Here is a 520,631-nt window from a genome sequence, read left to right as displayed (position 1 = left end):
CATATTAAAATTCAACATCTCTTTCTAAATAATGACCCCCTTGTTTTTGAGAATCCCCAGACGTCGCTGTGGATTGGTTTTGTACTGAAAAATATACTCCCTATGAAAATTGTTGTAAGCGAATTGTGACGCTTGCAGCAATATAATATACACTTTAATGACTATCAGATTGAATATTATGAACGCGGTGGCATAACGGTGGTCAGTGCCTTCTTTTAACACATGAACAGAGAGCAGAGTTTTTCCCTGTGGCCCGTTAACTCTATAATGACTGAATGTGATGGCAAGCCTTCTCCAATACGGCAGCCCATATATCAGCCTGTGACCACACAGCGTCCGGTTGGTGCGACAGGGCACAGCTGAGGGTCTGGGGGTCTGGTGCCAACGATAACAAGGGCCTCCTTCAGTGCCACGTACTCTCTCCCGCAACGCCGCACCTGTCGCCATGCGTGTGCGCGTGTGCGTGTGCGTGTGCGTGTGTGCTTGAAGCATGCAACAGAAAAGACATGTGGTGCTCATGCACATTCCTTCCGCCCCGCTCATGAATCACTCTGCCCCCACCTTCTGCAGCCACCGGTCCTTGGAGAGAGATGAGGAGAGATGGGAGGGGGCGAATGAGGAGAAGTGTAGGAGGCTGAAGTATGTCGAGAGTAAATGCTTTATGTATGTACAGTATGTGTGCTATCTGCTTATATGGGTGTAGGTTCACTGCTTAACGTTTACATGCCATTGGACTTTATTAGAGGAAAGATTTGTCTGTGAGGGATGAAGAAAGACCTATCTGATTACAAGCATATAGTATGTGTGGGGCTTTATTCAGATCCTTCACTGTAATTAAAAGTAGTAGTATACCACAATATATATAAAAATACATTTACAAATAATAAAAGTCCTGCAAATATATAATTGTGTAAGTATAAACAGGAAAATGTACTTACAAGTAAAAGCATTAAATGCAGAATAGGCTCCTATATTATATTACTTTATTACAATTACTCGTGTAATAATGTGAAAGCGGAATTCTACTGTTGTAAACTATTTTAACTTAAATTCAATTTAATTTATTTCATATAGCCCAAAATCAAAAATTACAAATTTGCCTCAGGGTGCTTTACAATCCTCACGACAGACGTCCTTTGTCCCGGGATCTCACATCGGATCAGAAAAAACTCCCCCAAAAAACACTTTTTACGAGGAGACAAAGGGAAGAAACCTTCAGGAGAGCAACAGAGGAGGATCCCTCTCCCCGGATGGACAGAAGTACATTAGATGTCATGTGAACAGAATGAAAAACATAACAGAGTAATAACACATGCAATGCATATGACATCAATTATTAAATAATGATACAAAAAAAGTTACGGCTCACAATAATAACAGCAGCAATAGTAGAATGAAAAGTATTTCAAAAGGAGTAATGTTATCGGTACTAATAATAGTAATGCAAATAATAGTAATGCAAATAATAATAAGAATGATAATAGCAGTAGGTGTCAGGCAGGACCAGGGTCCAGATAAAACCACGATCCATGGAAACCTGTGAGGAGAGAAAGCACAAAGACTCCGGGGAAGAAGAAAAAAAGTTAGAAATGGGACATTAATTCATAGTTTACATTTTCAGTAGCTTCAAAGTTATTAAAATAATCGTATTCATATGTTGTGGGTTTTTTTCTGATTCACCGCTTTATGACTGTTTTTTTAGATCATTATTTATAAATGTAACAATGCCAGCCCAATCCTCTAAACTATCTGCAGATACTCTTGATAAAATGCACCAAAGACTCACTCCGGAAAACTCTGACACTGGCTGTCTCCCGTCCACTCACACTCTCCCACCGGGGGCCCGACGTGCCCTGGGACATAATGTCAAATTCCACATGGCTGAGCTACCTGGCCGGGCTATTATTGGACCACGGGCCTGCGAGGACTGCCGCAGCAGTAGCAAAGGGGGGCTGGGATGAGACGAACAGCGACTGTGAGGCTGATTTGCAAGGTGCTGGAGACGGGAGACGGGAAGCTCTTTTGACGATGTGGTCAATAGCACACAGAGAAAAGAAGACAATGTGACACAAGCATAAACAAAGAAGGAACAAGCAACCAAATTGACAAAAACTGTATTTGGCACAACCTGATAGGACAAAACTAGAGAAGGACTTTAATATAGTTAGTTTTTCTTGAGTAAAAGTAGGCGGCATGAAGGCCAAAAGTCCTAAATTCAAAATGTTACTGAAGTAAAAGTATTAGCATTCAAATATATCCTATACTTAAAAGTACTCGTTATGCAGAATGATCCATTTCAGAACAGATGTTACTATTGATGCAAAGCATTGCTAATGCCGGTAAAGGTGGAGCTAATAAAAAAGTAGGCTACAGTAAATTGTAAATGACTTGTGTAGACAATTTGTGTTTTCATGTATTTTTTGCCATAATGTTGAACAAATTAAAAACCTCTTTGTGTTTGCTGGCAAACTTTGTTATCATTTTCTAAATGCTTTAGTGTAACAAGAGGTTATGCAGTGTTGCTACAGCAGCATTGAGTGCATTATGGATGATTAAAGCCACGTGACTGGTTGCTCAGTGTGTTCAGCCACCAGAGGACTATAAGCTGGCTGCAATATAATCCTCTCATTAATGGTAAGAACACAGCCCGTTGACTCCTGTTGTTGATGAAGACAAGAGACACTTGAAGATGAAGGCAATATTATTAAATTTAAGTTAGTTTAATGCATATACATATAGTGTTCTAGCTGTATCTTGCTCAGTTTGTTTATCCAGGGCTTTCAATCAGGCTGGCTAAAGATAATATACAACTGGAGATGTATATATATATATATATATATATATATATATATATATATATATTTAAATTTAGAGTTTGAAGTAAAAATGGAAACTGATAAAATGAGCTAGTGAAAAATAAACTATAGCGGAAATCCAGTTTTAATTTATGTTATCAATATATTTGTGGATAAGGAGATGATGTAGCGTTATAATAATTGTTTCCACTTACAAATATTTAACTAATAATGGCCATTCTTTATTGATGTGCACATTTATATTTTTTTAGAACATTTTGGGTGTCTCCACAACACACAGGATCCTACTTAAGCTGATTTTTGGTTTGACTATTTTTTTCACCACAGCAATCAAAAAGTTGAACAAGAATCCAGCTGCGATCTTTAAAATTTGGAGAAATGTTTGAATTCTTGGGGATTCGTTCTAAGCAGTCAATCAATTAAGCCGACCACAGTCATTTGACAGTATTTTCATAAAAGCCCTATTTAAATGCACTTTTAAAAAGTGTTTTCTCTGGACACAAAGTTAACTTTTTTCTGCGCTTCACGTGTCCAGAAAAACAAGAATTTGAGATGCTGTAAAATAATCTACTGCCAGAGGAGCATGAGCTCATCACTGAATCAGCAAAGCTATGATCCATAATAACCGCATATTATGGCCAGACACGGTTGTGTTTGGAGGACTTTCTGTCGAGCCAATGCTCTCGTTTCCGCAGGGCAGCCTCTTCTCACAGAGAAGTTTGCATATTTCTAACCTCCTCTTTCTGTTCAGGCCCCCCCAGGCCTCCACTTCCTCCTCCACCCAGGTCAAGGATCTACGATATGCAGGAGATGGATAAAACTGTTTTGTGGGTGCAAAGCCAAGTGGTTTGTCAGAGAGGTCGGCTTAGGAGGAGAAGAGAGGAGGAGAGGAGGAGAGGAGGGACGGCTGCCAGGGCCAAACACAACAGATGTTCGGCTGTGGACGTTTTCAGCTGCAGTGGGGTGTGAAACCGAAAGGTCTCAACGGGGTTTACATCCAGCACTCCTCATCTCCTCCTCTTCCTCCTCTTTCACTCTCCTCTTCCTCTCCTCTCCTCTCCACTTCCTTTTTCTTCCTTTTCTTCCTCTATTTCCTCATCTCGTTCTCTCGTTCTCTCACCTCCTCGTCTCTCCTTTCCGTTCTTCCTCCTCCTCTCCCCATCCTGTTCTCTCCTCTTCCTCTCCCTCTTCTTCCTTCCCATTCTAATCTCATCTTCTCTGTCTTCCCCTCCTTTCTTCCTCTTCCCCTTCATCCTCCCATCGTCTCTACTCTTCCTCCTCCTCTCGCTTTCCTGTTCTCTCCTCTCCTTCCTTTTCTTTCCTCCTCCTCCTTCTCCTATCTGACCTCCATTTGTGGCTACAGAAATTAGAAGTCCCATGTATTTCCGATAACTACATATAATTACAGTTCTGGGTTGTAACTTGACTACAAACATTTCATTAATTGTTTAGAGCAACAGCAAACAAAAGAAAGAAAGAAAGTTTGGGACCAGTTATCATTGAATTGATGGTTTAAGTAATTTGGGGTTCAGAAAGGCTCCCTCCGCCTGCAGCTAGCAAATGGAAATCATTATGTGTGATTGGAGGGTTTGGCTGACTGACACTCTGGACTACCACCGGCTCTCAGATGGAATTTGTGATAAAGCCATCGGCCCTGGGGATTAAAAAGGCCTCTCTTTATCAAGCCGGATCGCTGTTAGGTTTCAATGTTGTGTTTGGCTGATATGTATCTGTATTTATCCCAAACGCAACGATGCCTCGCGTTCACGCTGAGGATTCCCACCGTGCAGACAGTAACGTCTCCAAGCCAGAGGTCTCCGAAGGACGGAAAACAAGATCATTATCTCAGACTTGTTGTTTTCTTGTCATGCTCTCCATGTAGCCCTGCTCCTGACCTATACTTTCTCTCATTCTCCTCCTTCAACCTAATCTCTGTCTCCCCTCACTCCACATCTCCTCCCCCCCCCCTTGTTGCTTTGATGTTCCTTGTCAGCGTCACTTGCCCCTGACCCCCCCCTCCACCCCCTGACCCCCTGACCCCCCCCCCCCCCCAACACCAGACACCCTGGTTAGCCCAGATGACAGGGTGCTGGAGTGAAGCAGCCACACAAAACAATACATGAACATTGTGTTTGTATGTGTTTAAAGTTCACCCAAATAAAAAGAAAAGAATAGCCTCAGAAATTGTCTCATTTTGAGAAGTCCATTTCGGAGATTTCTGCCGTCATGTCCAACGCGTCAACATCTTTTTACAAGAACAATGTCCGGTTTACTCTCTGGACGAGCCGGGCGAACACTCTGAGGACGTTCTTCTCGTTCTACTGAAGAAATAGTTCCTTGGACCACTTTAAACTTTGAGCAGGTGGTGAGCGCAGCAGCTGTAAAGAGAGAGTCACTAATTGAGCATGAAAAGGTCACACGGGGGTTAGCTTCGGTAGCAAGTGGCACAGGAAATGATCGGTCACCAACGTGCAGGTGCATCTGTCCAAAAAATAAACAATGCAGACAACTTCTCTGGAAAAGACAAAGAGAAACAGTAGTGCCAAGTTAGGATACAACCCAATTGTAAGATAGATATATACATGGTGAACAGATGCAGCTAAACGGCATTCAGCTTAATAGGAGCAATGTTTGCAGTCATGTTCTTGTTACCTAACAGTCCTGAAGTGTTTTCCTCATTAACTCTCCAACTGAAAGTTGTTTCGTTAATGAAATTCCACAGAAACCCTTTATTCCCCAAATCCTCTTGTAGTAATTCAAAGACTTGTAAAAGAACAATTTCTTGAGCGGCTAGACTGCTGCCATGGAGCTTTATCCCCCTAAAACCCTGCAGAAATCTCCTTATCTTCAACCAGCCCACACCCCACCACATCTACACCGTCCCCAACGCCCCGACACCCTAATCTTGACCCCCCCCCCCCCCCCCCCCCCCTGTTTCTGCTGTCCGAGTCAGTATAACGAATGCACCCCCATCCTGAAACCCAGCATGCCGCCGGGCCGTGATGGATGTGCACATCACAGCCGCAGTTTACAAAGCCTCCGTGAATAAAGTGCAGCCACCCCAGATCCTGTCAGCTGAGGGCCCCCGCGCTGCAGCCCTCGACGCTGCACACAGAGGGGCTCCATGCTAGCAACAGCTCTTAAAACCTGATAGTAGAGATGGTGGAAAACCTCATGCATAAATGTCAACCCCCTTCTCTCTAGCCCCCGCCGCTAACACCAACAGCACCCATGGAGAGTTTTAGTCCGCCCCGGCACTTTATGGGGGTCTTACATGGGAAAACTCTGGTGTGAAATTGAAGATGAATTGTCGTCACTTAAGAATGCACAGCAGAGAGGTGGAGAGAGTGATTGCTTATTTTGTTTGTGCAATAAAATTCTCTTTTTTTTTTTTTCTCCACTTTTTCTCCTGTAATGGCTTTGTTCATTCCTCCAGCAACAGGCCGTTAAATTGTAAATCAAACGGGGATCCTGAGGCAGTCTGACGTATCGCTCAAACAACAAAGCCTCCATCAATAACCCCTCACCTTTGCACGAACTGGCCGAATATTACATTGACTATCTATTTCATATCTCATTCTTAACTCTCCACAACCCAGAGCGGTGCACCCGGACAGTAACCCGAGCGCTGCCATGATATTGGAACTCCCCGGACAGGAGTTGTGTTTATTTAGCTGTGTGTGTGTGTGTGTGTGTGTGTGTGTGTGTGTGTGTGTGTGTGTGTGTGTGTGTGTGCGTGCGTGTGTGTGTGTGTGTGTGTGTGTGTGTGTGGGTGTACAGAGTAGGAAGTGGTGGATTGAGGAACTGCGTCAGACCCTAAGCTCCAAGATCAGCCACCTGTGTGTTATCAAGGGCAGCCTGATAATTCCCGTTGCCCTGTATCTGCCCCCGTTGCCTCCTCACACACACCTACACACACGCACACAAACACGCACACACGCTGTTTGATCTCACCTCACTGGTTTACTCCTCAACACGACCCTGCACAAAATATCCCCATAACTCAGAAACACACAGCAGACGATAAAAACACGATTATCTTTGCAGTCGGTCGACTTTTTTCGATGATCTATTTCTATTGCCGGGTGTTATTGTCAAAATGCAAATCAAAATATTTCTCATGTGTGAATTTGATGTTCAGAAAAACCTCCACCTCCTCCAGGCAGCAGAGGAAATAAACCCACATCACTCTCTGATGAGGGGGAATTTCTTCCAGCGCATAACTCAAACTCACAGAAAGAGCACGGGAGCAGGTGAAGACCTCGAGATGCAAACCGAGAGAATGTGAGACCCAGGGCTGTAGTCTATAATTTCCTCATCAAGAAGAAAGACATTCTGTCACAAGAGCTGCTTCAATCCAAACCACATCTCAACAGGTGATTAATTAGACATCATCTAACCAAACCTACAGCACGGCCTTTTTTGGAGCCCGAAACACAGGAGCCAGCATGTCAACCGCACGCTGCACACACAAAACACCTCCACACTTCATTTTGGAATTTTTCACTTGCTCCCTTCCGACCTGTTTTTGCCATTTACTCCTGCAGACGTTTCCAAAGGGGGAACTCCGTTGTTGAAACATAGGTAAACCTATCCAACAAGGGAGCCCATTCTTTTGAAGGATCACTAAATTTCTGCTGTAATTTAATTCCTGCATGCCTCCTGTCCCGTATCATGGCTGCGTGTCTCCGAGGTACAACACCACAGTAAATAATGGCCTTGGGCTGCACCTCTACTTGCCAGGCTGTTCCTTTACAGTAGAGAAATCAAAAAAGGGACTGCAGTCATAAATATACATCGTCCAACAGCTCTATAAATACTCCACAGATGGGAATTATGGCCGCGCAGAGGCGTCTGCATGAATTGAATACGGTTAAGGCGCCTTGAAATAGGATGCTTATTGTTTTAGTGAAGTAACATTGCGCAGTGGGAAAGCTGGAACAAGAACTAGAACTAGAAATAACTGATTTTGGGGAAAACAGCGTTCGTGGACAAAGCAGAAGACACACTTGTTTAATTACTCTCAGGGCATCCTAAAAGTGGAAAACTTTGGGAGATAATTGAAAGTGCAACCCTAACCCCTTGACTCTAATGAATGCTAATCTAGTTACATTGGATGCATGTTAAATAAACATAAATGCTTGTCAGTTTTGTTTTTATACCCCCAATAAAATTGTGTTATATGTGTTTTTCACTATCTGACACCCGCTATGATAACGTAGTTAATTCAGAAGGACAAACTTAACAATTTCTTTTTACATAAGCAGATACAAAAGAAATCAAGCCGTGGATGGACCAGAATAGGAGTCTGGGGTTATGCACAGAGCTTAATGCTATCATCAGCATGCTTACAGTGGCAATGCTAACATGCTGATGCGTAACAGGTAGACTGTGTACCATGTTAGCCATCTTAGTTATGTGTGTTCGTACGCTAACATTTGCAACTTAGCACTAAACACAAAGCACATCTGAGGTTGATGAGAATGCCATTCGTTTCTGCAAGAATTACGTCATAAACCGAAGTTTTGAACATGAGATGAAAAGTTATTATCCTGAGGGGAATATGAACATCTGTAGAACATTTCATTGCAATCCATCAAATAGTTGTTTTATATTGTACCAAAGCGGACTGACCGATTGACCAAATTTCCCCCTAAATGGAGCAACGTCTCTCCCTTTCACATATTCTCCCTGTATCTTTTCATAAATGGACACAATCAAAGATAATGTAAACATGTCCCTGATTTCCTTCTATCCTTTTATCCAAAAAAGAAGAGACATCTTTGAGTTGTGAGAAACGTCGGTGTTCGTGGTAGTGGAGAAACGATTTCTTCAAACCGAATTCACCTCCTGGTTTGCCGACTTGACTTCGCTCGTTTCTGATTTCGATCTGTTGCGACGATTCAAACAAAATCCTGCATTTTGGTCTTAGTTCCACATCACATCCTCGGACCCCACCCTGGTAATCCGACACCACTTCCCCTCTTCAGGAGTGAAAGCGGGAATGAAATCTATCGTTTCCAGATCAGTGGAGGAGGGAGAGTGGGAGGAGGGGAGGGGGGGCGGGGGGTTTAGCGGGAGGAATAGCGTGACCTTCTTTGATCCCCTCTGAAGGTCTTCCTCATTCCCACCCTCCCTCCACTCGCCTCCTCCACCTCTCACGAGCATGTTGTGCCCTGCCAAGCACCTGTCTGCAGGTATGAAATTAGAGAGAAAGACATTCAGGGTATTTACCTGCACACAATGTCTCCTCTGGTCTCGCCTGCCTGTCCTCATCCTTGCCTCCCCTTATCTCTCCGTCCTCATCTGCTCTTCACCACATCTGTCAGCATCCATAACTCAAACTAACTTACCGACTTGGAGTGGAGCAAAATGGAGGCAATGATGATTACAATCAGACAAGAGGATCTACAATTCAGAGGTGCTTGGAATCAAACACAGTTCCTCTTTCCCCTTTTCCTTAAAAATAAAGAATAACCTTCTCTACTGAAAAGCAGCCAGTTGTTGATATATACATATTTTTCTTCAGCACCTTATCACCTGCTCGGTACGAAGAAAATCCAGAGGATGGAGAGGATTTGTTTTTCGCAGACTCCCTCAAACGGTTAACGGAATAATTACCGCTGGTTGCAGCTGAAGGAGAGAAAAAAGCTGCAGAGCAAATGTGAAAATAAATTGTATCCGTGGGATCGGGAGTGAAGCGCCCGGAGCGAAACGTGTCTGTGTTAGTATCAAGCTGAAGCCCTGCCAGTGTTTAGACAAATCTGAACAGGTCAAGGTTTATTTATCACGTTTGACAGTTTCTGATGTTTTAGCAAATTAAAGCCACATTTTCTCTCCGCTGCTGATTTTCAAGATCAGGGGAAACAAACCCATGCTTCGCTGGAAATGTAGTTTAATCGACTGTTCAATACGTTTTTGTTGGAATTGATGTGTAATGAAGATTATGCTTGATTCTACCACACTTCCCAGGACTGTCTTTCAGTGTTTTATTGCAAGGTAACATTGCAACATCACAACCTCCCTAGAATCATAGAGAAACAAAGCATTCATGGGGTCGCTCTTGCAACGTGGACAACAGTTCACACTAACGCCACGAGCTGCACAGCAGCCCTGCCACACACACACTGCTCCCATTCACAGATTTATACATCAAAATAAAATAAAAAATAACAATACGTTCACTTTACACTAGTTTAAACGCAACCTGTGCCAACCTCATGTGAGTATCAAAAATGTGAAAAAAAAATTACGCCTTGCAAAGTAAAATCTTATACTTACACTTAAACTAATGCATCGGTGACTTATTAGAGCTGTTCGCCAATGTATGTTATGAACATTGTTGTCACTACCGCATTGCATTGTGAGATATAACTGCAGTTATAGTGTCCAGTGTTTGCACACTATACTATTTTATTGGAAATAGTATTCCTCTCCTTTTGAAGTCGTCCATGGATCTGACAGATGATTTTCAAACGGGGATGCCTGCTCTTAACATGGAAGAAGCTTGACTCTCCATATACAATGATACATTTGAGCTCTGGTGGTTTTTTTGGGGTTGGTATGTTGTTTTTAAGACCCACAACGAGAAAAGAGACCCGACCAAAAGCCACAGTGTAATTCAAAAGCTGGGTGAGAGTGACACAAAACAGCAAAGTTGTCACCATATAAGCCTGAAAGAAAATGGGAACATTTTCTGTGGGTTCTTCTTTACGAGTGACAAAAACAGTCATTCGAACCATCATATATAACCATCATATTATATATTCATTAGCGCTGCTTTAATGAAACACTCACAATGCTGATTTTTTTTTTTTTTTGATGACGACTAGCTCAATGAACACTGATAATTTAAGGACAGAAAACATTGAGGGGAGCTTCCCAACAGACCACCATCGTAGGTAGTAAAACTGCCCCCGGAGGTGCTATCTGTGGTCGGGATCAGCTCTCACCTCAGCCGGCCCTCCTTATGTCTCTCTCTAATCTCCTATACTGGGACCAGCAGAGACCTCCACTGGAATGTGACAAGTCATGAGTCCGCCACTGCTGCATCCCTCCCTCCCGCTCTGTTCCCCTTCCCTCCTACATGCACGGACTGTGGAGCTATAAACCGGAGGATATGAGACACAATAGTAGCTGACCTGGGTCACTTGAATTTCTCAAGGTGTGTTTGATTTACCACACGAGGTACAACTAGAAAGGTTGGGATGAATCAAGTAAAGGTCACATGCTATAAATCGAAACACATGTTCAATGCAGGAATATGCCCATTTTTTATATTCAAAAAATGTGCTGCACACATTACATAACGCGCTGCTATTGCACGGGAAGTGATGAATATGCGTTACATCCCTCATAAATCATCAGCGACAGTGGGTGGGTTGTGTCAGCATCTCCAGTTGGGCTGTAAAAAGGTCTCGTCCGGCCTGTGGATTTAATCCAACATGACTTTTGCATGTCAGGATCCCATTTGCAGCTCCGGGACCAAATCTCTTCTGCCAGCTGAGGTCGAGTAAAATAATATGTGGGCAGATTTTGGTGGAGGGAACTGATACGCATCCAAATGGTGGATGACAGCGAGGCAACAGAGCTCAGCGCTAATGTGTGTGTTTGTGCATGTGTCCAACGAGAGAGATGTGTATTTGTTCAAGTGTTTCCTTTACACGTGTCCGTGTGCGCATGCCCGCACATTCCCTGTAGCAGGAGATCCATCATCTGGGTCGGATTACAAAGCAGTGGGGATCCTCGGTCAATTCCGGCTGACGGATGAAAAGAAGACCTAAGATGGCAGCTATGTCAATAACAGGCGCGGCGGCCTCCGCTGACATCTGCCAGCCTCAAACCCTCACCCTCTCACCCCATTAGCTACCTTTTTGTACGCTATACCAACCAGATGTGACTCCTGCCAACATCTGTCACAGCCGTGACCCCTCACCCTCACCGGGGTTTGGTTCGGTCCAATTTTTATTCCCCTACTTAGTTGAGCTGGGTTTTAAAATAAGATCGCCATTTAGCTGTAATAGATGGGAATATTTAACCACTCATACCGTACTCATATAAGCATTCTTCACCTTCACAGTCGCCTGCCAAACAAGTCCCTAAAATAGCAGATTGCACTGTAAATTTTCATAAGCTTGGACGCTCTTCGTGAAAAATGTTCATCAAAAGTGTTCATAAAAAACTTGACTTGATTTTGCTTGATTTTTTTTTTTGATGACGATGACATTGCAAAGTGTGGGTGTAAAGCAGCATAAATCAAGAAAACCTCACAAAGCATAAATTGAAACACATGTTCAATGCAGACACTGGCTCATTTAAACATTAAACTAACAAGAAACACTTGTATTCAGTTACAGAGCGCTGCACACATGATAATGAATCTGAGCTATTTCACAGGGGCTTAATGCAACTTGAGATATGATGATTATATATTGAAGAACATCAACATTGGAGGCTGTGCAGAGAACGTTTAGAAGACGGGTGGTCACTTCTTTTTCTTTTAGGTAGCACATTCTTAAACAAGAGGAGGCTTTTGCTATCTATAATCTCTCTTTCAACTGAGTAGATACGAGTAAAGCCAGAGATATGTCACATGCCGTGATATGATCCAACTCTTAAGAAGTAAAGATAGCAATAGAACGAGTGAGGTGTAAAGTTTCCACCTCCTCATCCTCTCTATTCAGCATTACATGCTGTTATAGATTCACGTCTATACACAGTTAACTCAGAAGAAATAGAATATTTTTTTATCATTTTTGCCACCCATGCTGAATATGTATATGCAACAGTGCTGTACTGTACATATATCTTTAAAACATGGCAATTTTAAAAGTTGGTAACTTGATCATTTGATTTGACTGACTCTAAAGGTTGAATATTTTCTACTGTTTATCAAAGTAATGTAATGTTTCAGGTTGCCAGGCTGCCTGTTTAGTTAGTGGTGACTAAACTAATATTAGTTTTGTTTTTTTTCATTCCTCTTTATGTACATTGAAAATGGAAGATCAACATTTTTGTGTATGTGCTCATCTGGCATTACATTACGGCTGCCAGATTGAGAGGTGACAAGCTCATCTATAGAAAGTATATGAAGAGAGTAGCCTCCGTTTGACGCTCATGGTGAAACAAAAAATAGTTTCCCAAATAGATAATAAAAAGAAAGAGTAGTGATAATGTTGTCAAGATATTGTTGTCATACAAACAACCAGGAGCCTAATATGACCCCACCCTGTCAGGCAGTGTGTCTTCATGTGTTTTGAGGGAGTGGCTTTGAAGGGAAGGGGGGGGGGCTTACTTCTGCCTAATCTATAGTTTTAATATAAGAAATAGCGTCTCTCTTTTCTGAGCCCCATACACAACATGTTGGCATGTGTGGAAATGTGTTTGGGGGAGGGGGTTTTCGATCGCACGGGGGTTCAACAGTTCAAGTGTTTTTTCTGTCGACATGCAAAAAAAAGTGCCAAAACCATTTTTATGCATTTCATTTCACTAAATGGAGACGGAAACTTTTCAGAATTGGAGTGACAGTGAAGCAATTGTGGCAACCTGCATCCCGGGAATAAATAAGCCTGTAAGCGATCAGTGCTTCTGAATATTTTGCTCAACATTTCCTCGAGCGTAAATATCTGCCAGACAGTGGCTCACGCTGTCAGTGTCACGAGACACTTTGCTCCAACATTCAGACACTTACCCACCCTATCTGTGTCTCAGCTGCCTCTGCTGCTCTGAATCACTGTTGCGTATATGTGTGGGTGAACTGTCCGATATTCATGCACACGTCTGAATGCATGCCATGTGCATTTGGTTTATCTACAACATTAGGACGTCAACAACCCGGGAATATAGGCTGGTCCGTTCGGTCGACTGTGACCTCTACATGTATTTGGTGACAGATCAGTGTGTGAAACCATCACACAGCTCTCACAGCTGCTCCACATGCCAACCTCTGGAGCCTCAAGTGGGTACTTGTGTGGGCGATTGTTTGTCAAAGCAGCACAGTAGCACAACGAACAACTCTGCCACAAACAAGCTTCTGTCAGCAGCTGCGTGACTGACTGCTTTATTATCCTCTTATTATCCGTATTATCTTCTTATTCTCATTTGTGGCAAAAAACTTGAAATACAGACCGGAATGTTAATGACGATCAAGGTTTGTCTTTGCTTAAGTTCTTAGACAAGTCTGAGCCAAATACGGCACACAAACTACAATAAATAATAAGTCATAAACGCTCCAGGATACTTCATGTCATGTCAGAGATAATCAAGCCCTTTGAAACAGCAGCTGCTCGCACACTGTTCACAGCTATATCTAAGAAATGTAATGTAAATCATATTGATCCCACAAAATAATGTGATCTTTAACCAGGAAGTATAAAGAGTAACAAACTCTGCATCGGGACGGGGTCAGAGTGGATGGGAGCGTCTGAAAAAAGACTGCTGTTCGAGTCCAGTGTGAATCCAGATGTCATCGTTGACTTATTTGTCACATAACTTAAGTTACGCCAGTTACGCAAATATTCTAAGCCAAACCACGATCTTTTCCTAAACCTAACATAGTAGTTTCTTGTGGAGACTGTATGCGTGTAGGATGTGAAATCAACACGTGTTGCTGGACATTTGTACTAGACTGATAGGCAATGTTGTCCTTGTGGTCACCGTTGGTATTTCAGGTCACATGACATGGCCCAAAAAGACAAAATTCCATAAACAACATTAGTTGTAAGAACCGATATGCCACAGATGTAAACAGATCTTTATACCTGACAATGACTGCTTGAAGACCTGCAGCAACGCGACAGTAAAGTAGGTGGTGACAGCTCTCTCCTTTGGAAGATTTGAACGCTCCAAAGTCGAAGTAACGACGGCAGACATGACGGCATTCCTCCTCTCGCTTGCACTGTAACGTGTTTGCACATCTGCAGCAGGGTGGGATTACTACATCAGTCTCAAACACTGTGCCTATCTTTTCATCAGCACGTTGAGAAAAAACATCAAAACATCCCAGAATCTCAGAGTTCTCCTGATTACGCCACCCGGCACTGTCAACAAAGTCCCTGGATGTGATCTATGCCGTTCAGCAAACCGGGACACCAGTGAACCTCTGCTTAGGTTTCTTCAGCAGAGTGACATTTGATGGACAAAGGGGGGGGGGAATAATGTGCACATGATGTGGGTGTCTTTCTTTCTCTGGCTGCATGTTTGGAGTTATGCATCTTGCAGATAAGAGGCAGGGATGTGAATGTGTGATGATTAAAGAGCCGAGTCCTATCTTCAGCAGGCTTAGCGTGTGTCGGGAAGGCGAGAGCATATCCTGTTTGTTAACCAGACACACGCGCACACACACACACACACACACACACACACACACACACACACACACACACACACACACACACACACACACAGACAGACACGCTGAACCACCGTCCAACAGCAGAGGAAGCAGAAGGCAGGTTGTACTGCAGGAGGTGATTATTTTTCAAAGTTTGAAGTAGAGAGCAGATCATGAGAGGAACAGGAATACAAGTGAGAAAGTTTCATCAAAAATAAATAGCCATGATGTATTTGTTTGATGCACGTGGACTTTCAGCCACTGGAGGCGCCATCAGTGCGCAGAGTGACCAGAAACCGCCTCGATCCAAACAACCAGACCACAAAATGACCACCATGAATAAACCCAGTCTAAAGTTCTGTGGGAGTGTGCAGTCCATGTGTATGTATACGTGATTATATAGTGTGCGTGTGTGTGTTGATATGTGCCCGACCAAACACACACTACACACACACAGCCCACCGAGGATGATAGTTTGCGCTCGGCGGAGGAGTATTAGTTACATGGTTGAGAAATGATTTGATTATAAAATAACGTTGACTGTGTGTTCTTAGGCAACTGGTGCCAGCTCCTGTATGCGTGTGCCAACAGGCCGAACCCCAGTGTGTGTGTGTGTGTGTGTGTGTGTGTGTGTGTGTGCGTGTGTGTGTGCGCGTGTGTGTGTGCGTGTGTGTGTGTGTGTGCGTGGGTGTGTGTGTGTGCGTGGGTGTGTGTGTGTGTGTGTGTGCGTGCGTGGGTGTGTGTGTGTGCATTCCTGTGAGGACCCTGAGTGGATCAAAGCCACTGCCACCCCAGGCAGTGTCCTCCTGAGGGAGCCAGCTGTCAGATCTGGGATCAGAGATCAGCGGCGCCGGTCCTCCCTCCTCTTCGCTCTCTGTGGGGTCCGTCACAGCAAGTTAGCACTCGGCCAAAGGCACTGATCAACAATTAGATTAAGCGCTCCCCAAATAATAGCTGTGACCTCTGGCGGCGAGGATCGGACCGTCCAGAGAAATAGATGTAAAAAGAATGAGTGCTGTCGTCTCTTATTTTCAGCATTAGCATAGTTATGTTAATACAACGAATAATAATAACAAGCGTACACCGTAACAACCCGACTGTCGGTGACAGCATTTAGTTATATGATGATTTCAATGTGTTCGTACTTATTTCTTTTTAAAAACATAAAACAACATTTGACCAAAACCACGATCTTTCCCTAAACTTCATCAAAGGAATAAAGACAAATGGACTCAGTATGAGACTTTGAAACTTGTCGGAGTCCCACTCTTTGTACACTTTGTACACTGTCCACCTCTATCTTTTGAGTTCCTGTGAGTTGCAATAGTGTAGCACTTCTTTCACTCAAGGATAGGTTGTCAATGAACATATTACAGGAAGCAGTAACGCTTCTTCCCACAACGTATCTGGGAAAACAACTGATAAGGTCTAATCTTGGTTATTTTATGAGGTGAAACATTATTTTAAAGGTGCAATACAGAAAATGGAAATGAACAAATCTTACAGCACCTCGTTCTTATGGCACCCGTGTTGGTATCCACTGATCCAAACCACTTTCTTTGGAAGTAAAACTGAAGGCAAGTGCCCCCCCAAATGTCTCATTGCACAGGAGGTCGGTATGTAAACTGCTTTGGGAAACGGTTTGCCGTTTACGTGTGTTTTTTGTCTTCCAAAGCTTTGACTAAAGCTCATGTTTCTTGACCGGTCAGACTTCTTTTCGGAGATGTTGCAGCGTTCCCGGATCTCAACAATTAAGCTGGCTCGAGCAATATTAATATCACAGATAGCAACGGCGGTAAAAAGCAATAGAATAAAAAACCAGATCGTGAAATAAAATGGAACCGGCTCCTCGTCACTTACGTAATAGACCATCCATGTGGTGTTTCTTGACCTTGAGAACGTGGCACAAGACTGTGAGAAACTTTTAACATACACCTTGGGAAGAACAGATTTAGGCACACTGACAGTTGGCAAATATTTGTTAATACAAGCAAGATGATGCATTACAAATCTTCCATATAAAACACAGCACCGGTGGTAAAACTACTCAGCCCTACTGCATTGGCTATTGACTGTGTGTGTGTGTGTGTGTGTGTGTGTGTGTGTGTGTGTGTGTGTGTGTGTGTGTGTGTGTGTGTGTGTGTGTGTGTGTGTGTGTGTGTGTGTGTGTAATCATGTCGGGAAGAGCACGCACCCCTGACAGTATGTGCCAGTGCTCTGGTCAGCCCACCCGTCGTAGATGTGCTGCCAACTCTCCCTTGGCAGGCACTTTGAAATCTTTTTTTTTTTTACCTCTGCAGTGGTCGGCAGTGTCAACAGCTCCGTCAGACCACATGTGTGCACAGTGCATATGAATCAGTGTGACTGTGTGGAGCGCTTGTGTGTGCATGAACCTTCTTAATAGGATGTGATATGGATTTGTGAGCTTGGTCGTTTCTTGCTGCTGAATTAAAGGGCCACTTCAGCCAGTGTCACACTCAGTGGTGTCTTGCCCTGCAGATGGCTTTTCTTGAATGTGCAAAAGCTTTAAAATATCCGCCTCCATCTCAATAAAATGTAGATTTTTTTAATGCTTTGCGGTTCCCAAAGCAGTAAAAAAATGGCGTTTTCCCAGAAATAGTGTTCCCATTACTATCAATAAACCACAGGCCTCACTGTCAACAGTTTTCATTGGGACTATTTCTTTGGTCAGACCGAGTTCCAATGAAAACACTTATGCGGACTGGGACAATAAGTTGCTGCTGATTCTTTTTAAACTCAAAATTCAATAATTTAATCCAATTACAAACTCATGCTGTGCAACCAAATATTGTTCAAGCCAACGGAACTTTATTTAAAGTTTTAGAGGATGTAGTGTTCAAAGAGCAAATATTATTGTGGGCCGAATTTCGGAGAAATGGGTATAAAGTGATGCACAAGACATTGAAAACATTTCCATATGATTGAATGTATTGGGTTTGGATATTTTTGTGAACATTGTATGGCTTCAACAAAAGAGATGTAAACTGATAAATATTATATATGATACTATCACATTATGCCAAAGGGGAAATACAAAGAAACTGGATGTTTAAGGGTTAAACATAAAAAAGTTACTTTAAAAATTTCATCAATTCCCCCAATACATTACTTATTGAAATAGTAAGTATTCAACTAATTACATAATCAGCAAAAGTAATCAGTTACAATAATTATTACACTGTATTTGTCAACAAGGGATATTAACACATGGAAAACAAGACATAAGCAGGCGTTTACTGTCCAAATCCAGATGATTCCTGAATTATCAGTGGATATAAATCAGGGTAAAGAAAACAAAACCCACTAGACAGAGAACAAGGTGCCTGTTTAAGTAATGAAGCATTATGGGAATTATAATATTAATCACTGCATTTCAAATGTCCATCCCTTACACCGCTTGTAACATCACTGTAGCACATTATTCAAGTAAATCTTACTGCTCAACATACTTTATTTTTTTTAACAGGCACAATTCTTCAATTTTATCAGGGAGGCAGGAATCTCAGAGATGATTATCTCAAAACCATAAACTATCTTGATGGCTGAATAGCCCTAGAGAGCTACAGTAGGTGAGAAACGGTTATCTTTTGGGTTGATGTAATTCGGGTGGAGCGACTCCTTTTCACACCGCTGCCCTTTTGCACCTTGCTCTAAAAGCTCCATAGTGTGCCAGCCTTTGCTGTAGGAAGTTTGAAGCTCAAACACTCACACACACACACACACACACACACACACACACTGAAACTATCTCTGCCCTCCCTCCATCTATCTCTCTCTCTCTCTCAGCAAAACTACAAGAGCCAGACAGTAGTGCACACAGACAAAATACTCCTCCTGCTCACATGCACGCACACACTGGAACAGATCCACAGAGCTGCACAGTAGTGAGGCAATGGTGTGTGATTGAGAGAGAGAGAGAGAGAGAGAGAGAGGGGGGGGGGGGGAGTGGAGAGGGAGAGAGAGAGAGAGAGAGAGAGAGAGAGAGAGAGAGCTAGCATTTACTCTCCCTCTCTCCCCACTTGTGGAAAGCAGCAGTGTGGAGAAGTTGCATGAGGCGTGTGGTTCCAACTGGACTTTTATATCGAACCATGGTTGCCAAGAAGAAGAGGTAGAAGAACAAGACGAAGACAAAGAAACTCCCAGCTGGCTGAACGAGACCAGAGTTCATCTGAGGGATTACTGGACTCTTCCTCTATGTGCTCGTGTCATGGTGATATCCTCCATGAGCGTCTCTCGTTGACAGGAGCCCGTCTGCTTTACCAACGATCAAAGTGTGTTTACTGAGCCGAGGAGCGTGTGAATGAAGTGTGTGACGGAAGCAGGAAACATGTCGAACGGACGTTTCAGTCACCTGTTGAGGGGAGTCTGGATGCTTTGGCAAGGTGAGTTCAGGCACTGTCTGGTGATGTGGATGATGTGTGTGTGTGTTCTTTTTAAACTCTTCTAGCTGTTTAAACAGCTTTTTGAATATGTCATTTGTTTGAATTCATGCCCATAATTGCACACATTTCCGTCCAGTGAATTTGTGCAAAATGTTGATAAAGAAATTAAATTATAATATTTTTTAAAGAGGCTTAAAATGATGTTGGTGTTTCGTAATCCCCCCCCCCCCAAAAAGGTTGTATCCCTAAGTATAGGACTAACTCTAACTAACTAAGATCTTAAGAGATTACAGCAGAAATCTGCTGCAATCCAAAGCTTCTCCACTATGAAAAGAAAGAAGAAAAAAAAACAAGATAAACGCTCTCTCATGTGAGAAATCAGCTGAACACTTGCAGATTTAGTTTAAAGAACACATGGCGGGACACAGAGTCAACACAAGGGGAAGAGATTATAACAGACACACTCATAATTACAAGGAAGTTATTATGTAATTTGTCACAATTCAAATGGTTTGCAGAGCCCCAATATGTGGATCAGCACTTTGAAAAATAGAAAACGCGACCTATGCTGACGTTAGACTTATGAATAGCCGGTCTGTGCTCCCTCTCTCCTCATCTGTGTGTCTTCAAAGCAACAGTCGGATCTGTGGCTGGCGGAGAAGTCTTTAAAGAAGAGCTCTGGCTGGTGCCTTTAAACAATGGTTCCCTCGGAGCAGAGAAGCGTGGCCCTGGAACTAATGTTGCCATTATGTTAATAGTTAGAATAACAGGACACGGCCATTACTGACTTCACCTCAGGCTGCTGTGCAGAGCTGATTGTCCAGAATAGCAGAATAGCAGCGTTTTGGCCATCAGGGCTCGTTAAGGTGATGAGCGGACGGGAGGAGGCATCTACCCAGTTATCACCCAGAAACCCTCCCCCTCATCCATCCCGAGCTGCTTCAGTGGTAGACTGGTAGACTGGTATCTGTGGAGTGGTTTTTTTGTTGTTGTTGCACCGCTCATGTCTAGAGGAGACAGGCGAGGTTGAGCTGCTGGCCCTGACCAGATGTCAGAGGGAGCGGAGCAGGGAATTAATAAGGAGTTAATTTCAGGAGCAGTGGAAAGTGGAATTGTTTTTAATTCTGACACATTTTTGAGAGGTGTGATGTCATTTCTCTGAGGGGAAAAGCTTCCCGAGCCAGCGTACTGCTTGTTTGTTATTTTTATACTTTGAACCCAAACTTTTATCTTTAAAGCTACAAACACTCAGTTCTCCGAGTTTTGCCTCATTTGATGAAGTGAGAAAGATCAAAGTGGCCACATGGAGTAGACCACAGTGAATGTTTGGATGGAGGTCTGGTGGATTCTTGGACAAAATTATTTCCTGTCATGGGACAGTGAAGATATGAGCTGAACTGGACTGGATGGGAACATGCTGTGATCCCACTATCACAACTTCCTTTTACTCCAAAACACATGATCATAAACATATAAATCAAACATTGGATGCAATTTTCATGGAACAGCTTGAAACAGCCACCCACCAGATCTCCCAGAACATCTCCAAACCGAGCCTTTGGATGGAGGTGAAACTGATGTAACGTCAGCTCAAAGACGTCAATGGACCATCAACTTCTCTCCGTCCGCTATCTGCATCTCGACCGCCTCGGGCTGTCCATCAAGACGAGATACACACGATGCACCTCAAGGGCTGCGATAAAAATATGAGAAAATGGTGGATGTGTTGGCTTCATGTGGCAGCTGTGTTTTAGGTGCGAAATGCAGCGGGGCGATGTGTGTGTGTGTGTGTTGTTGCTTTGCAAACAGGAGCCAGAGTTGGCTAACCACATTGGAACTGGCAGCAGCGTCCGCCGGGCAAACCTCCGTAGATCCCTTCTCTAAATAAACGAGGCCGCTGGATTAACCAGCTTACACTGTGATGAAAAGACAACAGGGGCCGTCCATGAGCCAGCGGCCCCCGGGAACAGAGGGAGACTCCTGGTCCGGGAGACCGCTACGTGATGCATGGGGTTCAAGCCCCAAAAAATAGAAAAGGGGGACTCGGGGTTAGAATAACACAACAGACCTTGTGTTCTTTGAAAGACTTCTAAATCAACCTGACCTTCGTCTGACTTTGGCGACAAGGAAGGAGGGGTGGGAGTCAGAGAGAAGAACGGTATCCGTTTGCCGACCGCAGCCCCAATTTAAAATTGTACAATTACATTACAGTTACGTATCCTAGTAACACGTTTTCACAATTAATGGGTCGACGTGGTTGCTGTCAGCGGAGACACAAATGCAGCTATGCTGGTTACGTTCTTTCTTTTTTTTGACAAATGTTTTTTTATGTTTTTTTCACTTTACACACAAACACAAGACAAGACAAGATTAGACAGACATCAAAAAGTACATATATAAGGTATTTCAAATAGAGATATCAGTGGCATGATTTGTTGTTCGGCATTACTGACTGTTTCTCAGCAGAAACAAAATAAATAAAAATAAATAAAAGATAACAGGAGAGGGTGACAGATATGTACATGCATATATAGATACATATTAGACCCCACAAATATAATGCTCTCACAAACGATAGACTATAGGGTTACCACAAAATCTTCCCCCTCCAAAAAAACTCAATTAAATTCTTTAGCTGAGGAGAAGACTTCTCTTTCGCCGATGACGGCCAGCCACAATGTTTTATATTTCTATACATGTTAAATATAGAATATGTGACATGTGGAGCTGTTCAACTACAAAAGTAAAAAAACAAGCAATGTTGTTTTTTGTCCAGGTGAAAACAAACGCAACAACATTCGCCTCTTGTGACGCGGGGGCTGCAGACAGCCCTTGTAAGCGGTCCCAAGACAAATAAAGTTGTGAATCACTGTCTTATAACACCAAGAGATCCGGAGGACAGCTCTGCGACTGAATAAGCAGCTGTGAACAGTGAATAATGTGCAGCAGTCACGTAAATATGTGGAACGAGCAGGATCTCTCCGCCACTGCAGCAATCGCACGGAGAAAAACACGCGCACACACATACATGCACCTCACTAATCTTGTCATCCCAGCTCGTGAAGAAGCCTCACCCCACCCTCCTCCAACCCCCTCATCCCCCTGACCAACTTCATGCACCTCATCAACCACTGGCAGACACACAGAGAAGAAGAAGAAGAAGAAGAAGAAGAAGAAGAAGAAGAAGAAGAAAGAAAAAGAAGGGGGAAAAAAGGAGACAAAGACGGGAAAAAAGAAAAGAAAAGAGAAAAAAAGAAAAAAAAAGGGTGGAATCTGAAATCCATCCAGGAGAAATGAGCCGTAAACATCGTGGCTTTTTTCATCAGGGGGAGGACAGCGGTAATGAGTGCAGGGGGGGGGGGGGGGGGGGGGGGGGGCAGGAGGGCAACGGGCACTTCGGGGACAGCTTTGGAGGGTTTTGTCCTGCAGCACTGAGGCAAGAAGAGATGAGAAAGTGGCTTTACGGGACACGGGGGGGGGGGGGGGAACCACTCTGCAATAAATGAGGTGAGGATGTAATAAAATAAAATATAGGAAACCCATAAAACACTGGAACATGGAGTAGTTGCCATTATTTCAGTGCACCAACGAAAACATTTATTTCACCATCATCGCCTCCTCTTTGGCAGGTTCAATGATTCTCAATTGAAAGCCTTAATAGAAGCAGCTATGAAGCAGACAAAGGTGTCTCTCTCTCTCTCTCTCTCTCTCTCTCTCTCTCTCTCTCTCTCTCTCTCTCTCTCTCTCTCTCTCTCTCTCTCTCTCTCTCTCTCTCTCTCTCTCTCTCTCTCTCTCTCTCTAATGAACAAGGCACCGGCTTGATTTAAACGTCGCACTTGATTCCTGCTGCGAGCCCCTGAATCAAAAAGTGCTGGGATCTTGGTTCTTGTTTTTTCCAGGATAGCTCCAAATAAAGAAGTACATAAAATATGTATTTTGACTTTGGCGCTGTGAATGAGACATAAGAGAGGAGAGCGAAGGCTGCCAAACCGTAATCACAAATGCAAACAAACAAGCAGAGTGCAGCCTGGAGGTCCTTTATAAATGGTATCCCTTCTGCAGTGTGCTTTTAAATCAATGTGTGCAGTGTGTGTGTGTGTGTGTGTGTGTGTGTGTGTGTGTGTGTGTGTGTGTGTGTGTGTGTGTGTGTGTGTGTGTGTGTGGAAACAGGATGAATATGGGAGCTCAAAGGCAGGTAGATGACTTTGGCCGCTCACCAGTCGGTTGAATCGAGGGCCAGCGGCAGCAATGATGCTGGTGATGACGGACTGAACCGTCCAGACCACACGCAGGTCGCAGGCCGCTGCGCTGACCCCTTGTGGGAGAGTCGTGACACTGCGTGATGACAATTGGCGGTGGGGGGGGGGGGGGGGGGGGGGGGGGGGGGGGGGGGGGGGGGGGGGGCGTTGTCCTTGCCTTCCTTTGCAATTCAAGATGCAATTCAAGATCTGAAGTGTGTTGTTCAGCTGCTCCTGACAGTGACATCAGGTTGTCAATCAACATGTTAACAGCCCTGCTCCACGTGAGCAAAACGATCCATCACAACTGGCTGTCACCTCTCTTTGTGTGTTGTTGCCTAAGTGGAATGTGCGCATCGAAGGTTGTGTGTCATTCTGTGCGTAAATGTATCCCAACGTTTGCTTGAAGCTAATATAAGGCTTCAAGCAAATATATATATATATATATATATATATATATATATATATATATATATATTCATATATATATATATATTCATATATATTAATTTAAGTAGTCTCCCGAACTGTTTCTCTTCAAAATGGCCATTTGATTTGAATAACTTTTACTTCTGAGCTTCATAAAACAAATGTTTTGTTTAATGTTCATGTGAGAATTTCTTTAAGACAGACTATCCTTTTAATGTGGGACAAGCCTAATTAATTTAAGTGAGTCTGATTTGAGTACAAAGTTCCCTTTTTGTGTAAAGCTTTTGCTAATTATCGACTGTAATTGAACTAAACACACTTATTGACCTTTGACCCTATTGATTCATGGAGGCTAGTGACATGCACGTCATCAGTTCTGCCTTTGGTGTGTTTTTGTTACGACGACGTAGAAAACCTCTCAGACGTTACTGATTAGTTGGATTACTGTGTAATGAGATTCCATATTTCACGGCACAATTATAAACGAATGGATTTTGTGAAGTTGTTATCGAGGCACACCTCAATTCTACTTTTATACACTCATGTGCCAGTTCATTTAAAGCAGTACTGTTGTATAATGAAGCTTAGTTCATACTAGGGCGTGCGTAATAAACTGCCATCTGAGCATATAATTCAATAGTAACTATTCGGTTACGTCAGATCAATCAGTTTTACAGTACGTTTTATTGGTAAAGATGCACTATATTGTGACAGGGAGGTGCATACTGCATCAATAGGGAGGTTTTATGGGCCATGGTGCACAATAAATCAGTGGGAGCCATTCACGGGTAAAACTAATAATATCTGATTGCCCATGTAGGAAGTGAATCAACTGAAATAGTCCCCCATCTCCTCCAAAGTGAGTTGGGGGTTGGATGTTATCATATGTATTACAACATCGCCTCGCTTGTGGTTGGAATAGGCTCTTTTGTAGAGGAATACCTATTAAAAAAAAACACGATGAGCAATTTTGTTTTACTAAGCTCTGCTTTTATGAGTATACTCTTTTAGTAAATGCAACCACATGTCCAACTGGAATACGTTCTAAGAGATGGAAAGGGGCTGAATGACAAGTGACCTTAAGAAACACTATAGAAATGTTTTGGCAAAAGCAGACACTCAAACACAGCAACCCAAATGACTCCACGTCACACGCTGCGACTCTTGCCTGTCCATTCATTGCGCTGTATGTGAGCAACCATTTCGGCAACATGTTGCATGCAGCTACAAAGAGTGGATAACACAAAACAGACCGATTAATTAATCCTGATTAGTATTTCTGCTCCGAGCTCTCCCGTGGGAGCCCAGCTGTGTCCGACTGACCGGGTTCCCTCGCCAGCTGCAGTGTCACGAAGCATAAACAAACACATCAGCGCATTGGGGAAAATTGCAAACATGCTTCAGTGCCTGTGACAGGAATAAGAAGTATTAATCATATCAGCAAATTGACAGGCAGACTGAAAAAGGAGAAATGTGCCTTGAGCTTAAATCTGGTTTTGTGGTGTGTGACTTTATAGTTCAATCCAAATTCTGCATATGAGTGTGTGCCCATGTGTGTGTGTGTGTGTGTGTGTGTGTGTGTGTGTGTGCGTGTGTGTCTGTGTGTGTGTCAGGTGGAAGGCAAGGAAATGACTGCGCTGCACACATGTCTGTGGTTGTGGTCAGCACATGGGAAGCTTTCCAGTAGAGAGGGGAACAAAAAATATCCTCCCTCTGACACTAACAAGGTTCATAAAATGCCGATCAGTCCGCCGCCATCTTGGAGCCTTTTACAGAAAAAAAAAGGAATGCAAACGTCAGACACTTTCCATTCCAATTCCCCATTTTCCTTCATCCGCTTAGTTATAAGAGAACAAACTGATCAAGTGGCTCAACAAATAACTCCCAGCGCAACTGGAGGCTCGACAGGTGATGTTCTCCCCAAGTGCATCTAAAATATAATGTGAGAGAAGTGGAGTGAGATTACACCCATAAAGCTGTCCACCACCAGATGACCTTGAGGAAAGTTGAGAAATGAGTACGACGGTGATGGGGAGGGAACAAGAGAGAAGAATAATGGGAAATAGAGGAAAAAGCAAGCTGGATATACTGACTCCCACAATTACTCGTATGCCAAACAGTTAGATGAGAAGATTGATACCACTCTCATATTTGCCTTTTTGCCTGGAGTCAGAAGCTTATAGCTTATCTCATCATAAAGACTGGAAACAGAGGGAGACAGCTCACCCGGCTCGCTCCAAAGGTAACAAATCCGCCTAGCAGCACCTCTAAAGCTCACTATTTAACACCTTACATGTCATTTGTTGAACAAGTGCACATGTAAAATCAAGAATTCACCCGTAAGAATAAAAAGTGAGAGGAGGAGTGTAAAATGAAAAAAACAAGAGGTCAGAAAGAAAACAGGAGACGGCGGCATCTGTGAGAACTCATCCTCCTTCACTTTTTTGACATTTGTTTTGGGAGGATGGAACTGAAACAATAATTTCCCACACATTGTACAGGCGAACCACCGGTGGGTTTCCTCGCGCTGCAGCCGTGAGGTGAGGGTGCACTCAGAAAGTCCTCTTCGTCCCAACTGAAACCAGATCGCAGCCTTGCCGCGTCGACGTCACACACATCTCAACAACAAAAGCCCCAGAGTGCTGTTGTGATGACCCAACGACAGGCAGACTGAATGCAGATGTGCTCGTGTCGCATCAATAAACGTTATAGAATGATGAATATGAATAATGCTTTCATTTGGATTAACTTTAACTGTCAGTGTATGGGAAAACTGAAGCGAGAACATTCATCAAAATAAGTGTTTTTTTATTCATATTATCAACAGATGTGTTTGGCTCGGCCGGCCTGCTGCTGTCATGAGACCCACCGTTTGGTTTATCGCAATGATAGAAATGTATATTTACAAAGAGCATACACTCCTGCAAGCACACACACATACACACACACACACACACACACACACACACACACACAGACACCTTCTGCCTCCAAGCAGCAAACCCCAAAACCAAGGCCTGTGTGTTGCAGCTGCAGGCTGATCGGAGTGACAAGCTTAAACTGTCTGCACCATGGCCAACGTCCAGATTCCCAGCTATATGTATGGTTTCTATAGCACTCGCTGACCCCTCATTACACGGAAAATGTACCAAAATTACAGCCCTGGAACAGCTTGCAGTCAACCAGAAGTGTGTTTAGATGTGACAGGGAGAAGACGGGAAATCTAAATGAAGTGTAATGGCGCCTCCGTGTTTATCGGATTGGATACTGTTTACTCACTGTTTTCTGACTTTCCTGTTCTCTGTAGTTGTGTTTGTGGCTGGGACAGGGAGTAAACTATGGGAGGTGCCCACAGCCTCCTTCACTTTCTCCTCCAACCTCAGTGAGAGCCTGTGGGAGCAGGACTGTCAGTACCGCCACCTACAGGACCGAGTCAGAATCACAGCAGATGTCCCCCCAAGACTGGACGGCACATGGGTGTCAACAAGGTGAGTTTTAGGTTAAGTTGTTGTAGCCATGAAGTGCCCAAGCAAGGGTTAACAGAGATGTGTAGATTAATAGAAATTAAAAAAAATGGATCACATGCCGACTCGTAGTGGCAAACCCAGAATCACCTCTATGAGTTTTACTGGCCCACAATTTGTATCCGTGTTCTTTCCCAGCAGCAGGAAACAGTTTTAGGCTCTAAAAACCTGCTATATATATAGTGGAGAGGACCAAAAGAGAGTGAATGACGGGCTCAGTTGGTCAGAGGCACGACTCAAACTGAATGATAATGTTTACATGAATTACTATTGGATGTGTAAATAAGCAGCTCTTTGCTCATGAGTTTGCCATAACAACTCTTAGAGGTGAAATGTCAGTGATGTATTTGTCATGTTTCTGCTGGCCCACAAAAATTCTGGAAAATAATTTTGATTTAGATAAGATTAACAGCTTTGAAAATGTAAATATGTGTAGCTTTGTGCCTTCGCCCAAAGTCAACTGGGATCAGCTCCAGCACACCCACGGCCCTGACTAGGATAAGAAGTTAAGGGTAATGGATGGATGGATGATTTTCTGTACTAAGACTTGTAACTTGACTTAAAGACAGCTCTGGATCATGTGGCTGCTCACTTCTGTCTAAAATATATTCACGACACAATTAATCACTAATACTTCATTTAATCTATCTCATTCCCCTGTGTTCAGGTGTGAAGTTCGGCCCGGTCCAGAGTTCCTCACCCGCTCATACACCTTCCATCCCAGCCGTCACTTCCAGGCCCTGCAGCACTACTACACAGACAGCAGCTGCGAGGACCCGGCCTACTCCCTGATGATCAGGGGCAAGCTTCGTCTGCGCCAGGCCTCCTGGATCACTCGCGGGGCCACCGAAGCTGAACACCACCTCAGCAAGGTGAGCATCGTGGTCCACAGCCTGGCAGCCAAGCAGAGGCTGGCTACCATGCTGCCTCCGACCTGCGTGGGTCTGACCCTGGGGCGAGTTGTGCCGGGGAAGCCATATGAGCTGTACAACACCCGGGCAGGGAGGGGATGTCTGGATGCGCTGGGCTTCTCCATGATGGAGATGGGAATGATACGGGAGGAGACGCAGCACCACAGCAATGGAGGGAAGGTCCAGGAGCTGCTCTTGGGGGACATTCACACTGACTGGACACAGAGGACTCAGTACAGACCTACAGGGTACCAACAGCCACTGCAGAACGCCATGGTGAGACACGGCTGTGTTTATTTTTTAATCTTTACATGTACTTGTGAGGGCAGGCTGAGGTAGAACAAACACTTTGAGTTTTTGCTGAAAAGTAACATAAACATGTAATCGATAATTGTTGCAGATACATTTTCTCCAGGTTAATTGATTAATTGTATCTGCTTTAAATTTAAAAAAGAAGGTTTTTTTTAGACTATTTCCTGAGCAAACAAACATGCTCTTGTCTTTTACACTTCACATTTATTTTGATCACACTTTTACAAGTGACTGGATGACGAGATGCTAAATAAACTGGTCTCGCCTCTCCTTGTCCCTTTGCAGCATCATATACACCCCTGCCCTGTGTGCGCCCTGGTGTACCGCTCCTCAGAGCAGCGCCCCCCGGTGTTGCACCGGAGCCAGGCAGCTCCTTTGTCTCTGACCGGCCGCTGGGTCAGCCACCGCTGCGAAACCCGTCCCAATGTCCTGTTCCTCACCCGAGACTTCACATTCGATCCTGATCAGCACGCATGGCAAGGTGTCTACCGGCACTACTCGGACCCCGTCTGCTCTCAGCCCACCTTCACCCTGAGAGCCTCGGGCCACTACGCTCAGGGAAACCCCTCCGCCAAGGTGTCAGGAGCCACTGAGTTCGTCTTCAAGGTCACCCAGGTGAGAGTCACAGCTCTAGAGGAGTCCACAGCAAAGTTACTGAATGGGACGAGGTCCGGAAAGTGTGGTCAAGCGGGAGGTTGGGAGGTCGGTGTGGAGCAAGACTTGGCCCCTACTGATGGGTGCACCCTGCTGGGCATCAAGCTGCCACATAAGGAGTACGAGCTCTTCAAGACGGAACTGGATCACAGGAAACACCCGCTGCTGTTCATCGGAGAGAGGCCGACTGACGGGTCCAGTCCAGACCGACCGCAGAGGAGGCCCAGTTCCTTTCAGGCTCCCATGGAGCTTTGCAGTGGGGGGGAGACACAGCCATCACGTCGCTATGGCTCAGGTTTTAACAGTAAGCAAGTCCAGTTAGCAGTCAGTGGGACAGCGAGACTGGCTCAGCTGGTGTTACTGGTGCTGGGATCTGTGCTGGGCAACTGGTTCTGTGTATATTAGGGACACTGTTCACAAATCAAGTCTGTTGCGCAGCTGAAGTCATTGATGGACAATGTTTTCTGGCAGGTTTATTTCACTCTTCCTCCATATGATGATGACCAACATGTGTGACGGTCAAGAAAAATCATGAGACACTCAGGAGAGCTGAATAAGTTTTGATATTTGGCTTTCAGATGCTGCCTGTAGGTTCACTTTAATGACTCTAAACTACAGCTGCATTTCTACCTTAAACTAATCTGTATATAAACCACCAATATATACAAATGTCATCATGTCAGTATGTAAAGATATATTCTTTTATACAGCTTCTTTTTGTATAAGGATCTCACATCACACATTTCTTGTCACACGATTACTACGAAGCAAGGATCACAGTGTTGAAATGTTGATTGGTTATTTCCACACCAAACTGAAAGCCATACACTTTCAGCAGACTTCACGACAGAGCTAACTTTCATCCCAGATGCAGCATAGCTAGAGCATTTTGTACAGAACATAGTCTTCTCAACATGCTGGAGAGAAAAGCTGGGACGTGGAAAATGTGTAATCAGCACTCTAATAGCTGCCATCCTCATTGGTCCAATGCCACTGTGGTGTGAATTGTTGCTTGATCTCTATTCTCTGTAAAAGAATATGTATTAGTCTGCTTTTCTATCAGCAGTTGATCTTGACAGTCTAATGAATATTTATTTTAACCATTTATACTGTACTTTTTAAAAAGAGAAAAGATTTTTGGTCCAATATTTTTAGTTAGTTTTTCCATTTAAGAAGTGATTATTTTGTATGTGTATTAAAAATGGCTTTTCAGAATGTCTCGTGTTCAATTAGTCCACAGTCATGCTAACGGTTTTCTGAGGCTGTACAAACATCAGTATGCTAACGTGCTTTCAATGACAATGCTAGCACGCTGGCGGTCAGCAGGTGTAATTCTTAGCATGCACATCCATTTCGTTTTGAGTGTTAGCATGCTAACGTTTCCAAAATGGCAAACGTAGCATAGTAAAACAGGTATTTAGTCTGAAACCAAAGATGTGGAAAAATGATGATGGGCCTGGATGAAAAGTTAAGGAATGAACAAAGTTATTATAACTCACCCTGAGAGGGATATGAAAGTCTGCACCAAAGTTTATTGAAGTCCATTAAATAGTACTTGAGTTATGTCAGTCAAAACCACAAACAGTCAACCTCATGGTGGTGCTAATGAAAGTCAGGGGATCACCAATAGAATTCATCCTCTGGGAACCATGAAAATTCTGCACAAAATGTCATGGAAATCGATCCAAAAGCTGCTGAGATATTTCAGCCTGGACCGAAGTGGTGGACCAACCTGCACACGTAAAAGTGAAAGTGTTTTATTTCAGCTATCAAACTCAAAATTGGAACTGTAGTATTGAATGTGGTCTGATTCAAAGCCCAAATAGTGGGTGCGTGAGCGTACTGCCGTTTCATAAATAACTGTCATATATGGTTCACATATTACTACACAAGGCATTCCAGTGCAGGTCCAACTGCTGAAAACACACAGACGGATATCAGATTGAATGCCCCTGTGTTTCATGAGAATGAACAGCCCTCAGACAAAAAATTGAATTCGCTGCCACTCTGACAATAAATATTAAAGAAGAGCAGCAGCTCCAGATTTCCAGCGTTATGACTGAAGCAAGTAAAGCGACGTGCTCCACAGAGACGGACAACGGCTTTTACAAAAATATTACTGCAGTCAGTTCAACTGAACTTAGACAATCAGCTGGTTATATTCAAATATTTAGAATTTACAGGCAAATAATCTGTAGCTTTTAACCAGTGAGGAATATAAACAAATCCTCACAGTGTTTCTTCTATTCTTCCATAAAGACATATTGGAACAAAACGTTTTAAAGGCCCTGAAGAATATCAATCTCAATCAAGTTTAGGTTATTGGCGTGATGGATTTCTGTATTTCATTTTTTCTCCTCCGGGCGTGGAGACAGATCAAAATCTGATGGGTTATTTGGTAAATGTCAGTCCAATCTTATCCAACGGTTGGATCCACAGGCACAGCCACAGACTTGGAGCAATATTATCATTCTTTTCAGTTTTTTGCAATCCACCAATTCCTGTGGGAAATATTTGTCTCATTAGCTGCTAAATGCTCCACAGCGTCACAAACTTTGATAATAGGCATAAACTGTATAGGAGAAGTGGACGTCGTCATCGTGATATCACCATTGGTTTGTGGACTGTGGTTTTGAAGCCTTGAGTTCCTCAGTTTGGCCATCTTGGATTTTGGCTGCCACCATCTTGATTTTGTGCAACCAGGGTACAAAAGTGACCATATTTGGACTACGGAGAAGCAACACCTTGGTAGAGATGCCATATACTGTTCTGGTTGCGACCTTTCAATCACAAGGTAGCCACACCCCATGGTTTTTTGGGATTTTTAAGAAACTAGCAACTGAAATCATAAACTGTTTACAATGTTTACTGAGGTAATAAATCATGTGAGAATTAAAGATATTTTCTCATAGACTTCCTTACAATCTGACCTTTTTTTGTAACCAAGTTGGTCCCTGATGGCCAGTTGCACTTCCGCATTGCCGTCACTTTTCAGAACCGAAAGTTGTCGCCATTTGTTGCTGGGCAGCGCTATGAGAGCTGTGAGACTGAAAACAAATAATAGTAATAATGATCTGTGTGTTATACAGTATAAAAAAATATTGATTATAGTTGCTGAAAGATTTTCTGGGGCTGCAAGTATACAATTACATAATTGAGCATTGAAGGCTGCCATCTGTGCTGCAGCTTTAAAATGAGTAAATTAATCTAATTGAATAAATACACAAATTAATAATGAAGACAAAATGAGGTTAGTTGGCTGTCCAACATTCAAATAGTGGGTACGGAAAGAGAAAGAAAGAGGGGGAAGTAGTCCTTTCCAGAGGCTCCATACTGTTCCTATTAACTCCTGTGAGAATGGTGATGGCAGCTGTTAGCCCCATGAGGTCATTCTTCGGGCTTGGATGGAGAATATAGATCTGTAAACTCCTTAAGCCAACACAAAATGAACACAGGCTGAGACAAAGAATAACTGAGTGTGGAAGAGTGGCATTTATCTGTACAATGTAGTGCAGAATCTGTCATTAAATGCAGAACCAATGAATCCAGCAGCAACCGCACGGATCCACCCAGGTTGTTGTGTGCTGGATGGCGGTGAACAATAAAGAGGGCCGCGGGCGGCGCAGTTCTTTTCAGAGTCTGTTTGCGGTTTCTGTAGCGCGCCATAAAGTAGAGAGACTGTCAAGGCAGGGAGGCGTGCAGCGCCCACCTGTTAGCAATCAGGCCTGGTGGCTTATTGAATGCATCCATTGAACACAAAATATGGCATATGTTAAAAACGACATTTTCCTCATTTATATATATATAAATATTAAAAAAAGTAAAGTAAAAGGCAAGCATGGTTGAATACTGGATGGATTTGTTTGTGTTTACACCAGGTTAACAGTCACTACCTTGAAACCTCTCCCGACTAGCCAAAAGTGTCGGAGGCAGAGACAATACAGCGGGGGGGAAAGGGCTGCTATTGCATTTGATCAGTCAGAAAAGGTCTGCGGTGAAGCCTTCATTTCATTACAACTGAAACTTGAGCAATATCTGATCAAGTGTAAGAATAACAGTTATCTATTTCTAGAGCAATGTTCAAAGCTGAAGCTGCTTTATAAAAGGACATGGTCCAACCGTACACCCCAGCTTGTTCACTTCGCTCGGCTTCTGCCAATCGGCTTGTAGCTCCTTCACTTCGAGCTAAACACTCAACAAAATCATGACTGTTTGCTGTGCTGGCTCCTCATTGGTGGAACGAGCTCCCCATTGACATCAGGACAGCAGAAAGTCTCTACACCTTCCGTCGCAAACTAAAAACACATCTTTTTCGACTATACCATGAATAGGGAAGGTAGCGCCGTAGTAGCACTCTAGTAGCACTTAAATGTCCCTTACCAATTGCACTTTGTAGTTTAGCACTTTAGTAGCACTTAAATGTCTCTTACGGATAGTACTCTGTAGTTTAACGTTATTGAAGAAATTGTACTTGCTTGATTCTTGTTGTTCTGAGTTTGGACTCATGGTTTAATGCACTTATTGTAAGTCACTTTGGATATAATATTACTTTCCCCTGTGGCGAGTAGTGTAACCCAAGTAACGCTGGATTACGTGCGGCAGGTCAAATTATTACAAAAATATGCTAATTTCTTACATTAATATTTCAACAATACATTAAGGGACACGTGGTGTCATAGAATAACAGAATAGCCAAACTCCTTCATTGAACAAGCAGTGGAAATTGACTAGAAATAATAAGTTGTGTTAGTCAAATTTAATGAGGAAAATACTTCTCAAAACTAGCTCCATAAAAGACCCAACCTCTTCATATGACTTTAGGAAGAATGTTCCTATATACAGTAAAAAAACAACAAAAAAAAGGAAAACAAAACAAGCCCAAAAGGAGTTTCCTTTCAGCTAAACCAAGTTTCCAAACCACAAACAATTCGGTGGTTTAGTCTGACAAATGTTCTGGTAAAAGAAAGATACAGAGCTGCTTTTGGATAGAAAATAGAGCAGAGGTCCCATCTCCTGCCTTCCCATTAAAATCGTGCATACGCAGTTAATGCACACACACACACATCATTGAGATGACATCACTGCAGTTGTACGTGGGTTTGACTTCCAACCTCTCTCACTCGTTCAAATTTCAGGCTCTGTTAAGAAAATCCCATTATTTCTATGAGAATATGAGATGCAGCTGCCCCATAAAAGATAACATCAGACTTAGGTTGGCGGGCTAAGTTGAAACAAATGAGTTTCTAGTGAAAACTGTGTCCTCTTGGCTCGGAGACAAACGTTGTGTTTTGCCTACAGAACTTCAGCGCGGAGCAGCGACTGCACTTTCCTCCTTTCTGTCATGACCTCATGCTCGTATACTTATACACCAAACTACTGAACACATCCAGCCCGTCATTTTAATAAAGTAATTGGTTTGCAGAAAAGTGGCCCGTAACTGACATATTATTAGATTGATGATTGATGATGATGATGATGATGAAGGGCATAGCTTCCATTGTCACCCTCAGTTTCTTGAAACCCTTTTTTAGGCTAAAAGCTCATTTTAAGGCCTTCAAGCACCATTCAACAAAGGTACATTAGAACGCTTTAAAAGATGTGTTGAAATGTAATCTTGTAAACTTGAGCTTTTGTGTTTTCACAGCAATATATTATAGATATTAAAGAGGGAATTATGACCTGTTTAACTTCACAACATTAGCTTTAAGCGGCTTATAATACGTCATTCAAATTACAAAAGCCTATGTCTTTTTAAACTATAAAACTATAAATTATCGCCTTATCATTTTAATTATGTGAATTGTCTGAATCTTTCACTCAATGGCTTCTCTTTCACGTTTGGGCTGCTGATATAGTTTTGAATTTGATCTCATCCCAATGATAAATAAAATAAATGTACAAATACGGCAAGTCTACTCAATATTGCCCAACGTCGTAGGTTAGGTTATTTTTAAATTTTTTATTTTTGCTCAAGCTAAGTACAAGTGCATCAAATTTGTTTTGTTTATAGTTATTTATGTATTGCTCGATAGTTGAATACAGTGTTTGCCAACTTAGGGGTCAGAAGCTTTGTGGTAATTACATACTAACTCAAATGAACAGAAAATCTGATCAAACTCACTTAAATCAAACTATTGTCTTCGTCTGATTTCTCTGTATTTGTGTGCACACATGTGAACATCGTTAGTGAATAGTTAGAAAAATATTTCCTTTTTTCTGTCCAATTTCACTGGAAACTGTTCCTTTTGTTCTTATAAATGAAAAAGAATACTCAGTACTTTTCTTTGCCATGTATTTAATTCACACAGGACTAAAAAAAAAAGGCTTAATCATGTGGTTAATTTGTATATACTGTATATATATATATATATATATATATATATATATATATCATTATTCAGATATGACATTACCTTTACCGTGATACAAATTTGGCCATATCGCCCAGCGGAGTCATGAGATGATTAACGAGAGAGAAAAGAAGAAGAACATTTTGTTTTTCATTCTTTCCCCAATCTTTGCTTTTTTTGTTGTAAAATATTGGTTAGTTTAATTATTTTGTCCTCAAACTGTAATTTTTGCAACCGTTATTAACAAACCTAACCCTAACCCACACACCTCTAAGATTTGACAAAGGGCCCCAAATAGACACCTTTAACAACCACTGGTTTCATTTTTAACAATGTATCAATTTCAACAATGTAAAGCATCTTGTCCCGGGGTTTTTCTTTCTTCTTTCTTTTTAATGTAAACTCGTATTCTGAAATGTAACTAGTTATTATAGCTGTCAAAATAAATGTAAGAATTTAGAAATTACATATATACAAATAAATAAGTGAAATACTTGTATAATACTAGTAAATATACTTAGTTACTTTCCACAGTTGCAGGACACAAAAGATCCCAGAATAACGATGTATTTTGCCACACATAAAACAGATGAACAAATGAACTTCCATCATCCAATATGAGACAACCTCTTTAACGTATTTGTTGCCTTTTGGACAGAAGCGTTCCCCTCAGAGCTATCCGTCAGATCTGGTGGCTTGTTAAACCAGGTCATGTTTCAGCTCCGAGGTTACAATCACACAAATGATTGAAAAGGTTCTTGCCGCAGAGCTCTGCCACAGGGCGGATTCTTCCAGACTGCGCCCCTCGGCTGCCAGTTGTCCAGTCTCCAACCTCTCTGGCAAGCTGCAAGTCCTTTTCAAACTGTTCTGGCCCAAAAAACCCATACAGGGACCTCTTGTATGTAGAGAATTTGCATGAAATGTGACTTATTGGTGTGCCAAAACAGCTATGCCAGACTGCAGAGTATTTTGTTTCATTGGAAGATGAATTAAGGGTATATATATTTAAACGTGGCCAAATATGTAAAACCTGTTGATGAAGCAGGAGATGGATTCATTTCTCAGTGTATTTTAACTACAGCGTAAAACAATACTCACCATCGCCAAAAGTAATTATTGCACAAAGTAAACACCAAGAAAAGGAGGGTGTCAGTCTGATGCACAATTAAATCTTTTACATGTTTTTCCAACGTTGAAGCGGAGCCAGGCATCAGGTTTATGGTACAGACCTCACTGCACACCAGATTCACTGAAACGGGCCGGGGGTGAGGCAGAGCGGTTAAAGATCAGTCAAAGTATTTGGTTGGAGGATAGAAACAATCTGTGGCCTATAAAGATATCCAGTACAAGGGTCAGAGATCAAGGACTGATGTGGTTTCCTTGTGGTAGATATGAATAATAAGAACCACCTGTTCAGTATAAAGTCAAGGAAAGGTCAATTAGGACATCAATAGCTTGAACTTGTGGAAGGTCTCGTCTCAGCAGTTTTGGCTTTGATCATTGCATTGTTTTTGCTATAATTGATAATATGTGAAATGTGCGTGTTTTGATGTGGGCTCAAAAATATCTAGAAAGAATTTCAGCTTCAGATCTTTTGGGGAGATTTGCGAAAATCTACAAAGAATGACATGAGATGAAACATGGGTAAAAACATTTATGAGTATTATTATCTATTTTGATTGTTGAGTGTTGTCGTAGTTTGTAGATTTAAAAGCGAGTTAGACCCCAAATATTTATTGTTCGTAAACCCTTTTTTGGCCAACAAACTGAATATATATTTGTTTGAGCATCTCTGAAATTTCATCTATTTGATGTAATAATGCTTAATGGTCATTTCAGTGTTAGTTAACCTTTATTAATTGAGACAAAGGCAGAGGTAATCACTTTAGTACTCTTCTACTAAGTGGGTTTTAATAAGATCAGAAGAAAAGCTAAAATATTAGGATTTATTTCACGGTTATTCATTTTGCACATACAGCCCAAAACAAAGGGGTTAAATTCAAATTAAATGGAGCAAAACACCAGTCGGAGGTTCAGTTTACACTCTTGACATCACATTAAAAAACTATGCTATAAAATTGCTGAATTAGATTAGAAGACTGATAGCACTCTCATGACAGTAATTATTAGAGCATAGCCAGCAGCCGGTTAGCTTAATGTTAGCATCGGGACTGAAAACAGGAGCTCCAAATGTAACAACATCTGTCTACGAGAACCTCTTAAACTCATTAATTAACACATTATATGTGTAATGTTTAATCCTCACAAAAAGAGAAAAGTTAAAACAAGGCGTGGTTTTTACTATTTCTCATGAGCAGTGACTTCCTGTTGGTTTGACTTCCTGTTGGTTGCCGGGCAGAAGACAAGAGGCGTGATTACCGCCTCGTTGACCTCTTTTACGAGTGAGCAGCACTCAGGGCCCCTTTTTATTTTCATCTTTCCAGGATTTCTTAAACGTTGCTCTGCAATTTAGCTTGGAAATGGATTATTTCCCAACAGAATGTAGAAAAGTAAATTAATATTGGTTAGTTTCCACCATTAAGTCGGCAGCTGTGTCTCGGGTCGGCCAAGCCAAACAGCTGAGGAGCTACCGGGCCCAGGTGCACGCCGGTGGGGCTTTTTCCTGAAACAAACTCCGCTCTGCTGCCTCCAGCCACGAGGCGCAGACAGAAACACTGTCTGGTTGTTACTGTATACAATAACACCCAATGAATCACCAGGATTTTTATTTTACTCGTTGACACTATACGGCTGCAGTAGTAGAAAGCCAAGGGGTAATTAATTCCCTTGCAGCTATATATTTGAACATATTCATCCCACTGCAAGTTGCGGTTCGGCCAAATCAAGCACGGTGGGAACAACTAACAAGCCAGATGGTTGGAAGAGTCTTTGATGACTCTGGAAATACCTTCAGAACAGCTTCACGTGCCGTTAAAAAAGAACCTTCTTGGTTTTTCCGGACATCGCTGCGTCTTGTGTCTGTGTGAGAAGATGACGCTTACCTCTGTGACTTGAGGCACAACTGCGGATTTGCTGGATAACAGGTTGTTTGACGTGTGTGTGTGTGTGTGCGTGCTTGAGTGGCTCAGATGTCCTCAGACAGCAGCCTCTGCCAAGAGGTGATCCAGCCTTTAATAGCTGCACGCACCAAAACCTCGCTCAACAAATCACCTTTTTCATCTCGTTGAGGAGTGATAATGTGTCAAAAGATTGCTAAAGTGTATATAACCTTTTTTTTTTGCTGAGTACTATATCCAGAGTGAGCTGTGTAATGTCTGGGTCAAGTAATGTCAGTTGGGACTAGAGATGTTGAAGTTTGGAAATGAAGCACTCCAACGTTTTCTTTAACCCCGCCTCCCAGCCCTGCGCTCCAGCCTCGGTCTTGGCCTAATTCCCATGAACAGAGGCAGGAAAATAACTGGATCCAGCTATTGGTGCCGTTTACAACTTTTAGGACATAATCCTTTAAATAAGGGCTATTCATGTGTTCGTACCGGAAGGTTCATTTTCTAAGATGAAAATGTACAAAGTTACAACAACAAAAAAGGTCACCATGTGACGTATACCGGAAATTGTAATTAGATCATTTGTCCACGATGTAACATTAGTATATCTAAAATTAGTAACACACCTCCAGAACACACAATCATAACCCTAACTACACCTTCATCACACATATAAGTGCATCAATCAACCTGAACTATCAGCAGGGCAGCACAGTTCTTATCAATAGGAGACTACTTTCTTTCTATCTTGTTTTTATCCCACAATTCTTAGGGTCACCATTTTTTTTTGTAAAATAAAAACATGTTTTGTGATATATACAGTGTATATATGTAAACGTGCACATTGTTGCCTGTATGTCTAACAGGAAATGACTTCACACGGTTTGGTAGGGGCTTTATTCATTTAATTTATTAAGATGCTACATAGTCCAACCAGGTTGGGTTGCTTTTATACACCAGAGAGACTACTTAAACTAGGAATATGAATCTTCTTCTCAGATAGACTTATTTATTTATTTATTTATATACATACAAAACAGTTTGCCGACTGCTTACATTGATCACGGTGATAGTCAGTGTAGTGTGTTTTACAACCGGGACTGGATCAGTTAGTATTCCAATGTAAATGTTATTGTTTGTTGAATCCTGCTTGTTATACCACATTAGGACTGTGGTAAATTATTATTCAGTATATTCTAATACTCTGGAATATTTATTTTTCATGTAAAAATGCTCTGATACTCCAACCAGGATTCATTGAACAAGAACAATTTTCTGCGAGTACTATATGACCCAGGTCTGATAACCCAAGATGGGACTGTAGCTCAGCTCTGCCCTCCCTCTAAGCAGCATGTCATCCTCAACCCAACAACTTTACAGAGAGTTAGTAGAAACACAAGCTCATGTATATTTTAATCTCTCACCCGCCAGTCATATCTATCATCTTCCCCTCCACTTAATATGAAATGAGGGTTGAATTACAGTTTTCTTTCAATTTAACAATGGACTATCTTATGTGTATATAGTGGGATAAAAACATGAACAACTGCTCTCTTTCCTTCAAATATTGCAAAGCAGAATGATACTCTCCACTGCTGTTTTACCCCTCATGCAAATTCGGAGATGAAACAATTTGAGGTTATGTTTTTGTTTATTTTAGACCAAGAAAATAACCATCGGCTCTGGAACAGTACAATGTCATCATGTGGTCCCCTCAAGGATCTAAACTAGTCTGTATCCTTTTTTTTTTTTACCCCCCCTCACCTCCCCCTTCTTGCTTGAGAAGAACCATGTCCGCTGCAGGAAGATCAAAAGGAGTGACACGCTTAATCTTGGTGCATTTAAAATGAACACGACTTCAAATGCAGTGAGGATTTAACATTAATAAGCAACGGATAAATGCTGAACAAACACCAAAAACTGAACACGGGCCTGCAGTAGAGTGAAATAAAACCAAACATAAATCACCAGCAGTGGAGAGCTGGAGCAGGCAGCTTGAAACACTCGTTGGATCTCCGACATACATTTGCCCCAAACAAAACAGAACGTCAACAAATGTGTGGCTCAGTAGGAAAATATGAGGAAACAAAAAGAGCTGGAAAAGGCCAAGATCCCTTTGTGAGGACACCGTCACAGGACCTTAGTGTTGCTGTTGATGTTGTGAGGGAAACACATAACCGGCCTCTACGGGAATCTCCTGTCCATTTTCTCTCGACATGTATGCATGCTTTCTGTGTGTGTGGGTGCACCCTTATTTTTATTTATTTATATATATATATATTATAATAATAATGTACTGTGTGTGTGTGTGTGTGTGTGTGTGTGTGTGTGTGTGTGTATATATATATATATATATTCATATACCTCCATCTTGGCCTGAGAATAACTTGCCCAAATAGTTCACAAGGCAAGCCTTTCATCTGGATAACATTTACAGAAATGATCTAATCCTACAAATCTGGAGCTCATTTCTTGTAGCTGCAATATTCTTAAATGCTTCAACCCTAGAAGAGAGAAGACAAAAACTCAAAAATCGTAAAAATGCAAGAAAAGAAAAAAGAAAACTCATAAATGTAGTTGTGCAAACCTACAGTCAAATGACATAATATTATCACCATTATAAAAGCAATTAAATTAGATTCAAGCAATCTGTGTGTGAACGCATGCAATCAAACATTTCCCCCTGACAACTGGGGATGCGGTGAGCACTGAGTGACAGGTGACGGGGATAAGGTAGAGTGAAAATAAAAACGACACAAGAAAAGAAAGAAAACGATGGTATCGTGTTTCATACACTGATCAAGGTTGTTCTATAATCAAAGACAATCCGATTTTACAAAGCCTCTGATTGCAGCAGTCAGTTTGGTAGCCCTGTGTGTGTAACCCCGACTGTGTGGATCATCACTCTGGTAAATTCCTTCCTTAAAGGGGGTTTGTTTAGCTGGAAGGAAAACATGTACAAGGGGTGTGAGGAGGGGTGGTGGGCATTACGTATACATATACATAGGCTCTGGCCTCTGTCATTTAGAAAGAGAAACAACAATACACTAAAATGACATTCACACAATTGCAAACTGACTCAGTTGCACCATCACTACCTCGCCGGTGTTATAAAATTGGTCTGGATCATGAGCGTTACATTGTGTTTCCGTTACCCACGCCCCTACCCCCGACCAGTAATCTGTATACATGAAACTTTGGGAAAGAGGGCCAGAATGATTATGTGATGATTACGTAGAGGCAAGACCTGTAATGACGCATTGTTTTTTTTCTATTTTCTCATACATTACCCTTGAAATTTCTTTACATTAATGACACTGAATCAAAACTAGTACCACCCCCTCCACCCAGCGGATATGGCATTTCTGATCCAAAATCCCAGATCCCGTGCTTGTTTTCATCCCCCTGAAAGCATGCTGCGGCCCGACCGAACTGCGCTGCCATCTACAAGACCAACTTGCCCACGATGACGCCCACCACAAAGAAGAGCACGACGAGGGCCATCGTGCGGGCGCTCAACCCCTCGTCTTTCTTCATGCCCATAGAGGTGTGTTGAGATGACATCACGTTACTCTTCCTCATCCGCAGACCATCGTCCTCCTGAAACGGGGGGGGGGGGGGGGGGGGGAGAAAGACAACGTTGTTAGAAAAGCAGGGTAAAAGAAATAATTGACAAATGATTAAAGAAAGCAAGCGTTTGGGAAGGACAAAGAAGGTGGGTGAAATAAAGAAAGGGAACGAAGAAGATGACATGAAGAAAAGACGATCAGCGTGTCAATCAGTCAATAAGATAAGACTATTTATTTACAAGCTCAAAGAAATAGGATCTGCTTAAATCTTCATCTGACTCAATCCTCAGAGGACCGCAGAAGGCGCCAGGCTTTTCACACACTTCATTTCCCAGCAGCGGGTGTGTGTGTGTGTGTGTGTGTGTGTGTGTGGGTGGGGGTGGGGGTGGGGTGGGGGGGGGGGCTCTCTGTTAGTTTAATCTCAGCCGCAGGAGCAGCCAACAGTCGTTCTGACTCTGGCAAAAACTTAAAAGTGGAGGAGGTGGCGGTGGTGTTTGACTTTTATCGAAGCAGCTTGTGGTGTGTGTGTGTGCGTGGGACTCGTTTTCAACCCAACCTGAACAAAACCCAATTTAACCTCACTTCACTGATCGCTGTGATTGATGGCGAACTCATTGATTTGCTAAATTGCCTTACGAGCTATGAACACTGAGGTCTGCCACTGATTATGGATCTGAGCACTTGCACTTAATTCAAACCTCAGTCTTGAATTACTGTCTCTATTCAAAGAAATACAGGAAAGGGTGGAGGGACGCCGCAATGTCATTTGGAACCAGCACTTTGTGTGAATCAAATTTCCACTTAATTTGCTTATCTTGATTGTGAACATCAATCAGTACAAAAGAAGTAACCAAATGTGATTTTGGTGATTGCTCATACAGCTCTCTGCATTCAATTGGAGCCTGAAGATAGATTGGTTGAAAGAATGATTCCTTGTGTAACAAGACTGAATGCACCGATTGCATGAGAGGTGAAACAAATCGTCGATTGATTGATTAGTTTAATAATAAATTACTCTACAATCTTGATAATTATGTGAATATGTTGTGGTTGTCTTGGATAAAATATCTTTTGGGATTTAAATATGTCAACTTCTATGCAACACCACAGTAAGTATTTTTCACGAGTTTGTCTTATTTTATTGACCAAACAATAAGTTGATTAATCAAGAAAATAATCAGCATTTGTAATGATAATGAAGGTCATTTTTAGTTACAGCTCTTGTATATACACTGACTGGTTATGTTATATTCATATTCAAACAAGCAGGGTTATACTCAATAACAGTGTAGCCGTGAGAATGAGACACCCGTGTCTTTATTGTCTTGGAACAAATGTATTAACTGACTGTGGTCCTAGAAGCAGCTCACTCACCCTGATCTGTTTGTTTTCTTCCCGTAGCCTCTGAGCCTCCATCTGCAGCCTCTTACACTCCTCCATGATCTTCTTTACCTCCCCGTCATCAAGGGTGGAGCTCATTGACTTCGGCGGCAGCGTGGAGGAGTCTGACTTCAGCAAGCTAGACGACATCATCTTGTTGGACTCCGTGTCATGCTGTAAGTAAGTTAACAGGGCGACAAGTTAACGCAATAAGATGTGTGTTTGCTGCTATGTTTCCATGGCGATTCCGACCGATGAGTTGGCTGACACACGGGCACACTAGGGGTTGTCACGATACCAACATTATAACTTCGATACGATACCTGCCATAAATATCATGATACCCGATACCAGAATATTTATCTATAAAAGTAATAAATAAAACATCTGTATGGTTCCCTTTTTTACCAGCTTGTTCCTGCCCAGCTTTTTGAACACTTAACAAATGGCATAAATATTAGTATTAGCCTACAGCAAGATATTAATGACAACTACACGGTGCCATCATAGCATTGATTATACACGGCTATGTAGGCCCTTTGTCCGTATCTGACCAGATGACTACATAGTTCCTTCCATAAGTATGAGCAATTGTAGAGTTACGTCATTTTACAGATGTGTGTGTTTGAGTTTTTAAAAAAACCTTGGTCTGTGTGGCTTTGAAACAAGTTTTGCAGACGAGTCTCTGTGTGTCAGTGGGCTTTCATTCACTGTCTGCAATGTAGCCAAAGTACTTCCACATTTCACTTCTGGCATCTTTTATTCCAAAAAGCCGAGGATGGTCGGCAAAAGCTCCGACACATGAGGCCATGTCTCCTGCACATGTCTCCGGCACTTGAGGCCATGTCTCCTGCACATGTCTCCGGCACTTGAGGCCATGTCTCCGGCACATGAGGCCATGTCTCCTGCACATGTCTCCTGCACTTGAGGCCATGTCTCCTGCACATGTCTCCTGCACTTGAGGCCATGTCTCCTGCACATGAGGCCATGTCTCCTGCACATGTCTCCTGCACTTGAGGCCATGTCTCCTGCACTTTGCACTTGAGGCCATGTCTCCTGCACGTCTCCTGCACTTGAGGCCATGTCTCCTGCACATGTCTCCTGCACTTGAGGCCATGACTCCTGCACGTCTCCTGCACTTGAGGCCATGTCTCCTGCACATGTCTCCTGCACTTGAGGCCATGACTACTGCACGTCTCCTGCACTTGAGGCCATGTCTCCTGCACATGTCTCCTGCACTTGAGGCCATGACTCCTGCACGTCTCCTGCACTTGACGCCATGTCTCCCCAGCGATCACTCGCTGTGAGTGAGCGCTGCCTGTTGCGTGAGTGAGCGCAGGGCAGCCCCGCCCCCTTGCAGTGAATGCGTGCAGGCAGCATGACAGGTAGCGGATCAGTGCGCGCACTCTGACCTTGCGCTATTTTAATGAAGTATCGATAATAAAATATGCAAAATCTTATTTATTTTTTTTACATACGGGTACCGCGGTACCTTTTTAGTATCAATACACCGTGCAACATTACGGCACATGCTCCAATGTTTCTATTCGTAGACTTGCAGACTTCCATATATATGAACAAAGCCTCCTCTCAAGCTGCCTATCTCCATGTTTGTGGGAGAGTTCACCCAGGGGTGCCTTTCATAAGTGGATCAAGCTGGTTTCTATCAGCATTATCTCCGTCTAACGGACTCTGTGGTGCTGACTGGGATTCATGTGTATGTATCGCAAAGGATCAAAATTAATAGAAAACAACCACCAAGAGTCCTTTTTCCTCCTGGTGTTCATGGACTTGGTTCTTATCATGACAAGATAATGTCTCTACAGCTGTAATCACAACAAAAATAAACTGCCTGTGAGATTAAACAAAATAAGATAACCTCCTATGAGATAATGATGGAGGGTGTGGGGAGAGAGAGAGCTGGAGGAAAGATGGAGAAAGGGATGAAGATTAATGTTTGAAATTTAAATACAACATAAACAAGATGGGAAAAAAAAGGGACAATGAAAAAGAGTGAAGGGGATAGAGAGACGTTGGACAAAGTTACACACTGACGGTCGCCTCGCTGAACTCCTGCGTGTCTCCACACAGACAGTGTGGCTGAGCTGCTGCTGCTGCCTTTCTTTCTCCATAGTTTGCCTTTCATAGTGTCCAAAATGTTTACTTTTATTGTATGTCATTTATATTTATTTTAGATGGAAAAAGGTTAAAAAGGGTGTGCACATTTGTCAACAACAATCCACAACTAAAACTATTTTCCACACCAGTGTCTGGAAATATTTCAGAATAAAAGCCTTTCGTTAACCAATGAATGGATTCTATCTACAGAAAGACGCTAGAAGGCTTTTATTTTTTCAAAGAGAAACAGAACATTTTCTGTTGAAAATGAATATTAACTTGTGTCCTTGTCTGTGACATGTTCTTCAAATATAGAAATTGAAACTGTAATATTGCTGGTATGATGACAATATACTGTCAAAGATAATTTTCACTGTCTATATTTTTGCTGTGCACACAACACATGGAAAGAATATAGGCGAGACCTCAAATCTCTAGATGAGCGTATCAACATGCAGCTGAACCTCAGCCAACAGTTAACATGGGTGTCAAAATAAAAAGCGAGAGAGAGAGAGAGAGAGAGAGAGAGAGAGAGAGAGAGAGAGAGAGAGAGAGAGAGAGATGAAGACTGAGATGGGACAGGATAGAGACAGAGAAGGGAGCTACAGCAGAGCGGTGAACATCAGCGCCCCATAAATAATGGAGACCTTCCTTGGGACAACGATTAACAAGTAAACAGATGTTTTACTGTGGGGAAGATGCAATAAAAAGGCCTACATTTATTTTGTTTTGTAAAAACAAGCAGAATGATACATTATTACTGACACACCACTAATCAAAAATACAGTATGGCATTGCTGCGGAGAACAACTATATCTTGTCCACATAATTTCATGTAGTGTCTTTGACATCTGATCTGTAGTGACAAAGAAAACTGACACGTGGCGAGGAGAAAGTGGAGTAACCGCATGTGCTTACCGTTTTTTCGTTTTCCACTGGCATGTCAAAAACACACCTTAGCTTGGAGTCCATCAGCTCGTCTGGCTTCGCCTCCTTCCACTGGAGTAGTGGATGAAAAATAAAGAAAAAAAGGATCAACAAATTATTTCTTCATTATTTATCAAGGCCATTTGCACCAGGCGGACAGAAAGCTCAGAGAGCCCTTCTGCTGTCTCCTTTATTAATTGTTGGCTGTGTAAAAGCCGACATTGTAAACTCAGTCCAACATAGTGTCTGAATTTAGGGATCAGCATTGATTTAGGAATTTAAGTAACAGGTTTCTTCACTGTCTGGCTCCAATAAATATAATAAAACAAAATGCCTTTTTCTTTCTCTATGAGATGAATGCATTCCAAACTGACCTCCTCATGATGATGTATTCTGCCAGCAACCACCATTTATTTTCACATTTTTAGAAGAACATTCATTTATATTCTGGACTCAAGAGTATTGTAAATTGAGTATGACAAACACTTTTTAGATGTGATGTTTAGAATGTCAACCGACTGAACTAGGATCACCGCTTCATCTCGCTTTGAATTATGTCCAGAATGTTTACATTTATATGTTTAATAATACTTGTTTTCAATATATCATCAAAAGTGGGTAAAGTATTTACAGTACATAGTTTGAATCTTTCAGAATATGCTAGTGCCTGTGAGTCTATCGAATGGCACTGATATAAGATGGTTCCGATTAGGTGTCAGCAGACTGTATGAGGTTTACAATCGCATGGTCGGCATCTTATTAGGTATTTTTAAAACACTCCCTGGCATATAAATGATGATTTACTGTACTTTTTTTTTTTTATTTTTACCTGTGATCGCAAAGATGACTGAGACTATACTCAGACAGCTACGATTAAATGGTGTTCATTGTGTTTCTTATTGCTGTGTGTCGGCACTGAGACACAACCTCTCCTCTAGGCGACGAGAGGTAAAACACTGGTAAACACTGGTGCGGCTAAGACATATGGATTTCATGAAGATGATACACTCACCACTCCCTCCATGTCGGTCATGTCAGGAGGTGCTATCACAGACTGGACCATGAACTTGTGTTTGCTCTTCTCATTGGGGTCGTAGTCAAAAGGCTGCAGCATAACTGAAATACAAAATGATGGTCGAGGTCACGTGTTGTACTACCTATATATATATATATATATATATATATATATATATATATATATATATATATATATATATACTACTGATTTTAAACAGACTTTACATAACAAAATGTTTTCAGATTATTTCTTACCCTCCAGTTAACAACTGAGAATCAAGATAAACAGGAGAGAATTAACTGTGTGAACAGGAAGTCCCCACATAATTATGATCTTCTCTCAGTTTTATTCCTTTTGTTTTTTTTTTAAAACCTCATCCTCAGGAGAGTCAGGAGAACGTGTCAAACAAAGATTCTTGTTTGTATTATTCAAACTGGGGCAGACAGGCAGGAAAATAATATGATTTGTTGGTTAAACCTGCTGCCCCAAATACGAAACCAACTCCAGCAATTAAGCTTTTCCATCTCTCTCCCTTCCTCAAGTCTGTGTCCACTCCTCGGATTAAATAAGAATTAGTGAGTCGAGTGAGTATCAAAAACTGTGTGCTTGTCAAACAGTAAACTAGGGCTTCAAAGCGCTGGGCTTGCCCCTGCTGCTTGGAAAAAGTGATGGATATGATATATTTCTAAGTTTGTGTTACCATGACAGCAAAACACTGACAGACCCTGGGGGTAAGAGCTTCCAACCCCTGTCTTTTTCTTTCTTAACATTACATATCGTTCTAACAAAAAGCAGGTGTTGGGTTGGAATATGACTTTAACCCGTCACCACATCGGTCCTCCCAGTCAGTGGTGTGTTATTTGATGTCATTCCAATGACTGAGAAGGTATTTCAAAGCTGTAATGATGATTTACAATGATCACTTTCTTATGTCAGTATTCAAGTTAAGGGTTGAAGTGCAGAGGGGATGAAAATGGCTATTGATGGGTGATCTTTTACTCCTTTCACCTTTTAAATGAGGATGTAATTGAAAGGCATATGTTGACAGTCTACAATGCCTGCTTGATTCTTTGGCTTGCACTAGCCAAATGACCTCTTAATTTCAAAGCCGGTGTGGCTATTGGGATGGTTTTCATATATGGCACATGCCAATTCTCCCTCGAGTGGGAGACCTCAGAGATGCAGTGCACCATTACAGCAATCAGGGCAGTTCAATATCGCAAACCAGAAACAGACGGCATGAACAGATTGAGAACGTCCTGTTTCAGTCAGACCCAATTTGCACACCCATCTACCTCAAGTCCACGGGGACAATACTAGAGAATGGAGGCAGGAAGGCATGTAAGTTCTTTGAGCAACAGTGAAAAACATGAAAAGGGTCCTGAGCCAAAGCCTGAGATGGAAAAAGCACAACCACAGGAGGGGGAATAGTTATTTAAATAATCTTTGATCGACGGCCTTAGAACACACCTTTACAAAAAGCTACTTTTGCTAATGGCGTGATTTATTATTTTTGCTTTACGCTGGGCCATAATTTATGAAACTCATAGAGGCTAATTGTGTTTAACACAGTCAAGCAGGATCTAATAGCCTGCCTGCTTCTTGATGATGAATGGAACGATTAGAGAGGTGAGGGAGAGAGGTAAGAAAACTTTCCTTTCCTGTCACAAATTAATTGTGTCCCATGAGACGAGATGCTCACAACATAGTAACCACTAACTGCTTACAGAGGTCTATGGAGGAGAATTAATACATGGCCTGCACAAGATTTGCTATTGTAAGACCACAACTAATCAGGTGTACTACTATCAAATAATTCAAATAGAATTTTTTTTTTTTTCAATAATTCATTGAATTGCTTGGTTTGATGAAAAGTCAGAAAATGGTTCAAATTAAAATGTCAAATTTTGTCCGATCAACAATAAAAAAAAAACATAATAATATCCCATTTGCAATTATTCAAAAAATAAACAAACAGAAAAATGCAACCAAACATCAAATTTAGGAAGCTAGAACGACAAGCTGTAGCATTTTCTGTCAATTGACGAACTGATTAATTAAATAATAAACCACTTGTTTCAGCAGCACAGTCGAAAACAAAAACTGTATTCGACAATATAACAAAAATTAAAGAAAACAACAACACATAATCCAAACTAAACAGGTGTATCTGCAACGGCCACTGCTGTAATGTGTGTTAATGATTACAGCCACAATTGGCTAACCCCCATCTAAACAACAATTAACTCAAAAACAATTGATAATAAGCGGTGTATGCGGTCTAAGCCTCATTTCATACAATCTTGCCAAAAACTAAATCAAACTCATCAAGGTGTCCATCCGCAAAGCAGCGGCTGAGTTGCGGACAAGTAAAGCAGTACGTGTACTGGTAGTTACGTTAGCTTTTAGCCAAACACACCGTCCAAAACTTAACTCAAACTCAAAAACAAGCGGCGATGTATGCAAGCAGTTGGCTCAAAGTTGTCGTATAAGACATTTGATACAATCTAGCCAAACAAAAATTAAACTCACTAAGCTGTCTGCGGGCTTAGCAGTAAGTAATAATGAATACAAAAGATACAAGTTTCAGTTTAATGACCTCATCCAAACTAGATACAAGCTCACGTTACGAGCGTTTTGACACAATGTGACACAAAAGGAGATATGACACTTGATACCATGGAACTCATTGTGATACCGCACATCTAATAGCAGTAACCTTTCCACACCTTTTTAGAGAAGCCTTACTGGAAAAGGGTGCTCTTTCTACTTTGTTCAACACCAAAAACATGGTCAAAGATCAGCAAACCCACCGAGACAATATAGCGTGGGAATAAGGAAGAGAGAGAAAAGTCAACTAGCGTTCCCAGGGTGGGAAATAACTCTATAGCATTCAATCCACTGCCCTTTTGCAGAAAGTAGCCACCACTTTAATTTATAGAAATCAAGTTGGTGATTAAAATAGCAAATAGTACATTTTAAATATCGGAACAGACCTTGTGTATTAGCAGAAATGCTTTATGAATATGGATGTCATTGAAGATAGGGGAATGCCTTTATTGCCCTGTCATAACAAAAGACACACTAGAAATGAGTGTAAGGGAAAGCTAATAAAGCGTATTTAGATAACGGCAACAAAAGAATGATTTAATTTTTTTTATTGACGTACGTTATTTTATTTATTATGCCTTCCTTAAAATGATAACAAATTAGAGCATGTCAGACACACTTTTGACATATTCCCAGAAGAAGCTCAATATTTGTGGATACAAGGATTTTTGAAACATTCACGCCACATATTTTTCCACTGGATGCTGCTACATAACACCAATCAACCTCAACAACATTCCTGTGGTCATGGCTATGTTGAACATATACGGTTACAGCTGGGTTGAGCTTCAAAAGCCCTGCGTGTATCCTCAGCTGAGCCAGCAAATGACACATCAGGGTTTGTAGGTATCCTGTGGCCGACTAACCCAAGCGAACAGGATTGTTTGTAGCGTTTGTTAAATATTAAAGGCCAGAGAGTTACAGATCCAATGCAATATTAGATGGAAAAATAAATGATTATACCACATTATTTACCTGAATACGTCAATAATGATATTGTGATGCTGTGATTTGGGGGTTTCACTATTTTGCTTTCAGAATATTTCAACGCAAGAATATTTGTTTTTAGTAATGTTGGTTTGACAACCAAGCAGTGTTTATTGTATCAAGTATCCATAATGTAGCTTTTAAGACCAGGAATAATGAATACTTAAAAGAGTTTCTTTGTAAACAAACAAAATTCACACTTACATTCAGTGTTACACAAAACCCACTGGACGTACTCTTGAGGTCTCGCGAACAAGTTTAATGCATTTCCTTCTGCATAACACAGTTGCATAGCGTTTTCATTCGTGTTTGGGAAGCGAAAGAACAGTTCTTTTACCACAGTAAACATTTTGTTTTTAACGGCAAAACGCCAACAAATATAGATTAAAGCAGAGTATGCTGTTGGATTTAAATATGTTGTGAATCATTTTTCACAAAACTTTGACTTTTGGGCTATCCAACTCTAGAGTTATTGAAAATGTTTGGATCAAATGAGACAGACACAATCTTATGCAGACACCACTCTTATGTAATTCTACAAATAGTGTAATATTAATACAATTAAAGCCTAATCTGTATCTGCTACTATGTATAAATACTGGGTTTAAACTAAATAAATAGAAATGCAAAAAAAAAGCTGTGGTGCATTGAAATATTTATTTATAATTTGAATTTCAATGTAATTAATCAAGTTTTGAACCCTCCTGTAAAGCCTGATCTTTACCATTTGGATTCTGCCACAAAAAGCCATATGTAATATGTGTTTATTAGTCTACATTTCTTAAGATGATGTTGGTACACATAGTAGTTTGTTTACATAGCTTTCAATCCTAGATGCCGTTTGACATGTTGAATTGAAATGTAGTGGACACACCCAACTGAGGTTTTCTTTGTATTTTTTTCACCCTTATAAAAAGGTGCAACAAAGCATACAGCAGACAGAAGGGTTGCATGGCTTTTAATAAACCTAGGTTTTACGTCAAAGTAACTTATTGTGTGTTCAATTTAAAAGCAATAACTACGACTGCAAGATGAGAAACCACACCATCTTGTTAAGTACACCACTTTGAGTTTTCCCTGAAGACAAACTGGACAGAAAGAGGTTACGGACCATACCTATACGTTTGCATTTAGTGATTACATTCTCCGAAAAGCAATCTCCTTCTAGGACTCAAACCTCTGACCTTTCTCAACCTAATATGGGTGAAAAATGAAGGCAACTGACAGAGAGGATTGTGCTGATTTGTCGCCCACTGCTGACTGTAAGCCCCAGTAACATAGTTTGCAGTTTTTGACACCAGATAAGTGAATTGTAAAATGAATCTGTGGCTGTAAATTGCAGAGGTGGCACAGTGTGGAAACACTAGCTGTACCTGTCTCCCTCAGAATGAACAACAGGGAATGAGGCCTAGCAGGCGGAGCTTGGGCAAGAGGACGGGGGTTTACTGAGTAACAAGAGAGGAGTGGAGTGTGCTTTTATGTAAAAAGAGCAAAGCCAATCAGGATACTAGCGAGAGCATAGATTAGCTCACTTCTAACAGATGCTTGGTTTTTAAGTCAAGATACAAATAGAAACAAAGTTTGCATAATGTAGATGGTCTTACATATAATGGCTGTAGCAACTACTTACTTTGGACCTTGCCTAATCCTGCATGGACTATGGCACACTTACACATGGACTTGTATATTCATTCATTCATTCATTCAATCAATACATACACAGTATGTATGTATATATATATATATATATATATATATATATATATATATATATATAAAAATTGGATATGTACATGTATATCCATCTGTAGAAAGAGATTGATAGCCTGCACATATTATTTATTAACAGACTGTAAACATTTGAACTGATTCACAGATCGAGTGCAGAATCAAGGGCTAGCTGCTCAGTGTCTTACTTTTATCTTTATTCATACTTTTATTCTTATTATCTTTTGGTTCTCAACTTTTACTATTACCTGTACCGTGGTTCATTCTCATTAATGCAATGACACCTGAAATTCCCTCCGGGGATTGTTTTATATATATATAAATAATAATATTCAATCATCGAGAAAATCTCAACACAAGAAATACTACATTCAAGTTGTTTACTTTGTTTAACCAAGCAACACAAAAAACAATGTCTATACAGAAAAAAAGCACAATTATCATATTTGAGATCAGCAATGAAAAGATTGCGTATCAAACAAATTAAATCATTTTTCTTGTGATTAACTAATCGTTTCAGCCACAGCAGCAGCTACATGTTAAAGTAGCCTGTAAGTTAATAATAATAAATAATAATACATTTAAGGGCTCACTGTCCTATTCAATACCTGAGACGTGGATTGAGGTGCCCGCATCGATGATTCCGCTGTTGGGCCGCACGCAGTACCGGCGCGGCGCCGTCGTCTTCACCTTGAAACACACATTCCTGTCTGTAGGGTTGGAGAGCTTGAGATTTGTGGTGACCACGTCTGAGAATGGACCTGTGACAAGGAAAGAGATGGAAAACACTTTCAGGTTCAGGAAAACATCTTTGAGTTCTCTTAGTTAAAACTATACAATGCCCTCCAGAGACTCAACTAAATGATCTTAATTTCAACAAGAGCAAAAAGAGTCATCATAGGCTGTTGTTGACTTGACGTCAAACAAGCAAACTCAAACAAGCAAATGAGACAACTGAGAAAAACACTTGAAAATGCAAATCCATAATAGCAAACATGTACAATATATACAATCAAATTAAAATAAATATATAAACATTTGACATATGTCTTTAAGCTGACATTTTCAAGGAAGACAGTAAAGTGGGGGGATTCATTTGATTCAGAAAAGGTATTGAATTTGTAATCATTATGTTGTAATACATGGTATAATTACTATTGAAGCTCTTTGTCACAATAGAGAACCACATTTCAGGAAGGTTTGCCAAATATTAAAACACAGATTCTTCAAAAGAAACAGTTAAAATCACAGCAGAAATTGACTGATCTAAGCTTTATCAAAAATAAAAGAGATGACTGAAATACGAGTGGGTAACATTAAATAAAAAAATATGCGACATGTAGGTTAAAACGTGATTGTGGTCTATCAAAGCCTAAATGGATGTGAATTCAATTATAACAAATTCACTTTACTGCCCACAATTTGACCTTCTACTGCACATTTTCTTTATTTGATTTGACATTTTAGATAAACAGGCTTTTACCGCCAATTCAACTAATGTAGGGTTTCTTTACGTTTGACTGCAAGTTGTCCTCAAGATAAATAATTCCAGTCCGTTCCTCACATTAAACCCCAAAACATTTTTAATCTCAGTAACACAACCTGGTGAGAACTGGATTATTGTAAATCCATCTGCTTTTGCTTTTTCGTTTCACATTGCACTCTAGATTGATTTTGACAACATGTCTATTCTGTCCTTCCGATTACCCAAAAACTGTTCTTGTATCAATTTACCAAAATATTTAAAGAGTAAACTGTGTGTACAAATCTATAAAGCACAGGCCTCTGCTACTGCGCCACCATGATCAGAATAGCTGATGCAGTTTGGCTACATCTAATTACAGCCATGATTGTTGATGCAGGCCACATATCTCTGAGACTCACAAGGCCGGCTGCATTAAGCCGCACAGATTTGTCAATAATGCAGAAAAACCTTTACAACAAAAGACACCGCAAAATGCAAACGTATGCCAAAACTAAAAAGGTGAGCGAAGGTTAAGTGAGTTTATATCCTGACTGCAGCTTGAGATTGTCAGTGTTTTTTTGATGGGGCACTATTCTTTTTATTTGAATTCTAAAAAAGGTAAGTATTATTGTTTCCGTTCGTCCTTTGACATGTTTCAACTACTTTAACTAATTTATCTATTAAATCAATTGGCAAATTTCATTTTGTTATATTCTTTCCCAAACATGGCATTGTCTATGTTCGACAGTTTTTCCTGTGGTCTTAACCTCTTTCAAACCTTTGCGTGAAGGCAGCTACGTCCAGTTTGTATCTAATAATTTATATTGGTTATGACATTATATGGTGTTCAAGGTGGTCAATGATCAAACTTGAGTTGTGTCTGAGGTGAAAGGAATGGAGATAAATTAGGTCACAATGGAGGGGAAAGGTAGAGGAGGCATTGGAAAAACCAGCAGCTTCACATAACTGTGTGAAATCACCCCATTTAGCCCTGCTGTCCAGAACCATAATGCACTGTAGACAACCTTAAATTAGGACAATGCAAGACATTTAGAAAACACATATTTGTTTGGTGATGTACTGTCTGGGGCCCACGATGTTAAAAATGGGTTAAATTATTTGTCATGAATGAATATTTCTCCTATATTTCTTTAAGTGGCCATAATGTAAACTAATTTCTTTGCAACAACATAGTCTCAATATCAACAGCAACCCTGTTAACTTCAGAGCAGATAATAACATCAGTCACTAATCTGTGAAAATCAAATCCTCCCTCCATGAAAAACATCTAATGACAAGGAAATACAGAAGGTTAAATTGAGTGTAAATGTCACACTGGCAGTCCTTGGATTGAATGAATCAGTTCCATATTGTTTGTAATTGGTGTTATTTTTTTTTTTAAACGGGTGAATTCAGATTGAACTAATAATAATTCAGTCTGACATTGTGTTAATGTGTCTTTTTCTGTTAGGGAGTTATTTCGTTTTGTTTCCTCTCTCCGTCTTTGGCACAGAAAGATAGTTTCCTCATTCCTAATTAAAAACCTGATTGGTTCGGCTGTTTAAACACCTGACCCATCTGCACGGATATATACAAATAATACAGATATATAAAAAGGGAGGGCAGAGGTTCGGAGGCATAGATAAATTCAGGGCTATAATTATTGCACTCATTCAATACCCGCCACAAGAGCTAGCGATCTCCACTGTTGTGTGAGGTCTTTTTTTCACTTCAGTGGTAATGATATTAACAGAGAAGTCAAACCTGTTGGATGTGAGAGCTCTTTTCTTTCTTCTTTTTTTAACACCGTAAAAAGGAAGAAAGTACTAAAACTTAATCTGGCTAATGCATTGACCCTGGAGAAAGCCAAGAGTCTAATGAGTCTCCTTAGATATTATCTGCACATGTTGGAGGGCGTGCAAAATTTCAACAAATCTCATTCCATGTATCCAAGTGCTCCCTCACAAAACCACGGTATTATATGTCCTTAATTTATTCCTGTTATTTCTGGCAAAAGTTTATTTATTGACAGGTCACTCCAGGAACTGCACAGCGAAATGTATCCAGGTAACTAACTGGCAGCCGTTAGTTACTGCTGTGTTTTTCCAGTACCTCGAGTGAGAGCAAAGCTAATTCATAGTCAAGCGAAAGGCCTTGACGAATTAATGTATGACTTAATGTATGACTATGATTAATGTAGGTCTGTAGTCCAAACTTAGCGGATAAAGTCCCAAATACCACCCACACGTTACATCAGACAGACTTACGGAAACTACTTTTTCATTTTGGAACTTTACAGTATCTTGAAAAAGCATATGAAACAAATATTATCCATGAATTATTTTGTGTCTATGAAAGAGGACCAATTTTTCAGTGGCCAATATTTGTTGTCACTTTTTTTATGCATATTGAAAATATCTTAACATCGTACACATGATGAGTTATTGAAGCGCCAGTATATCAGTAGAAATCTACTATTTTGGTGAATTTGTTTTTTGAGACATTGATGATCTAGTGATTTCTTTGTGAAAACAACTCATGACTTCTTATTAGTGTTGACAGTGAATACATTTACACACTATAGATCCAAATGTTATTTGGATAACCAGAAGTTGGTAAACAAATAAGATAAGATAAGATAATCCTGAGGGACTAATAAAGGATTATCTTACCTTATCTTATTTGTTTACCAACTTCTGGTTATCCAAATAACATTTGGATCTATAGTCATTTTATGCTACTATTACATCCAAAGCTCAACCAGATCAGGTTTTCTAATCAATTATTGTTTTCTAACATAATAACAAATTAGGCCACTACAGTAGCTATTATTGTGAGCAAAACCTGTTGCGGTTGAGAGGCCCACTAACAGTGCATGAAAACATGGAGCTATTTCAGAATTAGCACATACACCAGATTCAAGATATAGTTTCAGCTCAGCAAACATCCAGAGCAACTGACACTTCCCTTCCCCTTTGAGCAAAGACAGAGAGGAAACTCAGACCCTCACAAGCTTGGCTTGACTTCTAAGGGCTTTTAATGAAAAGGGACTCACGCCACCGACTACTGTACACCTGATATACTACTTCCTGAAAGTTTCTCAGGAAAGTGTCCAACTCACAAAAACCTCAAACGACCGTTAAGAAATACTACGAAGAGCTAATATTTGAAACAGTCATCTTTCAAGGTTGGATTTTATGTGAAAGATAAAGTGAGGAGCAGGGAGTTTTTTGTTAAGATTTGTTTATATTACCCCTGAAAAAGATTACATGTAATCAAAATAAAAAGATCCAATCCCAAATAACACTAAAGTAGTATTTGACCGAAAAATGGTCCAAGCCTAAGCATAACAAGCTGCTACTAACAGACATCTCCATTTTTGTGGTATTGTCTTTTAGAAGGCACATAGTTCCTTCTGTCTGTTTAACACTAGTGCATTAACAAATTCAATTACACTTTATATATATATATACTGTATGTGTGTGTTGCTCATTTCTGAATGGCTTGTATGTGTTCACTTAAATCATATGATGGCAACAAACACACTTAGTCAATCGTTTCACCATTGCTATGAATCAGTGTGCAAAGTATATTACGTTACAGGTCAACTATAGAAATAGTACTTCTGCTTCATGCTAAGTTACCAGTTGAAAGATAAAGCTGCAATATTCTATTTTTTCTTATCGTCAACAAATCCAAAAAAAAGACCAAAAACAAATTGATCCTATTAACAAGTATTGCTTGTGCGTAATATAGTCTACCCCCCAAAAACAATTTTTAAATATATACATGTGTCTTAAACTGCTTGGCATGTTCCTTTATTACAATGAATTTGACTATTTTGAGTCAATCCCATATTTTCCTGGTGCTGTAAATATACTCACACAGCTTTCCTTATTATTCTCTTTGGTGCATTATACTTTGAGGTGTCTTACAGTGGTTGAAGACAAGAGAAAATATCAAACTTGGTGGAAGATACTATACTGGCATTCGTCGTTTCTGCTTTGTCCATTATTTCCATATATCAGGGCACCTCATTTTATATTATTTCCAAAGCAATTTACAGGCTCGCTGTGAGCCTGATACAACTCAGACACTTCATTACTGTATATACTATAGATTTGTAATGTGCCATTACGCTGTAATTAAAGTAAAAGACACAAGTTAGTTACATCTTAGCTGCACATTTGAACATTAGTTCAGTTCATATCCGTTCACATAAAAATACAGTAAAACCAACTAGTCATCTTAGCCATCTTACCGAAGCTCATCACACTCAGTAGCTTTTGGGGACAAACAGTAGCACATTCTTTTTGGTGCTGATGGTTCCTTTAAGTGTAATCTTTGGGGTGCTTACAACAAACACCACTGCCACACACTAGATCTGGAAGACCAACAGCTGATCTCTCCAAATGTCACTATAATAATAATAATAATAATAATAATAATAATAATAATAATAACAACAGAATAAAATGTATTTATAAAGCACTTTTTGTGGCAGAATCAATGTTAGTTGTTGGGTCTCAAAACAGATACCATATATGTGTTTATGTAACATTATTTGGGCCTAAAGCAACGTGACATATCGCAGCAAAAAAACTTATCTTAAATGTCTATTAGCGATTGTAAAGCTCAAACGATAAGAAGGGCACGTTGATGACCCGTAGTTAACACATATCAAGTTGCAGAGGTTGGCCCTGGTATGTTGTCCTGTGAGCTGTCAGGTTATTAAATGACAGCTGGCTGCCAACAGAGCGAGACAGCCAATCAGAGAGCGAGACTACGTGAGCTAGCTGCACCTGCTAAGAATGTTGTAGCTTATGTGCAATGAAATGTTACACATTTAGTAGGAAAATTATGTTGTCACATTGGTTTATTACAGTCGCTACTTCCCAGCCGACATGTGGTTTGTGTGTTGCAGTTTTAAACCGCGTTAACGGCAGTTTCTGCATCAGGAAATGTGTGACACGGCCCGGCTAGCCTGGTTAGCCATGGGAAGCTAATCCAGCTAGCTAACAAGCTAACTAGCTGGCAGTTGACCTGCCGTCCTTTCGTTCGTTCTCTTCTCACTCGAGGGTGACGTGGTCAAAATGTGAAGTCTACCTTCCCTCGAGTTTGTTACCGTAACACTGGGCTCACTCCCCCTTGTCCTAACACCGCTGGCCTCCACCCCCACGTCCAAGCCGGGCCCTCCCCTCTTACCTCTGAATTTGAGTTCGTGCTGAGGCTCCAAGAGCAGAACCTGTTCCGGCCTGGCCATGTCCCAACAGCTGGAGCGGGGTTATCGCACTGCAACCGGTTCCTGTCCGTTACCCCCGTGTTAGGATGTCGCGGAGCGCTGCAACCGTCAATAGAGTTGTTTTATCAATGAATTGGCTGTGGATATCCTGCCCCCCCCGGTCAACCAGTACTACTCGAGCTACTAACGGCTGTTGTGATGCAGCAGGAAGGGAGAGAGAGACAGCCCGGTGACGTCACTGCCTCTGCATAGCCACCCAGCGGGGAGGGTGACAGGAGGGTGGCGATGGGTGACGCCAGGGTGCACCCACAGGAATGGTGGGGCCCCCACTTCAACCGGTGTGCAAGGAGTCTAAGAACATGGATAAAAAACATTTTTAATTTTAGCCCACAAAGTCCAAGATTTAAAAGTAGGTTCAAGAGAGTTGAATATAATTCAAATTCACATCAGACAACTAAACACTTCGATCATTCAGTAACCAACCAAAACAATGGATGATTGATACATAGCTACACATGTCAGCACTAAATTATCGCGTTGCTTGCTGCAACTATATGTCCTGTGTGTGTGTGTGTGTGTGTGTACACACATATGATAATGTCAGCTGATTTATATAGTGATGGCTAGCTTAATCCATACTATCACATGGTAATTTATTAATTGATATGTTGTATTAATATCGGGACTCTACAAAGTAACTGTTACTTAAGCTTTAAAATAAATGCAGTGGAGTAAAATGTACAATATTTGTTTCTAAAATGTAGAAGTATAAAGTAGCAAAAAATAGAAATCCTGAAGTAAAGTGCAAGTACTTCAAAATTGCATTAAATACAGCACTTGAGTAAATGCACTTAGTCACACACATTGGCACTACTACTTTTGTGAAGTTAAAATACAACATCCCTGTAACATCTGGGAATAAAGCAGAGCCTGTTGGTGCAATCCCTTCCACTACTAAGACAAAAAAATCGTTATTAGTTTTTACCCTCTCTTACTCCAGTGCACGTTAGTTTTTTTATTTTTATCTCTCCATAGTAACAATAAACCCATAAGAAGTATTTGTAAACAGGAAGTTATGACAATACCACATGTTATCTCATATAATCACTTCTATAACTTGCCATGAAGAACGATTTGGCTTTTAGCTAATCAATATCTGATGATTAACATAATTAAGTTTCTTTCAAAAGTATTACATTTAACCAGCTTGAAATACAAAAAAATGTAGATGCCATATTTAACCATATTTTAGATTAATTTGATGGAAGAAAAACCTTTTTGGCACCCAAGAAGACTGTGAATTTGAACTCTGAACATATTCTAATTAATTTAATGTTATTACATATTACAAATGCATATTCACAGTAAAATAGCTTTTTGGTTAATAACTCATCTTACTATGAAGATTTTTGAAATCTTGGGAGTCGAAAAAAACATAGGTGGAAGTAATAACATTAATAAAGGCTCCATTCTAATTAAGTGGATCAATGAACCAGTGTGCACAAAGCAAGGAACCTCGCAGACCTAAGCATCTAACTGCGTATGCAGCCATTATTAATGTTATTATTAATGTTATTATAGTGACACCTCTGTTTTAAAGCATACAGTTGAAACACTTTTATATTTTACTGGAAAGAAGCATGCTGTCATGTAATTGGAACTGTACCAGTGTCTCTGTCAGTGAACCTTTAATTAATTTCAGAAATCAATATATTTTCACCTGTCAGGCAATCTTAAGTTTTTTTAGCTCTAATCTTATTCTCAAACTGCCATTTAATAATTAATTATAATATTGACACCTGATGAGTCATTCATTATTATAGGTTTCATAGTTTACAGACATATTTCTTTTCACATTTTCTATTCGTTTTTAAGCATGCTCTTTAAAGAAAGTGGGGTTTAGTGGGGGATTAGGATGATGTCAAATGAGTGTTCTGCCCTCTCAGCACTATTCAAAGTCAAGTGAAAATCCCTCTGCCAGTCAAACGTGCATCTCAAGTGTCATATCTATATATATTTAGCCAGACGGCTGTCTGCCAACTGAAAAACACGACCAATCACTAACAACATTGTCACTGTATCCCCAAGGAACAAGTTTATCGCTGACATCTCTCTTGGGCCCAACATAAGGAAATGAGACACTTGTCGGATCTACTTTCTCACACAAAACAGGATGAAATATTTTTGTCAATCTTTTATTAGTAAACAAATTGACAATTCCCTTTTTACACATTTGTAAATACACTGCAAACAAGTTTTTTTCAGGCATTTTGTTACAATCAATATGAAACATAGTAAAAAGCTATATATGGTAACTACAATGCTGACGGAATTACTTCAAACCGTGTACAAGTCTATTATGGTCACATAACTGGCTAAGAGTAGAATATAGTCATTGATTTATGTGCAATTTGATGGTATATATCTACACTGAAAAGAAATATACATAATATAGATTAATCACATTCCCAGGGCCAGCCCAAGACTATTGATATTTTTCATTGCAAAACTGGCACACAATTTCTATTTATGCCTCCTGTTTCAGAATAAGGGGAAAACATTAGTCATTATCAAACTTCAAATAATGTTAAGCATTATTTATTGTGATTTAAAGCACTTTAAATCATGATATTACATTGACAATAATAAAAAAAAAAGGTTAATTATGTGTGGTAAAATGGCGTTGACATTATTTGGCACCATTTCTTTGAAGCAATAAGAACTGAGCAAACTTTCAAAACCTAAAATAACATCGAGGAGTGTTAAGAAGTCGGACACCGTCACAAGAATCTTTCATGACGTTATTTCACGCAGATAATACCAGAAGACAGAGTAATAGTTGGAAATAAGGACCAATTACAAACAGGCAGTCAAAGTGCAGTTTTCAAAGTACCAGAGTGATTTCCGTTTAGTTGAAGTTTTGACCTTGAACGCCACTCTGGTTTCCAAGGGATTTAATCGGCCTCATCACACTGCTCATTTGATCAACTTCGTCTGAGCAAAACAGCATTAAATGAGGTAAATATAAACCTGTCATTATCAGTTTGAGAATGCTGGAATGACATCACATTGTTGCCCGAGTGTGTGCTCTCCTATGTGAACATTATCTTTCTGTGACTGTTTTCTTGGTTTAGGTCACATTTTTACCTTTTGTCATAATAACACCTATTGCACTCCATGAGAAAATCCTGATGATACAGGCAGCCACACAATTCATCAATAACAGCTACATTTAAGATGCTTAAAAGGCAAATTAAGTGGCTTTCACGGACAGAAGAGCACACAATCCAAATGTCTAAACCTGGAAATGCAGTCTACATCTCTATTTTTGTTGGCAACTGAAAAGAGCCTTTGGGACTAAAAGGGCTCAAGAGATACAGACAAGCATGGAATTACAAAAAAAAAAAAAAAAAATAATAATAATAATAATAATAATAATAATAATAGGTATGTGGCTCATGAGTCAACTGAGGCTCAATTGGGACAATATAGGAGTTACATTAAACTTCTGTAACATAGCACTAAGGATCAGAGTAGTAATGAATGTAAAAGAGGATAATAAAGCTCTGGTAAATCTCCTGTATGGTGACCCACATTTGTTTGAAACAAAATGAAAGCTGGATCCACAGTAAGTGCCTGTAATTTAGAGGAATGAGGCAAAAGAAGTTGGGAGAAAGGAAAATCAGAAAGGCAGACCTTGGAACAACGCACATACAGTAATTCAGAGCAGAATGGAGACGAAGGTTCATTAAGGGGTCAGCATATCGACACAGCGCCTCGTCTGATTCTGCACCTATAACCTCCAAGTTTCCCCTGAACGAGGTCTAATTTCCAGATCTCACTGTTTTTATCTCCGGCCAAGAAGTAAAACAACATTGCATGCGCGAGTCGCTGCTGATTATGTGCAAAAAAAAGAAAAAAAAGAAAAAAGGAAAGATAAAAAAATGTTTATGGGACAATTACAGAAATTGGCAAGACCTCACAACAATCTGTAAAACTGTGAAGGAGCAGCAACGGATTGAGGAGAGGCGGGCTCGCCAGTTAAAGTAAGATTAAAGAAAAATAGCGCTAAAGTGATATTGTGAAATAACTATACTGCGTGTAGTAGAGTAAACGTCATACTTGGGCTTCAGTTATTACCTTTAAAGTAAGTACGAGTGGACGTGTGGAACATAAAATGGCAGCCAGAACTGTTCCTATATAATAATACATTTATGGTGCTTTCATCTCTTAAAAAGATTAAAGCACAATCATTGGGAGTTGTGGCATGCATTCTCAGTGTCGTAGATTGTTTTAGATAATACGCCTCTTCACTTTCTCGCAGAGTTAGAAGATACCATTCTCATATCTGTCTGTTAAATATATTGGGCAACAGCTAGCAGCTGGTTAGCTTAGCATACATTCTGGAAACAGGGGTAAACACCGGGCTCTGTCAGACATAACATGTTAGTTTGTGAGCTTCAGTCAGATTTTGTTACCTTTGCCAGAGCCGTGTTTTCAGTCTTTATGCTAAGCTAAGCTAACTGGCTGCTGGCTACAGCTTCATATTTACCATACAAAGACAAGATTAGTATTTATATTCTCATTTAAACCCACGCAAACTATTACTTTATTGTAAAGGAAGTAGACTCCCACACGCCTTTCATTTCTGCTTTTGTTTTTACCGTGGGATTGCAATTAACTTCAAAACACCCACTTGGCATTTTGCCTTGAAAAGCATCTTGATGAAAACATCAATCACACAATAAAACTGATATTAAGCATGCACAATCTGTCATGCTTGACTGAATGCGCAACATCCCTTCAAATATCCTTCCAAAAAACACACAATTGAGACTGATTGGTCCAAACACTGATGAATACTCAAACCTTTTTCCATCAATAATAAATTAGTGATTATACAAAGGTAACTGTATCGATGGATCCTTCACAACATTGTTTGGGAAGAGATCTACAATGAAGCAAAAGGCGATAACTTCCGTGCTGTCAAAATAATTTGGTGAAATTTTACCATTTTCAGTCCATGCCTTGGTTGAAAGATAGTCGATTTTTACACATGTACAAGTACAAATGATTTCAGAATTCATAAATCTGTATCCGTAAAGTTCCTCTCATAAACCCGGGCCTATAATACACCAAACAGAAGTTGATGTTGATTATAGAAGCCAGTAAGTAAATGTATAAGTATGGAGGTCTTTTCCCTTTCATCAATGATTTAATGCTCAGAAAACGGGACGTTTTTCTCCAGCCAGCAACTGTCAGATGACATATGACGATTTTGTGTTGTCGAGTGCCGCTAAAATGCATTTGCTCTTGTCATCCGAGTGGCACTTCTGCATCCCAGTATCAGTGTCGGCAAGGGTATCGAGGGCGTGTGGTGGCTGAAAGCTGAAGCAGGCCGGGGACACAGAGGGTAAGCAAAAGGTCAGGTCACAGGTCATGTGAGGGCAGTCGCTGGGATCATCAGCAGCACGTTCTGCGAGACTCTGAGGCCTGACGTCCCAGTTTGAAAGCTTTCCCTGGAGTTCCTCCTGCGGCGTCGGCAACAGGGATGCGCTTACCTTTGAGGAGACACACACACACGTTTGTGTAAAACTTAGATTTTTCATACACATTTGAAATACACACCGTTTTTATTGTAGCATTCCACGCCAATTAAGGGACAGCAATACTGTAGCTGTGCTCCAGTTTCCTACAGCTCACCGATTCCAAGCAAGTTGTGAGTAGAGATATCTTTGAACCGGGCCCTCCTTTTGATCGCAACTACACACCTGTAAGGTTTCGGGACACTGTGGCAAAATCTATCCATAGACAGACAGAGGAATGGAAATATAAAGTTTTCCTCGAGTTTCCTCGACCACCAGTGTCAACAGATCCGGACCCATTGGACGGAGAGCTGGATAATTAGATAGTCCTGTGAAAAAGGGGCTTATCTCCCTGAACCACTTCTGTAGCAGTTCCCTATACAGTTCGGTGTCTCCAGGACCACATATGACTCATAAGGTGACAATACACCATGGCCTGAATTGATACAATACATGCGACATTTGGTCAATCAAGTTCTTAGTATGCAAAAAAATTTAAATAAATAAATATATATATTTGGTCAATCAAGTTCTTTGTATGCAAAAATATATATATAATATAATAATTAATTTCTCTACTTTTCCTGTCTGAACATACTACATTCCCAAAAGCAACCATATGTTGTATGGAATCGGGGCACAACTAGCGAGAAAGTCTCTTTTGTGATCATCAGCTGCTTCTCAGAACTGAGTCGGCTGCTCCCACACACCCTCGTCTCTGCACATGTGCGTTTTAAAGTTAAATGTCGAGATGTCGACATGATTAAGTGGATCTGCTTTCTGCTTTGGCGTCATCTGTTGCTTCTTCCAAACTAGCTCATCGCTGTCAGAAGTCACAGAAAAGAATGATTACACTTGAAATATTTAGAAACTATACCTCTAACTGGATATACTGTTCAAATATATTCTACCTGCTTTTAAAACACAAAAGGAGACAATAATAATCGTAATGATCAATGCTTAACAGCTCAATAATAACCCGGGGATGTACAATGGCACTAGGCGCTCGAGAAAAACTTACTTATCTCTATAAACACCTCGTTGATGTTAATGGCATTCTTGGCACTGGTTTCTACAAAGATGGCATGGATGGAGTCAGCATAGTCCTTGGCATCCTTCTCTGGCACTTCCCTGTAAATACAAGAGGCATTCAAAAATATGCAAACAGATTTTCCAATTTCTTCCAAAACTTGATAACCATCAAAATGTACATCCACAGCTCTTATGTGGAAGATTTCCCAATTTCATGGATAATATTATCAAAAGCATATGTGTCCGAGTCAGGGAGATTTTGTGGAAGATACAGAAAAACAACATTAATATCTTGAAATACTTCAGTACGAGAGCCGATATTCCCCCTTGCAGAGCAGAATCCACTTCAGCTCCAGAGATGGCAAATTCCAATGATATTTCAAAGCCAAACATTAGATCTTGTTCCGATACTAAAACAGGTAATAACATTTCCTGACAAGAATTCTTCCCTTCTGTGCCAGAAATCTGAAATCCCATCATCACTTTCAATGGGGAGGCATCATCATAGTGCACACTAGCATTAAGAGTTGACTCATGCAGCTAATTCAGCTTCACCTGGCGTCTGACAGGTCACATTTGTTGCCAGCGATGGCGACCACTATATTAGGAGGACCATGCTGGCGCAGCTCCTTCACCCAGTTCTTTAGTGTTTGGAAGGATTCCTGATGACAAAAAACATGTTGAACAGATCAAGACAAGCACATAGTGCTTCCTTGGAAGGTTTAAAAGGATTACTACGACATTTCTGGAAATATGATTATTTGCTTTTGTTAGATTAAAAGACAGATATCACTCTTGTCTTTAAGGCAAACTGAAGCCAGCGGACAGTTATTTGGGTTTAGCATAAAGTCTGGAAGCTCTGACCAATAGTAACACAATCCTTTACATGTAAGAAGCTCACAAATGACGATATCTTTGTTCTTTAAAAATTTTAATTTTCCATTTCATAGGGGACAGCAGAGACTTCCTGTAGTCTCTGCTCGTTGCCTGCCAGCTGCTCCCAGCCAAGCAATAATCCGACATAACCTTCTTAAAAATTGTGAATTGTTGTATTTACACTTGTTTTTTTAAATACGGATGACACAAACAAGATATAAAAGGTGTTAATAAGTGAGCTTAAAGAGTCGTGAGGAGGCATATTTCATTACCTTTAGACAGAGCCAGGCTAGCTGTTTCCCCCTGTTTCCAGTCTTTATGCTAAGCTAAGCTAAGGGCTGGCTGTGGCTTCATATTAACTGAACAGAATTGAATGTGGGATCAATCATGTCAGCTGACGTGTGGCAAGACACAAATAAGTATACATCCCTAAATATTCCTTTCATACACATATTAATTAAAAAGGACGGATAGAAATGCAACAAAACAATGACACTTTACAGTACGTACTTTGTGGATAAATGGTTGAGGGGGAAACGTAAATAATACCTCTTTCGTGATGTCGTAAACAATGATGGCTGCCGCTGACCCTCTGTAGTACATTGGTGCAAGAGCCCGAAACTATGAGAAGACAGAGAAAGCAAGCAATTATGAGTGATGTTGGACCGAGAGGAGCCTGTAAATGACCTTCAGCTCTGTCTAAACTACATTTTATAATACTCATATAGCTTTGAAACCATGTGAAACTGAACATGATGATCAGATTCAGATCAAGAATTTAATTTAAAAATCATATTCAGACTAATCTTTGAAGACCTTGACTTCCCTCCAAATTGTCTTTATTGTATATGAAAAGAGCACCAACAATATGAAGTGCAGTATAACACAATTATGTATTTTCACACCACGTAGATCAAGAAACAGTGCCTTGGCGTTTCATGTGGATAATCTGTTCCATAGGCACTGGTGATGACATGCGTTTCATAAGACTCCATAGCACTGACTGTGACAAACTCAAAACTGAGTATACAAATGCACCAAAAAAAAGACTCAAGAGTACAATTTTTCTAAACCAGAGGCCAAGTGTTCTGAGCCTATAAGCCAAGTGGCTTTACTTAAAATGGAAGTATGGCAAGTCTTTCCACCAAGACCTCACACATGTGGTAGCCATCAAGAGAAAGATGGGCAGAATGTGTCAACGGCTGTTAGCTGTTTGATATATATGGAAAACTATACATTTGATCCTAATAAATCACAAAGCCCTGTATAACGAAAACAGCATGTGCATTTTTGAATCCATAGCTGCTTTTGAGGCTGGCTGGCTGGCTGGCTGGCTGGGTTCTTTTTGCCTGTTTGTGGTATTGTTCTGGTAAAATACTTTCCAGTGCTCATTGAAACCTGGCTTCAACAATTAGCCTGCTGTCATAAAACGCTGTTATTTCTAGCCATGCATATCAGTCTGTCGGTCTGATTGTATACCAGTTGGGTCCAGACTGAAATATCTCAACAACTACTGGATTGACGGCCAAGAAATGTGGTAGAAGTATTCATTGTGACTAAAGGATGACACTTACTGGCTTTGATGATCCCCCGACTTTCCTCTACCTCCAATACTTTGGCTTATGACCAAATATCTGCAAAGCATTCCCATCAGCCTCAGCTGTACTTTCTGTTTAGTGCTAATTTGCTAATCATTAGTACTGCCTCACAAAGCCACTGGCATGGCCATCTTTTTGGGGTCTATTTTTCAATTCAGGCAGTGGTCTTTTCCACAACAACAATAATCCAATAACTTTAACTTTATAAAGATCATAGAAGCAAGTAGCTCATGTCTGAAGGCATGATTTAACAAATATGAACTATTAGCTCTTAACCTCAATTCTTAAAAATGCGCAATACTAGAAACCCACAGGATTTTTAAATTGTTAGTGTTTCAGAAGTTTTTGTTCGCTTAGCAAACCTACAGCACATTTAAAAACATGGACCTCACCGACTCTGGGTTTTATTTATGCCTTCTTGCAAAATACTCGGCTGGACTGGGGTTTCAACAGACTAATAAAACCATGTGTCATGTATTAACTAGGGATATTTATTTTTAAAAGACCAACCTCTGTCTGAAAACGACCTTCACTTGGAATGACCCTGCCTTCCCGCCAATTTCATTTTCCCTTACAATACGATGGAATAAACGATCCATCTTGGAGTGACACAGTTACCTCAGGAAAGCACACATTCCACATAATTATAGTTGTTACTGGCCCCAAGTCCACCAACGGGAATCCAACTTGGGATATTTGGCAGAGGCACTGAGGAGAGTGCTGCCTGTTTCATCGGCTAGTGTTGGGCTGTACCACCACCAGTCCTGTGTGGTCTATCTCAGCCTCAACCCAAAGAGCAATCACAGCGAGGCCAGACGTCTGGCCACACAGCAGCCCAGTAAACAGCCCCTGTGATGCCTTGCGAGTGCTGATTAATTTCTAAAACCACAGGTTTTATACATAATGAAAGAAACCTTCCTATACTAGTAGGATGAAAGATTCCTTTTGAGGAGGAGGACTTGACGAGCTGTTGACAGCTGGGCTCATCTGGTCTTGAGATATGGATTGTTGGATGGATTGGAAATCACAGAACTTTCTTCTTTTTTGCCTTGGTCTCTCTGTCCAGGGCATTGGCTCGCTTTGTGATCCCCTTGCTCAACTCAACATACTTTGATAGGCCAAAGCTCCACAAAAGTTAGAAAACAAGCCACGAAAAGCTTCAAAATACCACAGCAGCTTTGTATGAAAACACACACACACACACACACACACACACACACACACACACACACGAACACGCACACGAAAAACCTACCAAAGGAATGTTGCTACTTTTTCATACACGGATGTGAACCAGTTGGGAGTGAAAAAGTGTATTTGTGGGAATGGGAAAGGTGGAGAAAGTGAAAGAGAACACAAAAGAATCGCAGAACAAATAGATTGTCGCCAAGAAAATAAATGAAAAGAAACACTTCACTAGAGAAAACACAAAAGGGGGAGAAGGAGGACCCTCGGATGTAGAGTTAGAGTGACTCTCGGATAAGACACAGTGGCAGCACACGGCAGTGGGCTCAGAGAGCTTGGGTTTCATCCACTCATCTTATCTTAAACGAGGCGGCATTGATGTCCCCTCAAGGCTACAAAGAAGCCAATGGCCCCGAGGGGAAAGGTAGGATAAAGGACATGGGGAATCTTATCTCACCTCTCTGGAGGGGACAGCTGCAGGGATAAGACATTACAACCGAGGATTGTGCATGAGAAAAAAAGAGAAGGGCATGGACAGAATAAAGGGAAGTGATGAGGAGAACTAATGCAGAGAAATGTGGGATGCAGGGTGCGAGTCAGAAGAGAAAGTAGTTCCTCACGCTATCACTGTCTAGGGCTTGGTGATGTTAAGACAGACTTACTCAAACACCAAGATATATCCTGTTCCTTATGTCACATTTCATCTGTAAGTGGTTTCAGTACTACACTTCATGTGCATTTCACATATTTCTGCCGTGGACACACAGGAGTGAAGATCACTTAAGAAGTGGCACCTAGACATGATGGCTGTTGACGAATAAGTTTCATGTGCGAAAGAAAACAAAACAGAACAAAAGGAAACATTGTAATTTCTGGCTGCCTTAAAAAAAATCTGGCCTGGGACAGCAGATGGCTAACTCTGGCTCACATACAGTTTTACCGTTGATTGGTGTGCATTGTCCCCGTAAAATAAACAATTAAATTAATTAAAATTAATTATTGGCACTCTGTCTCTAAATGTCTGAACGTAACAAGGAAGAATGACAGAGGCAGGATGAAGATTTAAGGTGACAGAAATGAACAATGGAAATGTATTACATCGCAAGTTTTATTTAAAAGAGTGGTCTAAACCAAGAGCACTGAAAGCTGTAGGTTACTGGTTAACTAAAGGAAGGTAAATGTTGCCCCCTATCTGAAGTAATGAAGAACTGCACTTTCTCCCAGTTAAGGGAGTGGTACAGTCACACATGTAGGTAGCTTTCTCACTTTCTTTCAGAACCACCAGGGAAGAAGAAGTAGACTTTTGAAGACGCCAAGTCAAACTGATCGATTACTAAATCAAAACTGTTGTGGTTTGGCTGTGGAAAAGCTTAAACATATGTGAATATTGCTCTTGGTTTACGATACCACCAGTCCATTTTTTTTAAAGAATGTTGAGGCCAAAACCTCAGAGGATATTACTGACCCGCTCCTGTCCTGCCGTGTCCCAGATCAGGAACTTGTGCAGCTCGTTTTGGTATTGCACTGTCTTGGTCATGAAGGATGCCCTGGTGAAAAGAAATTGCATCATGATTGAGGTCACATTAGATTTCACGATTAAAAAAAAATTCTAGACAAATAACTAAAGCATTTTCAAGTGACTGAGACGATGAAAAAAAACACATCTTCCTTTAGATCATCAGTTGGTTTAATATCAATTAAATTCAAATGATTTGAGGGCTTAAGTGAACGATAACATCACAAATAAAATTACACAATCTATTACCTATTACACATATAAAAATGTAATAGGACTTACTTCCATTACATCAATTAGAGTCTGACCGATATCGTACTTTTGAGGCCGATAGCAATATCCGCATTTGGTATCGATTGTTTGTATTGTGCGTCAAACATATCTGGCACTTCTATACTGCAATTTCTGGTGATTTATTGGCTAATAAATGCTGACACATATATCTGGGACAAGCTGAAATTAGTACATTATATTGGAAATGACTATATGTATTGGTCAGGGTCTGGTACTGACTGATTGTATTATCGACAAAATGTCAAAAGAGTCACAAGTTGACCAATCAATGGTTAAATATTGCTTACTTGATTTGACTAACAGCAAAACAAAGTATTCCCTTTAAATTTCATTTGTGAAATTGAAACCAGCAAATATTGTGCATCTTTATTTGCTCAATATGTTATTTGGAATTAGGGCTGCAACAAATCATTGTTTTCATTCTGAATAATCTGCCAATTACTTTCATAATTAATCAATTAATTGTTTGATTTATAGACTTTGAGAAAATAGTCAACAAACACATTAACAAATGCCCATTTACATTCAAATTGCTTGCAACCCAAAAACTCCCCGCCTGTGAAAAACTTTGGCATTTTGCAATTGATATAAACAATCAATTGATTATCAGATTTACTACCGATTCATTTTCCATTCTTTTCAGCTCTTATTGGAATTGATTATTAAATAGACAGAAATTAACTGATTACATGATTATGTCCTGCAACAACCTGACACACAAAGCAATGAAACACAGAATAACTTAATTTGTGTGGAGACAGCAGGAACTTACCCAATTGTTGGGTTGATGTTTGGGTCAAAGCTGTCTTCCACAAATCTCCAAACAATACTTGACTTTCCAACGCCAGTGTCCTGCAGAGACAACATAAAGAAGATGCTTACTAAACATGGTCGGAAACAATTACTAGAAGCATAATCACAACTAGAAAAACACATTCTATGGCCACATGCCCAGACATTATTGCTTTTCCATGGCATCTTCTTCCTTCCTGTTCCACTCGTAGGCCTGGACCTTTGAGATAGTTAAACAGGACAGACGTAGTTCACTTAAGTTGTATACTCTTGTTTGTTGAGAAAGGAGAGGAAATGTGAATGAGAATGTTATTTCCGCTGTTGGTATATGTAGAATAGACAAGGATTAATTTTGTTCCTGGGAAGGATTAGTAACTATCTTATGCAGCAAAAAACAGTAATGTTATTTCGGAAAGTTTTACACAATTGTCGTAATTAACATTAGGGTTGCAACTAATTCATATGTCCATCACCCATTACTCTAATTGTCATTCTTTGGAAAAACAATGAATACTATAGTAAATTTTTTTATAATAACAGTCCCAGAGTCCAAAGACTCAACTTAAATGTTTTTGTCTGACAAACAGTATAAAGCCCCAAAAAAAACTTAACTTAGAGGGATGAAAAAAAGCACAGAAAACAAGCATATCAAATCATCACATTATAGAGAAGGTGGAACCAGAGAAACATTTTTATTTTTTACTTGAAAAAATACTTATAGCATATTGTCACCAAATGTTTTTCTGTCAACAGACTAAACAATAAATGGACTAATTGTTTCAGCTATCTTATAGGCGAGTGATGGAGAAGAGATATGAGGACAGATGCTACTTCAGTATCGTATCAATGGGATGCAGGTAAAGTAAATGATGCCTCCTGTTGTCTGTACTTCCATAAATATTGTTCCTGTGACTTATTTTGAAATAGCAGAGACCAGTAATGATATTAAATAAAAGCTATACAAGGATTAAGTCTGAAACCAAAGGTTATACAATGCCAATAATAGTGAAAAATACCCAGTAGCCCAAGGTGACACCTTCAAATGCCACGTCTTGTCTGACAACAAAATTATATAAATCAGCATATGCTCAAACTATAGTTGCTGATTAATATTCTACTGAGCGACTAAACCACTGTTTCAACTCTATTCTAAGCTATTATTAGTAGATAATGAAGGGGAGAAGTGATGTCATTTCAGGAATGGTTTAATGGGCTGCTGGTAGCAACAATATGGGTTTATGCTGTTTTATACAGTTTAGACATGGTTACATGTTGTTAGTGAGACTGATGTCACATTTAACTCTTTTAAACACACCTGTCTATCAGTATGGTGTATAGCCTGATGGGTGGATAATGTGATGCCACAGGTACAGTAAGGTGTACAGTAAGGGCGACAGACACCGACTTACCCCCAGGAGACACACTTTCAACTCTCTCAGCGCCATATCGATCTCCTCGCACTCAAAATTAGTTTGTGATGATGACCATTGGCAATTTTTCCTCCTCTGCTTCCCTTTTTAATCGGGATTATTCCTCAAGTGTTGTATGTTCATAAACAACTTCACTTCATCTTGACGAAACGCGCATCTCATGTTACGTTGCAGCTCTCGCTATCGGCGTTTAAAACGTCCAGCCGTCCGTCGTATTTGCCATATGGTTATTGTTGTAAACGAGCTAACAGTGAAGCCGCCGGATCGCTGTCTCCATCTTGAACTCCGGTCCGCGATCACGTGACAGCATCGGCTCTTTTTTGTTTGGAGAAACACACAAAGCCCACAGGCTTCTTTTATTTATATTTCCGCTCAGTTATGTCGAGTTTGCGCGCGTAGCTGAGAAACGGTTACACGTTTGGGGTTGTTTAAAAATATAATCTCCCAGGTGAATCCCAGCGTCAGGAAGTGGCTTCAGGAAGTAGTTTGCTGCCGCGTTTGAGTGACAGCTGTGCGGCGGTGACAGCCCACACGGGACGGCAGAGCCGAGCCGAGACTCAAGATGGCAGGTAATGGCACTTTTAAAATAGTGTTTTCTCTCATACTTTGACGCTGTGTGTGCACGCAAGAAGCTGCATTGTGGTCTTTATAGTGTAGGTATTTGAAACGGCGGCTCCCATTTTAACTGCATTCGCGGTGTTCGCAGGCAAAGTGCGAGCAAAGGCGAGCGGAGTCTAGCGAAAGGGCTGGACGAGCCTTGTTAGCAGACCTAGCACTGCTAGCCAGCTAGCTAACGAAAGCTATTCGTGGATATCGAAATGTATGACTTTTAGGCGACACTTGAACATATACCTGCTCAGCAGAGGTAGATTATCTCGTAGTCACCACTCTCCTCTGTAGTCAGACGGCCCCGCGTACTTTAAGCCGTGTTTTATTAACGAACCGTTGTCATAGCAAAGGCTAGCGAGTCGACCTAGCTTAACGTTAGCTGAGTTGCTAAAGTCATTTTCAGCCATAAGCTGATCAAATCCTCCTTTTATACAACAACAAAGGGGGGATGTAGCTCTCTGCCAACATGTTTTGTGGGGTGCTGTTAAACCAGCCGTCACGTTATTTACTTCGCACGCAAAACACCACGTTTCATGTGTCTTTTCGAGATGGGAGTTGTTTTTATATTTGGAGCACATTCCCCTGCATGCCCAGCTGTAAACACTGGCATTAGCCGGCCCAGCACATGCTTCTCCTTCTGGGACTCCATTCGTTTGACCCCACTACTCCTGAGGTTATTGTGAAATCAATGGAGGGATGTAGTATCGGCCGTTATCACACAACCATATAGGTTGATACTTTGTAAATAAGGTCTTTACATGAGTAGGACGTGTTCATCGATTTGGACTGCGTGATGATGGGAAGTACTTGATTTTGTATTTCTGTGCAGTATTTCTTACAGAAAAAATGGATACATGTATGTTGTTACTATTGTAGGCAGTGCAGTTGTCCTAGTGATCTAACAAATGGAAATGCAAGGACGGATGCATAGTATAAATGAGCAAATAAAAAGAGATGGACATTATGAGCAACTGTTATACATAAGATGAAGCATGATAAAAATATAAAGGTACCGATATTATTTGCAGAAAGAATATGGATGATAGATAAATAAACAATAGAAAAGTACCTCTGAAATCAGAGGTTCCTTAAGTTTACATTGGCAGCGTTTTGACCCGACATGTCTTGAAATGACCAGACACCTTATTCACTTTATCACTTTAACTTTGTGCATTTGTTGCGTGTAGATTTTTTTCAGATTTATTGACGAGGAACCGCACGTGTTTGAATGAAAATCAACTAAGACAACAGTTTTGCGGCCCAGGAAAAACACAACGTTTATATTTACTGACTTGTTTTTATTTCTTCCTCTTCCATGTCACTACACTCACAATGTCTTAGTTTCAGTTTTGCAAAGTGATTTATCAGCGAAACCACTTCAATTTACTGTCAATCTTCTTGAAGGAGACTTTGCACCTTAGTAAATGTCAGCATGTAAACCTGCCAACCCAGAGGACCTTTCATTTTATGGGGGGAGTGGTGTATAAAGTGATGGTATTTTGATGACATGTTTAACACCATGGACTCCCCCTATAACTGCATTCTCCTTGCAGGTCTATCTTTATACTTTGAAGATGGCCATGACGATCTGGATGATTGTGAGTACTTTGGGGATTTCAATTTGTTAACAAAACCACATTAAAAAGCACCTGGATTAATGGATGCATTTATTGTATATGTGTGGAACTTTGTTTTCCCTCCCTTCTGCAGGGAGGTATATGGCAACCCCAGTCACCCATGTGAAATATAAAGCTGTCAATAGTATTTCAGGGTTTTGTGATTTGCTATTATTAGCTGTCATACAGGCCAACAGTCCCTGTTGTCTGCATTAGCGTGGCTGATGAGACAGCGTCTTGATTTAACTGCAAAGCCAGTGTGTATTTATGGTTGGACCATTAAATGTAATTATTAGTAAGACCTCAGGCTTTCTACTTTATTCACAGATTGAAGGATCTTTATTCCTGACATTTAGCCAGACTTTTTCAACATGGCACTGTGATTACTGTGGTGCCCTTGTTTGTCTCTTGTTGGCATCAGCTCTGTGCTTCAGAGTTGGTTCCACTTTGTTTGCCTTTTATAATAATTTTTCTTTCTAATCACAGTTGGATTTGATGACTATGGTTCAGAGTGTGACGGCATCCGCATCACAGCCTTCCTTGATGCAGGACAAGACAACCTAACTCCTCTTGGGAGGCTAGAAAAGTATGCCTTCAGTGAGAATGTCTTCAACAGGTAAGTGGCACCTCGGCACAAAAAATGCTAAACATCAGACAGACAATCTGGTGTTGTAGTTGTTGGGTTGTGATGATGCATTGTTGAACTATATAGTACAATGTAAACTCATAGTGAAATGTGTATTGTTGGACAGAACTAATTTTGCCTGCAAAAGCCCAGTTTACACTAAAAATTACACCAGTGCTTTCAGATATAAAATTATGAAAAACTTAAGGTTGCTGCACCTGAGGTTGAAAGTAAAATAATTTATACACACACACACACACACACACACACTACTCAGAAAATTGCCGAAAATGTTTCTGTGTGGTCAAAATGGACAAATCTGCAGTTGTGTTGACGCGTCCTAATATTTAGGATTTCTTTTGCGAGCATTACCTTGAGTGAGATTTAGCAACAAGGAAACATCTGCAAACTAGTGGGATTTGGTATTAAAGAAACATCTGGTCAATATTATTTCTCGTAGAAAAAGTGATGAAAGATTGTGGCCATTCAAAATATTTTTTTAGCAGATTTTCTAAACTCTTACCAGAAAACTGTGGCCTGTTTTTATGATATATATATATATATATATATTGCGTAAAATGAATTTTTTAAATTTAGTGTAGTATTTGTACTGAATAGTTGCTAAAATGTATCATAAACCTCACATCAGAACATTTTAATATGAGATCAACACATCATCCAAACTCAAGTGATCTCCAGACATGTTTGTTCATAGTCTTCTGAAGGACTGTGCATTCCTGTGTATTTACTAATCACATACATGCTTCAACTCTAGCATGTGAAAAGACTTAAAGTTGATCTCTGGTTGGATGGTGTCCGTCTGAAAATATGGCAATAGGTTGACAATAGCACAGTTTGTTGTAGGTCATTAATGATGACACATTTAGATATATTTATCTATATTTTGAATGTGGTACGTTCAGCACGGTAAACTGGAAAAGGTTGCCAGGTGTATTTAAAATCCTCTGCAAACATTTAACAGCGCTCTTAACACCACTAAAACATGGTTACCCATCTTCCTGCTTTTCATGCTCAGCTTTGCAGGGTTCAAGCCCTCCTGTCATTTCCCAATACGTGTGTGTGTTTGTGTGTAATGCACTTGACAGCTCTGTCAGAGCGGTGTGTCACGCTGTGTGCGTTCAGCACTTGTAGGTATTGGCAGTCTACTAACGTGACGCTCCTGTTGCTCTCTAGGCAGATCGTGGCTCGCGGCCTGCTTGATGTGCTTCGAGAGTTCAGTGACAATGAAAATGACTTTATCAGTGTCATGGAGACAGTTGCCAGAATGTCAGAAGACGGAGGTAGATGATTTTTCCTTTTCATCAATTTAGTTGTCATGTCTCTGTATAAATCTACGACTTTTGACCGTCTTTTTTTCAGTTTTATTAAATGCAACTCTTCTAGCATTTAGTCTTCACTTGGTTGCGAGCTTATAACACTTAATGCACACCTGTTCTGTTTGCACATAACTCTTATATTTGACTGTGTGTACTCAGAGCCCACAGTGCGAGCCGAACTGATGGAGCAGGTCCCCAACATTGCCATGTTCTTGCACGAGAGTCGGCCCAACTTCCCAGCAGCTTTCTCAAGATACTTGGTCCCCATTGTTGTCCGATATCTCACTGATCCAAATAACCAGGTGGGTTTCAAATCTACCACTTTTCTAGCTCATGTCTTACAATTGAAACCGCAATCACTACTTTTCTTTGAGATCTTTTTTTCTCAGCTTTTTTGGATATAAGAGATGTAGGAAAGAAATATGTTCACTGGTCAAATTCATTCACATAAAGAGTTTTATAGATTTTAACTTCTTTTCCAGGTGCGGAAGACCAGCCAGGCAGCGCTGCTTGTTCTGTTGGAGCAGGGCCTCATCTCTAAAGCTGATATGGAGACCAAAGTTTGTCCAGTTCTACTCGACCTCACAGAACCCAGCAGTGATGATGACTACAAAATCGAGGCAGTCTCTGTAAGAAACCTAATGTGTTTTTTTGTTGCAAGAGACCTTGAAAGAAAGAAAAGGGTATGTGGTTTATTATCATGGAAATGGACTTGAATGAACTTCAGCTGAAAACCACATGGCACTAGACGAACCGCAGAGAGGAACAAGTAGATTTATTTTAATGCCTTACTGTGATAAGTCTATTCCTTTTTTATCTGATCACAAGTCTAAACAAATACACAAATGTCCCTATTTTTATGGCCCATGATGGATGCCAACAAATAGATGAGATTAACTGTAATTTGTCATGTGTTATTGAACTGTCTGATTTTAAATGCAATGTTCAAAGTTGAATGTGTCTTTTTATATTCTGTCGTATTTATATTCTACTTACAAATTTGTTTTTACCCAAAGTTTTCTCAAATCAGGTTCAACTTCCTGAAACACACACACGCACACACACACCTCTTCCCCATTCCCTCTACTCTTGATACCCTCATTGTTTCCCTCCGTGGACCATTTCTTAGCTTTCTGTAAAGCTTTCAGTTCAAATCTTCAGCTTGTTTTCGTTCATCGGATCAAAATAGTTATGTAATTTGAAGTATAATCAGTCTCATGGCATTATTTTCTGTCTTGTAGATGATGTGTAAAGTTGTCACCATGTTGAGCAAAGACACAGTGGAGCATCTACTGCTGCCGCGCTTCTGTGACCTGTGCAGTGATGCCAGACTCTTTCAAGTCCGCAAGGTAACAACCTCCAAATCACTTTCATCACCTCCGCATAAGTCAAGATAGAAATTGCTTGAAATGATTATGAACCAATAAGACACAACTGAGTCAGAATAAATTCAATAACACTGAGTCAGCCTAAATTCTGTGTTGCGCATCACCGCCTACACTGCTGTGGTTTTCTGTGAGGAATGTTTTCTGGCATAACTTGTTCCAGTGAGGGAAGCTGCAAAGGTGGTCAAATATTTTGATCATATATTTTCAGAATCTTTCTTTCTGTTGTAGTTGAATTACTTTTCCATTTCGCTGAAGCCAAACCAAACTTTACATTGATACAGTGTTAAACTCAATAATGCATACTGCATAAATACAGTATGTCTGGAAATTGTTCAATAGGAATACAACTTGTAACTAGTACATATGTACAGGAATATAACTTTACATATGTACAGGAATATAACTTTACTTGCAGCCAAAACAGATGCTCCATCAAAATAATTTAAAGGATCTCAAAATGTACTGTTAAAAATGTTTATTGTATTAATGAATGCTTAAAGTGAGTGTTATGTTAGAATTTCAGCACAATAAATAATGCGCTAAAGGAAATGTGATCTCGAATTGTTATCCCCAAAATTGACATTTTATGTCAACTTTGAAAAACTAAGTATAAAATATGAGTTTACTGTCACAAATGTTTATTTTAACTTAATTGATTAAACATTAGCTGACAGTGTTGAGAACATCATTTAAAACATTTTTTTTAATGGAAATTAACTCACCAAGTGTAAATACTGAATGAAAAAAAAAAAGCAAACCACTCAAGACATCTCTCAAAAGAATTGCACATGGCGGTGATCCATCTGTCTGTCTATCATATAAACCACAGACACTGTGCACTGAGCTATTCCTGAAAGCATAAACGTTACACTACACACACACACACACTCTATAACATGGTCCTCCACACCGCTGTCAGCTTGTCGCTGGGCAGGGACAAAGACTAAACTGTTTGTATTGTGTTTTACAGGTCTGTGCTGCAAATTTCGGAGAGTTTTGTTCTATTGTTGGTCAGGAGGCCACAGAAAAACTTCTGGTGAGAAGCACCAAGACTTTTCTTTTTATTTGATTTGAAAACTCTGAAACCACAACTCTACTTTACATTCTTCATTGTGTAACATGGAAGTTGAACATTGCTGTCTATTCAGAATATCGGTAGTTTCTTTGCACCCTTGCTGTTGATGAATACCAGCACAGTTCAATCTCCCACTGTTACTTTCCGGTTTAACTGACCTGGTTTTGTGTTTAGATGCCCAAGTTCTTCGATCTGTGCTCAGACAGTCTGTGGGGCATCAGGAAAGCCTGTGCAGAGTGCTTCATGATGGTCTCCAATTCTACCTCTCCAGAGGTGCGACGTGCAAAATTGTCCCCCCTGTTCATCAGCCTCATCAGTGACCAGTCTCGCTGGGTAAGAAAAAAAAATGATATTGCATAAAATTAAAAGCACGTTTATTGGTAAATTCCTCTGTATTATGATGAAAATAGTTGTTTTCCTCACCACGATGTGCTTCTTCTTTTTTGTTGTTGTTGTAATGTTCAGTAAAATGTTACAATAACAAATAAATCTTTGTTTGCAAAACAAGTATGAGGCAAATGTTAAGAAATGGGGAAACGGAGAAACCTTTGAAATTTGACTGACTTTCAAATATGGTAAAAAAAAAAAATTGCTGAATTAAGATCAATCTGTACTTCATGCATCTGTGTGTGTCTGCATGATATTGAAAATGACACGTGTACATTTTGGCATCGACACGTGTTTATGGCAGTCCAGGTGGAACCCATTTACGACCACGCGGATAGTTTGCACCCATGGACATGTCGGATCTTGTCAGTGTATGCAGACGCTCAGCATGCTATAAACAGAATTACATGCTGATCCACAGTCCCTGTCTCTTTATTATTTTGGGCCATATCCAACCTCTAAAATAGTTCCCCATGCAAACAATCCTGTTCATGAATGCGTTACGGCGATAACTGATCGGCTTTTGAATTATGTAAAGTCTCTGTCATGCTGACACTGACAGATTCCCCTCTGCGCCACTTTTAGGTGCGGCAGGCTGCTTTTCAGTCTCTGGGGCGTTTCATCTCCACCTTCGCCAATCCGTGCAGCACAGGCCTTCACTTCAGAGGGGATGGCGCCCTACTAGAGGTCCCTAGGTGTACATTGGACAGGTAAGACCACCTGACCTTCATCACCACTGAATCTTCAATGAATGATCTTTGTTGCTCAAACTTTGGCAGAAATTGTATTGTTAATTATTTTAGTGGATTTATTCTCAGGCTGTACTCAAATAATATGCGTTGACGCGACATGAATCAGAGTTTGTTTTGTGCACAGACAAAGTTACCGTGTTACAGCGTTACTGTGTTGCATCATTGGTCCTATGACTCATAGTCACCGGCCGTGATCAAGTCAGACCAGTTTCTTATTTTTTGTCTTCGCATAAATAGGAATAAAATCAATTGAAGTTGACACAGAAGAATTTGTTTTTATACTTTTTATAAAGTTTAAAATGTCCTCAAATGCTTTAATTTACACTTTGTGTATGTTTGACCAACTTCAAACCAGGGTTTAAGGTTGATGAGCTCAGATGCAGTTGGAAAAATGTAACTATAGGCTTTGTATTGTGAAGCTTATTCTTACAGAGAGGCTAATGACAAGAAATATAGGATATCCTTTCTCCTTGTATTCTGTTTTAGATATATGGATTTACCTGAGTATACTGATACATTTTGTTACACTGATTTCAGCGACTGCTCCCTAAACTCTCTGAACTGCTCCGAGATTAGCGTCTGCCACGCAGGAAGAACCATCGCTCACACACCTCCCAACCAGGACGGCCGCGCCACTCCGTCCCCAGAGCATGTGTCGACAGCCGACGCCGAGGAAGTGCACAGCTTTGATGACAACTACACTTCAGTTCCCAGAGAGATGCGCGGCGGCTTCACCCGCACGTTCTCCAACAGCAACGCTAGCCCCACGACGACAAACAATGCTAGGAACACAAAAGACACGGAGCAGACGGACGAGAACTTTAATTCCTTTAACTATTGGAGATCTCCTTTACCAGACATAAGTGGGGAACTGGAAATGCTAAATAGTGAAGAATCAGAGGAGGTGATGGAGCAGAAGGAAACGAAAGAGGAGGAGGAGGAGGAGGAACCTGATTTCCATGATTCCAAGTCCAGCCCTGCCAAAGCTACCAGTGACCAGATCCAGAAGGTCTTGGACTGTTTGCAACCGCACATTGATGACCCTGATGTACAAGGTGGGTATACAGAGTGAGAATATGTAAGATTAGCTGTAAATTGTTGTCAATGAATTGGCATGTAGACTGAGTTGTGCGTGTGAATTTACCTCCAGCTCAAGTCCAGGTGTTGTCAGCCGCTCTGAAAGCAGCCCAGCTTGACAGCCCAGACGACGACGGCCCAGAGGACGACGGCCTCACTGAACCCGAGCCAGAAGAGCAGCCCGAGGACGCCATCGAGAGCCCGTCTGTGGAGAGCAATTCTGTGGAGGTTCAGTCTGAGAGTGAAGAGAGTCCCACAGAAGAGGAGCAAACGATGGAGCCTCCTCCAGCTTCGGAGTCCAGCCCTGTCCAGGAGCAAGGGGATGAGGAGACGCAGACGGAGGACCAGGAAGAGTCTCCTCCTGACTCGCCTATTCTGGTGCGAGACTATTCAGATCTGTTAGCTGTTGTATGTTGTACAGCAGACCAGATGTGCTCAGTAACCCACACTTATACTGGACTTAAGCTGCATATACAGTTGATGCAGAGGGTTTGCATGTGTAGGTTTGCATGTGTAGGTTTTGATTTCTAGCTCAGCTTGAGACCACCGCAACACATAGGACACGACATGTGTATGTGATCGGGCCCTGTTTTCCCTTCTTTTTTTTCAAATCTTAAATATTTGTATATATTTATGAAAGTGAAAGTTTGAAAATGAAACTTTGACAGGGATTGTTTTAAAGTAAAAACTCATCCAATCTGGTTTATCAGGACTGCGGGATTGAGTGTTTTGAAGAGTAACTTTAATGTGAGGTGCACTTACTTGTTCGCTAATCTGTGTGTGTGTGTGTGTGTGTGTGTGTGTGTGTGTGTGTGTGTGTGTGTGTGTGTGTGTGTGTGTGTGTGTGTGTGTGTGTGTGTGTGTGTGTGTGTGTGTGTGTGTGTGTGTGTGTGTGTGTGTGTGTGTGTGTGTGTGTGTGTGTGTGTGTGTGTGTGTGTGTGTGTGTGTGTGTGTGTGTGTGTGTGTGTGTGTGTGTGTTCTCCTCAGGAATCTGAACTGATTGAGAGTGTGGAGGAGGAAGAGGAGGAAGAGGAGGAAGAGGACGAGGAGGAGGGAAAGGAAGGAAAGGAAGACTCTGCTCACAGCCCCATGTTTGAGGATAAGCCCAAGATCCAGGTCAGTCAGCACTTCGGTTCTACCTCCCCGTAAATATTAATCAGAAACTCATAGTTGAGAGGGCACAGACTTGGATTCTCAAATACTTTTCGACCTCTGCATCCCGTGTCCTTTTTAAATCATCAAACTCTTCAATCTCTCGCCCGTCTTCAGAATGTCATTCCCCAGCAGCTGTTGGATCAGTACCTCTCTATGACGGACCCGGCCCGAGCTCAGACAGTGGATACAGAAATAGCCAAACACTGTGCCTTCAGCCTGCCGGGTGTAGCGCTCACTCTGGGACGACAGAACTGGCATTGCCTCAAGGACACATATGAAACCCTCGCTACTGATGTGCAGGTAGGCAGCGAAATGGGTAAATAATGTGGGGTTAAATTTGCGGTTTGATTCTAAAATGAGTGATTAACCGCATAAGCACTCTTAAAGTGGTAGCATTTTTTTGAAGTGGGGTTGTAGGAGGTACTTATCCAAAGTCGGTGTATTGCCTAGAAAGTCACACCCCTCGCTTTGGGGAAGAAGTTGTGACGTATTCAGTTTTTACTCAATGTTACTTACTAAAAACTACTAAATCTCAAATCATAATTAATTCGGAAATTAAACCGTTTTTGTGTTGCATATTTCAGTTTTAAATGTAAATAAGTTGCCAAAGTGCATGAAAAATAAATAAAAATGTATTAAAATATTTTCCCACGGGAGGACACCCAACCGAAACCACAAAGTAACGTATCCCAATTAAAGCCATGTGCATGTCCTCCATGACTGCAGTCAGACTCTACTCCTTTTTAATGGAAGGCTCAATTCAAAATATTGATTTTTGTCTTGAGGTAATTTTACATAATTACAATTTTGGCAATGGTAGCAGATGTTAGTGTTTTTATTATAGATAACCATATCTTTTAGCAGTTAACGTTCTTTAAGGAACTTTAAATTCCTCTAAAGAATATGTAGGATTTTCCATTGATGTTGATTTGTTCTTCTTGGGTTTTATTGTTTTAGGTTTCATGACATTTATTTTGCTTTGTGATTGCTCTATTGCAAATGTTTTGAGGACAGACTCCAAGAAGTTTGAGGAAAGGATAACATATTACATTAGTTATCAATCACATGGAATAGCCTAAATGTTTGTGGTTTGGTTGAAGAGGGAGTCGTTTTGGGATATTTTACTAATAAAGGCCTTTTCATATATTTGGTATTGTTATGTCACACAGCAATATTAGGCCATTTTGGCTCAATTGCTGTTTTTCTGTAAGATCAAATAACACAATCATGATCCCATAGGCATTTAGGAATTGAGCAAAACTAAGCAAGTACAGTAAAGGGGGTGAGAGGGCTTTGTGTCTCAGACTTTGAAAACACCTGATCTTGTGAATTACCCTAATAGGCTTTTGTTGGCATGAATGTTGAGGCTACATGGTTGTCAAAGCTAAATGACATATTATTGAATAATTGCATTTCACACAAGAAAACTAAATGGATAATCACAAGATAACACATACATTACACTTAATTGACACACATTAATGGACAAAGTAGATTAAATGAAAGCTAAGTGAGCTATTTTTCCTGATTTTGGTATGATGCAGTGTTTCTGGATGTATGATGCTGGCTTTTTGAAGAAGTCATTTTTTTAGGAATACTGGTGCATTTAGTGAGGAAGTGAACTCTGCATCAACGGCTTGTCTATTACCGTGAGAAAAGCAAAGTTTCCTTTGCGTCTGCTTGTTTCAGCGGCTAGTCTGTGCTTCCTGAGTCAATGTTTTCTTTAGCTTTTTTTATATCAACTACAGTGCTGGCTTACCGGGAGAGTGTATAGCAGCATTTTAGGGCTTTTAAAACATAATGAAATGAGTCGGGGTGATTTGTTGCAAGAAGTTCTCTGCCATGTTGCCATGTTGCCATGTTGCCATGTTGCCATGTTGCCATGTTGCCATGTTTCCATGTTGCCATGTTGCCATGTCTTTGATTGTCCATCCGTCATATCACGGACGTCCCTAAGCGAGATTCTAGTTTGCTCGATCTGCAGTCTCCATCAACCCAGCATGGGACTGGGGATGTTATTGGGGAAAGGTGGAACAGAAGTAATGAAGCGGCGATGCGTTGTTGTTGTTGGAGTAATAAAGTTGGTGCAGACTACGGATCATCTGTTTTTCTTTTATTACATCATAGAGTATAGGAGCAAAGTAACCCTTGGTTACACCAGCTAAAACAAAAGCTGTCTATGTATTCTTAACTGTTGAGCTTAGTTTGCCAAATTACTTAATTCAGTAGTTTGATGTCAGGAAGTTTTTTTTTAAATTATTTGTTTCGAGTGTGAAATCGATGAGCGTTTATCGTGATTTATAGTTGTTGTAAACCGGAAATTCTCATCCAGTTCTGAATTTAAAGGCATCCGGACTGACGCATTAAAGTCATCACAATATTAAACAATGTTATCCCAAACCACAGATGTTCCTCAAACCATGCAGGCCTAGTTTAGTGACGTCCTGTGCTTGACTTGAGGAACAAAGCACTAGTTGTACGAAAGCCATGGTTGCTGACGCATGAACTGTCCGAGGGGAAACGGGCCTTCACTTCACAGCAGCAGAGACGGCGTGACAACCACTCAGTCATGCTGTTGCTCATTGCTTCATCACAGCACTGAATGTCACTGTTGGCATAGCAGCATTGCACTGTACAATGGACTTGGACCAATCACAGGAGGAGTTCAGAAAGTTTCTCAGGAACACATTCTTTTTGTTTAAAATGTTCCTCCATTATTAGCTTATGAAAATAAACCAATAAGTGGATATTTTCCATTTAAAAAAAACTAACTAACATTATTTTTTAAGTTAATGGCTTGTGCGATAATCTTTTTGTATTTCTTTTCCCTCTACTTCCCAATCCTCAGTGGAAGGTGCGGCGTACGCTGGCTTTCTCCATCCACGAGCTGGCAGTTATCCTGGGAGACCAGCTGACTGCAGCTGATCTGGTACCCATCTTCAATGGCTTCCTCAAAGACCTGGATGAGGTCCGCATTGGCGTGCTCAAACACCTCTACGACTTCCTCAAGGTAAGATTATAGATTTGCTATGTAGTGCTGATTACGCAAGCACCTTTACAGCGTGGGGGGCTTGTAAGTTTGAGTTTGGGACATTACGTTGTCAGCAATAATATTCACGTAAGAGATGACTCCGTAGAATTCACAGCACAGTTTAGATTGGAGTGAATTGTTTTAGTTGACAGTTGAAGAAGTAAACCACAGTTGGATCCATTTTCTTTACTTTTTGTACCCGATAACTAAGCTGCATTTTGTGCGTCTTCTTGTTGCAGCTGCTGCACGCAGACAAGAGGAGAGAGTATCTCTACCAGCTGCAGGAGTTCATGGTGACGGACAACAGTCGCAACTGGAGATTCAGATATGAGCTGGCAGAGTACGTCTCCTCTTCCACGCAGGACATAATTACATTTAGGTTTTAACAGACTGACCTCCAATCAATGTCTTGCTCCCAGACCGTATGGCGGGGCCGAGGTCTGTTCTCATAACACTAGACACGGGGTAGATTCAATTCTACAGTAATTTCCTCAGTTTCTTATGTGACACGATGTGCAAAATTGCAGTTAAATTAATTTTGGTCGTTTGCTATATTGCACTTTTATCTCCAGGAAAGAGTCCATGTTTTCTGACTGAAGTCTCACTCTCTGTTCTCCATCCAGGCAGTTGATCTTGATCATAGAGTTGTACAGCCACTACGACGTGTATGACTACCTCAGACAGATAGCACTCACACTCTGCTCCGACAAGGTCTCAGAGGTCAGGTGGATCTCGTACAAGCTGGTAAGTGTACGATATTGATTTGCTTTTTGTGTTGGGAAAAAAAATATCCAGTGAGAAAAAAAATGTTTGAAACTTGAAATGAGGCACACTGATGCATGATGTTCAGGAGGTGTTATTGGTATGTGAGAAAGAGAAGAGAAACTTTAGAGCTGGATTTTGTTACCTTTTGGTGCTGTTTTCAGACTTGTTGCTAAGCTAACTGGCGTCCTATTGAACGGAGCCGTATCGATCTTCTCTCAGAAAGAAAGCAAATACTCAAATTTCTATAGTACTATTTGTTAAAATACAAATGGCAGTGTACGATTTTCAATCATTATAGCTCACATGTTTTCATCTTGTATGTTTGCTCATATTCTGTTATTCTTTTTATTTGTCCATTGTCTGCCTCTGAACTTAATTCTTAACTACCGTAAACCCAAAACCACATTATTAATTTTTGTTTACACATTAACTACAATTCTAAATCCCAAGTTTCCTTGTGTGTTCTCAGGTTGTGGAGATCCTCCAAAAGCTGTATGCATGTGGAGCCGATGACCTGGGCCTGAACTTCATCAACGAGCTCACCGTCAGGTTCTGCCACTGTCCCAAGTGGGTGGGGCGGCAGGCCTTTGCCTTCATCTGCCAGGTGTGTAACTCTCGTCTCGCATTACGTAACACAGATGGTACATCAGCATCTCCCGCGTTCTCTCTCCACCGGTTTTTCAAGTCCATAAACAGCTGTGCATGTACCTGTCAGATGGTTGTCTGAGCTACATAAATTAAATGTTAATCCCAATTTATTCTTCTTGGAACATTTTTCAAAGGGATTTCCCATTTTCTTTTTATATATTCACGAAAAACATACCCTTAATGTTTTTAAATCTAAAATTGGTAAAGGAAATAATTGCGCTTTCTTTTCAGTGATACTTGGTAAACAGTTGGTAAAGAATAGTTTATTTGTGTAATGTTCAAGTTTGTGTACGTTGTTGTTCATCATCAGCTATGCATTATGGTAATGCTACAATGGAAAACTATGTGATCATGAGTCAGTCTGTCAACGTCTCTGATTTAGATTCTTTCGGCCGTTGTCACATGAATGCCTCTCGACTCCCTTCTTGCTGTGTTGGACTCGCTGTCTTTATCGCCAGCCTCTCTAAGTGACTTTGTGCTTTCTATCCGCATTGTGTGCAGGCCATAGTCGAGGAGGACTGCATGCCCATGGAGCAGTTTGGCCAGCACCTTTTGCCCAGCCTGCTCAGCCTCTCCTCAGACCCGGTGGCCAATGTCCGCGTACTGGTGGCCAAGGCTCTGAGACAGAGTGTCATGGAGAAAGGTGAAGTGAAAATGAATTCATGGTATTCATGACATGGTATTCTGTATTTTTGTTACTACCAATAAATCAAAGCCGTTTTAGCTGTTTTAATACTTTTCCAACTTTTCCGTCAATTATTTAAATAAAAGAAAAAAATACTTTTTTTTTAAAAACTGGTACACAATATATATATATATATATATATACTTTATATATAAACGTGACAAAACTGCATTTGTTGGCTATTATCTAGTATATTGCCTATGATCATCTAAAATGTAGGAAATGTCAATCTGTGTCGGACAGTTTTTGGACAACAGTGAAGCTTGAGGAACAGAGGACTGCATGTCAATTCTGTGTTTTCTTTTCTGGTGTCTTGTTATTTAAAAAATATTGAATATTGCCTCTATCACACAGCTTTCTGCTGGCATGTTTTTCCTTGGACTAACTGAGTCCTGTGCGTTGTGTCCAGCTTACTTCAAGGAGCCCGGCTGTGCCTTCTCTGACGAGCTGGAGGAGACGGTGATGGCCCTGCAGTCCGACAAGGACCGGGACGTCCGCTTCTTTGCCAGCCTGGACCCCAACAAAAGCTTGATGGACACGGCTCCCTTGATTTAGCCTCCGCTCCTGAGACCCAGTACAGCCCCACCTGCCTGTCTACCTACCTACCTGTCTGTCTGGCTGGCTGGCTGGCTGACTGACGCACAGTCAGCGTAACCTGCAACACCAGCACCTGACCAGATCCCCAACCACTCGCCTGCTGGGCAGACCTGCACCAACGACCACTTGGGAATCATGTCAGATGATCAGATTACAATACAAAAGTATGAGCATGTTCAAACGACACAACCCAGACTCTGGTTGGGCACTACATAGCGCACATCGCATTCACAACACAAGATGCATACTTCTCAGAGCTTTCAGAAAATGAGCAGGACTCAAGAGGTTTGCTGCACCATGTTTGTGGGAGCCGCCGTATTCATGCCTGAACTTGCCCGCCCTCTTCCACACTAACATCAACGCAATCCTTCCCCAATCACAGACTTGTAAAACTTCAACGGGCTCTATCTCTCCAAAGCTAATTGTAAGCTTGATATAAAATTGCTGAATTGATCTTTTTTTTTTTTTTTTTTAATGCTTCTTTTTGTGGATTTATTAACGAACAAGCGGGCGAGGCCTGCCTGACTCTGACGTGTGCACTAACTCAGGGGGACTCATCTGAACCTAAACAGCATTATTACCTTACATGATAAGCAGCAGCTCCTGGATCCCTGGTGAAAAGAAAAAGAAAAAGAAAAAAAAAAAAAAAAATCCAGCTGTCTGCGCAACAAAACCAGCCAAACCAAGTAGCTCTGCTGGTGTCTCTCGCCTCATTTCCTCTAAAATGCCTCTGTGGTCTCAGACGTCCTTTGTCTTCTGAGATGACCTCTGGGTTGTCGTCCGGTTCCCTTCTACCTTCTTCTCTCTGCATCTCTCCACCTGGTCTCAATGGGCCACTGAAACCACTACTACTGCACAGAAGGAATAGTGATTCTGCCACTCAGCGTGACTCTTTTGATTAAAACCATATCTCGACGTTTTTGAAAGGACACCGTAATAATCTGTTGATTTCCCCCTCCCCTTGTGTCTGTTTACCAAAACAATGTGACACAACACGTCTCCCAAAACGACAAGAGACAAATAAAATACCTCTGTTTGGAAAACGACTGGCCAGTGTGGCATTCGTGTCGAGGGACATCGGCGGTTCAAACGGGCTCTGAATGGCCTCGATGGGCGACTCTTTGGTTGGCTAAAAACATCCTAACAAGGGCTCGAGGTGAAGTGACAAAGGGTGACGTCAATCTCAGAAAGAAGAAGAGGAAGAAAGCAAGCACACTGTTGGATTATGCATGTGTCTAACCCCCCCCCCCCCCCCTTGTGTATAGTCTGTTCCGATTCCTTACGGTTGACTTCCTGATGTTGAATTATGTGACCATGGTAGCTTTCAGTGGATCTGACTGACCAGTTGTACAGTAGGATATAGGAATGGCTGTGTGACGAGACTGAAATACGCTTGATAATTTCTTCCCAGTCTTGATGGAATGAATTTAAGTATGAGGTCTCTCGATATTTTGCAACTCTTTTGTACAGCTTAAACCTGTGGAAAACGGTTTGTTTATGGAACCAAGGCCAGTTTTAGTCGGGTTTTTACCCATCGAGATGTGTGAATATTGGGAGCAGTCACCAAGTCACTTTTTGTAGTCTCTTGAGCTTGTTTGTTCTCTCCTGTTGTAAATGGTAACCCCCTTTTTTTTCTTTTTGAACATAGACATAACTTGAGAACTTAAGCTGATTGTGGTGTGTGCTGTGCATCTCAAGTCTTTCTTCCTTCGAAAGGAGAGCTCACTGCGGTAATGGCGGTGTCTACTCATCTCGTCTGTCTGCGATTTGTGTCCATCTCATTTTTTATGTAGTAGAACAGTTAATATATACATTTTATGAAAATTATTTTTCTTTTCAATTATGCACCACTGTTCAAAGATTTTATATCCTAACTTTACAAAATTTACAACCTTTGTAATATTCAATGGTTTCTTTTAAAAAGACATTTTATGTAATGTTATTTTTAGTATTCTGTAATTAAAATGATGAAAATTAATGGATTGTGCTCAAGTTTTGATTTGTAGTTCTGCACGTTAATGATTGTAAACCAATTACATGGTTGTATAGCTGGTTATCTTTTTAAACATTTGAATAATACACAAAAAAAACCAATGTATTTCAAGGTTTTTAGCCACAAACTTTTTTAAATGTCTTTTCCTCTAGAATTGCAACAACTAGTCAAATTAGTAATACATTTTGATAATCAAGTATATGTTTGAGGATTTGCTGCTTTTCTATTTTGTATCATTTAGTTCAGAAATGATGGCTTGTGGACTGAACAAGATATGTAAAGGATCCGTCACTGGAAACTGATGGACATTCTTCACATAGACCAAACGATTACTTGAAAATTGCTGCCCTAATTGTTATAATGGAATAATCGGTCTACAAAATGTCAGGAAATGTATAAAACATGTTGATCAGCAGTTGCCGGCGCTCAAAGCGGCATCTTCAAATTTGTTTGTTTTTGTCCAACCAAGAAAACAAACCAGCTGTTTTTTTCTGTTTTTTTATTTTTTTTACTTGAAAAGTAACTTTTTTTAAATACTTTGTCATAATCATTGCAAATGAATGTTGATCTAAAAAAAAAAACAAGAGAAAACCTTGTCTCTTTTCTCCCCTTCCCATGTTGATTCTTTGGTCTTCCTGATCGTGAGTCCGCAGCAGCAGCAGATGCTCTCTCTCGGCATCCCTCCCTCAGTCTCCTCTCCTTCTGAAAAGGAGCAGCTTGCGGTCCCATGTAGTGCTGCCGAAGCTCTGGATGAGCTCCATGCCACAGTTTCTCTCCAGGTGCTCCCTGGCGTGCTCGGCAACGTCCCCCCGGACCTTCAGGGTCTTGAAGTGGTCAAAGTCTGAGCGGCCCAGCTTCCTCAGCCGCCGGGCTGCAGAGCGGTAGCACTTCCAGGGCTGCGCCTCCAGCAGGAGGTGCTGGCTGATGGAGGCCAGTTGAGAGAGCATCTGTAGCAGGCCGGCATCTCCGTGGTTCAGGTGGACCCACATGGTGACCGCCAGGCACAGACACAGGTGGAAGTGGGAGCAGCCGTGCTGGTTGAGGTAATCCTGGAGCCGATCCGCGCCTTTAGTGACGTCCAGGGAGATGAAGGAGATGTTGCTGGGCAGAGGGTTGTTCTGCTGAGCCCTCTGAATGAGGATCTCATCCAGGTCAAAGCCCAGCAGATGAACTCTCCTCGAATCCGACTCCTCTTGGCTCACAGGCTCCGGAACCAGATGCTTGTAGAAGGCTACACTCAGTTCCTGCCATTCACAGGGAGAAAGAAAAGCCATTGGATTAATTTGGACATGTGTAAGCATTACTAATGTTGCAGCTGGTAAAGATGGGGGTTACTTTATACACTCAAATCTTAAATCCATATTAATACATGGTAATTAATGTGTTTATTATATGTTGTATTCATTTGAATACAGCGACAAGTGACGTTAACTAAAACTGTCAAACAAATGTAGTAAATTCAAGTTGTAGCATGCAATGTTAATACAAGTACCTCAACATTGGTACATTGCTTGAGTATATGTACCTAGTTGTATTCAAGATCCATTTATCATGAAAACTGAGTTAAACTCGAGATGTGATTTTGTCGAAACGTGAAGTTCAAATGGAGAATAATCTTAATAGTTAAAGATGCATCTTGAGCAGTAATTGAGCACCATACCCCTGAATTACACCCGACGTCCAGGAGCAGGGTGGTCTGATGGCCGCCGCTGTGGCCTAAATCCTGGAGTAATGTTGAGGGGATCAGGCTCAGGCGGTTTTCCGGAGGGTTGAAGGTGTAATAGTTTATGAAGTTGCCGTATGGAGCGGCTCCTGGGTCATTTAGTTCTTCATCAGCTACGCTACTGGTCGAACATGTTGCCATTGTAAGGTGTGCGCCTCCAAAATATATCCGGGTGGAAACCGTGGTCTGCAGTCGAAGGGCACTAAGTTCTTGGTCCGTGTAGCTCGATTTTAACGAATGAATGAAGAGATCTACATTAATATGACTGAATATCTCCATTATTTTGTATATAACTTGTGGCCGACGTCGACAATTGTTTATAGATTTTTGTTTCTACAGGTAGTAACTGCAAAAGTTAGATAGCCAATAAAATAACCATAGTACTGACGTGGTGAAAGTTCAACAGTTAGTTTTTACAGACAGTATTTTTTAATATAGTGTAAAACGTATTTTGTTTCGTTGAAAGTAACAATAAACCAACATAACATTACAAGATTACAATGTTAATTAAGTACTGTACTATTATCACAAACGTACATGTCAGAAGTAAAAATTTTGTAAAATTTTTAGTTACAGGGGTATTGTCAATATCAAATGGACCGTTATGTAAGTCACAATTAAAATGCGACCTCATGACTTCCAGGGTCTTTTTTTTTTTTTTTACCACATTGGCGGAAATGGGCTTCCATAATTAATAGTGTAGCCATTACAACAATGTAATCACAGTAAAAAAAAATGTTTTTAATGTTCTCGATAAAATAAAAAAAGATTCCTTAATTACAACAAATACCAACAGGTTAGAAAAATCCCTCAAATGAAAGAGTTTTAAGAATGATATACTGAAGTACTCCCGGTCAGTAGGTGTCACACTGCAACTTTGCGCGCAGTTTTGTCCCCTCTGAGTTTCCGTACTTTACGAAAGGTTAGCTCGCTTGCGATTTAACTTCACAAGTAGGCGTGCTGACATTGAGGACCGCTACAACAACCCGTGTGCTCGTTATCGCTTCTTAAAATAAAAGGTGAGGCCAGATTTAAGTTTTTGCTTCCAGGGGAGACGTGACAAAGACGTGAGTTTTTTTTAGAAGTCGATACAATAGTGTGCTAAGCTGTGTGCATGTAACGACAGCTGACTGACAGCTAGCGCGCTTGTAGTAAAAAGACAAGGCAACAGAGGACCTAGCTAACCGTTCAGCAGACAAGAGACAGGTGGAGACATTAGCGTGTGAACGAACTGCTACTGTGACTTAACATTGGACTTATTAACGACACTGTTACATCATCGAGAAAATCAATAACATTCTGGAAAATAACGACAGTTAAACATGTGAATTAAAGCAGCACCCATATCAGCAATGCAAGTCATACACAATCACGTTTAGCAACAAAACAACCGCAAACGTGATGCTGCGCCAGGCGGTATTTTGCTGCTGAACTTGTTCCTGGTCCCCTTTAGGCTCCTCCTCCTCCTCCTCATGATCATGGTGTCTGGAAAGCGCCTGGCTGACTTCGGCTACCGGACGTTTTCCGCCTCGATGATGCTGCTGACGGCCTACGGAGGCTACCTGTGCGCGTTGCGCGGATACCGCTTCGTGCAGAAGCAAAAAGAGCTGAAGCTGGCAGCAGAGAACCAGGACCCTGAACTCCTCAAAGACTAACCGGGCCATTGCACACACGAGGACATTTCCCCATTCCTCCATTTAGTTCCCGTGGCTAAACAATGACGATGTAAATGTCTTCTCAGGACATTTAAGTGATTTGTGAGGGTGTGCTCACAAAAAAATTGTTTATAAAAACTCCAACAGGCAAATGAACGAATAACATATTTTCTCCAATGACCTGCGTAAGATCCATATTGTGAGAGTCTCAGGAGTGAAGATGGCTGTAATTGGTTGCATTATATTAAATGCCTTTAACCACACAAAGCAATGTAGTGTTTATGAACAGGACTGCAACAAGAATGGCCTCTTGTCAACAGAATATATTTGGAAATATATACTTTTTTTTACAAGGCCATCAAGCGAGAACGTGATACCAGACATGTAGTATAGTCCTCATACCTGGATTCCTCTGTAGGCAGTGACAAACAACTTTATAAACATGTAATCTCGGAAGAAGTAGTAAAAAAACAAACGGTAAAACTGAAATAAACATTAAGTCAAAGTTGCCAAACAATGTTGTTAAAAAGAAAAAATCCACAATAAATCGCTGAAGGCAGAAACTGCTGCTGTTTCAAGTGTGTACTTCTGCTCATACACACAGCAGCTGATACAACAGCTACAACAGTTATTTAAACCGTTATTTATATGTATAATACCTACTGTAACATCAGATGACAAATGCAGCAACCTTCCAGAGAGTAGTGTTTTGTGATCCAGTGTGAATTAAACAGTAACACAAAAATAATACAAGTTCATCTGACCAATAAAACTGGGAGAGAACATTGAAACAAATCAACGACTGCAGTCCAACTCGGCACAAAAAAAACATTCCATCATTTAAGAAATAAGACTATGCAAGTAACTTACTTCAACTGATATCATTTCAGCTTTCACACGTCACCTCTTGAGTTGTGTCGTACAAGTCAGCACAGGGCTCTTCAAAGCTGTGTGTATGTGTGTGTGTGTGTGTGTGTGTGTGCGCGCCCGCCTTGGACGTCAAGGGAATGTCAAAAAGAGAGTGGTTGGAGGCGTGAGGGACGAACTGCAGGGGGCACCCAGCTTCCTGTCACCAGCTGCTGTGGTTCTGCACTCCGTCTTTGGCAGCAACGCAGTGGCTCCTGGTGCCGTTTTCTCCCTTGGGAGGATGAGAAAAGGCCCTCGGGCCTCCTGTGGGCGTGTCGGCCTCTTCGCCCGAGCTGCTCTCAATGTCACTGCGTACATCGTTGCTCACCTTGAAGGCAGATGGAGGAGGAAACGGGATATTATTGTTTAGACAGAAATAAGCACTACAGAGGTTCGACAAAAATAATGCACACACTAAATGAAAAGAAACTTAATAATGTTTGTCCTTTTGAGTGGAATTTCTGAAGCTGAACTGTTTGGCATATGGCGTGTTGTGACTTTGTTTTACAGATACAACATGAGACTTGTGGGTTTTTAATGTGAAGGGCTGCTAGTTTAGACTACTTGACTGGACTGGAAGAGTGAATTATATTTCTTTATATTGTAGATAAGGTGTATTGATTAAAAAAAGACAACTAATTTACAAAATGACAAATTCAAGTACTAACATCTTTTACTTTAAAAACTAAATAAAAATACTGTTACAAGCAAGCAAAGCATTCAAAATCTAGAACTGCTCCCAAAATTACATAATATATCATATTTTTAAATCATTAGTATTAATGCAGTAACATAAGATGTATTTAAATATTGGAGCTTGATGCTGTAGAGCTATTTTTTACAATGTTATTATATTGTTGGTTTAATGAATTGTATTATAAATGCTTATTGCAGGCTTTTAAACTCTTCATATGCAAAGTAATTATAGTGACATAAAAATGTTGAATTAGAAAATAAAAAGTTTGCCTCTGACATGTGAAGTACATAGTAGCATAACATTAAAGCATTAAGTAACTCAGAACTCTATGGCTGGGAACCAATGGTTTATTCTAATGACAGGTGTATTTCATCGTGCAGCTTCAAGCCCCACAAACTTGTTATCCATGCAAATCTTTGGTGTTCATCATAACCACACGGTGGTGGTGCCGGACAGTTTCATCGCTCTCCTGCCCGATGAGCGACGGTTAGAACCTGACATTCATGGCACTATTACCGCATTAATTATCATTTACAACTCCTCTCACTGCCGCCTTTGTAAGAGCTGTTAAATCTGAGCGCTGGTGAACCGCAACAGCTGTCCAATTTAAACCCACTGCAGCTGAACTGAATCCGTAGAGAAAGGGACAGGACGGATTAAATGAAGATGTGTGAAAGGAACCACAGCGGAGGGACTCACAGGACAGCTGGGGGAATATATGTAACATAATTTATCACCAAAAAATAGCTTGTTGTGTTGGGACATTTCACTTAACTTTCTGGTCCTAGACAAAAATGAATTTATTCGGTGTCTAAGTCATTGTTGTTGGACCTTTTTGTTCATCTTTGCTGACACAAAAACATTGAAGAAGAGTGATAAATATTGTGTTTTATCTTGGCCCCTTTGGATAGTTTGAGCTGCATTATACTTCATGAAAAAAACAAACAATATATCATACTTTTCTCACCTGAAAACTTAACAAGTGAGTATTTGCAGGTTCTAGTAGCTGAAAAATAAATTGCTGTTGTGCAAGGAGAGCTTGCATGTGTAAGATGTCAAGTCCCTCAGCAGGTCATTACAGTAAGGCTGCATCTAATGAGGGTTTTTATTATTAATGGATATGCCGCATCACCTACTAAAGGAAATCATTTATTTGGTCAACAAAATGTTAGGAAATATTGATCCCACTACAGTTTTTGAGAAACCTAGGGATCTTTAAATGTCGTGTTTTGTGTGACCAGAAGTCTAATATCTAATTCATATTTTCTATTTTAGACAACAAAAATGAGCACGTCTTCACATTTGAGTGGCTGGCACGAGATTGTTTCTGTATCTTTAACAACGATTGTCAAAACAGTAAGGATAGGATCAACCGCTCGTTAAAGTTGTTGAGCTCTACGTTACAGTACTTCTCAGTAATGTGACCCACCTTGCCCCGCAGCATAGCTTTCACAGCTATACGGGCTATGAGGTAGAACCAGATGATGTGCAGCACTTGGAGGACCAGCAGCAAGAAGTTGAAGAGCCACCAGGACGGGTACGGCCCGACTATGGCCCAGCTCTCAAACAGAGTGGAGTTCAGGACCCTGGGAGACCCCAAGACAAATAGATGTGAAGGTAGTCAAGCTGTACTTTACACATATTCTGAAGAGGCCCATTATGAAACGTACACAATGTAATTCCCATTTGGATGCCAATGGCAACCAATCGGGCGGGTAACAATCAGCTCGACCGTAACGTTCGGTAAGTCTTCCTTTAAGTCCGAAGTGACAGAAGGTTATCAACAGGCCCCCCTCCCCCAGCTGAGGTATGGATTTCAGTACAGGTAGCGTTATCGCTCATCCACACTAAGACACTGAATATAGCTGCTCGGGTTACTTTCGTCAATGATAGGTTCCCTATTGTTCGACTCTGCAGGTTGAGCTCGCTAAGACATAAAGGTCTCTGTCGAGGAACAGTTGCTATCCAAACCAGCGAAGCACACGTCTCTGGTTGGGAAGTGAAATGACGTCTCGGCTGTCAGCTGTCAGCCGCCAGGCGCCTCACCTGGTGATAGTTGCATCACTTTGTTTAATGTGGTTTCTAAACAGCGAGGTAATGGCGGTGTTCTCCATGTTTGCAAAGTACAGTTTGTGTGCAGCTGACTAATGTTACTAATAACAGCTGCAGGATATGGACTGAAATGCATCGCCCTGCAGACCGACAGGCGTATGCGTGCGCTAGTTTAAACAACTGTGAAAAATGGAGATGAAGCACTCATTGTTATTTGTTGGTGACGTAATACCTAACGAGCCATCAGCTAATTTGAGCTTTAATAATTTTAATAATTGTATTTAGTGGTCAACTTAATGTTACTATGCTAACATTAACTAGCTACCTACAATGAATAATGTCCTACAATCAATTAATAAATGATAATAATGGATGGATTAATTGAATACAATTTGTTAATAAAAGACTAGTAATGTGGACTATTATTTTAATAACACCCTGCAGCCTTGATAGAGTTTAGCAATCTCAGTCTGTATCTACAACAGGTCATGTAGGATTACATAGTTTTCATGTTCATGTTTCAGTGTTATGCACACATTTGACAACCTGAGCTCAGCCACCTAGATTATATCTTTTAAAAAATGCCGTAATGAGCTCTTGTGCATTATCACATTCAGAAATGCAGAGTAGTTATAATATTTACTCTGAAGTTGAGAGTCACTGATAACTCACCATACTGGATAAACAACTAATCGTGTGATGAAGAATGCCGCACTGAACACGATGAAGAGGAAGTCGCACAAGCGTTGGTACTTGGCATAGTTGGCCAGTTTACCTGCCTGTTTGAAAAAAACCCAGAAATAACAGTTAATTAGCATTTTAATGTAGAGCATCTTTTTTTCTTTTCCTTTTCATCAACTTTTTTTGAGACTGGAAACACTAAACAATAATCAGATTTTCATCTCCTGAAGCAATATGAAGCAAAAGGCTACAGAACAATATCCGAAGAGGAAACTATTGTAAATGTAAGAGCTGAGGCCAATCAATAACTGTGTCAACAGCAGTCACATGTTTCTATGTCTTCCTTATCTTCAGTATTATTGTATGATAATGTATCAGCATATTAGCGGTAACTTCTGTTTAATATCAGATGTGCTGTAAAATGTCAAAACACTGTTCTGATTTGAGATCACATTATACACCAAGTAGATCGTTTATTAGATAAACTTTCTCTTTTTTACTCTGACAATAAATGTGAATAAGTTCCAGCTGGAGAGGATCAGTTACAGTTTGTCTGTAACCGAAAAAGAAGTAAAGTGAAGTACAGTATATTTGATTTGTAGACTGACCTCGAGCAGGAAGTCTGAGGCATCGTGGACACACATCACGAGGCTCCCTACTCGCGTCATGTTGTTGACGTAAGAAAAGCTGATCAGGCTAACTGTCGCCAGGTGATGGATGAACATTATAAGGAAGTCCTGAAATTAAAAAAGGGAGAGAGAGAGAGAGGGATAGTTAGCATACAAGTACACAGATGGTTTACTTGTGGAGTGTATTGACTGTTGTGCTACTGAGAATTCAAAGTTGACGAGTAGGGGGGGGGGGGGGGGGGGGGGGGGTCTGCATCCTGGTGAACTAGTTGGTCATACATGATGCAGACCCCCAAATCTACAAAAACATTAAGACAAAGCATTTAGTTCTGCTCAAAATAAAAATAATCACGATAACACACAGCCGAGTCAAGACATAAGCTGTCATCAACTACGCAGAATAAATAGCTGAAGCTGCAATGTTAAGGAACACAGATAATGCAAATCAAAGGTAGCAGCTTTGTTGGTGATGCAAATGTATGAAGAAAATTGGAAATGCAAAAGAAGTAATGGTGGACGCAATGGGGATTTTTGTGTGGTAGCCATGACAACAGACACAATCATCCTTTCTCTTAACCAAGGTTAACATCACCCCAGCTAAAAAAAACACACACATCTCAACGTTACTAATGCTCCAACTATGTATTCCTGTCACAAGATCCCTGTCCATCACAAGGTCAGGAAACGGTATGGCAAAATATTAATATACAACACATGCACGCTTTAGAGACACTTTGAGTGGATATGTGTTAATGCTCTAGTAGTGGTCCTCCTCTCTCAATGCTGTAGCACTCTGTGTCCTTGGCAACGGCTTCATGGCATTCACAGAGAAACTTTGACGAAGCTGCAAACAAAAGCTTGATGCGCGGCCAACGTGACAAGGTGGGTCACAGTTTGTACCGGCATGAACCCGCACTGATAATGTGCTCTGAATTTCATCATCATCGTTTCTTAAAAAGTATTTCAGAGAGAACAGAAACAGGCAGTGCTGGATTCATGCAGCCAGACTGATCGAGAGACGTTATAAGTGAGAGATTAATAGTGCAAAAAGATCATGCAGGAATGTAAAAGCAAAGACAGGAGACATGTGAAGTCATCAGGGCTGACAGCAGCAGGCTGGGTGGATATATGGAGGTGTTTGGTAAATATATATTGATATATTAAGTTGAGGTGTCATTGCTCCATATTTCCAACCAACTCTCTATACAGTCTTCGTCTTTCACTCATTTCATGTTACCATTCCTACATTCACTTCTATTCATATTTTAGTTGCATACACCTCTTATTAATTACTCTCTAGTTCTCTGTTCTTGTGTTGCTCCCTCTGGGGATCAACGTTTTAAAATGTTTCCCTTAGTTCCGGCTGACTTCTCTCGACCGTGGTGTATCAGCTAAATACTCAAGTTACAAATAGAAAGACTTTGAGAGTTTGTAAATCCAATGAAGTGCAACATCCATGTTCATAGAATCTCTCGATAAAAGGCCTTAAAACTTGACAATCTTCCTCTGTCGACCAGTTTAAATGTGAACACTACACCATAGTTGGCATGAATACCGGCTCTTTTGCTTGTCTAGCAACACCTTTAACACGCATATTTACTCACTTCCTTTGTGGCTTGGGGCAAACTGTAAAGTTATCGCAATGAAACTGAGCTGATTAAAGGTAAATATTATGAAAGGCTTTGAGGAATTTCTTCTAGCTTAATAAACACAAATCTAGTGAAACAATCTGCTGAGCAGGAGCTCCATTTGCCTCATCTGAACATCCCATCATGCGGAAATTCATATATTACACAACATGTGAAATCATGCAAGCCGCCTCTTCGCGTTCAGCTCGACTCTTAATTAAAACAAGTGGCACTGGCCTACTTTTCCTGCTTCCCCTTCCAGATATTCGCTGTATGGGGCTTCTAAAACATTAAAAGGCACAAACTCCAGCTCCAATGCGCTGGCATTCAGAGCAATTTCTCTCATTCTAAAAGAGTTTGGCCCGCTCCATCCTGCATTCACATGCCAGTGGGTTCAACTCGTGCTGAAAAATACAAAGCATTCACAGAAGGAGCAGCACCAGCTGAGCCCCGGCCCCCTCCCAAAACACTAAAACATGTGACCTTCCATAACTAGATTTCAATGCCCTCATCTGCATACATTTGAGACGCCTTGCATCCCACATGGACACACATTTTTACGCACACTGCCAAATGAGGAACAGTAGACCTATTAACGAGTGTTTCGCAAGTGGTTGAGCGGTGGTGTGTCCATTGTGGTCCAATCTAACAGAGGCGGCGTTGTTCCGCTCACCTTCCTCTTTATGTCGGTGAACTGGGAGAACATGAGGGACCAGTAGAAGGCCAGTTCTGTCACATAGTAGTGGTAGAGACCCGGAGTCATGACCTGAAGAGACAGACAAGTACAGCGACTCAGTTCAGATAAGAATATTATTGTTATTGTTTATGCAACAGGAAGAAGAAGGCAGTGAAGTAAGTATGACAATAGTTCTTCTGTGATGGTCTGTGCTGTTTGCTCAAGTATAAAGTGGCACAGCACTGCTTTTCATGGATGACTGGGCACCAGTTTATTAGGTACACAGTCATGCAATCCAAACCAATAACCCAGCAACAAAAGTTCATTTCTTAACTTTGAGGGACTTTCTGAGGGTGTTGTTGTATTGGTTTGCATTATAGATTATATAGAGAACAATTAGAACTGAATCATACCTGATAAGGATAACCATACCAGCAAAGTTGTGTATCCCACATCCAAGGACACTATAAAAAACAAACATATTAGTTCAGCAAACAATCCTTGAGGCTTTTAACTTTAGAAATATACCCAGCCAATCAAACAATATTATCAATGAAAGAACAAACAATGGCAAAAGCAAAAGATCTGATTGTGTGCTCACCTGCCACAGAAACCGGAGCCCATAGGTAAATATGCACGAATAAAATGTAAACCTCCACCTACAAGTAAACAAGAAGGAATTATGGTCCAGAAAATTGGGCTGGTTTAAGAGAGAATCAGCACATATTAAATAAAATATACGGTATGCATTTACTTACATAACATTTAGCTGACGCTTTTATCTAAAGCGACTTACATTCATACACTGTAGACACAGGGAGCAATTTGAGGTTAAGTATCTTGCTCAAGGGCACATCGACATGTGCTAGCAGAGCCAGAATCCTTATTCTAACATAACCTGATTATTGATTCTTATTTGAAATCTAAATCCAAGTCCAAACAATAAACCGCGTTTGAGGAACAACAAACTAAAAGTCTGCATTCCAACTTAAATAGAAATACAGAAACATGCATACTGTCCATATACATCCACAGCAAACATCACACCACACCTGCACATAAATCAACCATTGTGTGCTTATGACGCCTGCAGAGAGGTCAAAGGGCAACACCATGGGGATTAACCTACATGCTCTCGCAGAACTTAGTGTGCGTGCTGGGTTTATCTTGGTTCCTGCGGTGGCGGAACCAACGCTGGACCTTTCGCACCTCCCAGTCCAGCTGTTTGGAGAGGCCATCCAGATGCCGAGAGTCTGGATTCTGTGCAGAGAAGACAACTCAGCTTTGATTAGAGCGCCCAACAATAATGAAGAGGAAGCTTGATTACTTTACTCAGAGTGTCCAGTACGAGCGTATTGCAACTGTGTGCTTTAATCTCTCAAGATAGCACACTCAATGGGAGCCTCGACTTAAAATCACACAACCGCTTAGCTTCCACTAAACTCTTGCATCTGATTACACGAGAGACGGGTTATGGTCTTGGATAGTGTATATTGTAGTTTGGGGTAATATTTAATGTTATGTTGTGATATGATGTCTGAGAAATGTTGTTTGTTTTAAAAAGGTACACCAAGTCAAATGAAATTGATTCACAGAGGAAAACAGTCAAATAAAAACGGGTACACCCAATATGCAGTGCGACTGGAGACAGGACTGCTCCAATACTGTTTTAATAAACAGTCTTTTATTTTTCTCCTCCACTCCTGTGGTTGATAGCAATAGTGTCTAATAGCTATTTATGTTTTTGTAAATCTTGCAGGCACAAAACATAACTTTAGCTAGTTAAGAGTGTTATTGTCCAGACCATGTCACTTGTTGGTATTGATATGGGAGAGAGGTGTGCAACAAAGGAGGTCCCACAGCTAGAATCCATCTGGGGACAGTTACACGGCAGGTCCTTTAACCCTGAGCGCTCCGGAGACCATGTTACTTTTATTATGTTGTTTATTGAGCCCTTGTTTTAGTAGAGTTGTTATACTTACATGTTTCTATCTTGTAAATAGTGTTCAAGTCAACATCCAAGTTGGAATAAAGAAAACTCTGACTTAACTCTAACTAAACCCAAATGTAATGGAGTACAGCGTTGTATTGTGGAGGCAGCATATGTTTTAACGCTCGGTCATCGTAGATTAGTCTTTGAGTTGTCAAGATGATATGAACAGTTACTGAAACTCCAGTACACAAATGCTTAAAAAAAGGGAGGAAGAAAGCAAACCTGGGTGATGGATGTAAACACTTTCTCCAGCACAGCATTGGGCTGCGCTCTTCGTCCAATACCTGGCTGGATGTGGAGACTGCGGGCACAGGGACCGGCAATGCACCTGTCAAAACATATCAAAACATGCTGAAAGGAAAAGTGAAGCATCTGTTTGGCCCACGTTTAAAATAGCATTCAATCCGTGATGAGAGGGATAAACAGGGTTCCTTCATGCACACAAAAGAGACATCTCTTTTATGATATTAGGTGGTTTGAGACTCTCAACAGTAAATATATTAAATCAGTTGGAGACGAGAGACTGGTAAACAAATCCAAAATGACCTGCAGCTTCTTTGTTGTAAAGTTAAAGGTAACATGAGGAGTTTTGTTTGTCTCGTGACACAAAAGGTGGAGCGATACACATTCCTGCAATTGGTGTCACACAGTTGGGGGTAAGGCAAAAAGGACGAAGACTTCTTGCGAGTAAACATGTTTTTGTAAACAAAGCCGGTTTGAAACTTTTAAGAAAAAGCGGGGGCCTCGCAAAATGATTTGTGAAGAAGGAAAAGGCATTCATCGTGTTTGTGAGACCTCAGGGACACATTGCTTATTCATGGTGAGAAACACAACAGAAACATAACTTGTTTGTTTACAAGAAAACGCCACAGGGCATTTTTAAGTATTGTGCAGACCAACAAAGCAACCACGAGAGTGCCAGAGCTACTACCACTACTACAACATCCTTGGGCTCAGGTCAAGTTTGTTTACTATCAAATGTTATTGACAAACACTTTCTCCCTCTCACATCTCCGTCTCTCTCTGACTGAGAGTCTGTGCACGTCACGGGTTTCCAGCAGGAAAACATAGACAGAGAGTGTAGTTAATGTGTTGCATAAGCATGGCTGGCTCACATCTAATAAAGGCTCATTTAAAGTATGAACTTGCTGACGGGGAGCTTCTTAAAATCCTCAGGAGGATGCCTCCTCCATGAGGAAAACAGTGTGACCTTGTTTGACCCCTGCTTGTAGTTCATCCGGGAAAGACCCTCTGAGCTTCCCGTGAATGTTTATCTGAACAAAATGACCAACGAATGGCATATTAGCTATTACAGGCATGTTGTGCTTTGTGCTTTTGGTGGATCAATATGACTTATACAATGTAGGCTTATGGCAATAGATATTCTTTTTGTGAGAAGCCATAGATCTTTCATTTTGAAGAAGACTTAGCTAAAATATAGCAAAGAATACAGGTTCAAATTAAGCAGCACCCAGTGAGTCAGGCTCAGAATTATGGGCTGGAATTAGGTCTCTGAGTGATACATGAGCAGGTTGCTCGGCGGCAACAAAAGGTCTCTGTGCTTAGTAATACAATGACTTCCAAAACATAACTTTATTTTAGTTATCAAGAAGCCGAACAGGAGATCTAATTAGCAGAAACAAATATATATATATATATAATGTGTTATACAATGTAGCCACATTGTAGTTTAAGAATGTCTCATTGCATGTTGTGTTGTGGCTTGAGATAATTATGTTGTATCACAACTACCAGCATAGCAATATAAGGAAGAATTCATGTTCTTACTTAAAACACAGACATAAAGTTATATTGTCAAGGGGAATCCAAAGAGGCTCAACCAATCATTTGCATTTTTATCATTATGGGTGATGCAGAAATGTACACAGGAGCTCTTCAAGGAACCATTCCTGTGGTCAGTCTGTGAGATCTGTGAACATGAACATATCTCTCTAACGTGTGGACAGACTTCACACGTTAGTCGGGAGGAAGCTACAATAAAATACAGCTATTTGGACAAAAGTAGCTCAGAGTCTACAAGGTCAATCTCAAATGTGTTTAATGTGTTGTTTAACAAGTGTGCTTGGGCTTTTTTAATATGTATTTACATCAACACATGGGGATGATTACACATGTGTGTCTAATGCTCTAAAGCTCCGGGTGTCTTGTTGGTTTCACATTCACACATTTCCACCGTTTGCAGAAGAATGCAGAAAGAGATGTGTCCATAATTTTACAGTATGGACTTTGAACAGAAAGACCATTGTGAAACAATTAGCGGGCTGGCTGGAGGCTCCAAATAGCAGCAACAGGAACACATGACAAATATAAACTTCAAGATAATGTGCATCCATGGTTACAGAGTCCATTCTCACCCTGTTTTTAAAAGTATTTTGAGGTTACTTATATTTTTGTGATTTTTTTTTTTTTCCAACCATGTGTGCAACTATTTGATTGTTAACAGTCTTGAGCCCCTTCTTGTAATTGTTTACCTACTTTTTGACTAAGTCAATCATCACATCAGCAAGACGTAATCAAGTCAATCTTAAAGAAAATACCGAGCCGGTATTGAACCGTAGAGGAATCCTTGAAATAACAAAACCTCCACTGTCTCAGCGGTGGATAAGGAGATGGTTGCTGGTGAGGAATCAGACACTCACCACAAAATAGCCTGTTTGATTATGAGAAGGGAAGAAAACAAAACAATACCTCGAGTCTAACACAAAACCACTCACACTTTTTGCCCTCCCTGTTTTTATTATTACCAGCTTTACCTCCAATCACTTTCTGCTTGTCCTGAAGTTACGATTTGCAGATCAAACTGGCTGGAATAAATCATTTTCATACCATTAAATATAACAAAGTTAAAAGAATACTTAAATGCTTTTAAACATACATGTGTCTTTAAGCAAAGTTGTATTTGACATGGTTCTTTAAATGACCTTTAAAGAGCAGTTTCACTTTGCATCCAAAACACAGAAGTTAGACTGGAAATCTAAGTATTCTCTCTATTCTTACTTTATGGCTCACAACAGATTATATGGCAGGCCTGGCTACTCATAATCTCATGCGCGTCCCAATTTGTAGTCTTAACACCGCTCAACCCATGACACGGCTTAGAAGGGCCAAGAGTTGCACACACAAAACAGCCTGACAGCCCCCATGGACAAAGTCACTGTCAAGTGATGATCTTAATCAAACAAGTGCAAACTGGTCTAGAAGAGGCGGAGCCTGCTTGAGGCTGTTGACGTATTGACCAGGTAGAAGAGGAATCCCGCAGACACGCTTGATAACTTACGCGCGAGAACAAAAACAAATATGTCTGAGGAAGGATGCTTGAAAAGTTAAGACTTTAATAAGCTACATGAAGCGAGAAGATGTCCGATACTCTCGGGTCTCCGCCGTATGTTTAACTGATTTTCCTGACGGACATAAAAGAATGATCTTTAGGGCATATTACAGACTGCAGTTGTCAAAGATAACACTGTAAGACAAAGATTGAGTTAGATAAACGAGCAGGTTCTGTGGCTTCGGCGACTACAACTACAAAAAGCTGCATTTTCATACTTGTAGTTGAAGTTGAATTGACAGTCGAAATACAAATACTAAAGGCAGTTGAAATAGCAGATTACATGTGTTGAAAGAAGTTAAAATGTGTCGTATTTCAAGCGTAAGCACTGAAAGCAGCTGTAGGAAGAGGTGTATGAATAGTTTAAGTTGTTCGTTAAGCTTTTTCAGAGGGGGGTTGTTGTTAAAAGGCGAAGACCGGAAATCTGACAGGGTTGGAAGTGAGGCTGCAACTACATTTATTTTCATTATCAATTAATCAAATAATCGTTTGTTTGAGAACATTTCAGAAAAAAGGGAAATGTTGGCATTTTCTCACCACCTGAGGCAAGGCAAGTTTAATTTAACCAAAAAGATACTTGGTTTCCTATGACAAAAAAACAAAAACGTTGTCAAAAGAGTTGCTGATACATTTTTTCTGTCGATCGACCAATCATTGAAGGGTCAAACTACAAGCATCGACAGGAGAAAAGTCTGTTAAAGTTGCTGAAATTAATGCAGTTTAAAAAATTGACTTGTAACACCTCTCAGACTCATCAGTGTGTGATTGTATGACTGCCCGACCCTCTTACTGGAGGTGTGTGTGTGTGTGTGTGTGTGTGTTGTATATATTATTAAGTGAACTATCAACAAAGCCTGTGTTTAGCTTCTGCAGAAAGGGCCATGGTGTGATGTTTACATCTGATAAATAAATGAATGAGCAACAGTGAAAGAGTTAACGCTCTCTTATAACATCGTTTTTGAAAATCCTCATCGAATTACTCAGGTAAATGTTAAGAAGCCAATCTTGTCGCCTGTGTTCATATTTATTATGATTTATTACAGCGGAGGTTTAGTCCTCGTACGGTTCTCTGTGTTGACAGACAACTGTAGTAAGGCATTCAAAACGGTTACACAACGATAATTGGCTAATGATGATTACTAAGCTCTAGGAAGAGATCAAAACCCTCTTTACAGCCATGCAGTTAACGTACAATAGAAACCTTGGTGATGAGCAGTTATGAAAGCAGGGCTGCTCCTTGCCAGGAGGAAATGGAAGTGTACCGTCTCCTTATTAAACACAACGATACGTGCGGGATGTCTAGCCACAGGCACACTGAAATTGGGAAAGGGCTATACGGATCAAATACTTCCTCTGTATTGTGTATCTGTGAGACCTTAAAATGACTTCAACACTGAGTAAACCAAATACAGTAGTTGTTTCCTGAAGCAGTGGAAGAATGAAAAGCATTACGTGAGAAATCCAGTCAAATCTTGCAACAGTCATTTGATACTTTTATCTTGAAGCTGCGAAAAACGAGCACAACCTCCCTCCACGCACGTGGCTAAACAAATAATAAAACACACCGTATCAAGCCATCCAATCAAAGTCTCCGTCAACAAATGAGGAAATGTGGGTTGCTATACTGTCGGTGTCAGCACTCAAGATAGAATAAGAAGAACGTTATACTTTCTGCAAATCTTTTCAGATGAGCCTTTTCTTAATGCCAGCTGTTGATAAGCTGGATCTCATGGGGTTTTGCTACAGTTGATCTTCAGTACCCCCATCACCCCTGGCGACACCAAAACGTTTGCTTTGAGGGAGAAATTGTGAGATCTTTTGAGGAATCCGACAAATACACCTGCCCTGTTTGTGACACCAGACCGACCCTCCCTCCCTCCATCGATCCATCGCTTTCAGTACCCTCAAATGTCTGTGTAATTTCATTCCTCATATTGTAGAAGTAAGCTCGCACTCATCCGTGTATGAGAGAGAGCGGCGCAGGCAACAAAAGGCAAACTCATTACATAGATCCATTGCTCTTGTTTGCCAAAGAATAAAGCCTTGAGGACATCTTCGCTTGCTTGTGTGGCAAGACATGCAAGGTGGCTCCCATGGGTGTCCACCAACCCGAGGTGTGTATGCTGGTGTGTGTGTGTGTGTGTGTGTGTGTGCACTGCACTGTTATCCACTTTTGCACACAGCTCCACCTTTGCACAGGACCGGATGGACACCTTGACCGTACATGTGACAGGTAGCTGTGGGGGTTTCACAGAAGTACAGCAGCAGCATCTCTCCCTTTGTACGCATGCGTCAGGTGAGGGCAGCTAGAGACAGGAAGAGACCGGATAATAACGGTCAATGAATACCAGACTGCTGCGGCGTCACCAAAACATCAAGGACCAGAGTTTTGAGAAGGGGGGGGGGGGGGGGGGGGCGATGTAGTTGTAACGGGGTTACACACGCTTGAAGCTAGCCTCACGAGACGACGTTTACAGGGCATTTCTAACACACGTGTGCCTTTTACAGTAGTTGAGAAATTAATTATCAGTATATTTTGAACGGTATTTGGTGGGCAGAAGTGTAACTGACGTGAGTAAATGGCGTGTTTTTCGACAAAAGAAATCCCCTCACACACATTTAAAGATGTTGCTTGACCAAACCGCTAGCAAACCCATCACTCCGTTGTTGTGAGGAAACCTCCCGTTAAAAAGTACTTTTGAGGGAGTTTCTCCCTCACTTTTCAAATAAAAGGACCGACATCAGCAGCGAGTACGAACCTTTCGAAAAGTATCCTGACGGCGAAAATCCCCAAAGCCAACGGGAAGGCAGCAAACAAGTGTCCCGCTTTGGGGTACTCGACCCCGGGAGCTGGGTCTGCCAGATCCGCCCAGGTGACGTTGTGTGGGAGCCAAAACCTCTCGTTCCAGAACCAGGCTGAAAAGGCAGCCATGTTTTACAGTGTCCCAGACCCCCGGTCGGTTAAATCAAATGAGTTTATTATCTGGAAGAAGAGGATGTGTGAAACTTGATGGGAGCCTCTCCTGCCCCTGGGCCACTTGCGCGATGGCTTGTTACCGCACTAGTGTGAGGAAAACCAGAGACATCCGCTTCACATTTTCAAAATAAGATTCCCAATGTTCAACTTTGTGACCGTTAAATATTATGATTTGGTTTAATACTTGTTCATTTAGGTGTTTTACAATATTGTTTTGTGACTTATTCTCACCACTGTCAAGAATTAACTTGTGTCTCACCACCTGATTCTAAATAAATAAGTAAATAAATAAATAAATTAGGCAAAATGCCATGCTGCGACATTCAGGTGGACATGATGGCGGATCTGTTTGGGCCATTGTAGTTCCTTGCTAAACGACCTGTGCGTTTTGACCTATGTTTTTGACATGCAAGTCAAGTATCGAAGACTTAACACCAAACGTTTGGACTTGGTTGTGCCAAAAAACTTTAAACCGGCTTTTCCTTATATTTTCTCACACATTTCCCTTCTTTTATTTTGAAGGCAATGCAGCCCAGCTTCCTGTATTTCATGGTGGTCACCGGACAGCTTGACAAACCTTGGCTGCCGCCCTAAGATGAGGACTGGAATTGAGGAAGTAAGGAGAGTCTCTCCTCCCTCGCTGAAACGGATGGGTGCCATGTATGAATGGCATACATCCCTGCAGATTTCCTGGAAGAGCCACACTGTTTGTCAGATACTATAATAGTTGTGTTATTAAAACGTATCATACTCCAGGAGATTTTTTTTTTTCTGCTCAATAATCCATTTGATGGGTTATCTGTAAAGATACCGAATGAAAAGTGAATACAACTGACGGGAATCAACTGACACATGGGCTTGTGATCGATGTGATGGTGCACCCTAGTGGCACATGGGTGTACTACAACTACACATTGTTCAGAAATATTGTGCAACCATCTTGACCTATACGAGGTATTGTATTTCTGCAAGAGATCAGACATGCATTTGTACCCCACTGAAAGGCAGTATACATATTTATAATAGTTCATTTAAAATATATACACTTTAAATGGGGCTAAAAGTGGCTGAAAGAATAACAGTCACATTCAAGATTTTTGACGGCACCACAATGGTGTAGCATTTCAAAAAGGTGGCATCCCTGTGTCGTTAAACAGGGATGAGGCAGCTGCAGTGCTTTCCACCGTGTCTAATTATAGATGGACATTTTCCCATTTAGAGCGTGTTGTTATTATTAGAAATCTCACAGGCCAGTTGACTCGATACAAGTGGCAAAAGATGTAACTTCATGGTCTACAACATGACATAACAACAGAGCTGGTACTTTTTTTGTTTTACTCATTTGTGGGATTAAAGAGCATACATGGGGAGGATTCTTGCTCAAGCGTTTTAACAATTAGAATACTGTATGAGCCGTGTATGACATACAGGCACTGATCATTGATGAGATACACTGACTTATGGTCAGGGATAGATGGCCGGTAATGAATTCACATCAGTTTCTTGCATTTTAAATAGAATTTAGAGAGAGATTACATCTTCAGACATGTTTCTAAATGAATCAAAACAAAACAAATAAGTAAAGTGGGTTAATTTATGACGGCATTCCTAATTCCTATTAAAATAATATCAATAACCCACACTGAATAACTCAGTCATCACTTATGAGGACTGAGACAGGGCGTGGACTTAAAAAGAAAGGTTGAATAGACGCTCTAGAAAATGGTAAAGGTGAAGAGTTTAGAGTGGCAGCCTGGCTGAGCTCAGGTCAGGTTACAGCCAGGCGGCTGCACAGTGAGTGTGTCCTGCAGGAAGATCCCAGCGAGTCAAACGGAAAAATTATTAAACATGAGCAGAGGCGCAAAGTCAACAAGCTCAATAATTTATTCAAAAAATATCCAAATCATCGTAAATCCGGAAGAAAGAAACAACACAGTGGCAGTTGGAACTGTGTTCAGTGCTTTGTTAAACATGTCCGTGAAAAGGCACGTTCTGGCTCCTAGCCAAACAGTTACGTAACATTCAGGTGGGGGTTTAAGCATCGTGTAAATTGTATGAATTCTTTAAACCTTTAAGACTTGGGAGATTCCAATGCAACAATGAGTTTCTAATAAGTCAGAGCTTCTGTCGGTATTGTCATGGAAGGCGAGGGAGTCGGAGTAGAGAAGGCAACTCTGTGTTTTTGTGTGTTTGAGATTCAAACATGAAAGTACTTGGTACAGTCTTCACCTAACCTTCCTCCCTACGATCACCTGGGTTTGACAGTAGATCTAGAGTGAGTCCCTTCAAATGTGCTCCGGGTGGTTCTGCAAACACTTGATGAAATCTGTGACCGAGTGGCCGTTGAAGCAGATCTGGTGAACAGCGGTGAAAAGGGGAAACCTGGAGGCGAGAGACAACGATGCACACACACACACACACACACACACACACACACCGTGATGTTAGCACATACCATCTAAAGACACCTTACTCAAATGGACTCGGTACAATCAATAACTGCAGGAATGATAAACAAACTCTCTTGTAATTAAGATCCTCTTAATGAACGAGAAGACAAACTTACTTTTCCACCATGTTTTTATCTTTCAATATTTGATGGACCTCGGACGCCGTCGCTGGACCTTGAAGCTTCTGACCGTTCAACAGCTCATTTTCTAACTGCTCAATGCTCTAAAACAAAGAGATGTTCGCTGTCGTTTTAGTGTTCGCCGTCACGTTGTCGTGGCTTTTCATGGAATGGGAGCGACTTACGTACTTTGCCTGTTTTGGCGAACGCCTCCCCGACCTTGCGGTTGCGTCCGCCGTAGCAGGTTGTGATGAGGTCAGCGATGCCGCAGCTCTCCAGGAAGGTGGCGGGGGAGACTTGGCAGTTTGTGCAGAAGAGCCTGGCGAAGGCGATCATCTCCATCAGGCCGAGGCGAATCACCGCCGCCTTGGTGTTGTCACCGAACCCCAGGCCGTCACAGAAACCGGCTCCCACTGCCACGATGTTCTGCAGCCAACAGAAGGAGGAGGAGACGCTGCTGGTAAATGTGTGGCCCTCTTTACGTGTTGGCTGTCGGAAACCAATGCGGCGAGGAATCTCACTGTTTGGATGAGGGAGCACGGCCTCCACAGCGATCACAGTAAATTCTGTTAGATTTGTCTCTTTAGTGCATGATGGTACTTATTCTACTCTTCAGACCAATCATAGGGCTTTAACTCTACATGTCATCATTCACCCATTCGCACCCATTCATACACTGGTGGCCCATCAGGACTCTTACTAATTCATTCATAGGCCTAAAGGAGCAATTTGGGATTGCGTGTCTTGCCTACATGGACTAGTGGAACTGGGGAACAAACCACTGACCCTCTGATTGAAGGCCGACCACTGCTCTACCACTGATCCACATCCTGTTGAATATCATATCTATATCAGTCAACAACAAAACAACAATGAGAGTATTAGTGATTGTTTTGTAATATGTACAATTCAAGCATTTTGGAACAATACTGCATCTGCAAGACGAGCAGATGTTTCTCTTTAACATGTTTAACATGTTTTTCTTTAAAAAGGTCTGAAATGCACCAGTTAAAAAGATGTCTGAATGATGACAGTCAGATGGTGAATTTAAAAGAGAAATATCAGTAGAGAAATATTAAGCCCCCAAAACATTCTCGTGACTGGAATTCTTTTGACCACGCTGCATTTTTTTTTCACCCATTACATCTTTTATGTATTCTTACGAGAGCACCGACGCGGCACTGGACATTTTGCTCGCACTCAGATGGCGGAGAAAATGAAAGGAGTGCATTTGTTTTGAGGGAAGAGAAAAGCCGACCTTGAGCGCCCCGCAGATCTCCACCACGTCAGACTCCTCCACCACCGTCACACGGAAGTTGATGGTCTGCATCAGCTCCTTCAGCATGGGCCCAAATGCCTTGTCTCTGCACCCTGTGTCCAAAAAAAAAAATCATCAGCAGTTCTATGGCCCAATCAGTTTACTGTATAAAACATTTACATTTCAAAATGTTCTCTGTTAAATACTAAAGATGACATCAAAAAAAACTAAAACGGCTCAATAGTGTATACATGTGTTTATGTTATCTTTACATCATAACGCGTTTTAAGTCACTTTAAATAAATGAATGGAAAAGGCCAATAAAAAGATACAACATTTTCATCATTTTGACCAATCACACTGTAAATTATTGAGACATCAAAAGTCATCCAGTCATGTCCCCCTTTACTACAGCTGGAGCCACACTCAAAATTGCCGTATCATGTTTGTATTCTGTAAGCATTGCATTGACAAACGTCACTGCGTCCCCCATCAAATGTCTATTTATCGTGCGTACCGATCGTTGTTTCACAAAACTTCTCCTCGGCGACCTCGTTGGCGATGTTGGCTCCCATGAGGACGGTCACCGTGATGCCCAGCTTCCCTCGGATGACCTCAGAGATCAGCTTCAGACCCTCTGGACCCGCATCCACACCCTGGAGCAGACCAGATCATTACTTCTTTAGTGCACTGGGGGAATTCCTGTAACGTTGTAGTGGGATATATAATTAAAAAATATGAGAGAGACCTTGATGAGAGACATTCCTACAGCATCCTTCTTGATGTGGTCTTTAATGGTGTCGCACACGCGCACAATGAACTGGTGCGGCACCACGAAGATCAGGATGTCGGCTCCTTTCACCGACTCGGCCAAGTCTGGAACGGCCAACTGGACGAGGAGGGAGGAAACAAGGAGGACACTTCAGTCACATGACAACACCAAGCGGTCCCCCTGACGCCGTCAAAGAGCTCTTCTCACGCTCACCACGTTGGAGGGCAGCTTGTGGCCGGGCAGGTACTTCAGGTTCTCATGGTCCGTGTTGATTATTTCTGTGAGTTTACGGCCGTTCACCGTCTCTTCAAACACCCACATGTTCACCGTGCTGTCAAACGTGTCATACTTGGCCGCGTTGGCGCCCACAATCTTGGCGATGGCCGAGCCCCTGTGGACACGGAGGCACACGGTGGTCATACTGGGATGGGAGACAGCAGCTGGTTGAAGTTATTGTTACCCCCCCCAAAAAAGAAGGTTAAATGTCCTCTGTTTTTTTTTCTCTGTGATATGTCATTTAAACGTGGATCTTAATGGATTTCATACTGTGGTCTGCAGAGATCAATAAAGGGTGATAAATATTCTGCATATCTAGTGTTGAGTTTGACCGGTTCTATTGATTCTCTGATACTGCTGGCGGATACCGACTTTTTATTTGTGTATTTCTCAACTATTGCTGATATTTAAAGTAGGCCGCACACTGACCACTGTGTGTAAGAAACACAACGTTTACACTTTTAAATATATATATTTATATTGATGTCTCATGACTACTTTATTAGAGTTATTGCTTTAAATACAGTAGTGCGTCTCCTAATAGTGAGCAGATGTCAAAATGACTTGTAACACTGTAATTACCATATTTTGTGTCCCGTGATTTGAATTGTTTTTCAGACGCTTTTCCAGACCATAATAACACTACAGGTGAAACAGAGAGTACTAGAGGATCTTTGTTTTGGCCTGAGGAGTGTCTCATTTCATAACAAGCCGTTGAATGTCATTATAACATCATAACACGCTCAGAGCTGATAAATCCCTTTTTTAAGATTACATAGCAACACTGTTACTTTCGACAACCTGAAGCACTTTCGTGTCAAGGTACTTGTACTTTACTTTTTCCATTGTACACTACTTTATACTTTATAACACATCACTTGTTATAGATGTAACTTCCCAAATGCGTATAACTTAACCTTAAAGTATCTCTCTCAACCAGCTACAGCATTGAAATGCTTCTTACACATGAATGCATCAATAATAAAGATAATAATGTACATATACACTAAAGAAATCCACTACACTACATGAGTATGTGTTTACTTGTAATACTTCCTTACTTTTTTATAGGTACAATTTTGAATGCCGGTCTTTCAGTAATACATCTATTGCTTTAAGGATCTTTAGTTTATCTGAATCCTCCACAGACTGAACTAAATGTCATGCAGGACGATTAATGTCAACATTTCAGCAGCCGGCTCAGCACAAATACTGCTGAATAATAAAGATTTAGAGGGTGTAGAAGCCTCAAAGGTCAAAGGTCAGTGTCGCAGATCTCCCCTCTGCAAAAGACAAAATCCACTTCATGAATAATTTATCTTCAGTTAAAAGATAGGTTAAAGTTGCCTATACTTTCTACCAAGTTTGCCAACTTAAAGACATGCACTCGCACACAAAGCCGTCCACTGAGTGTGAAATCTAATCCAGGGAACAGAAATACCATTATGAGTATAAATGTATAATAGATCACAACTGACAGGCTGCTGTAGTTAAAAACACTAAACTTCCAGACCCCCCCAAAAGTGCACTCGAGTTCATTCAGACACCTTCGAGAGCCTCCACTCCACTCACCAGTTACCAGAGCCGATCACACACACTTTCTTCGGCGCTGCCATTGCGTGTTTGACCTTCCAGATGGAGCTGCTGCCGGTGCGAAGACACGCCGCCGCCGGACGAAGTGTTATTTATACCGGACAGGCCGCCGAGGCTCGGACACGCCCTCTCCCGCTGATTGGTCCGCTCCGGGACTAACTCTCTCCCTCTTCTCCTCACACGGAAATACAGGATAGTTCAGTAATGTGTTGCCGCATGTTTAATTAAGCCCAGGGATGTCAGAAATACATACACATTATTTCTTCTCCATTTTTACAAACCTGAGTCACCGAGGAAGTGACATGAGGATTTTTTGAGGGAACAATACCTCCATTTACTATTAAGATGTATATAATTATATACATATCAATAAATATGTACACGCGAAGTTCAAGTAAACATATTTACAGGGTAATTAAATCATAACAGACTGCAACTTATTTATTATAAAGCTAAATGTACCTCACGAGTCATGTTGATCTGATGTTAACTTTCTAGTTAAGTTATACAAACTTGGCATTTATGAACAGCTTTGGCTTTATCATCAAATGTCGACGCTTTACTTCTACTTTAGAGAAAGGTACATCTCACTTTGTCTCATGTGAGACAGAATGGGTTCATTGGGACTGTTGGAACCACACTGCTCATCTAAAAAGGGTTTTGTGGGTGCACTCAACTTTTTACTGACTTTTAAAAATGAAGTAAGTTATTTTTATTATTTTTCTTAAGTTATAGACTAATTACCAGATACATAAATATTAAAGCAGTGTTCATGACGTAGAAAAAAAAATCACTTTCAGACATGTACATTTTACATATCCTTTATTATAACATAAGAACATACAGAAAAATAGGTTTGGTCCATGAAAAAGTCTGCAGATTCAAATACTACGACAGCCCCCCCCCCTCCAAGGTTCCCATCAATTGTTTCAAATCATGTACCTGCCCAAACCCACATTAGCGTATTCTTTGTGAATTAAATGCAGGCTAAAGCTTCAGCCAGGACGCTCATCTTTACCTTCAACGGGTAAACAACAACCATTAAACTCAACAAGGTGTGAAACTCTGTAAATCTTCTTCAACTGTTTATGGCTTCTCTGCACATAATCAAAAATACACAAAACTATAAGCAGAATATTTAACTTTCCCCGGCTTGCAGGCGACATGAATGTTGTGTACATTTTGTCCTGCAGAGCAGCGACTCGTCCAACGCGACATCTTCACGTTGAGGAGAGCTCGATCGCCGTGCTGTGACGGCGAGGGCTGATTAATAATATAAATACTGCTTCAACCATCTGAGCGTAGACAAAAAGTTAAGAAAAACATCTGCCAGGATAAGATACACTTTTACTTCACATCCATCTTCAGTTTTTTTCCTGCTCAGTATTTACAAAACTATATAGACTAGAGGTACTCATACTAGCTACTTCCTTGATAATCTGTACTAGCTAACAAAGACAAGTACTGATATAATACATATTTTTAAAACAAGAATCATTGATATAACAAAAAAAAGAAGAGGGAAAACTTCATACAAAATGGCACGATGATCTTGCCATGATTGAGCCTTTCTCTCGTACACCAGGCGGTGGCCCAAACTGTCAAAACAAACCGCCGAGAGCTTTAAGACAAAGTGACACATGAACAGCCAACAAAAGTAGCGATTGATTACGAACACAATCAATATCTAACTGAACGGGCAAGCGTCTGGGGGGCCAAGTTGGGAGAGTAAAATGTAGGTTTACTTTCCCGAAAAAAAGGGGTCAACAAAGAGTCAAGGCAGAATCAACACGTTCCAGCCGATTCAAGATATTTTTAGATTCAGGGACAGAACACATTAAAAGTTGCCCCCTGCTCGTTCATTTCATTTCACAATCTGTACTTTCGCGTGGGCGCCACGTATCAAATTGAGAGGAATGCTTCCAGGTAAGGCTTAGACATGCAAGCGAAAAATACATTGCAGCTCTGGTGTGGAAAAGTGGAAGTAGCAATCAAACCGCAACAGTAGTCGGGGCTGCAGGGTGAATGAAAACAAAAAAGGACATACTATATAACGGGAAAGCCATCTAGTATCTATGTCTCTCTAAGTTTATTAGAAAACTCTCGGAGGAATTCATTTTGAACATCCCACACGCGCTCACACATTGGTCGTCTGGGACCACACGGCACGTCTCCGTGGATACGATATCATTAGGTGTTCCTGATGCCGAGCGCCGTCTCCAGCTCCTGTCGCCTCTGCTGGACCTGAAAACACACGGAGAAAAGATTAAAATCACCAGAAGACAATACCATGATGAAAAAAAGGTAAACACCACGAGTCTTTGGCCATGTTTTGGATTTTTGGCGGGAAACAATAAGCAATTACTTTTGTCACCTTAATTCTGGACATAATGGCAATTTATCACTTTTTTTTAGCATTTTAAGAAAAAACAAATAAAGATGAATCGGGATAAATAATCATCAGATCAAACGATTCTAAAAATAATTCTTAGGTTCAGCCTGAGAAGTGACCGACATGAAAACATCTGCAGCTGATGCCATCTGAACACGACTGAACTTTGATTAAAAGATTTGAAAAAAGTGATTTTTAACCATATATCTTTCCGAGTTGGGGATATAGTGTAAAAACACCTGTATATCCTGCCGATGTTCTATGTTTTGAAGAACTACAAAGTGCTTCTTCAGCTTTTGTAGCTGTGGAGTGAACATAAATGACATGTAATGACATGTAATGGAGTGCTGGTTCCTAGTACTTTGTTTGTTTTGATGTCATTGACGAGATTCTTTCACGGATATTCAGTCGAGGAGGCTCGAGGATACAGCTGCAGCGGGGAGGACTGTGCCTGAAGGGAACCCCTAAGAACTGAGCAAACCTGCCGCTTGCGTGCAATGCATTCTGGTAAACGGCTCTGCGGGAGGAGAAATCAGCTTTCTCTGTCAATATCGCACACTTATTTTTCAGTGGACGACATTTACCACCAGCAGTCACTGTGCATCCATTTTTCAACAATAAAAGACGTAATTAGCCCTGAACACCAAGTACAGTGGATCCCCAAAGTCATTATGATTTGTCCTCTGGACACCGTTAATGTCTGAACTAAATATCATGGCAATCTATCCAACAGCGGTTGAGATGTATCAATAAACCTAAATGTCATGAAAGTAATCAACCTTTCATGCTAATTCATAATATAGTTATTGAGATAATTCAGTTAGGAACAAAGAATAAATGGATTACCTTGGAGTAGAAGTAGCGACAGACCGCCTCCTGAGCCCACGGCTGGTAGTAAAACTCTGCTCTTCGCTCTTCTTCTGGGTTTGCGACCACATCTGTCATGGTCTGTAAATAGAGAAAGACACATTTACACATTAATCTAATGCTGACCGCAGCTAAGACAAACACAACATCGCAAGAGAACAGAATTGACTGTTGAGCTTTGAACTGAATTTGTTCAATTTCGCAGCGATTCGACTGAACAAACACTGCAGGTGGGGTCAGCTGGTCAGCACTTAATCGGCTCACTCAGCGGAGGGACACAGACAACATCCACGTACTTGTATGTAATAAAGTCCTCTTTTCTTCTCACAGTAAACCTCCGTAGGACCAAATATTATTAACCTCAAGGAACTTTAACATGAATCAAGCTAAGATAAACCAGAGGTTATGTTTATAATTGTTGTTTTGACGTTCCCCTTTTCCAGATATTTTACATTTGATATCAGACATGAATGTCAAGTGTCTATAGTTTCCCTCCTAAATACTCCTAGAAGTTTTCCTGCATCTGTAACCTTAACCACCGCAGAAGTTTATTTTTCTTGTATCCGCTTTCCTATTCTGCTTTCCTACATTTATCAATGTTTTGTTGTAACGCCTGCTTTAGAAATATATATTTTTTTTTTTGAGATTGAGTAAATAACCCAAATCACAAATTTGCCTTAATGGCTTTACAAATTCATACAGCATACGACTTTCTCCATCCTAAAACCTTTGAATCAAATAAGGAATAAGTCTCCTGGCAGAAGGGACATTTATTCTAGGATGGGGAAAGTCATGCCGTGTGTCCAGATAACAGTGAAATTGCACTATGGTAGAAACGTAATGATAATACGAAGGTAGATGGAGCAATAACAGCAGCAATAATAATGGCAAAAAAAGGAGAGAGAGAAGAACATTCCTCGTTGAAAACGATAAGTCACACCGCTTAATCAAAACATTTTAAGTAATGCCAATGGACAAACTGATGTTGCATCCTCTTCTTATCCATGATGATTTCTCTCTGAACTGCTGAACATTGAGGAAAAATGGCAGGGTGCTTACAATTCTGAATGACATCAACTACACATCAATCCACACTTTCTCTTATTTAGGAGCACACTAAACAAAACCTTTAGGAGTGCATGGTGCAGGCAAAACAGCTGTGATATATATACTTCATGGTGGATTTGTTTGTTTTCATGCAGAGGCAACATGCTATCTGTGGAGATATGAGACCACAGATAAATGCATTTTAAGTGCTAAGAGGACTCAGTTGTAACGGATAGACTCACCTTGAGGTCTCTGCACTGTGACTGCAACCAGTCGTTGATAAAGCCCTGAGGATCTCTGGCAAAATTCAACATGAACTCTCTCTGGGTCTTCAGCTGGTTAATGGTCTCAATGGTTTCATGGATCTGAAAAAAAAAAAGAATAATGAGATGAGTCATCAATTTAAAAGTAATTAATAAGGTATTAATTAAATGGAACATCGCTGACACAGAAAAACTGTGGGACAAGTGTTTCCTTAATAACCATTTTATGAGCAAGTATTCCTGAGATCAGCTGGTTTTTTTAAAACCACAGCACCAGATCCATTTCATGAGGAGAAACTATACATACAGAGAAAACTAAGACACTTTGATTCTGCGACAAACCGTTTCTGATATGAGGCCGACAGGAACCGGGTGTATATCAGTAACAATATGAATGGCGCCTACAAACTATAAACAAGCTTTCTCCATTTACAATGTTGACAGGAGGACGTCTTATAGGGGAATGGGTCCACGGCGCATCAATGTGATTACAGCCATCCCAGCAAAGGTAACGGCTGCTAGCAGGAGGTCAAAAAGACCGGACTGACCATAAAACGGGCGAGAAAGAAGCCGTCAATTCACAGGCAACAAATTGGGAGAGTGGCTAAGGGGGGAATTCCCCTCAGGAGGCTCACAAAATGGGAGGAAATAAACTACACGGTGACTCAATGAAACAGGGGTCAAAAAAGTGAGCGTGCTTAAAATGGCCTTTAAACCGCTACGGGTGATGGAAGTTGTAACAAAGAATTAAATGTGTCGGTCTACATTCTCCCTTGTACCTTGTTGTCCAGTCCTGCTATTTCCTGCTGACTGGCTGTGGAGAGGAGGAAGGAGTTCATCTGGGTCTTCAGCGTGTCGTCCACCTCCACGTCAATGTCATAGCAAGCAGTCTTCTTTTGGTCATTCGGGTCAACACTATAACAGAATACAGTACAATTAGTTTGAGCGGTACGTGAAAATGTCAGCAGGAGAGCAGAAAAACACAACTTCAACATGTGACTTCTGTCACATCGGGGACCTTATTTATCGCTGTAATGAAGTTACCTGATCACATGGTTGATGATGATTGGCTCTGGGGGCATCAGGAGTGCATGCAAGCGCTGCGGGATCTCAGAGAACTTCATCCGCTGAGTCTCAAAGATCTGCAAAAAATGAAACCAACACTCAGTTTTAGATGAGCGCCTACTACGAGCAAATTAGTAAAACGAGACATATTTAGCAGCCTTATTTAGACCATCGGGGGAAAAACATGTAATGCCTAAAAAGAAATTGTATTCTAAATAAATGTATTTATTAATCACTCACAAATTAACTATGTGGAAGACAATCAGGTTCCAGCCTCTAATGTAGGAGGGTTAAAAACAGGTGACAGGTATGAGCAATTCAACATTTGCAATAATCCACTTGTCCTAGCGTGTGTTGGTCGCTGCTATTAAAACTTGTGACAATTTTTACTGATAGTGTGGATACTTTTAAAGTCATAGCTCTATTCCAGCTTTACTACATTACACATCACTGTTGTAATTACAAGAAACTTTAAGCTAACCAGCTAATTAATTTGTTTTATATGCTCACTTTGTATGAATTCAACATCAGCTTTTCACAATCCTGTTTATCTTGGCACAGTAGAAAGAAAAGCACTGGGAAACTAGTCAGTGACCCAGAAAGAAGAGACTCCATACAAGGACAGCGGGAGAGTAGAGACGGACTGCACAACATCAAGAGCACTAATTAACTGGGACAACTATGCAAGTGTCATTTATTCCAGCTTCATACTAATTATTTCTAGAGTATTGCACTGTTTATTGTTTTATTCTATGTCTATGCATCTTTCACCTAGTCAGATTCATTGTATATGCAACATACTTGGCAAAATAAACTATTCTGATTCTGACAACGGTCAGTTTGTATTTACCGGGTTTGAAGAACAAAGAAGCCCCCTTTGGTGCATTTCTAAATAACAACATGCATCACTGAAGGTTAATGACAATTTTACGGTGCCTTATGTTACCTGCTGCAGGTATTTGTCACAGTTGATGAACTCGCGCTCATGAGGGTCTTGAAGTTTGTGGGTCTTGACGTACTGCCACAGAGCCTGAATGATGACAGGTCTGGTCTGAGTGTGGATACCCAGCATACGAGCCAGCCGGGGGTCCAGCTTGAACTGAGGGGGCTGTTTGGCACACAGAAAGATTGGTTTGATATGAATCCAACAACAAATGTTTGAAAAGCACGCCTGAGTATTTATTTACCTGGTAGTCGAGCATGAGCAGGACCGTGCAGCGAACACCCACATCACCAGGCCTCTTCACCTGGAAACCATCAGTCTCCTGGGTGGTGCCGGTCCTGTGCCACTAAAATAACATTTTATAAGTGTTTTAAGTACTTATGTCTCGTATTTAAATACACACACAAGTATTTACTGGATTTAAATACAATGTCATTTTAAAAGCAGAAAATGACAGAACAAACGGTGAACGCTCTTTTCAATAAAACAAAAGGGGGTAAATATCTGCTCTGTATATTCAGACGCATATAATACATTCTTACTTCCACCAGGTGATTATCTGGACCATACAAGTCTTTGTCCAACTCGATCACCAGAGACTTGAAGAAAGAGGAGAACTTTCGCTTCTGTTTGGTGGCTTCATACTTGGACACCGCAGTCTGCAAAGCAAATATGTTGCAGGTAGTGGAAATATAAATTAAATCATTATAATCTCTGTATACAATCTGTGTCTGCAAAACATTAGAACTTTATACTTTTTAGTTTCATAGTTTTGGCTCAATGTAGCCCAACAAGACATTTAAAGTGTGGTTGGTTATATTAGCTGTGCTCTGGAATAAATGTAAACTAATGTTAAAGCAGTTTACACACAGAAAACATTAATATAAACCAATATATTTCAATGAGGAAGTTTACATCTTCCAGCAGACGCCCCTCAACACGTAGCTCCCATGATGCCACTGTGCCCTCTCCATCCTCAGCATCTGGCTTTGCGGGGTTAAAGGTGTTTGATATGAAGATCCGGAGCTTTCTCTTTTGCTGGAAAACAATCAATCGCAAGAAACTTAAAATCACTCACTCAACACCAACTTGTTATCGACACTGATAATCATCACACGTGCACAAACAGGGAAAAGATAATATAGCTCTGCTGCAACAGTGCGTAGTTTGATTTAAGATTAAATCAATGTATTGTCTGCTGAAGGCGGACACCTAGAGGATGTTTAACTCATAGAAATATCCGCATGTTGTCCACCTAACAATGTACATATCGTTTGATACACTGCCACACAGGTTCTTGAAAAATCCTTGTGAGTTAAAGCCTAGCTCAACAGCAAAATATATACATTTTAAAATATGTCTGTGATATGTCCGAACTCATAGTAGTGTAAACATTTTTACAAGCCTTTACTAAATCGCATTACTTTTAATGTGATGGTCCAGTTATGGGGATGGATGGAGGCCTCCAGAGGTCTGAATGGCTTTGTAATTAATTTCAGGTCTGAACCAGAGTGAGTGAGGGATTCCAGGAGTGAAGACTATCCATACCTTAATGGGCCTCTTGAGGGCCTCCTGAATGTCCAGCCTCTTGCGCATGATGGTCTGATCCAGCTTCCTCTCAAAAGCCAGGAGATCCATGTAAGCCTGAGACTCTGGGACCAGTTCCCGGATCTAAAACACAAGAAAATACACTGGTGACCACAACAGAGCAGGGAGTGTACAACAGAACTCTTTCAGCGGAACACACTTGTCAGTACTTTAAACAGAGCCACCTCAATTAAAATTTAAATAAACAAGCAATATTTAATCGGCCCAACACAATTAAGGCCAGGATTAATGAATTTCCTTGGACTGCCATTTGAGTAATACTCACCCTCTGAGGTAGAATTTTATCAGCCATCTTCTTCTTCTTTGTGCTGTAAAAACAAATGATTGAAACAAGATTTGTTTGGATGAGAGTCAAAGAGGAGTGATGGTTTAAAGTAAGAGTAGAGAGTGAAGCTAGGCTAACCCAGCGATGACCGAAGGCTACTCCACTAACTAGCCTCCTCCTGGCTGTCTGGTCGCAGTTATATAATGTGGGTGAAATGGGACTTCAGTTCAACCCAGCAACAGGAGGTCAGTAACTGTTGTGCCCACATCTTTACAGAGACAGGGATCATCACGCCATCCCTGATCAAGCTGCACTTGATGGGAGGACCACAGGATAGAGTGCAGACTCCAATAGGATGATTGATGAACAACAGTGTTATCCTGATGTTTAATATTTTATGTTAAGATGTTGGCCATATTATCTGCCCAGAGACTTGTATGTGTTGCTGCCCTTTTGTTTAAGAAGAGATTGAAATGAAATTATTTTTCTTTTTATCTCAAAACTGCTGAAACATTTTCATAAGTTTAAAAAGACATTGAATGAGGCTAGGTCACTTCTACCAAAGCATTTCTTTATAAAAGTCCCCCTTTTTCAATCTGTTATAGTAACGACAGATTTCCAATAGGAACCAGAGTTTTGGATGACAGTGATGAAGTGGGAGGCTCCCAGGCTTGGAGACTGTTATTGACATTAAAAACACCATTTTCTATGCCATTCAATACAACAAAGTCCATAATAAAAGTTAAGCTCTAAATATTGATCTTCCTTATGAGGGGGTGACTTACTGCTGGTTGCGGTTCTGCTGCTGAACCTGCTGGATCTGTTGGGGGGCGGGCCTCTTACGAGACGGGTCCATCACACCGGGCATCACAGGACGAGACACTGGGCTGTTGCCATATCCTGGGGGGCCCATTGCTGGTCCCTGTGGGGTCATGCGGTTGGATGGAGGCATGCCTGGTCTCTGCATAGAAAATAGAGAAGATATTGTTGATAATTAATGAGCGTTATGTTATCTTTTCCTTGCAAAACATTTGTTTAGCTTCTCAAATGTGCTTTTCCTTGCCTTCCACTATAATACTATAAATGGAATATGTTCCGTCTTTAAACTGGTTTAACAAAGCAAGACATTTGACGACAGCACATTGGGTATTGCAAATTCCGAGCCATTTTTTACTGTTACATAGACGATCAATCAAAAAAACCATTGGCAGTTTAACTGCTAATGAAAATTATTTTACCCCAGGACTCTTATGGCAGGTGAGAATTATTTAGTCCTGACAGAACCCAAATTGAATTTTTTGCAGCTGCAACAGCAGATCTAGTGCTGCAGCTGTAACTACAATACACTGCATCTTAATTTACGTTTCACTGAATGAAACATTGCAACAATGAAAGCCCTATTGAAAAGTACCCAACTATAAAAAAAAATGTAATGCGTCTTATCCACGTTATAAAAAGTGCATCCGATCAATTTTACACTTGGCAGGTGTATTGCTGAGGACCCAAGGACATACAGTGCTGCAATTTGGATACGTGAAATGGTCAAGACCAATAAACATTGAATTAACATGCAAACAGAGCTGTGCACGAGTGGGGGTGGAGCATCATATACAAGCATGTCGTCCACAGACAGCGGGCGTTTTCAGTCATTTGACTGCAGTTAATTTTGCTGCTAGACGCTGGATATATTAACGCAACAACCGAACTTCCTGGGAATCAATGAGCAATAGGCAGTTCTCGACAATGCTCCAAGAAGCAGTTCTGGGAGCAAAGCAATCAGCCCTATCCGAACGTGCCAAGAAAACAAAGATACACCCAACATATTGAGAGTAAACCTACTTCAGTGACATTGTCCTGCTTCCTGGGGTTCAGAAAAGCTAATTGTGCTGCATATGAATAATGCTTTTACCGTATAATTATTATGTGCAAACCGTATTTACAATGTCAGCGATCTTGTCATCTTTCACTTTTGCCTATATGGGTGTTGTCTAATGCAGCAGTCAGCAATCATGCTTGAATTACCTTGGTTATCAGTGTCCCATTTAAACATTAAGGTTAACATAAAGTTTAATGTTGAACTTGATTTGATGCTAAATAATTAAATAAATATCATGACAAAATCTAAATGTCCTTGTGATCTGTAATGTTGTTCCATCCATAAAGGCAGTGGTGCATAGCAACACGTTGTCTTCAATAATGAAAGCCAGTGTAATTAATTGAGCACAATATAAGAAGGCTGCCATGCTTATAAAAATCCACATCGGAGAAATCCTACAAATCTTCCTCCAATCTTGCTCATCAGCAAAGCCCATAACACATTCTGCTCACCCCCGATGTTATTCTATTCATTCAAAACCAATCCAAACTAATTGTGCACTAGACATTTTCAAGTACAAGAAAACAGATTGCAGCTCTTTGTACTGTTTACAGAAGAAACAAACCCTGCTTATTAAATCATCAGATCCACATACGTTCATCCTACAAGAGGAGATAGCTAATACAGAACAAACGCCAACTCACCAAGCCCAGCGCTAAGAACTCAAACAGGCGACTTTGCGTATTTGACTGCATGAGTGCAGGTGAGAAAAGCAGATAAATGACAAATCACTGATTGCAGCTTTCCCTCCGGCAGCCGTTCAACAAATGAGCGTGATGAAGGCAAAACACTCTCTTCAGCATATGGTGGAGGGTTGGAAGAGTGACGGGCATTGACTTGTCAACAATACAAGCTGGATGAATGTGCTCTGCCATTTCCACACAGTGTGGGCAGAGGAACCGCATGTCGATCGTTTAGTGCCCTTTATACTATAAATCAATACAACCTCGGTTTACAGGAGAACAACTGGAGTTCTGCAGTATTCAGAACATGAAGCTGCTTCGACTATGAAGAGAAAGGCTGCTTGTGTGAGTGGAAGCAGCCAAGGACGCTGGAGAAAAAAAGATGTAACATCCTTTCACTAAACTATGTTTCAGTTTACCAGTAGCTAGGCAGCACACACTTCAACTATCATGGATATACTTTAAATGTCTCTTTAGACTATATCAAAATAAGATACAATTATTACTGAACTAATATACACAGATTGGATTACTGGAAAAAAAAATCTACAAAATCAATTCGTGGCAGCATGCATAACAGGATAACAACGGGCTGTACCAAATCTATTTTTTATTTTTTTTTAAGTTTGAAGCTCCCGCTGAGGTTTTTGAATTATGTTTTATACCATCAGAGTTTTTGCTATTGTGGTTATGTAAATGTAATTGTATTGTTAGATTGCTGCAAGAGCACTTTGTTAATGCAGGTGCTTGACTCTGTGTGTGGCAGGAGAGGGAGCAAGCTGTTTTTAAAATGCTAAACACCAATAAATGTGGATTTCCGGATAATATTTTGTTAAAAAATAAAATGTTGTGGATTTTGTAAACGATTCTATCTGTTATTCAATTAATTTCGACTTTACAACAATCTGGAGTTACATATTGTATAATACTTTTACTATAACAACCACTCAGGGCTATATTATCTTACCAAAAGGCATTCAACAATATATGACGCACTGAGAGATTACATATTTTGGGAGTACCCAACAATGTTGCATTTAGTTTTGTATGAATATTTGATGACTTGTTTTCCAGTGCATAAACAAACTATTCTTCCTCAAAGGGACTTGATTATTTACAGATGCTCAGAGGACACTCACTTATACACAATCAGCTTTGATGATGGCAACGCTGCCAGACAAATTCCACCTTGTTTCCAAAGATGAGCCCTGTTATACATTTTGAGAAATGCTAACAAGTCTCAACAAATATGGACAAATCTCTGTCCATATGGGAAAAAGTTTGGTGCGTGCCAAAAATAGCAAAGTAAAGATGACCTGATTCTGGTACCAGATTTGTCGTTTCCCCATACTCTTTTATGTTAGAAAATATTGACTAACGCTCATCTCTCCAACCTAAATTGATGTCAACAGATGCTGAAATACAAAAAAACACAACACATACAAAAGAACACAAACATGTACATTTTTATAGACTAAATATGAATTGATAAAGCAAACAACAGATTCATTGTTGATTCAAATCACTGTTGGATGCACCTTTAGTTTGACCACCAAATATAAGACATCAGTAACATGGCAAACCTTTCAGTGTCTCAGATAATTTAAAACATTTTCCATGGTTAACTATTATTTTATGGAGCTAAAATTCCAACCTAACGCTACATCATCAACAATGCACGGGAAACGAAGTGGACTCGTTTGCTGCAAGTTTTCAGAAACCACCTGGGTTTACTCATTCTGTTGTGTAACACCTTTACCAGCCAGGTGACACAAAGTTAACCAAAAAGGCACGCGCTAGTGTTGCCTCTGCAACAAACAAAATAATGTTAAGCACACTGGTTGCAGGTTTGATCCGCTGATACGCGAGATAATCTGCAGCTATATTAGCGTTAACTGCGGCTTCGTGCAGCCGTTTCATTCAAAAGTGGACCAGATGTGGGAACTGTAAAAGCCAACTTTGAATTCAAGCAAAGCTTTGTCTTTCTTGCAAGTTCGACGTTTATCTTTAAAGGCTCCCTCCACCGCACCGTTTATAAAACTACCCAAAGCTATTTCAATAATGTTTTAACGAGTAAACTCAAGCGAAACAGTTACCAGCTAACGTTAGCAGGCTAAGCTAATTGGCTACCGTGACTAACAAGCTAACGTTAGTTGACAATAACGTTCGCGGGCGGGAGGGTTTGCGAATTCAAACAACAAACTGACTAACAGCAGCTGGCCACCCGCAGCGGACGGTTTACACGTATCTGACCGGGAGGAACTTTCCGGCGGGGATGCCAGCTCCCGCAAGCCTGTGTCGGCGGTTAACGTTAGCCGCTCGTGACAAAGCAGCGGTAAGAGGCTTTGTTCTAGCGGACTGGCTCGCGCGTCAGCAGTAAAGATGGAGTGATATCTCACCGGGTAGCCGGGCCCTGGCATCGGGGAGCGGTACATATGGTTCTGTGCGGCCGACGACGGTACCATCCTTCCGGAAGGAGTCCCGGGTCCCATGCCTGGTCCTGCACCCGGTACTGGCGGTCCGGGTCCCATTGCTCCACCACCACCAGCAGTCGGTGCTGACTGAAACCCCCCTCTGGCCGCCATCTCCTCTCTGAATGTCGCCGCCGGTGGAGGCACGGAGCTACCGCGAGAGCGAGAACAGAGTTTTCGGGGGAGGGTTGTGACGATCCCACAGCGCCCCATGCTGGGTGTCTGCGGTACTGTAGTTAAACAATAGTATTTAAAACTGTGTAAAATCCCTAAAGGTAACAGGATTCTGAAATATATTACGTTACTGAATACAAACCACAGCACATTTGTAATGAATTACATAATCAACAGGATCACTTTCGAAAACAGTCAACTTACATCATTTGTATTGCTACATTAATGTAAAACTGTGTATATGTATATGCTATGAAGTACATCGTTCATTTTATTTTGCTAATTGCAAAATGCTCTCTGAACATACTCAGGTTTTAAAATATATATATAATTTTTTTTATGTGGCAAATATGCTTTGTTCACTGCCTGCAAAAAAACTTGATTCAACAAAAAACTGCACCTTGAGATCCTACAGAAAACTGTAAAAGAAATCAGATGTGGGATATAATATGTAATGTTTATCAGAAGTGGGATATGATGAAATAAAAGTGTTTATTTTAACCTGTTCAATTTTAACAATCAATGGCCATAAATTATGTTAACAAAAAGGTTTTAAAACAACAACAACAAACAAACAACAACAATGGAGTATCTTTCTTTTATTCAACTCTGAAAGAGACAAAACAAACACACAACTTCTAAATTAACAAGTAGACAACAAGTTAAGAGCACAGTGGTTAACGTCCTGTAAATCAGACACAGGCTCCAACACCTTCTTGTTTCCAAACTTTTTTGTTGTTGAAAAAACCCTTTCAATGGGGCATCAGCAGGGCCACCAGGCATGAGGCATCGCGAAAGAGGCCAGACCAATGAGGTCGGCCTTTGTGGCAGGAGGCATAGAGAAGGAGGCAGGGCCATTGGGAAGGAGGCCAGGTATAGGCCAGAAGCTGGATGCAGGATGCAGGAAGCAGGGGTGAAGGGGTCAGGACCCAGGACCAGCTTCAGACAAAGCCAGGTCCAATGGACCCTATGAGACGTGAAGTCACAAAGACTCCAGGGAAGAAGTAGAGTGAGTAATGTGCAATGGAGAGATGTAAATTCATCCATAAAGCCTATAGCAGCATATCTAAGGGCTGGACCAGGGCAAACCTGATTCAGCCCTAAGCGCTATTAAAGAGGAAAGTCTTAAGTCTACTCTTAAATGAGGTGACTGTGTCTGCCTCCCGGATTGAAAGTGGAAGCTGGTTCCATAAAAGAGGAGCTTGATAACTGAAGGCTCTTGCTCCCATCCTACTTTTTAAGGCTCTAGGAACCACGAGTAGCCCCGCATTTAGTGAGCGCAGCACCCTAGTGGGGCAATATGGTACTACAAGCTCCTTAAGATATGATGGTGCATCACCGGTCAAGGCTTTGTAGGTGAGGAGAATAATTTTTTTTATGTGATTCTGATTTTACAAGGAGCCAGTGCAGAGCAGCTAATACAGGAGTAATGTGATCTCTTTTCTTAGTTGTTGTGCACGACCTGCAGCATTCTGGATCAACTGAAGGGACATAAGAGACTAATTAGAGCAACCTGATTATGTTTGTTCTTTTGTACATTGGAGCCAGATGTGATAAAATATTCATTCAATGGACACAAAAGTATCAGAGCCGCTCCATTGTGATTGAAATCTCTAGAGAGGATTTTACGCCCCGTGTGTGTGTGTGTGACATATATGGAAGGTGATTATGTTTATCCTCTACAAGCCGGCTGACAGCTGGATATTAAATTATAAGGGTCCATACTTCAAACAAGCGAAAGGACAAATCAGGCAGACTCAAGTCTGAAATATAATACAGCGGTTCTCGGTGCTGAGAACATTGACTGCGCTGTAATTATCAATCCTCTTAATGAGCAGAATGTAAAGTGCAGCCCAGAGGAGCCGAGCTGCAGCCTTATCTATGACAGCATCCTAATTGCACTGAGAGATCTGACAGGATAAATTTATACCAGAAACGTGACTCATCTGACAAGCTGGGAGGAGTGAGAGCACGGAGACAAGCAGGAGCTTCAATTCATTTCTGTACAGTGAAGGCTCAGCAATATAAAACAATCTAACGGCCCCTATAAATAACATATTCTGGGTCAACATTTGGGCTAATTCTACCCAGAACCTCTGTGGAGAAAAGCAAGACAATGTGGGTGTTTTGAGTCTTATTTTTTCAAATGTTGGGCATGAGTGGAAGAGCCAGATTTGCATTCAATTTGACACAAATACAAAAATAAAAGGAAATCATTATTCAGAATAGCCTATTTTGGAATACCATATATTTTGTTATTGGATTGTTATTGATACATGTGTTAACATCACTTGAATATAGCAGTTGCTGAAGGTGGAGCTAATTTAAACTACTTTATATGCTGCCCGGTGGCATAAAATAGAATAACAAAAGTAAACAACTTAGATTTGTTTTTAAGTACGGTACCATGAGTAAATACTGTTGGATGTGTTGCAAACAGTTTTAAGTTAAACCTGGAATTTGCGTCGTCTAACACCGGGTCAAAACAACCCTTTGGTACTCAGTAAAGCCAACCAATAGAAATATGTGTGCTAATCTGGTTATTGGAAATGACAACACACTGTGCGTCACATTAAGAAACGGTTGAAAAAAAGAGCGTAATCTCCTTGTTGATGTAGATAATGAGATGTGATGAAAGGATTAGGAGGACATTAACTCTGACGCAAAAAAAGATCCAGAGCGAGTGCATGTTCAGTGACAGCAGAAGGCACGATTAAAACTGGCAGATGTGGGCGAAAAAACACGCACATGCACGAGTCTCATTAAAATATAACAACAAACATTAGAGGTTGCCTGCATTCCTTTCCATCACATCCTGCTGCCTGGGAGTGATTAGCCGAGGGTGTTACATCCATTTAAGAAGGGCAGGCAGTTTGGGTTGGATTCTAGTACAGATTCATCTTGCTTTTTACACTGTCTTCAGACTGGCTGCGAGTCAACCATCAAGGTGAAAGCAAGGAGGGAGCAGTTCTCTCTGATCTTCATATATTAGGGGGGCTAAATGAGTGCACGGAGTGATTTAACCTCATTCAGAGAGGAGAGACGCGGTTGCCAATATTTCTGGATCAGCTAACATCAAGTGAAACAGAAATAAGAGCATAACACTGCAGGAAATCTTTCATACTCCATCATCTTTGGAGAGATTTTTCAGTTTAGTCTAAACTCCAGCTGGTAAACCCACATACACTCGCGTTGCCCCGGAGCCATATCAGGAATAAGCATGTATCTCCTGCAGGATTTTTCTCTTGTATTATGACCCCTTCACACACACGCTGCTTTCTTGTGAGTCGAGGACTGTCGCTCAGACAAAGACACAAATGCCAGCAAGGAAATTAACAGCATCATATTTTATTTTCTTAATTAATGTCTTCTTGGCAGGTACAACAGAAAATAATAAAACCATCAGAGGGCACCATCATGTTTCAGACATTCAAAACAAGAAAAAGTCTTCATGAGATGTTGGAGCTGGTTCCCGGGAGCTTTAACACCAGTATATTAATGTGTGGTTACCAGCTAATGCCACTCCTTTGAATGATGAAAAAAATTAATGCACACTTGGATTTGTTGAACTAAGTTGATGTTTGGTTTCCCCACTAAAAGAAGGCATGAAAAAATCATTAGACAGAAGTAAACTGTCCTAAAATAACCGAAAACCGACGCGCTTTCGGCCGAGCAACCCACACGATTTCAAGGCAGACCATGTTTAAGAGTGCATAACTGGGCTCTAATATTCAAAGTCATGCATCACCAGGCTGCTTTTCTAATACAAGTGTGGCAGCTGGCAGCACCAGATGTACAGTAGAATAGGTCAGAATGTGTGTGCTGCTGGCTGATTGACAATCTTGATAAAACTTGTATTGGCTGAGCGGAATATTTCTCATCCATCCTTTTGTCATACTGCAGCAAAAATTGTAATTACATCTCAAGAGTGTGGAGCTCAAAAAGACCAATGTTGTGGCGCATGCAGCTGCTGAACTGCAACCCAAATGAATGGTTGAAGCAGATATAAGTAATATTTATTTTAATACCAAGACTCCTGCCCCCGAATCCTAAATGCTGATTTAAATTCCAAGAAATTGTTGTACGTAGCCAAACACAAGTTAAAATGTTAATTAGAAAAAAGGGAGAGAGCAAAATTCCTCCTAAGGAGTACAGAATACTTGATCAGATTTTACGAGAGCTACTAAAATATACATTTTCACAGCATCTGGAGTTGAAAAATGCTTTGCTTTCCCCGCTGGTTTCCCCTTTGACTAAACCACAAATAAAGTTTTCAGAGAGGCAAATAACTGATAAGAATAAAAACTCAGAAGAATAACAATTTCCAAAATGATATTTAGATTTTATTTATGCTTTGATAACTAAATAGACTAGCCTATTACCTGGAAGATGGAGACAGGATTATCAGGCAATATCGAGTATGTTTTATATGAAAGAAAGAAAAATAACCGAAAAACAGTCCGATCAACACGATATTAATAATATGACAATATATCAAGAAGAATAGTACGTTGTCTTTTACATCACCTCTACATACTGGCGGTATTGTGCTTTGATAAGACTTTTGCAACTAGAACACAGATACAGAAATTCTTTTTAAACAGCCCCATAAAACGCAAAACGATTTCGGCGATCAACTCTCCGAGAGACAAAACGATTCAGCTCACCTTCGTCCTGCAGTCGAGAAAAGACTTTAAAGAGGTTGAATGAAAACTCCTCGGCTCGTCGGGCACACGTGAAAATAGAAAAACAAACGGATGAGACAATGAAATTAGGTGCAGCTCATTCATTCATTGCACAGTGATGCTGGCATGTGAGAACACACACACACGCACGCACACACACACACGCATGCACACACACACACGCACGCACGCGCACGCACACACACACACACACACACACACACACACACGCACACACATACACACACACACAGCATAGCTACACACATACGCAGAAATATATTGAATGTATGGTCTTCCTTTTCCTGTATATGATTGAGGCAAATTTGGTAATATATATATATATATATATATATATATATATATATATATATATATATATATATATATATATGTGTATACACATATATGTATATACATATATATATGTGTATATACATATATATATATACATATATATGTGTGTATATATATATATATATATATATATATATATATATATATATATATATATATATATATAAACAAAAATCTAAATTAGAGATGAAATGAAAATCATGCACTGGCCAAATACAAGCATGCATTTACATAATGAGACCTGAAATCTTCACCAGTACATTTTAAATGGCAGACGATGCACCTCTACCACTACCACTGCCACCAAAAGCCCCTCGTAAACTTCACTGCACACCCGACTACACTCATCTGGAACGCGGATACATTCTCGTACAAACGACACAGAGTCCAGCTGTTGTTTTATGGAGCGCTGCAACAGTTACATATGTTGCTACATGTACAGTGGAGTAAGCAGTATGAACGTTTGTCCCACTAGCAGGCCGGTGTTGTATGAAACCATCGCGTGTTGCATGTTATATAAAGGCATGGGGGCTCTTTTGATGATCTGCCGTCTATGGTGCGATAGCTGTACATGTTCCCTTGTTTATTTTTTACATTTTTGTTTATTCGTCTTTTGAAAGTGAGGTCCGTGTTGGCAAGGTTCCTCCATGAGCATCCTTTGCGGCAGTATTCCAGAGCAAAACACAGAGATAGAAGAGTTTAGAGCGCTGCGTGAAATGCTCTCCGGAAAATTAACAGCTATTTTTAGATTTGGGATATCCTCTCCACTTGGCCTCGGGAGACGGTTCTTTGTTCTTTGTCATATTTGATTTGTCCGCTTTACTATCTTTCCATGTAAAAAGTGCCTCTGTTAGACTTTGTATCAGTTCCTCACACTCCCCGTGCTGTATAGTTCTTGTTGTATGGTTGGCTTTGGTTGCATAACACGCACTTTGATGCTTCACCCGGGTCTGCTCAGCAAGTGAAGTCTTCAAAGTTGGCCTGGCCCGGGTGATGAGGTAGCATGTTGCCAGGATACGTTGATGGCGTACGCAGGTTCTCGCAAGGAGCCTGAGAGAGAAATGAAAAAGAAGAAAAAAAGAAAGAAAGGCAAATAAGGTGAAGTAGAGAGGAGGATACAGATCGAGGAGAGAAATGATCATCAGGAGAGGAAGTATTGAGATAGAGGGAAAGGAAAACAAGCAGACGGGGAGTCATCCCACCCAGTTAAACAGAACATAAAACGCATTTGAGAAAACCTTAAAGTCATAAACTCCCATATAAATATGACAGGAGCAACACACTGGGCCAGAGAGAATATAAATCCCTAAGACATAAAAAAAGAAAGATGAAAATAATAAAGATGGATGGAAACACTACCAACTTTCCCCATTCCTTTCTTTCTCTGGCCTCAGACCTTTACAATTAAAGTGAGCTGGCTTCATTTACACTTGGAAATAAGCGAGCTGTCACACCTTCCAGAGGTCTAATTCCATCCTGTCCCTGCTGGTAAAGTCCACCAGCTTTGATTTCATTCAAGCAACTTTCCACTCTCCTATTTCTCTCTCTCTCTCAACCCAATCACCCGTTCACTCCCTTTCCTGTCTCTCAAGTCCTTCCCTCCCTAGCTTCCTCCATCGCTATCTCTGCATTAACTCTTCCTCGCCACCACCACCACCTATATTCACTCTCTTCTTTGAAGGCCCCTGACAAATACATGCAGTGTGACACAGTGAAAGAGTTTAGCAGCAGCCTACTGACATGACGCTTCACATCATCCAGGCTCAGCACAGCTCCCCGGTCACTGTTGTTGCGGCCTTTGTGTTTCTTCTTCACGCATCGGCACAGCTTGTACTTGATCACCTGGAAATAGACGAGGACAAGCCGTTATTGACCTTTTGGGATCAGAACGCAATTTTCCCTGAAACATGCTTTTTTTTCTTCTTCTCCGTTGGTCGTTTTATTGTTCAAGCCCCACAGGCTTTGCAGTTTGAAGGATCGGGCAAAGGGGAATTCAAGAGAGATTGATTTTATGCATCTATACATTTGTTTCCTCTTCGAAGCTGCACATGAGCAGGTGAAACAAACAGACACATAAAAGAAATTCCGCTTGGAGCAACAAAACAGTTAATCTAATGAGAACAGACAAAGACATCCTGATTAATCTAACATAAAATACATCCAAAATATCAATGCATTCAGAGTCTCTGCTGCTGAGATGTGTGTGTGTGTGTGTGTGTGTGTGTGTGTGTGTGTCACAAAGAGACAGACTGTAAGTTACAGCGTTCGTCACGCTCGCTAAAACATGTCCTTGGTGCAGATGGTACAATTGTGTGAAAAACTCTATTTTGTAATCACAATAATGCTGTAGCAGTAAACATTTCCATGCACAATACATTAAACCGCATGTGAGTGAGAGCTTCCTGAGGATGATGATGATGATTGATGATGATGATGATGATGATGATGAGGACGGGAGATATTTTACCTCATATAGATAGTCAAAGAGTTCAAGTATAGTGAGGATGCTGGCTCCGATGAAGAGACCCATCTGGCCTCCAATATCACCTGGAAAGACGAAAAGCACAACATGTACAAACACACAACGGACAGCAATGACTTGTCTGTGCGTTCACCTTTAAATAGCTTTGAAATGTACTTTTTATCTTCTTTAAGGTCTGAAAGATGAGAAATGTGACAGAAAACGTAGATGTTTGGGAAAAAAAAGAGTTGAAAAGGCACGATAGATTAAAGAAACAGTTGTGTGTGTGTCTTCTGGGATCTCAACATGTATAATAAAAAATGCAAACGCTTGCATTAATGTCACTTTGGATAAAGGGCATCTGTCATGTTGCATACTGCATGTTATCTATTCCCATGAAAACACTTCTTACCCAGGAGGCCTGCCAATTCGTAGGCTTTCTTTTGTTCAATGGTTTCATAGTTCAGAGCTTCAAAGAAGATATCCAGAACCAGAATGTTATCGCTGCAAAAAAGAGCACACAGTCTTAAGTCACATATTCAAATGGCGTTAATATTCTATATCAGAGTCCTCTGGCAGAGAAGATGCCACTTCCTGCAGATAGCAGAGCAGATGTGTCAAGTTAAAGACAATGTATCTGCTGTCAATAGCTTAGTTCTCCAAGGTGTGTGTAATGACTTTGACTTTTGATGTCCTTTAATTCTACATTTCACTTCAAAACCACCAGTACAGAAAAACCCAAGGAAGAAAAATAATATGAAAACTGTTTTTCTAATCTTTTCTAATCCACTAGGATTGATCTCACGCAGAACAAATACAACCAATTTTCCAGTCATTATTTGCAGTTTGTGGTTTATTGAGGTAGTTGTACTAAGAGATCAACATAACAGGGTTTCCCTATTGCTCTGCTCCTGTTTTCTGGAGAGAAGTGTAAGCACACTATGCCTCTATTTACAATACAGTATATCTGAACGAAATATATGATATGCCATCAACAAACACAAATAGCTCCTTCACACCTGCTCCTAATTTGTCTTATAAGGTTATAATAAAAATGAGCTTTATACAGCACAAAATGTGTATATATTACACATAAAAAAACAGGTATGCACTATGTATTGGCAATTCATATTTTCTGCTCTTTTTTATTTTTTTAGAGCCACCAGTCCTTGCTGTATTTAGGTCTCAGCTTCTTGGAGCAGACAGATCCTGGTTTTCGGTCTTTCTAAGACGAACTGTGCGTACCAGACCCAGTGCATCTGGTTTGGTCTCCAACACTCCGCCCCATTAACCAGGAGTTAAAGTAACGTTGAAGTAGCACTTCATCCACCGTGGAAGCATAGCAGCATAGATTTTCTCATGATTCAAGCCATTGAGTGCTTTTCTGAATTCTCTTCATGCTCCAACATAATTTGTGGCATTGTCTGATCTTCAAGAGGAAACTTGAGCTCATCGACAGATCCATCGTCGTAATGCATTGATGAAGGATTGGTCAAGTTGTATTTGCAACTTCCACATGTACCGGCCTGCTTGCCATGCAAGAGAAGATCACGCCATACCGATTAAACTTCGACCTCTCTCGATCTCTATAGGATCGACTCTTACATCTGTAAATGGGGCCCCTACTGGTAGAATCCTCTCCAGGTGCACGTCTGCCATTTATTTACACTCAACACAGTCTATTATGATCTGCCTTGCAGCGAAGTAAGCGTTGATAATCCTGTATTTCTTTTTACAAAGGCGAGACAGCATGTGATTTCTTTCTCCATGTCTGAGTTGTTCATGGGTATGTTGTAACAATAGTGTGGGTATGTAAAGGTCTTCTGAGAGAATAATCGGATGTTTGGCTCTCTTCCCCTTAGTCTCAGAAGTCCATAATCCAGCAGCAGATTCAGTTTGAAACCCCTTTATACCAGCTACGAGCACTGATATTGCATATATGAATCTTTTTCTTTAATCGAAAGGAAGTGCTGCTCCTTCTGCCTGGACGAGATCCTCAGGACATAAGCACTGTCCTCCCGAGTCTTGATTTTAAGTCTTGCATCTCTTTTTCAACCTTTAGTTTGCCAGGATCTTTGTCAAGGCTGCTCAGAGCACTCTGAATCTCCTTTCCCCTTCATATCCGCCGCAAGAGCGATGTTGTTACTTTAAGACGCCGAGCGTCAGCAGTCTTCAGAATCCTTGAAGACAAACAATAGTTGACGAGAGACCTTGTGCGTGTCAGTGGATTGTTGACAATGACGTTCATTGTGATGTCTTGTTAGATTTCTGGATCATTAGCAGAGATTCCAAGTGAGGTTTTGGCCCTTCTCTGTTTGGCTTACAGAGAAACTTGGGTCTCTTGTCCCATCTCCCGCTGTTAGTTTCTCTAGAGGCTTCATCTGCATGATTTCCATTTGGGGCTAACATATCTCCATTGTTTTTCATCAGCAGCATCAATTACAAAAGAGATCCTGTTTGCCATAAATATTTTTGAATCGCTTGGTTTCGTCGTTGATGCACTTGGGATGGATTTGTCCTAAAGCTTTTTTTTTTTTTTTGCAACACCGTGTTGACCCTGACAGCTAAGACTCCAGGAGTGAGCTTCATCCTGTGAATTGTCATTTGTTTTAATGGCGCCGCTTTAAAACAAATCTCATTTTAATGGTTCTCCTCTTATGAATTCAATATGCACTTCTTTGTTGTTTTCCAGTCTTACATATCAAACCGTAGCCAGTTGGTGTCCGAAAAGTCGTGCAGCTGTGCATCTTATTTGACCAAAGCCTCGAGGGTTTACGCACCGATAATGGTGGAAAACAAGGGAGATTATGAAAGCTATTTGATTTCATGCTGTGTTAATGTCTAAAACTCAGGAAATCAGCAGAGTGAAAAAAGAATAGGGATTAGTTTAAAGGCCCAGGGCAAAGACTATTATTTTGATTGGTGAATATCCTCTCTGTGGGCCAAATCAGACTTCGCACCCCACTGGAGATGAGATCAAAACCGTAACTCGACTTTGTAGTTTCTCTTTTTTTCATTCTTGGTGCACTGCTTTATTACTTAAATTTAAGTCAAGACAAGTGAAGATCGGTTTTAAAGGAAACTCTGCGAAAAGGTCGAGATAAAAAGTGAGGTGCAAATTACAGCTGATAATTTAGAGATGGAGGTACCAAAAAGAAATGAGCACACATCTGCTCGTTTAATGCAAAGTGGGAAATATACGTTCAGCCCCTGCACTTTGACTGCACAGACTTATTAAAAGCACTAAATACATCCCTAGTAAACACCATGAAAAACAATCATCGTGCACTAATTCCTCGCCCAGTGAGGTAACACCAGGACCCTGGACCTGGCTCACCGAAGTGAAAGACTTTATTAACGCTAATTATATTTGGGAATTTCAAATATTAAAAACGGGTTAATTGTTAGCTCATTTTAAAACGGATGAATGAACAGTTACAATTGTGTTTTACTGTTTATCCATTATTTTTAACAATAGCTATTTTTGACCTTAATTTCAAAGGATCACTGTTGCAGGCACCAAACTGGGAAAAGCATTCAAAAGGATTTCTAACTAATTGGTTTCTGCCTGATATCAAAGTTCTTATAGTGAAATAGTGAATGACTCGTCTGAATCGTTGATCTCAATGGTTCTTACCAAGTTAAATATAGGTTTAACAAAAAAAATTATATTTCAACTGTTTATCCATTATTTTAAATACTAACTCATTTAAATTCAATTATCAATCACTTTCCGCTATTTCAACTGGTTATTTATTACAGGAGGATTTAGGGTCAAATGTATTAGCAGAACTGGAATTACAATATTCATACCTATATGTTCATTAGGTTGTAATCACTTGAAACTAAGAATCGTTGTGTTTTTGTTACCTTATAATGAGCCCTTTATATCTGGAGTCCACCATCTTTCTGAAGTAACCCAGAACCAACAAACCAAACCCGGCTCTAGCGAGAGCCTTTTGCGTTTTTCCGCTACCTGAAGGCCACCGTATATATATATATATATATATATATATATATATATGAAGTAGTTACCCCCTGAGGTACACAGTGACCCTGGTTGAAAATCACTGATCTAGGTGAGGTTTTTTTTATTTTTATTTTGTTATTGCTGACATTCCCAGGTGTTTTCTCCTGATTTATAGGTCCACTTGTTTAAAGCGACAGCCTGCGTCTTGAATGATGCTCCTTCGCTGTCAGATGTTCTCCTTTCTTAGTGAGTAACCTTCAATACGTCAGATCAGAGCTGTGGTCAAAAGCCCATGGCGCTGTCTCTGTGTGTCAATGTCTCTCTCTCTCTCTCTCTCTGCGTTAGTGGTTCCCAGTAGAAGGACAGTCCATTGTCACAGACTTCAGTTTCACACTAAACACTGTGCAGCCCAGACACCAGAAGACTCCCAGCTGATGTTCCCTCTGACTGAGATTGCTTGGGAATATGGCCACTCACAACACAAGTTGGATAGACTCACATCTATCCACAGGGAATTAAATACAACGTTCTGCAGGGAGAAGTAAAAGCTTTTTGCAGCACTCTGACTACATATGATGTAATTATCTCGTCCTCAGTAGCACCGACGGGAGCGATAGATAAAAGATTCAACTATTATTGCACCCTCTACCCATTTACTCAAACTACCGCTGATCTGTTAGATTTGGCAAAGAACCAGTACATTCTTGGCTGATTAATCAAATCATACTTTGACTGGAAGCCCCTAAAAAATATCCAAGCTCAGTGACTGTAGTGAAGTAGCAGTTATTCTTCAGCCTTTAAGCGAGCTGCTTGAGGGGAAATCCACTTCAAAACACTTAAATGCTGCTACATACAGTAGATCGCTGACACATGATGCAACCTTGTTTCATGAGATTTGCAGTGCAGCTTTAATCGTGTTCATCTTCTATCAAGGTTTGATCCACTTTAAAAAACACACGAGTAAACATCAGGTTTGACTCATCAGCCTTGAAATGAGGCAGCATGTCGCCATAATATGATGGCGACACAACATGTTGCTAATTATTAATTTAAACAAATGGAAGAAATACATTATTCCTTTCATCTAGGAGTCGTTGAATCATAATCTCTAAATCTCAATATGAATGCACGCATTTCATCTAATAAAGCTCACTGTAAATCTAAAACTTAAGTAACTAAGTTTTCAATTACAATTAGTTTTGTAAAACCATGACGTGATAGTATCATTTATCTTAATATAATTCTACAGAAAGTTGATTCTTGACCAACAATTAAAATGCTGAATTCCCCCAGCACTAGAAAAGGTAATAACACTTAAAGTCGCCCTCGAATCGAGTGTTTAACACTAAAAGTCTCTTGTGCAGAAGTTTATCTGTTAATTTGAGTTTAAACATGTATGAACAAACCGGATTGTGTAACAATATAACTAGTTTGGAAGCCAGTCTTAGTTGAACATGTAATGATGGGAAAACAGCCAACACACACACCTTGAGAATGGACTTTACAGTAAAGTAGGGGTCATCTTGTGTCCGACCAATAAACCATTGAAACAAAAAACATTTGAATATTTGTAGATTCAATTTTTTCCAATGAGTGGATATGTTTTTAAGAATACAAGCTAATCGAATACCTTTAATCAGACACAAACTATTAATCAAAGAAGAATGTCTTTACATGTCTTAAAACATGCGCAGTTCTTTAATCACAACTATTGAGGTATACCTAAAAGACATTTACAAGTATAAATGTCACCTGCTTTATGTGGAGCAGCTTAGCAGCCAGTGCTACCAAGGTGATCATGTGTAAAACTGGACAAAAGAATCAGCGTTCATCATAAATAAGACCTGGACTTACGCTATGTACTGCTCGGTCTTGTTGAATTTCTTTGCGAGGTACTTGGCGGATGCTTTGCTGGGTATCTTGACAAAGGACATCTCTTTACCGAAGCGCGTCATGTTGCACGGCGTCTCGCACACGCAGTAGTCATTGTCTCTCTCGACGAGAAAGTCTGTATATTATATCAGGCAGAAAGAGAGACGGGGGGACGGGGGGGGGGATGGAAAGAGAGGGGACACAGAAAGATATAAAGCATCAATGAAAAAGCCACAAGGAATAAGAAATATAAAAGATATTAGACCCACGGAGACAGAGTCGGAGAGATAGCGACAGCCAAAGGCCGACGTGTGAATCTGTGTCACGAGAGAGCGAGAAATTGCGAGTCAATAAGAAAACAAGTAACAGACATGAATGGTCTGAAAGGTATCAGTTGAAGGAGAGAGTGAAAAGGAGAAGAGCCTGAGGTGTACCATTAGAAAATGGCTACTATCAGTCTGAATGAACACTATTATCTGTTATCAGCATTGATCGGGGACTCTGAACAGTGACACACACACACACACACACACACACACGCACACACGCACACACTCACACACACACACACACACACACACACACACACACACACACACACACACACTTACCCAAGGCTGGATCTGCACACTCCTTGTACTGCTCCGGGGTGCAGTATGGGGCATCTCCTAAGGACAGGCAGGAGAAACACAATGTTCTCAATGTAAACAAACAAAGAGGGAGAAAGGGAAGAAGAGGGTTGTTCGAAGACGAAAAAAGGATGATGAGATCTGCGCATATAATGAATCATTCGTCACAAGTGTGTGATCTCATCTCGTAATTGATTTAATTAATTTGTTGTACTTTCGCCGCCTCTCGTGTCAGCGCTTTCAGCCTGTGTCACTCTCTCCATCATTCTCTCAAGTGGCAGTTAAACCAATCTCCCCTCCCCCCCCAACAAAGGAAAAAAGACATGTCCTAGATGTAGAGGGAATTATTTCCACAAGTATTCACTGCATTCTGCTTCATACTCACTCTAATCACAGGGATATAGCAGAGATGAATAGGAGTGTTTTAGCTGGGGAGTTCTCTCTGGACTCATTAATCAGGTGCACTAGAAGATAGCAGCTAATCCTGATTATTACACAGATAGATTGTCTCCAAACACAGAGCTGACAGTGACCGTGATTGAAGAGAGAGACATGAACAATCATTTTCAAATTCAAGTGTTTCCTCGGTGCCCAACCGCTTTTGATTTGCCGTCTGAGATCGCCACACGGTGATTAAATGTCGGAGGGAGACAGCAAATGCCAGCTGTAATCACTGCAAAAACACAGTGAAAATAGTGGAGTTTTTTCCGTGTGAAAGTATCCGATGCATCTGCAGTGGCGGTTTGTTCCGTCAAAAATACGTACACGTCACGATTTCAAAAACAAAAAGCACCTTCAACGACGACAACAGACACATCTTTGTGAATACATTTAGATATACGCGGTCTTGAGATGCCCTTCTGGTTCCTACCGGGCATGTGGACCATCCTGCAGTTGCAGTTCTCCACCAGGTATCGCGTCTCACAGTCGATACGGCAGGCCGTGATGCTGTAGCTGCTGAAGAAGTCTGAGTCCATCGCCGTGGCCTTGCAGTCCCCCCACGGCGGAGGCAGGTAGGTCAGCTGAGAGACAGAGAAGCCAATTTAGTTGTAGAGCACATTTTCATTTCCTTTGCACCGTTAATGCAATTGTTTGACCTTGTACTTTCTGTTAATATATTAGAAGCCATCACACATTTATTGTATTTGGCACCGAATATTAATCTCATTCTTTATCCATGGTGAAGGCATGTGTATACTGGTGCTTATTGTGGGAGCTTCTCTCCTACGCCTCTGCTATTTCCAGTCTCTCTCGGTGCTTTCATTGTACTGCCCACTCGCCACGCAGGAACTGAATGGTGTCAGCTGAGTGATGGAGCTGGCATGTTGAAGTTTATGCTCTGAGCAGCTTCCATGGTGACATGTTCCTTCTGTTTTGATCCACGAATGTACATTTTATATCACTCTGGTGCCAGCTGTAGTAAAATATCCACTTTATGTGGCTATAGACATCTTAGTCAAACACAGAGAGACTTTTGTAGGATGGTGAACTCTGTTCATTTATTCACCAATTATTTTGTATTTTGAATGTTCTCTGATGTACGAAGACAGTTGTTAGGGGGTCGTAGGAGATATGTGCAATTAGTCTGCTGTTATATTCTATAACTATAACTTCATTTGAAGAAATGTTGAGTTTGAAAAGCCTTAAATATCTTAATAATGATGTTGACATTATCCCCTTTGACTCTGCAATTAAAACTTTAGGCTAATTCTAAACGTCTTCACAAGTCCTAAAAATATCCCGGTTAATGTTAATAGTGCATTATACGGGATTCAGTGCATAAATATGGAGACAGACAACTATTTTCTGAGGAAAGATACAGAGGAGTAGAAGTCGCTCTCCCTCTGTGTCTGTTGTTATCCAAACTTTTAGGTGCTTTGTTGAAATAGCCGGGCCAGCTGTGTGTGCTTTTATTGCATGTGAGCGTGCCCGGCTGGTTTGCTCACGGCACTCATATGGTGGTTACAGCCGAAGTGTAGCACCCAATCCTCCGGTTACCCCGCAAGTAAACACTCAATTCTGTCAGCACTTCCACGTAGTTTGCACTGCAAGCGTTGGTCGTGCCGTTAGCTAAGCTGCCGCCATGTTGAGAGCCGCTGGGAGGTAATCGAAAAGCTCCCAGGTCCTGCAGGTTATTCTTCTTCTGTATAAATTGTTTTGCATATCAAATTCAATACAATACAGTTTCCTTAGACCCAAGTTGGTATATTCAGATTGCTTGTTTTGTAAAACTAACCGTCCAAAGCCTCAGGGGTATCAGCTGAAGGCAAAAGAAGACTAAGAACACAGAGCACATATTCACACTTGAGAAGCTGATACCATGCTTTTGACGTCAAAAAGAAAACGTAATAAAACTGATTAAAGATGAGATAATGATCTGCATTTTACTGCCTACTGGAGTGATCACAACTGTAGGCACTCCTAGTCCCCGACCTCCATCAGGGCATCTTTTTTTTTTTTTACATATCTTAAAGAAATGACAAAATGTGATGCATTAAATGCTATAAAATCGCCTCCGTGAGTTCCCACCTCATCGGTTCATCACTGGGTGCTCACACAGCAATAAATTAAAGGCCACTGTTATGATTTAGCGATCAGCTTTTTACAATTTGTACTGGAGTGCAAGAGGCACCCGCGTGTGTCGCGCACACAATTTTGGTTACTAATAACCCACGGAGATGTTTAACATGCTCATACCAAATTCACACACATTAACACACTGTGCAGCACACTCAAGTAAGCCAGATAGCTCTGTATGAAATCTAATCAGGAGATTAGAATGGTTTCTCTGGTTATTTACAAGGACGTTTCATAAAGTCAAACAGAACACAAAAACCACCGGAGCGAGGTTAAATGTGGTAATCAACGGTCGGTGCGTGTGTATTTATTCCCATGATCACGTGGACTAAATGATGTGATTTGGAAATGACTCTCCTATGCTCAGAATCCGGATTTTTCTATTGCTCTGCACTTTCAAAAGCTCAACTCAGCCATCCTAAACCACCTCGTGGCATCATTACTTCCCGTTGGTTAAACTCCTGCGAAAGCTTAATTCTGCATGTGTGGACAAAAGTGAGCCTGGTGTGCGAGAGTTTAGGATATGTCGGCGTGCTGATTAACAACCGCGATGAAGAAAACAAGTGGTGTTCAAGACTGAAACTCCAATTCGCCCTTGTGCTAACGGTGGAGAGAGTGCAAACGAAAGGGTGAGACGTGAAAAAACAAAAGGTAACGGCGGGGTAAAAATGGAGAAGAAACATTCGGTTCTTTTGGCTTTTTATGTTAAGTAGGGAGAAATTGCAGATGTTTCTTTTTTGTGGGAACATGGTGAGTGACAGTTTGGCAGGCTGAAAAGAACTCGACAGTTTTACACTACAGGACTGCTGAAGAAGGCAGTTGAAAAAGTGTGTGCAAACTGCATTAGATTAATGAAGAGAGAGCCTGCCAGCCCATGAAATAAATAGAGTGTGGGGGGTGCAGAGAGAAGGGCGAATCATATTAAAGAGAGAGGAATTGTATTGGAGGAATTGTAATGACTGTTGGAAATAGAGAAAAACAAAGAGGGACAGTTTCCTGCAGACGCGACATTGGCAGCATGCAAAATCCTGCTGCAGCCTGGCGACACTGGAACACACTCACTGGTACTGTGGACCTGGAAGGACTGAGATCACTCCCAAATCCGTCCCTTTCTGTCCTCCATTCATTTTGCTTTGGTTCTGTAGCATATTAGGGGCCAGAGTATATGTTTTCTCTGGCTGTATGCTCGCAGAATTATTCACAGTTCAGAGGAATAACCTACATACATTTCCTTTTAGCGAGCAAAACAGCCTTCCAAAAGCTGACTGGAGAAAGTTTGCATTTCTATAATAATGTCACAGCATCGAGTTAGTAACTACACACAGGCTTTCAGTTGCACTGTGGGTAAATATGTGGTTAATGTCTCAAGGCTCAGCATTCAATTTCCAGCTCACAAAACAGCCTTTTCAACCGAAAAAAAAAAAGCCCGTTATTGATGGGTCTGAGGCAGACTTTTTTTTTTGCCTTCTCCGTGGAACACAGGATTGATTCCCAGCTGGAATGATGTTTTTAACCTTCTTTATGTGAAGGCAAAAAAAGCTTTTGTCCTTCATAACACAGCATAGCTCTGAGAGTGAAGCGCTGGGACGCCTCATTTCAACTCCCAAGGGCCAATAAAAGTCTTGAACAGGGCCGGTGACAATGATGCTCTATTGGCTGGCTCAATCATGGAGGCACATGCACCGGCACCTGACAATTATTAACACCCAGAGTAAGGAAACATTTTGTTAAGTGGTGGAAGAAGTATCCAGAAGTAAAAGTAGTAACACAGGAATGTGAAAAAACTCCCTCCCCGTGCCTCAATACTCATGGCCGACGCTCTGCACTGCTCTCTCATCGCGTTACTGCTGATAGTATATCATCTGATGGCGTTATTGCTACCTTAGAAATGTCCACCTGATTGTTTTCTCAAGCCATTTAAAGCCATTTTTTTAGTGGTATTAGTGGAAATACACAAGTAAAGTTTATGTATTCAATTACCCTCTGTAACCGTCCTTTTTATGATCAGTTTTATTATCAGGTTAATGTTTGGAAATGTTTGTAATGGAGGAACAAAGAATGAACCATGCAGTCTGTGTTTGGCAGTGAAAGCAGTGAGATGGGTTATACATCTTGCCACCTTTTTAGATTACAGGGAGTCATTTGAGTCAAAATTCTGATATAAATATCCCTCAGTGGAGCTTTAGAAACATTCAGAATGTGTCCCATTTGCCTCAACACTGTTTAATTTGAAATGATTGAGATACTGACTGCGAGTGTTCAGTAAAGCTCTCAGTCTGCTGGGAGTGACGAGGGCAGACAAGGACAGAGCCATCAGGAGTGCCTCAGAGCCAGCACATCCTCTAGATGGTTGAGGATCAAGGGGAGTGAGCAGGAGAGTGTGAGTGGTACCAGGTGACCCGGTCACCTAGGCCATGCAGGATGTCTGACATTGAAAGCCCCAAAACACCCACAATGATCCACTGTGAGACCACTCATTGTAGCCACTTTATGAGTTGATGTATGTTCACGAGAGACAAGGTGTTTGCATGTCAAATTCTCTTTGTGACCTCCCAGATATCAGGGATAGAAAAGCTATCAGATCTATTATGACCATTGAAAAACCGACACATTGTCAGATGGTAATTGTTCAGGGATGTAAAGTCTAAAGCAGGGTCTATTGAGTTTATGGTCTCAATCACTAGTTTCTTCAATACAGCATGATTTTAATTTAGTAAATAATAGTCACATTTAGAGTAAAATAGACGATAAAGCAGGGTGTGCTTTAGGGCGTGGCTACCTCGAGATTGACAGTTCGCTATCACAGCGTCACGAGACGGTGATCTCAGAACTTTAACCCTTTCACGGTGCGTTTTCAGTTCATGAAAGTTAATAATGACATTTAAGTTGCTTATAAATGTCCTGTTCACCGTTTGGTTTAGCTTCAAACCCTCTCGTGTCACTTTTAGTTGGAAAAACCCAAGATGGCAACGGCCCAAAAATCATTTAGCGATGACCAAAATACCAAACTTGAAGCTTAAAAAACATAGTCCACAAACCAGTGGGTGATGTCATGTCATGATAATAACATAAATCATCATCTTATTAGTACTAGAGACGCTGATTACTTAAACTTCCACTTTGAAGACTAGAAAACGTGTGACTTAGTGAATACTATCAGGAATGAAGAGAGACTAGCAGCATTGCTCTTGAAGTAATTATTCAAAGAAAGTTATGTACACATACACTTGTATTTCAAGACCTGGCTCAAAGCCACAAGAAAGCTTGGCAGAAATTGATGAATGCCACAAGTTACTGCTCTAGATACCGTAGCCATGAAGCTAGCTCACGCCGCTAGCCACAGCCGTGAGCAGAAGGCTAAATCATGAGCAACATTTTCTCTAAATATTTTTGATATCTGTCTTCTTTATTGGGGTTGCTTTGCCGTGTAGGCAGTTGTTGCCAATGCTGGGATATATGCTTTTCCTGCAGGACATTGCGTCAGATCAGGCTTTCATGCAAGGATGTGCGCTCACATCTGTATTTGTAGGGCAGCCAATAGGAACGCCCTCTCTCTGAAACGATCTGTGATTTGTCAAAGTCTCCCGTAATGGTCTAGATTTTCTAACCCCTAAAAACAGACTTAAGAAGTGGTGCAGGAGTCTAGTTTTCTCTCAGACTACGCTGAAAAGGTTATTATGGTATTTTTGGCCAATGGTGACAGGAGACTCCCTCAAATATATTGCCTCCCTCAATTTTAAAAGGCCAATACTGACATACATGTTCTCTCTGACAAAATGTGCTGACATACATTCTTTCACCTTCTATATTTCACTTCTGCCATCTTTCTCAAGACGTACCCGTTGTTCCTGACAGGAGACAAAGGTCTGAAACCCCGGCGCCACTCCAAAGCCCAGCTGGTCTATGAACGGCGGCTCCTCCTGGGTGTGGATCTGAACTTTGATCCCCGCCTCAAATGATGTCTCGTCTGTTGACAAGAAGAGGTTAGGACATTTACAACAGGGATGATGATTTGTATGCACACATTGGCCTGGATGATCTAGCCAGCAGCAGTCGTTACTAATCGAACAAAGACAAAGCTTCGCAGCGGTGGAATATGTTTCAGTCAGTGAGTGAAAAACAAGCCGATAAATAAATATACATATAAAACACCACAGTCGAAGAAAAAGATGGAGCATTCCTGGAGTTGAATATTCATTAGCTACATCTATGTTCTCCCAGGGATGACGATGACATTGTGGTCCTTCAGGAGTTACAAATTGTTGGTATATATAGTGAAAGGATAAATAATTAGTTGTCGATGACAATATATGCCCCCCAGGAATTATATTTACTGCAGGGGTAAATGGATAAATTAATAAATAAATGATGATGAAGATAAAGGGAAAATCAATACAGCTGACAGCTTCCTTTTCTACAGCACTCTGCTGTATATATTTTAAATGAAGCAGATGGGCCTCTTTGATAGTGACATCGGGGGAACATCACAATGACATTGTGACTCAAGTCTATACTTGTGCAAACATATTTCTATCACGTTTGCTGAGGCTTGGATCTGCTTATCATGGCAGGCTGGATTCAAGAGATCTAGCTCCTTTGAGTGTTGGCTCGGGGATGAAGTGGGATGTCTGTTTCCTGCCGTCTCTCCTCCCTGCTTGTCACACGGCATCGTCCTCTAAGTGCCAGGCTTTCTCGCGATTTTCAATTAAAGAGCTCATGGATGCTACGGAAATTCAACACAAGAGCCCCGACAAGGAGCGACAGACTTCGACTGCTTCACATTGCTCTTCTGAGACTCGACACAAAGCCATCTTCTGCTGATACCGAGACTAATGCTCGAGGCTTGGAGCAGCAACATACACACGAGCAGCGCCCGAGCTCCTGCTCGCAAAAGCGCACGTCATCTTTAAGTCATGGCCATCTGTCATCTTTATACAATTGGAATAATGATATTCAGGCGGAACCTTGGAACAAAATGGAAATCAAAGTTGACGCCGCGCAAAGCATGTCACGCTGCCTCGAAGTTATTTCATTGCCTGTGCAACAATTATGCATGAAGTCTTAAAAAAAAAAAAAAAAAGGGTCAATGTAGCCTGGAGACATACCGTTGCTATGGGAATCACATTTTTATCAAACTACATCATCACACCTGCCCACTGTCTCTTTTTAATCATCAAGCTGAGGTCGTGGAACTATTTGATCAGGACAGGGTCTCAGGGTCTCAGGGGTTGCAACTGTTGCCTCACAGCGTGAAGGGTATGAAATCCAAGCTCCCAGCTGTGTCGTTTCTGTGAGGAGTTTGCATGTTCTACCCGGGTTTCCTCTGATTGCTCCTGTTTCCTTCCACAGTTCATGTGAAGTAAAAGCTCTACATTGCCTGGATGTGTGAAAGTTAGTGTCGACATGTGTTAGAAACGCTCACAGCCTCCCGGGAGTAACCTGCCTCTCTCTCACATAATGCATGCTGAAACCTGTTGCAACCCCATGCCACCCTGAAGGAGATAAGTGGGCATAAAAAATGGATGGATGGAATCACTCACAGTTTTGCGCTTCAACCATGCGTGCACTGATTTCTACGCACAGAATCTGATTTATTAATTTCTCTTCCTGTGCTATTTAATGTGCGTACATTGTAACCAATTTGGACCAGGAAAACCAACAAATCCTTTGTGGTTAAAGACACACAAACAAATAATGGATAGATTGTGAACTTCCAAAAATATTGTATTCTTATTTATAAACCATAGTAATCACTTGTTAAGAGTGAAACTATGACTTTTAATGGCGCCTTTTCCACTGGTTTCTCTTGGCCTGCATCACTTAACTGTTGAAGCTTATAGGAGTTCAGTTCTGTTCATTATATTAATTTAAAAAAACTAAGAAATGAGAAAAGAAAATAAAAGATAAAACATTATTATGTGCCAAGAGAAGGGGTAGAATTTGCATCTTTATGTAGAAAATCTATGATGTGCACGTGGCTGAGGAATGTCACTGTATACGATTTCAGTACAATTACCATGGCCAAGGGAATTCACAGTAACTATATTTAGTGATATCTAAAGAAGAAGAATATTCCTCTCTTCAAAATGAATCTTTAACTTAGTCTATTTAGTGTAGGTATGTAGAAAGGGTGTCATCATAACTGTACAAAAGTGTGATATAAGAGGCGCTAGATATTATCATAGTCAGACGGCACACTTTAGTGTGGACGTTTGTAATAGCCACAATCATGCTGTTTCATCTGCATCTTGGTATGCTACACCTGACATGGAGATGGAATATATTAGTAATGGAGAATTAGATAACCTATACATACATCTACATACAATATGTCATATTACATTTGGCTTGCGCTGCAGCTTCTTGGAGCTTTAAAGCTTTAAAGTTTTTGTGTCAAACTGACTGAATAGGAACGACAGTTTCTGAAGTGAGTCCAGCATTGAGTGAGCGAGCTGCAGCTCGCGGACTTTAATGTAACCATATTTGAGCAATTCGGCACCGCTAATTTGCATCCACTAAAAGTGCTTGTTTTTGCCACTGACAGGCTTTCTCCACCCTGATTGTTATTATAACAATAAGTATGTAAGCGTCATAAGCACAAGTATCTTTCTTACATTATATTACATGTCTGAAAACATTATGGAAAAAGTCTTGCCCGGGGAGAAGTCTTGTTCTGAAATCAGGCACTTGGAGTAAAGATTATCAATGTCACGGCTGATTGTTTAAATGATTTGACCAATGTAAATGACGTCTTTGAACTCGATGGCCGCCTGTATATATTATGTATACGGATAAAGCGCTCGGACCTGTTGCCACCTGATATTCAGATTTCAGAACAAGACTTCTCCTTGACTTGGACACAGTAACAAACACAACGGATCCAGTGGTAGGTAAAGAAGAACATTTTATTTCACCGTAGGGTAATTTTCATAATGTTGTAGACACTTATAATAATTTTAGCCAGTGGCACACAAAAAAAAATTTATTTTAGTGAATGCAACGTTATATTGACGCCGCACAATTGCCACTACAGATTAGAGCACTCTCGCTGAACACTTTTCAAAAATGGTCATTTATACCGAAATATTGGAAAATAGGGTCCAGGATGAAAACACTGAAGTTACCTTTTAGGCAGCAGCCTCATCCTGTCTTTAAAAACCGTTGTGAGTATCCGCATGCTGCCTTTTTCATTGTGGCAACCCCACAGGTGGGCAGTACAAAGCGGGTAATGGGGTACAAAAAGCTGTCAAAAGAGAGGTCTTCACAGTACACAGAACACGTACTGAGTTTACGAGCCCACATGTTTGCTTGTGCTGCTTTCCTCATCATTTGATAGATCATTGAGCCTCAGTTCCATCCATCCAATATACAACAACATATTGTATATTGTCTGATATGCTGTAACTGAGTATTTTCTTGATTTATGTTTCGAATCGGAGCGTTATCGTATATCCAATGTCTGAAGGTAATCATCTGTCCATCACCTGTCTCAGTACTGCATGTTTATTCATTTATCAAAAATCCTTTGCAGGGGCAGCACTTTTTTGTTTGTTCCCTTTGTCCACAGTAACTCTGAATTAAAGTAACTCTATATTAAGGCTACAATGACTTTCAGGGGGAAGTGTTGACCATATTTGGCATTCTGGAGGGGTTTCTGTATGTAAATGAGCCTCGACAGAAATGAGGCCGTGGTTGTGCGTGTACTTATTGGATAAATACGGACGGTTCTTACACACACATTCAGAACTTGCATGCTTTGAGAAAAGAGGCCCTATATACTAAATAGGTACTAAATGCTGTTATAATAAGACTAATCAATGGCCAATCTGCATCATTTTGTCATAATGCCAAAACTCGCAAACCAATCCCCTTGAAAGAAAACATATGAACACAACAACATAAACAATCATGAATTAATATTAAATAAATTGAATAATGAAAAGGGAGTAAAGTAAATGTGTGTGCATTGCAGTTACTGCATCCTTAGATTTCCATCACACCCTTTCTTGTAAAAGACTTTAATCATTACATAACCTTACATAAAGAGCATTAAATATGAATCTTAGGCTTGGAGTAGCTTTATATTCATATATTAGAGGCACAGCTTTCTGCTTCATGTTTTATGATGATCATGTGCAGTGTGTTTCTGTGACCATAATGAGCTGTCTCTTTTCATTCATTGCCTAGAGTATATCAAATATTGATACAAACACACAGCCGCATATGCAGCTGCATTAGAATCAAAGTTTCAGATTGTCCTGGAGCATCACTGAGGAGACTCGACTGTGTGGTAGAGGGCTTGACTCTAAATGGAAGAGCCCGTAGCCTCTATTGATTTCATATCTGGCAAATGGTTCTGCTCATGGTTGATTCATGTGGGCTTGAAGCCGAGCTGACAAGTGATACAATTATACTACAATGACATAACATTTTCCTGATCAATATCCATCTGTCTTTATACAGATTAGTCGATAACATCCAGTGGACACAGTACATTTAAAATATTCAGAGAGTGTGAATTTCAGGATCATCAGTCATAACTAATAAAAGTGTGGAGAACATTTCAGAGAATAGTTCATATTCAGGTGCATAACTTACCATACATTTGCTACAATTACAATTTATCTTTAACCTATTTGGTCTCAAGTATGCATGTGCACTACACTAAATGGATTCAGTCACATCAATAGTGCAATACAACATCCTAGTCAGGCCTCTAGCTCAGGAATTAGAGGGATCCCTGGGATAGGGTTTTCCCCCTGAGAGTTCTTAGAGCACCACCACTGAACATATCCAGATACTTTGGTGTTTAATTAAGAAGAGATTAATCTCTTTGAAATTCAGAGCCCTCACTTAACCTTTTAACCCCAATCTGTGTTTTCTCAAAAATTGCGAATGGTTTGCATACCCATACTAAATCCATATTATCTCCTCAACCACCAGGGCTATTTGAATAATAATGGTATAATATACCGAACACACTTAGTTAAGATGTGTATATAGGAGTATATGTGTTACTGGTTTAAATTGATTGATGATAGAACACAGACAAAAGAAGAAATATATATCTATATTAAGGGCAAGGGTGTTAGCTGAGGTCTTTAGTACTGGGAGCAGGATGTTTCATGTGATGCATCCTCAGAGGAAGCTTACCAGTCTCTCCCCATACAGGCAAGTACTCATCCTGCTGGATATCCAACATCAGTTCGAGGCCGTTGCCCATCCCACCTTTCATCGTCACCATGACGGGATGTCCATCTTGGCCTGAATTAAAGGTGTAGCACTTCCCATAGCGCGTGAATATCTGAAATACACAAAGAGACAGTGGTTTTAGTGATACCAGGCCACAACAAGACGACAGGAGAGAAAGGCAGCATGAAGGCTGCGCCGCAGTTTTGACCGTGAAGTGGAAATCTCAGCTTGCAGCTGCGAGCGTTAAACCCGTAAAAAGAGATAAAGGTTGTGCAGAGCAGGGGATTGTTTCAGAAGCATCTGAGAAGCACCGTTACAGTTACCGGTTCTCATTATGCTGTCATCCGCAGACCTCAGAGGTCTCGTGTTGAGATGCTGTTGACAAACTGAGCCTTCACCCCTCTCAGTGCTGCATGACACAGTATGTGCTGGAGTGAATATGACATGACTTTTATTTCAGAGTGGGATCCTCACATAACAACGATTATTTCTGGCATCAGAGTAAATCTTGCCAAGAGAGATTGAGGTTCTTCCCAGAACTTCAGCTACGGACTGTTTACATGAAAGAGAAGGTAGCGATTTCTGTTTTTTAAGTAAGGAGCGATGATTATTATTAGAGCTGAAGCAATTAGTCAATTCATCAATTAGTCAGTTGACAGAAAATCCAAAACAGCAAAGTAAATGTCTAAATGGGAATATCTTCTACATTTATTTGTCATATATTTTGGGGCTTTGGACTGTTGGGCACTGGGATATTACAATGGGAATTTGTTTACTGTTTTTCTGAATTTTGCAGATCAATTGATTATTAAAAAAAGTTCTATTGCAGCTCTAATAATTACCAAATATTGTTATTTACATTATTCAATCTGGCGATTATTTTCAAAACAAATCGACCGGAAAACAAGCTCACCAAAATACCCCAAATGTGTTTATAAATCTCTTGTTTTGTACATCTAACAAATATTTGGTTACTTATAATAGAAAACTAACAAAATGATAACATTTTCACTTTTAAGAAGATATAGAACCAGTGAACGAGTCTACTCTTTTTCTCTCCCAACCGCATTCAAAGCATCCTGTAAAAAGGAGGCCAGATCAAGCGTGCGAAACATGCTCCGCTGACACTTTTATCTCCACAGTATAACACAAATCTGCAGATGCAACTTGGAGTGCAATGAACATGGTGCAGCCTCATCAAATCATAACTATACCTGCCTTCGGATTACATGTCGGGAATGTTTTCTGTCTCATTAGTGGTGGATCAGGAATACACCGAACAGTAATACTGGAGAGCGCAGCAGAAAAGAAAAAAAAACGGATCTATTGGCAAAGACATGATTGCCAGCGATCTAATGGATGTGTAATTGAATCATAGACATTAGGAAATGGAAAGCCATGGCCCGGATCCAAAATAAAAACCTTCCTTTACTTTGTTGTCAAGCCACATGATTGTGAGCTATGCATCAGAGCATCCTCGCTCACAATTAACTTATCATTAACCTTCAACATTTCGACATTCATATGAGGAAATGGTAAAAAGGAAGTGGAGGAGGGGCTCGAGGAGAAGAAATGACAATGGGAGGAGAAAAGTAATAACTGAAATAATTGTCCTTTTTGTCCTCCACTCTTTGTCCACTAGAGATACAATACAACCGATGCAATAGAGATGTGAGATAGCAAAGATGTGAGATAGCGACACAAATAACTTCGTCACAACACAGATAACTTGAAGAAAGTGCATTTTTTTCCTTTTAGATGGTTTTATTCCTTGTGATTGTGATGACCTTGGAGAAACACATAAAGTGGTAAATATTAAAGCATGAGTCAGACATTAGCACTACATGACAAATTATTCAAATGTCACACACACCAGATGCATGGAGCACTCATGTCTCACAAAGGAAAAAGTTTGTATTATGTGAATTATGTTCAGTCAAGTGTGTGGGAAAGAATGGAGCGGGGATCACAATGGATTGCCTCCCAGAGTACGCGTAAATGGGACCTTTGAAGAAACAAAGTGGTGAAATGTAATAAAAAGCCTTCTGATATTTGGTCCCAATATAAGATGTGAAAAACCTGAGTCTGAAACCGTGTCTGCAACACTCAACTATGTGCAGTGACTCCAGGAGCAGGGTTCGAGACAGACATCAATAACAAGCCCCTGGAATCCATCTCGCCTCTCACCATAATTAGATAACTGTTTGTGATTATTCTCAGGAATAAAAAGCAGGGGAATCTTATGATATCAAAGCACCACCTGCACAAAAAGATCTGATATCGAGGATGGGCAAAACCGTGCAGACGAAAAGGCCTTCGAGACTTTTATGTGCACAGATTTTCCCGATGAGATCCTGCAACAGCCAACGTTAAATCAAAAAAACAACCATCTCTTGAGCCAATTTCATTCCATGCTTTGCAACTGTCTACAGCTAACAATGACCGATTGTTCAGGAGACAAGTCTGAACATTCAGTGACAGAGGATACGCCGCACGCACTGACAACCACAAAGCATTTGGCAGATATGCATCAAAAGAACAGTGTTGGTATTTTTGTGCGGATGCGCACACGGTTTGTGCAAGAGTATAATATAGTGTACGTACAGTATTTTGAGTGCACGTGTGCATCCAGCCCCCCTTGCTCGCCACCTCTCCCCGTTTGTGTTGATAACGTGGTGAGTGAGGCCCGTCGTCAAGAGTTGCTGTGGTAACCGGGAGATTGTGCTGGCTGAATTGAGTGAAGAGCAGCAGCGGCTGGGTGACCTTGGAGAGTCAGGGTCTTCATTGTGTTCTGCAGCTTTGAGGCTTGTGCTCAGACTCAACGTGCTTCTTAATGTCTGACGATCGAACAGCCTCTGCCTGTCTTATTCCGGGTTTTGTGCAACACAATATTTCCACAAATGCTTTTTCACAATTCAACAGGAGCTCTTCTGGTTAAAAAAAAAAAAATTCTAAATGAATGAATTCAAAATGAAGTGGTGCAATCGGAGCGGTATTGAATGGCTCTACTCGGCGATGGTAAACACTTTTGCTCAAATTTAGCATTCGGGGGTGAGCAATTATAGGTGATGCCTCGGCAGATTTTTTCTGACGAGATAAATCAGACCTCCACACTGTATACATTGCATTTAAAGGTAGAACCACCGTGTCTTCTGAACTTGTAAATGCAGGAATTAAATATTTAAACCGACCCCCTCGGAGGAGGTAAAGCACTGAGAGAGACATCACCCTCTCTTGTTCTCGCAGGGTGTTGAAATGTCTTCGATAAATAATTCAGACACACAACCCCAGACTGTGGAGATGGCCCTCGGCTTTCTTTCACATGACAATATGACATGGATGCACAAGCTGTTCCCTAAAGTTGCCAGGGAACCACTTTTCCTCCGATCTATTGATTTCAAAATCCGCGCTGAGCACGAAGGTGCGACTTGTTGTGGGAGCTACAAAAAACAGGCAAGAAAGATCGTCTGGGTCGCACTCGCCACTGAATCAACTCAGCTAAAAATAGGATGTACTGATGCTGATTATGTTATATGCTGTATAATTCATTTACAACAGCAAACACAGCAATTAATGACTAGATAATGAAGTGGGCCAATTTAGTGTTCCACTTTCTGTCATTTTACTTTGTCGGCATGTGGAGGGAACGTTCACATCTTACGCTGAAATACAATCCAATACAAAACAATAAAAACATGCCACAGATTTGAACTTCTAAAACATGCCTCAAAAATAATCTCGCCTCAAATTCAATTTAGTTCTTGTGGAGCTTCCCTGCATATCATGCAGGTGAGTTTATTTTATTTTTTTTAAATCAAGATTGAACTTTTTTACGGCAATATGGATGAAAAGTCCCAGAGGTGATATGAATCATGCGAAGTTTGATGGCGACTGAACACATTTAATTTTGAGAACTGTGTGATACTCACAAAAGCCCCCAGAAGAGCTACGAAATGGACGTTGAAATAAGACATTGTGAGATTATATATTAGGTTTTTATGTCCACCTGACTAGTTGTCAGAGAACAGGTGTGACACCTGTTAAATAAAATGTGTATTTCCATGTGTATTTCCTGCCCAGCCCCAAACACAAAGTTAGTGATTAGTGACATAGTCAAAGTGGTGCATTTAGCAGCTTAAGTGTCATATATTTACTTCAACAGGAGGTGGAGACCAAAACTAAGCAAACCATTGGACTCACATTCATCAGGTGGCCTGATACATTACTCCAAATGAATGTGGATGTTGTTCTGTGTCTGCTGGATGTGTAAATAGGCAATATGTCCATGTTGCGTTTATAACTTGTAGTGCCGCCACCAAGTAGCCAAAACATCAACTAATGCAGGTTTAAAAAGCAACATCGCAGATCCACAAGTCTGGAGGAAGCGACCAATACGTGAAGTTCAATATTGCAGTTTTAGACGGAGGAAACTTTATCTCTGATGACACAGCATTGTAGCTATTCTGTAAACATGAACTATACTAAAGCTCTGAATGTCTGGTCAGTTATTTGTATCAGATGAAGAGCAAAAATACTACTTTTGCCAGAAGCGGGAGCTTTTTAGTGTAAGGGTGGAGTTCTCTCTGAACATTTCATCCACAAATCGACAAAAAGAAAAGCACCAACTACACTGATTTTCCAGGCGGATTTAATACACCTTCAGTTGGACTTCCTTATAGGATTTAAGGGGGAAAGCCGCCAATCAATAGGGTGCAGGGGGGGGGGGGGGGGGGGGGGACGGACACTGACCGCATGTTCTCGGATGGATTTTGCAATCGAAATCAATGTCTGAAACCCAGATACAGAAGGATGGAGCAGCCGCATGCAGCGAGGGATGGATCGACAAGGCCAGTGGACCAAATTTATAGAGGTTCTAGAGCGACTCGGCAACATGGGGGGTTCCAGCACAAAAAGTCAATACATCCTGAGACCTATTGTATGTAGACGGGCTCGTCTTCCTCCTTCACACCTCACTTCTGTGTGATGTGATTCTGTTGGTCTGACTCATGGCGACAGCTCCTGTTACCCACCCCGAGGCCAAGCAGGGCATCATCGATTATCTATGCACAAGCACATATCCCCAAAAGTTAAACCTCAGCATTATGTTCATCTCAGAAATAGGTTGCGTGTTGCTGGTTCACCCTTTAAAATACTCTGCACGACATGGAGCGTTCCTAAAGATGTTGGGAGGAAGACATGTGTTTGACTGTGATAAGTTGCTTTGAGGACGAGTTACATATATATTTTTGGTGGAAAAAAAAGCTTCTGCTTGATGCATTATTTCGGGGATGTGGTTTGACACAGAGCCTGAGGGGCTGCAACAGTAGCAAGCAAATTATACATTTCCCTCAAAACATAAAATAACCCAGCTGCAAACGGCAACGGATTTTCCCAACATCAAACTGTTTCAAACACCGGAAGAAAATCTACTTAACTAAAAACAAATTTGGGTAATGAGGTGGGAGAGAGAGAGTGGAAGGCTGGCATTCACACACGATGATGGAGTGCAATCAATGTGGCTGCAGTTTACCAATGAGGCCAGCGTTAACTGTTGTTGTAAAGCCTCGCTAAATGAATCAAAAGGCTTCAATAGGGGCAAATTGGTCTCTCGTGAGCATCGGCTTGTAACCACATTGATCCAGCAGTGATGGACGAGAAGAGAGGGACCCGTTCGGACCATATATGGTGACCGCAGAAGACTGCAATGATCTCCAGTGAAATGATTCGACTTCTGATACTGTTTGGTGACATAACTTTCCACAGTGTCGATGGGCGAACGAGTGAAACAAAAAGAGAGTGGGAATAAATGAGGGCGAGAGAGAGCGAGAGAGAGAGAGAGTGAATAACAAAATAACTGATGCATATGAAAATATACCATCCAATAATCTTTTTTTAAAACGCAAATGTCACATCAAGACTTCAAGTCTTCAAGTCAATGTAATACAACGACAGGAGATATATAGGCTTTGAGCTTGAATCCAATTATGTAAAGTACATCTATAGATTCCTATAGACTACAACACAGGACCATTGCATTTCAAAAGAAGCCTATTTGGAGTGAGCTGCTTCTCACTACCGGAACGGTGCAAAGGAATGCTCAATGTGTGCAGCCTGCTGACTGCATGTGTCCAAAGAACATGAATCGCTCCACGAGTCCATATGCGTGCGCGCAAACGCACACAAGCTACGGAGACAAGCAATTACTACGGGTTCACCTCCTGACTCAGCCCAGTAACCGAAACAGCTGCATCCACCTCTAACAGCTGCATCAACCTGTTGGGAGGGGAGGGGGGGGTGGTTGAAACAAAGAATTGAACTTTGGCGACACACTCACGGTGCTGAAATTACGCGGCCCGCAGAGCTCTCCCTGGTACCGGCAGTACAACAGCATCTCCTCCAGCTGGTGGCCCAGCCGGTCCAGCAGCTGCCTCATGGACGGCTGGGACTCCGCGGGGGGAGGAAGAAAGTGGTTGAAGTCCAGAATCCGAGACAGCGGGGACCAGGGAGGCTCGCCCCCTCCGCCGTCCCCCAGAGGCGTGAGCGCCTCCCTCGCAGCGGGGGAGACCTGCCAGTTCCTCCCGAAGAGCCCCAGCCACCTCCCCGCGCTGAATATGTCCGTCTTCTTCATGCGCCGCGGCAGCAGGAGGTTCTGGTTGCAGATGGTGACGGCTGGGAAAACGAGTCGCTTGGCGTACACCATGTGCGCCTTGCTGTACACGGGCGAGGAGAGCAGGTAGCGCACTCGGTTGGAGGACCAGGTGAAGAGCAGAGCCAACGCTGCCACGAAAGCCAGCAGCCACGCGACCCTCCGTGGGTAGGAGCCGCTGAGGAAGATGTGCCTCAGGCCGTGCAGGGTGGTGTGTTTCAAGAAGAGCTTGCCGGCTTCGGCGAGGGAGCCCGGTCTCGGTTTCGATCCCGTTGAGTCGCACTGGCACATTTTGGAGGAAAGGGCTCGCGCGCGCGCGCGCGTTCTCGACACCGGTGCCGCTGTGGCCACAGCGAATGAGCCCAAACTCGCCTCTGCGCTCGCAGATGGCTGCTGTGTCTCAGAGACTTTGGAGAGGGAGAGAGGGAGAGAGGGAGAGAGGGAGAGAGGGAGAGAGGGAGAGAGGGAGAGAGGGAGAGAGGGAGAGAGCGAGAGCTGTGCTCGCTCCTCTCTGAGCAGCTTGTGGTGATGGGGGGGGTATTTTGTTAGTCGCACAACGCTTCATGGGCTTGACTGGGGGGGCGGTAGGGGGGGGGGGGGGGGGGGGGGGGGTTGATTTAGTGCAAGACTGTGCAGCAACAGGAGTCACACGGATTATTCATCAAAATTGCAAACAGTTAGTCTCTGGAGATCGAAATAAATGCTCCAGAGAGGATGGATTATTTGGTCAAAATCACATCACGTCATATTACACATGCCTGTCTTCTGCCTCCCAATCTTGATCCTCACTTTCCCCATCTCCAACCTCAGCCAACAAACACACACACACGCACACGCACACGCACACGCGCACACAAACAAACACACGCACACGCACGTATGGTGTTAATCCCTCCTGGCTCACAATTTGCATTATTCCTCAAAACTGAGCGCTGCATCACAGAGGACAATACTGTGGAGGCTGTAGTCTATTTCATTACTGTTCCACTAGTTGAATCTTAATTATTGCAGTGCAGAAAAAACAAAAAAACGTTCACTGGGCATTTTGGCAACACTCCGGTTTCAACGAACTGGTTGACATTCCCGTCCGTCACACATCTCTGACGTGTTTCTGTGAAATATGTGAAATGTTCAGGAGGAAAAACTAAAAGGTCAAGATGCTTCTGGTAAAATGCAAATCATGTTGTGCATTTTAAAAGCATCTCCCAACACCCAACTTAGATTTAATGTTGCTTTGTTTTTGTGTGGCAGTTGGAAGGAAACCTGTTTCAACACAGGTGGGAACGCATCATTGACAAAATGTTTTGGAACACACTCTCTCACTCTCTCTCTCTCTCTCTCTCTCTCTCTCTCTCTCTCTCTCTCTCTCTCTCTCTCTCTCTCTCTCTCTCTCTCTCTCTCTCTCTCTCTCTCTCCCGGTGGTGTTGATTAAGTGGTGGTTCATGCTTGGTTGCTCATCATCACACAGTGTTCTAATCCAGAGAAAAAGATGGACAACATGCAGGCCTGATTCTCTCTGTCTGCTCCTACTTTTGGGCACATTGTGTGTGTGTGTGTGTGTGGTTTACTGAGTGATTTGGGTAAAAGAGGTGAGAAGAAAAGGATGTAAGTGAACGAGAGAAGAAAGAATGCAAATCAGTTTTCTTGCAACTCAGGTAATTGCTGAGTTCAGGGAACATGGTGACAATGAAAAGTCCTTCCAACAATCAGACCATTAGGCAGGTTGTAAAAAAGCCAACTGTTTAGCCAGATTATCAAACCACTTTCTTTGGAGGTAAAAGATAAACTCACAACAACTTAAATGTAATAACCCCTCATTACGCACTGAAAACTATAAAAAGCATAACTACTGACATGCCAAATTAAAATGTCAAAGGAGTTCGGAAAATGTTCGATGTTAAACTGTGACGAAGGTTTAGAATCGACAGCCTTTCACATTCAACATCTCCTTCAAAGACGTTGAGCTAATGTGGGTGGAAGGCTGGATACCCGACCAGACAATGGAGGGCAACTGCTCCCGTCTTAAGACTTGGTTACACAAGCATTTAAAAAAGCAAAAATCAGAATCAGTTTTAAGTGGATTCGGTCTCATGGTGAAGTAAATCTTTGGTGAACTCTGACCATTTTACCCTTTATTCAACCTCCTCTGATTAAAACAGAGTAAAAGCTTATGAGACATGTCGATGGTACAAATGGTTAGAATAAACTGCATGAGCATATTGCCTCATTAGTGAACAAGCTAACGAGACAATACGCTTCAATGAGTATTTAAAATGGTGTTGAACAAATGTCCAGGGGGGGGTAAACAGTCCGGTAGAGTGGAAATAAAACTGCTTTACTGTCTCTAAATGTAGCACTTGAGGTCCGTCAGTCCATCGGGTTGTACCCACATGGTCGAATGCACTTCTTGTTGATTTGGATAAAAGCACAAGCTGAAAACATTCAATGTAAATAGAGAGGAGCTCTGAGAGCGATTGTGACTGACTATCTGTCAGCTCACCAACGAACGCTGCAAGTATAGTCAGTAATTCACAAAGTTACGACCAAATATTTGGCAAAGACGTGCGGATTAATTGACAACTGAAACTGTGTGTCAAATGGTTTGTCCATATGTCCAAATGATTCAAATTTGAAAATGCACCACAAATCATGATGTATTAAGTTACATAATAAGGGTTTTAGGGTGGGTCCTGCTGGAGCACCTGATCATGAGGTCTTGAAGGGGGTCCCAGTGTTTTGGTGGATCTCAAATTTCTACACAGCACACCGGGGATCAGGCAGTATTTCAGCATGGAGCTGAAGACATTACAGAGAGAAAACGTTGCCCCGGGGTCCACTGGCAGGTTAATACAGCTGGGCCCGAACGCACGGCCGCTCCTGTTTCCTGTTCCGTCATGGCTTCCATTTAGCAATGGTGCGAGTGTGACTTGTAACAAAGTTATAGTTTAATAGTTGTGTACTATCTTTGTTTGTGTGTAGCAACTAAGGGATGTTTTAAGCCAACGTTTGACGTCAATTTCGTCTTCACAGGATGTACGCCAAGGCTCTGTGCGGTAGTCCGCATACCCCCCGGGACTTGCTCATGTGTGAAACAAGTCCAACACAGCGGACAGTACAGACAGAACCACTAAGCATCCGTGGTGTCCGCAGTTGTCGGTGTACAATTCCTTTTGTGAGTGTAACCAAGGCTTTAGGTCCAGAGAAGATTGTGGTTATGTTATTGGGTTTAAGTGAGGGAAAGATTGGGGTAAAGCCAACAATAATCGCACTATAATCTCCTACTTTGGACTTTTTTCTTTTTGTCCTATATCTCATAAACCCACAGACGTGCTACATGCTAGTGCACATGACAGGAGAGTGAAGCACTATTAACAGATGAGATCAGGCAACCAGCAGGAGTTTAATCTCTCCCCATGTTTTTTGGATTACGGCCTTCTTACTCGTACTTTTCACTTGCATTCTCATGCGGCCTGTTTCACTGTGACACACGTCATAACGCCCCCACTCCCCCTGAGGGCACTTATGTCTTCTACATGGGCGATTACTCATGTTTTAACTGGTGTTGGTGTGACAGAGAACCGTTACTCAACTGCGGTCCCACGGTGGCTTCACGCTGATTATTTCAGACTTTGGTGGGCAGTGCGTGTGAACAGGCCAGAAATGGATCCTGACACCTTTGGCCTTTAGCAGCATCTGTTTGACCCTGTTTCCCCCCCCGGGCCAGCTCATCAACAGAGACACGTATCGGAGGAGAGGTTCAGAGCAACAAGCTAATCCGTCAGGGTGAAGGGATAATAATGTACTGACATGAGACACACAATTCAACAGCAAGTGTTACGCCAACAGAACAACGAATGCACGTTGCTATGACACCGCGGTTGAAGAGTTTCACTAATGAACCCATTATGACAACAAACAAGGATATTCGTTAGGAGACCTTGAGACGTATTCATACTTTTAATACCTACGCATCAGAAATAAATATCCTGTTTGATTGATCTGCTTCTCAAAGCTTTTGGCATTACTATAATCAACGCCAGCCTCAACTTAATTTCGGTGTGAATCCGTCTTTTCGCCGAGTCATTTCAATGACGTTGTGGAGACAAATCCTTGAGCTGATGAACATAAAGCTGATGGGGGCTTTCATTAACACACGGAATGCCGGGTGAATGAATTTATGGACACGTTTCGAAGTCCAGACTCGTCAGCAGCACTACAAGGAAACAAAAAGGGATGTAATTACGAAAACATTCTCGGTCCACAAATGTCAGTATCCATTGCATACTGATGTCGTGAATCTCCCATCGCGGGCCATTAAATACAACATAGAATCGCGAGGAGCTAATGTGAATAAGAGTAATCAGTTGATGGCTATATTTTTTGGGAGTGGATTTTTGCTTTGACAGTTCCTCTAAATGAGAAACAGACTTCAATTTCAATCAGTGAAACCAGTGAAGCAGCGAATGCTTAAAAGCCGACTGAAGACAAACGAAAAAAACGCCCGACAATCACCAACATTTAAAAGCTGCCACTTGACGTCACATCTTATACGTTTTTCTAGCCTGCCAGGCCGGATTAGACTTGTTGGCATGCAGTGTGTGCACAGGGCAAAAATGCAGTCTTTCTATTTTTTTTTCTTTTCAGTATTTAAACTGGTAATGCAAATGAAAAAAAAATTGAAAAATCATCACAGAGCTACCTGCCGGATAGTTCTGACCTGTCATGTATTTATGGCTAAATACATGCGCTACATACAAATGCGCTGATGTGATCTTTGTATGTATTTATTTTCTTATTCTTTTATTTCCTTACTCTTTTCATGAGCTTCTCTGTTCTCTTTTTCCAAGGTGTGCAGGTTTACGTTTGCATGCTTGTGGTGTATTCATGTTCCGTTATCTACCTTTGCATATGTATATATATATCTATATATCTATTTCCATAGATATATATATCTATGCTCACGCTAAGATATAATAGTATAAAAAGAAACACACTGAGTCTGTGGACTGAAATTTCAGCCGCTGAGATCACAAATCATGGAATCTGAACAGGGAACGCCATGGAAACCCTCTCTGGCATATGAGGACGCTGAAGGGTAAACAAACCTCGGGTCTACATCGCTCTGTGCATCTGACTGCATGCACTGATGGCACAGGGTTTTGTTTGTGAGAGCTCTGGGTTGTCGAGGCACTCGGCAGTTCATCAAACTGTCATTCTGGGTCGGGATATGGGGTGGGGACATGTCTAGAGTCAAACTACATGACACAAGGGGAGCAACAAGCTCTTCCCCACCGACCTTCCTCCTTCCAGCTATCTGTTGAAATCTACCTCTGTCGTTACCTCCTGTCTCTCTGTTCGCTCTCAACTTTTACGGTACAAAGCCCACCTGCCTGTATGCTAGGACAAACAAACAAAAAATACAACCCACTCCCCTGCCTTCTGCCAATTCTCCTGTTGTGTGTCTTAACGTTTAAAGCGCACACACACACACACACGCGCACACACGCACACACACACACACACACACACACACACACACACCTTTGTTCACCACACTGCCTCCCACTTTCTTCCCCTCTCTCTGTGATCTCCGTATTCTCTCAGCTTCTCTCGGTTGATGTTGTCTCTTTGCCGTCTCCCGCTGGGAATGTTTGCCACCAAAGCATCCACAAGGGAACAGGCGCAGAGGGAGGGAGCTGGCGAGAGGACAGCGCAAAGGAAGAGAAGCAGCGTGGAGGCATGGGGAGCGGCGGCGGTGGGGGTTGTAGCTGCGGGGGCTGACAGAGGAGCAGGTGGTGATTTACAGAAACAATTGAGGATGGTAGTGTACATGATCTGCTGTAAGGGACAAGTGTCACAAAGGTCACTTTTCCAATAGCTCGGCAATCTGCCGGGCTATATGGTTGAGTTAAATACTGCAAGGAGATGTAAGAGATGAGAGTCAGTGGAAGTAGCTCGGGAGCCTTCGAACACAGAGAGCATCAGGCAGCGACACCGAATCAAAGCTGAATATTGTGCGACAGCACTCGGAGCATAACATGTATTAAGAGCCACATTGTGTCTGTCGGTCATGCAAGTCCTTGGTTTGTGATTCAGTAGAACTTGCTAAACTCACACACATTATAAAGCCTTATATTTATTAAATAGTACAATAGAAACAGTGATTTATATTGTCAAATAGATGTCTCTGTTTCAGGCTCAGATTGTCAAGAGGCGAGCTGAAAACAGTTGAAGCTTCTACGTAAAGGGGCACCAATTTTACACGATTACCTTTTGATGTTTATATTGTATTTTTGATTTTTTTTTCTTGCAATTTACTTATTTATTACACCTTTACCGTTAAACTATTTATTTTACTTGTTTAGTTTTCTGCTGATGTTTTGTTGCACTTTGTTGCTGTAGTCAATATCAATATGTTGCATAATGCAAATGTTCCCGCTGTGGAATAAAGGATTATCTTTTTATTGAGGTATTTTTACAGTTTGACAAGAAATAAATCCTGTGAAAGTAAGGAAGGATAAAAGAAATTAAGCATGCATCTGGCCAAGTCTTGCTTAAAAATGTAATAAAAAGTAAATGTTTTAGCAAGTAAATAAGTACAAAATAAATAGACAAAAATAACAACAATCAGAACAACCATGCAACACGATCAGTCAATCGTGTCAACCATAAATTTGGGTCAAACCATCAGATATAAAAAAATATATTCAAAGAGTTCTAGTGACAGGATTTTTTATACTGGGATCTAAATATATATATATGGAGTTACATCTTAGTTAAGAATATGGCTTGTCTTTTTATGAGATAATGAGCCTCTAGAGCCCACACACTCCAACAACCGGTGAGGTTAGGGAGGGCAATTTCCTTATTCTGACATATATCTGGTCCATTTTGTCTATCTTCCTATGTATTTGTCCTTTCTTAGTCTCAGAAGGAAGGTCATTCTTTCCATCTTGTGGATTTCTTTAATGGTTTCACTACAGTTTTCTATCAAGGTGGGTCAGTTTGTAACCATTTACGAGTGATTGCTTTTTTTGCTGCTACTGTTAATATTTTCAGGAGGTACCTGTCATTTCTAGTTATTCATTCTGGTAGATTGCCCAAATAAAGTGTTTTGCATGTGAATAGAATTTGTTGCCCCCAGAATATGTTTCATAATTGTCCAAGTGCTCTCCCAGAATGTTTGTATTTTGGGGCAGCTCCAGAAGATATGGTGGTGATTTGCTCTCTTCCCTACACAATTTCTCCAGCATGTATGGTTTGATGTAGTTGAGTGGGTCTTCATTTTTGGGGAAATAGAGAAACAAACTAGGTGCTTCCACCCGAATTCACACCAGTACATAGAACAGGAAGTAGAAAACACGGTTTCACACATATTCTCCCATTGCTGACTGAGTATTTCATCTTCTAGTTCTTTCTCCCATCTCTGCTTGAAATGACTGATTTAGAGCAACTCATGTATGCCTGTACTGTCACTTGTATTATTTCATTATGTTCTATAGTTACCTCATTTTTCCGAATTTCTTTTGAAAAGTAATGCCGTAATTGTAAATATCTGAAATAATTCTACTTTTTCCAAATTGGATTTTTCCTTCAATGTCCGAAAGCTTTGCAATGAGTTTTTGTCCATTATTGTGCAGAATGCAGTAATACCTTGGTTCGTCCAATACCTGAATCTAGATTCTATACTATTTGGTTTAAATTCTGTATCGTACGCAAGCCATCTGAGTTTTCTTAACTTGTTCCACAAATGTAATTGCTTTATAACTTCAAACCAGATATGAAGGGTAAATGAGACAATGGGGTTGTCTCATTAATTTGCGATCTGCGATTATTGCTTGTACTGGGATCCCTTTGCGTTCATTTTCCATCTCCTTCCACTTAGCCTCGTAGCCATTATCACACCAAAGAACTACTGTTTTTAATTGGGCATAGTATGAATAGTCTTGGGCTGCACGGTGGTGTAGTGGCTAGCACTGTCGCCTCACAGCAAGAGGGCCGTGGGTTCAATTCCCGGTCGGAGCGGTCCTTCTGTGTGGAGTTTGCATGTTCTCCCCGTGGCAGCGTGGGTTCTCTCCGGGCTCTCCGGCTTCCTCCCACAGTCCAAAGACATGCTGCAGGTTAATTGATCTCTAAATTGCCCATAGGTGTGAATGTGAGAGTGAATGGTTGTATGTCCCTACATGTGCCCTCGATGGACTGGCGGCCTGTCCAGGGTGTCCCCTGCCTTCGCCCTATGTCAGCTGGGATAGGCTCCAGCGCCCCGCGACCCTAATGAGGATAAGCGGTATTGAAAATGGATGGATGGATGGATGAATAGTCTTTAAGGTTAGGAAGGGACATACCACCTCCCTCCTTACTGATGGTTAACGTGCTATATTTTACCCATGGCTTCCTTCTGTTCCAAATAAATCTGGAGATCTGTCTGACCCAATCCTGGAATTGTCTGGCTGGGATTTAAATTGGTAGTGACATAAATAAATACAGTAATCTAGGTAAAATGGATATCTTCATAATGTCAATTCTGGCACTTAAATTGAATACGGGTGTTGACCAGTTACTTAGATCTTCTTTGATCATAGTTTTTTTTATACAAGTCACTACAAATTCCAAGGTATTTGATTGCTTAATTGATTAATGGGTATCCTTTGCTTTATAAGGGGCAGTGGATTGTAGTTAAATGGTAATATTTGTGTTTTTTTGCATATTTAGCTTGTATCCTGAATATGTACCGAATAGGTCTAGGTGATCTAAGAGGTTAGGGAGGCAGACATCTGGGTCACGGATATATAAGAGTACATTGTCGGCATACAATGCTATTTTATGTTCCTTATTATTTATCAGAATTCTTTTTATATCGCAGTGTTCCCTTATTACTTGTGCCAGGGGTTCCATGTAAAGTGCAAAAAGGGTTGACCCATAATATCTCAGCCACTAGTGCTTCGATTGTATTATTATATGTGAACTGATTTAAGACTTTTGTATTTATGATTCTAATTCTGATTCTTCTTTAGTTTTTTTGTCACTAATGTGTGATATATATAACTACCCGTTCTCACTCCCAACGTGTACCATTTGTGGCTGATACGATACATAGAACATCAGCACAAACGTATAACACGTGGGTGTGCTTCGTCTAAAAATACTGAAATTATTCTTAAAAATCCCATGTTGACCCATTTTTTTAAAAACTGTTTTAAAACTAGCGTGTGAAGCACTGGCTTGGGAAACCTATTGTTGCATTGAAAACCCATAAAACGAAAAAAACGATGTAATATCAGTGTAAAGAGCACAAACCAGCTTCAGATCAGATGTTTAAACACTGTGAATAGCTGGCCTGCGGTATCAATCTATTGGATACCAACTTCGGTGAACTAAACATCCCTGTGCTCTGGACAGGAAGTTCCCAGCAGCCTCTCTCTTGTTGACGCATGGTAAGTTGGCAGCACCACCATGTATGAAACATCATTGCATTCATCTAAAAATAGATTCAGGTGCCTCACCGTGTAAGTATTGTGGCTGAATGGAGCAGATTCTTTTTGATTTGCAGCCCGAGGACCAGTGCGAGTATCCCTGCCTGCACGGGATGACACAGCTAATTCATCTCGGCAGCATCATGACAGCTGAGCTGGGGAGAGTTTGGGAAAGGGGAAATGGTTCTGATGAATGACTTTCAAAGTACGGCCGCTAGCGATAGCAAACCCAGTCCCCCAGAGGCCCGATGCCTCCCATTTGCCGCTCGGGAAGTAATGAATGAATGGCCCTTTGTGAAATAAATAGTCCCTTTCTGTCTGACATTTACAAATGAATCCTTCTTGTAAAGGTAAATCCGTCCATTTGTTATATTAGTTGTGGAGGTGAGCTTCCCGGTGCTGGCGCTCGAGATTGTGCAGTTATCATACGAACACACGGGAGTGGTGATTTAAGAAAGTTATAATAAATGTGGCAGTGGCCATGGCTATTTAGGAGGGGTCCAAGAAGCGTGCAATTCCGCGTTGATATATCAGACCGACAGATTATCTATCGTCCATTTCCGGACCAGAGGAGACCGATCTTTCCAGGCTGTTGCTCCCAGGCTTTGGAACGATCTTCCGCTCTCCCTGCGCTCAATGGAGTCTGTTGACTCCTTCAAAAAGAAACTTAAGACCCTTATATTTTTAAGGCTTTTGTTTAATTGCCTTGGGGCTGCTATGATCGTCATTGAGTCGTCTTGGCCTTTTTTAAAGTTAAATGTGTATGTACTTCTTAACCTGTGTATTGTTTTACTGTAATTATGAAGCGCCTTGTGACCCTGGTCTGCGAAAGGCGCTGTACAAATAAATTTGACTTACTTACTTACTTATCCGGGCTCTGATTCATAATTATCTTCTGATCTCACTCTTGACGAATAAGCAAATTGATGTTAAACTATCCTGTTAATAACTTAAAATCAAGGACAGTAATGAAATCAAGTGGACTTCCACAGCCCTACTGAAAGTTCATATAATCATTCCTATCTGCTCTTCAAGTCCAAAAGAGTGGAGAACTCTGGGGCGGCTTTTAAAATATCAGGGGTAGCGGCATTTCCATTTGCACATTCCTGTCCGCCCTCCCTATATATATATACTGTATATATATATATATACTTGTTTTAAATAAACGCCCCGCGCACCACCACCTCCCTTCCCTGAGAGACAAGATATAAGGAATATCAAAAACTTCAACCAGATGAAATCATGTCACATCCTATTAATGTCAGTCCCCAGTTTAAGCCTATACGATCACAGGATTATCAGCTGCTACTCAGCACAATAATCAGAGGGACAGAAAACCCTGAAACAAAACACTCCTTTGATTTCTTGCCTGCATATTTCCAAATTATGTTTGTTTTCCTTGTCCAGAAACCTGTTTTCGCCCCAAATCCACCGGCAGCTTGTTGGCAAGAGGTGAGTGCAAGTGCATATTGTGTGTTACGCACGTCAAGGGGATGTCAGAGCTGCTGCTGTGAAAGCAGGACTAACGAAGGTGGTCGATGGAAGTTCAACTGGCTGACCACTGACAGACACACACACACACACACACACACACAGACACACACACAGACACACATAAAGGATAAAACAGACACTCCGAAGCCAACAGTGGGTTGCACGTAAATGGATTTTTTAAAATGGGCCCTCTGGAGATGTATCTACTGAGAGCCGCATGATGGCTTCCATATTTTATGATTATCTGCTGTGTTCATGTGTGCTGGGTATCGGGTGTGCGAGGTGTGTGTCGCTAATTGCTGCCATGATTTATGTGCTTTTTGTGTCCCTATATAACTCCCAGTTTGAAGCTGCCTGAACCCGGTTGTCCTGATATAAACCTGGGAACAGAGAGGCGGAGGTTCGAATTAAGGGAGCACATCTCCCCGGCGGTGTCTGTAATTCTTCCAGCGTATGCTACTTAGACGAACGTTATTGGTGTTAAGATTTGCATCGGCTCTGCATATTAGGTTGTGGCAGCAGAATAATATTATCAGCCCCTCCTCTCGTGTTGCCCAAAGACAGCGGCTCCAGATCCGTTGACGTTGACTATGAAACAACAACCGCTCAATCAATAGACCTCCCACCAACATTAGCGGAGGGCAAACCTGTTTGCAATGCGGAGCTCATTTACATTTAAGGCAGTTTGCCACCGCTCTTATCCCGAGTGTCTCAGAGTGACAGAGCAGATATGTGTTCAGAGTCTCAAATACCAATGCAGAAGGCAATGTTTGCAACGCTGGTTAGAGGGGTGATACTTTAATTACCTGAGATTTTAGTGTTCGACACGGAGCCCACTCTTCAACCGCAGTTTTGAAACTGCCTAAAAGCATTTAGGTTCAGATTTGTATTGATCTATTTTGAAAGAGTTACTGATAGCTATAATCATTCCTGGCAACCTCTGGTCCTGAAAAGATTCTCTCTACTGGCCATCAATAGGGCTGATGATCCTATTTAGGGTTAGCCAAATATAATATTCAGACTGTTTATTTTGAGTGAATGTCAGAAAGCCTTTTGTCCCCCAATGTCTTACAGGAGATCTCTTAAAGGCCTGATGATAGAAGGAGTAATTACTGCCACCAATAAATCTTAAAGAGCTTCATAAACATGTGGAATTGAGAAAGAGAATCTGAACCTATCATGTAATCACAATCTCTACATCATCATTAAATCAAATGACGACATGCATTATGAAAGATGTTGCTCATAGTGCTGAACCCAGAGCACATTATTATCCAACTATGCAGCTTCTCCTACATCATTGTTTTGGTTTTTACTGACATGACCCCATGGGGTTAAAAGGTTGCTCTATGTCTGCTGCATACATAATGAATTGTAACAATTTTTTAAGGTGAAACTAAGTCAGTTCTTCTTTAAAGAAATGGTGGCTTAGGATCGCTTTTTGCAGCTTTTGAGTTTGGCATGGATCCATGTAATCACTTATCAACACATTTTCAATAACCTTAAGTTGCAGTGTTACACAGCATGAGTCAACTAGTGAAAGGAGTGTTAAAGCTGAGGTTCAATAAGAATTAATAGGTATGTTAACACACACACTAATAGAAAAAAAGACAAATACCCTTGTTTCTTTCCTCTTGGGTCTCATTCTCTATGTGCAGACGCACATAAAGACATGCACAATAAACCCACGCGCACACGTATCTATGGCGAGGTGAGGCGTCCTGCTGACTCTACACTCTGCTACAGAGAGATACTCACCTCCCAAGGGAGTGCTGACCAGGGGAGATGCAGCCATCCGTGAAACTGCGGCGAGGAGAGGCAGCGAACACAAGTTCGGCCACAAACACGTATACTATCCTTTAGGCATCCTCATGCTACGCCAACCCCAACACACACACACACACACACACACACACACACACACACACACACACACACACACACACACAGTAAATATCTCTTTTCTGTACGACTCTGTGTGCATGAACTACTCTGAGAATAGATCTCGTTTCAGCACACAGTCAGTAATAAATGATTATTCTAATAACTTGAATTGTTTGTCTGCAAGAGTCCCTGTGCTCTTAAACTGGAGAACCTCTTTCACAGCTCCTCCGAAGCTCATTCTGTCATTTGGAACCAAACGTTTTATTTCATCTCTGGTATTAAGTACAGGGGAACTATCCTGTAAGAAGTCATTAAGGTCATCCCATCAGCCTAATTAGCTGCCTGTAAGTGGGTACTGGCCCAGTACAAGACTTTCCATGTGTCTTATTCATATGTAATTACACCGACTGCAGTATCCATCAGTTTCACATCATTAAGGGCCATGTATCTTAGTCACAGAGTAAAGTGAAAGTGTTATTCTTTAATTCATGCCACTTTAATAATAGATTGTCTTTGTGTTGCGAAGGCTTGGCCGATATTGAAGAGAGGTAAGAATGTATCCGTGTGATGGCTTTATATCTGCCGCACCTCTTGTCACAATCTCCAGAGAAGATTGATGAGAGATTTAATTAGAATGGCTGCATTTGAAAACATTGGTCCATCACTTGGATAGAGACACAGGGCAAGCTAATAGAGTATCTGAGAGCCTCTCCTCCTGGACTGAAGTCATTCGTGTACAGAAAAGGTGGAGAGGGAGAGAGAGAGAGAGAGAAAGAGGGAGGGAGAGAGAGAGAGAGAGAGAGACATGAAGAGAAAAGAGACACAGAGAATGAGCGAGGGAGACGTTGCTGCCAAGGCCGTCCATGGTAAACAAAGCTCAGCTCAACGTTTGATTGGTAATATTGTTGTTTTTTTTATCCCCGAAACACACACATAGAGTTTGATCCCACAGGAAAACAGTTCTTTCAACAAAAAATGAAAAGAAAACGAGAACACAGTGTTTCCACTGGCAGCAGCTCTGCTTCTATATGAAGCTTTAACTGAGGAGGGGTCATTGCAGCTCAGAGGGTCTGATGTTGTAACGGTTTTCTTTTAGAGATGAGATTAAGTATATTTCTGAGCGATTTGTTTTGTAAAGAGAACGTTAAAAAAGAGCATGCAGCATCTCGACATGAAAGCCGGTTCAGGTCCCTAACATCATTGTAAAACACTGCCCCCTTGTGATCACTCTTTGATATGAGTTCATGCCAGCAAACGTGGAATTATACACGCTGGCAAGCAACATTAATCGCTGGAAAGCCTTGGAGAAAAAAGAGCAGAAAGAAGATGAGTATCAGGGGTACCAATTTCACTAATTAGATTATCGGGTTGTTTTCAATGGAGATTAAGAGAAGAGAAGCATTTTTCTTATGCATTAGATATAATGGGCTATCTAATTTAAGCGAATGCAATTTTTTAAATTTTTTTTAAGCTCTTCACTGAAGATGTTGTGCAGATATGTAACTGTGATGAGTTATAACTATGCATGAAAGAGAGCACCTCCAAACTCCTGATATGAAAACGGCTAATAATGACAAAGAAGATGAGAGAAAGTCACAGACAGATAACTGTACTTCAGTGTTAAATATTTAATGGCCCTGTGCTGTCACCACTCAGGGGAGAGGGGGGTGGGGGGGGGGGGTCTTTGCAGCAGTGCAGGCTTTTTCAAACTCAGAGATCGCCATGACCACTTTATAACCGAGTCGATGCGGTACATTCCATCATACTCATTTACAAAACATGACATTTGAAATCCATTATTTTGGTTCAGTTTGCTCACACAGGGCCAGGCAGCGGAACAGATGCGATTACACTGAAACATTGAGGCAGCGTTTGCTGCTCAGCACAGGTGCATGTGAAGTCCACCATGTTGTTGTGCGAGTATCGCCTGATGGATCTGAACCTCAAACCAGCTAATGAAAGGACACAAATCAAACATAGATCAAGCTCCAACGAAAGGATAGAATGAATCACAAGATGACTACGTATTACCAACGGAGGCACAAAAATCAATTTCCATCTGGAGAAGTGACAGTTTAATTAGGCTAATTGCGCAAGGTGTAAAGTAACTGTTGCTTCGTAAGTGACCGAAACTAATTAGCACATACTTAAAGTTGGCAGCGCTATACATTCAGTTAGTCTTTGTTCTTTGTGGGTGGAGTCCACATTATGTTCTACTGCGCTCTTTCTTACCAAAGAGACAATTTACTAACATCTAATTTATCATGGCATATGCTTGAAGATCATTACATTACACTCTCCCTGATACAATCTTTTCCCAAAGGCTGCTTAAATGAAAGGCTGAACCATAACAAGTATTTACAGCTCGGAACCAGATGGCGAGGCCGGCGCTGGCATTTGATTTTCTTTTCTCTGAAAAAACGTTCCACTCGCAGGCTGTCTCCCTATCTATCTTAGGGCCCGAGCCTCACGGTATACTCGGCCTGATGCTCTTGAGGAGAAAGGAGAAGGGCGTAACCAGAGCCACTGGCTGATTCTGTTGACGATGCTGAGGTTTGGTAGAAAGGCAAGCTGTAGCTAATGGGCTGGCTATGGAGCAGGAAGCAGGGATTTGGATCACTGCTCTGAGGGGGGCTCAGATTCTGCTCCGGGACAGAATTGTTGCAACCTGAACCGTCGGTCTGCAGGGCGTTCACTTCACTATTGGCCCGGCCCGAAGACAGAGCTCATCGCAGTTCACAGCGCACAAACACAGACAGACAGACACACTGAAACATACTTTCTTCTGCACACAGAGATGGTTAAGAGAGAGAGAGAGACGGGATGGACAGAAAGCCCCAGAGACTGTGGGAGACGGGATGGACAGAAAGCCCCAGAGACTGTGGGAGACGGAAAGGCAATCAATCCCCTCTCCTCCCTTTCCCACCCCTTCTCAATACTCCATCAATGGAGTCCCAGGGCCGTTAGTGGCTCTTTAGCGGATATAATAAAAAGGCCCTAGCAGGAGTCCAGTGTTCAAACCGAACCAGTGCTGCTGCCAATTGACACATTACGAAAAATAAACACACTTTATTGATTTGCTGTTCATAAGAAAAGTATGACAGCAATGAATAATGCATGCGGTTAAGTGAGTGTGTCTGCTCTAAAGATGTAGACGTGCCTTTAACTTGTATTCTCTCTAATAGCCATCAGGGGTCCACTGGTTGCAACAAAAAAACCTTTTATTAGAAAATCACCCGATTTATTCCCTCAGTAAACATTGTAAACATGAGTTTAATGTCTCAATCTAGTTTCAAGTCGTCTTCAACACATCATGATGTTCATTTAGTAAATTTGGGTGCCATTTAGAATAAAATAGACAATAAAGCATGGGTGTGCTTTAGGGCAGGGCTACTTTGTGATGGAGTCACGACTATGACGTTGTCCGGTCTGGGAGTTGTCCGTATTTTCCTCTTACAACTTTAAACCTTTCACAGTTTATTTTCAGTTCATGAAAGTTAATTGTAACATTTTTAGTTGTACTTATCCCAACTCCATCGCCATTTCTGGTTAAAAAAAAAAAAGATGGCGACAGCCAATATGCCGAACTCGAAGCTTCAAAACTGTACTCCATAAACCAATGGGTGACGTTACGGTGACGTCGTCCATCTCTTATTTACAGTCTATGATGTGACTCTTTCCTACGTGCCAGGAGCATATCTAACTTGTTACCGATAATACTACTCACTCTTTTTAATTTGTATGTGTTTTCTCTTTAACTGTCAATTTATTTTGTTTGCTGTACAGTTTTCCTCCAGTTTACCTTGCGTGTCTACTTTAATTTGTGATTTCCCAGAATGCCCTTTGACAACTCGCATTGTGTTTAATCAATAAAAGGCTGAGATAATATGCTAAGCTAGTTAACTCGCTCCTGAACACTGAGATGTATCGACTGCTACAAAATAAAACATACTGTGTGGTTTGCATTGCGTCTGCCGACTACTGAAACAAACCCACTGCAAATTAGATTCAAAGCCTTCAAAGATTCCTGTCATCTTTGATTCTGAAATGTAACATCACTTAAAATAGCTCACCAGGCTATTGCATTATCAAATTCAATCCTGTTATCTGCAAAGATAGAACAAAAAATACCCTTTATATCACCAAACGATGCAATGGGCCCAGAAATACATCACAAATGTCTGTTTCTAAGCAGCGGTGAATTGCCTTTAATGACTCGTTATAAAATCTGTTCTTGAACATTTTCATAACTACACAGAACAAAATGTGCTCTGCAACTGGGCAACAACTGAGTAAGCGTCAGTTTATAATTGCTGCATGGACGTGCGTGAGCTGAAGGAAAAATCAAGGATTATATTAGTGGGAGGCTGCAGGTTCAGCTTCAAGTTAGACAACTTCTATAATTAGTCCCATTAGACCTGACAAAGAAATAATGACTTGTCACTTGTGTTGGTCAGTTCTTTAACCTTATTGCAATAACAGCGGCACCTAAACGAGCAGGCACGCACACACCATTTCAGCAAATGATAAACCAAGACTCGCGTAATGAAAAGAACACGGTGTTGAAATCTTCTTTAACGACACAATCGGGTGTAAACGGATATTAAAGCTAGCTGATAAACTGCACGAGCGATGTACAGGATGACTGATGTGTAATAAAAAAATTCAAAAAACACATTCCATCCCTCTCAACTCTCCTCCATGACGGAGATGATGAAGAGAATCGGGTATGAAAAGACACCGTTATGCAAGAAATCTGCCACAGCGTCCTCAAGGTGTGCAACGTGGACAGACAATGTGACCTAAGGAGCATTCTATCTCCATCTGATTCAAAGTAAGACATTATGAAAGCAGGAAGCACCATAGCGGTCACGTCTCTCATTGAATACAGTCCAGTCACTGCCTCCCTCTCATGGTAATAAAACGGCAGACTGCACTGCAGTCGCCAGGACCGTGTCTTTTAAAAATCGTATCAACAGAGGATGAAGGCTGGCCCTATTTCACCTCAAGGACATTGGCCATATACTTCACTTTATTTCCCCTCCGTGATACTGATTTCCCGACGAGGGCATTTTAAAGTTTTTGCTTTGGTAAGATCTTAATAAAAAAATTGTAGAGTAAGATCTCTATAGTCTGCTGTCAAAGCACCATTTTGCTCTTGCTTTTAGGGAATACAATTACATCCTGATGCCCTTTTTGTCCCTCATGCCAACATGATGGCCTCACAGTGATGGTAAATACTCAGAATTTGTGCTACTTTCAGCCCAAACTACCACTGCTAAGTGCAATTATGGAGACTCTATTTTCAAAATGCTCTTTCCTATATCATATTCTTCAGTGCAGCAATTATTCTATTACACTGCAGGATAATTAATTTCATCCTGCTTGCACTCACTGAACTGAGATGAAGAAATATTCTCTGAATTGAATTATTTCCACTTGCACTTACTTTTACTCAATTTCACCGCCACATTTTCCAAATTCATGCCTTTCATTTCACTTTCCCCAAACTCACAGTCCTGCGTGTTGGCTGACAGGATGCAGACTTGTACAGCTTTCTACTTCAGAAGCTCCCAGCCCCAGAATGTCAGAGCTGCTTTCTGTGTTGATGCTGTGAAACTTTTAATGGAAAACTCCCCCAAAAATCTACTGTTAATATTTAATGCCATGTAACTCTGCTTTGCTCTGCATTTTAATCTTCCCCGGATAGTATCTTATATAAGTACATATATATTTTTATAACAGGCTCATCACACATTTAATTATCACGATTAAAAGAAAACCAGAAAATAATGATATTTAGCCGAATTTTTGCATTAAATATAGCAAAATGATTGACAACTATCAAAAGAGTTGAGATTTAGTTGCTGTTAATCCACTTAATTTTCAGTAATGCTTTTATAATTGTACTACTAACACGGCATGATACAAATAATAGGATTGTAGCTCAACAAAGGCATTTTGTTATCTCGTTAGTCTAAATGGGAATAGCGTGTCACGTACATGCTTTTAATTGCAGCTCATGTAACTTTAATGCATCGATTAGCAGTCAGCACGTACCTATCCATAACTGTGCAAAGGTCACGAGAAATCAATATACCAATAAATGGATATTGTCAACACTTCTTGGTAATTCAGTATAATTCAGTATTCCGCTTGTGTGCTTTCCGACAAGGGAACATGAGGCAGCAGCTAGAAAACCAAATATACAAAAAATCAGGGAAAGTGTGTCTGACCAGAGGCGGCCCTAAAGTTTTCTGTCGGCAACGCAGTTTAATAACAGCTGCATGCCAAGTTTGCCACTTTAACTAATGGGACCTGCTTTTATTAGGTCTGCCCCTTTTCTTTATTTACAATGGCTTTTCATTAAAGCAGAAAACATTTTTATTTACAGCAGAGACGTCACCGAATTACCTCACGGCTGTAAATCAATTTTCTGTGATTTTCTACCCAAGCCAGACTAGTCCGCGAAGGCTACTTGCATTACAGTTTAGTTTTTATTGAACGTCCTCATTTAATCACAATGAACCCAATCATATTCTTCCTGATGAAATCCAGCGGCGTCAGCTAGATTTTCCTTGAGGCGACGTTCCAATTTTTAGATCCCCATATGCAATAGCACCAATCAATCAAAACCATCACGTCTAACAGACGCATATCAAATACCTTTAGCTCAACTTGCACTGATGATTTCCAATTTTATAGTCTGCAGTCTTCTCAGAAGGATCAAACATTCTTTCCCAGAAGGATCAAACATTTGAAAGTATTTTCAGACGTATTGTCACGCCGTCGGGTCGCCTACCTCTCTGAAGTTCTCGGGGCCACACTCGAGGCCTCTGAAGGTACACTCCAGCAGAATGTCCTCTATACGGTGTCGGGTGCGGTTGTAGAACTCATCCAGGCTGAAACGGGAGCCCGGCCGGCGCTCCGGCTCTGGGGCGAGCGGAAACCCCGGTGCCATGCCTTCTTCGAAGCCCAGCAGAGGGCCCATGAAAATCAGGTCGGTGTAGCTCATCTGAGACTTCCTCACAAAGTTGTAGTTACACATGGTGACAGCCGGAAAGCTCATGTTTTTGGCCACATTCTCATCCAGCATGGTGATGTAATCATATTGGTAGTAGTACATGATCCTGTCCACCACCTGGAACAAGAAAGCGGACAGGGCCATGGTGAAGACCACCGCCCACAAACACTGGCGAACACCGAACTTCTTGTTCTCCACAAACACGTGGTTGGCGCCATGGAGCGAGCAGCCGTCGAAGAAAGCGGCGAGGTCGTCCACCTCGCTGACGTTGTCCTCCTCGTCATTGTAATCGTCCGCCTGACTGCGCCCATCCAGGTAGTCCTGCGAGTCCCCGTCGCCGTAACGCTTCTTCACCCGCTTGTAGTGGTCGCCAAAGCCGTCTTGACCGAACCCTCTGCCGGGCTCGTCGTCGGGGGAAAAGGAGATGGTGCACATGATCCGGACCGGCATGGTGGCGGGATCAATACGTTATTAGTGCTTCAAAATAAGATAATCGGTCCAGAATCCTGAAGCAATGAAATCTGGTAAATCTACCTACTGACACAAAACCATCGATTGAAATATTCCTGGCATTAAACAATTAGACAACAAGAAACATCTACAGAATATTAATTCTGTCACCAACTCGGTCGGCCCTTCAAGGCTGGTCAAAATACTGAAAGCCCGAAAGCTAAAAAAGAGCCCGATACTCAAGTCGCTGCCATTCACGTCTACTTTGAGTTCGACTACTGAGATCCCTTGTCTGGGTTTGTCCTTGTGTCTCGGGGCAGATCCATCCCTTCGAGCAAATTTGAAATGGAGACGCAGAAGAAGTTGAAGAAGAAGAAGAAGAAAGGGAGGAGGAGGAGGGGGAGGAGGAGGAGGATGGGAAAGAAGGTGAGGCCATGAGGCGTATAGGACACAGAATACTCCCACAGGGCCCAGCTACAGGTCACCGTGCCGGGGCAGAGTTTCACCATTTACAGGAAAAAAAACAAAAACAACGCTCGACGCAATGGGAGAGAGAAAATATAAGAGACTATGTACGGAAGCGAAAGCACAAAATGGGCTTTTATTTCTGCTGATTAATTATTGTTCTGCCTGACCTCACTCCTCCCTCCCTCCAAAAAAAGGATCTCAGCACAAGTTGTGTAATACAACAAAAGCTCACATGCAATGGTTTCATCATGAGATCTGCTCTTACGATGAGTTTTAAAGCACACGGAACAACAACAAATAAGAGGTGTTGCTTTAGTTAAGGAAGGGAAGTAATCAGTTCATGTGCGATGCCTATAATCCCCAAAAATTACAAAACTATCACAGAGCAACCGCCAAGGAGAAAAGTCAAGGAATTTAATCAAGACTTCTATTTGCTCATTGTTATTTTCAATCCATCGGTTCATTTTACCAACAGATCTCCACAGTTCAAGTGGAAAGCAAATTAAATGAAAGCAAATATGTACAAGTAGTGTGGGGGGTGGGGGGTGGAAAGAAACCCATCTCAACTGGATCCTTTCATTATTGAATATGGAGTTTAATGCAGATTCCCAGAGGTGGTGTTGAATGTGATATGAAAAGGAAATGTAAGAGACAGATCCTCCTGGATCGATCCATCCTCCATTAGACTGAGATTATGTTGAGAAACACGATCCTGCGCGAAGATGAAACATTAGACGCATTTAGGCCGCTGACAGTCCTCTTTACAATAAAAAACTACAGCTAATGATACCACGAGATACCTCTGAGGAGAGGCAACATAAAACCTGTAAAACCAATGAGAAACACATTACCCAAAACCGATCCATTGTGTTGAGCTTTTAAACCATAACAACCCCGCCGGCGTGTTTTCATGTGTTTTCATGTGTTTTTATCGGGGACTCTAATATCAAGTGTGTGAGGGTGAGAAAGGTAGCAGACTTGGTCAATATGTACTCAACTGCAGCTGTGAAGATTGACCATCACAGGAAACAAACCCGCTGACGATAAGGGAGCAAACAAAGATTCGTGGCTTGGCCTTGATTCTGGCTCCATCTTGGAGTCCGCCTGGTAGCCTCCGCTTCTTGAATATGTATTCGTGATCACGAGATAGCCTCTCCGAAAGGGAGCCTGACATAACAAGAAGGTCGCAGAGCTCCCTCAGCGGCAGTCCCTTCTGATAGGCGCTGCTGAATATTCAACTTGGATTTGGCACAAGGTGGCAAGTTGGGAAACTGCTGTGGAGGAAATCGCTGAGCAGTAACCCCTCTGAATAAAGTCCAATGATTAGGTTCATGTACTTCGTGTCAAAATATCTTTAAATGGTCATTGTGGATTTATTGATGCTCACAGGGTTGCAATAATTCTGTGTTTGTTTTGGCAACTGTGTTCGTCTACAAAGAGATAAATCCAAGTTGCAAACATCATCGTGTTGCTCCATTCTTCGCCCATTTATCTTTTCTTTTGTGTCTTTTCATCCTTCCCTGTCATCACTCAGTGCTTTCAAAGCGCGTCCAATCTGCCTCATTATGCATTTTGATATCTCCACTAGGGGGCAGCAGCAGCACATCTAATCCTGCAGTCTTTCCTAAGGGCTAAAACGACCATGACAAAGCTTCAAAGGACTTTAAAAGCAACCCATTGAGAGTGAGCAATGGATAGCAAGGACTTTCCATATGGCTTATGTATGTTACAATACTAATTATGATATAAATATTGCTCAAATGGATTCATATTGTTTCTTTCTTAACAATATGTTTTGACTTGATTACACTTGATAAAGGAGCTTTTAAACTGCAGACAAAAAGGATGGAATTACAGACAATTAAACTATTGTTATTGCTATTGTTTTGCTATTTGTAGACCCACACATGTTAGCTTTGGGCTTTAAAATGAACAGCACGTTGTTGTGAAAACCCATTTCATCACAACCCCCTTTGAACCCAAAATGTGACTTCCCTCCCGTAAAATTTGCCTGAATTAATTAATCAACCAAACCCCCCACCCCACCACTACCAACACCACCACTATCACCACTATCACCACCATCACCACCACCACCACCACCACCACCACAGGAAAACATCATCCTGAGGAGCCCTGAACTAGCAGTGAAAAACAAAATGACAATGTTTTTAGGGGACATTTTCAAATCAGGTCAATAGGTGGCAGTGCTGTGATGTGAGTGTCCGCGGTCACAGCTCCGGCACACACCCCCCTCGGGCTGGGATTTCAACAAGGCCACGCATTTCGCCATGGTCAGGGTGAAAAGCACGCAGGGCAGATGAGAGGAGAGGTTTAACGCTCCCTTTCAAGTCTCTCTTACCAGCGCCGCTTACAGCTAGGATCGACCTGGCGTTGCCATGGATACATCCTGGCCGTCAGCAAGAGAGGATGCACAAAGCCCATTACTCAGAACATGCATATAGTCACACACTCTCACACACACACACACACACACACACACACACACACACACACACACACACACACACACACATGCGCTCACACGCACGCACAATGAATGGACGCTGACTGGCGTTCACAGAGTTTATGCATGCATCATAAATCGAATTTGACTTCAGGATTTGAAGTGAGTGTCAAGATGACAAAGTAAAGATATCACAAGGATGATACCATACTTTCTTAGAGGCATGGCTCAATCAATAGCCTATCATTCATATTCTTAGGTTATTGTTGTATTTAATGGTTTTCGGCACAGGAAAAAACAAAGAGAAAGTAAACAAGCTCGGCCCATTCCCGGAAGATGTTGTGGTAGAAGGAGGCCAAAGGCAACGATGCTGTTCTCCCCAAACACAATATTGTGTCTTCACCTTTCAATGGAGGCCACTGATATCTGATACAGAGTTTCTTATGCGCAGAAGCTTCCCTGCTGGTATAATATATAAGGAGAGAACAATGAACTATTTGTTTAAGTGAGTTGTTGTGGCCAAACAACACATTTCTCATTTAAAGCAGCACGGAGGTGATGCACAACTCTATGGCTTTTCCTACAAAATATGTGATAAGAAAATCCGTTTTGTAAAAAAAAGACTGGGAACCTCCGGTTCTGAAAAGTGAAGCCAGTGCGGAAGTGTCTTAAACTTGCATTATCTCTACTGGTCATCAGGCGACTCTTCTGGTTGCTTAAAGAAGTATGGAAGTCTATGAGAAAATGAACCTTACTTCTCACTTGATCTATTAATAACTAAGCAAACATTATGCACATGAGTTCATGGGTGTTATTCGCTGGTTTCAAGTCTTCTTCAAAACCGTGTAATGTTTGCATTTAGTACATTTTAAATTATGATCCCATTTAGATTAAAATAGACCATAAAGAAGGTTATGGTTTAGGGCGTGGCTGCCTTGTGATTGACAGGTTGGTACCGCTACCAGAGCCGTGTACACGCCGCGGCTACGTTGCTCGCACAAAGTCACCGGTTGCAAAACACAAGATGGCAAAGGCCAAAATGCAGAACTTGAGGATTAAAAAAAATACAATCCACAAACCAAAGCAAACATCACGACAACCATGTCCACGGTGAAGAGGATACGCTCAGCGTGTAGATATAAACAGCTCAGGGGAACTAGTTGAATCGTGTGTCATGTTTTTTTTTTTTTTTTCCATTCCACTTTTCCCATATTAATCATTTGTTCGGATTACACTGCATCACTAACATACACATATCTCAGGTTTGTTTGTAATGGCTACCCGACATGTGCCTTGCATATCACTGATCTGATACAGATGTCACAGGAAAAGTAAACACACTGAGAGCACTAACTAAAACCAGGTACCATCCATAACTATAAATGGAAAACAAAAAAAAAGAGCGAGTCAGGTCGAGCATGTGCTGTGCCCCGCGGTGGACATGTGATATACACTTTGCTCACTATTTGTGGCATTTTGCTGGCTCAGCTGACTAAGTTGCACGTCATAAAACTGCAATGTCAAAAGTTTAAACCGGGCTCAGGACTGCGTGTTTAACTCCCATTATCTACCGATTTGTTCCGTTTCTCTCAACTTGAAACGATCATCTAAACTAGAATTAAAGGCCTGACAGTTGTACGGACAACCCCACAAACATAATAGCTATTGCCGGTGCGAAGGAATAAAATCCCTAGAAAACGTGATAAAAGAGAGTGATTCATTATCAGGAACGACTCGTTGCTTGACCCTGGTCAGCAGCAGACATAATGCAGCTGGTTCATATTTATAACAGCAGCTGGTTTATGCCACTGCCTGTTTAACCCTGCAGAGCAGATCTCGCTTCTTGACACTGCCAACTAAAGCCTTCAAAGGAAGACCTCTTTCGCTTCCACGTCTCTGCCCGCCTTCTCCCACTGCAGTGCCTCGGCCTGGGCACAGACAATGCAGCAATGTGGCCAACTGCGGAGAACAGCGGGGCGCTGCTCGGTGGGCAGGGAAGACGGGGTCTTGAGAGGGATCTTACATTGTGATGCATGCTGTCAAAGACAAATATTCATACGCGAAGCGAGCTGCAGGAGGAGCACGAGCTCGCCCGCATCTCAAACTGTGTTGATGTTTTATGACGTGCTGGAAATTCACACGATGTAGCGCTGGGAATCTGATGGATCGCTTCTAGTGCAACAAATAAATACAAATAAACTCGGCTAACGTGAAACGGAGCGATGGTGGTAAGGTCAACGCAATTTGACACGGCATTGAAGCTGGAGACAGACGCCACGTGGGATTTATAGCAGAAGAAGACAGATGAAATCAACGGAGATATCATGTCTGCTTTGGAAATCAATGCAATCCATTGAAACGCCAGCATGTTCGGATCAGAGTCAGGACCTTCAGAGCCGCCTCCTCTCAAAGGGCTCTGATTGACATGTCAAATGTGAACACAGCCGGGTCAGAGGGCAACGACAGCCACTCTTTGATTGGCTCTCCATCCTGCTGCATGACACGGCAGCGCGGGGCTCCCCCTGTGAATATGAATGTCACTCAGTGCAACCCATTACCTCCACAGTGAGTTCTCCACTGTCTCCATCTCACCTATTTCAAATCAGCCAGTACTTGTTCCATCTCTGTTTGATTCACTCTGACTTTATCTCTCGCAATTTCTCTGCGCTCCCTGCCTCTCCCTCCCTCTCTCTCTATTACTGGGTTCTGAAGATGAGCACCGGTGGGGCGGCAGGCTGCCTTTTAACACAAGAGCCGAGAGGGACACAGTTATCAAGCTGAATGGTTTAAATATGTCACACGGTGGCATTTTCATAAAGCCAATTCATAAGGGCAGGCCCAGAGTTACACAGCTCGGGGACCTCGACACTAATATCAGTGATTGCGACGTCGGTTTTCAGGACCTCCATCTGCATCATTTCCTACATACCATTAAACGCGACACAAGCTCCCTCGATAAGCACGCGTCCACTAAACCCTGTAAATAGACAATGAGGCTTATTTGTTGCAGGTTTTAAGAGTCATCTCGCGTGCCTATTATAATACATGGACATGCTGAGGCTGTGTTTTGAGAGTCTTTACTCGGGCTCAGACATAATGTGTTTTTGTCTGTGTCTTGTCATTATTTCTGTCTGAAACCCATGCAAATAACGCAGGGGAATTACGTGAGAATCATGTCATTCGCTCCGTTGCACCTTTTCCCAGATATATACTCCTGTATTTTTTTCTTCTCAGTCTGTTAAAAAAATGATGCTATGTATTCAGCAAGAATTTCTGATCTCCGTGAATCATTTTACTCGCTTTGAGTGTTACCAGCTGATTCAATGGGCGCCTCTTAGATTTGGGTCGGAAGGGGATTTTGTGCAATCAATCGAAAGAGTTGACTTATTTTACCTTACCTTAAATACTTACACTTACTTGAACTCCAACCACAATATTTTCCTAAACCTTGCAGAGTAGTTTTGTTGCCTGAACTAGAGTTGTTAACAACGTGGTAGGTGCAGATGTCCTGCCTGAAGCATTAGTGCGGTAGATAATGCCCATTAAATTGGCTGATAACATTCACTATGGGTGATCTTTTTCATGGTTGTAGAACAAATACCATTCATTTTGCACTGTTCGAAAAATAAAACTCAGCGTGGATGTTGACACAACTTCCTTTCCAGTCGCACAGCATGAGCGCGCTGGTGTGTAACTGACTATTCTTATTGAAGATGTCATTTCTGCATAGCTTCATACGAAGAAAGTTTTACTAATGAATTAATAAGAGAAATTAACTTTGTTACAGTGTTGCAAAGAATCTAATTAATTATATACATTTGAAGTCGTGGCAGTGTGCCAAATGTCTGTGCTATCTTGAGTTGAAGCGTCGAGTGGTGACAGTTCATAGTTGAGTCGATCTCATATATTTTTTGAATATGCACAACGATGACAGCTTGGCAGGTGGGGCAGGTTTCATTTATCTTGCTGAAATGTTCCACATGAAGTCCTGAAATTTATCATTCATGCTTTAGTCATACTGGATTTAAAAAGTACCTGTATCTTAAGCTATAAACTAAATACTACGACTGTATTGTTGAAAACACACCAATGCTTTTAATTCAATGTTAATATTGACATTTCTTACCAAATCAGCATTTCATGGTTAATATGGCTCAAAATGCCATCTACTATTTTGAATAAGTCCGAATCTTGCAAGACCAATTCTGAGATTACAATCAAAGCACAAGCCAGTTCTCTCCTTTCGGTGTACTAGAAAACTAACGAGCAACGTGCTTTTTCTACGCTGTCACACATGGACATGCTGAGGCTGTGTTTTGAGAGTCTTTACTCGGGCTCAGACAGAATGTGTTTTTGTCTGTGTCTTGTCATTATTTCTGTCTGAAACCCATGCAAATAACGCAGGGGAATTACGTGAGAATCATATAAATCGCTCCGTTGCACCTTTTCCCAGATATATATATATATATATTTTTTTCTTCTCAGTCTGTTAAAAAATGATGCTATAGTATTCAACAAGAATTTCTGATCTCCGTGAATCATTTTACTCGCTTTGAGTGTTATCAGCTGATTCAATGGGCGCCACTTAGATTTGGGTCGGAATCTTGCAAGACCAATTCTGAGATTACAATCACAGCACAAGCCAGTTCTCTCCTTTCTGTGTACTAGAAAACTAACGAGCAACGTGCTTTCCTACGCTGTCACTCATCTATCATCTATCATAGTTAGCAAACGTTAAGCTTCCTATTTCCTCAAAGTTTTCATGCTAACATTTCAAAGGTTACGGAACGCTAGTGGAACGGTCCCTTCTGCTCGCCGCTAGGAAACTACGGCTGAGATGAGAGGAGCCGGCTGAATTTGAGTTGCCACAACCTCGATAATAATAATAATAATAATACATTTGTTTTATAAGGCGCCTTTCAAGGCACTCAAGGTCGCCGTACAACATATTTAAAAATCTGACACAATTTAAAAAGCAGCACAGTTAAAAGCAGAACAGTTTGCAGCAGAGCAACCCAGAGGGGAACACGTCAGGCATAGGCCTGCCTGAAAAGGTGGGTTTTGAGGTGGGTTTTGAATAAAATGATAGAGTCAATGTTTCTGATGTCAGGGGGGAGGGAGTTCCAGAGGCGAGGGGCAGAGCGGCTGAAGGCTCTTGACCCCATGGTGGACAGACGAGCTGGGGGGACAGTCAGGTTGATGGAGGAGGCAGACCTGAGAGACCGGGTGGGGATATTGATTTGGAGGAGGTGAGACAGATATGGAGGGGCGAGGTTGTGGATGGCCTTGAATGCATGGAGGAGGATCTTAAAGTCAATGCGGTGTTTGATGGGGAGCCAGTGGAGTTGTCGTAGAACAGGGGTGATGTGAGAGATGGAAGGGGTCTTGGTGATGATGCGGGCAGCAGCGTTCTGGACCAGTTGGAGTTTATGGAGGAGTTTGTGGGGGAGACCAAAGAGGAGGGAATTACAATAATCCAAGCGGGAGGTGACAAGAGAGTGGACCAGGATTGCGGCGCTGTTGGGTGTGAGTGAAGGGCGGAGGCGGTTGATATTTCGGAGGTGGAAGTAGGCAGACCGGATGGTGGTGTTGATGTGAGTGTGGAATGACAGTGTGCTGTCGAGGACGACACCCAGACTCTTAGCCTGAGGGGAGGGGGAGACCGAGGAGTTGTCTATTGTGAGGGCGAAACTGGGATGCTTGGTGAGAGTGGACTTGGAGCCGATGAGGACAACCTCGGTTTTATTGCTGTTCAATTTGAGGAAGTTTGAGGTGAACCAGTTTTTTATTTCCTGTAAACAGGCACAGAGGGAGGGGGGCGGGGAAGTGGAAGAGGGTTTGGAGGAAACATAGAGCTGGGTGTCGTCCGCGTAACAGTGGAATTGAATATTATGTTTGCGGAAAATGAGTCCAAGTGGGAGGAGGTAGATAATAAACAGGATAGGACCAAGGACAGATCCCTGGGGAACACCGGAGGAGAGGAGGGAGGGATGTGATGTGAATGATTTTAACTGAATGAACTGAGTACGGCCAGAGAGATATGAGTGAAACCATGAAAGGGGTGTATCTGAAATTCCAATGGAGGCTAGACGGTCGAGGAGGATGGTGTGGGAGATGGTGTCGAAGGCGGCGCTCAGATCGAGGAGGATGAGGATTGATAGTAGTCCAGAGTCAGCTGCCATGAGGAGGTCATTTGAGATCTTGATGAGGGCGGTTTCTGTGCTGTGACGGGGGCGAAACTCTCTCGATGATCCAACTCCAGAGCTGGCTCCTGCTCTCCTCCCGGCAAAGTAGTGTCCCGGTGGCGGTGAGTGAGGCGGAGGGACCGTGAGTCATCTGTGGTCTGATAGCTTGTAAATTGATCAAATTCAGTGCCACATGCCATGTCGTTATTTTCCAGGCTGCTGTAGCTGTCATATCTTTTGGCTTCTGGTCAAGGCTTACATCATACGGAAAAGGCCGCGGCTTCATCTCTCAGCACTTTGCCCACTTTTTTTGGGGGGGGGGCATTTTTATAAATCATGCAGTGGATGCATCTTCAAGCTTGAAAAAAAAGTTGAGATTTTGCTTTTTGACCAAGTCCCTGCTGCACCCAAAGCTAAAGGGCTAACGAGGCAGGACACCGCGGCCGTGGGACACATCCGGGCTTTTTTTAAATTTTTAATTAAAATTTTTTTTCAAAGCACATTTCATTCCAGGCGGAAGTACAATTCATTGTAGATCGCGTGAGGTCTCCGGCTGAAATTGCAACCCCAAACACTATGTGAAGAGTACATGTATAACATTAGAAGTTAACACAATTAAAACGGACACATACATATTGTATAAAAAATAATATAACAGCATTAAGATTGGACTATAAATTAAATGGAAAAAAAGCAAGAATTAAATTATATATATTTATTTATAATATTTTTTTTGAAACAAAAAATAAATAATAAAGACTGGCAAACCAGACTATTGAATGCGTAGCTAAAATGTAATATTTTAAGATCAATTTTAAAGGACGATATAGTGTTGTAGGCCTTATGATTGGGTAGGTTGCTCTAGCAGCTTGGAGCACAATATTTTTTGCACAGTTTGTGTATTTTGTCAGTGCCAATCATTTTTTCTTCTTCTTTTTCCTACCCTCAGTCGCTCAAACACATACAGAGATGTTGACAACTCCTCCATCAATGCCACAAAATGTACGGGACCCCATTCAGGTGGCAAACTAACTCTTGTGTCCCGCCGCCATTCCTCGACAGTCAGCCGAGGCCAGATTCATCGAAGCTTCGGTATTCAGCGGCGCCACCTCCAACGAAACCCTCGGGGGAGATGGGGGAATGGAAGGGAGAGCGGTAAAGGTAGAGAGAGGGTGAAAGTGGAGGGGGAAGAAGGGGTGGTAAAAAAAAATAATAATAAAAAAAGGGACTGGAGGGAGCAAAAAGAGGGAGGGTGGGAGCCAGATGCCTGCACTTGGATCTATTTGTCATGTCAGATAATATGACAAGCGCTCCAAGGGAGAGTTTATAACGAGATTATCGAGGGTACCTCGATTTATTTGCAGGACTAAGAGAGCCAACACTCACGGGAGCCTGACGTCCTCATCACTTTTTAACGCAAGATTAGATTTTGTTCATTTGTTTATGTGATTATCTTGTATCTTCGACAAAACCAAAAATGTGTTGGATTGTAAAAAGCAAAGCATTTCAGTCCTCTAGCTCAATGTTTCCCAAACTTCTTTTTTTCCGGGGACCCATTTTGTGACCATCGCGGCCCAATTCCAAAAAAGGTCTCTTCTAAGAGCGTTCCTGACTGTTTTACCTGACATTTCTCTTCTACCTTACATCATACGGATTTTCAAAGATATATACATTTGATAAAATGCACAAAATAAATGCATTTCAGAGTTAACAGGCTATTGATTTTCCCTCTCATAGGTAAAGCAAACAGCCTGTACACTAGCCTTTGAAATCAGATTTGAGGGTGTAAGTAGGCTACAACAACTACAACAAAACGAACATTCAGGCTCCCTCATGTGGCTCAAATGTGTACTGCAGATGTTGAATTTATTTATTGAATTTATTTGGCGACCCAAATAAAAAGTCTTGCGCTTGGGCTGCTCTAGCTCTCCATCTATTCCCTTCATCACTTATGCTATATTTTACACACTTGCAGTACAGCATTTCCTATGATTAAGACGAGGCAAGGCATCAATTTACATCCCACAGTGGGGCAGGTGGGTGGGAGTTTTAAGTCACACTCCAGTCAGCAAAACCTGTGTGAAATAAGTTCATAATGAGTCGGTCCCCTTGTGACTGTTTGTTCCTTTAAATGCAACAAAGGGACCAAGCTCGGACACCAAACAGCATCGTAAAAAAAAAAGAATGACATGAGAAAACTGTGCTTGCTAAAACACAGCAGAGTGATTTTTCTACATTCAAAGTCTAAAGTGTGAACTTGAAAACAGAAATGCTGAGCGAAAGAAAAAAAAAGAAAATAGGAAAGAGTGCTGCTTTTTGCTTATTGATATTACAATGAAAAGAGAAATTGAAGTGGCCTGAGTGTTCACAAAGTTGGTTTCTCTTGGTAATGTGTGCACCTGCTGTCACTCTACAAAATTAAATTACATTAAAATGAAGCCATGATCACAAACTCGTTTTTGAATGCCTGTTATATCCAAACCCTGACTTAAACCAAAGAAACGTTCCTTTTATGAAGTTCTTTGAGAATGTCCTGAGAATTAATGCAATGTTTAACACTTTACATTGACCTCCTTGGCCTCTAATTAGTTGTAGATGGTAAAAAAGATTAGGATCGGGACAGGCCTCGACAGGGGGCTCACTCTATGAGATTTACCATTTCCTCATCCCAAATAAGGGCCCGGCTGCTGATGAGAAGGGGCAAAATCAATACGCCCTCCTCGTTCCCATGCTCGGTGGGAGCAGCAGGCACTAAAAGAGGGTCAATGATTTAGCGCATCGCTCGCTGAAGGAAATTAATAAACATGAGAGTGCAGGTTTGTGCTGTGGCATGTATGGCGTTCACATCAGAGAGGTGAGAATGATGGGGAAAGTTAATTCAGCCTGCTAAGATGGCTGGCACTGAGAGATAGAAGGTCACTTCTATTTCGTTTTGGCAGAGTACACAGCCCTGCCACTCTTCTCCTTCAGTTTTGTTCTATTACCATACCACTTTTTCCTGGGAGAAAAGCTATCGATATTAATTTGTATGAAGATTTTTTTATCCTTTTTTCGGCCGCATTCTCTCATCACGTATGTGGCTATAATTAAAATCCAAATGTTCCACTTTCCCATTTCACATTTGTAGACTTGCAGCTTTTGGAGGCAGATACACAAATGAAAAAAATTAAATTAAAAAATGATGATATGGAGGGATTTACATGGGAGGGAGGAGGGCCCACAATCAAATCTGCGTATTAGAAAAAGCAGTACTTGCAGAGTAAACCCACACGGCGTCTACATCAACAAGAGGCAGTCATTAAACTGTGTCCTGAGGAGGTGCAGTGACAGCTTCAAGTAGTTTGGTATTATACCACCATGCCCAATTTACAAGCCAGATGATATTTGCATCAGAGGCAGAGCAATTCCTCAGTGAAAACACAGCTTAGGGAAGAAAAGCATCTTCTGTTATCTGACTGATAAGGACGGAGCTGCTCGCATCTTCGTTATTTTTCTTGCTAGTTTTTCCTCCTCTTCTAGAGCAAAGCCTCTTATACAATATGTTTTCCCCCAGCTGAATAATGTATCTGAGAACCAAAAATTGTCCGTACGCCTACACTTTATTTCACTGATTTCACTGATGCGGCGGCTTACGTAGATTTGTATTGACCAAAGTATGCATTCATGAAAACTATTCTTCAGCATTTGCAAACAGCATGTAACTTATGTGATGAAATTAACCAATCTCCCTCTTCCTTTCCAAGTTCCTTTGAGACACTTTGTTTAAGGGGGGAGAAATCCTGCCTTTAAGGGATTCTGCCTCGGTCCTCTTTGATGAATGCAGCAGGCAGCTACCTGGCTCCATGATTCTTATTCAAAGAGAAAAGAAAAAAAAGTCTGTACGGTATAGGACCCCTCGGGTTCATTAGGGCTCAGTGTTCTGAAAGCTGGATAATATAGAGAGAAGCTGCTGGCTGAAATATAAAGTCACCCGTATGAGAACCCAAGCGTGTTTTCCATCAGGCGGCGTAAAACCGGTGATAACCAGGAACTTTCAAGTGAATGACTCTGGAAGGCTTCTTTGATGTAGTCGACAAGGAGCCGGTAATGAGGAGGTTGACTTTGCTCTCACTGGAGCCCCCACCTCCCCAAACCCCTTCTCTTTGAATCAGCAAGTCGGTATGCTGCAACTGCGCGTCTGTCCATTTGTTGATACTGCTCGTCTCCCGTGCCGAACACCAACTGCCACTGTTTGAACTGGATGGGGGGGGGGGGGTGGGGGGGGGTCACATTAGCCTCCTGCTTATGACTGAATCCCTTCACCAGCTGGGAGAATCTGTGCAGCAAAAGTAAATAAGACATCACTTAAGCCAACACATAAAACTCACCAAAGTACCGTACTTGACCCAGCTCTTGAGCCAGACACTTAACCATCCAGCTGAAGACTGCATTCCTTCCTTCCTTTTTTCTTTCTTTCTTTATCTATCTAACTTTTAGCATCTTTCACCATTTTGGCTGAGTCAGCTTAAGCAGTGACAACAACAAGACGCAGAAAATGTGAAAAGAGCAGGAAAACAGCACACTTGACTCTAGTTGTGACGCCTCAAATCAAAAACTAGAGTGAACATGCACTGGAAGTGAAATGGGTTTGAAACAAGTGGGAGCAGCACAACGTGTAAGAAAACAGATTGGGATGGTTTTTTTTCTTGTTACAGCAGCTCTCGGCTTTTAAAAAAAAAAAAAAATGTTTTAACTTCGCTGTCAGTTTGTATGGTATCAGATATGGGTCACATCCTGAAATAGATAAAACACCCGTCATCAAAAATCATGCATACATAAGCATCAATTCAGAATTAAGCATGAAAGACGAGAGCCGTGGTTATGAAGATAACTTCAAGCCGCGAGCTGGCATTGCGATCGTGTCAGTACATATTGTAAGCCATGTTCGACAACCGGCAGTTAGAAACATTTACTTGTACCAGCTGTAAAAGGCAATTTATCGCTAATGAGAGCAAATCGTACCCCTATTCTTGGATGAAAAGGTGTACGAGAGCCTTTGGTGTTGGTGCTTGTTAATAGTGATTTTGATTTGACAGGGATGAAACATAACAACAGACACCTCAAAAGCACAACTTCCTTCTGCCGGCGAGAGAGGAAGTGAAAGCCGGTGATTAAACTGGGACTAAGTAATTGATATTCCTCGCAGGCCCCCGGGGCTCTGCCAAAGGAGGGATGGGGGAAGACGGAGAAGAAGGGGAAAAAAACGGAAATGTATTACTCGACGTCAGTAATGACCACGGACATATAAATCACAGGGAACTGAGGCTGGTGCTGGGGAAATGAATCGGGCACTGCTATGAGGGGGGAGGTTGAAGGGAGCGCATGAGGGATGAAGGAAAGGATGGAGGAAGGGATGGAGGCGCAGGAAAATGAGGAGAAACGAGGGGAAACCCGCAGATTCAAACAACACTGCACTGCAGGGTGTCTACTGCTGTTATATCACCGCTCACTTACAATTACTGACACGTCTCAGCAGAGGACTTCTTTTGATAACCCAGACTTGATGCATGGGATATCAAAGCCTGGCTTGATTTCTTTCGTCATGACAGCCCTATGCTCATCTTTTTCATTGCCCAATAATAGTGTCACCGCAGGACGCGCCCATGCAGATTCAATGGCAGTTAAAAGGTCCTGCGACTAACCTTGAAAGTCATCATCAAATAGGGACAGCTCCCGCCCCCCACAGAGGCCAATGGAGCCAATCAGCTGACCAACAGCAAATCAATCATGATTACCTGGCTTTTTAAAAGAAGATCAATGGAGTTAATGACCAGTGTGACTTTGTCTTGATCCACATGAGAAAACAAGGAGTCGAGGATACATGCGGGGCACTACTCTTCCACAGCACAGCAACGTCTGCCTGTCCGTGTCCGCGTGGACAACATGGCTGAATGGCCGGTCGAAAGTGGAAATGCAAAAAACAAACGAGGGCTTTATTTATCGAGTTATCTTGGTTTGCTTGATTAGCGAATTCTTATTTTTGTCTTTCAACACAACAGTAAATGCTGAAATAATTTTTTTTTTTAAAAAGATCCAGAAAAGGAGTCTGATCAGTGTGGCTGTGCTTTTCATTTGATGGTGGCGTTTAAAGTTAAACAGGCAACATCATAATTGATGGTTGGCCATGTTTAATGTGGGTTGTAGGTTTTACTAACAATATTAATTTAGTGATTTATTTCATCTAATGCGTCTAAGCAATTCTCAGGGCGGGGCAGCAACAGATGCATGAGATAATCAGCCGATACCATGCAATCACAAGCAGATCTGTGGGAGAGCACTGAAACCAGCAGCAGCCACCAACTCATGAAATGTATGTTACTGCAAGCAGCAAATATGTAGCTTAGTGAAGTGACACAGTGATCTCTGGTATCTAAACCCTCAGGGAAGAGACGCCATGGTCCAAAACTGCCGACAGGGAGACAGGAAAAGTCTGCTTACGGGTTGAAGGACTCATTTTTGGGCGGGCATCCGATGTGACAAGTGGCTGACAAACATATTTGGGGATGCGGCAAAGATTTTCCAGCAGCATAACAAAGCGGTGCGGCAACTTCTGGTTCTGAAAAGTGAAGCCGACGTGGAAGTGACATTCTTTCTACCGGTCATCAGGCGACTCCTCCGAATGCTAAAAGAAGTCCGAATCGTATGGAAGTCTATGAGAAAAAGACTCTTCCTACTTGATTTATTGCTAAGGAAACATTGTGAAAGTGAGTTCATGGTCTCAATCGTCAAATTTCAAGTCAACAGACCATGCTGTTCATTTTGAAAATGATGATCCCATCTAAAGTAAAATAGACCATAAAGCAAGATATGCGAGAGGAGGAGCAAAGTATCTTCCCCAACACTGTTTGTAGGATGTTTTTGTGTTTAACAGAGCTGCTGTTTACTCATTATGTAACATTGTTTTAAATGTTAACGGAATTACAGAATATCTTACTTGCATTTTTGGATTAACCATCAACTCTCGCATAGAATTATATCAATGAGAGGGACCATATGACGGAGAGAACAGAATACTGTGAATAAGTTTTTACTTAACAATGACGACAATGAAGTCTGAATGATAAACATCTTTCCACACATACACAGAAAACAATTTGGAGCAACTGTGTACATTCTTGACCTTGATTTTAATCTTGAGGCAACATTTAAGACTTGTTTTTGTCCCACACGCGCAGCTAATCAGATTTTTTTCCTGGCTTTATCTGCCACATTTCTTCCTCTTTCTTGTGCGAGAGGCCGGTGTTACTAATATAAAATATTAGATAGACCGTCTCCTTTTGTTCTGTGTTTTTTTTTCTACACTTGCGCGTGTGCCAGATTCTAGTATCACTGCAACATTTTCCAAAAATTAGCCCACTGCTTTGATTTTGGTCTCAAAGGAGTCCAGTCGACCAATTCTGCTTTTTAATAAATAAAACTGGTTTCCTTGCAACTGGGTAGAGGGCGAGATGAAGTAAAACACTTTAGACACGATAGTAAAACACATGACCGTTTCTCACATCACCAACACCATAATTCTATGAGGCCCTGATATATTGGACTTGACAGCAAATCAAGATTGAGCTGGAAGTATATTTTTCCACCAAGCCGTCAACAATTTCTGAGTGCAGCTCTTCCTTGAAGACATCTTTTGAAGACATTCGCTCTCTTATATCCATCCTTCTTTATTTGTTTCTCATCAAACCATTTGATCATTGGCCTTTTTTTTCTCCTTCTTCCAACTCCTTCGTCTCCTCACTGCCATACCTTTACCATCAGCCTTCACAGCCATTCCTCACTCTATTCATTTCCTTTTTTCCCTCCCCCCTTTACACTGTCTTCTCTAGCACTCCCATACCCCCTTTTATTTCTTTTTCTAACCACACCCCGGGGATGCAGCTGTCCGATCTGGTTGAGAACTGGCCATCCACGGCTGCTTTGTCTTGCGGAGATTGTGATTAGATCCCAGGTTTTCTTTCTTTCTTTTTCTTGCAGTTGTTGTTTTTAACGGAAACACCCCCTGTGACTAAACTTCCTCATTAGCTGTCCCGCGGCGTAGCGCAGGAGAACTACACCTGCACCAATATGTCTCTATTTAGGCCTCTCCCTGCCTGCAAGCCGTTCAGCTAACCCATTGATCAGTCTCACCTCGCTAACCACAGGTACTGATACACATCCATATTTTGTTGCGCTTCCGCTAGCTTGCAAAATGTATACACAAACGCAGACGGTACCGGCATAAATCAACCTTCCAAAACTTGACATTCTGAGCATGATTGAACATCGACTTTCCAGTGAGCACATCCCGACAAATCTAGACATCTCGATAGTGAGCGGGATAGAAATCAGAATGTGTACTTACAAATTTAAAAAAAAAAACACCTCATGGTTCACCTCAGAACAAGATAAACTTAATCCATGTTCACGCTGCCAGCAGCGTGATAGTCAACAAGTGAGGTAGTGATGTAGCAGCGTGACCAGAGAAGCCGAATGGATGGTGAGCCAGCTTGTTACACATCTACCGTTGGTGAGCTATTCATGGTAGTCTGCTTCATTCTTCTCTAACAGATGCAATTATGTTTAAACAATGGAAGGTTGGAGATGAAGTTTACTGTCTAAAAGTATCCCCACAGAACAATTCAGTCGATTTTTAAGGTAAATAGCATCTCTGAAATCAAGCCGCACATGTTTTTATTGTCTCTTTGTTGATTTGATTGATTTTCTTTACCTCATTTTTCTTCGTATGCAGTGAACATCTCACGACCAAAACGGATCACAAAAATACTAAAATCTACAAAGACTTGAAAAATCATACATATGCTGATTCCAATGAACACATACAATTTGGTTTGGGCACAAACATTCGATGGCTCCAGTTTCTCCAATGAGAACTCTTTTATATTTGAATATATTTTTGAAACATTATCTTGGACTCTTGTGACGAACATTATAGCTATTAAAAATGATAATTTGGTGTCCTCGATTTGTATTGACAGGCAACAAATGTCATATTCTATAAATATTGTTTGCCCACGTGTTTCTATGTATTCGGTATATCTATTGGTTTTTAATATACAAAAAAAAAATATATATATATATTATTATATTTTCTTTTCTATCATGATAACGAAGGTTCACACACAGTGACAGCAGATACCTCCAGCCTCACACCACTCCGATTTTATACTATCATCCTCTGGAAGCCGGACACTTTCTTCAAACTAGAATATATTTTGGTTACATATTTCTTTTAATTAATTTCTGAGATTTCCCAGTTGAGTTTCTACTCTTTCATGCATTAACCTTATTATGCAGCCAACAAACATAAAAATCAGCTTCTGAATGAACCTGGCCTTGCTGGATGGAAACACTGCCTCGTTTGCTGTAATGACGGCTGTTTCATTAGCTTAGACAAATTCTGCAGATTGCTTTAGAAAGGTATGGAAATGAACCTCTGTGCTGCTTTACTTCACTCTGTCTTTGATAACAGGTCTGCTTGCGTTTTATTACAGCTGGCACAAAGACAGAGAGCGGAGGGGGCACGGGGGTGACAAAGGAATATCTCTCATGAAGTCTTTCTTAGGTTACTGAGCACAGTGTAACCTATCTGATGAGCATTATGCATTTATACCTTCTCAGGAGGGAAACGCGTAGCATAATTCATCATGCATGCATTATGGCACGCCGGCCTGTGGGACCAAACACCCGCCTTTATAAGTGACAGTCAACTATGTGGAGAACTAATTGGCCTTAACCACTTTCTTCATACCAGAATATATTAGAAGGCATCTCTTGAACAAAGGCTTCCAGTTGGATACAAGTTTATTCAGGCCACCCACTGGATCAGTGAAAGGTGTCTGTAGAAACGCTGTGGGATTGTGAAAAGACAGATTCACTGTTCAGTGAAGGCCAATTAAATAGCGAAAAGTGTCTCCCCTCCTGTCTGGCTGGTGTACTACACCATTAGTCCTGAAGTGCTTCACGTTGCATGTCCTTGTCGACTTAGTGCTGAGAGCCACCAGTGCCAGAGAGTCGGATATTTCATATTTTGAAGAAAGAAGAAAAAAGAAAAAAAAAAAGTAAATGCTGATCCAGCAAATGCCCTTGGTAACAAAACCTCCTGGGGAGATAGCATCATAGTGAAAGGGGGAGGGGGAAGAGAGAGGGAAGAGGAAAGAGGTCACAGAGAAATACACATAAATGTTTAAAAAAAACTACAAAAACAATCCCCCATAATTGAATGTCACGTTTTTGCTTCCTGACATGAACAGGACATGCTGGTAATTTGTATTCGGTTTGGGTAATTTCACTTCTAAAGACTTTTGACTCGCGAAAACATAACTCATTTATTTTTTGTATGTCTATCTACAGACAATAATACAACCTCAGGAGTTTTCCTGTGAGCCGGAGGAAGGCTCAATCCTTTTTGCTTGTATAAGCTCCTCTAAAGCCCCAAACCTCCTATTTGGGCAGCTGCATTCTATGCGTAAAAATGGCTTAGAGCCCTGTCAGGCTTGTAGGTTATGCAAACAGCACAGAATTATCTCTCTGAACTCGGTGAGTGGAAATTCATTACCTTGACGGCAACCTCGCAACTCAATTGAAGAGAACAATGGTGAGAAAGTGCTGTGATTTTTCAGGGATGGAAAAGAGGCAACGTCTTGGTTACCGACTTCACATAGAAAAGTCTCAGTCTGTCTTAACAGAAAAGAAAGAAAAGCAGAGGCCCGTCTGGAGACCATGGTCACACTAAGGAAGGATTACGACATGTGAAATCATCATTTTCTCTCAGTTACATAAATGACAAATTACTTTAAACCTCCACGTCTGACTCACTCACAGTAAGTTTTACATTGATCACTGTCAATTAAATATGTATTTATATATGCATTGGTCTAACAACAGAAAAGAGACATGTATATGTCTACATTTTCCGGTTTATTCTAACTGACGCTGATTGTGGCTGTGTATTAAGGTAAGAAAATAAATCTCAATAGCTGTAACCAGAATAATGGTATTATTTAATATATTTCATTATTATGACATATTATTCAATTATAGATAATATGTTATAGTTCATATAAATGCCAATGGCCCTGTGAGAATGGCCCCCGATGAAACCGACAGCACCAGTTGTTTCAATCAGTGCCCAAAGAAATGGCATTTGTTTACATAAATGTGATGAAGCCCGAAGCGTTCTTAGTAAATATTAAATGGGAGCAAAGGAGGAAGTCAGGTGACGTTAGTATAGAGCGCCAAAGTCCACACAGGGAGGAGGTCAGGATGGATCAACAAAATATTAGAAATATTATAGGCAGCTTATTGTATTGTGTTTGCAACAGACAGTCAGCGTTGTTTTTAAAATCGTTCCATAACCTGTTTATTACTGTACGGTGAATAGGGTAAGAGTTGTAAATAATAGACAGCACCATTAAACTTGACCAGTTGATTACTTACATTCATTTTTTAGAATTACAATCTTTCTGAAATTGCATGTTTAAATATGGAAATTAGGCATTATCCTATCAAATATGTGCTAGTTTGCATACATTTTCAGAACAAAAATCTAAACATTTAATAAAGCAAGTACAACATTGTTGGTTTATTTTGTTGTCTTATAAGAGTCAACGGTTTTCATTGAGGGGATTTAGGATATCTCTTTTTATCACTTAATAAAAAATAAAAAATGGCCATGGCCATGTTTTTAGGAATAAAATGTCATACAAATCAGGCTGTGAATAATATACAAACAAAGCTCCTCAACAAAAAACTTCAGAATATTGATAGGAATCAAACTGGTGCTACTAAAGTGAGGAATTATGGCTCTGAGTATGAGGAATAACTAATTTTGAGAAGATTGCAAACGTCTATACATTTAGCAAGACACTACGTGTGAATATGTCTCCTCAGACATTTGAATATGTACCGAGCTGAACACAGAGCAAAGAAACCGTCACACTTATAATAGCAGACAATAACAACACTTCAATCTAAAATGTTAAGATGAAGTATTTTGTGCTCACAGCTTGTCCATCCCCGCTGTGCCATTTAAACAAACAACTAAAATCATCTGTGTGATGAGAAAAAATTGCCACTAATTTGATATAATCAGCCTCATGAGCTTGATAAAACAGGTCCAAAGAGCTGCTTGATTCCTCTCTCGGGACATTCAAGGTTGCAGCTATTTCTGTGAACTTTAACTAATAACATGAAACTTCCCCAGTTGATTACTTACATTAGGACAATAATTATTTTGTATTGTATTGAATTCGATATTCAAATTAGACATTATCTCATGTTACTTTTGTTGAATTTAGGATAAATCTAAAGGTGCGAATAGTCAAAAGTGTCATAAAATAAACACCTAAATGTATATTTTGGATGTTAAAATGACGATAGCATTCGTTGCATCCTCATCATCAGTGATTTGGAACAGTTCTGGAAGGGACAGACACACAACGTAGTCCTGCCGACAGGGGAGTCGGATCACAAAACACCGTTCTGTCGTTTAATTCGGAAGACCTCTTGTGTCTTGCACATATGCACATGAAAAACATCACATTCTGTATATTTGATAAATCACAAATAATGTAGCCTTAACTCGACGGTTGTAACTCAGGCACCCCGACTCCCTGTTAACTGTGCACAACATCTCCATGGCCTGTCTCTGTGTATCTGTGCACCAATCAGTGTGTGCATGATCGCACAAGGCGTGTGTGTGTTTGTCTGTGTGTGTGTGTGTGTGTGTGTGTGTATGTGTGTGTCTTGCTCCTTTCAAAGCATGTGAAGCAACCAGGGAGTGGGAGCTGGTGTGACACGGGATAAAAGAGATTCGGCATATGAAAGGAGGAGGAGCAGAGATGGTGGTTGATTCTGTGGGTGGCTTGTGTTGCACAGAGATACAGAGGGAGCGACAAACAGGCTCCGATGGAGGCTGACACCAGCTCCAGCATATGGTGCTGTCACTCTGTCAGAATGTGACGGCAATAAAAACACATAGGTTTAACGCAACATGCTGCTGTGACTATTCCTCTTGTACCTAATCAAAGAGCTGCCACACACATCAGCTCATACGGGGAAAACAAAAGGTGGGGTTATTGTAAATGAATGGCACCTACAGTGCCATGGTGCATAACTTCTGTATTCATCTAGGTTCCCTTAGTGCAATACACACCCATAGTGTATCTTATGTAAAACACACGATGAGGAGCGTCTACGTTTTGTCATATTTCAAAGCTCTTTCATATGTTCTTGGCACACCAAGGAGCAGAAACAATAAACTTCTTCTCTTAAACGCCTCGCAGAGACAAAAGTTGGAAGCTAAAAGGGAACGCAAAGGTCAGACTTTCTAGTGTACTTAAAGGTTAGCTGCGTGTGTTTGTGCGATGGGGAGAAAACAAAGCATGGAAAAGAAAAAGAAGAGAAGCAAACGAGGGCCGAGAAACTGTTTGGTTCGCACACATAACGGCGTGGTTTGCTGGAAGGTGTGCGTGGAAATGTGTAGGGCGCCGCAGAGAAGATCAATGAAATGAGCAGTTGTAGTATCCAGCCATGCAGCGGTTCACCACCTCCAGTCGGGCAGTTGACTGAGCCCTGTCTCCCATTTATCCCTGATTGAAGGCCGCTGTGGCAGATATGCTGCAATAGGTCATTGTACTCATCAACTGCCCACTGCCTCACAGTTTGACAGAGTCGGTCTAAAGATCACATGTCTGGCTGTTAGGCCAGCTGTTCCACCCGCCACATCCTCGTGGATCTCATTGTGTTGGAAATACTCCCTGAAAGCTTGGTTTGGTTTGAGTTGTTTGTTGTTATTCAGACATTGAGGCAATGGAAATATGGATGTTTCATTGGAAAGATTGAAGTGAAATTCTGAAAACAATCAGTTCAGATGAGGAGAAACGTGTTGACTTGGTAAAAGGTCTGTGCGTGGGTAGAAACAGGTGCTGTTTGTGAGACTGCTGCTACCAGGGGTGATTGATAAGCAATTGCTTCCAGTTAAACTTGTGTGGAGCAGGCAATGCTTTGGTGGACCCGAACACCAAAGCATTTTTAATTTAAGAGACTAAAGAGCTTTGCAGGAAGAGAGAAATATGGAGCGCAAAGGAGGAGGAGAGAGAGAGAGACAGGAGAAGGCAGAGAGAAGTAAATGCCAACAGGTCAGTAGTGGACAGCCTCAGGCTGAGAGCCACAGATGCGGAGCTCATTAAAAACAGACCACTGCCTTTTCTGAGTAGGAGGACAATATGGAGCCAGAGAAACCCAATTGCACAGGTCTTTTCTGTGAGGGAGAAGGTTAGTAAGAGAAACAGACAAAAACAACAACAGAGAAAGACAAATTGAGAATGTGGATCAGCAGTGACACAAAAGGCAGAAGGAAACACGGATAGGGGAAATGCAATGTCATTCCAGGAAGCAGGTGGAAATCCATAAGAGAAACGTTGTCATTGCATGTCCCTCGAAGATGTGAATCAGTGTGACCACAAGTGTGGATGAGTGAGTTTCTCTGTTCAGATTTGGTCTCAACACCAGAAAACTATGGGGATGTGCGCTGATAGATTTTTGCCTTGTGTACGGCAGCGAGGCAGCAACATCTACGGCAGCGAGGCAGCAACATCTGCAGCTGCTCCTTTCTCTCCTGGTCTTTTTATAGGCTGAATGGAAGAATGCATTTATAAATCTGAACCAAAGATAATCGTGAATGGTTTTCTCCATGCAATATTTCATGGGGCTACAAACACAAACCTAAAAGGGCAGAAACTAAATACTTCTCAACAGTTATGAGTCAGTCCAAGTGATGCAAAAAATCGACACACACATTCCCCACTCTAGCGAACAGATTTTTTTAAGTTAGCCATAGAGTTCTTCAGACTTTTTGCTGTACAGCCTCTTGAATTGTTTCCAACATCTCTACAGGTGTATGTGTGGATGCCCTCAAAGCACCAAGAGAAGCATCCAAGATGGAGATAGCGGCCTGTCAGGCATCCAGGTGGGCTTGACAGGCCTGCAGACACGCTGAAGGTTAAGACTGTGATTAGAGTCGGAAGATGACTCCTTGCCCTTTGGTCCTCTGCCCTTCTATTGATCGCAACACCCTTTGAGTCTCACACACACACACACACACACACATACACACACAAATACATATTTGCCTTGATGATTGGCACATGAATAAACATCTGTGAATGTGTAAATGTACAATAAAATATCCCAAAGATGGTTTCTTGTGACGTCTGTGTGCCGGAGTCTAAGTAAAGATGCTGATCTAAGTGATTGTCATGGCTTTCCCAGCAGACCGTCAGTGTAATTGTGTGTTTGCTTGTTCTGTTATTATTGTCATTATTGCGTGATGGAGCAACTGGTGCTAATGACAATTGGGACAAATAATGCTTTTATTTCACACGAGCAAAGTGAGGACATTTCTCAATAATGACACGTTCTTAGATAATGAGATGAGCATGAGAGACATAATTGCAGTGGAAGACGAGACAGAGTCAAAGCACTGCCATATTTACTATCAACTGTAATGAAATAGACTTAAAAATGTACCCAGCGAACAAAAGAACCACAAATGACAAGAGGAGTAAGTGAAAATGACAGATAAATAAAAGACAGAGCGAGACACGGTTATTGTCTCCTTTTTCTAGAATAACAACAATGTTAATGTTGGTCGTGAGTTTGAAAAATAATGATTCTCGAAGTGACACGCCAGTGATGCATAAGCGCTGTGGACGCACCCATCCGTCCAATCTACACCGACGTCGGACTTTATTACAGCTGTCAGAACCAGCTGCTAGCCAAAGTATCTTCATATGATAGTGTTCCTCCTCCTCCTCCTCTTAAAATTATATACATAGATATATTGATTCCAGTTTATGTATACAAATGTAATGATACGTACTGGAACCTGAGTGAGAATCACACTTTAATATTACATAGAAATAAATGCCACAGGGATCAACAAAATAAAGATCAGGACTGTCTGTGCTGACTTTGCGAGTTCGTGCCATGATGTCTGTGGACGTGCCTTCCTCGGGTCTTTGCTGGTTTCCCTCGTGTCTTTGCTGAGTATTTTCTTGGATTTTTTGTATCGATTATTTTCTGTTCGACCATCAAGTGGATTACCTTTTTTCCCTTCCCCTGGAGAAGAGGAGTTTTTTTGTGTTTCGTTTGTGCTCAAATAAACTACGCCGTGTGTTCGGCTAAGACTAGAACCTTCCTGTTGTCGTGCGCTTGGGGTCAGAGACAAACCGTAACACATAATTTCACATGAGACAAGCAAAAATGACCTCAGTTGTATGTCTCCGCCAACCAGTCAGTCCTAGTTTACATCCATGCCTGTCCAAAATGTTATCACATCATAATTTTATTCTATTACACATTTGAGTGATTTTTTTTTATAATTACAATATTAATTATGGCCTAAAACCTGTGGTGCACATTATCTTGATTATTTCCCCAAAATAGAAAATAAATGTATGCTATGTTTCGGATTTCATAAGTAAATCTGTGGGTTTTGTTGGAAATGTAACTGGAGTTAATAGCCTCAAGGATGTGAATGATCAAAACGGCAGGGGCCAGAGGCCTAACAACTCTATTTAGGTTAAAGACTAAAACTCAATAATTGTGAAACTGGGTGCATAAAAAGGGCTTTATGCAGTCAGTACCTCTGTCTGCTCCACAACGCTTATGACCCTTCAATTAAAAACATTATAAATGTATTAACAGATCTCTGTGTAGACTTCATCAAATTATAATCAGAGAAATATATTAGGAACAAAGCATGCTGTATATTTAAACAGAAGGGAGTTGACAGGGGCCACTGAGATGGGGGGGACCATAGAGAGACAGGGTTTTGTACCGGGGCCCTTGCAAGTGGTTCAGATTTCCACTGCTAGTCTACAAAAAAACAACTGTTGTATTAAAATGGTGCCATTTGCCATACTCTCAAAAAAGCAATCCCATCGCAATCATAGTGTTTATTTTGAGGGGTAAAATAGTCAATAGCAATCCATGAAGAAATGATAGGCTTATTCTACTTGAATGATAAATGATACAAAAATATACTCAATTAAAAGTTGATATTGTCCAATGTCTGTATTTGATGATGAGACGATATACAGTGGCTCTTACAAGCCGAGCGAGCAGTCTCGCCTTTCAAACATAAAAGCAGCAGTTAGAGAAAATAGTAGCTAAGCTCCCTAAATTAGATCCTTTTGACTTTTCTATAAACAGTCACTAGTAACGAGCCGCCACTCAGGGGCCGTCATAATAGTGTGCACATCACTACGTCAGCGGAGGATTCGTCACACGCTCATATGGGGTGCATATACATATATAACATTCACACAAATATTAGGCTATCTTAAAGTCACCCGCAGGTGACTAAATGGAGGTTAAGTGGTCCATTATATTGCAGAAAACACATTAGCAGGAAGACCTGTCATGGCTTCTATTTACAATGAAGACATGCGTTTAGAGGGGAAAAAGAGATGTGAAGTGAAATGCATTTGAGAGGATGTGTCGGGCGGAAAGATGCTACTAATTAGAAATTTGCCACAGTCCATCAATGAGGCTACATGTCCATGTAATCTCATAAAGTCATCGATGTCTTTCATATGTCAACGCAATTGCCCATCAAGAGGCGCCGTAATATACAGCAAAAAATGCAATGTTAGCACAACGTTGAGGGTAATTGTAATGTGAGTAAATTGGTTACAGTAAGACACCATCCTAATCCGGGAAATATTAGTTCATTTCATGTCAGATGAAAGGGATTTAATGGTGTCGCGGTGCCATCCCGTGAATTGATGTACATGACGAGTTCATTAGAGAAGAAATCCAATCCCCGAATGTATCTGTTGCACACTTTCAGTTGCACATTAGCCACATTAACACATTAGCCATACCATCAGCTTGAATTTGGATGACCGTACATCTTCTTCATCTTGAGTTGCTTTGTCGCAGCAGGTCAGTGGGACACCAGCTGTCAATTGCCATTTGAGTTTATTTCAATAAGAATCCTGGGCATTTTGATTTGTGCGATTGGTCCACCAATTAAAATATGTTTCTTGATTTGTTTCCTGGATGTCATTTGGGAATTCGATCAACGAAAACAAATTGTTTGGCCGTGACTCTACTGTGTAACACTCAGATAAATTAGAAGCTAAACTATGTGTGAAACGCTAGTAACATGAGAAACTGTCCATCTGATATTAATTATCTTCGCACTCGGAGTTGTTACCGGCAGTAACCAAAGTGTTACCGGTACATTCATCCTGTCTAGACGGCCCATTAGGGTCACATTTCTCTCCAATTACAACATAAAGAACGTGTCTCATCCACTTCCCACTCTCGGTATGGAGCTGGCAAATGAGCTGATGGGTGGTGGGAAGAGGTCAGGGGGGTGTAACCACTGTTCGTTAATAGCGTACAGTAAATTGGCACAACTGAGAGTAAAGCCGCCTCGAACAAAAGCCAAATTAGTCCTGCTTGCTTCTAGTTGTTTAAGTTGTGCTCTCGCTGCCGTGACATCAAAGTGTATTGGGGATGAAACGCTTATATCCTGATTTGATAACTTCAAAATACTTGGGTGCCAAATTGAAACGTATTGCGAATTTTAAGTATTGCCATTCGATTTTTGGATTTAGGTTGGCTTGACCGCACGTTACTGCAATGCGATGTTACCTAGTTTCTATGCAGCTTTAGTGAAGTGTTTCCATCATTTACAGTGTGTACTTTATTTGAAATATAAAATGTGAGGGTGCAGGTCGTATCGAAAATGACATCACGTTACTCAAGCAACAACAATAAAAAAAGGGTAACTTTCCTACATCTCCCTATTGACCTAAACAAAGTAATTATATCAATTCAAGCATTTAAAAATGATCAATAAATCGTAAATAAAAAAATCCTCGTACATAGGTGAATTGACTTTTTGTGTACAGTACAACTCGGCTGTTAGTTATTGCAACAGAGCACATTTGTTGGGTGTGAAAATGGCTTTTCAGTTTGCTGTTAAAGAGAATAAATATATTCACTTTTCAATGATGGATTCATGGATTTTTGGTTTTGAAGTGTACTCTGCTCTTAAAACCGGGCACGAAGCACCTTTAGGTTGGTGTCAGCAACGTTTTAGCGTACAATAACATTCCCTTCTCCCTTTTCACCTTGAGTATTGTCATTAGTTTTATGATTTTAATCTTTACAGCAGACTTCAAATAGAGCAAAGGACTTGCTTTTCCATAAATTCCTTTGTGAGGCCTTGTGAGCCAAAAGCACTGAACATTTCCAGAATGGTGCAAATATAACTTTTGAATTGAGTCAAACCAACAAACCTTTGCAATGACAGGCCTTTCTCAAGTCAAGTAGTTCAATGTACCTCAAGATATGCTGGAGCAACAAATCAAACCGCATAACTCACTGGCTATTAAACAGAAATTAAGTATTGCATTCAATCTTATTCATGCATGGTATCAACACCTGTGTCTCTCTTCAATTTCCAATTACCTTAAAAAACAGAATGTCTCATTCATTAGCAGAGGTGACACTATTAATCATAACCCAGCTCTGTGAGGAATGACAAAACGATTTTTCATCGAGCAGTTGGGAGGCTTTAACTGCCGAATTAAGACGCATCTAATCAGTTCAGTTCATTGCTCGAACTGTAAATCATTGTACTGACCCGACAGTGACCTTTCCAAGACAAATCACAACGGTAGGTTGAAGTATGGATAACCTATAATGCAAACCAAGAGATCGAGTGATGTGTCTGCACTTTATTAAAGAAGAAGGAAGTTAACAAGAGACAGAAGAAGGGTTGAGAGATCATCAAAGTGTTCATCCTCTAGAAAATTACTGTAAAAATATGTGTCAATCGATCCATCTTCTATGTAGAGATATTTTATTGGACACGTGGAAACTGTTGAGGGCACTAGATGACGAGTCAATACGGTTTATCCATTAGGGACCATGAATGTCCTAAAGTTGTTGAGACCAAATTGGGGACTGACCTTCCTTTAATGTGCTAAAAAAAAAAAAAAAATCTCATCATTGATATTAAGTCAAAACATTATGTTTTACTCAGTCGTTGTTGTAGTAAATTAATTTATTATGAGATATTATGTAAAACATTCAATTCCATGACCTGCTGAAAAAGTACCGTACATCTGCATACACACTGTGGAATAATTAAACATAACCTCAGAGTCTGTGGTGTAAATTAATAAACTTCAATAATGCTGCATACGAACAGGGAACAATGGCTCGTGTCTCGCCTCAATCAATAGCAGAGGCAGTAGGGAAAAGACCTCCAGCTGAGATCTCTCTTCTCCAAAGTGAACTGAGCTAACCGACTGTGAGTGCGAGTGTGATAAGTCATCTGGTGTCTGTCTCACCGCTGCAACTCCAAGGTGTGTGACAGATATTGTTTTAGTTCAAAGCTGCAGTGTGCGACATTGTCAATCATACACAAGGTACCTGCAGTACACTCGCACTGAAGTCGGTTATTAGTGAGGGATGTTTTCTACAGGAAAAGGGCAGCCAACTGCTGTTTGTACAGTACATGGATAACAGAGGGAGAAAGAAATACAGAGAGAGGGATTACACAGCTTTAAGTATCTTAATAAGATTTTCTTCGGACTTGTGAAATGAAAGACGCAGCATCCTATCATTTGAGAGTGGGAGTTCTAGGCATCTTTCCAGAGACTCCTGTTATGTGAGGGCTACTTTCATACCACTGTACTGCGTTGCTCTTGTATATATCATTGAATAAGAAAGAGCCTTATTATTGCTGTACAGAACCACAAACAGTGCTCATTACAGCTCAGATCATGGCACAAAGGTTAAAGACTACCAGAAAAAAATTATACCATGAGGTAATTCTCGCTTATATATAATTATAAAATGATTTTATGCAATTAAAACTGAGCTGGCAAAAACGTGACACAATGTGTGTGTGTGTTCATTACCCCATGAAAAATGTAATGATCAATTACTGATTGCTTCTGATCAAATTCGGAATTTGTTTTTTACTGAGATGAGGACGGCTGCATCCCACATAAATGGAGGTATTGTCAAGATGTCATTGATACCAGAAGTGCGTATTGGTGGAGACACTCAAGGCCATTACACGACGTGTTGTTTAATGTCATGAAAAAGAAAAAGCAATGTAATTTATTTCAGAAAGACTTTCATTATCCTGAGCTTTCGCATTCTAATAAAGTCTTCAACATATCACATTGTGCAGAATGGACATATTCAAAACGTACACTATGATGTCCATTAAAGCAGAGGCTCCGCAGGGACTTGTAACTACTTTCAACATTGAAAAAGGCAGCGGATACTTGATACACTCCTTCAAAACCCGTGATTTAGTCTCACGACATCAGAGCTGTGTTCACACTACCAGCGTCAAAAGCAACACAACGGACAAGCGTGGTCAGCTCATTGTCGCTCAAGTGCTTGTTGACGTAGTTATGTAGAAGAAATAGCACTGGGAACTAGGTAACGGCATTTATTTTTGCTGGAACGGAACAGGGTGAAACAAACACATATGAATGGCGGACGCTTAGCCGGGTAATGTGAGCGCTGAAGTGACACGTGTGGGGCGCCAGTTTATAGCTTCATGTTACTTCGCCATTGAAAATGACTGGTAGCCTGTTGCTTTGCGGCTCACAGTGTGAACGCAGCATAAGGAACACACGATCAACAGTGTCATCACTTGGCGACCCCAAGCGAGAGAAATGTCACTTAAGCAGCAGGCGAACAAAACATGCCGAATGTTAAACAAATAAATGAATAAATGAGGTTCATATACAGATAGTAAGGCAGAATGTCGAAGGCCCTTGTAAAGTTCTGACCAATCAGGAATCAGAAAAGACATAAGACTCGTCCTCGCACATAAACATGGTAATGAATAATAAAAACATCAACAAAAGTATCGAAAAAAACCTCCACTTTGGTGAAACGATTCAGCTGAAGTCAAAACAGCGCCACCAGCAACGACTCCCATATCAAGTGAATGCAGCATAAAGTCACACAAGAGACAGACACACACACACAGAGCCTCTATGTCAGTTTCACCATACTTGTTAAAAGGATGTAGTCTGTTGAAAGCAGTGTGTGAATGTTGAAGAGAAACTGAACTCGCCTGCCGGATCACATCGTGTGTTGCAACCAGCAAACTTTCAGCTCCGGTGCAGCATGTGAAGATGGAGTCAGGTCATCCCTTTAAGCCATATACTCAGCCCCTGTCATTGCAGAGTCTAAAGCCAGCATGATCTACTGCAGAGTCCCTGTATTCAGCAGTATTAGTGCAGTATCAGTGATATATGAGGGCTAAGCTGGAGCAACCAGAGTGGAGGGGTCAGAGAACAACATGTCAGAACACGGCCATAACAGCAGGGCTCTCTGACTGATTGCTGCCTGACAGCGCCTACTGCACTAAGTACTGGTACAAAAATCATACTGACAGCAGTGTGGAGTGACAGCGCGTGACAATGACAATGGAACTTCTTGGTTGCAATACAGATAAGCTGAGTAAATCATAACATGAAGGCGAGAGGACCGACAGCATCCATACGAATGGTAAATGGACACACACACACATCATCCAGTGACAAGAATGTCATATTTGTTCATTTGCGTTTACAATGTATGCATTCCTTACATTCTTTGGTTTTTGCTCTCTACCCTCAAAGCCAGAAATGACCCACCTTTATTGCTTCAAATGCGTGAATGTATCATCTCAGAGAGGAGCCTCATTTAGCCTCCAACAGCATAGCTAATGGTGTTATTCCTCAAATGTAGGTTGCATGTTGTAGATTTTAAAAAGGGAAAAGAAACACCACTGCTTCTTCTGCTAATTACTTTTTGGCAAAATGCCCAAATCCACACTGAATAACTAGTGAATGCACAGGGCTTCTTGGTAAAATGAGTACAGCGACTACAGACACTTCACTGGATATATATTTATGCCTTAATTAATGATAGTGGGTACTAAATAACCCATTTGTACAGTGCATTGCATGTATGTTAGAAGTAGAACTGAGTGCTTTTGTCTGTTTTTTCTCCTTGACTTTGGACTGGCTGCCAGAAATGTATCAAAAAACAAATCAGTCCATATTTTTAGAGAGTACCATTAAAGCCTAATGACATTATACATTTCTATTTAGAGGTGTTGTACTTGTTGTTTTTATACATTCTGTCTTTCTCTCTCTTCATTTTCACCTTTCTGTGAAGCAATTAACAACTACTGTTTTGAAAAGTTACTCCTTATGTAAAGTTAACTTGCTTATTTTCTTTTCAGTTTACGCCAAATTCAACATATAAACATCTACCGTGTTGCTATGAACTGCAATCGTCTGTTGTTGGCTAGTAAATATCTCCACTGAGGAAATTTAGAGCTAATTGCCTTGCTCAAGGGCAACTATGCAGTAATTGCTTTGGGAGGAGAGAGCATTAGGGTGGCGCGGTGGTGCAGTGGTTAGCAATGTCGTCTCACAGCAAAAGCTTTCTGTGTTCAATGCACCCAGAAATAGATGACAAAATTAATTGATATATATAATAATAATAATAATAATAATAATAATAATAATAATAATAATAATAATAATAGATATATTATATAGTTTTGTGTGCACTGAAATATATTTGTTATGGAGAGAGTAATTTATATACACATCACAAAATGCATTTATTCTGTGTGCACTCATTATGATGGAGACTGATCCGACCCCATGCCCAGCATCCTCCCACAGTACTAAGACATGGAGGTTGGCACAATGGTTGGCTCTAAATTTTGCGTAGGTGTGAATATGAGCAGGGATGGTCGTCTGGCTCTTATGTGTCAGCTCCAGGGTTTACCCCGCCTTCACTCAATGGCAGCTGGGATCGACTCCACCCCCCTCAACCCTGAATAGGGTCACAGATAATGGTTGGAGAGAGCATTATGTTTCCTGTCCAGTTCTTCTTAAAATCCAGGCATTCAAACCAGCTACTCTAACCTTCAGATAACTTCTTCTGGAAATACAACCAACTATTCTTTTCTAAATGTTTCTATATCTTAAACTGACTGAATATGATGGAGATTTGTTTTAACAACAAAGCAAGACATCTCTGTCTGTCTGTGGGTATGTCCGTCGTATATCTCAAGAACCGTTTATCTAATGTACTTCACACCAGCCTGGTGCAATGCTGGGGACAAAAGGGAATGCCGTGTCGAACTTGGTGCAATTTGGACAGGCGTCAGGTACAATACTAATAAACGCACTCCGAATGGGTACGCCCCCCACCCCCCCCGCGCGCGAAAACGCTCAGGCCACACCTGAACGGGCACCGCACTGGCTGCTATTAAATACAAAAGTTTTTTTTTTAAATGCATCCCTGTGTGCCATCATATGAAAACAGCATGTTGGTCATGATTCGTGAGTTTGGCAACTCTTCACCTGTCTTTTACAGTGCTGTTGTTATATCCTTATTAAAAATACAGAAGCACTATTATTGCTGCTCACTATGTGGCCTTTTCACAAACAAATAAAGATCATGCATCCCCATCAACAACTCCATTTCATAAGGTCAACCTTGGCTTGGCTTTGAAATGTTTGCCACTTTATATTAATGCACTCTAAATTCAAATGTGTGTATCCCCCTCAACAGCACAATATAATGTACTATATCTGAACTGCACAGAGACTAAGGCTATATATATATATATATATATATATATATATATATATATATATATATATATATATATATATAGTTCATCAAAGTTTTTGATGAAATATATTAAAACTGAGGATCAAAGGCTATTCAAAACATGTCTCTCCTTCAATTCTAATATTGTATATTGTTTTTGCTGTTGAGTTATTGTGCTTATAATAGAAAAGGACACTTAAACAAATGCAAATACTCCTAAAAAATAATATGTATACATGGAACATTTAGCTATACACATTTCCATATTTGTGTCAACTTCATAGAGGTACAGACCGGGAGTTTTGGTTGAGTTTGGCTCCAAGTACATTTATGTCCCTTTAAGAGAGACATTATGTGGGTAGCTATGTTGTAGGCTAGCAGCTCTACTACGAGAAGCTCTCTATGTGTGTCAGTCCGAATATGTAGCCATGCTGTTCATTGTACTTAATGTTACCTACAAATCGTGTTTGGCTCTGAATAAAGCCCAGGAATCAGTGTGTTGGGTTTACTGCCAGAGCAGAGAAATACATCTGGTTCATGTACGACTTTGTTTCTCCGCCAGCGCCTGTGAGAACTTGCTAATGCTAGCGCAGCAGCTATGTGGGGGAGGCACACACTGGGGCTATTATACATTCATTAAGACAATTTAAGACAATTTAAGACTCTGACAATGTGTTCTTCTTTTTCTGCCAACACTTTGTAATTTGTTTTGTTGAGTGTGCAGCTGTATATGACAGGAGGGGTGTCGGCGCATGAGTGAGCAATGGCGTACAGGAAGGACATTTTGTTGTTTCGTCTACTGTATCACGTAACATACTGGTTTCTTAATTGGGTGATTTTCATATTTATTTTCCTTAATTAAAAGCATATATATATATATATATATATATATATATATAATTATGATATTGAAAAAAAAGTGGTCTTTTTACCACTTTATTCCATCTGTCAGGCCTCTGTTGTGTGGGCAGCCATTTAAATTCCATATTGTATGTAAAGTAGTTCTTTGTCCACACAGGTTCACCTGTTCATTTATCTGTTTCTTTCCTCCCGGCTAGATCAGACCGCTGCCAGAAGCTGTGGGTCCACCACCATCTGTCACAAACTAGCTGGAAGGACTAAGGGCATTTTGCTTGAGTGTGTGTACGTGTGTACCACCGCTGCTGTGAGTAATGAAAGGGATGCAAAGTGTTGCTTCACTAACTTGTTTGTATTTATGTACTGTATGCGCTTTACAGCTGGTATGAGAGAGCGCTTGGGATGATGCAACACGCAGAGAGACAGGGTTTCTTAAGAGTCTGTTGCTGTGTGTGTGTGTGTGTGTGTGTGTGTGTGTGAGAGTGAGTGAAAGGGGAGGAGGGAGGGAGTAGGAGAAGAGGCAGGGAGTGTGATGCTACTGCTGAGGCAGATTGATGTGAAAAGCAGTAGAGCATCTCAGCCTTTGCATAGGATAAACAATGTGAGAACAGCTAATGAACGCTTGTGTGTGGATGTGTGTGCTTGTGTGTGTGTGTGTGTGTGTGTGTGTCTAATAGCAGAGTCTAATGCATCACATACATGAAAGTCCATGCATGACCACATGTGTGAGTGTGTGAGAATCTGCACAAGTGTGAAGTGGGGTGGTAGATCCACAGGAACCAATATTATCATATATCTTTACCATCTGTTCTTATTTCTTTGCATTGCTCTACATGATTTTCCACTGCCAAAATTCCCTCCCTCCCTTCTCCCATTCACCCACTTTCATTCACACTTACTAAGAGTGGGATGTGGGAAAAACAAATCCTCTATTACAGTATGTAATTTTATATCCCCATTTTCTGGAAAATAATTTGAGAAATTGAAGTGACAATCCTAAAGATGTCTGTCCTGGTTGATTTAGAGTGAAAACAATGGAATTGTGCTCAGAGTTTAGCCATCTGGAGCTTATTGGTTGATACATTTGGTTCATGTTCTCAGAATTGTCAGCTTGCTTCCATTATTATTGGGCGTATACAATAGAGAAAAACTGTAATACAGCATTTCTTTCCCGGGTATGTTCACAGACAGCCACTTTGTTATGCCGCTTATACATAAATAATGAAATACTTTCAGCAGCAGGCCCTGGGCTCAATCACCATTGTGTTACCTCCTTCAGTGATAGATAGTGAGTTAACAGACATGTATTTAAATGAAAATCTTTATGCCACTTTAACTTGCCAGTTGAGAACATCCACATTATTAATTAAATACCTGACATACTATGGGACATGCGCTTCAATTATTTGAAGCAGCATTCATGTAATAACACAAATGGTTCACAAATAAAATTCAACCTGTAATAATGTCTATACATTATACATTCACAGCAGGTAAAGCTTTGTACTCCAGCTTGGTAGATTGTAAAATAAACTGTCTGACTCTGATTATAAGCGCGCCCTGTTGACCTGTCAGTTAACTAGGCAACAACAATTCCCCTGTTATCTTTGCTAATGTAAAATGGAGGGTGAGCCGCGCTATATGGTCAATCACGACATATGAGAAGTAGCGTGTGGGATCATGGACGGCACCGTGAATGAATGGAACAACAACAATTCCTGAATTATTTTGGCACGTGCAGTTGAATTAGAATTCAATTAAACAAAATACTTGTTCATTCTCAAAATTGATTCATTGAAAAAGCGGACGGCCATTATTACACATTGAAAAACTTCTCATTTCAGTAAATCAGCAACATTTCACAAACATTTCTCAGTAGGCTTGTGTGGTTGGTGGAGTTACCTGATATACTTTAATCCTGTAACACTGTGTTCATTTCCTCATTTGTCTCTTGTTATAAGGTACATATATGTTCAGAAATCTGTACTTTTCTACATTAAAATCTTTTCTCTTCTAGGATGACTCCTCCTTCACTCATGGGCATTTAGAAAACATAATCCATATAAAGGAGACGTTGGCCAACTAGCTATATTATATAAAACTGCACTTCTAGGTTTGTGAATCGTAGTAGCTAACAGACTGATGTAGCGTTGTTACATACATACTCCCATAATACATAATTCATTAATATCATTATATTTAACGGTTATAATGAATTCAATTATGATTTATTAACCCATAAATAGGTACAAAAGTATGGTGGAACTCAGCTTAAGCAATAAGCCACCATTAGTTTAAATAACATAATTTAACAGAATATTACATTTTGGACGCAACCAATTTTGAAAAAAATAGGGAAAACTTCAAGATTCGATATTAACCACTTAAATCCTAAACTCAGGGTTGCTACGGAGTTCTTCTGAAGGTGTACAGGGACCTACTATTTATTTATATACAAACAAATCAAGTGATCAAGTGCTTATGAATCAAATATATATTGGACTAATTATATAACTAAATTACGAAAGAGAAAATAAATGATCAAATAAACAAACAGAATGAATGAATTAATAAAGAATACGATGAACAGTAAATGAATAACAATGAACCACAACAAAATGGAAAGGATTACATGTGACCAGGTAGAATCAGTGACTCTTATCATTGACTGATTAATAAAATGTGTCGGTTGACATTTACATAAAAGTAAGCTCAATCCATTCATGCACCGTTCCGCAGCTGAAAGTTCGAGAAGCACCTGGGAAGATTATGAAGCACCTTTGTATTATTTTTAATTAGAATTTAATTTAGATCATCAGGTATAAGATATTTCTGTCTCAGATTATTTTATTATGTGGAAAAATCGAACTAATTTACATTTGTAAATGGTATTGTTTCAGCTGACGGCTCTGATGGGAGATTGAGCTGCATCTGGTTGGATTAGTTTGTTGAATCGCACACTTCCATTTCTCGCTGGTTTCGACTTTCTCTGACAACTTCGGAACCTGGTCGTCTTCTTCGTTGGTTCGGCTTGAATCGTTCTTCCTCGTCTTCATATCTCTCAGCAGGATGCAGAGTCATCTTCTTACCTCCATTCAGAGCAACAAGGGTCATTGTGACGCCTATGACGGTTTAAAAAGTGTGTTTTCTTGCTCTCAATTGTTGCTGAAATCAGAGAACACCCTTTAGCATCAAAGTCCAGTCGAAGAGCAGAGTAGAAGAGCTGACGTCTTCTTGAGGAGAGAAGTTCAGTTTTATGACGGGAACAGAAGAAACACTCCCATCTTGATTATTTAATGTAACCTCACTTTACAGAATTAATTCTAGGTGCTTACAGATTTTTTAAAAGTCTTTCTTATTTGAAAGCATAGCTATCTCAGCTGCAAAATTATACCAAATAGTTGGATATGAATCACTGAATAAAACCTGATCAATTAAAGGTCCCTCCCCCCTTCTGTTGGTCTGAGAGATGAGGATTATATCACAGTTGCAGGCAGACAGTTTGTTATAACCATGCCTAACCTTTATAAACCCAGATGTTATATGTAGTATATATAAATACAGGGACTCACTAAGACTAGGACTAGCATATCAAGGAAAAGTCTCTTTATGTTATTTATTATGATTGGATGTGTCCTCTAAGTCCTCAGGAATGTGACTGAAACAAAGTGCCAATAAGTGGTCATAAACCATGGAAGACTCAGCCTTAACGGTGATTCAGTGTGACACGTGACCCCAAGTCCTTATCTAGAGTTTGTCTAGGCACATGGTCAATTGTGAGTCTGACCCCTTAGTGGCTTAAGAGTCGTGAGACTAGTTTCTGAAATAAGTTTATTAGTTCAGATTTGTGTCATAGAGATTTCAGTTCATAATGTCCACTGCATCTCCGCTACATATATCAACCGATATGATGAGATCAGTGTTTGAATATAAGTGGGCGAAAACGTTTTCATTTCCAAAAAATATGTCTGATGTCAAATGAATTCAAGGGAAACTGTCGATTTTCAACCATCTCTGTGTCACATGCCGCGTGGGCGGTACAAAGCAGATGAACGTCCGTCGGATGACCCGCTTTTGAGAGAGCACATCAAACGCAAAGATTGGATTTAAATCCTTCCTTTAACTGTACACCACTCAAATATTCCATTTACCAGTGAAAAAACGGCACACTAAAGCAGCTAAAGATGCTTTGACTTCTGTTTTACTGGCACTTTAATGGCTATATGACCTTATAGTAGAGCCCTCTTTCATTGCTGGCCGGAGTCCCTGGCTGCATTGCTTTACAGATGAAATCAGAGTAATATAAATGCCGTGCTAAACTGGGCTGATCTGTGACCAAGTGCCAAAATGTGATACTCCTTGATAAGTCTGCATGCATCAGTGTATGTAAGATCAATCTGTTACCTCATTTCCTAACATGGAAAAGGTCTGTGGCATTTCCAACCATGGAAACAAGAATATATTCAAGAGAAATCCAGATGAATGGGCAGACTGAAGGCTAAGGGAATGTGTATTGGGCTCAATGGCCTTCCTGGATCTCGCTTGACTGAATCAAACTTAGAAATAAATTGTGTAAAGAGGCAGTCTGAAGTGGGAGCTGTCCGACTGCTACTAACTTTCATCAGCCCCTTCTTCCAAAGCTGTTACCAGCGCTGCTTTTTTCATGGCAAAAAAAACGATTTGCCAATGTCCTCAATAATTAAATAACCACCTGATCCATGCAGCTGCTATTAATTTGAGTACATGCGTACGTGAGGTGAGCCAAATGCCTCTCCACCACCGCCATTTGGCATTGTTCATGATGGCATTTCAATTAGAATAAGTGCAGTGAGTGAAGGTGGATGAGGGAATGAGTGGTATAACATGAATGGAGAGACTACTAAATACAGTCATAAATACAGCTCAATGGCTTTAAGTGATGTTCAGCCTTACTGACTGGGAGTCAGAGATTTTAAAGTGTTTTCAGGTAAATCACAAAATAAAATGGTATGTATCGTTGTACATACGTGCACACTTAATCTAATAGGTGCCTGAAGATATGTTACCTTCGCTTCTGAGCCTTTTTACATTCAACGGACGCTTCAGGAACAAGTAGGGCAATCAGCCCATGTGAAAGCATCTGACAGCTTTGCTGAGTCCAGACTTTTGCCAACACAGGCTTTCAAAGAGCTTGTTACAATAAAGAGAGTGTTTCTTGTCTTTGATGAAGAGACTCTGCTACGTGAAACTGCTTGTTTGCTTAAAAATGGAGGTTACCTTTTATGCACATCCAGACAAGATTTGGCGATAAATAGACATATCAATGACTGTAAATGTGAACGTAAAAGATAAAAATCACAAAAACGAATGAAATGTCAACCTTGTTGGGTGCTAGAAGTCAAGCCTAGGGATCACCAGGATTATTGTAATACATACACAGAGACTATCAAATGTGGACCCAGTCTCCGTGATGTCTCGTGATGGTTTTTTGTATGGCAGTTGTGAAGCTAGTGAAGAAAAGTCAGGGGATCACCAACTTTATTTAAATCTATCCTTGAAGTCCCCTTGAATATCTGGAGCAAATGTTAAAGCAATCCGTAAATTAGTTGTCAAGATATTTTACTTTAAATCACAAACTTCAACCTTGGGGAGGCACTCATCCTCTGGGAACCACGAATCTCTCCACAAAATGCCACGGCACTCCATCCATTGGTTGATTTAGTCTGGATCAAAGTTGTGGACAGAACGACACACCAACCCACATAGCCATCCCAGAGCACGGCTAGAAATTCCCCAAAGACAGTATTACACACACTTCATACATACTCTTCATTTATACTTTAACAATTTCTAGGATTACGTTTTCGTACCATTTGAAAACAAATTGAAGACAAGAGAGAGAAAAGACAACATATGACTCTTTTTTATCAATCTCAAACAATATTTTAGACAGAATATCAGACATGTTTCAGTGTTACTCACTTGTTTCTCCACATTCTGTTAATTGGCACGTCAGCCTCCTGTTTCCATAGCACTACTGCTACAGTTTACAGGTCACAAATTACTAAAAGCAATTGTGCACATTGGAGCTCAGTATGGTTGCTTGCTCCTTCTTGTGGGGGAACTGACATATCTTACATGATAAGCACATTCTACACTTAAAATGATAATTTTGAAATTCCAGTTCAGCCTGGTTCCAGACTATCTTTTTTTTTCAGTGACTCAAACAGGTCTGTTCTTGTACTCACTGGCAGCTGTTTCCCCCCCAGTTGGACAAAAAAACAAACAAACCCAGAGCCAATCAGACCTTTGAAGGTGTAAATAAGAATGGGGACAACATCATCCTGTGCCAGAGTGAGCTTTCTTTCCAAATGCAAATGGCGAGACGAGTGGATGAGACTATCACAGTAATACAGGTTGTTGTAAAGGGAATGGTAAGTGGACTCACATTTATATAGCACCTTTCTTGTCTTCAGGCCACTCTCAGTGCATTTCATTATATGTCAACATCTTCCCATTCACACAAACACATGTTTCATTCTAGTCTAACCATTCGCACACCCTCACTCACCGATGGCACAGCCCAAGGACACTTCGACATGTGTAACGGAGGAGGAGGGGATCAAACCAGTGGAGGACCCGCTCTAACACCTTAGCCACAGGCACCCAATCATATTTCTTTGATTGATGTGACAAAAGTTCAGTGAACAGCTCCTTGAAATTGCACTTGCTAACTGCTGTGTGTCGACTAGCATGACGTCGACAGAAAGCCATTTTCGCCACCTATATGCAACCTAAAAAATGAACATTAATGAATCATATCTGATTGAATAAACCCGGTGGAAATTCAGTTGGAACTATCAGGCAAATTCCAGTCACTGTCGGTGTTCTGGTCTGCTGCGCTGGTCAGTTTATCGGATCCAAACTGTTAAAAATGTTTTAAAGCTGCTACACAGTTTGTACTGAACTATCTACAACACAGAAAGACATCTTTACACCAGATGTTTTAAGTGTCAACTCAAAGTTCAGGAAATATAAAGAAACCTTGGTTACCACGTTCTCGCCCGCAACAAATAACAGTCGATAGCTTGAAAACAACCTTCATGTAGCAGCACAGGAGGAATCGCTGTCTTCGTTGTTGGATACATTTACGCGAACAGTATCATCTCTTGTTTACCCAAAAGCCCCTCACAGCTCAGTGTGAGCTGAAAGGCCCATTCGGTTCTTGAGGTCATGACAGAATGCTGGAAGGATGCTCGTAAGTTTAGAAAGGTCACAAACGCAGCCAAGTAGAATAAGAGCAGTATATCCTTAACAGCAGCACAGTGCCAAGCTCAATAGAGCGTACAACTACACTCACACATACACAATTTATACCACACGTAGGTATCCAGGGTTTTTCCCTGGCTCAGGCGAGACTTGATGGACAGTAAGCATGATCGGACCTTAAAGGCAATGAGGCTGTGCTAGATAATTTGACAGAGATATGTTCATGTTCCTGATATTTCTGACCATTTGAAAAAATTTAAATGTATATAATACTTGAGGAAATGAAACAAAAATAATTCAGTAAAAACAATGAAGTTTAGCTGGCTTAACCAGTGTGAAATATAGCGGCTGTGAATGAGAGGGGAGATGACTGCTGGAAGTCGAAGTCGTCGTATTTAGGTTTATGTTCTGCATTTTCAACAGCTGTTTGATAAATTGCTACTCACCACATTCGGACAGGATTTGAATTGCTATTTTTATTCTCAATTCTTATCAGTGCTGGTGGTTTTCATTTGGCGTGAGAGTAAACCTCTTTGGGGTCTCAAAAAATTCCTCTTTGCTGGAAACCCCCCCCCCCGATATCTGTAATTATAGTTAGAAGTTGGCAGTAATTGCATGTTTGCTTCTGATTGGGTAACTTTTAACAAATTGAAACTTAAGTTATGCTGCAATGAAGCCAAAACTAAACTCTCTGCACGGAAAAAAAGGTATTTAACAAAAAAAGCAAGACCCCTGAGAGAAGAAGAAATATATTGCATATTGCCTGTTGTCCCTTTTTTATGTGTCAGTGACACATGCGCCCAGCATCGTCAGACACTTAGTATAGGCCAGCCACTTGCTCAATACAAGACAGGGGATTGTCTGTAAAGGTTGTGATGAATCATAGTCTCAGCAGGATGAGCCTCCCTGGCCTCTGTCACTGTTCATTACACTGGCCAACAGCAATGATTGTATGACGAAACAAGGAACCATACATCACTATGGACAGACCTCGCTGTCCGTTTCTTGGTTATTATCCAGCATCTTACCAGCTTATGTTTTTGTATAACAAAGGCACATTTTGATGCCATGTCCCATTTTAAGATTATTGAGATGTAACCTTATCTCTGGCAGAAATAAAATAAGCTATGATTGCCTCTGAGATAACATCCCAAGAGCTTGGAACAGAATGTGCTATCCAAAGAGATTGATCTTATTTCACCAGTAATGTGTAGCAAACGAGGAGCAGCAGTGAAAACAGGTGGCAAAAGACTGGCAACAGGTAACATGCATTCAGAGTACCTCACAGTCTTTTGTTGTGATGTCTGTGATTTTTCAAATGTATTATTGGAACAGGTCTAGATGTATGACGGATACGATCTCAAGAGCCGTCCAACTCTCTCTCTGTAGAACTCATCAACAGTGTCAATTTGGAGGAGCTGAACAGATTGAAGCGGTTTCTTCTAAGTAAACTGCCGTTGTGTCTTTTGCAGCCTGAACAAATCCTTGTATATTGTCTGGTAGTATGTGGTCTCTGCAGTATTCAACTCGTATCACAAACTCATCTAAAGAGAGGTTGGCCTTAGGTTTATAGACTATATAACTAACTAGTGAGATAAAGACATAAACAACCATTAAACATTAACCCTAAAAACACATCTTAGACGTACAAGCTTGAACATACATCAAGCTAATTGTCTAAAATGCATCTAAATGATCACAGCTACTAGCTACTGCATACTAAAACGTCACTCACATTTTCTCGTTTCTCTGTCACCGATGACAAACTCTGATTCCCAACTTAAACAAATTCTGTGAAAATATGTCCTCTCATACGACTATAACTATAACGCTTCTCTGCCTTTTGGCTAAGATCAAGTGTAGTATCTGCTCTTATCAGTTTAATATCTGATATGTCCTCTATATGAGGATAACTTATTAAGCAGATTTTTAGCATTGGGAGATGAAAAAGGAGCTTGCTTCGTTCACTCCACGCATTGACCCGGTATTGCAGCATTGCTGGGAATGGTGCACCCAATTTTATCAGGGCGACTGTGGGTCAGTGGTCAGTGGTTAGCAGGTCCGTCTTTCAATCAGGGGGTTGGTGGTTCAATCCCCGCCCTAGTCGATGTGAGTCCTTGAGCAAGACACTTAACACTGAATTGTTCCCTGTAGCTACAGTGTATGAATGTAACATGATTGTAAGTCGCTTTGGATAAAAGTGTCAGCGTAATGTATAACATGCTCTGGATCCAAAGGCTCCCCAAAATGGTCAACTTCTTGCAAGCTTATTCATCACCTCGCCCTCTTCTACACATGCAACACAATAACATGCATGCCCTTTAATAGTTTGTTGAACTTCAGATAGTTAACACCGAGCACGGACCTCAGGGTTGCCTCACAATCGTACCTTTGAGGCACAAACCAGGTCATTAAACGCCACAATTGTATTCGGTACAACGGTTTCATTCATTGTAATGGAACAATGCAATCGTGAGTGAGAGGAGAGAAAAACAAACACAACGGTAAAAGAAACACAACTTTACCCGCCAAGACAATTCTATGAAGCACAGCCAGAAGGGATGTTGCTCCCAAAAACCTGTTTCCCTCCCTTGAGTCCCTTCTTCCAACATAATGAGGCGCCCAGTGAACACTGCTTCGAAAGCTAGCATTCTGGGAAAAGCGCCCACGCAGAGGGGGCTCATAGGTCAATTCACTTAAAGGGATGAACCACCCTGAGCGGATCCAGCAGAGGTGAACCAGAGACACACGGATGCATGTCTTTAAATGACTGCCTGCGGGGGGACATGAAACCAAAAACAAGGCAAGCTGAGATGCAAGTGGAACACGCGGAGAACAGATGGGCAGGGGAAACTGCATAATATATCAAGTGTGCGTCTATACACACACACACACAAATACATCCAGCACCGCAGAGCTTTTAACACTGCTCCTATCCATCCATATAAATGTTGCAGATCTCTCCCTCAACATTTGAGAACAAAGGAGGCGGACGGTAACAAGTGAGGAAGCAACATTGGGCAATCAAAGCATTCCCTGGTCATGGTCCTCGTTTAGTTCGCCCGCTAGCATCCTCTCTAACCCGTTTCCCATCCTCATTTTAGTTTAATTCAACACTTCTTTACTCATCTTTTCCTGAACTTGCCTTTACACTACCTGATCCTTCTCATCCTCCTCTGCTCTCTACAGAGAACACATCATTCATTATTTTGGCAGGAAACAATCTACCAAAGTCTTCATGTAATGAATCGAACATATGTATGCATATAGTTATATAGATAAAGATATATATACACACACACACTCACTCACAGAAACATATGCACATACACAAACAAAACGGGAATTAACTCAAAATCACATTCCTGTTGATTAAAACAACAGTCCTCAGTTTGTACACCATGGTTATTCCAATTAAAAGACGAGACCACTTCATTGTCACGTAAGAAACTGTCATAAAACTTAGGGAACAACTAACTGCCACCTCTCCCCCCCACCCTCTTTCTAGATTTACAACATCAACGAATGACAGCACATTTTTCCTAAAATGTCCAGTTTGTGCTTGGTTGACACAGAGTTTTATGGTATTCAAAATGGCACAAGACATAGTGGGTCCTTAATCAACTGTTACAGAAAAGCAATTCTCTCCAAGGTGACCTGCGTTGCTCTGCAGCTATTCACAATAATGAGCGTTTTAAAACCAAAGCAGAGACAGGTATCCTTCTCTTCTGTTCTGTATCCATCAGAAACACAACCTTCATCTTAAACCACAAACAAACAAACAAACAAACAAACAAACCAATCTTTGTGAATTAAGTTCCACAAATTCCCAATCAAAGTGTAAAATAAACGCCTCTAATCTCAAAGAACATTTTGCAATTTTCCCCCGTTCATAAGCGGTTGACAGGAAAAACACCAAAAACTCTCATATAGAAACCAGCCGGAGGTTGTTTACCGCGCAAACACAGACACACAGTGAATCTCCTGTCATGAAGAATAATAGTCATTAGTTAGCCAAGAAATAACCTAATCACACTGAGCTGCCTTCAAGCCTGTTTTGATGAATACAACAGCAACGCTAAAGCGCCGTGGCAACGCCGATGCAATAACCATCGGGGAGCTTTTTCCCAGATTGCAGACGAACAAGACCTGGAATCTTTGGGATCCATTTTTCTTTCCTCCATCTCTCTTGCTCACTGCTGACTCCTTATTGAATAAATGTTCAGGCGACCTGGGCACAGATGACACATTGCGGTCTACAAAGCAGGGCCTTAATTGAAGCCTATTTATCACTAGGGATAGCTGTGTAGCCGGTGGTGGGGATGAGAAGGAGTGCTGGAGGGAAGCAAACCACCAAACTGAGGCACAAGCAACACTGAATAAAACAGGGATGGCTGCTATAATAACTGCTCTGATTACGAGCACACTGTTTAATTCAATTCTTTACATTAATGAGGATAAATGGTACTATATGTTGCATATTTGTTTGCTATGTGATTATTCTGTTTGGTTTGGTAAATTTCAAATAAGATTTTGACTAAACCTGCAGAAAATTGCACCTCAGCAGAAAAGCCTCATATCGGAGGGTCATAACATTGAAGCGTATTTGTTTTGACGGGTGTGTGTGTGTGTGTGTGTGTGCGTGTGTGCATAATATGTATTCTGCTGGAGTATGTATTGTGACATCGGCCTGGAGTGTAATTAATCAGGCTAGTCAGGTAGCACATCAATAACAGCTGTGTGTGACATGGTCATCGAGAGAAACACATAGGCCTCCACACAGACACATACACACACACACAGACATGCGGGTGCAGAAACACAGACACACACCCACTCCGAGTAGGTTTCTAAGAACAGAACAGAACAGCAGGCAGACAACAAGCCCAGGCGGTGAGTGACTGCCTGTCCCACAGTCATCTATCGTACACATGGGTATTGTAGCGCTCACAAAAGCACAGGGGAAGATGGAAACTATGTATTCTTTCTGTATCAGTGGCTTAATACACATTTAGTGTGCGGGGGATTGTTTAAAGCACATGACACGTAGGAATACGATTTAATAGGCTTTGGCTACACTAAGAATACGCATCAGTAGGATGAAGTCATTGTTGGTTTTGATCTTCCCACAGGGTTTGTCGTCGAGGTCGACCGGAAAAGCCATCTCTCGAATATATAACCCAACGTGATCAGCTGTTGATATGTATCGGTCGATTAATCGGCTATGGTATTTTTCCTGCTCCAATGGGACCAGGCAGAGAGACAGATAACTGCTGAGTGTGTTGTCACCAGGCTTTGTTTGTATGTGTGTGTGTGTGTGTGTGTGTGTATGATAGAAGGAGAAAGTGTGATGAAGACACAGAGGGGGGAGGACAAGATACACGGAGAGGGAAATCAGGAAGACGACAAACAACCCAGAGACGGCCCAGCACTGAGGCATATGGCAGCGATGGAGATAATACCCAGCATGCTGTGGCTGGAGGAATACGGGCCAGCCAGTGAAAGGAGCCATTGACTTTATGTGTTGTTTATGTAGATGTTTCACAGTATTGGTGGCAAGACAAAACAGTGGGACTAGAGTAAATCCCTGCCAAAGCAGACAACCTACAGCAACCATAATGTATGATCTCAGATTGGGACACAAGCTTTTGAGGAGAGGGCTTCTCATGCAAACTACAAAATAGAAATTGGAATGTCTCGATTTGGACATTTGTTGTTGAGTTTGCTATAATATTCCCCGCAGTGTGTTTGTATAATGCATCGTGTTTCTTTTTTTGCACGACGCGCCTTAGAAGTGATTGACAGGGAAAACCGTCCTCCAGAGAGGAAGCTGTTATTATGCAGAGCAACTGCGCGTGTACCGGGAAGATCCAACACGGGACTATAACTAACTACATGAATGTCTAACATGGCACTACTGACAGATAACCATCACGCTCAGTTAATTCAGGTGCTTTTATACACAGTCCTCGTTCAGCTACAATATAGCTGCTTCATGAATAACAACTTGAGACGATCAATTAAACTTGCCGGGAAGCTTGCAGTGTTCAAATGAAGTCATAGATGTCACCAGAGTTATTAGATGATGGCATCTGGAATGTGATAATCACTGCTCTTCAAGTGAAAAAACAAGAGGAGGTGACTGACAAATTCAGTAAAAACATTCTTTAGTTGACTGACATGTTCCCGACGCTCTGCCTCTGTCAGGGCAAAACGACTTTCACTTTTATCATTCTTTTTATTTCATGGATTTTCACAGCCTGAGGTCATTTTCTCTAAAAATCCACACAACTTCAACCCGAGGTATAATCAGCCAAAATAACTCCAAGCACGTGTGTGGGCGTGCAAGGTAAAGTCAAAATGTTCTTCCTGTTGAGTCAATAAAGATCCTCCGTAGAGCTTTGACTAAGCAGAGCTACTGTCATCCTGACATATTACTCCACAGCGAACAGAGTCTGGGGACAAGATTGGTGTGTTCACAATAACAGTGGTGGATTATCAATAGATTTACTGCAGGGTTACAGGGAACTGCAATTTCTCATTGTTTTTTGTTTATTTAACAAGTGGTGGAATAAAAGTGGTAGCTTCTGAATACTGGTTGCACACTGTCACGATGCAAATAAATGCACATGATGCACAATACTGTGACGATATTTGCACAAGACTAGCTGTTTGTTCCTAGCGATTTACTTCAGCGTGTTTCTGGAATTTAATTGTAGCCTGCTTCTTGGTTTTTCTTATTCTTCGTGAACTCACTTATTCTTAGTGAACTAGGTGATTTAGCGAATAGTCAACGCCTTTTTGTATGCAGCGTTGACTATTCCGCTGATTGCCTGTTTTGTCTTTTGTGATTCAAAGCTCTCAGTAAACTTTTTGATTTTTGTGCTTCACTTTATTCTTGCAATTTGCTTTGGGCATCGGGGACTGTGACGGCCCCTGCCTATCACACCGTACAAGAGTGGTTTTGCCAGCCATTTGCCCCAGTGTCCCTGAAGGTGTCACAGAAACGTGGGTTTGGCAGAGTACTGGATGCAGAGCACCTGGTCCTGGAGCACCTAGGGAATAAACTACTCCAGCATTGCTCTGATGGACGCTTCCCGGTCGGCTTATGTCCGATTATGTTACTTCGCCATGCTCACGCATTTACGTTTACATTACTGATGTTAATGACTGACACACTTCACAATTATTTACTTCAATATAATAAATACCTTTTAATTCACCATCATCCACTGTGTCCTTTCCCATAGTTGTCATAGCCTCCGAGCCGGGTTGTTACAGGGACTTTCTGGTTTCCGTTTGTGTCGAGTAGTATTGACCAATCACATTCTTTCAGGCTTTGGTTAAATGCAAGTAAACAATCCATGTGGAGAGCGAAAGAGGTGCAACGCATGACCTGAAATACACTCCGAGACTTGAATTCTCTCTACTGACCAGCAGGGGGCGACTCCTCTGGTTGCAAAAAGATTGTATGGAAGTCTATGAGAAACTGACCCTATACTTCTCACTTGATTTATTACCTCAGTAAACATTGTAAACAAGAGGTAATGGTGCCAATTACTACTTTTAAGTCTTCTGCAATGCAGCAAAATGTTCATTTAGTAAATTATAGTTTTGAGTAAAACAGAACATAAAGCATGGTATGTTTTAGGGCGTGGCTACTTTGTGATTGACAGGTTACTAACGCTACCAGAACCATAGACGGCGTCTCTACGTCACTCCTCTGCAGTCTAAATATGGATGCTCTTGTATCTGGTTGCAAAAAGTCCAGAAGGCGGCGGTGGCCATAATCCAAGATGGCGACAGCAATTAATTCACCAAAGAAATTAAGTATAGTGAACTATGTCAACCAAATCTGCAAATCGTATTAGGACTTTATCAATGCTTTCCATTGTCTCGTATTGTGGCATAGAAAATGCTTGTTGTTGACAGTTTTACTGCTTTCGTTTGCTTTGATTTAAAAAAAAAATGTACCTGTGTGTGATTTTGAAAAGAAAAGGAATGCAAAACAATGAAACAGTGAAACTGTGAAACAATACTGGCATTGCTCTGAGAAAGTCAATACAGTGTATGAGTAGTAACAGATTAGTTAGTGTAAAGAATAGGGAAGGTAGAGCCGTAGTACTCTAGTAGCACTTAAATGTCCCTTACCGATAGCACTTTGTTGTTTAGCACTTTAGTAGCACTTAAATGGCACTTACGGATAGTTTAACGTTATTGAAGAAATTGTACTTGCTTGATTCTTGTTGTTCTGAGTTTGGACTCATGGTTTAATGCACTTATTGTAAGTCGCTTTGGATAAAAGCGTCAGCTAAATGACATGTAATGTAATGTAATGTAATGTAAAGCTGTTTTCTTCACACATATTATGTTTGGCACCTGGTGTACACCTTATTTCGGGGTAGACTCAGTACTCAGTTCACACTGCACAGATGAGCAGGCACACACACATATAGACAGTTGCTCACTCTCACTCCCACACACACACACACAGACACACACACACACTACTCAGATAGACATTGAGCATGTACAGATGTACAGATAAACAAACATCAGAACACCAGCACACCGGGGGGCACATCCAAACCAGATACAGTACATCAATACTAACACACACACACACAGAGAGGAGATGTCCTTCACGTAGGACCTCAGCAGGAGGAACGCCCCCCCACCCCCAGTCCATCTGCAGTATCTGTCTGCCCCTGTGTCTGTCTTCCTTCTTTCTTGTCTGATTTCTTTCAAACTCTCTGTATCTTGCCTTCTCATCTCCCTTCTCCCTCTTCGCCGTCTATGTCTAAATCTGTCTTTGCGCCTGTCTCCTTGCTTTCCTCCGAGCCCTCTGCACACAGTCGATGTTTGGGGGATAAAATGGTCCCCGCGCCATACTGTATTTGACAGCTGACATGATCCCATCCCTTTTGAAACCAGGCTGGTATATTTCAAACTACACGGGAAGGTATATATTGATAGAACTGGGATGTTTAAACAATTGTTGGAAAAGTTGAGCCTAATTAAGATCCATGACAAAAGATTCCATGTGTCAACAGATTGACTGTGTGTTTCCTTGCACTCGCATGCAGTCATTGCAGGCATTAGTTGTTTCTAGAAGGCTGCTGTATTATAGAGAGAGACAGAAGGATACACACACAAACAGTCTGGGAGAGGAGTGATATTTCTGTCTCTCCTACACACACATACACACACACACACACACACACACACACACACACACACACACACACACACGTCAAATAAAAGGCACTGAAGCTACTGTCAAACAAGTTTGCAGGCTTGATTGGTGTCTATAAACTTCCAAAGTCATATTCCGTTGCTGTTGTTATCAAAGCCGGAGTGTGCCTGCCTGACTGTAGGCTGGCTCATAAACGTCCCACGATCCTTTATTTTGAAACAACAGAGCAAGAAAATGTCCCTAGCCTCAGAGACACAAACTGATAACAAAGACAGAGGAGCCAAAAACAACAGCATTTTGAAAATGATAAGACGGGTTATAGTTTTGAGGGAGATTATCCACTGATCGAAAATGATAAATACTATGCTGTTTATTAAAATCTTCCAGTGATCAATATCATTCATAAATATGTGGTTGCTGTAGACAATTGGCATGCGATGCCAGGCACAATTCCTTTTCTGTTTTGAGCTAGAAACATGCAGCGCATGTGCTCGGTGGGCCTTCGTAGAGAAATGTTTCATCTAAAAACCAGCTAATGAGAGAAGGTTTTCTGTCTCTATGTATTACTTTGATATTTGTGATTGCTTTCACAGCAGACAAGACACCCTCAGAGCAAGAAAACAGCATTCTCAAAGCCAAGAAATCCCTCCTAATAATTTATCTTGAGTAGATTCTAACCTGAAGGTGATTTCTGAAGTTAGACTGAAATGAAATCCTCATCGTTGGTGTTGTCTAAAACTTATTTAGCCCCTAAAGGCTCACGTGGGAATTTGTTTTCTCAACAACTTATGCATTCCTCCTGCACCATAGGTGCATTGCTCCAGTCCCGTTATGGAAATGCTGTGCAGATATGACAGAAAAAAAGAGATGATCGTGCATGTATTGCCTTGTTACCCTTCCAATTGCTTGAGTGACAGTTTACAGCCACTGGCTGTGAGCACATCTGCCGCTGCTCTGTCTGTCTGTGTGTTATTGCTTCGACTACGGCTACATTTGTGTTACCGTGGCTACTCTTTACGGCTCCTCTAACCATTAGCCGGGAAAGCATCATTAGGCCAAACAGGGTTGGAACCTGTGGTGCTTCTCTCAGATATGATTGATGTGTGACCAGTACACCGCAGCGGTTCAGGACCAAATTAGCCTCAACAACAAAGAGCGTTACACCCGTAATTGATAACGTGTCACAGCCACGACCATAACAACCAAAGTTGTGGCTACAGCCACAATAACCAGCGACAGCAACAGACCGAAGCGATGTCATCCCACTGTAATAATCACAGCCACAGCCGGTCTCAATCTTCCTTTGAGTAAGTCACACTGCAGAGAGCTATAGCTACGCTAGCTAGCTCCACCAGTTAGCCACCAGCCTGAGCCCACTCGCACTGTGGTCACAACCAGTGGTGGTCGATTACATAATAAACAATACAATATCATCACACATCTCAGCTGAGGGAATATAATCATATTGCCAGGTATTGCACATCTTAATGCCAGGGAATTTATGTGAAGCAACGCAAAAGTAGTACAGAAATAAGATGTCCAATAACCCGTGTGCGTAACAACTAGATAAGGTATTTGGCTCTTCATTTGATGAAGATTAAAATAAGACTATAAAACTAAATGAATGTCCACAGATCTGGTCCACAACAAATTTGACTGAAGAGACTGAAGATGAATTGATTAAATCAAACTAAAACAGTATATTTTGCAAGAATTTGTGAAAATAAATTTGACACAATGGGGAAATAATTCCCTATAACTTGTAGTGTGTAGCTTTAGGCCACATTGGCCAACACTAAATAGGCATGTCAGGTTTGTCAGCCTTCAATGGCAAGCAACATTCGAAGAATTGTGGTAACGATAACCTTCTACGAAACCTCACAGCTCTTTCTTCTTGACCTTGAGGCTGTCTTTCCCTCATTTGCAGCGTTGTCTCACTGTCTTCCCTCATCTCCTTGTGTCCTTTTTTCTTCCATCCTTCCCTTGTCATTTTATGTCATCACTGCCCTGTCCCTCCGATCTCTCTCTCTCTTTCTCTCTCTCTCGCTCTCTCTCTCTCTCAGCTTGTTGATGCTGATGTCAGTAAAATATTATCGGCTCAATGCAGCTTAAGAATCAGAAGTTGCTGCAGAACACCTGTAATATTTGCTCTCCACTGCTCTCAAGGCTACATTTGGCAACCACACATGCAGTATGAGAAGGTGAAAGATAAACGTAGATTCGACATCTATCTCAGAATACCAATCCTCCTGGATGTTTCTGTATGCCAAGCTTCACCAGACTCTTCCGTTACACAACATCTAATATTGCTAAATGACACCAGAAAAGAGGAGCAAGGCTTCAGCTCTCCCAGTCTATATGGAGATGAGGCTTTCAGAGTGTCTTGCAGCAGTGGATCAAAGTACAGTAAAGAGGCCTTATGGGAAATCACTTCAAATCTGCGACTAAAGAACCAAAGATTTTCTGTGCAAGAGGAAAGAACACAGTGGTGCTGCTGTTCAGAAACACTGTTACGACTGATGATTACCTATAATGCCTGAAGATCCCCCCCCCACAAACCGTATGTCCTTGTTGTGCGCATCATCTGACGACTCCAACAGCAGCAACACATTTGAAGGCAGCAATTACTGCAAGTTGTGAAAGTGTTCCACCTATGCATTTCATCCTCCACGAAACTTGAAACTTATCTTTTATTTCAATTTGTATAAAGCATTCACTTTTTACATTACATTACATGTCATTTAGCTGACGCTTTTATCCAAAGCGACTTACAATAAGTGCATAAAACCGTGAGTCCAAACTCAGAACAACAAGAATCAAGCAAGTACAATTTCTTCAATAAATAAATAACACTTTCTACTGTGTTCGTTACAGTGCACCTTTCTAGGATGAAGCAGGACCCCATTATATCCTGATGGGATAAACGCCTGAGTTATTTGTAACTAGCTGCTGGAAACACTGCTTAGAAATTCTTGTCCAAGATGACATGATAGTCTCATGTAGTCGCTGGGCATCCATGCAGCAGCAATACTCAAGTAGCCTGTGGCATAGGAACAACGCCTAGTTGTATTGTGTGCCAGGGGAATGTTCCCCACACCAGCAGCAGCAGGCTAATCCTGGGGTGGTCTCCAGAAGTACCACTGTAGTAATGCATGATTTTCTTTGAATAACTGTAAAGTGTGTTGGGTCCAGACAGAAATGTAAACAGAAAGGACAGAAGCGAAACATTGTTGCCTTCACGCTTCACAATGGCTTGTGACAAATAAGCCAAGAATAGCATGTCATGGACTGAGGGAGGAGCATTGGTGATTGTCATCCTGTATCATCCCAGCTAGATGGAGGTCAGGCAGCACTTAACCCTGAGGTGTTTATCTTCTTTGATAACCTCCTGAGGAAAAGTATGACAGACTGCAACAGGATCTCATCCATTATAGATAGAGATGGACAGGTAGAAACCTAAGTGTACCATCCCGTAGTGTTGTATTATGTGGCTAAAGACACTGTGTTGTGTAACCGCCGCGCTTGACTCCGTTTTTTAATGAGGAACTGCTAAGATACACGGAGTAGCAGACAGACATGGCACACACCTGCTAGTAAATGCTTTTCTTCTCTCAAATGGATCAGCAATGGAATAATAGCCGTCACCATGGATACCAGATGACATCGTAGGAATGAATAGATTGCTTTTTTTGTCAAATGACCCAGAGCAGATGCACTTATTAGTTTATCTCTATATTTAAATGGGATATCTGCCATTATAAAATCCTGTGTTTTTTCTATTTTATTTTCACGCCATATATGAATTGCAGCAGAGCTGACAGTTCACAGTTTTCCCCACCAGTCTAAACTCACCTAAACAAACGGGCAAATGTGTGAGTGTGATCTGCACCAAACAAATTGGATGTGAGATAAAAGACACGGAGCATACTGTCACATGATTAGCTGATATTTTATTAAGGCAGGTGTAAAGGGGCGCCTCATAAAGTGACCACAGAGTGTAAATAATTGATTTTCAAAAGTGGATATTCTATCCCTCTTCGGGCAGGTCAAAGGTGACAATATCATCCGTGGAGCTTTAAAGGACCCTGTGTCTTGAAGTGTCAGAACGAATGCCATTGAATGTTCAACTCAAAGTTACACAACCCTGTTGTGTAACTTTGAGGACCTGTATTAAATATGGATAAAGTTGATCTCTAGATGTGGCTGACAGTCACAGCGTCACGGCTCTTTGGGGAGCGAAGCTGAACATGTTCAAATGGTCCCGCTGCTGCTCCGGTCCCGCTGTTGTGACAACGATACATTGTAATGGTGATGCTTTCTAGCCATTGCCCTTTTATCCCGTCTGTCCTCCCAGATGAGCATTCTTTATCAAAATACTCCCTTGTTCTCTATCTCTCTTTAAACATTCCCGCTGTCTCTCTTTTGCTTTCAGCTTCTCTCTCACCTCTCGTTTGGACATTTCTCTGGAGACATGCGACAGACTGTAATGGAATTTTTCTATCATCAATCTACAGAGGGGTGATGCATGGCTCCAATTTCACCAGCTGGAGCCACCTGAGCGGCTGAATCACTGTTGGGTCCGGCAATGGTGCGGGATGGCCTTGAGACTCGAGAGAGAGAGAGAGAGAGAGAGAGAGAGAGACCATGACAGGGAGAAGAAGAAGTAAAGAGGAGAGGAAGAGCATTTTAGGATGAGGGATAAGGAAAGATAAGAAGGGAAGGAAGTGAATAAAAGGAAGAGAAAGACAGGCTATTTGCAACGTCTCACGTGAACATAAAGCCGGCACACACACACATAGAAGATCATTTCTTCTCATTTAGGCGTGACCGAGATATGTTGTCTATTACCATCACTGCTGAGCCAATGGCCCATTGAGTTTATACCGCTCACTGTTCCTCCTTTGTTTTGCCTTGGCATCAACCTCTCTCTCTCCTGAAAAAAGCTGGTGGTCTCTGCATCAGGCGTGGAAAAGGCCAAAATGTACAGGTGAGCAGAGATTACATTGGACACAGAACCCAACACTCATAAGACTAACTTAAAGAATGAGGGTGCAAGTGAGGAGCGAGAAGGTGGAGTAAATGGAAGACCGGCCACCTCTAGGTCACTATTCCCTCTTTACCAACAGAGACCCTTTATTAGCCTGTCAGTGTGACTGATTGACCAACACTGCTGAGGAGCACAGACCCCTCTATAGTGAGAACAACAGTTAACACTGCAGTGGCGAAAAGTCAGAAATGGTCATAAACAATCGAGTCACTTCCGAAGGGCATACTCTGACAGAGGCAATGTATCCATATTGTTTATTTCTTTATCTGTCCCCCCCTTCCCCCCCTTCTCTGGGACCTATCTGGTGAAGTTCGTTTCAATAGGTTTGGTCCTTTGGGTTAAAGAGACAGACTTCCGAGGAGCAAGTCTTTCCCAGGTAAAGGCAACATCTGGAGGCCAGTTAGGACACAATGAAGGATTCAGGTTCTGAGGAAAGCTCAAGAGGTTTGGCTGTTGGGTCAAATAGACAGGCTTCAGATAAGCAAGTCTTTCCCATGGAAAAACAACGTGCACAAGGCAACATCTGGAGGCTATTAATGACACAAAGGATTCAGGTTCAGAGGAAAGCTCAAGAGGTTTGGCTGTTGGGTCAAATAGACAAGCAAGTCTTTCCCATGGAAAAACAACTTGCACAAGGCAACATCTGGAGGCTATTAATGACACAAAGGATTCAGGTTCAGAGGAAAGCTAAACAGGAAGATTGTGTTTGCAGTGGCGAAAGAAGAAAGAGAGAGAAAGAGGGAGAAGGGGTAGTTTTTAAATGAATATAAAGTGCCCGAGGAAAAGACAGACACACACACACACACACACACACGCATGCACACACACAAACGGGGGAGGAAAGAGAGGGTCTGTCAGGGTAAAAAGCACAAGGAAAACAACACGAAAATTATTCATGAATTAAACTGACACAAACTTAACTGGGACATACAGGATTTCAAATAACCAATCCATTATGTATAGGGTTGATGGAAAGACACCTCCCAGGATAACGAAGGCGGCTCTACACACAAAGCGCACATTAAAATAAAACTCCCTGCAGTAAAACATAGTGGACCATTGTTTCCTCATTGTGATGCATCTATCGCACCAGATGGAAAAATCCTCTGTTCGCTGACAGAAAAGGGTCGACAGTCACATTTGGTGGGATGACGTTCTTCTTTCTTTTCCAAGCATCAATTTATCATACTCGAGGTTAAGCAAGGTAGTCTGTCTGCTTATTGTGAGACTTTCAAGGGGAAAGTAAAATGGACACGTTATACTGATAACTCTGTCTGAGTGGTCGGGTCGTTCACGGAAAGAAACCAAAGCAGGCAGCGTTTCATCTAAAACCATTTCTTCCAATATATTAGGCTTTACTTTATTTCACTCTCCTCTGTTGTCTCTTGTCCCGGTTAACATTTCTCTCCAGGCCAGAGAGCTCTTTGCATGTCTTATGCATGCTAACAAGAGTGGCTGGGAAAAAGAGAGTATAGTATGACTGTCGTCAAGGCCTCCACTTCCCTCTGGTGCTTGTGGTCTTACTGTTTGAGAACAATGACAATATATTGAGATACCAACAAGTCTTTTCTGACCTATATGACAAAATATGACAACACATATGAGCAGTTTCTGATCTGATGTTCCTAGAGCTATACAAATGGTTTTCTGTTTGGCCGCCTATATGGTTACAGCTTTGTTAGGTTTATGCAAAAGAAGGAAACCAACATATTATCGCCAGAACCAGTGTTTGTTCTGGGCTGCTGGAGGAAAATGGCAAGATGGCAGACTCCGTGGAAGACGACTGCTCACTTCGTAGATATGAATGGCTTTTTCTAAGCTAAAAAAAAACATACCAAATTCTTAGTTTTGGGGGATTATACACCGATTAAAGTATATGAATAATATATTAAATATCTGCCAATAAACCCTCCTAAATGTTACTCACTGTCCCTTTAAAAGAGGATTATAAAGACTTCATTCAGTCCAAATCAAACCTTCAAGTCATTACTCAAGATTTAATTTTAGTTTCCATGCAATTATTTCAGGTGCCAGGGACATTTCTGTATGGATGACCCTGCATTTGGCTTGTAATTATTCCCCAGATTGCTCTCCAGGGGATCATGGCCATTGTTCGTTGACGTCGCAAAACTGAAAAATATATTCATTCCATTTCAGCCATTTCGTTTCCAGTTATTACATTTTAGCCCCCCCCCCCCCCCCCCCCCCCACACACACACACACACACACACACACACACATCTGTTTCCAGTCTCGTCGATGGATCACTTTGACACTGACTTGACACACAAGATGAAGCGGGGCGGGAAGCAAAACAGATATTGAAATGTATTCTATTCCGTCAATCTTTCCTATCTTCTGTTTTCTAAAGTCTGTCCACATCTCAACCTGTTGGAAAACATCCAGCTCTTATATGTGTGACCTAAGTGATCCTCTTTGCTCTGTCCAGGTGTTGGGTTCCCTCTTCAGTGTGGCATAGAAAGGCAAACACTCATTTCAAGGCTCGGCACTAACTTTTAAAAGTGATTGTCAGCTTTTGGCTGCCGAAACTGAATATATGGTTGCCTTACATTTTTACATTAGATTACTTTTTTTCTGTATTTTTATCCGATACATAATTTGAATATTAAGTGTGTGTGTGTGTCCAACCTCAATTCCTGTGATACAAAATACCAATTGTGCAGCTGTTATCATGTTCATCACACATCCCTAAAAAATGAATCCAGAAATTCACTGGTTGCTCACCCTTTCATATTTTGGTTTTCTGGACCTTTTTGATGATTCTCACCACAGACTCGTTGGCCCTTCAGTATTAGAGTCTTGGAGTGTGGTTCCCTCAAGAGGTGATCAAATGCTGACATGCATTTACAGACATACTCTCACTCACACACACACACACACACACACACACACACACACGCACATGCACACGCAAAAACAGCTTGATCTGCAATTTCAGAAAATATGAAACAATCTCTGTAAATAGCGTAAATAAATAAATTGAGAAGAAAAAAGTTTTTCTAAAATGGGAACTTTAAATTGAAGCAATGAGGTAGTTATTGCTTTTCCTCCGCAGTCCTAAATGTGGCATTAATACACACTAGTTATACCCTCACAACTTTTCTATATGGAGCAATCTGGACAGGTGACACGTTCAATATTAATAAACTTTGAATAAAGATGTAAACAGCGCAATATATCTATAAATTGAATGCCCTGTTAATAAAAAGCTGCAAAACTTAAACACAAATAGAGTAAATGCTGCAACATCACAACTTTCAAAATGAAATTGGTGCCATAATGGTGACGAGGACTTTGGGCGTTCACATTGCATTTCCAAAAACACTGCTTGTAGTCTAATAATTGGGTTTTGTTTATTGGTAAAACTCTCTCTACTTGATGCCCCACCCATAAAAATACAAACACAATACAAATACAGTTTTACAAAATGTAAATTCTTGAAGTTTGCTTTAAGATTTCTCCTCACTATAAGAAAGACGATTCCACCGTGCACCTGCAATTTGCAAAGCAGGTGTGACACGTCAGTAATGGAGAAGGGTGTTTACGATTTGGTGGTCACTATAAATGAAGTTTGGGTATTGGTACAGTAAGGTTTCATAAATTAGCTAGGAAGATTGGACACAAGTACACATAACCCCGGGCTTATGACGACCAGCACCAGACACCACACACTTAGTGGCCATCTGGCCAACCGGTAGTTTGGCTGAAAATATATTCCCCATCTCCATTGTTCATCCCTCTCTCAAGTTTTAATAAGAAAACTTTCACCATTTTCCCCACTTCCGTTATGTATTTATTTTCGTTCGTTTATATTTAATCTCAGCCGTCGGGACACTAGTTCAGCCTGTCAAGTGAGACAGAGTGAAGGAGAACAAGAGAGAAGGAGCCAGCGAGAGGGGCTCAGTGATCCCTGTCCGGTGCAATCTTCTGTGCTTTAATGAAGTCCAATCTGTGAACACGCTGTGGTCGCGTACCCTAAGGTGATCATCGCCCGTCTGCGACGCAGAGGAACACATAATACGTGAATAGCTCCACTGGTGGATGGATAGAGAGAGTCTAATGCCTTTGAAATATTCCAACAGCAAAGACATGAAAGAGAGTCCGCTTGTTTCATATTCTTTTGTGTGATCAAACACAGTACGTCTTTTAAGGTGGGAACTCAAAAAGGATGATCGGCGGTTAATCACGATCTCAAGGTTCGGCCCGGCTCGAGCTGACTGGCTTCACGTCCGGCGAAATAGTTTTTTCTGTCGGACAAAACCATATAACATCTTCGCAACTCACAAAAGGCCCCGCTGCATCGCAACACGGTGACCCCGGCACTCTGCTGCTGGAGAGCCTGTCACAGAAAACAAGCTCATCTCAGGCTTCTGTATCTTTGATGGATCTGTACGGGCCATTATGATTCATTTGTAGCGTTGCTGCTGTGAGAACAAATTATGCTGATTTGACTGCACAGAAAATGGATTTCATCACTCACCTGCATGCGCAAATACTCACGCCTTTTATCTTCATCGTTATCTTCATCAGTCATCCGAATATTGGAGCCGACTATTTCAGACTGGTATCACTTCAATATTGGAGGTTATTATCTGTTTCGCAGAAAATGTCCCCCTCACTGACAACACTGAGCATTTTGCGGGAGCTTTAAAAGATCCCCAAGTATCTCCGCATCACCGTATGCAATAATATTAGGTTATTATAACCAGCTACAGTTCTTACTTTTTATTTTCATTCAAGACAAAGCAGGCCTCAATCAAGTTAATGTTAAAAATCTGATTGGACTTTATTTTTTACCTTTAGGATTTGATATATCAAAAAAGGGGGAATGTCTGTTTTTAAATACTCCACTGATTAATGCATTTGATGTGCAAAGAAATACTGACAGCATATGAGAGAGTATTTTCAGTTACTAAAATTCAACTACTGACCTTTGGCTGTAAGTACACGAATGAGCTGACGTTGCAAGAGGTCTGTTGAATATATGGACACATTTTCAAGATGAGTGTGCTAAGAAACAACGATTTGGGGGTAATTACCACGATCGTTTAAACCTTGACAGACTAATTGGGGCTCGGCTCTTGTCAAACCCTTCAGAACTTAATCAAAATATACCCATGTACCGCTTGTGTCAAACACATAAAAAGGTCCTGTAAGCGGGGACATTTCATAATTATTTTCCCATTGCCTGCACATATAGCCATCAATCTGTGAAGACACCTGAAGGCGTCTGCTATTATGATCGGATTGTCACTTAGTCCGTGAACGTGAATTTGTTTCAGATTCTCGATATTAAGATTGTAGGAATAGTAAAAGGGTCAATGTGTCGGTGTAGAAACCAAACAACACTGTGTCCTTCACTGATTAAAGCAAGATCAATGCACTGTGAGACTTTGAGAAGAGGTCATGCACTCAACCTTTCTCGTTGTACATTCCCAAAAACAATTCTACTCCAGTTACTTATTTCCTGCGTTTCCCACAATGCCTTTTAAAAAATCTCTAGAGGACTGAGAAACGTCCATCTCCAAAGACCCTGTGCTCTCTATCTGTCAAGAAGTCAAAGATCCATGAAAAAAAAGCTGGTAGACAAATGGCAGGCAAATTAATGTCCCTTTGCGACCTTTTCATTAAAAGATGCGGCTGGCTTATGTTGAATGCCGATGAAAAGATGCAATGCCAGTCGGTCCACTCATTCCATCCAGACTAGCTCTACAACTATTGGATGGATTGTCATAAAATACTTAGTGCAACCTCACAGAGCAGCTTTGATGGCTCCAGAGACAGTCCAACTTTGTCAAAGGACAAATAACACCTGTCACTGTCACTCACAAAAATGTAAATCCTTTTTTGTAGCTCATGGGGGGAGAGTGGTCGTCCCCTGGAGTGGCACTCTTCACTGTAGCTCATGGGGGAGAGTGGGGACCCGGTTCGATCCCCGCTTCGATCCCCGCTCTCTCCATAGTTGCATGTTGAAGTGTCCTTGAGCAAGACACTGAACCCCCAGTTGCTTCACTGCAGCCCACTGCTCCTTAATAACTAAGGGAACAATTTCCCCACGGGGATCAATAACACTGTAAATGTCTTCTTCTTTCTTCTTTCAATACAAAAAACTACTGATATCCTCCACTAAAAACACAATACACAAAGGGACCAGAATAGCTGCTGTCAATATTTGCCATTTGTTGAGGGAGAGTGGTCAATATTTGCTGTGCATTGACATATTTTAAATGAAGTAGACATAAGCACGAGTATACACACAGGCAGATTTGCATGGGAGCTGCAATGTCTGTGTGTGCACAAGATTATCATTGCTTGTCAAGGTGAAAAGCCCTCACGAGTACATACAGTTCTAGAAATGTGTACAGTGAGAACAGTGTGGGTGTGTGTGTGTGTGTGTGTGTGTGTGTGTGTGTGTGTGTGTGTGTGTGTGTGTGTGTGTGTGTGTGTGTGTGTGTGGGGGTGGGTGGGTGTACATGGGCTGAAAGTCTGAATGCATATTCAGATTTACTACGGTAGGAATCAACTGTGTGATCTAACCATAGTTTTCCAGAGAGATAGACACACACACACACACACACACACACACACACACGCACACACACCATCTGGAGATATGCCTGCAAGCATCCATTCATGCAGCAACAGTATCATGCATGGTATATTTTACAAAGATTATTTTTGAGCTAATAAAGTAAAGATGTAATCGGGTTTTCTTTACTGTCTTGATGGACTGAAACCTTTAAATCTACAACCTTTTGCCAGAGGACAGTGTAGAAATGGGAGAAAGAGAAAACGGGATATGACCCCCAACAAAGGTCCCAAGGTCGGAATCGAACTCGGGACGTGCGGTTCTACGGCATGCGCTATAATCACTCAACTCTGAAGGCACTCCTCTGTGTCCTCTTGTTCAACAAAATACTACACGCCTCACTCGGCAGACAGGTTACTACTTGATGGACAAATCAAAAACCTTGCTTTTTATTATGTCTTGTCTTTGGCACTCCTCCACATTCACTTACCCCCCCCACACCCACTTCTTCCCACTCTCCTCTTTCGCTTCGCCCGGGACTCTCATTGCACCATCAATGCATGAAAAAAAGATGTGAAAGCATGTGAGATTTGATGTAATGCCCTTCTGCCTTTATCGTTGAAGAGTGCAGTGAAAGATGAACAAAGAGAGAGAAAAAGACAAGACGTAATGTCAGGTCGGAGAAAGGAGGGGAATGGTGACAACGGTGGGAGAGCAGCAAAGTGGAGGAGAGGAGTTGAGAGACAGCAAACCACAGCAGCGGCGGTGGCAGCAGCAGCGGCTCCTTGGCATTTCTCGAGTCTCCACTCTGCTGCCTGGGGGTCTAAAAAGCAACGAGAACTCGGTCGCTCTCACTCAACTGGAGGAAGGAGTGTGCCACTCTCCCTTCGAAAGACATCTGTCTTTGTGCAAAAATTGCATGAAGGAATTAACTGTAAGAATATTGAAATTGCAATAAAGTGGACATTTCAAAAAGCTGTTGGGGTCAGAGGTCACCTTTGTATTGTGGATAACAGGCTACGTAGGCGTAAAGTGTATTTGTTTAACAAAATAATGGTGGGGGGGGGGGAACTATGGTGATTAGTTGCATGCATTATATTTCTTATTGAAATTATAATATCCATTCTTGGCAATATCCATTCTTGGCAATATCTAAGAATTATACTTTGGAGACAAAACCATTGTCCATGCCTAGTTAGAGACGTCTTCTCCTCCACTCAGTGGCATCTATCATTACAAGAGTGTTTCCCATCATCAGTCTCCGTATCAGACGACGTGGTCTTGAATGCCACGTAACCATCCAGCAGATAAAGGGACAGCGACAAGCTTTTTTTCCAGAGGCTGAGTGAGGATTCACACACTTCTCAAAATAAGCTGCACAAGACGGACTGACACATGTTGTGTGCGTGATAAAGACATGTGAGGGAACAAAGGCTCTCATCACACCTAACTTGAGTTACCGATGACAAGATGTTCTTTGCTTTCAAAGCTCTCAGAAGTCAGGAACAAAGAAAATAGGTAAACTATAATATTTTTTTTTTATATTCCAGATTTAATGACAACAAAGCAACAGTGCTCAAATCTTTGGAAGTGCCGAGATGTGTTCCAGATCAGTGGGAACAATCAGAGCTTGAGAGCACCTTCCCTTGATACCGGATGCCTCATTTCAAACATATCTGCCTTGTGACAGATGAAACAAATTATTGCTCTAAAATACGCCGTAACAGAGACATATAATCACTCGTCGCTGTTTATATTTTGCCATAAGTATTTCTTTTTTAAAGCTAAACACCGATCAAACTGATGTTCTTTCTTTCTTGAGTGTCTTGCTCGCCATGCAATACATAAATGTAATGGCTGAGAACTTCCGCAGCATAGAAGCAGTAATCGCCCTACTGTGTCGCTTTATTGGGCGACAACTTTTTGCCTCTAAATGCATGCACTTGCGAAATGTCAACAGCAATTATTATTGCGGGTTATAGCTATAAGTTATGGCCAAACGAAGGAAAGTTATCCTTCTGGGAGTTGGTGTTTGTTTCTTTCTTCAAAACCTTGAAATTGATGCCGATACACAAACTCGCGTGGAGCCTCGATAAATCTGGGAACAGCGGATGACATTTACAATGCTTTATATGAGATGACACTCCAAGATGACACTCCAAAAAACGTTGTGATATTTCTCCAGTTTCATAGAGAGGAGGAGTGTGCGCTAGGGATGCGTTTTCCTCGTGCTGACCGCTGAGACTTTGCTGACACAACCCTCGGAGGGTGAATACCAAATGCTTCTGCAGCGGGCGAAGCTCTACAGGAACACGTCCTCTGAAGCCCATTTCTAGCCTCCTTTACCCCCCCGCTTCCTTTCCCTGCCACTCCTGTTCACTGTAACACAAAGACGGAGAGGGGGGTTTTAGCCCCCAAGATACAGCCTGGTTGTGAAACAGCAACCACCTGACCATTGTGCTGCTTCGCTTAATGCCTGCTTTAGCATGTTAAGTGGCTCAGTCATCGTGTTTGGCCGTGCTCCAGAACCCCAACGTGAAGCGCAGACAGGGCACAAGCCACATGTAACCTCTTAATGCTGATCCCTGTCCCTGTGTTGTTTCTCTGTGTCGGGTGGGGACGTGACAGTGGATAGAAGCTGATAAAGGGGGACATCCACTGCATCCCCCCAAGGGCTCGGGCTGCAGTATTATCCTTGCCTAAGGCAGCGCGGTTCAGCCGAGTGGATATACTCGAGCAGCCGAATGAAATAAATCAATGAATATTGGCTTTGGCTTTACAGACGTGGCCGAGGCTGAGCACAAGAGTGTCCGTCTGAAAAAGGTCAGCAAATGCTGTGGCCGGGGGGGGGGGGGGGGGGTTAACACGTTTCCGGGGCATGCAACAAGTTGTCCTCCTAAAACTCTGACGACCTAGGCATAAAAAGGCCATGGTTGCATCACAGTTTACTAGCACTGCGTGGTGTGAGTATCTGTGTGTGTGTGTCTGTGTGTGTGTGTGTGTGTGTGTGTGTGAATAGATGAATGGGCATCCGTGTGTGTCTGAGCTGTATTCCCAGCAGCGAGGGTGTAAACAGTGTAACAGTTTCGAGACAGGATTTAAAGAAGAAGATTTTTTTTCAGAAACACGAGCATGAACACGATGATGAAGAGGTACAGAAAGATATGTGACAAACTGAACAAAAGGTGTATTAAGGAAGCTCCTGAAAGACATTATGAGGCAAAAAAAGGGTAAAAGGTTCAGTTTAGTTCAGTCTGCAGGAAGAACTCACAAATCCTCAGTAAATCCGGATCAAGTGGATTTGCCCAAATTCTTTCTCAAATGTCTTCTTTTCTTAGAGGGTCAAAAACATTCTCCGTCTCACACAAGTAAAAAAAATTAGAAGCAAGTTTAAGTCATCCCGCAGGGAAAATTACAAACTCTTTATACAGGAATAGTGCCGGCTGTGGCTTTGACAGGAATTGACCGAAGAGCAAGGATTTGTCTGGTTGGGGCGTTAAACGCAGAATGGAGGCCCGACACTTCCGAATTTAAAAAGCGAGGAAGAGCAAAAGAAAAAGAAAAAGACGCTCTTTGCTTCCTTCCCTTCCTTCGCCGAGTTCAGGCTGACCTGAAAGCATGCTGTGTTCTGCGGTTAAAACTGTTGATTATTATGTGAATCACATAAAAAGGTTTTTTTTTTTTTTTTTTTGCGATGCAGGCACAAATTGAGTTATACAACCTCAAAGAAGCAGCAGAGAGGATGAACCGACGCCGGAGAAGAGAGGAGATAAGGATGAAAAGGTGCAAGAGGTGAAAAAGAAACATAGAAGGAGAAGAAAATGACCTAGGACCTTGCAACTATCTCTTCTGCATCTCAATCACGCAGCCACATGAATATCAAAGCCAAGCTCTTGATGGACAACCATGACGAAACCAGAGGGAGATAGATGGAGGTCTTCGAGATAATGATGAGGCTTAAGAGAAGGGAAATAATTGCAGATGCATCTTTTTTTCAAAGCTCAAAGGAGAGGGAGATGAGTTCCTCACCGCTTCACCAGATCCATGTAAATGTGAATGATGATGCTGCTGAGCGCTCCTTTGAGCCGCCTGAGAACAGGCACATGCAAATGCATATTTGATCTTTATTTTTTATTATTAGTGCAAAGGGCGATACACAAAACAGAGGTAGTGACATGCGACCTGACTATCGAGCCAGGTGTGTGTGGGTGAGTAGTGTGCGTCTTTTGAATATCTCGAGAACCAGTCATCAGATCTACTTCACACTTGGCGGGTGTATTGCTGGGGGACCCAAGGCAGTGCGGTGTCCAATTTGCTGCCATTTGGACACACACACACGTTCCATATCAATACACTTTGAACAAGCAAGCAAACGGCGCCAAATGTTGCGACTCAGCACTCGGGGGGGGGGGGGGGGGGGGGGGGGCAAGAAACAGGACACGTCACCCGACTACGAACGAGCACCGCACTCGTACATAAGAGAGAAAGAAACGAGCGCACGGCACGAGGCAGAAGGACCTTTGATCGACTGCACGCTCAGTTTATAACGTCTCTCTTTAGCAGCGGATCATTAACATGATCCAATGACGATTGGATGTAAACAGGTCCTGACAGACTACATTTCTTCCAGGAAAAACTGACTGAGCCTTTGTGTTTTAGAGAAACCCTTCACACAGAGGCACACTTTGGAGCTTCCTAATATGGATACATTAAAATGAGCTCTAAGCATCTCAGTAGTAGTTGATCGGTTGACGGAGCGCGTTGTCTCGCCTCTCCAGCCGTGAGTTTCTCAGCCAGACGAAAAGACCTCACCAGTGCCCACAAGCTTATTAGCCTCACCTCTTGGCTACCGCTGTCTCATTATTTTTATTAGAGAATAAAATTGCCTACAACAGACTTCTCCTTGGGGAGCCTTTTTAGTGAAGACATGAAGAAATGACTGAATGTTGGATTGCAAATAGATTTATGAAAATCCACTTACAGCAGTAATAACAGCATTAAATTAGCAAAGGCATGGGAGGTATGTCATTTCAGTTCACCTTTCTCCACTCACCCGTCCTTGTATGACCCATGATCCCTTTAAAAGTAAAACCGGCCTCATTATTCTCTTTTTTCTTTTCTTTCTTTCTTTTTCTGTTTTAAAGAAAAGGATGAATTCAAATGAGAGCAGAGGACCAGTAAATATTCCCATAAATGAGATTTGGATTTTGCTCTCCCCTCCTACATTCTTCTCTGTTAATTAACATGAACTCCTTCTCCCTTTTCTTCCTCTTCCTATCTCTCAGTCTCAGCTCCGTCTGGCCCGTGGGACACAAAAGGACACCATAAAAAGTCCAGAGTGTTCGCACCAGTGCGCCCAAAGATCGTATCGGGCCGCGCCATAAAGAAAAGCACCAGCACCAGGCTCTCGCTCTCGTATAGCACCACAGCCCAATGCAATTATTAGTCAGCGGTGATAATAGAACTCATAGGGAGGTGTAATGGCTTTTAGATTTGCACCTCATCCTCCTCCTCCTCATCATCCTCATCATCATCATCATCATCATCATCATCATCATCCCAGCCACAGCTTTGGGCAAGCCAACTACATTACCATAAACCACAGTATGTATATACAGTGTATGCCCTGCTGTGAGAATATTGTTTTTTTTCTTTTCCTTTTTCTTTGGCCTTTTTCGATATAATCTTAGATTGCTTTTTCGACCCAGAGTTGCGTTGCCATACATATAGAATGGTTGCAAGTCACTGTTTCACACAAACACACACACACACACACATGCACACACACACACAGGAGCAAATTATATGTCTCCTGCTCTCTAATCCATACTCAGAAGATATAGTGATATAATCACACAGTTTGAATGCACAGTGTGGTCAGCTGATAATCGTGAACACATGGGGAATAAATTGCTAGATGCTGTGGCACAGAAATCTGACCTCGGAGCACATAATTAACATAGTCTCACAATGGGCTTATTGTTTGGCGTGTGTTTATTATTTGTTCATTTCCAAACCCAGTGTATTAACTGTAATACACTGAAGAAAACAGGAGAAAAGCTATTTGTCCAAATGAGAATCACAATCCATTCTTTCTTTCGAGGGATTGCGATTTACGTCTGTCCTATCTTTCCTGTCAGTGTGATGGAAATTATGATTTTCTTTTAGTTCCACAACCAAACAATGCATTCATACTCCCACACAAAATAATCCAAGCAAACGCACAAGACACACTATGAAAAAAACTTCCACGAACTTCACTAATATCACTGTAAATTAGTACTTCATTTTCTTTTGGTACACTAGTTGTGGTAAAAATGTACGGGACAGCCATGAAAAACACTTTAAATATAACACCAGGACAACACACATTACTAGGAATAAGCCATTGTATGTTTGCAACAAGGGCAAAGAAGAAAGAGAGAGAAAAAGAAAAAAGGGAAAACATATTAAAAAGATGACAAAATGGAAAAGTGCATTTTCTGGAGAAATGCAGCATGATTGCTGAGTGACTGCCTGAGAGGCTGCGTCGTAAAGGAGCAGCTGAAGAAGAATGAACCATAGGAAGAGTGGGAGTGTTACAAGCACGTAAGAACTGAAGACGGCTGGGAGAGGGCCGGGAAAGAGAAAACAGTAACAAAAAAAATATGTTGAGAGAGAAGAAGAGTGAGAATGGGGAAGGGAAGAAGGAAAGGAAGTAAGAAAGGAAATCAGGAGAGGGAGTAGAAGGAAGAAAAAAAGGGAGGGAATGGATACAAGATGTGATGGAGGAACGAACGGTTAAAAAGAATGGAAGATAATAAAAAAAAAAAGGCAGAGAGAAAATAATTAAGGAATGAATGAGGCAGGAAAGAGAGATAGAGGGGTTGTACATTACTAATTAGGAAACATTCAAAGGCACATAAAAGAGCCGTGTCGAAGCGAGGCGTTGTTAGTATTTGCAAATGTTCTTCATGGTGGTATTAAAGTAAGATTTGTCGCTGCTAAAATGCCATATTATATTGCCTTTTAGAAGAGGCATGTCTGGACAAGTGATTTCTCTTTTTGGGAAATGGAGCTGAGAAATGCTCTAAAGTTGGGCCACGTTTTGGCGAGGCAAAACTGGCTTGAGATATTTAAGAAGGGTCCCTTGACCTCTCACCTCAAAGGAAAATGGGAATTTCTACGGGTACCCACGAGTCTCCCCTTATCATATTTATGTTAATCCCATGCAGTGTGGGACCAAAACCATGCAGTTTTTTTTCGCATGCAGTATAAATGTGTTATTTTTGCATATTCTAAAAGTGGTGTGTTTGTTATTTCTGCTTATGGGGGTCGCTAAACAGTCTTGGAAATGCATAGATCGGGAATAACTAGAGACCGAGGGCCTTCAGAGGATGTACTGTATTGACAATAAAGGGTTTTGTGAGCAAATAATGTATGACACATAAGTGAACGTGGGAATGACCATCACATACTTCCATCATGATGTTCTAAGACTTTGACACTTTAACAATTTATCTTAATGGATGAATGAATGATTTTATTGTATTTCATTCTGACTAGAAGAATTTATTTAAAGTGTGACAGAACATTTTCATCACTCTCCAAAACATTAGGAGTCCCATACGCCCGGAACACAACCAGCAACACATTTTCTTTTGTCTTTTCTTATGGCTTTATATACATCCATAAGGAAGGGGCGTGCTTCCATACGGGTTTCTGAAACAACCTGTTCTTTGTCAAATAAAAATAAATGTAAGGGCTTGATGAATGATGTCACAAAGTCTGAGCGTGTGTATTGTACAGTAGGAGCTGCAGCTGCATGGGTAATACAAATATCCAAATAGAGACAGCTCCTGGTCATATCTCAGCTGGAGAGGCTTTATTCTAATTACAGGGAAAGGAGGTAAATCTGGTCCCGGGTGGCTAATGATGCGCGCCCTGAGGAACAGCGAAGGAGCGGGCAACCCTGGAGGGAAGTCCGATGTTTTATTCCATACACAACCGTTTGTGGGTATGAATACTGAGGGATTATGTTACAGGCTTTATTGCCTAGATACGTCTTGTGTAAGTTGTGGGTTAAACCAAGTTTACAGTCATATTTATAAACCATTGTAGGAGCTCAGAGCATCATGTACCTGTTATGGAAACACATGTGGGTGAGGTCTTATTATTTCAAATGTGAATATTATTAAATACATCACATTGATCATACTGTCATATCCCCACACCCTTTCTACACACAAACACTGTAATGTGTTTGGCCGACAGCGTCTTTGCACTGACCTATTGGGAAACCTATTTCCCTCAGCTAAGTGAGAGACAATAACATGTGAAGCACACCAAGAACACCATTATTAGGATGGATGACCGCACTCTTACGCCCCAGAAACTTCATTACCTGCTCAAACATAACACGATTAACGACAACAGTGGAAGAGGTTTCGATGAAATGTAATACAATGTAATAAATAAAAAAAAATGTAATACAAGCCTAAGTTGTGATCCGCCTACCATATACCCACTACTCAGCGGCACAGGGAACAGAAACATTTTACACGCTCCATTCCGGATAATGTCAATTAGTCACCCTCTGAACGCCCTATTCCTTTACATCACCCCAGTATGCTGCCACCAGATGAGCTGTTTAATTGCCCATTATGGTGTCTTTGCAGTGAAAGAGAGACTCATATTCACCCCTAGTGTATTTGGGTGAAGTGCTATTGATGTGGGCGTCGGGCGCGAGAGTGCTGGATCACGCTTTCACTACCTGGCGCTCAATAGTTCCAGCAGACACCGAGATATTAATGACACCCCTGTGTGCCGTGGCGTCGAACACATGCTCTCCTCGGTCAGGACACGGGGGCCCGTGGTCTCCGCAGTCCCAGCGCAGCAGAAATGCAGAGAGGACTTTTTACGTTCGGTCGCAGTTTTTCGGGTTCGGTATTTCTTGTTTATCAGTTGCAGAGTAATGAGAAGAAGTGTGGGAAGAAGGTTTAAATTAAACCAAGTAGTTTAAAACTAATTCGAGCTGGTGTTTTAAAGGCTCGTCTGGTGGGCAGACACAATCTTAACAATCTTGGTGCACAAATAAGAGAACACACTTCAATAAAGTCTGCATATCAGCAGCGGCCAAAGAGAAGAATTCAATCCCATTTCCCTCAGCTGTCTGAAATATCCATTAATTTTTCCAACTTAGTCTTTAGAGTCCCACCAACACTGCTCGGTGCTCACAAAGCATTACTAATTTTACGAGGCGCAATATGCCAAAAAATCTTCTGCCCCTCAAAACGAAAATACAAAATAATTCCATTAGTTGACTTATTTAGTTACGGTAATTGAATTGAATTGAAATACCAATAACAATGGAACGTTTAAATAAAAATATTTTGCACTTATATTTGACAATATCTGTTCCTGAAAACTAAAGCATGTTTTATTTTTTTATTATATTTTTTTAATGAGAAAGTTTAGGCAACTTATATATACACTGAAAATCGAAAAAGTGTCCCATTAGCTTTTAATGATGCGATCGTACTGGAACGGAAATGAGCGCCTGGTGCGACAATTGCTCATTGTACCCCATGTAGTTTGTCACAGTGGGGCAATCAATGCGGCATCTGGGACACGTCACAATGACCAAACAGAAAGACTAGCCGGTTTGAATTACTTTTGACAACTTCTATGCCTTTTTTCCTGACACTGACCAAAAGGTGCCCAGAGGGGTTTAAAGTACCTTAATTATCTCCATGAGCTGTGTGTCACATCCACTGCTGCACATCCAGCTGCCGACAGCGATGAGGAGAGAGCCCAATCAATGGGAAAACTACTAAAAAAAACTAACTTCCTGTGGCTGTCGGAACACCGGACCCTTTCACATTCACCTCACGTCTCTCTCCCTGCGGCTTGCATTTTGAGTTCCTCTGGCGTAATCCGACGCACATCTCAAAAGACAAAAAACTTGCGGAGTTTGATCATAATGAGTTTTACAATATCTTTCCGTCGTTACACACCTGGGGACACGGGATGCAAACCCCAGTTTTAGGACGTCAAGGCTTTTTGCTTCACCAACCCAGTACTCCTCCTTGCCACTCTTCACCGGGTGAAACACATCACGATGTGAAACAAAACTACGCTCGTGAACGCAATCCAGACAGCGACAACATCTCTAAAACATATATTTCCAGTATAAATTTGTATGCTGGAATGTGACTAACAATTTTACTTGGCATAGGGAAACGAGAACAACGATAGTGTTGCACATTATACGTTTATGGACTTCTGGTCTCGTATCTCTGTTCAAACATCTACTTACCCTCCTCTTTCATTTCACCAGAGTTTCTCAGATGCTTTGAATTTATTTCATATTCTTTGTTTTCCTCCCCTGTGTCTCGTCAGCTTTGTGTCATCTCTTCAGAGGAGAAGGAGCTTGCATCTCTGTCGTTGTTTAGCTCTTTTCATGATACTTTCTCTTCACAGTCAGATCAAAGATGACCCAAAGTACACAGATGTTATTTATCAAATAAGGTGGGGATGCCCACATTGTTTTAATGGGTGTAGAACAGCTGATGCTCTAGCAGTAACCAACTTGTGACTCCATCACAGAGTATATGTGACCACAGGGTAGGATAACTCGGCCATGTTACCTTGTGTACCTTTCTTAACGTCTTTCTCCCTTATGTAAAGCCCTTTGAATTGCCTTGTTGTTGAAAGGTGCTATAGACATAATGTGTAAATACAATCTAATACTTTGCAGATGTAAAAGTCAATGGAATACATTTTTGAGACATATCTTTCCTGAACACAGAAGCCCAAGCAAAATTAAGATTTTACTCACATGTCTTACACCTAGCTATTCCACAGAGGATCGTGTGTGAATTGCTCTCTCATTGTTAATACTTGTCAGGTATTAAACATTCATAATTAGGAGTTGATTGCTAATGATATGCAGGATAAGGTGCTCGGAACCTCTGGAACTACTGAACACCAAAGAGAAGACATTGATTTTGGTAACACTTGAATTTTCTTTACTACATCGCTCAGAGGCACATAGGTGATTGATTATATGCTAACATAAACCCCCCTGTGTGAAGGACCACAAGTGTATTTATTTTACAAATGCATTACCACAAGCCTCGAATCAAATGTTGCTAATAATTTGGGTTCTGATATTTCCTACAATGCCTATCATCAAGCCTCCTAGTACGCTGGTAGCATTGTCTCAGTCAAGTGTACTAGAAAACAATCCTGCCCTGAAAATAACAGTTTCCTGTCTGCACATCATGTAGATATCCTTAACAACAAATGATTATTGCAGTGAGAAGCAGAAAGAAAATGACATTTACATTTGAACTCTTCCTTGAGGCAAATATAAGTGCTTTAAAATGGTCCGAGGGTGATGCCATGCTGTCATCACTGATGATCAAACCTTTTCATCATCTTCTATCCATCATCTTGTCTCTTCCTTTCATTTACCATCTTCCTCTGTGCTCACAAACCTTGCAGTATTTTACAGTGGGCCACTGAGCATGTTTTGGATTCGCTGTCTTGCTCAAGGGCACTTTAATGATAGATGTTAAGCCGACAGTGCTTGTTACACATTCGTTCCTCTGTCTTTCTCTCTCTCTCTCTCCCTCTTCCTTCTCTAACCTTCGATCCACCGCGTCCCCTTTATCAATGCCTCCCAAAGACAGACCAGCCAGCAGGAAGCAAAGAGCGTGGTTTACAGTATATAAACCACAGCAGTGCCAGTGAGATGGCAACGCTTCTGTTTCCTTCAGCTAATTATGACAAGTGAGATCACGTGTAATAGAGCCTGAAACTGTTGGGTGCCCATGATTGATACATGTATCCAACAAATGTCACCATGAATTTTATCACGGTTGATGATGAATCAGTTTAGTTCCACTGGTGTTTCCTAATGGCTTACACCACGACAGCCACAAGCACACAAAGAGCTCCATATGCAGCTTTGTACAGTAATGGATTAGAACACTCAGATGCACGTAGCGAAGAGTGAACAATGTACTGGGAGCCCCTTCATACTGGATTATGTCGTTCTTTACTTTTAGAAAGAGAAACATAATATGCACATATCCTACTCGTGGCCACCCTATGCAATATTGATGTGAGAGAACAGCGGGAGGGAATAATATCAGGTATAATACCAGGAAAAGCAGCCTATTCCTAATGACAGGCAAGGACAGGTTGATGACAAAGTGGACTCACCGGGCGCTGCCAGTTGCCATGTTTACCATTAGTCCTCTCTGACTCATAGCTTGCCGCCTCATTGCCCAAACGGTTCATTAAGGCCTGTTTAACTGCACAAAAATGATGCCTTTTTATAGGATCCCACATTTCAAAGATATGACACTGACAGGCAAATAGATCCACTTGGACCGAAAGAGATGCGGTGATTGTAATGGGGGTCCAGACTGTGAGGGTGCATAGTAATAGCTGTTTACCGCTGCTCTCGGCGCTCCTGCTAAATGTGTGAGGTTCAAGAAAATCTGAGGCGTACTTCAGGTTAAAGTGCACTGACCTGGAGCACTTCTTCTGAAAGCTTTTGGGATATGCATACAATCATGCATACGAGTGCACACATATTGCACGTTCAAACTCTCACACTAAGATCAAGCATGCGATACGGCATAGATCCATGTCATAAATCTTCATAAATTGTCCTACTTCCAAGCAGTAGGACAATTCTTGACATGGGCCACGACTTGAATTCTATTCATCTGCCTTTTGGTTGCATGTCATTCAACAGAACCACTAAAGTGGTATTTATATGGCAATCAGTTTGCACTATTTAGAATCAATCAAGCCCTACAGTTCAGGATCCAGAAGCATAATATAAGTTGAAAAGAGAACAGAGAGCAAAAAAGGCCAAACTACTTTGTAAAACACACTTTCATATCACAAACAGTAGTTTCACATGGTTACGACATTGAACGCACACTTTTCAACACAGACTTCAATCTATTGGTTGTTGATGCCATCATCCTTTTGGTAGCGGAGTTTCACTACAGCTATATTGGTTGTTACATTAATAACAACATTTCACAAGGGCAAACACCCTCCCTCGCACATTACGGGTTTTTTGTCTTCATTTCCGAAGCTTTTTTAAAATCAAAGCCATATGTTGCACGGTTTAAATCATATACGTACAATCAACTCTGGTTGCATCCATCACGAGGGTAATGCCGGTAGCCCAAATGATCTGTGTGAATGCAGCAGAGCGTCGCTGTGTCAGACTCCGAAAATCCATATCACCTCCATACTGTATTACCTGCGTTTAATATGTTTTAGAGGGCCGACGCGTGACTCCCCTGCTGATGTTGTCAGGGGTTAAGAAAAGAACACCCGAGACATCAGTGTGCTCCCATCAAACTGCTTTTCCAACTGTGTCTGATAATCCATGTAACTTTCCTTAATTGAAAATCTGACATTCGTGCCCACTATAAGCAGCGATTAGTCTGGTCGAGGTCAGCAGGATTTGAACTTCGCTCTAAAGTTCCTCATTCTTTATGCAACTATTTTGCTAATTGTTTTGTGCACAAAGGAATACAAGACGATGGAATGCCTTCCAGGAAAGTCTGTCTGTTATCTCCATATTTTAACAATTATTGCATCACGCCCAGCTGTTTTCTCTGCCTTCAAATGGTTGTTCATAATTACTATAAACACATTAAGCCTTCAGACATGTTTGGACGACACATTGCATAAACAAGTTAATACTCAGATATACCCTAATTTTCAGGTGCTTCACACTGTATAATAATAATAAAATCCATATACGTTAAATACAATGAGCACCCAGAAGCATGGTTTGCATGGTACAATGACAGGAAGAATGGTACTCCCTAACAGTCTACAGAAGAAGATTTAAATTGTTGTTGATTTAAAACCATCCCCTCACACAACCTCTGATCTCCACAGTTGCATCACAGGAGAGAGAAGGGACACTACACACTGAGAGAAGGGTGACCACACACACACACACACACACACACAGGTGGGAAGACCAGCTCCCGCTCTTCTCTTCGACACACCAACCCTCACAGTCGGTTGAGCATAATCTGCAGGATGAAGTCATGCACAACAGTGTTAAGTGGAAGCTTTTTTGTTTCTTTGACACACTAAGTGAAGCTCTGCTCCCCGAATAAAATAGGCTTTGAACCAGAAAACTAAGACCGTCTCTATTTTGTGTCCCAAGGAAAAGACACTGCGACGCCCACACATGACAACAACAGGAATGTCAATACGTAAATAAAAAGTAAGTCCTCGCTCTATCAGCACCAGCCGTCCACTTCTTATAGCCTGCTGGACAAAGTGGTTATTATAGCTCTGACTCGCGGGGCCTTGAAGTAGAAAACGGAGGCATTTGTGTCAGTGTAGTAAAGGCTAAGTGTTGAGACTAATGGCAATAGACAGGCTGGTTTGAGAACCTCAGGCTGACAACTATCTAGGAAATGTTGCATAAACAAAATAACCAGTACATTGAGATGGTTTTACACCACTCTGGTAGAAAAGTACAGCGTTTTAGGTGATTAACGTATTATTGAACCCAAAAGGATTGTTCTCTTAAAACAAGCATTTTCCTTTTTTTTTGTTTCTACTAAAAGGAGTTCTACTATTTTCACACACAGACAAGTTTAATCAAAATCTTACGCAACCAGCAGCTATGTATCTGCTCGTGTCCCTTAAGGGGTTAACAAGCACCCAGGGGTGCACAATAGGTTAACAGGATCAAACATGAATCAAGGAAAACAAATGCATTGATCAGCCATAACACATATTGCCAAACTACTATCTCTCTTTATTGACTTGGAACATGATTATGGATATTATACTGGTTTGTTTTTCCATAAAATCCAACTCCATTCTACCGCTATTGAAAGAAAAGGTGTTTTACATAAATACCACTGCAATGTGATGGAGCCAATATCTCATGTTTGCAGTGAGCTCAGAGTGTATCAGGAAATCCATTATAATTCATAATCATACATTTGAAAACATTAGTTATCTAAGCAGCACTCCAGCATGGGGAATTTATATGTTGAATTATTATGATTATCAATAATATTGCATTCTGCGAGAGCTGCTTCGGCTGTCTAAAAGAACAGTTTTCTGTTTGGGGGATGTGTACACACCCGGCGACAGCAGCACTGTCATGAGTTCAGCTCTCGATGTCGCTCTTCTGAGAGATGCTGGAAACCTCCCCACACCACTGGCTGCATCTGTAACAACATGCATCATTGTTCTTCTACCTTGATCAAACATCACATGGCAGAAGAAGCAATGTGGCCTTTCCCAATTGAAGGTTTTGACCTTTCATTATCTGGCCATCCCGTAAATTACTTAAATTTAAATCTAAATCCAAACATCGGCTAAAAGTGCACCGCTTGTTGGACTTGTAGGCAACACATGAGTCTCTTCCTGCTCTCTCAACCACTCTAGGTGAAATGAGATGTTCCTGGGAAATATGCCGCAAATGCAAAAAAAATGTCTGAAAATGGCGAGTTGAGGTGTTTAAAAACAAAGCACAGGGACATGGATAATCAAACAAATATCTGTGAGGTTAAGATGACAAAAAAGAGGGCACTAGAAATGAGGACATAACAGTTGGTTATTTGGATCTTCATGTTTACTAAGTCACAGGGTGAGTAGAAGAAAGAGAAACAGACTCCCGGGTTGCATGAGTGGATTGAGACACGTGTCACATCTCGTCTCGGCTGTTTCGGTAATGCATCACGCGCCTCCTTTCATAAACAATAATCTCAGTACTTATCGGCCAAGCTGTTGGCTCCTCTGGAAAACAGGAGCATAAACTCGGTGACAGAATAAGGGTGCGGCGGGTGTATTTCTGCTGGGTCCACTCTGCTGCCACCTCCCATCTCCTGAGGCCTGGCACATCCATTGTAACTGTCAGTCTGGCATTAGGACACAATTACTTTCCCGTATTAAAAGAGAAATGCTGCAGTGGCCAAAAGTTGCAGCATTACATATGCCCTTTCTTTGCCTGTATGAAGAATACAAACTCAAGATTATTAGTGTATTAAGACATAATGTGTACGGATATATGTGAACTTTTGGGGTGGCAGCAGGCATCGGGTCGCCGGGAGAAAGGACCGGCCGTGGCACAGAGAGCAAGGGCTAATCTCAAAGAAGAGGAATAGCTATTCTGATTTCCTCTTAACTTCAAACTGATAAAGGAAAAGGGAGACAAAGAGGGCAGATATATAATTATCAAAGGAAGGATAGATAACATTTTGGTCACATTTGTTAATATATATGCCCCTCCAGAGAGTGACAGACAATTCTTTAAATTACTATTTGATACAATAATTCCTGAAAGTGAAGGAATAGTCTGTGCTGGAGATTGGAACACAATTCTAAACTACTCTATCGATACGAGTACAAAAAGACATAAATCCCATCGTTTAAAAGACCTCAATATTTGAATTAAAGAGACGGGTATGAAGAACCTCCATGCACGAGAAAAAGCCTTTAATCACTATTCAGCTACTCATCAGGTTCACTCCAGATTAGACTATTTTCTAATGAACACTACAGACAGACACAGGGTGAGGGAGTGCTCAATAGGATCAGCAGATGTCTCAGATCACAATGCAATTTATTTAACTATTTACTTGAATAACAGACCGAAGAGTACATTATGGAGACTAAATATTAGTATTTTAAATAATGAGACTGTTGTAAATGAAATCAAGAAAGAAATTAGAGACTGCATAAAAGATAACAAAGGGAGGGAGGGAGACTAACAACATACTTAAATAAGATGAAGAGGACAAAATATGATCAATTACAGAAAGCATTGAGGAAACTAGAGAAACATTAACACAAAGATGGGAACAAAGGAGTGTCAAACCAGAAGGAAAAAAAACAACAACAAAAAAACACCTTGAATGACGAATTAGAAAAGAAACTGAGATTCACAAAACACATCTTTTATGAATCAGGCCCGAAAGCAACAACAATGTTAGCAGCACACCTCAGGAAACAGCAGAGTATTAATTAAATACACAAGATCAGAGACCCCTTAACACAATCCTATACTCACAGCCTAAGATTGTCACTGAAGATAACATTAAACAATACTTGTCATAATTAGATCTTCCTTCCATAGGAAAAATATAAAATGACGAATGAACTGCCCCCATCACAAAAAAATAATTGGGCTTGGCGATTAGTAAATTGAAAACAAATAAATATTGTGAATCCTATCGCCCAATATCTATATATATATATATATATATAAATTCTATTCAGTTTGTAATCTACATTCAATATAGAATATATATATATATATATATATATATATATATATATATATATATATATATATATATATATATATTCTATATTGAATGTAGATTACAAATTGTTTACATCTATAATCCCAAAAAGAATAGAACACTTTCTTCCTGAATGAATAAATGATTTAACAGGATTTATAAAGGGACGACAAACTCAGGATAACATTAGACAAACCTTACATGTAATAGAACAGGCTAATAAACAACATCTAAGTGCAGCTCTGGTCAGTCTCGATGCGGAAAAGGCGTTTGATAGAGTCGGCTGGTCTTATCTGTACAGAGTGCTAGAAATGTGCTAAAATTGTGTTTTAATAACCAATTCATTAGGTGCGTATACAATCTTTATATAGAGACCCAAACGCTAGAATAAATGGTCAATACTAGTATTAGATTTCAGTTCAAGAAAATGAATGTACTGCCAAGGTTGCTCTACCTCTTCCTATCACTACCTGTCAGAATCCCAGAATCTCAGTTTCCAGCATGGGACACACAGATGTCCCGGTTTATCTGGGTAGGAGCAAGGCCAAAGGTCAAACTTAAGACACTCCAAATTGACAAGAAGAACGGAGGCCTAGCACGGCCACATCTCAGAGAGTACTATTACGCGGCTCAATTGAGATACATTGTTTATTGGTGCTCCCCGGAGTATCAAGCTGGATGGAAACATATTGAACTAAATCTGGGACCCCATGTCAGGCTAGGTGGAACAGAATATACTGACCAAAAGGGAGAAAATTACATTTTAGAAGAATCACTGATAATTTTGAAGGAGAGAGTCAAACAATACTAATTGGAAGGAGACAGTAAACCTCTGATTTGGCCCTCTCAGACCACGAGGTTTAGACCTGGACAGATAGATAATACTTGTGTACGCTGGAGAGAAAAAGGAATAACGGCCGTGTGTACACTTATAGAGGGAAAAACCTTGAAATCCTTTGAAAAAGTCATAAGAGAATTTCATTTAAATGGGGACCTGTTCAGATAATTACAGCTAAGACAATTCTATGATACAGACATTTAAAAAGGAATATCAGCAGTAGGTAATGAAGTGATCAAAGTTGGTCTCCAAAACAAAACGGAAAAAACACACTATAAGAAAAACTGAAATGGGAAGTAGAACTGAACATTAAACTGTGGAAGAGTGATCGGCGTTCCACGTGTAGAAGGCGTTCCACGTGTAGAACGCAACACACCAGCTCCAGAAGATGGAGGGAATTTGGTTGGAAGAACTTAATCCGCTTTTTGATTACACCCCACACAAAACATAAACAATTGGGTAAAGAGCAGCCATGCTGGAGAGAGTGTGGGCAGATGAATGCCGACCACTCACACATTTTCTGGACATGTATAAAAATACAAACATTCTGGGACAGAGTTATTCAGACTCTGGAGGAGATCCAATGCTACAAGATTCCAATAAGGACCCACGGATTGACATAATTCAAAAGAAGGACATCTATCTCTTTAAAATCCTGATACTCGCAAGTAAAAAGGCCATCACAAGGACCTGGTTGAAATGGGACCCCAGGACCCCCAATGGCTGGACATTGTAGAGGAAATGTACTCTATGGAAAAATCAAAGCAGGGACCCATGAACAACGCTGGGGGAAATGGACTCTATACAAGGGAAATGATGAGCAATATTCTCAGCTGACCTGAAATCAATGGATTTAAAAATTACTTTATTTTATTTTTTTATCATCTTTTTTATCACCTCTTTTTGTCATTTATTTTAGGTCGCGTTTTTTTGTTCAGTGAAACAGCAACTGAAAAAAGAAAAGGAGTAAAAGTGTGTAAGAATATATAATATCTGTTCGATATTAAACACACATTAAAAAACACGGATGCATGGACTAATACACTTACACAAACACAATCACATACGAAGCAACCTAAGAAACTGGAAACTTTTTTTGATAACTGTGCAGGCGAAAGAGATTAAAAAAAAGACCATGAACTTTGCTTTTGGGAGGTTTAACCAACAGAGTTGCAGGTCAGCATGTTACTGAATAGCATAAGCTCTTGAATCTGGATATTTAATTTGGAGCTTTTACTGAGTGTGACCTGTTCACACGCACACACACACACACACACACACAGACACACACACACACACGCAACCACATATTTGATACTGAATAGAGCCATGCATTAGATGGAATGCATGAATATGCTGCCTGCACTGCTCTGAGGTCTGGGCCGGGGGGGAACTGTACACTCAGCCATCTGTAAAGGATTTCTAATGCTTTAAAATTCCCTCACCAACCGCCCCCTCACCCCCCTCGCTGATGGTGTAAAAAAAAAGGTAAAGAGGGTTAGGAAAGATAAATGTGGGACGGAACACTGGTGGTGTTAAAGAGGTTCAACTTGTTGTAATCTATGTGTCACCAATTACACTATATTGTATAACCAAACAATAAAAAGTGACACTCAGAGATCGAACGGATGAGGACGAGGAAAAAAAAGAGCACCGCTGAATTGAAACACCGCTGGGAGGCACGTAGGTTTTAAAGTGCACACCACTACGGCTACCGCTCACTGAAGCCCTGAGCCGGTGTCCTAACCCAGGACACCCTGAACTGTTCCAATTATGGAAATCTTTTTTGCTCTTTGAACACTGGATCCTGCAGCCAGCCACCTTCTGGTCCGAAACACTCTGTGTCTGACTCCAACAAATTATTAAAATGTTTCTCTGTGGGAAGAAACATCACATTAGATAGACTTCTTTAGTTCAAAAGAAAAGTATTGACAATATTTTTTGTTGAGATGCCGCTTAAAAAAAAATCTACAAACCATATTATCTACAAACAACAACAGATCGACTGTGGGCCAGTGGTTAGCATGTCTGTCTTTCAATCAGGGGGTTGGCAGTTCAATCCCTGCCCTAGTCGATGTGTCCTTGAGCAAGAAACTTAACCCTGCATTGCTCCCCGTAGATGTTTTTACAGTGTATAATGTAACATGTAAAGTGTCTTGGAGTATCTTAAAAAGCGCTATATAAATTATATGGATTATTATCATTTTGGAGATTTCAAACAACTTTTGTCCTATTTCTATCTTTTCTTGAATCCCGTCTTCACCCTTTTTAGATGAATGCAACGGCGGTATTCTCAATGCTGCATTTGCACAAGGTTGCAACTCTGAAACTTTCTATCAAAATGCTGAAAACAAATTTAATCAACAATGGCTGAGCTGTTGCCTTTAGGCCATGGCGGGGGAACAGATGATAACAAGGACACACAGAGGGTGTTTGAGCCTTTGACAAGTCTCTACAGTATTTTCATCAGGAAGGAATCCAAAGTATTATTCCTTTAAAATCGTTGACTGACGGACTGGCATGTGAGAGCAGGTGCTGAAAACACAGTATAACAGGATTATCACATCTGGGGGTGCTTGCAATGTAATATATGGACTCAGTATGTGGACCACTTGTTCTCAGCCTGATGCATGGCTCCTCCATCGCCTTCCCTCTCACTTTTTCAGTGTCAGTTTCTTGCAAATAAAATCTTTGTTTTACTCTGAAATATGGCACGAGATATCTTGACCCAAGGCACTTCCACATTCCACAAGTTGAAGAGACAATCAATGGATTAGCCTCCCTCCTGTTCCAACTGCTTTTCTCGCTCCATCTATAACCAGAAGCTGCAGCACAAGATGACAGGGTCTGTACCCTGACGTCTGTGAAGAGTCGCTCACCTTCCCGTGTATCATATTTAATAATACAGCTAAGGCAATAGACAACATCATATGCAATGTCTGGAAGCATGCTCTTACTTGCATTCATCAATCAGCTGCTGTAAGTATCTAAATCAACTTTAAATGCCAAAACCATTAATCATGTTTCCCAGTCATTTATCTTTTATGGATTCAAAGGTGTTAATGAACTAGAGGGAAGAATACAATTTACCAAATGTAATGTACCAAGACAAATGTACCAGGTTCGCTATCAAAATTACTATATTACAAAAATGATGGAAAGGGGAATAAGAGAAGAACCAAAAAGTGGATGGTAATTAGCTGACTAATGCAGCGGTGTGCCTCCTGCCAGTGCCGTGTGAATAATCACAAAGACTGTCTGCAGAATCTGAACCGTACATCCGTAGTTTGTGCAGTGGAGGGGAGCGAGCTGAGAGCGTTGCACACTATGTGCATGCAGGGAGGACCGTCGCACAGAGCGCTCATAGCCTGCTTCTCATTCAGAGAAGTGCGCCGCTGGTCTCCCTCAGTGCCTATCAATCCCCACCTCTTTCCTCCCTCCTCCTTTTCCCACTGGCTGCCTGGCACCACCAACCCAAAGGCAAACAGAGACTCCCCTGCCGGCACACACCGGCATTCTTCTTTCAGGACAGTTTCCTGCCCCCTCCATTTTCTCCTGATCTCTCTCACTCCAAAGCCCCACACAGCCATCCATTGCCTCTGATCTCTGCCAAAGTGTTTATAATTGATTATGTAAGGGATAAGTTATCTCCATCTCTTTAATTCTCTCTTTTTATCCTCCCCCCCTCCCACCCATTTCATTGTTAAAAATCATTATGGGGTATAGCAATGACTCGCATGGAATAAATGGATTCTCAGATCTAAAATTGCCTTCATCTGTGTTTCCCTCCTTTCCCCCATCACCGTTCTTCCACCCTGCACATCATCACACATCAGGAAACTATCTCTGTCAAATCATTCTGCAATTTAAAAATGACACTAAGAGGTCAGGTAAAAGGTGCACTTTTGTGTTTTGGGGAAAAGGTTTTTCCAAAAGCCCTGTCAGGTCTCAGCCTAAAATCATTCTTCCCCTCTTTTGCCTGTTAAAATATTCAACATAAACTAGATAATGAGAGGCATATTGCTGTCAAACCGCCCAGGATGGACATTCATTACTGACTTCCCACACATTCCAATATAAAACCTTTATCATTGCCAGAATCATCACAATATCCAACTTAAAAAAATATTCTATCTTATATAATATATATTGTTAAATGTATACATTTCAATTGAATTAAACCATGTTTATGTGTGTTTTAATCATTAAAGCATTTGGCCAATTTTATAAATACACAGACACAAAAACACACTCACAAACTCACATGCATATGTGACAAAAATAAGTAGGTGTGAGGCTGTTCTTGATCGTGCCTTTCCTGATAACCAATAAACTACCAATAACAACCGGAGTCCTTAACATCATGCGTTGAGATTGAGAATGTGAGAACATTCGTTATCAAGTTCAAGCTCAAAGTACAGAACGATTAGTTGAAACAAGTGCTAGTAGCATGAATGAAAGCTAAGCGGAACCTACTAGAAAAGAAAAAGCATTGACAGCTCTGCTAACACTTTGACAATACGTTAACCGTCACTCCTAAAAAACATCCAAAAGAAGACGTGGCGAACGTGGCGGCGATGACAAGGTCCTTAAGGTCACCTGATAGGGCCGTGGAGGTACATCAGAGGACGGAGCATCGCACAACATATGGGTGTTCAGTGTAAACATGTCTGATTCGGGGTCTTAGTTGGTTGAAAATATATTCAAGACACAATTGAATATATAATTTGACAGATGAGAGTTAAAGATGGGACTGTGTCAGGACGAGCCAATGGTCAAAGAGAAGGCATTTTTTTTCATTAAGGATGCATCCATTACTCAGCAACAACCTAATTGATCCATGTCTCTGAAGTTCTACAGTAATAGAAAATTGATTGATTTATCCTCCAGAGGGGAAGTGGTTCAGCCAAAAAAGAACGGCAGCATCATCGGCTTTGCGCTGACGACAGAACGGAAGAAGCAATGAATAATAAAGGGTGGAACAAAGGTGAGCGGCGTCAAAAAAATAGTTGACGAGGAAACGGATTTAATGGCTAATACAATTAAATTAGATTACATTAGGATTTAAGATGAGATATCGCATGCCTCAAGCTGGCCACAGCGCAAAGCCTACACACGACTACACGTGTGCTTCCACCAAGGCTCGGCAGTGAAATAAAGTCCCTGTAAACACGAAGGAGACCATTTCAGACTAAAAAGAATCATCCACCAGTCTACAGGCAACATTAAACAAATTAGATATTTTTTACTTACAAAAGCGATAATCATATTTAAGAAAGACTCCAAAAAAATCCAAACTTGTCCTTGCGATGGATTCAAAAGGTGTGAGGTGTGAAATGTGATCCATGGGCAGGTGTCTCAGAAAGGATTTCTCTATTGATCACAGCTCATTAGCGGCACTGCTCTGTACGACCAAGGGTGTACTCTAAGGGTCAATGCCCCGCTGTAATGGAGCCAATAGCTCTATGCAATGATCATGCTAATTACGTAAGACTCTAAGTTACACAAGGGGGGGGGGGCTTGTTATCACAGACTTGACAGGGAGACTAAATGGGCTAATTGGAAACTATGAAATAAATAAAAATGTTGTCTCATTTAAACTTAAACAAATCCACAACTAACATATATATATATATATATATATATATATATATGTTTCAATCAAGCCAGAAAGTTTTGCAATAATTATATTGTGTTCTAAGTCAGTTGTATCAATTCATGCTTTCTCAATTTAATGAAGTTTAAAGGTATTAAAATGTCTTAAATTACATTTTTGACTCCGCAAATCTCCCAAGATTGCTACTTTACTCAAATGTCTGGCAACTCATCATCCTTGTGAATACAGCAGGACAAATCATGCTGTTACCAAAGAAAACGAAATATCGAAGTAACTATTGGAGTAGTATTGGAGAGCCCGGCTTTTTCAAGGAGACAGACAACATGTGAACTGACCGCTGGCAGGCAAAACCAAACTGCAACGGTAACGATCCTCCAAAGACTGGCTGAGATATTGTCTGAATACCACTATGACCTATAATATTGTTATGTCCTTCGAAGCATTTGGGTAGAAGCTGACATTTTGTTTTCAACAAAAAAAATATATATATAAGAGTGGAAAGGGGAGACCTGTGGAGCTGCCATACTTCATTGTGTTCAGGCAAACAATTGGGCAGCTGGAAAAGGGAGATACAGTCCCGCTCTGCATTCTCGGAGAGGTTAAATGAGAACACACATGTGTGTCTGCTGATAGACCTGCTCTTGCTGCCGCTGCCATCACAGCTGCTGGTTTGTGTCTTTGTGCCTCTCCGCAGCACTTGACCATTATGTCCAGTTTCTTCGCAAGGTCTTTGTTGTTACCTGGACCTCTATCTGTGCCTTTGTCTCTTGCTCTTATTTTCCCCTTCATGTGCAATCTCTCTCTCTCTCTCTCTCTCTCTCTCTCTATTTCTCAGCCAACCCCCCTAGCTCCAGTTTTGCAAAGTTATAAGTCTTTCAGAGGTTTCCCCTGACCGTGGGCGTCTTGAAGTGTTCAAAATAAAATAACTTATCAACCTATTGTCTGCGTTTTTCGTCTTGAACGGATTCTGTACGGTTGCGATTTCTCCGTGTGTCGACATATGCGTTGCTTTAATTAAATTATGGGCCTCGTATTTCACTCACATTTTTAGTGTCTTTTTATTATCTCCTCGAGCTATGGTTTAAAAGCTGCAGGTCGCCTGTTAATATTAATTGAGGATCATTTCTCTGTCCCGCTGTTTTTTAATATCAGCTGAGCTAAAAGACGCAAGTCAAACCTTCTGCATTCCTAATTAGCAAAAGTCTTTGCCGAGGCGAAAGAGGAGGCAGGGACACGGTGAGTGGAGTAGAGGGGGTCAGTGATAGATGAGTTACTAATCTGAAACACTTCCAGGAGTAATGACTGGAAATTGGTTGTATGGCACTGCGTCCCACTGGGTATTAGGGCAGTGACCATTAATTGATAATAACATCGGCCTCTGACAAAGAATGTGCCTCTGATTGGATAATGGCGGACTCGACACCTGAACGTCAACCTGAAAACAATGTGCATGTCAATTCAATTCCATCCAAACAACCCCATTCATCCATCAGAACAGTATTATTACATTGCGGGTTCTCACCATCCCATCTGAGACTCTCTGCATATTGCCGCGGTCTGACTGTTTTATTTTCCATCCTCAACACTGATGGAGCGCCGCGATGCCACCGGACTCCCTGATGCTGTATGTAGCGGAGACATTGGTGTCTGGCGGTCCTCCCGAGCCACGGAGCAGCGAGCGAGGCATGATGCGGACGCTGCAGGAGCTTCCGACGGGGTTAATCGCAGTTTTCCTGTTTCCATGCTCTGGGCTGGAGACTGGTGGGAGCGTTCATCGTATATATATATAGATTTTTTTTCTTTTCTTTATCTATCGCACTGATGATTCTTTCCACAAAATTGGTGTGTGCTGCGGCTGTTCAATCCAGGTCCACTACTGCACTAATACGGTAAACCCTGCAAAGCACCATCTGCCAGAAGTACAACTAACTACAGAAAATGTTGTACCTAAAAGGACAACTGAAGGAGTGTAAGATTGGGACCGACACATTTAATCGTCCTTTTCTCGCACCTTCTTTCAGACGCACTCCTGCCTACATGCATGTTGTTCATCAAACTGGTGCACTGGTCCGAAAGGTGCAGCTGGCTTCTAATGTTACTTTCTTTCTTTACGCTTGTGCATTTAATATCGTGACCCAATCCAGCTACCGTTATGGAGGGCCGCGTGCATGGTTTGTTGGGCTGGGGGATAATTTAATACGATCATTTATTGTCTTTTAATGGAACCGTACCGCCTTATATATCGAGACATCGTGATACACAATTACGTTGTCCAAATTCGTTAAGTAATTAGTTCACGCAAGAGTACACAATTTGGTTATTTCTCAAAGGAGATGCTGTTATGTGATGTATATAGTTATCAAGATATAAAATGATCTGGATAGAAGATTTTGGACACAAGCGTGATGTGTCTACTAATGAATGCAAAGATAAGATATGCATTGATCTATGGGACTTGTTACATTTACAAATGTGTATGAGGTCACAATTACTACAGGATTCTCAGGAGACGTCAAGCTTATCAATACAGGGCCATCATCACTCGCCACCTGTTCTGGCATGAGCATCTGCTGGATAGTGGCTCCGTCTGGAATAGCTCCCTGTCCCACAGCAGGCTGCCACTGGTTGCAATGTGTGACATTTTATTGTGAGTCCATTGTTTCTCTTTTGAACCTTGTTATGTAGAAAGAAAGAAAAAAGGGGCTCAATCTTTTTTTATATTTTTATTAATAAATTTTTTGACTGCGTGTCAATGTTTTGGTGTTCTTTTGCTATATTTATTAATTATTCCATGTCAGAGTTGGATGAATTTAGCATTTTTTTATTCTTAAACTGGTGAAGGGCTTTTGACTGCAGAACGTTCACTGCCACAACAAGGTGTGTCCCCCTCAATAATGTCCTGATTACAGTAACTCTTGGCTTACTTACTCTCACAATAAAATGCAACAACCATTAGGGAAATGGAAAATGATGAACCTGAAAAAGGATTCCTCTGAATTAAAAGCTGCATGTATTCTGAAAGGGTAACTCAATAAATATCAGCCAACTCTGCAGCTTTCACTGTATTGGATTACGGGCCAAACATTTACTGTGTGGTTGAGTCACCGCACTTATCAACCATATTTACAGCAGCAGTTAGCAGCCGTTCTCAGCAAACAAGCTCTGATAAACCAGTGGCATGCGATTCCCAGAACCGAATCGCAGACAAACAAATTTAGATGGTAAAAAAAAAAGCCAAAGATCCAGCAAATTAACAAGGAAGAATTGCTAAATATGATCATCTTTTCTGCAACAAGCTAATGTTTGTACAACATAAATCAATAATACAGTCAGTGTCTGTGGCTTCGGACAGCTGAGTGTTTATTTTTATTTTTTACTGCTGTTGTGTCTGATGAATCCATACACTGTACAAAAGATTTAGAGGTCACAGAGGTTCCAGGTAATAACTGTATGTCTGTACAATCCGAGAGATGAGAAAAACAAACACTCCCAGAAAATCTCCCAAAGCGACAGATTTTTTTTTAACTTCTTACTCATAAAGCAAGTGTGCCACTGGGTTCAGCAAAATAGCGAGGTTCAAGCTTTTATGAGAGCATTGCTCAACCTTTTAGAGACTAAAGACTGGAGCAATAAGACCAGCCTGCAGGCCTTGCAGCCTTGCAGTGTGTGTGGTGTGTATCTAAGATGTACACTCAGTGGCCCGTGGCCAATGTACACAATGGCCCTCAGTCCCATCCTGAGGGGGGACAGAGGGATCTGGACTGGTGAAGGCCCACAGATTGAACTGGCCGTGCAATTCACCGCCTTATATATCCTGCCATGTCATTTCCCAAAAGCAAAAGCAAACTTAATCAACGCAGACCTTGTATTACAAAACATTGTTGACCATCGCCTTGGCGGGCCTCAGCTGGCCATGCAGAGGACATTTAACTGTTGACACGCCAGACTTACCACTTGGAAGTCTTCGGCACTGCACTCCATGCCCCGGTAGTAGCAGGAGAGCAGCATGTCCTTGATGTCGTGGCCCGTTCGGTCGTAGAATTCGCGCATGTTGAAGGGACGAGGCTTGTAGTTGACGAAGTCGGCCCTCTCCTTCAGGACCTGCATGACATTTTCCTCCACCATGTGGGGGTCCCGGATCTCATACCTGGACAGAAAAGTTGTGGACTTACTTTATGTGGACATAAGGAGGCAGATTCATGAATACAGTTTGCAAACTCTCACGATATAACATTATTGTTTGAAACTGGCAGCCTAGCTGTGGCTTGCCGTGAGGAGGGGGATAGCTCATTATATAAAAGATGGGAGTGTTTTCTTCAACACAATCATGTTAATCATCCTGCCAAATAATTAGGATTAACTGTGGTGGCAAAGCCTTTACACGTAGTTATCATAACGGTGTTCACAGTGAGCCTGCGCACTCTTGAAGAAAAGAGCACAGAGACTATTTAGCGTTTAGAAAAACACTTCAAATGGCATCTGCGACATAGAGCGTTGTGTGTGTCACACCGACACACATGAAACACAGGGACAAAGCATGATTTGTTTGCGTGCATCAACACACATCGAACTGAAACTCAACTACAATGGCGATAGGTCTACTCAGACAAAGAAAAACACTCGCGGAGTAATTTATGACATACCTCTGCGTGACAAGCACCATCAACCTCGAGGCACCTGCTCACAGTCATTCAGAGATATAAATTAACCTCAATTAACTAGTGTGGCCCTGCTTGGAGAAGGACGAACCGTCGATGACCCCTGCTGAGCAAAAGGGCCATCAGTGGTACAAGCATTCCAAATTATGAAATGCTAAGATTAAGTGCTACTGACAGACACTTGTGAGAATAATTAGACAAGACACACAGTCTCACAGAGTGGATGGCACTGTAAAAGACTGCATGATGGGTTGTCTTCTTTTAAATGAGCAACAAGACAGTCATACCTTCCACATGTGCCAAATTAGAGCACTGCAAAGAAGTAAGGTAAAGGGGTTGTGATAAACATTCCTGTATTTATGTCAGTGCGGCAGCCAGCTTATAATAGGCTTTATATCAATTTTGTATATATCAACTGGCGTTGGCTGGCTAGCCGGCAGTCTCTTGCTGGCCGGCGGCTACCAACGAGCCAGCCGACTCCCTGCTGGATGCTCTCCACCGCTGCCGCCTGGACAATCCTGGACAACTGGCGTTGGCTGGCTAGCCGACAGTCTCTTGCTGGCTAGCCGACAGTCTCTTGCTGGCTGGCCGACGGTCTCTTGCTGGCCGGCCGACTCCCTGCTCCGTGCTGTTGCTCTGAGGCTGGTCGCCTCTCAGCGGTCCTGGTGCTCCGGTGGTCCGGTCCGTGGTTGGCGATTGCATCCTCCCTGGCTGGCATGGTTCTGCAGTGTTCCACCTTGCAGCTCATCGGGCTCAACAGCTTCTCTGCTCCTCCGTTCGTCTCGGCCATCGGGGTGCTCGGACTCCTTCGTCGGCCCAGTTGCATCCACAGAGCCTCCCGCGGAGGGTTTGTTTGCTCCACGCTTTCCATCCCCTCCCTCTGGTCGGCCGAGCGCATCGCTGCAGCTCGTCATCACAACAACAGTCCCCAAGAGCGAGATGGTGGCAACGAAATTAGGAACTGTTACAGCTCCCCCACCACCACCCTCTACTCTTCCTGGTGACTCCACTCCCCAAAACCGGACTGGTACACTCCAAGATGTCATCCTTTTATGCAGTTCTTTGGTTCCCCTATTTTAGTTTGTCTGTTCTGCTTTATTTTGTATTTGTCATTTTCTATTCCTCTATTGTGTTCATTGCCTATGTGGCATTGTCTCCTTTGCCTCATGTATTTTCTGAAATGTTTACTTGTATTGATGTTGTGTTTTTACCTTGCTTCTATGTAGAACACTTTGTAAACCCTGTTTTTAAAGGTGCTATATAAATACATGTATTATTATAAATGTATTATTATATTGTGTTATACCAATAATGTTGGGCAACTCAATTAACATGTGCAAATACAAATGAGCTAAAGCAGCGCTCGAGTAGGAAACCATGAGAGACAAAGGCATACCATTTCTCTCCTGACAATAAATCTGTGAATGACTTTGTGGACGCTGACAGCGGAGTTATTTCTCATGGATATGGGCACTATTTCCAACTATAATTGGTGGTAAATCTTAATGGATTTTTTTATTTTTTATTCCACAAGGTCAAGCTTTGTCAGTCAAGATGTTGTCCCTTGATGATGGGAATAATTTAAGTTGATCCATGAATAGAAAATGAAATATAACATTGCTTCGTTTGTGAGCAAGTGATGTGATATATTCTTAACTTGTGTCCAAAATGACTAGAAATGTAATAAGATGTTCCACTGCAGCTACCGTGTTGTTTACCTGCTCCGAACAGAATGAAATACAAATATTCACCATGTGAGACAGCATGTGCTGTAATATGAAAAGAGGACTGTTTCTCTCTACTGGTCTCATAACACTAAAGAGAGATGGGGGTCCGTCATGCTTCATGTTTTGTGATGGAGAAGATTGGGACTATTGTTCTGACTTAGAGTTGAATTAAATGCCACGCAATATTGTCAGGTGTAACATGGCGCCTAAGACTAATCAAATGCTTGGAGAAAATGAGAGATGGATCATCAGTTAATTACTATGATAATTAATATAATAATTTCAAACACTTCAATTCCCCTCTGGCTGATTATGAGTGTCGTATTTTACACTTCCATTAGAAGTTACAGCTGTCTTCTTTTAATTTCTCCTTTCAATAAAAACAATATCAGAAGATATATTAAAAGACAAGGACGCTTTCCATTAGTTGCTCTCCTTAATAAATGTAGCTGTCTTTTAAAACTATATCAATGTCGCTGTAAATGTGTGATCTGGCCTTTTTGTTGTTGTTTTAATTTAAATGTTTTTAAAGAACTTCATTGCCAAGAGAGATGCACAGGTTTTAGGTGGAGTGACAACAGCTCTGAATAGAGCTCAACATGATCCTACATTAACAGATGCAAACAGACTCGCCTTTATCACACATTAGCTATATTTCATCTAATGGTAAAATTATTTTATGAATTAGAATTTCAAAGATATAACTTGCTAAGTTTACAGTTCCCACAATGTTCCACAAACATTTTGACCTACTTTTATTTAAATCAACTCGATACATCAAAAGGTGCAATATTAATTGCAGCGAGTTCAGCACATTTTACCCTTTGCTAAGCCCCGCCCCCCGCCACTGTCGTCCATGCAGCCATGGAGCCTACACTGTCACAAACTGCACTACCTGCATTGATTATCTAATTTTGGGGAAAAACAAAAAATTGAATCCAGAGAGCAGACAGAAGGACCTCCAACATGTGTTTGAAGGATACACCCAGGATGTCAAACCCACTCAGCAGCGAAAAAAGAGAAAGAATGAAGCTAAAGCCGTAGCTGGCCGATGCTGCTACGCTATGATTGGCCTGTTTGCGTTCGAGGGGCGGAACTTAGCAAAGGGTCAATTGACCAGAGACGGGAATGTGAGGAAGATAACCCTGAAGAATGAAAGGTCAAATCACACAGGCCAGTCTATTTGATAAAAAGACTAGTTCAGTGCTGCGTCCCAAACTGTGACTACATTGTCATGCTTTGTTCTAATAAGAAGACACAGCCTGTTGTGGTGCATTCTGAACTTAATTGAATTGTATCCTCAGCCTCGGTCTTATAAGCAACACAAAGCTGCCAGGAGAGCACTTAAGACGCTGTGCTCAGATTCCCGAGTCAGGAGGCTTTAGTTGAAGCGCATACAATCACAATAATATGGGTAGATTTTTAATATTGCCCTGCCACTGCTCCCTAAAGCAATCACAGCAAACTGGCTACGTAAGGGCAGGGATGACTCAATTGGATTATGGGCCACAAGCACTTTAATTTTCTTGTGAGGACTAAAACGAATGAAAGAGCATCTGCATCACTTTGCAACCTCAGGAGGAGTAAACACGAGCCACCACGGACTTTCAGAGGGAACTTTGACAGTGAGGCTGAGGTCACACAAAGGACTCACTGTGGATTTCAAACCCTGAGTTTGGAATTTTATTTTTTAGATAAATTTTTCCTCCTACATTTTGTGTTGATGCCACAGAATCTGTGACACAACAATGAACACATCTCAATACGATCTCAGGTAATTATCCAATTAGCGCTAATTGAACTCGTACACCACAGAGGATCGGATTGTTTGTGCAGTGTTCTCGAAGATGAATAACTTCCACGATTCCTGGTAGCAGAGTTTTGATAATCGCATCTTAATGACACAGCTATTATGCCACTTTGGGGCGAGATCATGAAAATGCAAACTAGGGCCACGGAGAGGTGAAGCCAACCCATACAAATCAGTTTTGTTTGATAAGCTAATAAATACAACACAATGATGGATCAAATGCTCTTTTAAAAACCTTGACCTAACACTAAATCGCCTACGTATGTCTTCCAAATGATAATCTTCTCTCTGAGAATCAGTCACAATATAAATGCAAATTGACCAACATTTGAATAATCAGCTTTAGAAGGAACTCTTTGTATTTTCAGAGTGCTGATCTCCCAAGCTCTTTGTAAACCAGTAACATCCTGATTGGGCGCTGGGATCTTGCTGAGACAAATAACTCGGCCAAAGTTATCGCGCGGCACATTTTGTGGCACTTTTCACACCACTTATGTAAGCAAAAGACTCGCTTCTCTGACTTTCATGAGCTGATCCAACACTTTTATGCAGCACACGCCACATAAACAGCACCTTTTCAAACATGCCCTTTATGTTGGTAATTGTCATATAATTACCCTTGCAACTTAATAAAACAAAAATGTTGCAATTTACCCGTAATGTTGCGCACCGCCGAGTGTGACTTCGACCTGCAAGAACACATTGAGAGAGCGGTGCGGAACCTGCTGGAGTAAGTTAAGTTGCTTCATAATAGCTCAGCTATAAACGTCAGCATGCAAGACAGTCGGGCATCACAGCAAGGGTGGATATTAAGAGGGGAGGGGGAATATTGATTCTTAGATGCATCACGATTCTCTCTTGAACTATTCTGAGTCATGGAGTCACAGAAGAATGCGGGTAGGATAGAGGAAAACTCTATATTATCTATTTGTGAAGTTTGTTATGTCACAAGACTCAGAACATGTTTTTACTACGAGGATGCTGCTCCAGGACCGATGTAATTTATTTTCCTGCTGGTTCTCTTTGCAATGCTGGGAAATGTGATCCTCCAGCTGACACATCTCTTCTATTTGTTATTAATAATGAATTAATAAAATATAATGGAGGTAAATTCATCAGTTTTTGTTTAATTATGAATCATTACAAAAATGCAGCGTTTAAAAAGAAATAGCAGATCGTCTAAGTGAGAAAAATGTATAGTATATATACAAAATGTGTATGAATCAAGACGAATCGATAATCGTAGACCTCTAAATCGGATTGCCTGCTGCTTCCTCCAGAGATGGACACGGACTCACACTTAATATCAAGAAGCTTACAACTGACATGTTTTCCACGCAATTAATGTTTAATATAAAAGCAGTGTCTACGGGCAACCCTCAAAGGTTTTTGTCAATAAAAAGTTCTTAATTGGATTCAAGTTGTTCCCAATTCTTTTGTTTTTTTTGTGAGTTATTTGTCTACCTCTGTGAGACTATCACAGACAGACCTGCTCACAAATCTGGCACTGTCATCATTTAAGAAAACATCACACGAAGAACCAATCTCTGAGTGGACGCAAAGCAAGGAGACGTCTCCCCCAAAGCCAAATGTAGCAGTCGGGGCAAGAAGCAGTGAGAGGGATGTGAGGGTAGTAATCAGCGGGACAACTCTGTAGCTTAACAAACAGTACTAATTACACAAGGATAAAGACTTGTTCATCCCAAAGCTTACGAGACACAAGTTAATTGCCTTTGCTTGCCCCCCCTCCTCCATCTAAAGTCATCTGGTTCCAAAGTCATTTGGAGCAAGTGCCACTGCTTTAATTTGTCTTGTTTCCTCTTTCTTATTCATGTGGTGTTTTTTCCTCCAAATGCATCTCACCTCTTACAGGAAATCTGGCTGAACCTGCACTGATTAATAAAAGAGGTGCCAGCTTATGTTGAAATTGCAATGGTTCGCCATTACAGCTGGCAGTACAAACACGGGGAAACAAATCCACGTTGGATGGGAGGCACACTGGTTGAAAATCTATACCCTACAAAGCACTAGAACCGCAGCCCCGAGCAATGTAATCTATTGCTTTTAGCCTGTAATATGGAGGCATATATAGAGGTCACAGAGGAACAATATTCGGTATGAAAACAGGGAATAAGAGTTATGTCATTCTAGCATATATACCACGGAGGTACTCTCCAACTGTGCCTTTGGCTGCCGAGCTGTGTGGATCAATACGCTAAAAATACACTGACTAATGCGTTCAAGATGGTATTTAGACATGCTTGTATGTAGTAGATCTTTCATCTTGCGGTTACCCGTGTCTGTGCTTGTGCGAATCGAACTCCTGCAGCTGTGAATACAGAGTCAAGGACGGTTATCCATATGGTAAACGTGAGCAGAATAAGCCGGGTGGCCCAGAAAGGAAAAAGTGAAGAAATGTGATGTCTAAAGTTTGAACGGTGAGCTTGTCGTGGCTGCCGAAAAAAAGACTAAATGATCAAAGCAGCAAGCAACAAGTGTAAAGGGAGTTGTGAATCACGCACACACACAGACACACATCTCTCCACTTTGTCAGCGAGGGATTTAGAAATCTGCTTGTCTCCTTATCCAATATTGAGATATTCGTATCACATGAACTGTAAAATGATGAGGCAAGGAATTGCACCAGCGGCAATTTTCTCCTTCATAATTGTATATTAACTACTTAGAATTAGAAACAGCTCATCTATTATCTGTTACCTTGGGCATTCACATGATATGTGATAAAAATGTGTTCCTTTTTTCTTTCTTTTTTTTACAAACACTGTATCAACATATCACATAACACACATAACAGGTAGATGTAAGGGGTATATTTCATGTTGTCTGAGGTTTATATGAACAGCTTATATGCAAGTGTGGCTTTCAGCTGACTATGATCTGTAAGGTCACTCCATTACTAAATAATTAACTATAATGCTGATAAGTAAACGCCCCTCATCTGTACCCCTTTTCTTCCCAATTTTGCCGGGCTGAGGTCAGTCCAAGTTCATATTCACTGAGAGCCATAAAAGGTTTTGTATGCTTCGTCCATGTTGTTTGTGCATCTCCTGGTGGCCTTACAGTGACAACCAGTGAGACAGCCAGCTGTTAAAACACTGCTTTGCACTTCCATGTGACATATAAGATTTCACCTGAGACAAATCAGACATCAAATAAATACTATGGTTACATTTCCACGAGGCTACTGAAAACCCAGATGAAATGAAGAGGGTTTTATCCGATTTTGTGATTTACTGGTTCTCATTTCATTTTATTAGAATAAAGAACAGTTCACTTGCATAATAACTGCGGTAGAATGCATCCAATCTCCAAATGTACTGTTTCAGCCAAATGTTTAATTCTTGTGACCGTTGTCTTGTGTTGTGCAGCAGATTCAAGAACTACTAAACACTCGCAGGTTTCCCTGAGGTAAAACCATATCATCCAAGCAGTCTGTCTGTTTATATTTAGGAGTCTGTGTAATGAATACTGGTTAGTTTTAAAGCTGTAAACCAAGTGCTATAGGTGAGGTGGTGCTGAATCAAGAGATGTCTGCTCGCCTCCAGCTTGTCTTTGACATCATGAACACCAACAGGTTGAGCTACTGTCAGCCACAGGCAGCCCTCATCGCACAAGTAAAGTGCATGGAAACCAGAAACACACACACACACACAGACACACACGCACACACACCTGCTGTTGAGCAAGGCAAGAAGCTCCCCTGCGTGGTACAGGTCGTTGCGCGTCACCCGGCTGAAGCGGAAGGAGTTGAGGTTGCAGAAGGTGACAGAGGGGAACACCATCATCGGAGCCGACACCTCGTCCAGCTTGGTGACATGGGGGTACTGGAAGTAGAACTGCACCCGGTCCACACACACCAGCACCAGCACGCTCACGGAGCTCAAGAAGAACAAGATCCACAGGGTGCGCTTGATACACATCCGCTCATAAGTGAACATGTGCGAGATGCCGTGCAGCGTGGACCTGCTGGCGAAAACTTCGATGGGAGCCGGCGTCTTGTAGTCCATGTCCTCCGCGTCCGCTTTGAGGTCCATTGTGTCGCCGGGATGAGTTTAGATGATGAACGGAAGTGTGCGTGGGTCGCAAACGGGGGGAAAGTGTCTATAGAGATAGGCAGATGCTTTATTAATAACGTGGATGAGGTTCGTATCTGCAAGTTCACGCCCTTCTACGCATGTGTTTCTCATGCAGTCGGTGCGGGATGTCGCGTCACTGACAGCCAGGCAAAAAAAATAAAAAATGAATTCAAAAATACCCCTAAATCAAAGCGATTGCCCCCCCACCCACCCTCCCCCCAATATATATCCTCAAAATACCCGGTCCTCACATGGAAACACTGGGAGAAAGTACAGCTGGGGAAAGCCGGTGTAGTGTCGGCCGGGGTCACAGTACCAACGGAAACGGCACGGTGTGCAGCGCGCATGGAAAGATGCCAATCGCCGTCCTCTCCTCTCGCACACTTCTGTAATATCACCGAGTTGATATTTGGCTTCCACGCATCAAAGCAAATAGCAGGTCTGAGATTTATACCAAATTAAAAATAAAAACAGATCACGGTTAAGGAGGATGAAAACAAACGGACAAAATCACCTCTGCGAGGCAAAAAGGGACATCTGAGAAAATCAAAGCGGCGGTAACGTTATACTCTCTCCCTCTGCCTCTGTCTCTACCTCTCTCTCCCTCTTTCTCTCTCTCTCTCTCTCTCTCTCTCTCTCTCTCTCTCTATCTCCCTCTCTCTTTCTGTGTGTGGCACAGAGTACCTCTCGCTACATAGCTTTCCCTGCTCTTCCGATGCGATCCCGACACGTGCAGATGAACAGATAGCCGCTGATTTCTCTCCCGTAAGCGTTTAGCAGTCGTCCGGGGTCTCCTGGGTGTTTTCTCCACAGCCAGCATTAAACAGCTGCATCACGGAGGCGCTGGGTCGCTGTCAGAGAGCCGCCTCGGTGCGCCTCGCATCCATTGCCTCCTCCACAACAATGCGGGGATAATTACTCCGGTTTCATTGGGATCCCCCCCGCTGGTTCCTCCTTGGATAAGAGCGTGCCACCTGGGCACGAAAATAATAAATACCGTCCAGAACCTTTACGAATTCAGGGGGAAACCACCTCAGAGGTGATCGCGGATTGCCGGGATCAATTAAATTTGCCCCGAACGGGAGAGAGCGCGGATAGGTCGGCGCCGGGTGACGAGGCCCAGCGTCGGTGCCACTTCAGCAACGCATGTGTTTAATTTAGAGGCCAGGTAATGCTGTGTTCTGAGCCTATGGCGGCACAGTATGTGACATGTCACCTTCACTGCCCTGTTTCCTCTAAACGTTATCTTCACTGCCCTGTTCCCTCTAAACGTTACCTTCACTGCCCTGTTTCCTCTAAACGTTACCTTCACTGCCCTGTTCCCTCTAAACGTTACCTTCACTGCCTTGTTCCCTCTAAACGTTACCTTCACTGCCCTGTTCCCTCTAAACGTTACCTTCACTGCCCTGTTTCCTCTAAACGTTACCTTCACTGCCTTGTTCCCTCTAAATGTTACCTTCACTGCCCTGTTTCCTCTAAACGTTACCTTCACTGCCTTGTTCCCTCTAAACGTTACCTTCACTGCCCTGTTTCCTCTAAACGTTACCTTCACTGCCTTGTTCCCTCTAAATGTTACCTTCACTGCCTTGTTCCCTCTAAACGTTACCTTCACTGCCCTGTTCCCTCTAAATGTTACCTTCACTGCCCTGTTCCCTCTAAATGTTACCTTCACTGCCCTGTTCCCTCTAAATATTACCTTCACTGCCCTGTTTCCTCTAAACGTTACCTTCACTGCCCTGTTCCCTCTAAATATTACCTTCACTGCCCTGTTTCCTCTAAACGTTACCTTCACTGCCCTGTTCCCTCTAAACGTTACCTCCCTCTAAACGTTACCTTCAGTGCCTTGTTCCCTCTAAACGTTACCTTCACTGCCCTGTTCCCTCTAAATGTTACCTTCACTGCCCTGTTTCCTCTAAACGTTACCTTCACTGCCCTGTTCCCTCTAAACGTTACCTTCACTGCCCTGTTTCCTCTAAACGTTACCTTCACTGCCTTGTTCCCTCTAAATGTTACCTTCACTGCCTTGTTCCCTCTAAATGTTACCTTCACTGCCCTGTTCCCTCTAAATGTTACCTTCACTGCCTTGTTCCCTCTAAACGTTACCTTCACTGCCCTGTTCCCTCTAAATGTTACCTTCACTGCCCTGTTTCCTCGAAATGTTACCTTCACTACCCTGTTCCCTCTAAATATTACCTTCACTGCCCTGTTTCCTCTAAACGTTACCTTCACTGCCCTGTTCCCTCTAAATGTTACCTTCACTGCCCTGTTTCCTCTAAATGTTACCTTCACTGCCCTGTTTCCTCTAAACGTTACCTTCACTGCCCTGTTCCCTCTAAACGTTACCTCCCTCTAAACGTTACCTTCACTGCCCTGTTCCCTCTCAACGTTACCTTCACTGCCTTGTTCCCTCTAAACGTTACCTTCACTGCCCTGTTCCCTCTAAACGTTACCTCCCTCTCAACGTTACCTTCACTGCCTTGTTCCCTCTAAACGTTACCTTCACTGCCCTGTTCCCTCTAATTGTTACCTTCACTGCCCTGTTTCCTCTAAACGTTACCTTCACTGCCCTGTTCCCTCTAAATGTTACCTTCACTGCCCTGTTTCCTCTAAATGTTACCTTCACTGCCCTGTTTCCTCTAAACGTTACCTTCACTGCCCTGTTCCCTCTAAACGTTACCTCCCTCTAAACGTTACCTTCACTGCCCTGTTCCCTCTCAACGTTACCTTCACTGCCTTGTTCCCTCTAAACGTTACCTTCACTGCCCTGTTCCCTCTAAACGTTACCTCCCTCTCAACGTTACCTTCACTGCCTTGTTCCCTCTAAACGTTACCTTCACTGCCCTGTTCCCTCTAAATGTTACCTTCACTGCCCTGTTTCCTCTAAACGTTACCTTCACTGCCCTGTTCCCTCTAAATGTTACCTTCACTGCCCTGTTTCCTCTAAATGTTACCTTCACTGCCCTGTTTCCTCTAAACGTTACCTTCACTGCCCTGTTCCCTCTCAACGTTACCTTCACTGCCTTGTTCCCTCTAAACGTTACCTTCACTGCCTTGTTCCCTCTCAACGTTACCTTCACTGCCTTGTTCCCTCTAAACGTTACCTTCACTGCCTTGTTCCCTCTCAGTGTCTCCTTCACTGCCTTGTTCCCTCTCAACGTTACCTTCACTGCCTTGTTCCCTCTAAATGTCACCTTCACTGCCCTGTTCCCTCTAAATGTTACCTTCACTGCCCTGTTCCCTCTAAATGTTACCTTCACTGACCTGTTCCCTCTAAATGTTACCTTCGCTGCCTTGTTCCCTCTCAGCGTTACCTTCACTGCCTTGTTCCCTCTCACCCTCTTATCATTTATAGGACCTGTACATTGAATTATTCAAAATATGGAGTACTTTTATTTGTTCCAAAGCAAGCTGTTGCATCAACTTTCAATTCTATTTAGATCATATTGAAAATCTTTGCTTACCCATTTTAGTTGTCACCTCTGTCAATGCACTCCTCTAGTGGGCCCTTGAGCTAAAATGTCCCGATAAAATATTTATATTATAATTGTATTTTTTAAAATTGTGACAAGACGTTACCTCATTATTTACAGTAACGTAAAGTGAGTCGGTTTATCTGATTTCTGAAGGTAAGTCAGCTTACCCAGAGAAGAACTGATGAAGGTCAAGATGGAAAAGGGTAAATAACTAATGTATTGGCCCCTAGTGCAAAACACAACATTTAACATATATTTCCCAAACCAAAAAATGTAGGCCAAAATAAAAATGTTAGTATATTATGAAACATTGTAGAATTATGTTTCTGTTTGTTTTTGACTTAAAAGACCTCCATCAGGCATTTGAGTATTCTTATTTATATATTTATAGACAAAGTGTGTTGTGTTCAGGGCTAATGGAAAAGGACAAGGATTAAAATTGGAATGACTTTTTTGTTGTTTTGTTAAAGAGGCCTGAAACAGGACTTGAGAGCCTGCTCGTGTGTCTTGAATTCAGAAGAGTAAACATTGAGTGCCGATTCTTAATGGACAGGAATGAAATGGAGAAAAAAAAGGTACAGCGCACTGACGCAGCTCTTGAGCAGAGCAAACAGATAGGAGCACTTGGCCAGCTTGAAGTGGAAGCTTCACATTAGGGCACAAACGTATTCTAGTTTAATAAAGGTTCCAAATAGGGGCACTCAAGCACTTAAAGATCCTCTTCATGGAACTAAAACGCACCAAAAAAATATATAAAAAAGACGAGTGGCGCATTACGCTTGCGTTAGATATGCATCGATATGTAGATATGTATACTTTTTGGAAAAAGAAAACAAAGACGAGTTCAATGCATACCAGAGTGTACAGCCATTTAAAGAGTGCTATTGACACTCACATTCACTATTTGTAAGTAAATACACATATAGCCCTGTACACAAAAACTCTGCACCACTGTACATATCCTCAAGCACTGAAACACAAACGCTTAGTGTACACACACGCACACACGCGCACATACCACACATACACATTCACAACTATTTGTACATGGGGGTTGCGCGCGTACACACAGTTGTACACAGGCTCGCACAAATCCCTGAACAAATCTATTTTCTCTCCGGACCAATTCTCTGTAGTTGACTGAATGGAACATCCAAATATGTCAGAGCGAGTGAGTGAGCCAAACACAGGCAATAAGGCAGATGTGTTGCAAGACCGCCATTGCAAAATTTGTCATAGAAACCATATTGCCAGGGGGCGAGGGGAGCTCACCCATGAAATTGTTCATAATGCGCACATAATTGCCATTTGCCATAGTATTGACTGTGACAATGTGGCAGTCATCTATAAAGCTGGCATCTTGTATCAATCATCAGTGCTGGGGAAGATGAGCCATGCTCTTTTCCAGCGAGGTGACGTGAATTCTGGGTCGACATTGTGGGGCAAACTAGATATCAAATGAGTGACGTTCATTTTTTATATTAGATGCCGTGATGTGAGCGTACCCACATGTAGCTTTCATCATGTTGTTTGTTAGTGCCTCAATGATGCTGCCGTAGCTCACTGAGAGGATATTTATAACCATTTACATTATTTTATTTTATTTTATTATTTAGGGTGCATAGGCCTCTCTGTCAAAGTCCTTTTTTAGTGCATCTTTCTTTGGTTCAGCTTTGTCTAGACTCTAATTAATATATTTCCACCCATTCCCATCATGAAAGTGACGCTTTACTTTACAAAAGACATTGAAGAGATCTCAAAAGTGTCTTCTGTTCCCTGAATTGAATTGAGAATTACTCAATTATACAAAGAGATGATCACGTATAAGGTGAGTAAACAATAAAACGCTGTTCATTGTGCAATCAGTCCATATAGCAGTTATCTGTGTAAGTGTATCTTTGCAGTGTATATTTTATCGGTCATCAGGTATTTTATTTTATAAGGTGCATTATTTGCTTGTTTAAATGTGCAATGCATTATTGAAATGTGACGAGAGCTTTGAAAAAGATATTTCAAATGCAAAATGATCACAGGGCCTTTTAATATAATTATATAGACTTCAACTAACTCTGAGTTATTAGTGTTGCAATAATGCTACAGCATAAGGAGTGCTCTAAATCAGTAGTTATTGTAAAGGCAGGAGTTATGCAGGCCTTTTCTTTAATTATTATTAATTAAATAAATTGAGTTTTCCTGCTGAAAACTTGCTTACATTGACTTCAAGTATTTAGTTGTAAATCTGTCAACCAGTTAATACACGTGCAGTGCTCAAAATAATTGCAATACATTTTGAATCATTACTTTCTTATAAGTAAATATTTGCAAAATGTTATTTAATGCAAACCGTTTCAGCACAGATCAGTGCATTGTGTACACGCTGTATACGGGAGAATAGCAGAGCACAGGTATGGAAAATTGGTTCATGTTAGGGCAACAAGCGGTTCGTCTCCTTAACACTTTGTGAGGTTGAGTCTCCTTTAATATTTCATTCGGATTACACTAGTGGTGAGAGTAGGTTTACACACATGGGAAGATTATACAATTTCTCCTCTCCTCTCTCTTGTGTCCTCCTTTCCTCTCTCAACTCACTCCATGCAGATTGGCTTTTACTTTGGCCAAGGCTACGTAGTGTGCCAAACCAACTCAGTAGGAGCTGGCAGGGAATATGAATACACTCAGGGGTCCCATTGACAAGTCTCTTTAGTTATAATTGGGCAAACAGGACACTGAGAGAGCAAGAGGCTCTTGACCCTGATGATGAGTCCGTCTCTAGCCCACACCTAGAACCAGCTTCCGAGCAACTGTTGTCTTGGCGCCGCTCCAGAGGATGACATCATCAGAAGGTGACAGACAAGGTCTTCATGGACAGATGGTCATTAGATCTAATAATCACTATCTGCAGCTTCCAGCCCAGACAAATTCATGCTACCCTAGTGGGCAATAATCATTATCAGTCAAGGACGCCTTTATCGACATCGGGGGAATCCATCAACAATAAGCCCCAATAAACCCCTGATTGCATCAATTGTGATGCATCTCAATAGGATGCCTTGTTATTGTACTCGCATGAGCAACTTTGGAAGGATGTTTCTCAACTTCCCGGGCCCCGTAAAACTGTTATTATGCTGCAGAGCGAATCCAAAAGCAAACAATGCGATGCTCGGCAGGAAGTTCACAATCCTCAAATCTGTGTTTCATGTCAACAAGTCAGGCTCAATTTTAGAGCAATACTTACTTTGGTCAAATAAATGTCCAGTCTTGCTTTGATTCTCAAGTTTTGTCAAGCGCCAGTTCGGTGATTAAATCCGAAAGGGGGAATTTGGAGCTGTTGCTAAAAGGCCGAGCCATTACACCTCAAGCCACTTTGATATCAGTGTCGAGCTGGCAAAGATGAAGGACGTGGTGCATTGCAATTTGTGGGTGAGCAAGTAGTGGCATGTCACCCCTGCTATTTGTACCCTTCTTGGAGTGGATGATTGTGTCGGAACATGGGTTATTCATCTGTGTCTCCAATTGGATACAGCATCAGGTCTCTCCGCCGGGAGATTGATTCCCTGCCGCTGGAAGAAAAGTTAGAGAATCGTCATCCAAGAACTTTGTGAACCAACAGCCTCGGGCTCGATCTGTGATGAGTTCCATGAGATATTTGGAGAGCTGGTAATGCAAGACCTTTACACTTGTTTTCACACCGACTGTGTTGACATTTGAACAAATTGAGGCGGCAGGAAAAAAAAAAGAAGGAAAAAAAACCAGTGAAATGTTTCAGTAAATGCAATGTTGCGAGTATTTTGGCTCTCATGCAGATCCTCTTTCACCAGTGACACTTTTGTGTTTTAGATTTGAGAAGGTAAGACAGTGATGGCACTACTTTTATATATTTCACGAGCGAAACACGCTGCCGATTGCGTGTTTGGTGATGACTTGTGAGCTCATTACTAGCAACACGTTTGAGTGATTCGCCATTGTCCACAGCTAAAGCCCCATTTCGGGACAGCATGGGAACTCCACCTCAGTCTCCTGCACACAGACTTCGACTCTCATGAGGAGTGCAAAAGAACATTTAAATTAGCCTTCAGGAGGAGTTAATCCTAATGACTTCTTTTCATTAACAACTAATTAAATATTCACATGCCGGCTCCCCCCACACCCCTTCTTTGTCTCTGTCTCTTATTTCATTGGTGGTCTGCTGCCCACTATTCTGCTGTACTTGAGAGGAAGGCCCATGTAAATTGTATTGTGCTACTGCATGTGTGAGATACGGGCTTAGCAAAATGGGCACCAAGTTTATAATGACACGGAAGGAATTAGTTTTCATTGACGAGAAAATTGAAAATTAAATCACCAGCAATTACATTTTATAGCTGACCACTAAGAGTGCTTATAGGGATACTTATTGTGAATGAATATTGAAACGGCACATGTGAAATGTCAAGGAACTTTCTCAATAAAATGAATCAGGAAGCCAAAGACACAGACAAAGGGAACATACTTGATAAAGACATTTTGAAATTCCCTTTTTTTCTGATTTACCAAGCAGCTGGCTGGCCACATGGGGCCCAATCAATAGCTTTAACTCATATTGTTAGCTCCGTAAGACAGAATGAAATACCGAGGCAAGAGCTGAGTAAAGCCCTCCACTGCTCTTAAGAATGGAAGACAGGAAACATTTGACTGAGTGTGCCAGTTAAGGAGAGAAGAAAGAGAAAACCCTTTTGCATCTTGCAACAAGGTTATGCACAGTTCATCAAAAGTTAGCTTTTAACATCGCCTTACTACAATAAGTTTAGCACTGCCTCGCAGCAGCTACTTTCATATCACAATATACATTTAGTCTTTTAAATATAAAAGTCTAAAAAACACTTTTTTAATCTTGAAGGGGGTGATCATGCATTTTGAGTATGGACATTATATACAGGAGCAAGAACAACATTGTGGCCATCCATACATTCAGCATTCCAACTTCCTTTCCTTTCACTATTACAAGTTATTATCGGTCCAAGTTAATTGTCTCCTCTAACTTCCGCTCATAGAGTAGACAGCAGTCATGCATGACCGTAATTTTGCACAGACCAGTGAAGCTCGGAGGCTGCAGTCTCTTTCTCTCTGTGCCTCCAATTGTCAGTCGTAGAAAGCGACAGTGTCAGAATACACAATAGATTAAGAAATCCGAGGTGTGTTTAGTGTTAGAACTAAACTTAAGACACCAAATAGTTCAATTTCACCCTGTTAATCTCTCACTGCAACATATCTGACTCACATAGTAGCTATATATATATATATATATATATATATATATATATATATATATATATATATAGCCTATATATTGTGAAGAAACACTTGTTAGTAGGAGCAAAGAATTTCACAATTCGTTCAGACACATTAGGCTTCAAATTAAGACGTAACTGTTATCACAGCACACGTATTCAAACTGACTGACTCTGTTAAACTGTGCTAATTGACATATAGTCATTTTATTTCCCCCAGGGAATAATTATGTTGACAGCCACCGACAGGTATAAATGCGCAGTGCAATAAAAATGTGCTTTTCAAAACAGCTGCACAAGCTCCCCTCAATGCTGTACTGTATGAGGATGTTATAATGAGTTTAACACACATATCACCGTACAAGCTGCTTAAAAAAAATAAAAATAAAAATCACTTTCTAAATATTTCACACGCAGTTCATACAAAGCTTTTTTTCATCTGGTATGTTTCTTGTTTGATGTATTCCAGTTTTTTTTAATTGGGAGTATTTTAGGATTTTCCAGTTGATGTCTTATCTGATCCTGCAGGCCCTCTAAAGGCCACACATACACACACACACACACACACACGCACACACACACACACAAGGATGAAGCAACATGCTATGTGAGTTTTTAATCACCTTCCTCTTCCCTCTATCACTCAGTGAGGGAAGCTTGGAGCGGCAGCCTCCTTTTCCACTCCAGTAGACCCGATCACTGCTGCAACCGAGGGCCAAGACCCAGCAGCATGGCGGCAGCTGAGGCCGGGGCCGAGAGGGAACAGGCAAGCGGCTAGAGGTGGAAGCAGCCGCAGGAGGACGGAGATGGTTGAACCGTACTCCACAGGATCAATCAGGCTCTCGTGGCCACAGCGGATCTTCTAACGTGCTCCACCAAACCCGCTCCTGACCCCCGTAAGCCACATCAACCCACAGCCCAAATGGCACCTTATTTTGAACAGATATATAGAGAGAGGCAGACGGGAAAAGAAGAAAAAAAAGAGCAACGAAGGAAACATGAGAAGGAAGCTGAGCTGGTGAGGAAGCAATTTAGAGAGAGAAAGGTTGGGGATGGGGTGTGTGTGTGTGTGTGTGTGTGTGTGTGTGTGTGGGTGTGTGTGTGTGGGGGGGGTTAGTCGGAAGATTTATTGATTGTTTTCACTGGGGTATAATTGCAATTAAAGGTTGCAAACAGCCCAGTGGATCAGTTTCACTGCTGTCACCCAGCAGGACACATGGCAACATTGATGCATCCTCACACATTTCCCCCGGACAGCAGGGAAAGTGCAAATGCTCTGTCTGTCCCTGTGGACTGAGTGTCGATTAGAGCCATGGCGTGTAGTAATCTAGCTCTGAAACGTCTCACACACTGCATATACTCAAAATATTTGACCTTGTTGAAGGCTGAATCACACAACTTATATTTATTGTCTGCAGACATCCTGTGTCCATGGGTTTGTTTGGTGAACGGTGCAATTGTTCATCAAGTGCAAGAGAGGTCAAAATGCTTCAGAATTAGTTTTCCGAAGTGACTTATGAACAACAGCTGGTTTCATGGAAACGTCCACGTTGTTGAACTAAGGCCACTGTTTTCAAGCCTGGAGAATTAGCGCTCTACAAATTGAAAACAAGCGTAGCTTAAAGATGTCTAATAAGCATCAGGGCAGATGTGTTTACAGCCTGTTCTGCTGCCCCCAAATGGCCAAAAAAAGAAATAAATTAATACCGCTTTTAAGGCGCAGTCACTTGCCTCGTAGAATCACTTACAACAAGAATACGCTGGAATAAATTACTTTACTAAAAGCAATGTTAGTTTGTAACCTAAATGGGCATTCAATCTTTTAGCTTCACTCTGGCAACAATTTGAGCTTTTCAAATAGTGTCACATTGGCATAATCAACAGTTACTCTCTGATAACCCGGCCCGACTTTCTATCACAGAACCAATCAGTGCATGTCATTAATATTTTTTTTTTCGGAACCTCAATTTCCTGCCTGTGTTCACGAGACATCTTTATGGGAACCAAATCGACTATTCATTAACGAGGGGAAGCTGTATCAAGAGCAAACATCTTTAATTAACACATCCCCAGCACTTCCTGTCTTTGATCTCCACTCTATTTGATTTATGCCTCTACAGGAGAAGGTCGGGGTGGTGGAGGGGTGCTCGAGGAGGTCGGAGGAGACGAAGACGCTCTATGAGAAAGAAGAAAAAAAAGCTAAATTGTGGAGCCCCTGTTGCTCTGGAAGTGGTGCTGCATTCGGACCGTTTCCCTATGTGTCATGGGGCCAGCTCAATTACCAGTGAGCCTGGCTATATCTGTAATAGCCCGATAAGGCAATAATCCAAAATCCATACAGTTCTAATGACTTTCTGTCTAATTAACAACTGTTTTATAAAGGAGGCCTTCTCATTGTCCAAAAACCTATTGTTGGAAATATCAGTATGAGTAGTAAGTAATGAGTTTTTAAAAAAGTATACATATTATTTTCTTTCCGAGAGACTGTGTAGAAATCATCGAGTAATCCACTTGCGATACGACTGTTCAATGTAACAGAGGTCAGAGCGAAGTGGAGGAGAGAAATCTTCTTTAACTCAGTTCTCACACTGGATTTACATGTTTCCTGTTGGGAAAGTAGATTTTGACATTGTGTTCAAATGGCTTTTTATCTCAGTTTAGTATGACACTAAAATCTGTATTTAACGATTTGGGTGTTGGATCCCAGGACTACATGTCATCTGTCTGTCTCCTGTGTGACTAAGTAGAGACTCTGTGTGTTTGCTTGTCTTCAGCCCCATCTAGTGTTGGACTGTGACATGTCTGTAATCACACACTGCTCTATATTTCATAAATAAATGGAAAATTACTGAAATCATCTCAAGTTCAAGCCGACGGATTTTCTATATTTTTACATTTAGTAATAGGAAATCAGAGGCAGTTTTAGGAGTAATGTTTTGTTATCTAAAATCCCAAATGTCCTGGAACACTGTTGGTGTTTATGGTTTTCCATCAGACGTCATACATTTACCAACTAAAGCTGATTCTGATTTTTATCAAGAGTTTATAAATACCTAATGGCAAACAACACAATACAACACATAATATGTAGACTATATGTTGATTGATGAGGAACTTTCTTTAGCTGTCTTGAATGTATTTAATGTATTTCCACCAGTTGTTTTGCTTTTATTTTCAAATTGTTTTAGTGTTGTTGATTTATTGCTTTTTGTTGTTTGCTTGTTTTTCTTTTCTTTTGTTAAATTCTTTGACTTCCGTTTCTGACATTAAAAAGTACATGCTAAAACAAACGAAGAACAAAGAAATATTTTAGGATACAATCATATTTTTGCTTCCATGATGTGTTCAGTCATCATGGTTAGATTGAGATATATTATTATTGGGAGCTTGATAAAAGCATTAGAAACAGACAAAACCATCTACATTATTAATCTGAAGACAAATATTGCTTGTAATGTAGAATGTACCCTTTAATTTGTATTTACTCACTCTCAAACAGCCACTTGGGACAGAAAGAGAAGCACAAAAACATACACGCTTACTTCAGAATTCATGCTGGTTCAAAAAATGTGTTATGCAAATATTCTCAAGAACTTGCTCTCCATTACATCAGACAATTAATTTTAACACCATATATTGGAGATTAACAACCAAAATTGACTTTTTGTTGCATTTGAAATACATTGGAAGTCTACTTTTGAGTGAGAGTTAAAAAGCTAAATACATTTATTGAGACGTTTGCCTTCATATCAGATGGTTAATGCAACAATAAGGTCAGCCAGTCATCAATACTCTTCACCCCTTAAGGCTACATTTATGACAATAATGTGGTGTGGACTTTATCAAACATGATAAATAGGCTACATAAATACCCTTCTAAGTCTTGACTCATGTCATCCGGTGATATACTTATCGGCCTATGTGTCATCCTGTTCTGCTGACCAAAGCAGGAGGTGTGTGGTTACCGACTTGTGAAAACACCATGTGAGACCGACCACAGGTGCAGGCCTGTTTTTTTTGTCACAGGACGGAAAAGAACCGAAGGTCGAGCCGGGGTATAAAAGACAGAAGGGGATCATTGGTTCCCTTGTGAAAACGTTCTGACGCACTGCAGACATGCTTAGGCTTCTGGTGTTGACAAGTCTCGCAGCCCTCGGTAAGAAAATGACAGCACGGCCTGACTGCGCTGTACAGAAAGAGATCAATAACGAACGTTTTTTCATTATTGATCTCTTTCTGTCTCGTACACTCTCTTGATCTGTCAGTCAGTCACACTCTCCTGTCATTCATCCAGTCAGTCATTCATGTTTTAGGTTCACTCCACCAGTACTTGCTGCTACTTTCATTTCATTTTCATTTCTCCTTTCCTCTGTCTGTAGGTGGAAAGCAACCTGTACAATCAGGCTAAACCATAAATATTGTGCCCGTATAAATCGTGCCCTCTGCTTTTATGTTGTTCTTTTTTAACTAGTGCTGGCTGAGCTGGAGCCCCAGCCCAGGTATCTGGAGGACAGCTTAGAAAGAGTTGTGGGAGGTGAGGTGGCCAGACCCAACTCCTGGCCCTGGCAGGTAATGTACTTCAACATAAAAATCAAAAAATAAATACACAGTAGCAACAACTGTTAAATTAGATTATATGTTTTTGGGACTTAACCATCTTAGAGCCACCACACCAGATTCACAAATGACACATATAAATGGTCTGTTTTCTCCCCTTTAGATCTCTCTTCAGTACCGATCTGGCAGCAGGTACCACCACACATGCGGAGGAACCCTGATTGAGAGAGGCTGGGTTATGACCGCTGCTCATTGTGTGGACAGGTAACATAACGATTAACTCACGCGTACACTTTGTATTATTTGGTTGCATGAGTTTCTGTTGCATTTGGGCACATTTTGTGATTACTTTGACTTATATATCCATAGCCTATCACAGTACCGAGAGTTGATTTATTTCAGTGTTTCAAAATGTCACCAGCATGAGGACATTTCTTAGAGCCACATTAATATCTGTCACAGACCAACAGCAGTCATTTATTTTATTAGAATGAAAGAAAAAGTCTCTCAAAGGAATACAAAAAAAATAAACAAAACCAGGAGTGATTAAACGGCATGTGGTGACCTTTACTCAGTTTACTGTAATAAGAACTCATTAGGCTTTACTGATTCTCAATTAGTCACAACTATATCTAATAATTGATAGTGAACCAGATTTTGTTTCTCTTTGCTTAAATATTGCAGCAGTAGGACGTGGCGTGTCATTCTCGGGGAACACGACCTCAACAGTAACAGCGGCAGTGAGCAGATCATGACTGTCAGCCAAGTTTACATCCATCCCGGATGGAACTCCGGCAGCGTGTCTGCTGGGTGAGGAATTGTATTTCTTTCTTACATTCGTACACTTTGGGGATCTTTGCTTTTGTTGATTTGATCCGTTATTTCCAAAACGTTTTTCATTGAAGTCGTTAGAATGTTTCGAAGGGAAACAAATATCTTGAGGCAAACTGAATGTTCTATACTGGTATGTTGTAAGAGGCACCTTAGGGAAGGGTTGGTCTAAGCGCCAGGTGAAATGTTCTCCTAAGCAGTGTATATATAAAGCAATAAACATGGCAGAGTACAATACACGATCCAGTGCATCAACAAGGCAGCATTGCGGTCATGCATTTGTTAGTCAATCAAAGCAACTGCAGCTAGCAGGGACCACTTCCTTTATTCCAAGGTAAAAAAAATCATTTAAAGAGATACGGGTCATGTGTAAGCTTGGCCTGCAGATCGTTCCAGGACCGCAGAGGAAAAAGCGTGCTTTGCCAGCCAGATTTTTGGTTCTGCCTGTTTGACCCGTGGAACCCCATCTCAGGTTCGACATTGCCCTGCTGCGCTTGTCTTCTTTGGCCACCCTGAACTCCTACGTGCAGCTGGGCTCTCTGCCTCCCACCGGACAGATTCTGCCCCACAACAACCTCTGTTACATCACCGGATGGGGTCGCACTTCCAGTGAGTTGATTGCATTATTCCGTCAGTGTCAATGCTTTTCCGTAATGCTCTGCGTAACGTACCTTTCCAATGTAACCCCTGTCCAGCTGGCGGCAGCCTCTCCGCTCAGCTGAAGCAGGCCTACCTTCCTCTGGTCGACCACAAGACCTGCACCAGCAATGGCTGGTGGGGCAGCACGGTCAAGGCCACCATGGTGTGTGGTGGTGGCGGTGCAGAGGCTGGATGCAATGTAAGTCTCCTCTTGAGGGAACAAGAAATTAGGAGAAGGTGTACACTAAAGTAGGACTTTTATTGACTAATTAAATACTTATTAAAAAACACAACATAGAGAAAGTCCAATGAAATATCTTTATTGTGTAATCTATATTTTATATTGACCACTGAATTATTATGCCCACACAATTTAAATGCGCTGTTTAATCTTGTTTCTATCAGGGTGACTCTGGTGGCCCTCTGAACTGCCTTGTCAATGGCAGATACTACGTCCACGGTATTGCCAGCTTTGTGTCTGGTCTGGGATGCAACGCGGTCAGGAAGCCCACCGTCTTCACCCGTGTCTCTGCTTACATCAACTGGATGGACTCGGTCAGTATTAGGGATATGTATATCTATCATATCTAATGGAATAAGCTATAGAAACATAACTCAGGAGTGCTTGAATGGGTTTTATGTCATTTAAGTTGCATAAGTATAATCGTTATTTGCTTCTTCTCTTTTCCAGATCATGAAGTAAACAGATGAGTCGGCCCTGTTGAAGCACTCAGACGGAACATGCATTCGACCATGTTTTCTATCTCGTATGCTTCCTCATTTGTCCACTCTCATTCAACAGAAAATAAAGTTAATTCAACTTTGACTGATGACTCATTTCTGATAAGGCAGTTTATGCAACCAATCATTGTGAAGGTTATTTCTTTTACTTCTTCGGCATTTAACTATCTTCCCACCCTGCAAGAAAACGTGTATAAAGGAACACCAAATGATACAAATTCATAAATTTATTTTATGTGGCATACCAATTCTTAATTAAAGTGTGGCCACACAGTGTGAAAATAAATGTTCAGCACCGGAGGTCCTTTGGAAACACGTTTTTTTATGTTTCGCTAAATCATGTGCGATGTTGCAACACGCCGTCAAACACTATCACTGACTGCGATAAAGTCTGAGACAACAACAGGTGTGCTTCTAACCACGGCCACGCACAGCAGAGGGTGCACATCAATTGAAGGTCAGCTCAGGGTTTAAAAGATAGAGAAGTGGATTTATAAATGTGAGGACGCTGAAGAAATGCTCCCGTTTCTGTTGTTCACCGTTCTCACAGCCACAGGAAGGAGATATTAAGGCTGTCCTGGAAATAATCTACTGCTGAAAAATGCAATCGTTAAGATAAAATACATACAAAGGCCAAACAAACCATGTTGAAATGGTGGTTTGATAAGTTTCTTCTGGGCCTCAGTGCTGGCTGAGTTGGAGCTTCATTCCAGCTACGAGGACAGCGGCCCCGCAGGAGGAGTTGTGGGAGGTGAAGAGGTGCTTCATCACTCCTCGTGGCCTTGGCAGGTACAAGTATTACATTGGCGGACAGGGCATGTTAAAAAAAAAGGGCATGTCTTTGCCATACAGTATAAGATGAAGCCAAAAATAATTTCAATGGTTAAAAGGTCAACCTTTCTTCCAAATCTCAGAGAGAACGACTTACTGCAATTTCGAAAATACCCTTATTTTCTCTTCCTTGCTGTGAGTTAGAGAAGATTGATTCCACTCCTTCTGTCCATTAAATAAGAAACTGCTGCCAGCAGCTGGTTAGTTAAGCCTGGCACAAACACTGAAGAGTGCTTTCACAAAATCCAACATCTTAGCACTTTCATACTTTTGTTTTTTTAACAGAATAAACAATACATACATATACATATATACACATACATATGTATATATATTTGTATGTATGTATATATATATGTATGTATGTATGTATGTATGTGTATATATGTATATACACATATGTATATACATATATATATATATGTATTTACATATATATACATAACGTACATATTTATACGTATATACATGAGCATGAAAGAAATCACCTCTGAACAGTACAACAGTTTGTTTATGAGTTGTTTGTTTATGAGTTGCTAGCACTATTCCGTTTGAAGTTATATCTGCAAAATCTACACAGGGAGACTTTTGTCTTTTGCCATAACCAACATTTTTTTTACTTTAGTGGTCTTAAGTTGTGTTGAAAAGTCTTCTAAACTCTATTATAGATGAAAATATAGTTCAATAACAAAACATAAAAATAACCAAAGTGTAATGAGTTTTGTTCTTCATCACATTGATTGATTTTTGTGGTCTTGAATTACATTATGATGTTGTGATGCCTTCTGTTTGCACCATGATTTAAAAGTCACTTGTGTTTTGTCGGCATGTTTCTGGTGGTACTCATTCCAATAGGACCAGTTTGTGAGGTGATTCCCTCTTACGTGAGGGTGTCCCATCTGCCTCCTTTCGACGATATGGATGTGGACGCACCTGTGAGTCAGATGTAACTGCTCACACTCATAATACCTTCCTGTTGTCGACCATGAGACCTGCACCAGCTCTGTTGATAGGAGAAATAATATAAATAATAAATTCCTAAAACTCATTTCAATTCTGTTTATTTTGTACAGCCCAATATCACATATTTGCCACAGAGGGCTTTACAATCTGTACACATATGACATCCCTGTCCCAGGACCACACATCGGATAAGGAAAAACTCCCCAATCAAACCAAACACACTTATGATTACACCTGCTGAATAATAATACAAACAATCCCCGTCTGTTGTTTATCAGCAGCTGAGCAAATCTGCAAAACTGTTCCAAACCGCAATGCCACAATCAACTGTGGGCGAAACAGATATGGCCAGTAAAATTATTGGGAAAGAGCTAAAAAAAACTATTATATATGGGACGCACACCAAAAGCCCACTGTCTTCACCCGGATGAACTTAGTTAAAAACAAGACTACAATATAGGAATTAAGTCAAAACATTTAAAAATGAATGTGTATTTAATAAAGTGAATATATGTATTTTTTTCTACTTCCAGGTCATGAACAATCCTTAAAATGGATCTTTATTTTCAACAGAAACCGTTTTTTTAATTGCGCTTGTTCACCAAATTTACAGGTCAAAATAAACTTGCTCAAAAGGTTTTTTTTAATAGTGTCTTTAAATAATTTTAACTGAAGAACCCAGACATTTTGATTAACACTTAATAAGCTGCTTTCTCATCAGGCCTCTTAAAACTTCACATTCACCATTTTCACATTCAATGCAGCATGTGAGCAGCCAGCAAGTTAACTGTGCCAGAAAGCACAGCCTCTGCACTGAGGGGCCATTCCAGGGACACAGGATACATTGTGCTCGGTGTTTTGTTTGCAAATTCTGAGCTGATTCAGAATCCTGACAGCTCGCAGTCCTGAATAAATGAGTTTTGGTTGACCTGCCCTTTTGTATTATTACTGCTATTTTTCAAAAACAAAGTTTCAGATTAAATTAGTTCGCATCGAACTTTGTTGCCGCTGTGGTGGTTTTGTTAAATCTTTTAAGAAAACGACTGGAGTGAGCACAAAAGGCACTAACTGAGGGTTTTCAGTATATTTTGTGCATGATTAAGTTAGCCTATAGTGGGAATTGCACACATGCGGCAGCTGTGCTATAAGTAGAATGAAAATAGCTCAAACAGATAGACTGTGTGAACTCTTTTAACTGTGCATCTTCTATCAGGCTCTCCATTATGTCATTGAGTGTTTCACTGTGACCTTGAAACACTGGAGTATCTACCATAAATCACTTTAAAGCAGGACCTTTGGGGAGTAGAGAGTAACCATCATTAACAGATGTTTAGTCACAACCTCCCAGCTATACTTTGTATTACTATAGGATTGCTGTAGCAGAAGGATGTTTCTTGCAAGACTCTTTAAAGTAAAAAAAACTTGAAGCGAAGGAGTTCAAGTATCTCGGGGTCTTGTTCACGAGTGAGGGTAAGGTGGAGCGAGAGATCGACAGGCGGATCGGTGCGGCTGCAGCAGTAAAACAGGCGCTGTACCGGTCCGTCTTGGTGAAGAGGGAGCTGAGCCGGAAGGCAAAGCTCTCCATTTACTGGTCGGTCTACGTTCCAACCCTCACCTATGGTCATGAACTCTGGGTCGTGACCGAAAGAACAAGATCTCGGATACAAGCGGCCGAAATGAGCTTCCTCCGTAGGGTGGCCGGGCTCGGCCTTAGAGATAGGGTAAGGAGCTCGGACATCAGGGGGAGCTTGGAGTCGTGTCGCTGCTCCTTCGTGTCGAAAGGAGTCAGCTGAGGTGGTTCGGGCATCTAGTCAGGATGCCTCCTGGACGCCTCCCATTAGAGGTTTTCCGGGCACGTCCAACTGGTAGGAGGCCCCAGGGAAGACCGAGGACACGCTGGGGGGATTATATCTCCCGGCTGGCCTTGGAACGCCTCGGGATCCCCCAGAATGAGCTGGAAAGTGTTGCGGGTGAGAGGGGGGCCTGGGTCGGCCTGCTGAACCTGCTGCCACCGCGACCCTGTCGCACAGAACATTTTGTGAATTGTTCTGTGCGCATTTGTGAATCTTTGTGTTTGCATTTGTGAGTCTCTCTGTGTGCATTTGCAATTATTGAGACTGATCTGACTCCGTACACCAGAAACTCCTTCAGCTCCCCCTGCTTTGTTTACATAGCTGACCAGCTGTGCATACTTTTAGTTCATGTTCATGCATGTGAGCGAGTCCCACTGGTTCGCTCATGGTGGCAGCAGACAGCGTAGTTGCGTACGTGTAGCAGTGTGAGAGGCAATCAAAATGCTCCTAATCTTAGATCTTGCACCTTTGATAAGTGTCTCTATGCATTGACAACCACGGACAAGTGCTTTGAGCAGGTGGTGGATTGAATAAATTAATTGGCTGTGTGAACTGCCAAAAATAAATATATATATAATTATTTAAATGAATGCCCTGGAATTAATGGAAGGATTTAATTAAATTGCGCACAAATTAAATAGATGTAACAAACTATATCTTGTGCGCACAAATTGGTAACTTGTGGCCGCAATATATATATATATATATATATATATATATATATATATATAATTATATTTATATATATTGTTTGAATATATTAGCCTGCTAAGGTAGTTTATGTTTCCAACATATTGTGTGACAATTGCACATTGTCCTCACACATGAATAAACACACTTTCGGACAATTAAAGTGGCCGTTGCAACAAAAATCACACATTTAGAGACTGTGGGGATAATTCATCTTGGAATACCAGAGCACGACATCATTGTGTATATAGATGTTTTTTTCTTTGACCAATTCTAGTGGATTCTACCTTGGGAACGAGTTAAGCTGATGGATAGTAGATAATGACATACACAGGACACACAGCAGCTACAGTCAAACATAATATAGTAATAGTATATTAAGCTTTATAGTAATATAAAGCTTCAGTGGGTGAAATAGAACGAAACATACAGTATGTGACACTCATACTCTCTGACAGCTGTGGCCCATACAAGTTGAAAAATCATGTATACAGTTGCTGCGTCAGCTATTCCGCTTATGAATCCCCCCCCCCCCTGTAGTGATAACCGTGAGACAGACACAGGTGGACATGTGCTCGTATTGAACACATACACATGCACCATAAGCAGACTGGGCCTGTGGGTATAAAAGGTAGTGGGCAGAAGTCGCTAGTGAAGAAAGTTTCAGGAGGCCGCAGACATGCTCAGATTTATTGTGTTTACCTCTCTCGCAGCACTCGGTAAGAAGCGTCTGATTCTTCTTCTTCTTTGACATTCTGCACTCGACCTAATGCTTCCTGTGTTTATGCTTGTATTAGTGCTGGCTGAACTGACTCCCGAGCCCAGGTACCTGGAGGATGACAGTGCCGAGGAGAGAGTTGTGGGAGGACAGGTGGCCAGACCCAACTCCTGGCCCTGGCAGGTACAGTGGTAGTACAAAAGTGCTCGGACCCTTTACTGACGGTTGAGTACAAGTGCTCATTATGCTAAATTGCCCATCTGAGGTCCCGAAAGAAGATATTTCTTTTAAATCTCATGCACACAAGTGATGTGCAACAAGTTAGAAGGAATACAAAACATTGTTTGCTGTTAGGTTTGTGGGAAAACCCATTCTTATTAGTACATGATAGCAACATGGAATGTAAGGCCTTTAATCTATAATAATGCTTCATATTTAGTAAGTTGGTCACATGTTTTACGTGTAAAGTCAAATAAAATATTAACTGTAGCTGTTAAATATATGCAGCAACATTTTTATTTTTTTTGTAATTAAAAGTGTTATTGTACACAAGTATAGACCTTGAGTAAATGTATTTAGTGTACTACATCACTGTAAACTAGGTCAGCATAACAAATGTTCTGCAAATGTAACATGCACACATCCAGTTACATCAGGTGCATTTAGGAATTTTGCTTGTAATGCCTTGAAGCATTTCTCAGCGTCAGGAACGCTGCCAAGAAGCGTTTAGCAATAATGTGAACGATTCAGGTTCTCGAGGTTGTAATGCGCTCTGTTGTCGTTTTGTTAGATCTCTCTTCAGTTCAAATCTGGCAGCAACTTCTATCACACTTGCGGAGGAAGCCTGATCAGGAGAGGATGGGTCATGACTGCTGCTCACTGTGTGGACAGGTGGGATTTTCACGCATCATAGAGTAGCTGCTGAGGCTAAAACAAATGGAAATATTATTAGAAGTAACAGGATATGTGTCCTGAAAATGTACATACATTTGTTTTATTACATTTCCTTCAGTGCGTGGCGCAGACATTTAAGGTTGAAATTAGACTGAGAGCGTTGTGGCATTTCAGCCGTGAAAATACATATTTCTTTTTGTACCACCACAGATCCAGGACTTGGCGTGTTGTTCTTGGAGATCACAACATCAACACCCAGGAGGGCAGAGAGCAGTACATGAGCGTGAGCCGCGTCCACATCCACCCCAATTGGAACTCCAACAACGTTGCCGGAGGGTTCGTGGCTACTGCTTGTGTTTTGACCCACTTCTTGCATACAAAAATAGCCCATACAGTTATATGTGCACAACTTATTATAGAAACGTAAAAAAAGTCTGTTTTTTGGTGAAAGCAACCAAAAATGTCATTGGCTTTTTTTTATTCAACATCCACATTATGTGGATGTTAGATCACTTCAATATACATATTCACAAGTCTTTACTACACTTATTTACTCTAAATTGCGACAACATACCTGGAGCTGAGAGAGAAAATTAAACTGCTGCTGTTTATACAATCCATGCAATCTGATAACACATGTGGCTTTTCTCTTTTTTCAAACACTGTGAATTGAAGTGAGTGAATCAAAGACATCACCTTGAGCTCTAGGAAGCTGATTAACCAAGCAATTAATATAATTAACCCTAACCCTAGAGGATAAGCAAGATAATAATCTTCAGTTTAATTGATAATGAAAATAATAATTAGTTGCCTAAACATAAGAAACTCACACTTAAAGGCAAACAATAGACTTCTCTCAAACAAAGCCACGACAAAGAGTCTTCATACAGGCAACATGTTCATCACTCACTGACTTGAGGACATGTGGGTGTCTTCCTCAGGTGGGATATCGCTCTGCTGCGTCTGTCCTCTGATGCGTCAATCAACAGCTACGTCCAGCTCGCCGCTCTTCCCCCCACCGGTCAGATCCTGCCCCACAACAACCCTTGCTACATCTCTGGCTGGGGTCACACCCAGAGTGAGTCTGACAAAAAAAAAGAAGACATTAATAGCACGTTCTGTTCAGGATTTACATACCGTGAGAAAGTAATGAGGAAATAACATTACATATAACAGTGCATGATAAATGCTATTATAAGCTTCATCACAGTTGTATGTGTGTCTCCTCAGCTGGAGGTCAGCTGTCTGCCCAGCTGAAGCAGGCCTCCCTTCCCATTGTTGATTACAAGACCTGCACCAGCTATGGATGGTGGGGCAGCACTGTGAAGAACTCCATGGTCTGTGCTGGTGGTGGAAGGGACTCTGGTTGCCAGGTAAGCAACTTAGACAGTGTATGCCCCCACATTTAATATTAGTATTACTATACCAACGAGCTTTCTACTCCTATAATATTGTCACACTCAGGATGGACATTTATAAAAAGCCATCGTCTTTTTTTTCTACAATCATTCTTTTTCCTTGTCAAAACCTGGTGCCGACATTACCCAATCGACCTTCAACAGGTCAGTCACACATTCAGGCTTGTTATTTTCAGTAGCGGCTAATGTGAGTCACATCATTTCTTTTCAGTTTCTATCTTGCAGTCTTCCTCTCCAACCGACGCTGTTTATTTGACATAGTTCGCTCAGCTCCTTCTGGCAAACATGTGCAATAGTGCATCCATAGACCTGTAAACAGACTCTGATGTGTAAAAGTGGTCGTTCTCTTTTAATTGAGGGGGCACAACATATGCCCAGCATCCCTGGAGCTTGACAACTATTTCAGGGTGTTGCTTTCTTTCTTTAGGATTTATAAGTTAATTAAATCAATTATTTTATAAATCAGTTTTAAGCCATTAATAAGAAATACTTTTGGGTTGCCCATGTTGGCTGACTGGACTATATGACCACATATCATAAAAGCTGCAAAGGATCTGGACCCAGATCCATTTATTGACAACTTTTTAAGGGCTGACTAATATTGTTAATAGCATTACTACAAAATGGAAAGGACAAACACTGACTGAAGCAATTTGTCTCATCCTAACAACCCAAATGTTGTTACTGGCTTATAACATATCTACGACACATTAGAAAGTGATTCACGAAACAGTCATAAGGCCTTTTAACTTTTAAACCCTTGTTACGACCCGGCTCAAAGGCAGCAACAAATAGGGAGACAAAAGAGCGGCATGCTAACAAAAGCTATTTTATTTTAAACACCGGCCCAAAACAATGAAAAGTGGAGGTATCAGTCATCAGTAGTGCCGTGCATGTATGGTGTGTGTGAAGGTGCATCAAAATACAAAAACAAAAGAACAGGCAGCCACGGTGTCGGGATCAGCGTCACCCCAGATGTCCTTCCCCCAGCCAGCGAGAGCCAAATGCAGAGGGCCTTCTTATGGCCAGGCCACTCCGGCTCAAAGTGTGGCTCATCCCGTCTGACGACCCGCCAATCAAGCACCTGTAACATCAGACTGGACAGTGACACCTAGGGCATGGGAGGTGGGTCGTCACACCCTTTATAAAAAGGTGTGGAGTTCAGATTCTTTCCAGCTCAGATTTTGAACCCAGTGTCTCCAAGGGTTAGGGTTAGTCAGAATTCAGTCCCACTCCTGCCTGGCAAAGTGAAACTCAACGTCCCCCACTGACCTGAGGCCTGAGCCCTTCCTGTCATGGAAGACATTTTGGAGGTCATGTGGGATCACTTGCTGCATCAGCAGGGGCATAAGTCAGTAACAGTGGTCCAGGCTAGTGCTTAAGCTGCACAAAGTGTCAAACTATTGCAAGTTCATGTTCTGCACAAACTCGCTTGAAGCTGTCTGAGATCAAAAGGAAATATGAGAAGCAAGGGGCAGCAGCAAGTTACTGTGAATGTATTTTAAAAGAGGGCATTTCCTTCCAACTCTGCTGAAAGGTTGTCATTCTGAGGTTCGCCTGTGTTTTCTCTGAATCCAGGGTGACTCCGGTGGCCCCCTGAACTGCAGCGTGAACGGGAAGTGGGTCGTCCACGGTGTTACCAGCTTTGTGTCTTCCTCTGGCTGCAACGCCAACAAGAAGCCCACCGTCTTCACCCGTGTCTCTTCCTACATCAGCTGGATGAACAGCGTCAGTATTACACGATAACCTATATCGGAATCAAAGATCATTCAATGATTTTTTTTTAAAACACATAAAACAGCACAATTTAATATTTCATGCATGAGTTCAGTTCCAGGAGTGTAACATGGTGTTCATTCTTCCTTACAAACACATGCCTATCTTTTCAGCATCATAGAATTATCAAAGATGATCACATAATGATAAATGTTTCCTTGCTTTGCCAGATCATGGGTTGAGAAGAAAAATGATCTCCACGGAAACGGGAGCCCACTCCGGATTCTTCTTAGTTTTTTTGCATCGAGTCCATCAGAATAAAATGTCCTGGTGCATTATACTTGCTTCATTTTTTTGTGTTGGGGGACGACAGGAAGTGGTCACCTTCAGATTGATAAAAGCATAAGTAAGTGGAGACAAAGTTTAATTTAAGAGCAGTAGATGTGTTCAGACAGCAGTGCTGCAACGTGTGAGATGACCTTTGGGTGCCGAATTGATTTGAAAACTAAAACCGTAACTGTCACAAACATGGATCATTAAATACTGCTCATTGAAGAGGTGAGTTCTATGATACCATTTTCATTGCAAAGGGTAAACCCCAAAAGGTGTTATTAGTGCTGAATTCCCACTTTGAAATAAGCTGACTTCAAGTGATGAAAAGAGGCTCACAAATGGGTAGTAAATGGCACATTACCCTGTGAACGATGAAGTACTTGTATAACACAGAAAAGGCTTCAAAAATTGCACTCACTCTCAAAATACAATCAAATTAAAAGCCAAAAATTTACATTAATTTGTGCATGGAAGACATTTTAGATAGCAAACTCCATAATACGCTTGTATTACACTATGCCAATTGCATATAAATACGTAACTAATAATTGCAAAATACAAATATGTTTATTAATATAAGCTGAACAATGAACAATACCGTTTTTAGTATCGGCATACCCAGGTGTTACAAAACAATATTCAACTGATTCAAATATTGAGAATAACAAACTAAGAAATTACATTAATACTTCAAAAATGCTTACGTACTGCACGCAAATATACACAGAATTATTCCCTCCGAGGGTCGTGGGTGCAAATTCAGATTCAACTGTTTATCTCTCATACAGTTCTTGAGAGGGTGCTGTTTATGCTTTTTGTTCCTGTAAGTGCTGGAGGGATGGAGTCCTTCCGTCTATCGATTCCCTGCAGAAAACTCACAGAAAAACAAATGCAAATCCAGACTTTTGAGCGGCCTCTCGGAATGATGCCTTTATTCATAGCAAAAAAATTATACTTTCAGCGTATGAAAGTTTTTCAAATCGAACGCCTAAAAATGATTTTAAGTCAATCCGAAGTTATGAGATATATCAAACTGTAGCAGTCACAGATGGAGATAATAGCTGTCAGAAAAGATAAACTGGATATCAGATGAAAAGAGAAGCACAATATTTCTTACTATACAATTAAAAAGAGTATATATACTGTACATATATATATACACATATATGACATTTTCTCTCAACTTATTAGACAATATGCCCTTTCTGAGATATACTAAAACTTAACAACCACAATATTTCGTGCCAGGGCTTCAAATGATACTTTCATGACTCAAAACAACAATACTTAGTCCACCATCTCTGTTATTATGAAAAATTAACAACAAAGCTTTTGGGCCGGGTCAAATCCCCACTGGATGGATCAACCTCACATAAATATATTAATTTTTTTGTGACACTTTTAAGACTCCCTTAAGAGTCTTGACATATTCATAGAAGGTTGTATTCATCCATCCATCCATCCATTTTCAATACCGCTTATCCTCATTAGGGTCGCGGGGCGCTGGAGCCTATCCCAGCTGACATAGGGCGAAGGCAGGGGACACCCTGGACAGGCCGCCAGTCCATCGAGGGCACATGTAGGGACATACAACCATTCACTCTCACATTCACACCTATGGGCAATTTAGAGATCAATTAACCTGCAGCATGTCTTTGGACTGTGGGAGGAAGCCGGAGAGCCCGGAGAGAACCCACGCTGCCACGGGGAGAACATGCAAACTCCACACAGAAGGACCGCTCCGACTGGGAATCGAACCCGCGGCCCTCTTGCTGTGAGGCGACAGTGCTAGCCACTACACCACCGTGCAGCCCCAATTCAATTCAATTCAATTCAATTCAATTCAATTCAATTCAATTCAATTCAGTTTATTTTGTATAGCCCAATATCACAAATTACAAATTTGCCTCAGAGGGCTTTACAATCTGTACACATACGACATCCCTGTCCCAGGACCTCACATCGAATAACCTTTCACAGGGAAAAAAGGGAATGAATGAATGAAAGTCCAAACAGATCACTCTGCAGGACGTATATATATATATATATATATATATATATATATATATATATATGTCAGGTCCATGCCGACCCTCTGGTGAGGTCGTACACGGCGCCGTATCGTCCTTGATAACATGTTGTGGTGTCTCTGCAGCAAATGCCCGTCATATTGTCCTGCTGTCACGTAGACATATGGTGGAGATTTAAGTGGAACACCAACTGCATGTCTAACAAGTGAGAGGAACACTTACACTTGTTTTATGCTTGGAGGGAAAATAGATTATTTAAAGTTACTGGATTATTAATATTATTGATTTATTAACATGTAAGAAGCATTTTTCATGTTTAAGATGGTTTGGGTTGGAGGTATTTTTGAGGACTTTTTAAACAGTTTGGTACTGTAGTGGAGTTAAAGTAGCAGGACATACTCAAGTAAAGTATTAGTATTGTACCTCAAAGTTGTACTTAATGTACTTGAGTAAATGTTTTCTTTTTCCCTACAACTGACTGCAATAAGAAAACAGAGAGAAGTGAGATATTTAGAGTTGGACTGAGTAGAATAGCCACATGCTATATTTTGGATGCAATATTTTCAAGGTTAATTGTTTCTTATGTGCTAAAATATTTTTATTTAAAAAAATATTTTTTTTTATGTATACATTGAAAGGAAGCTCTAACAAAACAAAACAATGGCTTGTTTATTATCTATTATAATCTCAGCACATCCCTTTGAGGCTGCAAACCTAATTACTGTTTATTACCGGAGTTAATCAGCACATATAACGGCTTACAGCATGTTTTACCACTCGCTCATTTGATGTAACTAAACCAAAAGGTCAATGTATCGGGAATTTATCTGAGAGGAAGTTATGTACCAGACTTTAATGAAAAACACCTAATTACAACCTATCCATTATTTTATTTCTGCTTGATTAATCATATTCTAGTGCTGAAAAATGTTCCCCCCTCTATTTAACACACTGTCGGGGTGTGTGTGGGTGGGTGGGGGGGGGGGGGGGGGGGGGGGGGGGGTAGGCTGTTGTGAATACAAATTCTGCCTAATATTCTGGTCCATAATGTTTTTGTATTTCCTTTGAGTCATGCGTCTCCACAGTTTTCTCCACTGAAACCAGCCTTAACTCCGACTACAGATGGTCTCCCTGCCAATTGACCGCATATTGTGCCACAACAACCTCCACTAAATCACTGTTCACACCAGTTAGCCTGATACATCATCACTACTGTCAAGGCTTGAAATTAATAAGAACTTGCAGTCAAAACAATAACAAGATCTGGGCGGTGTGGCGGGTTATGTGCTGGTTGATTACCTGCCGTGTTGGAAGATAATTGGCAAGTAATTGGAGGTTTTCAATACTGTTGGAAATCACAGCGTCTTTCAAAATTCTACGTGTCAAAATAGTTAAACAAGTTTATTACCGGCACATTATCCACTCCAAGAAGACATTACTCCACTATATCTTTACATAGCAAATGTTGTTTGCTGCTAAAATAATGCTCTGAATGAGAACATTTAAAGAGACAGTTCACCCCAAAATGAAGAAAATACTTATTTTTCCTTTGCCGTATTGCTATTCATCAATCTAGTTCTGTAGATGTCTGCCTTCTCTCCTTTTTAATGGGACAATATGGCACTCGACTTGTGCAGAGTGCCGACTAATGCCTTATATTGGAGAGAAGGCAGACATCTCTACAGCCGATATCTCCAAAACTAGGCCACTCAAACCAAAACAATACAATAAGCAAACAATAGCACTAAGATAGCTAAATGGGAAAAAATATGTATTTTTGATTTAAGGTAATCATCTATTGTTCTGGTTTTCATTGATTTTCCTATCCACCAAATCAAATCATCCACAATCTTACACCAGTCTGCCATGCTGATAAAGAGGCCCAATTTTTTTTTTTTACAGGAACAGTCCTGGACCCCAAGCTTCCAAAAGATAGTGATTAAACATTCTTTTATTGGCAACAGAGAGCATGAGACACACTGAGGCACACACAATCAAAACATAAATAAAAACAACAATGGCATTTGAAATGAACACAATGTGAGAGCAGTTTCTTCTTCCCAGCTGAAGCAGGACTCCCTGCATGTTGCTGCATCTGTCAGCAGTCTCTTTGGATGTCAGGTCAGTCTCGTATAAGCTCTTTTCTGCTTCGCAACGCTCTGTATGCAGGTACCTAAGACTCTCTTTATGTCTGCAGGTACCTAAGACACTCTGTATCTCTGCAGGTACCTAAGACGCTCTTTATCTCTGCACGTACCTAAGATGCTCTTTATCTCTGCAGGTCCCTAAGACGCTCTGTATCTCTGCAGGTACCTAAGACACTCTGTATCTCTGCAGGTACCTAAGACACTCTGTATCTGCAGGTACCTAAGACGCTCTTTATCTCTGCAGATACCTAAGACTCTCTGTATCTCTGCAGGTACCTAAGACGTTCTGTATCTCTGCAGGTATCTAAGACGCTCTTTATCTCTGCAGGTACCTAAGACGCTCTGTATATCTGCAGGTACCTAAGACGTTCTGTATCTCTGCAGCTACCTAAGACTCTTTGTATCTCTGCAGGTACCCAAGACGCTCTGTATCTCTTCAGGTACCTAAGACGTTCTGTATGTCTGCAGGTACCTAAGACTCTCTGTATCTCTGCAGCTACCTAAGACTCTCTGTATCTCTGCAGCTACCTAAGACTCTTTGTATCCCTGCAGGTACCCAAGAAGCTCTGTATGTCTGCAGGTACCCAAGACGCTCTGTATGTCTGCAGGTACCTAAGACTCTCTGTATCTCTGCAGGTACCTAAGACGCTCTGTATGTCTGCAGGTACCTAAGACGCTCTGTATCTCTGCAGGTACCTAAGACGCTCTGTATCTGCAGGTACCTAAGACGCTCTGTATCTGCAGGTACCTAAGACGCTCTGTATCTGCAGGTACCTAAGACGCTCTGTATCTGCAGGTACCTAAGACGCTCTGTATCTGCAGGTACCTAAGACGCTCTGTATCTGCAGGTACATAAGACGCTCTGTATCTGCAGGTACCTAAGACTCTCTGTATTTCTGCAGGTACCTAAGACTCTCTGTATCTCTGCAGGTACCCAAGACTCTCTGTATCTCTGCAGGTACCTAAGCTGCTCTGTATCTCTGCAGTCCTATGCCACTGATGCTGTGGGTTTACAGAAAGTCCTTCTGATGGGGACACAGTGCCATCTGGTGGTAGCTAGGACAACTGCGTACCGTGGCCACAGCCGCCATCCTGCATCTCAGCATTTATCAGCCACAGGTCAGTGAGGGGACAGTCTGTCAACACTGATTAACTCTCCTGCCTATAAATAAAGAAGAGGGAAAGTCTGTTAAAATGAGCTGGCTATGACTTAGCATACATTAGTTGTATCCTTTATCGTCACTAGCCGAATGTCTAGCTGTTTCTGAGAAAATATAATTATTCAAAACACACTCTTGTACTAATTGCATTTAAAACAATCGCGTACCGACCCCCTCCTGACAATGTCACACCTCTCCTGCGGCTTCTCCATATTGTTTCTACATTCAGCTGATTTTTTTAGTTGCCAACAACAAATTGCTGACTGCATGACGCATTGTCTACCATCATAAAATTAAATCAAAGCTAAATTAAACCATGGGTGGCAGATCAAAAAAATGTTTAATGGATGTTTTCAATGTCAAATAATTTCACGTAAATTACTTTTTGGAATTTCTTGTTTATGAAGAGATACAATGTGCATAAATGTTATGACACTGTGTATAATAATGTATTATTAGGAATCCAGTGCACTTATTTACAGCTGAAGAACATTACAAAAACAATATATCCTACATTATGTTTATTGGGATCATGTACATTTCCTTCCCTTGTTTACCTTTTACAAAACGTAAGATTTGAGTTTTTACATCCAAACATGTCAATTAGTTTTTTCATATTCAGATGTTTCAACAAGACACAATAGAATAGTATAAATAAAAAAAACTGGAAACATGTCTTGTTGTAAGTAATGTGAAGCATTGCAAGTATAAATATCAAATCCCTCATTTACAATACTCAGATCCTCTGCTACATACAACCCAATATAAACATTGTGTTTAGGTTGATGATGTATTCCAGCATTACAGATTTGAAATTAGGCTTGATCTATTTGCAGCATATACTATTGATTACACAAACCCACAAAAGGGTTGTATTCTATTGGCTTGTTTTGTTCTTTTTTTCCCTCTGCCTCATTGTTTGCATTCTATTTTCGTTTCAAGTTTACAGTCTATTTTCATGCTGCTAACATTTTCCTTTTCACCCGCTCATCATTTTCCTTCATTGCAGTTTGCATCGTTCATTTGTGTTACAGTCATCTTCTGGTCTTTCTTTAAACTCCTTTTGGGTGCGACAAATGGAGCGACACATTTCAAAACTTGACAGATTGCACAAACTCCCTGACGCGTTACATGCGATACATCACACTATGCCCTCGATGGTGTTCAGAATCGGGGAATGCTCAGCCTCGGTGTGCTGCGCTTCCTGTTGCCTGCAGACCTGCTGGTAGTCTTTCAGCACCTTCACCACCTCTTCATGTCCGAACTGCAAGGCGTCATCGACTGGGAGGTTGCCCCACCTGCACAGCAATGAGTACAAAGGATGAGGAGAGGAGTCAGCACATACGTCAGTGAACATTTTCAGCAGTGCACAATAATTCAAGTAACAGTATGTGGTAAAGACAACTTCAAATGTTGTCTTCATGATGTATTAATTAAATAACAGTCTTGGTTTCATCTGTTAATACAGGACAAGTCTGCCACTAAGGCATATGGATCTAGATTTAGGTTACCTTGTACATTCTTTTACGTGTTTGTACTAGAGATGTAATACCACATGAGATTAAATAGGTTGTTCCTGAAGTGCAAGAATAGAATGATAAGATGAATGACAAAATGCACATCGTCATTCTAATATTTTGGGTGGACAGTTATGGCTGCATGCTTGAAGACTTCCTGTGATCGTCTAAAAATGGGTTATTCTCAGCAAAATTAGCTCACAAAAAAGGAGAGGAAATGTACGTCATTGATCTGAAAACAACATAAAACAAAACACATATTTAATCATAATAAGTGCAGTAAAGAAATTCAAATCTAAAAAGGAGAAAAACACAAGTGTTAGATGCTGTTCTTACCTGTCTTCTACAAATGGGTCAACTTTGCAGATTTCAGTGAGGAACGTCACCACATCTTTATGACCTGAGAAGGAACACAAAAGACGACCGTTTATAGTTTCACATCTGTGAAAATTATAGTAGATAGTGACAATGTTTGTGTTAAAAAATGTATGCCAGTGCAACACACTCCTTAAAATCATATTGACCAAACTAGAACGATTTTCAGAATTTACAAGTGTGTCTGACATCGTGACAAATTGTGGGTGAAAAAAAAACAGGAATTGCTAAGAATACAAAGTACCTGGGGAAGAAAAAGTAGCACTTTTTTCATCCAGTCACGATCCAACTCCGAATCAGGAGCACAGAGCTCTGCCTTTTTCATTTGCAAGAAAACTGTTATTACTCCCACGTTTATCTCGTAAACAAATGACTTGCTTACCAGGCTATTTTTTTTTTAAATGTCACTGTTGAACTCGTTGCAGCGCAGCAGTAAATCTGTGCTGTGAATAAACCTAGAGCACAACAGACGATAAATAAATCGACCATATGGCGCCCTGAGAGGCTGTGTGAGCCGATTCGTTATTGGGTTTGTATAATGTGAGCCAAAAGGTACTGTGCCTCCCGAGTTAATCAAATGAAGTGAAAAGTAATTTAGCGCTAATCGGAGTGGTGAACACACAATGCAAGTAAAATACAATTATCCTCTAAGCTTAATTGTTTCTATAATAAAAGGTGTTCTTGGTTTGTTGTTTCAATCAACCCTCTTTCGGAAATTGAAGTATTTTAAAGCTGAAATCATTAACTTTTCATAAGCTGTTGTCTTAGAACCACCACGAGCACACAGTTGTTATTTTGTCTCACTGCATCGTTGTTCTATTCCACCTGTCCAATCCTCCGTCAAGGACAGGTGTGGCCTGACAAGCCGACCAGCATCTACCAGCAGAGTTTACGGACTCTCCAGCCAGAGAAAATGTGCCAGATTTAGTGTTTTCGGCTAGCTTTATTAACTTAATATATACGAAGCTGAAGGCCTTGAACAACACACAGAGGCATTTTTAACTGCTCAGGTTAATGTCAGGTGGAGCTGCGCTGTAAGTAACGATAACCTCAAAAGATCGAGGCGACCCAGAGCATGGTGGGAAACTCCGGGCTGTTGCCTGAACAAAGAGCTGATTGGCACTTACTTTTGACCACAAACAAAACACATTTGAAGGGTTAATCTGTTAACAAATATATCTTGTGTGATTGCTAATAATAATAAAGTTTATACACAGTATATATATATATATATATATATATCTCAGGTAGCCTACAGATGATTCTAACCGGTGTAACTTCTCCCAACGAAACAAAAAGGTGGGCGATAGAGATGTACACGCCCACATAATGCTCTAATCAAGCAAAATAAGTGAAACCCCCTTTGTTGGTTTATCATGGGCACACACACAGTAGGGCTGAGTCGGATAATAAGTGGTTTATTTATGTTTCATTCAGGATTTATTGGAGTTCATAATGTTCTGCTTTTCAATGCAGACCTTTGAGAGCTGAGGAAGTCTTATTTTTGCCAAGTGGTCAAACTGATTTGCTGCCTGACTGCTCTACAGTTTGCCCGTGGAAGTGATTGAGTGCTGCTCCTTCACTAAATAACAGAACCACAGATGGACAGATCACGTGGAGCTCACCCTCTGCTGCAGAGATATGTAGCGCTGTTCGAGAATCATAGTCCTTCAGGTCCATGTCCATGGATGACAGAGCAAACCTGAAGGAATGAATAAAAGTACACTTCAGTTAATATAAATATAGAACTACAAATACATTGTGGCATCACAAGGGGACAGGTAGTGGATGGGCGCTACAGAGTGGCCACCAGTGCAAAAACTACATCTCCCAGCCTGCCTCACCGCTCACCCAGCTGCAGCTGCTTAAGGCACCTGATTGAGGCAGGGCTGGGAGACTTAAGGGAGAGCACCTGGGAAGGAGAAGGGAGAGCGGAAGGTGAACCCACGAGCACCTGGAAGAGGACAACAAGGGAGAGGACCTCGTAGCCTGGATTCACCAGGATTGAGTTTTTGTTTGGTTAATTAACCACTTTCTCCTCCGGGATGTTTTGTGTTATCTAACGGGACCTTTTTTTTGATACTTTGTTGTTTTTGGATGTTACCTTGCTGGTGGGATGGGGAAATAAACCTGGACTTTTGTTAAATACCCTCAGACGTGCCTGTGTTCATCTCTCTCTTTGCACCGCCCCAGGCTAGCCTGTCCTAGCGACAGCCCGTGACACTACAACATATTTTAGATTTCAGTTCATCTACATGAAAGTACCAATATGATTATTTTCACTTATATAGACAGATGCATTATCACAAAAAGTAATACAGAAATTACCCTTCACATCTGTAAAACATATGCCAAGCACCATTGAAGCAGTTCACTCCACTTTATGTTCGATATTCATTAAATGCAATTGTTTTTCAGGCCCCCCGCGCCTGGTGTTAACATTGTGAAGGCCATCTGCTATACGGCCCAGACAATAATCAGCTTGGCTGGTGATGTACCTTCTCAGGGCAGACACATCCCCACTGTAGGCGGCGAACATCAAATTAAAAACAGACTTGTTCTGCAAATACAGGGGAAAAAAAAACCCATAAACACAGTGACACAAAACACATTCAACACACCAGCAAGAACAAACTGACAAAAGCAACAAACCCTGTCATCTCCATCCGGTCTGCGAGGATCCTGCTTCTTTACAAAGTGCCTCAGGTTGTCATAATTGTGGAAATTGAAGAGTGAAACAAGCTCCTGAGGGTGTCGTAAGATAGAATATAATGGTTAGGAGGAGGAAAACGCTGGAGGACTTCTGTATCATTCTATGCTTTCAGACAAAGAAAACTATAATGCAAACTCTTTTTTTAGAACAAGGCTTTAACAGAAAAACTAAACCTCTGAGGCCACTGGAATGATTTTATGTCATCATGCTCTAGTAATCAGTATCACAATTTGTTTTTCTTTAAAGGCAGCTACGGAGTTTAAATCTCGACGATATTGATTGTTTGAACTAAACTTTTCAGGATTTTGGTTTTGGTAGAACAAACTTGAATTGGTTTGTCTAACGAAGCAAGTTAAAGTCACTTTGTGTAAGATTTAAAAATGTTTGGCTTCAATAGAGTGAACATATATATTTTTTAAAACAACACCGCAGCAGAGAGTAATAACTAAAGAATATGCCCTAAAAATGATTTGATGCTATAATCCCATACACATTCTGAACATAGTGGCCTCATTTAAGCATCTTCTCCTCTGCCAGGAACAGTGGAAAAACCTTTGTCTAACCTGACAAAAGTAAATTCCCCGGACGCTGTTTCCAACTCTGTCCAGAGGAGGAGACCAACACATCACTCCCATCACGTTGGGGATCACCAGCAGTATGGCACCGGACACCCCGGATTTGGCCGGCAAGCCCACCTGGCAGATGAGAGATGTGGGATTTGTTTCAGGTCAACAAATGAAAAAAGCATTTCCTTCACAGTGATCACGCTGATTCATCTGTTTATTTCTGTTGTTGCCAGAGAGCTGGTACACTCACGTTCCTCCTGTTACTCACATGAAAAGCCATCTGGCCCGAGAAGTCGTACATGCCACATGAGTGCATGAGACTCAAAGTGTTGCGCACCGCCTCCGCACTCAGGACACGCTCGCCTGTGATTGGACAGATCCCTCCGTTGGCCAGAGTGGCAGCCATGACGCTTCCCGATTCACAGGTCACCTCGATGGAGCAAAGCTGAGGCCAAAAGGAGGACCAGTTCACGGTCAAAAACCATTGGATCTTTTTCACGACAGCTAAATCAATCTAAAGCTCCACAAGATTATAGATGTAATGATTCTTCATGAAAAGCTCCACTCACGGCAGAGCATGTTTACCTGGAAGTAGAAGTCCAGGGAATCGATCATATCTGCTCCCGGAGGAAAACACTGGTGAAGGAAATAAGATCATTGTGACTATTACGTAGCACTGTTCAGTTGTACTATGAGAATCAAGAATATCTTGGTCTTGTCATAAGGTTATCTTTTAGTCTGGCTCCTCAAGTGGGGTCAAAAGGTTGTGGATAATGCCTCTATCATGATAAAGTGGATGCACAGGGGGTGAGAGGTGAAAGGCAATCTCAATTAGGCTCAAAGATTGTTTGTCTAAGAAATTGATAGATGCATGGAAGGTACATGTTTTTGTCATGAAAAATCAAAAAAAAAAAATTAAAAACAATATCTTGGTTGAAAATGTGTTTTTACCAGACAACAATCTGGCTTTTCAAAATATTAAAAATTAAACTACTAGCTTTACATGCAGCGCTGAAACAATTATTAGATTTGTCAGAGATACACTTTTTGGGTATTCAGCTTTTGCAACTGCAAATAGAAGGCCTTTCCAATGCCACATATTTCGGCATTCGGTAACTGACCTTCTTCTCTTTCATGTAGTATCCAATGGCAAAATTTCTGTCGCCCGTTTCTTTTTCTGACTGGAACCTGACACAGAGAGGCAGAGATGTCAATACAGAAACATCAATAATGCAATAGAACAGTGGCCAGGCCATTTGGCTAACACTGTCTTTCAACTTCGGTGTACTGAACAAAGATATATTAACTTCAAAACGCCTCAAATGTATTCGTCAGCGCACTCACATGGCATTGCTGAATCCCACATACTCCTGGCCAGCCATCTTTTTCACAAACTCCATAACCTGGGTGAACAAAGACAATATTTTCCGAGTACTGCAGCATCTCTGAGGAATGACACAATCTACCATTAGTTTCCTATTCGTGGTGCTAACGGAGACGAGGCACACTACTTACATAGTCAAACTTCTCTGCCTTATTCGAATGAGGCTGAAAAACAAAGCACGAGCCATTTGCATGTGTTTGATTGTAATTGCCACATTCATGAACACTGAACTTGACTGATGACTTTGGTACTACAGTACTCATAACACTGTCGGGTGAAACAATACATGACTGTATCACTGATTGCATAATTTAGTACCTGTTTATTAGCGGGTACAGTACAAGAGGAAAGATAGGCAGTGGTCATAAATCACAGAGCTCAGGGAGAGTTCAGGGATTATTTATTATACTACAGACAACAACATGAACCTGTATTTTTCTGATTTGAATCTACAAGACAAGCTTTAAATATGTTAAGAAAAAGCAGTCATATGCTGTCAATAAGATAAGAGTTCTCAAAACCTGATTTAAAAAAAATAATATATATATATAAATAATATTTTTATTAATAGCTTATTACTGTACAGCTGCTTTATTACATCCCCCCAGGCTTTGTCATGAAGATCATAACATCAACAGCCTGCAGGCTCTAAACTAGAACACTTATTTATAAATAAAAAACAAGATTAATATTTTGTGTCTGTTCTAGTTAAAAAAACACTTCAATGTACTGAGAGACATGTCAATAAAGGTTAGAGATAATGACAATAACTGACGGCAATTTCTGTGTATACAACAATAAGTAAAACATTATACTAAATTCAAATGATGTGTCTTTTTTTTTTTGTGTGAAGTAAATCAAACAGATTTTGGGCAAATAAAAAAAATGGAATCAGTTGCAAAATTGAATGCTTGTGTGACTCCAAAGTACAAGCAACTGTTTGTAAAATGTTCTGTGTCGCTGACTTTTATGTGCTGACTCAACTGTCCCGCAGCAGGACGTCTGTCCATCTATTTACCTTGATAAGAGAGCTGATCACTATGGCTCCAGCGTTCACCATGGGGTTGTGGGGCTTATCTGGGAGATAAGACACAATGTTTATGAGGGCTCCTATACAAAATACATAATATATCAGTGAGAAGTTTAATATTTACTGAGTGCATAGACTGTATATAAGATCTGGATGTGGTCACCGTTATGTCACTCATTTGTGGACTATGGTTCTGAAGCCATTTTGTTTTTGCAACCAGAAGTGACGCAAGAGGGTGAAGTAAAATACAACCGGACGCTGATTAAGACATATTTAGGCAACCAAAATCCTAAAATGACCTATCATGAACTGAAAACCAGTGTGAAAGGGTTAAAGCTGTAAGACGATAACGACCTGTCAATCACAAGGTGGCCACGCCCTGAAGCATACCCCGATTTATTGTCTAGTTTTCTCTAAATGGGATCATAATTTACTTAATGAACTATATTCTGTATTGAAGAAGACTTGAAACTATGTCGATAAAGACCATAAACACGTGTTTACAATGTTTACTGAGGTAATAAATCAAGTGAGAAGTAGGATCACTTTCTCATCGACTTCCATACAATTTGACTTATTTTAGCAACCAGAGGAGTCTCGCCCCCTGATGGCCAGGAGAGAGGATGCATGTTTAAGGCACTTCCTCATTGGCTGCACATTCCAGACCTGGACGTTGCCACCTGGCTCAGAGTCAAAGAGCTAATGATCCAATAGGAAAGTGATGAGGCCCGGCACACCTTCATCATCAAGCGAGAGCATGTTGAACTTGAGTCCACTGGGCTCCATGCCGATGTAACGGTGAACCCTCTCTGTCCCCGTCTCATGGACGGCGATGGCGTACTGCAGGGGCTTCACACAGGACTGCAGGCAGAACGGCTGCTTGGTGTCGCCTACCGAGTGCCTGGAGGAAGACGACAGAAGGTTTCAACTCTCACTGAACATAAAAACAGAGCCACTTTGACAATCCCACCTGGAAGATGTAATACATATTACAGTGCAGCCACAGCCGTGCGAGTCGGCTCCTCAGCAGCAACGCTAGGGCACTTAAGTTGTTCGCTGTCTCACTTGAGGTCATTTCAAAAAAGGCACAAATAAGGAAGAGGGCCAGCACTATTTTGAGCTCTCTCGTCCAGATTTACCCCTCGTTTCTGACTCTGTTGCGAACGTAGGGCTCACACTCTGAGGCCTAAAAACTGTAATGATTGACAGGAGCATTGCATCAATATCACAGAACAAGAATAAGTTAATTTGTTCAATAATTGACAAAACTGATCTGTTGAGATTGAAAGTCCATTCTTAACTCTTCACTTTAAATACACTCAACACTTTGTGTGTGCCAATGTGCTTTGCAATAAAAACCCTTCTGATTCTTAATCTGGGAAACAGTAGTCGACAATACAATCTCACCACAAGGTCCACTGAGTAGCTGATCTGGAGCTTTCAATCATATCTCATGGTCGTCCTCAGCATCAGTCGAATCAATCGAAACGTTTTAAGCCAATAAGGATGAGAAGTCTTCAAAGTGCTCAGGAAGTAATCTGGGATAACTGTTTATCGATGAAGATCATGTGATATAAAATAAGCTACAAGCGACACAAAAGCTACTAAATGGACGTTGTGGTGCCGATGTTTTTGTCAACAACTAATCTGTTATTCGTACCTCTGTCCGTCCACTGTACACAAAGAGACGCCCCACAGTTCTGGACTAAACTTAGCGAGTTGGGGGATGTAGTCCGCTACCTAAAGTCAGAAAACACAAGAGAAGCACAGTAAGAGTTAAATCACACAGTTTGAAATAAAGTGTCACAACAATTATTGTGTATGAGCAGAAGGTTGGAGTGAGTCAATGAGCGTTGTGTAATGCCATTATCTTTAATGCCATTCATCTTCAGTGTTGATTGTCATGCAGGAAAATATTTAGAAGGCAGTATGAATTTAAAGAAAGCTGTCAATATTTAACTGAAGATTGTTCTTGACTAAACCATACACAGCACTACTTCAATAGGTGACCCATATGAAACATGCGTTTCAGGCTTAAACAACATTCTACATTCCTTGTGTTAGTCAGTAAAAAAACTTAGAACTTAGCAATCCTAAAATGTAATTCCCATTTCTACACAATAAGGAACAAACAAACAAATGCAAACCTTCCCATCACGTTGGGTTTTAACCATGTCGTAGATCTTATTTATTTTTTGTGCAAACACGTCAAACTCCGGGATGATGAATTTCTTTCTGAAGGCCTGGATCAGCAGGACGATGTTCCCACCGACACATCTTAAAAGAAAAAAACGGCATAACTCAGGAGCAACTCACTGAAAATGAAATAGATACTTTTGAATTTACTGTAACATAGTACGCGTGTGTGTGCGTGTGCGTGTGTGTGTGTGTGTGTGAGCGCAGCAGCTGCCAGCTATCAGTCTACAACGGGCCTTTGCTTTGAGGAACATGTCCTTACACACTAACTACATAACACAGGCTGTCACACCTCCAGGTTTTAGTGAATTAAGCTGAACACATGTCTACCATTTCTGTATGCAAACACATGTTAGCTTCAAGTGTACACAGAGGTTTTACTGATTATCGTTGGCTAGTTATATATTAATCAACAGAGAAGACAGGGATAATAAAATGTGTTAGCTATTATTACCTCTTTGGTAAATACCGAAGATTGATTGCAGGTACAAGGAATCATTCCAAAACAAATAATCTGAAGTATTAGATTTCAATGACGATACTCAGGTGAAATTATTTAATTTGTATGCCAAACCTGAAAATCCATTTCTGCATTGGCCTGCAATATATTATGAAACCTATTTTTTTTGAGGTTGGGGGCGACCACTCGGAAGGACAGCAATGGATTTACAGCCCACTGAAGACGACGGCCTTAAAAACTGCCAAAGAGTTCAAGGAAAACATTTGAGTCATGCGTTACGTTATGAATGTGTCCATGGTGCTGTGTGAATTCTTCACATTGCTGTTAGACTTGTCATAAATGACTTCAGTAATGAATCAGTAATGTAATGTGGTGTGTGTGTGTGTGTGTGTGTTGGAGACAAGGGAAGAAAGACAAAGACGGAGATAATCATGCAGCGGGTCAAATACAACAAATGCTTCATTCGAATGGATTGTGTACGAAGGTCAGACTAAGAATAGTTTGGGCTCATGCCTACACAGGGTAGTGAATGGAAAACAAAACAACATGAGACAGTCAGCGATGAGACACAAATCCAAGCCGAGGGCCGTCGTACTGAAGACGAGCAACACTCCCAAAAATAAGCAATAATCTAAGAAACCTTGTGGTGTCTCCCGCCCAAAGATGATCTGTTTCATTCTGAAAAGTAAAATCCCAACATGGCTCAGTTCAAAATTTGCTTTCAAGACAAAACTCCTCATCTGTGACATCATGACGCTTGTTGCTCATTAAAAGTTGCAGAAATGTTACCACGAGTCTTTGTAGTGAGCGGTGTTCCTCCCTCTGCACAGGAGAGTGCACTTAAGTTGCACTCAATGAAACAACAGGGTCTGTGGTGGATAATAATTTTTTTACTGCGTCATTCTAATTAGAAAAATATTTGTGGTGTTTTGAACACCACAAATAAAAAAATAAAAAAAGAGCACTACTTTTTATCGGGGCGGGTAGAGCCAGTGAAAACTTCAGCAAACCACCACATGTTATTGGGCCGTCAGGGCGGAACTATTCCTTTAAATCTGCATCTGCACACATCTGTTAAGTTTACTGATGTTGAAGTGAGTTGTCTAAATGCATTTGATTCAGTAATGTCTCACCTGTGGAAAAGGTCTCTGTCCATCATCACCTCATTAACCGATTCCTTCACAGCATGTCGAAGCTCCTCCATGCAGTCCTTCAGACGAGGGTCTGATGGGTGAAGGCCGGTTTTCTTCAGGGCCTGCAAACCACAGTGGACCACATACATGAACAGATAGACAGGCGGATGCTTGGTTTGTGAGGTTGGTGGCCCTCAAGCTACTTACTGAGGTAAAGTAGGAAATTGGGACTTGTTCTTTTCCATCTGTGATGGTGTAGAAAAGCAGGTCTTCCACTCCCGAGCTGTGGGACTTTGAATGAACGTTCCTGATGAAGTGAAGATCAAACTCTCAAAAAAAATGAAAAATGAAAGCAAACACTCTTGCATGCTATAGGCTTTTTTTTTTTTACAGCAGAGGTAATTTACACAGGGGTAATTTATTAAAAGTACAGTACGTAGGCTCCCATTGTACTAAAGTGCCACAGCCATTCCAGTGAGCCAGCATGCACAATACCAGCACCCTGAACCACCTAAATGAAATAGGGTCATACTTAATGTTATTCATTACAACTGTGTTTACCCTGCAAATACATGTCAAAAAGGCTGCTGTGACGAGGACATATTCAATAACACACAAGGCTACAGAAGACATAGCTGAGATAATGATTTTCAGGATATACTGTATTAAATACAGGTTTCTTTCCTTCTGTTTTTTTTATTTTTCTGACAGGTGCACCTGCAGTGTGCATGCAGGGGATTCGGTCTCTTTGAAACTCTTGTGTCTGCCTCACATTGCTTTAAACGCTCTAACATCAGAGAGCCGATTCCCTAATTTATAGATGACACATGGTGATAACTGACACATGGCCTGACATGGCCTCCTTTGTAGTGATGATGCAGTATTTCTATATATTCTTAATTCTACTACAACAACAGGCCAAAGGTAAAGCTTAGGCTACTGATCTTCACCCAGAGACACTTACGTTTTGACATGGAAATGATCCAGGTGTGTAGACGGTGGTCTCTGGGACGTCGTTGAGGATTTCGTGGTCAGACAACATGCTGGCTGGATGATGAAAACCTTCTTCGCTGAGTCTGTTTGTTTGACGATCAGCTGGACAGAGCTGGACAGACGCAGCGCTCTCAGACACTGCATGGCGCCCCACAAACACGCTCTGACAGCTCGATATTTACGGCAAAGGAACCAGTAGATAAGATTGCTGGTTGTTACGAGTTGTTTTCCAGCGGCTTCTGTCAGGTCACTGACGTGCATATGACAAGCTGAAGTTTTGCTGCCTTCAGGTGTCGTCGGGAATTTTGGACCTTTCGACTCCTGAACTTTCTTTTCTTTTTTCCAAGTAGCTTGTGTTGTTTAATCAGTGATGACAAGTAACATTTCCTCAATTAGGTTGCTGTACTTTGAGGTAATTGTTCTTAACTTAACTGCATTCAGCTCAATTCAGGCTACGTTATACTTCTATCATGTCAAGAGTGAAATATTGTAGGTTAGACTACTTTTAACATTTAGGCTGTTTATACATTTAGTTAGGCGACTGATGAGTAGGCCTACTTTCACTTTTGTAATTAAAGTATATTATTAGTTTGGCTACATACATTTATTTGTAACATAATATTTCTATACTGTGTTTTTGCTACTGTTACTTAAGTAGAATATCTGAGTACTTCTTCCACAACTGGTTAAAAAAATCATTAATTTGCCTGATATTTAGCACATTTATACACTTCACTGTACAACAAGTAGCTCTGCAACACTTGACTTTAGAAAAAAATATAACTTTCACGATCACAAGCATAATGTCCAGACATGCGCCACAGAATATTTTACGAGGGGGCACTTGAAAGCAGCAGGGGGGGGTTGTGTGCTCAATTACAAACGCACCACCTCAAGTGGCAGCTGTCACTTAACTGACAGATCAAGGAGCCAATCAGGGGCTACAAATGTATTTTGGTATGCCACGAGGACTTCATGGGTGTCAATCCGGATTCGTTCAACGTTATGTTACCATACAATTATTCTGTATTATTAATGCAACAGACCAACACTATCATGGTGCTAAACAGTGTTTAGATATAATAGAATCATAACATAACCTCACACCTGCCACTAATTAAGCCAGGGATAGTAGGTCCAAGAAAGCCTTTGAACTGTTGTGCAACAACACATAGTCAGCTAACAAGCTTTTTGGTTCATTATTTAGATTATCACCAGCTGAACCTGTTCAGTACATTCTGTCAATGTGGCATAACTGATAACTAAATGAACTGAACTGTTACCAAGGTGAATGAAATATGAGTGAACTCAAAAGTATGTAAATAAAGATAACAAAACTACACGTGTATTATATGTACGTACTGAATAAAAAGAAAATAGGAGATTTAAATGCCTATCAGTGTTGGATGAAGACTGTGTGTGATTGATAATCAGTTCCCAAGTTTCGCCTTGTTTACTTTTGATAGACACACACCTACATATTATACCATTTGGAGAGTAATGCATAATAGTGACAACAAAATGCCTTCTCGTGTGCAGCACAGCGTTATGTGAATTTTCCAAATGCCGGTGGAGCAATGTGTTCAAATGTTTCTGACTTTCAATGAGAGTCTGAGTATGAGAATGAAAACAAAATGTCTCATATCATTATTATTTATGCATGGTAGGCTTTTTGCTATTTCTTTTATTTGTGTATACAATACACTGATCATTGCATTCTGAGAGTTTCTTGATATTAAAATCCATCCATATCAATGAACATAAACAATAGTGTCAAAAGGCACAGCATAGTGTGAACAAACAAAACAATTATCAAACAGTAAATTACACACACAAAAAAAAGAAAACCAAATGCTTGAACATGCCAGATTAAGGGCACATAAAGAAAATAGGAGCAACATCAAGTCACTGCATGGATAAGGAATATGGGTATTTAGAAAGGCAAAATATTAATTTCTTTAAGTCAACCTCTGCAATGCATCAAAATGACATTTAAAAAAAGCTGACTCCTCATGAGTTACACGCTCTTTGACGGGCGAGGCAGCACCAGCTTCAGCCCAATGTCAACTACACACGAAGGCATGTAAGAGAGGGGGATCCAGATAAACTTAGCATCCCAGCCGGGGCTGTATCTGGTGCGTGGGTAGGCAGCGGTCAGAGCGTGCTCCATGCAGCCGGTCACCTTGGAGATGTCAGTGTCGCAGATAGCGTTCATGATCAAACGCTGGACCTTGATGTCTGAAAATGAGAATTTATATGAAATAAGATATTTTGTGCATCAAACTTGATAGCATTTAAACATTTTTTGGACTTCCCCCTTTAAATGTATATATGTATTGTATATTGTATTGTATAGCATCTATTTTTTAGGTGAGCAGCTTGTCTTCAGGAAACAAATTGAATGGGACTTTTAACTTTAACTTGTTCTTCTGAGTTTGTACTCATGGTTTAATGCACTTATTGTAAGTCTCTTTGGATAAAAGCGTCAGCTGAATGAAATGTAATGTAATGTAATGTTACTGTCACTTTCCAGGTTCATTTGAAATGTGACACAAATATTTTGTTTATCTATATCTGTTTTATATTTGCGATTTTGATCACAAACAAAAGACAATGATGCTTACTCATAGTTTCAAATAACGATTAGTTTCTTAGTCTACTTACATTTATCAAGGTACTTGTCTCCATAGCTGGCTTGTACTTCAGGGCTGAGCTGGTTCCACAGGCGGTGCAGCTCCTTCTCGAGGGGGTCCAGGCTCGTCACTGCGGTCTTGAAAAACCCCGGCTCAATAATGCACACATTGATGCCAAAGTAGTTAATATCTCTCCTGACAACAGAAATGTAGAATAGGATAATAAAAGACATTTTTAAAGATGTATATAGACAACAGACTTCAAAACAAGTTTGTGACAACCTTTTGATTGAAAGTTATATATTATAAATGGGCTTTGTAGTTTGAGCTCAAGAAATGAAAAACACAATCGCATATCCGTCAAATACACACGGCAACACTGCCTGGTCTCATGAGCCCATATTTGTCTGTCTGGAATATGCGGAAGCAGTTTGTTTAGTTTATTACTACAATTCCGTTGAATGGGATGTGTTTTATTGCTGGAAATGTGTGTTATTGTTCATCTATTAGAAAAAAAAGAACATGTTGAATATAAAAAATCTGTCTGCAAACCAGATATCCCTCATGGGACACAATGATGAGTGACCATTACAACTTGAAGGATTATTTGTTCTTATAACTATAATGCAGGGTTTTTAAAAAAAATGAGAGAAAAAGAGGATTATTGAGGACTTTAGGGGAGTTTTTGCCTCTCTATGTCAATAACATTAAAACGGCCAACTGGCTCCACAAAATGATTTCTTTGTGTTTAATAAAGCACACCGGTTGTTACCTGAGGCAGTCAGAGAAAGACTCCACTGCAAACTTGGAGATGCAGTATCCGCCACCGTTTGCAGCCACCCTGCCCAGCACCGACGCTACGTTAACAATACGGCCCCGGGCCTTTTTGATGAGTGGCAGGAAGATCATCGTCATGGCAATAACTCCATTCATGTTGACTTTCAGTGTGCTGTGGTAATCCTCCACTTTCATCCACTCAGAAGGACCCATGGGTAATGAGCGTCCAGCGTTGTTCACAACACCCCAGAGTCCTACAACGAAAAAATTAAAGACAAAAAGTGGAAGAACACGTCTTGTGTTGCAGATCTGCTTTGTGAAACTTGATCAAGTCAGTCGTCCCATTCATCAAACAACGCAGCATCATCCCTCACCCTTATCGCCGACCTCCTTCTCGGTCCACTCCATGGCTTTCTGGATGCTGTCCTGATTGGTCACATCCAGAAGGACAGTCTTCAAATGAGGGCCCGCCAACCTCTTCAGGTCGTCGGCTCCCTTTTCTGTGAGACAGCCAGCGAGCACGTGGAAACCTTTACGATCGAGGTTCTGACACAGCAGGTTTCCAAACCCCGTGTCACAGCCGGTCACAAAGACGTGCTTTTCGGCGATGTTCTCAATCTGCAGGCTGTCTCTGTACAACCACACCATAATCCACAACGCCACGAAGGTAGCACTGATGTATGACCAAGCATTTTCCCTGAAAGAGAACGGAGAGGAGACGAAGGCAGGGATTTGACTTTGAGAAAATATTCTAGAGGTGTTAGCGCGGAGGATAAAAGGTTTAGTGACAGCTGCCAAATAAACGGCAATTCTTACCCTAAAACGTCATAGACAAACTGCATATCCATGCTGCTTCCAGGATCAGAAGTGAGTCCTCGGTCACCCGGAAGACTTCGTGCTTGATAAAAAAAGTCAAGCAAATGTTAACAGGTATTGACGTGGCAAACTGCCATGTCAGATTTGTTCAGGAATGGAAAATAGAAAATACGACGATTTATTTCAGGAATCTTCATAACCAAATCCAAACTATATTTCATCATATCATAGGGTTTATGGAAGTCTTCTGATAACAATGGGAAACAATGAGTTTGTTCACAGAGGGCCTTGAAATATTGAACTGCTCGGGGCACATGAGACATCTTTGGGTAATACTCTTATGGAAGAAAGAAAGGTATTTGTGAAGGAGGGGGACCCAAGGAGGGAGGGGTGCATTGTTTTGAAGCATAAATTAAATGCCTGTGACGGAGCTGCTTGTGCTCCTCATTAGCTGAAAAACAATTAGTTCCATAGTGGGAAAAAGATACCTCTATGGCCTCTTTTATCCCACAAAACACAACTGACCCTGTATAATTATACCTAAGTTAGGCAAATTCAATTTAGTTTCTCAAGTTATTATATTCCAAAATATACACCAGAATACCACAACAATGTATAAATTAATATAATTTGATCAGGTATTCAAACTTAAAACCTCAATTACTGCTTACTGTAAGCTTTCTGCATTAACATTTAAACTAATTGTTTGATGGATTAAATGTGATACATTCGCAACAGAAAATTGCCAATATTACAACGTTTAATCAGTAGAAGAAAAAAAAAACAGAGCTCACAAAATTGAGAACGTATTTTGTTTTAATTCAATGGTGAGAGGGTTGATTATATAAAAACTGTATTATCCTACCTTTTCTTCTTTTTGAGAAGTGATGGATCTCCACCAGTTATCCGTCCTCCTCTCTTTCCCTTTCAGGTTATTCTTCTGAGTAAACTCAGAGAGTCTGGTCAGAGAGAGGCTTTAGCCCAAAGGTTTATCCCTTCAGACAAGTCCGCAATTGTAATCCCCAATCCGTAACCGTTGGGTCTGTGCATGCGTGCGTGAGTTTAAGAAAAAGTGGTGGGAATTACAGCAAACACCAGAACTTTGTGAACACAATGTGAACTCGGATATCATATAATTTCTTTTTTTTGTTCGGTAACTTCCAGCAATACATGATCTATTTTTCATTACATCATTTTCTGTCAAGTCTTCAACATGAAATCTTGCTTGTTCCTTTTTTTTTTTAGAACCGTTCTCAGGGTATACAGTATAAGTACTTTACATTTTAAGAGTGTTAAAACAAACTTAGAATAAGCCTGCATGTCAAAGCCTCGTGCACCCTTCAAAAAAAAAACGTGTTTAATCCCATTTGGCCTCCCCCGTTCACTGAGCTGTTATTTGAGTTTTAAAGCTGAAACAATACGTGCAGTATACTCTGTCACTGCACTCCCTGATGCATGTTTTGAGTCTGCAGATATGTTGAAAGTTAACAAGAAGTGGCTTTTGTACTGTGCATTGTATTGTGGTTTATCAATGTACATATTCAACAGGACCCTGATGCAATAAGGAAAATGGCCGTGTGTAAATGTCACTTGCTTCACAAAAGCATCCTCCATAAAAAAAAATAATAACTTTAGACTTGCTCGAAGGACTTTTGTCAAAATGTTGTCTCGAATAAAGATATTTATATATTTACACTACAAACAGAAGGAGCACGCGTGTTACCAACTGGATCTGGCCACTGGTTATCGATTGTATTATTATGCAGGGAATTTAGTGCAATCGGGTACCAAACACTCAATTACATGAGTAAACTCAACAGTTAGCCACGTGCGTCAAGACAACTTCCCTTCACGCCACACATTCCACCAATAATCCAGTCAGACGAGCAAATATGTATCCAGTTATTGTATTGAGGGGTTTTCCAGTAGTTTTGTTACAAAACTTTAACACAATAAATGTCTAACGTTACTTCTTTGTCATTTGACCTTGTTTTCATAAAGGCCACCAATAAACCATCAAAGAAACTCCAATCCTTGACCCAGAAATCCTTCACAGCTATAAAGTATCAAACATGTGTTAAAGTCTGAAAGTCCTAATTCAAACATACATCTTTATGAGAACTCTTTCAGTACTGGTACTTATTTAGTTCACGGTTCATCTTTTCCTGATCACTACTTATACAGATTGTGATCCAAACTGCTCAAACTTACCTTTAGAGGTTCTTCATGCTATTTTTTTTTTCCTTTATAAATCACAGGAGTTCCATTGTTAAATGGGAACAAAAGTGAACGAGAAGTTGTCTGAAAAGAACAGTGAATCCCTGGACATAAGATACTATAATACATTAAAATATAGATACAATGTAAGTATCAGGTGCTGAAAAGTAACCTTCCTATAAAACACTTTTAAGAGATACTATAGACAAGGAGGCAGGAAGCAATGTCTCTGTGGCCTGTGAAGCATAATTACTAAGACAAAAAAGACTTGTGTCATATTATTGGAACCCCTGACTCATGTAGCCAATTTATTGACCAGGTATGCCAAATCATAAGCACATTGCCTGCTTAACACTACGTTTAAAATTACATTAGACACATCTTTCAAAAACTAAAAGCCTGTGTACGTTGTTTGCTAAACAATGCCATTGAAATACCATTTATCATCAAGTCGTCTGCACCCACAATCCATCTGTAACCTTCCAAACATTGGATCTTGAACACTATAAATAGGATTCAGATTGGCTCTTTGGTCTGCGCAACAACAGAGGCAAATTTCAGAGAGAGTTAAAGGAAGTAGTCGCAATATTATTTGTTTTGCTTTCAAATAGAGTGATGTTCAAAGTAATTATGTTTTCTGTTGTTATATGATTAGTTATGACAAAATGGGCCTTAGTTTCAGAAATTGTGTTATAGCAACTACAAAATTGTGACAAGCAGGTGAACCTAGATTTTATACGTGACACCTTCAAAGATCCATACTGACAGAGCACATTGTTCAATGACAGATTGCCTGAATGTTATTGATTGGAGTCGCCACAAGACAGATTTAAAACTTTCAGCATTTCACTGAACAGAGCAACCATCAGCATTACTACACTGAGCGAAGTCTTTGCTGCTTGCATCTTCGCTGATACGAGTGTTTCATTCCAGTGTGTTTAGGTTCAGCTGTAAACGTCCCACCATGAGGTTTATGAGGAAGCAGACTGCAGTTGTCCCTTGTGTACGTACTCCAGAGCTGTGGAAATGGTCCTCATGTCCATCTCAATACTGCGGGCCCAGTTCTCCACATCCCCAATTTCCTGTTCAAATGAAAGTACAGAAACAGAATTTGTAGCAATAATGTGTGTCGATCAGTCTTACCCATTATCAGGACCAGCAGCATGCAACATCTACAGACACCCTTTCGCCCCCGTCTCCTCCTCTGTGAGGATTAAATTCGATTGGATAACTGCAGAGGGAGTAAAAACTCATTCATGAATTGCTTTTACCAGCTGTCAAATCCACTCAGCTCTAGGACCTGTGTCAAGGCCCTTGAATTAAACTAATCTGCTATTAGAAATTGTAGGTTTTGTTGACACTTTTGGCATTATTATTTGTCTTAGCACAAAGTGCACAGTAGGATAAGACAGCAGATATGGTTATTTCTGCATCAAGCAATACTGAGATTAACACGGCGTCATAGTACTCAATATAATGTAAGATGGTCACTCACACAGAGTGCTGAACAAACTCAGAATACATTACATTACATAATGTCAAAGCGACTTACAATAAGTGCATTAAACCATGAGTCCAAACTCAGAACAACAAGAATCAAGCAAGTACAATTTCTTCAATAACGTTAATACATCAAACATTTAACTTAAATGTGATACTGACTGTACGTGCTTCTATTCGGTGTATGACATTTGGGACCTCATATTGTTTACAGAATCCAACATTGCATCTTGCCATAAAAAGTATGGGTCCTTAATGATTTAAGTTAAACAAACGTAAAAGGTTAAACAAAGTTGATATTGTATACAAGCTCATGGACAGTGTATCCTACCTTTAGGGCCTGATTAAAACCCTCCACCATACTGATCCACTGAGCAGTTTGTTTGGAGAACTGGCTAGCCTGCACTTGGAGAGTCTTCACCTCATGATCGAGCTTACGCTGGTTTACGTATGCCTGGGCAACTCTAAAGTTAAACAGGAAAAAAGGGGTAAAGTCTCACTTATTCATGAACATATAGCATTATGGATAAATTAATTGTGGCATGTGGGAGTATATATATAAATCATACATTTCTCAATTTAAAAACAGAAAACATACTCTATTATTCAAACTAGACTACATCTTACCAAGTCACAAAGGGATTTCTGTACATAATCTTTTTCAGAAAATACCACAACAACAATGGTCTTTGCATCCCCCTCTTGTGCTTTAATCTGATTGTCTTGGTTTCATCACAACTTTCACATCGTTAACAATCTTAATGTGCTATTTGTGGTTGTGTCACACACTGCTAAGAATGGATAGCTTTATTTTATTGGCTCAAAGAAAGGCGTTTGTGGGTCAGCTTGGCTGAAATATGTTAGGGAACCATGGGACCCAGACAATCTGTGACATTGGGGAATGCGTTTATGATGCAGAAGTAGTACATATGCCTTGTTTTAGGAGCAGGAGTACAGAACTCATTGACTGTTACGGGACCAATGCAAAGATAATTTGCTTTAAACTCTGTGTAATTTGATATTCAGTAGCAAATAAGGTGGTGCTAAAATCATTAGTTAAAATAAATAAAAAAAGTAAGGATCTATTTGTCATTAGTATGTATGACTCGAATACCTGTAGGTTTCGAAGCTAAAAAGTAATTGGAATTAATATCTTTGGGTTTTGGAATGTTAGTCGGACAAAGCGAGGAAATTTAAAAACATAACCTGGGGCTTCAAGCAATTGTAACAGGCATTTATTTACTGTATTCTGACGTTTTATAGACCATATGAGTAACATAATGGGCAGATTAATCTAGAATAACATCATCGTAGGTAAAGCTACCTGTACAAGCTACTGCAGATGGTTTACAGGGACAGGTCAAACTAAATATAAGTGTTACCTTCTGTTGGGTGTGTTTGTGAATCAGGTGGCAAAAATCTGTAAAATCTATAAAAACAATAATTTTACTGAATTGTGTTTTACTAGGACGTATCTCACTACTTATCTTTCTCCAAATCCCATCACTACTCCTCTCCAACTATGAAATACATCAGTAGGATGTCTGCCAGACCTCAGGAAACAAAAACACAAACAGCAGGGGTGTAGGAGCAGAACTTCCCTACCCGACATTGAGGTGGTCCACCAGAGCTTCTGTCAGACAGGTGGCGGCGGAAATAGCTTCACGTCTGCGTCTCTCTGGGCAAGAGAAAAAAAAGATCAACACAAACAAGTAATTTGTGCCAACGGGGCCTTCTGTCGCACTCCGTCCGCTTTGTTTTTAGCATCTGTGCGCAGGATAGCTAACCAGCTAGCCAGTCACTCACCCTGCTGCTCCTTCCGCTCATTTTGCTTCGCCTGGTGCTCCTTCAGTAGACGAGACAACATCTTGAGTAGTTGTGGAGATGACGTGTTTATCTTTTCACCAACGTTGGCTGAATACCATGGCTTTTTACAAACAGAGACGGACACGCTATCAGCTGTTTAGCAACGTTACACTCGCTATCACGGGACAGAGCTCGAGGACGACAGGAGTGGGCGTGCCAAAAACAATGGCGTCTCGCACGCCGCCATTTATCATAATCAGTGGGGTGTTATTACATTTGTGTTGTTAATTAACGCAAGACACAGTGTATGGATCAGGCCAGATGGTAGCTCCGGAATTTAAATGAATGGCGTCGCTCTTTATTTTATAATTTAGTTATGAAATTAGTTTTATGGTGACGTCAATATCAGTGAAGACGTCACGTCGTTTTAGGCTTCAAAGTAAAGGTGTAAATGACACTATTATTGTTGCAACTACCACTCCTAGGAGTTCTGCTAATGCTACTCCTACTATGATTAAGGCTATTACTAGGATGAATAATAATAATAGCAATAGTTATAACTAAATTGTGAAGTCGAAGACACAAATATTCAATAGAATAACAGATCAAATGGGAAAGAGACAATATTTCCTAAGGCAGGCTTTGGGTCGATCATTATTGGTGTTATGACCGAGTATAGTGGCAATACATGTTGAATTGCATTGGACTGTAATCAGCACCCAGATGTGAAAAACCATTAATCATTAATGTAAGTGATACAAGATAAATTGTTGTTCTCAACCTGAGGTTTAATAGCTTCTCCAGAACTTATCACAATCCTAAAATTTCCATGAATACACTTCATAATACCTCCATACTGAGGTTGCAAATCAGATCCACGAGACAGTCAAGTCGTGAAAACTGAGAAACTTCCATCCGCTGATAAATGTTGTGATTTTGTTGAAAGCTCCAGAAAATAGAGTTGGTGGACAAAGTATATTCAAGGCCTAGAATAATTTCGTCTATAAATTGAGCAAAAAGCCTGGCTGTATTTTTCAATGAAATGTATAGTTATAGTATAGTATAGGTTTTGTGAAAATGAATATTTACATTTTTTTTAAATAAAGGTTTTCACTTTATTGTGAAAGACTCGTACCGGAAAGCCTGATCTTGTCCTGGCTAGCGGAACGCGAGGCTGTGGTGATGGCAGGCAGCTACCTGTCAACAACCTAGGCAGAGCTGGAACTGAATTGGCTTGTTGGCCATTTATCGTCTGCTTCTGTCAGGTACGGTCACCTTGGGTCAGTCTCTCGCCAAAGAGGGTGAGCTTTCCTCGGCTGGTTAGATGAGCCGTGAGCCGTTAGCATTACCAACGTCACTCAATGCACGGTTAGCATAAGCGTCGGCGTTCAGGACGTCGGCGAACAAAGTTGCCTCCAGGTTGTGGAACTTCTCGGTTTCTCTCAGTTATTCATAACAAAAAACAAGCACTTAGATTGTATCCAATAATACATCTCAGCAAAATCACGGTCAAAGCTGTTCCCCTTCCAAAGAGCGGTGTTTGAAGTAGTCTTGACAACAAATCTCCTGCTGGCTAACCCCCTTTGCTAACGTGACAGACGCTATTAAGCTACAGTTGTAACGTAGCTGCCTTCACCCTGCAGTCTGCAGGGCGGACGTCGCCTCTCTAACACCTTTATGTCACCGTCTAATAGGTCATATGCTTAATAGCACCTTATTGTTTAGTGTTTAAAATAAGTGGACTTCTTGTCCTGTCAAAAAGGATGTTGTCTTGAGATTAGCAAGGACGGTTTAGTGAGTCTTAATTAAGACAAGTTAAGGATGGGATTTCCGTTATGGTAACGTTACATGGTGGTTTCTTGAAATAGCTCAGCTAACTATGTCACGGGGAAAACAAGCATTTGAGTGCAATTAGTATCTCTGAACGTTACAATGAACTTGCATCCACATAGCCTTGTAAAACAATACGGTACACGACGAGTTGGACATCCTCAGGCAGTAATAAGGCGAAATAAAAACGTAATTGCCTTTCATAATTCTTACTGCAAATGCTCCCACCGTTTATTTTAAATACATACTATAAAGGAAATTCCCCTGACATGTTTTGCTTCGAGTTTGTTGGGAAGATTAAAAGATAGGTTATATATTTCATTTGGCATTGCTTCAATCAAACTCTTTTAACGCCTCCAGATATCTAAACCAGTCATACATACCTCTTTTGTTTGTTTAGATAGTCTAATCAATCCTGCCATTGTATGAAAAGCCAGGCTATATTTTCCGGAGACAATCTAACAGCCTAATCTTTCTGTAAGTAGGTTACCTGCATAGAGTGTCCCATGTTTACATCTGATGTCACTGGTTGCAGATCCTTTCGGTGCAGCCAAACAAGGCTGCAGTGTTATGGATGAACCATGAAGGCCCAATTACAAGTCACAGGTAAGTTATCAGTTGTCTTTGCAATATTTGTAACCCCGTTTATTAGTTTTGACAAATTGATACAGTTGTTGAGTTCAGTATTATTTGACTTGGCCTATAGGAAGCTAAAGGCTATGTAATGTTACGTTCCTGTAAGAGCTGTCACTGACTGTTGTTGTGTTCAGGACAGGAAAGCTACAGGAAGTGGTGGTTTATATTCATGTTCATGGTGTGAGCATCTTCACCAAATGCAACTTCTTATCTAGTGAAAGTTCTATTATTTCACTGTTGGGAGTTTTTCCTAATCCGATGCGAGGTCCTGTGGACAGGGAAGTCCTATGTGTACAGATTGTAAAGCCCTCTGAGGCAAATTTGTGATTTTGGGCTATACAAAATAAACAGAATTTAATTGACTTGAATTGTGGTGTGTTATCCTCTCTAGTGCTTTCAGCCAAGCTGAAGGAAAACAAAAAGAACTGGTTTGGTCCCAGCCCTTATGTTGAGGTAGCCGTGGATGGCCAGTCAAAGAGGACTGAGAAGTGCAACAACACTCACAGTCCCAAATGGAAACAGCCTGTCACAGTGTGAGTACGACTATTGTGTTTGTCCTAGGCGAGAAATCAGCTTATTAATTATCAGATGATGCGCAAGTTGTTCATACAAATATTATTAATTTGAACTAATTTCGTCTACAGACAACATTGTGAGGTTTGCTATTTTAGTTGCATGTCGGTTGTTGTGAGAACCAAGTCTGATTCTGGTGTAATGTTACTGAGCTGGGACTTTGGTGATTGTGTCAATGAGGGTAAACAAACTAGGAGGGCTAAATGAATATCTGATGTATCTGAATGAAAATAGCAGGTGAGTCCATGACCCCAAAACGTACTACCCTATTGTTTGCTCCACGGTTGCTGTGCCATTGGAATAGGGCCCAGTTTGTACAAATATACAAGTAACTAGTGAAACTAATACACCACCTCAGGGGCATTGTATTAGTAAATCTCTGTAGCACCGTATCTCAAATCTTTAAGTGTGTTTAGTTTTGAAGTTATGTCTTATAATTGCTTTCTGGTCTTATATAAAACTGCAGTGATGTCAAACAAACAACCTTATACAGTGGACCTCCCCCAACTTAAGAAAAAAAAAACATAATACAGAAATCCTCATTGATTCTTTTAATTTCTTTTCTCAGCTATTCATAGTTGACTAGGAAATCCTTTTTAGCATTAGTGCAGACCCTCTTTAATCTTTTCCTCTGGTGCTGACTATCTTGTCAATTTCTTGCTTATCTACAGAATTGTTACTCCGGTCAGCAAGCTGATATTTCGTGTTTGGAGCCACCAGACACTGAAAGCAGACATCCTGTTGGGAATGGCCATGCTGGAGATCAGAGAGACCCTCAAAGCTAACGACCTGAAAAGTGAGTTCACACTACTTTCCTCTGTAATCTTGTGTTTCTTTAAGTCAAACCAACAGCGTTGTGTTATATGTCTTGTTTCAGCACAAGGCTATTTAGCAGGTGGAGCTAATATTGTCTAGTCTCTTCGTTTTGAGTACCACGGAATATTAACAGGTATTTAGGACTAAGTGGCTTATTTATTTCAGAGTAATGAAAAGTTCTATCCCTTGTAATCTCACTTTCAGTATCCATTTTGTGTTTATGTCTATCAGCTGCATAATGTGCAGAATTTGGCAGATGTTGCACACATTGTAGACTATGCACACTTGTGTAAGAGCACATATCTGCCTGTGTTTGTTATGAAAATGCTTTATTGGGCTTTAATAAGCTTAAACACCAACATGCACAGTCATCATTAGGTTCTCTCTGAGATTCATACCTCACCTAAGCTTATGACCTTCAACTTGCTTGGACTGTGTTTACAGCGTTATACAATGGCCCTCCCCGGCATTGGGCAAACCATGTGACATAAAAGACGGGTCCATGTTCAATGTAGCGGCTTCGCCTTCATTTGCAGAATAAAAAATAATCTAAGAATACTTGCCAGTAGCCCCTGGAGGCCATGCTGCTTTGTTACACCCCATGTGACTCAATTGGTTTGAGCTGACGGAGTGACTGACACTGCCGTAGAGCCCCATACTCTCACCAGCAGGACTGAAAACGAGAACCAAATACCTTGAGAAAGAGACCCTCCTTAGGAAAATTACTTCTGTACATTTTGTGGTAATTTCTACGACCTCAGCATCATCTGTTTTCATTTTTTTGTGATGAAGCATGATGTCAGTCTTGCAAATTATAAGCACCGGTTTAACACTGTATTCTGTACCCTCTGCAGTTTGTGAGGTAGTGCAGACGCTGCAGCTGTGCTCTGACAGAGACCATCGGGATGTTGTAGGTGACCTGTCGGTCTGTCTTGACGGCATGCAGTTAGACCCAGAAACTTTTGCCTCGGCAGAGAGAGAACATGGTAAAGAACCACACACAGACACAAACCCGCCATAACAGGTCGCCCACGGGAACAATTTGAGCACATGAATTATGTTAGATTTTCAATTTTTTTTTATTTAGCTGCTATTAAGACACTCCCTTCCTTGCCCTTTGAAGTTTGTCTGATAGTCATCAGTAAAAGAAAGGCTAGTTAAAAAAAAAGGCTTTAACAACTTCTTTGTAAAACTGATACATCGGCTAACTTATCCATATATAATATTTGTACATATCTTTCTCATAATTCTTAAATAACCAGCAGTAATATCCCAGTACATGATGTCACTTGTCTTTTTCTCATTCTAGCTACTGCTCCAAATGGAATTGCAAGAAAAAATGGAGACACTGACAACAGGTTGAGTAGACTTTTATTTATAGGCCTACATATACATTCTTCTTTGTATAAATCTTGGGTCAGTGGTTTGGTAAAAAATACTCATTGTATACCTATAGAATAACTTAAGAAAATATCTTGATCCCCAGGTCAAGCAGAGACACATCTCCCTCCAGTGACTCAGAGGAGTGGGTTATTGTACCTAATGGTCATGCCGTCAATGGTACGGGTTCCCCTTCCCAATCTCCAGGGGGCTCCAACGCCTCGCGTCCGCCCAGACCAGCACGACCTCCGCCTCCGACGCCTCAAAGACCAACAGCCTCCCCGAGTAGGAAAAACCCAAGAAATCAAAGATGTTCCAATATAACATGAGTTACATTAGATTATCCATTACAATTTGACAGAACATTAATTTTACATTAGGGCGACTGTGGCTCAGTGGTGAGCAGGGTCCTCCTTCAATCAGAGGATCGACGGTTCGATCCCGGACTCTGCTAGCCCATGACGATGTGTCCTTGGGCAAGACACTTAACCCCAGATTGCTCCTGTACCTGTGCCTACAGTGTATACATGTGTATGAATGTTAGTTACTGCTAATGGGCAGGTGGAACCTTAGCCACTGCCATCAGTGTATGAATGTGTGTGAATGATGACAAGTAGTGTGAAAGCGCTTTGAGTGGTTGGCAGACTAGAAAAGCAAAAAAAGTACAAGTCAATTTGCTATTTACATTCTCACATGCACCATGTTCAATGACTGCAATCATACCAAATACACCTCTGCAAATTAATTCACAGATTTCTCCCACTTCTCTCCCCAGCCTCTTTAAGCAGTTCCTCCCCTAGTGAGCTGAGTGAAGGTCCAGCATCTGATGGCTCCTCTCAGGTTTCAGCTAGTGGATGTTCAAATCAGCAGGATGACTCAGGAGCGGCAATAGTACCAGCAGCAACAACAACAACAACAACAACAACAATAGAAACAACAACAACAACAGCAGCAGCAGCAGCAACAATATCAACAACAACAACAGAAGCAGCAGCAGCACCACCACCACCACCACCACCATCATCATCATCTTCAGCAGCAACAGCAGCAACCGCAACAGCAGGTTCTTCCCAGACAGCAAGTGGCCCAAAACCAGGGACCTCTGCCTCAGCAGCTCTGGCCACAACAACTCCCAGAATCCCACCCATGAGCAACGGCCCCTTACCACCAGGGTAAAAGAGCAAGGCACTACACTTGGTTCTGAAAGTCCTCACTGTAGCCACTGTTAACAAGCTATATGTCTGTGTTTTGTGATCGTATTAGGGAGCAGAGTTTTAGGTGTTTAATTTGTTCAGTGACATAATAAGTGTGCTTGCTTTGCTGTTTCCTGTGCTTTGCCTTTGCTCACTCATTGACATTGTCTCTACAGCTGGGAGCAAAGGGCGGACCAGAACGGACGGGTGTACTATGTGGATCACATTGAGAAAAGGACAACCTGGGAAAGGCCCGACCCCCTGCCATCAGGGTACCAACACACTTGATGCATTTTTTTAACTGTGAATTCTAATGTGGTTATTGCTCTACTCTGTTGAACTGTGTGCAGTCATAAACCATGATGTCAGATGAGTACAGACATGTTTTATTTTCTGTTTGCATAGTTACATGCTGCAAATCACAGTGTGCTCCAGTCTATTTTGCACTTGTTTTTTCAGGTAGAGCCCTCGGCCACATCAACGATGTGGCCTCCATTGTCAACATCGCCTTCTTTATTTATTGTCCCTTTCCTGCAGGTGGGAGCGCAGGGTGGACCCGATGGGTAGGGTGTACTACGTCGACCACATAACCCGAACTACGACTTGGCAACGACCCACTCAGGAGTCGGTGCGTAACTATGAAGAGTGGCAGCACCAGCGCAGCCAGCTGCAGGGAGCCATGCAGCAGTTTAACCAGCGGTTCATTTATGGGGTGAGAGCAGTCACTGTATTAGTTACTAATCACTGCACATGAAGCCCAGTTTAAACATGCATTTATTTTCGTTTTATGATCCATTTCATTATTCTGCTTTGAATAATTATTTGTTTCTGATATGGCTTTACCACTAAGAAGTTCATTTACCTTCCTAAAAAGTATTTTCACTCGAGAGTAGATGAATATGCAAATACTGTTCACAAAAACAAATAATATATGTTAAATATAGATCCATGGTGAACGCAGAGGAACTTTCCACCTCCACCAGATGAATGTGAAGGCTGCATTCAAACTCTGCTGAACACCCATTACTCTGCACAGTGAAGCTCAAACATCCAAGTGAATTAACAATAATCAAAATGCGTTATATTTGGTGTAAAACACTCGATAATATACAGGGCCTTGCAGAGATGGAACTTAGACCACCGATGATGCTTTTCTTTTTTTTTGGTAGAGGCTGTGCATGCATTACAAAGGTCACACCTATTATAATTATTTTGTTTGCTTGAAATAAATCATCTCACAACAAAAATTACACAAAGCCATAAACTCTTTGAGGGTTTCCCAGCATAGAAAACATGGCTGTAAATTGCCTTTGCTGTTTCTTTTCTGGGTTTTCATGTGTTGCATCTTGACTACTTCTCAGCGTTTTTGAAGTCTAATTTGCTTCTCAGGTCTAATGTAGACACGGATTAGGATGACTATATGATCCTAACAATGGGTAGCTATGGCTATCATTTTTAGATCACGTGAGGAACTTAGAAATGTTAACACCCAGTAGGAACAGAAATAACAATGCTATGAGGTCAATTACCCATGCTTCATGATACGTTCTTGCTTTAACATGCTGCGACAAATGCAGATTTAGAACCTTTTCCCCCTTTATTTTAGACTTAACATGGGTCCCATTCTCTCTCTATCTTAGCTCCAAGACCAGTTGGCAGCCACGGCCAACAAAGAGTTTGACCCACTGGGACCACTGCCACATGGTTGGGGTAAATATCACTGAGCTTTGGTCATTTATTTTAGCCGTAGTTACTGTACTACAGTAAAGATGTTTGCAGTGAATTGATACGGGATTAAATATTTTAAAAAAAACATGTTTTTTGTCATGGCAGAGAAGAGAACAGACACCAACGGCAGAGTGTATTTTGTCCATCACCCGACTCGGGCGACACAGTGGGAGGACCCCAGGACACAAGGGTGAGTGGATGCCCGTGCCTGTGTGCTATGTAATATGTATCGTGATACATATTAGTCACAGCTTTTATTATACAGACTGTAAATGATTTGGCATGACTTAGCTGTAGTTGTGTGTTAATGTCTGTAAGAGGTAGCACTACTTCTAATACACTTGTAGTATACAATCAGTGCTAACTGGCATTAGGAGTGAAGTTTGGAGAGTGGGGAGACCCATATGTGTGGAAATAACTACCATCTTCAGTAGGAAGTTACTTCTATCTGCTCCAGGATGTAGCAGAGCTACAGAGCTATCCTAACCTGTAATGAATTACCAGTAGGGGGATAATGACACGACAAACGCATGCAAACAATCTTGAAGGTTTGGAAATATAGAATGCAGAAGGTTTAACATCCATTTTTTAAATATATTACTTGGTTTAAAACATGTTTCTTTTTTTTCGAGGTGTTTTATTTTAGTAGTACATGCACAGAATCCTTAATAAACTGCTACTTATGAGCAAGTTGTGTGTCCACAAACAAACAAGCATCTGACTCGAAACTATTAAAAGTGAAGCAGAATGGACGACGTCCTGCTATGTCCCTTTTTATGTTTTACATTTCCTGGTTTGTATGTTCTGTCTTTAGGCTGATACAATTATCTTTAGCCTTACAATTATGATACACATTTAAGTATGACATATGTCTCTGTTCTGTTTTCAAAAGGATAGATTGAGACCTTTTATTGAGCAAAACTATCATGTTTCTTGAATTATTTAGTTACAATATATTGATTATTGATACCAATCTGAATCGATGTATCTGAATATCAGTCATATCATGTGATCCTGTTGATATTAAAACCTAAATGTTCAGCTTCATGGCGATCATTTAATGATCTGACAAATGCTCAAATGTAGCAAATAAATGAATGTCTTTTTTTAATGTGGATGTAAAGAATGAATGCTCCTTTGTGTGTGTTTTGGTTATTGCTGCACATTTTCTGTTGGAATTTGGTCCACAATTTCACTTATATGCCTGTCTTTTTTTTATTTTTTAACAATGGATGTGTTTGATGTTTATATTCACGTGTGTTTGTATTGTTCAGGCTGCTGAATGACAAGCCCCTGCCAGAGGGTTGGGAAATGAGGTTCACAGTAGATGGTATTCCCTACTTTGTAGACCACAACAGGCGAACCACCACTTACATTGACCCTCGCACAGGGAAATCCTCACTGTAAGTTCTTGTTTAAATGTTTTAAATCTTAAAATGCTCAAGTTGAATAGCTTCTTTTACAGGAGGAGCACTCCTTCCCGGTCACCTGCCCTTTTACAAAACTGATTAATGTCCAGGAGCTGTTTTCCCAAACCACAATGTGTGAATAAACAGTCACACGCACACACGTACACGCACACGCACGCACACAGACACACACACGCGCACACACACGTGCATACATGCACCAAATGTGCTTGATGAATGGACTTTGAAAAAGGCTCTTCTGGTCTTTTCCACAGTGAGAATGGGCCACAGATAACCTATGTCAGGGACTTCAAAGCCAAGGTGCAATACTTCAGGTTCTGGTGTCAGGTATGTGCTGCACAGCAGGTGTTGAAATGCTTTTGTTATCTTCTGTCATTATTGTACCTTTCTTCATCTTCAATGCTGCTACTTTGTGGGCACACATGTCTCTAGTAATCTATTGATGTGCAAAGATAAAAGGTTAATGTTCACTTGTTTTCAAATGCAAGTACGGTATGTATTTGTTTCTCTCCAGCAATTGTCGATGCCTCAGCACATTAAGATCAACGTCTCCAGGAAAACCTTGTTTGAGGATTCATTTCAACAGGTAAACATTTTAGTAAACCGTCTTCCCTTTTCCAGTTCTCTGTTTCACAGTATTGTTCCGTTAATGTTTGAGGTTGTAATTCTTTGTCTGCATTCGAAGATCATGAGCTTCCATCCTCAAGATCTGAGGCGGAGACTGTGGATCATTTTTCCTGGAGAGGAAGGCTTGGACTACGGAGGTGTGGCCAGGTAATGTCAACAACATCTTTGTTTGTAGAATCACGTGTTTATTGTATGACTCCTAAGGTGTGTTTTGTTCTCATTTGTGAATTTTGTTGACACCGCCCGTATCTTATGGAAACTGTTGTAATATTAACAGCACGTCGTCTAATTTCACATTCAAGACCTGATCTACAACATTATACAAACCACCTCAACCAGTACGACCACTTCAACTTAATCTTTTTTACATTTATTTTATGCCTTCCGTTGTTTTACTTTCAGGGAGTGGTTCTTCTTGCTCTCTCATGAGGTCCTGAACCCCATGTACTGTTTGTTTGAGTATGCTGGCAAGGACAACTACTGTCTGCAGATCAACCCTGCGTCCTACATCAACCCCGATCACCTCAAGTACTTCAAGTTCATAGGACGCTTCATCGCCATGGTACCTGCAATGATTTGCCAAGGCAATGAATTATTGATCAGTGTGAACATGATGATGGCATGATTAATTTGGCCGACATGATTTATCATGTTTTTGTGTAAAAATGTATAATAATAATGCGTAAAATCATGCAATATGGTTTACAATTGCATTCTTATGATCAGATTTCAAATAACAAAAATATACATGTGGGCTCATAGAAATGCCTCGCTCAGGAAGGAATTCGATTTAATTAATATTTTTAATGAACAAATCGCCACTCTCCTCGTACTATTGGATTTTCTTTCTTCTTAATTGTATCTGGCTGTTGTTTTTAATACATTTGTTCACCAACTGTCCTTTCTAGGCCTTGTTCCATGGAAAATTCATCGACACGGGTTTCTCCCTGCCCTTCTACAAGCGAATTCTGAACAAACCTCTGGCTCTCAAGGACCTGGAGTCCATCGATCCAGAGTTTTACAACTCACTCATCTGGATCAAGTAGGTCTTGGGATACAAGAGATAATGTGCAGTATGGGTGGTGGAAAGCTGATGTACACATGTAGAACACAATGGGGAAGGTTTGCATGAGTGGATGAACAGACTAGCACGTTTATAACACTTTAAATGGTCTGGTGGTCATTTACTGTGGTGTACCCTAAATTGGTTTTATATTGAAGACACTCATTATGAAATGTCATTGTTGGATTCAAGTATGGAAGCACCATATTCTTAAGAAATATGATCAATTTGCCACAATTCCTACATATTTTGGTTCATACCAATACAATGTGGGCTGCTGTACTCCTGCCACATGTAATTTGCGGTTAGTAGAGCTGGTGTTTTAAAGGAAAAGTTCTTACTTGCTTTCTTGCCAGGAGTTAGATTAAAAATCAATACATGGCTTATTTGCCACACTATTCCTCAACCCGGACCAGTTGCTAGGTAACCAGCAAGACTGAGAAGTTACTCTTGGTGGCCGAGAAATACATATAAACATAGCCCACAGTAAAACAGCACATTTTTGTTTTTCTTTTTAAACAAACAAGATGTAAGAACGTTTTTGGAGGTACTTATCTGTGGAGTTTGTTTTTGTCAACTATGATAATGACTCTCTGCCCTGCAGGGATAATAACATAGAGGAGTGCGGACTGGAGATGTTCTTTTCCGTTGACAAAGAGATCCTGGGGGAGGTCACCACCCACGAGCTGAAATCGGATGGAGGAAACCTCCAAGTAACTGAGGAAAATAAGGAGGAATACATCAGGTACAGACGCATCCTCTGCTAGTCTTATCTAGGCTGACTTGCAACAGTATAACACATTGATACAGTCAAACTTTGGCAATGTTGTAGACGGCATGTTGTAGTAGACAGTATTATACGTGAACCAAGTATTATGTGTAATGGAAAGGTATTGGTCATTCATAGACAAACTGCATTGTATATTTCAAGCAGTAGGGATTGCATTTAAAGGAGAGTTTTTTTATTTTTTTTTAATGATGATTTGATACTTAAATTAACATTTTATTTTATAAGCAACCACACATCTTCATTCCTTGAGGTATGTTTGATTTTGTAATGTTTTTCTTCATATCCCTGTCTGCAGGTTGGTGGCAGAGTGGAGGCTGTCCAGAGGTGTGGAGGAGCAGACTCAAGCATTCTTTGAGGGCTTCAATGAAGTCTTGCCCCAGCAATACCTTCAATACTTTGATGCTAAGGAATTAGAGGTAATGAAAAAAAACTAGTCCTAAGGTTTCCTTTTTTTTTTGTTTGTGTTGGTTCTTTAAAGTGTTGATTTTGCTGGGATAAATCATCCATATATGAGATCTGGCTTCTTTCTTGCCTGCAGGTGATGCTCTGTGGGATGCAGGAGATAGACCTGGTGGACTGGTAGAGAAGCACCATCTACAGGCATTATGCCCGAAGCAGCAAACAGATCCTCTGGTTCTGGCAGGTCGGTACTGATCTGTCAAACTTAACGAGTCATTCCTCCCTTCTCACTTTGCTCTACTTTTAATTTCAGTCGGTTAATATTGCACAATAGTAGTGCAGTTTGATATCTTTTTCCTCGGGCACTTTGGATTGCAACACTTGAGTTTTTACTGGCCACAAAGATAAGATCTTAATAAAGCAAAAAGAAACTTGAGAATTCAGGTGAATGATGTATGGTTTGAACAAATAGTTTGTCATAATGGATTTTCTAAGTGGTATTGACGCAGAATGATCTGTTGACAGTTTGTGAAGGAGATGGACAACGAGAAGAGGATGAGACTGCTGCAGTTTGTCACGGGAACCTGCCGCCTTCCTGTTGGTGGCTTCGCCGACCTGATGGGTACGAAAAATAGACGTATGCACACTCTCAGTGTATATATCAGAATTGACTTCTTGATTTAATGGTCTTTGTGCTTGTTATTGATTTAATTTAGGAAGCAACGGCCCTCAAAAGTTCTGCATTGAGAAAGTGGGCAAAGAGAACTGGCTTCCACGAAGCCACACATGGTAAGGCCAGTTATTCTACTAGGGTTTGGTCATCTTACCACTTACTTCCTATGTGGCAAGATGACCAAACCCTCTTAGTCATTTCTGATTCAACCAATCATCCGCCTTCCATTATTTTGGGGCTTTAATTTGGCATTTTAAGTTAATCATACTGTAGGAGAACTGTTGTTGTATTTTGAGTAGTACAGTTTGTGTTTATTTATCAGATGATTCATGCTACATCATGTGACATTTATACAGCAGTGAAATGAGTGAATGATTCTCACCAGATGAGTCAGAGTTTCATAAATAACACGTGGCAAAAAGTAACGGGAAAATCATTTCAATAAGCATCATTATTGTAATACTTTGTTCCACTTGTGTAAAACAAAATCCAGATCACATATAAAGCATATGCATCTGTGGAGAGTCATCTAGTTTCTTCCTCGTTTCTCTGAATAGCTTTAATCGTCTGGACCTCCCTCCTTACAAGAGCTATGAGCAGCTGAAGGAGAAGCTCATGTTCGCCATCGAGGAGACGGAAGGCTTTGGGCAGGAGTGATGCACCAAGAGATGGGATGGAGCCGTGTGGGCTCGGAGGAGCCATAATCCCTTTCAGACAAGAGAAATTGATTCTCAGATTCTTCTTGCAGCCAGGAGCGCAAATCTTTATTTTCTATAATATTATCGTAGGCAGATGGAACTGTTTCCAAGCTGTTCCCCCCCCCCCCCCCCCCAAGAGACACCTGTGAACCCTCCTCACTCTGTTTCACTCCCCTCCCCCCCAATCCAGTGGAACTCTCTCTTAGTCCTGGTCGGCCCACTATCAGACAATGGAGGCCGGAGAGACGCCTTTCTCACCCCGTCATGTCTGCACTCGCTCTACGTTGCGCAAGTGCAGTTTCTACACGTACACCTGTGAATCTGTGCAGTAGTGACTTCATCAGAGCCGCCTTGTCGGGTTTATGCACTAGAATTAACAATTTTAGAGGAAAGAACCATATTTGTGCATTTTGACTTTAAAAAAAAATAAATAAAAATGTTCATATCTAAAAGTAACATCAATGGCACATATATGGTTTTGGGTCTTTTAGACTCAACTTTATTTTTCTTTAGTCAAACTGGATGGATGAATGGACCGATTTTAATTTTTAAAAAATGAAAAGAAATGTTAACAGCTGACTGATGCAGCGCACACGCAGTTTCTTTATCAACTTTGATAAATATGATCATGCTAATTGTAATGGTAATTTCTCTTTTTTTGGTTTATTTCTTAACTTTGAAACTTTGAACTAGTTTGCACATAGTTATGTGAGCAGGAAGTCGGTTGTGATTGTTCTTAAGAGAGGTTGTATTTTTATGTGCAATAGTTTTGTAGAAAACAATTTTGCCAATAATGGAGCCAAACAGTGATTTGTTTGATCATTTTATAACTCTTTGGTAAATTTCAGCATTTGCTATTGATTTCAATTCTCAATATGAAATAGAGAACATTTGCATGTTTGCAAGTGTATTTGGTGAAACTGTTTTGGTTGTGATTTGAGAACTTTGCCTTCCCAAAGTGATCTGTGCTGTATATACTATCAGCCTGCTTGACCTCGAAACGGTCACTTCACTGAAAAGAGTGAAGTCTTGTTATTGATTATTATTAGTGGCTACTAATGAAGTGGGAACTTTAGGGTGCATTGCGTAAAAGAGAACAATGTTTTGTTGAATAACGACCTATTCCCACTGAACGGTAGCCAATTCTCTGGTCGACGTCCAGACTTAAGTATTATTCTAGATCAATTATGAAGATACTGTTTAATGTGTTCAGTGACTAATGCAGTTTATGTAAATATACTTACAGAGTAGAACATGTACATCCAAGCAGTGGACCCCTTTGAGTTGCAGGCATAAGTTAATAACTAAGATTTGAATTAATGTTATATATATAAGTGGCCCTAGTTTTATAGGGTGTTAGGTATTCAGATTTGTACAGTAGTATATTAGTGTATTTCACGTCTTTTCCAAAAATAGCTCCACTAATGTCAAACTTAAAGTTCCTTTTTAGTATCAGGTAGAGTGTAACTTTAAGAAAATGACTATGGAACCAATCTACCAAAGGATTTTATTTAATTATTTTTTGTAAACCATTTGACCTAAAGGTCTAAGTCATTACATGTGACCAGTTCTTAACAAAATAATGACACATTTCACATCAGTGGTCACTATTACGTTTTTTTTATTGTCCTTTATCATATTAGTGGGTAACACTGTGACATACAGAAAGGTAGCTCAGCTACTTCAATCATAGATACAACATTTTAACAATTTAAATCTGTATAGTGATATTTTTAACGACTTGTATCTAGCTGTAAAGCAGCAAGTTGTGTAGTGTGTCTGTGTGTGTGTGAGTGTGTGTGCACACGCACGTGTATAGGCAGCGTGGTGTAAATTAAATTGTATTATTTCAATGTGTATCCAGATCTTTGAACAATCTTCGTTACACATTAAGTTTCAGCAAATTAAATTTAAGTTCCCAGAAAAAAGTAAAATGACGATGTGCTCATGAATTTGCCAATGTACGCACCGTGTGGCTGTCTGTCTTATTATCGTGTCAATGCTGGTACAGAAGAAAGAAAGACAGTCAAAACCAGTTACTGCTCACTTTACACTAAATTGTGTCAAATGTTTCACATTATCTTACATTTATCTACTTACTGACAGTAATGCACACACACATACATACAGCGCTCAGTGTGTACCTACTGCTTTGTGTGAAGAGATTATTGTAAAGAGTCTATCTTGACTTGAAAAGAAAATGAAAAAAAAAATAAGATTTGTAATTAAAATGTTTACCGTTCAATATTTTAACAGATTACAACTAATAATTTAGCACCTTCACACTCCAAACCGGTTGAATTAACCACTTCACTGTTTAATCACTGCTGTGTTCCAGATTATGGAGCAGTTAAATGTATAGAAATATGCAAAATAGTGGTTTAGTTGTACTGATTGCATTGTACATCATGTTGATAGTGTAATCACTGTTTTTTGAAGCTCTAACTTTTTTGATAAGTGGAAGTCAATGGTTGAATACTATTTATTTGTCGGATGAGTTTCATGTAACAATGGACTGGATTGATCGAGAGAAAAAAAACAGTAATAAAACGATTTAAACACTGGGCTCCTGCAGAACACGTGTGAAGTGTTAATTATTATCAAAGCAGCATTTTTCACAATATCCTACATACAAGTCATTGCTTTTGCTTGTATGTTTCTTCTAAATAAGTATAATTTATTTGCATACTGTCCCCTTTTTAAAATATGAACAATGTGTGCCCTTCCCCAACATTGTGATCAAGTACTATGCTTGTACAGCCTGAACATTAGAATACTGCTTATACAATAATGTAACAGTAATTAACATCTAAAAGTACAATAACATACCACTCGGAAGAACAGGCATTCTGCACAAGTTCCTTTAATTTTGATATTTTCCTAATAATTCTTATAAAATAATACAATAACATTTTAGATGCATGACTTTACTAAAGTAAAGGATGTGAATACTTACTCATACTGAAGGCGATATGGTAGCTGATACTTCTGTAACCTTTGGCAGATGCAGCACGGTGAACACAGTATTTCAATATAATGAGGTTTTATACTTCTACTCTGTAACATCTCAGAGGCAGCTATTGTACTGTTTACTACACGACAGCTTTAGTTACTTTTCAGGTTTAAATGATTTTCATACACTCGCTGACCAGGGAAAACCATATCTCCAAAAAAATGTGTGTTTTTGAATGTGAATGTTTCTGATAAACTGAATGATGAAATGTTCCTTAATGTGTTAAGAACATCCTCCTATTTATTTCTCCTGCTTCTTCTTTCCTAATAGTTAAACACTGATGGGTAACATTTTACTGCGCAATTAATTTTACTTTTTTTTACTGATAATACACTTTTGCATTATGACAGTATTGAATGCAGGATGTTTACTTGTAGTGGAGTATTTAAAGTTTAGTATTAGTATTTAAGTTAAAGCGATCTGAATAATCCAACCACTGCAAAACAGTTATGCATTCCTCTCTAGCCTAATTTATTTAATTCGTTCACACAGATAATCAGTTCAACTTAAAAATTGGACTTCAAACTTTTAACATAAATTGTTAATTCACAAAACGCACACTTTAAAAAACACAAATCGTAGCCCAGTTTACATAGGAACCTCAAGCTATGATGCTGCACTGCGGTCCATATTTGCTGTGACACACCGTGCTGGAACGTGTGCAACATGGAATAGTGTCCGGTCGACTGTATTGCCAATCATGGCAGGTCCTGATCTGATTAACACTCTTCTGTACACTGTCAACAACCTACTGCAGCAAGAGAAGTACAAAGCTGCGTTGGCAGTGTTGAAGGGATTCAGAAACGGCGCCGTGTAAGTGAACATATTAATATGTTAACTTAACTTAACGTTGTATAGTTAACCCCTGCACCACATAGCTAGGTTAGCTAGTAGCTAACAGCTGTAGTGCAGTGGTGGCGGTCTACAGCAGCTTGGAGCCCCGGTGGCAACGCATTAAATAGTATTAGCTGCACGAGCAGCACCGTGGATGTTTGACCGTGTTTTGTAGCCAGTTGTGTTTCCAAACAGCACCGACATTGTTGACACTATATATGTATTTCTCCATTCAGATATGGGGCCAAAATCAGAGCACCACATGCTCTGGTAATGACATTTCTCTTCAGAAGTGGCAGGTAAGGATTTGAGCAGTGACTTTTTATTTTTTAAAGAAACAGTCCCTTGCTTTCACAAAGCTCGTCTCTAAAGTCTCAACACTGTCGTCGTCTCTCTCTCTCTCTCCCCCCCCCCCCTCTCCTTCCTTCTCTCTAGTTTGAAGGACAAGCTCAGAGCCATTCTGAAGGCCACGTACACCCACTCCCGCAACCTGGCGTGCTTTGTGTTCACATACAAAGGACTGCAAGCCTTGCAGGAGAGATGCCAGGGAAAGAGTTTGCAGTCTCACGCCTTTCTCGCCGCCTGTGTTGGAGGATGGTTAGTGTTCGGAGATAACAACAACATCAATAGCCAGGTATGATTATGCCTCTTGATCCTATCCGTACATCAACAAGACACATCGTCACATAAACTCAAGACGGCGCAAGTGTTCAGTCAGTTAAAACGCTTTTTGCTCTTCTCTAGATCAACATGTACTTGCTGTCCCGGATCCTGTTCGCCCTCTCTCGGCTGGCTGTAGAGAAGGGACTCATCCCCCAGCCTAAACATGACCCGTTCCCTCTCTTTGCCACGCTTGTGTGGGGCGTTGTCTTGTGGCTGTTTGAATATTACCCTCACACGCTCCAGCCCTCACTGCAGTCCTCCATGAACTACCTTTACCATGACAGCAATGTGTGGCATGACATCACAGACTTCCTTGTTTATAATAAGCCAAGGACTGCTGCTTAGAAATTAAGTAGTTGTTCTCATTATGGACCAGCTCCTACAATACATGAGTTAGTAATTTTTTAAATAATTATTAATATTACAAAAATGATTGAATGTTCCTTCGGATTATAGGGCAGGTTTTTGTATCTTAATGTTTTATTAATTGACAACTGTAAATCTTGTGTGTCAACTCGCACCAAATTTCCAGTGAAATGGAGACCATAATATCTGCTATGAGACAAAATCTGCTTTAAAGGAAACATGTAACCTTTTATCTGGAGGTCCAATCAGTGTTTATGGTAGATGGAGTACATTGACTGAGAGAGCAGATTATAATTGTTTTGCTCGTCGAGCTGTGCAGCCAGTTCCTACATGTACCAGAATGCATTGTGCCTGAGCTTCTGACGCTCTGCCAAACCTGGTGTAGCCAAGTTGTGCCTATACTTGTGCAGGCAATACAATAACAATACAGAAGCTTCATAGACGGCGACAACAACCATTATTTTCCACATTGTCACTGGCAGCGCATTACAGCTTCGCTCCTTTGCTCTCGGCAGCTCCGGTTCTGGAGTCTCTCCGCCGGCCACGAGCTCCACGATGCATTTCTTTCCATTAAGTCAGCTACAATACTGTGAAATGTACACAAAACCTTGTCCATAACATCCTCTGCATTTCAAATTTGTGAGGCCATTTTTGTTGTTGGAAACGTAACTAGTTTACAATACTCGAAGAGAAGTTAGGTTTTTGAGCACCCTCTGACCCCCAGAGGAATGCTGAAATAGTCTGGAGTTCTTCCTCCCACCGACTACGTCATTGTTATGTCAAATGTTGGTGCTGAACAGAAACAGCAGATTTTGCAGTTTTACTGTTTAAAAAAAAAATTCTGTTGGTAATTTCTGTGATTTTTTTTTTTATTACCAGTGCTATGTCACTAAATAAATACTGCTGCCACAGAACAAAAGACAAAAAGATGATTTAAAACCGACTAAAACGTTTGAAACTAAAATTCAATTTTAAATAATGGATGTGCTTGTTGAAGTTATTGTCAATGTACTAATATCTATGATGTTTAAAAGCCGAAGGTGTGCCATAATTATATATTTAATGAAGACTGAATGAAATTGTGTTTTGAGTCAAACCGGATTCCTGGTGTTTTTTCTCCAAAAGGCTTAATTATCAGTTTTAAAATGTGATATTCATCCAAAAGGCATTGAGCTCCAACTCAGTCACTACCATAAAGGTTTATTCAACTTTATTGCCTTTGAATGCAGCATCACGTTCTGTGCTTGATACATTTGTGTATTTACTTTTACTTGAGTATTTTCATTGTAATTTCTGTACTTTGCCACAGTTTTTTTTTTTTTGAATCTCGGCTCCACTAATTGCATTTGAAATTAAAGTAGTTATTGCTAAACTAAAGCGTAAGTGTTCTTTTAATAAATGAACCCAACAGTATCTAAAGCAAATGAGCTCTTTTTATCTGTAGTTTTCCCGGTTGCGAAGCAACCGACGAAATAGATAGTTGTCTTGAAGTTTCTTTGCTCAGACGTTGAGTGATACTGAAGGTGCAAAGGTCATCATAGCAGTACTGTGTGACAGAATGAACATAAAGTGTGAATAAAATTCATAATTTACATAGCAATCCATCCGATAATTAGTGTAATATTTCTGTTCGGAACAAAGTGGAGGACAGGCTCAACATCCTGACATTGTTCAAAGTGCTTGCAGGGTATTACTAAATATTGTTCTCGCATTTCTTTAATGTTTTAGTTTAAAAGGTGTTCTCAAGTATTAATATATAACTGATATGGAGAGACCTGCTACATAAATAGACAAAGCAACGATCCTTGTCGTCACATCAAGTCTATATCCAAAAATGCCACCCACTCAAATATGCTGAACATTACATTTTCAGTGGATGACTACTCTACCACTCACACATGATTTGCGCAATACAGATATTTGATCTTTGAGGCATGCATCTGCTCTGGGGCAGAAGTCACAAAGTCACTGTGGCCTTGTGGATTAAAGGGCGTCTGTGTGTAGAGATAGAAAATATACTAGTTGTGCCTCTCTTTAAAAAAAACTATATTACCAATTAAATGACATGTAAGGACTTTTGCCTTGTTGACTTGAGGAATGTTCAGAATTGGATCAAAACAATACCTGTTCAATAAAATCTAGTTAGTGGTAGTTTAGTGATCTTTTGGCTGGGACAAACAGAGTATGCTTAACAACTTAAGTGATGTATCAATTAACCAATAAGTCAATACGAGTCAAACAAATGGATGGGAGGAGTCTTTAAAGCCAGTTGTGAGTGGGCTGCATGGGTCTACAGGTCTGGAATCTGCATTACACAACTTGCAGCATATTCCAAGTGTTTACACCCAACAAACTATGGTAGTCCATGTTCTTCCTCTGGGTGAGTCTGATTGCTCACGTCAGGCTTTACGCATGTCACCGTTTACCTCAAGAGGGGTGTGTTTTCATTCACATAACTTGAAGGTCTTAGTAACAATTAAAGAAAACCAGTTTAATTCGATACTATTGCATGGGAAAGGCTTTGCCCCACCTTGTGGGTGGGGCAAAGGTTTATATAGCAGCAGAGGGAGAAAGCAGGGATATATTACATTGCGAGAGAGAGAGAGACAACAACAAATGGAAGGTGAGATTTGTCTCCAAGCAATTTGTTCTCTCCTCGTTTGTCGGTTTATCAGTTCACTGGAGCGTTCCTCACTTTTGGTTCTCGATCGTTCTGTTTCTATTTGCAGGTAAACACTTTTTCTTTTTATTCAGCAGTATCTTCATTTTGTTTTTCTTCCTCTCCACTTGCAGACTTGAAAATACAAAATGTCAACTTGGAGGAATCCAAAAACCTGGAGAGGCACAGGACGGAGGGCTTCAGCGGCTCCAAGACCCTGGTGGTGCGAAGAGGGGCCCCGATCAGAGTCGGCGTGCAGCTGGAGGGCCGAGCCTTCGACCCCAAGACCGACTCTCTGAGGATCAAAGTGATGCTAGGTAGTCTAGATTTAGATTGCTTGGGGATGAACGGCTCTCGTGTGCGACCACTCTGAACCACAACTTAAAATCCCTTTGCTTAATTGCCTCTCTTCTCTCCTCAGGCCGCCGGTATGTGATAATGCCCGTCACTTTCTCCAAGAAGGTTTCTCCCCGCCGTTGGAAAGCTTACATTGACCCAGAGGACCTGGACCTCCAGAACCCCTCCATATTCATCTCCTCTCCTGCCTCCGCCGCCGTGGGTTCCTACGGATTCCAGCTGTATGTGTTCAGTCAGGGCGTAAAGAAGACCTGCGCGTTCAGCAAATTCATCCTGCTGTGTAACCCCTGGTGTCGAGGTGAGTCAAGGGAGTTCACGATGATGTATTGCATACAGTCATCACTTTTACTCTCATATTAGTTCTTTTTATGGACGTCTGGCCTCTGCTATGCAGAGTGAATCATACCTGAGAGGTGAAGATTCATCAGAGTAAATGTCTGGTGCCAGAAAACAAATACATATAAACGGAGAAAACAAATATATATTTGTGGTGTATGGAGTCGATGTGCTAAATGTCTTTTTGTGTTGGTTTCTTGCAGAGGATGCTGTGTATATTCCCTTTGAGGACCAGAGAGAAGAGTACATCCAGAATGACTCCGGCCTGCTGTTTATAGGGACATCTATAAATATTGTGTCAAGGCCATGGTCCTTTGATCAGGTATTTAAAAGAATTTGTAAAACATATCTGTTGATCAGAACTTTTGCAAATGTTCAATAAGAAAAAAAGAAAAGAAAAGGAAATCACCAGCTTGTTTGCAGCGGAGGTGGTGACTCAACTCTGTGGTTATGTCTCATTATGGAGAGCATGCTGCGTACTAAATGACGTCACTTTTATCCAACTGGTTGATTATTTTTACTGTCTGCGTCACAGTCTGAAGAGACACAATGCATTTTGGGTCAGTTGAATATGTCCAATAAACTAATTTATACTATAATTTAGTGAACATCTAGGCATGTGACTCAAAGTGATGTCATCCTATGAATAGCATGTTGTGATGCGATTTCGAACAGAGCTTTAGACTGTTGATTTTCATTAAGTAATACATGTAGTATTTATTGTGCTACTGTTGTATTTGATTGCATTTCATGTGACGTCAATTTAATTTCTGCAGCCCCACTATAACAAATCACAAAGTTTGCCTCAAGGAACGTTTCATGTGCTTAATCCTTAAATTGGATTACACATTAGGCATGTATTCGTCTATTAGAATATGCACCAAATTGTCATAAAATGTTGATTGTGATTCTCTTATTCCTTCTCCCTGTGTAGTTTGAGCCCGGTGTTCTGGAGGCGTGCCTGAATCTGCTCCAAGTCAGCCCTCAGCACCAAAAGAACAGAAACATGGACTACCTGAATAGAAACAGCCCCATCTACATCAGCCGGGTCGTGTCTGCCATGGTGAGTGCGAAAAGAGTTTAAAAACACAACCACGAATATAGAAGTTCACAATGTGCATAAATCACTAGACGGCAGCGTTCTGTTTCGCCGATGTTTTTTTATTAACTTTGCATGACAATGTGAGCGTCCTTCTGCTTGTCAGAAAGCATGCTGGAGCTTGAACTGGAACACTGTGATCTGCAGATAAACAGATAAACACACCCCTTCTGCAATGTAATAAAAAAATGGCACACCGTAACAGGTTATTAAATTGCCGCAGAGGTATCACAATCACCTGGGAAGATGTGAGGTGTCCCAGTTTGCTTTATAACGTGTTGGGGAACTGAATTTATCTTCTCTTTTAATGTTCAGATCAACAGTCAAGACGACCGCGGTGTGCTGACGGGGAAATGGGAAGGGGACTTCAAGGAAGGAGTGAACCCCTCCTTGTGGACTGGGAGCGGAGACATCTTGACACAGTGGGCCGACTCCGGCTACAGCCCAGTCAAGTATGGGCAGTGCTGGGTTTTTGCAGCCGTCATGTGCACAGGTGATTATTTCATGATCAATCTAAACGGAAATAAAGTCAAACAGTCTTTTGTCTTTACGACAGCAAGCACTATACTTTGTCATGATTGATGTCAAGGAAGTCTCGCACGCACGGATGTTAATTATTTCCATTACGCAATGTTCAGATTTGTTGATCGGTGTGTTCGACGTTCTGCGTCTGTGTGTGTTTGTTTTTTTTTCCAGTCATGAGAGTTCTTGGCATTCCTTGCCGCGTTGTCACAAACTTCAACTCCGCTCACGATACCAACGACAACCTGGTGATTGAGGAATACTACAGCGAGACGGGGCAGAAGCTGAAGCACAGCAAAGACAGCATATGGTCAGTGGGGATTTACCTTTTTAATGATTTCACATGGCGAATATGATCCACACTTTTTTGTGAAAATGCCCACTGGCTTTTTAAACTCTCTTTTTATATTTTTTTTACGACTTTCAGTTCTGAGAGTTCCTTGGCAGAGTTCTCAGTTTAATAAGCCTGAGAACACAGTTTATTACGCTTTGAGAAGCAAGCCTATGCATGCTTTGTGACATGTTATCTTGTCTCTTCTCTACAGGAACTTCCATGTGTGGGTGGAGTGCTGGATGAATCGCCGGGATCTGGGACCAGGAATGGAAGGCTGGCAGGTTTTGGACCCGACCCCCCAAGAGAGGAGCGGAGGTGTGCGACAAATCCTTCACTTCTTTGTTCACGTTTGAACTTGTTCTCTTGACCAAACATTGCCATAAGCTTGCTTTTCCTCCTTCTTTTCATTCTAGGAGTGTACTGCTGCGGCCCAGCCCCGGTCAAAGCAATCAAGGATCGGCGTATCGACCTGTTCTTTGACATCCCTTTTGTCTACGCCGAGGTGAACGCCGACGTCCACGCATTTTTAGTGAGCAAGGGTCGGGTGGTCAGCCACAGCAAGGACACGGAGAGAGTGGGCTCCCTCATCTGCACCAAAGCGGTGGGCTTCCACAGATACCAGAACATCACAGGAGACTACAAATACATCAAAAGTACGAGCCATTCATCATTCATTCATTCATCAAGCGGCTCAATGTTTGCTCTAAGGCATGAATACTTACGTTTTTCTTTCGATCTTGCTAATACAGGCCCGAATTCAACACTTCAATCCAGAAGTTCCACAATGTCAGAGGACTCAACGTCAGGTATATTAGAATTTTGAATACAATAATCCGACTGGTCATCCGTTCAAACACGTGTCATCTCATGCGCTGGCTTTCTTCATGATCATTTCACAGGCTCATCCAAGGGCGTGCTGGTGGTCCTGGACCTGGATAAAGCTCCTGTTGCCGGAGAGCCGGTCCACTTCACGGTGAAAGTGATGAACAAGCACAGGGTGGCCAAGAGGATTAAAGTGCATCTGAACGCCCAGGCGAAAGAATACAACCACAGCCCCTCGGACACCTTCTGGGAAAGCCACGGTGTCGTACAACTGGCACCCATGGAGGGTACATTTTAACACTTTTAAACCTCATCTACAGACTCAAACTTTCACTTCTGAGAGATTGTGGTTTTGAATTTCTTTCTCTTTCTCCCTGTGTCTTTCCAGTCAAGGTCATTCACCAGCAGATCCTCCCAGCAGAGTATGAGGATGTGGTGGGCGACGACGTCATCAACCTCGCAGTCGTCCTGGAGGACCTGGCCAGTCATGAGCGAGTCCTGGCCTCAGAGGAGTTCAATATCGCCAGCCCGCAGCTCGCCATGCAGGTATTGTATTTCAAATTGTTCAAACATGCATAAGTTTAACACAATTTTTTTGCAAAAAAATGTAACATACCAAATATGTATTGCCAAACAAAGAAATAATGTATGAAATTATTCGCACGGCATCTAGAATATTTACTTCTCTGATGTGTGTGTGTGTGTGTGTGTGTGTGTGTGGTGCAGCAGCTTAAGAGTTTTAGGAAATATTTTGTCATTGCACACATTCTACAATGAAATGTGCCATGCAGCTCTTGAAAGTGCTTGAAATGGCTTGAAACTGTAAATGTAACCTTCCACACTTTCACTATATTCTCACACACGCATGCACACACCTGCTATTCAGAAAAAAATACAACGTGTTAAACCTGTGGTGTGAAGTGGCGTTTCTGAGTTATTTGAAGGTAATTATCAGGGTTTACTAACTTCTTTTGTCCTTCAGATTGTAGATGCAGACTCCATTGTGCCTAACAAAGAGCAGGTTGCCATAGTGACCTTCACCAACCCATTTTCTTACCCGGTGAGCGGAGTACTGACTGTAACTGGTGCCGGGCTGATTCAGGGCAAGGTCAACTTCAGGTAGGAATTAAAGACCTCTTGTCCTATTTTGCCATGTACATGTTGAATGATGATTTGTGCCAAACAAGGAATGCTCAAACACAGGAGTGCCCCGGTGACATCGCAGTACAGTACGTCTCTGTTGAAGGAATGTGGGCTCGTTCCACTTGTACTGTTGTGCTCATGTTTGTCTTCGGGTAGGCGTGGCGAGGACAAACAAAATGTACCTGTGTTGACATTGGGGTTGATAATTACTTACAGGCACTGAAGGTTTATTTTAGGCTGCTCGAGCACAATACGTGTGCGATTAGCTATCGACAGTTTAGACATTCACACAGTTATAGTTATAGCGTAGCGGTCACAAACACAATTGGAGCCCGATCTGCAAACTTCGACACGTTGTGAACTCATTTACATATTTTCCGTCTCTTCCTGCAGGATGCTCCCTCTGCGTCCAGGCGGCAGCGTGACGCAGCGCATCATCTTCATCCCCAACAAGGTGGGAACAAAGATGCTGCAGGCCCGCCTGTCACTCTCAGGCATCAGCTCTGCGATCAGGGGCTTCAAGATGGTCCTTGTCAGCAGAGCCTAAATCCTGTTTTTGTACCTTTTTTTTTTTTGGTCAGGTGTCACATTCGGTCGTGACATTTTTGATGTCAGTGTAGTTTTGCTTTTATATTTTATGTTGTAAAAACTAAATCACTCAACTGAAGCAAGATAATGGCCACCAGGTGGCAGCATCAGTCGCAGATTTATGAACATTTATATTATTATCAACCGTCATTTTTTTCTATTGCTTTGTATGATTTGAATGTGAATGTAAATTATATTTATTTAATTATTTATTTATATTAATGTTACTTTTTTAACAAACAAGTTGTGTTTTTTGTATTTGTGTGTGTGTGTGTGTGTGTATATATATATATATATATATATATATATATATATATATATATATATATATATATATATATATATATATATAAAACTGTTTATATATATATATATATAATAAAATCATACATAATCGTATAATCTACTGTCGGCTGTTACTTTTCTTTCTTCTGACTCAAATATAGTGTGTTGTTGCAGTTCTGTTCACTGCCCTCAAGAGGGAGCCCTTTCCTCATATAAGTTTGCTGTAGTTCAGTCTGAATGTAAAACAAGGATCATTCAACTGTTATCTATTTGCCATTCAGTCCCCTCTGAAGTAACTCTGTGAAATGAAATTCAACTCGCCTTTCCCAACATTGCAATTAATTTATTTTGTATTAATCTATTTTAACTGTCTGTCACAAACAAATCGACAATAAAGCATTATATACAAATCATAGCTAAGCTGACAGGCAGTATAATCGGCACATGCACAACCAGTTCATCTATATTACAAACAGGTTATTAGGAAATTACACCGGGAGAGAAAAGAAGAAGAGTTAGCACATAACAACATGTACAACCCAGAATCAAAAGTAAGGATTCAAGCACCGGCCTATAATACAACATCTTCAAGACAATTTCTTATCAAAACATTTTTACAAGAGCATAGTTTTGGTCTTGTAAAGAAGGGGAAGGGGATATTGTTTTGCTGCGCTCCCAAACTGTTTATACCTCATTGTGTTGTAAATTTACCCAATAATAAATAGCTCACATTATAATGGTAAAATACAATCAGACTATTTTAAATAGCCTCTACACATGAGGAGCATAATATCTGACATTTTTATAGCCAATGTGAATAAAACAATTCTAAAATAATAATAAAGGCAATAATCTGCCCCGCGTGACATCATATCTTTAAGTCTTGTTTCCAATTGTGTCTTTAAAATGGTATTGGTCAGTGGAAAATGGGTTTAGTCTCACAACACAGCAGAACGAACAATCTAACAACAATCTGAACTTTTAATCCATGCAGACATACTCACTGTGTTCAATAAACAGGATGTACAATTTTGCATTCAGTGCATCACTTTTTTTTGTGTACAAAAGTGGGACACCTTTTATGAAGTTGAGATGAACAGAATTTAAAAAAGGAAAAAGGTCTTTTTAAAAAAAAAAAATAGTTGCAGTATTAACCATAGTTCCCTGGGGTTAGTTATAAGGCATTGGTCCCTTATTTGTCTTTGGTCTTGTATTTTGGTCCAGCACCTTTTGGGTTCATGTGTCTTGGATAGACTGCCGCCTCGCTTCGAAATCCTCACAGTTCCTTTGGCTTTGAAGGGAAATCGTCCTCCTGGGTGCTCGTTCGGGATCAAATGCCTTGTGCCAAACCTGAAGTGAGACTGTATCAGTTTCTGGGAGCAGCTTCACCTACGAGCTGCACTCAGGGAGTTCAGGAGCTTCTCGTGATTTAGGTGGAAGAGCAGAGCGTGACAGCTGGCGCCCTCTAGAGGTAGTCCAGCTCCAGTGCATGGCTCAGAGCCTCGAGATCTGCTCGACAGGACACCCTCCAGAACGGCATGTTCTTCTGTGAAAGCAAAAATAAAATACAAATGAGATGCAGGTTTAGATTTAAAACATGCAAACTTAAGGCAAGCATACATTTAGCTGCAGATGCAATGCAGATGTGAATTATGGACTGCGGGGTTTGGAAGGGAATTATAGTGTGACACAGTTCGCGTGGATAACATGTTGGCCTCCATGTACATGTACAAAAGCTTAATGCAAAAAAGATTTGCCCAACCCAGGAAAATGTCTGACATTTCAATGCAAATCTTATATGTAAGAAAAAAAACTGTTTAGAGACAGAAGCTGCATAAATCGAGTGTGTCCTAAAGCAAACTGATTAGTTGAGGCCCATTTTTCAGCAGTCACAGTCATAAAAAAAAACTGATTGAGTTGTACCTTCTTGGCCACGGACTCTTCTTCGGCTCCATCTCCTATCACCACGTACACTGCTCTCCGACCGAACCTCTGAGAGACACGCTCAAAACAGCTCTCTTTGCCTTTGGAAAGAGGAAAAAAAAAAAAATGTAAGTTGAAAAATGGTAAAAGAGTGTCTTTGAAGAAATGATATGTTTGGTTAATCATGATTGTCATTATCTCTTCAGTAGATGTTCCTCACCTGTCTTGGTGGCACTGTATATGTTCTCTATTGGGAAAGCTGAGCCCAGACCGTACAGTAACACTTTGGAGAGGGCCGGGATGAGCTGGGTGGTGGTTACCAACACATTCACACAGTTAGGCCTGCAAATAGGACAGGACAGACACATTCATACTACGGTTAAGTTATGACTTATTAAATGACACATCGAGGATGGACATTCATCCGGAAAAATCCTAATTAAACTAAATACTGAACAGCGACCAGCTAATTGACCTGCTGGAGTAAATCAAGCCGTGGCAGCATGACCTGACCTCGAGTTGATGACAGCCAAGGCTTTGAGTGCTTGAGTCAGCCACAGGTCAGTCAGGACCTCCATCTCTCTCCTCAGCTGTAACCACTCCTCTCTCTTGGGGCTGCCCAGCAAACCTGCATATCAGGGAGAAGCACAAGCGTGATGGTCAGTATTTGAAACAAAACAGGGTGGACATGAACTTGTGCAAGCTCCGAATCAAATTTACTGAGACGTTTCAAGGACGTCTTTTCGTCTTTGGACTCCCACACAACATCTTATTGCCAAAGCCTCAGACATATGGTTCCCAGCGTAGGTAAAGCAGCCAGCTGTAATCAGCCAGCGCACAACGGTCCATATCGAACAAAACCTTCTGGAACATTATCCGAGTCGACAAACAAACCTGGCTTCTTTTGCGCCCGCATCATGATCCAATTAATTTAGCAGGTAATGCGCCAGTAATGAGCCATATTATGTTTTCACTGGTTCCTATTGGAAGGAGCAGGTGTTCATGGTCATGAATTTTCATCTCTACTGAGAGATTTAGTTGATGCACAAATTGGTGCTTTAAAAATACAAAATGTACTTTTCTGAAGCAGGAAGCTTGTATAACTCGATACAGTACGAGAAAACCCAGACAAATCACTGTGGTCTGAAGCTGAGCTGTATTCAAATTGAACTCTAGCTTGTGGCCAAGCCAGCTGGTAAATATTAATAGTGCGTCTCTAGAGTGATATTAATCACAACATTATCTTACTGTAAATTTCTGTCACTATTTGTTCTAATTTTGCCACATAGACGTAACCCTTTTTTAACCTGAAAAAATACGCTAATGTAAATATCTATGTTGCCTGTACACAGCAGTGTGAACTCAAATGGGAAGCTGGGCTCACCTCCAACATTATTCTTGTAGGTGTTGTAGATCTCCTTGACTCTGCGGTATCTGAAAGCCAGTTTCCTCATCCAGTCCACCCCTCCGTGGACTCCTGACCCCAGGCACAGAGAGCCGGCCCCCGCTGGGCTCTGGAAGCCGTCCGACCCAAAGTTGTAAGTGCTGCATGATCGTAATACAGGAAACAGTCAGGATATAGATCATAGAGACACAAATTGCATTTTTTCCAAAGCATCTTATAGTAGCGCTATCGTTGGTGCTTCAGGGGAGGGTGCTTTAAGAGCTGCTACAACTATATTCATGGATACTGTTTCTTGCTTTAGGGATTTATTCAAGTACTTTCGGTTATGAACAAGAAGGCAGTGCTTAAACCTTCCATTACATTTCGGGAGCGTGCCAGGGTAACCACAACAATGTCAGGGAAAAGAAACGCTGTTAAATTGAAGATTGTGGACGCTGAGTTTTAGCCATGAATGAAAAAGCTTTGTCAGTATGAAATCCTGAAGTATATACATCCAGCACAGCTAGGATAAACATAACACACTTATTTGGGAATGAATAAGGGCCAAGTTCAATATAATAAATGCTTCAAAAAAAGTACTTTGGTACAGTCCGTCTCTTTCTCCTAAAAGTATCCCAAAGTGCTTCGACAAGTTTAGCAATAAAACGTCTGGACTGAGGCAGACGGGGGGAATGATAAAGAGATATGTTGATGAGAAATGAAAGCGTTGGATAATCCTGTGACATACTATATGGCTGTGGAGGTCGGGGAAATAAAAAGACATGCACATGCTTGCATGCATGAACACACACACGGACACACGAGCGCACAAACTCTTTGTCTCATCTTGCCGGCTGTTTTTTTTTTTTATCCGCATGTGCACTAAAACCCAGAGGGCAAGTCTGGTTCACGAGCCACAGCGGAAGAGAGGGAGAGAGAGAGAGAGAGAGAGCTTTAAGTACAGTAACACAGTAGAGCCTCTACCTCAGGTCCTGTCCGTTGTCGTCTGATGCCACGTCATCAATATGAACCTGGTCACATTCCTGTGAAATGAAAAAGGAGAGCGGATATATCAAGAGATCCATTTCAGAGTGGAGCCCTGTACGGGCAAGTCTCTCTGCTTTAGGGGAGCCTTGCGGGAGCGATAGTAGCTACAGGAAAAACAGAAAAAAGAAAGAGTTGACATAGAAGGCGAAAAAGGAGGAAATAAAATGTCAGGACACGGGACAGCGAGGCGCCGCAGATACAGGACAGTCAACATGGCTGTAACCATGTAAGTAAATTAAAGTAAAGTAAATCTGCCTCTATTTTTTTTTTTACAGGCCGTCCCAACATTTTGGTTGAAAAAAAAAAAAAATCCACAGAAGAAAGGCCTATTGTCTTTGAGAAGCACAGTGGTGTGCTGGATTTTTAAAGCAACCAACCGTACCACAGGGATTGAAACCACACTGAATCTTTAACGTGTGGCGGCGGCCAAAACACCTTCGGCAACACGCAGCTACATCAGAAACTTGAAATAGTGATTAAAATGTGATATTTAGGAGAAAAAGAAAAAAAAGCAAGCAGCATGAATCCATCACGGTTGGCCAAGAGGACATACACAAGTATGTCTAAGAATATCTTTCTTTAGTCCAGCTTCAAGTCGCACAATCACACACAGCGACGCACAAGTGCAGAAACTGAGTCCTAGTATAACTTCAAGTTGTCCCCCAGCGGCCCAGGACTCTTCTGCCACCTTCCAGCCATCTTTGCGCCAGACAGCCGACCTCATCTTCCCTCCATCTGCACAGAACTACATTTTCAAAAGCTGCAACCCACCTCCCACTCAGGTGCCATCCTGCAAAGCCACTATAGTGACCACAGAGTACAACTGACCCCAAGTCAGCGCATCTCCACGCAGTCCCAACATAGCGTGCTCATTCTAATCCAGGTTCAAAAGTGGAAGACAGCCTTAGAAATCTACTTTTTTTTCTTTAGGAAAAGTTCAAATGGAATTTCTGACTTTGATTTATTTAAGCATGCATGCCAAATACAATTATGTGATCTTCTGGTGGCATTACAGTTATGACGGCAGCGATAACACAGATGCAGCTCCGGACATCGCAGGGACAAGATGATTGTACCTCCAAACTTAACGGCAGTTGACAGCCCGCTGTCGCCCACTGCTTGAGAGATTTACTGAGCCTTGACGACAAAAGAGGGGATAAGAACTGGGTTTGCAAATGGCTTTGTTGGCTCCTTTCCCTCCTCTCGACTGTTCCTCCTCCCATTTGACTAATTTTCCTCTCGGATGCTCAGACACACACCTATAATTACGACACAAAGTGTACTTGTTCTCTCTCTCTCTCTGTCCCTCTCTAATCTTTTTTCTTTGTCAGAACAAGGGCCACGGAATTCGGGATGAAAAAAAAAACGTCAGACCTTTTCAGTCGCTGGTAGGTTGTAAATCAGGCATTTTAAAGACCACTCGAGGAGTCACCGTTTTTTTTGGAGGTTGCACCAATGTCCATGTTAACTTTGGTGGATTTTTAGGCAGCAAGTTGGGTCTCACTGTAAAATATCTTTATGCCAGCGGTTAACAACCCCTTTCTTTGAATATTCTTGCTCAACTCAGGAGGGCAAATTGTTTGGAAAATGCTGTAGTAAGAATTAATACAGGACAGGCGTTGTGTGAGGGAATTTCTACAATGAGTGCTACTGTGCTTTTTGCCAAGTAAGAAAATAGCACCCAAATGTCAAACCTCTTGCTAGGCTGTTGCAGGGTAGATTTTCTGGTATGCCAGTTCACACTGTTGGATATTTTCTCACTGCTGCTATTTTCCATTTTACTGGGAATAAATCTGAGATAAAAAAACAAAAAACGTTCAAGTTGCAAAAAAAAGGAGCGTTGCAATGGAAAAAATGAAATGCATCAGTGTTTTTAGTGTACACTTAGCAGTTTAAGGGGACACAAGTTACTAAAACTAATTTTCCTTTACACTTTTTGGGATTTGTCAATTCTCAATCAAATTTAAAAAGTCACCTCCAAGTCATTGAAGAAGAGTCTCGAGTCGGCCAGGTTGAAGATCATCTCCTCCATCCACAAACCAAGAGACACAGCCTTTGAGGAGTCCTGATGGAGACGTCACACAAACCCTACAATTAATAACTTGCTTCGAACTACAATTGATGTGTACATGAATACATTATCATTTTGAACTAAACACAAATGAGGTTATTGATTCTCTTTAGTTTCTTGAATCACATTTAAACACAATTCATTTCATATCAGTTAAAAGTCTTAGCGTTGATGTTCAGTATATATTTGTGTATATAAAATGTGAATAATAATATTGTGTCAGAACATCATCTCTCTATCATTTCAGGGGCTGCACCCTGTAATAGTAAGTGAAGAAACAAAACAATCATGAGATTGATGATTGAAGAGGTTTGACATTAGGGGAATAATCAATTAAAACTGGATTATTGAACATCATTACTCTTGTCAGTGCAGCCGCCTGCTTGTCTCTCTCAACAGCTTTCTTTTCACTTCCTCCGTAGACTCGTCAAGTGGATTGACATAAACAGGTTTCAGGGAGAGGCGAGGGTGAATGTCTATCTGTCGAAACCTTCTGCCAATTCTTATCTCCACTAAATCTTTTCCAACTTGTTTTGGCTTCTCTACACTAACTCCTTTTCCTGATTAATTTCAGTAAACTATGCACAGTCTCATGACATTTTATTCACTGCTGAATGTTAGATACAACTTGGTGAGAAAACCTCTTTATAAACTCATTCAATCACCTCGAGGTTTAACCAGCTGTATCCGTTTTTTTGGGGGGTTCAAGTTTTAGTCCCTAAGCTACAAATATGTTATGATTATCAATGCTTTTTTAATTGCTTTACGATGCAAACATTTCAACAAGACTAAGACCCTCCCAGCGGACCGGACTTTGTGTGGCTGTTACTAGGCACAGCATGCGATATGCTCACGATGACAACGCTAACCTGTTTAGCAGGTACAGTGTTAGCCAAGTTAACCATCTTAGTTTAGCTAGTCAGTGTGACAACATTTGTTAACTAGCAATAAACACAAAGCACAAGTGAGGCTGATGAGAATTTCATTAGTTTAGCTGGTATTTGGAAATAAACATTTCTATAACAAATGTAATCCATCAGTCAATCCAAATAGTTGATGAGTTTTTAGCCAAAAATGAATGCAGACTTGATGTTTTCAGCACACAATTCACAATTCTATGTCTAATGGCAACGACCGCCTAGAATGATGGGAAACATACAGAAGATCTAGAACACAACAGTAAGTCTATAAAGGTTTTTTTCTCTTTCTACTCCACCACTACCTAACCCCTCCCACCCCCCCACCCCCCCACCCCCCACCCCCAGCTTCTCATCTCCTTTTTTTTTCTCTGGCGTTGGAAATAAGCCAAACAAACACGCAGGTGTTGCATTACACCAACTTCAGTTGTTCCTTAATAAGCAAATTATAAGCCATCACCCAGAGAGACACATAAATCCTCCGACTGGCTTGACAAACAGCGTGGGCGGGTGTTTTTTTTTTCTTCGCGACTACAAAAGCAGGTGTGTGTATGTAACGCACGGCATATTGTTTTGATGGCACCGTTGGCTCGCCTTTGGCAGCGAGACAGGAGAAGCAGAGCGGTGTCAGCCAAAGGTGAATGTTAGATCAGCGCGTCCAAAATGACAAGAGAGCGCTGCGTTCTGGCTCAAAATGCCAGAAATGGGCTCGATGACACATGAATGGTAAGTGATGACAATTAAATAGAACCCCTCCAAAAAAAAGGAACAAAAAAATAATTGAGGACGAAGGGTGAAAAAAGGTCAGTAGGAAGAAGGAGGAGGACGACAAGGAGAACATGACAAGGGGGAGGGTTGAGAACACGGGACAGAACAGGAAGAGATGAATAGAAAGGATGAAGAAGGAGGGGTTAAAGGCTTAAGATCTCATAATTGAAATAATTATCTATAATCACCTTCTTCTAGAACACGAGGGCTGTTCTATAGAGAGGGACAAATAAAACCTTCTTCCAGATAATCCCAGAGAAGGAATTTAAGAAGACAAGAAGAAAAACCCCACAAAAAAGCAACGAAAACATTCACCTTTACTCTTATGCAGGATGTTCGATATGGAAAACAGAGAGCGGTGCTGTATGATAGATGAGATAACGGAGGAGCTGTTACAGGCGAATCAGCTCCTCATGTGGATCTCCATTCACCTCTGGCTCACCAAGCTGGTGAAAACAACTGTCTTTCAACACACCCATTAGTCTTTCCTGGACTGGGCTCAGACTCGCCTTTACGTAAAAATCCCAAACATTTGTTTATGATAAGAGTTTAATAGGCTTAGCCTAAGGGGAAGAGCCCAGGCTGTTGAAAGTACACAGAAAGAGGGACACGACACGGTGAAGTGGAGATAATGTATGCTTGAAATTGGTATTATTGGTGTCAGAGGAGGATGAGTTTGCTGCTCTGTATTGATGTCAGAGTCTGTCCAACTGAGCTTCAGCAGCGGGACGGTTTGGGTGGTGGGAGAGGATCAGGAATTTTTGGCACATGAGTCACATTTCAACACATCCACTTTCTCGCACTATCTCTCGCTCATTGTTTCTTCCTCCCTTTTTTTTCCTCTTCACCCCCACCCTCATATCTCTCTCTCTCTCTCTCTCTCTCTCTCTCTCTCTCTCTCTCTCTCTCTCTCTCTCTCTCTCTCTCTCTCTCTCCGTGGCAGAAAAGAAAGAAAAAGAAACAACGGCATGCATGGCCTGACAAGGCTTGAACCGATCTGAAACGCTGCTCTCAAACTCCCATCAGCATTGTGTCGACCCGCATGGGGACCGTGAGAATTCAAAACACACATCCCTGGCCAAAACCAAGAAACGCACCACTGGCCTTCCCTTGTCAGCTGTCTGTCTTGTTATGTAAAGGTCCCACCGGCTGTCAATCACGCTGCAGGATGCCGGGGTAGCTAAACAGCCCCGGTGCATTATGAAAAGAAACAAGAGGGCAGAAAGGCAAAACAGCCAGCGTGTGAAAAATGCTCAGGGATGAGATCCAAAGGTCGTGGACTCGGCTCGGGCAGCCAAACCTTTGAATGTTAGTCAAATAAGCACCTGATCACTGAGACAAAGGGTGATCTGACTAAAGCAAGATTGGATTGTTGTTGCGAGGGTTTTTGTGCCATTTGCCCTATGTATGATGCAATGTTGTAATAGCGTGATGAGCTAAAGCACAAACTCCTGACAGTAAATGACAACGGGAGGGGTCGTATCAGCGTACCTTGCCAAATCGTGAGGAGAAGGTTCCCGTGAGGAGCGAATGGAAAATGATGATGGTTTCATCCAGGTCCCAGATAAACACACGCTGCAGTGAAATAACAGATATGTAATGTTAACCTCATGAATGCTTATGTGTGTGTGTGTGTGTGAGAGAGAGAGCGAGAGAGAGAGACTGATAATGTTCAACACGGTGTGAGTGTGTGTTTACCTCCATATCAGAATCCAGAGGTGGAGCAGGGTCACTGACTCTTTTCCTCCCCCTCAACTTCCCATCTGACCCCCTTCGTGCTGGGACCTCCTCTTTACCTGGTGTGGGGGGGCTGGGCGGTGGGTGGTACTCTCCTAGAACACACACACACCCCACACACACACACACACAAACACACACACACACACACACACACACACACACACACACACACACACACACACACACACACACTTTAGTGACTTTTCTTTTTTGTCATGGAGAATAAAAAACGATGCTATTGAGTTGCATTATTTTGGAAGGCAGACAAGGCACTAAAAGTTAGGATATCTTAGTCTCTGCAACAATTGTATTTAATTTAATTATTGTACTGTTTTTTTTTTTATCCGTCTCTTGAAAGTCACACATTTGCGTGCAGTACTAAATCACTGGAATGCCCCTTTATTATCCTACACACCACAATAATAAAACAATGGCACACAGTATAAATCAATAAACAGAAATCACTCAAACAAATTTTAGTTTTATTTATTTAACCTGTATTTAGCCAGGCGAAACAGATTAAGAACAAATTCTTATTTACAACTGTGGCTTGACAAGAGGCGAAACCTCTTGAGGGAAAGGAGAGGAAAATAAATAAATAAATAAACGGGGTTAAAAAGTGCCAAGGAGCAAAGTTACGACATTCTCCAAAAAGACACCTATATACAGTATATTAAAATATATAGTATAATCCACAAGACAGGTTGGCATGATATGCTCTCATGTGTCTGTGGCATAATATGTCCGTTTGAAAACAACAAGACTAACGAAAGGTGGTTTGTCCCTCCTTACCTGTGTGTGACTCTGGGCTGTGATTGGGCAGCATTACGGGGTGTTCTGGATGCTGATAGGCTAACGGAGCTGTGATGGCAGCAGGGCTGATGTTGCTGCTGGATAGGTAGGGGCTGTTGTAGTGATGAGAGTTATAATACGGAGAGTACTGACTCGGACTGTAGCTTGAGTACGCTGAAAACTCCTGTCAAAAGGTAAACAAATGACTTGAATCAGCCGGTGTCCTTTAACATAACAATATGATTTATTTAAGACAGTTGTGACAGTAGCTACATTAAGATATTATTCGTCAAGTTAGCTATAATTACCAGCTGCTGGTATTGTTTGAATGTGAGTCACATAGGCGAAATGTTGTCCTGGAGACACCTACTGTAGCGGACTGGCCTCGATTGGCGGCCGGTGTGATTATTTCTTGTTTTCAGCAGATATATTTTTCTTTATCCTATTGTAGAAGCTTTCCAGATGTCTTGGCACCAAAACAATCTCGTAGAAGTCACGTTACTCACTTGCTGGGTCGAGTTGAATGGGGTCGAACTTGAGATAGCGTGGGTGCCTTGAAAAATTCCAGATGAAATACCGCCACCTGAAAAACGGTGTGAAGACAAAGGTCAAACCTTTTAGGGTATACTTCATCCTGCAGGTAAGGAGAACAGTTGCAAACTGGTGAGCTATTTGACTGTGTTGCATCTTGTATCAATGGATCTGATCTGTGAAACTGTGTGGAGGAACTAATGAGCAGTACACTTTCACTCCTTCCTCAGCGACAGCTCAGCGCTGCAGGTGCTGGGAGTGAGATTTATGTTTGGCAGAACAATACAGGTGGGAAACTCTGTCTACTCAAGCCAGGGCAGGACTATCTTCCTCCAAGCAATCCCCCCCTCCCCCACCCCAATGATGCTGCCTCAACCTGAACCTTTACTGTCAAGTCTGTCCATGCTGTTTGTGGGTCTGATTCATTATTTCACCTCCAGCACAGGACCGCATTTGAATTGAGCCAGTTGGAAGGATATCTCAAATGGTTCGGTTGTAGAGGAACATCAGTGAACAGATGCAGTGCTTACTGACCACGAGCAGCTCGAGGAGGGTTCAATGTTTATTATTTTGTTCGCTGCTGACATTTGTTAATTAAAGTGCAGCTGGGGTTGACTGATTTTTTCAGGCCACAAAGTTAAGTTCATGGCACTAGATTAAAAGTGAAGGGATCTCCAGTTTAAACAATTTATTGTTGGACCAAATTTCATGAAAATCCGTCCAACAAACCTCAACCTCCTAGTCAATTAATTCTGAAGAAACCACGAAAGTCTGAAAATGTTTTGTGCCAATCCGAGTAGATGAGGTTGAGATACGTATATATTCGACTCACTAAACACTTTGAGCAACCCTGTGTGGGTTCCCTCCAGGTGCTCCTCCCGCGGTATAAAGACATGCAGGTTAGGTCAACAGTCGGCTGAGTTGATTATTGTTTGCACTGCAATTAGACTGTCTGGATAATATATATATATATATATATATATATATATATATATATATATATATATATATATATATTAAACAGACCAATTAAGCTTTGCAAATAATTGCTGAATGGGTGTTTTTTGTCATGTGCAGTAGGAAGGTAATACTATGTATCTAATGTACTTGGAGGCAATTGTATAAAAAGCCGATTCAGTATTTGTTTCTGCCTTGTTTGGTTTTGCCTGCTCGCTGTACAGCAAGTTGCCCTAAGGGGGCAACAAAGATTTATGACCAGAACAGTCCTGATTTTTAAACATATTCTTCATCAAGTCTGAACTTCCATGACAAAATTCTGTCCACTACTGCTCCCTCTTGCTCCGCTTTTCTTCTACTCCCCCTCCATGTCGCATGACAAACTGGAGAAAAATGACTCAATGGAAGAACCACACTAAAACCTCCCCGGACAACACAACAATCTTCAAAGTGACAGAAGGAAAAATACAGGAGGTCTCTTGAGTAAACACAAAAAGGCTCCCATAGTCCCCATTTGGTTTCAGTTGTACGCACAGTCTATAGTACGTGTTTCAATGGTGTTTTGTGGTGCATGTGTGTGTGTGTGTGTGTGTGTGTGTGCGTGCTAGTGTATTGTGTACAGTATAATGGATGACATGGAAACATTCTGAAATCCTTCAAACATTCGGGTTGTTGTGGCAGTTAATTACCGTTTGAAGTTTGCAGTAAATGATTGATGCTTAAAAATATTCAAACAAATGTATTTTGTTTGGGAACAGTGTCTTTCAAACTCAAACTAAAATTTCTATAAAAAAAATAGAAAAGAAAAAAAAAGAAGAAAAAAAAAAGGTTTGTTGGTCCAACAGTCGCGCTCCAACAGAGCAGAGTAATTGAGCGCTGTACCGTTTGTAAGAGGTTTCATCACAAGAGTGTTTACATGTCTATTTACATTCCCCTGTAATGTCTGACATCTGAATATTCTCTTAAAACGGAAGTGATATGGAAAACTATAGTTATTTGGGAAGGGCTGGAAAGAGAACCGAAAAGGAGGTCACGCTCTCCAACTCATAAACTCCTTGTTATCAACTTTGGGTTTGATTCAGGCAATACTGTTGAACCAATGTACAACTGGAGTACAGCTGGAGTCTTTGGCCCTTATATTGGGACACCTGGTGACCCTGAAATTATTCCAATTACTCCCGACAGGGCAAAACCTTCCAGCGGTCACACAATCAGACATTCGGTTTGTAAAGAAATCGAAACCCACTTTTTGGAGGTAAAACCGCAAGTGAGCGCACTCTAAACTTTCGTCTGTAAACGTTAATTAAATCATTAATTTCCAACTTGGACTTATTTTGTTTTCACTTCCAAAATAAGTTTGACGAACCTAGCATGTGTGTTTGACTTTTTCTTGTTCAACTCAAATAAAGTGGTCGAGATAGAATTTGGATAAGCAATTGGCTTGCTGAAAACTTGTCTGATTGTTTATTTCCCTGTTTGACTTTGCTGTAGTGTTGTCATGAGCGCAATGCTATTATAACCCAGCGAAACCAACATCAAACCTAATAAAATTGGGCAAAAGTAGGAAAATACTATCGTAATAAAGATGGTATGTGAATGCATATCTCTATATTATAATGAGCTCATGTTCCAATTATTACAGTACTTGTAAAATAACCTCATACACAGTATGTAACACCAAACCTCATCTGTTTACTGTTTAATCCTGTTTTGTCCCTCCTTTGTCTCATCCATACAGTGGAAACCGGGTCATCCCCCTAGTCTGCAACATTAAACCTACTCACCCCTCCGTATAATGCACCTTAACCTCTCCCTTCTCACACACAAGGTCAATTTCATGCTGCTCTCAAAGCCATAAAGTCGCACTGAGCGAGTCATGCTTTGGGCGCCGGACGACTGAGGAATGTGTACAGCACAGATACACACACAGAGTCACAAAAACACACACCGACACACACACACACACACACACACACACAGCCATACGTGGGCACACACTTCATTTGCGTTTTTTTGTTTTTCAGCAAAGACCTTCTGCCCATCTCTTGTTCTCTGTTATTCTTGTTTTTGTTCCTTTGTTCCATCCTCTCTCCGTCTATATGTTTTCTCACTGTCTCTGTCTCTCTAACAGACACCAGCGCTTGCATGCTGTGTTGTTGGTCTGAGTGGAGAAAGGGGGCCTGACCCCGAGAAAAGAGGAGGGGTGCGGAGACTTTTGACGCCAGGAGTCCAGACCGCAGCTAATGGAGAACAGGTGTGGCGGAGGAAAAAGAGAGAAAGACGAGGAGAGGAGAGGAGAGGAGAGGAGAGAAGAAAAGGAGTAGAAGAGAGGAGAGGAGAAAAGGAGTAGAAGAGTCAAGGAAGGCAGCGCACGGGATGGAAGCTCCTTCCAGTAAAGGTTGAAATCAAAGATGGCGTATGGAAGGTTTGTGTGCGATGGTGACCATACATTCGGTGCATACGGAGTTTCCGACTAACCGTGTGTGTGCGCGTAGCTGTAGAGACTCTGACTGGGAGGAGTGCTGCTGAAGTTTGAGTAGCCCAGTATTCCCGTCTGCCCCGGAGAATGACTCAGGCCGTCTTCTGTTTTAATGTCTAAGTATAGCACAAGATGCATTTGTTTGGTTTCATGAACAAACTAGTCATTATGCAGTTTTTTTTAGACATTCATACAAAGGTGGAAAACATTTTAATAATTTAGATTTTGTATTAACTAATGTTGACTTATGTCTGTATTTCCATTGTGGGCCGATCAATAACAACGACCAATGCCACTGTAGGTATACAGTATGTATGTATAAAAATCAATCTACATTTCTTGTAGTCATTAAAAAACGGACTTGTCCCCCATCTTTTTTTGGTTCCACTATTTGTAAAGCGACTGAATTAGTTTCCAGTTTGATGTTGATGTTGTCCAATGTGTTGTCGTTGAAATGACGTCTTGTTGCTTTCACAATTAATTAAATAAAAGAAAGCGTCACATCAGAAAATAAACAGAGCTACAATAATTTGCAGAATCTGATGCATGTAATCTGAGATTTACTTGAACTGCTTTGTCATCACATCACACAAACATTTAACTTTTGAGATGATTATCACAATAATGCATCTATTATGTCTGTGCGTGTTAGTTGGTACTCACTGTAAGATGGCATGCTGTAGCCCTGTGTGTGGTGAGTGTACGGCGCGTACGGCCCCGCAGTCTGGAGGGCCGGGCTGTACTGAGTCTGCCCATAAGCAGCCATGACTCGTCTCCCCGTCAGCTGATCTGAAATAAGGAAGGAAATATGAGGAAACCTTTATTGACGAGTTATCTTTCACTTCATCTGTTACAATAGAACATTCTTTTTGGTCACGGTTAGAACTGAGGAAGAACACACTAAACGTGCAAACACTTTTTTTTTTTTTTAATGCCAAGAACAAAAAAGCTTACGCTGGTTAATTCTAAAGAGATGTTTTTAAAAAGGGAAAAGTAAAACTCTATATATAAAATGTAATGAGTCAATGATTGACATCACACAGTTTTAGGCTGAATCACAAGGGTGTGGCAGTTTCCGCAGATTAATAGCGCCACATTTTAAATAAACATAAACACGCATACATACATTGCAATGCATGACAATATAGTAGTGCAATTCCACTTTCAATGTTGGTGGCAGAAAAGCACTCACCTGCAGTAGGTAGGATGAGTTTGAAATGGATGCTCAGAAGCCCTGTAAATTGAGGCAAGAACAATGAAAGCTGTTAGGAATTAAACAATGAGATTTTAAGAAGCTGAAACTTGAATCTAATATAGTTGGAATGAAGTGCTTCTCAGGTATTAAATGATATTAATTTGTACAATTCCAGAGAAATCGTGTTTTGCAGAGAGACCCTCTTCATCAAAACTTCAAATATTTCAAATATTTCACTGCAAACATGAGGATGTGTAGTCCCGATGACTGGTTTGTCCTGGGTTTATTTTCAGAGTATATAATCTGTTTGACTGGATGATTGCAGTAACTCCAGCGAGCCGCCACTTTTCATCTCGAGCACTTTACTTTTCTTCCCTTTGTAGTTTTGCCCTCTCACCTGACTCTGTAGAGAGAGAGAGCTTTATCCTCTATATCCCGTCACACTGCTGTTAGTCAGGTTCCTCTCAAGCCGTCAACTCTCCTGTGGAAACAATAGCAAACACACACCATCAGGACACAGGTATGCAGGTGACTGACACATGGGGACTTGCCTCAGGCCCTGTTGCAGCAGGATGAGGAGGGGGAGGGTGGGGGGGGGGGGAGCAGGTTTGTTCTTCTTCTTCCAAGCACAGAGTTCAAGAGGTGACTGGTTTCAAGTGTGGACGGAAAGAAAGAGGACACAATGAATGTGGCATTGATGTGACGAGTTCGGTCATTAAATGACGAGTTACAGGAACCTGACAGGTGACATTGTTTCTACTGAAAATGTTCCGCCAATGCTGACTCACTCTGCTGACTCTCTGAAGCTCCTTGGAGAACAAGGCTGCCGTCCAAATAATACAATAATCGCAGTGTGTGTGTGGGGGTTTTCTCTCAATTGTCAGTTCCTCAGAATGTCTCCTGTACGGTTGGTGACAGGATGAGACAGAAGAGAGGTTAATATCTCTTTTACTGGATTTGTCTCTATTAGGCCCCACTGACAGACATATGGAAGGATGAAAGATTGAGAGCGAAAAAAGGTGAAAAGAAGAGAGGGAAGGGGAGGTCTCGGCTGAGTAAGCTGGAGGTCAAAAGGTCAATGCCACATTAATTAGTCCGAGCTGAGTTTGACAGCAGATCCTTAAGCTGACTCACACAAGGTACCACAGCATAATGCATAAACATATTGTGCATAATGTATTGTGGGTGACAGAAGTAGTACTAGGAGACGTTAAGGTAAAAGTCAAGTCATTTACTAATATAAGTATGTGGACAATATCCATACTGTACTTTTGGATTTATTCTCTAGTATTTTGCATGAGGAGAAATCTTATTTCAAACAGTTCGGTATGACAGAGACCTCATTCGCAGTATTGCCAACCATCAATGATGCTCCCGTGGCTGAATGGCAGCCAATTTCTTCAGCACCCAAAATTATGTAGAGCTTGATCTTGTTTATTTTTGCTATACCGCAATGCACAACAGCGTGCACTACTTTACTTATTTCATTTCTCTATGTCTCTCTCCCTCGTTCTCTTTTATTCTCTCTCTTTGCCTCTGGGGCCTTTCCAATCTGGCAAAGCTGCAGCTAACTGCCTGACCTCTGACCTGGCTGACAACACAACGACAGAGACAGATGACAGTCATGAATTATAGGGGCAGTCGAGTTTTACAGCAGCAGAGAAGATGAAGGTGAGGCGTGGGGGGGGGAAAAAAAGCAAAAGCCATCTGAGAAAAGTGACATAAATTGTAAAAAGAAGCATCACTGGCATCACAAAACCTTTCACGACTTGACTTACAGTATATTTTGTGTGATGAACAGGAGCATTTTTTTTGACAGAATAGCAAAGAAAACACATCTCATGGTGTGTCAGCTCCAGCTGATGGTGCCGCCCCTCCCGGCTTTTAAAACACCCAAGACAGTTCACAGTGTTTTCTGAGTAAATAAATGCACTTCAACCATGAAGCAGCCACAAAAAACTTCACAGCCAAAAATCTACCTGCACATCTGTGTTATTGAGCGTAAAACAAACATAAATAAAACGGACTGTAAGTGTGACACTAAGTAGGTGATTTAATTATAACCTTGTGTAAAAACACAAGGGCATTAACAAGATACAAATTGGATAAAACCTTATCTGCTCCAAATGAAGATTATTATTCATTTTATTATAATCACATCTCAAATCAAGCAACATATCTTTTATTTTTAGCTTCAGTTCAATTTTAAACCTGTACTTTAATCGAAACCATGTGTCCATGTTTATCAATGGTTTTCCTATTTTCTTTTCCACTTGAAATCACCCTTTAGACCTCGCAGCTATCACAGATCCTGATCTGACCTTTGTCACACGCAGACCGTGGAGCTTGAGAGAGTAACACTGATCCTGCAGCACGTAGAGGAAAATAAGGAAAGTGCTGTTGTGCTTAGCGTTTCCTAGTACTTCCCAGGAATCAAAAGTGAAAGCGACGCCTGCGACGAGTCCTCTTGACTTCAGCTGCATCCCTGCAACGGTCCTGTGTGCACACGCATGCACGTACACACAAACACAAAAACTGTGCGTGGCAGGGAAGGCACTTCCTGGTTCAGGGTGAGGCCTGGGAGGAGGGCGCACAAGGCCATGGGAACTGTAGGACACCGGAGGGAAGACGAGCGGAGCTCAACAGAGATGTGGAGAGCCGAGGGCTGAAACTGAAGCTAAAACAAACCCAGCAGGGCCACGGGGGGGCCACAAGGCCAGTCCCACCAGCTTCACCTGGGTCCCAGGGTTCTGCTAGACCACTGCTTCTTTCACGGATATCAAATTCTCGCCTTTGTGCTGATGGATTACATCACAGGATGGCGTATTGTGCTTTAAGTTGAAATGCCATTTGATACAGTTAAAGGACGACGCTTGAGTTTGTGCAGATTTACCTGTAGTTCAACTAAACTGTTGAGTAGGGAAACGATGACAGACACGAAACTGATCCATAGAGGGCAACTTGTCCATTTATCAGTCCATCCCAAGTAAAAAAAAAAAAAGGATAAGACGGAATAATCATTCATATGGGGATGAAAGCGCAGACTGTTCAAAAGTAAAAAAACATTCATAGTGTTGCACTTGTTTTTAAGAAATGGAAGTAGTGGTGTGAACAAAGAAAGAATTGCAGAGTTTAAGAGATTATCTCGGCCTCTCTGCACACAACGGCTGATTGTCGGTTTTGGTCGGTTCAAATAAGTAAACTGTGCATTTTACTGTAATACATATTTGAATTGATAAAACAAAAAAATGGAATATAAAAGAGCGGCGCTCTTCTCTTTTGCATAACCTTAGAATTTGGTATCAATGTTTTGCTCAGAATTTCACATGAAGACTGTGTGCAGTTTCTTTTATTTACATTTGTCAACAATGATTTGAATATCATGTCAGGTGCTTGATTTGTGTGAGTGTGTGTTTGTGTGTGTGTGTGTGTGTGTGTGTGTGTGTGTCTGGTTAGACCCTGTCAATATGTACACTCTGTCAGTGTCTGTCTGAGTCTCGATTGGACACGTGAGAGTCTGGTCACCCACTGCAGTGAGCCTCCGATGCTCTGACCTGTTATTGAAGCGTTGTGGATCTCAAGATAAGGGGACTTGCCGGTCTATAATCGTGCCATATGGGACCCCACCTGGAGCCCTCAATTTGGACAGTCTGCCAAAGAGCCTGAGGCTAAGTTGGGGATTGATTCACTGCTGCACACAAACCCTCTCTCACTCAGTCGCTGATAAAAGACACAGAACAAGGGCCCAGTATTTGAGTATCAGGGGCCTCGTGGTGGAAATCTGTGCCATCTGCCAGCTACTGCTCTCTTTAACCACCTTTGGCACACAGCAGTACAATTAGTTTTCGCTTTATCCTTTAAATCTTTTAAGCTACATCCATATTCAGAGGGTAAAAGCCAACACCTCTTATATCTAATAGGTAGTGATAAAAAGAGAGAACCAGCCCTTTCAGACCCTGTAAACTCCTCTTGTCCTCCTAAGCCTGATAATCCTTCAATAAACCACGTGCAGACATATAATATACTTGAAAATTTGCAAGGTCACATTTACAAAATATATTTATACAAACAAACACAGGCTGGAAACAACAAAGCCCCCTGCTGTTTGATTCCATTTTTCATCAATGAATTATTTTTTATCTATTATTTTACAGATTTCTGGATAAACCGGTTGATCAATTGGTCTATCAAATGTTAGGAAATTGTGAAAAATTTCCATCAAAATTTCACAAAGCCAAAAGTGATGTCTTTAAATAGTTTCATCTGAACAGTCCAAAACCCTAAGACATCATTTTTTTCTTCTCACAAAAAAACTCACAACTAAGAAGCTGCAACCAAGTAATTTTTGAAAAATGAATTCAATGATTCGTCAATTATAAAAATAAAAGAAAGCCAATTCATTTTTCAAATTATAATTTGTGTGCAATAAAGAGCCAGAGAAAGGTTTCTCATCATATAGAGTGGTGCGGTAATGAGGTATTGTTATAGGCCAACCTAGAAGTTAGCATCGTCCCTGGTTTCCGAGACAGAAATTCAAAAATTAATTTGGGATTATTACGGAAAACAAGCTCAGTGGCTCTTGTTCACTTTTTTGTTCATGAGCGTAATTAATCACAACGAGGCTGTGAGGGCGGACTAGTCGGCAAGAATTCATCTAATTTATTACATTGCATTACATGTCATGTCATTTTATATGTAATTTATCCACTCGTTAGCAACCGCAACAGGTTCAAAATTCACGCTACTGACCGATTTTAGATTGTAGAACAAAACGTTACATCTTTCAAGCTTGCGTTAATCACAGACCTTATTTCAGGCATCTAACCAAAAACCCATTGACTTGGAGATGAGGGAACCAGAAGGGCCAAAAAGCTGACTTATTTGTGATTTTTAAGACTCATTACCGCAGCAATCTATTGGGTAAAATGTTAATCCTCCAACTTGCAGTTCATTGAAGCTGTTTGTTTCTTTCAAAAAATGATATTAGTGATAAAGTTGTAAAGTAGTCTAAAAAGAAAATGTTCTTTACCAATCAAAATTGATACATTAGCTGTGATTAGACAGAGGCTCGGGCCTGCTGGTGGTCCACTAACAGATGTTCAGGATTGATCATTTCAACCCATCACGACCTCAGCAACCGGAGAATTCATTAACAGCCAAATACATTCCAAGTGTGTGTTTGTGTGCACATATTTTAGCATCATATAAGACACATAGCAGAAAGTGTGACATCTGCCAGTAACGTCACTGCTGCTAGCTGTTTTGTAACTGGGGTCCTTTTTGTGATAAACTGTTAATATTTGATTCACTCAAATTAAGCGTTGTTGCTTTGTCGAAATCAATTAACAGAACAAAACCTGGAATAAAAAACCTGCGCAAACGGTGCTTAATTTTTGACGTTGGGAAAAATGCTATTGTCAGCTAACAGTAACCTGACATGTTTTTGTTGACTCCACATACCACGTCCGACATTTGCTGAGACGGTAAAAAAAGCAAAAGCACCAGAGTAAGATGTTTTCATGTTTCGGTCATCAGTTTACGATCAGGGCGACCCGTCTCAATACGGTTTCACGCAGCCAGCATGCAGACGTCATCAGCCGATACAGCCGTTATCATGTTTACATCGTCAACTAGAAATTAAGAAACTTGAGCAACCAGTTTTTTTTTTTTTTTTTAAACGCGATTGATTAATCCCTTTATTGACAGGTTCAACTCCCACAGGAGACTCAAGCAATGTTTTCTTCAAATAACCCAACACACAGGCACACCTGGCTAATACTGAAAATCTTGAAATTAAAAGTGAACGAACAGTTAAGTCGCATAATGACAGATACAGAACAGAAGTCATTCTGAGCGGGGTTCTGATTAATCCCTGGCAGCAGTGAACCTGTCTGCACTGTGTAACTTTACCTCTCAGACTCGGTGGCCTCTCTTTTCCACTTGACTAACTCCCTGCAACAAGACTGCTTTAATGCCTGAAGCTACCCCCTTCTGTCCCCTTGTAATCAAAGCCTCTTTATTCCACAATGCAAGTGTCTTTATCTCTGTTTCTCTCCATCACACAGTCTGTTTTTCACTCGCCCATTCAACGGCACTCGCACTCTAATTATATTACAAACTATTTTCCCCTCAGTAATATTGCCAAATGTGGGAAAGGACCACCTACCCCAAGGCCCAGACTCTGTCTCCCCCAGAACCAGTGCCCCGGGACAAGGGTCAAAGCGAGGGACAGCTGGCAGACCTCCCAGCAGCCCGCAAGAGCGGGTGTGGGGTTGGAGGACCAGGCTGACCCCAGTCAGATGGTGGTCTGCCCCAGGTAAAAAAAAAAGAAAATAATAAAACATCTGGTCACACACGCGCTCGCACACTCAAAAGCTGACACACGCCTGACTGCATGACTGCTCCTGTTTTTCTCTAATGAACTCTCACAAACACAAATGTACACACACACACACACACACACACTCGCAGACTGGCTTCGTTATTAGTCATTAGGATGAAAAGGTTTGCCCTCGATCACTCTCCCCAGCAGGAGACGGCTAGTGGCCGCCGTAGTTGCTAACAGCTGGCCAGACAGAGCTCGCTGGTAGCTGAAGCTCACGGGCGTTACAGACGGCCTGAAGTCCAATTATTTCTCTACTATTGGATTTACTGTGGAGGTGTGTGTGTGAGACGGACAAGGTGAGAGAAGAGAACGCAAGCCAGTGAGTTATGCCTTTTTGGAGAGATAGGAATGCAGGACAACTGAGGTGTACATATGAGTAAAGATGTAAAATGGTGGGAAAGAAAACGATATTCAGGAAGATAAATTCAGACAAAAATAACCAGAGCCAGAGATAATTATAAAATGATCTTTTTTTGGTGAAAAGCACCCAAACTGTTATTAAGCAAGAAAAAGAAGAAATATGATCACGTCAGGCTATACGCTGCAATGTGTGTGGCTTCTCCATTCTCAAGATGAGATAAGGAGAGTGGAGATAGTCAGAGAGACAGCTGTTGTCTGCTGACAGCTAAGGGTTTATACACACACGCACGCACGCACACACACACACACACACACCACCACCACGAGGCCTCCCTGGGTGCTCTCTGGGGCTATAAGGGAATTAAAAAGGGAGGGAGGGGAGAAGACATTTAGAAGGAAGTGTGATAAGTCACACAACATTAGAATCACTGGCATCCTTTTTTTCAAGCGTGAGCTTTTTGTTTCACTTAACATATTGAGGTTCATACAGATTCACGCACGCACACGTCCAAGGTCTCACAACAACACGGACGCATTACTTCTCGATGGCTGAAACCTGATCAACACACACACGCATTCACACACACACACACCAAATGTTAGCTATTCAGAAAAACAAGAAGGAGAGGAAATTAAACAGTTTTTTAAATGCTAATCTCATCTTTATATCTGTTGTCTTCGTTTCTCCATCTGCTGTAATGCTTTTCTCGACAGTAATAAAGAAGTTTTACAAAGAATAGTTGGGGGAGTTTTGATTTAGTCAGGCTTTCTGTTTATGCAGACAGCTGCACATATCAGGCTACATTCTTGATTGCTTCTTCTGAAGTTGTATAAGGTTCAGAAGCATTCGTTCCATGAAAACCTAGAAGACTTCAACTTTACTTTATTCCATGGTGACCCCTCAAGGAGGTATATGGACAGAGTTAGACGCAAATAACTATAACTAATAATAAGAAACTTAAATAAAAGTGACACTAGTCGCTCAGCAATGGGGAAATGCAAAAGAATAAAGAAGCAAATGACAAGTAAATGAAGGGATTAACAAACATACAGATGCACAATAATTGTATTATCAGCAGCGGGACAACAACTATTCTAGAATAAAACTCGTCACCGTGAAGCATAAAGCAAGGTTTAGAAAGCATTTAGAAAGATGTCGTTGTTCACAAAGACATGTGTGAATGAATACAATAGTGTCATAGAAGAAAAAAGCAGCAACAAAGTGAAAAAGGCTCAAACCTTTCACACACAAATTGAAACTCATCAGTCTAGCTTTGAGTACTATAATACCTATACGGACAAAGAGGATGGATTGAATATATTTTCAGACTTTAAGGGTCGACAAGAGAGCCATTCTGTAACCTTGAGGTTGTTTGACTCCCAAAGAAAGAGAGAGAGAGGACGAAGAAGAGGAGGAGGAGGAGGAGGAGAGAGATGCACAGAAGCTACAAGACGTCAAGAACTGTGCGGCTGTGAAGAAATATAATGAAATTGGTGCAGATAAAGTCAGGAAGAGCAGAGCTTCCTATGAAAATATTTATCATTCCACAAACGTTTGGCTACAGAGGGGTTTGGAATTAATTTGTGTTTTCTTAAGAGGGGGGTGCCTTGCGCTACAGGATGGGGAATTCTCCGCAGCCCGGGACTTTTTGGGCTGCTGCTTATTCACAATTTATTAGAGCTAGTAATAGGAACCATGAAGGCTGAGGAGAGAGGGGGAGAGAGGCTGAGAGGGACCCGGCCCAGCAGTCCAGAAATGGGGCCTAATGTTATTAAGAGACGAACCACAGTGTTAAATCAAACATGCCCGAGCACACACCTTCGGTATGTGGTCTGAGCACAAACACACACCCCACCACCCCTCCATCGAGACCCCTGAACGGTATTTCTGGGGGTTTAAATACAAGTATACAAAAGGAGATTTACTGAGATTTACAATCCGTCACGGACCTGAATCTGATAAAGCAACTCCTATTTTTACTATATAAAAACCTTACTTTCAGGTTTATTTCAGATAGCTGATTCTGACAGGGAAAACCAATTATTTTATAAAAAGCAGAAATGAGAGGAAAATGACAGGAAACACATTTCACTATTAAACAATGGCGATAGTAATAAAACAGAAAAGCTCTGATGTCATCTATGAAGATGCAAAACCCAAGAGGTTATAGTTCAAATAATGCTAATTAAAATTTAATTTAAAAAAGAAGAGGTGTTATGATCTTAGTTAATTTCATAACTAATACAAGTTAGATTTTCACATGTTGTGAAAATCGAACCAGATCCTACATGAAAAAATATAATGTCATCTTTCTTTGCTTTAAACTTATTTACATTTTCAAAAAACCAAAGGGCCCCATGCTCTAAATCCCTGCTCCTCCGACTGTGCAGCTGATCGACATGTTTAAAGGGGATTTAAACGGCTGGAAAAACAGTGAGTGAGTTTCTAGTCTGGAGCCATGAAGGGGTCCTTGAAAAATATGAATACCAGCTTTTGAAAAATGCTTAGCGAGGCTCCCCTAATTTAGTTAATGAGGGTCCATGCATAGCTGCTGAGGGGGTGTCAGTGATTTCAGTGTAATCTTCTGTACTTAAACCGAGCAGAAAGTGTTGCACAGATTTAACCAGCAGCAAGAAAAACAAAGGAGCTCAATCTAAGAGAAGGTGCCTCACACACGTTCCCCCTCCGCCTCTTTTAAAGGTCTCGGGGAGACACCAATAACTCATTTGTTGATGGTGGATTTTGGGGTGCTCCTTACAATGTATTGAAAATAAACTTTAAAAAGTTATGCTGAATAGTGAAGAAGAAAATGATATGATAGTATCCGCAGCTGACGATATTTCCACTGAAAAGGAAAATATTTACTTTTACATTGGCCTACTTTTTCTGCATTAGAATATAATGTGGGTATACTGTACACATGCGTTCAACAAGCATGCAGTGTTTGTATGAGGCCTTTAGGGTTTAGGTAATAATAATAATAATAATAATAATAATAATAATAATAATAATAATGATAATAATAATGTATGTCTGGAAGTTGTCTCAAATACATTATATGAAAACACACCTTTTCAATTATTGTATATGTATTAATTAGGTTAAGTTATCCAAATCAATTGGAAATATGTGTACATACAATACAACAGAACATTTAGTCTCAACGTACCAGGATTTCATATTTGATTTGATGACCAAAAAATGCAGGAGGGGGGCTTATTTAGAGGATATTGCTCTGTAATTGTGGATGAGATGCGTGTTTTATTTAGATAGATTATCTAAATTGAGCTGAACAGAAGATTTTTTTTTAAATAAAATACAACGCTTTGAGCAGAAACAGCCGACATAAATAACCATAACAGGCTGGATGATATATTTCCCACTTACCATTATTCAGAAAGCAGGAAAACAATCCGGTTCTCAGTCAGAGCCGTCGTCCCCATGCCCAGAGGAGCCCGCACGCCTCTCGCAAGTGTCCCGGCCAACACCAGTTGACAAAGTGAGCGCTCCGGGGGACTCGCAGCTCCTGAGAATAAACAAGAGGAAGAAGAGGACGCACGAAGAGGCGCAGGCTCTCCCGGTCGAGAGGCTCCAGGTGCTGACGGCCTTCCGCGGACACTCAACGCACGTCGGTATCGCCTCTCTTCCGCTGCAGCTTCAGGAGCCTGTTTGCTATCCCGGCGGTGGGGAAGTGATGTTAAGTAAATGAGGGAAGATTTCTGGTTCCTCCTCCTCCTCCTCTCCGAGCCCTGCGCGCGCTGCACGCAGCCTGAACTTGTAACGTGTGTGTGTGTGTGTGTGTGCGCGCGCGCGTGCACGCCAGAGCGCGCTCCCTTATTTCAACCGCTCTAATGTATTCATTCAGCAGAACTGCGTCGCTTCTCCGCGTCTATTTCTTCTTTTTCTTCTTCTTCTTCTTCTTCTTCTTCTTCTTCTTCTTCTTCCTCTTCTTCTTCTGTATATGTAAAGCTTTGTTTGTTTAAGGGCTCTTCTTCCAGCGTGTTGACACAACGACCTGCACACTGTGCTGATGCTCTGTATGCACTCTAGATAGGAGCATTTGTTAGTTCGTGGTAAATAGCTGCAGGCTGTTGACAGCTTTATCATGAGTGGCTGATGTGAGTGTGGATGTGTGTGTGTGTGTGGGGGGGGGGGGATTCATTATTTCCATTCCTACCTTAATTGATATTCACTATTTATTGTAATGATACATTAAAGCCTATCTAAGGATGGCAGGTGCAATTTCTCTGTTTGAAGCAATATACAGCCATATTTTGCAGAAATGTTAATCGTATTTATGCCGTACATAACAACAATAGAGAAGTAATAAAAAAACTAAATATGCGAAAATATTGCGTTCTGTATTTGTAATTAAATAAACATGAACAAAAAGTTCACATGCAGTTATTCAGCAAAACGTACTGAATATAAAACATTTGATTATTATTTGTATTGCAAAATGTCCCCTTTTAAGTGTTGATACATATTGATGATCTATATTATTGATGATTAATTGCTGGTTGTAGCTATAGTTTATTTACATGCTGTTGGATAGTTTAATCGTTTAATGCATCATGTTTTAAAAGCTGGTCATAAGCAGTATTTCAAGTAAATGTAGTCAATTAAAAAAGATAATATTCATTTATTACAATTATAAAGTAACAACATTTTAAAATACCAAGTGCCTCAAAAAGTGTAGTTAAAAAACCGAGGCAGACGTCTCTTGAATACTGAATAAAAAGCTGTGTACTGTTTTTAAACATCACAATACTGTCCAATTGATCCAAACTGCTGATGGACGTTTCATATCATTCAATAATACATATTCATATGATACTGTTTGAAAACCTCAATCAGTACATTCTTTAAAATCTGCTTGATAGTGAGGTTATTTTTTTCACAACCCTAAACTCATCTGGAAGCTGTCATAATGGCTGAAAAATTATATTTTATTATATTTACGAGGCCTTCATAAATGATCCACTTTCTTCCCATAAAACATTATCAGGCATCGCATCCATTTTTAGATTCTATCTTAGATTTTGAACCCAATGCCTAGAGCACATCACCTGCTCCTGGTTGTGTATATGGAAAATGTCAAAGATCTTTCAAGGTTACCAAAACAGGCCATGTGGATGTGTAGTCCTAACAACACCTGCTGAACTTAAGAGAAGCAATATTTGACAGTTTTGTCTGCCAGAGCGCAGCCATCATAATTTACCCTGAAATGGAGGAGGCACAATGCAGGTGTCTCATCCTCCGTCTGTCTGTTTGTTTAATATTATTGGAATATATGTGTGTTTGTGCCTGCTTTCTGTGGGCCCAACTCGTGTGCCATTGTCTTTCTGTGTATTCTGTAACATGAGGAAGAGTGTGTCGGAGCTGGGAGCTGTGACTCAGAAGGAAACAGGTTCTCCTGAGCGGGGGGACAACAGGATGCCCTCGCTGACACCAGCTCGACACCCGCAGACATGGATACGTAAGGGCACCTGGGGGAGATTCATGCCACATATGCATAAGGGCCAGTGTCGGCATCGCTGACCTTTCCAAATAAAAGAAAAGAACATCCTTGACGGTGATGTGGCTTTATAAAAAAAGAAAGAAGCTGGATAACAACACGTGTCCTGGATAAAAAGGTGTTTTTTTTTTTCAACACTGTGGAACTAAACTGCTGGTTGCTTCGGCATCTAGTTATTAATCTATAAATAACAACAAGCTGCAGGCATATGAAGAAACATTCATCTTGAATATCTGTTAAACATTCATAAGCATCAGCCAGATAGCAAAGATGCAACTCATTAAGGAGGTAAAGGAATAAATATTATGGCATCTTATGAATTTAAAGGACACATATACTCTCTTATTCTAAAAAGGATGTCCTTGGGTGAATTACAGCTGTTGCTATAATTCACTACTTTATTTCCTTGACTCAACTTATCAAGAATGACTTCAGCTAAATTCCTCCTTTATCTATAACTACTTCCAAAATCCCCCAAAGAATGTGCCTCAACCTGTTGCATTTGGCACATGTCAGCTGTAAGAGTAACAGCAATAATGTAGAGAGACAACTTCTAGTTGAGGAAAATAATGACAGCACTCACACAGCACGCAGCATCTTGTGACAACAGCAATGCATTATGGTCTACTGAGGCTACTCTCACTGAAGAAAGTGGTATCAATTATCCTTATTATCACTATTGAGTATTATTATTATTATTATTGCTACTATTATAAAGATATACATATATAAACATGGGGATATGCAAAGGCTTAGCAAAGCTATTAAAGCAGTGTTTCAAAATAAGTACGTTACAATATTTACAATAATGTCCAGTTTTTTTTAATACATTATATTTTTGTGTCCTGATATTTAATTTTTTGTAAGTTCACTTTTACTGCACTAAAAAATGACATCATTTTCATACAATACGTCACGTGATCATATGCTGTGACTGATTTCTTGCTAGAATTGCAATCATCATTCAACAAATAAACAATTGATTATTATATTACATTTTTGTCCTCAGTTTCACTCCAGCTATCTTTCAATACCGCTGTGACACAAAAACAACACACGTTTGATTTCAATATGAAAAAATGCAGAGTAACAAAAATATGCCATAACACAATGTGCACAGAAAGTTTTGGTTTACCATTTATTATGCACAAAGAAGAAGAAATATACAACTGTTCACAATCGTTTTTTTTTTATATAGGCGTATTTAATATCAACAGCAGTGACCTTATGAACTCACTTTTAAAGACAAGAGCTCTTGTAAAACCAAACATTTCACCTTTTGAAGTTAATGATGCGTTAATTGAGGAGAAATGTGGTCACGTGGTGTTCATTCAAGGAAAAGATTTAATTAAATATATGTAGACATGCTGGAAACATCCTATACTGTGACAATACAGCACTGAGGTGTGAAATGACAATGTCTCTGGGAAGTACCGCGACCCAGACACGATGAACTAGTCTACCTCAGGTTCAAACAGCAGGTGGGGCGGACCAACTCCTCTCTTCCACTGGAATGTGTGGTGGAGAAATAAAAGCTGCTATTGTCTCTCCCTTCCTCTGACGAGCTGCCTGTCTGTCCTCGTGCCAGCTGCCGTTATCCGCTGACACAGAGTCACTGTCACAATGTGACGGCGTTCCTCCCGTCAGGATACAGGAAAAAGGTTCGCCGAGGTACATTTTGACCTTCGACTCCGCTTTTGGAGACTCTCTCGTGTGAAGCGGTTCAAGGTTTTAACATTTACATTTTTCGTCGTGTGGAACATGGATGTGAAAGCATTATTATTCCCATGTTGAAGGGATACTGAAAAGAACTCGGACAAGGAAGGGAGAGTGAATATAAACACGAGGAGTGTATTAATGTAGTAGTATACTTTGTAGAGCTTATGTGAAAGGAAGCGAGAGCCCCATAACCACCACATGTGCGTTTAGATGCCCCTTTACACAACCCCCGAAAGCATACACCTTAGCTTGCACACCCCGTCTGCCCCATGGACTCACCTCCACCTTCAAAATCATAGACCTCTCTGCTAACAAACTCCTTTAAATCATACAAACCTGCAGCTTTCAAGGCTCCTCGACTCCACAACAGCCCTCAACGTCCACGCGTTCCTCTTAATTCCCTCCTACACTTTACTTTCTATTCCAATCACTTCCCTTGACACTATGTTTTTCTTCCACACAGATACTGTATAAGGGGGTACTCACTACATAATGTCATAACTTAACTTTCATTATGTGGGAAAAAGACATTGGTCTTGTGGCCATGACCACATCCGCTTATCAGTCACCTTGTTTGTTTGCCTATGTTATCTGGCGACTTCACGTTGAAAGCTACAAGTTTGAACCCCCGTTTTCTTTTAAAGGTGTTGAAAGTCGCTCTGGGAAATGTGGTTTAAGACGGAACGGCAGGCACTGAGGCCTCTGTTTTGCGTAAAAAGATGAGTTTTCACAATGTGTTGTCCCGACCACATCTAAAGACAAACGTTTTTTTTTTTTAAGCTATTCTGAGCGTAAAACACAATATTGTTTAAAAAGACCCTCATTTTTGTGTTCTCCCAGAAGGCATTAGCACTCATGAAAAATGAAATCAAATGAGATCTTAAGAGAACAGTTTGAACCCTGGTTACTCTCTCATCTCTGCATGCATGGGCAAATCACTGTGTTAAGTGGGTGTGAACATCAGCTGTTGGTTTCGGAAAGTAACAGAAATGGTTTCATCCCACTAATAGTTTGGACGGTGTGTACTGGTGCCAAGATGGTTGAAGATAATTAATCCCATTACTTTGATAACAATTTCTTGGACACTACTTCTTTCTAACTTGTACACAATTCTCCAAGGGATTAGAATCCAGCATGTATTGTTTATCATGACCTACGATTGTCATACGAATGTTTATATTTTTTCAAAATAAAACTTCAATATCAAAAACGCGGTTTCAGGTTCTCCAGTACATCTACCGATTTTACGTTGAAGGTACGGGAGGCAAATTCCCCCTCCCCTGGGCTGAAAAAGCATTTCCCCTCCCTCTGTCTCTAATAAACACACCCAGCATCCCTCCATTCTTCCCCACTGGGACCAGTGATGGAGCAGCCCTCCCTCCCAGTGAGACAGCTCTCACCCAGGCTGGTTATATGCTGTGCGTGTTATTTAACTGACCCTGGCCTTTAACCGTACAGCGAGGAGGCCCATCAGGAACACACGCATGTGCAGGGCCAGGAAGGGGTTGTTTTTCAAATGTAATATTTTGCAGGTTTAAATTTGATTAAAAAAAATAGATAGTATAATCGAACGTTTGAGATCCATAAAAGGGATTTAACATTATATTTGCAGTATTGGAAACACAATACCCTTTGTATCAATGGCCAATTATCTGACAATCCTTTCATTTATTTAAAAAGGTCATGTAAGAAATACTTACTGTATTGTACAGATAATTACAGATCTTGTCTTATATAGCCACAACATTGTAAAGTAATATTTTGTAATCCATTTCCACTCTGAGTCTGCAGGAATCTAAAAAACATTATACTGTATACTGTATGCATACACACAGGCACACGCACACACACACACACACACACACACACACACACACACACACACACACACACACACACACACACACACACATACACACACTCCCCCCTTCATAGCTGCTCTGCACTTCTCTCTGCCCTCCTCAGTGCCCCCCATGTCTCAGGAATGTGGGAATGATTGCCTTAATTTTATAAAGCGCACGGCTTCCTTTGGTTCAATTTTCACCAACACCATAAAAAAGAAGCAGTTGTAAGGTCAGCAAGAACCCATCTGGTTTTGCCATTGCTGCGGCTTTAATGACCAGGTAATAAAAGTTCAATTTGACAGAAATTACAACAGATGTTTCAGGCTGTAAGCCTCAGACAGAGTTGGTTCCACAGCGGGATGAAACCTCAGCCTCCAGGAGCTGCTCTACTGACTTGATATACTGTATAATATGACAAATGTTTGTGTGCAGCATCAGGAATAGAAATTAGAAATGCACACGTTACAATACAGTGGGGAATGTTCCCAGCTTTATACGCATCATTTATAACTAGATTCTGGACGCTGAAGCTGTTGTTATTTAGACATTGATGCAATGTAGAAATGTAACTCGATCAATTTCTGTAACTGACCCAAAGAGGGTGGACGCGATAACATGAATATACATTTGCATGATATAATGTTATCCATCCAAACATACCTTCAATAAATGCTATTTTTGTCTCTGTCTCAGGAAGATGATGATTCATCTCCGGTAGTTTATGATCTGTGGTTTGTGAAGTTGCCGTGTTGGACTGAAGCTGTACTGACACTAAATAAATGTGACCTCAAAAGCCATTAATAGATGAATCTGCTCATTTGACGGCTTCAACAACAGCCAAACACAACAACAACAACAACACATTCAGGAAACATTGTCAGAGCCATTGCATTGTATTGACAGGTGTTCCTCATCCATCCTCTGTAAGTCTAAATCAAAGAGAAATATGCAAGAATTATTTAAACTCCTTAATGGACCATGCAACTTTTAATAAAAGCAGAAATCATCAGTCAATTAATCAAGATATTTGAAAATGTTACATGAATTGATAGTTTTGGGAGACCTTTTTTTCCCCCATACTCTGAAATTTCATCGACCAAAGTACCAATCAATTTATTGAGAATTTCATGACCTGATGAATTGATAATGATTATTAAAATAATGCTATTTGAAATAGATGATCTTGATTTGGGTTTCCGTTTTGAATCGTGAGAAAGTGTCTCTCGTCAGAAGTGCAACACGTAACAATAAACTTTTAAAGGAATGTCTCAGCGGATATTTGGAATTGAACATCCTCAGGGCAGGTATTCATCTGACTCTTCTGTATGTTTTCCCATGCGTACAAACACAACAGTGGCTGTGTTGGCCTGTGTGAAAATAGCTCACATGTCTGCTCAGTGTATTACACAGTATGTGAGTCAACACTGGATCAGCAAGTGTAATTTACAATCAGATACAAGTTCTACCAAAAACAACAAGGCAATTAGTACAACCACCCTAAAAAAAGAAGACGCTAGGTACTGCTGTCTGTCTGAAACACGAAAAACGAAACCAAATACACAGCTGCTGTTCAAGCAACAGCTCAGACGATTGACACTTGTTCTCACTTTTGGTGATTTATAATCCCCTCCTGAACGCAAATAAAGCAAAACCTCAGCCAGTCTCCTATTCTCATATGATGGATGATGTCCTGAGAGAATTCCACAACTTTTTTTTGCTCTTTGAAACCCTCCACCAGCACCCAGAACATACACTCAAAAGCACACTTTCAACTCTTCCATTTCCTGCGCACAGGCCCAGAGGTGAGACAGATACGTTCACACGTAGCTTTACAAGTTCCCACGACGGAGTAGAAAATGTCAGACTTTAGGATCCGTGCTCGCAAGCCGAGGGATTTTGCAAACTCTCACTCTGACAAAGACGAGGCGTGGTGAGAGTATTGTATTTCTGCCCAGTCCATGTGACTCGAGGTATGGTGTGAAATTGTTTCACAACAACACAACCTATTGTTTTGCTGACAATGTACAAGTTTCGGAGATGTTGGTGGCGAGAGAGGAGCAACATCGCTGGAGGATGATGATACTCCACCTCCACTGAATGGTTTTCCTTTGGGTAATGGTTTTTTAAGAAGAAAACGGAGTGGAAAAAAAGAGCCTTGAGTCAACTACACCCTTAACTGTAAAGGTACAAGCACACGATGAGGTCAAGAGGCTGTTAGTTTTCAACTCAAACCAAAATGTGAGCTCAACAAAAAATGTGATTAACCCTAATCATTTTGAACACATCCCTTTTCAATTCAGGGATGATTTCACCATGTGTTAGTCATTTGCCCTGCTGAAATGTCTTTGTTCAACTCACCTGTTCTGGTTGACCTAGTGGTGGGGATCACCGATAGTCATTAGCATTAATCTTCTGTGCATCTATGTTACAAATGGCATGACAATCCTTGCAATAGCTGCCAAGACATTTCACTAAAAGCCAAAAATCGTCCTCTGGGGATGTCAAATTTCCCTGGCAATTCATCCAATGGTTTTGGAGATAATGAGTCTAAATGAGTCACCAAAGTAGCGGCTAAAAGAATCAAATAAATAAATATACGGTATATTTTCAGTAGAGATGAATTAGATTATTACAGGAGGATACACTTGAGCACAGGTTGGCCATGTTGACTTGCAGTTTTTTGGCACTAATAACACTAAATTTACTGTCCATTCCTGTTCTTGCGTCAGTAAAAATGAAATAAAGGCGAGGATGGTTCTCATCCTTGTGATATCCTAAAAGATGCATCTCACAAATATTACATTTCCTAAACTTTTGTTTTTATAATTGCACTTAAATCAACTGCCCTGTGGCAGTTGAGCATGACAACTGTTTCTTCATTCGATCTTCTCCAGCTTACTCCTCGCATCATAATGCGAGTATTGCCAAGCGCAATCACATAGCATCTGCTTCATTACAAGTAAAGAAAGAAATATCATGATTGTTAAAGACAGTACCAACCGGCTGTCTGGTTGTGGCAGAACAAAGCAATCAGCAATGTGAAGCAAACAATAAACCTTAAATGACAAAAATCTGTAAGTAAGATACAACTGACATCAAAAGCAGAAATGATTTCATCCCTTTGTGATTTGTCCTTTATTGTTGTTGTATCGTACGATATGTTGCATAGAGTTATAATCAATTATCAACAAAAAAACTAATTATTTATGTTCGTTTAAGTCACTGTTATTACAATATTAAGGGGTTATACTTGACCTGCGAGTGTACAGCATGATGTCATCTCTGTATATGTTGTACTTGATTCCCATGGCTGGAAGGCTGAAGGAAGCAAGCGTTTATTACATGACCTGTATGTGCATGTCTACCTGATTTCTGTCTTAGAAGGCAGGATGAAGTTCAGCTAAAGGAAGTGAGTGGTAGGAGATAATGATGAATACGATTGGGGGAGAAGAAAGAATGAGGAAAACGTTTTCTGATATGAAATGAAAACATCATTATGTGCTAGAAAGTGAAGACACAGAGGACATACAATAATGGATTATTTCTTGTAGATCTCACCTGCTCTTTACAAGACAGTCAGTAAATAGAGACTAAAGCATCTCCTGCATATTCCCTAATACATCCTGCTTGTAAGACACCTCACATCTTCACTGAACAGAGACTAAGAATATAAACAATAAGGTGGAGGGGAAAAACATAGTGATTCAGAATAACAGAGTGAGTGAAAGATTACAAGCAGAAGGGGGATGTCTTTTTTGAATGAAAGGGAATGATATTAAATACTTTCTTATGGCTTCCTGAGTTGCAGAAGCCCCGCTGCCTCAGAATCTGAAACAGGTTTAAGAGAGAAAACCATTGGGGCGACTGCTCCTTCTCTCCCTGGGTCATACTGAACCGAGGTCAAAGGACAGGAAAAACCGAAGGTCAAAAATAATGTCCACACAAAGACTCACATGCTATATAAGACGCGCCCTCATTACCTTTACAGACTTTTAAGATGGCATATAATACAAACAGTATTTAACCAACACACAGAGGTCTAGCGTCTTTGAAGCCTATGCATATTAACTTACTGTTTCTAGCTTGTGGTTGTGAGTTAAAATTAAGTTCACCCACAGGCAAAACGTTTAAAAATAAGTAACATCTAATTTATTTTCTTCTGTTCATTGGAGTATAATGAACTGTACTGTCTGTCTGAAAAATATGGAAAGAGACTATTTTAATAAGGGTAATATAAGACCCAGCAATGTCTGAGTCAGAGAGGCTGCAGCCTACATCTCAGATATACAGTGGAAAAGTAGACAAACAGCAAGACTTTTTTTCACATAAAATTGTGGTTTACACATAACTTTGTGTTTTACTCTGCTTCATGTTTAAACTCTGATGCTGTTGAAGCAGTGGAGAAACTCAACTCATATTTATTAAACAAGGAACGATGTCATTAAATGACGTATTGCAGTAGGGCCAAAAAGGACAAATTGCTGTCACTGGTAAACCTTTCTGCTTTGACTATATTATTAATATTGACTGAGTCTAAATAAAATGTGGGAGAGTGAACTACACTTGAGTGAACTACACTTGACCTTTGACCTTTCATCCCTCCCACCTAAAGCTCACACAAAACCGCAGAATATCTCTCTCCAAATCAATGACTTGAAAAGTGATAGCCGAGCATGAGGCTAATGGACGAAGGAGAGACACTGTTAAGTTGTCCCTTCTGCACAAAAGAAGGGTATAGTGGGCAGTTTAAAGACATCACTTTACATTCAGGGCCTAAGTTGCTCAGTCAAGACCAGAAACGTGTGATGGGGACGGGGAGTGCAGGGCAGTCTGTGTATGTAGCGTGCATGCATTACACTACGGTATTTTTTACCTCCAAACTGTATTCTGCTGATACTTTGGTATGTTTATTTACTGTAAACTTTTTGTGTTGTCACATTAAACTGTGTAACACTTCATGTTGTCTGTTTAATGCCTTCTCTGAACAGAAACGGTTTGTCTGTGTTTAGTCTCGTTAGCTGTTTCTGTTAGCTCTACTAGCCGTAACTAGCTCAACAGCTAACTAGCTCCCCTCAGGGCGACGTAAGACTCATGTTGTTGTAGTCAGCACTCTGTTTAGTTTGTCATTCGCTATGCAATAGTTATACGAACATACTCAATTGTATTAGTGTACTCTGGGTGTGCAAGGAGTCTAAACTGAAGGCGTTGTTGATAATTAGCCGCCCCTACCGGCCGGTTAAGAGTAGTGAGAAGTCAGCAGTCAATAACGTACAAAACAGTCAACTAATAGGTTTAGCAAAACTTGCGAATCAATTTCCCTTTTTGTTCTACGCAGCATGTATTTGTATTTGTAGACATTGTTCTTATCCTACTACATGTTGAGAGACCAGGGCCTCAAAGGGTACAGCACTCTGTATATACATTTTATATTTCAGCCGGCTTAATAATCTGTGTGACTTTTTCACCTTCGTGAATGAGGTAAAGGATCTTGAACAAGGAAATGATGTGGGAGAAAATTGCGATGGGAAGAGGAGACACTTGTTTGACTGCGAGAGTTACCTGCCCTTACTCCCTCAGGCATGTTTTGTCTCTATTTCTCTCTCAATGTAGAGGAGAAAGAGAAGGGAGGGGCGACAGAAGGAGGCCACAGGTGACCTTTTGGATTATCAGTTTGATGCCTGGGGTGAATGAGTAAGAGAGTTAAAGGTAAAAGTGTGAAATAAAGGAGAGATGTGTTCATTTCCTCTCCGGTGGGCTTGGCGGCTCCAGGCAGTGGATTTTCAGGGAGGCCTCACCTTGGTGCACATTGCCTTGTCACTGCAAAGTGTGTGAAAACTCCGCCCACAAAGAGCTGAGAGGAAAGAAGAGGAAGGCTCAGCGTTAACACTTATGAGGTGCACACAATCCTGAGTAACTCCCAGTGAGTGAGTAAAGAAGAAATCAGGACCCAGCTGTTATTTAATGAACAGCATCAGCATACATCATAACTTTGTACTCACATGGACATAATATGAAAGAAGTGATTGATATTGCCCTAATTGAGCCAATTAGGAACAATTAAGAAACAGATCAGTTTGCAGATTTCCAGATATTATCATTGCACACTGATTTAACGCAGTGATCCAAAACTCATATTATATTCTTGCATTATATTCTCAACAAGGACAAAATCCTGAAACGACTCAGAGAAAACAATTTCAATGACAACTTGTTGAAAAACATGTGATATGATCAAAAGCAACAAAATAAAAGTTGAGGTGAGATTATGAGGTGCCAATATTATCAAAATATTTTTCAATCAAAAACATTTAATCCAATTCAGCATGTGACTTGAACCTTATTGTTGTTGTTATGTAGGTATATATGGATATGTTATATGTATATTCATCTGTGTGTAATTTGCCTGTAGTCGGTTGAAATGTTTAATTATCTTGTAACACACATCAAATTTAAGTATGCACTTTGACTTAGTTCATTTGTTTTTTATTATAGTATTTAGCAATCTGTTCTTAAGTAGCTAATTCTACCCAAAGTCCTTGATTCAGAGTTCTTCACTAGCAGATTTAAAACTGATTTGGTCTTAATTTATTTATTGGGAACTTTGGGAATTTTGTGTAAGCACTTAAATATGAGGATGTCACAATTTTTTTCCCTTGTGAAAACCAAACATCGGCGGAGGAGAGTTTGTCAATGTGTCAGTTCAAAGCTTCAGTCCAGTGCATCATTTTGCCTTTTTTATAGACCGCATGGAAACCAAAACCAGTCAGTGAGATACCACCGATTGTGCTAGGACACCAGTTAGTGGCCATAATGGAGCTCCAGTTGCAGAAAATCCCTGTAATTTCTGAAATGTACATCTATTACACAACCTTCAGATAAGAAAATTTAAGGTTTGTCTCTTCAAGGTTTCTTAGAATTTTTTTTCCGACTCTTTATAAACTAGATATTACGATGAAATTCATCACACGATTGGACACAAAAGGATTTATTTGATCAAAAACAGTAATTCTCCCGCTGCTCCACTCTGCCTCGCTTTCCTTTTCGCAACAACATTCCTCTGTGGTTGTTGTGTTTTTGTTCTTTTTACTCAGAAAAGAAAATACAAAATATAAAGCCCTTCCTGGATCATTCCCCGTCCTGCGGACTGTGCTGCGAATCCACAGAGCGCCGAGGTCCAACGTGTTTATGGGCACGTCTGTATGCAGTCGACAGGCGCTGGAACACTGCACACAACCACACCTAATTAGAACAAGACTGTTTGACTTACTGCATTACCCTGTTATTACTCAGACTGGGTACTGAAGGACACAACGCTTGGTTTTAATAACTCTGACCACAACTGAGGGGAAAAGTTTGAGCAATCGTCGTCACGGTTGCTCAAACTTTGGCTTTCCCCGATTGCCGCTGCTGTTTTTGGACAACTGAGTGTCCGAGAGCATACAGGATACATCGATTGATTGATGTGAATAGTGGATGAATAAACAGACACACTCACACATTAATCCAGATGGAGCCCATCAATTATTAATAACCCCCAGAGTCCCTACAAAAGATACCATTGGCTCATCAATAATGCAGTTTCTGATCAGGAACAGATTCTCTATTGGTTGATTTAATTATCTGACAAGTAAAGAGGCTTTTAAAAAAGGCATGGTTCTTTCTATTAAGGTAATCACTTTATTGATAAACCACCATGATGGGAAGTAAGCCAATTGTCTTGGGACCACGAGGGATAGATGCTGAGTGTTTTTTTTTTCTTCTTACATTGTGACTGACCATCCCTCCCTCTGGTTTTACCAAGTCTAGTCTTACCGTCATCAAGCTGTAAAGTATGACTCAATGGTTAAGCATGGCCTGTTCGTGACTGTACCACTACATGGTGGTACAGTAGGAGTTCACACAGTTTCGTTCATGTAAATCTAGATTCAGTAAGCATCATGTTCAACATTTAACGTCAGCTGAACTCCTTTAGTTGATACAACAACCTAAATCATATTCATCATTGGAGCGCAACACATTCCCGGGCAGTTTGCTCAAACTGTGTCGTAGCGCTCCAGTCTTCCATTTATCTTGCTTATCCTGAAATGTTTTTCATACTGGGTTTTCACTCCTGTGATTGAGCGCTGGCTTGCAGAGAACACTGCTCCAGTTCCTCCAATACTGAGATGGTGGTGAAATCACACTGTGATTTTGACAAGTTTAAACAGTTTTTGGGTGCGATACAGGCACAGAGGAATAGGCAATATTGAGCTTGAGTCACTGGGTCCGGTGACAAAGCTTACGGAGAATATGCACTGGAGGTTTGTGATAATGTGACTTTTGGGATCCATAAAATCTGACGGCTTGCAGGGGTGTCTGCATGTCTCCATGTGTGAATCATGTTTTCTGCTTCTGAACACAGCATGAGCTTCACTGTGCGGTTTGTGAGAGGTTGTCTCTGTCTTATTTTATAGTCTTAATAGTCTTTATTGTTGGAGAACTGAACACCGGATCATACGATATATGATGCTATATAGTCTGAATCATTGAAGGCATGTTTTTCAGTAACTAAAAAAATGTGAGCAGTAGGACAACTTTAGTACTAGCTTAAACTAAACTTAAGATATTATATGCTGCTCTATAAAATAAATTGCTTTTGGTTTATGTATGTGTATGTGGTTATTTGAAGGATAAATCTGGTGGTATTCTAACTTTTTTTATTTTCTAAATAACCAATAATGAATTGATCTGACTAACAAGTATTGTCTGTGTAACTAAAACCAACTTGTTCCTCTTTGCCGTAGACATCCATTGTTTTTTCTCTCTAAAACTAGCGCATTTAACAACTATAAATAGGAGACTGTTCTCTGAAGAAAAGCGTCAGAATCGGTTGTTTGAGCAGGGGCCCCAAAGCACCCTGTGTTTACGTTCAAGTGACAAAGCCCTCGATTTTCACCCCCCAAAAAAAGCTCTGTTGCCCTTTGAGCTTAATCGTCATCTTTTACAAGAGCAAAGTGTCCATATGTTAAACCTCACCGAGGAATGCCTCTCTACTCTTTGCAGTTCTGGATTGAAGCTCTAAACAGCTGCTGCTACACTTTCTCTCTGTGATGTAGCTGGGAAACCTGAGCTGTGCTATTGATCAGACTTCCACTAGTGGGTTATTAGCTAGCAGCCTGATGTCTCCATGTTCACTTCAAGACCCTCTTCTAAAAGACAGTGGGGGTGTGAGGACTGAAAGACACAAATATAACACACACATCTTCCCAGTAGGATTTCAGCATGTAGATTTACTGAGGAACTGTGTCCACTTTGCTGTTCATGATTTCCTTTATTCCTCTTTTTCATGTGAGCGTTAATTTTTTTCCCATGTCGTATATATTTAATCATCATTTCATAATAGATGTCTGCAAATTCTACAAAGAATTCGCACCAAAGACAATATGCTGTTTGGAAATCTATTGCTTTCTTACTGTCATTTTGAATGTTTGAGCACATTGTTGTGCCTTGTCTGAGATAAACCAGGCAAAGATGGACTTATTATTTCATACTTTAATGATTATCTGGCTCGCTGTGTTCAACATAATTTGACTAGCCTGTCACTCCACCTTGGAGACATGGCTGTTAAACTTGGCCTAATCCTGCCTCAGGAAGAGGAAAAAAAAAGATTAAGCCAGACCAGTGAAAAGATAGGCGTAGAGCGGGGGGATGCTGAAGAAAAATATCTGAACGGCATTTTGCAAAAGCACCTCTTAAGTTAAAAAAACATAGGAGTTGAGGAGAAACAGCTGTGTGCACTGAAGCCTGGCATCCTGAGGATGAAAACACAGGCCGTTAATAATAAAAATAATAAGCCTGCTGAGTTCCTAATAAAGGGACCCTGATGAGATAATTCAGTCTAGTGAGGGGCCCTCACTGCATCGCAGGCTACCCTTGTCACCACACCAGCTCCGCCACCACAGAAGAAGAGAAAAGGGAAGGAGTTGGCAGGGGCAGAGGGGATGCTGCTGGTTTCATTATCTGGTGCCACACAGCAGTTTTACACACAGAAGAAGAAAGTTGGCTTCCTCCACCCTGCCACACGAGGGTATGGACTGTACCATGTTAATGTTGGATCAGAGCCAGCAGTTGATTTCGGAGTCAGGGCGGAATACTTCAGCTTTCACGTGTCGGTTCATTTGTGTGTAGTTTGTGTGCACTTTTGTGTTGCTCGCGTAATGCAGAATGCCAGGGGAACCCCAAACCACCCAGTTTTTCATCCTGTCCTTTTCCTACCTTACTCTTTTTTTAGCCATTTCTGTCATCCGTCTCTCTCTCTCACCCCTTCTCTCTTTCTGCCATCTGGCTTCAGTGAGCAGACCTTTGACAGAAGCGCTCAGACAGCTCAGTCATACTGGTTTGTGTGGTGTTAATGGGGCTCATTTTATTCCCCCAAATCTCACTGCAAAAACGTCAGTGCTTTGCCAATAAATAGTTGGAGGCAGGCAATAAATAAGTCTTGTTCTAATTTCTTTATGAGTGAAAAGAAGAGTATAAAAAGTCTTAGCTCATCGGTAAATTGCCATTGAATTTAATGTAAAAAGACATAACTGGATGTTGATGATATTCAGGTACTGCTTGATTTGTCTTTTATGTTACCAGAGGAGTGTTTGCTGTGGCATGAGTGGCATGTAGCCAAGCCAGGCTCCATATCTGCACTGACTTATGGGAAACCCGGGGAGCAGAAATAAATGAGAGAGACGCGTATTAGAGCATAAATTATCATCATCACAATATATGCCATCATAAAACAGCAGCCAAACCTTTGGTGGAGGCAAGAGGGAAATCCGTAAAGACGACAGAAAAACGAGAACTGTGAGAAAAATAAAGGGACACCAAAGACCAGATATGGCCAGTAAACTAATATGGCCATGATTAGTCATGCCGTCGACGGCCTTTAGAAATTACCCTTCATGCCCGACACACAATATATGTCTACGAGTGAAGGTTTTGGCTGTCTTTTCATTAATTTAAACAAAATAAAGCTGCAGATATTTTCTGAAAATGTTCTTCAAATCAGTCCATTTGTTATTGTGTAAAAACAGAGCAATTGTATAGAAACATATTTTAAATGTATTCATATTTTATGATAAAAATGGATGACATGTCAATGGAACCTACAGGTAATTACCACCCGATTCGCCTTTCCCTTTTAGTTATGTTTGCGTTTTTTTCAACACTGTCTTCTTGGGTTTTCATCGAGGTTGATACCCAGAAATGTCCTGAACACAGTCAAATTAGAAAATATAGGCAGAAGGCAGGGTGTCCGCAGATACAGACACCGCTACACACTGATGATTGAGAGGGATTATTTTAAATTTCATGAGTAAAATGTAGGAGTTCTTATTCTGCCTTTGAATATTCTATCAAAGAGATGCAACGTTTTTTTTTAAAATATGAATCCCACTGATTTAAATCACAATTTAACAAGAGTTATCTCAGTTTAGTCAAAGACAATCACCTAAAGTCAGCTCCTATCCCCAGTTCTTAAAACCCTGGGTGAACCAGAATATTGTGGTCTTGAGGGTGGGAGCCTCAGGATTTATTTTCAGGTTGAAAATATAAGGCTGAAAGTCGGATTGAAGGTTTGACAGAGTGAAACAGATACACTGAAGCCATAGTGAGTACTAGGCTTTAATTAATTCAAAACAAAAATATTTAATTCCATTTTATAATGTTGGGTGTTGTTGTTTAGTTTTCCACAGAAAAGTAGGTACCAAGCCAAGAGAGCTGTAGGTACCCAATGTTCTGTCACGGTTCTATTCAGTTTTGTATTTTTGTTTATGTGATTTGAGACATAATCAACTGCCTGAGAAGCATTTAAGATCCTTTGATGGTACTGAATGTCTCATTTTGAAACACATTTTGAAACAAAAATATAAGAAAAAAAGAAAAAAAAACATTGCTGTGAATATATACTCACCCCCTCCCCGATATAGCTGGAACTGATATGGCAACAGTGGAGTTGAAAGTCCAGTTCAGGCTCTCTCCTTGGGCTGTGATGGTATTGTTGCTGTGAAGACAGTACAGGGAGTTGGCCTTGTGGAAGTGAAAACAACATCCACACACAAGCTGCTGTACATAAACCCACACACCAACAAATGCTCTCTTGTTCTCGGGTATCTGTTTCATGATGTCCTTTAGTGGCCACTAGCCAGATGGTTTGTAACTTCTCAGGACAAGGCGGTAGAGAAGGTGTCAGTTGGTTAACACTGTTTACAGTTCCTCAGGGCAAATTCTGTAACTGAGGAAGAAACATGGTTGCTTATTGAAACTCTCAGTGGCACTTAACAGGTAGAATGTTCAGATCCCCCCCCCCCCCCCCCCCCCCCCCCCCTCCTGTAGCTATAGTCACTACTATTTTGTGTCCCATTTTGTAAAGTGTTACCAACATGTAATCATTTAGTAAAAAAAGCATGCTTATCATTTTGAGCCCGCGCCCATCGATGCCGGCTGAAAGACAAACTGATTTATCAGGCGTAGCGAGCTAGTTCATGAAGCTAACATTATATTCATGATGCTGTCATCAGCTGACTTTTTATATGTTTCCAGCATACTTGTATCAGAACCCTGTAAATGTGATATTACATATGGACTTCATGGCTACATAAATGATATATTACTAAAAGGCTAAAGCTGCATGTCCCATTAACACAGCACCCTCACCATGCTACATGTACTATGGAGAAGATATGAAGGTTTCAGTGTAGAGCCATTATTATAAAGAGACAAAGAAAATATAACACAGATGATTGTAACATAACCCTGCCTCAGCTGTCGCACTTTTGCGTATTATCAAACAGTTGTTTTCACATTTAATATTATGTCTTTTAGGATGAAGACCAACCGATATGTTCTATCTTGGCTGAGGAGCTTTCAAACAGCGGGGACATTCTATATGATGTGTAATTAGTGAACCTGTTGCCCCACAAACCAATGTAATGAGTTAATAACATACAGTAGTAATACTTTGCTATAACCGTTGGCAGTGCGCTAGTTAGCCGGACATGCTAATGATTGCAGCTTATATTAAAGCAGACTAAGACACTGTTCCATTTTATTGTTTATTGTTTATCAAACTTGTTAACCTGTAGCCTAAATGTTATTTTCACATAAAAGGAGCAGCTATCAGTCAACATTACTGCAACACATAGTCCTCCACATGCCCAATATATTATGATCATGTGTTGTTGTTTCAGGGTATAAAAAGACATCCTCAAGCTCTGTGTGTTTCGTTTGATAGCCTGACCACAATGTGTGATGTCAGTGTTTGGAGAGCTGGAAACCTGCCTTCCCGTCCACCCCCTCTTTGCTCCTTCATCCCGTTTCCCCTTCGTCATATATGTTTCATATGTTGCTTATTACCCCCAATTCCAGGTCTGGACCCAGAGCTTCCACCTTCTCCGCTCATATGGTTTGAAGCAGTGTGGCTCCCTCAAAGGAAATAGCCCAACAGACTAGCGCCTCAAAGCGCTCTGCACCCGCATGCGTGTGCGCAGTTAGGTGATGCGTGTGCACGCAATATCCGATCCCAATTGTACTGTATGCAAACACACATATATGCCCTCGCCCCCCCCCCCACACTCATACACACACACACACACACACACACACACACACACACACACACACACACACACACACACACACGTGCACACGTCTTACCCTCGTCCTCCTTCCCTGGGGTCCTTTTGATTGACAGTGCCCGCTCCTGCAAGGGATTATGGTGGAAACTGGGGGGGTGGAGGTCCCGGGGAGGGGTGAAGGGGTTTGAGGCTGGGGCGAGGGAGAGTGAGAAAGAGGGCTGAGGATTAGGCCCACTGAGCTTCATTAACCTGAATGTTTACACAAGCTGATCTCTCGCAATGAGACCCCTTTCCTTCCCACAAGTGTCCCCTTCAAGAATCTGCCGCCCCTTCCTCCATCCCCTCAATCCCAGTGAAGCGGTGAAGCACCATCCACAGACAGCAAGTCAGCCTGCTAAGGGCAAGGATTAGGGAGAGTGAAGTTGTGAAGTAATATTCATCAATAGACCACAATGTTGAGTTTGTATATGCAAATATGTTTAATTCAAATTACGTTTTTTTTTTGTATGTTTTTGCACCACTGTGAGGATTCAAATAACCACAATTTAAATTGAAAAGTGAATTCAATATAGTTAAAGCTCTGATTAGCTGATTCTGACATAGTTTCCATTACGTTGTGCACCGAATGGTTGGGTTTCTGAAAATGTGATGGTTGTTATGCTTTGCAGACAGAAAAAAACAAAGTCTGGAAATGATAGAGGAATAGGCTGGGGGAAGCCAATCTGCTTGTATTTGAAATGGGCTCCATCAGCCTGTTTCCCTTTCCAAGGCCAACACTGGTAAAGTAGTCAACATTCATTTGATTGGTACAGTAAGTAAAAATAAGTGGAGGACACACGTGACTCGTGCTACTTTGAAAATATAAAATGAAGCTATTATTATGAAGCTATTGTTCATGATGATGCTTGTTGTACAAAACTAAACTGAGGTACTGGCCTGGTAATGAATGTTAAAAAGGAGTTTCACTAATCTGCCTTAAATCCTTGCATATGTTTCTAAATTTAAGGCCCTCACTAAATTAGTAATCGTTGTGATTTGCTACTGTAAAGAAAAGAAAGAAGAAAATGAGGAATTTTCAGATTTTGTTAAACACACTCTGTGGTTTCCATTATGAATTACTCTGAGGACTTCATCTAAGAGCAGACCATTTGACATTTTTGACAAAGCAGTTCCTGTTTTTCCAGAGCAGAATAAATCACGGCTAATTCTGTAAACGCATTACAACATAATGTAATTCATAAAGTTCAAAAGTACAAAGAGGGTAAAGAGCCAGTAAATTAGTGCCAATCACAAGGCGGACTTCAAACACATCGACTGGTGCTTTTGTTGCTACTCTCCACAGACCCACTGAGCCTCCCAGAGTTGTGCCTGAGCTCTAAGGACAACACTGGGGGCTATTTGCTTCTCAGATTAAGGAGGTTGAGCAAGATAGCCAGTTGAAAGCAGCAGCAGTAGCCCCCCCACCCCCACCCCCACCCCTTCCCCCCTTCCTGAAGAGCAGTTAGTAGAAAAGCACTGCCTGTATTGTTTAGCATCTCCGGGAAAGGGTGTTTTCTCTCGGCACTGAGGTGGAAAAGTAAATTAGCGTTCACTCTGTGCCTGGCTCCGGCTCCGACCAACTGAGAATGGTGTGTCGACAGCCACAAGACTCCTCTCTTCAAAGAGCTGTTACCAAAGGGACATGGTTCACGCTAAAGTAAACAGAAAGGAGTCTAGAGCTCTTAGTTAGACAGACAGGCTGTGGCATGTATATCAAAATGGCCATTACATCAAATGGGCAGGCAGATCGACTGGAAGTTATCCGGCAAGAGGTACTTGTTTCGTGGCATCTGCCATGTGGGTCTAATTTTTCACCTTGAACGATTGTGAATGCTGCGGGGGGGTCAGCGCGGGTCCACGCCCGCTTGACAAGACACCGACTCTACAAGCAGAAAAGAAGGGAAAAGGGAGAGAAAGAAGACAGAGAGACAGACGGAGAGCCGACAAGAGAGCCAAATCACGACTGCCGAGGACCAGCCGTCTGCACAGACAGGAAAGGGAATGTGGGGGGAAGAGAAGGGGAGAATGAGCGATTGGATAAAGGGGTGCAGTGAGGAAAGAGAGAAATAGTTTTTGAGGAGACATCTGGCTTTGATTAAGTGGACAAGCCAGCCTTTGCTGCTTGTTTTGACTGGGCTTTTCAGGGGAAGTTGATGTTGTTTGTTTTTGAATAGCAAGTGGCTTGTTAATTGATGAACACGAGCCATGCACACAATGACTGGGCATTTCAGTTGTGGTGGCGTTTACCTGTGTGTGTGCGCTTATATGAACTTTGTGCGTGTGCAGGTACAAGTACATTATGTATTTGTGGGAATGGGTGGTGACTGCAAGGGAGGCTGGAATATATAGAAAGCATACATTTTTTCCTCTAATTGTTTTCAGTGTCGGTTCTCTGATGTAAGACGGACGTGAGCTTTATTTGTTATCAATAATTTCTCTCTGAGAGAAAACTCACAGGAATTCGGGGGGGAGTTGATGCGAATGAAAAATTGACCCCGAACATACAATGAAGCAGACGACGACGTAAGAAGTAGAAAAGAACGGAAATGAAGAAAATAAAACAAACAGAAATGGCTCGACAGACAAAATCACACCACGCATTTTTTTCGATGTTGAGTGAAATCACTGTTTGACAGCTGTAAAACATCTGCCTTTCAGGGGAGAAAGAGAGAAGGGCTGTGGTGTTGGTCGACTTTGAAACTGATCGCCGTTCCAATCTTTAAAACGAGAGCAAAACATTTGAAGCGCCCGTACAGTAAAAACTGGGACTCAGACCTCCTTTCTGTTACTTCTTTCGCAGACATATTGAGTGTGAGAGGAACCTCATGGCACAGCGTCCTGCACCGCTGAATATGAATAAACCATCAAGTGCAGACACTCAAGCCAAGCCAAACTCAGCACGCAGGCATCACAGCAGAAAAGGGCAAGAGGCCCTGGAGCTCTTATTGGCAAGAAGAGACAAACTCCACCACCGCCACCCCTCCCTCGCCATAAACCCCCGCTCACAAAGTCAATTGCCCATCAAAAAAAGATAATGGCTTAAAAAAGATGCAGTGATTTATTTTTTTCTTCTTCTGCGCTCTGATTTTCAGTCATCGTTAGGGTGAGACGACATTTAGATTCTGTTGGTCAGAGTGAGTGGGAAATCTGAGGGAATACTGGTGAGGCCGGTGGGGTTTTTGAAGAGTTTTGGAGGTGAAACTGGAGACATTCAGACAGCCTGCTTGTTCACTGAGGGCTCAGAAGTTGTGATGATGATTGGAAGCGATGTCTGTTTGGTAGCTGCTGCTTATGCTTCAAGGGCAGCTGCATGAACGCCAGAGAGGTTTGAACCTTGGTCTCCTGGTACAGTTAGGCAAACTCAAACATACGGCGTGGAGGGTTAAAGAATGATTAAGAGTGGCGTTTATTAGCCAATGCTGCCTTAAGGCCAACCAGGTAAGCCTGCTACTTTAACAGTGCATTGGGTCCAGTTCAACTGGCTGAGATTGGGATGAAATTCAATTAATATTTCTCCTTAATTTCTCTAAATTCTTCAGACAAATAATCGTTTTTAAAATTCAGAAGATATTACTGCAAAATGCTTTATCTATTTGAATTTGCAAACAATTCCCAAATACATTCGTGGATATTTCAAGTACATTGGAATTTCTTTCTGCCAATTGATCTTAAAGTTGATATCTATTTGACCATTGTTGTGCTTTTTGATAACTTTGTCAGCAAACTACTGAACACTTTACAGTGTCTCTACTAAATCAAATGTTAATTGTAATCAAAGCATACAATAATTTGCTTGAATGTTTCAAAATTACGGTATTTCACCAAAAGGATTCTGCACAATTTACAATATCTTCACTATATCAGAGAAATACAGAACAACACCCCCCCCCCCCCCCCCCCCCCCCCCCACACACACACACACACACACACACACACACACATAACTGAATAACAAATAATATTAAATGGTGACACAATAGGTGTGTTTACCTTAAGTGAGTATAATAAATAAAAAGATTACATATTTTAGTTTTTCTAATTCATCAAGACTTGGTCTTAAAACAGGGTTAAAATGTTAACACCTCATGCAGTGGACAAGCTTGTTATGTGCGCTGCGTTTAATTGCCCCACAGGTCTCCAACCTCTGGCCACCACGCCTTGGCGGCAGCGGCGCAGGGTGTCAGCGGATCAGTGAAATATTATCCACTGGACGGGAAACCAGCTGGGGAGCAGAGAACAGGAGCGACTCGAGGATGTTCTCTCTGCTTACCAAACAGAAACTCAAGAGGATCTGTTCCAAGGGTGAGGAGGAAGGTGTTATAGATATCCATATCCTGGAACTTTTACCATATCTGCAGGGCCTTCTGTTGTGCTTGAGCCTGTGTGTGTGTGTGTGTGTGTGTGTGTGTGTGTGTGTGTGTGTGTGTGTGTGTGTGTGTGTGTGCGTGTGTGTGTGTGTGTGTTGTGTGTGTGTGAGAGAGACCACACATGTTAAGGTAGCAATGTTCCCAAAGATGACACTTGATATTGTCAAAAGTGTTTTTATCTTTATAGTATGACCACTAATTATGATCTTTGGCTGTTGGGTGAAAGGGAATTAAATCTATATTTTCTTACTGTTATGTCTGATGACTGGGAGGTCTAAAATAATTAAATTTCCTATAGTTGCTATTAACAAGAGAAATAAGAGGCAATATGTTCAATGCTCAGTAAAACACGTAGTTATACGAGGCCTTTTAACATCCAACTGTTTGCAAATCCAAAAACTATCCAGTGTCAATTTAAGGACAATTGGAATTGTCCTTAAAAATAATAATTAGGAATAATGAAGAATAATAACGCTGATAATAATAATAACAATGTGAGTCAAATGGGAACTATTCCTTCATTACACACTGTAATGAAGTCTTTTTATTGGAACTTGATATGACAAAGCCACGTAAAAAGTTAATTATTACTCTGTCTTTCTTCACTGTAATCTTGTTGTCAGTCTTACCTTATTTCGTACAGGTTTCTTGAGGATCGGCCCTAACTAGAACATTAACCAATCAGAGTAAGGGAACTAAAACAGGAGCACGCAGGTGAGTCCTGTGGCTGTCTGTCATTATCTAATCAACCCATCAATCATGCGATCGCACCGCCCTAAGGCTAGCATTTGCCAATAGGCACACAGGTGAACCCCTAAATCAGCTTTAATTGGGCTGCTGAGTAACAAGCGTGGTTGAAAGGTGTGGGAAAGTGAGACTGGTGTCGGGGATCTTTGACAGATTCCCCGTCAACTGTGGCGGCAGAGCTAGTGATTATAGTCTCTCTAGCATCACTTCTTTAAGGCGCAGTGTCTACGATCTGGCTACATACTAAGAAATTGGGTTTAGCATTTGACATCTACTTCTTGGTCCATACAATTTAAATGTACTGTCAACTACAAACAGCAGGGCAAGAATATATGCAAACTTCAGCCACACTGTGGAAACTCTGAGAGTAATACCACTGCTATCTTATGTTTCTCACATTTTGTGTTTACTGTGCCTCTAACCAGGGCCTGTGCTGTCCGTGCATGTTTTGATCGTTTGTTTATTGGATTAAATCCAGAGAAAACAACTCCTATTTTCCGCCAGATCTTACACACTGCAACTTTAACTTGCCTAAAAAAAGAAACTAAACAATGGATTTATGACAAGAAGATATTAACAATCTTGAACTCTCATTCCAAATCGGTATACTATTTTCTGTTTTTACTAAAAAAAAGTACAAACTACAATACATGAAGAACTCAGCTGCCCGTCCCACACCAGAGATCACATCCCCACAGTCCTCCAAAACCTTCTCTGGCTTCCCATACAGCAAATAATCCAGTTCAAGATTCTCCTCATCACATACAAAGCCCTTCACAACCTCGGCCCTTCATACCTTTCTGAAACTCCTGCACCGACACGCTTCCACCCGCAACCTCAGATCCTCTTTGCCCCCCCAACTCTGTCCAAGCACCGGACCTGGGGGGACAGGGCCTTCTCTATTGCTGCCCCCTCCCTTGGAACTCTCTCCTCCATCACCTCAGACATTCTGCATCCACTTTCAAAACTGCACTTAACACTCATTTATTTTAATCTGCTTTTAATGTGTGATGTATGTTTGTTGTTTGGTTTTATTACTGTTATGTAATCTCTCTTGTGTACATTGTTAATGCTTCTATTCTTTCTGTTTTTACCATGTAAAGTGCCTTCAGTACCTTTTTAAAGCACTATACAAATAGAATGTATTATTATTATTAAATAAGTGCAACAGACTTGATGAATAAAATGATGTGCTTATATTTGATATCCTTGCTTTGTGCAGTATTACATAAAATCATTTGATAATTAAACGTCAGTGTATTTATCTTCAAAAGAAATACAGAAAGACAGCTGTATATGATCTTAATCTTATTGATTTTGTCAGGGCGTGCAACAAAAGAGTGGACCTCAATGCCAAGCAACAGTGTAAAGCAATTTATTCTTACAAAACAAAAGGGGAGAACATGAAGACCAAAGATTCCATAAACTAGGATTCAACCCAGGACTATAAAAAGAACTAAAGACAGAGATCTAAACAGACAAACCGACACTGAGTAATGAGACAAACAGGGTTTAAATACACAGGGAAGCTGCAGGTGATTAGACACAGGAGGAAACAATCAGTAGGAAGTGCAGGAAAACAGAGGACACGAGAGACGGGGACTTCAAAATAAAACAGGAAACTAGAAACAAAAACCCAAGACTGTGACAGATACATCATAAATTACATTTTTGAAATCTTGTCTGACAGCATGTTGACAGCATTAAGATTGATTTTTAATTTAATTGACCTCTAAATGTCAGCTGAGATCGTCTCTGGGGAGTGGAATGGAACGATGGATGTATTGTACATGTCAAACAGGGTGGTTTTGATTCAGGTACACATTTAGCATGTTTCTGTTTCAATTAGCAGCAGTTTCTTTCAAACATTATTAGGGCAATTAATTTGCTCTCAGCCTATAGAATATTAACTAACAGTTCCCACAGACAAGCAGCCAGCACAGGAGCCCAATCTCCTTTGGTTCTGGCCGTGAATACTTCTCTCAATTCAACGCTCGACATTTATTGACGGCTTATAAAAAAATATTTACTGCCCCACTTCCTCTCCCAGTGGGCAACCAGCCTGTAATCTCCCTACCCGTTTATTGGATCATTTGTTAAAGCCTCTAGCTTTTCTTCTCTCTCTTTTCTTTTTGTTTTCATCCCCTCCTTTCTGGAGGGGGGATCGGTGTATGTACTATGCGTGCATCTGTGCATGAGAGAGAGAGAGAGAGAGAGAGAGAGAGAGATGGAGAGAGAGTGAATAAAGGGTGAGACAGAGGGTTCAATGGGCCTTGGAGATTAACTCCTTCCATGCCTTCCTTTTCCTTTTTAAAACAGAATTTACAGCTGATTAGCCTCCACTGTAAAGACAGGCCCCAGTTCCCAGAAGGAACGCTGCAAAACATTTATGCAAGGCCAGACGTAAAGACCCTTATTAAAAACATGTGTTCTTCCAAAGACCCCTCAGGGAGACATCTATAGAGGCGACTGAATAAAAAACGCTGCAGCCTGAAGGCTCATTTTCAGCACATCATTGAAGAAATGTGAGTTGCCCTGAACTAGACGCGTGGATGTGCCAAAAATGACACGTCCTAAATTTTTAAGAGCATAAGAACATTAGTGTTCAGACAACGTGACAGAGAAAAGAAGTAGCTCCAAAAAAATAGTTATACTAAAGTGATAGTTGAAAAAAAGAAGTGCTGTCTTGATGATAGTTCAGTCAGTTCAATCCGAATCTAGAGCCAGTGGCTGGTTATCTTAAGTTAGGAAAAAGACTGGAAATTGGATTTATAAAAAGCTTGGCTCGTTTCCGAAACTAACAAAAAGGTCACTGATGAACACATTATATCTAGGTTCTTTAATCCAGACAAAAACCTAGAATGTAAATTATAAGGGGGTTAATGTGTCGGGATTATTTTTTTGACAGGAGCAATAACTTCCTTAAATTTTGTCCTCACCATGAAGTTGCCAGGCAACCAGCAGGATTTCAGGAAGTTATTGCTCCCGGCAAATAACCCCCCGTAAAACCACAACGTGTTATTTTTACACTACAGTTTTTGTACGTTTTAAATGAACAAGATATAAAGGGACATTTAGTGAGCTTTAGAGGTGCGGGAAGGTGGATTTTGTTACCGTCAGACAGAGCCAGGCTAGCTCTTGACTTCATTTTTCACTCTCTACCCAAAGCTATAAGCTAAGCGGCGGCTGTTGGTTAAGCCGAATATTTACAAGACAAATATTACAGTGCTATCGATCCCCTCATTTATTAAAAAAACGGTCAAACTATTCCTTTAAAGGCTAAGTATACTCTCAGAATTTAATCCATGAAGTCAGGTGAACAGAGTTAAAATAATAACTCCACTCCTAATTGATTCTTGGTTAGCATTCAAAGTTAGCACTGGGCTCATGGCACGGCGGTACACAGAATCAACCACTGTTTTCCCTCATGTCTGTGTAATGTGAAGAAGAAAAAAAAAACAGCAGAAAAATGAGAGTGAGTTTCACTATTGCAGAAGACGTGTACGTTGAGGCGGCGGCTGGCGTGGACAGAATCGTACAGTCGCTGCCAGGCCGTAGCTGCTACGTGTGCTAAGTCTTCACCACGTGCCCACAGAGTACACAAGACAGCCACAGGTATGTCCCCATCACTCCGGGCCACACCAAGAACAGCCAGGACGCTGTCGGAACCTTTTTGGGCATCCCGCTAAGCTAATGAGATGTGACTGCGCCGGTGCTGCCAGTGCACATGCAATTGTTCCATTCATATAGCCGCCACTGATGTATGGAGACTGTCCTACCCCAGTCACAGCCATCAAGGAGGGACCAGGATCATGAGTGTGTGTGTGTGTGTGTGTGTGTGTGTGTGTGTGTGTGTGTGTGTGTGTGTGTGTGTGTGTCATACAGTTGTTGGTTTAGCCCAACTGTGAATTTCTACATATATTCGTATAGCTGTTGTGGGTGGGTTTGTGTCTCTGGGTGTTCAGAACTGGTTTGCCACAGCGGAAAAGATAATTATATACTGGATAATGGTAAGAGTGTGTCCAGGTGGACACACCAGGCGTGTGTGTGTGTTTGTGTGTGTGTGTGTGTGTGTGTGTGTGTGTGTGTGTGTCTGCTGGTGTATCGGCTTGGCTGGGATCATAGGTCCCAGTGCTTCATGAAGTTGGTGGTAAATAAAGTGTTGAGCCGTACACTTGAGTGACAGCCAAATGGATTAACACTGTCACACAGCGGGGCGGGTGCAACGAGGAACGAGGAACGAGGAACGACCGGTCCGCAATCGTCTGTTGGAAGAATCATGGCAACGTTGTGGCGCCATAACCGGGAAGCTGAGAGATGCAGACAAGGCATAATTACTTTGCTGCTGACTCCAAATGGAATCACCTATGCTAAATCAGAATTGTATCTGCACTATGTTATAGTCAGTAAAAATAAGATTTGAAAAACTCCTGTTCAAATGCCCTGTTCATCACTCACCGGCAGACTACATGGGGGGTGTTACAGTACAAGCTATCAATAATCTGTATCAGTGAAAGCTCTCTACTGGGTTAATCCCACTTGTACTGCTTGACCAAGAGGATAGATAAATTAGTTATGGGCAATGTTTCCAACTGGCATACTTTCAGCTATGTGAGTTTCAACATAAACAGAAAAAGGAATGAGAAAATAATTGTGGTCAACTGGTGTGTGTGGTAACCCATTTGCAGTCTTCATGTTGGATGTGGTGTGCTTTTTCCAGGGTTTTGGATTTCTCATTATATGTTAGGTACGAGGTTGCATTTGGCTTGATACGTGGTGTTAGAGCTGACTGAGTGCAGCGGTGTTCCCTATTCGGCTTAAAATCACAAATAAAATATTGTTTCTTATAGAAGCCGTTTTATTGAGTGGAAATGTTGCGGCGACGATAAAATGTGCAGCTAAATTCTAATACTCACACTTATGGTGTCACTTGATCCACTGTATTGTTACAGGAAATTACAACAATTACAAAAGGATCTCCTCGTATATATTATTTTATCCCTTATTGGATCATAGGATTTTTTTTTGCTCTGGGGTTTGACTATTGTATCAATGCAAAAGTTGAAGTCATGATACTATTAAAAGGGCAAGATATAGGGTTGAAAATGTTAGTTGAGTAAAAATAGATGTATTATTAGATATTATGATTCATTGACAATGATTTATGAAGATCAATCCAGCAAAAAGGTTGTTGCAGCTGCTCAAATGTCAGGATTTGCTGCTTTTTCCAGTTTTCTCTATATGAAATATCTTTGGGTTTTGGACTGGTCCTCGGAAAACCCCCACAGCACATTTAAAGATTTTTAAATACGTTTTTCCTCTAGTGGACACAAAAGACAAAGCCTTCGATTGCCTCACAGACAAGGCATTAACTTAGTTGATCAAATATAAGTGAGTAAATATCCCTTTACTCTGTTTCAAATAATTTCCTTCCAGCTGTGCTACGGAGTTTGGTTATTCTCCTTCAGAGGACTTTAGCCCGGTTGGCTAGAGGGATTTAAGGGTCCAGCTCTATCAACTAGTGCCAATGTAAACAAAGCAATTCCTTCCCAATTAGAAACGCTCAATGCATTGGACTCGGTGCACAACCAGGGCTGGTCGTTGCAATGTATGAAGCCTTGGTCTCCACTGGCTGCCTCGGATGGCTGGGATGGTTAAGATGTATACAGTTTCAGTTCAAGGCCAGTCAGTGGAAGTCTGATTGGGCAGGTTGGACTCATCATAGAAGTATAAACATGAGGTTGGATGGGCGCTTGGTGGTTGGGGTTTTCTTTGGGTCAGCCGTGCTGGGTAGCACCACAGCAGACCAGGAAGATATGTGTGGTAGGGGGGTCAATCAAAGGGGGAGATATAAGGAGGAGGAAGCTGCATTTCAGCTGTGCAAACTCAGATGTAACTGTAAAACTGGAGAGGGTGGACGTCAGAACAGTTGACCTCTACTCGGCTCTGGTAGTGACACGTTCTAGCTTTGGATTGCAGTCACTTCAACTGTGAAATGATTCTGACACCGGTTACTTTGCTAGAAATTTGCTATGTGCCGACAGAAATTTTAGGATAAATTGAATGCACTCGGAACTGTATTTCAACACATCAGGTTCATATTCATTTAGAAATTGACATGCACTGTACAATATGAAATGATCTCTATTTTTTAAACCAATAAATAAAAAATAAATCTTTTACTATACCTATATATTATATTATTATATCTTCTCATTCTGTTGTCATTTCAGGTAGCCTCTGCGGTATTTGAGCTGTTACATCACACGTTTCTTATTACATTGGATATCTGGACTACATGATAAAGCCGTAAACAACTTCCTGGCATTTTTGGATTATGTTTTTCCTGCCAAATTATTGTAGGATGATTTTAGAGCTATATTTGTTTATAGGTGCACTGTTTCCTTATGTGCAGTCCTTGAAAACTAAACTTTTAATGGTGTTCACAGCGGATTGAGAACTTTAGCACAGGAACAAATTACAACAATGTGTCACTTTTTTACCAAGACTCAAATAACTTTCTTCTGTAATGTGTTTTATGATGAGGTGCATCAGGTACAAGCCGGCATGAATACACACAACTATAATACGTCACGGAACTCTGCAATTTGAAAACAGCAGAACATGCAGAACAAGGATAGAGGACCATTGTTCTAGTCTCATGTTGTCCATTGGCCATTGTGCATTGTGTGTTCCTGAGGTGTTGGCTTGCATATCAGCCTGGGGCTCTCCACTCTCTCAACAGATAGTTTGCTAACAGAGCTTTTACTCCATTGCCTCTAATGAAAATCCATACTAAACATTTAGCTCTGTGTGAGAAAGGGGGGAAATTCAATAAGACACATAACACAATTTATAGATTACAGGAAGAACCAATCGAACCAACAGGCAAAATGGAGAAATGTTTTTATGTTTATATTTGTTAATTTTGCTACATTTTGGCAACCGCAGTAGCAGCTGCCTGTGTGTGGTGAACGTAAAGAGGTTGACATCTATTTTCTGAGGCAAAATGAAGTCCAATGCTGTGTTTTTATTCAGTTTTCTATTCCACACAGATAATCAGTCATGCCGCCAGAGATGTCTCCACTGAGGTATTCCCCAAACTAATGGTCGCTCTTGGACAGCGCCATCGATAGTAAACTAATCTGCAGCCTGCAAGGCACAGGAAACAGATCTAATTAGCACTCATTGAACTATCTTCCAAGGAAACTTTCATCTTTAGACCACTCTGACAACAGGCCTGAAAGCCAGACTAATGTCACTTACTAGTACTGGGTTTAATGGCTGACTGAAAACGTCTAATAGATGGATGGGCAGTAAACGGGTGAAGTAATCTGGGATCTGAAGTAAAAAAAAAGTTTTTATATATTTATGTGCTTCAATAGTGTAGAACAACTAAGACAATCACTGGAGAAAAGGAGGATTATCAAAGGTTCTTATTTGTAGGCTATTATTCCAATATTTCCTCATCCTTCTGTTAATTCATTTCTTTTTGTTTGTTTGTTTATTTAACATTTGTACTTGCTTCGCATTCCTCCGGCAGCTCCCATTTGGGCTGCTTGCTGAACAGAAAGTAATAAACTGAAATGTAGGCTGATGCTTCCACACTGTGGCTGACGCTACAAAATACAGCTGAAGAGTTCATTCAGCCGCTAGAGGGCGACGTCATATTAGCCGCACATCCTGCGAGCGTTGCAGATCTCTCGTTGTTTGTTTACAACTCGATCACTTCCTGTCTGCCAGTAGCTTTCGTACATAGTAAGCTAACCGAAGATATTTGGGTGATTCAAACTAAACTCTACAAGTCAGCCTCCAAGATGGGATGTGATGGCGGAACGATTCCTAAAAGACACGAGTTGGTGAAAGGCCCCAAAAAAGTGGAGAAGGTGTGTTAGGCTTATTTATGCTTCCTTTTCAAATTCACAACGGATAGCAATGTTGTCTTTAGCTGCCAGTAGTTAGCTTAGGTGGCTAACAGAGTAACGTAGGCCTGTTATTATATTATGGTTATTTCCATTGATAATTACGAATACATTACGAATTGATAGATTCACTTATTTTAGGCATGCTATTTATTTATATGATATACAAGCCAGCTTTGCTGCGTTAACTTACACGAAGGTTGGCTAAAGTTCAGAAGGAGTTACACTAATGTCTATACGCAGTTGACAACTATAAAGGCTGTATGTGTATGTCGTGCTCTTTTACATATATGTGTAAATATATATGTCTCCAGGTTGATAAACATGCCGAGTCGGCTGCCAAATGGAAACACTGTGCCTTGAGCCAGGAAATACTCAGACGCCCCATTATTGCTTGTGATCTGGGAAGGTGAGAGTTGGCCTTTTTTTGTTTGTTTGTTTGTTTGTTTGTTTGTTCATCCTAAATCATGTGTGATGACAAACACAACAACACATATTGGGTTTGTGTCACAAACTAATGAGCCTGACGTGACCAGTTAACATTGCCCATTTATCTGCCCGTATTTGACATATCTGGTTCAATGGTATGTTCCAGGCTCTTTAACAAAGATGCCGTCATTGAATATCTTCTGGATAAGACTGCGGAGAGACCCAATACTGAGGCTGTAACTCACATCCGTGGGATCAAGGTATGTTGATGCAGAAGTTTTCTACTCTCAAAGTCAGAGCTCAGCTGTACAATGTGTTTCCAACATTATGTGCATGTGTCATTGGTGTTGACGCAAAAAAAAAACAATTAAACAAAAGGATATTTTTGACTGAATACCTCTCTCGACATATATGTTGTTAGATCTGGGAGATGAGCCCCTTTCACAGGACTATATAATTAACCAGCTCTCCGTTCAATGGGTCCGGATCTCCTTAGATGTTTGAGATCTGTTTAAACTGGTGGTCGAGGAAACTCGCCTGGCTTTGCTCACTGACGTCCCTCCTGACGTCTACCCCGCTTCCACTCACCACTGCACTCGACCATCTATCAGTCGCGTCAGTTAATGGCAGCTGTCCTCTAATGGACCTAGGCTCTTGGTAAGGTGCCAGGATAGGTTGTAATAGCTAGGATTTAAGCTCTCGGGCTCTGTATAGTGGACTAGGAACTACAATATCCGTTCAGAACTATATTGATGTTATGCACACAATAGTACTTGGCTTTTTACAGCCATGAATACATTTCACTACTTTCCTATGATAAACTCTCAGGACCACTTGCTTTAAATGCAGATTAGATATTTATTCCAGGGATATTTGCAGAGGCATAGCAACAGCTCAATTGTTTACTTCATTTGATTACATTACAGATTGATCAAGACATTAATTTCCTACTAAGCCGAGACTGGGTGGAAAAGTCCTTTTGGTGGTAGTTGTGGGGGAGGGAAGAGAGACTGAGTCGACCGGTCTTGGCGGGACACCCGACTCCCCCTGCCAGGAATAGAAGTACCGTCTGTGATACTCAAGCCTCAGTACAAAGTCACAGACAACAGAATCCTTCCAAACCTTATGATTTCGGCAGAGGGGGGATATGAGAACCTCCGTCAGCCAATTTCTGCCCACAATCGGTATCCTCTGAGCCATGAGCAGAGACAGAGTCCTCCAATGTTTGTGCTGGACGATGCCCTCAGCTGAGTTCCAGGCAAGGTTTAGAAACCCACATCACTCTATCAAAGATCAAACGCACGTTTTTACATTAACTTTGTTCAAAGCTTTTTTGTCACGGAGAAGGACATAACATAAACATAAAAGCACAGTATTTATTTTCTTAACATTTTTTTTTGCCCTGGCAAAAGTGATCATATGTCTTTCAAGCCGTTGCTTGAAAGACACAACACGCACACAGTTTGACTCCAACAGGATAAACTCTCTTCGTTAGAAAAAGAGGAACTTGATTACTTCACTGGTCCTTCCTGAGCCGATCATTTGAGAAACAATTTAACAGTTTCCGCCAGTTCAGTGCTTTCAGTCAACGGAATCAACATTACATATGACCTTTTGGTTATTGAATACCCAAACGCAAAATCAACTTTTAGGTTGTACTAATTTTTTTTATTATATAAGCTCCGTGCTCTTTTGCCTGATCTTTTTATTCCAGTCTTTACTTGGCAATTTACAAAATGCAAATGTTGATAAATAATCAGTTATGTTTATATAATGACTAAGTGGGTCAAGGCAAATAACAAAACAGCTAGACTAGTCTAGTAAGAAAATCAGGAAAAGACAACACATGGATTATGATCATTTAAACTCTTAGACGATATATTGTCTCATCACAATATCAATATAATTCAATTCAATTTAGTTTATTTTGTATAGCCCAATATCACAAATTACAAATTTGCCTCAGAGGGCTTTACAATCTATACACATACGACATCCCTGTCCCAGGACCTCACATCGAATCAGGAACAACTCCCCAAAAATAACCTTTGACAGGGAAAAAAGGGAAGAAACCTTCAGGAGAGCCACAGAGGAGGATCCCTCTCCCCGGATGGACAGATGCAATAGATGTCATGTGTACAGAATGAACAGCATTTAACAAGTTACATAAACACATTACATGAATATGACAATGTATGAATGGAACTCCAATCCATGAAACAGAAGGAGGTAGAGAGGAGGGGGGCGGGGCATTAGCAGAGCCAACGCGGGAGGCTGGCTCACCAGGCATCAGACATCTCCAGGTGCAATGGGCCCTATGAGATGTGAAGTCACAACGACTCCGGGGAGGAAGCAGAGTTAATAAGGTGCAATGGAGGGATGTAAATTCATCCATAAGGAGAGAGAAAAGAGGAGATAGGTGCTCAGTGTATCCTAAAACATCCCCCAGCAGCCTATAAGCCTATGAAGGAGGCAAGAGTCAACCCTCTCCTGAAGAAACCCACTCTCGACCCATCTGAAGTCAACAACTACAGACCTGTCTCTCTCCTTCCCTTCCTTTCCAAAACTCTAGAGCGAGCTATCTTTAACCAAGTCTCCTCCTTTCTTCACTGTAACAACCTTCTAGACCCCCACCAGTCTGGATTCAAGACAGGCCACTCAACAGAGACTGCCCTCCTTGCTGTCTCTGAGCAGCTTCACACTGCTAGAGCAGCCTCTCTCTCCTCTGTCCTCATCCTTCTAGACCTTTCCGCTGCCTTTGACACAGTGAACGACCAGATCCTCATGTCCTCCCTCCAGGACCTGGGTATCTCAGGCACCGCGCTCTCACTCTTCTCATCCTACCTCACCGACCGCTCTTACCGGGTAACTTGGAGAGGATCTGTGTCTGAGCCTTGTCCTCTGACTACTGGGGTCCCTCACGGTTCAGTCCTTGGTCCTCTTCTCTTCTCTCTGTACACCAACTCTCTTGGCTCTGTCATTCGCTCGCATGGCTTCACCTACCACAGCTATGCTGACGACACCCAACTGATCCTCTCGTTTCCCCAATCCGAAACACGGGTAGAAGCACGAATCTCTGCCTGTCTGACCGACATCTCTCAGTGGATGTCCGCTCACCACCTGAAAATTAACCCGGACAAGACTGAACTTCTCCTCCTTCCAGGAAAATGCTCTCCCACCCACGACCTAACTATTAACTTCAACAACTCAGTGCTGGTTCCGACTCCGACTGCCAGGAACCTCGGAGTGACGCTCGACAGTCAACTCTCCCTGACTGCCAACATTACCGCAATAACACGCTCCTGTAGGTACATGCTGTTCAACATCAGGAGAATACGACCCCTTCTCACTCAGAAGGCAGCACAGGTTCTGGTCCAGGCTCTGGTCATCTCACGGCTGGACTATTGCAACTCCCTCTTGGCAGGTCTACCTGCTAATGCCATTCAACCTCTACAGCTCATCCAGAATGCAGCTGCTCGACTGGTCTTCAACCTACCGAAATTTACCCACACTACTCCGCTCCTCCGCGACCTTCACTGGTTACCGGTGGCCGCCCGCATCCGCTTCAAAACATTGGTACTTGCGTACCGTGCTGCGAACAGATCGGGTCCGGTCTACATCCAGGACATGGTCAAACCGTACACCCCAGCCCGTTCACTTCGCTCGGCTTCTGCCAATCTGCTTGTAGCTCCTTCACTTCGAGCTAAACACTCAACAAAATCATGACTGTTTGCTGTGCTGGCTCCTCATTGGTGGAACGAGCTCCCCATTGACATCAGGACAGCAGAAAGTCTCTACATCTTCCGTTGCAAACTAAAAACACATCTTTTTCGACTATACCTTGAATAGGTAGCACTTAAATGCCGTAGGAGCACTTAAATGTCCCTTACCAATAGCACTTTGTTGTTTAGCACTTTAGTAGCACTTAAATGGCACTTACGGATAGTACTTTGTAGTTTAACTTTATTGAAGAAATTGTACTTGCTTGATTCTTGTAGTTCTGAGTTTGGACTCATGGTTTAATGCACTTATTGTAAGTCGCTTTGGATAAAAGCGTCAGCTAAATGACATGTAATGTAATGAATAGCAGCATATCAAGGGGCTCGACCAGGGCAAACCTGATTCAGCCCTAACTATAAGCACTATCAAACAGGAAAGTCTTAAGTCTATTCTTGAATGAGGTGACTGTGTCTGCCTCCCGGACTGAAAGTGGAAGCTGGTTCCATAAAAGAGGAGCTTGATAACTGAAGGCTCTGGCTCCCATCCTACTTTTTAGGACTCTAGGAACCACAAGTAGCCCCGCATTTAGTGAGCGCAGCTCTCTAGTGGGGCAATATGGTACTACAAGCTCCTTAAGATATGATGGTGCATCACCAATCAAGGCTTTGTAGGTGAGGAGAAGAATTTTAAATGTGATTCTTGATTTTACAGGGAGCCAGTGCAGAGCAGCTAATACAGAAGTAATGTGATCTCTTTTCTTAGTTTTTGTAAGTACACAAGCTGCAGCATTCTGGATCAACTGGAGGGATTTAAGAGACTTATTAGAGCAGCCTGATAATAAGGAGTTGCAGTAATCTAGTCTGGAAGTAACAAACGCGTGAACCAGCTTTTCTGCATCTTTTTGGGACAGGATGTGCCTGATTTTTGAAACGTTACGTAGATGAAAAAATGCAATCCTTGAGATTTGCTTAACGTGGGAGTTAAAGAACAAGTCTCGGTCAAAGATAACGCCGAGATTCTTTACAGTGGTGTTGGATGCCAGGGCAATGCCATCTACAGAAACCACATCACCAGATAATTGATCTCTGAGGTGTTCAGGGCCCAGTAAAATAACTTCAGTTTTGTCTGAGTTTAACATCAGGAAGTTGCAGGTCGTCCATGTTTTTATGTCTTTAAGACATTCTTGAATTTTAGCGAGCTGGTTGGTCTCTGGTTTGATCAATAGATATAATTGAGTCTGCATAGCAATGAAAGTTTATGCAGTGTTTCCTGATAATATTGCCCAAAGGAAGCATATATAAGGTAAATCAAATTGGTCCAAGCACAGAACCTTGTGGAACTCCGTGATTAACGTTGGTGGTCATTGAGGCTTCATCGTTTACAAATACAAATTGAGATTGATCTGATAAACAGGATTTAAACCAACTTAGTGCAGTACCTGAAATGCCAATCGACTGATCCAGTCTCTGTATCAGGATGTCATGATCAATGGTGTCAAACGCAGCACTAAGGTCTAATAATACCAGTATGGAGATGAGTCCTTTATCTGATGCAATTAGGAGGTCATTTGTAATTTTCACCAGTGCTGTCTCTGTGCTGTGGTGTTTTCTAAATCCTGATTGAAACTCCTCAAATAAACTATTCCGATGTAGAAAGTCGCACAACTGATTTGCGACTACTTTCTCAAGGATCTTAGAGAGGAAGGGAAGGTTAGAGATCGGTCTGTAGTTAGCCAACATCTTTGGATTAAGAGTGGGCTTTTTCAGGAGAGGTTTAATTACAGCTACTTTGAAGGAATGTGGTACATGGCCTGTTAGCAAAGACACATTAACAATATCCAGCAGAGAGGTGCCAATTAAAGGCAACACGTCTTTAAGCAGCCTCGTTGGGATGGGGTCCAAGAGACAGGTAGACGGTTTAGAAGTAAAAACCGTTGAGGACAATTGGTCAAGGTTAATGGGAGAAAAGCTATCCAAATATACACCAGGGCATACAGCCGTTTCCAAGGCCTCTCCTCTTGATGACAGATCGGCACTGGTTGAGGGCAAGACATCATTAATCTTGCCTCTAATAGTTAACATCTTTTCATTGAAGAAGTTCATGAAGTAATTACTACTGAGGTCTATAGGAATATAATATTGATATATTGCCCAGCCCTATGCATTTGTATTGATTTCATATTAAAAATGTTGCCCGTTTATCCATCCATTCCTTACAGGATATAAAGGAACTGAACTTGACTGATAACCCTGAGTGGAAGGGAGAGAGAAGAAATACTAAAGGAGACGTATATGAAGATATCCAGTGCGGCATTTTCATTTGCCCTGTTGTTGGGTTGGAGATGAATGGAAAGCACAGGTAACAATTAAAGGATCCAAAACCTAAGAATAATTCAAAAGACTGGTGCTCTTCTGCTCCATGTATATTGCATCAAGTTTAATCAAAAGATTCTAGTTTTGTGTTGATCACATTGTGCTATAAATGTCAATTCACTTTGTTAATACAGAACTCCGCTGTTCTCATCACCAGTATTAACTTTCATCCAAATGTTTAGATCAAACAATGTTCGAAGAATGCACCCCACATACTTGTATTGACATTTCACTTTGTGCAGGAAAATTACATCCCTCCAATGCTTCCATTTCCAGGTTCTGTTACCTGCAGACCTGTGGCTGTGTCTTTTCTGACAGGGCACTGAAGGAGGTCAAGACAGAAATCTGCCACAAGGTGAGCAATATTTCATCTTTTTTTCCCCAGTCTGTCTATTCAAACTTTTTTCCAGTGAATCAATGGTCTGCAAACTGTTAATTTTATTTATTTTACTCTTCTAATAGATTTGTAATCTTTCTTTCCACTAAACCTCTCCATCAGTGACCTCATTGTTTGGTAGTGATTCTGCCTCTGCCGTTCTCTCACTGCTAATGCTTGGTAAATACGCAGCATTGTTATCAATGTAGAGAAAACATTCGCAGTCTGGCATTGACGTGGTTCCAGATGGACAATCTGTTGTTTAGATAAATAAGAATGTGTGTTCAAAATTGGAAGTGTATAATATGAAGCTCCCATGGGAGGTTTGGAAATCTCCAAACACTGCACACGGATGGAATAAATTGTCAGCTATCCAGAAGATCTGTGTGTCATGAAAAAACACAGATGACTAGAAATGCTAAAAGTTATGACAAAAATTCAACAAGAGTACAAATAAGTAAACATATACCATAAACAGTCTGACCACTGACTGAATCTCCCAGTTCGCCACGGACTGATTAATGGGTGATTGGCCTGTCATTTTAGAATCTCACATTTTTGTATTTTGCAAATATCTAACATGTTTATGATACTAATAGATGATTAGATAATCTTATCAGCATTGACATAAATAATAATAGTAATATTTCTAAACAAATATGTTTTAGTTTATTTGGTCAAAAGAGGACAAAGCGGAAGTAGCTTAAGCCAAGCAGCTGTTGTCTGCACACACTGTCCCCTTTGTAGTACAATGGGAAGCACGTAGCCTCCTCCAGTTTGACCACATTCTGATGTGTGACTGTCTTTGGCAAACGTTTGGTTATCGAACTAAAGTGGAAGGAGTCTCTGTATGAATGTCTATATTAACCACCTTTTGATTACTCAACAATCATTTATCCGATTGACTTTACACTTAGTGGATGCATTGAGGAGGACCCCAGGACGGGTGGTGTTGAGTGCGAGCTCTTGAGCTCGAAGGGACATATTTATATTTGTGCGTCATGTACATACTGTGTAGTGTATGACGAGTGGACACCTATTGACTGTCACACCCCTCAACGGCACACTGGATACAGCTCGCTCTCCGTTCTCGCTACCATAATTGATTTATTTTTGGCATTATCATCGTTAGAAAGTTAAACTATTGTCACAGGCCCAGCTATCCTTCGGACATATATTATTTTTGACACTTTTTTTTTTTAGGCATCTTTATTGTTAACTGTTCATCTTTTTCAGCCGTTCCTTACTGACTGAAATAGAGCCACATGAAAAAATAAGATGCATGCCTAGGAACAATTTGGGGACTAGACCTATTTTAAGTAACTTTTAAAGCTATGGTCGTAATTTCTCATGCACAGGCCATCATGCGGTAGCAGACGGCAGATCATATCCAGTGACTGTTGTTGTTTCTGTGAAGGTGAAAGCATCTTGGCCCAGATTAGCTGTTTTACTTTGCCATAAATAGGGCCTGAATCCACTAGAAAAGTTCCAGTGCCTCTTGTGGGAAACTGACTCTCTGCAGAGATGTTTGCTTAGATAGACTTATTAGGCAATGCACAATTTCTTATATTTATAGCCAATGACATTTAGGCAGACTTTGCCTGCTTCTTGTTTAATCTCACATTTGGCTCGCATAGTGTGGACAGTTATTTTATGAATATGTAAGAATTTAGTTATTAGTTGGGCCTTCAGAAAAAACACACACAAAAACAGATGAATCAGAAAACCCACCATGATCATGTTTAGTTGACACAATGTCACATTTTTGGGACCAGTGCTGTGAAAAGAGATATTCATTGCAGGTTTTCCTTGCATATAGAGGGGCCAGGTTTGCATCTATCCTAATACTCTGTAACATTACATAACACATGCAATACTTCTCTGTAAGTGCTTTACAGTAGAAGCCTCAAGGCTGCCGGCTCAAGGCAAGAACCACCGTTGCATTGACTTTCTAGATATTACCATTAGGAATACAGGAGCAAGTACATTTCACTTTCCCGAGCCTCTGCTGTAACTTGTGTTTTGTGTTTTTTCTAACACGCTAAGACGGTGAACAGGAAACCTGCTGAGTGTGAGCATGCTAGCATGCCGATGGTAACATTGAGTTTTAAAGCACAGCCTCACCGAGTCGCTTCCATGGCTGTGGACGCTCATGGTCTAAAAAAGCGTGCCGCACATGCATTTAGGGTGTGTCCAACTCCACTTTTTGATGGGTAAACGGCGCTATTATAAACTATTTATTTTTTCTGCAGTGAAAGTATTTTTTTTTGAAAGGCCAACAAATATGGGTAGAAGCAGCATTCTTTAAAAAAAAAGATATATATATATATATATATATCAGGAATTTCTGCGCAATTCTACACAGCCACCACTGGAATCTATTTTAACAATATTATGATACGAATGATAATTTTTATTTCAACATTATGATGAAGCTTTCAACTGTTTGGTACAGCCCTAGAATTGTCTTATATGAATGAGTTTCATACTATTAGTCGTGCACTCTGTTTTACTATTTGACACTTTCCATTAATGCGTGGTGCTGAATTCACGATGCTGTGGCATATTGTGAAGAGGGGAAGAGACGGGTGTGTGTGGTCATTGGCCGGTGAACCCTCTTCCTCCGCCCTCTGCCATTCCTGTCCCTTTATAATGTAAAAATAGGGCACGTAGTCTTGTTTAAAGGAAAGATTGTTGACATCGTCTTTATTTGTTTGTTTACACCTGCTACACTTCAATTAAATAGAAAAGAAAAAAACATTTCATCAGTGTTTTTTTTAACTTGACCACACACAATATTAAATAATATTTAATTAAATTAAACAATATGAAACTCCTATTCCGTTGTTAAATACCTTTCTTTGTTTAGTGCAGTTGTCTTAAATAGTATATGTTATATACTTGTATATTTTAAATTAAATTCATTGTACCTTTTTCCTTTAATTAACTGCATTGCTTTAGTGTCAACTATTTTTTTGTCACACTCTCTTCTGTTTATCAGAACAACTATTACAGTTACATACAGAGACGGATATGACCTTGAACAGTGGCCTCGCCACAAAGGAAGTGGACCGTTTGTCCTCCTGACGTTCTCAGTTCAGTTTTCTCCTGCCCACATTTTTGACATTCACAGCCAACAGAGATTTCATGGTCCAGCAGTGCCGTTCAAGTAGCTGCGGCTTGAGTTGCTCTGTGTGGCCAGAAGCCACGATGGCTCTATGGAAACAGTTGCCTGGTCCAACACCTTGGTCCTGTGCCACTGCTCCAGGCAGTCCAGGGCCTCGGGAAAGGTTTCACTCTCAAACTTGTTGGCGAACATGCTGTTCCTGTTGATGATCCACGGCAGGTCTTCCACGCCATAGATACAGATGTCTCGTACATAATGCCCTGGAACACAACAACAACAATTTTGGCCTTTACTTGTATATTAGCTATAAAGCCTGCAGGTTTTTTTGCCTCGCATTGTTACATAACAATTAGATTTTTTTCATTTTTTTTTATCTTTAACCTGTAAAAGGGTCATTTCAAACGGACAACCTACTGAAGAGTACGTCATAGCAGATACACCCTCATATCTGTCCTTTTATCATCTTTCGTTGAGTAAATCTTGTGTTGCCTTTGCAAGTAATTGGTTCTGTAATCCTGTCTGGAGCCAAAGAGCCAAACATAAAACAAAGAGTAAGGAGCAGACAATGTCTTTTTGTAATCGGAGAGAGGACGAGTATGACGTAGGCTAATGTGAGGACAAAAGTTAATAATTAGTACACTTTTATATGTGTCGTAGTGGGCTTGGCTGTAAAAAGACTAATGTAATGATTTGCTTGTAAATTACATTATAGATTCTGTTACAATGAGATTTGCATACAGTAGTATCGCAATACACACAAGACAAGTAGAATGTAAGCTGGACCATAGATAAGCCCTGCGGTACAGTGATTATTCAATAAAGTAGTACCTCATTGTTACACACACCTTTGCAGCCTTTGTGTGTCATTCCCTCTTGATCCCTCCACTTGATTGACCGGACGTCTCCTTCCCAACCTCCATCTAGATGGCTGCCTGGAGCTTCTTCAAACACATAACCAGACAAAAGTAATTGCAGTTATTTGACTGGATTGAAATATTGGTTTACTTAGTTTTGACTTCCCTCTTTCGAACGGCCACATCCACTGTGTGGGAGATTGCCCCTGATGCTTCCCTTTTAGAAAAGCTTTTTATAAGCCTTTCTCTTTTGTGTAACTTAAATAAGCCGTTTGAAAACACGAACAATAAATGTCATCTTTGTGAAGCTTGTCCAAATATGCTTTTCAGTACATCCTCTTTCACATGTCTAGTTAATGTTCCTCCCTCAGTGCACAATGGCAGTGCAAAGCCACTTCCCTAAGGGAAGCATCCAGACAGGCCTAGTATTTACTCATCACTTATAAATACAGCCACATGAAGATCAAACGAGAACAAGCAAAACTATTTCCTAAAGAATGTTTATCTTGGCCTTATGTTCACACTAGCAATCCTGAAGAACAGACAACTTACAATGGTGTTATTGTGTTGCTAATGTCCTAATGAAATGATCAATATCTATATTGATATCAGTTAACGTCTGTGAAAGGTTCAGTACAATAACCATTGTTTAGACATCAAGACATCAAGTGCTTTTTCCTCAGATAGAAGTGTGTCACCTCAGGACGGATATGTTGCCAAAAGAATACAGTTTATTACTCGAGCATTTACTCAAGTGTGAAAAATTACAGTTACCAAGGGTGCATATACTGTATGTAGGGAATCAGAAGGTGATACAAGTTTCTTGATTATCAATATAGGCTAGATATCATGAGTATCCATGTTCATACAATTCATTTTAAACAATATACATGATAAAACAAGACCATATGCTGTAGTTTTTACTTGTTGCCATATGTGTGAGATGAAAATAAAGGATATGCATTCAAGAACACATAAGTGTTCTTTTCTAGTTGGTAGCAATGCGTAAAACATTTCAATTTGACATTGTTTGCAAAGAACATGTTCCAGCATCTTTTTAAATTATTTCACATTTCATTTGCCATGTGTCAGTAAAGGCTGAGCATTAATTTCATATGATAATGTATGGCCTTTTTAATGTCTACGGAAATCATATATTGAGATACTGTGTTTAAATTGACAAAAACAAGTATATTTTAACCCGAAATCTAATTATTTTGCACCAAAATTCTTAATTAAATGAGAAAATACTTTAAATTGTTCAAGTATTTGATTCACAGACGTGTATACAAAACCGTGTGGTTATTTTAATAAGACTATTATAAAAGATTAGACCAAAAGACCAGTAACTTCTCCCACAGCGTATTTTATGAGGGAAAGAAAAACACCAAGTAAAGTAAAAGGATAACATTTAGAGTTTGTGATGGTTAACAGGCTTCAGAGTGGTTTAAACATTTTTTTGGGACGGTGGCAATTTCTTTTGTTTGGAGCCTTGTAGACCAGCTGCTATAATCAAACAATAAAGGTCATTAGTATCTGCGGCAGAAAAAAAAACCTGATCCCCTTTTTTTTCCCTTTTGTGCCGTGACTCTGATTTGTGAAACCATCCGAACCGTGAGTTTTATGATCCGTTTCACCACGACGTCCCGTCATATTGCAATATATCACACAGCTCCAGCAAATTTGAAATCCTGCCATAAAAGCACAGTGAGTGAGCCTGTGTAAAACGTTTAGGGACCAAATGTGCCGTTTGACCTTCATTGATTGTGTTTCTGTATCGCACAGCTCATTTTGTTTAAACATCCTCATTACACAAGTTAATAATTAAGTTATTTTCTAGAATTGGTGCTGCAGAACATAGGCCCCCGTGTACCCATTTGAAACGGGCAGTTTACCTTTGATGTGACTGAGTGTCACCCAGTAGTGCTCGTCTGGGCTGAACGTGTCTTTGGACCACTCCAAGAGGTCCTGGGCTATTGGGCTTTTCAGAACAAAGTCTACAAAACCCCTTGTGAGAGCGTAGTACGCCGTTCCAAAATAAACTTGCAGATTGTGTGGAGGCGGACCTTTCTTCAGTCCTGACCCTGTCAGAGCCACATGTGAGCCCATTATCTCCCTGTGCTGGAGCTGTGTCCTGTGCCTCATAGACGCCGGCTGCTTGACCCCAGGCGTCATGTTTCGGTCCCGCCACTCTTTGCTCTGCATGTACCGCACCAGTTCCAGGTTGCTCTTAACGGGGAAATCCTGTCCACACAGATTCACCACCTTCCTCCAGCCTATTTTGGACTCTGCTAGATCCCTCATGCAGTTAAAATCTGCTTGCAGGCGGGAGAAGCCACCGTACGTCACTGTCTCGCTGCGGCTGGATAGGAAGGTATTTTTAAAGCAGCCGACGAGCTTCAGTACAGCCGCCTTGTACTCCGAAGAAGCCTTATTGTCCACGTGAATGCAGTAGACATTGTGTGGCATGTAAATGGCCCGCAGCAGGCGTACGAAAAGCTCCAGCTCCTTGTGAACAGTCACAATGAAAGCTAAAGGGTAGTCCTCTTCCTCCCGACTAAGAGGCCTCGTGATGAAGTGTAGGTCTCTGATCAATTTGGAACACTGTATGCGACTATTGAGAATATAGCTTTCCACCTATAGACGGAGACAAATGTGTATTAACACCACACCTGTCATCAAAACATAGTTACCCTCGTAGTGTTTTTTTACTAGAATGTTTACTCACATGTGTCATTACTTTGGATGCATCTTCAGTTTCACTTTATATATTGACTTACCTGGCAGTCACGGCGGTACCGCCCCACTCCTTCCTCCATGCGGGGCAGTAAAGCTTTACATTCGTTGGCGAAGGGCCTGCAACTTAGGGGCTCGAGCAGCTTGGGCTCTGTTGGCATCCTGGCCCTCATGTAAATAACTGAACAGATAATGATGCTCATCCCCAGGCACAACAGGAAGCTGCATTTTGCCCCCTCAAGCTGGCGCATAATAGCCCCGCTTCACCGTATCCAAGAAGCACCACCACGGATAAAACTCCTGCAAGAGAGACATCCGCATCGGTGATTTGCAGTCGGGTCTTGGACCCCTGAGGGATGTGAAATAGGGTTAAATATGTAGGTTAGCGCTAATTGATGGAGCCGGGTTTTAGATCAAGAAATGTAGTTTAGTGTACAGAATTTAGTCTATTAGTAACTGGTATTTGAGATGTGAACGCATAACTGGCAACACATTCTAGTAATAAATTACACCATTTGAAGAAAGCAACCCTCCCCTGAAAAAACAGGGCTTTTTGGGGGTTTTTTCCTGGCTTTTTGCCCCTTCTCTTTACTCTTTCCTTTCATCTTTACATAAAGAAAGACAAATATATATTAATAATATTGTTGTTTATGATCGCAATTATCACTAGTATTCTCATATAACATCTCTTATTGGCTTCTAATTTGAAAAAGCATGAAGTAAATGTGGCAACAAATTACTCAATAGAATTTCACCAGTCTACAAAATATAGAGAAATTGAATATTGTTATTCCTGTAAGGAACATGCATTGATGCTAGTGCTGAAATGATTAGGTGGTTGAATAATCAATTATTGGATCAATAGAAAATAATATTTATACCACGTAAAAAATAATAGACAATATCTGCTTATAGTTTCCTTTCTTTTATTTCATATTATGAATTTAGCGTTTTGTAAACGTCTTGAGATAAATTTTTAAGAAAGTGAGTAATTGAGACTATGTTTAGTTATTTAATAGATGTAACCACATTTTCATTCATGCCGTTGAAGATATTACAGCTTTGATTGAAACGTGATATCGAGACTCGGTGAATGAGTTTTGCCGGATCATTTGAAAACTGTAATAACAGGAGGACAGAGCGACGTGCAAGGTACAACGACAGATAGCAACAAGTAAACCAACAACATCTTTGTGAGATATGAGGATAAGTTTCAAACTGACCGGACATCATGTAAAGTCTTGTAAAGCACAACCTTCACAAGGACTCTCTGAACCCCCCGAGCTGACCAGTAGCATTTGACATAGAGGCACAAAGAGCCATCCTCTTTGGAATAAGTAATTACTATTATTATGAATTATTATATGCCACGGTTCCATTTTTGACTAAAATCCCAATGCAAGGCTTTCTCGGGGCATTTTAATTGTTTCTGACACTTCCCCATCCAGAACAGTTTCTAAATCAAAAAGGGTTTGTGGCGGCATGGAAATATGCACGTTTCTAATCTTCTGTCGAGATGCCACCCACCCCCCACCCTCATTCACACCTTACTTGACTGACGGGAAGAAAAAAGTAATGCCTGTAAATTAGATAAAACGTGTAGCTTGACTGCTCTCAATGTTTGTACATGGGGTTTATTAAAAACAAAAATGTTGCTCAGTCAAAAACCTTAAAATCTTAGTTTTAGATAACAATGATTTAACATTTGTTTTTAGACTATATCTTTATGTTATGTTAGTTTTGCTGTCTAGATCAAACATCTAAAGCGTATTCCAACGCAACACATATAAGCACACATACAGATACAGTATGGAACGAGCCATTTACCTTCCAGGCCGTTCGGTCTGAAGTCCAAATGGTGAAGAAGTAAAACATTAGATATCGGCGCCTCCACGGATCATTGTTACCTGAACAGCGACTCCGAGCTTGCTACTATAATCCACCCGGAGTCCGGTGGGGAACAGAAGCCATTTCCACTTGCACCATTGAAATCAGCAGCAGCAGCAGCAGCAAGAGTAGTAGTAGTAGTAGTAGTAGTAGTAGTATTTCTGTCCTATGTTTGACCTAAACTCAGTTGACAGGGGATTGTGTTTTGTACGCGGTGTCGCAGATTGTGCTCGCTGAACTTGGGACCCTGACAGAGTGAGACAGAGTGCTTTGAGGTCTTTTTTTCTCTCTCCCTCTCTCTCTTGTTGTATTCATTGCTGATTAAGTCGCTCCCCCCACATCCCCAGGAGACGAGGTCTGTCCCTGCCTGGTTACCGGCAGTAGTGCACACGCCTGATGCACCGCTCACACACACACACACACACACACACACACACACACGCACACACACACACACACACACAGGCACACACACAGGCACACACACACACACACACACGTTTTTTCCACTCTCCTCCCCCCTTACAGTGTTCTGCTCACCGGTGTGTTGCATCTTTCTTTTTGGTCCTCTTGCTTTGCATCATCTTTGTCTCTCCTTTTTCTTTTTTTTTACATCCCAGTTCCTTCTCCCCTGTTAGAGGTCAAACGCACCGATTTAGCCGCCGCGTCTCTCCGCTGGGCGCTGCCTCTCTGTCTTGTTCACCTTCTTGTTTGTTGCCTTTTCAAATAGCTGGTTTAGTGCTGCGGCAAGATTGATGTTGACATCTCGTTCCCCCGATTTAAAGATACGGTTCTCAGCCAACCGGTGGCCTGTGTCATTTGTGGTAATGGCAACAGCAGAGTGACTGACTTCAGAGCAGCACCCACAGAGTCTGTTTGCTGCCTGGTCAGCTTCTGAGATTATCCCTCTTCTGTTGAACAGAGCACATGGCCGCAGCTCCCCCCCCCCCCCCCCCCCCCCACCCCTCCCCCACCCCCACCTGAGCCTGCATTACAGCAACACAATAGGTCCCCTGGTGGTTACACAGGGGTTTGATATTTGTGTTTGTATATGGGTGTGTTTTTCCTTTCTTTGAGGCAGCCATGCTGCTTATCTTTAGTAGCTTTGATCAATACACACAATGATGAATTAGAGATATTTTTTGTCAGTCTACTCTTTGGTCTGTCCAGGCGAAATGCACCGATGTTTAATGACTGGTTTCTCAGAGTGGGTTTCACACAGAAGTGGCGGGTTTAACGCGCTATGTTCCCTTTTGTTAACAAGTTGGAGACTTGTTTTAGGTAACTCATCACACATACTATTTTCAGTGCTGAATTAACATGCAAAGTGTAAACTTGTCCAATACTTACCATTGTTGGTTTAATTCCAACATGTTATTTCCATGGCCTATAAGTTCAATCAATATTTCTATGAGCTAGCTAATATGAGCTAGTCTCCCTCAAAGCCAGAAAAAGTCTCAAATGTGTAATGTCATCCAGTATTAAGTATGGCACTGCTCCATCCTAAAATATCCCCAAATACTCAGAATATTCCCCCGGGGTGCTCTGTGTCCTCTGTCCTCCCCATTTAACTGCCTAAGGAGCAGTTCCAGACTTTATATAGATTTTGGATTTGGTAGAGAGTTCTTCAAGGTTACTTACATTCTTATTTAGACCATAAGAATAACATGCCTGGATTTTAGAATTATATAAATTATAGCTTGCAACATATAAAAAAAAAAAAAACTGAACTAGTTCATTTTTTGGAGCTGTGAACTTAGTTCAACATTTTTGAATTATGAACTATGAACTGAACTAGTTCATTTTAAAATGTGTGAACTATGAACTGAACTAGTTCATGTAGAAAGTGAACTTTCCCAACACTGTTTGTCATTACCTAGCATATTGATTACTTGGTGAACTGAAGCCATGTTCATTTTAATACCAAGTTTATTTGTATACAGTAGACTAACTTTACAGCAGTGAGGAGGACGTTGATGAAGTCCAGGAAGAAAGCATTTAGATTCAGGAAAAAAAGATGTGGGTTGGGGGGTGCTGATCATAGGGAATACACCTTTTTATTCAACGATCATGTTTTTGTTGTTCGATGAAAGAATAAAGTTCTACTCACAAAATGTCAAAAATGTCATTTTTAAAAGTTGTATTATAAATGTTTGCATGCATGCAAGGTAAATGCAGTTAAATTACACCAACATTTTCAGTTTATTCCTGGTAATTCCCGTGGAAAGTTTCCAACTTTGAATATTCCCGGAATTTTGCAACCCTGTACATACAACGGCTAGGCTACTTCAATAATGATGTCACTAAATCATTACCGACATTATTATGATGATCCGGACCTTTTGTGTGAGGAAATTCTCTAACTGTTGCACATTATGAAATAACCCCGGTCTAGATGGTAACCCTAGATTTGTGTAACTGCCAGTGAGATGGTTCAGGTAAGGCATTGACCTCGAATGGGTCAGGTTCAGATGGGTCTCGGTCAGCGAGGCTCTCGAAGAGCTTTGCACATTTCTTGCAAACCTAGGTTAACCTAGACATGAGCCGAACATATACTGGTCCATTTAAAGTGGATTAAACAAAACGCAATAGCAGAAGAATAGAGAGCAGTGTGATCCTGGCTGGATGGCCTGGTCCACACGTTTGAAAATAGTTACTGCATCCCGCGACGCCGTTCATCTTTTATTCTAGTCTTCCCTCTTTCCACATGCTTCGCTGTGTTTTGAGTTTTGGTTTTCCTCTCGGAGTAAAACAAACACAGCCTGCATGCAAATACATTTAAGAGGGAAGGTATGTGGCAGAGAGAGGGTCCTAATGTTGTTCTTTTATCATTGTGTTCAGACCAATGTTGCATTATAGAAATAGCTGGATTTATTTGTGTACCATCTGCCAGTTTAGTCCATATATTTTGCCACGGTAGGTACTTCATGAACAATTGTTGTGATATTCGTCAAGCTGGATAAACAAAACATTGCTTTGCAAGTCAAAGTAAGGACCACGTCTCCTTATCTGTTGTGCACCTGAACCTTGTTTAACCTTGTTTGTGGACTTTTCACCTAATCATTACGTGTTTTTACAGGAGGTTTGCACATTTGAATGTCACGATGTATCCGGGTGATGTGTTTTTACAAATCAGTTTAACCTCAGAGAAATGCATCTTTAAACCAGCCCACCACCTAAATTTATATTAGTCAAATTCTATGTGTCCTGGTGAAAATCCTGTCAACACATTGTAGGTTGTTGTCACGTACTGTACATTACGGGTTCTCAACCCGTTGCGATGTATGGCCTATTTCTGATTGTTAAAGCATTTCAAAGGAACACGTTCCCAAATAAATAAGTTTTAAAAAATTGAATGGTGACATAAAAGGATAACAAATATTATGGGTGGTAAATATGTTATAATGACCAAAATGAATAATGGTTACAAGTTTAATTCAAGTTCATATTTCTTCACCACACGCAGGGTGGTTTCCTACATCACTTTTTCACTTTGTAAATTACCAAACATTTTAATTTGAATCTAACCCTTTGTCAGTACCTCTGCAACCTACTAGATGGCGCTCTGAGCCCCACTGGTTTAGAATAGCAGCTTTAAATAAGTACCCTAGAATAATTTACTTCGGGACTGCTCCAACAACTTTATTAGACGGTCTCACAAAAATACAAAAGCTGGATTTGGAACCTTTTCTTCACTCACTAGACACAACAACGTTTTAAGATATCAATGTGTTCTGATGCGTTTAACTTTTATTATTTGACACTAAGATATAGCAACAACTCATGCCCATGATATTCTCTTATGAACATCATGATATAACAAATACCCTCATGAACATTTGTCCGTATCTCTCAACTGAGCTGCCATGTTTTTGTTTTAGTGTGGCGAAGGGTTTAAAGCCGAGGACGTCGTTGTGCTCAATGGCACTAAGGAGGAGGTGGGGAAGCTGAGAGAGAGGATGGAAGAGAGGCGGGCCAAAGCCAAAACTAAGGTGGGTTTCTATTTAACCAGAATTACAGCTAATCTAAGCTGATGATGTCAGAGAGTGGGTTGTTGTCGAGTTTGAATAAACTATAACACATTTTATTGGGTTCTTATCGGTTAGCTTTTTGATAATATCTTAATTGTCTTATGATTATTTTTCTGTAAACTGATTCAACCAATCATAAATACTTGTCTTGGAATAATATTGATAATAACAAATAATAATAATAATAAACATTTTAAAAACAGTTTTGAAAGTTTTGCAATAAAAGCATTTCCCTTTTCTTATTTTTAGAAATCCAAGAAGAGCAAAGCAGCTGAAACCGTGGCCACATCGTCGGAGTCAAAAGGTGTGTGTGTAAAGCCTCGGAGACGCATGATACATCATGTACAGATAAATCTGTTTTTACATAAACAAAACCAAGCAGCTAAAAAAGCCTTTACTTCTTCATTTGAATAAATGTTTTGAATTTGCTGTTTTGAGTTAGCCGGGTTAATCAAACAGTAAGGACCTATGTATTCAATCCATCGTGGAGGAATATGACACTGTTGGAATAACACTGTAGAATGTGACGCCATTATCTGCTATACAAAACCTTTAACTACTTGAGTCTGTAGATATTGCAGCTATCTTTAGACTCCGCTGTGAGACGTGGATGATGTATATCACTTTCACTAAGCCAGTAGATTAGAGTCTAATACTCACACTCTTTAAATATTTCAGATATGCTTTGGGAAATCTCTCACCTGCTCTTTTCCGCTGACAAGTTAACTTTTTCTTTTTCATAACTATGTTGTTAGTAGATGTTGTCTTTTGTTTGACTTGTGTCAATGTGCATATATTTTGCATTGTATTGGTCATCAACACTATCTGTCATGTATCGAGATTCAGGGTTTAGGGTGCTTTCACACCCGTTTCTGATCAGGTGCCTGTTTTTATTTTTTTTGTAACAAACGGACCATGGGGAGTAAACATAAAGTTATGCAGATCGACGGGTAACTCTTGGACAGTTTTGGCAAATGTCATCATGCATCATCAGAGCGTCATTAAGGAAAATCAAATGATGGTGACTGACAGACGTTTGTGCAGAACCTCTACGCGTCTGAGGGGTATGATGTTTATGTTGTTTGGTGTGTCACAAAGAGTTCACAAAGTAAAAACTGATCATAGGTATTATCAGGAGGCTGTTATTAGTCGACAGCATGTTATGAATAAGACTCGCAGGTAGAGACCGAGCACAAAGCAGGCGTCTTAAGCGGTAATGATTCTGGGCTTATTACCGTCTGATTGCTGTTAATCACTTTTTAATGGTCTTAATGAACAGACTAAGGACAATTATAAAAGATTGCTTCCTGAACTTCCCCATCGCCACCTTGTCACCGTCTCGATTTGATTGTTTGGTCCGCACAAGGGTTTGATTGACGGCTTTCACCTCTGCCCAAACAAATCGTATTAACCTGACAGGCTACACATCATTATGGAATCATTTTGGATTGGTCATAGAGTTCAGTCTCTATCATTTTTTTGTGTGTGTGTTCTATTTCCATGCCAAATTTATTTTCATTCCTGAGTCTCGTGAAAATGAAAGAAATGCAAATCCTATCTGGTGATTTTGGAACAGGTACAGTGGTTTTACAGTTTGGCCGCGTGGTCATTCCTCTGAGATCAGAGACCTCGGAGAGCACTGGTTTGGTTTCCTGATTAGTTCTCCAGACCAGCACAGGGCTCCTACCTCACAAGTGAACAGGATGTTGGCTCAATAACACTCTGTTTATATGCATTACTCAAATCAAAAGGTTTTGATGGAACAATTAAGAAAGCCAAAGTGCCGCTTTTCTCTTCCTGCTTGTGTAAAGTCTATTTTTAATTGTAAAGGTTTACTAGTACTAGTTGTCCTAGTTGTTTAGAACATGTACTCTTTAGGGTGTTCACAACAAACAAAGTGGATCATGAATTCAACTTGAATGAGAAAGCTTTTATGCAACCGTATTTACATTTTCTGAAACCATAGCTAGTTTATACTTAAACAAAACATTGAATGAAGTCTTAATCAAACTGTCTGACTCTGGTTTCCTTCTGCAGAAGAGGCACAAGCTCCACAAGTGGATCTAACGGAGAGCGCCCAGCCCAATGGTGGAGAAAGCAGCCAGCCAGGTAGCTGACCACACTTTGCTGTGATGCATACAGACAAACGAAGCTTAAATTAGACTTGAAGGTGCACAATTCCGAGTCGAGATCATATCTTTTGATTGAGGGACGATGACGACTGAGCCGGCGGCTGGCGTCCCAGAGGGCGAGCGCGACGCCTCCGCGGCTCTGCCACATGAGCAGAGTGGCGTCGATTAGCCAACCAGTGGAGCGCACACACGGGGACTGACATGTACCGACATGAGCGCGCCTCGTCCCGCTACGCAGGCAAAGCTTCAGAGAGGCTTTGCTTACAACAGACGCATCCATTCTCTGCTCTGGATGGCATTACTATATAGTATAGTAATATATCTTTACAGGGCAAATACATGCTTGCTGCTATTTTAATGCTCTGAATTTCTAATTTAGCACCTTTTTAACTTCTCTAAATTTGAAAATGTCCTCAGTGCTGAACTTGTCTGCAGGATTACTGACAGGAATCTCCCCCAGATTCTAACTGCATGGCACTGGTTAAGAAGAAAAGGTTTTGCATTCATGTGTTCAGTGAATTAAAACCACTCCAGTGATATCATTTGTTTATTATAGAACAAAGTCGACGTAAATTATAAAAAGCTGGTTTAAATATTAGCAGCGGTCGCATTCCCCTCCTTTTTTTTAAGCATTGTGTTATTCTTTGTTCTTATCGTCATCCTGCTGTTTCGTTTACTCTGTCATTTATCATTTTACCACCTAGCTGTGGCCGGACCCTCCGACTCCTCGAAAGGCACCAAGTCTTTGACGTCGTCCACCGACAAAAGGTCCTTTCAGGAAATGACGGAGAAGTCGGAGGTCTTCAAGTCCCTTTTCACCACCCACAGCTCTGCCAAGCGCACTAAAGACCAGACGTCCAACTGGGTCACCCACACCCCGTATCACTTCTAGTAACCATCACTCGGAGCAAAGATCCCCATTTTTAGATTGTTCCAGAAACAGTGACCCATTCAAGGCCCATTACTGATGAAGCTAGTTCTACACATTACCCACATGACCTCTAATAATGTCACCAATGTGTGTACTCATTCCCAGTGTGTCTCATCAGTCCCCAGTAGCTCAGTGTTTAGGTGTTGTCAACATTTTGTTAATGGCTCCCCGAGCTGTTCAGCCTCTTTGTTTTGTAACCGTCCTCCCCGATGGATTCTCCAGCTTCACTGTGTTCCCAGTCACAGGTGCTCTGAGAATTGATGCTATGGCGACTGTATTATCTCTGCTGCCTCCTAGTGGACAGGGTGCAGGTTTTCTTTTATAGTGATTTCATCAGAGATCAAATTAAGTCGGATCACAGGCTTAATTTAAGGCAAAAAAAATAAATAAGGAAGTTAAATCTCTACATCTTTAAAGCAGGTCATACTGTGTTTATCTTTACTTAATTGTTTCCCTTTTATGAGCTCTGTCAGTGTGAGCTTGGCCACACTTTGTATAACATTTAGGGCATTCAATTAATATGTATTCATCACATTGTTTTTGTTTTTCTTGAAAAGTGGGTTCAATTGGGTTAACAACATAAAGACAGTTTTAAGCATCTTGCTTATTTATTTAAGCTTCTGATGCTCATAAATCAACAACATAGTGCACGTGGCAAAAAAATGACAAACGTACGTAGCTGTTGTGTAACAGCGATCTTTATTCGTGAACGTCACAAGCTTCATTATTTAAAACAAGGTGCTTCCAACTGTATGTTTTTCATAAGGAAGATCGTTGACGTGAAAAATATCTCATTATGTTATGTTGGCTTCCAGTTTATTAGCAAAATATAGTGAATGGTCACATTTTCTACACTCTTCTTCGGGCAGATTTTTTTTAAAGAAGATTCAAAATGTGTTTTTCCTGTTTTAAGTTAGACAGTTTCTTCTTTCTTCTTTTGTTTTTGCAAAAATAAATTTCTATTCAGTCCTATTAAGTTGACTTTTTTCTCTCATTTTTTCCTCTTGCTGTGTATTGGTTCAGCCTGTAAGAATATAAAGCCTGGTTACAAAACATTCTCTGTGCAATGAAGAGCAATAATGTTCATGACAGATGCAACAATTCCCTCCTGTGGCTTTCAAGGGAATAATTCATACCCAAAAGAAGATATAAACTTGTATTAAGTGCAGCAGCGTACATGTGTTTACATGCCAGAGCTGTGAAAATGGTAACTGCTGTGTTCAGTGTTTGATCAGGACACCCAGTTGGCAGCATCTTACTCCAAATTCATATTACAAAAACAGACGTGTTGCTTGGTTGCAGTCACACATATTGTATGCTATTGCACAGTTCTCCTGGATGGAGATCAAAACAAAATGTTTCTGATCAGATAGCCCAGCGGTGCAGAAAGTAGCCTATTCAGATCTTTTACAGCCATAAAAGTGGCAAAACTGTAAACACTGTCAAATAAAAGTGATGCATTAAAAATGTTACTGAAGTTTTTTTTCCCCTTCAGTCCAAATACATTGTTCTCCTTGTTACTTTACTTGGACCTTTTAACGTTTGCTGTGCAGTACGATTTATGTGTAGAGTTGAAACCAGAAGGCGTTTTTCAGCTTGACTAAGAGGGAACGTTTCTCTCTTCTCTGTTTTTTAAAAGGTGCATCTGTATATGAGCAGGAATCGGTGACGTAACGACACGTTTTGAATCCAATCGTAGTCCAGACATCTATACACGCATCTTCTGTACACATGACATCTATTGCTTCCGTTCATCTGGGGAGAGGGATCCTCCTCTGTTGCTCTCCTGAAGGTTTCTTCCCTTTTTTTCCCCTGTGAAAGTTTTTTTTGGGGGGAGTTTTTCCTGATCCGATGTGAGGTCCTTGGGACAGGGATGTCGTTACAGATTGTAAAGACCTCTGAGGCACATTTGTGATTTATGATTCTGGGCTATACAAAATGAACTGAATTGGAGAAAAAAAAACTGAATTATACAATATTTAACACGTAGCATGAACTAAACGCTTGGTTGACGTCTAGCTCTGTGGTAATGTGACGATGCGGCCACATGGTGGCAGCAGAGCGTTGGTCACGCCCTGTGATTCAACAGACCTGAACTGAGGTCGCGGGGTAAAACAAGAACAGACAACGGGGAGTCTGCCTGCTTCTCATTAAATGTAAGTTACACCATAAATATTCCAATCATTGTGGCTAAAAAAATAAATAAACAATGCGTCCTCTTGTCTTCGTCCAGCAGCAGTTTTTATGTTGTTCTGTTGTTGATTTCTATTGTTCGTCCCACATTAGATCATTGAATAGCTGATTTACTGAAAAATAATAAGAACCACATATGCTCATGTAAGTGTTTCTATTTTTTTTTTGTAATGTCACCAGAGAAAAGTACGTTATCTTTGCGCAAGAGCAGAGACGGTTACCGCATTTTCTAACGGCCCTTTCGTTTTTTTTGATGTATTTCAGAAGCATTTTATTCAAAGCACATAATTGGCTACTGGTGGCCCCATATTTCTGGGAGCACCCAGATCTATTTTCTGTGAAGATGATTGACGTCGCTCACAAGTTGGACGCATCTGATTTGTTCTGAACCTGTTGCCCTCGCGAGGGTGAATGCAGACTTCTAATGAACTGCACTGCCGTTTATTTAACTTTAATGGTACATTTGTATTCATTGAGACCATATAGGTATCATAAATATTGTTGAATTCAAATTAAGTTGGAAATCATAGCCCGGCCTGTAGTTATATGCAGTTGAATTGTCCGATTATGTGTTGCTCAGGAAACAAAAAATCGGACAGCTGGCCGTTTGCAATTAATATATAGACATTGGAAATATATTATACTATTTTTTTTTAAAATTGAGAATCTGAATATAGGCACGGTCTCTTTTGTTATATTTCCTTACTTGAAACTGCATGGTTTGATGAGACTTTATGTTATGGCAGGTGTCCGGGCTGCAGATCGGACAGGTGAGATCATTTTTTAAAAACAAGATATGTAAGCTATTCTCAAACACTTTGATCTCTTCATTAGTTTAAGCTAAAGTATTTGAGAGATCAGATAACAACAGCCATTTTAGGCCTTAAAAAGCTTCAGTGGCGTTTGAAAGCAGATTATTTTGGTCAGCCTGAGGCCATGTGGCTTTTGGGGTGGAATTACCTCATCTTGAAGTTTACCCCACGTCTTATTTTCACCTTTTCTTACACTTTACCTTCTATGACACTGTTTCTATTTTCACTCAACAATAGCGTATGAGATAACCAATACGTGTATCTTGGTTATAAATAGGTCTAATCTGGTAGGACGTGCTTATTTTATAAAAAATAAATAAAAAAGGTTAATACATGTGTTCACTCCCTTTATCACGTTCGTTTATATTAATGCGCGCGTTGTTTTCTATGAAACATATTTAAATGCGTGTTTTCATCGAGGGACTATCGATGGATTGTTTGGATTTATCCCACTCAGGTGTATTACACTGGGTTCGCGCATGCGCACCGCACGGCTGTCAGGTGAAGTCGGCGACGTGAAGCTCTCGTGGTTTCACTCATTCTCCGCGTCTCAGTGGGATTGCTGTGACTTGAGGCTCGCAGATGTCTGTGCTGGAGAGGATAGACTGGAGGGTGAGTTCTCTTCTCTTCCAGCTGATGCAGGTTTAACCCCCAAACCTGCATCACGTGTATCGCTTTTGCTGCCGAGCCGATATTTGTTTTACTACTTTTCCTCCATAATCACCTGTTTGTTATGGCGCGGCGCCGTATATGAGCTTTTGAACAACCCGTGATTAATGTCATAAAGAACTGAGGCTTTATTCTCTCAACAACAAAAAAACTGCAAGTGATTCGGTTTGAGTCAACTTTGCAGAGCAGTGATGCTGCTTTTGAAAAAAAAAATAGTTTATCTGTGATGATTTTAACAAGATGACCACAGCCATTTAATTGGATTTAATTGGATTGAATTCTAAAAGTATATACGAGTTCTGCAGGAACAGATGGATATGATAAAAAGATTCACATGCAGCCAGTAAAGGACATTTAAACGTACACCCAATAGGTCATATACAATAATGTAGATAATTTACAGCATATTAATAGAACCATATCATAGTGCTTCTTTATTATGTTGCTATGTGGTGTTGTTTTTCCGGGCCAATTTTGCATTTCAAATGTGATTTTATTGTGAAGAGACACATCATAAATCAGCCTTAAAACCTAATGTAGTACATGTTGTATATAGGCCCCATGTAGCAAACCAATTGAAAAATCCCGAAGCAGAACTGATTGATTTTGGTGACATTTTGAATGCGTCCCGTCATTGGATCCATTTAATCTTTACACCTGACATCAGCTAGTCGACTGTTATTACAATGACAATCAGATTTGTTCAAAACATCACCGTCAGGCCACGCGTGACTAACTCCCTTTAAGTCTGCTGTGGGTCTCTGCCGACGTAAAATAACATTTAATCAGCGCGCATTTCTCTTCTGCTTCGCATCACAACAAGCCAAGGACCAACACGCACAGAACAAAGATAATCCTCAGCAGGCACGTCCTGTTGTTCCCAGGCACCGCCGAGCATCACAGTTTGGGAGCCCGGACAGAGGTCTGTCCATTAATCTCACAAATTATAATCTGACATTTAGAATTTGTCAAATTGATACAAACCAATTAATGAAATTAGTCCAAATATTGCACTAATTGCCTATACACAGTTGCCCACACTCTTGAGAAAGGAGATATTTTATACTAATTTTAAAAGGTATAACGACTCAAATAAAACGGAATAAAACGTAAACAAAAAGAATGGTTTGTTAGGTCGTTATGAATAAAAAAAAAAAAGAAAGAAGAGGAAAACAAACATCTTTTGTTCTCACTTCTGGGTTTTGATGCATATCAAAGCTTCAAAGCAAGCTTGTTTTAGACATTGCAAAGCTCCACCAAAAATGTAAATGAAGTGAAGAAAGAGTTGTTTGTCGAGATCCTTTGAGCTTTAGAGGTTTTTTTTGTTCAGAGAATGATGCTGCTAAACCCTCGGGGCTTATTGCGGTTTGAAACAAGCACTTAGCCTCCACTGTGAAACACCGACATGACAATGTCATGGGTTTATTTCAATGACTATTATTCTAATCATGCATTTAAATCAGAGGGTTGCATTAACTTAATATCTTGCTGATTTGCAAAATAAATAAAAAAGTAAAGCAAAGTGATACAGTAGGCTATTATTTTACTTTATTATACATTATCACATTTTATGCAAATACTATTACTACTAATACTACTACTACTACTACTACTACTACTACTACTAATAATAATAATAATAATAATATTTATTTTAAAAAACCAACAGGAATGACGATCAATTTAGTAGGCCTTGGAGTGATTCATGTAAAATACTTCAAATAATTGCAATTATTGATATTGATGTATACATATTTAAACATCGGTAATACAAACAATAGGTTTTGTTAACCTACTTAGAAACTCTGAAAGCACCTAGGCCTATGTTTGTATTAGTCAGAACATACCGGTCCTCTTCTATTGTTAAATTAGGAACACCATCAAAATGTCGAACCGAGCACTGTGATTGGCCGAGAGGCATTCCTGAACGTCATAACCTCACCATGAGGTACTCTGTAACCTATAGCAACCCTACCCTGCAACACTTCTTGATCCGAGTTGTGTTAGGTCTGAAACAAATTGTTAAAGCTTTTTTATTAATTTTGTTGTTTTTTATACTCAGCAAACCGTGCAAATTAGTTTATTTATTTAATGACCAATGCTATTTTAAGAACTATCATTTTCAATATGCTCGTAAACCACCATGCATGTTAGGCCTATAAGAACGCCTGTTAGGAATATAATCCTACACTGAGCCTACAGGTGTCCTCCTACACGTTCAAAAGCCCACGGCTTCATGTTCATAATGAAAACAAACACGGTAAAACACACTCGTGGGCGGTGAGAGAGTGTGAACCACGGAAAAGTTCCCTCCAGTGAAGTCAATGGGTTTACGTGGCGGACACTTTACAGACGGACAGAATTCTGATTGGCCCGATGTCTCGCCAATCAGCTATATGTTCATTTTTTTTTTTTTTTTCTTCCTCTTTCGCTGACGTCCTCGCGCAGGGTGACGCCCCCCTTCCGTGCAGATATAGCAGCCTTCACCGCTGTAACATGTGCACCAATAAGACTGAACATCGCTTTTTTCTCCATAAGAGGGAGTCAAGTTTCTTATATGCACCGTTTTCGCCCACTTCCACAACAGAACCACAGCACACAGTGACCGGACAGGGGGGGGGGGGGCGAAATATTGCTTGACAACGATTATTTTTCTCTCATAGTGGCTTTTTTTTTGGAAAACTCACATCTGTGGTTGGATAGTCAGTCGGTCGAGTTCGCACCTTCAGCACTTCACTCACGACTTCGCCCTCTTCGCAGCAGCTGAAGAACACGGCGGTGGTTTATGATCACCAGGAAGCTTTTGACTTGTTCATACCTGGATTAACTCGCAGGCGACAAGATTTTTAATTTACTGGGGTTTTTTTTAAATTTTTGTAACAGAGAGCCTTTTTTTTCCCCTCTGCCCAGAATGTTGTGGAAATTAGCCGACAACGTGAAGTACGAGGATGACTGCGAGGTGAGTTTCGATAGTTACAAAACGGGGGATACGTGTCTTTTGATTGACGTGTTACTACACAAAGTTGGCCATTCTAGGATGAGGTCGATTCTTATGCTAATGTGAATGATAAGACACACGGAGATAAAAATAGAAATCATCAATCGATTTTGCAACAAAAAAAAAAGTCGAGACGCCAGCTGGGAAAGCAAAACACAACAACACACAATAATTTCCCGAAGAAATTAACAATAATTATTTCGAGGACAGCAACAACCGTGATATACCAGATACTACTACTACGTTACTACTACTTATACTACTACTACTACTACTACTAATTATTGTTATTATTATTATAATAATAATTTTAATAAATAGAAAACATATTTTCTAAAAGTATTTATCACGCAATTAATTTAGGTCAATACTAACACACGTGGACATAATTAAATCCAATAATCCAATAACCAATTCAATTTAAACGACACAATAACCTTCTCCACGCTAATAATATTACTAATACAAATGCTTAATTTTAAATTCAAAGTCTACATATTATTTCACGTACTCCTCTCTAAACTATTAGGCTATCTTTTGTAGACATCATGCCACTGGGTAACAGACACATGATTCCCTCGAGGGATAAATGTCACCACTACCTGCCATTTTGTGTTTGTCTATCAGTTGACCTGTATCTTCGGTCCCTCAGGAAAGGCACGACGGCAACAGCAATGGCAACCCCCGGCTGCCTCACCTGCCAGCGGTCAGTCAGCACCTCTACAGCCCGTCTCCCTCCCTCTCACACTCGGCCAGTTCGGACTTCCAGCCCCCGTACTTCCCACCTCCCTACCAGCCCATCTCCTACCCGCAGTCCGGTGACCCGTACTCCCACCTCGGGGACCCTTTCAACATCAACTCCATACACCAGTCGCAGTCGTCGAACCAGCAGCACTGGCCCGGCCGGCAGGGCCAGGAGGGGCTCGGTGCGCACGGGAGGAGCGGACTGGCGAGTCAGATCCTGGGCCTGGACGGATCGTCCGGGGTGAGGAGGGAAGGCTTCCGCCGGCCTGAGCTGCTGTCCCCGCACGTGCACAGCATCGAGTCGTCGGTTATTGGTGACAGCATGGGGATGCACGACATGGGCCACGGACTGGAGGATGTTCAAGTGAGTGGATCTAATTGATGACGAGCATACTTTAAATTGCACGATAGGCGTTAAGGTGTGTGGAGGTCGCTGAGGCGTGAGCCCGTGCACGTGCGTGAGTTTACTTGCTGAAACAAGTAGCCAAGTGCCATAATGCCTTTTAGGATTCCATGCAAGCATACAATAAAGCTACATTTATTATTCATAAATTACTTTGGTTATAGTTTATAAAGCAGGGACATTATATTGATCACATAAGAGGTTAGAAATACAATCAAAGTTCCCCATACCATAATGTTGCATAAAAGAGGAAAGAGAGAGATTAATTTTGATAGACATTGCATATTTTGACACACATTAATTTCCACTTGCTATGTCTCTATAATTGGTTTATTTATTTAGTTAAACAATACACACAATTGCTTAATGCTGCTTCTGTTTTTTTGTTTTGTTTTTTTTGTCAGCATGTAGATGACCACAGTGTTATTATGGCAGACCAGACGGTCATAAAAAAAGGTGAGTTTATGGCATGGATTTGTCCACAGTTCTCCCAGTTTGAAAAGAAAAAAAAACACATTTTGTGAAATGCTGTCTTTGTATAACCAAATAAATATGCAGTAATTTCTGGCAAGGGCTGGAAACGTACTGTAAGGACAATGTTTTTGCTCACTCTTTACATATTTGCAATTGTCATAACAATTACTATAGTGGCATGTCAGGGCACTCAGTACAGCGAAAGAGGAGTGTTGTATTTGTACGTGCACTTCATATACACTGATAATCCTCATAGCCATGAGATGCACTTATCTAAGCTGGCTGTGATCCTTAGCCTATTCTGTTGGTGAAGGTGCTTGAATGGATGCCCAGTGGGAAAGAACTGATCCTTTCAAAACGACAGACTCGAGCTGACAAGACATGAAAATTGAGCAAGCTCACAACCTCGGTGTTGACTGTGAGAGAAGGGGAAAGCTTTGGATCATCTTTAGCCCGGTTAAGCTCGCAATTGCAGCTCTTTTCAGTTCACATTAACAGGAAATTACGAGTTGATCTTGAAGCAGTGTTTGGCTCTGCAGAACCAGCTTTTTGCCGGGGTGTGGCATGAGGCTCGCATGTGAAGGACAGTTTAGTTATTTGTCGGGACATGAACTGTTTTGAGGGAGAACTTATTCCCGCTGTTTTGTCACAAGGGCTTTATTAAACAGACTTTGAGTCATGAGATCAGCTTCAGCAACATTATTCTGCTGCTCATAACTTTCTTTCTCGTTATTCAAACCATACACAGATAGATAGATAGATAGATTCTGCAAAAAACATCCCAAAAAATAGTGATATAAAATGTAAATAAATACAGAGTTAACTACTTACTTTTAAAATGTAAACCTCATACTTTAGTTTGCTCATTATTATTCCACAGCGGTGAGGTTAATACGATGACATTTATGTGATACTATACAGTGAATATTGTGTTTCTTTTCGAAAGCATCATAGCAAATATTGTTGCAATATTACGACGCACAGGAAGAAAGCCATTTGCACAGCGCCATACACCAACTAGTCTCCAATTGTTACGGAAATATGTGATGGCTCATTATTATGTTCCCATGCTCCAGGGAACGCTGTGGGCAATCTAGGTTTCCCACTTGTAAACAATGGCATGTCACTCCCAGCCATGTGCCCCGGAGGAGCCGTAAAGCACTTGTGTGACTCTGTGATTTTTGTCTCAGTATTAGGACTACGAGGTGGCAGGAACCTTGATCGCTTACAGAGGACTTATTATCAGGGGGGAATTCTTGCGGGTGAGATAGCTATGTTCTGTAGTTGTGCTGTACTGTTTTGTTTGTCCGATGACTGTCACTCATTTTGTGCGTGGGGAGGAGGGGGGAGGGGGTTAAAAACTTCGTCAAACTTTAGAACCAGCCACAAAAACACACACACACACACACACACACACACACATTGTCTACCTAGAGTCTTTGAGACCAAATAATACACAGACGTGAGGTGTATCTGTGGCTTAGATGAGAGGCTGCATGTGTGTATCTGTTTGTGGATGGTGTTTGGCATGAGGGCATTTTAGATGTGTAACCATCAGGCAACCGATGTTGGGAAAACCACACAGTATTTCCAACGTCTTTTCCTACAGCAGACACTGGTTTTGTCAGTCGTGCAGAGCTGCATACACACTCTTCCTTGTGACTACGTACAAGAAAGCACAGAAAGAATTAGGATGATGAGAGTTAATGTACATACACAGGAAAAGTGAATATATAAACAAAATGATTTTTTGCACAATCAGGATCTTTTTGCTTTTCCTTTTTGTTGTTCCGCACTCTTTAGCTTACCCACATTTTTTTCCCCCTTCACCCTCCAGGGCCTGTCACTCTCCCGAAAGGCAACGTGCTGGGTCTTCCTTTCCAGAAAGAGTCCCTGCTGGGCATGGTATCAAACCCCACAGAGGTATTCTGCTCCGTACCGGGCCGCCTGTCCTTGCTGAGCTCCACTTCCAAGTACAAGGTTACCGTGGCCGAGGTCCAGAGACGTCTGTCACCCCCTGAGTGCCTCAATGCATCGCTACTGGGAGGTGTTTTACGCAGGTCAGAGCTCAGACTCATTCAACGTTCCTGTATGTAAAAGTCTTCAATATAACACAGGAATACAGCAGCACCGATTCACAAAAAAAACACGGGAATCTAATTTAAACATAATTCATTTGAGTTTTTTTTTTTTTTTTAATCAATATCTTTATTACTTGCATGCTTGGTTAGGAATGCCCAATTGCCTCAGATAGGAGTAATCATCAAACTGAGGAGTAACAGCGAGATCTGTAGACTAAAGCTCAGCGGCACATGGGAAAAGCTCGTCTCAGTTGCTTTGGCTCATCATTTTCTTTCTGCGTAAGGTTCGTGACATTCTTTCTGTGGTCTGCAATTTTGGTTCTGTGCGTCCTCCGGGGATAGGTTACATCTACACAGTCAGTACCAATCGGAAGACTCCGTGGGTGTGTGCATATCTGGGTGTTTGTCAGGGGTTGCAGGGGCGGGTAGGTTCATCTGTGGCAGAGCGGTTGACCTTATGGCACATATGTTAGTGTGGCAGTCTGTTGAGGGACTATAAGGTTACTGTATGTACACAACACCCCTGACCGGATCGTTTTGTGCTTGGAGTGCACGTTTGCCACTTCCCATGCTGACACACACACACACACACATACACACACACACACGCACGCACGCACGCGTGCGCGCACAATCACAGACATTTTTTTAAGTAGGTCATATCGCACTAGGAGGGGGATCGTTAGCAGAGGGGGGTGGGGGCACTCATACACACATGCCTCCCTAAAGATGCTCCCTCTCTCACCCGCCATGGAGAGGGAGCGCTCGCCCTCCAGTCATGCGTACAAACCGAATCGGCCATTGCAAGTGGGGGAGTATAAGTGTGCGAGTGATTTCTCCGCTACGCTCCGTGAGTGGGGTCAGGAGAGCCTGTTTGTGGGATTTATTTGTTATCAAGAGTGCACAATGAGAAGTTCTGCAGGACTGAGTGCAAGTCCTCCTCTGACTGTGTGTGCAAACTCTAGAGTTTAGCTGACAGCACAATAATCACTCGCATCGATTCCACCTAATGTAACGCTATCAACCAAATGTTATGTGCGAAGAGATTGGCAAATTGCTATATTCATTTTGTTAATAACCCATTAACAGGTTTGTGTTCACAATAGCACTTATATTAAATATACAACACGTGTTTCTGTGTTCTTCTTCTGCAGAGCCAAGTCGAAAAATGGAGGTCGCTCTCTGAGAGAAAAGCTGGATAAGATCGGGCTCAACCTGCCTGCAGGAAGAAGGAAGGCAGCCAATGTCACACTACTTACCTCACTAGTGGAAGGTAGGACATGTCACTCAGTAGTGCAGCAGTGCACCTTCCCAGGTGTAATTGCTGTTTGCGGCGGCAGGAATGTCGCTGCCTGAGAGACGAGAACGTCAATCTCATTCACGCAGTATGCGTGTTCAATATCTCAAGTCGTTCGCGCGACACTTTTCATTGTTAAAATATTCGAATGAAAGTAACTTAACTTTTTGTGCCGAGTAACTTAACTTTTTTCTGAACTATCAAAGATCAAATTGGTTATTTTGATCTTTTCAGCTCAGTGTCTGGATAACACTAATAGTGCAGACACACTACGACACTTTTACCATAGCATTATTAGGTATTACACCGCACTATAAGCCACACGTTGTCTGACCACAGGTCAGTCATTTAACATCAGGGAGTTATGCAACTATAAAGATCAATGTGACACCTTCAACCCTTCCTTGTCAATGCCTTGAACACTAATACCTCAGTCATAGACAGTGACGCCTCATCATGAAAACGTTATCACTTTAATCACATCTACCTGCCGTGGGGCCGAAGTGGAATATTTTTTTTCCTCTCTTGCGCCCCACACGCCTAATTCTTATAAATGGGGCCGATGATTCTGTGCAGGAGAATGACTGGAGGCGTGTGTTATTTAGAGACCTTCAAAGCTGAATTAAGCCTTGTTATCTTGTGTTCGACTCGCCAGGAGGGCCTGCTGACCTTAAAGATTGTGCTTCTGAATAGCTGCCCGCATCCTCAAGTGATGTGCGTGTCTATCAATAAGCGGTGCTGTAGGGCCGTGGGCACTCTCTGCTAGCATTTATCTACATAAGCCCATTATGACCATGCTAGTCTAACCACCCTCAAGACGGAAATATATTCATCTCACTGGCTCTTCTTCCCCCCCCCCCAGCTAGAGGACTGAGCACAGCTGATTATTCTGTAGTTCAACTGCTTCACTTCATGTGCCTTGATGCTTGTGTGTATCGGGTCCAAAACGGAGCTGCTCGTATAATTCTCTAAATTGATAAACTACTGAAGCCGGCCAGCTTACCATTTGATCTTTGCCCAGTGTGCCAGAGGACACGCAGTAATAAAGCCTGTGTAAATAATAATAATAATCATTATTCTTTCATGAATATACAGTCTTGGTTTGAGACCAAGAGCCAAGTATCAACTTTAGTCCTAGTTTCCTTTTCTCTGACAAGGTTTTTTCTTCTTTTTCTCTTATAGGTGAAGCAGTTCATTTAGCAAGAGACTTTGGTTACGTGTGTGAGACCGAGTTCCCTGCAAAGGCAATTGCTGAATACCTGGGCAGGCCACACGTGGAGCGCAACGAGGTTAACTCTCGTAAGAACATGCTCCTTGCTGCCAAGTAAGTGTCTTGTTTTTACGCTTGCCTTTAATGTATGGAAATACACTATCAAAGTACAGGATTTACCTGAACTAGAACTTTTTCAAACTCTTATGTCGGTGCTAAAGCATTTATTGATTGCTGGAGAATTGTACAGACTTGATTTCCTGCAGACTCGTGTTTAAACAGTACATGTGTTAGTGTAAGTATTTTCCCTCTTCCTAAATTATTCTTGTTTTCTACCAACAGGCAAATCTGCAAGGAGTTCACTGACCTGCTAACTCAGGACCGTTCACCTCTGGGAAACTCTCGGCCGGCCCCCATCATGGAGCCTGGAATCCAAGGCTGCCTGACCCACTTCAGCCTCATCACTCATGGCTTTGGCTCTCCCGCCATCTGCGCCGCCATGACCTCGCTTCAGAACTACCTGAACGAGGCGCTCAAACAAGTGGACAAGATGTACCTGAGCTCTGGCAGCGACACCCAGGGATCCTCAGACAGTGGAAGCAAATCTGCAGACAAAATGGACAAGCACAGGAAATGAGAGCTCAGAGGAGAATCCTTATGAACTTGAGAACCCCAGATTCCCTTAATCTTGCCGCCCTGTCTGCCCTTTTTGGATAAAAAAAAATTAAAAAAATCAATATTGATTGATAAGTATTGTCATTTTGAGAGCTGTGCGTGTGTGTGTGTGTGTGTGTGTGTACTTGCACTGTTGAATTTATATCCTATTTTTTGAGAAGTGGAGGATTTTGTCCAGTTGGCTGCGAATCAGCCCTGATGACGAACTAGTCTGTGAACTAGTCCGAATGGGAGCCCAGATTGTGCGGCCATCAAACGCACCATATCACACTCACCACCATGCAGTTCCTTATAGTTGCCAAATGTCCTGATGCTACGACTATCGGACCGGCTCCCTGTTGACAAGAGGAGGAAAAGAACAAAGTGCATACTGTGTTTTTCCCATCTAAAGGACATCATTTCAAGATGAGTCGCTGTGGCTGTGAATTCCTCTCACCACCCCCCCCCCACCCCCCCACCCCACACACACCCCTCCGACCCCCAGTCCCCCCCACCCCCCTCCTGCTCCGTCTGCAGGCAAATCCTCTGATTTCCTGTGTCTCAATGGACTTGCAAAGGACAATTTTTATATGAGAAAGAGAGAGAAGAAAATCCACTTCATTTTCTTTCTCTTTTGCTTGATTTGTACAACCACTTCAAAATGGATACAGTGTTATTGTGCTTTATTCATGAAAGCTTTTTTTGAATCTTATGTAGGCTGAAATGAAAAAAGACGATTTGGGGTTTTTTCAGTCTGTGTTTGGTCAGAAACCAGAGACTTTACAGACTCTTCAGTGTTCATGTGGATTACAGACAGCAATGCTTCCATTGTTACTCTATCTTTTAAACCTGGCAGCGTTCTTTTTGTGACCATGTTAGGTATTCATCATTCTTAGTATTTAAAAAAAAAACAAGTTACCACCAACCTACCAACCACTTCAGTCTTGCCAGAGTTTGTTGTGAGAATGTGTGTCAATGTATATATTTCTTTCTTTAAAAGTTTTTAATTAGACATTAAATTCCAAACATAGAATTTAATCCAGTGTCTTGTCCTGGATGTAAATATGTTCTAATTTATGTTGTAATTTAATGGGCTTCTGTAAATAATGGTATCATTCTGGTGTATGGTTTCACTTTTTATGATAATGTGTTTAACTTTTATAAATGGGTTAGTTTTTTATCGAGTAGAGGTTAGGAACTGGGCATGATATACTTTTTTGAAAATATGTAAAAACAACTGTTAAAAAAGTTTCAGGAAAAAAATTAAAAATTAAATGAAAGGCTCAAGCATGATTCAGTGAGTCGGTGATGTTGCCCGGGCCACACTAAAAACACACAAACACACATTTTTGTGCTTTATTTTTCTGTTGTATAGTTCCACTGATGATGGTTAAGTCATGGGTTGGACGTTGTTCCTATTAATAAACAGCAAAGAAAACCCACAAACTAATGGGAACAGTGGCCATCATTATCTGCTCTCACTTTGCTTCACAAGTAGACTGTGTGGCTCAGTGAGACCTACAAAAAATACATAGTGTGATGAACAAAGATGCAGTTGAGTGCAAACAAACGGCGTGCAATGTTTAAACATAGAGCACTTTTAACATATACTGAATAGATTTCTCCAAGAGCCCATATTCTTTGTCAATCTTTCTCTTTTCTTACTTTCTGAGCAGGTGGGCCCCAACGTGAAGTGTCGATCTGCTTCTAGTTTCAAAGTGTATTTATTCTATTGGACACACTGTCACATTGTCACACTGCGGAGAATTCCTTTGATGTCTGAGAGAAAAAAAGGTGTGTTGTGTTTCAAAACTGCGGAGGAGATTTGCATGTGGCTGAAGGTTGCTTAATCATCACTTGCCGAGCCAGTTCCTGTTGATTCATGTGGTCCATGTGTTTACGTGTTTCAGGAGCTTGTGTGTTAGCCATAGTAACACCAAACCACGGCTGAATGAAACACATTTGTGCATTAGCATTGGACACTTAGCTGAATTTATGAGTAGCATCAGTTTTATAATCCACAACAATATATATAGTATATATATATATATACTATATATATTTCTCCTCATATTTGCTGCATTAGCCCATAGCCATATATCCAGCATGTCAGTAGGTGAAACCAGTGTTTTCAAAAGGCCAGACTGCATGTAGGAGAGGCAGCAGCAGCAGCAGCAGCAGCAGCAGTGTGCCATACCTATCAGTTAAACAAGTATCAGCCTCTCCCCTCAGAACCTGTTAAACCAGACCTGTCAACTTGGTGGCTCACTGCCCTCTCAGCGGTTGACTTTAACTGCCTTCAGTTACTCGTAGCTTGTACGCTTGGCCCTGTGTATAATAGAAGGAGGACGAGGAGGCGGTAGAAAAGAAGAGGGAGGCTGTGTCGGGAGGGCGAAAAGAGGCGGTGGACTTAGAGTGTCTTTGATGACCGGTTGAACGCGGTTGAGACATCAACCTTCCTGTGTCTGAGGCTTTGATTGGAAGTTATTTGTTCTGTCCCTTCTCTCACAACTGTCTCTCATGTTGTCACTCTTGTCAGTCACATGGCGGAGCTTTGTTTTGGCAGCCGTGAGCTTTTGAACACATGCCTCCCACTCACTTTCTTTACCTTTTGTCGTCAGCTGAGGAGTTCCCCTCTGGCCAAGTGTGCTGAGCTAGAGCTTGTCAGATGAGTATCTCAAAGGAATACTTCAACCACAAAAATGACCATTTGTATCAAATGTACACCTCGAATTCATGAAGAAAAGCTTTCCTCACACGCCTCTCTCACAAGCTGAGAGGGGAGTAGATCCTTAATGAATTTAAAGTAAATGGAGGCTAGATTTAACAACAGCAAAAATGTGTATCAAATATCCATTCACAAACTCTCTCACAACTCGTGCAGTGTAATCCAAGTCTCATTGATCCAGTAGTATGCTCATAAGATTGTCTGTTATTAAACCTGGCCGCCATTGACCTCAATTCCTCAAGGCTTTACTCAGTTTCGTTCACCGTGGAGGCGCGCGAGAAAACCTTTTCTACAAAAATACAAGGTAACAAGCACAGAGTAACTGATATACAAATGGTCATTGTAAGGGTGTAGTATTCCTTTAAGTATCCCATATAGAGCTGGACCCAGCTGACTGTCATTTTATAAGCATTTCCAAATTAAGTATCAGTCAAGGTAAACCATGTATACATGTATAATGAAACATTTATGAGATGGAAACACATGAACACTTGTGACATTTGAACAGCTACATCCTACCAGACAGTTGTTTTTAATCAGACCACAAAGCACCTGTTTCATATGTGTCATGGCCTATCACATGTTTTCCAAAACACAAGATAACTGGTCCAACATTTTCCTTCTAACTGTGAGACAGTGTGAGTAATACACCTCTGACACACCTAATAAAGCTGGGAAAAGGAGGCGAGCATAGACTTGTTGAGCTTTCCCGTTACCTTCACCTCTTCTTCTTTAATGAAAAAAAAAAAACGAAACGCATATACTTCTTTTATTTTCTGAGATTATATCTGACGTGCTAATATACTCCTTTGATCTCATTCAGAATGCCCGGGGGCTCCTTGTCAACTCCAGATTCACTGAACTGTAGTCGTATTTCATGCCAGCTCTGACTGAATGACCTTTCTATGTAGGTCACCTCAAGTCACATGGCAAAGCTGTCAGGAAAGAGGAAAAAGGCGGCATCTCGTTATATTCATTTTCTTTAAAATTTTCATTTCAATGTGACTGCATTTAAAACAGAAGATCATTCTTATTATATCATCAGCTAGAATGATTGCCTTGCTGTGTACATCGACGTCTCTCCCAAATCTCTCCAAATGCGCTCAAGGCGTGCCTGAGATATTGTGTTTAAGTGGATGGGACTGATGTGAGGTCACAGAGACCTTGACCTTTGACCTCCAGCATCTAATCAGTTCATCCTTGAGATCAGGTGGACGTTTGAGACAAATTTGAAGATTTTTTTTTCCGAGGTGTCGCGTTCACAAGAATGAACCAGATTGACGAATGAACATACAGAAGTACGGCGCTACTGACAACTCAAAAACATCAGCTGTCAATTCTTGGAATACAAACTGAAAACCGAGGAAGGAAGGGACACAGACAAATATTAATCAATTTCTCAATAGAATTTAGAAAATATATTGACTTCAATACTTCCCTGACTGTTGCAAATGTGATTTAAGTGTATCCAACATGTTCCCAGATACTGAGCACTTTACTCTCACCCCTTCCATTTAGTCCAACCTCTTCACTTCAACCACTGCCTTTCAAATCTGTTCTACATTAAGACTCATTTGCAGTCAGACTAATCGCTTGGTTGCAGTTCCCAACCACTGAAACCACTTTATGAGTTGAACCATAGTCTTAGCATCCCATGTCACAAGCGACAAGTCATACGGACGAGTTGATTCTCATGTGTAAATCACTGGGTTGAGGTCATTCCCAGCTCAGGGTGCACGGGAAGCAGACGATCATTTGAATTCTAAATACGTGTCTCTCATTTTGGGGAGCAATCCGATCGCGACCCCTGACTCGCACAAAATGATGTTCTCATGCAACTAAACTGCACTCTTGATTCATTTCTCCTGAACTACGGTTGCAGTTTGAAACAGTTGGAAAAAACAGTGGTTAAGATTGTTAATTGAAAAAAGGAGAGAGGAAAAAGCTACAAAACAACGGCATTAGGTTAAGCCAACAAGAGTGCTTCGTTATGTCTATGTAAGCAGCTGACCCCGACCTCCTCCGACGCAGATTTACGTGAACTCATCTGAAAGTTATTAGTGATACATAAAAAAGAACAACTACTAAACCTAAATATTACTCATCCTTACTAAATTACACGAACTCCTCTGAAGTGCAACGTCACCGGGGAAAAAATGGGTCTTTTGTGACCAACACGAAGTTCAGTATTTAGCCTTAATCTTCACCATTCATGCAGGCAACCCACATTACCTCATCAAAACATTCTTGTTCATCGCCACCTTTATTTGTTGTGGCCTGCTCCTCTCTCACATGTGGAAAAAAAAGGAAGGATATTGAAGGATCTATCTAGCAAGCAAGTAAACATAATTCCTATTTAACAATAATAATTCAACTTTTCACATGTCCAGAGTCAGGCCACTTGTGTCTAGTTGGGCAGCTGGTGGGAGCCATCAATTAGTGGATTCATTCCTAAACTGATCAACAAGACATTAAATTAATTAAAAAGTTGATGTGCTTATTGATGCAGTGTGTATTAACCTCGGGCTTTGTTTTCTCATTGGGATTTTCCCTTTTTCTTTCAAGCGTTTTTGTGGTCAATCTAGGCTGAAGGTGTGGGGGAGCCTCACATTCATTCTAAGGGAAAGAGTGTATTAATATTTGTTCACCTTTAGATATTTTTGACATTCATTCTTTCGCTTCAAGTGGGAATCTTTTGGTTTACCTAATCACATGCACGCATTGGTACAGTCCAATTAGGGTGGGCCAGGAGGGGTATATAAAGCCACTTAGGGATTGACTATGGGAGAGTTGTTGTTGGCAGCCTGCTGTGAGGCTGTGTAACTTCAGATATTTTCAAAATTTTCCATCAACTCTTGGTTCGCCCCTTTTTCACTGTGATTCATTTCTTCATTTCAACATCGACTCACCTCCAGTGCCAGTCATCACCTCCAGTGCCAGTCATCACCTCCAGTGCCAGTCAGCCATACTAAAGTCCCTCACTCATGTAGAATTAATACAAGCAATACTACTGTAAGAATAAAGCTACCGTAATAATACATTGAGAAATAAAAGATGCAGAAATGAGTGTGCAATTCACCAAATAAAGAAAAAGCCAAAGCAACTGAGATTCAAGAGGCAGAAATTCTGCTTCTCTGAGACTTCCTCTCAAGAGCAACAGCTGGCGTTAACTACACAAGAAGGAATGCAACGCAAGAGAATTAGCCACTCAATTTAAATTTAGTGGAAAGAGGAACATGCAATTAAGAGACAAATATTCATTTCCTACAAGTCTTTGCTTTGCGGTCTTGGATTTATATTTGTTCCAGTGTTTACGTGTTGTTTGGAGAAACGCTCGAGACGTGGCTACTCCCTGTGTGACTCGCTCCTGTGTGGCATAAAACACACCTGGAGTTAACGTGAGCGAACTGCGCTGGTATTCGCCCGCTGTGATGTACTTTACAGCATTCAGAGAGCATGGCGAGTCAGATTAGCCGTGCATGTGCTCACTGTGAAGTGGTTGTTGTAACATCCTGACACATATTTCATCATTATCTCGTTCCAATTCGGCGATGGCCAGCATCTTTATTTGATAAGAAAACCTTATTAGAAATGTAGGAAAACAGACTAAACCAAAAAGAGTACATGAGAAACCCTCCCGATTGCTCAATATGTGAACAGTCAGGGAAGTTAATGTCAACCATGCTTTTTTTCCCCTCAACCTTATTTTGAAAAGACATTATGCACGAGCATAAATCAACAAGCCTTATGTGATAAATCCAAAACTGAGAACTAAGAAAAGCGTCTTAGAAGCACTGACTAAGCTTTTTTTACCCATTGGGGTGAGAATGTGTTGGCAAATAATACATGTGGTGACATTAGAAGATTGACACTCAGAGAGTATTTATGTGTGTGTGTCTGTGTGTGTTTGTGTGTGTGTGTGTGTGTGTGTGTGTGTGTGTGTGTGTGTGTGGAGGATGGGGGTGGGGTGTAACTGTGTGGGGAACGTAGTCCAATAATGAGAGCATTAAGCAGCTATGGTAGGGGTGAGCTGAGTGTGTGTGTATGTGTGTGTGTTTGGGGGGGGGGGGGGGGGGGGGGGGGGGGGCTTGGTGGGTTGCAGCCTAATCCCTGAGGAAAATGTGGAAGAAATTAATCTAAATTACAAGGATGAGGCTAGTCTGGAGTCTGGGTCTGGAAGGCCTACAGAGGGAAGGGAAGGCGGGTGAGAGAGACTGGGGTGGAAGAGGGGAAACAGCCATTACTTCTGTCCTTTTCTGAATTTTGGTCGCTGTTTTTTTCTTCTTTTCTTTTCTTTTTTCCTCATCCTGTGGGAATGAGGTGGCCTGTCCTCCTTCCTCTTTGGCTTGCCACCCAGACGCCCCTCCTTCACTCACTCACGCATAGGCCTCTTACCAATTAGTCAGCAGTGAAGCCACTGCCGGCGTGGACAGGACTGTAGGGACCTCTCAATCCCTGCTCTCCTCCCTGTGCTATCTTCTCACAGACAACAGATGTCCTAGTTTCTCAGGGAACGTGCGTCTCTTTGCGGGCCTCTTGCAGCCTTTGACACAAAATAAAAAATCCTTCCCTCTGTCTCTTCAAACCAGAGCTATTAGCGAACAGGAAAAAGATTAGCTGTTTGAAGAGGCCAAAATACTCTTCATCACACAAATAAGAGCACATTTGCACACAAACAAAGTCCAACAGCGGGACGAGCCCCTTCCTCTTTCTTATTTGCCCTGACACAAGAACAGATAAATGACACAGGATGGTTGCCGCCGTTGATCTATCTAATGAAAAGCATCTGGCGTCTTTCCTCTGCTAAGCAACATACAAGCAAGTCTTGTTCACCTAGGCCTGAGCACAGTAATGGGAACAAGCTGTTTGGTCAACAAACAAGGCCCGTAAACAGAAACGTACCAAGCTTTACACAGACTATTTGTTTACTCCTTGACCAGAATCAGAAATCATGAGCATAAAGTAGACAACAACAAAAAAGATGTCATACGTGGTGTCACCGGTCTGTTTGTTTCTCAGGAGGTTGAGCACAAATAACTGTCTTTCGTGGATGAATGGAAAACAGATGAGTCTCAAAAAGTAACATTTGTTGTTCATTGTTGTTACTGTTAATGGGATTATAGATTAGCAGGGATTATTGATCCGTCTGTGTCTCGCTGTTCGTCAGTGCTTCGTCTCATCATTGACCCACACATGGTTGATTCCCAAGCTCAGGGTATCGGTGACTGTGACTGTGTGGATAAAGCAGGGGTTAATGCGCGAGTAATGCCACGTCGCATTGATGAAGCATTAAAGAGAGTTTCTCCCAAACCACCTGCTGCCATTACAGTGCTGTTCTCACAACTTTTTAATCTTAATTTAAAAAAGATGCTTAAGGACGGATGTGAGTGTAGAGACCTTCTGCTCGCATATAATGGCAACTTTTGGTCGGCAATCGCTCTCTCTCTGTGGAGGACACGCTATATTAGTTAATATAGCGTTAATTCACCTAGATTCTAACACATCTTGTCTCCTGATCAATTCATTTAGTAAGTATCCTCAGATAATGGTTTGTATGATTATCTCACGAATAGTTATAGAGTTTTTTTGTGTGTGCGTTTCTCCTACAAAACATCGCAAAGCATTTTCGGTTTCGGAAAATATTGTGGTTTTGGTTGAGATAATTACAAAAGTGGTTCTACTTAAGCACGAAAGGTATGTAACAAATAAGTAATGGGTTAACACAACCATGGAAGTGGCGCTACTTGGAAGTTCAAAAACTAAATAAGTCAACATTGACTTCTGGTGATTTTAGACCCACCTATTCACCCTGACTTCCTCCCGCAGTGGTTACGTGGATTATATAGGAATTGATTATGTGCGTTGTACAGTATATGAATTATAGTGCATTACTTTCTGTGGGTATAGTTGTGAAGTGAGAACAAGCCTGATTTAGTCTTAATGTCCGGCTGTTGCTTTTCAAAATATAGCACCTCCTCTTAAAGCTTTTATCGCTGATCATAAAAGTGTATTGATTTTCTCTGTTGACTTTGTTTACGTCGAAGCATCCCACTTCTGTTTTAAAAAACAAGGCACAAAACCATGGAATGAGTCAGATAACAAAAGAGCAATAACAACCACTAGACTTGACTGTAATGACATGAAAATCACCATAAGTACTGTATAAGTGACCACCTCTTCAGTCACACTTCCCCCGGCCCGCTGAAGTCGCTATACGTCTATTCCCCATTCAAAGTTCATCCTGCACTCATGGTGCATCATGTCCCACGGTGTCTCATGAGGCTTTACAGACATAACATCTGCGATATTACACATCTCTGGAGAGGGAATGCCTTTACAGTACACACAGTAAACTCTCTCAAGAGTCAGTCATGGTCACTCAACAATGAAACGCCCAAACAGCAACGTGTATCTCCAGTCTTCAGCTGTACAGGATAAACGGGGGGGGGGGGGGGGAAACATTTAAAAGTCGCTACAACCAGAGAGATGGTGCTTCGAGTGCACACGCTCATGTGTTTGTGTGTTGTCCACACTTCAGAGCAGGAATGCCCATAGGCAGGCACCAGACTTTATGGTTCAGCTAAAGGTAAAGCTCATTACTCTGGCAGTCCCTAACCAGCTGTACTGCATGGTTTAAGCTCCGGCCGCAGGCACTTTGACTCTCCGCTAATAAAGATAGCAGGGCAGAAGAGAAACATGCAGATATGTGGGATTCTGCTGATAATGGGGTAGAGAATAAAGCAAAAACAAGAAATAGACTGAAGTTAAAAACAAGAAATAGACTGGATGAAAGATGATATTGATGATAATTGTATTTGTAAAGTGCTCGATGAATTCCAAACCTTCAGGCATACAAGCACATAACATTGTAGGAACAGACCGTTGCAGACTTCAACAGGGGTTGTTAAAAGCATTTATTTTTCCTTTTTAAAAAGTGTGTTTTAATAAAGAGCATTCCAGAGTTTTGGGTCACTGTAGCAGAAGGCTCTGGCAAACGGCACATCCACGGACAACTCTGTTGGTTAACGTGCGGATTTTGTAAGTTAAGTACAAATGTGGTTATAAATTAACATGAGAAAACAGGCACCACAGAAAGGATGAGAGAATAGATACAGATTTTTTTTTCACTGAAAACGATTGAAAACAGTACTTGGGGGGGGGGGGAAAGAAAATGTCAAACTGAAACGCAACTTTCCAAGTTTCAGAGCAGAAACCAATCATGGTAAGGTGCGTTGTAGAGGTAGGAAATAGTCAAATGAAAAGATAGATATCTGCCAAAGCAAGAGAAAATAGTAAACATGTGAAGCCAAAGCTGCTTTGAATGGATTTCTTTGAAAGCAAATGCTTCCAGTATGGAGTGAATTATTGTAAAACCACATTCATTTCCTGCCTATGTTTATCCAAAGAGGGATGAGATACAAAGCTGTCCAGACTTGTTTGCAGTGTGCTGGGCAGAATGGCGTACAGAGAGAGATGTGCTCATCGCAGACGGGGAATGGCCATACTTAAGCAACTTGTAGTAACACTTATGGAATAGTAGTGTGACAGCCTCATGGCTACTGGTTAGACATTTCTGTATGTCAACAAGCAACTTTCAGTCCAGGATTTATCTCTTTAGAAATGGCATTTTCATTTGCAACTGAAAATAAAACTTTTAACCAACTGTAATTGTTCTGAATTTAAATAAATCTTTCATGAATGATTTAATCAAAGACACAAAGACATTTTTCTCCTCTCCTCCCTCTCCTTATTCCTTCCTTCCCCGGCAATTTATCCAGCCCATGTTTGGCACATTGCAGCCACAGACTTGCATGCCTCAATTATGTTTGGACGCTATTGTGTTGGAGGCCGGGAGAGAAAGGGAGTGATGTTTACGGTACCTACCCATGGCATCCGGCCACAGCGCTGTTTCTGCATAAAGAGGGAAGGTGGTGATGAAAGGTGTCAGTGTCCACTGTCAGATTGGCGTACCTTCTCTTTAAACAGCAGACATAGAGAGACAGAGAGAGGAGAGTGAAACTACGGAGCTATTTTCTGCTGTGGTTTTATTTTACGAGACAGGCGGAACAGAGATAATGTGATGTTCTGATATTAGTCCATGTATGAAAAGACTTTCCAGGCTGTATTTGTTTAAAGTGTGGACTGTGTGTGTATAATTTTTTTAAGATGTGCTTGAATATGTTTGAACAGTGTTAGAAATTGGGAAATCCATTCACTACAAAAAAAAAAAAAAAAAAAAGATTAAAAAAAAAGAAAGAAAACACAATTCAGTTTAAATTCTGCTTAGTTATGCATTTCGTGTGCCCGTGTTCATGTGCGTCAGTTTTTGTGTGTGTGTGTGTGTGTGTGTGTGTGTGTGTGTGTTTGAGGGCCGGAGTGAGGGAGAGCATTGTATTGTGTGTACTATCACATGCACCTGCCTATCCAGGATGTAAAAAAAAGAGAAGAGGCTAAATTAGCGTGACTGCCAGTGACAACGTTTCTGCTGATGCAACCGCTGTTGGAGAAGCTGGCATGTCAAAGGAACAACAAAAAGCAACATAAAGAGCACCAGGGAGAAGGAGAGAGATCCCAGATGTCTGTGATATGAGGGCGATAAAGCTCATATCTCAGCATGTTTACACTCAGAGAACTGCTGCTGTATCTGATTGTTTGGTGAGAAACAAAGATGTCACGCCAATCGAGGCATACTTTCAACACCCTTCGGACCAACAATGTCATCCGTATTTCTTCAGAATACGGATGAAATTCATTGTACAGTTTCGTACAGAATATGACCCCTTGTTTATACTAACAGTAAAGGATCTGCCAACACGGGGAAAGAAAAATAAGATGCTGGTGACACATTTCATCATTCGTATTAAACAAGGATCTGTCAGAGAGTTGGGAAATCAGTTCATAAAACACATCCTGGTGTGGAAGCACCTGTTTTGGGCTTGTGTGCATTTGTGTTTCTGCGTGTGTGTGTGAGTCGATATCTAGTAACATGCCTTTCATACATTGTATCATAACGATCTGACAATTCACATCACAGATAACAATCTTTTGTAATAACATATGTCAATTGTATGTGTTGACTGTAGAGGTATGATGCCTCATATACGGACATATTTGCTTTTTCCCATCTGTTAACATGTAACAATATGCAGAGAAACATACAGACTACTATGCAAATGTAACGTAACACAGACAAACTCTTATAGTGAATATAGACCATGGCAGCCGTATTGTGTACGTGTGTGTGTGTGTGTGTGTGTGTGTGTGTGTGTGTGTGTTCATCCGTGCATGCATGAATGAGTATGAATAAGACCCCGAGTGTATGATTACACATGTGTGTGTAAGAGTATAGGTCTGAATGTATACGTGCATGTGTGCGTTTGTGTGTGTCTGTGTGTGTGTGTGTGTGTGTGTGTGTGTGTGTGTGTGTGTGTGTGTGTTTCGTGCTTTGTGCAAACAGACGGACAGAAGTCAGGGAGAAAGAAATGTGCAGCTTGAAAATATCAGTCTTGTTCTGACATGCCTCATCATTTTCTGCTCTACACCAACCGCCTCACCTAAAACACAGCTGTCCATTGAACAGCTTTGACAGCAGCAGCGAATTCACACCACCAGCTCATCAAAAGAGACTTAAAACATCAAAACATTTCTTCAGATATCGATTCATACACAATATTTAATCCCATATATGTGACCATTTTCATTCTAGATAGTACTGGGAAAAAAAATGGAATATTTCTGACTAAATCTGACAAAAGAACAAGACACCAAAAGTCTCTGCATGTGTGGAAGTATTACCAGATAATAAAACTCAAACACCGTCCAGCTCCAGGCAGTAGGGAAAAGAAAGAGACTCTGTATTGTAAAGTATCTGTTAACAGTTTTTGTTTATCTGTTTTGAAGGCCCCTTTGGAGACAAAATAAAGTCATTAGATTAAGAAAAAAAGTAGGAAAAAACGGCGTGTTTACTGATTTATTGCAGATGAAGGTAAATGCCCTTGGAAATAGGTAAATTAGCTCTCCAGAGAAGCTGAGCTTACAACATAAGACCATTTCCTCTGTTCACAGGTCACCAGTGCCGCAAGCTAAACAACACGCCCCCCACCCCGCCCCACCCCATCCCCCCGTACTGTCCTTTCTCCTTACTTTACCTCAAAGGGGGTAGATATTTCCTAACTGTCTAATCTCCATCTGATTCCAATTTCCTCTAAGTGTCCCCTTGAAAGCGGTTTCCTTAAAGAACTTAATCTGCATCCCTCGACGAAATCACGTGCATCCTCTTAACTGTTTATTCTGATGCTTGATATAAACGTGAGAGGTCAAATCTGAAGTTGTATTATGGTTCTACGGATGATAATAATGTGGAACAGTGCTCTCTAGGGTCTAGGTCACAGGTCACGGGGAGATACAGAGCAGCCGATAGGAATTCAAAGTCTTGCTTCGGACACTTCCCCTTATGCCTATGCTATCCTATGCTTACAAACAGTGGAGCAGTTAAGTCTGCCTTCATTGGAGCCACACACGTGTCCCACCAGTGCTTTCAAAAGTCAAATCGGTTTAGGAACTTCCATGCTTCTCCCACTGACTCTGGGTTGTGACCTGCCAGCTCTTCCTCTTCTGTGTAATTATCGTTCTGGGAAGATGCCACGATAAAGACGAGACTCAGGCTGGTTAGTAAGTGTGAGTCCTTTACAAGGATCCCCTACAGGCGTACACAAAGGTACCGAAGAATGAATTGTGCTTCGACATCCTGGTGCTTTGGTGGTGACTCCATAGAGGTCTGCTAGAATTGAGTTACAATTGAGCATATAAGTTGGTACTGGAACTGGTATAATGCTGTGATATGTGTTATCAGTTGTGTGCATTGCTCATACATCCTAAACGGTCTTTAATTCAGTTTTAATAGGGGGAAGCACTTGCGGTGGAAATGGCTATCACAACATGTTAATGTCTAGAGTTACTGAAAAGGAAAACATTTGACTTTTTATGAGTTGTATTTACTATCTGAGAAAACACAAAGCAGCACAAAGGAGAGTTATTGCTGTCTTGTATTGTCCACGTGGCCCCAATGTACATTTTTGATATGATGCACTTCCACAATGGCGGTTACAAAGTACAAGTCAGTTTTGAGTATTTCTTTCCTGTCTGTTTCTTTTAGAATATCTGTTTCTCTGTGTTTCTTCTTTTGCTCACGCTGCAGATCAATCACCCTTGGGATTGAGACATTGAACAATCTGTAGAAATGTCATATTTGTAATATGAAATGTGATTCATATTTCACATTGTATTGCAGGAACACCTGGCTATCCTTATTGACAGGTATTATATTGCACATTAGTATTTCAAGGAACTGGAAAACGCCCTCTCGAATAGATCATGGGACAAACAGCTGGCTGAGCCACCGCTATTGTGAAATCCTATCTGCTGCTATCACTCCCAAATCACTCTCAGTTAGCCCACTTAGATTATAAGAAAATACTTTACAATACTTTATAATTTACTAATGTTTAAATGGTCAGAGGAGATCCAAACTTTTTACTGTGGTCACACTGTTTTCAACCTTTGGGGAAAATAACAACAACAAGCTAAACAGGAACTCCCATTTTATTGGTGAACACACTGTGGTGTAGATGGAGGGAGCAACACAGCATGCTTTATTGCTATTCCTGTTATGCAAATAACGACATAAATGCTGGCCTCCGAAACACAAAGTCATAAAGTCAAACAATAAATGCTGATGTGCACGCACACAACGACACAAATGCATAAATCAAAAAAATGACGTATGGTGTCAGATTACACATATTTTTAATCAAGATCATGTAACATTTGTCAGAAGAAATAACTTACTTCCACAAATCAAGCATTAACTCTGTTGTGTAGCTCATCTTGGCTGATGGTAAGGAAGATAGAGTCAGTTGGCCACCTGTATGACTCCTCTAAGCAGGTGAATTTGAATAAAATGAGGAACAGAACAATATGATCTATATATTTTCTAAGTTTTATGTTCATATGCTTTAAGTTGTGTGTTTATATGCTTTAAGTTTTCTGTTGCTTTAAGTTTTCTGTTTATATGCTTTAAGTTTTCTTATATCTCAAATAAATGATCTGACAGCAATTTATCTGGATTTCTGAATACGTGATCTTGCATTAACTTGAATCTCGTACATTACCGATTGAAAACGCAATGTTTTCTCATTAAAAATATTAGTAACCTAATCAACATTCCCACAAACACAAAAAAAACTCACAATGTCATCTTCATATTCTTCATCCAACCTGTGACTATCACATCACAGAGTTGCTGGCGTTTATCACCTGGCTGGCACACACACACATACACACACACACACACACACACACACACACACACACACAAACCCTGATGAAGCAACAGTTAACAGTGAGTTAAGCCTGTAACAGGGAGATGCATGTTGATGACTTCCCGCTGCTCAGTCTACTGTGTCACACTAAGCACAGAGGAAATGCGTGTTTTAAACTTGCACATGTGCTCATATACATGTGTCAATGTGGGGGGTGGTGGTGGTGGTGGTGGGGGGGGGGGGGGGGGGGGGGGTTGTAGAGCAGCATGTACACACATAAACATCCTCCGGGCAATGGGAGTCATCCTGGGAATATTTATCTTTGCTGGTAACGCAAAGAGGCAGCCAACCTCTAATCTGGCCCTCAGCTATTTGCTCTGAAATCTCCGACAGGGGGGTGGGGATGGGGGGGGGTGGATAGACGAGGAGAGAGAAAGAGGAAGGAAGGAAGGAGACAGCGAAGTCAGTGGGGAAGGAAAGAAATCTCTGCATAGGTAGAGGATGCAGGGGGAAAAGAATAAGTGGGAGAGACAGGGCTTGTCTGGCGCATGTGCATGTGCATTAAATGTGTGTGTTTCTTGACATCCCAGTGTGTCAGTGTGTGTACATAGAGATTATAGGTGTCTGTGTTTATGCGCATTTCTTTTGTGCACGTGTGTGTCCAGGCAGGTCAAGAGGGGTGGCCAGGGGCTGGGTGATGAGGCGTGGTAGGGATCCTGTGTTTGGTGTGTCTGTGAGGCAGAATAAGGTGGGGTGAAGGAGGTGTGTGTGTGTGTGTGTGTGTGTGTGTGTGTCAGTGGCCATGCCCCCCAGGCTGAGCTGGATCTCTCAGTGTGCGGCTGATTCGAAGTGAATGGCAGCGTGCCGCGTGGCTCCATCGTGGCCAAATGACTTCTGACACTCCTCGCCTTATTCCTTGATGTCTGAGGAGACAAGACGACACACGCACACACACACACACACACACACACACACACACACACACACACACACAATGCCAAAAGTGGAACAACAACATTAACCTGAGCACACACATAAGCAGATCCTTGCGTACAAACATGCACACTGGAACATTTGACAAGATGTTTCACATTTTGGCTCCAGTGTCTTGAATGGAAATTGAATGGAAAATGTGACGCTGCAGCGTCTCCCAAAGTGGGAACATGACATTTGGCTGTTGTTTGCTTACATTAACGTGTATCTATCTACCCTACATGTGTTTTACTTTAACATCCCTGACCTGAACGAGTAGAGGGCCAGAGGGAGAAGGACTGTCAGGGGACAGAGCGCACACAGAAGGAACAATACTTTCCCTGCATTCCTTCACTGCCCCATCTTTCTATGTTCATAGTCTACATACAGCATATGTGTGCATGTGTAGTACGTGCATCCTTTACTGCTTGACGACTGCCACCGTAACCACATTACACTCATACAAACTATTTGTCTGGGCAGTCAGTGTGTGTCCATTTGGGTATGTTTGATACTGTCATGTCACATACAGTCTGCTCGGTGCTGCGCTCGTCCTTGCCTCAGGGGGAACTCGTTCGAGACAAGCACTTGATTTGACTTGGGCCATGTTTTCTGGTACATCACCATGAACTCTTTGGATCTCAGCGACGAGGGACCCTTCCTTATATTTTAATGTCCGACGGAAATGAATGAATTGTTCATACATATCTTTAGCTCGTAACACAAAAATGTACCCAGGGATGCAGAAGTGTCACACAAAGTACTATTGAGAAACTAATACTGCATCATTTACAATGCATGATATACAGTAAAGCATGATATACAATATACAAGTTTGAGGACAGTACAGTAAGGAAGATGCAGCGTAATGCAGTTGGTGATACCAAATTAAATATAGCATGATATTGAACTTAGATAAAAACAAGGTAAAGAGATCTTATCCTGAAATAAATACAGAATTTGTAATTCCCAGACAGGATTTTACAGCTCCTTCTAACTAGATGCAGAAATATTGCCCTCAATGGTAAAGTAAGCGAGTTATGCATATCAACTATTATCCTGACTTTGAGTTGAGTAAATAAACAAAGTGCACAATCAAAGTATGATGTAACTGAAGCCACGAACAAATACTTTAAAAACAGTATCACACTAGGGAGTTAAGTGATAGTTGATCTCTGGAGAAACAGCAGTGATGAGTGTACCGAGGCCTGCAGGCGGCTCATTGCATCACATTCACAACCTGGATGGGACGGGAAGATGAAGGTAATGACTTAACATATGAACGTTGCCATTTTCATGGGGAATTAAGTGGTTTTATGTTGAGCCCCACTCACTCTCTTTCCACACGAGAAGACGCACGCACACACACACACACACACACACACACACACACACACACACACACACACACACACACACACACACACATACACACACACACACACACACACACATTGCAACAGTGGCTGACTTCAAAGTTTAAAACAGTTGAGTTTTAGATGAGGCAACTTCTTGTACACTGGTGTTTTTAAAATAGGGTTGTTAAACCTGTTTAAAAATATCTATGAATAGCTAATATGTTTTATTTTTACAACTGAAAAAAAAAATGACTTTAACATTTGCTCACAACATGTAGCACAGTCATATGAGCTCTGCTTGAGTAACTAGTGTTGTCCCCAAGAAACAGTATCTTCATCACCTTGTGTTCTGATGTTGTTGTTGTTTTGTGTGTGTGTGTGTGTGTGTGTGTGTGTGTGTGTGCGCGTTTGTTCGTGTGTAAGCCATTCAAAGATTGTGTGTGGATGTCATTTTCCTCACTGAATGTGAATGAGGAAGTGCCCTGGTTTCCCTCAGTGTGTGTATTTGTGTAGCTGAGCTCAGGTGTGCAGTGGCCTCCTTTCCCTTTCTGTGAATGTTTATGATTTCTCTACGGTTTGATCCGCAAACACAAACATCAACTGCATGTTGTTTTAGAAGAATTACCACCAGGTGGTACAGCTCACAAAATAATCATAATCAAAATCATGTAACTCTCACAAGTCAACGCTTTGTTTATTAAATACAGAGGTCCTTATTGTAATGAAAATAGCAACTGGCGGCCAAAATCTAATAAAATAGGCCCATAAAAATTGTTTTTGTCCATAACAAAAGTCATAATAAGCAGATTAGAATAAACTATAAATTACAAATATATAAAATAAACGACTTGGACAAAAGTCCTCCTTGTTCTAATGTTATTCCATCTCAGTGACTGACCAAAGCTCCATAAAATAAACACATTTGCGTTCTTTTATGCTGCACCACTCTTTAACAATGAAGGGAAAGACTTTGTATCACTCTTTGTCGAGTGGTGATATAGCACATATACTTTGACAGTCCTCATTTTACCCAATGTAACCGGCATATTATGCAAGAGTGGATTGTGTTGTGTTGCATCTAAGGGCAAATTACAGACTTGTCTCTTTCAGTGAGTATCAGCCAGACAAGCACTATACATGTCTGCCCTTCCCTCCAGCCCATTGTAACCGTTCTCTGCTAAACAGAAAGGAGAGGAGGGGAGACAGAGACAGAGAGAGAGAGAGAGAGAGAGAGGGGTGTAAAGAGACACAGGACGAGGAAAAAGAAGGAACAATAAAGTTTGTTATCACTTACTGTGATCAAAATAAATAAAAAAACTCCCCTGACAAAAACAAACCAAGATCTCATAAAAGAAGCGGATTGTTTCCGACTTAGTGAGAAACATGTGGCGCTTTAAGGGATAATATCCGCTATGCTGCTGCTAATGTCATTGTCAAACTTGCTCCCCTTCCCGTCGCACACACACACACACACACACACACACAAACACACACACACACACACACACACACATACACACACACCCACATCCCTCCAGCCTTCTGTCCTTACCTCTCTCCCTCCCTCTGTACGCTGAGCGCCCCTGGCCCTGCAGATGAGCTCTGTGAGGATTAATTAACCAATTAGGAGTGGAACCCTTGGGAGGCGTTTGAGGGTCTCCTTGTTGTCATCACACACACACACACACACACACACACACACACACACTGAGAGACACGGGCATCAATTAGGCAGTGCTGTAATAGGCCTCACTGACTGGAAGACGCAGCTCTAGCAGCGGTGCTCGTCTCCCCCCTTGAGTGACTGTGTAGGTGAGTAACCTTTTAATTGAATTATGATTATTATCCTGATGTCCACTGTCTCTGGCCTCGCTAAGCCCTCCTTTCCCCCGAGGTGCTGCTTGATGAAATTAAGGAGGAACCCCCCCCCCCCCCAATAAAAAAAGATACGGAGGTCCACCCTCCTTTCCCCTCCACCCATCTTCTGTCTTTCTCTCGGCAGAGCTCAGCGTTCATTCCATCGCTCCGAGCAACAGGCTGGAAAGCTTTGTGTCTGCAAATGTACCTGAAGGGAATGTCTGTCTCACACTCGGATGCACTCTTGTGGGCGTGGGATAGAGAGACAATGATGGCGCGATGACAGGAGGCATGAGAAGGAACTGACGACGTCAAATGTAAAGCAGAGGGTAAAAGAAACACCTCCGTCATAACATCCTCACCTGAAATGTGTCAGCTTTTGAAGGGTGATACCGTTTCTTCCCTGCCCTCCTGCATAGACTGACGTGAGTCGGGATGCTGGTGGACTGCGGGGCCGTGAAGGGCTGTGTACAGTATGCTGTGTGTCAGCGCTGACTGGCCTGATTAGGACAACGACGGACACAGCAGGGGGGGGGGGGGGGGGCTTGATGCTGCTGGAGACAAGACAAGACAGGCCCCCCGCTTCTCATCAGTTCCTCATTTGTCTGCTCACTTGGCCAGCCATCACAGCCGATCTCCGTGCCAGCATGTGACCTGGATCGGATGGGATGCAGATATATTTGTTAAATGATGGCCTGACCTCTTGGTCGAGACACTTAACCTCTGTGGTCTGTTAGTGTGTTGACCCCCACGAAGCGTTTGTGTGCAAAAACAGGAGCCCCGGGGCTGGTCCATTACACTGGCTAATGTTTTCATACATAATGTCCAGGCCTAGACACATGACGGTACATGATACTTAATCATTTCAATGTCTTTAAAGCTAGAAATCATTGCAGAATCACACCTCTCTTTACTTTCTGACCCCCGAAAGAGGCGTTTTGTTTTTTACTTGTGTCATTTATACTTACTCATATACAGAGACTCACTTACACATAATGACATAGGTCAAGACCCGTATAGAGACATCGCACAAGATTTCAAAACTTTTTTGTGGCCATATAATCTTATGAATAGAATCCATAATATGTTCTAATTTAAACAAGAAGTGGATTTATTTCTAATTTCTCAAGAGAGATTTGCGACCTAAAAAAGGTTGAGGAAGCCTCCACTAACATCACACCTTTTGTCCTTTTTGATGTGACTGTCGGTGTACAGCAAACATAACACTGAAACATGTGTGGGTGTCAATGTTTAAATCACAGTTTCACAGATAGTTACCGTGCGCTGTGGGGCCGACACTTTGCCTCGGACTCATATCATACATGCTGTCAATGTTCTTAAAATAGTGTTATGCACTTTGATGTTGGCAGTTTCGTCATTACTGGCTCTGCATCAACACATAGATGAGATCAGAGAGTATTACCTTACAGGATGTCGGAACATTACTGTATTACTCACACTGTTTATCTCACATTGTTGCTTTTTTTGACGGGACTTTATTGTCCAGGTAGCTGAAATGCAACTGTTTTCTGTGACAAATCAATGAAACGAAGCCAGAAAGTCTCTTCTTTGTCGCCAAAGTGATACGGCTCTATCTCCTCTCCATCTGTTAGTGATCTCCGAGAGCACCGTGTGCTGTGAAGGAGCGCAGCGTAGAAGAAAAAAAAAAACAAGGGGAAGGAGAGGAAAGGAAAGTAGAGGTTTTACTGCATCCCGGTACATCCTGCCTTAATGAGGCCCCCCCTCTCTGTCTGCCCATCTGTCCCCAGCGGGATTGGCCGCACAGGGCCCCCGTGTTAGTGAGGCGGTATGTTTGTGTGTGCGAGCATCTGTGTGTGTTTGTGCAGGGGAGATGTGCTTAGGAGTAATTGATTCAGTAAAGGCATCCCTTTTAGAGGTAATGATGTGCGGATTTAAGAATAGATAATGTCCCTGGTGGATTTTTTTCAGGTTTTTTTTTTTTCTTGCCTTTTTATTTTGTCACTTTCTGTCTATTTAGTTCCTGAAACGTGGAGGCTGTTCAATTATAACGACACATGTTTAGGATTCCCCTGCATCTCATTTAACTCCTCGGTAGGAAGGGGACCGAGTCATCCATCCTCAGCTCCCCCACCCCACCTCTGATGACCCCTCTCCGTGGTACAGTCTCATTAGCCTGAACTGCAGCGGCTTGTTAACCCCACTAATCGAAATGGGAATGAGCATAAAAGAGCCCAAGAATTTACTGCCAGGTCCACACTTCAAAGGGACAGTAGGGCGGAGGGGGGGGGGGGGGCATCATAGCAGCAGACTGCACTTGTGTATAGGTGTATGTGTGCATAGGTTGAGTTTGATGAGTTTGAAGACAATTTGCTTCTCAGTTCACGTTATGAAGAACAATTTTCACGGTTGTCTCAGAGAAGCTCAACCGGCTCTGGACCTCACGGCAGTCTTCAGCTACAGATTTATCTTTCAAACATTTGAAAGCTACAGGTGACGTTCTCTCAACCTAACTACAAAGAGCGAGCGCAGCAGGAGGTTGGCTCCTGTGTCAAATTCCCACAGTGCATTAAATAATGTATAATAATGTGTAACAGAGGCATGCTGCGGCGAGCCCCAGCTCTCCTCGTCGCTACTGGAGCTGCCAACACTGACAAACTCTCATATAACTAATGTATCCACTTTACCACCACAGTAGGCCCAATTTGCCTACAATCAATGAACTGCGATTTTTATTTTTATTTTTTTCAAAACTATTTCAACAGAAGTAGTTACAACAGGTAATGTTGTCTTTTTCTAATCCAACCACTGGGCCAATCCCCAAGCATGTGACTATGAAAGGCCCAACCTTAGATTATGTTGGTCAAATAAAACAAACACCAGAAACTAGCATGCCAACGCAGTTGTTATAAGCATTGATGCTGTGACACGAATATGATGACCACTGTAGAGTTTCAAACCAGCTCTGCCCGTAAAACTGTGCGAGAATCAGTCAGCACCCCCCCTTCTCCTCCAAATCTATTCACTCGACCGGGCGTGGCAGTCAACACTTGGCAAACTCCAAAATCCCAGAGGTGCAGAAAGCTACTTTGTCAAGGGGAACGTGTAATCCATTTATTCAGTCGTACGTGTTTACCTTTTGGATCCTTTGTGTCACTTACACTGTGCTTGTTTACCGTGTGTCATTTTCAGCGTTAGCACAAATTTCTCTTTTTTATATTATTCAAACAAAGTGAGACACTGCGGTTTGGTTAGTTCGGCCCCGGAGACGGATTTGGCTCATCCAGAATCACGGTGCATCACAATGGCTGCTATGAAATCTGTTAATACCAGCCCACTCGCTCCCATCTCAGGTGCTTTTAAATACAAAGCTCAGCGGGAGCAGATTAAAAGACCAGGCAAAATCTTTAAGGATGATTAGAAGTGTGTTTAGAAAGCCTGACTTATTTATCCAAGAGCTGATTGATGGAAATGCTTCCACAAATCAACACTGAGGTCAATCATGATACACTGCAGATGTCATCTCTGGTCTAAAGTGCAAGACTAAAGTGCATTCAACATCAACTTACTGGCAAAAAGTGAAGTAAAGTGGTGCTTTTTGTGTCTGTATGTACAATACTACACATATATCTTATATATTTAGCTTTGTTGTATATTAGTCAGGCCTGTGAATATCTGCACAACATTTCGAAAAGCCACCAAACTCTCAGTCCCAGCAACTCCTATGAGTCCTGTCTGTTTGTTTTCATCCAGAATGACTGAATACAATCTGTTTGTTTGATGTATACTATGAAAAAGACAACCGTCAGATGCACTAAAGGGTATTTAGCATCGGCGAGCTCTGAAGGTTTTTGTGCAAATTTGGTTTGTAGGAAAATAAAGGACCGAGAGAAAGATAAATAGTCGAAGAACCAGCGTGACACTTGTGTGGTTTAGTTGGTACTGGTTCTGTATGATGTCTCCAATTTTTACCACATGTTATTTATCAACTTCTATGAACTTCACAATAGGAGTGCAGTTTTACAACAATATAAAGCAATACAAAAGCATTTATAGAATTATTGATTTATGTGCGTCTATTCCTGAAACACTGAACATACTTTCTCATGCGACATGTTCTCAATTACGTACAAAACCAAAGCAAAAATGTGTTGCCCGAGTGTCCTTCTGGACCTTGTTGAATGGAAACGTTATGCAGTTCTTGTGTTGTGACTTTGATTTGCTCCCAACAACATCATTCAAGTTGAGCAACAGTGCTTTTTCCTCCCTGAGATGTTCACGATGCATCATCTGTTCATCATAAATCCTGCTAAAAACTATGCTACACGAGATACAGATGAATATATAAAATGGCGAACACGTTGCGATTCGTGTTTAATTACTAGAAGTAAAAACTGGTAATCTCTTCAGATGACAAAACTGTGATTATTATGATATACAACAGAAAACCTTATGATTTTGGTTGACTACACTCGGACAGAGTTTACATTGGACAAACAAGTGTGATACTGACATGCAATTGTACCATTTCTTTGTGTGAAACACACTTTTCTAAACATGTGATTAGGCCCCAACTGACAACAGTATTAGATCACAAAGAAACATTATTTGTAAGTAATTTAACTAAAATGTCTGTAGCTCCTCCAGCATGAGACCACCAGAACTGATATTTTTAGAAGCCGTTGTCTCTGTCACAAGTCTTTAGAGGCAATCGTGTGGCCGCAGACATTAAAACCATGGTAAGATGTTTTACATCTTTCTGAGAATGTTACAGCATGGTGAGGAGGAAATCATAAAAGCAACACTGTGGTCTAACAGATGACAACAGATTGATAGAGAGATTATTAAAGAGAACGATGTTCAAGTCATTCATTCCATTTTGGGCTGATGGTTCTAGAAAGAGGGGTTCACTGGAGGAAGAACAACTACTAAACCCGACTTTACACATATTTGTAGGGCTCATACAACTAGTTTCATGATATATTCATTATCTCATTTTGTTGAGTCGATGGGAGTTTCCATTCTTTTAGCTTCTCTACCTTTTGTTGGTAAGAAGCCAAACAAATGTGTGTGTGAATATCAGCCAATGGGTCAGGTCAGGCAGGCTGTTTTTGAATACTTTGATGAGACGAGGAAGCAATAACCATCAGACAATGGAGCCAGTGTGGGAAGTGACATTCAAAGAAAATATGAAGCAAGGAAAAACATTTTCACACCAATGTTTGGGTCTTGTGATGAGTTCTGCGCGCTTTGGGAAAGAAGACAGGTGATGCTTTCAACACTTGTCATGTTCGAGACAATATTTGTGTCGATGACAATATTCACGATTAGGAGACATGTTATTATTTGAAAGATTGTGAAAATACTGAGGCAGACAACGGCTTTCTGTCTAAATGAGTCGAATCCTTCAATAATGCACATAATAGGCCTGAATGAATTAAAGTAATGATTTAGGATGAACTCTCCATGGGCTATGTATTAATGAGAGAGACCACTGGAACACAACATATACATGAAATTAAGCAAGCCCTGAACATCTTTCACCCTCTCTCGCTTTCTCTCTCTAAAAGTAAAAAAAAAAAAAAATCTGTCATTGCACTTGTCACTTTGTTGCATGTCAAGAGCAGAGAATGTATTCAAGCCTTTGGCAACGTGTGGCCTTTCAGGGAAAGCCCGGGCGCAGTTTCCCTAATTAACCCATCCTCCTCATGCATACAGACATTCATATCCACACACCACGGTGCCTTCTTCATTAGACAGACACAGAGATCAACAGATTAATTTAATCTGCATAAATGCAAATGTCCTCACTGAGCGTCCTGAGCGCGTATGGAGATGGTTAGCACAGGAGACAGTGTACAGGCAGAATTACTGACACAATAGAGTTGTTTAAAATTTCATGGGAAAAAAAGGGGGAAAAAAGCATGGATTTTCTCTTGTTGTAATCGTCTGTTCTTGAATAAAAAATAATCAAATGAAATTCTATAAATAAAATAATAAAAAGGAAAAAAAAATACAATAAAAAAGCAAAGCTCAAAAGGGTTATTATGAACTCACTAAAAATATCCATCAGCACATGAGTGGTTATATTGCAAATATATTGCAGGAAAGTCACAGCTTGGCGGTAGTTATTCATTATTTCGGTCCATTCTGCATACAGTCACATATGACACATATCGGCCAGGCCCATCATTAATTATTTTGAGACAATGGACACTCAAGGTCTACGTCAACAAGCCCTCATTAAGACATTTAAAATACCCTTGTTATTAATGCAAATTAACCTAATTCGCGAGGTTCCTGTAAGGCGCTTGTGCAGTCGGAGATCAAAGCAGTGACAAATCTGAGACAGAGTCCAGGCATGACAAACGGGACATGACTGTGTCTTCCTGCAGTGCTGCACAAAGTCAACCGTGAAAACCTTCCGTTATTAGGCATGCAAAATAACTAAACACATGTTTACTCTCATAGGCTGCGTCAACACAAAGAGGAGGATTTTTAAGTGAAAGCAAATGTAATCAGCATGAATATCTCCAGTGAATCTGTCAAACACAGTTAGACATTTTTCACATTTTTATTTAGTCAGAAGAACACGTGGCGCAAAATGAGATAAACACTGAATAAAAGAAAGAGGAATAATCCAGAATTTCTGGAGCAAAAGTTATTAATTAAATATATTTGAATTTATTGCATAGACATTACATAAAGCACAGTGGTAAATACTTGCTTGGCATTTCGGAGAGACATAACTTAATTGCATTCAGTGAATGGTGAAAATGTCACTGGCTGTATTAACTCACAGTCAGTTATTCTTGGAAATTGCAGAAAATGGAGCACCGATTGAGATATGAAAGGCCATAAAATACTGAGTTCACCTCACTTTACAAGTCATGAGTAATAACAACATGTATTTAATTATAAAATGAGTAAATACATTTGTAAGAGGAAATAAGACAGGACTTTTTGATATTCAACTAAAATAAGCCTCAAGACAAGAACAGCAATGATTTGTGTGGAAACTATTTCAAAATCAAGTAGAACAAATTAAAATAAATAAAAAACAGATAAAAAGGTTTATAAATATCCTTAAAAATTGTATCAAACAACATATCGCAAATTGTATTAATTTGTGTTCATGACATCAAACAAATAAATAAGCAGTAATACTAGTAAGAAGAATTATACAAAATAACATCTCTGAAAAAGAAAAAAATAGAAGAAGATATCACAAACATTTCACTGACCGCACACACACGCACACACACACACACACACACACACACACACACACACACACACACACACACACACACACACACACACACACACACACACACATAGCTTTGGTGGCATTTAAAGGGTTTTTTTGAAGCGCCTGAGTGGCAGTGATACCTAAAAGGCCTTCAGCAGCAGCCTCAGTACTGCAGCTTCCCTCCTTCATGTCCTGGTGTGCGGTGCCTGGCCTGCATTTAACAAGTCCCCCCCTCGCTTTTTAAAGACATGTTTAAACAAACACAGCTCTATTCTACATCCCCCGCCAGCCTCCCTTTGAGCCCGGCACAGTGTGAAAAGGTGGAACTGGGATTTGGCAGTTTGTGTGCCGCAGCGGGGATAGCGAGCACAGAGGGGCGAGGGAAAGCAGGGGAGGAGTGGTGTGTGTGCTGATTGACTGTAGGCTTGGCCTTCGGGAAATGCATGGGATTTCACAGAAGGGCCCGTGGATGAATAGGAGCGTCCCTCCTGGAGAACAGACGTACTGGGCCTGTGCTCATTAGCCTCCTCGAACCAAGCCTGCAGGATAAAAGAAGGCAGGGCGGCCCCTGTTGCAGGTACAAAAGGGGGTCTACATGAGTATGTGTATCCCCACTGGGGTCCCAGTGAAATGGAAATGCTGTGATTGCCATGATCTGATGAATGGTCAGCTCCTCCCAGACCGTATTGGCCCCTGTGTCCTGCTGTGATCACATCATTGGAGGCACAGGGACCCTTGGGAGAGAAAAAATGCAGAGGTTGGCCCTCAGCAGCTGATCTTGCATCAAAGCTGAGAAACCGTGTGCATGCTCCCAGCCAGTTGGACAGCTGTTTGGTAGTTGTCTCTGTCCTAATCGTGAATATAAATAATTTGTTGCCCCTCCAGCATCATTCTCTTCAGTAAACACACACTCTTTTTGATTAATTTGGCCATGAATTGATTGTTGTTTCTGAATCTGCTCAGCCTTCCTCCACCCTATCACCCCGCATCACATGCTAAGTGTGAAAAAAAACATGAAAGCCTTGTGATCTCACATGACAACAACACAAACTGACTTAACAAGGGATATCTGATTTAAGCAGCGGCAACAAGTCGTTGCTGTTTAAAAAATAAACAAAAAAAACATTAATCTGGTTCACAGAGCCGATTGTGCGCCTTTCTGTAGAGCTAACACGAGCCGAGATAGATTTAGAAACACAAACTACCCTAATTGAAGTTGTTGGGTCGTCATTTATCATCTGACTAAGACTTTAGGGAGTGTGAACAACCTCTCTGCACCCGGCAAAGCTTTTTTTTGTACATCATGTTAAACAACATAGACGTGCCTGTGAGTTTCTTCTCTCTGTTCCTCCGGCACACCAGATTTACCCACTGCACTGAGGAGCTACCGGCTTTGTTTGCAGTGTCCCTGCCCTGAGACAGAGCAGCTCTCCTGGACTACACTAAACTGGCTTGGCAGCCGGCGTGTGTGTAGTGCCAGGCTCGAGGGAGAGTGTGTGTGCATATGTGTGCGGATTCATGCACATGTACACCCGTATCTAAATTTGCCCGTGCGGGGATGGAGGGGTTCAGACGCTTTGCATCATGGGCATGCATGCGCTCCCGTCTGCGCGTGCTCATGCTTGTGTCCAAGACACACACACACACACACACACACACACACGCACACACACCAGCGTAAAGGAAACACAAATCGGGCGAATGAATCCTCGTACCACCTCTTTTGGCACTCATCAGTTCGTGACTTGTGAAAAGCGCCAAAGTGAGGATTGTAAGTGAGCAGGACACTCGTCACAGGTCCGCCCATGAGACTCAGTGACACCTGTCATCACAGCTTACTCTGAAGACCTGCTACACACCACCTCCAGCCTCGCCTCGCCTCGTCTTCTCCACCGACAAATGGGGGGGAGAGGAGTGCGGTGGAGGGGGTGGATTTATAGATCCCCTCTTTCTCTGTTCTCTGTACTGGTAGCGAGGTTAGAGGGCACAGAGCAGGCGGGCGAACGGGGTGGAAAGGAGGGAAAGGGATGGAGGGAGATGAGGAAAGTCTGCCCGGTTAGCGTTTGTCCTTCAGATGAGCATGCTTCTCTGGCCCTGTGGCTATAGCTCGCCTTCCCGCCTGACTGCATACTCGGGACAAAGAGGCTGTGTGAGTGTGAGTGTGTGTGAGTGTGAGTGTGTGTGTGTGTGTGTGTGTGTGTGCAAGCTTGAGAGTAACATAGGATGCTCCAACTACTTAACAGTTTCAATTTGGGAAGGAGTCTATTTCCATGTTAACATCCCTTTTAAGTGTATTTATGTGGGGGAATAGAATTCTTAATGGGAAGTTTCACCATATTTGTTGACATGTTTATTTTCTCTGCTTCGGCTTTATTGCTTGGTAGTTCATTATTGCTTGCTAAACAACGCAGGGCTCATTGTGGGCCCCATATGAGCTGCCTAACGAAAGGTAGCTGGGAAATAAAGAGAGAGAGAGAGAGAGAGAGAGAGAGAGAGAGAGAGAGAGAGAGAGAGGGAGAGTAAGGCTTGTTTGGTTGAGAAACCATTTAACAACTTCCCCTGGAAATTGAAAGAGGAAATAGTTTTGGGCTGGATTGCAGTAGGGGGGAATGAAGCCCATATGAGTACCAGATGAAGAGAGTAAGCAGCCAAGCAGGACTGATGGTGGGAGAGAGAGAGAGAGAGAGAGAGAGACAGAGAGACAGAGAGAGAGAGACAGAGAGAGAAAAGAGGGAGAGAGTCTTTTGATGTCCTTCATGTACATCTCACAACAAAACCGAGAAAAAACTAACTGAAATGATTGTAAAACCGTGACAGAGGAAGAGAGAGAGACAGAAAGAGAGCGAGAGAGAGAGAGAGAGAGAGCGAGAGAGGAAGAGAGAGAAAGGGGGGGGGGGGGGGCGGGTGTTTATGAGGTCATTTACCAAACTTGTGTTTTCAACATTTCCTCCCCACTTTAATTTTTCAGCTTTGTTCTACTCTAATTACTTCCATCCACATGTGAGAGTGTGTGTGCATGTTTGTGAACGTGTCTGCATGCCATGGTGTGTATGTGTGCGTGGTTGTGTATTGGTCCAAGTGCTTGTCACTGAAACTGTGAGTATTGCAACATAGACAGAATGAGAATGTGCCCACTTAACTATCCTTCTTTGTACATTAACCCTCAAATGTTCCTTACACATTTTCAGCTCAGGACACAACAGGATTAATGGATGCATCTGCTGCTGCAATAAACAGGAACAACCACAGCAAAGTTTCTTTGTGAAGGTGATGACATTCTGACATATGGTGGCGGGTAACAGGGCACTCAAAAGATTCATCTTGTAGTGGGACATTTGACGTTTGAGTTGGACACGAAATGTGTAAGTGTGTACATTTATAATGCCAATTCGGCCTCCACTTCAAATATAGAATTGCATTGCTGAGAGGAAGGTGCATATTCCTCTAGCTCATCTATTCAACATCTATATAAGCCGTGAACATTTTATGTCTGAGAAATGCTTGTGTTTAGTCTTTCTGCGCACAAAGGTTTTCAGTAGTTGGGCTTTAATTCCCTGACCTTCCTGACCCTTTAGGACAAAGGAGTGTGCTTCGCCTTTAAAATGTCTTTGTGGGTCATTTTTCCTGCTGTAATGTTCGTTAGTTCCAAAGAAGGAAATGTTTACTTTTTTCTCTATACCTCACTTACAATCGACTAACATTTATGTTTTGCTTACAACTCTTCAGAATGTACTAGTGATTCATATCTTTGGTCAAAGTGCATTTGACTATACCAATTGGCTCCAAATGAGGGGAGATTGATGCCACCTGGGTTTAAGTGGCACTTATTTTCAGAGCTCCTCTCTGATTGGCCAAAGACAGCAGGTGACAGGATATACGAGGTCATGGAAGACAGCAAACTGCCTGGTCAGGCCACATCTCCATCGCTCACAGTGCATTTGGCTTCATTTGTATTTATACCATATCAAGCCCTTGCAGCCTCTAACACTCAACCATTTGCAATTGTCCAGTTTTACATAAATACAACTCGTTACACATAATAAAGAACTGACAGTGTCCTCACAAGAAAAAATGCATTGGTAGGTTGTTTAAACATATTATATAACCTACAGCACGTTCACATATATTGACAACAACTTTGTCCATATTAGTCTATTCTGCACCTCATGATTTACAATTCCAACATATTGTGCTAATACAGGAAGTAGTGAGACCTTTATGTAATGAAGTGAATAGTAAAAGGTACTGTGAGGAACTGAAAAGATTGGCCATTTCTCAATGCTTGTCCACTGTGCCACTGGGTCGGATTCCACGTGAAATTACATCAACGCATGTAGGTTCACCAGAAACTCCTTCAGCTCAGTCAACGGACCCAGATCTGGCTTTGCTGCCGTCGGAAGCTTTAGTGGGAGAAGGACAGGACCCCGGCCGTATTGCTCAGCCTGCTGGAGGGATGGGGGATGCGGGAGAACCAGAACCAGGCCAGTGCAGGACAGACCCTCCTGCAGTAAAATGAGAAGGGCAAAATTAACACAAGTTCTTTGTTATACTGTTCAGGGTGTGGATGGGTGAGTAGTGCATCCGACATGCAGGAGACTGGATTACATGTCCTGTCACAGACCTGCAAATAATGTCTTTTACAAAGTTGACCTCATACTGAGTTCATATTTTCTCATCTATTGCGTCTTGGCATCTTAATGAAAATGGCAGCGACCTATGTGAAATCTCAGGTGACTCGTTACAACCTATTTTCCACAGTGTGTTTACCAATTTTCAATATTAAATCCAACACTTAAGCAATCAAACACATGCAGTGTTCGCGGTGTTAGTCATTCTGTCAGGATCCTCAGAAAGCTTCCGCAGGTGTGTCCCCAGTACGCAGTGCTCAGACCTGTCTGGGTTACGCAATGTGGCACATTGCAGTTCTCGAAAATCAGAAACATTATGCAAGTGTACTTTTCAGGTTAACAGTTGTTACCAAGAAGGCATTGGAACAAGGAGGCCTGTTTTCAGGATGACGGGGAAATGGGACAGAGAGGTCCAGAAGGGATCCACTGATGGTGATGATGATGATGATGATGATGATGATGATGATGATGATGATGAATCTGTTTTGCCATAGGCTGATGACATGGGTGACAGTCGTAGTCCTTTCTGCTAGAGGCGGAGAATATGTTAGACCAGGTTTCTCTCTTTTTCTAGTCTTCGTCTCTAATACTTTGCCAATCTTTGGTATATAATGTCAAAACGTTCACTCTCAAACAGACATTCCATGCTCGACATGACATGTGCACATCCCAAACCTGCGTGGTTCTGGCTGAAAGCTCCCAGCTCTCACTTCGTGGTAAAACTTGTGTTCTTCAGGCATCACTGGTGCAGCGATAGCTGCCTGGCGTCCTGGCTGCTCTTGGATCAGAGCATGACTCAGGCATGTGTTATGACATTCTGTGATATTTGCATATTCATTTATGACATTAAGAATTCCTCTCTGCTGCCTCAGGTGTTCCCAAGTTCCTCGTGGAACACTATGAGTACAGTTCCTTGTATTCCTGCTAAGTGAACCTGACTAGGCAGCCCAGCTGATAGTATATCTTAACCCCTTTTTAGATGTTTCTTGAAAGAAAGAAGAGGAGTGTTCAGGGCAGAGAGGCAGGGTGTAGACACACAGAGTAAATCTGGCTCTGACTCACTCTGGCAGTGGCTTTAATCAGGGTGGATAAGCTGCAGTGTTCTCATGCGATGCAGAGTCAAATACTCGCCCTGAGGTCTGCAGGGGGTCAACCATGGTGCACATAGAGAGGGAGAGAGAGAAAAAGAAGGAACATGCATGTCCCTTAACAAGTAGACTGTCTAGTGGACATATATTCCTTCCATCACAAAATGCATTAATTATATCGGAGCCATGACATAATACCACCGTGTAATGTACAATGATACCGTGTAAATACCGTCAAAAAACCTACGGAGGATTAGGGCTCGACTAACATCAAGTCTGTTTTCGACTCAAGCAAGTGTTCATGAAATTCAAGAACGTCACATTTGGACCAGCCTATCGCAGAAGCACAATTACCAGGTGTACTAAATTTAGCTGACAGCAACACCGAGTAATGCGTCTGGTCTGCAAAAAAGTGGACCTGAAAAAAAACTGGCCGGTGGACCGAAAAAGGTTGAACCACGGGTCATTTTACAGCACAGTGATGAATTAAGAGATAGACGGAGGGGAGGAAAAAAGGCAGAAGTGAGAGACCGAACCTGAACTGGAGCTTGTGAGTTTTCTGTGTGTTCTCTGGGCCTGATTGGGAAGGCTGTGTTCAGGATGACAGGTATGCAGTCACTGGGAATTACAAACAGGCAGAATGTGTAATCTGCCCCGGTGCTGTGGCAGAGAGCCCGAGGGGGCCACAGAGCTCGTGCTGGCTGGCTGCACGTTCTCTGCTTGCTATCTGCCCGTGTTCCCTTTTGTTCACTTTTGCTGCTCTGTGGAGCAACAAGCAGGGCATCGATTAGTTGACTTTTTACAGCCTCTCTGTTGCGTGGACCTCTACCTGTTGTTGGTGAGTTAAGCTGAGCATTTGCAATTGTTGTTTGGTGTTAAATGAAACGGAGCAGACAACTGCATTTCTGCAAAACAACAATTTAATGTTGGAGAAGTTGTTAAAGTTAAACAAACTAACAACACAAACAAGTGGGGACAATTCCAGTTGTACACTTGTCAATATCTTTGATTTGTTTGCAGCGTAAACCTGCAAGACGCAAGATGTCAGCAGCACAATTGTGAGCGGTCCTTTTTTAACATGAGGGTTATGTCAAAACTCATATCTCCAGTTGCCAGTTGCAAATAAGTATAGGCTTTAACCTTCGTTATGGCTTCAAAGCTACAAATTTGCATTGTTGCTATAGTGACATGCAGTATAGCTCAGTGATTACCGGAAGTCGGTCACATTGAGGAGCATCACAAATGTCCAATAAGGTGTTCAGTACAAAACAGTCCTCTATTAAATAAGAACAAAGAAAAAACTAATAACACAGATGTTACTACAGTGAAAACAAATCAAAGGTAAAGAGAAGAAACCTTGAAGTGCACGGTGAGCGCAGCACTGCTGCCTTACATCATGTGAAAATTAAGACACTCACAGCATTTATCAAAGATGTCTTGGTTTGCTTGTCACTGGCATCAAACGGCTTGCTTTGATATCCAGCTTCACTACTCTAAGTATGATTCGGTTGGCCCAGGGCAAAGATGTGCCCCATTCATTAGAGAGTTTCATCAATTAACACTACCAACAGGGTTTTTTTGGGGGGGAAAACGCTCTGAGCCACCACGACGGCTACAGTCAGCGTCGCCTCTTCCTGCTGATTAGTTCTCTGCTCCAGTTTCTTTGAGGACAACATATGACACACTACTTGGATGTCTTTGTGGGAAAGGCACCCTCCTTTCACTCAATGTCGACTGAAGAAAAGGAAACGTCAAAATGCCACTTTACAATGCCACACGTTCAAACAAGCACGCGCACACATTTATACACTGAGGACAGTGCAGCTGATAGTCGCTGTGTTTTGGGGTTTGAGTATGAAAGAGCTGCCAATCAAATCACTGACCATACAAAAAAGTATATATCGATAAAAAGTAGTCATTTAAATGCATTATCATAGAATTATTACTTTCGATTATGAATCATAAAGTCATATTTTTTCTTTCTTTCTCTGTCATCACTTTGAATGTACTTTTATTCTTAATTACGCACATTTAGTACCAGCTCAGTGTACATTTAAATAGGAATTTAATCTACGGCTTGATTATTTAGATGTGTTTCTGCAGTGGTGCCTGTGAGAGAATAAATGGAGTGAAAGAGAGCCCTCTGGTGTTAGGGACTTCCACAAAGCTCCCACCCTCCTGAGCAATGCTCACAACTAAACAAAGCATTTCCATTCGTATAATGTCTCACCTGCAAACCAGAACGTGTCTGTCAACAAACATCATCATTTATGTCTAATTTAGCATGAACCTTGCAAGCTGAGTAAAAAAGGACAATGTGTTAAAGAGAATAAAAGAGATGAAGTCAGTTACAGTAATACATTTATTATGACACTTTAAGAGGATTTAATGAATAAAAAGGTTGAGAATAACAGCTCAGCTTCTGTGAAATGAGTTCCATTTTATTAATTGTAAGGCATCTAACAAGAGTAGCTTAAAAGTTTTTAAAAAAAACTTTCACACACTCTAACACTCGAACACGCACACACACACACACACATGCCGGCCCTCTCGGCTGGCTTTGTGACCCTGTCTATTGTCATGTATACATGTTGGGCAGGGCTCCTATATGCAGACAACATGCCAAGCTAAGTGTCGGGTGTGGTGAGGTCACAAAGATCACCATCTCCTTTAATTACGCTGGAGCTGGCCATCTACTGATATTTTTGACTTACCTGTGTGTGTGTGTGTGTGTGTGTGTGTGTGTGTGTGTGTGTGTGTGTGATGGGGGGTTGCGACAGAAGTCTTTAATACAAAAGGCAGTGAGACCACATTCATTCCTGCATTCCTACAACAACCTGCCACAGGTAAGCTTACTCTCAAGCTCTCATAAACACGCAGACTTGTTTTTGCCAGTCAGGCCACAGAGGAGAACTCAAACTGTCCGGGGGACCGATGCCTAAGGGACCTGCTTTCACCAGGCCTTATACCACCACAAGTGGTAACTTAATGGCTCTCCTTACCCAATACTTTCTCTTATTGCTCAGAGGCAAAGACACGTTGCTTTGGAACGTGCCAGCGTTCCCCTGCAGCTGTGTGCTAATGATTATTTATGTAGTGCTTCAGGTTGAGTTAAGAAAACACAATGTGATTTTTAGTTTTTTGCTACGGCAGTGTATTACAAATTTTAACTGCATTGTAAATATTTGATGCCATAAAACTGAATGTTTACTTTAGTTTTCATGACTTTATATTTCATGCAGTTGATAAAAAAAAAAAAAAAGAGTCTTGATATTGATACTTTGCTTGATTTTGGAATGTAAAATAGAGTATTACTCACTTTTATGGCACCATACCGCTGCATTTCGCTCTCTCTTGCTCTCATTCTCTTCTTTCCTGCCAGAGGGCTTCACCTGTGGAACCTGCCATATCGTTAGGCCATAGAAAGGACATTTATGTGCAGTAGGAACACAATAAAAACTACACCCTCCGAGTGCCTCCCATCATCTGCATGGTCAACAGCTGTGTTACTGTTAGTGGATATGAGATTGATTTGGCTCGGAACATGTGCATCCCTCTGTGTTTGTAACACTTTGGATTGATGGGGGTGACGTGCAGGCGGAAGAAAAAAGAAGAAAAAAAATAATAATAATCGGTCTTTTATGTTACGCTAACTTCTTGCATAAGTCACCCAACCTCCATCCACGGGCAAACCAAACCAAACAAGAAACTACAGAATACAATTGAAATCAGCCACTTTCTTTGTCTTCATGCATGGCCTCTCATGAGCGAATACTCATCTGGTAAGGATCGCTTTGAAATTTAAATACATAATTTGAACATTTAAAAAAAAAAAGTAAAGCACAAGAAAGACTACACTGTGCAAGAAAACAATAGTCTGTTATACACAGTTTGGACTGTCACTGTTTTACGGTTAGCATTTGCAGCAGTCGTATTTGTCCCAAAACTGGAAGTGAAGTGGGTTGGAAAGAATATGGGTTTGCCCATTTTGTTTTAATCACAGAGAGAGAAAGAAGGTTGAATATGAATACGGACTAAAGGGAGAACATTACACATGTCTTCTTCTTTGGAAATGCTCTCATGGAACTTTTATTTTGTCTTCTTTTTTTTCATGTCATATCTAATTAGCAGTTTCAAACGGATGAACCGCGGCTCGATACGATCCCTTTCAGCTTGTGTTTACAATAAACAACATAATAGGCATCACAAAGGAAAAAGCCCTGAAGCAGTAGAGTGTAGGGTTAACAGAGACCAAAGCACTCCAAACATTGCTTAAATTACCACTAAATGACCTGTTGAATACCTATGTGACTAACATATGGATGTTGGTTTCATTAGAGCATGTGACATTTATATAATGTGAGAAATAGAATGCACGTCAGAGTCAGATTCGAATCATTCTTTTTCTTGATCATGTTTCATCCTGATTTTTTAATTCCTGCGTCCGCGCAAAATCTACCACTAAACACACCAAAAAAATGATTGCACCAATATCAAAAGTAAACAAATTCCAGAAATAAATAAATGTATAAATATGTACGGGCCCTTGTCATGAGTTCATTTGTGCTTTAAGGCATCGCGTGACTGTCTAGGGTGCTCCAGAGGAACTGATTGACAGGTTGACTTGTGGATTCTCTGTGTAGTCAGGAGATATTTACCATAAGTTGGAGCTCCGTGAGAATCCCATCAGCCTGACCCTCCTTATCTATCAGAGTGATTGGCAGCCCGGCCCGGAGGCGAACCAGGAAGAACACTACCGGTCTGCATGACTCACCGAACAGACAGCGCTGATTTACTGACTGAGGGGTTAGCGGTGACCATTTGAATTTGTGAAGATGTTAAAGATATATGTAAACACACAGTTCACTGGTCAATGTGACGCTTATCTAAAAGGCTCCAGGTAAGTCATGTGCAAGTATAGGCGCAAAAGCAACGCGTGTTGTAAGAATGAAAGAGAGAGAATCTCATTTTGTACAGTGTACAATACATCAAATGTTTTTGTTTATGAATTTTCACTACAGTTTACTGCAAGGACTGCTTACAACATATTTACATAAAGAATCATGGAACAAAGAGCAACTTGCTCCATTCAACAAACACACCAATGTGACGGATGACGTTGTTACGCAGGAAAAAGACCGTTGTATACTTGAACTCATGACCTGAAGAAATTCTTCAATGTGTTTTTTTTTTTATTGTAATCGTTGTGGACGTAATGTGTCCACCGTCTCTCGAAATGATCAGAAAAAAACCCAAATGTGCCAGCTGTCTTGCCATAATAACTATTGTAATGTTATGATTAGCTCATTTAACATCGACTAAAGCGTCAACAACAAAAGCGGAGCTGAAGGAAATTTCCCATGCATGCATAATGTGAGTTGCTCCTTCACTTTCGGCATCAAACCCGGGGAGTGTTTGTGCATGCTTTTAATCACAAGTATGTGCACACATGACTGAATCTGTTCATGCGTGCAGTGTTAACACTGTTATGATTTGAGTGTATATCTGTTTCATTAACAAAGGTTATGGCAGGTTAGTGTCACAGCTGTTGACAGAGTACAGTGGTATTAAGCTATGCCATGCGATCCCCACTGAAAATGAGCTGGGCTGATGAAAAGCCAAAACCTGAGGAGGGCGGAGAGGCTGAGGAAGGATGAAAACGAGCTACGCCCCGAGGGCCTGCTGCTGCCATCTATGACTTATTCACTCACAGCAATTAACTAGCCCTGGATTCAGCAGTGGGAGTCACATTCTTCAGTACACACAGAGAGAGAGAATGAGAATGAGAGAGAGAGAGAGAGAGAGAGAGAGAGAGAGAGAGAGAGAGACATGTCAAAACTAGATCAGTCAAACTGAGGAAGAGCAGTTAAAAGGGACAGTCAGTAACCTTCATGCATGACTTCTCTTTTATCAGAGAGTAATTTATTACTCAAGTATAAATACCACATCGCCACCATGCACTTTGCATTAAACATGAAAGCATTTTTTTAATGCTGTTGTTTTACTCAATCACCATCATCATTGTCAGCATCATAAAGCAAACTGAAGGGGGCGACCCGATGAAGATCAAACAAACCCAAATCACGCACTAATACATCAATGAACACTTGGACCCTCTAAAACATTCAGTTGTAAAACGGAGAGTTGTGAAACAATAAAACCCTCCACACACTTCTGAAAAAAATTCACCACAAATCATCTGTCTCACACCTTTCAGTTTTAACTTTGACAAGGTCAACAATCAGCCCTGCAGGCAGAAACGCAATTCTATCCCTTCACCACTGTCAGTGAGGACCAACAGCATAGATGAGAATGTGGGGATTTAGTTAATTTTATTATCACCTTTAACTCTAAATCACATGAAGCCTGACAGAAACAGTGTGAATCAATGTCCAAGCTGCGTTTACAGATATCACATCTGCTAAGTACAGATGGACCAGAGTGCTGCCACTTGTACACAACAGAATAATTAGCCTAAATTAGCAAATCATTTACAGACATTATTTGATGTGTTGTGATAATTTATAGAATGTTTCTGCACATCAAAAAAAACATTTTGGTGTGATGTTTGAATTAATAAAACCTGTGCAGTCAAATTCAAAACATTATACTATGAATTACTGCTTGGGAACTATGTAGAACACTTCATTTTTATCCTGAAAAATGAATTGGGTTTTTTTTTCAATCAAAATGTTAATGTTAAGGTTACAAATTGAATATTGAGATTAAAGATTAAAACACAAAACATCGGCTCACCCGTATGGGTGATAATTACAAGAGGGTGTAAACGGATGACATATCAGTGTGTTGACATGATTAGTGTGCCTCTGTTTTTTTTTCAGATGCTTTGATGAGAGCTTCATGGTGTTGACGCTGATGAATCTACCACCAGATCACTTCAGGGCAGCTTTGAAATGTCACTCTGTCTCTGGCATGCCTAATCTCTCCCTCTCTTGAAGTCTCTCTGATGTCTGACATGGAATATGTGGAAATGTCAAAAGGAGAGGATCTTACGATGACAAAGTCATGCCATTTTGAGGTTTTCACGCTCGGGTTTAGTCATTAGTATTGGAAAAAATATTATAACTGACATGCTTTGAATGGGTGAAAATTAAGGGAAATGTGAACGGGCAAAAACTCACTGAGTATATGTTAAGTTTGTGGTGACTCACAGAGAACAGCCTGGCATTTAACAAAACATCCCCATCAAGACTGAAAAAGTGAGAGTTGTGTTACAGTATATCCTCACAAGCATCTTACAAAGACGGCTTGAGAAGCTGAAAACGTAATTACTATACCTTTTGTTTACTTGTGAGTATGCCCTCTGAATTGTAAGCTGTAAACCTCACGTGACCTTGTGTCGTGCTCAAGTTCCTTCCCTTCTGATACAACCCTAAAGTGGTTCAAGTCTCCAACTAACTGGAAGCCAGTGTTAGGAAAGTAAATCGCGTTCAATTTAGAAAAGATAAGGACCAAGTATTGAACCTAGAGGGACACCACAGGTAATAGTAGCCAAAGAGGAGTTGTCAAGTGATACTGTAAATGATCTTTTGGAAAATTACAAGATAAACCAATCACACATCATCCTAAGCCCTAACCACCAACATTGCCTCCATACTGTGGTAACATGGCCTCTACACGACCTAATGCTATTAAGCGTGTAATATTATGATACATACTACATGCAGTTAAGCTACTCAAGGGCATGGAGATGTTGGGTTATAGAAACAAAGTGTCAAGGAGCTGCCTTTGTTTCCCACAGAAAACATGAAGCCTTTGGCTAATTGGGTGTGTGCAACAGTACAATGGAGGACTTGCTGCTTCTGTCAGGTCGGTGAGCTACACACTAACCGACAGAGTAAAGGCCCGAGGTTAGGATGCCAGGGGTCTGCCATGACACCCTTACTGGTGCTTCAGTGAACCAGTGTTATCAGTTTTTCTCTCATTTCATAATTTTCCACTTATTGTGTGGTTTCTACATTTCTTTTCTATCTCTCACATACTTTTAAAAATATTTATCGTCAATGTTTTTTTTCTTCTTGTTATTCTTTTCTGCATGCCATGCAACATCATCTCTTTCTGTAAGGTCTAAGGTTTACCAGGGTCATGAAGCCTTTGCAGATCTTCATCTTGGGGGGTCTCCGGTCTTTAGGGCCCAACATGTGTCTAATTCAATTCAAAAAAGCCACAGGGGTCAGACCCCACAGCCTCCTTATAAATAATGAGAGACCAATGTTGCCAGACAGAGAGACCAGACAGGCCTGTCTCTCTCTATCTTTATTAACTGTCATACTGCTAAGTACATTCACCAAAGGCGATGTGCATACTGTGTGGATGTAGTGTGTTCTACTGGTCTTACTGGCTGGTTTATAACTTGCTTTTTTCCAGCGTTTTGCTTTTAGTGTTATTATTTGTTGTTCAAGTTCAATTGTCTTCTCGACAGTTAAGGAAAACTTCTTCTCATCAATATGTCAACAATATTCCAGATATGAAGCTCATCTGTGTGTTAGTGAAACATGTGTAAAATGAGTATCGTACTCAAATATGTGCATGATGATGCAAACATGTTTCACAATGTTATTTTTATTAATGATGATAATAAAATATAGGTGCTAGGGTCCTGCATCGTTTTGTGCTCTAAATCCTCCATGAAAGGTTATGCATCTTCTGTCATGTGTCCAATCTTTGCAACAGCCGCAGCTTGCATCCCTGTCATGGTGTCAACATGACAACCACAAATACGTAGACACACATGTTGCTCTGGCACTGAAACAGAAAAGTTATTTATGATAATGATAATTACGCCATCAAAGAACAGTTTTCCAATTGGAAAAGATCCAAGATTGTTTCATTGCATTATATTAATCCGCAGGCTCCGTTGACTGGGGGTGATTACTGGTGGTGGTCAACAAGAATGTAACTGGTTATATTTTGGAAGTGAGGTGAGTTAATTAAATGTGTGAGATGAAGACAGGATGTCGAGAGGTGGTGCTGTCAAATGCTTGCCAGGTAATTGCAATATGATTTTGAAGGCATTTAGACACTTGAGAATTGAATGCAACTCATTAAAGTACCACCTAAACAAGGAGTCTCATGGGAACGAGAGCTGTTCTGACTACTTCTGAGGTTGTGAGGCTGTCACTTTTACTTCTGTTCAGGAGGTGTGCATTTATATGTTGTGCTGCTTTATGGAATTAGAGTTGGAGTTAGTATGGTCCTATTCTTTATCACTTTTACACTTGTTTGGAAATACACTCTTTATTTCTAGTTCCATTGCATTTCAAAAGATCCGATAAATTGTATACTATTTATTTGGTTGTTAAAAGCAGACAATAATAACACTATTTTTTTTCAAACTCATCCTGCAGGCAACAACAAAGATACAATCCAGAGCTACAGTGGATGTAGCCTGAAGGTTAGATAAATTCAATTAGCTTCAATCCCTTAACTGGTTGGGAAAATATGGAGAGAAAATGGGATTAGAAATAATGAAAAGCCTCCACTATTAGGTGCTGACTACAAAACTTAAATTAAAAGAATTTATTTACCATTCTGGTTTATTGGAGTAATCAAAACATTGCTCTTAGTCTGTATTTGTGTTTAAAAACAGAATATGCCACACACACTATAATTACTTAATATGGACCCATGTGAGTATTAATTGATTAACGAAAAATAACGGAAATTATTTTGCACACACTTACATATATGCATAAAGCCAAATTTATTGACACAGTTCACAGAAAGTGAGACCAATGTCATTATCCATTTTCCAACTTTTGTTGAAACACATTTCACACTGGCTAAAAAGTCAAATAGTATTACGTACTTACCTCCTCTAAGCCAGAACATATTGTACAGTCGTGTCTGTTAATCAACCATAATCTTGACACCTGTACCACAACAAAAACGCTATCAAGCCCTCCAACAAGTTCTAGAGCTTCACACTAGTCATCACTCCACCTACCACCTCAACCCCTCGGGGCCTCTTCCACTTGCTGCTTTAGTATGAAAATTTGGTTGTGTTTCCAATAAATCTTCTGGAGTAATGATGCCTTAACCAGGTGATTCATGAGCATGCTGACAGCTCAAATTGCCGGTGTGAATCTCTGGCATGGCATGAGTCGCCCCTCTCTGCCCTCTCTGCCTCCAGGCATGCAGGGTGGAGAGGGGAGGGGGGGGGGGGGGGGGACGGGCGGAGCCGGGACAGGAGCTGCAGGTTTAACCCTGTCACCTGCAGTCTGATATCTGACCTGCTGCACTGCAACTGGAGACACAGGCAAAAAATGTGTGTGTGTATACTTGTACATGTGTGAGCAGCCCGTTAAAAGAGAAGAGGGTGTGTTTAATACCAGCGTGTGCACCAAATGTTTGCAAGTTGTTTTAGTTGCTTGACTTACTTGTGTTCGTGACTTAATTCATTTGTATTTAGTGGTTGAAATTACCACCCGACTCTAAATTTCCCCTTAGCTCCATTGAGCTTTATAGCATCTTGAAGCTCATTGTTTTGGTTTTACGAGCCACAACTTTACTGTTTTGGTTCTGTCTCTCCGCTCTCATCAGGAGCATGTCAAACCACACAGGCAGCTGTTTTCAGTAAAAAGAATGTTGATTAACCCCACTGCAACTAGCTGGTCATAGTGGAGAATCGATATGCTGAGAATCAGATATGGTTCTCAGAAGTTGGTAGGGACCAAACCAGAGCTTAAAGAATTTTTTTAATTGGACTATTATAAACATATACATACCAGAAACATGACTTAAAATCAACACATTCAGTCTTTTGTTTACATCTTGTTGAGCTGTCAAAATCTATACAGTATTAACTCTTGTGTAAAAACATCTTGCTCCCAATGATTTAAAAAATGACCCGTCTTGACTAAACTAAACTAAAGAACCGTATTTGAATTTTAAACCCCAAATCTGTTTCTCTACATGCAAACGTACACGAGGTGGCGCACATAAACACACACACAGTCAGCCATTTTGTCTAACCAAAGCTAACTTCATGCTAGCATTACAGTCAATACTCTGCCTCTCCTCCAAAAGACTTTAGTTGGTGTGTGTGTGTAAAACTGCACTGATTAGCTCATATATCACCTGAGTGGCAGACTGATTAGAGGCAGACTGGACTGTGGATTTAAGGAAATAAACCTTTCAAACTATACTGAATTTAATTTTTTTTTAAAGACTCCGAACGTCGAAATATAGGAATCAGGAGAGATAATATGACTTGAAAGTTTCGGTGTCCTTAAATGTTTGTGGGGTTTAGAAATTAGAGTGCTCCCGTTTGCTTCATGAGAGAAAATTGTGGTCAGATTTAACATGGAGTTCAATGGAGCAGAGAGGTGGACTTCCTCTCACGTTCAAGTTTTTGTAAGGAAACATATTAATCTGTAGTATTCCATTGACATATGTCTACGCTAAACACAATATTTCCTACATTTTGATCTATAAATAATGCCTGAAGACATAAAAATTGTGGAATTAGAGTCAAAATACAAAATAAAATTTCACAAGATCCGGACACTGCTCCGTGCTCTGGGAATGACATCAGTAATTATAAACTCTGAAACGGTCCGGCAAACTTTCCTAAACTCGAACAAAGATTACATGAAAATTGTGCTAGCTATCAACATATCCATTTGACCAAGTAAACTCCAGAGTTTTGTTAACGTTTGAAACTTTAAATAATGTCTCTAGGTTAAAGTATGGTGAGTCACTATGGGAACAAAGATGAGTATATTTTTTCCCTCTTCAAGTTGAAAACCCTTTCAAGTGAAAGGACAATTTCTCACAGTTTTTATGAAAAAACGGCCGGGCGAATCTTTTAGAAAAGTCATAGCACATTTTCATGTATTTTGCCGCATGTGCTGACAACGGGACAAGTTACAGTCCAAGGGGACAAGTTACAGTTCAAGGGTTTTGATGGAAGAAGGAGAATAAGAAGACGAAGAAGCCCGCAGGAGAACAGTCAGTGTGCTTGCTGCAAAAGGATTTCATCCTTGTTGCGCATCGCCACTCCGAATGATCCTTGCATAAGAAACATCCGTGATTATGAAGTATTACCGAAATTATAAATCATAAAAAATGCTTCATAATGTGTGAGGCTTATTGTTATGAAGAAATATCAATATTCATGGCTGTTCTTGACTTAAATTATACAAATTATATGAATTATAAAACAAGATTATAATGTATGTTTATAATTTATTATAGACATACAGTAGGCATCATAACAAGCATCTAATCAGCAGATGTAGGGCAGTATGCTGGTCTGTGTGGACTTTACAGATGTAATTATCTTACAGTCCTTGACAGAGCTCTTAAAAAATCAGGTCTACAATGTGCTGGGCACAGAAACGTCCCCTTATGCACCATGTGAGTGTCTATTTGTGTGGTTTTTTTGACAATCTTTGTACCTTGGTTATGTACAGCATTAGTGGAAATGTAAGGCATTAATGGAAATGTAAGGCAATGTTTCACCTTTTTGTAATGTTGGATAAGCTTTTGAAAAGTCATTAAGTCATTCAAGCAACACAAAAGCAACACAAAGTTTAAGGGAACATATTTGTCCCTCATTTCTTCCAAACACACAATTATATTTACATTTAGTGTCTCTCTCGAAAATACATTGCCTGAATGCATCTCATTCTTCACAACAGATTATTTAAGAACTTGCATCCATATTTGCTTGCTGGCAGCATCCTTGTTTGCGACCTTTCGCTGGTGATTACATGTTTCTTGCTACTAGTACGAGATGGTCCAACACTCTTCGAGGTGCATTTAATTTAAACACATATGAGCAATTACCACTTCACACAAACACACACACTGACTGACAAATGCACCAACCTCCCCTCACACACCGTCCGATTTGTTGTACAAATGTCCTCACAATCCTTGAAGTAAATTTTTTTTTTTTATTGCAAAATGCTGACCACATGTTCACTGTCTCACACATGCCTGTTTCTGTGGCTCCATTTTCATCAAGGACTGATAAAGCAACACTCCACAAAGACATGGGGTTTTCGTGCTCCGCTGGTCTCGCCGTTTGTTTACATGTAATATATTGATGTGAAAATCATAGTCAGATGAGCCTTGGCCATTTGGAAGCCATTTGGGCAAACACTTACACTGAAGTGGCTTTACAACCTCATAACTGTCTTTTTGGTTGCACATTTAATGACCCCTCCGGTGTAAATCAGTGTGGCGGCAGTTAGAGAAGGTTTCTGTGGAATAAGTGGCAGAGACGGAATTTGATTTAATGTATCAGAAGCGTGGACGAAATCTGGTCAAATTGTTTGACGTATAAAAGAAACATCAACTGGAGTAAAGTTGCTTCTGTCGCTTTAGCAACAATATTCCATTTTTAAAAAAACAAGAAGATAAGAAGGAGAGGTCATGGGAACCAGCAATTACAGGTAGTTTCAAACAAATCTGGCATGTAAGTCATAAACTGAAAGCACTGTCAATACAGTGTTTGCATTTTCCCCCTAAAAAGGAGGAACACTTGGACAACAGGAATTGAAGGAGCTGCATTTGTGACAAAAGAACAAAAGGGCTCTTATTGTTCAATTCACCATTTCCCCCTCATATTTTTCCAATTACTGATTGTTCAGAAGGATTCCAGGCTCATACTAAAACATGTTTCCACTAAAATCTTTTGCCTCCCCTTTGTCGCGCCCACCCTTCCCCTTCCTCTACCACTCAGTGTTCTCTCTGTTTCTGTCTATGCCACTCTACCCCTCTCTCTTGTTCTCTTTGACCCCCAACTACCTAAAATGTACTCACAACAGCGTTAAGGACTACAATCCCCCCAGGGGTTCTTGTGGTCCATGTTCCCAGAGAGTAACAGAGACTTAACGGGGACATGCTGGAACAAATGACAGAGACAGACTGCAGGCGAGCCATCAGATACGCAGATGGGCACAGATCAAGGAATCAAGAAAAGTGGTAAAGCGACATGGCTTTGGATGTCATGCCACCGTGACTGCCGCCGCCTGCAAAATGCATAGGTTTGCTGGCAAGGAGGTTTACTGAAGTCATATCATGACGGACATAAACGGCTTGGGTGCACATGCTTTTGCTAAAACCGATCCCCGGCTCTCAGGTCTCAGATTGCTTTCAAACGGTTAGAAACTGATGTGTTTTATCTTTTAATGTGTTTGCTTTCCTTATAATGACGGAGTTAAATGTAAATCTTGTGTGACTCCATGGGAATGAGGAACTATAAAAATCAGTCTGTTGACTGATTCCTTCCGCAACTCACACTGTCAATTAACGTTGGGCACAGACATGTACAAACTCCAAACTTTATTCCACATTTTTACTGTCATTGAAACGGACTAGTTCACCCGCCACCCCGTAAAATAACATCTGCCCAGCATGACAGTGAATCTAGATGACATTCAACTGCTGCCAACATTTTCAGTCATCTGCAATCACGTCTCATATTCTGTCATTGATTCTGACTACATGATGGCATAAGCAAACATATAAAAATAGCTCCAAAGTGAAGAGGAAACCACTAAAAATGCATACACACTTAGCGCAGTGTGTGTTCTTCTCGATTCAATCCTTTAATCTACCGGAACTTTAGAGTAGAGAGAGAGAGACAGAGAGAAAGAGAGAAAGCGAGAGGGAGAGAGGAAAAAGAGAAACCACAACCAACACTGAACTGTCAGAAAACTGGGACTCTTGTCCAACATTTAACCATCAGAGCTCTGCTTGGAGACTAAATGGGGTGACAGTTGAAAGGATGCTGGGGTGGTGAAACGTGAGTCATAGTTCTTTGTTTCTAACTCCCATGAGGTAAGCAGACACATTGCACATTAGAGGAGAACAAGGCTTTTACTGCTGCGTTTTTTTATTTGTTTCCCCATTTGGGAAATGATCTGGCAGCGTGTGTAGAGATTGAGAATAAACAGAACTGAGAGTGTCAAGTTGCATATTCTTCATGCAAGCAAAAGCTCTAATCAAATCTTCTAGTAGCAGAACACAAACACTTGGCTTGTTTGGTTATTCTGTAAAAAAAAAAGGGCTAGTTGATATCAGTTTTGTTAATGTCACGCTCCATCATGCCTAATTTGAATTATAAATATATATTGTGCTGTAGCTGAATTTAAAGAAGCGATTCCTTCTGCATTTGATTCAATACCACGTCTCAATGTGAAAGAGGACTCCAGTGCTAACTTTAGTCCATCCCAGATTGATCATCTTGTTGATAGTGCTACAGGCTCACTGAGAATGACACTAGACTTGATAGCCCCTCTCGGGGGGTTACTAGCTCTATTTCCTCCCCGGAGTCTTTGTGATTACTAACTCTACTTCCTCCCCGGAGTCTTTGTGACTTCACGTCTCATAGGGTCCATTGTAACTGGCTGTGTCTGAAGCTGGTCCTGGGTCCTGGGTCCTTGCCCCTGCGTCCTGCATCCAGCCTCTGGACTAGACCTGGCCTCCTTCCCAATGGCCCTGCCTCTTTCGTGATGCCTCATGCCTGGTGTGCCGGCCTCCTGCCTCTGTGGCCCTGCCTCCAGCCATGGCCCTGCTGATGTGGCCCCCTCCTTCTGTTTCATGGATTGTGGAAATCTGGATTGTGGTCCGTGCCTACTACTAATTATTCATACATTTCTGTCATATTCATTAAATGTGTGTGTTGTAAAGCTTGAAAGCATATGGCGTTCCACCCATTTGGAAGAATCACGCTTAGTTTGGCAAGATAATCTTAAAACACATAAGAAGGGCCTTCGTAATGCCAGAGCAGCCTATTACTCATCAATAATAGAGAAAAATAAGAACAACCCCAGGTTTCTCTGAGAGTCAGAGAGTCACAGCTCTGTGGAGCTGTGTATTCCTATAGACCTCAGTAGTAATGACTTCATGAACTTCTTTATTGAAAATATTCTAACTATTAGAGGCAAGATTGATGATGTCTTGCCCTCAACCAGTGCCGATCTGTCCTCAAGTGGAGAGGCCTTGGAAACGGCTGTACACCCTGGTGTATATTTGGATGGCTTTTCTCCCATCAACCTAGACCAATTGTCTTCAATGGTTTCTACTTCTAAACCGTCTACCTGTTTCTTAGACCCCATCCCGACGAGCCTACTTAAAGACGTTTTGCCTTTAATTGCCGTCTTTGCTAACAGGCCATGTACCACATTCCTTCAAAGTAGCTGTAATTAAACCTCTCCTTAAGAAGCCCACTCTTGATCCAGAGGTGTTGGCTAACTACAGACTGATCTGTAACCTTCCCTTCCTCTCTAAGATCCTTGAGAAAGTAGACGCAAATCAGTTGTGTGACTTTCTACATCATAATAGTTTCAGTCAATATTTAGAGAACACCACAGCACAAAGACAGCACTGGTGAAAATGTACAAATGACCTCTTAATTGCATCAAATAAAGGACTCATCTCTGTACTTGTTTTGTTAGACTTTAGTGCTGCGTTCGCCACCATTGACCATGACATCCTATTACAGAGACTGGATCAGTCAATTGGCATTTCAGGTACTGCACTAAGTTGGTTTAAATCCTGTTTATCAGATCAATCTCAATTTGTATTTGTAAACGATGAAGCCTCAATGACCACCAACGTTAATCAGGGAGTTCCACAAGGTTCTGTGCTTAGACCAATTCTATTTACCTTATGTATGCTTCCTTTGGGCAATATTATCAGGAAACACTCCATAAAATGTAATTGTTATGCAGATGAATTATATCTATCGATCAAGCCAGAAGAGACCAACCAGCTCGCTAAAATTATAGCATGTCTTAAAGACATAAAAACATGGATGACCTGCAACTTCCTGATGTTAAACTCAGACAAAACTGAAGTTATTTTACTCGGCCCAGAACACCTCAGAGATCAATTATCTGGTGATATGGTTTCTGTAGATGGCATTGCCCTGGCATCCAACACCACTGTAAAGAATCTCAGCCTTATCTTTCATCGGGACTTGTCCTTTAACTCCCACATGAAGCAAGGACTGCATTCTTTCATCTACTTAACATTTCAAAAATCAGGCACATCTTGTCTCAAAGCGATGCAGAAAAACTGGTTCACTTCTAGACTAGATTATTGCAATTCCTTATTATCAGGCTGCTCTAATAGGTATCTTAAGTCCCTCCAGTTGATCCAGAATGCTGCACAAAACTAAGCAAAGAGATCACATTACTTCTGTATTAGCTGCTCTGTACTGGCTCCCTGTAAAATCAAGAATCACATTTAAAATTCTTCTCCTCACCTACAAAGTTTTGATTGGTGATGCATTATCATACCTTAAGTAGCTTGTAGTACCATATTGCCCCACTAGGGTGCTGCGCTCACTAAATGCTACTTGTGGTTCCTAGAGTCCTAAAAAGTAGGATGGGAGCCTGAGCCTTCAGTTATCAAGCTCCTCTTTTATGGAACCAGCTTCCACTTTCAGTACGGGGGGCAGACACAGTCACCACATATACGAGTAGACTTAAGACTTTAATAGTGCTTATAGTGAGGTCTGGCTCAGGTTTGCCCTTGTCCAGCGCCTAGATATGCTGCTATAGGCTTATAGGCTGCTGGGGGACATTTTTAGAATACACTCCTCTTCTCTCTCTCCTTTACGTCTCTTCATTGCACATTACTAACTCTACTTCTTCCCCAGAGTCTTTGTGCCTTTTAGCCTCATAGGGTCCATTGGACCTGGCTGTGTCTGAAGCTGGTCCTGGGTCCCCTTGCCCCTGCTTCCTGCATCCAGCCCCTGGCCTGGACCTGGCCTACTTCCAAATGGCCCTGCCTCCTTCTCTGTGCCTCCTGCCTCAAAGGCCTGGCCTCATTGGACCGGCCTCCTTCACAATGCCTCCTCCCTGGTGGTCCAGCCTCCTGCCTCTGTGGCCCTGCCCCTTGCCATAGCCCTGCTGATGCCCCCCCCTCATCTCTTTCTCCTTCTGTTTCATGGTTTGTGGAAATATGGATCATGGTCCATGCCTACTAATTATTCATACATGTCTGTTTTATTCATTGGATGTGTTGTAACTGTACATGATATATATTGCTTCTGTCCATCCGGGGAGAGGGATCCTCCTCTGTTGCTCTCCTGTAGGTTTCTTCCCTTTCGTCTGCTTTAAATTTTTTTTTCAGTTTTTTTGGGAGCTTTTCCTGATCCGATGTGAGGTCCTGTTATATATGTTAGGTATGTTGTTAAGCCTTCTGAGGCAAATTGGTTTAAGCTCCCCCAACCTTTTTTGTCGCAGAATTAACTGTTCAATCAAAGAATCATGCAACAAAAAAATTACACATTGTTGCTGTTTCAGAAAAATAAAGTGCATTTATTTTTTTGAAGTTTCATATTTCATGTGTTGTTTTAGAAATGCATTAATGGAAAAACACTGACTTAAAACAGTGTTTTTTTAACCTTTTTTAGAGGATGAATTCTAATTGTTTGGTGACCCCTGACCTCTCCTCTACCAGTCTTGTGTATAGAGCAAATAGTAAAAGATACAATTGTATTACTTATTAAGCAAAGACATTGTTCAAAGAGGATAATCATGATAATAATAATCCATTTTATTGGTATAGTGCCTTAAAAGGTACTCAAGGCACTTTACGTGGTAAACAAAAACAATAGAAGCAACAGCAAAAAAAAAAAAGAAGAAAAAAAAAGAAGACTTTTTCACTAGTATCACAGCCTTAATACAGATTTAAATTAATGGGTTTTAAGAGCGGTTTCGAAAGTGGCTACCTATAGGGCCTCGGGCCTCTCTTCTTACATAGAGACATAGAGGTGACATCTGGATAAAGCTCTCCTTTAAACAAGCTAAACTGGAAGCAGAGCAACAAAATATGCTAATAGGGAAAAATAATTATAATACATGTATTCTATTCTTTTTTAAATCAAGCCTTTATTTTACTTGAAAAAAGAGAAGATAATGTATTTATTATTAGAGTATGTATTATTCATAATTTATCCAGTTCAATTGGAGATTTGTAATAATAAATATTGTTTTGATGTTATTCAATTGAACTTTCTTTATTTAATTTGACAGTCGTTGGTTTACGACATACAGACGTTAATACAACTGTTGGCTATTTCAATACATGCGAAAATGTGACATTATTGTGATGTCGCGGACCTTTGCATGAGGACTTCTCTAACTGGACCTCGCTGAATTTTAGTTGAATACCCCTGGTTTAGAGAAACATTTTAAATAAGTGGATATTTTTTTTTTTTTTTAAACACTGCCTATAAAATAATATATTTCCCTCCCTTTCCTGCATCTTTTTTCTTCCCTTGGGGTCTGGAGGGAAAGTCCATGTTGGAATTGGACTCTGGGGTCAGATTCAGCCCCTCCTCTGTCTTAGGACAAAAACATGACCTCAACACCAGAGCTCTTATTCTGGGTTGAAGTCATTGTCGTGTTAGCTAATTAGATATCACCCCCCTGGCCACCATAAGCATTTAAATGAGCGATCGCCTCAGTTGTACCGCGGTTTAATTGCAAAACGACCTATAGTCAAGAGGAGACTCTTTTAATAACAGACCAGTGGGCTTGTTTTGGTAGGTTTGCTCCTGAAAAACACACTGATCAGAAACTAAATGTATTCCATAATGGTCTAGCAAGAGTCAAATGGAAAGAGAGTCTGCAGAATATACTCCAAAATGTCAACATAACCTGGTGGCACAGGGCACTGAAGCACTAAATATAATGCTTAATGAACCACTCTGAAATCAACATGGAGCTGATAAAGCAATCCCAGGGACTGAGGTTTGAGTCCCAGAAAAACCACCCATGTTCCAAATATTGTATTCATAGTCCATTACATGGCATAGAGTTTATAACATTATAATCCTTCTCGAATAATGTTCGTATTAAAAAGTGGGAATATGGTTGCTCAGAATATTCAAATACAACCTACACGCCTTTATATTACAGGCAAATTAAATCATAATTTTGTAAAAAGCACTGCCATTCAAGATTTCTTATCCATACACAGATGAATTGGCAATAGACAGTTGACTAACTGTTATTTCATTGAATACATACAAATTGGAGCGGCTTCATACCGCACTTGTTCTTGTTTTGGTGTGAATCCGGAGCTTTAGTCCTGTTGCCTTATCTTTTTTAATGTATTTTATCTGTGTTATGTGATTTGTGTCTTGTGACTGTTGCAATTTTTCTATGCTGCTGTCTTGGCCAGGCTTCCCTTGAAAAAGAGGTATCTCAACGGGACCGACCTGGTTAAATAAAGGCTAATAATAAGACGGATGCACACACAATGTTAAAACATTCCAGTAAAAAATGTTAGGGCCATCAAAAATGCTTCTTTGCAACTACAAGAGGAACACATGATATGCATATTTGCAAGCATGCATGCATGCGCATACAAACACACATTTGCAAACGTATACATATGTACAGCACATGAATACATTAAAAGAGTAAGAGAGGCCCGGGAGATAGAGAGCGAAGCCGCACACTGGCACATCTTTCTAAAACTTCACTTGTTGTGCCATTGTTTGACAAATTGTTCTACCTATAGTAAACACAGCTCTCAGCAGTTAGATTCCAAATGGGGCACTCACACACCATAAAAGATCTAAGATGCCATGTTTTTAACATATCTGTTTCTGTTATTGTTTTTATCCCCCTCTCTCCCTTGCATGCAATTTATGTTTTTAGACATATTTTCGCAATAAACAAGGTTGAATTCTCAATTCATAATAACATTTTTTTTACCCATGACAATGAGCCTGAGCCACGTTTCCACTGCCAAAGAGACCATATGGGAATCTCTGATGAGTGTCTTCTGTGAGGCTGTGTAAAGTAATCAAATGCTTTAAAGTGACAGCACGGGCATCATTGTCATGTAAACAACATGGCATCCAAAAATCCAACCTCATGCACCCTTGTGGTTCAGCTTTGGTCAAAGCAATGAGACTATGGCTGTGACTGAACCATTTCGCTGCCCCTACTGGGTAGGCCACACTGGAATATTTTCCATAGTGTGTTAAAGCAGAGCCCACATGTTCCCCGCCTTGCCAGAGCTGATCTTCTGACTGTTGATTACTTCTTTTCTCAAGTGGAAACCAACATTCAAGAAACCCAGATTCATTTTTTATTGATCAATTTAATCATTCTTTTATCTTTATTTATGCCCATCACTTTAAATGGCGTCGTATCCAAAAACGGGGGAAACAGACGACAACTATTTATAGTTCAGTTTATGCCAAGTTCACGCTGCACGACATTATCCCAGATTTTCCGCACAGATCAGAGAAAATGCTCGCTGGCTCGGCGCTCGCACGTTAGGCAAGTTTATTTGTAAAGCACATTTCAACAACATGGCAATTCAAAGCGCTTCACATAAAACCATTAAAGGCATCAAAAGTTAATGCAAAAGAAAACAAGATTTAAAAACAATTAAGAACATTCGTTAAAACATTAAAAAAACCCGTCAAAAAGCAAGAAATAGAATAAAAATTGCAGTGCAGTAAAATAAATAAAATGCAGTAGGGAGATGCAGACATGGATGATATCCTTGCATCGTGTTCAACTCAAGGCAACAGCAAACAGTAAAGTCTTCAATATGGATTCAAAAGAGTTGAGGGTCTCAGCAGACGTGCAGCTTTCAGGGACTTTGTTCCAGATATGGGGAGCAGAAATGTGAACGCTGCTTCTCCATGTTTAGTTTCTGACTATTGGAACAGAAAGTAGACCAGTCCCAGACGACCTGAGGGGTCAGGGTGGTTCATAAGCAGATCACAAATGTATGTAGGCCCTAAACCATTCAGTGCGTTATAAACCAGCAGCAGGATTTTAAAGTTCATACATGGCTAGAGAGCCATCTATGAACCAAGAGGCTGGCTGGTGCATCGCAGATGCTTTCCAGATGTCTAGTATGCTGCCCAACTGTATCTGTTGGAAAGTCTGTCGGCCAATGAGAGCGCAAGACACAGGGGGAAACCTGGCGGAGGGGGTCAACTTGCCGGTAGCCTACCTGAATGCGCTATGTGTTGCAACACGGACCAAAGTTGTTGTTGCACCTCGGGGTGCTGAACGTTTGCATGAATAAACACAACACATAACACAAGACATGAATGGGTGTGCACACGATAACATCGACATGCTCACTTCTCGCGTGGATTTTCGGGACAGTCCTCATATCTGTCGCTGGTCATTCAACCACAACTGTTCACAAGCGTGAACTTAGATTTAAACAAATTGCATATACTTGAAAGACACAATAATAATAACAATACAGCAATACTTATTGTTTAAGATATTATTTTATTTCCATATTTAAATATATTATAATTCTTAGTTCGTATTTATCATAATAATCCATGCTAATCATACATAATTGAGCATGCATTACAATTGAACACAACAGTGCCTCAGTTACAGTCACAGTACGTCACCTTGGCTCTAATATTTGGATGTGTGTTACCGTGATATTTATGTGAAGACATTGTTGCTGGATAGCTTAGCACTAGAATATTGCTTTCCATGCATGTTTATGCATCTTAACTTTCACTTCCTGACTTTGTGGAACACACAACACGCATGCCGATTTTTGTTCAAGGGCCCAGGCTGTCTTATCAGGCCTACACGTTGTGGACAGAAAATGTGGAAAGACTGGAATTTGGAACACCTTTGTGTTGTATACATGCATAGAAACAGAGCATGTTGATTTAATTCAGTGAAAATCACAGCAGAGTAAAATAACTTCTGCAAGAGTGTGGCATGATTTATTTCCTGTGTGTGAATTTGACTTTGATTGGCTGGAAGCCTCTAACACTCTTCTTACCCTCTTTATTCTGATAGGCTGCAGCATGAATGTTACACAGCTATACTCTCCAGGTGAGGGCCAGATGGAAGCCTTTCTCTCTCTCTCTCTCTCTCTCTCTCTCTCTCTCTCTCTCTCTCTCTCTCTCTCTCTCTCTCTCTCCCTCTCTCTCTCTCTCCCCCTCTCTCTCTGTGGCTCCAGGCTTGATTACAGTCACCGCATAGTGGGCCCGTTGGAGACAAAACAAAGCAAGTGGAAGTACTGAGGGCTGGAGATAGAACTATTTAATACAATTTACAGTGTTTTTTTCCCCTTGTGTGTTCCAACAACAGCTCAGCCCCAACAAACACATGTACAACTGTAAGATGTTAGATATCTTGGAGTAGACTGCAAACATTTTAGCATTTACAGTTCACTTAATGGCCACCATGGGCATTTTTAACAAGGCAACATTTTGCAATGATCAATTGTCTTTGATTAATATCAATAAGATTAGTGTACAACATATTACAGGGAATTCACCAATTAGAATATGTCAGCACACCTCAAGGCATATTATAAACTTGACGTCAATGAGTTTTTCCCATTGTAAATGAGCATAGTATGTTTCCAAATGTCATATGGATGAATCAAGTTGGAATATTAACAACAAATCAAGAACATGTTGCTATAGACTGTACCAGCCTGCCAATGGATATGAATGTACTTATTTGGGTAGAAATGGATAATGAAAACAGCCCAATATTGCCTAGGAATCAATAAATTATAGGGTAAATGCCATTAACTTTAATACAAAATAAAACATCACCTCATGCATCTCTTCTACCTTCACAAACATATAATAATAATAAATAAAACACTAGTGAGTTTTTCATTTACCAAAGCCTAGGAGCCTGTGAGGTGGTGGTTGTGGCTCGCAAGCAATTTTAGTTAAAGGGACATGCACAAACTTTCTTAAATAACGAAACAATAATAGACTAGAACTGTATGAACACATAGTTACATGATTAGTTTTTTCATTAAAAACCTGTATGTTCTCCGACTTGCTCTCAGCACCTGGGGTTGAGTCGGTGATTGCAATGGATGCACACAGACAAAAACAAGGCTTATCTTCAGTCTGTGATTTGGAGTCTGTCTCCTTTAACTTCATTGTGTCTATACTGCACCGAAGTGTTCCTGCAAACCGCCATTGGTTGAGACTATGGTAAGCAGCGACATCTAGTGGCCAGACTGACCTGTTGTTAGAGCCAGTGATTCTGACCCTCTCATCAAATACTATGATTATTTACTTTTATTCCTGCTCCACTAGAAGGCCATGTATACAACTGCAACTCTAATGCACATAAAACTGTATTTCTTTTTCACAGGCACACATATCTATCTGACCCATTTTTTTTTTTAGCACAAGCACGTTATGGCAGTTGTGCAATGTGATTAATTCAACAGCTGATTCTAGGAGTAACAAAAGGAGAAGGGGTGGCTTAATGGTGGTATTAGTATAATGTAGATGATGATAATCATGATGATCATCTTGATGATGATGACCAAAACCTGAAGACCAAGAAATATGTAATAACGATGCTTGACCACTTGAGGGCAGCATTGATATGGTGTTGATGTTCAAAAAAGGTGCTTTTCCATGACTTTGTGCTTCTGTCTCATGATGCAACACTTTATAACAAGTTATTCATGGTAAATGAAAACCATGAAATAAAATGCACAAGACTCATATCAGTATGTGCTATACATTGGTATTCACTGTGCGGTGGGTAGAAAATGCAATACAGTTTGTATCTAAAGGCAAAATATTTGTTCAGCAACTAAAATTAAGTTATGAATGTCGTCTGAAACTTTGAAGCCCTCGGTGGTTACGTGTGCACAAATGTAAACACGCACATCAGCAGCTACTTTAACTCTTAAACGAAGCGCATTAAAAGCTCCTAATTAAAGCCAACTTTTTGAAGTATACAGCACAAATATTTTCTCTGCCCATTTTGTTGTGGCTGCTTTTCATGTCATCAAAGCGCCAACACCTGCACCCAGATGGTGTGTGTTTATTGTAACCATCTGTGAGAGTAAAGTGTAAAAAGATGATCGATATCAGTGGCTGCAACACTCCCTTGCCTCCAGATGGCACGATCGTTAAGTTCTCTGAAGACTGTTGTCTGGAGTCCAATCCTTCAGCTCCAAATGTTAAGAAGAAGAAGAAAAAACCCTACCTTGGCGAGTTTATTACGCTTCAATTTCAGTACCCAGTAAGGGAGAGGAGCTTGTGGGTATTCCTCGTGGGGTTGAGAATACATATTACTAGCCTACATTCCACAGACTATATTTGGCAATGTGAGTACTGTAGTTTAAACAACATGATTTTCAGATGGTGTGCACCATATGTCGCAATCTGTACGACACAGCCGAGGCTACTGGTTGCGTTGGTGGTGGGATGTCGGCTGCGACTCGCACGTGCACTTTTGCGAATGATCGTGAACCTTGTTCGTGAAGTGCACAGTTTGAAGGCTTTTTTATGTTCTGCTTGTTAACAAACTGGTAGGATTTGTACGGTTTTACAAGTTTTTTCCATCAGGTTGACTTGCACCACAAGTAAGGACGTGGCACTATGTATCGTGAGTATTTGTGGAAGATTGTGGAGTCTGTGGCAGACGTTACCCCCTTACCGGTGTGAATCCATGACACTATACGCCACCTGCATGTGTCTCTTTAATTGTCACCTCTTCAGAAAGCGCATCTGAAATAACAAAGAGTGGTGAAAGTAAATCCATATAACACGTACCATGAAGCAATCAGAGAATAATCACACGCCATTTCTATGAATTCTAGAAATTGTGTACTCCTATTCTCGGGGACCATTTTTTTAACATTTCTCCGGGATAAAGTGAAATCGATTGCTCATCTGGCCTTAACAGGTTTGCATCACAACGACACATTGGGAAAAGAAAGAGTGGGGGGGGGGGGGGGGGGGGAAACACAGTGTACAGTGTAGCTGACTGCACGCTTCGGTTTTATATTTGGAGGGTTTACGATGTCGGTTTTGACAAGGCCAGTTTTTGAAGTTGTTCTCTTCTGTCAACACAGCAACCAAACTCTCAGGGAGTGCTGTCGGCTCCATATTGTAACACAAGCCAGGGAGACTGACAACCGAACAGGTGGGCTTGTCATATGTTTGCGAAGGAGTCTGCTAAATGTTCTCACCAATTAACAATTCCCTCGCTCTCTCTTCAAGCATTTGCTCGCTCCGTTTGGGGAGAGACACGCAACTTGTTACGCGTCTCTCTGGCTCTCCTGAGAAATGGCAGATTGAAACACATTTGAGCAGGTAGAGCTGGAAGACCGATGGCTGGCTACGAGCAACTGTGTTGGCTGGAGGCGAAACCGAAAGCACCGGTTCTGCAACTACATCATTGTGATCCCGCTATGAAGAATTAAAATGCCTCTTTCTCTGCAGAAGTCGCTGTTGTGATAACAGGTGACTGAGAGGGGCATGCAACTGGTTCCGCGCAACAGTTTGCCAATTTAGTCTGTGGTTTCCCCCTCGGGAGTACACAAAAACATAGAATCCATAATGGGGGAGTTCAACGATGGCACTGCATGTAAGAGCAATATTTTCAGTTTTGAGAGACTGTGGGACGCGTGTGTAATTAACCTGCTGTTTGATCCATTGAATTGCACTGTACTTTGAGTGCGGTGACAACATCGGTGAGGGGGAGAATCTGCTGGGTACTTGAAGAGGTAGCTCACTCCAGTGGGAGCATTGACTTCATTCTAACAGTGTGAAACAAATATATAATTAATTAGCTGCGATGGCCGTTTGTGCCGTGGTAAGAGGAAGCTAGTGCCTAGTTTAATTGACTTATTGGATTTTGCTGTGGGAACATTTAACAAGGAGTTATTAGAGTCTTTTCTAAGTGTTTTGGGGAAAGTCAAGTGTCAAGGCTCTCAATGCTTTGAGAGTTAAAATATACACAAGCTGCATAAAGGCTTGTGTTTCACCCACGTTATAGAGATAGATAGATAGATAGTTAGATACTTTATTAATCCCCAAAGGGAAATTTGTTGTCATGTTAGCGCCCAACACTTTACAGACACCAAATGGAATAGACTAAATGAACTAAACACACAGAATAAAATAAAATAAAATATAAGAACAGGGATGACAGATATATACAAAATAATACAAAATAATATATATATATATATATATATATATATATATATATATATATATATATATATATATATATAAAATATATATATACAATAGAATACAAATAACTGTGCAGTGTGTATTAAGGCAATTAAATTAAATTAAATGTAAACGGAGTGTGCAAAATGTGCAAAATATGTAAAATATATATATACACAATAGAATATGAATAACTGTGCAGTGTGTATTTAAGGACATATGTGCTTAAATGCAACCCAATGCATGTTTTATCCTCTTTTAGGGACGTAAGTGATTGAACTACTGGGCTTGAAACTCTGCCAACACATGGGGGACCTAGAAGTCAGTACTGTCGCTGAACCTGTCAGGGGTTGCACAAAGAGGTCTGATTGTAAAGAAGTCTATTAGAAAATTACCTCACATCTGACTCTATTTATTACCTCAGTAAAGATTGTAAAAAAGAGTTTTTGGTCGCAAAGTCTCCTACTACACTACGTCTACTATATAGACGATAAAGGCAAGGCAAGTTTATTTATAGAGCACAATTCATACACAGTGCTTTACAGCTACATAAAATTACAAAAAGGCAAATAAAATCATTCCATAAAAACATAAAAATAATAATATATTAATTATATTAAAAGCGAAGAAAATACTTTCAGTTGTCAAATAGAACCGTTTTCAGCCTGGATTTAAACATTGTCAGAGTTGAGGCCTGTCTCACATCTTCTGGAAGACTGTTCCAGATAAAGCAGGGTAGGCTTCAGGCGTTGTTATCTTGTGATTGACAGGTCGCTACCACGTCGTTGTCTGGTCTGTGTTTTTTGTCTTGGAACTTTAACCCTTTCACCGTGTGCTTTCAAGTTAATTGTTTACATTTTGTTTGCCTAAAAATGTCTTATTTAGTTTTTGATTGTACTTAGCTTCACCTTCTTGTATCACTTCTGGTTGAAAAAAAAACAACATGGTGAAGGCCAAAAAACCAAGAATGCGAACGACCAGAATGCCGAACTCGAGTTTTCTAAACCGTCGTCCACAAGCCAATGTTCACTTCTTATATTAATATCTATCCATTTCTTTCTTCAAAAAAACATTGTGTACTGCCTTCTATGGCGGTGGAATAGCGTACAACTGTCATCAGGAAGGTGTAATGGATCGTGCAGTGTCCATCTATTCAACATTTAATGCAAACTCCTGTTGTTTGAATGACACATTGTACAAGTTTACATGGATAAAATAATAAGACTGTCCTCACCTATCTTTTCAAACATCTGATTCCACCATGTGAATATTCATGCAGTGGTATTATTATTTGGTTTGGCAGAGATGTAAATGTTAAGTTATGCAGGAGCCCCTGAAACTGAATCTGCCTCCCAATGATGTACATCTCAGCTGGTTTGGTTTTAACCCAACTCCCATCTTTACATTTGTGAAAGGAGCGAAGCGGTCCTATATCTGTAAGGGGTGGACTGCAGTACCGTGCTGTTTTCTGAAGAAACACCTGTTATTTGTAAGGAGGTCAAAAGAACAGTAATGGCGGCGAGAAGAATGGGGACATCATGGGACTCTTCAATGGAAAAGGTGATAGCTTTAGGAACAATACAGCCAGGAGATGAACAAAAAAAAACTCTCATCCTCACCCTCTCTGGGGTTTTCTTTTCACTTGTTTGTGAGGGGGCGGGGTGGGGGGGATGAACTGCATTTGGCTGGAGACCCGGGCCTCCTGATAGCACAGTCCAAAAGCCTGGTGCCTGGAGAATATTATTTGTTTCTGTGTGTGATAAAGGATAAAACATTTTTGTTTGTTAGTGACTGCTATTTTAGTTTTGGACGTTTTTTCTTAGATACGATGTTCCAAAATGGTTTCTTTTTTTTTTTACTTTTTTTTAACAGACAGCACTGCAAACTTCTAATTGATATGTCCGCCGAGACAGATTGTCCGGCCCTTGGAAACAAGGCCTCTAAGTGAGAGAGATACAAAGGCACACATCCGTTTTCTGCCCCTCTCCTTTCACTGGATGTCTGTCCAGCTGTCTGATGGCAACCACAAAACCCTTGTAGCCCATAGCTTATTCATGTACTCTAACACTTCAGAGAGCTGTACAAGAATAACAGATCAGATTCTCCTTGAGTCAGGTATAATGTAGTCTTACAGACTAAAAGCCGTAGCTTTGAAAAGGGCTCTTTCGATGCTCTCCAACATCCCCTATTCTCTTGCTAAAAAGCTGGAATCAATTATCTGTCTGAAACCCTGTTGCCCCAGATCCTACCTGGCTGTTGGATCCCATATGGTAATGTCGATAGCTGGGGATCACATTTCTGAAAAGCTTAAGAAGTGAGAGATCCCCCCGGCTGATTTCATTGAGCTGTGTTTGTGACAATGTATAATACTTCGGGAGGGTTGGCTCAGTGCCATTGTTCAGTGAAATAAGAAAATAACCGACATCGCCTGGCCCTGATGGGGATTGCTATTTCAAATCTCTGCTAAACTGAGGATTGGGAATTCTGTTATCTGGTTTCTCTCCCTTTGTGATGTGATGAGCTCCATCTTTGGGCCTCTTACAGGAGTAATTTGACAGGGGAGCTGCATGTTAAAATTGAGAGGGAGTCCTCTGCGCCGGGCCATTGTGACAGATTCTTCAGCAACACAGTCCGCGGTGCCTTTCATGGTGTGTTATTGTGGCACAGTTACTCGGTTCTCACCAGAGACACCAGCTCATGTTGCCACTTATCACAGGGGCCTGCTGAGATTCCATGCACAATTGTATAACATTTGAACAGGTTTGTAAGTTCGAAAAAACCAAAGTCATATTGAAGTGAAGGAGAAGTGAAGCCCTGGAGGGTGAGAGCTTCAGTAAACCTGGTGAACAGTTGGAATTGTTAATGCATGCATACATGTATACCTGCAGTCATTTGGTAAATAAAAAACATTAAATAAATAGAATATTTTAGGCATATAGTGCTCACTAACTTTCCAGTTTCCCTATGGTAATTCTCCCTGGTTAACACAGCGTTTGTGACATATCCAACCTTGGCCTGGCAGCATCTGCCCCGTATCCTTCCGCATGTTGGATTATAATACACCTCATGATTTACATCCAATGCCATCATTGAGTGCCATTGTGGGAAGTAGTTTGCCCTTTATGGAGCGAGGTGAAAATGAGGGGGTGGAGCAGACACAGCCACAGTTAATATTTGTTTAAAAATAAAAATTATAACCTTGATATTTCTATAACCATAAACAATCTTTTTAGGTACAATCGAGCTGAGACATAGTGAGAAACAAATTTATGTTGCAAAACGCATGCCCTGGCCGTCTATTTTTGTTATCCATTTAGGACTATTATGTTTATTATAAAGACGTGTAAATGAGCTTAGAGCAGCAACACATATGGTATGCTAAATATAAATAATAATACATATGATAAATACATACAGCATTCTACACAGTGTCTTCACCTTGTAACTTAAATTATTCTACACACATTTAATGATGATGGAATTGCTTACAAGCACTCACACTCACAATGCTACTTCACATTTTTAGACACACATTTAAAGCCCTATCTGAAAGATGAGGCTCCATCTCAGTGATGGACAAATGATACATAATGCCTGAAATTTAAAGCCCTTCAGTTAGTAAACTATTAAGGAGGTTGTATACAATCTGTAGAATGTGTAGAATCCGAGGAGAGATAGTAGCAGTAAAGAGGGAAGACCAAGTCCATCCAGAATTCAATGGAAAGACATTTCTGAGTATGAGCAGAGAGCACACGAGCAGTCTGATATCACATACAGTCAACACATATAGTGTACAAGAGCATTTTAACCATTTAACCTATTTATTAGTAAGAGAAGACACCATCAAATTGTGATTTTCTTCTACAAATATAAAAAGAATTGAGCATGTTTTATTTAAAGGCCAATTAAAGCTCCTGCTGTACTTTGACGTCTGCCATATGATACTTATTGGGGATCCTGTCGTAATTCAACTTTATTAATCTCATGAATTATGCTATGAAAGAGGAGAGGAGAATGGCTTCATGACGACATTAATGAATTGTTTGACACTGTAAAAACATGGATAAAGAAAGTTCAGTCAGACAATTTATCGTTGAATAGGTTCATGAAAAGTATAATCAAGAAATTACAACTGAATGTTTATCATAATTATCATTCTTATTCTTATTCTAATGAACTATATTAATTCTCAAACTCTGACAAAGACACAAGAGAAGAGGAATTCTTCCAAAAAAGACTTTTCTTTTATGTGGAATGTGAATTTTGAAGTCTGAAGGTTTTGAGAGCATAAGGTGAGGAGAAACGGAAACATTAAAAGAATAGTTAAAAGACGAAAAGGAGAAGACATATTGGAGTGGGTAAAGACAAGGGCTCAGAAAACAATCGCAATTTATATTATGTTCATACTTGTAAGTATACATGTCATGTAACATCCTGCAACTGATTTACCTTTGGTTATATAATGGTAATATTGCTTTGGAAAAAGAATTGCATTGGCTTGGAAAGTAGAGACATCCGCTCCAATGTTATATGCTTTTCAAATATGATGCAAACTGAATATAAGAAAACAAATATGCTGTTGTGGCACTGCCGAATGCCACCTGTCAGGTTGTGGGTGGACATTAATGATATCAACGTTGTTATCACCAGCATCCTCCTGTCTTTTTTCTTTGAGAGACTATTTCAGTATGAACAAACAAGTTCAATTCTCTGCTGAAGTAAAATAGCCAATAATTGTTTCTCCATCTGCTTTATTTGCCACACACTTAACTCTGTGGGGATGGGAAAACACAGCAACAATAATTACATACCACTTATGTGCAGAACATTTACTGTTTATTCTCTTGCCAATGAACGACTCAACCTCTGCATATTGTGCTCACACTTTATTACTGTCTTTTTTCTGGTCGAGGAATACACACATGCGATCTCTCAATAACGCATTAACACAACTTTTCAAAATAAAGCCAGAGGCCCCCGATCACGCAGAGAGACGAGTCTTCTGCAAAATGAGACGTCAGCAAAACACTCAACCAGCAAATCGATTGTTTTCCATATGGCGCCTGGCTTACGCCCCTTTTTTGTGACAAGCGTTATGTTGTTCTAGCCATTTAAGACGTGCATAAAAGTGAAAAATATTCTCAAACTCTTCAGCACAAG

The 520,631-nt window shown here is 41.1% G+C and overlaps 22 protein-coding genes, 1 long non-coding RNA gene and 1 other non-coding gene across 35 annotated transcripts; 11 read left to right on the top strand and 13 right to left on the bottom strand.

The window, feature by feature from the left end:
• Window positions 1-18,955: 18,955 nt before the first annotated feature.
• Window positions 18,956-30,829, top strand: apcdd1l (adenomatosis polyposis coli down-regulated 1-like). The gene is made up of 4 exons (XM_034533022.1): window positions 18,956-19,550; window positions 27,525-27,705; window positions 28,409-28,928; window positions 29,250-30,829. Exons 1-4 carry the CDS (start codon window positions 19,469-19,471, stop codon window positions 30,021-30,023), a joined length of 1,557 nt encoding a protein of 518 aa, XP_034388913.1. The 5' UTR covers window positions 18,956-19,468; the 3' UTR covers window positions 30,024-30,829.
• A 9,139-nt stretch (window positions 30,830-39,968) lies between these two features.
• vapb (VAMP (vesicle-associated membrane protein)-associated protein B and C) lies at window positions 39,969-60,214 on the bottom strand. The gene is made up of 6 exons (XM_034532986.1): window positions 59,981-60,214; window positions 53,919-54,071; window positions 47,980-48,083; window positions 46,959-47,039; window positions 43,917-44,096; window positions 39,969-42,573 (listed from the first exon to the last, which is right to left on the bottom strand). The coding sequence occupies exons 1-6, from the start codon at window positions 60,036-60,038 to the stop codon at window positions 42,418-42,420; spliced, it is 732 nt and encodes a 243-aa protein (XP_034388877.1). The 5' UTR covers window positions 60,039-60,214; the 3' UTR covers window positions 39,969-42,417.
• Window positions 60,215-64,599: 4,385 nt separating this feature from the next.
• Window positions 64,600-74,618, bottom strand: rab22a (RAB22A, member RAS oncogene family). The gene is made up of 7 exons (XM_034533220.1): window positions 74,305-74,618; window positions 72,876-72,955; window positions 71,759-71,840; window positions 68,060-68,131; window positions 67,190-67,296; window positions 66,624-66,733; window positions 64,600-65,578 (listed from the first exon to the last, which is right to left on the bottom strand). The coding sequence occupies exons 1-7, from the start codon at window positions 74,338-74,340 to the stop codon at window positions 65,481-65,483; spliced, it is 585 nt and encodes a 194-aa protein (XP_034389111.1). The 5' UTR covers window positions 74,341-74,618; the 3' UTR covers window positions 64,600-65,480.
• A 38-nt stretch (window positions 74,619-74,656) lies between these two features.
• Window positions 74,657-92,050, top strand: ppp4r1l (protein phosphatase 4, regulatory subunit 1-like). Of its 3 annotated transcripts, XM_034533215.1 has the most exons (20): window positions 74,657-74,894; window positions 76,488-76,532; window positions 77,037-77,166; window positions 78,370-78,476; window positions 78,672-78,814; window positions 78,995-79,141; window positions 79,754-79,861; window positions 80,871-80,936; window positions 81,150-81,308; window positions 81,948-82,072; window positions 82,652-83,169; window positions 83,265-83,569; window positions 84,179-84,307; window positions 84,461-84,646; window positions 87,195-87,356; window positions 87,617-87,717; window positions 88,001-88,121; window positions 88,612-88,746; window positions 89,292-89,433; window positions 89,885-92,050. In XM_034533215.1, exons 1-20 carry the CDS (start codon window positions 74,888-74,890, stop codon window positions 90,028-90,030), a joined length of 2,982 nt encoding a protein of 993 aa, XP_034389106.1. In that variant the 5' UTR covers window positions 74,657-74,887; the 3' UTR covers window positions 90,031-92,050. The 3 variants fall into 3 exon arrangements, with proteins under 3 accessions (XP_034389106.1, XP_034389105.1, XP_034389107.1); XM_034533214.1 differs by lacking the exon at window positions 74,657-74,894 and having other exon boundaries at window positions 76,427-76,532; XM_034533216.1 differs by lacking the exons at window positions 74,657-74,894; window positions 76,488-76,532; window positions 78,370-78,476 and having other exon boundaries at window positions 77,054-77,166.
• A 572-nt stretch (window positions 92,051-92,622) lies between these two features.
• On the bottom strand, window positions 92,623-93,996 carry LOC117731073 (pre-miRNA 5'-monophosphate methyltransferase). Its single transcript, XM_034533219.1, has 2 exons — window positions 93,726-93,996; window positions 92,623-93,309 (listed from the first exon to the last, which is right to left on the bottom strand). The coding sequence occupies exons 1-2, from the start codon at window positions 93,927-93,929 to the stop codon at window positions 92,752-92,754; spliced, it is 762 nt and encodes a 253-aa protein (XP_034389110.1). The 5' UTR covers window positions 93,930-93,996; the 3' UTR covers window positions 92,623-92,751.
• A 699-nt stretch (window positions 93,997-94,695) lies between these two features.
• LOC117731075 (cytochrome c oxidase assembly protein COX14 homolog) lies at window positions 94,696-96,006 on the top strand. The gene is made up of 2 exons (XM_034533221.1): window positions 94,696-94,807; window positions 95,242-96,006. The coding sequence occupies exon 2, from the start codon at window positions 95,261-95,263 to the stop codon at window positions 95,441-95,443; it is 183 nt and encodes a 60-aa protein (XP_034389112.1). The 5' UTR covers window positions 94,696-94,807; window positions 95,242-95,260; the 3' UTR covers window positions 95,444-96,006.
• On the bottom strand, window positions 95,749-111,122 carry cers5 (ceramide synthase 5). The gene is made up of 10 exons (XM_034533217.1): window positions 110,814-111,122; window positions 104,928-105,033; window positions 103,842-103,972; window positions 103,314-103,371; window positions 103,126-103,176; window positions 102,710-102,802; window positions 100,388-100,516; window positions 99,771-99,877; window positions 98,476-98,632; window positions 95,749-96,677 (listed from the first exon to the last, which is right to left on the bottom strand). The coding sequence occupies exons 1-10, from the start codon at window positions 110,984-110,986 to the stop codon at window positions 96,513-96,515; spliced, it is 1,170 nt and encodes a 389-aa protein (XP_034389108.1). The 5' UTR covers window positions 110,987-111,122; the 3' UTR covers window positions 95,749-96,512.
• A 1,260-nt stretch (window positions 111,123-112,382) lies between these two features.
• gpd1b (glycerol-3-phosphate dehydrogenase 1b) lies at window positions 112,383-117,558 on the bottom strand. Its single transcript, XM_034532854.1, has 8 exons — window positions 117,479-117,558; window positions 115,844-116,021; window positions 115,607-115,747; window positions 115,376-115,514; window positions 114,859-114,971; window positions 113,790-114,026; window positions 113,598-113,704; window positions 112,383-113,413 (listed from the first exon to the last, which is right to left on the bottom strand). Exons 1-8 carry the CDS (start codon window positions 117,520-117,522, stop codon window positions 113,317-113,319), a joined length of 1,056 nt encoding a protein of 351 aa, XP_034388745.1. The 5' UTR covers window positions 117,523-117,558; the 3' UTR covers window positions 112,383-113,316.
• A 2,008-nt stretch (window positions 117,559-119,566) lies between these two features.
• Window positions 119,567-131,129, bottom strand: smarcd1 (SWI/SNF related, matrix associated, actin dependent regulator of chromatin, subfamily d, member 1). Its single transcript, XM_034533227.1, has 13 exons — window positions 130,908-131,129; window positions 126,735-126,910; window positions 125,950-125,992; window positions 125,625-125,747; window positions 124,992-125,114; window positions 124,619-124,735; window positions 124,321-124,422; window positions 124,080-124,241; window positions 123,113-123,210; window positions 122,848-122,983; window positions 122,048-122,170; window positions 120,738-120,839; window positions 119,567-119,743 (listed from the first exon to the last, which is right to left on the bottom strand). The coding sequence occupies exons 1-13, from the start codon at window positions 131,091-131,093 to the stop codon at window positions 119,690-119,692; spliced, it is 1,545 nt and encodes a 514-aa protein (XP_034389118.1). The 5' UTR covers window positions 131,094-131,129; the 3' UTR covers window positions 119,567-119,689.
• A 6,020-nt stretch (window positions 131,130-137,149) lies between these two features.
• Window positions 137,150-282,611, bottom strand: asic1b (acid-sensing (proton-gated) ion channel 1b). Of its 2 annotated transcripts, XM_034533000.1 has the most exons (11): window positions 282,250-282,611; window positions 274,313-274,508; window positions 156,858-157,008; window positions 151,544-151,671; window positions 145,999-146,149; window positions 145,110-145,166; window positions 144,481-144,634; window positions 139,069-139,160; window positions 138,663-138,742; window positions 137,936-138,037; window positions 137,150-137,245 (listed from the first exon to the last, which is right to left on the bottom strand). In XM_034533000.1, the coding sequence occupies exons 1-11, from the start codon at window positions 282,609-282,611 to the stop codon at window positions 137,150-137,152; spliced, it is 1,569 nt and encodes a 522-aa protein (XP_034388891.1). The 2 variants fall into 2 exon arrangements, with proteins under 2 accessions (XP_034388891.1, XP_034388890.1); XM_034532999.1 differs by lacking the exons at window positions 274,313-274,508; window positions 282,250-282,611 and adding an exon at window positions 183,196-183,867.
• On the top strand, window positions 227,638-227,828 carry LOC117731530. The gene has a single exon (XR_004609539.1). It is a non-coding gene; the product is annotated as a U2 spliceosomal RNA (small nuclear RNA).
• Window positions 282,612-295,490: 12,879 nt separating the features above from the next.
• LOC117730816 (elastase-1-like) lies at window positions 295,491-298,173 on the top strand. Its single transcript, XM_034532807.1, has 8 exons — window positions 295,491-295,549; window positions 295,865-295,962; window positions 296,114-296,214; window positions 296,635-296,760; window positions 297,254-297,390; window positions 297,477-297,619; window positions 297,826-297,975; window positions 298,112-298,173. Exons 1-8 carry the CDS (start codon window positions 295,510-295,512, stop codon window positions 298,121-298,123), a joined length of 807 nt encoding a protein of 268 aa, XP_034388698.1. The 5' UTR covers window positions 295,491-295,509; the 3' UTR covers window positions 298,124-298,173.
• Window positions 298,174-303,177: 5,004 nt separating this feature from the next.
• Window positions 303,178-307,274, top strand: LOC117730541 (elastase-1-like). Its single transcript, XM_034532296.1, has 7 exons — window positions 303,178-303,217; window positions 303,296-303,399; window positions 304,007-304,107; window positions 304,321-304,446; window positions 305,052-305,188; window positions 305,341-305,483; window positions 307,107-307,274. The coding sequence occupies exons 1-7, from the start codon at window positions 303,178-303,180 to the stop codon at window positions 307,272-307,274; spliced, it is 819 nt and encodes a 272-aa protein (XP_034388187.1).
• A 4,307-nt stretch (window positions 307,275-311,581) lies between these two features.
• gls2b (glutaminase 2b (liver, mitochondrial)) lies at window positions 311,582-325,535 on the bottom strand. Of its 3 annotated transcripts, none has more exons than XR_004609518.1 (19): window positions 325,253-325,535; window positions 324,496-324,595; window positions 324,289-324,410; window positions 322,647-322,776; window positions 322,160-322,239; window positions 321,237-321,400; window positions 320,488-320,546; window positions 319,601-319,633; window positions 319,430-319,488; window positions 319,207-319,273; window positions 318,671-318,721; window positions 318,354-318,530; window positions 318,083-318,214; window positions 317,459-317,551; window positions 317,305-317,366; window positions 316,432-316,508; window positions 314,768-314,831; window positions 312,503-314,212; window positions 311,582-312,450 (listed from the first exon to the last, which is right to left on the bottom strand). XR_004609518.1 is itself a non-coding variant. In XM_034533534.1 (19 exons), the coding sequence occupies exons 1-19, from the start codon at window positions 325,423-325,425 to the stop codon at window positions 312,875-312,877; spliced, it is 1,764 nt and encodes a 587-aa protein (XP_034389425.1). In that variant the 5' UTR covers window positions 325,426-325,535; the 3' UTR covers window positions 311,582-312,874. The 3 variants fall into 3 exon arrangements, 2 of the variants coding, with proteins under 2 accessions (XP_034389425.1, XP_034389424.1); XM_034533534.1 differs by having other exon boundaries at window positions 311,582-312,916; window positions 314,134-314,212; XM_034533533.1 differs by having other exon boundaries at window positions 311,582-314,212.
• Window positions 325,536-326,948: 1,413 nt separating this feature from the next.
• Window positions 326,949-331,301, bottom strand: rdh5 (retinol dehydrogenase 5 (11-cis/9-cis)). Its single transcript, XM_034531805.1, has 6 exons — window positions 330,373-331,301; window positions 329,508-329,589; window positions 329,066-329,388; window positions 328,687-328,945; window positions 327,946-328,109; window positions 326,949-327,519 (listed from the first exon to the last, which is right to left on the bottom strand). The coding sequence occupies exons 2-6, from the start codon at window positions 329,537-329,539 to the stop codon at window positions 327,299-327,301; spliced, it is 999 nt and encodes a 332-aa protein (XP_034387696.1). The 5' UTR covers window positions 329,540-329,589; window positions 330,373-331,301; the 3' UTR covers window positions 326,949-327,298.
• A 97-nt stretch (window positions 331,302-331,398) lies between these two features.
• Window positions 331,399-335,330, bottom strand: bloc1s1 (biogenesis of lysosomal organelles complex-1, subunit 1). The gene is made up of 4 exons (XM_034531806.1): window positions 335,031-335,330; window positions 334,830-334,902; window positions 333,556-333,688; window positions 331,399-332,806 (listed from the first exon to the last, which is right to left on the bottom strand). Exons 1-4 carry the CDS (start codon window positions 335,089-335,091, stop codon window positions 332,696-332,698), a joined length of 378 nt encoding a protein of 125 aa, XP_034387697.1. The 5' UTR covers window positions 335,092-335,330; the 3' UTR covers window positions 331,399-332,695.
• Window positions 334,808-351,443, top strand: itcha (itchy E3 ubiquitin protein ligase a). The gene is made up of 25 exons (XM_034531804.1): window positions 334,808-334,936; window positions 336,137-336,295; window positions 337,396-337,466; window positions 337,888-338,029; window positions 338,741-338,865; window positions 339,740-339,871; window positions 340,195-340,243; window positions 340,372-340,550; window positions 341,041-341,437; window positions 341,635-341,730; window positions 341,996-342,170; window positions 343,099-343,168; window positions 343,292-343,376; window positions 344,461-344,589; window positions 344,871-344,943; window positions 345,131-345,202; window positions 345,302-345,390; window positions 345,646-345,805; window positions 346,152-346,285; window positions 346,911-347,051; window positions 347,392-347,512; window positions 347,635-347,739; window positions 348,021-348,117; window positions 348,212-348,284; window positions 348,726-351,443. Exons 3-22 carry the CDS (start codon window positions 337,442-337,444, stop codon window positions 347,677-347,679), a joined length of 2,439 nt encoding a protein of 812 aa, XP_034387695.1. The 5' UTR covers window positions 334,808-334,936; window positions 336,137-336,295; window positions 337,396-337,441; the 3' UTR covers window positions 347,680-347,739; window positions 348,021-348,117; window positions 348,212-348,284; window positions 348,726-351,443.
• Window positions 351,444-352,539: 1,096 nt separating this feature from the next.
• Window positions 352,540-355,112, top strand: pxmp4 (peroxisomal membrane protein 4). Its single transcript, XM_034532774.1, has 4 exons — window positions 352,540-352,692; window positions 352,950-353,012; window positions 353,149-353,347; window positions 353,458-355,112. Exons 1-4 carry the CDS (start codon window positions 352,580-352,582, stop codon window positions 353,719-353,721), a joined length of 639 nt encoding a protein of 212 aa, XP_034388665.1. The 5' UTR covers window positions 352,540-352,579; the 3' UTR covers window positions 353,722-355,112.
• Window positions 355,113-356,235: 1,123 nt separating this feature from the next.
• On the top strand, window positions 356,236-361,877 carry tgm5l (transglutaminase 5, like). Its single transcript, XM_034533724.1, has 14 exons — window positions 356,236-356,365; window positions 356,536-356,718; window positions 356,823-357,056; window positions 357,298-357,416; window positions 358,029-358,157; window positions 358,509-358,686; window positions 358,890-359,025; window positions 359,261-359,364; window positions 359,463-359,702; window positions 359,799-359,855; window positions 359,949-360,158; window positions 360,260-360,417; window positions 360,854-360,990; window positions 361,408-361,877. Exons 1-14 carry the CDS (start codon window positions 356,359-356,361, stop codon window positions 361,559-361,561), a joined length of 2,046 nt encoding a protein of 681 aa, XP_034389615.1. The 5' UTR covers window positions 356,236-356,358; the 3' UTR covers window positions 361,562-361,877.
• A 348-nt stretch (window positions 361,878-362,225) lies between these two features.
• eya2 (EYA transcriptional coactivator and phosphatase 2) lies at window positions 362,226-388,233 on the bottom strand. 3 transcript variants are annotated; one of them, XM_034533656.1, is made up of 16 exons: window positions 387,825-388,233; window positions 378,089-378,172; window positions 377,689-377,730; window positions 377,160-377,285; window positions 376,496-376,612; window positions 373,036-373,112; window positions 372,530-372,713; window positions 371,696-371,829; window positions 371,489-371,572; window positions 368,217-368,306; window positions 366,179-366,237; window positions 365,195-365,355; window positions 364,324-364,438; window positions 364,031-364,152; window positions 363,811-363,911; window positions 362,226-363,433 (listed from the first exon to the last, which is right to left on the bottom strand). In XM_034533656.1, exons 4-16 carry the CDS (start codon window positions 377,260-377,262, stop codon window positions 363,353-363,355), a joined length of 1,428 nt encoding a protein of 475 aa, XP_034389547.1. In that variant the 5' UTR covers window positions 377,263-377,285; window positions 377,689-377,730; window positions 378,089-378,172; window positions 387,825-388,233; the 3' UTR covers window positions 362,226-363,352. The 3 variants fall into 3 exon arrangements, with proteins under 3 accessions (XP_034389547.1, XP_034389548.1, XP_034389549.1); XM_034533657.1 differs by lacking the exon at window positions 387,825-388,233 and adding an exon at window positions 383,858-383,912; XM_034533658.1 differs by lacking the exon at window positions 376,496-376,612.
• A 31,753-nt stretch (window positions 388,234-419,986) lies between these two features.
• Window positions 419,987-443,440, top strand: rtf2 (replication termination factor 2). The gene is made up of 9 exons (XM_034531815.1): window positions 419,987-420,161; window positions 420,512-420,606; window positions 420,793-420,886; window positions 426,565-426,704; window positions 426,995-427,073; window positions 439,580-439,690; window positions 439,979-440,033; window positions 441,767-441,838; window positions 442,566-443,440. Exons 1-9 carry the CDS (start codon window positions 420,093-420,095, stop codon window positions 442,751-442,753), a joined length of 903 nt encoding a protein of 300 aa, XP_034387706.1. The 5' UTR covers window positions 419,987-420,092; the 3' UTR covers window positions 442,754-443,440.
• On the bottom strand, window positions 421,465-422,122 carry LOC117730261. Its single transcript, XR_004609455.1, has 2 exons — window positions 421,749-422,122; window positions 421,465-421,673 (listed from the first exon to the last, which is right to left on the bottom strand). It is a non-coding gene; the product is annotated as an uncharacterized LOC117730261 (long non-coding RNA).
• On the bottom strand, window positions 429,784-436,593 carry gcnt7 (glucosaminyl (N-acetyl) transferase family member 7). Of its 4 annotated transcripts, none has more exons than XM_034531814.1 (5): window positions 435,639-436,202; window positions 433,856-434,111; window positions 432,971-433,712; window positions 431,050-431,162; window positions 429,784-430,481 (listed from the first exon to the last, which is right to left on the bottom strand). In XM_034531814.1, exons 2-5 carry the CDS (start codon window positions 434,060-434,062, stop codon window positions 430,311-430,313), a joined length of 1,233 nt encoding a protein of 410 aa, XP_034387705.1. In that variant the 5' UTR covers window positions 434,063-434,111; window positions 435,639-436,202; the 3' UTR covers window positions 429,784-430,310. The 4 variants fall into 4 exon arrangements, with proteins under 4 accessions (XP_034387705.1, XP_034387704.1, XP_034387702.1 ...); XM_034531813.1 differs by having other exon boundaries at window positions 429,790-430,481; window positions 431,067-431,162; window positions 435,719-436,192; XM_034531811.1 differs by having other exon boundaries at window positions 429,790-430,481; window positions 431,067-431,162; window positions 435,639-436,191.
• Window positions 443,441-449,015: 5,575 nt separating the features above from the next.
• tfap2c (transcription factor AP-2 gamma (activating enhancer binding protein 2 gamma)) lies at window positions 449,016-456,789 on the top strand. 2 transcript variants are annotated; one of them, XM_034531809.1, is made up of 8 exons: window positions 449,016-449,425; window positions 450,117-450,572; window positions 451,016-451,067; window positions 452,276-452,347; window positions 452,923-453,145; window positions 454,321-454,439; window positions 455,646-455,787; window positions 456,016-456,789. In XM_034531809.1, exons 1-8 carry the CDS (start codon window positions 449,378-449,380, stop codon window positions 456,308-456,310), a joined length of 1,407 nt encoding a protein of 468 aa, XP_034387700.1. In that variant the 5' UTR covers window positions 449,016-449,377; the 3' UTR covers window positions 456,311-456,789. The 2 variants fall into 2 exon arrangements, with proteins under 2 accessions (XP_034387700.1, XP_034387701.1); XM_034531810.1 differs by lacking the exon at window positions 452,276-452,347.
• The last annotated feature ends 63,842 nt before the right edge of the window (window positions 456,790-520,631 follow it).

This window comes from Cyclopterus lumpus, chromosome 5 (assembly GCF_009769545.1).
Source record: "Cyclopterus lumpus isolate fCycLum1 chromosome 5, fCycLum1.pri, whole genome shotgun sequence".
NCBI classification, from domain to species: Eukaryota; Metazoa; Chordata; class Actinopteri; order Perciformes; family Cyclopteridae; genus Cyclopterus; species Cyclopterus lumpus.
Note: the sequence above shows the minus strand (reverse complement) of the source record. Positions and strands in the feature narration are given on the sequence as shown.

Excerpts from the sequence above, each read along its gene's own strand:
- apcdd1l (XM_034533022.1), top strand. The coding sequence starts at position 19,469 with ATGAAGTGTGTGACGGAAGCAGGAAACATGTCGAACGGACGTTTCAGT. Across the intron at positions 19,551-27,524 it reads AGTCTGGATGCTTTGGCAAG|TTGTGTTTGTGGCTGGGACA; the intron begins GTGAGTTCAGGC and ends TGTTCTCTGTAG. Across the intron at positions 27,706-28,408 it reads GGCACATGGGTGTCAACAAG|GTGTGAAGTTCGGCCCGGTC; the intron begins GTGAGTTTTAGG and ends CCCTGTGTTCAG.
- vapb (XM_034532986.1), bottom strand. The coding sequence starts at position 60,038 with ATGGCCAGGCCGGAACAGGTTCTGCTCTTGGAGCCTCAGCACGAACTC. Across the intron at positions 47,040-47,979 it reads TGACCGACATGGAGGGAGTG|TGGAAGGAGGCGAAGCCAGA; the intron begins GTGAGTGTATCA and ends CCACTACTCCAG. Across the intron at positions 42,574-43,916 it reads AAGAAAACAAACAGATCAGG|GAGGACGATGGTCTGCGGAT; the intron begins GTGAGTGAGCTG and ends CCCCCGTTTCAG.
- rab22a (XM_034533220.1), bottom strand. The coding sequence starts at position 74,340 with ATGGCGCTGAGAGAGTTGAAAGTGTGTCTCCTGGGG. Across the intron at positions 72,956-74,304 it reads TGAAAGTGTGTCTCCTGGGG|GACACTGGCGTTGGAAAGTC; the intron begins GTAAGTCGGTGT and ends TTGTCTCTGCAG. Across the intron at positions 71,841-72,875 it reads AACATCAACCCAACAATTGG|GGCATCCTTCATGACCAAGA; the intron begins GTAAGTTCCTGC and ends TCTTTTCACCAG.
- ppp4r1l (XM_034533214.1), top strand. The coding sequence starts at position 76,442 with ATGTTTAACACCATGGACTCCCCCTATAACTGCATTCTCCTTGCAGGT. Across the intron at positions 79,142-79,753 it reads ACAAAATCGAGGCAGTCTCT|ATGATGTGTAAAGTTGTCAC; the intron begins GTAAGAAACCTA and ends TCTGTCTTGTAG. Across the intron at positions 88,122-88,611 it reads GGTGGATCTCGTACAAGCTG|GTTGTGGAGATCCTCCAAAA; the intron begins GTAAGTGTACGA and ends GTGTGTTCTCAG.
- LOC117731073 (XM_034533219.1), bottom strand. The coding sequence starts at position 93,929 with ATGGCAACATGTTCGACCAGTAGCGTAGCTGATGAAGAACTAAATGAC. Across the intron at positions 93,310-93,725 it reads ACGTCGGGTGTAATTCAGGG|GAACTGAGTGTAGCCTTCTA; the intron begins GTATGGTGCTCA and ends TGTGAATGGCAG.
- LOC117731075 (XM_034533221.1), top strand. The coding sequence starts at position 95,261 with ATGATCATGGTGTCTGGAAAGCGCCTGGCTGACTTCGGCTACCGGACG.
- cers5 (XM_034533217.1), bottom strand. The coding sequence starts at position 110,986 with ATGGCTGCCTTTTCAGCCTGGTTCTGGAACGAGAGGTTTTGGCTCCCA. Across the intron at positions 102,803-103,125 it reads GGTATGGTTATCCTTATCAG|GTCATGACTCCGGGTCTCTA; the intron begins GTATGATTCAGT and ends CTGTCTCTTCAG. Across the intron at positions 98,633-99,770 it reads TTAGTTGTTTATCCAGTATG|GGTCCTGAACTCCACTCTGT; the intron begins GTGAGTTATCAG and ends GGGGTCTCCCAG.
- gpd1b (XM_034532854.1), bottom strand. The coding sequence starts at position 117,522 with ATGGCAGCGCCGAAGAAAGTGTGTGTGATCGGCTCTGGTAACTG. Across the intron at positions 115,748-115,843 it reads ACAAGCTGCCCTCCAACGTG|TTGGCCGTTCCAGACTTGGC; the intron begins GTGAGCGTGAGA and ends CTCCTCGTCCAG. Across the intron at positions 115,515-115,606 it reads TAGGAATGTCTCTCATCAAG|GGTGTGGATGCGGGTCCAGA; the intron begins GTCTCTCTCATA and ends GGTCTGCTCCAG.
- smarcd1 (XM_034533227.1), bottom strand. The coding sequence starts at position 131,093 with ATGGCGGCCAGAGGGGGGTTTCAGTCAGCACCGACTGCTGGTGGTGGT. Across the intron at positions 124,242-124,320 it reads TGCTCATGCTCGACTACCAG|CCCCCTCAGTTCAAGCTGGA; the intron begins GTAAATAAATAC and ends TGTGCCAAACAG. Across the intron at positions 122,171-122,847 it reads TAGCAGGACTGGACAACAAG|ATCCATGAAACCATTGAGAC; the intron begins GTACAAGGGAGA and ends TTTTTTTTTCAG.
- asic1b (XM_034532999.1), bottom strand. The coding sequence starts at position 183,867 with ATGCCGGTCCGGATCATGTGCACCATCTCCTTTTCCCCCGACGACGAG. Across the intron at positions 144,635-145,109 it reads GTGTGCAGATCCAGCCTTGG|ACTTTCTCGTCGAGAGAGAC; the intron begins GTAAGTGTGTGT and ends TATAATATACAG. Across the intron at positions 137,246-137,935 it reads TGGATGATGTGAAGCGTCAT|GCTCCTTGCGAGAACCTGCG; the intron begins GTCAGTAGGCTG and ends TTTCTCTCTCAG.
- LOC117730816 (XM_034532807.1), top strand. The coding sequence starts at position 295,510 with ATGCTTAGGCTTCTGGTGTTGACAAGTCTCGCAGCCCTCG. Across the intron at positions 296,215-296,634 it reads GCTGCTCATTGTGTGGACAG|CAGTAGGACGTGGCGTGTCA; the intron begins GTAACATAACGA and ends TAAATATTGCAG. Across the intron at positions 297,620-297,825 it reads GTGCAGAGGCTGGATGCAAT|GGTGACTCTGGTGGCCCTCT; the intron begins GTAAGTCTCCTC and ends TGTTTCTATCAG.
- LOC117730541 (XM_034532296.1), top strand. The coding sequence starts at position 303,178 with ATGCTCAGATTTATTGTGTTTACCTCTCTCGCAGCACTCG. Across the intron at positions 304,108-304,320 it reads GCTGCTCACTGTGTGGACAG|ATCCAGGACTTGGCGTGTTG; the intron begins GTGGGATTTTCA and ends GTACCACCACAG. Across the intron at positions 304,447-305,051 it reads TCCAACAACGTTGCCGGAGG|GTGGGATATCGCTCTGCTGC; the intron begins GTTCGTGGCTAC and ends TGTCTTCCTCAG.
- gls2b (XM_034533533.1), bottom strand. The coding sequence starts at position 325,425 with ATGCAGTGTCTGAGAGCGCTGCGTCTGTCCAGCTCTGTCCAGCTGATC. Across the intron at positions 321,401-322,159 it reads TGTACAGTGGACGGACAGAG|GCACTCGGTAGGCGACACCA; the intron begins GTACGAATAACA and ends GTCTTCCTCCAG. Across the intron at positions 318,215-318,353 it reads CGGGCCAGATGGCTTTTCAT|GTGGGCTTGCCGGCCAAATC; the intron begins GTGAGTAACAGG and ends CTCATCTGCCAG.
- rdh5 (XM_034531805.1), bottom strand. The coding sequence starts at position 329,539 with ATGGATATGCAGTTTGTCTATGACGTTTTAGG. Across the intron at positions 328,110-328,686 it reads TCTTTCTCTGACTGCCTCAG|GAGAGATATTAACTACTTTG; the intron begins GTAACAACCGGT and ends TTCTGTTGTCAG. Across the intron at positions 327,520-327,945 it reads AGACAAGTACCTTGATAAAT|ACATCAAGGTCCAGCGTTTG; the intron begins GTAAGTAGACTA and ends TCTCATTTTCAG.
- bloc1s1 (XM_034531806.1), bottom strand. The coding sequence starts at position 335,091 with ATGTTGTCTCGTCTACTGAAGGAGCACCAGGCGAAGCAAAATGAGCGG. Across the intron at positions 333,689-334,829 it reads GTGGACCACCTCAATGTCGG|AGTTGCCCAGGCATACGTAA; the intron begins GTAGGGAAGTTC and ends GTTTAACTTTAG. Across the intron at positions 332,807-333,555 it reads GTTTTAATCAGGCCCTAAAG|GAAATTGGGGATGTGGAGAA; the intron begins GTAGGATACACT and ends TCATTTGAACAG.
- itcha (XM_034531804.1), top strand. The coding sequence starts at position 337,442 with ATGAAGGCCCAATTACAAGTCACAG. Across the intron at positions 338,866-339,739 it reads CAAAGCTAACGACCTGAAAA|TTTGTGAGGTAGTGCAGACG; the intron begins GTGAGTTCACAC and ends TACCCTCTGCAG. Across the intron at positions 339,872-340,194 it reads CTCGGCAGAGAGAGAACATG|CTACTGCTCCAAATGGAATT; the intron begins GTAAAGAACCAC and ends TTCTCATTCTAG.
- pxmp4 (XM_034532774.1), top strand. The coding sequence starts at position 352,580 with ATGGCAGGTCCTGATCTGATTAACACTCTTCTGTACACTGTCAACAAC. Across the intron at positions 352,693-352,949 it reads GGATTCAGAAACGGCGCCGT|ATATGGGGCCAAAATCAGAG; the intron begins GTAAGTGAACAT and ends TTCTCCATTCAG. Across the intron at positions 353,013-353,148 it reads TTTCTCTTCAGAAGTGGCAG|TTTGAAGGACAAGCTCAGAG; the intron begins GTAAGGATTTGA and ends CCTTCTCTCTAG.
- tgm5l (XM_034533724.1), top strand. Across the intron at positions 358,687-358,889 it reads TGCAGCCGTCATGTGCACAG|TCATGAGAGTTCTTGGCATT; the intron begins GTGATTATTTCA and ends TTTTTTTTCCAG. Across the intron at positions 359,026-359,260 it reads CACAGCAAAGACAGCATATG|GAACTTCCATGTGTGGGTGG; the intron begins GTCAGTGGGGAT and ends TCTTCTCTACAG.
- eya2 (XM_034533656.1), bottom strand. The coding sequence starts at position 377,262 with ATGGCTGCTTATGGGCAGACTCAGTACAGCCCGGCCCTCCAGACTGCG. Across the intron at positions 372,714-373,035 it reads CATTCAACTCGACCCAGCAA|GAGTTTTCAGCGTACTCAAG; the intron begins GTGAGTAACGTG and ends ACCTTTTGACAG. Across the intron at positions 364,153-364,323 it reads TTGGCTGTCATCAACTCGAG|GCCTAACTGTGTGAATGTGT; the intron begins GTCAGGTCATGC and ends TCCTATTTGCAG.
- rtf2 (XM_034531815.1), top strand. The coding sequence starts at position 420,093 with ATGGGATGTGATGGCGGAACGATTCCTAAAAGACACGAGTTGGTGAAA. Across the intron at positions 426,705-426,994 it reads GAGATGAATGGAAAGCACAG|GTTCTGTTACCTGCAGACCT; the intron begins GTAACAATTAAA and ends TTCCATTTCCAG. Across the intron at positions 441,839-442,565 it reads TGGAGAAAGCAGCCAGCCAG|CTGTGGCCGGACCCTCCGAC; the intron begins GTAGCTGACCAC and ends TTTACCACCTAG.
- gcnt7 (XM_034531812.1), bottom strand. The coding sequence starts at position 434,062 with ATGCGCCAGCTTGAGGGGGCAAAATGCAGCTTCCTGTTGTGCCTGGGG. Across the intron at positions 431,163-432,970 it reads GACACTCAGTCACATCAAAG|AAGCTCCAGGCAGCCATCTA; the intron begins GTAAACTGCCCG and ends ATGTGTTTGAAG. Across the intron at positions 430,482-431,066 it reads GACACACAAAGGCTGCAAAG|GGCATTATGTACGAGACATC; the intron begins GTGTGTGTAACA and ends GTTGTGTTCCAG.
- tfap2c (XM_034531809.1), top strand. The coding sequence starts at position 449,378 with ATGTTGTGGAAATTAGCCGACAACGTGAAGTACGAGGATGACTGCGAG. Across the intron at positions 452,348-452,922 it reads TCAGGGGGGAATTCTTGCGG|GGCCTGTCACTCTCCCGAAA; the intron begins GTGAGATAGCTA and ends TTCACCCTCCAG. Across the intron at positions 454,440-455,645 it reads ACTTACCTCACTAGTGGAAG|GTGAAGCAGTTCATTTAGCA; the intron begins GTAGGACATGTC and ends TTTCTCTTATAG.